We start from the raw sequence: 404,974 nt of genomic DNA on the forward strand, positions 1-404,974 counted from the left end.
TTCATACCATATTCCAATGAGCATAGAGTAACGGGCACGTGAACAATGTATTTTAGCCAATAGCGAGCTAATGTTATTCGCGTGTACACCTGTGTCACTGTGAGCTGAAATTCCACCCCCCCCCCGACAATAACCAGGCTAGCCCAGTCTGGAAGCAAATGAAAGCTGTATTTCCAAGCAGAATCTACAATCTATGATGAAATGCAATGAATATGTACAAATATACAAAATTCACAACATTTACAAATATATACAATCAACAGAAAAAGCACAACCAATCTCCCTTTGCTTCCCCCCAAGGGGACCCTACCAAAGGGGCCTCCCTCTCCCAGGAGCTTCACCCCCAGACCCCACTTGGACAGAAAGCAGAGTTAGTTAGAGCAGAAAGTTGTTAACTTAGCTGCCAAGGTCAGTACGTGTTATCTTCAGCCAGAAGAGAAGAAGAAGAAAACAGCAGCCAGACAGCCCAGCAACTGCCCCCACTGCAGAACGCAGAATGTGCAGAATGCATACTTTGTTTTGGGTAATAGTTCTTAAACATTTCTATCTATCCAATGGAAGTGTTTAGAACAATCAGTATTTTGCTTTCTTACACCCAATAGTGACTTATTTACATTCTTTCACTTTCTCTGTTCTGAACTTTGCAAGGAAAAGTTAAAAAGACAGTTTCAAACCACCACACCAGTCTTGTTCAACATCTTTGTCGGTTACATGGACAGTGGCATTGAGTGCACCCTCAGCAAGTTTGCTGATGACACCAAGCTGTGTGGTGCAGCAGACATGCTGGAGGGAAGGGATGCCATTCAGAGGGACTTTGACAGGCTGGAGAGGTGGGCAGAAGGCAACCTCATGAGGTTCAACAAGATCAAGTGCAGGGTCCTGCATCTGGGTTGAGGCAATCCCAAGCACAAATACAGGCTGGGCAGTGAGTGGCTAGAAAGCAGCCCTGAGGAGAGGTACTTGGGGGTGCTAGTGGACTAGAAGCTCAACATGAGCTGTCAATGTGCACTTGCAGCCCAGAAAGCCAACTAGATCCTGGGCTGCATCAAGAGAAGTGTGGCCAGCAGGTCAAGGGAGGTGATTCTCCCCCTCTACTCAGCTCTGGTGAGACCCCACCTGGAGTACTGTGTCCAGTTCTGGAGCCCCTATTACTGGAGGGATCTGGAGGTGCTGGAAGGTGTCCAGAGAAGGGCCACCAGGATGATCAGAGGGCTGGAGCACCTCTCCTATGAGGACAGACTGAAAGAGTTAGGGCTGTTCAGTCAGGAGAAGAGAAGGCTCTGAGGTGACTTTATTGTGGCCTTTCAATATCTGAAGGGGGCCTACAAGAAAGCTGGGGAGGGACTTTTTAGAATATCAGGTAGTGATAGGACTAGGGGGAATGGAATAAAGCTGGAAGTGGGGAGATTCAGGCTGGACGTGAGGAAGAAGTTCTTCCCCATGAGAGTGGTGAGAGCCTGGAAAGGGTTGTCCAGGGAGGTGGTTGAGGCCCCATCCCTGAAGGTGTTTAAGGCCAGGCTGGATGAGGCTCTGGCCAGCCTGATCTAGTGTGAGGTGTCCCTGCCCATGGCAGGGGGGTTGGAACTAGGTGATCCTTGTGGTCCCTTCCAACCCTGACTGGTTCTATGATTCTATGATTCTATACAGGTGGCCCTGTATATTAGGGAATCTTTTGATGCCTCAGAACTCGAGGTTGCAGATTAAAGGATTGAATGCTTATGGGTTAAAATCAGAGGGAGGCCACACAAAACTGACATCCTGGTTGGAGTCTGTTATAGACCACCCAATCAGGATGAGGAGGCCGATGAGATATTCTATAAGCAGCTGGAAGCTGTCTCAAGATCATCAGACCTTGTCCTTGTGGGGGACTTTAACCTACCAGACATCTGCTGGCAACTTAATTCAGCAGAGAGGAGACAGTCCAGAAGGTTCCTAGAGTGCATGGATGACAACTTCCTGATGCAGCTCTTAGGTGAACCTACCAGGGGCAAGGCTCTGCTTGATCTGCTGTTCTCAAATAGAGAAGGGCTGGTGGGAGATGTGATGGTTGGAGGCTGTCTAGGGTGCAGCGACCATGAGATAGTGGAGTTTTCAATATGCAGGAAAATAGGGAGGAGCAGTAACAGAACCCTCACTTTGGACTTCTGGAGGGCAAACTTCAGGTTGTTCAGGCAACTTATTCAGAAAGTTCCCTGGGTAAAAGCCCTTAAGGACAAAGGGGTCCAGGATGGTTGGACCTACTTCAAACAGGAGCTCTTAAAGGCACAGGAACTGGCAGTTCCCACATGCCGTAAGACGAGTCGGCGGGGAAGACGACCGGCCTGGATGAGCAAGCAGCTCCTGAAGGATTTAAGGGAAAAAAAGAGGGTTTATCGCCTTTGGAAAGGGGGGGAGGCAACTAGTGATATGTTTCAGGATGTTGTTAGATCATGTAGAAGAAAAATTAGAGAGGCAAAAGCACAGTTAGAAATTAAACTGGCCGCTTCTGTGAAAGACAACAAAAAGCATTTTTATAAATATATTAATGCTAAAAAGAGGGGCAAGAGGAGCCTCCACTCTTTATTGGACGTGGAGGGTAACATTGTAACTAAGGATGAGGAGAAGGCTGAGATTCTAAATACCTTCTTTGCCTCCATTTTCAACAGTAAGGCAGGAGGACTTCAGGATAACTGGCCTCCTGAGCTGGTCGATGGGGTCAAGGAGCAGTGTTGTACTCCTGAAATCCATGTGGAATTAGTTCGAGACTTGTTGAGTCACTTGGATATTCACAAGTCCATGGGACCTGATGGGATTCATCCTAGGGTGCTGAAAGAGCTGGCAGATGAGCTGGCCAAGCCTCTGTCCATCATTTTCCACCAGTCCTGGCTCACTGGAGAGGTCCCAGAAGACTGGAAACTGGCCAATGTGACGCCCATCCACAAGAAGGGACGAACAGAAGAACCTGGGAACTACAGGCCTGTCAGCCTGACCTCAGTGCCAGGGAAAATCATGGAGCAGATTGTCTTGGGGGCAATCACTGCATACCTGAAGGATAGCCAAGGAATCAGGCCCAGCCAACATGGATTTAGGAAGGGCAGGTCCTGCCTCACCAACCTGATCTCCTTCTATGATCAGGTGACCCGCCTGGTGGACGTGGGAAAGGCTGTGGATGTAGTCTACCTGGACTTCAGCAAGGCCTTTGACACTGTCCCCCACAGCAAACTCTTGGCCAAACTGGCACCTTGTGGCTTGGACAGCAGCACTCTGCACTGGGTTAGGAACTGGCTGGAGGGCTGAGCCCAGAGAGTGGTGGTGAATGGTGCCACATCCAGCTGGCAGCCTGTCACTAGTGGTGTCCCCCAGGGATCAGTGCTGGGCCCCATCCTGTTCAATATCTTTATTGATGATCTGGATGAGGGGATTGAGTCCATCATCAGTAAATTTGCAGATGACACCAAGCTGGGAGCAGGTGTTGATCTGTTAGAAGGTAGAAGGGCTCTGCAGAGGGACCTTGACAGGCTGGACAGATGGGCAGAGTCCAACATGATGGCATTCAACAAGTCCAAGTGCCGGGTGCTGCACTTTGGCCACAACAACCCCATGCAGAGCTACAGGCTGGGGTCAGAGTGGCTGGAGAGCAGCCAGGTGGAAAGGGACCTGGGGGTACTGGTTGACAGCCGCCTGAACATGAGCCAGCAGTGTGCCCAGGTGGCCAAGAGAGCCAATGGCATCCTGGCCTGCATCAGGCATAGTTTGGCCAGCAGGAGCAGGGAAGTCATTGTACCCCTGTACACAGCACTGGTTAGGCCACACCTTGAGTACTGTGTCCAGTTCTGGGCCCCTCAGTTTAGGAAAGATGTTGAATTGCTGGAGCATGTCCAGAGAAGGGCAACGAGGCTGGTGAGAGGCCTTGAGCACAAGCCCTATGAGGAGAGGCTGAGGGAGCTGGGACTGTTTAGCCTGGAGAAGAGAAGGCTCAGGGGAGACCTCATTGCTGTCTACAACTACCTGAAGGGAGGTTGTAGCCAGGAGGGGTTTGGTCTCTTCTCCCAGGCAACCAGCACCAGAACAAGAGGACACAGTCTCAAGCTGCGCTAGGGGATGTTTAGGACGGAGGTGAGGAGAAAGTTCTTCACAGAGAGAGTGGTTGGCCATTGGAATGGGCTGCCCAGGGAGGTGGTGGAGTCACCATCCCTGGAGGTGTTCAAGAGGGGATTGGACGTGGCACTTGGTGCCATGGTTTAGATAGGCATGAGGTGTAGGGTGACAGGTTGGACTCGATGATCCTTGAGGTCTCTTCCAACCTTCTTGATTCTATTCTTGATTCTATTCTATATTTCATAAGTGGTTTAGTAATTACAGTCTGATCCAATTATAGTATTTACAGAATCGATTTCTAATTAAGGGAACGAAAGGGTGTAGTTCTGCTGCTTGTCCACTAGATGGAGACTTGACAAGATGCTTGGCTTCTGTAACTATATACAGTCATATCTATAATGTCATTCAAGAGGCAAATCAATCTAGAATATCATGTGGCTACATGCGGGCGCTTTGAAATGGATGTTACTGAATGTTGCACACATGAAAAGATGCAGTGTGTCTTTGGTCACAGCGAAGCAAATTGCTGGATCACGCTAGCTGCTCGCTTTCTGTCGGCCTGGGGCTGTTCCATCCGGGTGGTGACTTTCTCCTCTCACCTCCGTGGGTGGGGCAGGGCTTGCTTTCTCCTCCCGTGGGAGGGGTGACTTTCTGCCAGTCGGCGGTTTCCCTGAACAGGGTCTGCCCAGCAGGGCCAGTCCGGGGCAGTGGTCCTGCACAGTGGAGACGGGTCCTTCGGGGTCAGCCCTCGCGATCGAGGTCACGGTTCGCGGTAGGCGGGGTCGGCCGCCTCTGATCCTGGAGACGAGCTTCAGGGAAGGGGTGCGGTGAAGAGGCGCTTCCCCCTTGGCTCGAAGTGAGCTGATAATGACGAATCTCTTGGCGACTGCTTCCCATTAAGGTTACAATGCAGTCCCTGGCTAGATCTCAAAGGAGAGGATGTCTTTCTCTCTCTCTCTTGGGAAATCCCAGGTCACATTACCCTGACAGCACAGAGCCGAGGAGTGGCAACAGTGGGTGCCTCCTCTATCTCCCACAAATGGCAGGGGTCACGCAAGATGCGTTCCTGCTGGGTTATCAGCTTATGGCTGGACTGCCAGGCTTGGGCTAGTCCCTCTCCTTCTGGGCCAAAGCTCACCCTCAGGGCTCACGTCCTCTTGACTGGGCTTACGACGCTGGCTTTCTGTAGCTCAACCGAAGGGGTCTCCTTTGTGGGTTCCTCAAGCAGCCCAGAGAGCTGGCTTCCTTCCATGTTGCAGAGGTTTCTAGTATGCTTGCATGTGTGTATCAGTGTGAGCTGAAATCCCCCCCCACCACCACCACCAACAATAACCAGGCTAGCTCAGTCTGGAAGCAAATGAAAGCTGTATTTAAAAGCAGAATCTACAATCTATGATGAAAAGCAATGAATATGTACAAATATACAAAATTCACAACATTTACAAATATATACAATCAACAGAAAAGCACAACCAAGCTCCCTTTGCTTCCCCCAAAAGGGGACCGTTCCCAAGGGGCCTCTCTCTCCAAGGGGGCTGCCTCCCCCAGACCACCCTGGCAGAAAGCAGAGTTAGCTAAAAGCAGAAAGTTGTTAACTTAGCTAGCCAAGGTCAGCGTGTTATCTTCAGCCAGAAGAGAAGAAAACAGCAGCCAGACACCCCAGCAAGCTGCCCCAACTGCAGAATGCAGAGTGCCGAGTGCCCAACTTTGTTTTGAGTAATAGTTCTAAAACGTTTCTATCTATCCAATGGAAGTGTTTAGAACAATCATTACTTTGCTTTCTTACACCCAATACTGACTTATTTACACTCTTTCGCTTTCTCCGCTTGAACTTTGCAAGGAAAAATTAAAAAGACAGTTTCAAAACATCACAGTCCACCCCTTCTAAACAATTCCATGGGCTGCTACTATTGTTCGTCTAATCTAAAACAATATCTACAACAATGATGAATAAAGATCATAGTCCATTCCGGCTATCTCAGGTGTAGATGATTCAAAGAGTCAAATCACAGGAAAAACAGCAAACAGCTTGCTTCCTCACAGATGAAACGAAGAAAGGAACAGGGACTCTCAGGTGACTCAGGGCTCTCAGGGTTCATAGGGTTCGTGCACCGTATATCTCATGGATTCTCCTCTTGGGCGTGATGTTGTATCTGTACAACACTCTGAATTTAACCTCTCTCAGCCAAAGTTAGATTTCTTTGTGGAATACACTGGATTTCACCATTTTCTTGCATCACCCAATAGGTGTGACCAGGACTTCAGCAGAAACCACCCCTCGGACAGGTTTGGCCTCTCCTGAAGGAGAAAATACCCAAACAGTTTTGCCTAACAGATTCTTTAATAACAGGTACTCTATCACATTCCTCCTTTTGCAACAAATCTGATTGGGCAGGTCCAGCTCGATTCACTGAACGTCTACTATTCACCAACCAGGTTGCTTGTGCCAAATGCTTCTCCCAGTTTTTCAAAGATCCACCCCTCATGGCATTGAGAGTGGTTTTCAGCAAACCGTTGCAGCATTCGATCTTCCCTGCAGCTGGTGCATAGTAGGGAATGTAGAATATCCACTCGATGCCATGCTCTTTGGCCCAGTTTTTTACAAGATTGTTCTTGAAATGAGTTCCGTTGTCTGACTCAATCCTCTCTGGAGTTCCGTGTCTCCACAGGATTTGTCTTTCCAGACCAAGAGTGGTGTTACGTGTAGTTCCATGAGGAACTGGATAAGTTTCCAACCATAGAGTGTTTGCCTCTACCATAGTCAGGACATACTGCTTACCAGATCGAGAACGAGGAAGAGTGATGTAGTCAATCTGCCAGGCTTCACCATACTTGTACTTGGACCATCGGTCACCGTACCACAAGGGCTTGATCCCCTTTGCCTGCTTAATAGCGGCACAAATGTCACAGTCATGGATGACCTGTGTGATAGCATCCATGGAAATGTCAATGGATCTGTCACGAGCCCATCGGTATGTTGAATCTCTGCCTTGATGTCCTGACGAGTCATGGGCCCACCGAGCTAAGAACAGCTCACCTCGGTGTTTCCAGTCAAGATCAGGATCAGAGTTTGTGTCCACTGTGTCGGTGTGAGCTGAAATTCCCCCCCCACCGACAATAACCAGGCTAGCCCAGTCTGGAAGCAAATGAAAAGCTGTATTTACAAGCAGAGTCTAAAATCTACAATGAAATGTAATGAATATGTACAAATATACAAAATTCACAACATTCACAAATATATACAATCAACAGAAAAAGCACAATCGATCTCCCTTTGCTTCCCCCCAAGGGGACCCTCCCAAAGGGGCCTCCCTCTCCCAGGAGCTTCCCCCCCAGACCCCCCTGGACAGAGAAGCAGAGTTAGTTAAACAGAAAGTTGTTAACTTAGCTGCCAAGGTCAGTGTGTTATCTTCAGCCAGAAGAGAAGAAGAAACAGCAGCCAGACAGCCCAGCAACTGCCCCCACTGCCGAACGCAGAATGTCTACTTTGTTTTGGGTAATAGTTCTTAAACATTTCTATCTATCCAATGGAAGTGTTTAGAACAATCGTTATTTTGCTTTCTTACACCCAATAGTGACTTATTTACATTCTTTCACTTTCTCTGTTCTGAACTTTGCAAGGAAAAATTAAAAAGACAGTTTCAAACCACCACAGTCCACCCCTTCTAAACAATTCCATTGGCTGCTACTATCATTTATCTAATCTAAAATAGTATCTACAACAATAGGTGAATAAAGACCATAGTCCATTCTGGCTATTTCAGATGTAGATGATTCAAAAGAGTCAAATCACAGAAAAACAGCAAACAGCTTGTTTCCTCGCAGATGGAGCGAAGAAAGGAACAGGGACTCTCAGGTGACTCAGGGCTCTCAGGGTTCGTGCACCGTAGATCTCATGAACTCTCCTCTTGGGCGCGATGCTGTATCTGCGCAACACTCTGAATTTAACCTCTCTCAGCCAAAGTTAGATTTCTTTGTGGAATGCACTGAATTTCACCATTTTCTTGCATCACCCAATAGGTGTGACCAGGACCTTCAGCAGAAACCACCCCTCGGACAGGTTTGGCCTCTCCTGAAGGAGAAAATACCCAAACAGTTTTGCCTAACAGATTCTTTTCTCTGATAACAGGAACTCTATCACCTTCTTCCTTTCGCAACAAATCTGATTGGGCAGGTCCAGCTCGATTCACTGAACCTCTACTATTCACCAACCAGGTTGCTTGTGCTAAATGTTTCTCCCAGTTTTTCAAAGATCCACCCCCCATGGCTTCGAGAGTGGTTTTCAGCAAACCGTTGTAGCGTTCGATCTTCCCTGCAGCTGGTGCATAGTAGGGAATGTGGAATATCCACTCGATGCCGTGCTCTTTGGCCCAGTTTTTTATAAGATTGTTCTTGAAATGAGTTCCATTGTCCGACTCAATCCTCTCTGGAGTTCCGTGTCTCCACAGGATTTGTCTCTCCAGGCCAAGAATGGTGTTACGTGCAGTTGCATGAGGAACTGGATAAGTTTCCAGCCATCCAGTGCTTGCCTCTACCATAGTCAGTACATACTGCTTACCAGATCGAGAACGAGGTAGAGTGATGTAGTCAATCTGCCAGGCTTCACCATACTTGTACTTGGACCATCGGTCACCGTACCACAAGGGCTTGATCCACTTTGCCTGCTTAATAGCAGCACAAATGTCACAGTCATGGATGACTTGTGTGATAGCATCCATGGAAATGTCAATGGATCTGTCACGAGCCCATCGGTAGGTTGCATCTCTGCCTTGATGTCCTGACGAGTCATGGGCCCACCGAGCTAAGAACAGCTCACCTCGGTGTTTCCAGTCAAGATCAGGATCAGGATCAGAGTTTGTGTCCACCTGGGAAACTCTTGCAGCTAGATCTGCCTGATGGTTGTGGTGTTGTTCCTCAGTAGCTTTGCTCTTAGGAATGTGAGCATCGATGTGTCTCACTTTCACTGGGATTCTCTCAATGCGAGCAGCAATGTCTTGCCACAGATCTGCAGCCCAGATTGGCTTTCCTTTCCTCTGCCAGCCATTCTTCTTCCAGTTTTTCAGCCAACCCCACAAGGCATTGGCTACCATCCACGAGTCGGTGTAGAGATAAAGCTTTGGCCATCTCTCACGTTCAGCTATGTTAAGAGCTAGCTGGACAGCTTTTACCTCTGCGAATTGACTGGATTCTCCTTCTCCATCTCTCGCTTCTGCAACTCTGCGCGTTGGGCTCCACACTGCAGATTTCCATCTCCGCTTGTTCCCAACAAGACGACAGGAACCGTGTGTGAACAAAGCATATCTCTTTTCGTCATCAGACAGATCACTGTAAGGAGGAGCTTCCTCAGCGCGAGTTACTCTCTCCTCTGGAGGTTTTGCACAGCTTGTGCCTTCTGGCCAGTTTGTGATCACCTCCACCAAACCAGGCCTTTCGAGATTTCCCATTCGAGCTCTCTGTGTTATCAGAGCCATCCACTTAGACCAGGTAGCATCTGTTGCATGATGTGGTGAAGAACCTTTGCCTTTGAACATCCAATTCAGAACTGGCAATCTAGGAGCTAGAAGAAGTTGTGACTCAGTTCCAATCACTTCAGAAGCAGCTTTCACTCCTTCATAAGCAGCTAAAATCTCTTTCTCTGTTGGAGTGTAGTTTGCCTCTGAGCCTCTGTAGCCACGACCCCAGAAACCAAGAGGACGTCCTCGTGTCTCCCCTGGAGCTCTTTGCCATAAGCACCAGGTTGGACCATTGTCACTTGCGGCCGTGTACAGAATGTTCTTAATGTCTGGACCAGTTCGGACAGGTCCCAGACCCATCGCTTGGACTACCTCTCGCTTGATCTGGTCAAAGGCTGCTTGTTGCTCAGGACCCCACTGGAAACTGTTTCTCTTTTGAGTCACATCATAGAGAGGTTTCACAATCTGACTGTATCCAGGAATGTGCAGTCTCCAAAATCCCACTATGCCTAAAAAACGCAGAGTTTCTTTCTTGTTGATGGGATTTGCCATGGTGGAGACTCTGTTTATCACATCCATTGGGATGTGACGGCGACCGTCTTGCCACCGCACTCCCAGAAACTGGATTTCTCTGGCAGGTCCTTTCACCTTGTCTCGCTTGATAGCAAAACCAGCTTGCAAGAGAATGTCAAGGATTTTGTTACCTTTCTCGAAGACTTCTTCAGCAGTCTCACCCCAGACGATGATGTCATCGATGAACTGAATGTGTTCTGGAGCTCCACCTTTCTCCAGAGCATCATGGATCACTGCATGGCAGATGGTTGAACTGTGAATCCACCCCTGGGGCAAACGATTGAATGTGTACCGAATGCCTCTCCAGGTGAAAGCAAACTGAGGCCTGCATTCCTCTGCTATGGGAATAGAGAAGAAAGCATTAGCAATGTCTATGGTAGCATACCATTTGGCCTGCTTGGATTCCAGCTCATATTGGAGTTCCATCATGTCTGGTACAGCTGCACTCATGGGTGGAGTTACTTCATTCAAGGCACGGAAATCAACTGTCAGACGCCACTCTCCATTCTGCTTTCTCACAGGCCAGACTGGACTACTGAAAGGTGAATGAGGCTTGCTGATGACCTTCTGACGCTCCAACTGACGAATCAAGTTTTGAATGGGCACCAAAGAGTCACGGTTGGTTCTGTATTGTCTGTGATGCACAGTTTGAGAAGCAACCGGCAGCTTTACATCCTCTATCTCATGTTGTCCCACAACTGCAGATTCATCTGAAAGCTCAGGTCTAATGGACAACTTCAATTTTCCTCCATCAAATTCTACAGTTGCTATTCCAAAAGCCCATTTGTAACCCTTAGGGTCTTTAAAACGCCCTTCTCTCAGAAAATCAATTCAAAAAATACAAGGTGCATTGGGACCTGTTACAATAGTATGTTTCTTCCACTGCTTCCCAGTTAAACTTATGTCAACCTCTATCTTAAACAACTCTTGAGATCCACCAGTGACTCCCTGAATAGTTATAGATTCTCCCCCTTGATAATTTGATGGTATTATGCTGCACTGAGCTCCTGTGTCAACCAAGGCCCTGTACTTCTGAAATTTTGAAGTGCCAGGCCACTGGATGTACACATCCCAATAGATTCTGTTATCTCCATTCTCCCTTACCTCCCCCTGGCGGAAGGCAGGGCACCCCTAATGGTGGGGATTACCTCCACATGTACAGCTGGCACAATGTCCAGCACCAGAATTAGGATCACTGTTGGAGCTATCAGAGTTGTTCTGGGAAACTGAGGAAGCGACAGCTACCCTCCTGGTATTGCTACCTCGGGATCTGCCCCTCTGCAGCTCCCGTAACCTCTTGAAAAGATCAGAACTTGGTTGACCATCCCATCTGTTCATGTTCTCACCAAACTGATCACGCAGAGTTATCCAGATACTGCCACGTGATTGCCTCTGCTGTCTGTTTCGGTTTGACCTTTTCTGGAATGGCCTTCTTGGAGCACGACTGTTCCTAACAGCTGAAACTTGTATCCATCTGGAGGAAGAGGAATTAGAATCATCCCCCTTCATCAAGTTGGATATGGAGGTTTTAAGTTCCTCCTTCAGCTCTTTCATGCAATTCTTTATTTCTCCAGACAAAGTTTCAATGGCTGAAACCAAAGAAGTACGTGCAAGACTATCCTCCAATTGCCTCATTTGGTCAGTGAAATGGCCAACAGTGGGAGGTGCTCCACCATAATTTCTTGCCACAATCCTGCTTGCCAGAATAGTAGCATAATTAGGAGGAGCAAGCTTAATGAGCTTTTTGGCAAGGCCTGTTCCAACAGGAATTTCATCAGGATTCAGAGTCTTATGATCTCCATACATTACTTCTCTCACAGCAAACTCTCTCAGACGCTTGATTCCCTCAGCTATTGTGGTCCAAGGCTTAGGGTTCCATGGTAAATCATCTCTGCTGGGGTACCTCAGCGAGACTGCCAGTAGGAGGCGTGCCCACAGAGAAACTTTACCAATGCACTTGCCTAGGTGCCTGTCTATGCCTGTATCCTTTGAGAGCATCCCCAACTGAGAGGCCGACTTGTCACCTACCACCAATGCTGGGGCTCCCATATCAAAACACCTGGCTAGCCAAGACAGGACTGGCTCATTATCTCCTCTGATGTAATCCTTCCTCACATGTCTAATTTCCTGTCTGGGTGCATTAGCTGACTGTATGTCATCATCATCATCATCATCATCATCATCATCCTGAGGTCGCTGTCCCCATAATCCTATTTTAATCCTCCGTTGAATTTCTTTGAGTTCAGAGGCACTACCAGCAGTTGCTAATCTACCAGGGTCTACATCCTGACCTACATCTCCATCATCCATGTGGGGTCTCAAGAGGTCTACCAGAGTTTTAAGGCTAACCCTCTCTTCCTCATCAGAAGGATCTTTCTTAACAGAGGGACCCTGAGTAGAAGGACCCTCATCTCCATCTGCACCATCTCCTGCAGCATCTGCATCTCCTTTACGCTTTCTGGTTACAGTGGCCACCAAATTTACTGGCTTGGTTTTCACATTCACAGCAGAGTTGGAAGAGCAAGTAGCCTTATGTCTTTCTTGATACAGTGCTATCAGTAGCCATATGATTATTCCAAGAAGCAACAAAATTAAGATTAAGGCTAGTACAAGATATCTAGGGTACCACTGGTTACAAAGACCCTCTGTAGTTATAAGAGGAGTAACAAACTCATATGTGTCTGCTAGCAGATCCATAGTTGAGTTACCATAGCTTCTTAGCCCAATAAGACCATAACAGAATTCACCAACATTCAGTAACTTGTTCTTAACCCAAAGAAACGACTTATATGCCACGTATCTCACAATCTTGTCTATCATGCAGGTAACAGCCCATCTGTAGACAATCACACTGATAACAGAGGAAATAAAATTACTCAAAATCCAAAACAGCTTCATTTTGCTTCCTAATCTGAGCAGAAATAAATCACAAGCAATCGAGCCCCAAGTTGGAGCGCCAAAAATAAAAAGTGTGTCGGTGTGAGCTGAAATTCCCCCCCCACCGACAATAACCAGGCTAGCCCAGTCTGGAAGCAAATGAAAAGCTGTATTTACAAGCAGAGTCTAAAATCTACAATGAAATGTAATGAATATGTACAACTATACAAAATTCACAACATTCACAAATATATACAATCAACAGAAAAAGCACAATCGATCTCCCTTTGCTTCCCCCCAAGGGGACCCTCCCAAAGGGGCCTCCCTCTCCCAGGAGCTTCCCCCCCAGACCCCCCTGGACGGAGAAGCAGAGTTAGTTAAACAGAAAGTTGTTAACTTAGCTGCCAAGGTCAGTGTGTTATCTTCAGCCAGAAGAGAAGAAGAAACAGCAGCCAGACAGCCCAGCAACTGCCCCCACTGCCGAACGCAGAATGTCTACTTTGTTTTGGGTAATAGTTCTTAAACATTTCTATCTATCCAATGGAAGTGTTTAGAACAATCGTTATTTTGCTTTCTTACACCCAATAGTGACTTATTTACATTCTTTCACTTTCTCTGTTCTGAACTTTGCAAGGAAAAATTAAAAAGACAGTTTCAAACCACCACAGTCCACCTGGGAAACTCTCGCAGCTAGATCTCCCTGATGGTTGTGTTGATGTTCCTCAGTAGCTTTGCTCTTAGGAATGTGAGCATCGATGTGTCTCACTTTCACTGGGATTCTGTCGATGCGAGCAGCAATATCTTGCCACAGATCTGCAGCCCAGATAGGCTTTCCTTTTCTCTGCCAGGCATTCTTTTTCTAGTCTTTCAGCCAACCCCACAAGGCATTGGCTACCATCCATGAGTCAGTGTAGAGATAAAGCTTTGGCCATCTCTCACGTTCAGCTACGTCAAGAGCTAGCTGGACAGTTTTTATCTCTGCAAATTGACTGGAATCTCCTTCTCCATCTCTCGCTTCTGCAACTCTGCGCGTTGGACTCCACACTGCAGATTTCCATCTCCGTTTGTTCCCAACAAGACGACAGGAACCGTCTGTGAACAAAGCATATCTCTTTTCATCATCAGACAGATCACTGTAAGGAGGAGCTTCCTCAGCACGAGTTACTCTCTTCTCTGGATGTTTTGCACAGCTTGCGCCTTCCGGCCAGTTTGTGATCACCTCCACCAAACGAGGCCTTTCAAGATTTCTCATTCGAGCTCTCTGTGTTATCAGAGCCATCCACTTAGACCAGGTAGCATCTGTTGCATGATGTGGTGAAGAACCTTTGCCTTTGAACATCCAATTCAGAACTGGCAATCTAGGAGCTAGAAGAAGTTGTGACTGAATTCCAAGCACTTCAGAAGCACCTTTTACTCCTTCATAAGCAGCTAAAATCTCTATTTTGGAGTACAGTTTGCTTCTGAACCTCTGTAGCCATGACCCCAGAAACCAAGTGGACGTCCGCGTGTCTCACCTGGAGCTCTTTGCCATAAGCACCAGGTTGGACCATTGTCACTCGCACCTGTGTACAGAATGTTCTTAATGTCTGGACCAGGTCAGACAGGTCCCAGACCCGTCCCTTGGACTACCTCTCGCTTTATCTGGTCAAAAGTCTGCTTGTTGCTCAGGACCCCACTGGAAACTATTTCTCCTTCGAGTCACATCATAGAGAGGTTTCACAATCTGACTGTATCCAGGAATGTGCAGTCTCCAAAATCCCACTATGCCTAAGAAACGCAGAGTTTCTTTCTTACTGATGAGATTTGCCATGGTGGAGACTCTGTTTATCACATCCATTGGAATGTGACGGCGACCATCTTGCCACCACACTCCCAGAAACTGGATTTCTCTGGTAGGTCCTTTCACCTTGTCTCACTTGATAGCGAAACCAGCTTGCAAGAGAATGTCAATGATTTTGTTACCTTTCTCGAAGACTTCTTCAGCAGCATCGATGAACTGAATGTGTTCTGGAGCTCCACCTTTCTCCAAAGCATCATGGATCACTGCATGGCAGATGCTTGAACTGTGAATCCACTCCTGGGGCAAACGATTGAACGTGTATTGAATGCCTCTCCACTTGAAAGCGAACTGAGACCTGCATTCCTCTGCTATGGGAATAGAGAAGAAAGCATTAGCCATGTCTATGGTAGCATACCATTTGGCCTGCTTGGATTCCAGCTCATATTGGAGTTCCATCATGTCTGGTACAGCTGCACTCATGGGCGGAGTTACTTCATTCAAGGCATGGAAATCAACTATCAGATGCTGCTCTCCATTCTGCTTTTGCACAGGCCAGACTGGACTACTGAAAGGTGAATGAGGCTTGCTGATGACCTTCTGACGCTCCAACTGACGAATCAAGTTTTGAATGGGCACCAAAGAGTCACGGTTGGTTCTGTATTGTCTGTGATGCACAGTTTGAGAAGCAACCGGCAGCTTTACATCCTCTATCTCATGTTGTCCCACAACTGCAGATTCATCTGAAAGCACAGGTCTAATAGACAACTTCAATTTTCCTCCATCAATTTCTACAATTGCTATTCCAAAAGCCCATTTGTAACCCTTAGGGTCTTTAAAATGCCCTTCTCTCAGAAAATCAGTTCCCAAAATACAAGGTGCATTAGGTCCTGTTACAGTGGTATCTTTCTTCCAATGCTTCCCCGTTAAACTTATATCAACCTCTATCTTAAACAACTCTTGAGATCCACCAGTGACTCCCTGAATAGTTATACATTCTCCTCCTTGATACTTTGATGGTATTATCGTGCACTGAGCTCCTGTGTCAACTAAGGCCCTGTACTTCTGAAATTTTGAAGTGCCAGGCCACTGGATGTACACATCCCAATAGATTCTGTTATCTCCGTTATCCCTTACCTCCCCCTGGCGGAAGGCAGGGCACCCCTAATTGTGGGGATTGCATCCACATGTACATCTGGCACAATATCCAGCATCAGAATTAGAATCACTGTTGGAGCTACTGGAGTTGTTCTGGGAAACTGAGGGAGTGACAGCTACCCTTCTGCTATTGTTACCTCGGGATCTGCCCCTCTGCAGGTCCCGTAACCTCCTGAAAAGATCAGAAGTTGGCTGACCATCCCGTCTGTTCATGTTCTCACCAAAATGATCACGCAGAGTTATCCAGATACTGCCACGTGATTGCCTCTGCGGTATGTTTTGCTTTGACCTGTTCTGGAATGGCCTTTTTGGAGGACGTCTGTTTCTGACAGCTGAAACTTGTATCCATCTGGAGGAAGAGGAATCAGAATCATCCCCCTTCATCAAGTTGGATATGGAGGTTTTAAGTTCCTCCTTCAGCTCTTTCAGCAATTCTTTATCTCTCCAGACGGAGTTTCAATGGCTGAAACCGAAGAAGTACGTGCGAGACTATCCTCCAGTTGTCTCATTTGGTCAGTGAAATGGCCAACAGTAGGAGGCACTCCGCCATAATTTCTTGCCACAATTCTGCTTGCCAGAATAGTAGCATAATTAGGAGGAGCAAGCTTAATGAGCTTTTTGGCAAGGCCTGTTCCAACAGGAATTTCATCAGGATTCAGAGTCTTATGATCTCCATACATTACTTCTCTCACAGCAAAGTCTCTCAGATGCTTGATTCCCTCATCTGTTGTGGTCCAATGCTTAGGGTTCCATGGGTAAATCATCTCTGCTGGGGTACCTCAGCGAGACTGCCAGTAGGAGGCGTGCCCACAGAGAAACTTTACCAATGCACTTGCCTAGGCGCCTGTCTATGCCAGTATCCTTTGAGAGCATCCCCAACTGAGAGGCCGACTTGTCGCCTACCACCAACGCTGGAGCTCCCATATCAAAACACCTGGCTAGCCAAGACAGGTCTGGCTCAGTGTCTCCTCTGATATAATCCTTCCTCACATGTCTAATTTCCCGTCTGGGTGCATTAGCTGACTCTATGTCATCCTTATCATCATCATCATCATCATCTTCATCTGGAGGTTGCTGTCCCCATATTCCTATTTTAATCCTCCGTTGAATTTCTTTGAGTTCAGAGGCACTTCCAGCAGTTGCTAATTTACCAGGGTCTACATCCTGACCTACATCTCCATCATCCATGTGTGGTCTCAAGAGGTCTGCCAGAGTTTTAAGGCTAACCTTCTCTTCCTCACCAGAAGGATCTTTCTTAACAGAGGGACCCTGAGTAGAAGGACCCTCACCTCCATCTGCACCATCTGCACCATCTCCTGCACCATCTGCATCTTCTTCTGCAGCTCCTTTGCGCTTTCTGCTGATAGTGGCAATCAAATTCACTGGGTTAGCTTTCACATTCACAGTAGAGTTAGGAGGAGCAGAGGAATTCTGTGCAGGGTTAGCAGGTACAGAGGAATTCTGTGCAGAATCCGTAGGAAAATAAGGATTCTGTGCAGAGTCAGCAGGTACGCTTTGAGACCTTGCAGCTGCTGCTGCGTCCATCCGGGCAGCCGAGGGAGGAGGAGGAGACTGTGCCTTGTTAATGGCGCCTGCCTGCGCAGCTGTGTCTGCCTGTGCCACGTCTGCCTGTGCCTTCGTTAATGGCGTCTGCCTGTGTAGTCATGGCTGTTATCTCAGATTCTGGCATATTTCCCGGAGCTCCTGGCTCAGATCTTGCAGCTACTGCTGCTGGCTCTGAGTCAAGGCTATCGGCAGCTTTTTCACAAACCTTAACTGTGATCTCCTGGACACTGTAATCAGAATCAGAACCTAATTCCAAATCTCTCTGAGCTTTTCTATACTTCCTCTTACGTCTACGCAGGTTGCAAGAGCAAGTAGCCTTATGTCTTTCTTGATACATTGCTACCAATAGCCAAATGTTTACTACCACAAGCACCAGAATCAAGATTAGCATAAAAATCAATTTGGGATTCCATTGGTTCACATAATCCTCTGCAAGAGGAATAGCAAACTCAAACGCTTCTGCTGGCAGGTTTATAGTTGAGTTACCATAGCTCCCTACCCCGATAAAAACACAACAGAAATCAACAACATTTAGTCACTTGTTCTTAACCCAAAGAAACGACTTATATGCCACATATCTCACAATCTTGTCTATCATGGAGGAAATGGCCCATTTGTAGATCACCAGGGTCAGACAAGAATAAATAAAATGCCAGACCAACCTAAACAGCTTCATTTTGCTTCCTAATCTCAGCAGGAATAAATCATACAAGCAATCGCCTCGCGTTGGGGCGCCAAAAATAAAAATGTGTCAGTGTGAGCTGAAATTCCCCCCCCCGCCCCCGACAATAACCAGGCTAGCCCAGTCTGGAAGCAAAAGAAAGCTGTATTTACAAGAAGAACCTACAATCTATGATGAAATGCAATGAATATGTACAAATATACAAAATTCACAACATTTACACATATATACAATCAACAGAAAAGCACACCCAAGCTCCCTTTGCTTCCCCCCAAAGGGGACCTTTCCCAAGGGGCCTCTCTCTCCCAGGGGGCTGCCTCCCCTCAGACCCCCCTGGCAGAAAGCAGAGTTAGCTAAAGCAGAAAGTTGTTAACTTGGATTGCCAAGGTCAGTGTGTTATCTTCAGCCAGAAGAGAAGAAGAAAACAGCAGCCAGACACCCCAGCAAGCTGCCCCAACTGCAGAATGCAGAGTGCGGAGTGCCCCACTTTGTTTTGAGTAATAGTTCTTAAACGTTTCTATCTATCCAATGGAAGTGTTTAGAACAATCATTGTTTTGCTTTCTTACACCCAATAGTGACTTATTTACACTCTTTCGCTTTCTCTGCTTGAACTTTGTAAGGAAAAATTAAAAAGACAGTTTCAAACCATCACAATGTGGGAGTGAGAAGACTTCGAGGTTGTGAGCTTACGTAGCTTGACCAAAGCGAGAGAAAGCAAAAAGAGAGAGCATGTTGGTAAACAAGTGGAGTAGTACTTATAGATTTCTGGAGGCCGGAAGGAGGAGCCAGAGAATTACAGTCTTGTCAGCCTGACCTCTGTGCCAGGCAAGACTATGGAGCAGGTCATCTTGAGTGCAATCACACAGCACCTACAGGATGGCCAAAGGATCAGGACCAGCAAGCATGGATTTATGAGGGGCAGGTCCTGCCTGACCAACCTGATCTCCTTTTATGATCAGGTGATGCGCCTGGTGGATGTGGGAAAGGCTGTTGATGTAGTCTACCTGGACTTCAGCAAGGCCTTTGACACCATCCCCCATGGCAAACTCCTGGCCAAGCTGGTAGCCCGTGGCTTGGACAGGCGCACTCTGCACTGGGTTAAGAACTGACTGGAGGGCTAGGCCCAGAGTGGTGGTGAATGGTGCCACGTCCAGCTGGCAGCCAGTCACTAGTGGTGTTCCCCAGGGATCAGTGTTGGGCCCTATCCTGTTCAATATCTTTATTGATGATCTGGGCGAGGGAATTGAGTCCATCATCAGTAAGTTTGCAGATGACACCAAGCTGGGGCCAGGTGTTGATCTGTTAGAGGGTAGGAGGGCTCTGCAGAGGGACCTTGACAGGCTGGATAGATGGGCAGAGTCCAATGGCATGAGATTTAACAAGGAGGAACACAGTCTCAAGCTGCGGCAGGGGAGGTTTAGGCCGGATGTTAGGATGAAATTCTTCACAGAAAGAGTTGGAAAGGCCATTGGAATGGGCTGCCCAGGGAGGTGGTGGAGTCACCATCCCTGGAGGTGTTTAAAATAAGACTGGATGAGGCACTTAGTGCCATGGTTTATTTGATTAGATGGTGTTGGGTGATAGGTTGGACTTGATGATCTTGAAGGTCTTTTCCAACCTGGTTAATTCTGTGATTCTGTGTGATTCTGTGATTTCCACCATCAAGCAGTAGAGTTCTACCTCAAACCACTAGATTTCTAGTCTGAATAGGTAGATTGCCAGGAAAAAAAACAGATTTCCACCACAAACAGATTTACACAGAGATCCAGATTTATGCAACAAATCACTTTATATCTACTCTAAATCAGTAGATTTCTGTCACAAACCATCAGAGTTCAACAGCAATACAGTAGATTTCTGCTCTAACGGGAATATTTGCCCAAGAAACCCACAGAGTTCTACATCAAGCCAGTAGATTTCTAGTCTGAATCAGTAGATTTCCAGCAAAAGCTAGTAAACTTCCACCACAGACTAACAGAGCTCTACAGCAAACAAGATTTATGCATCTAACCATTCAATTTCTGCTCTAAATCAGTACACAAACACCAGAGTTCTACATCAATCCAGAAGATTTCTACTTGTGGAGGGTTGAAATTACCCCCCAACTAATTTGGAGAACTACCCCCAAAATAATTCGCCAGACTAGCTCAGTTTGGGATGGAAGCAAATGAAGCTATATTAACAAGCAAACTAAAATCTAGAAATACGAAATGCAATGAATATAAACAAAACATGCAATACATGTACTATATATATATATATATATATTTACAGTTCATAAACAACACAGAAACTGCTCTGACCCCCCCTGGATGGATCCAGGGGAACCATTCATCTCCTCCCCCACTCCCTCCCTTCTTCCCGTTACCTCACACAGTAGTCAAAACAGAGATACCCCAGCAAGGCCACAGAAGAGAGAGAGAGAAGTTGCAAGCAGAAGTGACAGAAGAAGAAAAGAGAGAAAGAACTGTTTATGCTTCTGCTCTATATCCCCATTAGCAAGCCAATGCATTATACAGACCTTATCATTATTTTTCTTTTGTATCCAATGAACTTTCACTCTTTGCAGTCAGGGACTGGGCTAAAGTTCCCCCTACAAACTGTAAAAATACACCCCTTTTGTATCATTCCATTGTTTGCTAATGCTACCCATCCCGTCTAAAACAATATTTACAATAATGAGTAATAAAGTCCATATTTTCAATTCATCTTCCATTCCACCTATTTCAGATGTCAGTGATTCAAAAGTTCAAAAACCAGAAAATAAGAAAACAGTCTGTCTCTTTGCAGATGAGATGAAGAAAAGAACAGGGTCTCCCAGGTGACTCAGGGTTCATGCTCATGTACCGTAGATTACTCATGGATTCTTCTTTTGGGCTCCAAACCCCCCTTCCCCCACCTTCATCAGCGGAGGTTTGAATGGGGGAAGACAAAGGCGTGAAATTGCTTTCCCCTGCCCTGGGGACAGGTAAAAGGTTTCCATTTTCCCTGCTGGGTGGAGGTCCCTCACAGGTACTTACTGGTGGGGGAAGTCCGCTGGGATTTGGAAACGTGATTAGCGGGGTACTTCACATATTGGCCAGGATGCATTGTCTAGGAACGTCTTAAATAGGGTGAGTAGAAAGCAGTCGGGGTTCTCATTTTTTGGCTCTCGCTCTCACTCTCACTCATTTTTGGGGCCCGCTCATTTTGGCTCTCCCATTTGGGTGCTCATTTTGGACTCAGCTCACCGCTCTGAATTCGTGGTGAAATTGGAGAAACTGGCACTCAGACCTGGCTTCTCCCCTATCCTGCCTGACCTGATATTCCACAAATCGGATTACAAAACCTGCAGTTCTGGAGCCTGCCAGGAAGAGACAAATTCCTGCTCCTGTCTCATGAGTAAAACTGGAATTCTCAGCTTTCCCTAGAGTCCTGGCTGGCCTTTGATTTATATGTGGGGTGAAGCTTGGCCTCTCCCAAAGGAGAAAATACCCAAACAGTTTTCCCTAACAGATTCTTTTCTCACATAACAGGAACTTTGCCATCTTCTATCTTATGTAACTAATCTGATTGTGCAGGTCCAGCTCGATTTAGAGAACCTCTACTATTTACCAACCAGTTTGCTTGTGCTAGATGTTTGTCCCAGTTTTTCAAAGATCCACTCCCCCATTGTTTTCAGGGTGTCTTTTAGCAAACCATTGTAACATTCAATCTTTCCTGAAGCTGGTGCATAGTAGAGAATGTGGTATATACACTCGATGCCGTGCTCTTTGGCCTAGTCTTTTATGAGATTGTTCTAAGACTGCTTAACAGCAGCACAAATGTCACATTTATGTATGACTTGTGTGATAGCATCCATGGAAATGTCAGTTGATCTGTCATGAGCCCACTGGTAGGTTGCATTTCTGCCTTGATGTCCTGATGAATCGTGAGCCCACCAAGTGTGCTGGTTTAAGCCTTACCCAGAGTCCAAAAGCCCAAATGGAAACAGATTTAGATTCCCTTCCCCTCTCCCTTTCCCGCTAAGGTAAAGCAAATTAGGCAGGAGAAAGGAGAGGTAAGATCACGAAAGAAGATGGTCTGGAATCATTTTGGAAGTAAAAAAGGTAATTTTCTAACAAAAATATATATATAGGAGTAACAGGGAAAGTTACAAAGGTGTAGGGTAAAGGGTAAATAGAAAAATATACAAAACCAGGCCCATTTGACGCTGGATTCCCTTGATACAAATGGATTCAGTTCTTTAGAAAGTGTGTATGCAGCGTGGAGTACCACATGGTGGATGCAGGAAGCAGGAGCAGTGGGGGCCCTTCTGTCAAGCAGTCGATGTGCAGGGGAAAGAGAGAGAAGTAAAAGATGTCCGCCCTTTTTATAGGCTTGCTGGACAGGAAGGGGGAGTGGAATAGACCACCTCTGACCCAGGGGGACCACTCCTCCTGGAAGAGGGAAAACCAAGTCTCTCTCTCTGCCCACCTGGATCAAGCTTCTTTTGTCCACCTGGGGACTGGGTTCTTTCCAGCCCCCATCAAGGATGGGTGTAACCCAGCAAATCGAGCTAGAAAAAGTTCACCTCGGTGTTTCCAGTCAAGATCAGAGTTCATGTCTACTTGAGAAACTTTTGCAACCAGATCTGCCTGATGGTTGTGGTGGTGTTCCTCAGTAGCTTTGCTCTTAGGTATGTGAGCATCAATGTGTTGCACTTTCACGGGGATTCTCTTGATGCGAGCAGCAATGTCTTGCCACAGATCTGCAGTCCAAACAGGCTTTCCTTTTCTCTGCCAGCCATTCTTTTTCTAGTCCTTTAGCCAACCCCACAAGGCATTGGCTACCATCCATGAGTCAGTGTAGAGATAAAGCTATGGCCATCTCTCACATTCAGCTACGTTGACAGCTATCTGGACAGCTTTTACCTCTGCAAATTGGCTGAATTCACCTTCTCCATCTTTTGCCTCTGCAACCCTGCGTGTTGGACTCCACACTGCAGACTTCCATCTCTGCTTGTTTCCAACAAGATGTCAGGAACTATCTGTGAGTAAAACATTTCTTTTCATCATCAGAAAGATCACTGTAAGGAGGAACTTCCTCAGCACGAGTTACTCTCTCCTCTGGAGGTTTTGTGCAGTCCGTGACTTCTGGCCAATTTGTGATAACTTCTATAAGACCAGATCTTTCAATGCTTCCCATTTGAGCTCTCTGTGTTACCAGAGCCATCCACTTGGACCATGTGGTGTCTGTCACATGATGTGGTGAAGAACCTTTACCTTTGAACATCCAATTCAAAACTGGTAATCTGGGAGCTAAAAGAAGTTGTGATTCAGTTCCATTTACTTCAGAAGCAGCTTTTATTCCTTCATAGGCAGCTAGTATCTCTTTCTCTATTGAAATATAATTTGCCTCTGAGCCTCTGTAGCCACAACTCCAGAAACCAAGTGGACATCTGCATGTCTCACCTGGATCTCTCTGTCATACACACCAGGTTGGACCATTCTCACTTGCAGCTGTATATAGAATGTTCTTAATGTCTGGACCGTTTCGAACAGGTCCCAAACCCATTGCTTGGACTACTTGTCGCTTTATCTGGTCATAGGCTGCTTGTAATTCAGGACCCCACTGGAAATGGCTTCCCTTTCATGTCCCATCATAAAGAGGTTTCACAATCTGACTGTATCCAGGAATGTGCAGTCTCCAAAATCCCACTGCACTTAAGAAAGATAGTGTCCTCCTTATTCATGGGATTTGCCATGGTTGTGGCGGTAGAGCCATATAAGCCCAACACAAAACCAGAACAAGTCCCTGGTGTGATCTTCCTCTCCCTTTCCCTCCTGCTGGGGTCCTGGGAATGTGGAAAAAAGACAAAGAACCCAGGCATCAGAAAGTCTGGTAAAAAAGGGATATGTCCTCCTTTTGTGGTAAACAGGCACATGCACTGCCCATGGTTCACTTAGACTAGGCTTATGTCTTTACCTAATATGGTCATAGCCTGGTGAAATCCCTTTCTATTGGTTGCCAATTGGCCAAATTGATTCTCGGGCAAATGATAAAAGGAAAGCCAAATTTTAAACAAGTGCCTTGCCTTGCCTTGCATCGCCTTGTCTTGTCTTGCATTGCCTAAGATCCGGGAAAAGAAGCCACTAGCCTTGCAACTCAGAATCTTTGCCATGCCTCAGTTTACCTGGAAAGACACAAGCCCCTTCACTTAATCTGCACTGAAACCATAGTCAACCTCCTCGCGTCATAAAAGCCCAGGAGCAGACAGACATGTCTTGCCAGGCAAAGGGACAAATCCTGGATGAGCCAAGACCCTGAGAACTGTCCCCTTGCAGTGATAAGACACTTCTAGCTTAAGTGCCCACTTCTCAAACCCAGACCTCGCAACAAAGCACCGAGAGAAATAGGCTATTGCCCAAGAGCCTGAAACCCAGGAGACAGCCTGCGAACCCTGGGAAGCGTTGAGAGCTGCCTGCCGTCGTGTCATGGCCAGCCTGGTCATTGGGACAGTGAGACAACCCTGCCAGCAACCAGTGCCCAAAAGCGCCCCAGAAGCTGTTACTGGCTATTGTATAGCATCAGCAACCCCTCCACTTGGGTGGAATTCCCGTTGCTCTGTGTAACTTTGTACTGGATTTAGGGCTATGCCTTTAAAATTTTCCCAGACCTTGAGCAGAAAGTAGTAAGAATGCAAATAAATCACTATTGGGTGTTAAAAGGAAAAATAATGATCATTCTCAACGATTCCATTGGAGGGATAGCACCCTTAAGATTTAGTTCTCAAAACAAAGTTCAGTCTGTTCTGTTGCACAGTCTAGCAGGCTGATCTGCTTCTCTTCTTGCTTCTTTCGCAGGGAAGGATTTCTAACACTCCTCTGCTGGCCTTGACTGCTTGGGCTGGTATTAACCTTATCTGCTTCTCTCTCTCTCTCTCCTTTTGCTGGGGGGGTCAGGAGGCAGAGAGGGGGAGGTGGGGGGCCTGTTTCTTTCCCCGGTCTTTGGCCGGGGGGTTTTGTGCTGTTTTTGTTAATTGTAAATATCTGTAAATATTGTAAATACTGTATATTTGTATATATTCATTGCATTCCATTGTAGATTGTAGTGTCACATGTAAATATAGCTTCATTTGCTTCCAAACTGAGCTTGTCTGGTGAAGTTAATGTTGGGGACAATTTCAACCCACCACAAACTTGGACTATATTGTACCCCTGGAGAGAATTCTGGAGAAATAATATTGTGAGTAACTGGTTATTTTCTATAAAGTCTCTTTGTAAAGTTTCTATCTCTTTAATTGCTGCCATTTTGGCAAGGTTACTGTTGCGTCTCCCTCTGGTGGACAAATGATATAACAGTCTTTCCCAGTGTTATTCTCCTGGTTTTCTTAATATTGTTTAAATTGTTAATATTGACAATATACTTTACATATCCATTGTAAATATACTACAGCTGTACACCAAACCTATTGATAAGTTTTTTGCCAATTTTCAGTTTAGTAAATAATAATTAAGTTTTTATTGCCTTATTAATAAGCCATAATTAATATTCATAAAAATGGTGGTGACTTTATCTCATCCAGAGGAATGTGATGGCAACCATCCTGCCACCGCACTCCCAGAAACTGGATTTCTCTGGCAGGTCTTTTCACCTTGACTCACTTAATGGCAAAATTGGCTTTCAACAGAATGTCAATTATTTTGTTACCTTTCTCAAAGCATTCAGCACTTTTACCCCACACAATGACGTCATTGATGAACTGAATGTGTTCTGGAGCTCCACCTTTATCCGATGTATCACGGATTACAGCATGACAAATTCTTGAACTGTGTTTCCACCCCTGGGGTAAACAATTAAATGTATACCTGACACCTCTCCAGGTGAATGCAAATTGAGGCCTGCATTCCTCTTCTATGGGAATAGAGAAGGAAGCATTAGCAATGTCTATGGTAGCATACCATTTGGCCTCCTCGGATTACAGCTCATATTGGAGTTCCAACATGTCCGGTATAGCTGCACTCATGGGTGGAGTCACTTCATTCAGGGCACAGAACTCAATTGTCATACGCCATTCTCCATTTGGTTTTCGCACAGGCCAAATCAATCTGTTGAAAGGTGAATGAATCTTGCTGATGAAATTCTGACCTTCCAACTGATGAAGCAAGTTATGAATGGGCACCAAAGAGTCACAGTTGTTTCTATATTGCCTGTGATGCAGTTTGAGAAGCAACTGGCAGTTTCATATCCTCTATCTTGTGTTGTCCCACAACTGCAGATTCATCTAAGAGTTCAGGTCTAATAGACAACCTTCATTTTTCTCCAACAATTTCTGCAGTTGCTATTCCAAAAGCCCATTTGTAACCCTTAGAATCTTTGAAATGCCCTTCTCTCAGAAAGTTAATTCCCAAAATACAAGGTGCGTCTGGTCCTGTTACAATAGTGTGCTTCTTCCACTCTTTCCCAGTTAAACTTATGTCAACCTGCAACTTAGTCAACTCTTGAGACCCACCAGTGATTCCTAAAATAGTTATAGACTCTGTCCCTTGATAATTTGGTGATATTATGGTGCACTGAGATCCTGTGTCAGCCAAGGCCCTTTACTTCTGAAATGTTGAAGTGCCAGGCCACCGAATGAATACATCCCAATAGACTCTGTTAACTCTGTTATCCCTCTCCTCCCTCTGTCAGGATGAGGGACACTTCTAATTATGAGCATTGCATTTACATGTACAGTTGACACAATGTTTAGTGTTAGTGTCAAAACCACTGTTGGAGCAATTTGAGTTGTTCTGGGAAACTGAGAAAGTGTCATCTACCCTTCTGGTATTGTTACCTCGGGTTCTGCCACTCTGCAGCTCTCACACTCTCTTGAAAATAACAGAAGTGGGCTGACCATCCCACTTATTCATGTTTTCACCAAATTGGTCATGCAGGGTTATCCAAAGACTACCATGTGATTGCTGGTTGTGGTCAAGGGGGGAATATTATTTATTAATTACCCTCGCAACAATAACAAACAATATGGCAAATGGGTATTAATAAAAATAGTAACCCTTTATTAATATAAATATGCCAAAACTCGTTGAATAGGATCATTGTACGTTTGGAAGATATATTTACAATGGGAATATGCTGTCTTAGGGCAAAATACAAACTATTCTATGCAAATTAGGAGGCAAGAACTTGGAAAGAGAAGTCCCCAAGAGCTGGTAGAGCTCTGTTACAGCAGGGTGAGGCTCAGTAAGAACCTTTAAACCCAAAGGGCAATGAATTAATTACTCACAGCTAGTTTTACCCACATGGGGGATGCTGCTGCTGCTGCTGTGTTAGCTTTGGGGAGCTCTCGTACTGCGCTAGCATGGCGAATTGCCGGCAAGAAAGGTTTACTGCGTGGTCCCAGGCTGATCTGGCTTCAGCGGATGGCGGGCAGTTAACGACGCTCTTCGTGACGGGCACTTGCTTGGTTTCTGGGTAAACTGAGGCACGGCACGATTCTAGTGGCAAGGGGAAGCAGACTAGGTGACTCCGGTTTCTAGGCTTATGGCTTCTCCCGCTTGCATGTGTATTCCTCGTGGCTTTATCCCAGGCTCTGGACCAGGCACTTGAGGCAGGGCAGGGCAACTTGAGGCAGCTTCTACAAGACGGGTCCAAGTAGGCTTGAAGCAAGGTTCGAAGCAAGGCAAGGCAAGGCTTTAGCAGGCTTGAGCAAGGCAAGGCAAGGGTGACTACCAAGTCACTTGTATATATACAAATTGCCAGAGATTGGTTGGTTCAATGGGGCCCTGAAGCTAATGCTAGCTGCCCAATGGAAAGGCGTTCTGCCAGGCTATAACCATAAAAGGCAGAAGCAAAGCCTTGTATCTGGGGGAGCAGTGGTCAGCTTACGTGCTCTCATCCCAGATAAACATCTTGTTTTCCAGACAGGCAGGAGTCCTGTCCCCTTTGTTCTTTTTCCCGAGTTGCCCTGTTTTCTGCAGGAAGGAGGGGAGAGAAAGGGACCCTGTCTAGACATCTTAAGGCCTGTCTGGGTTTGTACTGGGCCATGTCATGGCCTTACCATGACATTGCTGCTGTCTGTTTTCGATTGGCCTAGTTTGAACTGGCCTTCTAGGAGGGCGCCTGTTCCTGACAGCTGAAACTTGTATCCATTTAGAAGAGGAAGGACTGATCTCATCCCCCTTTGCCAATTTGGTTATGGAGGTTTTAAATTCCTCCTTCAGCTCTTTCATGAAATCCTTTATCTGTCCAGTCAGAGTTTTAATGATTGTGACCAAAGAAACCCGTGTGAGAGTATCCTCCAATTGCCTCATTTGGTCAGTAAAATAACCAACAGTAGGAGGCGCTCCCCCATAGTTTCTTGTCACAATTGTCACAATTCTGCTTGCCAAAATACCAGCATAATTAGGAGGAACAAGTTTAATGATTTGCTTGGCAAGACTTGTTCCCACAGGAATTTTATCAAGATTCAATGTACCATAATTTCCATAAACTATTTCTCTCACAGCAAAGTCTCTGAAACGCTTGATTCCCTTGTCCATTGTAGACCACTTCTGTAGGTTCCAAGGCAAATCATCCCTGGATGGATCAGCACAGCCAATAAAAGGCATGCCCACAGGGAAACTTTAGCAGTGGAACTCCCTATGTGCTTATCTGTTCCAGAATCTATTGCACAATCTTCCTGCCTGAGTGCATCACCCATTTGTATATCATCATCTTCATCCTCCTCTTTCCCAGAGTTCCCTACTAGAAGCCTCTGTAGGACCTCCTTACGTTTACAATCACCTTCCTTGTTTCCTGATCTCTGAGTCCTTGCCTTATTTTGCATCTTCATCATCTATTGGTAGCTTCACTAATTCAGCAATATCTCTGACTTTCTCTTCCTCCTCATCTGCTTCCCCAGATGTACCTGCATCACCTTGATCACTACCACCTTTCTTGGCTTGCTTTCTTGTCTGCAATGGAGCAAGTAAAGCTGTAGCCTTAGAAGTGTCCTCTAAGGGATCATCCAAGACTGGTTTGTTTGTCTTTGCCTTTGCTTTCCACGGAGGCGGAATTGGACCAGAAGGATTTTTTTCCACAGCAGCAAACAGGTATGCAGACACTGGCGCTGCTTGGAAATTCGCAGCTGGTTCAGCAGAAGCAGAAGTGAATGGCACAGAAACAGCACTACAGGGTGCACCTCGACTCGCTTCCATTTTGGCTGCTGCCAGTGGAAGTAACTTTGCCTCTTTGGCCTCCGTAATGGTCACTGCAGGTGAAACTCTCTGTGCTTCTGTAATGGTGGACGTGGGCAGAGCTGTAGGCGGAAGTGCCTTTGCCTGTGTAATGGCAGAGCCAACGGGAACAGGCACGCTCAGCAGAATGTCCATAACACATTTCTTGCAAACAAGCTTAATATTTTCACTCACCCTGTGGATTTTTGCACAGCTCTCAGCACTCACAGGCGAGTCCATTGCTGCCGCTTGCGCAGGGGCTGCCGGGCTCCTGCTGCTACCGGCGCAGATGCCGCCACCACTTTCACAGGGGCTACCAGCACAGCCACCGCTTAAGTTTTACAGCTGCTGCCAACGTCACCGCTTTTGCTGTGGTTCAAAGCAATTTTCCCATTAACTCCTGCCTGCCTGCTACTACCTGCAGAAGAGGTAAAAATTCCCTTACATGCCTGTCCTTCTCTACCAGTAGCTGCTTCATCTTCTCCTGTCTCTATCTCTTCCTCACTACCAGAATTGCCTGCATCAGACCCAGATCTCTTATGTCTTTTTCTCCATTTAGAGACAGAGAAAATACCTGCACATTGTAGGACATAATTTAGGGACCAGAACCCCAGACACTGCTTTACTGATAGAAGGAGATTCTTTAACCCTGGTGGGTCATAAACCCTGGGAACAGAATGCAGCTGTGTAGAAAGAAAAACACACATAGGTGACTCCTAACGGTCACTGTGATCCAAGGGGATTACACAGTTACCTGGTAACAGGAACTAGGCAAAAGTTAGGACAGTGGAATGTAGAGTTATAGAATCCTTTATCTCTTGCCTGACGTTTGTTTAAGCCTTGGAAAAATATATGCATTTGCGTGAGCACGTCTCTCTATAGGGAGAAATACAACATACAGATGGTCTTGTGATCGAGGGGTGTTACAGTTAGAGCTAGTACCTATCTTAGACACCAACTGTAAATAGGAATTTTCCTTACTGGTTCATCCCATTTTGATTTCCCAGGGACTTCTTTTGCCCAGACGGTAGGTATCACAGCAGTTAGGAGGAATTTTTCTCTTTGGCTGCCCCACTTCCTGTAACAGTAACACAGTAACTTGGACAAATTTCGATTCAGACATTAATACTTCTACTTTCCTATTTTTTTAACTCTATCTCTGCCTCCATCTTTTCTAACAGGTCCCATCCTCGGCACAATGCCATTAACAGACCTGTTATTACTACCACAAATAACAAATTCAGGTATAGTGAACAGACTACTGTAAAATTCAAATCACCTAAATACCTCTTAGTTACAGGAACACTACATTCAAGAAACTCGTAAGGAATACTCACAGAAATATTACTATAATCCCCACAACTGACAAATCCAAGGCAATAATTACCAAATGCTCTCAACTTGTTTCTAAACCAAAGAAATAGCTTATTTACAATATACCTGCCAATTTGGTCAATCATTGTAGAAACAAACCATTTATAAAGCAACACACTTAAAACAGAATATACCAAATTCCACAAAATCCAAAATAGCTCAATTTTTGCTTCCTTATCTGATTACTAATTAATCAATCGATCAAAGCCATGCATTAGAACGCCAATAAAAATGTGGTGGGTTGAAAGTACCCCCCAACTATTTTGGAGAACTACCCCCAAAATACATTGTTAGACAAGCTCAGTTTGGGATGGAAGCAAATGAAGCTATATTTACAAGCAAACTAAAATCTAGAAATATGCAATGCAACGAATATGAACAAATTATACAATATATGTACTATATATATATTTTTTTTTTTTAATTTATAAACAACACAGAAACTCCTCAACCCCCCCTGGATGGATCCAGGAGGACCATTCACTTTTTCCCCCACTCCCTCCCTCCTATCTGTTACTTCACACAGTAGTCAAAACAGATACCCTGGCAAGGCCATGGAAGAGAGACAGAATTTGCAAGCAGAAGCGAGAGAAGAAAAGAGAGAAAAAACTGTTTATGCCACTTCACTATATCCCCATTAGCAATCCAATGAATTATATAGACCTTATCATTATTTTTCTATTGTATCCAATGGTCTTTCAGTCCTTGCAGTCAGGGACTAGGCTAAAGTTCCCCCTTCAAACTGTAACACTACTCTACATTGGTAGATTCTCAGCAAAAAGGAATCAATTTTCAAAAGAAATCAGTAGATTTCTACATCAAACCAGTAGATTAGGGTGGAAATGCATTGGTTTTAACCTCAATTCACAATATTTCCACCACACACCAGTAAATTTCTGCAACAATCCAGTACAGAGTTCAACATCAACTGAGTAGATATCTTGTATGGATCGGTAGATTTCCAGGATAATTGAGTAGATTTTCCCAAGAAACCAGTAGATCTCAACAACAATCCAGTAGAGTTCTGTAGAGATATGGCTAGAAGATAAAAGGCCATGAGCTGCACAATCCAGCCTTTTAGCTAAGCTAACTAACTATAAACAGCTTGACATGTCCTTCAGAGGCTGATAAGAGAAAGCTTGGCAAGCCTATAAACAGGACGTGAAGCCAGGTGCTGAAGCTGCAAGGCAGGAAGACATTGCTGATATCATATTCCAATCAGCATACAGCAACGGGCACGTGAACAATGCATGTTAGCCAGTAGCGAGCTAATGTTATTTGCGTGGACAGCACATAATACTATAAAAGCCTGTGTCTTTTAGCAATAAATGAGCAAGATCCTGAACTCATATTGGGTCTATGTCTTGACTCTGGCTGAGCAAGATTTTAACTCATATTGAATCTGTGTCTTGACTCTGGTCAATCTCCTACATTTGGCACCCAAACAGGGACTAGATCAGGACGTCTCTATTAAGGATTTAGTTGCATTGCAACGAGAAAACAGGCTATGCCGAGAAGCTGTGGCAGAAGCTGGCAGAGAGGTGGATTGCTATGCAATGATTCCTGACCCTGGACAGGAGTGGCGCTGCAAGGCAAAAGCGGCAGTAGCTGGATGTGAGATCATGACTCACCTCCTGTAAGGGACCCTGGAACCCCACGTCTGAAAAAGGTGCAGACGGGGGAGAGGAGATTGGAGCGGGTGGCATCCTAGAGGGAGAGCTGGAATCTGACTGAGCGCACCAGTTTCAGACCTGCAACGGTAAGACCGCCTTACCAAGTATGAGTTGGGACGCAGCACTCACGCTATTATTATTTGCTAAGCAAGGAGCTGGCATGAGCATGAAGAGGCTCAAAGAGCTCTGTCAATGGGTAAAAGAAAAAGGACATTTGAAGGACCCTGAACTCATGTTTAGTATCACAGAGATGCAGGAGGCAGGGCCGGCTGAAGTGCGAAAGGGACTAGGGGTGTGGGGCACTCACCCCATCGCAGCCCCGCAGACAAGACGGACGGACACATGGACACGGGGAGCAGGGCAGGGAGCTGCAGACACGCTTGCGGGAGATGGGGGAGGACGACCACTGCCTCCCCCCACCGCCGCTGCCACCAGCAAAGGACCCAGGGGCTGCCTGAGCCGAGAGAACCGCGCCCCAGAAAATGCTACTGAAGCATAAAGTTAGTGACCATGATTTAAGGAGGCTTCTTTTATGGGGTAAGCAGCAAGTATTTGAGTCCTCTTGCAGCACCGCCTTTAGTGTTGCTTCATGGCAGAAGCTGGGTAGCCATTTATGGGATGCCTTAACGAAAGTAGATAAAGAAGTTGCAGATATGGCTACTACCTGGCGAATACTTAATGAAACGCTAAAAGACACCAAACAGGAGCAAGATAAAAAGTAAGTGGAACTTAAAACGCAGCTAAAAGAAAAGGGAATTGAGCTGGGTGTGGGGGAGATAAGTAAAGCAGTGGAGGACATGCCAGCACTCTCTGCCCCCTCTGCCCCTAGCTGCCCAGCCGCTCCGTCGGTACCAGAGGAAAAGGGCGCTGGAGAGTAGAAATATCCTTTTCCTAATGAGCAGCTCAAGATCCCTATGAAGTGGAAAAGCCCCCAAGACTTTGTTCAGTTGTCATTGGTCTTTCAATATTCACACGATCAGTTGAAGGAGCACGTGACAAACGAGAATCGTAATGACCTTAATGATCCCCAACAGCAGCAGCAATTTCCTCCCCTACCATCTGACAGTGAGGAAGAAGGTGAGAAGGAGATCTCACCCCGGGCTTTTTGCACAAGCCAAGCCTAATTGGTAATGTGAAATAATAAGCATTTTATACACAACAAAGCACAAGTAAGGCATAGCAAACCATTTAACACTATTGCTAATATTAAGAATCTAATATTGAAAGTCTAGTCTGCACTAATCCTTTCAGCCAAATGCTCAGGCCCAGCCAACCATCTAGATGTCTTGTTTTACCTTTTGAGAGTGGGCAAATAATTGCTGAATTTCTTTATGAATAGATTTAGAGTGATCTTGCAGATCCATACAACACAATCCTTCAAATTCATCATACCCATACCAGTGGCATTCGCCTGCTTGACTACCCAGCAAGCTAGTCTTCCTAAATTTGACGTGTTGTAGCTGCTTTGGGATCTGCAAGGCCGCTGTTGCAGTCAGCATCCAAAGGATGATGAAGGCACCGGTCAAACCCATCTTGCTGGGACCCTATGTGGTCCAAAACCTGTTGAGACACAAACATATCCTCCATCCCAGGTTATTAATTCACAGGGATCAGACCATTGACCTGTTCTAGATCCTGAACTTTTACTTGGATACCTGATGGCATTACACTGGTGGTGGTCAAAGAATTGAAATGATGTATCATTGGTGTTTCCTGGGAATCATTCGAGAACTGCAAAAAGTTTAAAACATACATAGCTTTGTTAACTGGGCCTCTGGAGAATCTCCTGCCATTCCCCCTCTTTGTTTTTGCAAAAGTTGCTTCAGTGTGCCATGTAGAGGAATGGGGAATACTTGGAACATAAGTGATAGCCCACAATTGTGATAACGAATTAACTTTACCAGATACATAGGCTGGGCCATTTGTCTGTTCCTGGGTAAGCATTGTTTAACTATAGCATTTTGGTGACTTAACATATAAATGCACATAAACATATTCTCTAATTACATGACATTAAGGCATTGAGGCATTCAGTCCCAAATGAGATGTTTCCTTGGGGGACACTCGTGCGGTCAGCTTCAGATCGACGCTTCTGATCTCAGTTAAACAGGCACTGTGGTCAGACTCAGTGGTCAGCTGATTGTCAGCTTCACAGCCACTGCTGTTTGTCCCATCCTTTGAGTCTTGCACTGGGCCTTACCATCAGGAAAACCTGTAGGTGGAAAAAGATGAATCCCTTTCCTAGCCTTGAGTTTTCCCTAGGGTAAACCTCTGTATCAAAGGGGAAAAGAAATTTTTTTTCGTTGCTTTTCATATTCTTATAACCTTATCTTAAGACCTTTATAAAGACAAAAACCAAAACAACACTCTATAACGTTCTTAAAATAAATTCTTATGTCCTGCTAATATCAAAAAAGGTCCTAAAAAATCAAAAAAACCTACGTGAGAATTAAACCATCAATGTAACGTGCAAGAAAACACACACAAAAAGGATAATGCGCACTTTTGAAAATTAAAACTTATTTACCATATAGAGCTCTTTTTGAAATTTGCCGGTAGACTCAAAAAAAAAAAGGAAGGTTCGAGCCAGAAAAAGTAAAGAAAAACCTTAACCAATAAACTTATAAACCCAGTAGCGCTTATACGGTGTTATGGTTATTGATTAGGAAAAATACTTTAACACAATAACTAAAAACTTATGAACAAATGTCATTTTCTATAACACTTAATATACCCTATTACAAATACCAAGTTTGTTTTTTGGGTAGTCAATAATCATCATGCTTATTGTAAAAAACGCAACAATTGCAAACACTAAAATAATAAATTTTCAAAATGCCTTACAATCAGAAATAATGATAAAAACAATACATATATATCAAGTTCGCATAAAATGGCGAGATACCTTTCTTAAGAAAACTTAACACTGTTACTTTAAAATCAGAACACAGGTTTCTCCAGATCTTCAACAGCTGCAAAACAAGGGAGTGAGATAAGGAGGGAGAAGGAAGGAGGGGGGAAAAGGGAGGAAAGAGGTGGGGAAGGAGGGGGGAGGGAAGGAGGGGGGAGGGAGGGTGGGGGGGAAGGGAGGAAAGGAGGGAGGAGGCAGGGAGGGGGAAGGTGCTTTTTTTTTTTTTGACTCTGTTGAATTCCTTTAATTACTCCTAACTAGAAGTCTGTAAAAAGGTTTGAAAAAAAAAATAGCTATATTTGAGCTGCAGCTCAGTCCTCGTGGGCTTTGCAGGACAGAAATGCTCTCATGTAAGTGCCTGAAGCCACTGCTGCTACCAATTCACCTCTGTGGGCAGCTGCAGATGAGTCCTCACTGATGTTAGTGCTGGAACCTTTCTTGCCATTGTTGGAGGGGGTGGACTTCCCTTTATCCGAGTTCAGCTCAAAGACTCGGAGATCCGTTGGTCCTTCCACTTTCAGAGACTCTGTCCTGCCCTGCGTTCTGCTCTCCACCTCTTTGAGCTCTGGAGCTCTGCTGGCCATGCAGGTGCAGAAGGATGAGCAGATTTTGAGGGCTTTGGCGTAGTTTGCAATCTGAGTCACAAAGGAGACACTTTCACTGCTCTCAGAGGGGCTCCCCTTTGCTGGGGCTGGCTCCGGAGGGAGGACAGCCCAGCTCTCCTCTGAGGGTCTCTTGGGAACAGTGGGGTAGCTTCCCTCCAGGTCTGCAGGGGCAGATTAGTTCTCTGCTGTTCTCCTTGAGTAGGGGTCGCAGTGGCTCTAAATCTGCATTAGTAATGCCAATGGTGGTGCGTATTCACTGCAAATCTCCCATAAGGGTCTGGATATCAGCAAGAGTTTTTAATTCAGTCTTAAACGTAGTCTTCTGGGGGACAATGATTCTGTTGTTAATAGACCACCCAAGATATTTCCAAGGAGCTGATTGATGCACCTTTTCTGGGGCTACTTGCAGTCCCGCTTGCCCCAGTACTTGATTACGGCCGGGGCTGTAGGATGACGATAGCGAGCGGCCGTTTCTCTGCCATCGCGCTGCCGCCGCTCCCACGGTGTTCCCGGGTTCAGGCCTAAGGGCAGGCTGGCATCACCGCTCTGAGGCTCCTAATGGCCCAATCAGGGACCATCTCCTTCCTCCACTTCCGCACTGATGTCCACGCAGTTTGAAAATTCAAAGGCTGGGAGGAGAAGCTACAAAAGCCTCCACTGCCAGTCTCTGGATGTTTATGTGTTCAAGCTGTTAGCACCTCATTCACAGCAGGATTTCCCAAGGCACACAAAACTCTTTGGCAATCAATGTTTCCCACTTGCTTCTCCAAGGCAACCTCAGTGTCGGGCACTGCTTTAATCTCTCTGATCTTATCTTCCTTCTTAGCACAGTCCCAAAACTTAGTTCTGATCTTATCCCGGATTCCTGGGTCGTGTTAGAAAGGTGGTGCTTGGTTGCCGAAAAGAGCATCCGCTATAGCTGAAAGGTCTCTAGGACAGATTTCTGCTCCTGAGCCATGCTTTTCCCCTGCTCTTTAACAATATCTCTAAGAGTATTCAAAACAGTTTACTTTCTTGTGTGCAAGTACTGTACAACTTTGAAGCCCAAACTGGTGATTAAGCTGCTGACCAGTCCCTGGAGCTGCTTTTTCCACAGGGAAAGCTGTGGGCTCACTAGAGTTATCAGAAACACTCATAAGGGAATGCATCTGCACTGGAGTGGTAATCGTACATGGCCAAGTCACCCCCGAAGCAGCTTTCTGATGAACCAGCTGCCAAAGTCTCAACAGTGATGGAAGGGTTACAGTTAGGCCACAGAGAGGTAAAAGTCGACATTCTCCTCCTCCCACAGTCTTTTGCGATCTCACAGCCCAGGATGAGATCTCCTTCTCACCTTCTTCCTCACTGTCAGATGGTGGGGGAAGAAAATTACTGCTGCTGTTGAGGATTGTTAGGGTAGACCAACGACAGTTGAACCAAGTCTCGGGGACTTTTCCACTTCATAGGGATTTTAAGCTGCTCATTAGGAAAAGGATTTTCTACTCTCCAGCCCCCTTTTCCTCTGGCACCGACGGAGCAGTTGGGCATCTAAGGCAGGGGGCGTGGAGACTGCTGGTATGTCATCCATTGCTTTAGTTATCTCCCCCACACCCAGCTCAATTCCCTTTTCTTTTAGCTCTGTTTTAAATTCCTCCTCCTTTTTACCTTGCTCTTTCTTGGTGTCTTTTAGCGTTTCATTAAGTGTTCGCTGGGTGGTAGCCATATCTACAAGTTCTTTATCTCCTTTCATTAAGGCATCCCATAAATGGCTACCCAGCTTCTGCCATGCAGCAACACTAAAGGAGGAACTGCGAAAGAAATTCCTTACTGCTTCCCCCATAAAAGCAGCCTCTTTAAATCATAGTCACTAGCTTTTATACCTCTATGCTTTAGGAGCATTTCCCAAATTCCAATGACTAAACCATTTTCCTTTGCTAGATTCTGTCCTGTTACGTTCCTGGTGGCTCACCTTAATAGGTACGGGTCCGGGCCAGGCGGATTCCTATGATGCAGGCTGGGGGGCTTATCCTGCGGGGCCGCACACCTTGGGGGCGGGCCGCAGCGCAGTTCTCTCGCCACAGGCGGCCCCCGGGTCCCTTGCCCATGGCAGTGGCGGTGGGTTGGTGCTGCCCTGCCCTTGGCTGGACTCCATCCGTCGGAGGCTGGTAGTGAGGCTGTGCCAGGGCCAGGCCGGGCGGGCTGGGCTGTGGCGTCACCGCTTGTCCAGCAACCTGCGTCTGTGTGTCCATCTTGTCTTGCCTGCAGGGCTGCGATAGGGTGAGTGCCTCCCGCTCCTAATCCCGTTCGTGCTTCAGCCATACCTGCCTCACGCTTCTCTGTGATACTAAACATGAATTCAGGGTCCTTCAAATGTCCTTTTTCTTTTACCCATTGACAGAGCTCTTTGAGCCTCTTCATGCTCATGCCAGCACCTTGCTTAGCAAGCAATAACGTGAATGCTGCCTCCCAACTTATACTTGGTTAAGCGGTCTTCCGTAGCGGGTCCAACAACTGGCGTGCTCAGTTGATTTCCAGCTCTCCCTCTAGGATGCCACCCACTCCAATCTCCTGTCCCCTGTCAGCACCTTCTTCCAACGAGGGGTTCCTGGGTCCCAATACAGGAGGTGAGACGTGACCTCACACCCAGCTACTGCCGCTTTTGCCTCGCAGTGCCACTCCTGTTGAGGGTCAGAAATAGTCGCATAGCAACCCGTCTCTCTACCAGCTTCTGCCACAGCTTCTCGGCATAGCCTGTCTTCTTGTTGCGATGCAATTAGATCCTTAATAGAGATGTCCTGATTTGTCCAGAGTCAGGACACGGACTCAGTATGAGTTAAAGTCCTGCTCAGCCAGAGTCAAGACATAGACCCAATATGAGTTCAGAATCTTGCTCCTTTATTATTATAAGACACAGGCTTTTAAAGTATTATGTGCTGTCCATGCGGATAACATTAACCTGCAATTGGCTAACATACATTGTTCATATCTGTGTCGGTGTGAGCTGAAATTCCCCCCCCCCCGACAATAACCAGGCTAGCTCAGTCTGGAAGCAAATGAAAAGCTGTATTTACAAGCAGAGTCTAAAATCTACGATGAAATGCAATGAATATATACAAATATACAAAATTCACGACATTCACAAATATATACAATCAACATAAAAAGCACAACCGATCTCCCTTTGCTTCCCCCCAAGGGGACCCTCCCAAAGGGGCCTCTCTCTCCCAGGAGCTTCCCCCCCAGACCCCCCTGGACAGAGAAGCAGAGTTTAGTTAGAGCAGAAAGTTGTTAACTTAGCTGCCAAGGTCAGTGTGTTATCTTCAGCCAGAAGAGAAGAAGAAACAGCAGCCAGACAGCCCAGCAACTGCCCCCACTGCCGAACGCAGAATGTGCCGAATGCCTACTTTGTTTTGGGTAATAGTTCTTAAACATTTCTATCTATCCAATGGAAGTGTTTAGAACAATCGTTATTTTGCTTTCTTACACCCAATAGTGACTTATTTACATTCTTTCACTTTCTCTGTTCTGAACTTTGCAAGGAAAAATTAAAAAGACAGTTTCAAACCATCACAACCACAGTACCCTAATAAGCTGGTTCATGAGGAGTTCAAAGTTTGCTCACATGAAGTCCAGGTTAGTGAGTTTGCGATGCACCCTTCTTGTCCTAAGGATCATGAATTCAGTCATTTCATGGTCACTGTAGCCTAGGTCTTCCTTGAGCTTCACATTGACCACTAGCCCATCCTCATTGGTGAGAACAAGGTCCAGCACAGCACCTTTCCTCGTTGGCTCCTCTATCTCTCAGAAGAGGAAATTATTATCAATACATTCCAGGAATCTTCTGGACTATTGATGTCTTACTGTGTTGTTCCTCCAACAGGTATGGGGGTGGTTGAAGTCCCCCAGGAGGAAAGGGCCTGTGAACATGAAACCATTTCTATCTGTCTATAGAGGGCCTGTTGTAGTGTGGTGGGCTGAAATTCCCCTCCCCCTTGACTAGCTCAGTTCAGAAGCAAATGAAGCTGTATTTACAAGCAAAGTCTACAGTCTACAATGGAATGCAATGAATATGTAAAAATATACAGTATTTACAATATTTAAAATTATGTACAATTAACAGAAACAGCACAAAACCCTCCTGGCCAAAGCCAGGAAAGCTGCCTGCCTGTCTCCCTGTTCCCTGCCTTCCCCAGATGCCCCTGGCAGAAAGAAGAACGACAAGAAGCAGAAAGGTTCTTAGAACTTAGCTTTTCAAGGTCAGTATGCCAGTATTTATCTTCAACAGCAAAGCCAAAAGAGAAACACAGACTGCACAGCAGAGAAGCACCAGACAGACTGCACAGACACACTGTACTTTGAGTACTGACTCTTAAACATTTCTCTCTCTCCAATGGAAGTGTTCAGAATAACCATTATTTTGCTTTCTTATACCCAATTGTGATTTATTTACATCCTTTTACTTTCCTGCTCGAACTCTGTGAAAAGAAATTAAAGGCATAGCCTTAAAACCACCACAATCCACACCTTCTAAACAATTCCATTGGTTGCTACTACTATCCATCAAATGTAAACCAATATTTACGAGTGAATAAAATTCATAGCCCATCCTGGCTATCTCAGATGTAGATGATTCAAAAGTTCAAAAAAGAGGAAAATGGAAAAAGAGTGTGTTTCTCTGCAGATGAAGGCAAGAAAAGGAACAGGGATACTCAGGTGACTAAGGACTCTCAGGGTTCTTAAGGTTTGTGCACTGTAGATTCCTCATGGATTCTTCTTTTGGGTGCAATGTCATATCTGTAGAACACTGAATTTAGACTCTCAGCCAAAGTTAGATTTCTTTGTGGAACACACTGAATTTCAGAATTCTCTTGCATCGCCCAATAGGTGTGACCAGGACCTACAGCAGAAACCACCCCTCAGATAGGTTTGGCCTCTCCTGAAGGAGAAAATACCCAAAGAGTTTCCTCTAAAAGATTCTTTTCTCCAATAACAGGAACTTTATCACCTTCTACCTTTTGTAACAAATCTGATTGTGCATGTCCGGCCCAATTTACTGAACCTCTACTATTCACCAACCAGGCTGCCTGTGCTAAATGATTCTCACAGTTTTTCAAAGATCCACCCCCCCGGCTCTGAGAGTGGTTTTCAGGAAACCGTTGTAGCGTTCGATCTTCCCTGCAGCTGGTGCATACTAGGGAATGTGGTATATCCACTCCACACCGTGCTCTTTGGCCCAGTTTTTTACAAGATTGCCCTTGAAATGAGTTCCGTTGTCTGACTCAATTCTCTCTGGAGTTCCGTGTCTCCACAGGATTTGATTTTCCAGACCAAGAATGGTGTTATGTGCAGTTGCATGAGGAACTGGATAAGTTTCCAGCCATCCAGTACTCACCTCTACCAGATCGAGATTGCTTACCAGATCGAGAATGAGGTAGAGTGATATAGTCAATCGACCACGGTTAGCCATACTTTGTACTTGGATCATCGGTCACTGTACCACAAGCACTTGCTTCGCTTTGCCTGCTTAATAGCAGCACAAATGTCACAGTCATGGATGACTTGTGTGATAGCATCCATGGAAATGTCAATGGATCTGTCACGAGCCCATCGGTAGGTTGCATGTCTGCCTTGATGTCCTGACGAGTCATGGGCCCACCGAGCTAAGAACAGCTCACCTTGTTGTTTCCAGTCAAGATCAAGATCAGAGTTTGTGTCCACTTGGGAAACTCTTGCATCTAGATCTGCCTGATGGTTGTGTTGACGTTCCTCAGTAGCTTTGCTCTTAGGAATGAGAGCATCGATATGTCTCACTTTCAATGGGATTCTCTAAATGCGAGCAGCAATGTCTTGCCACAGATCTGCAGCCCAAATAGGCTTTCCTTTTCTCTGCCATCCTTTCTTTATCCAGTCCTTTAGCCAACCCCACAAGGCATTGGCTACAATCCATGAGTCTGTATAGAGATAAAGCTTCAGCCATCTGTGGAAGTTTAGGCTGGGTGCCTCCTGTTGCTGCCACATAAACTACACCTCTGGTGTCCCAAGTGTCCACCCAATAAGGTGGACACAGGAAATGGCGTATTTCTACGCATAAATCCTGCCCCATATAAATCCATATGCAAAGTCATTCTCTGCCTCTTTCTTCCCTCTCTGTACCCGTGGGAGATACTCTCTTATCAGGTAACGGTGGGGGAGCATCTCAAGGCCCCTTAGGCTTGTCTAGGCCTAATGCCAGGAGGAGAAAGGAGGGGGGGTGGGGCAGTCTCAGACTTGGCCTGCCTGAGACCTGCCTAGCAGTGGGAGGGGGGAAGAAAGAGCCCTGGGGGTTTTGGGTATACTCTCAGGTGGGAGAAGGGAAGGATTGGGAAGCCTTTGGGTATTATGTAAGGGGCTCTGTATGCTTTCGGATATTCTTGGCACCATGCTGTGTAGTCTTCTGTAGTTTTACCAATTGGTTTTCCATTTAAACTTTCCATCACTCTCCAATCCGTTTGTGTGAGTGTCATTCTTTTGTCCCTCTCGGGGCAAGAGAGGATCTGTCTGGCCTCAAACCAGCACACGATCTCTCATGTTCAGTTACATCAAGACCTAGCTGGACAGCTTTTACCTCTGCAAATTGACTGGATTCTCCTACTCCATCTCTGCAACTCTGTGTATTGGACTCCACACTGCAGACTTCCATCTCCGCTTGTTTCCAACAAGACGACAGGAACCATCTGTGAACAAAGCATATTTCTTTTCATCATCGGACAGATCACTGTAAGGAGGAGCTTCCTCAGCACGATTTACTCTCTCTTCTGGAGGTTTTGCACAGCTTGTGCCTTCTGGCCACTTTGTGATCAGTTCCACCAGACCAGGTCTCTCTGAGTTATCAGAGCCATCCACTTAGACTCGGTTGCATCTGTTGCATAATATGGTGAAGAACCTTTGCCTTTGAACATCCAATTCAAAATTGGCAATCTAGGAGCTAGAAGAAGTTGTGGCTCACTTCCAGTCACTTCAGAAGCAGCTTTTACTCCTTCATAAGCAGCTAAAATCTCTTTCGCTGTTGGAGTATGGTTTTCCTCTGAGCCTCTGTAGCCACGACCCCCGAAAACCAAGTGGACATGGTTGTGTCTCACCTGGAGCTCTTTGCCATAAGCACCAGGTTGGACCATTGTCACTTGCAGCCGTGTAGAGAATGTTCTTAAAGTCTGGACCAGTTTGTACAGGTCCCAAAACCTTTGCTTGGACTACTCATTTTATCTGGTCAAAGGCTGCTTGTTGCGCAGGACCCCACTGGAAACTGTTTCTCTTTCAAGTCACATCATATAGAGGTTTCACAATCTGTCTGTATCCAGGAATGTGCAGTCTCCAGATTCCCACTGTACCCAAGAAACATAGAATTTCTTATTATATGGGATTTGCCATGGTGGAGACTCTGTTTATCGCATCCATCGGAATGTGACGGCGACCATCTTGCCACCGCACTCCCAGAAACTGGATTTCTCTGGCAGGTCATTTCATCTTGTCACTCTTGATAGCAAAACTGGCTTTCAAGAGAATGCCAACTATTTTGTAGCCTTTCTTGAAGACTTCTTCAGCAGTTTCCCCCCAGACAATGATATCATGGATGAACTGAATATGTTCTGGAGCTCCACCTTTCTCCAAAGCATCATGGATCACTGCATGACAGGTTCTTGAACTGTGAATCCAGCCCTGGGGTAAATGATGGAAAGTATATTGTATGCCTTTCCAGGTAAAGGCAAACTGAGGCCTGCATTCCTCTGCTATGGGAATAGAGAAGAAAGCATTATCAATGTCTATGGTAGCATACCATTTGGCTTGCTTGGATTCCAGCTCATATTGGAGTTCCATCATGTCTGGTACAGCTGCACTCATGGGTGGAGTTACTTCATTCAAGGCACGGAAATCAACTGTCAGACGCCACTCTCCATTCTGCTTTCTCACAGGCCACATTGGACTGTTGAAAGGTGAATGAGTTTTGCTGATGACTTTCTGACTCTCCAGATGACAAATCAAGTTTTGAATGGGCACCAAGGAGTCATGGTTGGTTCTGTACTGTCTGTGATGCACAGTGTGAGAAGCAACCGGCAACTTCACATCCTCTATCTCATGTTGTCCCACAACTGCCGATTCATCTGAAAGCTCAGGTCTAATAGACAACTTCAATTTTCCTTCATCAATTTCTACAGTTGCTATTCCAAAAGCCCATTTGTAATCCTTAGGGTCTTTGAAACGCCCTTCTCTCAGAAAATCAATTCCCAAAGTACAAGGTGCATTAGGTCCTGTTATGTGGTATACCGTGGCGGGTCCGTAGATTCCTTGCCTGGGAAAGAAAAACTTGACCTTGGGCAGATTACTGTGTATCAGTAACGATATGGGAGGTTCCATAGATGCATGTGGTTTGCAAGGACAAGGAGTGCCTGGGAAACTGTAAGATAAAAGATTTGAATCCTCCCCTGTGTGATTTAACAAAAATAGCTATTACCATAGTGACATAGCAATAACCGATTAGAGTATTAAAAACAACTTGTTAACCAATTAGAAGTAGCCAAAATAGCATAGAAAACATATAAATGTGAGTTGTTAATAAGAATAAAGGTACGATGCTCTATTCTGTTAATGACTACAAGTGTGTACGTGTCACTCTGTCCGCCACAACAGCGACATCTGGTGACCCCTGACGTGATTGGATGAACCGTTGCCAATTGCGGTGGTGGCGGAGCCTGGTGAAGCTGAGAGCAGAGGGGAATCTGCATGGTCCGGACCTGTACTTAGACACCTATTAAGGTGAGCCACCATGGGACAGAATTTAACAGAAGAAGAGGATTTAGTCCTCGGAACCTCGGGAAACGCTCCTGAAGCATCGAGGTGTAAAAGTTAGTGACTATGATCTAAGGAGTCTGCTTTTATGTGGTAAGCAGCAAGGGTTTGAGCCCCCCTGCAGTGCTGCCTTTAGTATTGCTGCATGGCAGAAGCTGGGTAGTCATTTATGGGATGCCATAAGGAAAGGAGATAAAGAAGTTGGAGATATGGCTACTACCTGGCGAATACTTAATGAAACGGAAAAAGATACCCAGCGAGAGCGAGGTAAAAAGGAGGAGGAACTGAAAACGGAGCTAAAAGAAAAGGAAATTAAGTTGGGTGTGGGGGTGATAACAAAAGTGGTAGAGGGACTGCCAGCACCTTCTGCCACCCCCCGCCCCCAGCTGCCCAGTTGCTCTGTCAGTGCCGGAGGAAAAGAGCACTAGTAAACAGAAATATCCTTCTCCTAATGATCAGCTTAAGATCCTTATGAAGTGGAAAAGTCCCCTAGACTTTGCTCAGTTGCCATTGGTCTATCAATCTCCAAATGATCAGTTGAAGGAGCACTTGACAAAGGAGGAGTGTAATGAGCCTAATGAACCCCAGACACATCAGCAGTTTCCTCCCTTGCCATCTGATAGTGAGGAAGAAAGCGAGAAGGGGGCTTTACCCCGGATTGTGCAGTTACAAAAGACTGTGGGGGGAGGGGGATGTTGACCTCCCGGTGTGTCTACGTCACAGACTTTGCCTCCCTGTGGTGTAACTGTGACCCCTCGATCACCAGCAAGATTTTGGCAGCAGGTTCCTCAGAAAGCTGCTGCAGAGGGTGATTGGGACTTAATGGAAAGGCTGGAAGTGTCACATACAATCACCGCTCCAGCGCAGATGCATTCCCTTATGAGTGTTTCTGATGAATCTAGTGAGCCCATGGCTTTTACAGTAGAAAATGCAGCCCGGGGACAAGTCAGCAGGATAACCATCAAGTTTTGGGCTGGAAAGTTGTGCAGGACTTGTGCACAAGAAAGAAAACTAGTTTGAATACTCTTAGGGATATCATTAAAGAGCAGGGGAAAAGTATGGCTCGGGAGCAGAAACCTGTCCTAGAAGCCTTTCAGAAACTCTTTAAGCAATATGAGAATTCTATCGTTACCTCTGCTCTTCAGCAGATGCTCTTTTCAGCAACTGAGCACCACTTCTCTAACACTAGAAGGACAGTGTATGATCCAGGGATCCAGAATAAGATCAGAGATAAGTTTTGGGACTATCCTAAGAAGGAGGATAAGATCAGAGAGATTAAAGCAGTGCCTGACACCGAGGCTGCCTTGGAGAAGCAAGTGGGAAACGTTGATTGCCAAAGAGTTTTGTGTGCCTTGGGAAATCCTGCTGTGAATGATGTTGCTAACAGCTTGCATGCATCAACATTTAGAGACTTCGGCAGTAGAGGCTTTTGCAGCTTCTCCCCCAGCCTTTGATTTTTCAAAGAACATGGACACCAGTGTGGAGCAGGGGGAGGAAATGGCCCCTGGTTGGGCCATTACGAGCCTCAGAGCGGTAGTGCCAGCCACAGTAGGGAGCCAAGTGGCAGCAGCTGCGGCTCCCATTGCTCTCGTACACCAACAGCAGCAGCAGTTACCAGCCCTTGATCCTTTAAAGAAACGTCACTCAGTTTTTTCTTCACCAAGAAACAACTGAAAAAGCATGCAATCATAACCTTGATTTCAAAACTCGAAAATCTGCACATTTCTGAAGACAACAGCTTGTGAACAACAAAGAAAAAAAAGAGAAAAAGAGTGCCTTCTCTCCTGCCATTTGCCATTCCCCCCCCCCCCCCCCCCGTTTCCTTCTCCCTTCTTATCTCACTCCCCTGTTTGCAGCCGTTTATGGTCTGCAGAAACCTGTCTTCTGATTTTAAAGTAACAGTATTAAGTTTTGTTAAGAAAGGTATCTCACCGTTTTGTGAATGAGAACTCGATATATATGTTGCTTTTATCATTATTTCTGATTGTAAGGGATTTGGGAAATTTATTATTTTAATGTTTGCAAATGTTGCGTTTTCACAATAAGCATAATGATTAATAAGTACTTATAAGACAAATATGGTACTTGCAATAGGGTATGTGTGATGGTTTTAAGACTGTCTTTTTAATTTTTCTTCACAAAGTTCAAGCACAGAAAGTGAAAGAATGTAAATAAGTCACTATTGGGTGTAAGAAAGCAAAATAATGATTATTCTAAGAGATAGAAATGTTTAAGAATCTCACTCAAAACAAGGTTGGGGAGTTGGGCAGTCTGGGATTCGGCTTGCTTGCTTGGTTTCTGTCTGCCTACTGCTTCTTTTCTGGCTGAAGTTAACACACTGACCTTGACAAGCTAAGTCTAACAGCCTCTCTGCTACTTGACTCTCTGCCTTCTGCCAGGGGGGGTCTGGGGGGATTACTTCTGGCCGAGGGGGAGGCCCCTTGGGGAAGGCCCCTTGGAGGAAGCAAAAGGGGCTTGGTTGTGCCTTTCTGTTGATTGTACATATTTGTAAATGTTGTGAATAGTGTATATTTGTACATATTCGTTGCATTTCATCATAGATTGTAATTTGCTTGTAAATGCAGCTTTCATTTGCTTCCAGACTGAGCTAGCCTGGTTATTGTCGGAGTGGGGGGATTTCAGCTCTCACACTGTTACAAAATGTTAAGTGCTATAGGCAATAATGATTGCTTATAAGTCTTTAGTGATTGTGTTAAAGTATGTTCCCTAATCAATAAGCATAATACCGTGTAAGTGCTACTGGGTAATGGAATAAGCTGTTTATGAGTTCATAGGTTAAAGGGTTTTTTTCCTTCTTTCTGGTTCGAAACTCTTTTTTTTTTTGAGTGTGCCTGCAATTTCAAAAAGAGCTCTATATATATGGTAAATAAGTTTTCATTTTGAAAAGTACACTTTATATAATATACCATCTTCTTTTTTTGTTGTTTTCCTGCACATTACTTTGATGGTTTAATTGTCACGTAGTTCTTCAAGTTTTTAGGACTTTGTTGGTATTAGCATGATTTAGGAGTTTATTTTAGGAACGTTATAGAATGCTGTTTTGGTTTTTGTGTTCACAAACGTTTTAATATAAGGATTATAAGAATATGAAAAATGACAGAATTTTTTTTCTTTTCGATATAGAGGTTTACCTTAGGGAAATGTAAAGGCTAGGAAAGGGATTCATCTTTTCCCACCTACAGGTTTTCCTGATGCCAGCATGGCAGAGCCCACCCATGTCATGATCTGCAAAGATCGGTTCTGCAAACATCTCAGCAGAAGACACCACAAAACTCAAACGATGGGACAAACAGTAGTGCCCATGAAGCTGACAATCAGCTGACCACTAAGACTGGTCACAGTGCCTGTTTAATTGATATCAGAAGTATTAATCCAAAGCTGATCGCACGAGTGTTCCCCGAGGAAACCTCTCATTTGGGACTGAATGTCTCAATGCCTTAATGTCATGTAATTAGGGAATACCTTTGCGTGGATTTATATGTTAACTCACCAGAATGTTATAGTTAAACAATGGTTACTCAGGAACAGACAAAGGCCCAGCCTACCTATCTGGGAAAGTTAATTCGTTCTTGCAATTGCGGGGTGTCACTCATGTTACCGGTATTCCCCATTTCCCCCACTGGTCAAGCCATCGTTTAACACGCAAGTGGCACTCTGTGTCAGTGTGAGCTGAAATTCCCCCCCACACCGACGATAATTAGGCTAGCTCAGTCTGGAAGCAAATGAAAGCTGTATTTACAAGCAAAATGTACAAATTATGATGAAATGCAATGAATATGTACAAATATACAAAATTCACAACATTTACACATATATACAATCAACAGAAAAGCACAACCAAGCTCCCTTTGCTTCCCCCCAAAGGGGACCTCTCCCAAGGGGTCTCTCTCCCAGGGGCCTCCCCCCAGGACCCCTTGGACAGAAAGCAGTGTTAGCTAAAGCAGAAAAAACTGTTAACTTAGCTCGCCAAGCTCAGTATGTTATCTTCAGCTAGAAGAGAAGAAGAAACAGCAGCCAGACACCCCAGCAAGCTGCCCCGACTGCAGAATGCAGAGTGCAGAGTGCCCACTTTGTTTTGAGTAATAGTTCTTAAACATTTCTATCTATCCAATGGAAGTGCTTAGAGCAATCATCATTTTGCTTTCTTTCACCCAATACTGACTTATTTACACTCTTTCACTTTCTCTGCTTGAACTTCGCAAAGAAAAATTAAAAAGACAGTTTCAAACCATCACAGTCCACCCCTTCTAAACAATTCCATTGGCTGCTACTACTATTCGTCTAATCTAAAATAATATTTACAAAAATGAGTGAATAAAGATCATAGTCCATTCCGGCTATCTCAGATGTAGATGATTCAAAAGGGTCAAATCACAGGAAAAACAGCAAACAGCTTGTTTCTTCGCAGATGGAGCGAAGAAAGAAACAGGGACTCTCAGGTGACTCAGGGCTCTCAGGGTTCTTAGGGTTTGTGCACCATAGATCTCATGGATTCTCCTCTTGGGCGCAATGTTGTATCTGCACAACACTCTAAATTTAACCTCTCTCAGCCAAAGTTAGATTTCTTTGTGGAATACACTGAATTTCACCATTTTCTTGCATCACCCAATAGGTGTGACCAGGACCTTCAGCAGAAACCACCCCTCAGACAGGTTTGGCCTCTCCTGAAGGAGAAAATACCCAAACAGTTTTGCCTAACAGATCCTTTTCTCTAACAACAGGGACTCTATCACCTTCCTCCTTTTGCAACAAATCTGATTGGGCAGGTCCAGCTCAATTCACTGAACCTCTACTATTCACCAACCAGGTTGCTTGTGCTAAATGCTTCTCCCAGTTTTTCAAGGATCCACCCCCCAGGGCTTTGAGAGCAGTTATCAGCAAACCGTTGTAGCGTTCGATCTTCCCTACTAGGGAATGTGGAATACCCACTCGATGCCGTGCTCTTTGGCCCAGTTCTATACAAGATTGTTCTTGAAATGAGTTCCTTTGTCTGATTCAATTCTCTCTGAACTTCTGTGTCTCCACAGGATTTGCCTCTCCAGACCAAGAATGGTGTTGCATGCAGTTCCATGAGGAACTGGATAAGTTTCCAACCATCCAGTGCTTGCCTCTACCACAGCCAGCACACATTCCTTACCGGATCGAGAACGAGGTAGAGTGATGTAGTCAATCTGCCAGGCTTCACCATACTTATACTTGGACCATCGGTCACCGTACCACAAGGGCTTGATTCGCTTTGCCTGCTGAACAGCAGCACAAATGTCACAGTCATGGATGACTTGCGTGATAGCATCCATGGAAATGTCAATGGATCTGTCACGAGCCCATAGGTAGCTTGTATCTCTACCTAGATGTCCTGACGAGTCATGGGGCCACCGAGCTAAAAACACCTCACCTCGGTGTTTCCAGTCAAGATCAGGATCAGGATCAGAGTTTGTGTCCACTTGGGAAACTCTTGCAGCTAGATCTGCCTGATGGTTGTGTTGTTGTTCCTCAGTAGCTTTGCTCTTAGGAATGTGAGCATCCATGTGTCTCACTTTCACTGGGATTCTGTCGATGCGAGCAGCAATATCTTGCCACAGATCTGCAGCCCAGATAGGCTTTCCTTTTCTCTGCCAGCCATTCTTTTTCCAGTCTTTCAGCCAACCCCACAAGGCATTGGCTACCATCCATGAGTCAGTGTAGAGATAAAGCTTTGGCCATCTCTCACGTTCAGCTACGTTAAGAGCTAGCTGGACAGCTTTTACCTCTGCAAATTCACTGGAATCTCCTTCTCCATCTCTCGCTTCTGCAACTCTGCGCGTTGGACTCCACACTGCAGACTTCCACCTTCGCTTGTTTCCAACAAGATGACAGGAACCATCCTTGAACAAAGCATATCTCTTTTCATCATCAGACAGATCACTATAAGGAGGAGCCTCCTCAGCGCGAGTTACTCTCTCCTCTGGAGGTTTTGCACACCTTGTGCCTTCTGGCCAGTTTGTGATCACCTCCACCAAACCAGGCCTTTCAAGATTTCCCATTCGAGCTCTCTGTGTTATCAGAGCCATCCACTTAGACCAGGTAGCATCTGTTGCATGATGTGGTGAAGAAACTTTGCCTTTGAACATCCAATTCATAACTGGCAATCTAGAAGCTAGAAGAAGTTGTGACTGAGTTCCAATCACTTCAGAAGCAGCTTTCACTCCTTCATGAGCAGCTAAAATCTCTTTCTCTGTTGGAGTGTAGTTTGCCTCTGAGCCTCTGTAGCCACGACCCCAGAAACCAAGAGGACGTCCTTCTGTCTCCCCTGGAGCTCTTTGCCATAAGCACCAGGTTGGACCATTGTCACTCGCGGCCGTGTACAGAATGTTCTTAATGTCTGGACCAGTTCGGACAGGTCCCAGACCCATCGCTTGGACTACCTCTCGCTTGACCTGGTCAAAGGCTGCTTGTTGCTCAGGACCCCATTGGAAACTGATTCTCCTTCGAGTCGCATCATAGAGAGGTTTCACAATCTGACTGTATCCAGTTATGTGCAGTCTCCAAAATCCCACTATAGCTAAGAAACACAGAGTTTCTTTCTTGTTGATGGGATTTGCCATGGTGGAGTCTCTGTTTATCGCATCCATTGGAATGCGACAGCGACTGTCTTGCCACTGCACTCCCAGAACCTGCATTTCTCTGGCAGGTCCTTTCACCTTGTCCTGCTTGTTAGCGAAACCGGCTTGCAAGAGAATGTCAATGATTTTGTTACCTTTCTCGAAGACTTCTTCAGCAGTTTCACCCCAGACGATGATATCATCGATGAAATGAATGTGTTCTGGAGCTCCACCTTTCTCCAAAGCATCATGGATCACTGCATGACAGATGGTTGAACTGTGAATCCACCCCTGGGGCAAATGATCAATGTGTACCGAATGCCTCTCCAGGTGAAAGCAAACTGAGACCTGCATTCCTCTGCTATGGGAATAGAGAAGAAAGCATTAGCAATGTCTATGGTAGCATACCATTTGGCCTGCTTGGATTCCAGCTCATATTGGAGTTCCATCATGTCTGGTACAGCTGCACTCATGGGTGGAGTTACTTCATTCAAGGCACGAAAATCAACTGTCAGACACCACTCTCCATTCTGCTTTCTCACAGGCCAGATTGGACTGTTGAAAGGTGAATGAGTTTTGCTGATGACTTTCTGACTCTCCAACTGACGAATCAAGTTTTGAATGGGCACCAAAGAGTCACGGTTGGTTCTGTATTGTCTGTGATGCACAGTTTGAGAAGCAACCGGCTGCTTTACATCCTCTATCTCATGTTGTCCCACAACTGCAGATTCATCTGAAAGCTCAGGTCTAATGGACAACTTCAATTTTCCTCCATCGATTTCTACAGTTGCTATTCCAAAAGCCCATTTGTAACCCTTAGGGTCTTTAAAACGCCCTTCTCTCAGAAAATCAATTCCCAAAATACAAGGTGCATTAGGACCTGTTACAATAGTATGTTTCTTCCACTGCTTCACAGTTAAACTTATATCAACCTCTGTCTTAAACAATTCTTGAGATCCACCAGTGACTCCCTGAATAGTTATAGATTCTCCCCCTTGATAATTTGATGGTATTATGGTGCACTGAGCTCCTGTGTCAACCAAGGCCCTGTACTTCTGAAATTTTGAAGTGCCAGGCCACTGGATGTACACATCCCAATAGATTCTGTTATCTCCATTATCCCTTACCTCCCCCTGGCGGAAGGCAGGGCACCCCTAATGGTGGGGATTACCTCCACATGTACAGCTGGCACAATGTCCAGCACCAGAATTAGGATCACTGTTGGAGCTATCAGAGTTGTTCTGGGAAACTGAGGAAGCGACAGCTACCCTTCTGGTATTGTTACCTCGGGATCTGCACCTCTGCAGCTCCCGTAACCTCTTGAAAAGATCAGAAGTTGGCTGACCATCCCATCTGTTCATGTTCTCACCAAACTGATCACGCAGAGTTATCCAGATACTGCCACGTGATTGCCTCTGCTGTCTGTTTTGGTTTGACCTATTCTGGAATGGCCTTCTTGGAGCACGTCTGTTCCTAACAGCTGAAACTTGTATCCATCTGGAGGAAGAGGAATTAGAATCATCCCCCTTCATCAAGTTGGATATGGAGGTTTTAAGTTCCTCCTTCAGCTCTTTCATGCAATTCTCCATCTTTCCAGACAAAGTTTCAATGGCTGAAACCAAAGAAGTACGTGCAAGACTATCCTCCAACTGCCTCATTTGGTCAGTGAAATGGCCAACAGTAGGAGGCACTCCACCATAATTTCTTGCCACAATTCTGCTTGCCAGAATAGTAGCATAATTAGGAGGAGCAAGCTTAATGAGCTTTTTGGCAAGGCCTGTTCCAACAGGAATTTCATCAGGATTCAGAGTCTTATGATCTCCATACATTACTTCTCTCACAGCAAACTCTCTCAGACGCTTGATTCCCTCAGCTATTGTGGTCCAAGGCTTAGGGTTCCATGGTAAATCATCTCTGCTGGGGTACCTCAGCGAGACTGCCAGTAGGAGGCGTGCCCACAGAGAAACTTTACCAATGCACTTGCCTAGATGCCTGTCTATGCCTGTATCCTTTGAGAGCATCCCCAGCTGAGAGGCCGACTTGTCGCCTACCACCAATGCTGGGGCTCCCATATCAAAACACCTGGCTAGCCAAGACAGGACTGGCTCATTACCTCCTCTGATGTAATCCTTCCTCACATGTCTAATTTCCTGTCTGGGTGCATTAGCTGACTGTATGTCATCCTCATCCTCATCATCATCCTGAGGTCGCGGTCCCCATAATCCTATTTTAATCCTCCGTTGAATTTCCTTGAGTTCAGAGGCACTGCCAGCAGTTGCTAATTTAGCAGGGTCTACATCTCCATCATCCATGTGGGGTCTCAAGAGGTCTGCCAGAATTTTAAGGCTAACCTTCTCTTCCTCACCAGAAGGATCTTTCTTAACAGAGGGACCCTGAGTAGAAGGACCCTCATCTCCATCTGCACCATCTCCTGCAGCATCTGCATCTCCTCCTGCAGCTCCTTTGCGCTTTCTGCTGATAGTGGCAACCAAATTCACTGGATTGGCTTTCACATTCACAGCAGAGTTGGAAGGAGTAGAGGAATTTTGTGCAGGGTTAGCAGGAGCAGAGGGAGTCTGTGCAGGGTTGGGAGGAGGTGTGCTTTGAGATCCTGCAGCCACTGCTGCATCCATCTGGGCAGCAGAGGGAGGAGGATGAGACTGTGCCTCTTTAATGGTGTCTGCCTGCACAGCTATGTCTGTCTGCGCAACCATTTCTCTCTGTGTAACTATGTCTGTCTGCACAACCATTTCTCTCTGTGTAACTATGTCTGTCTGCACAGCCATTTCTCTCTGCACAACTGTGTCTGTTTTTGTAGCCATGTCTGCCTGTGTACCCCTCTCTGCCTGTGTAATCGAGTCTGTCTGTGTAATCGAGTCTGTCTGTCTAACTATGTCTGCCTGTGCAGCCATTTCTGTTATCTCAGATTCTGGCAAAGGTCCCGCAGCTACTGCTGCTGGCTCTGAGTCAAGGCTGTCGGCATCTTTCTCACAAACCTGAGCTGTGATTTCCTGGTCACCGTAATCAGAATCAGAAACGAATTCCGAACCTCTCTGAGCTTTTCTATATTTCCTCTTATATCTACACAGGTTGGAAGAGCAAGTAGCCTTACGTCTTTCTTGACACAGTTCTATCAGTAGCCATATGATTATTCCAAGAAATAACAAAATTAAGGCTAGCACAAGATATCTAGGGTACCACTGGTTCCAAAGACCCTCTGTAGTTGTAAGAGGAGTAACAAACTCAAATGTGTCTGCTAGCAGATTCATAGTTGAGTTACCATATCTTCTTAGCCCAATAAGACCGCAACAGAATCCAGCCATATTTAGCAACTTTTTCTTAACCCAAAGAAACGATTTATATGCCACATATCTCACAATCTTGTCTATCATGCAGGAAACGGCCCATCTGTAGACAATCACACCGATAACAGATGAAATAAAATTACTCAAAATCCAAAACAGCTTCATTTTGCTTCCTAATCTTAGCAGGAATAAATCACACAAGCAATCAAGCCCCACGTTGGGCGCCAAAAATAAAAAGTATGTTGGTGGGAGCTGAAATTTCCCCCACACCAACAAGTAACCAGGCTAGCCCAGTCTGGAAGCAAATGAAAGCTGTATTTAGAAGCAGAGAAATGCAATGAATATGTACAAATATACAAAATTCACAACGTTTACAAATATATACAATCAACAGAAAAGCACAACCGATCTCCCTTTGCTTCCCCCCAAGGGGACCCTCCCAAAGGGGCCTCTCTCTCTCCCAGGAGCTTCCCCCTCAGACCCCGCTTGGACAGAAAGCAGAGTTAGTTAGAGCGGAAAGTTGTTAACTTAGCTGCCAAGATCAGTGTGTGTTATCTTCAGCCAGAAGAGAAGAAGAAACAGCAGCCAGACAGCCCAGCAACTGCCCTGACTGCAGAACACAGAATGTGCAGAGTGCCCCACTTTGTTTTGGGTAATAGTTCTTAAACATTTCTATCTATCCAATGGAAGTGTTTAGAACAATCGTTATTTTGCTTTCTTACACCCAATAGTGACTTATTTACACTCTTTCACTTTCTCTGTTCTGAACTTTGCAAGGAAAATTTAAAAAGACAGTTTCAAACCATCACATTAGGGAAGTCTGTTGCCTACCTGGGGCCAGGGTCAAGGACGTAGTAATAAAACTTCCTACCCTGATCCACCCAACTGACTACTACCCGTTGTTGGTTTTCCAAGTAGGCAATGATGAAATTTCAAAAAGAAGTTTGAGATCAGTGAAGAAGGACTTCAGAGCCCTGGGACGAATGGTTAAGGGGTCAGGAGCACAAGTAGTATTTGCTTCTGTTCCCCCACTAGCTATGCCTAATGATGGACTAAACATGAAAATCCAGCAGATTAATGCCTGGCTGCGTGACTGGTCTCACGGCAGGTTTTTGGGTTTTTTGATCACAGGCTACTCTACAAGACTCCAGGCCTGCTGACTATAGAAAAAACCTGCTTATCTCTGAGAGGAAAAAGAGTCCTGGCACAAGAACTGGCAGGGCTGATTGATAGGTCTTTAAACTAATTTCGAAGGGGGAAGAGGGAAAAACAAGCCTCACTGAGGACATTCCTGGGACAATTGTGAGGCAGGGTACCAGCTCCAATGCTATCCCAGGGGCTGTAGGGGATAGTGGATTATGCAACACCCACAATGGTAACAGATACTCCTGTGCTAAGTTTCTGAAGTGTCTGTCTACCAACGCAAGAAGCATGGGGAATAAGCAGGATGAACTGGAAATCTGGGTGCAGTCTCAGGGTTATGATCTTGTTGCAATTACAGAGACATGGTGGGACAGCTCCCATGATCGGAATGTGGTTATGGATGACTACGTTCTTTTCAGGAAGGACAGGCTGACAAGGGGAGGTGGTGGAGTTGCTCTCTATGTGAATAAGCAACTGGAATGTGTTGAGCTCAACTCGGGGGGAGATGATAAAAGCATTGAAAGCTTATGGGTAAGAGTGAAGGGACGTACAAACATGGATGATACAGTTGTGGGTGTTTACTACAGACCACCGGACCAGGAAGATGCTACTGATGAAGCCTTCTATGGGCAGCTGGAAGTAGCCTCAAGATCAAGTGCCCTAGTGCACAAAGAAGGACTGGTTGTAGATGTCAAGGTTGGGGATAATCTTGGTTGCAGTGACCATGACATGTTAGAGTTTAATATCAACAGACAAAGAAGCAGGCTGATAAGTAAAATTTCAACCCTGGACTTTAAAAGGGCCAAATTTCCCCTCTTCATGACTCTACTTGGAAATATCCAGTGGAGTAGGGCTCTCGAAGGAAGGGTTGACCAAGAGAGCTGGTTAATGTTCAAACATTACCTCCTCCAAGCTCAAGAGAAATGTATTCCCTTGAAAAAAAAAAAAAAGTAAGGCAAACAGAAGACCTGCATGGATAAGCAATGGACTCTTAGTGAAACTCAAAAACATAAAGGAGGTTTACAATATGTGGAAAAAAGGACTGGTCAATTGGGAGAATTATAGAGATGTAGCCAGAGAATGCAGAGATGCAACAAGGAAAGCCAAGGCCCTCCTGGAACTGAATATCGCCAGAGGGGTGAAGGACAACAAGAAGTTTTTTCAAATATATCAATGATAAAAGGAAGAGCAGGCAACACGTGGGTCCACTGCTGAACAAGATGGGAGATACAGTAACTGATGATGCAGAGATGGCAGAGTTGATGAATGCCTTCTTTGCCTCAGTCTTCACTCCTAAGACCAGCCCTCAGGAACCTCAGTCTCTAGAAGCAAAGGAGCAGAACTGGAGAGATGTGGACATTCTGCTGGTTAGTCAGGAAAGGGTTAGAAATCTCCTATACCATCTCAAGACACACAAATCCATGGGCCCTGATGGGATGCATCCACGAGTGCTGAGAGAGCTAGATGATACTGTTGCTGAACCTCTATCCATCATCTTTGAAAACTCATGGAGAACAGGAAAGGTGCCTGATGACTGGAAGAAAGCAAATGTCACTCCAGTCTTCAAAAAAGGCAAGAAGGAGGACCCAGGCAACTACAGGCCAGTCAGCCTCACCTCCATCCCTGGAAACATGATGGAGCAACTCATCCTGGAGGTCATCTCTAACCACATGGAAGACAAGAAGGTTATCAGGAGTAGCCAACATGAAATTACCAAGGGGAGATCCTGTCTAACTAATCTGATAGCCTTCTATGAAGTTATGACCAAGTGGGTAGATGAGGGAAGAGCAGTGGATGTCATATATCTTGACTTCAGTAAAGCTTTTAATACTGTCTCCCATAACATCCTCATAGAAAAGCTCATGAGATGTGGCATAGATGGCTGGTCAGTGAGGTGGATTGCAAACTGGCTCGACAACAGAGTTCAGAGGGTCGTCATCAGTGGCACAGAGTCAACTTGGAGGCCTGTGGCAAGTGGTGTCCCCCAGGGATCAGTTCTGGGTCCAGTTTTGTTCAATATCTTTATCAATGACCTGGATGAGGGCATTGAGAGTACCCTCAGCAAGTTTGTTGATGATGAAAAACTGGGGGGGGTTGGCTGACACCCCATCAGGCTGTGCAGCCATCCAACATGACCTGGACAGGCTGGAGAGCTGGGTGCAGGCAAACCTCATGAAGTTTAAGGACAAGTGCAGGGTCCTACATCTGGGGAGAAATAACAACATGCACCAGTACAGGTTAGGGGCTGCCCTGCTGGAAAGCAGCTCCACAGAGAAAGACCTTGGAGTGCTGGTGGACAGCAAGTTCTCCATGGAACAACAATGTGCTCTTGTGGCCAAGAGAGACAATGGGACTCTGGGATGCATCAAGAAAGGTGTGCCCAGCAGGTCTAGGGAAGTTCTTCTACCTCTCTATACTCTGCCCTGCTGAGACCACACCTGGAATACTGTGTCCAGTTTTGGGCTCCCCAGTTCAAGAGAGACAGAGACCTGATGGAGAGAATCCAATGGAGATCCACAAGGATGATTAGGGGACTTGAGCATCTCCCCTATGAAGAGAGACAGAGAGCCCTGGGGCTATTTAGTCCTGAGAAGAGAAGACTGAGAGGGGATCTCATCCATGTGTATAAATATCTGAGGGGTGGGTGCCAAGTGGAGGAGGCCAGGCTCTTTTTGGTGGTTCACAGTGATAAGACAAGGAACAATGGGTTCAAAGTAGAACAAAGAAGATTTCACCTCATCATGAGCAGAAACTTCTTTACAGTGAGGGTGACGGAGCACTGGAACAGGCTCCCCTGAGGGGTTGTGGAGTCTCCTTCTCTGGAGACTTTCACAACCCACCTGGATGCATTCCTGTGCGGACTACCCTAAGTGATCCTGCTCTGGCAGGTGTGTAGGACCTGATGATCTCTTGAGGTCCCTTCCAACCTCTGATACGCTGTGATACTGTGATACTGTGAAACAGCCCATTTATAAATTACCAGTCAGAACAGAATATATAACATGCTACAGGATCCAAAGCAGCCTCATTTTGCTTCCTAATCTGAGCAGAAATAAATCAAACAAGCAATTGCCCCACGTTGGGTGCCAAAATTAATTGTTGTAATGTGGTGGGCTGAAATTCCCCTCCCACATTAACAACTCCAGACTAACTCAGTTCAGAAGCAAATGAATCTGTATTTACGGGCAAAACTACAATCTATAATGAAATGCAATGAATATGTACAAATATACACTATTCACAACATTTACAAATATGTACAATTGACAGAAAAACACAACAAAGCCCCCTGGCCCCAGATGGGCCCTGCCTCTTTTCCCTGCCTTCCTCAGACCCCCCTGAGAAAAGGAAGAAAGCGAAGAAGCAGAGAGGTTGTTAAACTTAGCTTTTTAAGGTCAGTATGCAGGTGTGTGTTATCTCCAAAAGCCATAAGAGAGACATAGACTGCCCAGCAGAGAAACACATGACAGAAAGACAGAGAGACCGCCTGTACTTTGCTTTGCGTACAGACTCTCAAACATTTCTATCTCTCCCATGGAATTTTTTAGAATAATCATTATTTTGCTTTCTTACACCCAAGTGTGATTTATTTACATTCTTTTACCTTTCTGCTTGAACTCTGTGAGAAGAAATTAAAGGCACAGCCTTAAAACCACATCAATGAGTCTCCTCAGTTACAGCACCAAAGCTCAGCTGGCTTACAGAAACACCAGTGAGGAAAAGACCCATGCTCTAAAGGATCTGGTACAGGAACAATTACAACAGGGACATATTGTGCCCTCGACCAGTCCTTGGAACACCCCAGTTTTTGTGATAAAAAAGAAAAATGGAACCTGGAGAATGATACAAGGCCTTTGAAAGATAAATTAAATCATCGAAGATATGGGACCTTTATAACCAGGAATGCCTTCACCTACCATGATACCTAAGGATTGGGACATTATAGTTATAGATTTAAAGGATTGTTTTTTCACTGTTTTTCTTGATCCAGAAGATAGACACAAATTTGCCTTTTCTGTTCCTTCCATCAATCAGTCAGAACCTTTACAGAAAGGGAGGAGAAGAAGAGCCACTGATCTCATCTGGAGGGAAGCCCCCCCATGGCCCGCCAATGACTCAGCCGGAGCCTCAGCCCCGGGAGTCTCCCCAGCCCATTAAGGACCAGCCCCGGGCCAGCCCTGGACAGACAGCAAGGAAGCAGCAGCCAGCTAGCATAACCTAGTAGCTTAATTTGCTATAAGCTCAAGACACAGTGTATCTTTTCACATGTGCAACACTCGCTAACTGCAATAGTTTTAAGGCTATACCTTTAATTTCTTCTCAGAAAGTTCAAGCAGAAAAGTGAAAGAATGTAAATAAATTGCTACTGGGTGTAAGAAAGCAAAATAATGATTATTCTAAACACTTCCATTGGAGAGATAGAAATGTTTAAGAGTCAGTACTCGAAACAGAGTACGGGCAGTCCCTCTCTGTCTTTTTGTCTGGTGTTTCTCTGCAGAGCAGTCTTCTGGCTGGAGATAACACACACACTCACATATGGACCTTGACAAGCTAAGTTTAACAAACCTCTCTCTGCTTCTTGGCTTTCTTCCCTTTTTACATGCTTTGGGGGAAAGGGAGGGGAAAGAAGCGGGGGCCCCTTTGGGGAAAAGAAGCACAGCCCCTCTGGGGGCCAGGGGGCTTTGTTGTGTTTTTCTATTGATTGTACATATTTGTAAATGTTGTGAATAGTGTATATTTGTACATATTCATTGCGTTTCACCATACATTGTAGTTTTGCCTGTAAATACAGCTTCATTCCAGCTCTCCACTGTAAGAATATATATTTTGGCACTTCCAATGCGGCGCAATTGTTTGTATGATTTGTTTCTGCTCAGATTAGGAAGCAAAATGAAGCTGCTCTGGATCCTGTGGCATGTTATATATTCTCTTCTGAATGTGGTGATTTATAAATGGGCTGTTTCTGCTATTGTGGCAGTTTAGGCTGGGTGCCTCCTGTTGCTGCCACATAAATTACACATCTGGTGTCCCGAGTGTCCACCCAATAAGGTGGACACAGGAAACGGTGTATTTCTACCCATAAATCCTGCACCCTATAAATCCATCTGCAAAGTCATTCTCTTCCTCTTTCTTCCCTCTCTGTTCCCGTAGGAGATGCTCTCTTATCGGGTAACGGTGGGGGAGTATCTCAAGGCCCCTTAGGCCTGTCTAGGCCTAATGTCAGGAGGAGAAAGGAGGGGGGGGCAGTCTCAGACCTGGCCAGCCTGAGACTAGCCTAGCAGTGGGGAGGGGGGAAGAAAGAGCCCTGGGGGTTTTGGGTATACTCTCAGGTGGGAGAAGGGAAGGATTGGGAAGCCTTTGGGTATTATGTAAGGGGCTCTGTACGCTTTGGGATGTTCTTTGGCACCATGCTGTGTAGTCTTCTGTAGTTTTACCAATTGGTTTTCCATTTAAACTTTCCATCGCTCTCCAATCCATTTGTGTGAGTGTCATTCTTTTGTCCCTCTCAGGGCAAGAGAGGATCCATCTGGCCTCAAACCAGCACAGCTATGATAGATAAAATTGTAAGATATGTTGCATAAAAACTGTTTCTTTAGGTTAAAGACAAGTTACAAAAAGTTGTTAAGTACTTTTCTGGTTTTATTGGAAGAGGGAGCTATGGCAACTCAATTGCAAATCTGCTAGCAGAAGCATATGAATTTGCTATACCTATTGCAGAAGGTTATGTGAACAAATGGAATCCTAAAATGATTTATATGCTATGCTTGAATCTGGCATTGTAATAATCATATGCCTACGGGTAGCACTGTATCAGGAAAGACATTCTGGCAGTTTGCACAGACGTTGTAATAATTATGTGCCTGCAAATAGCACTGTGTCGAGAGAGACATAGAGCTATTCACTCTAGCAGCCTGCACAGACACAAAACAAAACACAGAAGAGCTCAGAGAGATCCAGAGATAGGTTCAGATTCTGGTTACAGCATACAGGAGCTGACAATCAAATGCAGACAAGCGAAAGCTTACGAGAATGCCGATAGCTTTGGCTCAGAGTCAGTAGCTGCAGGAACACTGCGAGGACCTGAGATGGCTACCATGGTTACACAGGCAGCCGCCATTAACGAGGGGCAGTCTTTTCCGCCCTCTGCTGCCGATATGGAAGCAGTAGCAGCTGCAGGGTCCCAAAGAGTACCTGCTGCCTCTGCACAGAATCTCTCTGCTCCTGCTGACTCTGCTGTGAAAGTGAAAGCTCAACCAGTGAATTTGGTTGCCACTCTCATCAAAAAGTGCAAAGGAGCCACAAGAAGAGGTGCAGATGCTGCAGGAGAGGGTGAACTCTCATCTTGATCTTGACTGGAAACATTGAGGTGAGCTGTTCTTAGCTCGGTGGGCCCATGATTCGTCAGGACATCAAGGCAGAGATGCAACCTACCGATGGGCTCATGACAGATCCATTGACATTTCCATGGATGCTATCACACAAGTCATCCATGACTGTGACATTTGTGCTGCTATTAAGCAGGCAAAGCGAATCAAGCCCTTATGGTATGGTGACCGATGGTCCAAGTACAAGTATGGTGAAGCATGGCAGAGTGACTACATCATGCTACCTCATTCTGGTAAGCAATATGTGCTGACTATGGTAGAGGCGAGTACTGGATGGTTGGAAACTTATCCAGTTCCTCATGCAACTGCACGTAACACCATTCTTGGTCTGGAAAATCAAATCCTGTGGAGACACGGAACTCCAGAGAGAATTGAATCAGACAAGAGACCTCATTTCAAAAACAATCTTGTAAAAAACCAGGCCAAAGATCATGGCATTGAGTGGATATACCACATTCCTTACTGTGCACCAGCTGCAGGAAAGATTGAACGTTACAATGGTTTGCTGAAAACCATTCTCAAAGCCATGGGGGGGAGTGGATCTTTGAAAAACTGGGAGAAACATCTAGCACAAGCAACCTGGTTGGCAAATAGTAGAGGTTCAGTAAATTGAGCTGGACATGCAAATCAGATTTGTTACAAAAGGTAGAAGGTGATAAAGTTCCTGTTATTAGAGAAAAGAATCTGTTAGAGGAAACTCTTTGGGTATTTTCTCCTTCAGGAGAGGCCAAACTTATCTGAGGGGTGGTTTCTGCTGAAGGTCCTGGTCACACCTATTGGGTGATGCAAGAGAATGGTGAAATTCAGTGTATTCCACAAAGAAATCTAACTTTGGCTGAGAGAGTTGAAATTTAGATTGTATAGTACAGATACCGCATCACGGCCAAAGGAAGAATCCATGAGGAATCTACAGTGCACGAACCCTAAGAACCCTGAGAGTCCTGATTCACCTGAGAGTCCCTGTTCCTTTTCTTTGTTTCATCTGCAAAGAGCCAAACTGTTTTCTTATTTCCTGTTTTTTGAACTTTTAAGTCATCTACACCAGAGATAGCCATAATGGACTATGAATTTTATTTACTCATTATTGTAGATATTGTTTTAGATTGGATGAATAGTATTAGCAACCAATGGAATTGTTTAGAAGGGGTGGATTGTGATAGTTTTAGGCTATGCTTTGTCTAGGGGGAGTCATGTGTTGTTTATTAATTGTAAATATGTGTAAATATTGTATATTTTGTATATATTCATTGTATTTCATATTTAGATTGTAGTTTTGCTTGTAAATACAGCTTCATTTGCTTCCAACTGAGCTGGTCTGGTAATTTTATGTTGTGGGGAATTTTCAACCCACCACAACCACATGGAACCAAAAGCAGAGAGAGAGAGAGATGTTTATCTCCACTTCTCATCAGGAAGACAATGGTCAGTCTTGGGAAGCAGGGCTCTCTACACTTAGTGGTTCCTCTGGAGGAGACGTGCCATGGACGAATCCCAAAACTTCCTTCTTTCATTTTGTTCTCATGTCTGAGATGACCTCATATGGCATAGAATACCCCTTTGGCCAATTTGGGTCAGCTCAGCCCAACCCAAATGCACTGACTGTGGCAGTTTTAGGCTGTGCCTAGAAAATTTTCTACAGATCTTGAGCAAAAGTGGTAGAATGTAAATAAATTACCATTGGATGTAAAAGGGAAAATAATGATAAGGTCTAAATAATCTCATTGGTCTGAATAACTAACAAAGTTAGTCGTGTAAACTAACTCTTTTCGCTTCCTTTGCTCTAGCAGATACTAGATAGCTTTTGCTTAATTGTTGCCAACCTTGGCTGCGTTCTTTGTTGTGGCTAAATACTAATAAGCTACTCTGCTATTCTTCTCTTTCTCTTGTCCTGTGTACAGGGGGGAAGGGGGTGGGGGGGGGGAAGAGGAGGAAGCTGTTGGTAAACCCCTGGTTTTGTCCATGGGGTTCTTGAGTTATTTATAAATTGTAAATACATGTAAATATTGTATATTTTGTACATATTCATTGCATTCCATATTTCTAGATTGTAGTTTTGCTTGTAAATATAGCTTCAATTGCTTCCATATGAGGTAGTCTGGCAATTTTATTTTGGGGGCTAATTGCAACCCACCACACTGACTTACTGGCTCAAATTCCATTCTAATGGTGATCTGCTACTGGTCTGTGATCTTTTTCCAGGCCCAGGGCATCTGTTATTGGCACTTGTCTCAGAGTGGTAGCAGTGGGATGGATTTAGGATCCCCTCCGCTGTCAACTCTAGTTTAAAGCCCTCCTTACTAAATTGGCAAGCCTATGACCAAAGACACTCTACCCCTTCTCTGAGAGGCATACCCCATCAACTCCCAGGAGACCAAGTTTCTCAAAGCATGTCCTGTGGTATAAGTAACCAAAGCCCTGGCTGTGGCACCACTCTCATAACCATTCATTGATTTTATAGATTCAACTGTTCCTTTCATGTCACTTACCTTTGACCAAGAGGATCAATGAAAAGCCTACCTGTGCTCTGGAGTCCTTCACCACTGCTCTCAAAGCTTTGTAATCTTTCTTGATAGTCAGATTACTTTTGGCTGTATCACTGGTGCCCACATGAAACAGCAGCAACAGTTAGCCAGTGGGATGTACAAGGCATGGTAGTCTCTCAGTTATAGCCTTGAAATGAGCCCCCAGTAAGCAGCAGACCTCTCTAGAGATTGGGTCAGGTCAGCAAATGGGTGCCTCCATACCTCTTAGAAGAGAGCAAGAACATCACAACATGCAACAACAACAAATATTTATTAGACTAAGTTTATCAACAGTTTATACCTAGGACAGCAAAGGACTAACTCAGAAATTTCCTTTTATATTCCCCACCTTATTCATCCCATGCCTTTTCTCTTCATATGCAGACAGTAAGAAGTTCATCTTGTCTAGGAATTGTCATTACTTTTTTCCAAGTAAACTTCGAAAAAAAAATGTAACTATATTTGAACTACAGTTGAGCATACAAGGCTAGTAGTATTTGTATTTTTAAGTATACTTCACATAAAATTAAGGCTGTTATGGGGCTTTTCAGAACTGCTACTGCCTATTAATATTTATATCATTATGCTTTCACTCATCAAGGTAGGAAATATCCAAATGATACCACAAACACTCTTGCTGAGATCAGCTTAAGTCAAAATAGTAAATTTTACATAATGTTGACTTTGCAGATGCTGAAGTGTATTCTCATCCAGACTGTTCTCAATCCACTTTCAAACAGTTGTCTTCTGAATAGTAATTTCACTCTCATATTGGCATATCTATACAGAGCAGATCATAAATGTTGCCATGGTTATACTCTCCATTTAGTCAACATTATGAAATAAACCCACATTCAGTGGCAATAATGCACATTAGGTCAATCCCCAGGTACTCTTAAAGTGGTTCTGCTTCATTTACACTTCCTAAAACCATAGAATAGTTTGTGTTGGAGGGGACCTTTAAAGATCATCTAGTCCAAACCCCTGCAATGAGCAAGGACATCTTTAATTAGATCAGGTTTCTCAGAGCCCTGTCGAACCTGCCCTTGAATGTTTCCAGGGATGGCACATTGAACACCTCTCTGGGCAACCTGTGCCAGTGTTTTACCACCTTTATTGTAAAAACTTTCTAGTTTAAAACCATTACCCCTTTTCCTGCTGCTACAGACACTACTAAAAAGTTCCCTTCTTTCTTATAGGCTCCCTTTAAGTATAAAAGGTCACAATAAGGTCTTCCTGAAGACTTATCTTCTTCAAGCTGAACAATCCCAACTCTCTCAGCCTTTCTTCATAGGATAGGTGTTTCAGCCCTTTGATCATTTTTGTGGCCCTCTGTGGTGGTTCAGCCCTGTCTGGGGGCCAGATGCCCACCAAAGATGCACTATCACTCCCCTTCTTAGATAGACAGGGGGGAGGGAAAATATAATAAGAGGCCCATGGCTCAAGATAAGAGCAGTTTAATAAAGCAAAAGCAAAGGCTTTATGCAGAAGCAAAAGCAAACAAAAATATTGTTCTCTACTTCCCATCAGTAGATGATGTTGTGGTGAAGGCACCATATGCCCAGAATTATGCCCCAAATACTGTAAAACTTGTCCCAACATGTTTGACCACATTCCCCCTTTCACCCTCCTTTCCAGAGTGGGTACTCAGCCCAGAGCTGAGGGGGACAAAGGCCCAGGTGCCAGCCAGACGGCAAAAGCAACCCCATCCTGCCTTCTAAGGGATAAACAATGACATACACCCATCGCATGGGATGCTTCTGCTCCTGCCAAGTAAGGGCATAATTCTAGCTTCACACTTTCTATAGGCTAAAGCTGGTTGTTTATGAGATTGCCCATTGGCCACATCCAGCCTCCAGAAACTTACAAGCAATACCCCAACTTGTAAACAAGTCACTCTCCCTTTGCTAACAAGCGCTCTCTTTACCGAGCTTTGTAAGGTCTCTGCTATTAAGCTCCGCTTGCATACATACTAGCGGCCTCTGCAACATGGAGTGAAGCCAGCATCCTCGAGAGCCTCAGTTTACCCAAGGAATCTGCAAAGGAGGGTCCGTTGCTGAAGCCCCAGACACCCAGCACCATATCGCCAGCCCCAGCGGTTGGAAGGAGAGCCCACCGTGTCTTAAAGAGGACTGGACCCTTGAGGGTAAGCCTTTAGCCTAGTCGGGGGAGGACAAGCCCAAACACTGGCAGTCCAAATGTCTGCTACAGCCATAAAGCAGCAGACAACGAGCCACAGAGCCTCTGTGCTTAGCTTGGAAAGCAGGAAAAGCGCTCAGACGCACCCTGAATGACCCTGCTCCGTTCGTGGGAGAGAAGGGAGCCGCTTTGCCGCTCCACAGCCCGATAAACCCCAGGGCAACTCAAAGTCAGGACTTCCCGTGAGAGAGAGATAGAGAGTCCCGCCAGCTCACTTTGAGCCAAGTGGATGCCGCCACCACTCCACACAGCTGCCCCCCCCCACGTCCGGAGCCGCTCCATGGCCCTGGCCCCATACAGCGCGGGCTGACCCCAGAACAGCCCATCGCCAGCGGGATTGAGACGTCCGAGCCTGCCCACAGGGGAACCGTCACCCCACCCCACTGGGCTGACCCCTGCAGGGTCGTTCCCCAGGGAGCCAGCACCAGCCCTGCAGGTCCCGAGCCTCCAACAGGGGCCAGCTCCCCAGCAGCCGCAGTCGTGCCAGGGGACCTCTCCGTGCCACCCCCTCTGCTCCCAAGCAGCAGCTCCAGGTGGGACCGTGACCCCAAGGGACCACCAGAGCCCTCTATGGAAACCTTTTGACTAGCTAGCCTATGTCTCCCCCCCCCCCCACAGGAGGAAGAAGGCTGCCCGCACCATCACCGTCCGGAGGGACCCCCCTGCTGCAGCCGTGCCGAGGGACCCTGCCAACTGGCAAAGGTCTTGCCCCCTCCCGCCTCCATGAGAGGGAGAAGTAAAGCCCCTGTCACCCCATGGAAGGAAGCTCCCCCCCCTGCACGGAATGGACGAGCCCAGGGCAGACACCAAGCAGCCAGCCAGCTAGCATAGCCTAGCAACTCGCTTCGCTACAAACAAAAGACACAGTGTAACTTTCACGTGTGCAGCACCCACTAACATTCAGTTTAAAGCACGCGCCTAATTCAAGCCTCTGCTTGAATTTCCTCTGACACATTGTAACACTGTATGTAGTTAAGCTGCGAACATCTTGTCAGTTCGCCATCTGGTGGACAAGCGGTGGAATTGCAACTTTGTTCCTTTAATCAAAATTAATTCTGTAAATATTTTAATTTGGTTCAAATTGTACATACGAAACCAGTTATGGGATATATCTCACAATCGTGCACTAGAATCTGTATATAAAACAGTGATTAATTGGTTATTAATAATTTTAAATAATGAATACAAATAATTTTCATAATTCAAATTTCATAATCATAATTAATAATATCTCCATCACATTAATGGTGTAGCGAGCAGGGTGCACAGCAGTGAAATATTTCCATCACAGATGTCCAGCCATTTCCTGGGAAGCAGGGCTTCAATACATGTAGCGGTTGCTCTGGAGTACAAATGCTATTAATGAATGCCCCCACACTTCCTTCTTTCCCTTAGCTTTTATATCTGAGCTGATGTCATATGGTATGGAATACCTGTTTGGTTAGTTTGGGTCAGCTAGCCCAGACATGTCTCCTCCAAAGATCTTGTCCATTCTCAGGCTACTGTTTGGGGGGAGAATGTTGGAAAAACACAGCCTTGGTGATGTGCGAGCACTGCTCAACAGTAGCCAAAACACTTGTGTGTTATCAACACCCTTCCAGCTACTACTACAAAACACAGCACTATGAAAGATGGGGAAAACTGACTCCATCTCAGTCAAACCAACTACACCCTCTTCTGGACCACTCCAACAATTCTATGTCTTTCTTGTGTTGAGGACTCCAGAGTTGGACACAGCACTCTAGGTGGGGTCTCACCAGAGCAGAGTGGTAGAATCACCTCCCTCAACCTGCTGGTCATGCTTCTTTTGATGCAGCCCAGGAAATGGTTGGCCTTTGTAGGTCTTTGCAGTCAGGATCTAGGCTCAAGTCCCCCCTTCAAATTGTAACAGCCTCCTGGGCTGCAAGCACACATTGCCAGATCATGTCCAGCTTTTCATCCACCAGTACTCCCCAGTCCTTCTTCACAGGGCTGCTCTCAATCCCTTCCTCCCTCAGCTTGTATTGGTACTGGGGATTGCCCCAACCCAGATGCAGGACCTTGCAATTTGCCTTTGACATCCCTTCCCTCTGGCATATCAACCACACCAGTCAGCTTGGTATCATCTGCAAACTTGACAAGAATGCACTTGACCCCACTGTCTATATCATTGATGAAGTTAAAATCACAGGTCCCAGTATGGATCCTGAGGGACACCACTTGTCACACATCTCCATCTGAACATCAAGCTACCACTACCCTCTGGATGCAACCATCCTGCTAATTCTTTATCTACCGAACAGTCCACCCATAGAATTCATATCCCTTCGATCTAGAGAGAAGGATGTTGTGGGGGACTGTGTTAAAGGCCTCCCGGAAGTCCAGATAGATGGCATCTTGTTGTTTTTCCTCCCAATTTGGGGGCCATTGGGTGACAAATGAAGGCACAAACCCCATTGCCATATAGAAACGAGATTCCAGAAATGCAGAGAGCAGAGAATCTCAGAAGTTCTCCCAGAAGTCCTTTATTTCTGCATTGTAGAATCCCTTGCATTACAGACCCTAAGAATCCCACTTACAGAAGAAGTCCCGGAAGCCCTTAACAGATGAAGCAGCTAGCAGAAGTCCCAAGCATGTCCCTCACAGCATCCCTACACTGAAACCCTAACCAGAAGCAGATAACTTAACAGAAGCAGAAGTCCCTAGCAGCCCTAACCAAAGATCCCTAACCAAAGCCCTCATCAAGGATCCTTGAGAAGCCCTAAATGAAGTGCCTATCGCTCAGAGTGGCTGTTTTTTATACTCTTTGTTATCAATCCCTTAACAAGTAAAATCCAACCGCATATATAAGCTAAAATCTTTTCCCAATAAGAGGTGCCAGCATATCAAGGAGGTGACTTCTGCAGCGTGTTCCAATCAAAGAGTGCCAACGTGAGGATGCTGTTCTTGGCACATGTGGAATGTTATTGTTTTGCTCTACACAGCATGCTAAGGAATTGGTCAGCTAAGGAATCATGCACTCTGCACGTGTCCAGCAGCTGCCCTCAGAACAGTGACTGCAACAGCATCTGTTGCTCTTCCCTTATTCAATGAATCACTCCATCATAGAAGGCCACTAGGCTGATCATGCAAGACTTGCCTGTTATGGTTTGAGGCTGTATGCCTTTAAAAACCACAGAGTGGAAGACCTCCAGGAGGTCCAGAAAGGTCTAAGGATGGACCGGAAAAGTGTAAATTGTTTATTCTATCTCATAAGTCTGCTATCTCTTTATAAGCAGGCCGTACAGCTAGCTCTTTTTTCTCTCTCCTCTCCTCCTGGGAAGGTGTGAGTTCTTATCAGGCATGGGGGAGGATTTTGGGTCTCACTGGGTAATTTTTCATAGACAATTTTGGCTTATTTGGGCCTAATGTAGGGGGCATTTGGGGGGGGGAGGAGAGCATTAAGGACTGAGTATTAAGGAATGGATGAGAGGGAAGGTTTTTCTTGGTATGTAGTAGATAGTATGGATTTATGTATTCTGTATTATGGATTGATGTATTCTGTATTCTATATATATTTTTGAATACAAGTCTGTATTTCTCTCCAATTCTGTGAGAGCATTTTAGTTTGCTCCTTGGAAGGGGTAAAATAAGATTCTGTCTTACTCTTTAAACCAAGACACTTGCCCTTGATGAAGCCATGCTGGCTGTCTCTAATGACCTCTGTGTGCCTTAGCATAGGTTTGGAAAGATCTGTTCCATGATCTTCCCAGACACAGAGGTGAGGCTGGCAGGTCAGTAGTTCCCAGGGTCCTCTTTTCTACCCTACTTAAAAATGAGTACAATGTTTCCCTTTTTCCAGTCACCAGGTAATTCTCCGGACTCTGAGATGCATCTCATCAGGTCCCATAGTTTTTATGTATGTTCAGGTTCCTCAGGTGGTCACAAATCTGACAGTGGGAAGAACTTTGCTCCCCTGGTCCTTGTCTTGTGGTCTATCCACTCAAGAGGTGTGGAAAGAGAGGCTTCCAGTGAATACTGAGGAAAAAAGTTGTCGAGTACCTCAACCTTCTCCTCATCTGTTGTTACCAGATTGCCAGTTGTGTTCATCGGGGGGAATACGCTGCCTTTGACCTTTGTTTTCTGGCTCACATAGCTATAGAAGCCCTTATTATTATTCTTTGCATCTGTTGCCAAGTTCAGCTCCAGAAACACCTTGGCCTTCCTGACCCTATTCCTACAGAATCAGGAAACTATCCTATACTCTTGCTTCCACTGCCTGTGCATTTCCTTCCCTGTCTTGTGGTACAATCATTCGAGAGGTGTGGTGTGGCTTTGTAAGTATCATGACAATATAGTGGGGCCAATCCAGCTGGTCCCACCACAGCGAGCTGAAATACAAACTGACAGACCAGTTTGTGAAGAGGTGACCACTGCCGCAAGTGGGCCAAATGGCCCATGACTATTATTGAAAGGTTTGTACATGTTTTCCTTCACTTTCCCATAGCCTACCAATCCTCGAATCCTTTTCCTTTTACATCCAATGGAAATTTATTTTACTTTCAGTCTTTGCAGTCAGGATCTAGGCTAAAGTTCCCCCTTCAAACTGTAACACCACTGTTTTGTCTTATTCTACCAGATGTTTTTTTTTTCCCCAGCTGCTTTTCCTATCTGCTTCAGCAATACAGCATTTCGTTATCTCCACACTCCCATCCTTTCTCACACAGTTCCAAGGTACAACAAGACATCCTATCACTTATCACCCCCCAGGCTTCTGAAAAGATGGGAAGGCCAGCTAAACATTCCATTAACTACTCCTTTCACTTCCCACAGTGTGGGAAGAGAGGTGGCCAGTGAAAACTGACACCAAAAAAATGAATATCTCAGAGTGGTGGCTTGAAATTATGCCCCAGGTAATTTGAGAGAATTACCCCTCAAAATAAAATTGGCAGACTAGCTCAGTGGAAGCAAATGAAGCTATATTTACGAGCAAAACTACAATATAGAGATATGAAATGCAATGAATATGTACAAAACATACAATATTTGCATATATTTCCAATTTATAAACAACATAAGAACCCCCCAGGACAAAACCAGGGGCTACCAGTAGCTTCCGCCTATATGCTCCCTTCCCCGCCCCCCCCATACAAAGGAAAAGAGAGAAAGAAGAGCAGAGAGTAGCTTGTTAGCACTTAGCCACAACAAGAACGCAGCCAAGGTCAGCAAGCCAGCAAAAGCAACCAGCTAGTACCTGCTAGAGCAAAGAAACAAAAAAGAGAGAGAGTTAGAATCATAGAATCATAGAATTATAGAATCAATCAGGGTTGGAAGGGACCACAAGGATCATCTAGTTCCAACCCCCCTGCCATGGGCAGGGACACCTCACACTAGATCAGGCTGGCCAGAGCCTCATCCAGCCTGGCCTTAAACACCTCCAGGGATGGGGCCTCAACCACCTCCCTGGACAACCCATTCCAGGCTCTCACCACTCTCATGGTGAAGAACTTCTTCCTCGCGTCCAGCCTGAATCTCCCCACTTCCAGCTTTATTCCATTCCCCCTAGTCCTATCACTACCTGATATCCTAAAAAGTCCTTCCCCAGCTTTCTTGTAGGCCCCCTTCAGATACTGGAAGGCCACAATAAGGTCACCTCAGAGCCTTCTTTTCTCCAGACTGAACAGCCCCAACTCTTTCAGTCTGTCCTCATAGGAGAGGTGCTCCAGCCCTCTGATCATCCTGGTGGCCCTTCTCTGGACACGTTCCAGCATGTTCATATCCCTCTTGTAATAGGGGCTCCAGAACTGGACACAGTACTCCAGGTGGGGTCTCACCAGAGCAGAGCAGAGGGGGAGAATCACCTCCCTTGACCTGCTGGCCACACTTCTCTTGATGCAGCCCAGGATCTGGTTGGCTTTCTGGGCTGCAAGTGCACATTGACAGCTCATGTTGAGCTTCTCATCCACTAGCACCCCCAAGTCCCTCTCCTCAGGGCTGCTTTCCAGCCAGTCACTGCCCAGCCTGTATTTGTGCTTGGGATTTCCTTGACCCAGATGCAGGACCTTGCACTTGGTCTTGTTGAACCTGATGAGGTTGCCTTGTGCCCACCTCTCCAGCCTGTCAAGGTCCCTCTGGATGGCATCCCTTCCCTCCAGTGTGTCTGCTGAAAACTTGCTGAGGGTGCACTCAATGCCACTGTCCATGTCACCGACAAAGATGTTGAACAAGACTGGTCCCAGGACTGAGCCCTGAGGGACTCCGCTTGTCACTGGCCTCCACTGGGACATGGAGCCATTGACAGCCACTCTTTGGGTGCGGACATCAAGCCAGTTCTTTATCCATCTTGTGGTCCACCCATCAAACCCATGTTTCACCAGTTTCGAGACCAGGATGTGGTGCGGGACAGTGTCAAAGGCTTTGCTCAGGTCCAGGTAAATGATATCAGTTGCTCACCCCTCATCTATTAATGTTGTGACCTGTTCATAGAAGTCCACCAGGTTTGTCAGGCAGGATTTGCCCTTGGTGAAGCCATGCTGACTGTACCAAATCACCTCTTCATTATTCTTCTGTCTGGAAAGCTAGATCTCTTGCTTGTTGCAAAATAAGAGGGTGTAACCACGCTTGCAAATGTGGAGTATTTAACGGAGGCTCTCCCAATAACTGGGCCAGTCCTGCACCGAACCTGGGGTCTTCCTGAGGATGCTCAAGATTGGCCATAGCTGCCTGGCCAACCAATTTTCACCTTTGTGCCTCGAACAACAATTACTGGGGCGGAGTAAATGTTGACTTATCTCCTTAATATCAAATGGTGTTAACTCATTTGTGAAGATTCCCCAGAGCAGGGACTGCACATATGGAGAGCCAAACCCATGTTGCATCACCATATTTCTCAGATCGCGTATTACATTCCAGTGGACTGGGTCCCACTCAGGTGACCCCTCAGATGTACGGACCACTGGGCAGGCAAGGATAACCACGGATAGGCTTATGTCTCCTTCTTTTAACGCCCGATCCTTTATCTTTTTCCAAAATTTCCCTGGATCAGGGCCTTGGGTAGATACCTTGGCAGGTTCTACAATTGACAAATCATGAACAACAGCTCCAGATGGGGCATACCCGCCACCTGCAGTCTGCAGGGAAAATAGATCAATCAGCAGTGTCTCACCACTGCTCTCTTGGGGTCAAACTGCAGGATCTAGCGGGGGTATGGGGGGGGTCTGATAGATTCATGGGGTCTGACTGTAGGGTCTAGCGGAGGTGCAGAGGGTGGTACAGGGTCGCTAAAGTCTGGGAAATCATCACCCAAAGGCAATAGGCAAGCTTCAGAGGGAGAAGATGACAGCAGCTCTAAGCTCAATTGCTCCTTTTGAGCCTACTGCTGAGGTGCTGTTGCTGTCACGGCAGCAGCGGCAACTGCCTGATCTACTTTAAGCTGCCTTAATGATTCGATTACTAAGCACCAAATTGTAAGAGACAAAATGGCAAACACATCTCCCTTTGTTGCAGCATCAAAGAGAACCTTCCCCACTTCTTCCCGGTATTCCACGAAAAAAGTAGTTTGTGTGTCAGCTTGTACCCTGTTTTACTTACACCAAACAAGCAACATACATAAAGCTGGCCCCTCAAACTTAATGCCATGCTGTTTTAATATGCACATGAATATAGTCAGAATTGACTTCTCCTCTGCTGAAATCTGTGCCCCCATTGTCCTGTTCACAACAGATCACCTTCTCGGTGTCCCAAGTCCTTGGAATCCAGGCTCCTTTGGCTCTAAGACCTGCCAAATTTAATACTCCATTTCAGGTTCTGAGGACTACCTTTTTTATTATATTCCTTTGGCTCTATTCTGAAGATCCACTGAGATAAGATCCTTTCTCCTTAGCCCTAAAGAGGAAGGAGCCAGGATGAAACTGCAGGGACGGGGGGTCTCTGTTCCAAGCTGGGCTCTGGTCACTCTCTGCTCCATGGTCATCTTACCCCATAGGGGTTACTGATACACCATAGGGGTCAGCATTCGATGGCGGTTCTTGTGCTCCGTGCATGTCGTGGTCACCAGTTGTCGGGCGCCATGGCTGTGGAGAGAGAACAGACCGACACCAGGATCCTTTTGCATCAACAACCGCCAACAACCTTTATTGACACACATCATGGCTCATATATCCTTTCTCTTTACACATGCTCTTTCCCATCTCCTTTTTCCCAAGCCTGAAGAGAGCCCCCCTCCTTCTTTATTATTCACAGCTGTTCTTTCCCCTGGAGCTGTTTACATTCCTGAGTCAAAGGGAGGAGGCTAAGGCTGCCTGCAGCTTCCTCCTTGACTCCAACAGTAGCAGATTGATTACATCACTCTACCTCATTCTGGATTTGGTAAACAATATGTGCTGACTATGATAGAGGCAAGCACTGGATGGTTGGAAATCTATACAGTTCCTCATGCAACTGCACAGAACACCATTCTTGATCTGAAAAGACAAATCCTACGGAGACACGGAACTCCAGAGAGAATTGAATCACACAACAGAACTCATAAAACAACCTCATAAAAAAAATGGGCCAAAGAGCATGGCATCAAGTGGATATACCACATTCCCTACCATGCACCAGCTTCAGGAAAAATTGAATGTTACAACAGTTTGCTAAAAACACCCTGAAAGCCATGTGGGGTGGAACTTTGAAAATCTGGGAGAAACATCTAGCACAAGGAACTTGGTTGGTAAACAGTAGAGGTTCAGTAAATCGAGCTGGACCTGCTCAGTCAGATTTGTTACGAAAGGTAGAAGGTGATAAAGTTCCTGTTATTCAAGAAAAGAATCTGTTAGGGAAAACTGGTTATTTTCTCCTTCAGGATAGGCTAAGCCTATCTGAGGAGTGGTTGCAGCTGGAGGTCCTGTTCACACTTACTGGGTAATGCAAGAGAATGGTGAAATTCACTGTGTTCCACAAAGAAATCTAACTTTAGCTGAGAGAGTTTAAATTCAGTGTGTAGTACAAACTGTTAGAAGTTTCTGTTTCAGGTACAATGTTGCACCCAAAAAAAGAATCCATGAGGAATCTACAGTACACAAACACGAACCCTGAGACACACATGAATGCACACAAGAGTTTGAGCTGCTTCAGAAGTAGTGGATACAGAATCACCTCTCTTCTTAGCACCCAGATTACCTGTGTTGCACTGGACGTTCAGAGGGAACATTCCCTCTACACATAATGCGACCAGTGACACATGGAGTAAGCAGGTAGCACTGATTACACAGCGAGCTCTAAACAATTCCATTGGTTGCTACTACTATCCATCCAATCCAAAACAATATCTACAACGAGTGAATAAAGTTCATAGTCCATTCTGGCTATCTCAGATGTAGATGACTCAAAAGTTTGAAACACAGGAAAAACAGAAAACAGTTTGTTTCTTCACAGATGGAGTGAAGAAAAGGAACAGGGACACTCAGGTGACTCAGGGCTCTCAGAGTTCTTAGGGTTCGTGCACCGTAGATTCCTCATAGATTCCTCTTTTGGGCACGATGTTGTAGCGTTCGATCTTACCTGCAGCTGGTGGACAGAAGGGAATGTGATATATCCACTCGATGCCATGCTCTTTGGCGCAGTTTTTTTACAAGATTATTCTTGAAATGAGTTCCGTTATTGGATTCAATTCTCTCTGGAGTTCCGTGTCTCCACAGGATTTGCCTCTCCAGACCATGAATGGTGTTACCTGCGGATGTTTCCAGTCAAGATCAGGATCAGAGTTTGTGTCCACTTGGGAAACTCTTGCAGCTAGATCTGCCTGATGGTTGTGGTGTTGTTCCTCAGTAGCTTTGCTCTTAGGTATCTGAGGATCAATGTGTCTCACTTTCACTGGAATTCTCCCAATGTGAGCAGCAATGTCTTGCCACAGATCTGCAGCCCAGATTGGCTTTCCTTTCCTCTGCCAGCCATTCTTTTTCCAGTCCTTTAGCCAACCCCACAAGGCATTGTCTACCATCCATGAATCAGTGTAGAGATAAAGCCTTGACCATCTCTCATGTTCAGCTACGTGGAGAGACAGCTTTTACCTCTGTAAATTGACTGGAATCTTGTTCTCCATCTTTTGCCTCTGCAACTCTGCATATTGTACTCTACACTGCAGATTTCCATGTCCACTTGTTTCCAATAAGACGACAGGAACCATCTGTGAACAGAGCATATTTCTTTTCATCATCAGAAAGATCACTGTAAGGATGAACTTCCTCAGCACGAGTTACTCTCTCCTCTGGAGGTTTTGCACAGCTTGTGCCTTCTGGCCAGTTTGTGATGACTTCCACTAGACCAAACTGTAGTGAAATTAAATTCTCGCCAAAAATAAGCAGCGGAGATATTTATAAAGGTTTAATAAATATTTATTAACACTATATTACAAGTGATATACAGTTGGTATTTACAGGTTCTAGTATTCAGTCAGAAGGAATCAGTTCTGCAGAATGTATATATACAGGCACTTTGAATAGTTCGAGAAAATCTATATGTTTAGAAAGCGAAACTAAATTGGAGTGAGGTAGAGGGGGGGGCTGAATGCTTGTCGGGAATCGGCAAGCCCACAAACAGGCAGTTTGCACAAACTGCCACAGAAACTCTATGAAGAAATGTTCGGTTTACTCACTACCTGAAGAAAGTTCTCGAGGTTCTTTTCTTGATACTGTTTTATATTCCTGGAAATCGTAGCACGGATGTATCGTAATAACGTGATACAAATGGCGCCGACCGTGTGGTGCCGTGCCGCGTGGTAGGGCTTGTCTCGGAACAAAGGGTCCTGGAAGATTACCGGTGATTCCCGGAGGCTTTGCAAGTCAGTTCGCATTGCGCTGTGTAAACAAGCTTGTCGCTCCAGGGGAAAACCCTTGTTGATGCGGCTGCCGGATACGACCAAAAGCGGCTCCTCTGCAAAGCTGGAGCGACCCTTTCCACGATCTTACGGAGATCAGCTGGGGAGGGTGCCAGTCCTTTGGGCAGCAGCGGCGACTTGCGGCAATGCACTCGAACGCTGCTGGTTCGAGTCCCGGGCAAGGCGGATCTCTCGGCGGCAGAAGGCACGAGGCAAACACGGGCACACACACGGGAACAGGCGCGGGTATTAACATGGAGCACCGAACACGGATACCGGGCATGGAACACAGAACACGAGTTTACCGAAACAACCCCTATTTAACATTTGCCGCACGGACACTGGTCCAGTGAGCATCCTTGTTAATCAGAGCAATTGACCAATGAACTGATGTTTCACCAAATATAATGTGAACATAACTTGTGAACAAATCCAAGCATGGGCATGTCATTGGAGTGCCATTGTCCCAAATGACCCAGGAGATTGTCTTACTCAGACAAAGTGGCGCCCAGCCTTCCCCCCCCAACTCCAGAGGGGAAAGGGGGTTCCAGCTGAACACGTAGGCCATGTCCCACCACTTTAAGGATATAGCCTTGGGCACAGGCATTATTCACCACATTCCACCCCCTGCTTATGGGCAAGTGTATGTGGGCAAATGTTGCTCCAGGAGTAAACTTTTTTCAAATAAATTATCCTTATTTATATGAACATTGCAAGAACATTATACATATAGCCTTGCAAACTGTATAACTGTACCTTAACCAGAGCATACTGCAAAGCAGTATAGGGTAGCACCTGTTCTGAGCTTTGTATTTGTATTCCGTGTTTCAGTTTCCACCCCCTGACCGGTGATTGACTTCTGGTCCTTATGGGGGAGGTTTTCATTTTCAGTGCAGGATGTCTGTTGGAACAGCTTCATTCTGTGGGAAAACAAAACTGGCCATGGCATATAGAAGCCAGGCTTGACAGTTAGTAATTTGGAATGATCCATTGAGTGCTTATTCGATGTGTTTTCCCGTTACTGTCTGTTGCTTCCCAGGCATATAAACCTCTGGGTTTAGCCAATGTCATAAGCACAGTTCCAGTCAAAGGTAGCTTCACTAATACAGGTTGACCCACCTGCAACTGTGTTAGTGAGCATGGGGGTTGTGTCGGTGTGAGCTGAAATTCCCCCCCCACCGACAAGTAACCAGGCTAGCTCAGTCTGGAAGCAAATGAAAAGCTGTATTTACAAGCAGAGTCTAAAATCTATGATGAAATGCAATGAATATGTACAAATATACAAAATTCACAACATTCACAAATATATACAATCAACAGAAAAGCACAACCAATCTCCTTTTGCTTCCCCCCAAGGGGACCCTCCCAAAGGGGCCTCTCTCTCTCCCAGGAGCTTCCCCCCCAGACCCCCCCTTAGACAGAAAGCAGAGTTTGTTAAGCAGAAAGTTGTTAACTTAGCTTCCAAGGTCAGTACGTGTTATCTTCAGCGAGAAGAGGAGAAGAAACAGCAGCCAGACAGCCCAGCAACTGCCCCGACTGCAGAACGCAGAATGTGCAGAGTGCCTACTTTGTTTTGGGTAATAGTTCTTAAACATTTCTATCTATCCAATGGAAGTGTTTAGAACAATCGTTATTTTGCTTTCTTACACCCAATAGTGACTTACTTATACTCTTTCACTTTCTCTGTTCTGAACTTTGCAAGGAAAAATTAAAAAGACAGTTTCAAACCATCACAGGGGTTTGTCCTCTGGACCCCCTGGCATGCAATTAGCATCCCTTGCTTGTTCAGTGGGGCAAAATGCCTTCACTTTGGGGCTACCATAATTCCCCCAACGGTTGTTCACAGTAAAGACTGCAGAAGGCAGATGCTTATCCCAATTGCCCTTTGAGACATTGGCGTGCTTTTTAATGAGGCCGTTTGCCCTTTCCACCATGCCATTAGCCTGAGGGTAATATGGGGTATGGAATATCCATTTGACCCCTTCCCCTCTAGCCCAGTCTTGGACTAAGGCTGAGGTGAAATGTGACCCATTGGCACTTTGTATACATTCAGGCATAGGCAGGATGCTGAACCAACTTTTCAGAATCTCAATGGTTTGAGCTCCTGAGGCAGCAGTAGTGGCTGTAGCCATAACTAGGCCTGAGACCACTTCCACTCCTACCAGTATGTACCTCTTCCCATGTGAGGGTCTGAGTGGACCAACATAATCAATTTGCTATGTGCTCCCTAGCACTTTATCCCTTTTGATATGTTGGGCCGGAGCCAAATCAGGATGGTCAGCTTTTAGCCTGATCTGACACTGAGGACAGGCTGAGACAATGGTCTCACATGTGGTCAGAGGGACTGGCCACCCCCTGGATCTACATTCGTAGTAGAGGTCTGACTTGCCTGAGTGACCTCTCTTAATATGTAGCCACTCAGCTAGTCGCTCCCAGTCCTTTCCCTCGTGACTGATCATATTGATTTTTGCTAAATCATCTGCTTGCTGATTCCAAGCAGCAGCAGGGGTTTGCTCTCTGGAGTGTCCCTTTACCCAGCCCACTTTAATAGGCCTGGATCGGCTTATTTCCAGTAGCCTTTGCCAGTCAGTTGCCCTCCAAACTTCGGTGTTACCAACTATCCACTGATTTGCTTCCCACTGACAAATCCATTCAGTGGCACGTTTAAATGTAGTATATGAATCAGTGTATATGGTCTCTGCACCGTTTTCTGCAGGCAGCATAAGAGCACGCAGTTCTCCAACTTGAGCGCTGCCCTCACCCTCTTCAGTGACAGTTTTGCCTGTGCCAATCTCCAGAGCTGCGGCCTTATAGTGCCACTGCGATCCTACCCTACGGGAGGATGCATCTGTGAACCATACTCCTTCTGTATTGGAGTCGGTAGTTAATTCAGGGGCTACCTGAATTGGAGAAGGCTTATAGGGTTGGCATAGCAGAACAGTATTTGGATTGATGGGCTGCTGCAGTTTAGATACCTTTGTGGGTCCTTCTCTTAGAGGCATAAGCTGTGCAATCCCTTCCAGATAAGCATACCATTTTCTCGCAGTAGCTTTCTGGGCAATTCCCTCGGGTGGAGGAGTTCCTTTGAGGATTGCTTTGAGCAGAGAGAAAGGGCCTTGCACTACAATATCCTGTGTAGTACGATGTTTCTCTGCCTCTTTGACAGGTCAGGTTAGGGACAGGAGTCCCTTTTCCCATTCAGAGTACCTCCTTTCAGCATCTTTAAATGCTGTTGAAGAGAATGAAAGGGCTCTGTTAGGGACTTTGGGCCCCTTTTGGAAAATCCCACAACAGGAGGCATGTTCGGAAAAGCCCCATTCTGCCCTCAAGGGGTCTCGTGGGTGTAGAGGGCCCAGTTTCTGGTAAGCCTTTAATTCGTCCTTCAAGACTTTTAGGCTTTCAGTATGTCTCGGGGTCCAGTTCCAGACTCTGTGCTTTCTAAGCAAGTCATAAAGGGGACGAACAATTACTGAGAAGCCTGGAATATGCTTTCTCCAGTAACCAAAGGTACCCAAGAGTCGTTGAAGTTCCCTCTTATTGTTAGGGATTTGGCCCTTCTCAGTACCTTCCAGAGCATCCTCTGGCACCGATATTGCCCCTGCTACCCACCAGGATCCGAGAAATTTAATCTCTTGGCTTGGGCCTTGACATTTGGCTTGTGGAACCTCTAACCCATTACTGGTTAAGAGTTCCCAGATGGCTGTGGCTACTGAGCCCACTTTATCTTTGTCATTCCCCCCCACAAAGATGTCATCTATATACTGATAGACACATCTTTTGGGATTTCAAGAGTGTTTAGCAATGCTGCTAAAGCATTGTGTGTGATGGTACCTGAGTGTTTGTACCCCTGCGGGAGACGATTGAAGGTGAATTGAGAACCTTGCTACGTGAAAGCAAACTGAGGTTTGTCCTCCTCACGCAAAGGAATCATGAAATACATGTCCTTTATGTCCAGTGAGGCCATCCAGGTGTGTGATGCAGCTTGGATCGCTGTCACAGTTGCAGTCAGGCTCAGGACTGCGGCTGTGAGAGAGGGTGTGTTGCTGTTAAGCTTCCTGTAGTCAATGGTGAGTCTCCAGCGTCCATCAGGTTTACGCACTGGCCAAACAGGAGAATTGTAAGGTGAGTGGGTTCTGGTGATAATTTGTCTCTTTTCCAGGTCTGCAATCACTTCAGTGATGCCTTGTCTGGCTGCTGCTGGTAATGGGTATTGTGCAACACAGGTGATGCTCGATGCAGGCAAGGGTGGAGCGACTTGTAAGGTGCCTATCCGAGCAGTTTTGGTTCCTCCTGCTCCTATTCCATAAGAACCGAAGCACCATAATGTACCATCAGGTAGATGCCATCGCTTACCAGCCAAAACATCAAATCCTAGGATGCTTTCTGGGTAAAGACTTAGGGCAATGTCAACCAAGGTACTTTGCTTGTCGCCAGGAAGCCACAGTCGTGTTTTAGATAAATGGCAAATGAGAGGCGTTCCTGTAACACCCTCTATTCTTATCCTCTTCCAGGACGGTAGGATTCTCAAACGTTTGGCTAGTTGCACATTTAAAACACTAATTTGTGCCCCTGTGTCAATAAGGAATTTTACAGCAGTTCGATTAGGTCCGGTGGGAATCAAAATAAAAGGTTCGGGACCATCAGACCATTGGCAGGTGTTAATGAAGCGATGAGTGAGGCCTGGAACAATCACCGCTGTGTCTAGTTTTTTGAATTATTTGGACTTTGGTGGTGAGGTGCAAAGGGATTAACTTCTTTGCTAGGAGAAGTTGTTTTGGGGCTGTAGCTGCAGGTTTTATCTTCCCCTTTGCCGTGGCTGCTGCGGTACTTATCCCATTCCCAGCTGCCAGATTTATTTTGTGCGTGTAGAACCATTTCTTTCGCTAGCCATTTTGGCATTGGCTCTAGAACACGTTTAGGGATATTCAAAGATAGTGCTATTTGGGACCACTTCTCCCTAGGCGAGATGGAGCGTTTAAAAATGCGCGGTTTATCTCTCCGCCGGTAGGAATTTCTCCCTCTGGGGCTACCAGAGTGAGTGCGATTTGAGTCCGGGCTGCTGTGTGGGCTCGCAGAAGCTGTGGCAGGAGAGGTTTTGGTGTGGCGCACTTCCTGCTTTTTCCCCCACGATGCTACCACATGGTTGCCTTTAAATGAAGTGTGGCGTTTCTCGACGAATGGCCTGGGTGTTACCATGTGATCAGAATAACCCAAATCTCAGCCTTTCAGGGATAGCGTCATTAATAGTTCCTCCCAAGTTGGGTGGTGTACCTGGGGACCAGTAGAGGTACGGTTCGCCTCGATTGCTCTTTCAATTTCCTCTTTCTTAGCATCGCATACATTTTTGAGACCTGCCGGTAGCCCACAAATCAAAAGTTTTAGTCGTACGGGGTCTACCGGGGCATCAAATGGGGAAGGATGCTCTCCGCGATCATACATTGCTTGAACGCATGCTAATTTTTTAATCGCAGCAGTGAGTTCTGCTGAACTCGTGACTACAATTGTCTCTGTTGGTTCACCTCTATCTATGGGGTCTAAACTTCCCGCCCAGTGAGTGACTCGGGAAGTTAAGGAATGGTTTCCGTCTGGACCCATACCCAAAAATACTTCGTGACCCCAGGAGCAACCTTTCGCTTCACTGTGACTCAAAATAATTGTGTCCCCGCCCGATTCCATAACACGATACAGAAAGTCTGTTACTGTTTCATCCGGTGCATGTGCAAATGTCTCCTGCAGTTCATGCAGTTTTGTTCCGCTGTACGGGCACACATGAGCGGTTGTTGTCCCTCGGCCACGGCGGCTGTCCGTGTATTGTTCTTTAAGGACGGGACGCAACCGAACGGGCTTGCCCCATATGGGGTCGTCCTTGGAACTGTAATCCGTGGACTCGTGGTCGGTCGAGTCTCTCTCCATTTGGGAGCTTTTAGATTTCCTCTGGGCTTTGCCTTTCGGAGTACTGCTTACAGGCAGATTCCATTCGCGCGGTGCTGACATGCTGGGCTGAGTGGGTGCATTCAAATTCGCCGTTCGTGACATTCGGAAGGTCGGTTGCTTCCAGGAGGCTGTCGGTCCGTGGTCTCGCGCTGCGTTAGAGTTCGCTATTTTAAAGTCCTGTTCGTGCGGCTGCGGTGGGGGTAGCTCGTAAAAAGACGGCAGAGGTGATATGGCTCCGGGTGCTGTGCTGTCTCTGCGGACTTCGTCGCTGCTACGCGGTTGGAAAGTCCCGGGAAGATTTGAAACAGAGTCCGTGTCTGATTCTGCTAATGCTCTGATAGCAGCGCTGCTTTCTTTAATTTGCAGCTTTAATAAATCATGGAGTTTCTGGTTTTGTGCCTCCAACTTCTCTAACTCTCTTTCTAGCAACTTGGTTTTTTCGTCAAGTTTTTTAATCTTTTCCTCTAATGTTATAAATTCATCCTGTGCTCGTGCTATGCAGGATCCGATTGCAATCACCCTGTCCTCGGCCGCTGCTGCCGGCTCAATGCATAGCTTGGTCACATACTCGGTTAGGTTTTCAATGATTTGCTCCGAATTTGTTAAATTTTGTCTGGCCCATTCTATGTCCGATCTTTTCAGTATATATCCCATTCTGCAGAAATGTTCACCTATTGAATAGCCTGCTCACTGCGCCATAACTGTCGTGAAATGTAAATTCTCGCTGAAAATAAGCAGCGGAGATATTTATAAAGGTTTAATAAATATTTATTAACACTATATTACAAGTGATATACAGTTGGTATTTACAGGTTCTAGTATTCAGTTAGAAAGAATCAATTCTGCAGAATGTATATATACAGGCACTTTGAATAGTTTGAGGAAATCTATATGTTTAGAAAGCGAAACTAAATTGGAGTGAGGTAGAGAGGGGGGGGCTGAATGCTTGTCGGGAATCGGCAAGCCCACAAACAGGCAGTTTGCACAAACTGCCACAGAAACTCTATGAAGAAATGTTCGGTTTACTCACTACCTGAAGAAAGTTCTCGAGGTTCTTTTCTTGATACTGTTTATATTCCTGGAAATCGTAGCACGGATGTATCGTAATAACGTGATACAAATGGCGCCGACCGTGTGGTGCCGTGCCGCGTGGTAGGGCTTGTCTCGGAACAAAGGGTCCTGGAAGATTACCGGTGATTCCCGGAGGCTTTGCAAGTCAGTTCGCATTGCGCTGTGTAAACAAGCTTGTCGCTCCAGGGGAAAACCCTTGTTGATGCGGCTGCCGGATACGACCAAAAGCGGCTCCTCTGCAAAGCTGGAGCGACCCTTTCCACGATCTTACGGAGATCAGCTGGGGAGGGTGCCAGTCCTTTGGGCAGCAGCGGCGACTTGCGGCAATGCACTCGAACGCTGCTGGTTCGAGTCCCGGGCAAGGCGGATCTCTCGGCGGCAGAAGGCACGAGGCAAACACGGGCACACACACGGGAACAGGCGCGGGTATTAACATGGAGCACCGAACACGGATACCGGGCATGGAACACAGAACACGAGTTTACCGAAACAACCCCTATTTAACATTTGCCGCACGGACACTGGTCCAGTGAGCATCCTTGTTAATCAGAGCAATTGACCAATGAACTGATGTTTCACCAAATATAATGTGAACATAACTTGTGAACAAAGCTAAGCATGGGCATGTCGTTGGAGTGCCATTGTCCCAAATGACCCAGGAGATTGTCTTACTCAGACAAAGTGGCGCCCAGCCTTCCCCCCCCACTCCAGAGGGGAAAGGGGGTTCCAGCTGAACACGTAGGCCATGTCCCACCACTTTAAGGATATAGCCTTGGGCACAGGCATTATTCACCACACAAACCCGGTGTTTCAAGATTTTCCTTTTCAACCTGTTTGTGTTATCAGAGCCATCCGCTTAGACCAGGTAGCATCTGTTGCATGATGTGGTGAAGAACCTTTGCCTTTGAACATCCAATTCAGAATTGGCAATCTAGAATCTAGAAGAAGCTGTGACTCAGCTCCAATCACTTCAGAAGCAGTTAAATTCGGTTTCTCTGTTAGAGTATAATTTGCCTCTGATCCTCTGCAGCCACGACCCCAGAAACCAAGTGGACATTGTCATGTCTCACGTGGATCTCTCTGCCATAAGCACCAGGTTGGACCATTGTCGCTTGCGGCTGTGTACAGAATATTCTTAAAGTCTGGACCAGTTCAGACAGGTCCCAAACCCATTACCTGGACGACTACTCGCTTTATCTGGTCAAAGGCTGCTTGCTGCCCAGGACCCCACTGGAAACTGTTTCTCTTTCGAGTCACATCATAAAGAGGTTTCACAATCTGACTGTATCCAGGAATGTGTAGTCTCCAAAATCCCACTGTACCTAAGAAATGTACAGTTTCTTTCATATTGATGAAATCCATGCATTAGGTGTGAGCAGATCAATGATCTGCTTAACCTAGTGGCTGAGATGAAGGATGAAGTAGAAAGACTAAGGACCATAACGGAATGTGAAAGGGAGTTAGATATGTGGTACCAGGCTCTGCAGACCCCCTTAGCAGAGGGAAGTGATGCAAGAAATAGCAGGGAATGGGTACAGGTGCCTGTCAAAAGGAGCAAGGTAAACCCCTTCCAGTCCCCCTCACCTCCTCAGTTGCCCTTGCACAACAGATACGGGGCACTAGAGGTTGAGGGTGAGATGATCCTGGAAGCAAAAGTAACACCATCTGGGGGGTCGACTAAAGCAAAACAGTCCCCCCCTTGCATCAGAACTTGTACACAAAACAAAAAGAGGAGGGTAATTGTTATTGGTGATTCCCTTCTGAAAGGAACAGAGGCCCCCATATGTCGGGTAGTCTGCTGCCTCCCTGGAGCCCGGGTTGATATGGGGATATGAAGGAATAAAAGAAAACATAGAATAGAACATTATGATTAATTGTATATCTACACTGAGAACATAGAAACAGAATAGATAACTATGAAATCACATAGAAATAGATGACTAACAAAGGAAGAAGTTGGTTGTAATCACTAACAGGATATACTGTACTCTTGCAAGTAACAGCACGAAAACATTCCAAGGTTATCTTAAGAACAAGGCAAGAACAGAGCAAGGCATTATAGTGTCATCTAGGAGAAGAAACAGTGACTGGCACCCGTCACTAACCCATCAGCAAGCCCCTCAGTGAGGAAAGGCAGATGTCCACCAAGGATATACGTAGGCTTAAGTCGATAAGGATGTTGCAAAACTGCTCGATCACCAAAATTCCAGGCAAAAGGTGAAAAGGACATCGTGATGAAGGCCACGGCCTTCCTCCCGAAGACCACCTCCCACATTTTGGAGACCCCTGCCCACAATTTCTGAGAAGCACTACGCAGGCGCAGAGGACTGATAAGCTAATTAGCATAGGAAGTGGGAATAGCCAGGTTTCAGTGATAAGAATGTATAGGCGTTTGATGAATATGCATGCTTTCAGTGTATAAATCCGGGATGGCTTCCTCCCTTGGGTATGCATGCTTTGGAGGAAGGATTCCCCCATGCATCTTGTGCAATAAACATACCTCTTTATAACTTTCGAGTTATAGAGTCCTTTTCTGTACATCAGTTTTGGCGAGCCAGGCAGGAGGATTTCTACTCGACCGAGGGTCCAGCTGCGGAGCGGACGTTTCTCAGGCGCGCCCCGGGAGATTTTCCTCCACGGAGAAGCCTCCTCTTCTCAGCTGTTCACCCGGGGTGGAAGAGAATCCCTGGATCTATGGATAAACGGTATGTTCTAGGGTTGGGGCTGCTGGTAAAACGCACGGAGACGGCCGGCGTACAGCATATAGCCCCCAGGAAAGGAGGGTACCCTGGGAGGTAGGAGGTAGGTTTGCTGACCAAAGGCAGCTGCTAGCGATCTTGAGGGCAGATCGAGCAAACCTGAGGTTATTAATTATTTTCATCTATTTTTGCAAGAACCTTGATTGTGCTAAATTTTCTGTGTGTCGCTTAACTATTGTATTAATTATTTGTCATCCATTTTGCAAGGACTCTGTGCTAGATTCTCTGTGTGTTGCTTAAATAGTACTCATATGAAAATTGTCTGAGTGTGGCAGTGTGTGAGTGAAATTAACAGAGTGATTAAGATTGTAAAATGGGAAGTGAAAACAGTAAGCTTGGTGAGAAATCACCCTTAGGCTGTATATTGAAACACTGGAAGGATATCATAGGACAGGGTGGTACTGAAGATAAAAAGAGGTTAATTAAGTACTGTAATCAATGGTGGCCTTTATATAAATTAGATTATGGAGCTAAATGGCCCCAGGAAGGAGGGACGCTAGATTATAACACCCTTCTGCAACTAATGCTGTTTTTAAGAAGGGAAGGAAAGTGGGATGAAGTATCGTATGCAGATATGTTTTTTATCCTTCGGGACAAACCTGAATGGCAAAGAGAATGCGGATTAGTACCCCCAAGAGATCCTATGGCGTTAGCACTAGAAAAGGAAGAAAGGAGGGAACTTAAAGGAAAATTAAGAAGGTGCTGCTCAGCCTGTAGTATCGGTCAAAGATGTACAAAATTGAATGAGGATCAGGAACCTGAGCTTGATGATCTATTTAACCCACCTTATGAAGCAGCAAAACCAAGCTCAATTGAAGCTCCGACCTCATCTCCAGATGACCCGGAAACCCCCACTATGAACCCGAACAGCCCAGTGGCTGCACGCACTAGGCAGAAGGCTGTCTTGCAGGCACCTCTCCGAGAAGCTGTAAATCCAGACGGAGGGACAATGAAAATAAAAATCCCATTCACGGGTTCAGACTTGAAAGGGTGGAAAGAAATCACCCAGGGGTACCGTAACGACCCAATAAACACGGCAAAACATTTCAAATTTGTAATTAAACAGCATAATCCTGATCGGAGTGACATACAACTGTTATTGGATTGCCTAACTGAAACCGAGAAACAACTGGTTATAAAAACCGCAGGGGACCTTGCTAAGGAACATTATGATGTAAAAGGAGATAACTATAGGGAATGATTTCCCCTGCTGGATCCTCAATGGGACCCAAACCGTGCTGCTGAAATGGAGAGACTACAGGCATATCAAGAGTGGATATCCAGGGGGATGGAAAAGGCAATCCTAGGACAATAAATTGGGCAATGTTATATGCAGTTAGACAGGGTCCCTCTGAAACCCCATCCAAATTTCTAGATAGGATAAGAGATGTGATGCGCCGACACACTTCTTTAGATCCAAATTCAGAAGTAGGCGTACAACAATTAATATCGCTCTTTTTAGGGCAGTCACAAGGGGACATTAGGCGTAAGTTACAAAGGCTACGAACCCCCGAAAACAGAGACCTAGAGAAACTATTAGAGGAGGCATGGAGAATATTTAGCAATCGAGAGGAAGGTTACAGGGGCACACAGAAAAAGATACTAGCAGTAATTAAGGAAAACAAAGATCGGAAATCAAGAATTAAGCCAAAAGGTGGACCGACACCCTTAGGTAGAAATCAGTGTGCAAGATGTAAGAAAATTGGGCACTGGAAGAACGAATGTCCTGAGCGCCAACACCAAGGAAACACTAGATGGCGCAATAGCCAAGGGAAGGCAATAGCTCCCGTAGAAGGGGATAAATGACTAACCGACCCTTTAGTTTTGATGGAATTGGGGGAAGGGCAAGAAAAATTTGAATTTTTAATTGACACGGGGGCAAGTTATTCAGTTTTAAATCAAGCCTTAATACCTTTGGAAAATGATTACATTATGGTAAAAGGTGCGACTGGCCAGGCTGAAAAGGCTTATTTTTGTAAACCCTTAAAATACAAATTGGGAAAACAGGTAGGGATCCACAGGTTCTTATACATGCCAAACTCCCCAAAGCCCCTTCTGGGAAGGGACTTATTGGAACAATTGGAAGCTACAATCAAATTTAAACAAGGGGAAGTTACTCTGGAGGCAAATGATCACCAATATGTGCAGATTATGAGTCTGTTTTTGATAAATGTCCCCTCAGAAAGGGAAATTGATACAAAGATCACTGACCAAGTATACCCTGGAGTTTGGGCAACTAATGTACCCGGACATGCTAAAAATGCAGCACCAGTGGAGGTGAAGTTAAAAGAAGGACAGGGCCCAGTAAGGGTCAAACAATATCCACTGAAGAAGGAGGATAGGGAAGGAATTTGTCCCATGATAGAACAATTTATAGAACTAGGGTTACTAAAGAAATGTGAGTCAGGGTTTAATACACCTATCCTCCCAGTCAGAAAACCAGACGGATCTTATAGAATAGTCCAGGATTTGAGGGCCATCAATAAAATAACAGAGGATCTATATCCCGTGGTGGCCAACCCTTACACATTACTAACCACACTGACCCCAGATTTGGCCTGGTTTACAGTTTTAGATTTAAAGGACGCCTTCTTTTGCCTCCCTCTCCATGAGGCCAGCCAGAACATTTTTGCCTTCAAGTGGGAAAACCCAAAAAGCGGTCAAAAGACCCAGCTCACCTGGACGGTGTTGCCACAGGGATATAAGAACAGCCCGACAATCTTTGGAAACCAGTTAGCAAAGGACCTGGAGTCATGGGAACCACCATCCAAAGAAGGGAAGGTACTGCAATATGTAGATGATATCCTCATAGCAACCAAGACTGAGGAATCCTGCATTACCTGGACTGTGAGTCTGTTAAACTTCCTAGGACTGCAAGGATACCGAGTATCTAAGAAAAAGGCACAGGTGGTGTTACAACAGGTCACATACCTAGGGTACGAGATTAGTGCTGGACAACGGGTTCTGGGGCAAGCCCGGAAAGAAGCCATATGCCAGACTCCCAGGCCACAGACTGTGAAGGAATTACGAACATTCCTGGGAATGACTGGATGGTGTCGATTATGGATATGTGATTATGGTTTGCTTGTTAAACCATTATACTCCCTGATATCAGCCAATCAAAAGGATGTCCAGTGGGACACCAAATCAGACAGAGGTTTCCATCAGTTGAAGAAAGCTTTGATGTCAGCACCAGCACTAGGACTCCCTGACGTAAGTAAGCCATTTTTCCTATTTTCCCATGAAAAACAGGGAATGGCACTAGGAGTATTGGCACAGGATTTAGGGCCATACAGACGGTGTGTCGGTGTGAGCTGAAATTCCCCCCCCCACCGACAATAACCAGGCTAGCTCAGTCTGGAAGCAAATGAAAAGCTGTATTTACAAGCAGATGAAATGCAATGAATATGTACAAATATACAAAATTCACAACATTTACAAATATATACAATCAACAGAAAAGCACAACCGATCTCCCTTTGCTTCCCCCCAAGGGGACCCTCCCAAAGGGGGCCTCCCTCTCCCAGGAGCTTCCCCCCCCGACCCCCCTGGACAGAGAAGCAGAGTTTAGTTAGAGCAGAAAGTTGTTAACTTAGCTGCCAAGGTCAGTACGTGTTATCTTCAGCCAGAAGAGAAGAAGAAACAGCAGCCAGACAGCCCAGCAACTGCCCCCACTGCCGAACGCAGAATGTGCAGAATGCCTACTTTGTTTTGGGTAATAGTTCTTAAACATTTCTATCTATCCAATGGAAGTGTTTAGAACAATCGTTATTTTGCTTTCTTACACCCAATAGTGACTTATTTACATTCTTTCACTTTCTCTGTTCTGAATTTTGCAAGGAAAAATTAAAAAGACAGTTTCAAACCATCACAGACGGGCAGTTGCATATTTCTCTAAACAACTGGATGCTGCAGCAAAAGGGTGGCCTGGTTGCCTGAGGGCAGTAGCAGCTGTCATCTTAAATATCCAAGAAGCCCGAAAATTTACTCTAGGCCAGAAAATGACTGTTTTTGTATCTCACACTGTGTCTGCGGTCCTCGAAGCAAAAGGGGGGCATTGGCTTTCCCCACAAAGGTTCCTAAAATACCAAGCTATAATGGTTGAACAAGATGATGTCAAAATCATAACCACCAACATTATCAACCCGGCTTCATTCCTCGGAAGAAACCTCGGAGAACCAGTTGACCACGACTGTCTGGAGACAATCGAAGCCACATACTCCAGCTGCACAGATCTCAAAGACGTTCCTATCGATGGAGCCGAACACTGGTTCACAGATGGAAGCAGCTATATGCTGAATGGGAAACGACACTCTGGTTATGCTGTCACAACCTCTGAGAAGGTAATAGAGTCTGGGCCACTACCAGCAGATACCTCAGCACAGAAGGCTGAAATCATAGCCCTTACCCGAGCTTTGGAAAAGGCTCAGGGAAAGGCCGTGAATATTTGCACAGATTCTAAGTATGCTTTTGGAGTAGTACATGCTCATGGAGCCATATGGAAGGAAAGAGGACTGTTAAATTCTCAAGGAAAAACTATTAAACACGCAGAAGAAGTTTTAAGGCTCCTAAATGCGGTCCAACTTCCTGAAAAGGTGGCAATTATGCATATCAAGGCACACCAGAAGGTGAGCACGGAATTGGAAAGAGGAAATGAGCTGGCGGACAGAGAGACAAAACAGGCAGCTAAAGAAACAATTAAAATAGAGGGTGCACTAATTCCTGATGGACAAATACCTCTAGAAGGTAAGCCAGAATATACAAAAGAAGATTGTAAACTTGTTACTGACTTAGAAGGGTCATATAATGAAGATGGGTGGGGCATAACTGGGAGTGGGCAAATCATTATTCCCTCCTGTATGGTATGGTCACTAGTTCGAGAGGAGCATAAGAAAAGACACTGGGGGGCAGAAGCCCTATACAAGGATCTTATTAGGAATATAGTGGCCCGAAACTTATATACTACAGTAAGACAAGTAACTCAACAATGTGATCTTTGTCTCCAGACTAACCCCAAAATTACTAAAGGACCAAAGTTAGGAAAGATTGGGAGGGGAAATTGTCCAGGGCAACATTGGCAAATTGATTTCTCGGAACTCCCTAGAAAAGGGGGGTATAGATATTTACTAGTGTTAACAGACACCTTTTCGGGCTGGCCAGAAGCTTACCCGTGCAGAACAGCTAAGGCCCGGGAGGTAACTAAGATGTTGCTCCAAGAAATAATACCTCGATTCGGGGTCCCAGCGGTGATATCCTCAGATAGAGGACCACACTTTATATCCAAAATAGTGCAACAAATCAGCCACCATCTAGGAATAGACTGGCAGTTACACACCCCATATCGGCCTCAATCAAGTGGTCAGGTGGAAAAGATGAACCACCTGATCAAACAGCAAATTGTCAAATTAGGCCAGGAAACTAATCTGACATGGCCTCAGGCCTTACCATTAGCCCTTCTACGAATACGAACCAGACCAAGAGCAAAAGAAGGGCTCAGTCCATTTGAAATCCTATATGGACGACCCTATGGAACGCAGAAAGGGACATCTTCACAAGTTGGTGAAGAATTAATGTCCTCCTATATGGTGGCATTGAACAAGCAATTGAAAAAGATCGAGAAACATGTAACTGGGACGCGCAGCAGGGGTCTAGATGGGCCTGTTCATGATATACAACCAGAAGACTATGTATATGCTGTCTTTTACAGAAAAGACCCTGGAACCACAGTGGACCGGGCCCTTCCAAGTACTTCTTACCACCTATACTGCGGTCAAGGTTAAAGGACAGAATTCCTGGATCCATCACACCCGAATCAAGAAATCTTCTGCAGCCCTGTGGAAAGCAACTCCAGGCGACGGGGGACTGAAACTCAAGTTTACTCGAAACAAATAAGTATATTCTGACATGGTCTATAAAGGACTAACCCTTCTAACGGCAATCATAATGATCCAAAGCCTCGATAATGTCTCTAAGAGCTATATTCTTGATGACAGGGGTGCTATACTTCATTTTAATTGTACAACTTTTCAGGCAGATTGTGATTTACCCTAAGAGTACCGAAGTCACCTTGGTAATAATATTTCACAGCAAACAAATTATTTTGAAAATTTCAGGAAAATGTTGAATTGCAGAATATTAAACGAAACTAAAGCAACAGCTGCAGGGCCCCACATAACTACTACCTTCCCTACTACTTCCATCCCCAACCTAGCAACAGAGACACTAAAACCTAGTAGTCGAGAAAAACGAGAAGCTAGTATTTACAAAATAGAACCATACGTAATAAGAAATACAGGACAGCAGCAGGTGCTATTTAAGCCAGAATGGTCTCTCAAGAGGATAGAATTACAGATGCAAATCAATGTTTCTGATATACAACCATCCTGTTCCCCCTTCTTACGTACTTCTTATGAAGGATGGACAACCTGGTTAAGGAAAAGAGGAAACATTTATCGAAACCGTGTGACAAGGGATATAACTGGAGTGCTAGGGACAGGACTGGGAGTATTAAATTCCATAGACTCTGAGGTAATAATGAATAAACTAGCAGCCACTACTGCAGATTTATTGAAATTACAACAGCCACTGAGGTCCTCCCTATTAGCATTAGGGGCACATCAATGGTTAGTATCGAGGGTACTTCCTGAATGGGAACAAACGAATATGGAAGACCACCAACTCATCGCTGAGGCATTAGGGGGACTTCAGGACGATGTTGCTTTAGCTCTGAGCTGCATCCAAGCTCAATTATGGGTACAATCAGTAGCTGCATCTATCATAAGGGAGGGAGAGGAAGGTATTTTTCCCACAGAAATCCAAAAGATGGTATGGGACAGTGCCACAGAGGTAGAAAGAAAACTACAATCGTGGTGGAATATGGTAAACTTTACTTACAACCCCACTACACATACGATTACAACTTTTGTATTGACTATACATAACGCCCAGATAATTACCATACACCCCATTGTGGCTCTTGGAATCAATCATAATGAGGCCCTATTATATCCTTTTGAACACAGGACATGGGCCAGGAAAGTGGATAATAAATGGCAGACGGTAGATTTAGAATCATGCATTATAAGAGAACAACAAGGATTTCTTTGTGAAAGCAATACCTTAGTAGTCCAAGACACCTGCTTAGACACCGATCAGAACGTGTGCCATTTTTTGAAGCCCGTCCAAATGCAGATTTAAAAAAAGTAGTTATATATGCAGGAAAGGGATGTGCATGCTTAAGGACAAGATGTAGTACAATAACTATTGATGAAAAAGTAAAGAAAACCGCACAATATTCTAATTATTGTATCTGCAATTTCACAACTATTACGGGATGTGATTTTAACTATTCAGCACCAATAGTCTCACATCAGCTCTTGAGATCAGGCTTTACCCTATCGCAAATGGTGACCCCCACTCCTATAGGCTTAAACATGAGCAGTATAAAAGAATTGTTAAAGCATGAGGATTTACAACATAATCTGAGAGAAATTAAAGAAAAGGGGCAGGAAACGCTTCTCATGGCCCACCAGGATACAGAAGGGATTAAGAAAGTTCTAAAAAGAGTAGAACAAGAAGGGAATTACAATTGGTGGGATACCTTTTTTGGATGGTCACCCTCTGCTACAGGGATTTTGAACTTTATGATGCATCCTCTTGTAGTCTTACTAATCAGTATGAGCATCCTATTAATAATGACCATATTTATGGGCCTGGTGGATGTTCAGAAAATTAACCATTATCTATGATGCTCTGTATCACTCAGGAAACTTAGTTAAGTAAAAGAATTTACTTAGAAAAGGGGGGATAAGTGAGGCTCGAACTCACAACCTCGGCATTGCTGGGCTTTAGTACTGCTGTATAAGTACTGCGCACTAACCGATTGCGCCACTGGAGCCCCTGATGTATGGAAAAGGACTCTATAACTCGAAAGTTATAAAGTAGGTATGTTTATTGCGCAAGATGCACGGGGGAATCCTTCCTCCAAAGCGTGCATACCCAAGGGAGCAAGCCATCCCGGATTTATACACTGAAACCATGCATATTCCTCAAACGTCTATACATTCTTATCACTGAAACCTGGCTATTCCCGCTTCCTATGCTAATTAGCTTATCAGTCCTCTGCGCCTGCGTAGTGCTTCTCAGAAATTGTGGGCAGGGGTCTCCAAAATGTGGGAGGTGGTCTTCGGGAGGAAGGCCGTGGCCATCATCACGATGTCCTTTTCACCTTTTGCCTGGAATTTTGGTGATCGAGCAGTTTTGCAACATCCTTATCGACTTAAGCCTACGTATATCCTTGGTGGACATCTGCCTTTCCTCACTGAGGGGCTTGCTGATGGGTTAGTGACGGGTGCCAGTCACTGTTTCTTCTCCTAGATGACACTATAATGCCTTGCTCTGTTCTTGCCTTGTTCTTAAGATAACCTTGGAATGTTTTCGTGCTATTACTTGCAAGAGTACAGTATATCCTGTTAGTGATTACAACCAACTTCTTCCTTTGTTAGTCATCTATTTCTATGTGATTTCATAGTTATCTATTCTGTTTCTATGTTCTCAGTGTAGATATACAATTAATCATAATGTTCTATTCTATGTTTTCTTTTATCCCTTCATATCCCCATATCAGAGTCAGGGATGCGACCAGTAGGCTGCCTAATGTAGTATAGCCCTCTGATTACTATCCCTTGCTAGTTATGCCGGTGGGAAATGATGAGGTCAGTACCAGAAGTCTTAAATCAATCAAAAGGGACTTCAAGGCACTGGGAAAAGTAGTTGAGGGATCAGGGGCACAGGTAATTTTTTCATCTATACCCTTAGTTGCAGGCACGAACGCTGAAAGGAACAAGAAAACATTCCTGATTAATAAGTAGCTCAGAGGCTGGTGTCACCAACAAAATTTTGGATTCTTTGATCTTGGGGAACTCTATATGGCCCCAGGTCTGCTAGCAACAGATGGAGTACACCTGTCACAGAGGGGGAGAAAGATCTTGGCACACAAGCTCGTGGGGCTTGTACAAAGGGCATTAAACTAGGCTTGAAGGGGGAGGGGAGTGAGCACAACAGTACTAGAGATGAACCAAAGGAGGCTGAGGGTGGTAAGCCACAGACAGGGGAAAACCATCAGCCCAGCTGTGGTGTATGTACACTAATGCACGCAGCATGGGTAACAAACAAGAGGAGCTGGAAGTCTTGGTACAGGAGGAAAACTATGATGTTGTCGCCATCACAGAAACATAGTGGGATGACTCTCACAACTGGAGTGCTGTAACCAATGGCTAGAGACTCTTCAGGAGAGACAGGAGAGGGAGAAGGGGTGGAGGAGTGGCCCTGTATATTAGGGAGACTCTGGATGTCATGGAAGTAGAGACTAAGGATGATCAGGTTGAGTCCCTATGGGTAAGAATTAGGGGGAAGGCCAACAAGCCTGACATCCTGGTTGGAGTCTGTTATAGACCACCTAATCAGGAAGAAGAGGTTGATTTAATTTTCTTCAAGCAGCTGGAGGCTGCCTCAAGATCGCTTCTCCTTGTTCTTGTGGGTGGACTTTAACCTGCCAGACATCTGCTGGGAACTGAATACTGCAGAGAAGAGGCAGTCTAGAAGGTTCCTGGAGTGTATGGAGGATAGCTCCCCCTCTACTCAGCTCTGGTGAGACCCCACCTGGAGTACTGCATCCAGTTCTGGAGCCCCTATTACAAGAGGGATATGGACATGCTGGAATGTGTCCAGAGAAGGGCCACCAGGATGATCAGAGGGCTGGAGCACCTCTCCTATGAGGACAGACTGAAGGAGTTGGGGCTGTTCAGTCTGGAGAAGAGAAGGCTCCGAGGTGACCTTATTGTGGCCTTCCAGTATCTGAAGGGGGCCTACAAGAAAGCTGGGGAGGGACTTTTTAGGATATCAGGTAGTGACAGGACTAGGGGGAATGGAATAAAGCTGGAAGTGGGGAGATTCAGGCTGGACGTGAGGAAGAAGTACTTCACCATGAGAGTGGTGAGAGCCTGGAATGGGTTGTCCAGGGAGGTGGTTGAGGCCCCATCCCTGGAGGTGTTTAAGGCCAGGCTGGATGAGGCTCTGGCCAGCCTGATCTAGTGTGAGGTGTCCCTGCCCATGGCAGGGGGGTTGGAACTAGATGATCCTTGTGGTCCCTTCCAACCCTGACTGATTCTATGATTCTTATCCCAGCTGTTATGTGAGCCTAGCAGGGGTTCAGCCCTGCTCGACTTGCTGTTTACAAATAGAGAAGGGCTGGTGGGTGATGTGGTGGTTGGAGGCTGCCTGGGGTCCAGTGACCACAAAATAATTGAGTTTTCAATATACGGTGAAACCAGGAGGGGCAGCACCAAGACCTCCACCCTGGACTTCCGAAGGGCAGACTTTGGCTTATTCAAGGAACTAACTCAGAAAGTTCCTTGGGAAGCAGCCCTTAAAAACAAAGGGGTCCAGGAAGGCTGGACTTACTTCAAGAAAGAACTCTTGAAGGCACAGGAACAGGCTGTGCCCATGTGCCGGAAGAGGAGCCCACGAAGGAGACGCCCAGACTGGATGGGAAAGGAGCTTCTAAAGGAATTAAGGGAAAAAAAGAGGGTGTACCACCTTTGGAAAAAAGGGGAGGTATCTCTGGTGAAGGCACCATATGCCCAGAATGATGCCCCCAGATACCAGCAAACTTGTCCCAACAGCTTTTGGTAAGCCCCCCCTTCCACCCTCCTTTCAGGAGAGGAGGACAAAGGCCCAGGCGCCAACCTGTCTCCTAAGGGGTAAACAACTACATACACCCCTCGCATGGCATGCTCGTGCTCTTGTCATCTAAGGGCATAATTCTAGCTTCACCCTTTCTATAGGTTGAAGCAGGTTGTTGACAAGTGTGCCCATTGGCCAGATCCAGCCTCAAGAAATCTATAAGTATTCTCCATTTGTTTACCAACTTGCTCTCTCCTTTTGCTTTCTCTCGCTACGTAAGCTCGCGCTGCGTAAGCTGTAATCCTTCTCACTCTCACATGCAAGCGTACTAGAGGCCTCTGCAGCATGGAAAGAAGCCCGCCCACCGAGATGCTCGAGGAACACGCAAATAGGATGATCCCTTCACTGAGCTACAGAGAAAGCCAACGTCATAAGCCCAGTCAAGAGGACTGAGGAAACCCCGAAAGGGTAAGCTTTAGCCCAGAAGGGGAGTGTGATGGTTTGAAACTGTCTTTTTAATTTTTCCTTGCAAAGTTCATAACAGAGAAAGTGAAAGAATGTAAATAAGTCACTATTGGGTATAAGAAAGCAGAATAACGATTGTTCTAAACACTTCCATTGGATAGATAGAAATGTTTAAGAACTATTACCCAAAACAAAGTAGGCATTCTGCACATTCTGCGTTCTGCAGTCGGGGCAGTTGCTGGGCTGTCTGGCTGCTGTTTCTTCTTCTCTTCTGGCTGAAGATAACACGTACTGACCTTGGCAGCTAAGTTAACAACTTTCTGCTTAACTAACTCTGCTTCTCTGTCCAGGGGGGTCTGGGGGGAAGCTCCTGGGAGAGAGAGAGGCCCCTTTGGGAGGGTCCCCTTGGGGGGTGTGTCGGTGTGAGCTGAAATTCCCCCCCCACCGACAATAACCAGGCTAGCTCAGTCTGGAAGCAAATGAAAAGCTGTATTTACAAGCAGAGTCTAAAATCTACAGTGAAATGCAATGAATATGTACAAATATACAAAATTCACAACATTCACAAATATATACAATCAACAGAAAAAGCACAATCGATCTCCCTTTGCTTCCCCCCAAGGGGACCCTCCAAAAGGGGCCTCCCTCTCCCAGGAGCTTCCCCCCAGACCCCCCTGGACAGAGAAGCACAGTTAGTTAAGCAGAAAGTTGTTAACTTAGCTGCCAAGGTCAGTGTGTTATCTTCAGCCAGAAGAGAAGAAGAAACAGCAGCCAGACAGCCCAGCAACTGCCCCCACTGCCGAACGCAGAATGTGCCGAATGCCTACTTTGTTTTGGGTAATAGTTCTTAAACATTTCTATCTATCCAATGGAAGTGTTTAGAACAATCGTTATTTTGCTTTCTTACACCCAATAGTGACTTATTTACATTCTTTCACTTTCTCTGTTCTGAACTTTGCAAGGAAAAATTAAAAAGACAGTTTCAAACCACCACAGGGGGAAGCAAAGGGAGATCGGTTGTGCTTTTCTGTTGATTGTATATATTTATGAATGTTCTGAATTTTGTATATTTGTACATATTCATTGCATTTCATCGTAGATTTTAGACTCTGCTTGTAAATACAGCTTTTCATTTGCTTCCAGACTGAGCTAGCCTGGTTATTGTCGGTGGGGGGGGGAATTTCAGCTCACACCGACACAGGGAGGGACTGGCCCAAGCCTGGCAGTCCACAGCTGCTGCATCATAAGCAGCTAATCAAGCAGAAATGCATCTTGCGTGACCCCCGCCATTTGCGGGAGATAAGAGGAGCCGCCCACTGTTGCCACTCCACAGCCCTGTGTCGTCAGGGTAAAGCACCCGGGATTTCTCGAGAGAAAGAGAGAGAGTGAAAGACATCCTCTCCTTTGAGATCAAGCCAAAGACTGCATTTGTCACCTTAATGGAAGCAGTCGCCGAGAGATTTGGCATAGTCAGCTCACTTCGAGCCGAGCCGAGGCGAAGTGCCACTTCACCGCACCCCTTCCCTGAACCTGTCTCCAGGACCAGAGACGGCCGACCCCACCTACCGGGAACCATCACCTCGTCGCATAAGACCACTCCTCCAGACCGGCCCTGCCAGGACAACCCTGCTAAGGGAAACCGCCGATCAGCAGAAAGCCTCGCCCCTCCGTGGCTGCGGGAGGAGAAAGCAAGCTGCCCCTCCTACGGGAGGAGAAGGAAAGTCACCCTGCCCGTGGAGGAGGGAGGAGAAAGAAAGCCTCACCCCACCCGCGGAGGCGGGAGGAGAAAGAAGGGCACCGCCCGGACGGACGAGCCCCAGGCCGACAGCCGACAGCAGTGAGTAGCCAGTTTAACCCAGCAAATTGCCTCGCTACAAAGAAAGACAGAATGTATCTTTTCATGTGTGCAACATTCAGTAACACTCTATTCAAAGCACCCGCGTGTAGTTGCATGGTATTTCTAGCTTGACTTGCCTCGTGATAACATTATAAATATCTCTGTACATAGTTACAAGCTGCCAAGCGTCTTGTCGAGTCTCCATCTAGTGGACAAGCGGCGGAACTGCACCCTTCGTTCCCTTAATTAGAAATTGACTTTGTAAATATTATAATTGGGTATAATTGTAAATACTAAACCAGTTATGGACTATATTTTTACAACCATGCATTCGAATCAATATATAAAGGTGATTAACTGATTATTCATAATGTTAATAATGAATAAAAATATAATTTTCATAATTCATATTTCGTAATTCATAATTAATAACCATCATCCTCCATCCCTAATCACCACAGCATCCCAGGATGAGTTTAAGGGCATTGCTAAGTCCTGTAGGAAAAAAATTAGGCAAAAGCCCATTTAGTACTTAGACCGGCCACTGCCATAAAGGAGAATAAAAAATATTTCTACAAATACATTAATGGCAAAAGAAGAGGCAAGGACAACCTCAACTCCTTATTGGATGTGGAGAGGAATATAGTAACAAAAGATGAGGAAAAGGCAGAGGTACTTAACACCTTCTTTGCCTCAGTCTTCAATAGTGGGACAGGCTGTCTTCAGGACAACTGTCCTCCTGAACTGGCAGATGGAGTCAGGGACCAGTATAGTACCCCTGTAATCCAGGAGGAAGCAGTAAGGGACCTGCTGACCCACTTGGATCCTCACAAGTCCATGGGACCTGAGGGGATCCATCCTAGGGTGCTGAGAGAGCTGGCAGATGAGCTGGCCAAGCCACTCTCCATCATTTATCAGCAGTCCTGGATCACAGGTGAGGTCCCTGATGACTGGAAGATGGCCAATGTGATGCCCATCCACAGTAAGGGCCTGAAAGACGAACCAGGAAATTACAGACCTGTCAGCCTGACCTCAGTGGCAGGCAAGGTTATGGAACAGGTCATCCTGAGTGCAATCGCACAGAACCTACAGGATGGTCAAGGGATCAGGCTCAGCCAGCATGGATTCAGGAGGGGCAGGTCCTGTCTGACCGACCTGATCTGTTTTTATGATCAGGTTACCTGCCTGGTGAATGCAGGGAAGGCTGTGGATGTAGTCTACCTGGACTTCAGCAAAGCCTTTGACACTGTCTGCCACAAGAAGCTCCTGGCAAAGCTGGCAGCTCATGGTTTGGACAGATTCACTCTGAAATGGGTCAAGAACTGGCTGGAGGGCCGGGCCCAGAGAGTGGTGGTGAATGGTACCACATCCAGTTGGTGGCCAGTCACTGGCCCCAGGGATCAGTGCTGGGCCCCATCCTATTCAATATCTTTATTGATGATCTGGATGAAGGAATTGAGTCCATCATCAGTAAGTTTACAGATGACACCAAGTTAGGAGCAGATGTTGATCTGTTGGAGGGTAGAAGGGCCCTGCAGAGGGACCTGGACAGGCTGGATGGGTGGGCAGAGGCCAATGGGATGAAATTTAACAAGGCTAAGTGCAGGGTTATGCACTTTGGCTACAGCAACCCCAAGCAGTGCTACAGGCTGGGGACAGAGTGGCTGGAGAGTGGCCAGGCAGAAAGGGACCTGGGGGTGTTGGTCGATAGTAGGCTGAACACGAGCCAGCAATGTGCCCAGGCAGCCAGGAGAGCCAATGGCATCCTGGCCTGTATCAGTAATAGTGTAGCCAGCACGACAAGGGAGGCTATTCTTCCATTGTACTCAGCACTGGTCAGGCCACACCTTGAGTACTGTGTCCAGTTCTGGGCTCCTCAATTCAAGAGAGATGTTGAGGTACTGGAATGGGTCCAGAGAAGGGCAACGAAGCTGGTGAGGGGCCTGGAACACAAACCCTATGAAGAGAGGCTGAGGGAGCTGGGGTTGTTTAGCCTGGAGAAGAGGAGGCTCAGGGGTGACCTCATTGCTGTCTACAAGTACCTGAAGGGAGGTTGTAGCCAGGTGGGGGTTGGTCTCTTCTCCCAGGCAACCAGCAGTAGAATGAGGGGACACAGTCTCAAGTTGTGCCAGGGGAGGTGTGGGGGTAGGCCATGACACGTGGCCAGTACACATCCAGATAGGCCTCAAGATGTCTAGACAGGTCCTTTCTCTCCCCTCCTTCCTGCCACAAAAACAGGGCAACACGGGAAAAGGAACAAAGGGGACAGGCCCTTGCCTGTCTGGTAAACAAGATGCCCATCTGGGGTCAGAGCACGTAAACTTCCCCAGATACGAGGTCCTGGCCTCTGCCTTTTATGGTCATAGCCTGGCAGAACGCTTTTCCATTGGGCGGCTACATGTTAGCTTTAGTGCCCCATTGGACCAAGTGACCTCTGGCATTTTGTATATATGCAAGTGGCTAGGTAGCCTAGGCGCTTCTGCTCAAATCGGCTCTTGCTCAGATCCCCCTCGCTCAAATCTGCCTTGCTCAAGCCTTGTTCACATCTGCTGAAGCCTCGCCTCACTTCAAGCCTTGTCGTCTCGAGTGCCCTGCCTTGCTTCGAGTGCCTGGTCCAGAGTCCTGGGATAAAGCCTGACCCTCGAACTGGATTACAAACTGACAGTTTCTGGAGCCTGTCAGCAGAGAGAGTGAGCTAGGGACTATCTCCAAATTCCCACTTTAATCCTTGTGAGTAAACCCTGGCCTGATCATATTTTCCTAAGGGTTATCGGTTGGCCTTTGGTTTATAAGTGGGTGAAGCTATTGGTGTCATAGCTTTTTCCAGTCTCTGAACTCTCTAAACTGTGTCAAAATTGCCATTAAGAATCCTGGAAGAATTCACGACCGAATAGAACCTGTAAATAATTTTATCAGTTTTGTACATAGTTTTGGGGTGGGGTTTTAGGAAAATAAAATAACTATATTTTATAATTCCTGCCTTGTTAATTTAACTCAAAACTAATACAGGAGGTATAGGCTGGATATTAGGAGGAAGTTCTTCACAGAGACGGTGATTGCCCATTGGAATGGGCTGCCCAGGGAGGTGATGGAGTCGCCATCACTGGAGATGTTCAAGAGAAGACTGGATGAGGCACTTAGTGCCATGGTCTAGTTGATTGCTTAGAGCTGGGTGATCGGTTGGACTGGATGATGTTGGAGGTCTCTTCCAACCTGGTTGATTCTATGATTCTATGATGGGATTTGCCATGGTAGAGACTCTGTTTATCACATCCATTGGGATGTGATGGCGACCATCTTGCCACTGCACTCCCAGAAACTAGATTTCCCTGGCAGGTCCTTTCACCTTGTCTTGCTTGACAGCGAAACTGGCTTTCAAGAGAATGTGAATTATTTTGTTACCTTTCTTGAAGACTCCACACAACAATATCATCGATGAACTGAATATGTTCTGGAGCTCCACCTTTCTCCAAAGCATCATGGATCACTGCAAGACAGATGCTTGAACTGAGGACCCAGCCTTCAGGTAAATCATAGAATCAACAAGGTTGGAAAAGGCCTCAGAGATGATCAAGTCCAACCTATCACCCAGCACCTTATGACTTACCAAACCATGGCTTAATGATTAAATGATTAAAAGTACATTGAATCCCTCTCCAGGTAAAGGCAAACTGTGGCCTGCATTCCTCTGCTATGGGAATAGAGAAGAAAGCATTAGCAATGTCTATGGTAGCATACCATTTGGCCTCCTTGGATTCCAGCTCATATTGGAGTTCCATCATGTCTGGTACAGCTGCACTCATGGGCGGAGTTACCTCATTCAAGGAACAGAAATCAACCGTCAGACATCATTCTACATTTTGATTTCGCACAGGCCAGATTGGACTGTTGAAAGGTGAATGAGTTTTTCTAATGACCTTCCGACCTTCCAACTGACAAATCAAGTTTCGAATGGGCACCAAAGAGTCATGGTTAGTTCTGTACTGTCTGTGATGCACAGTTTGAGACGCAAATGGGAATTTCGCATCCTCTGTCTCATGCTGTCCCAGAACTGCAGATTCATCTGAAAGCTCAGGTCTAATAGACAACTTCAATTTTCCTCCATCAATTTCTATAGTTGCTATTCCAAAAGCCCATTTGTAACCCTTAGGGTCTTTGAAATGCCCTTCTCTCAGAAAATCAATTCCCAAAATACAAGGTGCATTAGGTCCTGTTACAATAGTATGTTTCTTCCTCTGTTTCCCAGTTAAACTTAAATCAGCCTCTATCTTTGACAACTCTTGAGATCCGCCATTGACTCCCTGAATAGTTATAGGTTCTGCCCCATGATAATTCAATGGTATTACAGTGCACTGAGCTCCTGTGTCAACCAAGACCCTGTACTTCTGAAATTTTGAAGTGCCAGGCCACTGGATGTACACATGCCAATAGATTCTGTTATCTCCATTATCCCTTACCTCCTCCTAGCAGAAGGCAGGGCACCCCTAATTATGGGGTTGCATCCACATGTACAGCTGGCACACTGTCTGGTGCTAGAGTTATAATCACTGTTCAAGCTACTGGAGTTGTTCTGGGAAACTGAGGTAGTGACAGCTACCCTTCTGGTATTGTTACCTCAGGCTCTGCCACTCTGCAGCTCCCATAATCTACTGAAAAGATCAGAAGTTGGTTGACCATCCCACCTCTTCATGCTTTCACCAAACTGATCACGCAGAGTTATCCAGATACTCCCACATGATTGCCTTCTTGCCTGTTTTGGTTTGGCCTGTTTTGGAATGGCCTTCTTGGAAGACGTCTGTTTCTAACAGCTAAAACTGGTACCCATCTGGAAGAAGAGAATTGGCAGCATCCCCTTTCATCAAGTTGGATATGGAGGTTTTAAGTTCCTCCTTCAGCTCTTTCATGCAATTCTTTATCTCTCCAGACTGAGTTTCAAAGGCTGAAACCAAAGAAACTCATGTGAGACTATCCTCCAACTGCCTCATTTGGTCAGTGAAATGGCCAACAGTAGGACGCACTCCACCATAATTTCTTGCCACAATTCTGCTTGCCAGAATGGTAGCATAATTAGGAGGAGCAAGCTTAATGAGCTTTTTGGCAAGGCCTGTTCCCACAGGAATTACATCAGGATTCAACATATTATGATCTGCATACATTACTTCTCTCACAGCAAACTCTCTCAGACGCTTGATTCCCTCATCCATCGTGTTCCAAGGCTTAGGGCTTGTGATGGAGAAGTTATTAATTTATGAATTATGGAATATGAATTATAAAAAACAATAATAATTATTAAAAATATTCCAGCTCATATTGGAATTCCATCGTGTCAGGTACAGCTGCATTCATAGGCGGAGTTACCTCATTCAAGGCATGGAAATCAACTGTCCGACGCCATTCTCTGTTCTGATTTCACACAGGCCAGATTGGACTGTTGTAAGATGAATGAGTTTTGCTGATGACCCTCTGACTTTCCACCTGACGAATCAAGTTTTGAATGAGCACCAAAGAGTCATGGATGGTTCTCTATTGTCTGTGATGTACAGTTTGAGAAGAAACCGACAACACATGCTCTATCTCATGATGTCCCACAACTGCAGATTCATCTGAAAGCTCAGGTCTAATAGACAACTTCAGTTTTCCTCCATGAAAAATTCCCCCTTCCCTCAAGGGGCTGTGCTTCTTCCCCAAGGGGCCTCCGCCCCAGCCGGAAGGACTCCCCCCAGCCTCCCCTGGCAGAAGGCAGAGAGTCAAGAAGCAGAGAGGCTGTTAGACTTAGCTTGTCAAGGTCAGTGTGCGGGTGTGTTATCTTCAGCCAGAAAAGAGAAGAAACAGGCAGACAGAGAGAAGATGGACTGCAAGAGTGCCCGACTGCCCCACTGTCCTGTATCTTGTTTTGATTAGTGGTTCTTAAACATTTCTCTCTCTCCAATGGAAGTGTTTAGAATAACCATTATTTTGCTTTCTTATACCAAATAGTGATTTATTTACATTCTTTCACTTTCTCTGCTCGAACTTTGTGAAGAAAAATTAAAAAGATAGTCTTAAAACCATCACACCTGTCCATCTAAGAAGGGGAGTGAGAAAGCGGCTTTTGTGGGCATTTGGCCCCCAGCCAGGGCCAAACCACTACAATTCATACAACTCTGGCATACACAGTGCCCCCCCCCCTCCAGTCCACCTCAGGATGACTTCCTGCATCAAGTGTCAAGCCACAAGGAAAGGAGAGGACACAGAAATTAGGATGAAGAAGATTTAGGATGTTTGTATCTTTTCATTATTGTAGAATACTGGTAAAGCACATGTCATTTTAAGTACATTGTCCTAAATCTCTAGGCTTTGACTCCAGTTTTGGAATCATCATGAATTTAATTAGAATATAAAGGTACACATTTAAAGAGCTCATTCAGTGGTGCTGGTTTATTTTCACTTTAATTGAAAGACTCTAAAGAGCTGGCAATATTTATCCTAGAGTATTTGATTTAAAAGGCTACTAAAAGGCAAATGTTATTTTTAACCCCTTAAAAATAGTTTCTGAACATAATGAATGAACCTATTTTAAAAAAAACATTGTGAAACTGAAGTTATTGATCAAGCACACTATTTTTTAGTTGACCAATCTTAAGACAATAACTTCATTAATGTTCATTGTTATTGTCCATTTTTCCTGTTGTTATAGTTTGAGGCTGATGCTTTAGCCTAGTGTCTTAATTATTAACAAGAATATGAAAATTCCAGAGACTGAGTAGAAAATAGTAAAAGGTAAATAAAATTAGCCATTGGATACAGAATAATAATAATGATATGTCTATATCATTCCATTGGGTTGCTGATTAGGATAGAGTTTTCTGCACAGATTGTTCCGTCTCCCTTTTTGCTGCTTCGGTCTGCAGCTTTTGCATGGCTTGCTCCTTTATCTTTTTCCTGACCTTTTGCTGTCTCATATTGATTGTGTCTGTGAGGTACCGGGAAGGGCAAGGGGGTTGGTTTGAAGAAGCCTGCAAGTAGCCCTCTGGGCTGTCCAAGATGGGGGGTGTGGTTCTGCACAAGGGAATCCTTGTATTTGTTTTTCTGAACTGTAAATGTATTTTGTACATATTTATTACATTTTATACTTCTAGATTTTAGCTTACCTTTTGTAAATGTAACTTGCATTTTGCTTCCAAGTTCTGAGTTTGGTTTTTTGGGAATGTATTCCGGGGTAATTTCCAAGTAGTTAGGGAGTAATCTTAACCCACCACACCTATATTTGAATTTCCAGTCACTACACTGCAAAGTGTAATGATATTCACTACCTTTACCTACAGCAGTGTTTTTCAAGCTTTCATATGATAAATGATAGAATGCATTTGGAATCCATAAAACCTATAGTTTTCTTATAAGAGTGTGTAGTGGGTTGAGAATTCCCCCCAACATTAAATTTGCCAGACCAGCCCAGCTGGAAGCAAATGGAACTGTATTTACAAGCAAAACTACAATCTACAATGAAATGCAATGAATATGTACAAAATATACAATATTTACAGTTTATAAACAGCACAGGACCCCCCCCCCAGCCAAAAACCAGGGGAGCTGCTAATAGCTTCCCACTCCCTGCCCCCCTCCTTACCCCCCCGAACACAAAGGGACAAGTGAAAGAGCAGAGAATTTGTTAGAACTTAGCCAAAACAATGCAGCCAAGGTCAAGCAGAAGCCAGCAGAAGCACAAAGTTAGTATCTCCCAGAGCGAAGAAGCCGCAAGACAGAAAGATTGTTTACCAAACTAATTATTATGGTAGATATCTCTCCAATAGGATTGATTAGAACTATCATTATTTTCTTTTTTATACCCAATAGTGAATTATTTACATTCTACCACTTTCTGTTCAACATCTGTGGAAAACTTTAAAGGTACAGCCTAAAACAACCACAGAATGTTTAGTTATCTAAAAAAAAGCTTAAAGAACGAGGTTAAAAAGGACTTTTGTTTTAGCATTTTAAATGTCTGTTTAAGTAGGCCCATCAGTCTTTTCGTATTTATTTTAGTGCCATCATCTTGAGTCATTTTTCTTGACTTTTTTTTTTTAAGAGCTCTAGCTCTGAAAGCCCTCTAGTCTCTCTTCCTGAGTTACTTTGTCTTCATCTCTAACTTCCCAGCGTTTTGTGGTGAATAGGATGAGGATGGTTATTGTTTATTAAAATTATTAATAACCACTTAATCACCTTTATATATTGATTCTAATGCACAGTTGTGAAAAATGTATTCCATAACTGGTTTAGTATATACAATTTGACCCAATTAGAATATTTACAGAATCAATTTCTAATTAAGGGAATGAAGGGTGCAGTTCTGCCACTTGTCCACTAGATGGAGACTCGACAAGATGCTTGGCAGCTGTAACTGTGTACAGAGATTTACAATGTTATCAAGAGGCAATTCAATCTGGAATATCACGTAGCTAGGTGCGGGTGCTTTGAATTGAATGTTACCGAGTGTTGTACAAGTGAAAAGATACATTGTGTCTTTGTTTGTAGCGAAGCAAAAGTTGCTGGAATACTCTGGCTGCTTGCTGTCTGTCAGCCCGGGCCTGGTCCATCTGGGTGGGGGAAGGCTTCCAGGGCTGAGGCTGTGGCTGAGTCACGGGTGGGCTTTCCTCCAGACAGTGACTTTCTTTCTCCTCCCGTGGCCACGGGTGGGGCGACTTTCCACCAATCGGCAGCTTCCCTTGGCAGGGTGGTCCCACAGTGCAACTGCAGTGGCTGGGGGCTGGCAGGATCGGTACAGCTCCCTGAACAGAGTCGGCCCGGCAGGGCCGGTCCGGGGGAGTGGTCCTGTGCGGCAGGGCCGGGTCCTTTGGGGTCAGCCCTTGTGATCAAGGTGATGGTTCCCGGTGAGCGGGGTCGGCCGTCTCTGATCCTGGAGACGGGCTTCGGGGAAGAGGCGTGGTTATGCGGCGATTCCCCCTTGCTTGGCTCAAAGTGAGCTGGCTATGCCGAATCTCTCGGTGACTGCTTCCCATTTAAGGTTGCAATGCAGTCTTTGGATTGATCTCAAAGGAGAGGATGTCTCTCTCTCTCGGGAAATCCCAGGTTACTTTACCCTGACGGTACAGGGCTGTGGAGCGGTGACAGTGGGTGGCTCCTTTATCTCCCACGAACAGCAGGGGTCACACAAGATGCGTAGCTGCTTGTCAGCTGGACTACCTGGCTCAGGCTAGTCCTTCCCCCTCCGGGCTAAAGCTTACCCTCAGGGTTCCAGTCCTCTCAAAGACGCGACTGGGCTTATGACGCTGGCTTTTGTAGCCAGGTTTGCAGGTTCCTGAAGCAGCTCAGGGAGCTGGCTTCTTTCTGTGTTGCAGAGGCCTCTAGTATGCTTGCATGTGGGAGTGAAAAGACTTACAGGCGCTGTGAGCTTACGTAGTGCGAGCAAAGCGAGAGAAAGCAAAAGGAGAGAGCAAATTGGTAAACAAGAGGAGTAATACTTATAGATTTCTCAGGGCTGGATCTGGCCAATGGGCACATTTGTCAACAACCAACTTTAACCTATAGAAAGGGTGAAGCAAGAATTATGCCCTTAGATGGAAAGAGCATGAGCATGCCATGCGATGGGTGCATGTAGTTGTTTACCCCTTAGGAGACAGATTAGTGCCTGGGCCTTTGTTCCCCTCTCCTGAAAGGAGGGTGGAAGGGGGGACTTTCCAAAACCTGTTGGGACAAGTTTGCTGGTATTTGGGGGCATGATTCTGGGCATATGGTACCTTCTCCACAGTTTAGAAACATTTTATGCAGCTCATGAATCTTGTTCCTCTTAAATGCCATGTCTCCTCTTAATGGTGGCTGTTCTTGTTCTCATCTTTCCAGATAAGTTTTAATCACCAGGGTGACTTGTGTTGAGCAGCAGTAGTTTGTTTGTAATCAGTTTTTCTACATTTAGACCATTGTTTGTGTTTTAGTGGGTTCTTGGGGTTCAGGAATCAGCACACATATCACAGGTGCTGTCCAGGCACGGCTTTCTTCTATTAAAAGGCAAAAGAAGGCGCAAAACAGAAAGCAAGGCACAAACCGAAAGCAAAGCACAGACAGAGAGCAAGACACACACCACTCACGGCTCCAGAAATCTCAAAATGGCAGGGGTGACTGTCACAGCGGATTGATCACAGACTTCAATATAATAAAAGACATTTATTATAGCATCTGAGGGTCCTTTTATACCTGCCCGAAAATGGGTGATGTAACACATAAAAGATACAAAGCCCAGAGCTGTACCAATTAGCTCATTCTAACACAATTGGCATAATATATGGATAAAGATAACAAATCTTGCAGCTGCACTAAAATAACAAGCATACATTCCTTTCCACTTATGTTACAAGGTCAAGACACAAACAGGATAGTTGCCTCTTTCAGACAGATACCAGAAAGGTTTCATCCCACAGTTTCAAACTTACAAGCACAACACTTCTTTGTTACCTACCTGATCTCTTAAAGGGAACTTAGAAACTGCTATTTCCAATCCCCACAGGTGACCAGCACCCCATCCCAACAGGCATCCACACGGTACAATGGAGTATTGGTGCAGCTGCTTCCAAACCCCCCCCCCCCCCCGCCACTGGAGATACCTGGTTTACATAGAGCCAGCATCCTGTGACGTCAGGCCAGGACATCCCAGGAGGCTGGGCTGAGGAGAACAAAGCTCCTCCCTATTGCGTAATGTGTTGCATAACACGCATTCCCTACTGCCCATGCACATAGCCCACTTGGGGGTTGTCTCAACCCCTGACCAGCAATAGCCTTCCTCCCCTTCATCTTCCTCTGGCTGTTTGGCCTGCACAGAGCTTTTGGAGGTCATCTGCGGTCTCCTGAGTTGATAGCAAATTCCTAGCACCTACTTAGTTTATAAAACAGGATCTTGCAGACTCTGTTTTTCATAGTTTCAGCCTTTCTTATCAGCCAGCTGGATACCTCTGGTCAAACACAACCCATTCCTACCACAGTTTGCTTCAAGTTCAACTGTGCAGCTGTATGTGATCTTTCTTTTAAATTACCATAACTGGTAGAATGCTCAAGTCCTGCATGTATTACTGGAATGAGCAAAAATGACTGCAAGTGACCTAATGCTTTGAAAAAATCACTAAGAATTAATTTAACTGAGTGGTACCCAAGGGTATTTTTCCAAGTAGTTCACAGAATAGCCTTTGATTACATGCAGGAAGTTAAGCAAGTCAAGGTTGCTGTTTTGCAGCCATTCCTTCCTCTCTGCATAGCTCTGGAGTACAGACCTTCCAAAATCATGAGACAGAAAAAGAGGAAATGAATGCTCAAACGGGCAAGATCTTTCCACAAGAAGAACATCCACTGAAAGAAAAAACTAACAGTTAACTAACAGTTCAGCTTTAACATATTTTAATTTCTTCTGTGAAATTAACACATCTTCCCACTTGCTTTCTGAAAGTTAAAGGAACTCAAGGACAAATACTATCAGGACAAAAGAACTTCAGACTCAGATTATAATTTGCAAGCCATTATGGAGCTACACCAATGCAGAGGAAGCCAATGGAGAAGCATACCTGGTGCTTATGGCAGAATTTCAAGAGCAAAGATGCCATTACTTCTTCATGTACTCCCTAGTCCAGAAATTAAAAAAGTCTCAACATTATCTTATGAAGATATTAATATTCATAGACTTAATGGCAAGTAGCTATTCCTGCTGAGTAGTAGATGGATGGAAAACCTGGATTTGTGGGCTTTTCTATCTGCTTTTCTCTGGGATTTTGAGAATTTGATAATTTCTACCCAGATCTGAAATGGCAGTTGAGATAGCTGACACATACTAATTCTGCTTATTGTGAAAGTTCTACTTTTCATTGGTGTTCCTCTCATTCTTCCAATTTCTCAATTTTTACTCTAAAGTTTCTTTACTATAACAGGAAGAATTCTTCCAGTGGCATTAGTGTGTTATTTTTATTACAGCAGGTGGCTAAGACTTGGTAAAAAACTACCATTACCCAATTTAGAAGAGCTTTTTTACTGACTTGCTAGACACTTGTTTAAAATAGAAACAGTGCTAGAAGAACATAGAAAATTCATTTTAAAATGCTAACATCTAATAATAAAGAGAAAGTGATAGTGTGACAATTAAATATTACTTCCCTCTGCTTTTGTACATGTGCAATCATGAAGCTCTTATTTTTTTACCTTCTACACATTCCATTTATCTGCTCTCAGAAGAAATCAATACCATAATAATGGCAAAGTACTACATCCTCACTGCTTGCCTGTAGCATTCAGGCTCCCAAATTTAGTTGGAATTAAGTATATAAAAATCCACTAGATCACTTGTAAAATGATGAAGATGCTAGTTAATATCCTGGAAAGGCATCTGTAGATTTATGAAACTGCCACCTCAAGAGTAACTGTTTTGCATGATCCATACCCAGAAGCACAAGCATCAGTTTATACTAATTTCCTATACAGAAGGCAGCTCTCATGATCCCAAAAAAACAACAAAAACAAACCACCACATTGTAGTATATACAGAAAATAAGCTGTAGAACACAGTTTAGTCACTGTCTGTAGTCTGCAGTTTAAACTCCTTGGTTAAAAAAACATTAGTCATTTGCTTAGTATAAGCAACTGAAAACAGAAAAAGCAAAAAAAAAAGTTCTATACCTAGATGTAGAAATATTCTCTGTGAAATTACAAATCAACATTACTATCCTAAGGCCTTACTATCATATTAAAAAAAAAAACAAAAAACAACAACAAACCAATACTTGCATATTCTAAACCATCTTCAGGTTTTCTGCTTATCTTTAAAAAAAAATAAAAATAATCAAATTTGATATAGTTCATTGAATTTCCCATCCATTTTTAATGGACAATGTAGTTTCCACAAAGCTCTTCAATCACCTGTTTAGAAAATATACTATTGCTGTAGTCTTGGGTTTTGGTGGAAACAGAGCAGAAATTAGGTTTGAAGTCAATTTAATGTTATTTCTTAGATCTTATGCCTGACACACTTGACATTATTTCACTGCATTCCCTGATGGAGACATCGTTTGACTGCACACCTCCCAGCTGAACACTTGGATTGCATCATGGAAAATGTAGTCTAGCTAGGTAAACCAGCCTACGTGAATGAAGCAACTAGGCAGTCATATTACAGCTTCTACATTGCATGCTATCATGTGGCGGTCATTGTTAAATCCAAACAAGATGAATATGTGTTTTCAACTCCAAGTCATGAAAAATGCCATTTTCAAGCTAACGTTCCAAAACATTCAATTAGTTAAAAATATTGATTGTTCTAAAATTATACATAAAAGTCTCTCTCCATAATAATGATATCAGATTTGCTGGCTCTGATACTTACTATATATTATTTTCATAATATTTTACGTTACCAGTTTGTCTGTAATTAGGCACAGAATTCCCAGCTACAAGCAGAGGTATCATTTAGTTTTTACTTGGTGCTATGCAGAAATTTTATACTCTCAGCCTGCTACTGTGACTCATCAGCATTTTTTTTTTAACCTCAGGAAGGCCTTTTAGTTTGAGCTGTTGATATGATCCCAAATGATATGGCTCTTAATAAACACGGAAAAATAAAAAGAATCCTTCTCACCTAATGCTCTGCTGCAACAGTAAACATTACACACCGCTTGCTAAAAATTAACTGGGACAGATGGTCAGCATCAGCCTTTTCACAGACCTTTTCGATACCAAGGCAAACACAACATGTTAATTGCGTTCAATTTACTCACCACGGGTCGTAGCATGGAGTCCTTCACCTTGGGCTACCAAGAGCAGTTCTAAGCCGGACCATCTTTGAAGCGAGCCGTGTGGAGCTCGCACTGGGCTGCAATCAGCGCTTGCAGGGAACAGCCAGCACGCATTGGGTATCCCTCAAGGCGGGGGCTCACCCGACAGCTGAATAGCTGTGGCTATCGTAGTGCCTCTAACAGAAGGGGAAAATGTGGGGCGCACCTCATTGAGCTGTTTCAAGGGCTTGCAGGCATGCGTGAGGTCAGCTCTTCCGGCTCATGCCCCAGAACACCAGCATCCGGACAACACCACCCCGGCTTCGCCCATTTAGCCCACCTACTGATGCAGGAATCCAAGCCAGGACACCCCACCCCATGGGGCCTCCTACCTGCCCTCCGAAGCGCTTCAGCCGTCTTCCAATAGCTCTCAACTCCCACGGAGTTCTGATGAAAGGCGAGCATCGCTCTGCTTCTCCAGGCAAGGCACTGGAGATGGGCCAGCGCTCGCGTTTCCGCGAGCGAGAGTGGTTGCCTCCGCCGTTACCTGTTTTCCATTTATGGAGAACGATGCTCATGTATCTATCTATCCATCTATCCATCCATCCATCTATCTGTCTGTCCGTCCATCCATCTGTCCATCTATCCGTCTGTCCGTCCATCCATCCGTCTGTCCATCCATCCATCCACTCATCTCCCTCCCAGCTTTCCTAGCAGAGATGACCGAATTAAAGCCACAACAAACCCACCTCCCCATTCCATTCCTTAAATGGCATCAGAAAAGGCTGCCGCCAGCCACATGCCCTTTTAGCGCAAGGCGCTCTCGGGCTTGCGCGCGTAACATCAGCGGACAGGTGGAAAGAAAAAAAGTCTGCGTGGCGTCCCCGCGCCGGGAGCGCGCGTACCATCCCCCACCAGAGCGCGAAATGAACCTTTCTCAAGCCATTCTATTTGTTTGTGGTGCCGATTTGCATAAGGCTCCTCCCTCTGCCGTGGGCAAGGCAGTTGGTACCGTCCTCCACGGCCATATAAGGAAAAAGGAGGCATAACCTAGGAGATGGCTCGCGGCCGCTCGCTGTCTTCCTGGTGTTGTTTATAGGGTACAGCCACTTCCGCTATCTGCTTAGAAGCGGCGCAAACATGGCGGAGCGTGGTCAGTTTTCTCTCCCTGCCAAGCGCCTCTGTACTAGACCAGGCTATGGCTCTGGATGCCGGCCAGGCCAGCTAGTAGGCGGCACTGGACTCGGTAGCGGGGCTCTCTACGCCGGACCCGCCGCCGCCGCCGCTTTGGGGTTTCTACCGTTCGGCAAGACCCAGAGCCCTGAGGCTCTACTGGACATCGCAGCTCGCAAGGTAGCGGAGAAGTGGCCCTTTCAGCAGGTGGAGGAGCGGTTCGAGCGGATCCCGGAACCGGTGCAGCGCAGGATTGTTTACTGGTCTTTCCCTCGCAGCGAGAGGGAGATCCGCATGTACTCTTCCTTCAACACTGGTGCCGAGGACTACACCGCCGTTCCTGGGGGGACTACCGCTGGTACCGCGCCCAGTGGGGGCGCGGACACCGCCGCCACCGACGAGAACCTTCTCTCCTTCCGCAGGGGTATTGCTCTGCTAGACGGCGGCTGTGTCGATAACGTCCTACAAGTCGGTGAGTCACCGTCCGGGACCGCGCTGCGGAGCCGGGCCGCGGCCACTTGGGCATTTCGCCGCTGGCCTCCTCAGCCGCGAGTCTACCCCTATGTGTCGCCCGTCTGCTATCCAGGGAGTCGCTTCCCTCCCTGCGTGGCCCCAGCATCCTTGGCATGCTCCTAGCTGCCCCTCCGCGGCCCGGTCTGCACGAACCCTTCATTCCTAGGTTGTAATTCGGAACGGGCAATTTACTCCGCCTCATGCTGCTGGCATCCAGAACACGGAATAACTCCTTCATCTCGCTCTGTGACAGATACATGGGCCTCGCCGCCAGGTGGGCCGGGCACGCTGTCCCTCGGCTGTCTTTTTAACTCTCCCGACTGTAATCCTGTTTGGCTCTGCTCATTCCCAGCTCCCATTCTCTGAAATCCGGGTATTCACCATATTCCGAGCTACAATAGCGAGGAGATGTTTCCCCCGCTCCCGGACTGCCAGTGGAAATGAATCAGCAGAAGGTGGCCGACGGGGAGAAGAGGGTGGGATGCACTGCGGTCTAAAATAACGAAATAAGAGGGTACGAGACTCCAGGAGCGGGAAGCCGCAAACAATGGCATTTCTAGGGCAGCGGCGGCGAGCCAGAGGGTGGGGGCGCGATCCGCCCAAACCCTGCTGCCGGGGGCGCGTTGGGAAAGGCCCTTCATTCGGGGTGATGGCGGGGAGTTGTTGCAGCTCGGGTGCTGAGGGGCATAGGAGTTATTTTGGGATGAGCCCCTGCGTGACAACAGTGAGGAGGAAAGCGCTGCTCTTCCTTCTCCTGGAACAATACTATCCCTCCACCCCGCCGCTGTCGCCGCAATCCGGTAGCCGCCGCCTGCTGCTGCTCTTCACCCGTTGCGGGCTGGCGCACTTCGTTAACTCCTCCCTGCTACTGTTTAAAGGGCACTAGAAGTTGGTTCCATCCGTGGGGGGAGGGGGCTCATGGTTTCCCCAGGATATTTCTGTGGGGCGTGGTGCGACTGCGCTTTGTGCGGCCCGGCTCATCGCCGTTCGGCGGTGCCTCGAGGAGGAGGCGACGATGACTGGACACTTTGTTCTCATTTTTGTTTATTTGTGTTCGCTTCAGCTTTCTGTCATCCCTCCCTCCTTCCTTCGTCATCGTCCCCATCCGTCCACCCCCCCACTTCCCCAAAGGGGAAGCTAGACAAAAGAGATTCTTGTTTCTCACAGCTGGCTCAACAATCGGAGAGTAGGGCGGGAAGGCGCCTCTGCCGCCTGTGCTGTGACTGACCGTCCCCCGACGGTGGCTCAGTTGCGGCTGTTGCTCGCCTTTTGTTCGCTGAACCACGCCGAGCTGTGGCGGAGATCCCGGAGCTGCGGCTCGGGGTTGGACTGTACTGGGCTCACTCTTGGCCTTGTCCGCAGCGGACTTCACTTCGCAGGCAGCCTGCAAATGTGCCTACTACTTTCCGAAGGGAAGCTCTGTTGCTGTTCCTGGACTAAGCGTCCTTCCGTTCTGCTCAGATGGAGTTCAGCTTTAGACTTTTTTTCTTAATTTTTTAAAATAAATTTTTTTAGAGGTTTTTACAGAAACCGTTTAAGGGTTTTATTTTTTTAAGGATGTTAATATTTTTAAAATTAGCTTAGAAGTTTAATACTTTTTCTTTTCAAAAGTCTGAGGCACATCTGTTTCTTCAGGACTGGCAAAATCAGAAGTAGGGTTTTTTTATTTCAGAAGTTGAGACTTGGTTTTTCCCTTTTGCTAGCACTTAATTCTGTTTGCAAGCAATGAGGAATGACAGGAAATGCACAGTTTCTTGTCTGTTTACATTTAAGATAGGAGTTCACTGTGAAAATAAAGCCAAGGGGTGATAAGATTGAGTCTTTTCTAGGACATATAGTATGGGCTTGACTTTGTTTGCTTTCAGAAACAGAATAAGCTTCAGAGTAGTTGTGAAAGGGGGGGAAAATAGCTGATTGGATAAATCAGAAGCTTATTTACTGAAATGTGCTAAAAAATCAGATCCTGCTTTATTTAATCTGCTATGTAAGTCATCTTTCATTGTTAATCGGTGTCAGACATTTAATACATTAAGGGATTGTTGAAAAAATAAAGGGGGGAATGACAGTATAGGCAGAAATTTCATGGTAGTCAACAGTAGGCATTAATGTACATCTTTGTCTATTTTAATATTTTTTTGACAGAGTTAATGATGTCCAAATCATTTTAAAGGGTGGGGAAAATCAAATGTTGCATAGCTGTATGTCTTGTAAGAAGTGAGACGTTTTGTACACATGCCAGTTTTAACTGCTAACTGGTTACTGACAGCTGGGTAATAATGCAGATACAGTGCAGGAATTGAAGTAATTATGCAGCTGACTACAATGTTTAATTTATACTGACTAATGAAATAACATTCAACCATTGAGACACTTAAAATTGAATAAACTGTTTTATAAAGTGTGAGACGTTTACAATCTTATACAGTAATGGCATCCCTCAAGGGTCAGTACTGGGATCAGTGGCATTTAATCTTTGTCAGCGATATGGCATCCCTCAAGGGTCAGTACTGGGACCAGTGGCATTTAATCTTTGTCAGCGATATGGACAGTGGAATTGAGCATACCCTCAGCAAGTTTGTGGATGACACCAAGCTGTGTGGGCTGTTTGACATGCTGGAGGGAAGGGATGCCATCCAGAGAGAATTGGACAGGCTTGAGAGGTGGGCCTAAGCCAACCTCATGAAGTTCAACAAGGCCTAGTGCAAGGTCCTACACCTGGGTTGGGGTGATCCCAAGCACAAATATAAGCTGAGGAGTGATTTGAGAGCAGTATCAAAGAGAAGGGCTTGGAGGTGTCAGTTGATGGAAAAACTCAACATGAGCTGGCAATGTGTGCTTGCAGCCTGGAAGGGAACTGTCCTGGGCTGCATCAAAAGAGATATGGCAAGCAGGATGAGGGAGGTGATTCTGCCCTTCTAATCTGCTTTCGTGAGACCCCAGCTGGAGTACTGTGTACAGTTATGGTGCCTCCAGCATAAGAAGGACATCGAACTGCTGAAGTGGGTCCAGAGGAGGGCCATGAAGATGATTAGAGGGCTGGAGCACCTCCCCTATGGGGATAGGCTCCAAGAGTTTGTCCTGGAGAAAAGGCAGCTCTGGGAGACCTTATAGCAGCCTTCCAGTACCTGAAGGGGGCCTACAAGAAAGCCAGGAAGGGACGTTTTACAAGGGCTTGTAGTGATAGGGGATGAGAGGGAATGGATTGAAGCTTGAGGAGGGTAGATTGAGACTAGATATTAGAAAGAAATTCTTTAGAGTGAGGGTGGTGAGACACTGGAAGAGGTTGCCCAGGGAGGTCATGGATGTCCCCTCCCTGGAGGTGTTCAAAGCTGGGTTGGATTAGGCCTTGAGCAATCTGGTCTAGTGGAAGGTGGGGGATTTGAACTAGATGGTCTTTAAGGTCTCTTCCAACCCAAACCATTCTATGAATTTTATGAATCAAATTTGCATGTATTCTAATTATTTTTGTGGACTTTTTTTTAAAGTTTGTGTTAAAAGCAAGGTTTTAGGTTGTAGGTTTTTACCAGCGCTGGATCTCTTGAGTTTGTTTCCTCATGCTTAAAGTTTGACTCTTATTTTATATTAGTGGCTTGTATTCTCTCTGCATACTAATGTTCAGCTATGTGTAAGGTGTAGTGGCAGTACAAACTCTCTTCAGCAAATCAGCTTCTAGCTTACCCTTGTCAAGAGCAGCTGGTGAGCTTTATTAGTATTTAGTTTCTACACTCAGCTTTGATATTTTGACCTGAAGCTCATAGAGCACCAGTCCATGTTCAATGATTAATGATGTTATAGCTAGTGCATTTATGGAAAGTATAAATAAATGCAGATAATATGGTCTTCAGGATTTCATATGCTTGAGGGCTGGTCATTTTTGTCAGTTTTCTATGGGTTTGTCAATGAAAGGATGGCAGATAAAACGACTGTAAGAATTCATCAGCAAAAATGTCTACAGATAATCTTGTAATGTGATGTTTTGAAAACATGAACTAATCAGTGAATTTGTGAAGAACCTTACAGCAAGCTATTGATTATACATGCAGCAGTTGTCTCAATGAAGCACTTATTTTCCTTCTTGTGTTTGAGAGATACAGTACACTGTTTTGGGAGAGTGAAAAAGTAGGTCTTAGTAAAACACTCATTTGCATATTTACAAAGCTGGCCTCAGTGACTACATTAAGCATGACTTGTGCTTCTTCAAGACAATTCTACTGAGTCTGCTGATTTTTTTTTTTTTAAGTTCAACAACAGGGTAAAATTAGTATTCTAAATGAATTATTTAATGTATTAGCTAAACGAAGGAAGCCTGTAATGCTTTTATTCTGGCAACTTGGGACAACTGGCTGTATTGATGCTGCTGTATGTGCAAAATGAGTCTCAGATCCTCTATTGATTTAGGTTATAGACTGAAACCTTGAAAACTAACTACAATTAGTGTCTTGGGTATAAAAATTAGTCCATTATATTCTGTATCTGGATTTAGTGTAACTATGCTACATAGAATCTTGAAACTTCAGTTTTGCTTCTAGAGCAGAGGCATGAGGATGACATAAAACATGTAACTTTTTAGCTTTGTAAATTGCAAGTCATAATATGTGAGAGCCATCATGCAGTTTTCTTGGTAAAATATAAATGCAGGAATGAATGGGACTTGATGTAACAGATGCCTTGGCGGTCTGATGGGATAAGGAAGCTGAGAATAACTTGATTAGTGCTGTTTTTAGAAGCAGTATATTGCTTAGTTTTACTGACAGTTTTCAGTGATCAAACCTTACATTGGCATGTATCCTGGCAATAACTTAGTCTTAATTTCTAGATAGTTATGTAGATGATAAATGTTTAAGTGACTATTCAATGGCAGGAGTGAAGAAATGTTTATTCCTAAACAAGAGTTTGACTTGTTGAATAAGATGTACTTGAGAGGTAGTAAAATGCTGAGTTGAAGTTCATAGATGAGGGATTAGGAAGAGAGGGCAAGTGAAGACATCTGAGGTAAAATAGAGGTCAAAGAGTTCGGTAGGTCCCTGAAGAGGTGTATTTAAGGAGCATATACTCTGAATGGTTGCTCCCACTACATGGTCTACTTTCAGTGGGTATTAGCGAAGGCATGGAAGCTGACATTCTTTCCTACATGTAATAGTGTGAGAGCTGAAGTCCCCCTCTCACACCGACAATAACCAGGATAGCTCAGTCTGGAAGGAAATGAAGCTGTATTTTACAGGCAAAACTACAAGCTATGATAAAATGCAATGAATATGTACAAATATACACTATTCACAACATTTACAAATATGTACAATCAACAGAAAAACACAACCAAGCCCCCTTGCCCCCCCCCCCCAATAGAGAGGGGGTCTGTGCTTCTTTTCCTCCCTCCTCCCAGGGCAGGCAAAAGGGAAGAAACTCAAGAAGCAGTGAGAGGTTCATTAGACTTAGCTTGTCAAGGTCAGTATGTGTGTTATCTTCAGCCAGGAGAGAGAAGCAACAGGCAGACTGAGAGAAGACAGACTGCGAAACTGCCCCACTGTCCCGTATCTTGTTTTGAGTAGTGATTCTTAAACATTTCTCTCTCCAATGGAAGTATTTAGAATAATGTTACACCCAATAGTGATTTATTTACATTCTTTCACTTTCTCTGCTCGAACTTTGTGAAGGAAAATTAAAAAGACAGTCTTAAAACCATCACACTACAAAATGAAACAAAGCTTTCAAAATGGAAAGGAGATTGGCAAATGTAACTTAGCTGTCCCATAGCTTTTGAAATTGTAAAATATGTTTAAAGTTATGAAGTGGGTGTTCTCTTGTTCTCTTTTTAACCTTACATCTCAATTTAGGTTTTATAAATGAGATGTTTCCTATGTGTGTCAGACATTGTTTTTTTCAGAAAGCACTGACTATTTAATTGAAGGGTTTTTATCGGCCTGTACTTTATCAGAACCAGAAACTATTTCTGTTGGATCATGGTGGAAGCTCCATAATTACAGTGGTAAAACAAAACCATTGACTTCATTTTATACAACTGTTTGGAACAGATTTAGTCAGTTAGATATGCATTGGTAAGATTATAGAATGTAACTGAATATTTTATGATAAGGTACAGTCAAATTGTTCCTCAACAGGCAATAAATGGCTTAATTTTAAAGCAATCTAGATTATAAAAAGAGCAGGTATGTGTTTTCTTTTCGTTTGTTGTTATTTTCCTAGGTGGGGTTGTGGGTGTTGGTGGTGGTGGTTTTGTTTCTTTCCCTCCCAAGGATATATGTTATGCTGACCTGGGAATAAGCATGAGGAGTGCAATGCGAGATTGCATAAATGGAAAGAAATGTGAATTATGAGCATACACTTCAGTGAATTGTGCCTGTTATGAGGTCCATCTTTCCCTCCCTCCTTAAGTTCCATATAAACATGAAGAAACAAATTTTCACTGTGAGGGTGATGGAACACTGGAACAGGCTGCCCAGGGGGGTTGTGGAGTCTCCCTCTCTGGAGATATTCAAAACCTGCCTGGATGTGATCCTGTGTGATCTGGTATAGGGGGGTTGGAGTAGATGATCTTTTGAGGTCCCTTCCAACCCCTAACATTCTGTGATTCTGTGAATAATAAAATTAAGTTAGATAGAGATTAAGTGTTGAGAAACATATACTGAAAGGAGGAAGCAGAGGATGACTGTGCAATGAGCCAGAGACATGAATTTAGGAAGTAAAAGGAGAGCCACAAAAGCCAGTAAAGGTCAAAAGTTTTAGGAGAAGAATCATCAATCTATAGAAATGCTGAAAGGTAAAGGAATAGAAATTCTGAAGCATATCCAGAAAAGATTTCTACTGGAGACCTTAGTGAGAGCAATCATTGTGATGCACTGCACTGGAATCAGCAAAGGCTCAGTGGCAGAATTGCATTCCAGACAAGGGCCTCAGGATCACAGGATGTTAGGGGCTAGAAGGGACCTTTGAAGATTGAGTCCAACCCCCCTGCCAGAGCAGGACCATAGAATCTAGCACAGGTTGCACAGGAACACATCCAGGTGGGTCTTGAAAGTCTCCAGAGAAGGAGACTCCACAACATCTCTGGGGACCCTGTTCCAGTGCTCTGTGACTCTCACAGTGAAGAAGTTCCTCATGTTGAGGTGGAACCTCTTTTGCTGTAGTTTATATCCATTGCCCCTTGTCCCCTTGCCTCACTGTACTCAATTATTTGACAGCAGAAATGAGATGTCGTGTGGGGCAGATGTAATAACACAAGCACCTCAGGCAGAAGTTACATGGGTGAATGAGGAGAGGGAGTCAGCAGCGTAAGAGTGGAAACAGAAGTCTATATATTAACCTAGTGTACATGTAGCTTGATTGGTGGGTGGAGTGTTATCTGTAGCTGTATTTTGGGCCGGGTAGTTTGGAAGGGGCAGAATACATTTGACCTTGGTAAGGAAATGAACATTCTTGACCTGGGGATGGTGGAGTGTGGTGTGAGGGGAATAAGCAGATCCACCTATATTGCAGTTGCTGCCATCTGATGCTGGTTTGAAATACAGTAGGAAGGGTATATTTGCAGTGTGGGCTGGAGACGGGACTGCTGCTGAGGTAGCCTTCGACTTAATCTTCCATCAGTAGCTGGGTACAAGTAGCATAAACTGTCATCAGCACATTGAGCACAGGTTGGAGAGACCTTTGACAGGTTCATTCCTTGCAGAGCTCAGTGCCATCACACCCTGCTCTCGGCATCAAGCAACTCCTCTTCCATGGGCAAAAGTCTCAATCACAAGCCCATCTATATGTTGCATCCCTTCCTTGGTGAGCTGAAGTGTCATGGGCCCACGAAGCTATAAATAATTAACCCTTATGTTGCCAGTCCAAATCCACCTGAGCCACTTCAGTCTTGGCAGCCTGATATACCTAGTGGTTGTTCTGATGTTCTTCAGTGGTCCAACTCTTGGGTATGTGGGCACCCACGTGATGTACTTTCACCACCAGGTTCTCTACCTGCGCAGCAATATCTTGCCATAATTCAGCATCCTAGATGGCTTTTAGCACAACCAAGATCTCTTTGCTTCCCCCCAAAGGGGACCTTTCCCAAAGGGGCCTCTCTCCCAGGAGCTTCCCCCCCCAGACCCCCCTGGACAGAAAGCAGAGTTAGCTAAAGCAGAAAGTTGTTAACTTAGCCGCCAAGGTCAGTGTGTTATCTTCCACCAGAAGAGAAGAAACAGGAGCCAAACAGCCCAGCAACTGCCCCGACTGCAGAATGCCCACTTTGTTTTGAGTAGTAGTTCTTAAACATTTCTATCTATCCAATGGAAGTGTTTAGAACAATCATTATTTTGCTTTCTTACACCCAATAGTGACTTATTTACATTCTTTCACTTTCTCTGCTTGAACTTTGCAAAGAAAAATTAAAAAGACAGTTTCAAACCATCACAATTGCCCAAGATTCAATTGGGCCAATAGGGCAACTGAAGCCAGCAAATAGTTACCCAATGAAAAGGGATTCTGCCGGGCTGTGGCCATAAAAGGCAGAAACATAGGCCTGGTTGGGCAGAAGCAGTGGCCAGTACACATGCTCTTACCCCAAAAGGAGACTTGTTTACCAGTCACGTTAGGTCCTGTCCCTTTGTTCCTTTTCCCGCGTTACCCTGACTTCTGCAGGAAGGAGGGGGAAGCAGGGGACCATGTCTAGACACATCAGGGCCTGTCTGGGTTTGTGCTGGGCCCATTCAGCCCTACCACCACATCTGCATTCTCAGTTATCAGGGCTGCCTCCTCGTTCAGCAGTGGGCCCACACCTTCCCTATTCTTCCTTTTCCTACTGATATATTTGAAGAAGCCCTTCTTGTTCTCTTTTACCTCCTTTGCCAGTTTCAGTTCCAAGAGGGCTTTGGCCTTCCTTGTTGCGTTCCTACATGCCCTGGCAACTACTCTATAGTTCTCCCAAATGACAAGTCCCTTCTTCCGTGAACTGTAAGTATCTTTCTTCCATGAGATTTCCTTCAGAAGCTCCTTGATCATCCATGCAGGTCTCCTGGCATGTCTACCCCATTTTTTACTCAAGGGAACACACCTATCTTGGGCTTGGGTAGAAGTGGCATTTAAAAATTGACCAACTTTCTTGGGCTCCTTTACCCTCCAGAGTCTTACCCAATGGGATTCCTGCAAGTATATCTCTGAAGAGTACAAAGTTAGCCCTGCGGAAGTCCAGGGTTGTAATCCTATTTACAACCCTTATATTTCTTTTGTGCTTAATGATTCAAACCTTGTCTATTGGGAGGCCTCAGGACATTTGTCACTGGAATCACCTATATGAAACTCAATTTCAGGTAGGAGTGGCTATTCTTGACTTAGAGCACTGTCTTAACTTACTCTGAACATTCACATTAAAAGTAGTGCATCAGCTTCTTTAAAAGAAGGAAAAAATCTATCCTGAATGATGAAATATGGTGAATACATAGGTCCACACTGTATTTCTCATTGAGCTTCATGATGATTTCAGTTCATTTCCTTCTATTCCTCCCCCCTCCCACCATGTAGTAGTGACAAGAAAAAAGCCAAAGCAAAACTGATCTCTGCTGTTTATTATGAAGATGTCACAAAGACAGTTGAGATTTAGACCTATTTGTGTGCAAAAAGTTACATTTATCTCATTAGATGCAGTGGTTGTGAACCTTTTGATGTCCTTCAACTCTTAATTGCTAAACACTTGAAATACACTTCTGATGATTGCAGCATTTTTAATATCCTTTTGCATTCTAGTTATTCTGAATACAGTTTGGCACATTGTGATGGTTTGAAACTGTCTTTTTAATTTTTCCTTGCAAAGTTCAGAACAGAGAAAGTGAAAGAGTGTAAATAAGTCACTATTGGGTGTAAGAAAGCAAAATACTGATTGTTCTAAACACTTCCATTGGATAGATAGAAATGTTTAAGAACTATTACCCAAAACAAAGTGGGGCACTCTGCACATTCTGCGTTCTGCAGTGGGGGCAGTTGCTGGGCTGTCTGGCTGCTGTTTTCTTCTTCTTCTCTTCTGGCTGAAGATAACACACACTGACCTTGGCAGCTAAGTTAACAACTTTCTGCTTTAGCTAACTCTGCTTTCTGTCTAAGGGGGGGTCTGGGGGGGAAGCTCCTGGGAGAGGGAGGCCCCTTTGGAAGGGTCCCCTTTGGGGGGAAGCAAAGGGAGATTGGTTGTGCTTTTCTGTTGATTGTATATATTTGTAAATGTTGTGAATTTTGTATATTTGTACATATTCATTGCATTTCATCAGAGATTGTAGATTCTGCTTTGTAAATACAGCTTTCATTTGCTTCCTGACTGGGTTAGCCTGGTTGTTGTCGGTGGGGGGGGGGAATTTTGGCTCACACTGACACACACATCTTGATTAAGCCTGCTTTAATTTGATGCATGTGAGGGGAGTGAATGGAACACAAAGGGGAAACCTCAGCTGAAAGCTGAAATAGCTTCAGTCAACCTAATCATTTCCTCAGAAAATGTGATAAAGTGTGCACGTGCTGTATTTGGTCATCATTTTAAGTTTACTATGCCTGTAATAAATATCAAACTTGGAACTGTATCATAACTGGTTGTGGCAGTTTTAGGCTAATGCCTAGGAAATTTTCCACAGATCTCGAGTAGAAAGTGGTAGAATGTAAATAAATTACCATTGGATGTAATGGGGAAATAATGATAAGGTCTAAATAATCCCATTGGTCTGATAACTAACATAAAGTTAGTTGTATTAGTTTATACAACTGTTCTCTTTCTCGGCTCTCTGCTCTAGCTGATACTAGCTGGTGGCTTTTGCTTGACTGTTGCTTGACCTTGGCTTTGTTCTTTTTGTGGCTAAGTAACTAAAAAGCTACTCTCTGCTTTTCTCTTTTCCCTTGTACAGGAGGAAGGGGGCGGAGAGGGGGAAGCTATTGGTAATCCCCTGGGTTTTGTCCAGGGGGGGTCCTTGTGTTGTTTATAAATTGTAAATATATGTAAATATTGTATATTTTGTATATATTAATTGCATTTCATATTTCTAGATTTTAGTTTGCTTGTAAATACAGCTTCATTTGCTTCCATCCCAAACTGAACTGGTGTGATGGTTTTAAGACTGTCTTTTTAATTTTCCTTCACAAAGTTCAAGCAGAGAAAGTGAAAGAATGTAAATAAATCACTATTAGGTGTAAGAAAGCAAAATAATGATTATTCTAAACACTTCCATCGGAGAGAGAGAGCAATGTTTAAGAACTACTACTCAAAACAAGGTTGGGGAGTTGGGCAGTCTCAGCTTGCTCGGCTTCTGTCTGCCTGCTTCTTCTTTTCTGGCTGAAGATAACATACTGACCTTGACAAGCTAAGTCTAACAGCCTCTCTGCTTCTTGACTCTGCCTTCTGCCAGGGGGGTCTGGGGGCATTCCTTCTGGCTGTGGGGGTAGGCCCCTTGGGGAAGGCCCCTTGGGGGAAGCAAAGGAGGCTTGGTTGTGCTTTTCTGTTGATTGTACACATTTGTAAATGTTGTGAATAGTGTATATTTGTACATATTCATTGCATTCCATTGTAGATTGTAGTTTTGCTTGTAAATACAGCTTTCATTTGCTTCCAGACTGAGCTAGCCTGGTTATCGTCAGTGTGGGACAGGGATTTCAGCTCTCACACTGTTATAACTGGCCTGGCAATTTTATTTCTGGGGGTAGTTCTCCAATAGTATTTTCCTTTTTACACCAAATAGTAATTTATTTACATTTTTACTACTTTCTGTTCAAGATCTGTGAAAAATTTTAAAGACACAGCCTAAAACTACCACAGCAGTCAACAGAAGAAAAAAGGCATGCTCAAGAACTGCTTAACTTTCACTGAACTGATTAAAAGCCACAGATTCCCTTCACCTGCTATGCTTCTCACTCTAAAATAAATTACTATTGGCTTAGTTGTTTTGACTGATATTAACTTCTCTGCTTCTGTCTATTGTCCCTTTTGTACAGGGGGGTAGGAGAGGAGGCAGGGAAGGGAGAAGCTATTAGCTCCTCTGGTCTTTGGCCAGGGGGGTCCTTGTGCTGTTCATTAATTGTAAATATCTGTACATATTGTATATTTTGTACATATTCATTGCATTCCATTATAGTTTGTAGTTTTGCTTGTAAATCCAGATTTCATTTGCTTCCAACTGAGCTGGTCTGGCAAAGTTAATGTTGGGGGGGAATTTTCAACCCACCACAACAGCATTCAGAGTTGGTATACATCTACCCTGTTAGACTTATATCTGCCTACCTTGTGTTTGACTTAAAGCAGGAACAGAAAAAAATCCACTTTCATTAGCCCTATGTGCTAGTGATGACTGCTGCTTGTCTTACTAATGCTCTTGCATTTCACATTAGCACTTAACAGGATAGCCTATTTTTGGCATTCTGAGGTTAATTATATTTATCATGATGATTATACAGAATAATTTTGAAGGTTATCACCAAATAGGTGTGGGAGGGAGGGAAAAAAATAATCTCAGAATATACTGAAATGTTTATGTGTTTTGGAGACTTTCTTCCATAATAAACACAGAAACTACTTGCCAGCTTTCATTTTTTGCCAGTAGTAATAGATTTTCCATATATCCACAGCTGTTTGTTGTGTGAACAGCTGACAAAAGCTCAGGCTTTTAGGGGTAAGGTGATCTGGCCTCTGGGTAGAACAAAGACATTCAGTAGGGGGAAAAGGTTTTTTTTCTCCAGAACCACAAATGTAAAGGCAGCTGGCAACAAGAGTGCAAATTGGAAACACATCTGGAAACTTAATTCCCCCAATTGTGGTGTTACGTGCAAGGATTTATTTTTATCTTATTGTCTTTAAGGATGTCAATATTTAGCAAATAAAACTGTATGCTGCTGCATTTTGGGTTGTAAAAAAAAACATTGTAATGCACAGAGAATAATTCTGTTAAAATAGAGGGAAGGAATCATAGAATCTCCTAGTCGGAAAAGACCTTAAGATCATTGAGTCCAACCATAACCTAACATCTCCTTGTACACAACTGTTATACCCAAAGTGCTTGCACAAATGACATGATCTGTCTTGTGATGAATGGGGAGTCACTAGGGTTGAATTAGATTAAATAAACACTGTAGGTCTTGGAGCTCTTGGTGTTTTCCTGAATTTGGCATTACATGGAAACGTTATGTACAAATAAGCAACCCCTGCTGTTTGTAAACCAATATTTTGCTTTGTAATACTCCTTCCACAGCCATAATACCTCTTATTTTCTACCACCACGCCCACACCTTTTTTTTTGTTTGTTTGTTTGTTTTTTAATCTAGACTTTTGCCAAAACCCCTTGATCTGGCTCTGTGACTGCTTTAAATCTTGAGTTGTTTCCTCTGCTATTTAACCCTATAACTCAGCAGCAATGCTGAGGTTTTTCCTTTCTTAAGGAGAAAGACACTTTCCCACAGCATTCTCCTAGAGAAACTGGCAGCTCATGGTCTGGATGGGCATAAACTTTACTGGGTGAAAAACTGTCTGCACAGCCAGGCCCAAAGAGTTGTGGTGAATGGAGTTAAATACAGTTGGTGGCTGGTCATGAGTGGTGTTTCCCAGGGCTCAGTACTGGGGCCCATCCTGTTTAGCATCTTTATCAATGATCTGGATGAGAGGGGATCGAGTGCACCCTTAGTAATTTTGTAGATACCAAACATTGATCCGCTGGAAGGTAGGAAGGCTCTTCAGAGGGATCTGGACAGACTAGATTGATGGGCCAAGACCAATTCTATACTCATTGTATTCAGGCAGTGTTGATGGGCCTTAAATTGAGTTTACATGGACTGCTAATGTGGAACCTACTGAAAGAACTTAAACCTAATTTTCACCCAAACCAGAAATGGCTAGAGTCAGATTTGTAGAGTACTGTAGTGGTTTGAACGACATAATATATATTTCTAGATCTAGATATAACTTCCACTATCAGATCATGAATTATGACTGCATTCCACTATCAGATTATGAATTACGACTGCATTATGACTGTGCTGCATTACAACCCTGGAGGCGGGGGGGGGCACTTGTCACACTCTTGCTCTTCTAGTTCTTGCTTGTGTGACTGCATTTTGTCTGTTGTGGGATTCGGATGGGTATTTCTTCCCCTTTTCCTACTGTTCTCTCTATATATACTAGTGTAATCTGATAACTTTGTAGCAGGGGAGTAAAATATTCTGTGTAAAACAACTAAAACTCTTCCTCTGCTTTTTTTTCCCCCTACCTTTCTTATCTCCCAGTAAGGAGAGACAGGAGAGAGGAGATGGGGGAGGGGGGGAAAGAAATATCTTGTGTTGCCCCCCAACACGCACCTAATACCTAAGTCTGTGGACAAATGTATAGCTCAGCAGTAGTTATGCACCTAATTGCTTGGTGCGTGTTTGGATTTGTTGGCGCTAAAATGTTTTTTTATAAAAAACAGATCCTCACTGGTTTCTTTCAAGAAATAACTGCTATATGAAGAATGAGCTTTAACAAGAGATTTTTAAACAAAACCAACTCTGACCTTTTTTGGCATGGGGGTACTAATGTAAAGTTTACCTGGATTGCCCCCCAGAATATAAATAAATCTTATGATTCATCTCCTACAAAAAGATGATGCTTCAAAACAAAAGTTATAGTTGCAGAATACATCTGAATGGCTAGTTTCTGGTCAGATGGTGTGGTGGTTTTAATTTCTTTTCACAGAGTTCGAGCAGAAAAGTAAAAGAATGCAAATAAATCACAATTGGATGTAAGAAAGAAAAATAATGATTATTCTAAACACTTCCATTGGAGAGATAGAAACCTTTAAGATTCAGTTCTAAAAAAAGTTCAGTTTGTCTGGTGTTTTTCTGCTGGGCAGTCTAGCAGGGTGATTCTGTGTTTCTCTTCTGGCTTTGCTTCAGAGAACACACGCGCACACTGACCTTGGATAAGTTATAACAACCTCTCTGCTTCTTGTCTTTCTTCCTTTTGCCAGGGGGTTCTGGAGAAGGCCTCCAGGTGGTTGAGGCCCCATCCCTGGAGATGTTTAAGGCCAGGCTGGATGAGGCTCTGGCCAGCCTGATCTAGTGTGAGGTGTCCCTGCCCATGGCAGGGGGGTTGGAACTAGATGATCCTTGTGGTCCTTTCCAACCCTGACTGATTCTAAGGCAGGGAAGGGGGAGGCATAGGGACAGCTTTCCTGGCTTTGGCCAGGAGGGTTTTGTGCTGTTTCTGTTAATTGCACATATTTGTAAATATTGTAAATACTGTATATTTTGTATATATTCATAGCATTCCATTATAGACTGTAGTTTTTGCTTGTAAATACAGCCCTCATTTGCTTCTGAACTGAGCTAGTCTGGTGTGGTTAATGTGGGAGGGAAATTTCAACCCACCACAGATGGCAAAGAATGTTTTAATGTAGAGCAGAGAATGCTAAAAGCTAAGTAGTTTTCAAAGCCATTATTATTTGTCCTTAATAAGCATCATATTTTTATAGGTTCAGTTTATCACAATTATAGAGAAGGTGAAAGGCAAGGAAAACAGTTGCAGAATTACATTTGAGAAATGAAATTATTTAATATTCTTTTAACAGAAAATCTTTTCCCAAAAGTAATCTAAGAGGCTCTCAGTTTCCCCAGTCTGTGTGTCTTTTCTTTGTACAGTAAGAATTACAAAATAGGCATTTTTATGTAGTTGAAGGGGTAACTAAATAGCAAGTGTGTACTTGGAAGCTAGCTGTCAAATGGAGTAGTAGACAACTGAGCCATGCTCCCCTCTATTCTCCCTTCTATGCCATTTGAGAAGTCACTTGTATTTGCAGAAGATTAGTGCAGGAGGGATTAAAATAAAAAAAAAAGGAAAGAAAGAAAAGTTTACCAGATTTTTAAGATGAGTTTACTCCCTATATATAGGGTCTGCTATTGGTTTCGTTGTCATTATAATTAACTTACATTCTCTTTGTGTTTTGGATTGCAGTTGAGAAATACAGGTAGGCTGTGGTTTAGATAGAAGACTGGTGTATGTATGGAAGACGGTAAAATAGGTGATAAAATAGATATAGATACATATACCACCTTGCAGGCAAAGTTTTAGCCCTTGTTCTCAGAGGAAAATTTGAAGTTCACTAATGATACAATTTTATAGATGTTTGCAGATAATTTCCTCCCAAATAAACAAAAGGAAGGAAGCAAGGAAATGTTCTGGAAACAAGTAAGCAATGTGTCTTTGACTTTTAACTCCAGTTTGTGTTTGACCTATGTCACAGTAGAATTCTAATATATTGTTTCCCTTGCAAATTCTCATGTTCTAAAATGGTCTTCCTTTGGGGGAGTTTAGGCAAAGGCCATGTACCCCCCAACTGTGAACATCTGCTTGTGTCTTTGAATGCTTGGTAGGAAAATTTCAAGCATTTTCAGCTATTACCTCTGGATGTGTAAGGATGAAGTCATAGCTACAACTGAATTGTTAAATACCTGCTGCTTGTTGGATGTATTCATTTAGGTGGACCCAAGTTGACTTGTAATCTGTTAAGGTGTAGCCTTCATACATACTCTAGAGCACATCTTGCAACAGGTGAAGATAAACATGCAGGAAAAGTTCATGGTAGAGATTATATGGCTGATTCAGTATTTCATTCAGAATGCATTGCAGAAAAGCTACTGTTGCTTTCAAGAGAATGTTAAAAAAATTAGGTTATGGAAAAAGACATATCTTGATAGTAGTACAGAAGATTTCATGGTAATTAAAGGTAAGTTCATATATTGCAATGGATCATTGAAGATGTATGAACTAGGTAAAAAATTAAAATATTTACGATCATGCCAGAGACAGGAAAGTATCTCAAGTAGAGAGGACTCATATTACATTAATGACAAATGGTTAGTAGATGCTTGCTCATTCGTGTTTCCTCCATGCCATGAACATGTTTATCAAAGTATTTGTTTCACCAGTCCCATCCCTGGCTTCAGGTTAAGAAATTATTATTTTGTCCAGAAATTAGACCATGTCTTGAGGCAACCAGGATAAAGCCATATGTCCTTCCCAATTCTCTTATTCCATTCAGGGCTAGTGAAGCAACAGGAGAAACAGGCCTACAAATACATCAGTAGAGTCTGCCTAGCCCATTTCATTTGACAGGAAGGGAAGTGACGCTCTTGTTCTGGCCAGCACCATCTTTGATGGAGAAGATATTGCAACTTAGAGAGGTATTTTCTAGCTCAGAAACAGATGTTACTGCAAACAAATATGTGGCAGCAGTTAAATACTTTGGTTTCATCTGTAAACCATTCATTTCTTCACCTTCTACAGTAATTAGATGGGTGCTAATCTGCTTTGATTTTCACCCGTATCTTCTCAGAGGCTGCCCTTTTATAAAGGCAGTCTAGATCAAACTTCCTGGGACCTCAGTACTGTTGTCATTTAGCTAGGACAGTCCTTCCCATGTTTTATATATTATCCTTACACTTGGAGACAAAATATTTTAATGCATCAGGATACAACTGAACACCACCCCACCCCCCAGCATTCTGTAAATAGAATTAGAGCCTGAAAGCTTTGTTACTAATTGTGAACATTGCCTCTCTAGGCAGCGTTATCGCCACAATGTTTAAACATCCTGCAATTTTGGTATTTTACTAGCATTTTTATTTCTGTAATGGTAGCTTTTCTTGGATGGTGTGGTGGTTTGGCCCTGGCTGGGGGGCAGATGCCCACCAAAGCCGCTCTATCACTCCCCTTCTTAGGTGGACAGGTGTAGGAGAGTGGTGCTTGGTTGCTGAGAAGAGCATCTGCTGAAGAGCAGAGGTACCGATAGACTTTTCATGTTGCTTAAAGAGTTTCTGAAAGGCTTCTAGGACAGCTTTCTGCTCCCAAGCCATGCTTTTCCCCTGCTCTTTAACAATATCTCTAAGAGTATTCAAAACAGTTTACTTTCTTGCGTGCAAGTCCTGCACAACTTTCGAGCCCAAACTTGATGGTTATACTGTTGACCAGTCACTCATAAGGGAATGCATCTGCACTGGAGTGGTGATCGTATGTGGCACTTCCAGCTTTTCCACTAAATCCAAATGACCCCCTGAAGCAGCTTTATGATGAACCAGCTGCCAAAATCTCGATGGTGATGTGTGTCGGTGTGAGCTGAAATTACCCTCCCACCGACAATAACCAGGCTAGCTCAGTCTGGAAGCAAATGAAAAGCTGTATTTACAAGCAGAGTCTAAAATCTACGATGAAATGCAATGAATATGTACGAATATACAAAATTCACAACATTTACAAATATATACAATCAACAGAAAAGCACAACCAATCTCCCTTTGCTTCCCCCCAAGGGGACCCTCCCAAAGGGGCCTCTCTCTCTCCCAGGAGCTTCCCCCCAGACCCCCCTGGACAGAGAAGCAGAGCTGGTTAAGCAGAAAGTTGTTAACTTAGCTGCCAAGGTCAGTACATGTTATCTTCGGCCAGAAGAGAAGAAGAAACAGCAGCCAGACAGCCCAGCAACTGCCCCGACTGCAGAACGCAGAATGTGCAGAATGCCCACTTTGTTTTGGGTAATAGTTCTTAAACATTTCTATCTATCCAATGGAAGTGTTTAGAACAATCGTTATTTTGCTTTCTTACACCCAATAGTGACTTATTTACATTCTTTCACTTTCTCTGTTCTGAACTTTGCAAGGAAAAATTAAAAAGACAGTTTCAAGCCATCACATGATGGAGGGGTTACAGTTAACCACAGGGAGGTAAAAGTCGACATCCTCCTCCCCCCACAGTCTTTTGCGACCTCACAGCCCAGCATGAGATCTCCTTCTCACCTTCTTCCTCACTATCAGGTGGTAGGGGAGGAAAATTGTTGCTGCTGTTGGGGGTCATTAGGGCAGACCAATGACAATTGAACAGTCTTGTGGGCTTTTCCACTTCATAGTGGATCTTAAGCTGCTCATTGGGAAAAGGATATTTCTACTCTTCAGATAGGGGCGGGGAAGGTGGAGAGTGCTGGTATGTCCTCTACTGCTTTAGTTATCTTCCCCCCACCCAGTTCAATTCCCTTTTCTTTTAGCTCCGTTTTAAGTTCCTCCTTCTTTTTATCTTGCTCTTGCTTGGTGTCTTTTAGCGTTTCATTAAGTATTCACCAGGTAGTAGCCATATCTACAACTTCTTTATCTCCTTTCCTTAAGGCATCCCATAAATAATTAAGTAGCTTCTGCCATGCAGCAACACTAAAGGTGGTGCTGCAAGAGAATTCAATTCCCTGCTGCTTACCCCATAAAAGCAGCCTCCTTAAATCATACTAAGTCCTTTTCCTTTGTTAGATTCTGTCCTATTATGTTCCTGGTGGCTCACCTTAATAGGTGTCGAAGTACAGGTCCGGGCTGAGGTGGATTCCTATGATGCAGGCTGGAGGGCTTCTCCGGTGGGGCCGCACACCTCGGGGGCGGGGCGCGGCACAGTTCTCTCGGCTCAGGCGGCCCCCAGGTCCCTTTGCCTGTGAGCGCCTTCCGCTCCTAATCCCTTTCGCACTTCAGCCGGCCCTGCCTCCTGCTTCTCTATGATACTAAACATGAGTTCAGGGTCCTTCAAATGTCCTTTTTCTTTTACCCATTGACAGAGCTCTTTGAGCCTCTTCATGCTCACACCAGCACCTTGCTTGGCAAGCAATAGTGTGAATGCCGCCTCCCGACTCATACTCAGTAATGCAGTCTTACTGTTGTGGGTCCAACAACTGGTGTGCTCAGTTGATTTCCAGCTCTCCCTCTAGGATGCCACCTGCTTCAATCTCCTGTCCACCGTCTGCACCTTTTTCCGCCGTGGGGTTCCAGGTCCCATACAGGAGGTGAGACACGACCTCAAACCCAGCTGCTGCCGCTTTTGCCTTGCAGCACCACTCCTGTCCTGGGTCAGGAATCGTTGCACAGCAACCTGCCTCTCTGCCAGCTTCTGCCACTGCTTCTTGGAATAGCCTGTTTTCTCATTGCAATGCAATTAGATTCTTAATAGAGACGTCCTGATCTTGTCCCTGTTCGGGCGCTAAATGTAGGAGATTGACCAGAGTCAGGACACGGACTCAATATGAGTTCAGGATCTTGCTCATTTATTGCTAAAAGACACAGGCTTTTATAGTATTATGTGCTGTCCACGCGAATAACATTAGCTTGCTATTGGCTAACATACATTGTTCACATGCCCATTACTGTACGCTGATTGGAATAGGATATCGGCAATGTTTTTCTGCCTTGCAGCTTTAACACCTGGCTTTATCTCCTGTTTACTGCTTGCCAGGCTTTCTCTTATCAGCTGATTTAGAGAAGGACATGAAACTCAGTAAGTTTCTTGTATTATGCTTTTATTACAGCGCTGGACACAGGTAGGATCTCTCCAAAAGACCTGTGTGTTGAAAGAGATTTCAGTACAAACTTATATAGTCCATGTTTCTTATCTTATTCGGAAATATATCAATGTGAAAATAACAGAGGGATGTTGAGGTTTACACAGGCAACCCTGTTTCCTCCTGTCTATACAAAGGTTATCTATCTAAAGATGACAGGGGATGGCCATATTTCACAGAATGTCAAAGGTTATCTATACAGGGGATGGAAGTCCTGGTTCCTGTTTGTTGGGCTTTTCCTTCTTTTCTTCAATCATTTCCCCCCTTTCTACCATCCAATAGTATATTCCTATACTATATTTTCTTAAAATAATTTCCAGTTTCCAACTCATGCCTAAGTTTATCATTTTTATACCTCTCATATGATTTCACATCACTCTTTCCAATACACATAATTACCTTAATCAAGACTACTATTAATACTATTAATATGATAATCATTACAATTCCTACTAATAATTGTTTAAGCCAGAAAATGTTGGGCATCCACGAGGTTAACTTCTCCCAGAGGTTTGAAAATCCGTATGATATATCATCCCTGCTCACTTCATGGAATACCTTACTTTGTTCCCATATTTTATGCAAGTCCATTTCTATCTTCTTTTCCTCATTTACATATGTGCAACAACTATCATTCACTATTGTGCATAGTCCTCCTTCTTTGGCAAATAAAATATCCAGAGCGTATTTAAACTGTCCTGTAATTTTATGCAGACTCTCTATTTCCTTCTGCTCTGCACGAATGGCATCCTCAGTTGCTGCAAGGGCAATCTCCATACTGGCTGAGATATTCACTATAGCCTTTTCTAATTCACTCACTCCTATCATAGGAATCAGCCATCTGACAAAACTATGGAATCCCGTCGGTCTCTCTATTAATGGGTTCAGTACTCTTTTTACCCTTCTCCAGGGACTTCTTACAATCCCTGTAGTTATTTCATTATGTATTGTATACTGTGGGATCAATTGTCCCCCTACACAATGTCCTTCCCAGTTCTCTGGCAAGCTCTTTCGTGCATATCCATCTCCACACAGCCACCACCAACCTGGAGCCATCTTACACTGATTCAAATATGATTGCTTTTTAAAATCATAATACTGTTTTAGCCTCCTCTTGAGTTCTCTAAATTTTCCTATTTTAGTAGTATTTATGCAACTTGGTAACTCAAAGATTTTTAAAAAATGCCTATTCCCAAATGGGAATCTGGTAATATTTCTGTCAGTACATCTTGCATATGCTTTAATTTCTTGTTTCTCATCCCAAGGTAAAAGTTCATATTTAGGTCCCTTTTCTCCGTTCCCCATTCCGTATTGGCATGTAAGATCTGAAAAATCTTTCCCTACTTTAACTTCAAATGTCCAATTCTTATGAGGTATTCCATAAAGTGGCACTTCTAATTGATCAGTTGGGAGAGTAGTACATAACCAACATGACTCTAGCTTAAACCCTAAAGTTATATTTCTCATTACTTGTACATACAAATTATTATCCCACGCTACCACTATTACTATTTTAAGTAACAGCAGATAAGTAAACATTATTGACGAGTTATTCTCAACTTCAAATCTCCCAGCTCTTCTGCTTTCCAAGGGCTGCCTTTTGCCTTCTTTACTCGCGTGTGATGTATCCAAGCAGCTTGCTCTCTGATTTTGATAGCTGTGAAGGATATCAGCAACACTTGATATGGTCCTGTCCACTTGGGTTCCAGGGGATTTTCTGAAAGAGATCTAACATAGACATAATCTCCAGGTTCTACATCATGAACTGGTTTGTCTAGTCCCCTCACATTGGTTCCAATCACTTGTTTGTTAATCATGTTTAAATTCTTATAAATCTGTTGAACATACCTATTCAACATTTCTTCTCTGAACTGCCCTGGTTCAGAAGGATTCATTGTTCCCACCACATAGGGTCTTCCAAATAGAATTTCAAATGGACTTAACCTCTCCTTAGTCCTTTGCTTAGTTCGAATTCGCAGCAGGGCAATTGGTAATGCTTGCGGCCAAGGGAGTTTTGCCTCCTGTCCAATTTTTATTATCTGATTCTTAATTAAATGGTTCATTTTCTCCACCTGTCCACTTGAGCGTGGATTGTAAGGAGTGTGGAGTTGCCAATCAATTCCTAAGATTTTACTTATTTGTTGTACTACCTTGGCCACAAAATGTGATCCTCTATCTGAGGAAATAGTAGCAGGCACCCCAAACCGGGGTATTATTTCTTGTAACATTATTTTGGTAACCTCCCGAGCTTTGTTTGTGCGACAGGGAAATGCTTCTGGCCAACCAGAGAAGGTGTCAGTAAGTACCAAAAGATATCTATATCCCCCCTTTCTTGGAAGTTCAGTGAAATCAATTTGCCACTGTTGTCCTGGATAATTTCCTCTACTAATCTGTCCAAGCTTGACTTCTTTCGCCACCTTGGGGTTGGCCCTAAGACATACTTCACATTGTCGAGTTACCTGCTCTACAGTTGTGTACAATTTTCGTGCTATGCACTCCTGAACCAATTTTCGATACAGAGCTTCAGCTCCCCAGTGAGTTTTTCCATGTTCCATCTGAACAAATGCCCAAAGGAGGTTACTAGGTATGACTAATTTCCCATCCGGTGTCCTAGCCCATCCTTTCTCTATCCTAGTCCCTAAAAGATCCTTAATTAATTTCTGATCTTCTGTGTTATACACAGGCTCTGGTTCCTTTTGCTCAATTGTCAGTTTACCATCTGGGACCAAAACAAATTCTGCCACCTCTTTCCCCTCCCTGGCTACTGTTTTAGCCGTTTTGTCTGCCAACCGGTTACCTCTTTCTTGACCACTGTTTCCCTTTTGGTGTGCTCTGCAGTGCATTATAGCCACTTTGCTTGGTTTCTGTACTGCTTCCAATAACCTCAATATTTCTTCTGCATGCTTAATGCCTTTTCCTTGGGTTGACAATAGTCCTCTCTCCTTCCAGATGGCTCCATGGGCATGCACTACTCCAAAGGCATACTTGGAGTCTGTCCATATGTTTGCCCTTTTTCCTTGAGAGAGCTCCAAGGCTCTAGTCAGAGCAATTATTTCCGCCTTTTGGGCAGAAGTGTTACCTGGTAGTGCTTCTGCCTCAATCACCTCTTCTTCTGTAGTTATAGCATACCCAGCCTTTCTTTCTCCCTGGATCACAAAACTGCTTCCATCAGTATACCAGTTATGATCTGCCATCTCCAGGGGTTCTTCCTTCAGGTCAAGTCTGCTGGAGTAAGTGGCCTCGATTGTTTCCAAACAGTCATGGATTACTGATTCTCCATTACTTCCCTGGAGGAAAGAGGCTGGATTGACAACATTAGTGACTTTGATCTCCACATCATCCTGCTCCACTAATATAGCCTGGTATTTAAGGAATCGTTGTGGAGACAACCAGTGTCCCCCTTTGGCTTCCAGCACAGCAGAGACTGTATGTGATACCAGGACTGTGATCTTCTGTCCCATTGTGAACTTGCGGGACTCCTGAATGTTGACTGCAACTGCAGCCACAGCCCTCAGGCATCCTGGCCATCCTTTGCTTACCTCATCCAGTTGTTTAGAGAGGTATGCCACTGCTCTTCGATAGGGTCCTAAAGTTTGTGCGAGGACCCCAAGTGCTATTCCCTGACTTTCATGGGAATATAACAAAAAGGGTTTAGTGACATCAGGTAGGCCTAGTGCTGGTGCCCTCATCAGTTCCCTTTTTAAAGTGTGGAAGGCTTGTTTAGCTTCTCCGTTCCATTGCAGAGCCCTGTCAGCCTTCCTCAATAATTCATAAAGAGGTTTGACAAACAGGCCGTAATTATAAATCCACAGCCTACACCAGCCTGTCATTCCCAAGAAGGTTCGGAGTTCTTTTACTGTGTTGGGAAGTGGAATGGAGCATATGGCTTCCTTCCTTTCAGGGCCCAGTACTCGTTGTCCCGCAGTCAGTTCATATCCCAAGTAAGTTACTTGCTGCTGTACTATTTGGGCCTTTTGTGGGGAGACTCGATACCCATTAAGTCCCAGAAAATTTAACATACTCACAGTCCACTTTTCACATTCTTCTGTGGTTCGAGTTGCTATCAAGATATCATCTACATACTGTAGTAGGACTCCATCTCCTTCTGGCTGATCCCACTTCTCCAATTCTTTTGCCAGTTGATTTCCAAAAATAGTGGGGCTGTTTTTAAATCCTTGGGGCAACACTGTCCAGGTCAGTTGGCATTTTCTGTTAGTTTCTGGATTCTCCCATTCAAAAGCAAACAGTGACTGACTTTCAGGGGCCAGAGGTAGGCAGAAAAAAGCATCTTTTAAGTCCAGGACGGTAAACCATTCTAACTCTGTCCTTAATCGAGTTAAGAGAGTGTATGGGTTTGCTACTACCGGATGAATGTCCCTCGTAATTTTATTTATGGCCCTTAGATCCTGCACTAGCCGATACCCTCCTGTGGGTTTCTTCACGGGCAAAATTGGGGTGTTGTATGATGATTCACATTCTGTTAACAGCCCATATTTTATAAATTTTTCTATAATGGGCAAAATTCCTTCCCTATCTTTTCTCCTTAAAGGATATTGCTTTATCCTGATTGGTTGGGCTCCAGGTTTAAGATCTATTGTTATCGGTAAAGCATTTTTGGCCCTTCCAGGATGCTCAGTGTCCCAAACTCCAGGATATACCTGATCTTTTATACTTTCTATTATTTTGTTTTCATCTCGTTGAGGGCTCATTAGTGCAAGACTTAAAACCTCAATTAACTGTTCCTCCCTTACCCTAAATTCTACCTTCCCCTTATTAAATTTAATTTCAGCTCCCAATGCTTCTAACAAGTCCCTTCCTAGTAATGACTTTGGGGCATTTGGCATATATAAAAACTTATGTAAGCCCCAGATTTTACCATATTTATATTTAAGAGGTTTAAAAAAATATGCCTTCTCAGTTTGACCTGTAGCCCCTACCACAGAAACATAGCTCTCATCCAAAGGTAGCAAAGCTTCATTTAAGACTGAAAAGGTTGCTCCTGTATCAACCAGAAACTCCAATTTCTTTTCCTTTTCCCCTAGCCTTATTACAACCAGAGGGTCTGCCAGGGTAATTCCCTCCGGTCCCCCCTAATCAACCTCTTCCAGCTGTGCCTGTACCCTATTTTTCTTTTTCCTTTCTGGACATTCTCTTTTCCAATGTCCCTTCTTCCTACAGATTGCACATTGATCCTTTTCCAACCGTGCCCTGGTAGGCCCTTTAGTTTCCCTATTTTCCTGCAACGCTGCCACCAACATCCTTTTTTCTTTTCTTCTATTCTCTTCTTCCCTGTTAGAGAATACCCTCCATGCTACATCCAAAAGTGCCTCCAAATCCCTTCCCTGTGGAGCTGGCAATTTTTGCAACTTCTTTCTGATATCACCAGCAGATTGCCCAATAAATAATGATACCAGTTGTTGTGTACCTACTTCTGACCCAGGGTCAAGAGAGGTTTTTTTCCTCATGACCTCCCTCAGCTTATCTAGGAATTCTGAGGGTGATTCACCAGGCCCTTGTCTGACTGAGTATAATACAGACCAGTTAATTGTTTTCGGGATGGCTTTTTCCATTCCCCTGGCTATAAATTCCCTGTACTCTTCCAGTCTAGTTCTTTGCAGGGCATCATTTGTATTCCATCCCGGATTTTGGAGTGGAAATACATCCCCTATATTCGCTCCCCCTCCCCGAGTTTGTATTCTTTCTGTTGCTATTTCTAATCCGTGTCTTTCAATTAATTGTTTTTCTGTTTCAGTCATTTGTTCCAGTAATAACTGGATATCATCCCAGTCTGGGTTATGCTGCCTGATCATAAATCGAAAATGAGTAGCTGTCCCAGTAGGGTCATTACGATAATTTTTAGCCTTTTTCCTCCAGCTATCCAAATCCTGGCTTGTAAAAGGTACCTTAATCCAGACTGGGTCACCCTCTGGCCCTACTGCTTGTCGCAGAGGGGCCTGAATGGGTAGCTGGGAAGCCAGGGCAGTTACTTGTTGTCTTCGGGTCCTTCTTGCCACTGGGCTTCCCAGAGCCTGGGTTGTGGAGCTAACTCCAGTGTCACTATCAGAATCACTGCTGTTACCAGGACCCTCTGTGTTATCTCCTGGACCTGCTGTCACTACCCCTTGCAGTTTTCCTGGGGGGTGATAAAACTCAGGCAGGTCTTTCGGGTCCTCAAGTTTAAGGCATCTCTGCCCTATGCTACATGCAGAACAACACCTTTTCAAATGTGCCTGCCTCTTGTTCTTAGCCTTATTTTCCTTCTCAAGGGCCAAAACTAGTGGATCTGAGGGAGCTCTTATACCACAGTCCCTTTGAAGATCAGGATGTTCTCGGAGATAGAAAAACATGTCAGCATATATTGACTCTTCCCATTTTTGTTTTCCTCTTAAAAACAACATCAATTGCAATAAAGTGTTATACTCTAGGCTCCCATTTACAGGCCATTTTTCTCCATCACCTAACTTATATAATGGCCACCACCGGGTACAAAATTTAATTAGGGTCTGTTGTTTTGTCGACCCTCCTGGAGTGCCTCCAATTTCATCCCAGTGGGCAAGTATACAACCAAGTGGGGTATGTTTTGGGATCTCACTGCTTTGTCTGCCCCCCATTCTACACAATACAGCACAGTACTGGCTTTTTACAACACACAACAAATACAATTATGACAAAATGACCGGTCCCAAACATACAATTATTGGCCACACTTCCATTCGCTCATTCGCTTTGTCCCTCTCTGGCCGTCCTCCTCGCGGAGAAACGGAACCGCAGATTGGGACTCCCTCTCGCTTCGTAGATTTTCTACGTCTCAGTTACACACACTCAACCACACACTCAAATTATAAACAGTGTTCATAATACTTTAAGTCCTTTAGGAACCCCCCTGGTTCCAACTGGTACACTTAAAATATAAACAATATTTTAAGTCCCTTTGGACCCCCCTGGTCCAACCTAAGAGCTCTTTTCCCTAGGGGTGGCAATAAATGCTCCTCTCCCGCGCAGGGCGTCCCTCTGCGACTTACGGATACGACCCCTCCTCTTTTAATAAAAGCATACCTTCTCTCCGTCAGCAGTCTTGTCTGTTCCTGCGGTGATCTGGTGAGTAGAGGAGCTCTACTCGAGAATCTCTCGGGGGCGCCCTGAGAGGTCCTGTTCCTCAACAGGTCCCGCAGCCAAACAGAGTTGTCCTGCCGCGGTCGCCAAAATGATTTAGAGAAGGACATGAAACTCAGTAAGTTTCTTGTATTATGCTTTTATTACAGCGCTGGACACAGGTAGGATCTCTCCAAAAGACCTGTGTGTTGAAAGAGATTTCAGTACAAACTTATATAGTCCATGTTTCTTATCTTATTCGGAAATATATCAATGTGAAAATAACAGAGGGATGTTGAGGTTTACACAGGCAACCCTGTTTCCTCCTGTCTATACAAAGGTTATCTATCTAAAGATGACAGGGGATGGCCATATTTCACAGAATGTCAAAGGTTATCTATACAGGGGATGGAAGTCCTGGTTCCTGTTTGTTGGGCTTTTCCTTCTTTTCTTCAATCACAGCCTCTCAAGGACATGTCAGCCTGTTTATAGTTAGTTAGCTAAAAAGGCTGGATTGTGCAGCTCATGGCCTTTTATCTTCTAGCCATTTCTCTACAGACAGGGGAGAGGGAAAATATAACAAGAGGCCCGCAGGTCAAGATAGAGGGAATTTAATAGGGGGAATAGCAAAAGCAAAGGTTACATGCAGAAGCATGAGCAAACAAAAATATTATTCTCTACTTCGCATTAGCAAGCGATGTCCAGCTGCTCCCTGGGAAGCAGGGCTTGAATACGTGTAACGGTTGCTCTGGAGGACAAATGCCATTAACAAATGCCCCCCACGCTTCCTTCTTTCACTTAGCTTTTATATCTGAGCTGATGTCATATGGTATGGAATACCCCTTTGGTCACTTTGGGTCAGCTGGCCTGGCCATGTCACTGCCCAAGATCTTACCCCAACCCCCAGCCTACTGGGTGGGTGGGTGGGGAAATGTTGGAAAAGCACAGCCTTGGTGCTGTGAGAGTACTGCTCAGCAGTAGCCAAAACACTGGTGTGTTATAGAACTAGCTCCATCTCAGCCAAACCAAATACAGTCTCCACCCCTTATTCCATACCATCACGCTCAGGTTCCACATAATTCAAGACATGTAACCATTTCATTGTTCTTGCATCTTATACTGAAATTCCTTCTTGCTAACACTTACATCCTAAACTATATACTTAAACCGTCTTTATACCCAATGTACAGATGTATACATTTTGATCAACTACTATCCCCAGTCCTTTAATAGAGAGATGTTACTCTTTCATTCCATGGGCTTCTTCCACTCCTCCAGATGTTACTTGAGCCCTTTCTGTACTTTTCAGGGCAGGAGAAACAGGATATTCTACTGCTGGGCACCAACATCAGCTTGGTTTCCGTCACTGTTTCGTTCTTATTCCTTGCGAAACTCACTCTTCATCAATTCAGGTCATTCGCCTTTCCCCATGGGAGGAGCAACCCACACTGACTTCCACTCAATGCCATGTTTCTTGGCCCAGGAACAGATGGCATTATATCTGAAGTGAGTCCCATTGTCAGATTGAATTCTTTCAGGGGTACCATGTTGCCACAGGATTTGTCTTTCAAGGCCTAAGATGGTGTTCTGGGCAGTGGCATGGTTTACAGGGTATATTGCCAACCAACCCATAGTTGCTTCTACCATGGCAAGTATGTAGTGCTTCCCTTGGCGTGTTTGTGACAGTGGTCCAGTATAGTCAATTTGCCAGGACTTGCCATAGCGAAAACCCAGCCACTGCCCTTTGTTCCAGGGAGACATAACTCTGGTGGCTTGCTTGATTGCAGCACGTTTCACGGTCATACATGACCTGTGTAATGGCCTCCATGGTCAGGTCCACAAGACCACCTGTATGTTGCATCTCTCCCTGGATGTCCTGATGTTTCATGGGCCCATGGAGCTACAAACAGCTCACCTTTATGCTTTCAGGCCATGATAGTCCACTGGTGTTCTCCACCCTCCGTCAGAAGTTTGCACTGCCATATGGGATGGTCAAAAGGCGTGTGTGTCTTGCTGATTACTCCTTGGATCTCCACCTGATGAATCAGCTCATGGATGGGAGCCAGGGAGTCTCAGTTTGTGTGATATTGCCATCGGTGCATCGTCCTGGTAGCATCTACTGTTCCTCAGCCTGCAGCAATCCCACAACGAAGGGATCTTCCAAGAGGCCAGGCAGGGTAGACAGGTGTCTGATCCTCTCTGTATTTTCTGTGGCTACACCAAAAGCCCATTGGTAGCCGTTTTGGGTCCTTGAAGTACCCTTTCCTGAGGTGATCCATGCCAAGAATACAAGGGGCCTCTGGGACGGTCACAATGGAGTGCTTTTCCCGCTTGTCCCCTGTTAAGCTTATGTCAGCCTCTAATACAGATTATTCTTGACATCCTCCTGTCACTCCAGAGATCCAGATGAGTCCTGTGCATCTAGATCCTGATGGCATCAACATACATTGTGCACCAGTGTTTACTAATGTCTTATACTTCTGTGGATCCCATGTGCCAGGCCATCAAATCAACATAGTCCAGTACACTCGGTCATCCTTTTCCTTCTCCTGGCCAAAGGCAGGGACCCTCTACTCCTGGTCTTCATCAGAATATTCACTGTCTGACCTTGGTGGTTCCAGACCAGAGGTCCTCTCACCAGGATCAAGGGATATAACCTCAGTTCTTCTCTGCCTGCAAGATCATTCATTGCCTTCTGGAATCTCTACGGCAGCTACATTGACTGCCTTCTTGGGTGACCCATTCTTAACTATCTTCCCTCTCAGTTCACACACATGAGCTTCCAGTTTAGAAGTGAGTTCACCATCCCGTTTCCTCATGTCCTTTCCCCCTGGTCATGCAGGAAAAAACAGAGTGCTTCATGTTGCATATGCCTGGGGCTCCCCTTCCCCCTGACTGGGGCAGGGGAGGACTGATTTCTTGGGGCAATCCTGATAGCTGAAGCACTGGCCCATGGGAATGAGGAGGCGCAGAGATCATCTTCAAAATTCTGACACCAAGTCAACACTGTCTCCACGGGTGGTGTATTCAGATCCCTGTAATATATCATTGCTAAGTTGTTAGAATATGATGCTGGAGCACCTTGAATTACCTTCCTTTACACAGGACATCCTCTGGATCTGTGGGGACACTTTCATCATTTAGATCACTGTGGTGGTAGGGCCAAATGGGCCCAACACAAACCCAGACGGGTCCTGGTATGTCTAGACATGGTCCTCCTCTCCCCCCCTCCCTCCTGCAGGAGTCAGGGTAACGTGGAAAAGGGACAAAAGACCAGGCACCAACAAGTCTGGTAAACAAGTCTCCTTTTGGGGTAAGAACACATGCACTGACCACACTTCTCCCAGACCAGGCCTATGTTTGTGCCTTTTATGGTTAGAGCCTGCCAGAGTCCCATTTTATTGGGTAACTGTTTGCTGGCTTCAATTGCCCTATTGGCCCAATTGAATCTCGGGCAAGTGATAAATACAGGCTGAATTGTATTCACCTCGCCTTGCCTGAATTTGACTTTGCCTGGACTTGCCTGCTTGGACTCACCTTGCCTCAGGTCGCCTTGTCCAAGACCTGGGATAGTTGCCACGAGCACTACTTACTGCAGGCCCGAGAAGCCACAAGTCTTAGGAGCCAAGCCTCACTTTCCTTGCAACTGGAATTTGTGACGTGCCTCTGTTTACCCAGGGAGATGCAAGAGCCCTTCACAGAAACACGTCGTACAGCCTGCCGTCATGCTGAAGCCAGATCAGCCATTGACACCGCGTGGCATCCTGCTGGCAACCAGCATCGGTCTCTTGCTGTGCCAGGCGCACAAGAAGCACTTTACAGCCTTAATGGCTAATATACAGCAGCAGCCCCCCCCCCCCCCCCCCCCCTTGGGTGGAATGAATTCATGAATAACTAGTTTATTGCCTCCTGTATTTATGGTTCTTGTCGAGTCTCCCCTGTGGTCATGGGATTCTCTTTCTAGTTCTTTCTGGTTTGCTTAAAATTGTTAAATATTGCCTAAATATTGTACATTCCCACTGTAAATGTATATTCCAGCCATACACCGAACTTATTTGATATGTTTTCGGCAAATTTAATATTAATAAAAAGTGATTAATATTTTAATTAATATTCATATTTGCCATAGTAATTTTCATAAATTCATAGCAATCACTATAGATAGCTTCCAACACTGCTAATCCCCTCAAGTATTGGATGCCTTCATCTGCAGTTTTCCACTCTCCTGGAAAATTCATGAGATCTTCCTTGAATGGGTACCTTGTCTTCATGCTTGATAGGAGCCATCTACAGAGACTGCAAATACCTGTTTCATTTCCAATTGCCTTCTCAATTCCTCAGTTCCTAGCAAGGGGTCCCAGTTGTTTGGCTTCTTTCCATTCTGGCAGATGACCATTGGCCCCGTTATCTCAGCATCAGAGCAGCCAGGTAGCAATCCACTAACCTGACTGGCAGCTGTAATCTTTCCGCATGTCTCAAAGTTCTGATGAGGTTAGGGACTGGGTAGTTTCTGCCTCCTGTTTGATTTCTCTCACTCCCTCTGATCTTCTAGTTAACATAGAATCACAGAACATTAGAGGCTGGAAGGGACCTCCAGAGATCAGCAGGTCCAATCTCCCTGCCAAAGCACGATCACCTAGAGTAGTCTGCATGGGAATGCATCCAGGTGGGTTTTGAATGTGTCCAGAGAAGGAGACTCCACAACCTCACTGGGCAGCCTGTTCTAGTGCTCCGTCACCCTCACTGTAAAGAAGTTTCTCCTCATGTTGAGGTGAAATCTTCTACGTTCAAGCTTGTACCCATTGTTCCTTGTCTTATTATTGCATACCACCGAAAAGAGCTTGCCCTCTTCCACTTGACACCCACCCCTCAGCTATTTATACACATTGATGAGATCCCCTCTCAGTCTTCTCTTCTCAAGACTAAACAGCCCCAGGTTTCTCAGTCTCTCTTCATAGGGAAAGTGCTCAAGTCCCCTAATCATCCTCATGGCTCTCTGTTGGATTCTCTCCAGCAGCTCCCTGTCTCTCTTGAACTGGGGAGTCCAAAACTGGACACAGTATTCCAAGTGTAGTCTCACCAGGGCAGAATAGAGGGGGAGAAGAACCTCTCTAGACCTGCTGGCCACACTTTTCTTGATGCACCCCAGGATACCATTTGCTCTCTTGGCCACAAGGGCAGGTTGTTGTCCCATGGAGAACTTGCTGTACACTAGGACTCCAAGGTCTTTCTCCATAGAGCTGCTTTCCAGCAGGGCAGCCCCTAATCTGTACTGATGCCTGTTGTTATTCCTCCTCAGATGCAGGACCCTGCACTTGTCCTTATTGAACTTCATGAGGTTTGCCTGCACCCAGCTCTCCAGCCTGTCCAGATCTCATTGGATGGCTGCTGCACAGCCTGATGGGGTGTCAGCCACCCCCACCCCCCTAGTTTTTTATCATCAGCGAACTTGCTGAGGGTACACTCAATCCCCTCATCTAGGTCGTTGATAAAGATGTTGAACAAAACTGGACCCATTACTGATCCCTGGGGAACACCACTTGCCACAGGCCTCCAAGTTGACTCTGTGCCACTGATGACAACCCTCTGAACTCTGTTGTTGAGCCAGTTTTCAATCCACCTCACAGACCAACCATCTATGTAGCATTTCTTGAGCTTTTCTATGAGGATGTTATGGGAGACTGTATCAAAAGCCTTACTGAAGTCAAGGTATATGACATCCACTGCTCTTCCCTTGTCTACCCATTTGGTCATGGTTTAGTTAGTTGATGGACCAGCTCCTTGATCAGACTTTTCTTCTCTTTCCTCCTCTCTTATTAATCAGTGATACTGACCTGCTGACCTTCTCGTCCACTGTTTCTTCTTCACTCCTGGGGCTATCACTGTGGTTATTGTTTGAGTCCCCATCTCAACCATGGTATCCTCAGGTGAAGTTTGGGTGCCTGCCTCAACCACAGTCCTTTGAGAGTACTGAACTGTGACTCAATAAGCACAAGCCAGACCCCAATACAGCACTAGAAACTGTTGGTTTTCATTGGGGTAGGCTAAGCATCCTTCTATCAGGTAGCACATCAGTGTACTAGGGTTACTCACCTCTTCTGAGGTAAAGTCCCAGGCTATAGGAAGTGATAACCATCCTAGGAATCTGCCCACATCCTTCCACATACCCAGGGTCCAGCTGCCTCAGGGCTCATTTCAGTACCTCCTCACCCGGAAGCTGCCTCCTTTTATGCCACCATGAGACATGTTTCACAAAGCCCATAATATGCCAGTAGTATTGATTAGCAGTATTAAAGAGCTCACATAAGGGTGGACAAGAATTTTGGGAGCCTACATCCATCCCAAGTGGGGAGAGAGAGATAATAGCTCCCACAGCACAGCAGGGCTACCAACACCAGAAAAAGATACATAGCCGTTTTTTGTTTCAACAAAGTGGAGATAAGCAGTGCTGCCAGCAAGCTCCATGACCTGCACAGGAGCTTGCAACTTAACTATAGCAAGCTTAAAGCAAACCTGCTGTTGGGTTCGTTTCCCGGTCAGGGAACTAAAAAGGACTGGTGGTTTGGCCCTGGCTGGGAGCCAGATGCTCACCAAAGGTTCTCTATTGCTCCCCTTCTTAGGTGGACAGGGGAAAAGGAAAATATAACAAGAGGCCCATAGGTCAAGAAAAAAAGCAGCTTAATAGGGCAAAAAGCAAAAGCCGTGAGTGGAAAGCAAGAGTAAACAAAAATATTATTTTCTACTTCTCATTAGCAGGTGATGTCCAGCCACTCCCCTGGAAGCAGGGCTTCAATATGTGTGGCAGTTGCTCTGGAGCATAATCACCATTAATGAAAGTCCCCACACTTCCTTCTTTCCCTTAGCTTTTATATCTGAGGTGACATCATATGGTATAGAATACACCTTTGGTCATTTTGGTCAGCTGACCCACCTGTGTCCTCTCCCAAGATTTTACCCGTCCCCCAGGCTTACTGTGCACGGGGGAGGGGAATGTTGGAAAAGCATAGCCTTGATGCTGTATGAGCACCACTCAGCAGTAGCCAAAACAATGGTGTGTTCTAGAACTAACTCCAGCTCAGCCAAACTAAATACAGATGGTATGTATTACTTTTTTGGTTTTTCTGGCAATTTTTGGGGTATCTTTGAGTTGCTAATATGTCTTAATTTTGCCCTATTGCAGTGACACTGCAGTGTTTCAATACGCTTGCTAATCTTGTTTGTTCATTTTATTTTGTTTTATCTCAGCAATTCCACAGTTTTAACAGCTGGCTTTTCTCTTTTGGTGCAAGGCAGGAATGCTTCCATTTTTTTTCAGATCCATTAAAATGTTAATAAGAAGGAGTAATTACTTCAAATAATCTGTTTTGAACAGATAATTGGCTAGCAGCTTATGAACTATGTTTATTTTAAGTATCTGAATTTCCTTCTTTGTATGATGGTTTATGTTGTCCAATACACAATTATAACTGTACTGCTGAAGCGTCCTAATATACTGCCATTGTATTTTTACTTTGTGTTTGAACCCTTGATGACACTCCTTCAGTTGCTAGAGTTGCAGTTCTAATTAGCTGATGATGCTTCCTTGCAGATTAACACATTTTTTTCTGAATGCTATATTGTAGGAAGAAAATACAAGAATGATTGTAATTTGAGTTGGAACAGCTCTCTGTAAGGGCTAGAAGATATGCCATAGTAAACTCCAGCATGTTATACAAGCAGGGTTTGTGCTTCTCCTTGTAGTGTCTTAACATTTCAAGAAAATAGGTTTAACCCTTGCTAGAGGTCTGTTCTTAAAGAGAGAAACTAGAAATCCATACCCTGAACTATGCCATAATGAAATAGAAGTTGAAACATAATGTCTTTTACTTTAAATTGCATGATATAGTTATGTGTATTCAGTGCTTGTGAAAGTCTGAGGCTGCTTCATGAGTGTTTGTGCTGTGATGGCTTGTTAGTTAGAGTTGGGGGAAAAAAGTTCAGGGACTGATGCTTTCATGTCAGGTCAGCAATTTAACTGATGTGGGTTCTGGTGGTTTTTTACAGTTTGACTATTTTCTGAGTGTAGTAGGGAGAGAACAAACATTGCTCTCTGTGTGTTGTACATACTCTCTTTGTGTGTAAGCCATTGCATTTTTGTTCAACCAGTTTTACTTAAAATTCCTGAGACAGGTGAAAGATTTGCAAGTATATTTTACCATGTGCTGTGGCCAGTGGGGAAACTCATGCTTAAGTAGTATTTAGGCTATGGTTTCATGCACATTTCTTGCAGTGATATTATGAGCTGGAGTTTCTCTCAGTTGTTTCTTTCTGGTTTTGCACTATTCTTTTAGTTGTGCCAATGAAAGTGGGGGTTTTGTTTTGTGTGACCTGGTGTGGTGATGTGGATCAGGGGACCTACTCAGTGAAAGACAGGTTGGACTTTGATGATCCTTGAGGTCTTTTCCAACCTTACTGATTCTGTGATTCTGTGAAAGATGTTTTGGTTTGGTTTTTTTTCCTCCTATCTGGGTCCATTCCTTGATTCAAGTTTAGAAAGTAAGACCACAGAGAGAGAGGAGCTTTGGTGAAACTTAAGAGGTCAGGCTAGGGAAGAGAATGAATGTCAGTGTCTGGTGCAGTTCTCTGCAGCTCCCACCACATCTCTAATGCTGAAAGTAACACAGATGAGGACATGCCTGTAGGTGCATTAGCCTGAGGTGCTGTGGTGGTTTGGCCCTGGCCTGGAGGCCAGATGCCCACCAAAGCCGCTCTATCACTCCCCCTCTTAAATGGATAGGGGGAGAGGGAAAAAAAAAAAGCTAATAAAAAGCTAATAATAAGATAGAAGCAATTTTAATAACAATAATAAGGAAAAGCAATAGACCGCACGGAAGCGAAAAGCAAAGATAGAGGTGTTAGTCTCTACTTCCCATCAGCAGGACAATGGTCGGTCTCGGGAAGCAGGGCTCTCTAAGCTTGGTGGTTGCTTGGGAGGATAGACGCCATGGACAAATCCCCGCACTTCCTTCCTTTACTTCATTCTTATATCTGAGCTGACATCATATGGCATGGAATACCTCTCTGGCCAGTCTGGATCAGCTGGCTCAGCCATGTCCCCTCCCAAGATTTTGCCCACCCCTCAGTGTACTCTTGGGGCAGGGAAACATTGAAAAGACACAGCCTGGATACTTATTCAACAGTAGCCAAAACACTGCTATGTTATCAACTATTGCTGCAAAACATAGCACTGGAAAGATTCTGTGAGGAGAATTAACTCCAGCTCAGCCAAACCCAATACAATCTCCACCCCTTATTCCATACCATTTGCATCACGCTCAGGTTCTACACAATTCAATACATTTCACTGTTGAGGAATGGTTGGCAAAGAAAGGACATGAAGGCCTGATGGACTTTACTGAAGAAGATATACAGCGCCTTAGGACAAGATGGGTTTAGCTGAATCATTGTGACTTGCAAACTTGCAGGGCTGCGGTGTCCTTGGGCGGAGGAGGGAAAAGCTGGAAAGTAACAGGCCTGAGAAAAACAGGATGTTGTGATTAAGCCGAATGGAATGTTTAACCTACAAGAGGTGGGGTTGACACCTAGCTGTAAGCCAATCAGTAGTTGACTAGTAGGCATAAGTAACTGTAAGCATATATAAGTGTGAGCTTGGAAATCAATAAACGGATTCTGCCGATCATATTGGTCTGTGTGCAGCCCCGTCTTGCGACAAATGGCGCCCGAACAGGGACCCTCAGATTGGTAAAGAGGAGCAGACTGGCAATGCATCTGCTGCCACGGTCCAAGTCGTAAGGATTCCAGCCCGGTCCAGCAGCGCCGGAGGTGAAAGAACACCCAGAAGCGAGGAGAGTGTTCCGCACCTTAGAAGCCTTAAAGGAGGTTCTAGCTGAAGACGCTGCAAAGCCTGGGAGACTGCTTAGCGCGCAACAGTGTAACAGGTATGGATAGGCAGGCAGCGTACGATTTATTTAAATGCTTTTTGGAAAAGCGTCGGGTAACAGGCATAGATCTGAGTAAGGAACTTGCGGGATTGCTTACATACGCAACTGCTAAAGGATATTTTAAAGATCCAAATGAAGTGTTTGAAGCTGAGGAGTGGCGCAGAGTTGGAACTGAACTTTGGGAAAGGGTTATAGATGATGATAAAACAGCAAAGAAACTAGCAAAGCCATGGCGAGCTGTAAAGAATGCTTTAGAGCAACATCAGGCAGAGCAAAAAGCAGCAATGGCTGCAAGGTCGCGGCCCCGGCATGGCCTCGCCACCAGCCTCCGGCGGCTGAAGTCCAGCCAAGGGTAGGGCAGCACCGACCCACCGCCGCTGCCACGGGCAAGGGACCCGGGGGGCCCCCTGAGCCGAGAGAACTGCGCTGTAGCCCGCCCCCGAGGCGTGCGGCCCCGCAGGAGGAGCCCCCAGCCTGCATCATAGGAATCCACCTCAGCCCGGACTTATACTTTGACACCTATTAAGGTGAGCCACCAGGAACATAATGGGACAGAATCTAATAAAAGAAAAGGGAATTGAGCTGGGTGTGGGGGAGATAACTGAAGCGGTGGATGACATACCAACAGTCTCCGCACCTCCCGCCCCTAGCTGCCCAGCTGCTCTGTCAGTGCCAGAAGAAAAGGGTGCTGGAGAGTAGAAAATCCTCTTCCTAATGAGCAACTTAAAATCCTTATGAAGTGAAAAAGTCCCCGAGATTTTGTTATAGCAGCATCAGCAGTAGCATTCACAGCACTTAATTCTTTAAAGAAATGTGACAGTCTTTTCATCAAGAAATTAGTGAAAAAGCAACTTCGGAGCTGAAGGCAGTGCTCATGCAGTCAGAACTTTCACCTCAAAGCTTGAAAATCCGCACATTTCTGAAGATAACAGCATGCCAACAACGACAAAAAAAAAAAAAATACTGTCTTCTCTACTGCCGTTTGACCCACCCCCCCCGCTTCTTTCCCATCTGCCTTTGCCCACCTCCTTCCCTCCTCCCTCCTTATCTCACCCCCTTGTTTTGCAGCTGTTGCAGGTCTGCACAAACCTGTGTTCTAATTGTAAAGTAACAGTATTAAGTTTTCTTAAGAAAGGTATCTCGCCATTTTATGCAAACTTGATATATATGTATTGGTTTTATCATTATTTCTGATTGTAAGGCATTTGGGAAATTCATTATTTTAGTGTTTGCAATTGTTGTGTTTTCACAATGAGCATACATATGACAAATTTGGTACTTTGGTAATAAGGTATATTAAGTGATATAGAAAATGAAGTTTGCTTATAAGCTTTTAGTTATTGTGTTAAAGTATTTTTTCTAATCAAGCATAATACTGTGTAAGTGCTACTGGTTTTATGAGTTTATAGGTTAAAAGGTTTTTTTTCCTTTTTCTGGTTCGAACCTTTTTTTTTTTTTGAGTCTGCCGGCAAATTTCAAAAAGAGCTATATATATATGGTAAATAAGTTTTCATTTTGAAAAGCGTGCATTATCTTTTTTTTGTTGTTGTTGTTTTCTTGCACATTACATTGATGGTTTAATTCTCACGTAATTTTTTAAGTTTTTAGGACCTTTTTTCATATTAACAGGACATAAGACTTTATTTTAGGAATGTTATAGAGTGTTGTTTTGGTTTTTGTGCTTATAAAGGTTTTAAGATAAGGTTATAAGACTATGAAAAGCGACACAAACAAACAAAAAATTTCTTTTCCTTTTTGATACAGAGGTTTACCCTAGGGAAAACTCAGGGCTAGGAAAGGGATTCATCTTTTCCCACCTACAGGTTTTTCCTGATGCCAGCATGGTTAGGCCCAGCACAAGACTCAAAGGATGGGACAAACAGCAGTGCTCGTGAAGCTGACAATCAGCTGACCACTGAGTCTGACCACAGTGCTTCTTTAACTGAGATCAGAAGCGTCGATCTGAAGCTGACTGCACGAGTGTCCCCGGAGGAAACATTTCATTTGGGACTGAATGTTTCAATGTCTTAATGTTATGTAATTAGGGAATATGTTTATGTAGATTTATACGTTAACTCACCAGAATGTTATAGTTAAACAGTGGTTACCCAGGAATAGACAAATAGCCCAGCCTATTTATCTGGTAAAATTAATTCATTCTTGCAATTGTGGGCTATCACTCATGTTCCCTGTATTTTTCATTCCCTCACACAGTATACTTTTGCAAAAACTAAAGACATATGTATTACATTTTAAAATTTAATTTTTTTATAGTGTCCTAATGATTCCCAGGAAACCCCAATGACACGTCATTTTAATTCTTTGACTACCACCAGTGCATTAATAATCTCGGGTGGAGGATATGCTTGTATCTAAACAGATTTTGGACCATATTGGGTCCCAGTGCTTTCATCATCCTCTGGATGCTGACTCCAACAGACGGCCTTGCAATCCATAGCATCGTTGATTTCCTCCAAGAGTGTACATCGGCGGGTGATGGACGTGCCTCTTGATCTAATGATATTGTGTGGTCCACAAGCAATAATAGGGGCTATCACTCAGCTTTTAAAAACAGCGGGGGGAAATGGGAGGACTATAGTACTGGAGTGGTTGTTTCCACCTTTACAACCAAAAACAACAGTAGTACAAAAAATTTCTGTTTTGGCTGGGTTGATCTGTAAAGGTCGGAACAGGTTATTACAGATTTGGGGAAAACCACCTGGTACTATTTATGTTCCCATGTTACAGGCTGATTTATAATGGTATTTACAGAAGTCTGAAGCACTTCAAACAGCATTGCTGGAAATAGGTGCCAGTATCAATGTGTCTCCTCTTAAGGACAAGGTTCTTTCTTGGATGACAAATCAGTCTTGGGTTCAGAAACCTAAATATAGTGTTAATCCACTTCCTGAGGCTGTGACAGTTTTTACTGATGCAGGCAAACGATCTAGACGAGCAGCTATTACGTTGAAAGATCAAGGGACTTGGAAACATCAAATATTAGAAGCAGAGGCCAGTGATTCATTGCAGACATTAGAATTACTTGCTGTAGCTTGGGCTTTGATGAAATGGATACATCTACCCCTTAATGTAGTATCAGACTCATTGTATGTGGTAGGAGTTGTCAGCAGAATTGAGGATGCAGAAATAAGAGAAGTTAATAATAAGAGGTTATATCAACTGTTTTTGCAAATATGTCAGGCAATCAAGCAAAGGACAGCAGAGTATTTGATATTGCATGTTAGAAGTCATCTCTGGGATGTAGGCCTAGGTGAAGGTAATGACAGAGTAGATCATTTAGTCTCACTTGCAGTACCAGTATCAGCAATGCAGAAGGCTAAGGAAGCTCATGCAACGTTTCATCAAAATGCAAAAGGATTAGCCAAAGGCTTTAAAATATCATATGCTGATGCTAAGGCTATAGTCAAGGCCTGTCCGATTTGTAGTTTTCACAACAAAGGGCAAGGTCTTGGCCTAGGAGTTAATCCTCGAGGTCTGCAGGCTAATGAGATCTGGCAAATGGAAGGGTCCTGCAATGGTTATATTTGTAGGACATGGGTATATGTGTGTTGATTCTGCTTCAGGACCTACGTGGATACCAAGTCAGTGGATAAGACCTGCGCCTGAGGAAGGAAGATCTGCGCGGCCACTGCCTGAAGACGACTAAAAGATGAAACTGAACTTAATGGTGTTTTGTTTAATAGTTTTTATTGTATTAGAGATAGGGTTTATAGGATCATGGGGAACTTTTGTCCCTCTCTTTTTACCAAAGACTAATGTGTGGGTTACGCTTGCTTAGCAAAATAACGCAACTAGTAGTGCACCTTCTAACTTTTTATTAGATGTTGATAGTGTTCGTCATGCTACGCTACAAAATAGAGCAGCAATAGATTTTTGCTTTTAGCGCAGGGACATGGCTATGAAGATTTTGATGGTATGTGTTGTATGAGTCTTTCTGATCACCTATCTATCGTAGTTTACAAACTTTAGAGGATGGATTTAAAAAACTCAAGAAGAATGATGGTCCTTGGGACTCATGGTTATCATCTTGGTTTGGATCTTGGTCAGGATGGCTGTTACCACTTTTTAAGGAAGGTTGTAGGTTGTTGTTAATAATTTTATTGTATTAATATGTTTAAGAATTGTGTATCAATGTATAATGAAACTAGTTGGTAAAATAACACAGAATTTTGTTGCCCTTAAAAACAACGGGGGAATTGTTGAGGAATGGTTGACAAAGAAAGGACATGAAGGCCTGATGGACTTTACTGAAGAAGATATACAGCACCTTAGGACAAGATGGGTTTAGCTGAATCATTGTGACTTGCAAACTTGCAGGGCTGCGGTGTCCTTGGGCGGAGGAGGGAAAAGCTGGAAAGTAACAGGCCTGAGAAAAACAGGATGTTGTGATTAAGCCGAATGGAATGTTTAACCTACAAGAGGTGGGGTTGACACCTAGCTGTAAGCCAATCAGTAGTTGACTAGTAGGCATAAGTAACTGTAAGCATATATAAGTGTGAGCTTGGAAATCAATAAACGGATTCTGCCGATCATATTGGTCTGTGTGCAGCCCCGTCTTGCGACATTTCGCCATCTCATTTGATTCTCACACTTAAAATCCTTTCTTGCTTACACTTGCGATTTAATCTACATACTTAAACTATCTCAATATCCCACACATAAAGACTTATATAAATACAAAAATTTTCTTCTGCTCCTCCAGATGTTACTTAGGAGTGTTCAGGATAGGAGAAGCAGGATATTCCACTCTTGGACACCAACACCAGCTTGGTCTCAGCCATTGTGTCGCTTTTGTTCCTTGCAGGCCTTCATCAGTCTGAATCCTTCTTACTTTGTGACTTTCTACAAGATACAACTCACATTATTCACATTTCAAATTACTTTTCCCCAATGTTAGATCTCCTTGAGGCACACACTGGGTCTCCCCATCCTTTCTCATTACCCACCAAGTACATCCAGGCCCCTGAGCAAAGACAATCCCACGAATGGGTTTTCCTTTCCCCATGGGAGGAGCAACCCACACTGCCTTTCCCAGCCACTTTCTCATGTGCACTACAGGGACTTTATCTCCCCCCACAGCGTGCAAGGGTTCTCTTTGGGCAGAGCCAGGATGGTTAGCAGATCCTTGGGAATTAACCAGCCAAGTGGCTTCTGCTAAATTTGCATTCCAGTGCCTCCATGCCCCATTACCCAATACTTTCAACATAGTCTTTAACAGTCCATTATATCTTTCAACCTTCCCAGAGGCTTGTGGGTGGTAGGGAATGTGATACACCCATTCAATGCCATGTTTCTTGGCCCAGGAACTGATGGCATTGTTCCTGAAATGAGTCCCATTGTCAGATTTGATCCATTCAGCTGTACCATGTCACCACAGGATTTGCCTTTCAAGGCCTAAGATGGTGTTCCGGGCAGTGGCATGGTTTACAGGATATGTTTCCAGCCAGCCTGTAGTTGTTTCTACCATGGTGAGGATGTAACGCTTGCCCTGGCGTGTTCGTGGCAGTGGTCTGATATAGTCAATCTGCCAGGCCTCACCATAGCGAAAACCCAGCCACCACCCTCTGTTCCAGGGAGACTTAGCTCTGGTGGCTCTCTTGATGGCAGCACAGGTTTCACAGTCATGTGTGACCTGCGTGATGGCTTCCATGGTCAAGTCTACCCCTCGGTCTCGAGCCCATCTGTACGTAGCATCTCTTCCTAGATGTCCCGATGTTTCATGGGCCCATCGAGCTACAAACAGTTCACCTTTACGTTCCCAGTCCAGATCCACTTGAGCTACATCGATTCTGGCAGCCTTGTCTACATGCTCATTGTTTTGATGTTCTTCATTAGCACGGCTCCTAGGTACGTGAGCATCAACATGGCGTACCTTCAGAGTCATGTTCTCTATTCGAGTAGCAATGTCCTGCCACAATGAAGCAGCCTAAATAGGCTTGCCCCTGTGTTGCCAGTTGGTCTTCTTCCACTGTTGTAACCATCCCCACAAGGCATTAGCCACCATCCAAGAATCTGTGTAAAGATAAAGTACTGGCCATTTCTCTCTCTCAGCAACCTCTAGAGCCAGTTGGATGGCTTTCACTTCTGCATATTGACTCGATTCACCTTCTCCTTCAGCAGCTTCAACGACTTGTCGTGTAGGACTCCATACAGCAGCTTTCCACTTTCGATAGTTTCCTACCACACGACAGGATCCATCAGTAAACAGAGTGTAAGGCCTTTCATCTTCGGGTAACTCGTATGGTTGTGCCTCCTGGGCACGAACCACCTCCTCAGGCAATGCTCCAAAGTCTCTGCCTTCTGGCCAGTCCATAATCTCTTCCAGAATCCCTGGGTGGTTGGGTTTCCCCAGTTGAACTCGCTGCGTAATCAGTGCTACCCACTTACTCCGTGTAGCACTAGTTGCATGATGTGTAGAAGGGATGTTCCCTCTGAACATCCAGTGCAGCACAGGTATCCTGGGTGCTAAGAAGAGAGGTGCTTCTGTACCCACTACTTCTGAAGCAGCTCGAACTCCTTCATGGGCTGCTAGAATCTCCTTCTCAGTTGGTGTATAGTGGGCTTCTGATCCTCGATATCCTCTACTCCAAAATCCCAATGGTTGACCTCAGGTTTCACCTGATGTCTTCTGCCAGAGACTCCAAGTAAGACCATGTTCCCCGGCTGCGGTGTAAAGGATATTTTGCACCGATGGTCCTGTGCTGATGGGCTCAAGTGCCACTGCACGAGCTATCTCTTGCTTGATCTGTTCAAAGGCTTGTTGTTGCTCACTGCCCCATTCAAATTGATTTCTCTTCCTAGTTACTCGAGGACTCACAAGCTGACTATATCCTGGGACATGCATTTTCCAGAACCCCACAAGGTCTGGGAAAGACTGTGTCTCTTTCTTGTTGGATGGTGGAGACATGGTTGCTATCTTGTTGACCATGTCCATAGGTACATGACGGCGTCCATCCTGCCATTTTATTCCCAGGAACTGAATTTCTTGTGCAAGTCCTTTGACCTTGCTTTTCTTTATAGCAAATCCAGCCTTCAGAAGTCTCTGAATAATTTTTTCTCCCTTTACAAACACTTCTTTTGCCTTGTCACCCCATACAATGATATCATCAATATACTGTAGATGTTCAGGGGCATCGCCCTTCTCCAGTTCAGTCTGGATCAGTCCATGACAAATGGTGGAGCTATGTTTCCACCCCTGGGGCAATCAATGCCAGGTGTATTGTACACCCCTCCAGGTGAAAGCAAATTGAGGCCTGCACTCTGCTGCCAATGGGATTGAGAAGAACTCATTGACGATATCGATCGTAGGTACCATTTGGCTGCCTTCGACTCCAGCTCATACTGGAGCTCCAGCATGTCTGGTACAGCAGCACTCAGTGGTGGCGTCACTTCATTCAGGCCACAATAGTCCACTGTTAATCTCCACCCTCCATCAGATTTCCACACTGGCCAAATGGGACTGTTGAAAGGTGAATGTGTCTTACTGATCACTCCCTGGATCTCCAGCTGGTGAATCAGTTCATGAATGGGAGCCAGGGTATCTTGGTTTGTGCGATATTGCTGCTGGTGCACTGTTCTGGTAGCAATTGGCACCTGTTGTTCTTCAATCTGCAGCAGTCCCACAACAAAAGGATTTTCTGAAAGGCCAGGCAGGGTAGAGAGCTGTCTGATCTTCTCTGTGTTCACTGTGGCCATGCCAAAAGCCCATCGATAGCCCTTTGGGTCCTTGAAGTACCCTCTCTTGAGGTAATCTATACCAAGAATACAAGGGGCCTCTGGGCCAATCACAATGAGATGTTTCTCCCACTTGTTCCCTGTTAGACTCACATCAGCTTCTAATACAGACAGCTCCTGGCAGCCTCCTGTCACTCCAGAAATCCAAATGGATTCAGCACCTTTGTGCCCTGATGGCATCAACGTGCACTGTGTCCCCGTGTCTACCAAGGCATTATATTTCTGTAGCTTTGATGTGCCAGGCCATCGAATCCACACAGTTGATTACTCTCCTGGCTTTCTACAGCAGATACCTTTGCTGCCTTCTTAAATAATCCTTTTTTAACCACCGTCTTCCCTCTTAGTTCACGAACACGAATTTCCAATTTATAAGTGGGTTCACCATCCCACTTCCTCATGTCCTCCCCCTGGTCACGCAGGAAGAACCAGAGTGCTCCACATGGCATGCGTATGGAGCTCCCCTTCCCTCCAACTGGGGCAGAAGAGGACTGATTTCTTGGGGTACACCTGGTAGGTGAGGCACTGGCTCATGGGAATGAGTTGGTACAGATGTTATCTTCAAAACTCTGGAGCCAGTCTGGCACTACCTCCACAGGCCGTGTGTCCTCATCCAGATAGTACATCAACACTAGGCTGCTTGAGTATGACGCTGGAGCACCTTGGATCAGTTTCCTCCACATGGCCTGTGTGCATGGTACATCCTCTGGATCTGTGGAGACACTTTGATCATCTAGGTCACCATAGATAACTTCCAGCACCGCTAATTCTCTTAGGTACTGGATGCCTTCATCTGCAGTGTTCCATTTCCCTGGAGAGCTCATAAGGTCCTCCTTGCATGGGTACCTTGCCCTCACGCTTAACAGGAGTCGTCTCCATAGGCTGTATATGCCTGTCTCCTTTGCAATTCCTTTTTCAATACCTCTGTTTCTGGCAATGGGACCCAGTTGTTGGGCCTCTTTCCCTTCTAGCAGTTGACTGTCAGCCCCATTGTCCCAGCACCGGAGCAGCCAAGCAGCAATCCACTCTCCTGGCTGGCGGCTGTAATCCTTGCACATGTCTCTCAGCTCTGCTTCTTGTTTGATCTCACTCACTGCCTCTGATCTCCCAGTTGATGGACCAGCCTCTTCATCATAATCTTCCTCATCCCTTACCAATCGATGAGAGGGACCTGTTGACTTCCTTGCCCACTGTTTCTTTTTCACTACTGGGGCAATCTCTCTGGCTGTCATTTGGGTCCCCATCTCAACCATGATATCCTCAGGTAATGTCTGAGTGCCTGCCTCAGCCATAGTTTTTTTAGAGCACTGAACTGTGGCTCGGTAAGCACCGGCCAGGCCCCAGTAGAGTGCAAGAAGTTGTTGGTTCTCATTGGGATAGGCAAGTCACCCTTCTATCAGATGGCGAGTCAGTTTAGTGGGATTGCTCACCTCTTCTGGGGTAAAGTCCCAGGCTATGGGAGGTGATAACCGTCCTAGAAATCTGCCCAAATCCTTCCACATGCCCTGCCACCCAGGGACAGACTGCCTTAGGGCACATTTCAATATATCCCCACCCAAGGGCTGTCTCCTGTCATGCCATGATGGAACCAGACTCCACAAAACCCGTAACATGCCAGTGACGTTGATTAGCAGTTCTAGAGAGCTCACGTAAGGATGGATCAAAATCTTGGGGGCCTGCATAATAAAATTCTCTCTATTCATTTTAGGCAGGGAGAAAGAAATGATAACCTCTCCAGCATAGTTCCCACAGAACAGCAGCCCTACAATAAACACATAGTCATTATCTGCCTTGGCATGTTCCCAAACAACCGAAGTGTTTCCAAAACAAAGCAAATATTATCAACAAGCCACGTGACCAGCACAGAAGCTTGTATCTTAAGCAGGCTTATAGAAAAACTGCAGAATTTACAGCTATATTGTGTTATTTTTTTTCTTTCCTCCCGGGTTTTGGCACCAAAATAGACTGTGGTGGTTTGGCCCTGGCCTGGAGGCCAGATGCCCACCAAAGTCGCTCTATCACTCCCTCTCTTAAATGGACAGGGGGAGAGGGGAGGAAAAAAAAATAACAAAAGCTAATAATAAGATAGAAGCAATTTTAATAACAATAATAAGGAAAAGCAATAGACCGCACGGAAGCGAAAAGCAAAGATAGAGGTGTTAGTCTCTACTTCCCATCAGCAGGACGATGGTCGGTCTCGGGAAGCAGGGCTCTCTAAGCTTGGTGGTTGCTTGGGAGGATAGACGCCATGGACAAATCCCCGTACTTCCTTCCTTTACTTCATTCTTATATCTGAGCTGACATCATATGGCATGGAATACCTCTCTGGCCAGTCTGGATCAGCTGGCTCAGCCATGTCCCCTCCCAAGATTTTGCCCACCCCTCAGTGTACTCTTGGGGCAGGGAAACATTGAAAAGACACAGCCTGGATACTTATTCAACAGTAGCCAAAACATTGCTATGTTATCAACTACTGCTGCAAAACATAGCACTGGACAGATTCTGTGAGGAGAATTAACTCCAACTCAGCCAAACCCAATACAGGTGCTATGGATTTCCTAATCATAAGCAATTAATGGAATAGTTTATGAACTTTCTTCCAGTGTTAATGGGATGAGCTTCAACAAGGCCAAATGCCAGGTCCTGCACTTGGGTCACAACAACTCCAAGCAATGCTACAGGTTTGAGGAAGTGTGGCTGAAAAGCTGTCTGGCAGAAAGGGACCTTTGGTTTCTAATTGAGAAGCAACCGAATATGAGCAAGCAGTGTGCCCAGGTGGCCAAGAAATCCAATGGCATCCTGGCTCATATTAGAAGTGCTGTGTCCAGCAGGAGTACGGAGGTGATTGTTCCCTTGTACTCAGCTCTGGTGAGGTCACACCTCAAGTATTGTGTCCAGTTTTGAGCACCTCAATACAAGAGAGATGTTGAGGTGCTGGAGTGAGTGCAGAGGAAGGCAACAAAGCTGGTGAAGGGTCTGGAGAATAAATCTTATGAAGAGCAGCTGAAGGAGCTGGGGCTGTTTAGTTTGAAAAAGAGGAGGCTGAGGGGAGACCTCATTGCTCTCTACAACTACCTGAAAGGACATTTTAGAGAGGCTGGTGCTGGTCTCTTCTCCCAGGTAATTAGTGATAGAACAAGAGGGAGCAGCCTCAAGCTGCAACTGGGTAGGTTTAGACTGGACATGAGGAAAATTTTTTTAATGGAAAGAGTGGTCAGGCATTGGGATGGGCTGCCCAGGGAGGTGGTTGAGTTGCCAACCCTGAATGTGTTTAAAGGTGGTTTGGATGTGGTGCTTGGGGATATGGGTTAGGGATGAACCTTGCAGAGTAGGGTTGTCAGTTGGACTTGGTAATCCTGAGGGTCTTTTCCAACCTGAATGTTTCTGGGATTCTGTAATTATTACTTTTAATTTTATAATACTAATGTCTAAAAAGGAGATGTGCTAAGTGTTTTAACAGCAAAGGTGATTTAGGGGCATTTGTGGAACAAAAGCAACAGGGAAGGCACATAGGGAGCTTTTTTTTAATAATTCATGCAAGTATACCTAATGAAAACCTAAAACTAGGAAAGTGAAAGCTCAATAATTATGAAATCCTTTTAAGACTACTGTCAGTTATCCATTGGAACATTTAGCCAGTTTGTAGAATTGTCAGAGAGCATGCACGGACTCCAAGTAGGTGTAGCAGGAGTCCCTTTATTGGCATTAAACAAGTAGTTTATATAGGAAAAATCGAGCAGGCTAAACAATAACCTGACATGTTTTTACCCCTGTTGCTAATTGAGTTTCTTTTTTGATGTGTAGCTGTCCATTGTTGTCTTCTTCCCATATCAGGTTGAGCTGATTTCGCATGTAGGTAAATGTTGTCCTGTGTCACACTTCAAGTTGTTTACTGCAGTCAGCTCCTCTTATCATCAGGTCATTCTTCTATTATCAGTGGCCTGCTGTTCTTTCTTGTTCTGAAGCCTTTCATAGATACTTTCTGTTCTCCCACAACTCCCCATTTTTATATTAAGACAAGCAGACATTACTTGTGTCCTAACCATTCTCGCGTTTCTAAAAGCCATCATTATAAATACCATTAATATTACAATTACGATACCAATTACCACAAGGATTCCACCTATAGTCCATACTCATAGATTCAGACCCGAGAACCAATTTTTTTGATTTAACCAGCTAAGATCATTGTTCAATGCTTGCCATGTTGAATCAATCTGCACCTGTTGTAAATTTGGTAATTGCAGTTCCAGCTGATGCTTCAATGTTTGGACATTATATTTCAAGGAACTATCAAAGGTGATTTTATCTTTGTTGATTCACATCAAGATAGACAAGGTTTAGTCTCTTACACCACCTCGTCAATCAAAGATGAAAGCAAGAAAGAAAGAAAGAAAAGAAAAGAAACTAAAGGAAAGAAGTTTTAAACAATTTTTATAACAGGCATAAGTTTTGATTGGCTAATAGCACAAATCTGTTTTACACTGTCATTAGACACAAAATTGCATACTGGACACTACATGTTGAATCAATTGTATAAAACATTATACAAGGCAAAAGAGTAACAATGCTAAACCACATAACAAATAGAAAAAATTCCTTTCACCCCTGTTCCTCCTGGAAGCGAGGAGAACAAATCCATAATCCACCCCGTCAGTCCTTCAGTTGGAACTGAAGTGAGTCCATTGAAGCTTAGGCAAAGCTTTCTCGTGGATCTGATGGATCTGCGAGGATACGAGGAAGGTACAGTCCTTGAACGATGTCTTCTGTGACGATAGTGCAAGGAAACTTTTTTCCAAGGGTTGAAGCCTGCAAAACTTGAGAAATCTTTTATATTGTAACAAGACAAGTCCCTCTGACAATACATCAAGGAATCTGCAGCATTAGAGTTTAAACAAGAAACACAACCTCAAAACATACAAAACTGTTTTCTCCAGGTTTCTCCCCCACAGAGGCTCTCCAAGCCCCCCTCTCAGAGGTGCTGTCCCTGAAAAAATTGGCTTAACTACTTTGAATGGGCCTGTAAGTACCCTTGATTGTTTCGGCTTCTCTCAAAGCTAAGCTAAACACAAACAAACCCTTTTCCCAAACCCTGTACAATTATTTTTTTTTAATTTTTTTTTTTTTTGAGTCCTTAAGGAATGATTCCAACCGGGTCCTTTTAGAATTTTTTTGTGAACTGCTGGATCATGCTTCACCCCTCCTCTCACCATTGAGGAGTGAAGCCCTTAGTTCCTCTGGGAGGCACCCCTCCCTTCATTTTTATAGTGTTTAAAGTTTAATTTATCCTTGTAATTGACAAAAATGACCACTCCAATTCTATGTGGTTAAATTTAAAGTTTTATTTGGTAAGTGAGCAAAAGCAGCGCTGGGCGGCCGGGGAATTTCCTGTTCCTTCAACGGCTCACGCTGACAAGATCGTATAGCCTCCTTTTATAGGGTAGGAGTTTCGCCACTCAGCATTATCTCAGTCTCTTTGCATTGTTTCAGTTCCTTATCTCTTGTTCTGCATACTCGGAGCCAGTTTATCATTCTGCATATGCGTAGATATCCGGTAAGGAGTCCTGGATCCAGCTTAGGAATGTTAGAATACAGGACCTTGACAGATACACAAAGCTGTCTATTGTAGTTTAGTTACAAGGTCTTGGCAAATAAGCAAAGCAACCTACATTCCACTATTAAGCTTTTATAAAAGATAATTATTAATCTAACATCATTTAAACTTAACATCATATGATTAACAAATAATTCCGTTTTTATTTATTACAAAGAGTACGGATTAGATACATATTTTATGGGTAAGAAATATGTAGAAAACAATTATTGTTCTGAAAGAGTAAGTGGTTCATTACATTTTTAAAGTCAAGGAATTTGAAACTCTCCACTAGCTACAGCACAGCATATTTGTCCTGGCCTGGGACAAGGGTAATGGTGAAGTGGAACTCTTCTTGCCATGAGGAGGGAAGCAATGTATATGATAGACATTATGTAACAGCTACATATTTAGTATCCACTCCTTAAATCTTGTTTTTCATATTTCAGTGGCCTATTAGAAATCCCAGCTCAGCTGCTTTCATTATTGCTGTGATTTGAACTTGAGCTTTTTGTCTGTCTGATACAGGAACTAGTTGAATGAAGTGCCGAACAACCCAAATTCAGTCTCCTGATGTCTGAACCCCACAGTTAAACACACATTGCCCCACATTTCCTGCTCCTTAACACTGGCTGCTGGATTTAGCAGACATGATGAGGAACTCTTTGTCAGAGCACTAACAGACTTTACAAATCCAATCTGCCCAATTTGGAGTCTCCCCAGCTGTATTCACAGCCCATGTCAGCCTCCCAGGGCCATCAGTCTCTGCCCCAGTGATGCTGCTGCGGGTCAGGTCTACAGCTCCCCACAGCTCTGCCCTGGCCTGGGCTGCCTGGTTCCCATTGTTCCTGTGTTCCCAATGTTGCAGGGTGCTCCAAATCCTCCACCTTCCCTCATTGTCTATCAGCAGAGGTCTGAATAGAGGAGACAAGGTGTGAAACGCTCTTCCCCTGCTCTGATGACAGTAATAACCACCTATTGTCCCTGCCGGGTGGAGGCCCCACAAGTATTTACTGGTGCGGGGAGAAGCCCTCTGGGATTTGGAAACGTGATAAGTGGGCTATTTCACATTTTGGCTTGAACAGATTGCCTAGGAATATATAAAAGGGTGAGCAGAGAACAGTCGGGGCTCTCACATACGATTAACAAATAATTCCATTTTTATTTATTACAATCCTGAGCCCGAGATGCAGAGTGGGCAATACACAAATCTCTGTACTCCACATACCGTATGGAGTACTGGCTGGATGTTAAGATGAGTTTAAAAATTATTTTCCAATCCTGTGGTATCATTAGATAAGCCTCTCGTATGGCTTCTAGCAAATTTTCAGTATAAGGAAACTGCAACCCAGAATCAGCTACTGTTCGCCTTAGCTCCCTCAAGATATCATACGACAAAGACTGATACACAGGAGCAGTAACTCCTCCCGGTCTGTTTTCCATCACTACTGGCATTGCACGTATCTGTAACATTTCTGTATTTATAAAACCTTTATCATCTTTATCCTTTAAAACATCAGAAACTGAAATTTGCAGTCGTGTATGTAAGGAAAAATTAATCTGATTTAGAAGTTCCTGTTCACAATGGAGACAGAGGAGTCTTTTAAAGCTTTATTCGAATAAAGGGAGAGTCCACGGGACAGTTCCCTGTGGGGTCTCTCAAATTGCTGGGAGACGCAGCTCCCCTTTTATCCTAAATTCCCAGACGCGAATTTCCCTCTCCCTTTCCCCATTGGCTAAGGTACTCAGGATTTACAGTCTTTCCCGAAACACCTACTACATGTCCCCCTTTCCATGAAACCCCCCTGCTTCATACATCGTATGTTCATTTAAATTAGGTTCTTCACTTCTCTGGGTGGAGAAGTTAATATTCAGTAGTCTATTATGCCTGCGCTCTGTCCTAAAAGTTCAGAAGTTCAGGCTGTGTTCAGTGTCTGTCGCCCTCTGACAGACCCCCTAACAATTCACAGCAAGGTTAAAGATAAGGTACCAAGTAGGTCCCTTTGTTGTTAACATGCACATAAAGCAAACTGTCTGGTTCCTTCCTTTCACTTCCAAACCCTCTTAGACAATTCTTCCTTTGTAAAGACACTTACCTACTCTTAATCCCATCAATCCCTCCTCTTCTTATTTTAAGAATTGTCTTTACAAAATTCATTCACCATTAACTTAATTCTTTCCTCTTGGCTTATTTCTGATTTTGGTCTTATTTGCAGATACATAATACTCCTCTTTTTTATAGCCATTTCTGGGTCACTTGATATGGCTATAACCTGCATCTGCCTAACAGCGTGATGAATAAGCCATACAAAACACGGGATCATACATGGTACTCGTTTGACCTATGGCCCACCAGGCAATCAAGACAGCATGTCCCAATCCAATCCTTTCCAGGTTTGGACTGGTACATGAGCTATCTTCCTGATGTTGGTGGCTATATTTATAACTGCCTCTCCATTGTCATCCTGAGGCAGTCTCATTGCTTATGAGTTCCACCACAGCCTGTAATCAGATTATTCTGTTCAGTATATGTATTGGAGTTCGATATCCCCAATTACTGTCTTGAGCCCAGGTTGCGGGTCCATAGGTCTCTAGTATTCTTTGGGGCGGCCACTCATCATCGCCCCATCTCTGAGCACCTCCAATTTCAAAAGACCTTTTCTCTCTATCCAAGTCCTCAAAAACAGGGATCCCCAATTCATTGCCCTTCTTAAGAGGTAACAAGAAAAATCCTGGTTGAATAATCCTTAATGTACAACTACCCCCCCCCCCCCCCCCAATTTGCTGGTAGTTCTGAATAAGATGTTCATCCACAAATCCAAAATAACCCGTCTGGGGCTTTCCACCAATTTTTAGAAGTAATATCTATATTTCCCCATATTTTTGAGATACTTGATATTCCCTGAAATGGGTTTGTCCCTGAACAATTGAATATGTCACTTTCAGTAGTGTTCATACAATTTTTAGCATTCTCCCTAGACCAGTGCCATGAAGGATCTTCAGGCTACCAAGCAGAGTGGGTACCATTGTATATTAATATCTATTTACAGGGGGTTTCTCCTACCCATTTATTAAAAGGCCTCCCCTTTCGCTCTATGCATTCTGCTCCAGTAGTATCTGATGTCAATGCCCATTCTCGAGGTCTTTCATCTTTACCCAAAATAACTGAGTGATTCCATTTAATTATTTGGTAAGGATCTAAGCTGGTTCCCTTCCATGGCCATTCCTCACTCATCAGGAGACCTCCACAGACCCAGCAATTAGTTACATTTAAGTTTTCCTCCACTTTTTCAGCTAGATCTATGAATAAATTTTTGCCTACAAAAGGGAGTCCCAATTCCTTTTGTAACTTTTCCTTGAGTTCTTTACATAGTGGGCTCACCTCCTTTGCAGCTGATGGTTTAGATACAGAGGCCTTTAAGGCATCTATCGTACTCTGTACTAGTTGCTCTTTGGCCTGATCCTGAAGCCCTCCATTATCACTGAGACCCCGCTGTCCTAGCTTACTGAAGCAGATCCAGGGTTCTCCTTTCGGACATACCTGGCCTCTCTTGGTGCCTCCTATACCCAGATTTTGGGCCATCCAATAGGTCTGCCCTAGTTCGGTACACTCCTTAGGGTTTTGATAGCACCCTGAGTTAATATGGGTGTGCTAAACAAAGCTGTAATGTCTATTCCAGTTTTGACCTGTTGATAACACTGGGTACAAGGTATGCTGATTGGAATATGATATCAGCAATGTCTTCCTGCCTTGCAGCTTCAGCACCTGGCTTCATCTCCTGTTTATTGCTTGCCAAGCTTTCTCTTATCAGCCTCTCAAGGACATGTCAGCCTGTTTATAGTTAGTTAGCTAAAAAGGCTGGATTGTGCAGCTCATGGCCTTTTATCTTCTAGCCATTTCTCTATAATTCCCCCATCTCCTTTTTGCACAAGCCAAGCCTGATTGGTAATGCGAAATAATAAGCGTTTTATACATGACAAAGCACAACTAAGACATAGCAAACCAATTAACACTATTGTTAATATTAAAAGTCCAGTCTGCACTAACCCTTTCAGCCAACCGCTCAGGCCCAGCCAATTGCCTAGAGCATCTAATCCAAATAGACCGATGTCCTGTTTTACCTTTTGAGAGTGGGCAATCAATTGCTGAATATCTTTATGAATAGATTTAGAGTGATCTTGCAGATCCATACAACACAATCCTTCAAATTCATCACACCCATGTCTGTCAGCTCACTAGTGGCATTTGCCTGCTTGACTACCCAGCAAGCTAGTCTTCCTAAATTTGATGTGTTGTAGCTGCTTTGGGATCTGCAAGGCTGCTGTTGCAGTAAGCATGCAAAGGATGATGAAAGCACCAGTCAAACCCATCTTGCTGGGACCCAATGTGGTCCAAAACCTGTTGACACAAGCATATCCTCCACCCCAGGTTATCAGACCATTGACATGTTTCTAGATCCCGAACTTTTACTTTGGCACCTGATGGCAGTACACTGGTGGTGGTCAAAAAATTGAAATGATGTATCATTGGTGTTTCCTGGGAATCATTCGAGAATTGCAAAAAGGTTTAAAACATACATAGCTTTGTTTAATCAGGCCTCTGGAGAATCTCCTGCCATTCCCCCTCTTTGTTTTTGCAAAAGTTGCTTCAGTGTGCCATGTAGGGGAATGGGGAATACTGGGAACATGAGTGATAGCCCACAATTGCAATAACAAATTAACTTTACCAGATAGGTAGGCTGGGCCATTTGTCTGTTCCTGGGTAAACATTGTTTAACTATAACATTTTGGTGACTTAACATATAAATGCACATAAACATATTCCCTAATTACATGACATTAAGGCATTGAGGCATTCAGTCCCGAATGAGAGGTTTCCTCGGGGGACACTCGTGCAGTCCGCTTCAGATCGACGCTTCTGATCTCAGTTAAACAGGCACTGTGGTCAGACTCAGTGGTCAGCTGATTGTCAGCTTCACGGGCACTGCTGTTTGTCCCATCCTTTGAGTCTTGTGCTGGGCTTTGCCATGCTGGCATCAGGAAAACCTGTAGGTGAGAAAAGATGAATCCCTTTCCTAGCCTTGAATTTTCCCTAGGGTAAACCTCTGTATCAAAAAGGGAAAAATTTTTTTGTTGCTTTTCATATTCTTATAATCCTTATCTTAAAACCTTTATAAACACAAAAGCCAAAACAACATTCTATAACGTTCCTAAAATAAACTCTTAAGTCCTGCTAATACCAAAAAAGGTCCTAAAAACTTAAAAAACTATGTGAGAATTAAACCACCAATGTAATGTGCAAGAAAACAACAACAAAAAAGACGGTATATTATATAATGCACGCTTTTCAAAATGAAAACTTATTTACCATCTATATGGAGCTCTTTTTGAAATTTGCCGGCAGATTCAAAAAAAAGGAGGTTTGAACCAGAAAAAGAAAAGAAAAACCTTAACCTATAAACTCATAAACCCAGTAGCACTTACATGGTATTATGCTTATTGATTAGGAAAAATACTTTAACACAATCACTAAAGACTTATAAGCAATCATCATTATCTGTAGCACTTAACATACCTTATTACAAGTACCAGATTTGTGTTTTGGGTAGTTAATAATCATCATGCTTATTGTAAAAAACGCAACGATTGCAAACATTAAAATACTCAATTTCCCAAAGCCCTTACCTTCAGAAATAATGATAAAAACAATATGTATATATCAAGTTCGCATTCACAAAATGGTGAGATACCTTTCTTAAGAAATCTTAACACTGTTACTTTAAAATCAGAACACAGGTTTCTGCAGACCTTAAACAGCTGCAAAACAAGGGAGTGAGATAAGGAGGGAGAAGGAAGGGAGGGAGGAAGGAGGGGGTTTGGAAGGAAGGGGGGGAAGGAAGGGAGGGAGGGGGAAGGAAGGGAGGGAGGGGGAAGGAAGGGAGGGAGGAGGGAGGGGGGATTGGCAAACGGCAGTAGAGAAGGCACCTTTTTTTTTTTTTTTTGGCTCTGTAGAATTCCTTTAATTGCTGTTAACTGCAAGTCTGTAAAAGGTTTGGAGAAAGTCGTAGTAACAAAACTACCAGCTGTTAGAATTGTTCCTGGTTTTCACCCCAGCTAGAAAAGGCTCAGGGAGGTGCAGAGTAGTTCAGAACAGGGAATATTGCACAGACAACCAAATGGTTAATTTGACTTCTAAAGAGAGAGAAAAAGAAAACCCCAAAAGTGACATAGATGAGAGCACTGCACCCTGGGAGCTCTGCTGCAGACCCAGGGATCTCAACCATCGACCCCAGAGGGAGTACAGCCCCTCCAGTGTCACCCCTGCACTGGTGTCACCTCCCACAATAGGTTTTCCAGCTGCAGCTATATTTGAGCCCAGGACAGGGTGAGGCCACAGAACATTTCAGAGGCTTGGCTGGGCCCACCATGAACCAAGCAGAGGAGCTGCAGCTCAGTCCTCATGGGCTTTGCAGGACAGAAATGCTCTCATGTAAGTGCCTGAAGCCACTGCTGCCACCAATTCACCTCTGTGGGCAGCTGCAGCTGAGAATCTCCCCAAAGAAGGGGGAATAAAAAAGACCAACCAACCAAACAAACCGAAACAACCCTAACCCTCAACTTTTCCAAGTGCACCTAAGTGAATGCTATCCAAACCCAGGAAATCCCCAGCTCCAAAAAAGCAGCCCTGGGAGGGGCAGAAAGACAAAGGAGGCATGTATAAAACCACCACCCAGAAGGCCAGAGACAGCAGTAAGGGCTCTGTCACTGTATCAGCAACATCTTAAGGAGCATCTTGTGATGTTAGAAGGGAACTGCCCCCAAAAAAGAGAGGCCACAGGTCTGAAGGAGTCACTCAAGTTGCCCACAGGATTTAGCAGGAATGAAAACTCCTCCAGCCTGGACTGCAGTCCCCAGCACAGTCACACACAAAGGAACAGCTGGGCCATGGTACCTCACATTTGATGGTGGAAATGAGCCTGTGGCACACACTGGAAGCAGTTGCTCTATTCCAAATCTTCCCGTTCTTCATCTTCCAGCTCCTCAGACACTTCCACCTTCAAGAGCGCCAGCTGCACCTCCTCCTCAGTCATGTCCAAATCAAAGTCCTTCTCCCAGTCCTCACTAATGTCAGTGCTGGAACCTTTCTTGCCATTGTTGGAGGGGGTGGACTTCCCACTATCCGAGTTCAGCTCAAAGATTCGAAGATCTGTTGGTCCTTCCTCTTTCAGAGTCTCTGTCCTGCCCTGGGCTCTGCTCTCCACCTCTTTGAGCTCTGTAACAGCCACTGGCTCTGAGGATGCTGCTGACTGCTGTGCAGGTGCAGAAGGATTAGCAGGTTCTGAGGGCTTTGGCAGAGACCTCTGCTCTTCTGAGGTGGCCTCCAGCAGCCTCTGGGAGAGGTCTCTGGTCCCAGCTGGTTGTGCTCCAGTCTGTAGCTGTGCAGCAGGCACAGAGGCAGGGTTTGCAGTCTGAGTCACAAGGGAGATGCTCTCACTGCTCTCAGAGGGGCTCCCCTCTGCTGGGGCTGGCTCCGGAGGGAGGACAGCCCAGCTCTCCTCTGAGGGTCTCTTGGGAGCAGTGGGGTAGCTTCCCTCCAGGTCTGCAGGGGCAGATTCGTTCTCTGCTGCTTCTGGAAATTTGATGTTTGCACAAGGCAGGGGTGACATCCCCAAGAACTCCTCTTCATCCTTGTCATGGAGAGGGGGAATAGGGATGGAGGGTGGTGATTATTAATTATGAAAATATGAATTATGAAAATTATTATTTATTATTATATTTGATTAATTACTTTATATATATTGATTCAGATGCACGGTTGTAATAATATAGACCATAACTGATTTAGTATTTAGAATTATACCCAATTATAATATTTACAGTCAATTTCTAATTAAGGGAACGAAAGGGCACAGTTCCGCCGCTTGCCCACTAGGTGGGGACTTGACAAGACGCTTGCGGCTGCTAGCTATGTATAGAGATATTTATAATGTTATCAAGAGGCAAGTTAAGCTGGAAATATCACATGGCTACGTGCGGGCGCTTTGAATAGAAGGTTGCTGAATGTTATGCACATTAAAGATACATTCTGTCTTTCTATGCAGCAAGACAAGTTGCCAGGTCACGCTGGCTCGCTGGGTATCTGCTTTCTGCCCGAGGCTGGCCCCATTCGGGTGGCGACTTTCTCCCTCCCTCCCGGCTCTGTGGGGGGGGGCAAGGGTTGCTTTCTCCTCCCGCAGTCTGCAGGAAGGGGCAGTTGGCTTCTTTGTCCTCCTGCGGTCTGCAGGGGTGGAGTGGCTTCCCTGACCGAAGGATCGGCTCAGCAGGGCCAGGTCCTTTCGGTGGTCAGCTCTCGCGAACGAGGGTGGTTCCCGTAGGCGGGTTTCGGTGGGGGGGGCGGTGAAGCGATGCTCCCCCCCTCGGCTCGGCTGGAGGTGAGCTGACTGCCGATTCTCTCGGCAACTGCTTTCCATTTAAATTATAATGGTACAGTCATTGCCTTAACTTCAATGGAGAGGCTATCTTTGCTCTCTCTTTCCCTCGGGGAAATCCCAGGTGCTTCGCCCTAATGCGGGCTGCGGAGTGGCTACCGTGGGCGGCTTCCTTTCTCTCCTGCGGACAGCAGGGGCTACGCAAGATGCGTTTCTTCTTACTTGGCTGCTTATTGCTGCAAGCAGATTTTTGGACCGCCTGGTTCGGGATAGGTTCTTCCCCTTATGGGTTTTAGCTTACCCACTCTCTCTCGGGGCTTCCCTCAGTCCTTTTTGACCGGGTCTGATTTCACCCTCTCTCAGGCGTATGACACTGATGTTCTCTACCAGCGAAGGGGTCTCCTTTGCTGGTCCACAAGGCGAGCTCGATGGGCTGGCTTCTGGCTTCTGTATTCGCAGAGGCTTCCAGTACACTTGCATGTGAAGACTTACAGCTGACGCATCGTGAGTCGCATAACGAGTGAAAGTAAAAGGAGAGAGCAACGAAGTGACAAATGGAGCAATACTTATAGATACTCGAGGCTGGAGCTAGCCAATGGGCACACTTGCCAACAACCTGCTTCCACCTATAGAAAAGGTGAAGCTAGAATTATGCCCTTAGATGGCAAGAGCATAGGCATGCCATTGAGATGGGTGCCTGCAACTGTTTATTCCCTTAGGAGACAGGCTGGCACCCGAGCCTTTTGTCCTCCTCTCCTGAAAGGAGGGTGGAAGGGGGGGGACTTCCCAGAACATGTTGGGACAAGTTAGCTGGTATCTGGGGGCATAATTCTGGGCATGTGATGCCTTCACTACAATCCTCTTCCCAGCCTGGCTTCTCTTGGTGAAGTTGCGGCTGGTAGCGGCCATGGTGGTGGTCTTCAGCTGGTCCTGGTGCAGTGTCACACTCAGGGAGGAGTTGATGGGCAGGATCAGGTCATTGTCCCGCTTGCCCCAGTACTTGATTACGGCTATGCTGACCGGGGCCATACAGGTGACGATAGCGAGCGGCCGTTCCTCTGCCTTTGCACTGCCACCGCTCCCACGGTACTCCCGGGTTTAGACCTAAGGGCGGGCTGGCATCACCGCCCTGAGGCTCCTAATGGCCCAACCAGGGGCCATCTCCTCCCTCCGCTCCACACTGATGTCCATCCAGTTTGAAAATTCAAAGGCTGGGGGAGAAGCTACAAAAGCCTCCACTGCCAAAGTCTCTGGATGTTGATGCGTGCAAGCTGTTAGCACATCATTCACAGCAGGATTTCCCAAGGCACACAAAACTCTTTGGCAATCAATGTTTCCCACTTGCTTTTCCAAGGCAACCTCAGTGTTGGGCACTGCTTTAATCTCTCTGATCTTATCTTCCTTCTTAGCACAGTCCCAAAACTTATCTCTGATCTTACCCTGGATTCCTGGGTGTGATGGTTTGAAACTTTTTAATTTTTCCTTGCAAAGTTCAAAACAGAGAAAGTGAAAGAATGTAAATAAGTCACTATTGGGTGTAAGAAAGCAAAATAACGATTGTTCTAAACACTTCCATTGGATAGATAGAAATGTTTAAGAACTATTACCCAAAACAAAGCAGGCATTCGGCACATTCTGCGTTCTGCAGTGGGGGCAGTTGCTGGGCTGTCTGGCTGCTGTTTCTTCTTCTCTTCTGGCTGAAGATAACACGTACTGACCTTGGCAGCTAAGTTAACAACTTTCTGCTCTAACTAAACTCTGCTTCTCTGTCCAGGGGGGTCGGGGGGGGAAGCTCCTGGGAGAGGGAGGCCCCCTTTGGGAGGGTCCCCTTGGGGGGAAGCAAAGGGAGATCGATTGTGCTTTTTCTGTTGATTGTATATATTTGTGAATGTTGTGAATTTTGTATATTTGTACATATTCATTGCATTTCATTGTAGATTTTAGACTCTGCTTGTAAATACAGCTTTTCATTTGCTTCCAGACTGAGCTAGCCTGGTTATTGTCGGTGGGGGGGGGGAATTTCAGCTCACACCGACACACTTTTTATTTTTGGCGCTCCAACTCGGGGCTCGATTGCTTGTGATTTATTTCTGCTCAGACTGGGTCATAAAAGTGGTGCTTGGTTGCTGAAAAGGGCATCTGCTGAAGAGCAGAGGTACATATAGACTTTTCATGTTGCTTAAAGAGTTTCTGAAAGGCTTCTAGGACAGGTTTCTGCTCCCGAGCCATGCTTTTGCCCTGCTCTTTAACAATATCTCTAAGAGTATTCAAAACAGTTTTCTTTCTTGCGTGCAAGTCCTGCACAACTTTCCAGCCCCAAACTTGATGGTTATACTGCTGACCAGTCCCTGGAGCGGCTTTTTCCACAGGGAAAGCCATGGGCTCACTAGAGTTACCAGAAACACTCATAAGGGAATGCGTCTGCACTGGAGTGGTGATTGTATGTGGCACTTCCAGCTTTTCCTCTAAATCCAAATCACCCCCTGAAGCAGCTTTCTGACGAACCAGCTGCCAAAATCTCGATGGTGATAGAGGGGTCAGAGTTAGATAAAGTCGATATCCACCCCCCTACAGTCTTTTGCAACCTCACAGCCTGGGGTGAGATCTCCTTCTCACCTTCTTCCTCACTATCAGATGGTAGGGGAGGAAATTGCTGCTGCTGTTGGGGATCATTAGGGTCATTCTCGTTTGTCAAGTGCTCCTTCAACTTCATAGGGATCTTAAGCTGCTCATTAGGAAAAGGATATTTCTGCTCTCCAGCGCCCTTTTCCTCTGGTGCCAATGGAGCGGCTGGGCAGCTGGGGGGGGGGGGGGGGGAGGGGGCTGGGAGTGCTGGCATGTCCTCCACTGCTTTAGTTATCTCCCCCACACCCAGTTCAATTCCCATTTCTTTTAGCTCTGTTTTAAGTTCCTCCTTCTTTTTATCTTGCTCTTGCTTGGTGTCTTTTAGCGTTTCATTAAGTATTTGCCAGGTAGTAGCCATATCTACAACTTCTTTATCTCCTTTCCTTAAGGCATCCCATAAATGGCTAACCAGCTTCTGCCATGCAGCAACACTAAAGGCAGTGCTGCAAGAGGACTCAGTTCCTTGCTGCTTACCCCATAAAAGCAGCCTCCTTAGATCATAATCACTAACTTTTACACCTCTGCACTTTAGGAGCGTTTTCAGGTTTCAATGACTAAGTCCTTTTCCTTTGTTAGATTGTGTCCCATTATGTTCCTGGTGGCTCACCTTAACAGGTGTCGAAATACAGGTCCGGGCCAGGGCAGATTCCTATGATGCAGGCTGGAGAGCTTCTGCGGTGGGGCCGCACGCCTCGGGGGCGGGGCGCGGTGCGGTTCTCTTGGCTCAGGCAGCCCCCGGGACCCTTGCCCGTGGCAGCGGCGGTGGGGCAGCGCTGCCCTGCCCTCGGCTGGACTCCGGCCGCCAGAGGCTGGCGGCGAGGCCGTGCCGGGGCCAGGCCGGGCGGGCTGGGGTGTGGCACCACCGCCTGTCCAGCGATCTGTGTCTGTGTGTCCGTCCATCTTGTCTGCAGGGCTGCGATGGGGTGAGTGCCTCCCACCCCTAGTCCCGTTCGCTCTTCAGCCGGCCCTGCCTCCCGCCTCTCTGTGATACTAAACATGAGTTCGGGGTCCTTCAAATGTCCTTTTTCTTTTACCCATTGACAGAGCTCTTTGAGCCTCTTCATGCTCACGCCAGCACCTTGCTTAGCATGCAATTGCGTGCGTGCCATGTCTCGACTCATACTCGGTAAAGCGGTCTTACCGTTGCGGGTCCAAACCGGTGCGCTCAGTTGGATTTCCAGCTCTCCCTCTAGGATGCCACCTGCTTCAATCTCCTGTCCCCCGTCTGCACCTTTTTCCGACGTGGGGTTCCAGGGTCCCATACAGGAGGTGAGTCGCGACCTCACACCCAGCTGCTGCCGCTTTTGCCTTGCAGCACCACTTCTGTCCTGGATCAGGAATCATTGCACAGCAATCCGCCTCTCTGACAGCTTCTGCCACTGCTTCTCAGCATAGCCTGTTTTCTTGTTGCAATGCAACTAGATCCTTAGTAGAGATGTCCTGATCCAGTCCCTGTTCAGGTGCCAAATGTAGGAGATTGACCAGAGTCAAGACACGGACTCAATATGAGTTCAGGATCTTTCTCATTTATTGCTAAAAGACACAGGCTTTTATAGTATTATGTGCTGTCCACGCGAATAACATTAGCTTGCTACTGGCTAACATACATTGTTCACGTGCCCGTTGTTGTATGCTGATTGGAATATGATATCAGCAATGTCTTCCTGCCTTGCAGCTTCAGCACCTGGCTTCATCTCCTGTTTATTGCTTGCCAAGCTTTCTCTTATCAGCCTCTCAAGGACATGTCAGCCTATTTATAGTTAGTTAGCTAAAAAGGCTGGATTGTGCAGCTCATGGCCTTTTATCGTCTAGCCATTTCTCTACAATAGGCCAAAAGAACGGGCATCCAGTCCAAACCATCCTATGTCAAGGTCTGGTATAGTATATATTTCTACCACTCAAGGCCTATTGGGTTTCTTTAATCCAGCATGTGTCTTCACCAGTCTATTGCTCTCTGCACCAAATGTGTGTAAAAATACTCTCGTATCAAGAAGGCAAAACCAGTCTGATCACTAGCATCAGCCCACCAGTTACTGGAAGATCAAAAGGAGGGAGTTGGTGTTTTGTTTTTTTTTTTTTTTTTGGGGGGGGTTGTTGGTTTGTTTGTTTGTTTTTCCAGATTGATTTAAATACCTGGCAATCCTCCCAACATTGACCATCACTGTCTGATCCACTTCTGTGGAGAATTAATCGCAATTTCCCGTCTTTTTCCTCCAATTTATAAGTCCAGTTGTCTGGGGCCTTGGAGGTCTTGACTCGTGTGTGATGAGTCCACCCATGCTCAGTTGTTTTTGACTGCTGTTTCTGTGGTTAGCAACGCTTGGTATGGTCCACATCACTTTGCCACCAATGGTGCTTCCTTCCACTCTTTAATTAAGTCCCAGTCTCCTGGTTGGATGTTATGAACAGCAAAATCCAAAGGTAGGGTCTGTGCCAGCTGAGCTTCCTGTTGGAGAGATTTCACAAGAGACAGTATCCTGGACACATAATGTTTTAAATACACATCACTTAATTCCATTTCCCCACTGGGCCGAGAGTTTGCAGGATAAGAAAATCCAAGCATTAATTCACAGGGGGATAGCTGTATATCCCCTCTGGGTCTGACTTGTATCCTAGCCAAAGCTAATGGTAAAAGCCATGTCCATGGCATTTTGGTTTCTAAAACTAGCTTCAAAAGATGTTTCTTGATTTCCCCATTTATTTTCTCTACCTGGCCTGAACTCTGAGGGTGCCATGGGGTGTGCAGGTCCCATTGTATTCCTAAGGCTGCCATCACCCCTTGAAGAATTTTTTCCTGTAAAATGAGTTCCTCTATCTGAGTCTGTTGCCTCCACTATTCCATACCTTGGAATTATTTGTTAAATTCACCTGACACCATTGGAATGGGCATACAGCCCAGGGTCGACCCACCCTGGCCACTTCCCTTGTAACTCAGTTATTAATTTTGGAGCAAATCAAGCAGCCTTCAACAGCTCTTTTGGATAGCCTAAAAAGACCCAAAGCAGCATGTACCTTGAGGAAGGCTTCTGGCAGTCCTCAAGAGCCCCAGTGGCTCCATTAATTGATTTGCTTCAATATTTGTAGAGCCAAAGCCTTTGGCACACATTGTTTACCAAGTATCCCCTTTCTTCTGCCCCACTATCTTGAATTATCTTCAACTCCTCTGGCAGAAAAGACACTTCCTTCAGTGGCTGAACCACTAAGAGTAAAGGGAGGGTCTTAGATACTTCTGACAGAAGTGCTGCTTTCCAAGCTTCTTCATCTGCCAATTGATTCCCTATTGTCCCCTCCAAGTGTCCTGCCTGATGTCCCTTGACATGTCTTATTGCCACTGCCTCTGGCAAATTTGCCACCTCCAGTAGGTGAATAATTAAATCCTCATGAACTAAAGTTTTTCCCCTACAGGTCAACAATCCTCTTTCCTCCCACAGTTTCCCAAATGCATGAACCACCCCATATGCGTATTTTGAATCGGTAAATATGTTTACTATTTTTCCTGGATGCAATTCACAGGCTCTAATTAATGCATACAATTCTGCAGTCTGTACTGACCATGTGGAGGGTATCTTTCCTCCATCTTACAATTCCTTTCCCTTTATTATAGCATACCCTGTAACTCTTTTTCCTCCTATCACTCTAGAAGATCCATCAATAAACACATTTTCTGCACCTGGGCAAGGCATATCTCGTAGCCCCTCCCTAGCTCGGGTTTGAAGGTCTGTTACTTGAATACAGTCATGGGTTTCACCCAAATCCCTCCCCTCAGGACTGGTTAAACAGGAGGCTGGGTTAAACCCTTCCCCACTTAATTCTAAATCCTCCTGTTTCATTAAACAAGTTTCATACTGTAACAGCCTAGTGCTGGTCATCCATTTAGAAGCCCTTTCAGTTAACAACACCTTAATTTGATGTGAGACTTTAAAATTGAGAGATCCCCCTGCTGGCAGCCTTCGGGCCTCAGTTACCATTAAAGCTGTAGCCGCACAACTTTGCAGACTTGAGGCCACCCCCTAGCCACTGGATCCAATAGTTTGGAAAAGTAAGCTACTGGTCTCAGATTCCCACTGTGTTCTTGCATTAGAATTCCTTTAGCATGGCCTTGTTTAACATCCACCTATAATTCAAATTCTTTCTCCCGGTCTGGAAGGGCTAGGGCCGGAGCTTCAGTTAACCTGCTTTTTAACCTTTTAAAGCTCTGCCTACCTTCTGGTGTCCACCTCGGGGTTATCTTGTGTCAAAAGGGCATACAGGGCTCTGGCTAGAATTGCAAAATCCTCAATCCAGGTCCTGCAATACCCTACTAGCCCTAAAAACTGTTGCAATTATTTTTTTTTGTCTTAGGAAATGGTATTTCTAAAACTCCTCAGGCTCTTTCTGGGTCAATACACCGCAAACCTTCATCCAGAATATGTCCCAGATATTTAAGCTTCCTTTCCACCATTTGTGCTTTTTTCTCCCATACCCTAAGTCCCTTTTTTGCAAGAAAATGAAGCAATTCCACTGTGGCTTCTTCTACCACCTCCTCCCATTCCTGTGTGGTAGCAAGTCATCCCCATACTGCATTAACCTGATCCCTGGGGATGAAGCCAATTCTCCCAGTATCCCTTCCAAAGCTTTCACAGAAACACAGAATTGTTTTGGTTGGAAAGGGCCTCTAAGATCCAATCATCAGCTCAAGACCACCAGGAGCCCACTTAGCCAATTCATTCAAGAACAACCACAAACAACTCCAGACAGGTCTTAATAACCTTCCCTAGCTCCAGGGCTTCATCTAACATTAGACTACAGCAGAAAGTGCTTGCTACTTGTCCATGAAAACTCAGTAAAGCCACCTCAGAAAGCTTTCTAGGCTGGAGCAAGTATTGTCTTCCACCATGAAGTGCCTGGGACAGCTCTAAGGCAAACAGAAAGCCCAGGAATGTCCTCAGCAAGAAAACTTATACATGCTAAAAGGTTTCAGATCACACCAGCTGTTGCTTCACTGTTTTTTTCCTTTTCCCTCCTGCTCCCATTCAAAGGCAAGCTGCTGTTTGCTCCCCTCTGCAAGCAGGCATGCCCAGAAGGCATGCTTTAAATCAAGTATTGAATAATAATGGTGTGAGGAGGGAATTGGCAGGGCTCATTGATAGGGCTTTAAACTAGATTTGAAGGGGGAAGGGGTTAATAGTCCCCTGCTGGCCAGTGACAAACAGAGGGGCACCTCACCAGAGGCAGAGGGATGGAGAGCTAGTGAGGGCTCTCATCTTGCTGCCCTGAGGCAAGCCACGAATGATGCACCAGGACACTCTGGAAATCAAGGGGAGTTGGCACAAGAGGAGGACAGGGCCAGCCCAGCTGAAGTGTCTCTATGCAAATGCACGCAGCTTCAGCAACAAACAGGATGAATTAAGGGCCACTGTGCTGCTGGGATGCCATGACATAGTGGCTATTACTGAAACTTGGTGGGATGATACCCATGACTGGAATGTAGGGATAGATGGGTACAAGCTCTTTAGAAAGGATAGGCAGGGAAGGAGAGCAGGAGGTGTTGCCCTCTATGTCAGTGACCAGCTGGAATCAGTAGATCTCCACCTGGGGAAGGATGAAGAGCTGGTTGAGAGTGTATGGGTCAAAATTAAAGGCAAGACAGGGGAAGGAGATGTTACTGTAGGGGTCTGCTACAGGCCACCTGACCAGCAGAAACAAGCAGATGAGGCCTTCCACAGGCAAATACAAGCGGATTCCAGGTCACAAGCCCTGGTCCTCATGGGTGATTTCAACCACTCTGACATCTGCTGGAGGGACAACACAGCAAGGCACCAGCAATCCAGGATGTTCCTGGATTGCATAGATGACAACTTCCTCCTCCAAATGGCAGAGGAACCACCAAGAAAAGGTGCTATGCTGGACCTTGTTCTCACCAACAGGGAAGGGCTGGTAACCAATGTGAGGCTCAGAGACAGTCTTGGCTGCAGTGACCATGAAGGAGTTGAATTTAAGATCCTCAGGGCAACCAGGAGGATGTATTCTAAGCTTACGACGCTAGACTTTAGGCGTTCAGACTTTGATCGCTTCAGGGATCTGCTGGCCAAAGTGTCATGGGACAAAGCCCTAGAAGGAAGAGGGGCCCAGGACATCTGGTCAGTATTCAAGGACCACCTCCTCTGTGTCCAGGAGCAATGTATACCAACAAAGAGAAAAGCAGGGAAGAATGCTAGGAGGCCTGCCTGGATGAGCAAGGAGCTGCTGGACACACTATCACTTAAAGGAAACTCTACAAGGAGTGGAGGAAAGGACAGCTAGAATGGGGGGATATAAGGAAGCTGCCCAAGCAGCAAGAGACCTGGTTAGGAAAGCCAAAGCACAGTTTGAATTGAATCTAGCCAGGGAGGTTAAAGGGAACACTAAGAATTTCAACAGGTATATTAATGGTAAAAAGAAGACTAGGGAAGCTGTGGGCCCCCTCAGAAAGGAAACAGGTGAAATGGTCACAAGTGACCTGGAAAAGGCTGAGGTTCTCAATGACTTCTTTACCTCAGTCTTCACTGCAAGGGCCTCCAGCCACACTCCTGGAATAGTCATGGAAGCTAAAGGCAAGAACCAGAAGGAAGAACTGCCTATCAGAAGTGAAGAACAGGTTCGTGATCACCTGAAGAACCTGAAAGTGTTCAAGTCCAAGGGACCCGATGGGATACACCCACGGGTACTGAGAGAACTGGCAGATGAGGTTGCTAAACCCAACTCTCTATTATATTCCAGAAGTCCTGGCAGTCTGGGGAAGTTCCCACTGACTGGAAAAGGGGAAACATTACTCCCATTTTCAAAAAGGGGAAGAAGGAAGAACCAGGGAACTACAGGCCAGTCAGTCTCACCTCTGTGCCTGATAAGATCATGGAGCAGATTCTCCTGGAGGCACTAGTGAGACAGAAGAATAGTGAAGAGGTGATTGGGTACAGTCAGCATAGGTTTACCAAGGGCAAATCCTGCCTGACAAACCTGGTGGCCTTCTATGAACAGGTCACAACCTTAATAGATGTGGGGCGAGCAACTGATGTCATTTACCTGGACCTGAGCAAAGCCTTTGACACTGTCCTGCGCCACATCCTGGTCTCCAAACTGGTGATACATGGGTTTGATGGGTGGACCACAAGATGGATAAAGAACTGGCTTGATGGCCGCACCTAAAGAGTGGCTGTCAATGGCTCCATGTCCCAGTGGAGGCCAGTGACAAGTGGAGTCCCTCAGGGATCAGTCCTGGTACCAGTCTTGTTTAACATCTTTGTTGGTGACATGGACAGTGGCATTGAGTGCACCCTCAGCAAGTTTGCTGATGACACCAAGCTGTGTGGTGCAGCAGACACGCTGGAAGGAGGGGATGCCATCCAGAGGGACCTTGACAGGCTGGAGAGGTGGGCACAAGCCAACCTCATGAGGTTCAACAAGACCACGTGCAGGGTCCTGCATCTGGGTCGAGGCAATCCCAAGCACAAATACAGTCTGGGCAGTGAGTGGCTAGAAAGCAGCCCTGAGGAGAGGGACTTGGGGGTGCTGGAGGACGAGAAGCTCAATGTGTACTTGCAGCCCAGAGAGCCAACCAGATCCTGGGTTGCATCAGGAGAAGTGTGGCCAGCAGGTCAAGGGAGGTGATTCTCCCCCTCTACTCAGCTCTGGTGAGACCTCACCTGGAGTACTGTGTCCAGTTCTGGAGCCCCTGTTACTGGAGGGATATGGACATGCTGGAGTGTGTCCAGAGAAGGGCCACAAGGATGATCAGAGGGCTGGAGCACCTCTCCTATGAGGACAGACTGAAAGAGTTGGGGCTGTTCAGTCTGGAGAAGAGAAGGCTCCGAGGTGACCTTATTGTGGCCTTTCAATATCTGAAGGGGGCCTACAAGAAAGCTGGGGAGGGACTTTTTAGGCTATCAGGTAGTGATAGGACTAGGGGGAATGGAATGAAGGTGGAAGTGAGGAGATTCGGGATGGAAGTGAGGAAGAAGTTCTTCACCATGAGAGTGGTGAAAGCCTGGAATGGGTTGTCCAGGGAGGTGGTTGAGGCCCCATCCCTGGAGGTGTTTAAGGCCAGGCTGAATGAGGCTCTGGCCAGCCTGATCTCGTGTGGGGTGTCCCTGGCCATGGCAGGGGGGTTGGAACTAGATGATCCTTGTGGTCCCTTCCAACCCTGACTGATTCTATGATTCTAATTTGGTTTACAATGGTATAATATGAGGCCTTGGCATAACAATCTCATTTATTCTTAAATATTGTATCTTCCTATAGGTCTCTTAAAGCTATTTGTTATTAGCTCTATCAATTAACGTTTCCTTCCCTAGCTTAGCTAGAGCCAGAGTCTTAGCTGGGATACTGTTAAATTCCTCTAGTCCCTTTCATTGTAACACAATTTCATTACAAGTGCTTCCTTCATTCTCTTTCCTTGTCTCCAAACACATCACCAGCATTCTCTTTTCCAATGTTCCCCCTCCACCTTTTCTACAGTAAATTCAACCAACATTTCCACATGAACTCTGCCTCTCAAACTTTCACAAGCACTTTTCCCTAGATGTTTCCAGTGTTCTAAAATACAGCCTAAGGGGCACTTTTTCAAGATTTCTCCTCGAGATTGACCTGCTCCCATTTGAATCAAATCCAATCATTAACCAGTTTGGCAGAAAATAAACTGAGTTGTGTTCCAGTTTACCCTCAGATATCAGAGGGGCTGGGTTTAGATTCTGAGTGATGTCCAATTCCATATAGTTATAACTTTAACTTCAACATTAAATTAATACGTTCAGACAATAATCATTTTGCAACAAACAAAATGCAAATATCAAAGATCCAGATTCCCAGAACCAAAAGGGGCCTCCAACCCCAGAACCATAATAATGCCTTTCTTCATACAACTTCAGCAACATTTTATTTTTCCAGATCAATTTACATTTCATACCAAATTAAATTTTGATACTCCTTTAGACTCTCCAATTTATCGGTTTTATCAGAATTTAATTTCATATCCTTTCTGGGGAGATATAACTTAATGCTGCTTTCTCTGGTGCCTTATTCCAAAACCAAATTCCAGCAGAGTCTGTGTATTTCCCCCAGCTAGGACTGTAAATCCTCATTACAACACTAACAGCACTATATATGCATGCATGCTAATTTTCCCAAATTCTTCTCGACACCGGACTGACAGCAGCTTCGGTTTTAGCTCCCTCCCCCAGAAAGGGGAAAAGCTGCAGCCCCTGTTTCACCAAAACTACTGAACAAGTCTAAAACAACAAAGCCACACAACTTCAGACTTTTCAGGCTAAAGTGCCTGAGCAAAGACCTTTGCCTAATTACCTGCAAAATTTACACCCCCTTCCTCACAAGACAGCTCTTATCCTCCTGTTCAGAACTGTCGCATTTAGCACACGACTGACACTGTTATTACTGCCACTAATTAGCACCCCCACAAATATTTGCTTCCCAGATCCTGTTGGGTGTTCCCCACTCAACCTTATGTCCTGGATGGTAAGACAATTACAAACACAGATCCTCCAATCCTGCCGGGGTTTGTGTTTCCCTGTGCCCTCAGGCAAGCCCCGCACTCCCTGCTCCCTGCCACCAGCAAGGAGAGCTGTAGGCCCCAGCTCCTGCAAACCATTATTTCCTTAATTACCTCTGGAGGAATATGCAGGCTATCCCAAGATCTCAATATCCTCCCCTAGGAACTTTTCGGTTATATCCAGGGTCATCACCCCAGCCTTTCTTATGCCCTCCCTGGGCATCCTTTCCATTTCTATCACCCCGAAGTTCCCATAGTACTCACCGGTGAGATTTCCTGAGGTCCTTTCCCTCTGGACCTCTTAACAGACCCCCTTGGTCTGTCCTATGGCCACCCTGCGGACCCCTCTGGTCCATTACTCGTCTGTCTCCTGAACGGTCTCGGGTCTCAAATCAATCTTTCAGCACCAGCAGCCACCGAAGGGAATTGATCACCAAATTTTGGTGAGGTGCACCATCAATCCCGTCTCTGACTGCTGGCCCTGAAAGGTGTGGAATATTCCCGGACGAGGCCCCCAGTTGTAAGGAAAAATTAATCTGATTTAGAAGTTCCTGTTCAAAATGGAGACAGAGTATTTTAAAACTTTATTCGAATAAAGGGAGAGTCCATGGGACAGTTCCCTGTGGGGTCTCTCAAATTGCTGGGAGACGCAGCTCCCCTTTTATCCGAAATTCCCTGTGTCGGTGTGAGCTGAAATTCCCCCCCCACCGACAATAACCAGGCTAGCTCAGTCTGGAAGCAAATGAAAAGCTGTATTTACAAGCAGAGTCTAAAATCTACGATGAAATGCAATGAATATGTACAAATATACAAAATTCACAACATTCACAAATATATACAATCAACAGAAAAGCACAACCGATCTCCCTTTGCTTCCCCCCAAGGGGACCCTCCCAAAGGGGCCTCTCTCTCTCCCAGGAGCTTCCCCCCAGACCCCCCTGGACGCAGAAGCAGAGTTAGTTAAGCAGAAAGTTGTTAACTTAGCTGCCAAGGTCAGTACGTGTTATCTTCAGCCAGAAGAGAAGAAGAAACAGCAGCCAGACAGCCCAGCAACTGCCCCCACTGCAGAACGCAGAATGTGCAGAGTGCCCCACTTTGTTTTGGGTAATAGTTCTTAAACATTTCGATCTATCCAATGGAAGTGTTTAGAACAATCGTTATTTTGCTTTCTTACACCCAATAGTGACTTATTTACATTCTTTCACTTTCTCTGTTCTGAACTTTGCAAGAAAAAATTAAAAAGACAGTTTCAAACCATCACAGTCCACCCCTTCTAAACAATTCCATTGGCTGCTACTACCATTTATCTAATCTAAAATAATATCTACAACAATAGGTGAATAAAGACCATAGTCCATTCCGGCTATCTCAGATGTAGATGATTCAAAAGAGTCAAATCACAGGAAAAACAGCAAACAGCTTGTTTCCTCGCAGATGGAGTGAAGGAAGGAACAGGGACTCTCAGGTGACTCAGGGCTCTCAGGGTTCGTGCACTGTAGATCTCATGGTCTCTCCTCTTGGGCGCAATGCTGTATCTGCACAACACTCTGAATTTAACCTCTCTCAGCCAAAGTTAGATTTCTTTGTGGAATGCACTGAATTTCACCATTTTCTTGCATTACCCAATATGTGTGACCAGGACCTTCAGCAGAAACCACCCCTCGGACAGGTTTGGCCTCTCCTGAAGGAGAAAATACCCAAACAGTTTTGCCTAACAGATTCTTTTCTCTGATAACCCGAACTCTGTCACCTTCTTCCTTTCACAACAAATCTGATTGGGCAGGTCCAGCTCGATTCACTGAACCTCTACTATTCACCAACCAGATTGCTTGTGCTAAATGTTTCTCACAGTTTTTCAAAATCCACCCCTCATGGCTTTGAGAGTGGTTTTCAGGAAACCGTTGTAGCATTCGATCTTCTCCGCAGCAGGTGCATAGTAGGGAATGTGGAATATCCACTCGATGCCGTGCTCTTTGGCCCAGTTTTTTACAAGATTGTTCTTGAAATGAGTTCCGTTGTCCGACTCAATCCTCTCTGGAGTTCCGTGTCTCCACAGGATTTGTCTCTCCAGACCAAGAATGGTGTTACGTGCAGTTGCATGAGGAACTGGATAAGTTTCCAGCCATCCAGTGCTTGCCTCTACCATAGTCAGCACATACTGCTTACCAGATCGAGAACGAGGTAGAGTGATGTAGTCAATCTGCCAGGCTTCACCATACTTGTACTTGGACCATCGGTCACCGTACCACAAGGGCTTGATCCGCTTTGCCTGCTTAATAGCAGCACAAATGTCACAGTCATGGATGACTTGTGTGATAGCATCCATGGAAATGTCAATGGATCTGTCACGAGCCCATCGGTAGGTTGCATCTCTGCCTTGATGTCCTGACGAGTCATGGGCCCACCGAGCTAAGAACAGCTCACCTCGGTGTTTCCAGTCAAGATCAGGATCAGGATCAGAGTTTGTGTCCACCTGGGAAACTCTTGCAGCTAGATCTGCCTGATGGTTGTGTTGTTGTTCCTCAGTGGCTTTGCTCTTAGGAATGTGAGCATCGATGTGTCTCACTTTCACTGGGATTCTCTCAATGCGAGCAGCAATGTCTTGCCACAGATCTGCAGCCCAGATAGGCTTTCCTTTCCTCTGCCAGCCATTCTTCTTCCAGTCTTTCAGCCAACCCCACAAGGCATTGGCTACCATCCACGAGTCGGTGTAGAGATAAAGCTTTGGCCATCTCTCATGTTCAGCTACGTTAAGAGCTAGCTGGACAGCTTTTACCTCTGCAAATTGACTGGATTCTCCTTCTCCATCTCTCGCTTCTGCAACTCTGCGCGTTGGGCTCCACACTGCAGATTTCCACCTTCGCTTGTTCCCAACAAGACGACAGGAACCGTCTGTGAACAAAGCATATCTCTTTTCATCATCAGACAGATCACTGTAAGGAGGAGCTTCCTCAGCACGAGCTACTCTCTCCTCTGGAGGTTTAGCACAGCTTGTGCCTTCTGGCCAGTTTGTGATCACTTCCACCAAACCAGGCCTCTCAAGATTTCCCATTCGAGCTCTCTGTGTTATCAGAGCCATCCAGATAGACCAGGTAGCATCTGTTACATGATGTGGTGAAGAACCTTTACCTTTGAACATCCACTTCAGAACTGGCAATCTAGGAGTTAGAAGAAGTTGTGACTCAGTTCCAATCACTTCAGAAGCAGCTTTCACTCCTTCATAAGCAGCTAAAATCTCTTTCTCTGTTGGAGTGTAGTTTGCCTCTGAGCCTCTGTAGCCACGACCCCAGAAACCAAGAGGACGTCCTCGTGTCTCCCCTGGAGCTCTTTGCCATAAGCACCAGGTTGGGCCATTGTCACTCGCGGCCATGTACAGAATGTTCTTAATGTCTGGACCAGTTCGGACAGGTCCCAGACCCATCGCTTGGACTACCTCTGGCTTGATCTGGTCAAAGGCTGCTTGTTGCTCAGGACCCCATTGGAAACTGTTTCTCTTTCAAGTCACATCATAGAGAGGTTTCACAATCTGACTGTATCCAGGAATGTGCAGTCTCCAAAATCCCACTATGCCTAAGAAACGTAGAGTTTCTTTCTTGTTGATGGGATTTGCCATGGTGGAGACTCTGTTTATCACATCCATTGGGATGTGACGGCGACCATCTTGCCACCGCACTCCCAGAAACTGGATTTCTCTGGCAGGTCCTTTCACCTTGTCTCGCTTGATAGCGAAACCGGCTTGCAAGAGAATGTCAATGATTTTGTTACCTTTCTCGAAGACTTCTTCAGCAGTCTCACCCCAGACGATGATGTCATCGATGAACTGAATGTGTTCTGGAGCTCCACCTTTCTCCAAAGCATCATGGATCACTGCATGGCAGATGGTTGAACTGTGAATCCACCCCTGGGGCAAACGATTGAATGTGTACTGAATGCCTCTCCAGGTGAAAGCAAACTGAGGCCTGCATTCCTCTGCTATGGGAATAGAGAAGAAAGCATTAGCAATGTCTATGGTAGCATACCATTTGGCCTGTTTGGATTCCAGCTCATATTGGAGTTCCATCATGTCTGGTACAGCTGCACTCATGGGTGGAGTTACTTCATTCAAGGCACGGAAATCTGCTGTCAGACGCCACTCTCCATTCTGCTTTCGCACAGGCCTGATCGGACTGTTGAGAGGTGAATGAGTTTTGCTGATGACCTTCTGACTCTCCAGCTGACGAATCAAGTTTTGAATGGGCACCAAAGAGTCACGGTTGGTTCTGTATTGTCTGTGATGCACAGTTTGAGAAGCAACCGGCAGCTTTACATCCTCTGTCTCATGTTGTCCCACAATTGCAGATTTATCTGAAAGCTCAGGTCTAATAGACAACTTCAATTTTCCTCCATCAATTTCTACAGTTGCTATTCCAAAAGCCCATTTGTAACCCTTAGGGTCTTTAAAACGCCCTTCTCTCAGAAAATCAATTCCCAAAATACAAGGTGCATTAGGACCTGTTACAATAGTATGTTTCTTCCACTGCTTCCCAGTTAAACTTATATCAACCTCTATCTTAAACAACTCTTGAGATCCACCAGTGACTCCCTGAATAGTTATAGATTCTCCCCCTTGATAATTTGATGGTATTATGGTGCACTGAGCTCCTGTGTCAACCAAGGCCCTGTACTTCTGAAATTTTGAAGTGCCAGGCCACTGGATGTACACATCCCAATAGATTCTGTTATCTCCATTATCCCTTACCTCCCCCTGGCGGAAGGCAGGGCACCCCTAATGGTGGGGATTACCTCCACATGTACAGCTGGCACAACGTCCAGCATCAGAATTAGGATCACTGTTGGAGCTATCAGAGTTGTTCTGGGAAACTGAGGAAGCGACAGCTACCCTCCTGGTATTGCTACCTCGGGATCTGCCCCTCTGCAGCTCCCGTAACCTCTTGAAAAGGTCAGAAGTTGGTTGACCATCCCATCTGTTCATGTTCTCACCAAACTGATCACGCAGAGTTATCCAGATACTGCCACGTGATTGCTTCCGCTGTCTGTTTTGGTTTGACCTATTCTGGAATGGCCTCCTTGGAGCACGTCTGTTCCTGACAGCTGAAACTTGTATCCATCTGGAGGAAGAGGAATCAGAATCATCCCCCTTCATCAAGTTGGATATGGAGGTTTTAAGTTCCTCCTTCAGCTCTTTCATGCAGTTCTTTATTTCTCCAGACAAAGTTTCAATGGCTGAAACCAAAGAAGTACGTGCGAGACTATCCTCCAATTGCCTCATTTGGTCAGTGAAATGGCCAACAGTAGGAGGCACTCCACCATAATTTCTTGCCACAATCCTGCTTGCCAGAATAGTAGCATAATTAGGAGGAGCAAGCTTAATGAGCTTTTTGGCAAGGCCTGTTCCAACAGGAATTTCATCAGGATTCAGAGTCTTATGATCTCCATACATTATTTCTCTCACAGCAAATTCCCTCAGACGCTTGATTCCCTCAGCTATTGTGGTCCGAGGCTTAGGGTTCCATGGTAAATCATCTCTGCTGGGGTACCTCAGCGAGACTGCCAGTAGGAGGCGTGCCCACAGAGAAACTTTACCAATGCACTTGCCTAGATGCCTGTCTATGCCTGTATCCTTTGAGAGCATCCCCAACTGAGAGGCCGACTTGTCACCTCCCACCAATGCTGGGGCTCCCATATCAAAACACCTGGCTAGCCAAGACAGGACTGGCTCATTATCTCCTCTGATGTAATCCTTCCTCACATGTCTAATTTCCTGTCTGGGTGCATTAGTATGTCATCCTCATCATCATCATCATCCTCATCCTGAGGTCGCTGTCCCTAGAATCCTGTTGTAATCCTCCACTGAATTTCCTTGAGTTCAGAGGCTCTGCCAGCAGTTGCTAATCTTCCAGGGTCTACATCCTGACCTACATCTCCATCATCCATGTGGGGTCTCAAGAGGTCTACCAGAGTTTTAAGGCTAACCCTCTCTTCCTCACCAGAAGGATCTTTCTTAACAGAGGGACCCTGAGTAGAAGGATCCTCATCTCCATCTGCACCATCTCCTGCAGCATCTGCATCTCCTCCTGCAGCTCCTTTATGCTTTCTGCTTACAGTGGCCACCAAATTTACTGGATTGGTTTTCACATTCACAGCAGAGTTGGAAGAGCAAGTAGCCTTATATCTTTCTTGACACAGTGCTATCAGTAGCCATATGATTATTCCAAGAAGCAACAAAATTAAGGCTAGCACGAGATATCTAGGGTACCACTGGCTACAAAGACCCTCTGTAGTTGTAAGAGGAGTAACAAACTCAAATGTGTCTGCTAGCAGATCCATAGTTGAATTACCATGGCTTCTTAGCCCAATAAGACCACAACAGAATTCACCAACATTCAGTAACTTGTTCTTAACCCAAAGAAACGACTTATATGCCTCATATCTCACAATCTTGTCTATCATGCAGGAAACGGCCAATCTGTAGACAATCACAGTGACAACAGATGAAATAGAATGACTCAGAATCCAAAACAGCTTCATTTTGCTTCCTAATCTGAGCAGAAAGAAATCATACAAGCAATCGAGCCCCGAGTTGGAGCGCCAAAAATACAAAGTGTGTCGGTGTGAGCTGAAATTTTCCCCCCCACCGACAATAACCAGGCTAGCTCAGTCTGGAAGCAAATGAAAAGCTGTATTTACAAGCAGAGTCTAAAATCTACAATGAAATGCAATGAATATGTACAAATATAAGGTGAGTGTGTGATCTTGTTTACCCCCAAAAAGGCAGGTTGGGTTGTTTACCCTGGCTTGGTGACATCTGGCCCTTTGTTTACTCAGCTCTGGATGAGTACCCACTCCAGAAGGAGGGGGAAGGGGGTGTTGAGCAAAACATGTAGGGCAAGTTTTGGCAATATTTGGGGCATAATTCTGGGCATAGGCATCCTTTACCACCCATGGTAATATCTTAACACTTATACAAATACCTGAAGATGTAAAACCTTATGATATCATACTCATAGCAGATAAAAGATGACTACATTGAGGTTCTGTCTGGCCAGCAAAGGGTGTCTCTTGCTTTTTTTGATGATTAGATCTGTTTGCAGTTTGGACCAAAGAAAATGTACCAGCTGGAATTTTGCTCATAACATCCTAAAGCAGCCTGTGGGTATACTCGTGTTGTAATAGTCCACAAATTTTACCACCATCTAAATGATCTGAAAACTAATTCTACAGCAAATGGTGCCTGCATAATCCCGAGTGTCTAGCTGAAATAAAGCTTGTTTCAACTAAATATATGGAAATCTTCTTTGCATTGCATTGCACTTGCCCTCTGTATTGGGTTTGGCTTGGCTGGAGTTAATTCTCCTCACAGCATCTTTCTAGTGCTGTGTTTTGCAGCAGTAGTTGGTAACACATCAGTGTTTTGGCTACTGTTGAATAAGTATCCAGGCTGTGTCTTTTCAACATTTCCCTGACCCAAGAGTATGCTGAGGGGTGGGCAAGATCTTGGAAGAGGACATGGCTGATCCAGCTGACCCATATGGCCAAAGGGGTATTCCATGCCATATGATGTCAGCTCAGATATAAGAATGAAGTGAAAGGAGGAAGTGGGGGATTCATCCATGGCGTCTATCCTCCCAAGTAACCACCAAGCTTAGAGAGCCCTGCTTCCCGAGACCGACCATCGTCCTGCTGATGGGAAGTAGAGACTAACATCTCTCTCTCTGCTTTTTACTTCCATGCGGTCTATTGCCTTTGTTTAGTATTGTTATTAAATTGCTTCTATCTTATTACTGGCTTTTGTTATATTTTTCCCCTCTCCCCTGTCCATTTAAGAGGGGGAATGATAGAGCGGCTTTGGTGGGCATCTGGCCTCTAGGCCAGGGCCAAACCACCACACCCGCCAACAGAGAACAGATTATGCTCCAGAGAAGATTTAATGTAGTGTTTGCCAGAAGGCATTGCTTTGGTAATGCAGAGTAGTTTGTTAACTTTTACTCGGGCTGCTTTGAAACTATGTAATTAAAGTAAAAATCTGAGCTGAGAATCGTATGTGCTAGTACTTGCTGCCTTCTACGCTAAATGACCATTTGTTTTGTCACTCGGAATAACCATATTCAGAATCCATTTTTCTTGAGTTAGGTATAGGAAGATTGGTGACACTGTCTGTCCTGTCCCATGTGTCTTTTAGACAGTCTGTCGCAGTACATGGGAGTCACAATGACTGGGGAGGGACATTAAAATTCCCCCCCCCCTGCTTCTCTTGGATCCCCAGGGTGGGAATCAGACAATGGCTCACAAATGCCTGATGGTGTAGCAGATATTACCAGAAAAAATATCTTAATGTCTAACAATGTGTCAGTGTGAGCTGAAATTCCCCCCCCCACCGACAATAACCAGGCTAGCTCAGTCTGGAAGCAAATGAAAAGCTGTATTTACAAGCAGAGTCTAAAATCTACAATGAAATGCAATGAATATGTACAAATATACAAAATTCACAACACTTACAAATATATACAATCAACAGAAAAGCACAACCGATCTCCCTTTGCTTCCCCCCAAGGGGACCCTCCCAAAGGGGCCTCTCTCTCTCCCAGGAGCTTTCCCCCCAGACCCCCCTGGACAGAGAAGCAGAGTTAGTTAAGCAGAAAGTTGTTAACTTAGCTGCCAAGGTCAGTACGTGTTATCTTCAGCCAGAAGAGAAGAAGAAACAGAAGCCAGACAGCCCAGCAACTGCGCCCACTGCAGAACGCAGAATGTGCAGAGTGCCCCACTTTGTTTTGGGTAATAGTTCTTAAACATTTCTATCTATCCAATGGAAGTGTTTAGAACAATCGTTATTTTGCTTTCTTACACCCAATAGTGACTTATTTACATTCTTTCACTTTCTCTGTTCTGAACTTTGCAAGGAAAAATTAAAAAGACAGTTTCAAACCATCACAAACAACAAAGTAAATAAAAGCTTAACATTTAACACTGAAGTAAGAGGAATCAAAGAAATGGAAAAGAGAAAGAAAGAAGAGGAAAAGAAAGAGAAGGTAAGATTTACCACCCTTGGATCTAGCAAAGACATGTCACTGCCCCATGACATATTTGGGCATGCCCCATGGGCCTTGTTTACAACAAGAGAAAACTTTCCAGAAACAGTTCACTACCCCACCTTTGCAGAGCACATCCCATTTGAAGGGCATGAAATGTCTTGCATGTGTTGATCCAACACTTGACTCCAAAAAACTTAGTTTGATTTCTTTCCTCTGACGTAATTTTCTGTTGTGAAACAAAATTAATTATGTAGTAGAACTTTAATATTACTACTTAGTGTCCTCTAGTGGAATGAATAAAATTTGTTGTGAAGGCCACTGCTATAATACAAGTATTCATATGTCCAGTGGCAAGAGTAACCTGGAATAGGTTTCCAACCAGTTCTCCATATATGATTCTCTTTTCACTTCCCTTCATATCAAGACAATGTAAAACTATAGACTGGGGAGTGAGACCCAGGAAATAAAACTAAGTTATGTTAGTAGTTGCTTGTCAGATTTGGTTACCTTTTGCAGTGGATTCTTTGGGATCAGGAATTAGCACAGGAGGGGGTTGGTCTCTTCTCCCAGGCAACCAGCACCAGAACAAGAGGACACAGTCTCAAGCTGCGCCAGGGGAGGTTTAGGATGGAGGTGAGGAGAAAGTTCTTCACAGAGAGAGTGGTTGGCCATTGGAATGTGCTGCCCAGGGAGGTGGTGGAGTCACCATCCCTGTAGGTGTTCAAGAGGGGATTGGACGTGGCACTTGGTGCCATGGTTTAGATAGTCATGAGGTTTAGGGTGACAGGTTGGACTCGATGATCTTTGAGGTCTCTTCCAGCCTTCTTGATTCTATGATTCTATGATTCTATGATATTATGGGTAACATCCAGGTACTGTTTCCTTTTATTACATTGATTAAAAAGCAAAAGAGGTTATATAAAATTGTAGCAAGGCATGAGATAGAGAACAAGGCATGCATCGCTTACCCTAACCAACTGACTATCATGGCTCCTGAGATCTCATGTCAGTGGAGCTGATTGGCACTCATCTTAGAGGGTGTCCCTGCAGAGGCAACACTGTCCTGCTTGTAAGATTGGTGCAGCTCAGCTCAACCACCAGAAACCTCAGTATACATAAGTTCAACATTCTCTTACGTAGGGCCAGTACATCCCAGAAGGCTGAACAGAGAAGAACGAAGCTCCTCCCTATTGTGCAACATACTCTTCCCTACTGCTCATGCACATAACCCATTCGAGGGGTTGCATGACCCCTGACCAACAATAGCCTTCCTCATCTTCATCTTCCTCTAGGGCTGTTCAACCTCTACATAGTCCTTCAAGGTGTCTGCAATTTTCTCCTACTTTTGTTTATAAAACTGGAACTCACAGACTCTGTTTTTTACAGTTTCAGACTTCTGTGCCTAGCAGCTATTGGTCAGTGGCTACATCTGGTCAAACACAGATTAACCCATCCCTGTCATATTACCTCACCATGACTCCTGTTTGGGTTTTTTTTTGGTCTAGAATAGTCTAAGCCATTCATTTGGGGCTCTGTTACAAATAACACCAGGGAGAAGGCCTAATAAATGTTTTTCAAAGGGATTAAGAGTATATAATATCTGAACAAACAGGCAATTTTAAGGAAATGTTCCATGGATAGAAGTTAATGTTCACAAAGGAGACAGAGGAGTCCTGTAAAACTTTATTTGAATAAAGGGAGAGTCCACAGGGCAGGTCCTTGTGGAGTCTCTCAAATTGCTGGAGGTTGCAACCTCCTTTTATCCTAGTTTCCTGGCCACAGGTGACCTTCTTCCTTTCCCTGTTGGCTGAGGTACTCGGAATGTGCAGACTTCCTGGTCTCTCTACTACATGTTCCCCCCTTACATGTACATCCTCCTGCACCATACATCCCACATTCATTAAAATGAGGCTTTGCACCTCCCTGGGTGGAGAAATTAATATTCAGTAGCCTATTAAGCCTGTGCACTATCCCAAAAGTTCAAAAGTTCAGGTTGTGTTCAGCTACCCCTGGTTCCTGCCTTTGAAGGACACCTTGCTAATTCAGGGAAAGACCCCTGTGGAGACATCAGTGGTGAGGATGCAGAGACTCTGTTATTTGCAGATAACAAAGATAAGGTCAAATTGCTGAGATTACTAGCCTGGTCTTCTCTTTGTTATCTCAAGTTTCATCTAGAAGCATCTTCATTTGTAAAGAAAGACACATTATACCTCAACCCCATCACAATGAACAGTATATAATTCTGTATATTATGCAGCAGCATTAAATATACATATTAGTAAGGTAGCAGATGCTATAGTTTTGAAATGGCCGTGTAAAGTAGCAGTCTTTCACAGCAAGGTGCTGCTCTGGGTTAGATTCCTTCACATGTAACAAATACCTAATTTCAGTTCTATAGTCCATGAGAGACCAGAAGGGGAGACCAGGAAGGGGGTAGTGTTTTCTAGTAACCAAAACCAGCAGGGTGTGCTGATACGTGCTTTTAATGGAACAACATTTTAGAGCTCCTGGATTCATAAAGTGGGATGCTCAATCATTACTTCACATTCAAACTGAGGATTTATTACTGCAACAACAAGGCCAAGTGCAGGGTCCTGCACTTTGGCCACAATAACACCATGCAGCACTACAGACTGGGGGATGAGTTGCTGGAGAGCAGCCCAGCTGAGAGGGACCTGGGAGTACTGGTTGACAGCTGGCTGAACATGAGCCAGCAGTGTGCCCAGGTGGCATGGAAGGCCAATGGCATCTTGGCCTGTATCAGGAATAGTGTGGCCAGCAGGACTAGGGATGTAATTCTGCCCCTGTACTCGGCACTGGTGAGGCCTCACCTCAAGTACTGTGTGCAGTTCTGGGCCCCTCACTTCAGGAAGGATATCGAGGTGCTGGAGCAGGTCCAGAGGAGAGTGATGAGACTGGTGAGGGGGCTGGACGGAAAGTCATATGAGGAAAGGCTGAGGGAGATGGGGTTGTTAAGCCTGGAAAAGAGGAGACTTGGAGTGGACCTTATCACTCTCTACAACTACTTAAAAGGAAGTTGTAGTCAGGTGGGGGTTCGGCTCTTCTCCCAGGCAACTTGTGACAGAATAAGAGGGCATGGTATGAAGCTGCACCAGGGGAGGTTTAGGTTAGATATTAGAAAGCACTTCCTTACAGAAAGGGTGATTAGGCACTGGAATGGACTGCCCAGGGAGGTGGTGGAATCACCATCACTGGAGGTCTTTAAGAAAAGATTGGCTGTGGCGCTTGGTGGTATGGTTTAGCTGATGTTGTGGTGCTAGGTCATAGGCTGGACTTGATCTCAGAGGTCTTTTCCAGCCTCAATAATTCTATGATTCTGTGATTAAAACAGACAAGCAGGCATATGAAATGCACGTTTCAGGGATGAGACGATGATAGATTTTGGTGCCTCTTCTGAGATGGTGGATGTCTTGTATTTTAATTTTGTGTGTAACCAAATGATTAAATAAAAACAAGTGAAAGCATACTTAGGAATTGGTACTGAAAAGGTGATCAGTGTTTTCCCTTATACCTCTTTCAGAGCATGTGAGGATACTTGTTGATCCAATTAATGTATATCATAGAATGATAGAATCAGTCAGGGTTGGAAGGGACCACAAGGATCATCCAGTTCCAACCCCCCTGCCATGGGCAGGGACACTCCGCATTAGATCAGACTGGCCAGAGCCTCATCCAGCCTGGCCTTAAACACCTCCAGGGATGGGGCCTCAACCACCTCCCTGGACAACCTGAATCCTGAAGCCCAAAAATAAGTGAGAAGAGAATGAAGGGATCTGGAAGTGAGAGGGAGTTACTACATTATTGAAAGCAGCATGTTGCTTGACTCACTGGCACCTAGAAAGACTTGTCATCCCTGAAGTTTTTGTCTTCTGTCCCCTTAGGTGTTTTTGTCTACCTTAAGTGCATGTGTCGGTGTGAGCTGAAATTTCCCCCCCACCGACAATAACCAGGCTAGCTCAGTCTGGAAGCAAATGAAAAGCTGTATTTACAAGCAGAGTCTAAAAGCTACAATGAAATGCAATGAATATGTACAAATATACAAAATTCACAACATTCACAAATATATACAATCAACAGAAAAGCACAACCGATCTCCCTTTGCTTCCCCCCAAGGGGACTCTCCCAAAGGGGCCTCTCTCTCTCCCAGGAGCTTCCCCCCAGACCCCCCTGGACAGAGAAGCAGAGTTTAGTTAGAGCAGAAAGTTGTTAACTTAGCTGCCAAGGTCAGTACGTGTTATCTTCAGCCAGAAGAGAAGAAGCAACAACAGCCAGACAGCCCAGCAACCGCCCCCACTGCAGAACGCAGAATGTGCAGAATGCCCACTTTCTTTTGAGTAATAGTTCTTAAACATTTCTATCTATCCAATGGAAGTGTTTAGAACAATCGTTATTTTGCTTTCTTACACCCAATAGTGACTTATTTACATTCTTTCACTTTCTCTGTTCTGAACTTTGCAAGGAAAAATTAAAAAGACAGTTTCAAACCACCACAGTGCACTGTAAAAGCAAAATAAATGGTGGTGGTTTTGTAATGGTTTCATTTCCCTCTGTCAAAGGATAGCTGTGAGGTGTTTCTTGACTTGTCAGTGGAAGTTAAAAACATTATGTTACCCAAAGTGCTGCTTGTTTTTGGGGTCCTCAGCCTAATAGCTTAGGTACTGTAAAACCTGGTCTTGGAGGCCAAACCACAGCATGCTGAATTCCAGTAACGTGCTTAATAAATCTAAAAGGTAAATTAAATTGTGTTTACTTGCATAATTTGTCCTCCTTCCTTAGATTGGTTTTTTTTAATTTACCCTGGAAGTTTTGCTTCCTTGATTGTACAGTTCTATTTTTTCCTATTTCTTCCTACCTTGCCAAACTTTTCACTATCTCAGTCTGTGTTATATGGAAAGTTTTGATTTTCTGGATGTGAGACAAATTTTGTTGTTCTACTCTATGCATGTTAATAGAGGCTTGGATAACGTGTTGCATACTAAAACACTATCTAGAATCTGATGAATAGTCAAAATAACTATAGCTTGTTAAAGTTCTGGATGCCATAAGAATTTCTTGCTTCTGGCAAGGAAGAACGGTATGCCTTGTTCATTCAAGGAGAATTAATGGGTGGCTTTAGATGAGGGGATGGGCTTCAAAATTACCTCTTTAAGAAAACTGCATATTAATCTTGCCTGTGTTGTTTGTGGAGCAGTTGTGTACTCCGAATATGCTAGCATTGGCTTAGTCAGTAGAAAAATGTGCATCAGGCTCCCTCATCCACACACACCTATTCTACCTATACTAAAACTATACTGGCATTGTTTGGGTTTTTTTGCATAGCTTGAACTTTAACTGAGTGCAATCTTAAATTACTCAATCAGTTAAATGTTTTATGTTGTTGGAATTACCTAAATACCTTTTATTGCAGAATACCTGTGTTTCAGGCATTCTGTGATGGATTTTCCCCAACTGTAAGTATGGCTATGGAAATCCAGACACTCTTCAGGAAGTAGTTATTTTCTAATCCTTTCTAAAATCTCTTCCCAAGTTTATATTGGTGATTGCTGTCATCTTCCTTTCTAGGAAACCTGAGAAGGGGTTAATCTGTCTTGTTTCTCCCAACACAAAAGTGAGGGAAAAGTAACACACAAAAAACTCCAGGTTGAGCTAAAGAGAGTGAGATAAGAGTTTAAGCTTCCAGGACAAAAACCCACAGGACAGAATGTAGGTTACCTCCCTCTCCCTCCAAAGGGAAAAGGGGAATGTGAAAGGGGTAAACAAAAAGACTTGCACAGAACTGGAAGTTATAAAAATAATTTTAACAATAAACAAACTAAAAGGTATTAAGGGAAAAGGGATATACAGAGATATATATATGTGTGTATATATATATATATATATATATATATATACAACACCAGATTGGCAATGGAGTAGGCCCCACCATGTGGCAAACAGCTCCCAGCAAGCAAGAAGCTCCCCACCAGGCAGCAAAGCAAAAGGGAAGAGAGCTCACTGGAAGTTCCTGCCCCTTAAATAGAGGGTAGGTGGGAAAGGGAATAACATCATCCAGTGCCAGGCCATCTAGCAAATACATCCCAATAGACTGTTGTCCCTCTCCTCTGCCTGGCTGGAAGCAGGGCCCCTCTAACACTGACCATGGTGTCTACACTTATCACACAGACTTGTGTCATGGCCAGAGCCATCTCTTCTATTTACATTTGTCTCCAAGGACCATCTACGTGGTCAAATGGAATTTTCTTGAGAAATTGAGGCAGCCACTCTCCTGGAAGAATTACCTCTATTGTTGCCACCTTGCAGTTCCCTTACTCTTGCCCAGAGAGCAAGAGTGTTTGCCCCTGCCTAGCGTGAGCTGGTCTCCTAGGAGAACATCTATTTCTGATGGCTGAGACATGGATTCATTCAGAAGGGGAAGGGGAGGTGTTAATTCACTTCTCCAATCTGGACATTGATGCCTTAAGCTCCTTCATGTCTTCAGGCATAACCTCTATGGCTGAGAACAATGCAGAGCATGAGACACTGTCTTCAAGTTGCCTTAGTTGGTTGGCAAGTTTGCTGACAGTTGGGGGATTTCGCCCATATCCTCCCAAGATCCTACCTCCCAGTGTATGAACATATAAAGGAGGAGCACACTGAATAAACTTCTTTAAGAGAGACCTCTGCAGAGATACCTCATTAGGGTCCAAAGGAGCTGGCCATTTCCATAAATTATTTCTCTCACAGCTGTTGCAGGCTGTTGCAGGCTGTTGCAGGCTGTTGCAGACCCCTGAGAATCTGGCCAGGCTTCTCAGGAGGTCTTCATAGGCTTCTCCCCCCAGCCCAGTGCCTGCGGATGCTTGCAATAAACACACTGAGATGAGGAGCGTTTGCACCAACAACTGCCAGCACTACCAGCTTTTACGTCCACAAATCCCGGTTTTAAATACCTTTTTACTTTCCTGCTAGTTGGTTCCCAAAACACTTTCCCACACAGCAAAAACTTCCCTGCCTCTTATCTCGCAGCTGCAAAGCTAGTCATCTTTAAAGAACACAAAGGGGGAAGGCATTCTCACCATCAAGGTCATTTACAGCTAGCCCACCAGCTGCCTAGCCCACTCAGATGACTAGCAGAAGCATGTGAGTTTGTTATTCCTCTTCCATCTACAGAGGGTCTTTGGAACCAATGGTACCCTATATATTTTATGCTAACCTTGAATTTGGTGTTTCTTGGAATAAGCATATGGATACTGGTATCACTGTATTGAGAAATACATAAGGAAACACATAAGGCTACTTGCTCTTGCAGCCTGCGTAGATGTTGAAGGAAACATAGAAAAGCTCAGAGAGATTCGGAATTAGGTTCTGATTCTGATTGTAGTGTCCAGGAGATCACAATTAAGTGCGGGGAAGAAAAGGGTTGTGAGAAAGTTGCCATAACCTTGGCTCAGATTCAGCAGCATCAGCTGCAGGGCCGCTGCCAGAAGGTCCGGGAACTGTGCCAGAACCTGAGATAACAGCCATGGCTACTCAGGCAGGTGCCATTAACCAGGCACAGTCTTCTCCTCCTTCTGCTGCCGATATGGACGCAGCAGGAGCTACAGGGTCTCAAAGCATACCTGCTCACTCTGCACAGGATCCTTCTGTTCCTGCTGATTCTGTACAGATTCCCTCTGCACCTGCTGACCCTGCACAGAATCTCTCTGCTCCTGCTGACTGTGCTGCAAATGTGAAAGCTAACCCAGGGAATTTGGTTGCCACTGTTACCAGAAAGCGCAAAGGAGCTGCAGGAGAAGGTGCAGAAGCTGTAGGAGATGGTGCAGAAGGTGCAGAAGGAGGTGAGGGTCCGTCTGTTCAGGGTCCCTCTGTTAAGAAAGATCCTTCTGATGGGGAAGAGAAGGTTAGCCTTAAAACTCTGGCAGACCTCTTGAGACCACACATGGATAATGGAGATGTAGGTCAGGATGTGGACCATGGTAAATTAGCAACTGCTGGAAGTGCCTCTGAACTCCAGGAAATTGCACGGAGCATTGCAGTAGGAGTATGGGGACAGCGAGCTCATGATGATGATGATGAGAAGGATGATATACAGTCAGCTAATGCACCCAGACAGGAAATTAGGCATGTGAGGAAGGATTACATCAGAGGAGACACTGAGCCAATCCTGTCGTGGTTTGGCAGTTGTTTTGATATGGGAGCTCCAGCATTGGTGGTAGGTGACAAGTCGGCCTCCCAGTTGGGGACGCTCTAAAAAGATACAGGCATAGACAGGCATCTAGGCAAGTGCATTGGTAAAGTTTCTCTATGGGTACACGTCTTACTGGAAGTCCTGATGAGGAACCCTAGCAGAGATGATTTACCATGGAACCCTAAGCCTTGGAGCACAATAGATGAGGGAATCAAGCGTCTGAGAGAGTTTGCTGTGAGAGAAGTGATGTATGGAGATCATGAGACTCTGAATCCTGATGAAATTCCTGTGGGAACAGGCCTTGCCAAAAAGCTCATTAAGCTTGCTCCTCCTAATTATGCTACCACTCTGGAAAGCAGAACTGTGGCAAGAAATTATGGTGGAGTGCCTCCTACTGTTGGCCATTTCACTGACCAAATGAGGCAGTTGGAGGATAGTCTCGCACATACTTCTTTGGTTTCAGCCATTGAAACTCTCTCTGGAGAGATAAAGAACTGCATGAAAGAGCTGAAGGAGGAACTTAAAACCTCCATATCCAACTTGATGAAGGGGAATGATTCTGATTCCTCTTCCTCCAGATGGATACAAGTTTCAGCTGTCAGGAACAGACGTCCTCCAAGAAGGCCATTCCAGAACAGGTCAAACCAAAACAGACAGCAGAAGCAATCACGTGGCAGTATCTGGATAACTCTGCGTGATCAGTTTGGTGAGAACATGAACAGATGGGATGGTCAACCAACTTCTGATCTTTTCAGGAGGTTACGGGAGCTGCAGAGTGGCAGATCCTGAGGTAACAATACCAGAAGGGTAGCTGTTACTTCCTCAGTTTCCCAGAACAACTCTAATAGCTCCAAAAGTGATTCTAATTCTGGTGCTGGACGTTGTGCCAGCTGTACATGTGGAGGTAATCCCCAGAATTAGGGGTGCCCTGCCTTCCGCCAGGGGGAGGTAAGGGATAATGGAGATAACAGAATCTATTGGGATGTGTGCATCCAGTGGCCTGGCACTTTAAAATTTCAGAAGTACAGGGCCTTGGTTGACACAGGAGCTCAGTGCACCATAATACCATCAAATTATCAAGGGGGAGAATCTATAACTATTCAGGGAGTCACTGGTGGATCTCAAGAGTTGTTTAAGATAGAGGTTGATATAAGTTTAACTGGGAAACAGTGGAAGAAATGTACTATTGTAACAGGACCTAATCCACCTTGTATTTTGGGAATTGATTTTCTGAGAGAAGGGCGTTTCAGAAACCCTAAGGGTTACAAATGGGCTTTTGGAATAGCAACTGTAGAAATTGATGGAGGAAAATTGAAGTTGTCCATTAGACCTGAGCTTTCTGATGAATCTGCAGTTGTGGGATGTCATGAGATAGAGGATGTGAAGTTGCCGGTTGCTTCTCACACTGTGCATCACAGACAATACAGAACCAACCGTGACTCTTTGGTGCCCATTCAAAACTTGATTCGTCAGTTGGAGAGTCAGAAGGTCATCAGCAAAACTCACTCACCTTTCAACAGTCCAATCTGGCCTGTGCGAAAGCAGAATGGAGAGTGGCGTCTGACAGTTGATTTCCGTGCCTTGAATGAAGTAACTCCGCCCATGAGTGCAGCTGTACCAGACATGATGGAACTCCAATATGAGCTGGAATCCAAGCAGGCCAAATGGTATGCTACCATAGACATTGCTAATGCTTTCTTCTCTATCCCCATAGCAGAGGAATGCAGGCCTCAGTTTGCCTTCACCTGGAGAGGCATTCAGTACACATTGAATCGTTTGCCCCAGGGGTGGATTTTCAGTTCAAGCATCTGTCATGCAGTGATCCATGATGCTTTGGAGAAAGGTGAAGGTCCAGAACACATTCAGTTCATTGATGACATCATCATCTGGATTGAGACTGCTGAAGAAGTCTTTGAGAAATGTAACACAATCATTGACATTCTCTTGCAAGCCGGTTTTGCTATCAAGCGAGACAAGGTGAAAGGATCTGACAGAGAAATCCAGTTTCTGGGAGTGCAGTGGCAAGATGGTCGCCATCACATTCCAATGGATGTGATAAACAGAGTCTCCACCATGGCAAATCCCATCAATAGGAAAGAAACTCTACATTTCTTAGGTATAGTGGGATTTTGGAGGCTGCACATTCCTGGATGCAGTCAGATTGTGAAACCTCTCTATGATGTGACTCAAAAGAGATACAGTTTCCAGTGGGGTCCTGAGCAACAAGTAGCCTTTGACCAAATAAAGCCAGAGGTAGTCCAAGCGATGGGTCTGGGACCTGTCCAAACTGGTCCAGTGTGCTGGTTTGGGGCCAGACAGATCGTCTCTTGCCCCGAAAGGGACAAAAGAATGAGACTCACACAAACGGATTGGAGAGTGATGGAAAGTTTAAATGGAAAAGCAATTGGTGAAGCTACAGAGAACTACAAACTACAAAGCATAGTGACAAAGAGTATCCCAAAGCGTATAAAACCCCTCACAGAATTCCCAAAGGCTTCCCAATCCTTCCCTTCTTCCCACCTGAGGGTAAACCCAAACACCCCAGGGCTCCTTCTTCCCCCTCCCGCTGCTAGGCAAGTCTCAGGCTAGCCAGGTCTGAAACTGCACCCCCCTCCATTCTCCTCCTGGCATTAGGCCTAGTCAGGCCTAAGAGGCCTTAGGGATACTCCCCCGGCATTACCCGATAAGAGAGGACATCTCCCGTGGGAGCAGAGAGGGAAGAAAGAGGAAGAGAATGACTCTGCAGGTGGCCTTATAGGGTGCAGGATTTATGGGTAGAAATACGCCATTTCCTGTGTCCACCCCTATTGGGTGAGCATCCAGGACACCAGAGGTGTATCTCATGTGGCAGTGGCAGGGGGCACTCAGCCTAAACTGCCATATCCAGACATTAAGAACATTCTGTACATGGCTGCAAATGACAATGGCCCAACCTGGTGCTTATGGGAAAGAGCTTCAGGGGAGACACGAGGACGTCCTCTTGGTTTCTGGGGTCGTGGTTAGAAAAGTTCAGAAGCAAACTACACTCCAACAGAGAAAGAGATTTTAGCCACTTGTGAAGGAGTGAAAGCTGCTTCTGAAGTGATTGGAACTAAGTCACTACTTCTTCTAGCTCTTAAACTGCCAGTTCTGAATTGGATGTTCAAAGGCAAAGGTTCTTCACCACATCATGCAACAGATGCTACCTGGTCTAAGTGGATGGCTCTGATAACACAGAGAGCTCGAATGGGAAATCTTGAAAGGCCTGGTTTGGTGGAGGTGATCACAAACTGGCCAGAAGGCACAAGCTGTGCAAAACCTCCAGAGGAGAGAGTAACTCGTGCTGAGGAGGCTCCTCCTTACAGTGATCTGTCTGATGATGAAAAGAGATATGCTTTGTTCAGAGACGGTTCCTGTCGTGGTGTTGGAAACAAGCAAAGGTGGAAGCTGCCTGTGTGGAGTCCAACGCACAGAGCTGCAGAAGCGAGAGATGGAGAAGGAGAATCCAGTCAATTTGCAGAGGTAAAAGCTGTCCAGCTAGCTCTTAACGTAGCTGAACGTGAGAGATGGCCAAAGCTTTATCTCTACACTGACTTATGGATGGTAGCCAATGTCTTGTGGGGTTGGCTGAAAGACTGGGAAAGGAATGGATGGCAGAGAAAAGGAAAGCCTATCAGGGCTGCAGATCTGTGGCATGACATTGCTGCTCGCATTGAGAGAATCCCAGTGAAAGTGAGACACATCGATGCTCACATTCCTAAGAGCAAAGCTACTGAGGAACACCACCACAACCATCAGGCAGATCTAGCTGCAAGAGTTTCCCAGGTGGACACAAACTCTGATCCTGATCTTGACTGGAAACACCGAGGTGAGCTGTTCTTAGCTCGGTGGGCCCATGACTCGTCAGGACATCAAGGCAGAGATGCAACCTACCGATGGGCTTGTGACAGATCCATTGACATTTCCATGGATGCTATCACACAAGTCATCCATGACAGTGACATTTGTGCTGCTATTAAGCAAGCAAAACCAATCAAGCCCTTGTGGTACGGTGACTGATGGTCCAAGTACAAGTATGGTGAAGCCTGGCAGATTGACTACATCCCTCTACCACATTCCGATCTGGTAAGCAATATGTGCTGACTATGGTAGAGGCAAGCACTGGATGGTTGGAAACTTATCCAGTTCCTCATGCAACTGCACGTAACACCATTCTTGGTCTGGAAAGACAAATCCTGTGGTGACATGGAACTCCAGAAATAATTGAATCAGACAACGGAACTCATTTCAAAAACAATCTCGTAAGGAACTGGGCCAAAGAGCATGGCATCGAGTGGACATTCCACATTCCCTACTATGCTCCAGTTTCAGGGAAGATCGAACGCTACAATGGTTTGCTGAAAACCGCTCTCAGAGCCATGGGGTGTGGATCTTTGAAAAACTGGGAGAAGCATTTAGCACAAGCAACCTGGTTGGTGAATAGTAGAGGTTCAGTGAATTGAGCTGGACCTGCCCAATCAGATTTGTTGCAAAAGGAAGAAGGTGATAGAGTTCCTGTTTTCAGAGAAAAGAATCTCTTAGGCAAAACTGGGTATTTTCTCCTTCAGGAGAGGCCACCAAGGGGTGGTTTCTGCTGAAGGTCCTGGTCACACCTATTGGGTGATGCAAGAGAATGTTCCTTTCTTCGCTCCATCTGCGAGGAAACAAGCTGTTTGCGTTTTTTCCTATGATTTGACCCTTTTGAATTATCTACATCTGAGATAGCCGGAATGGACTATGATCCTTATTTACTCATTGTTGTAAATATTGTTTTAGATTAGACAAATAGTAGTAGCAGCCAATGGAATTGTTTAGAAGGGGTGGACTGTGATGGTTTAAAACTGTCTTTTTAATTTTTCTTCTCAAAGTTCAAGCAGAGAAAGCAAAAGAGTGTAAATAAGTCACTATTGGGTGTAAGAAAGCAAAATAATGATTGTTCTAAACACTTCCATTGGATAGATAGGTATGTTTCAGAATCACTACTCAAAACAAAGTTGGGCAGTCAGGGCAACTGGCAGGGCTGTCTGGCTGCTGCTTTTTTCTTCTCTTCTGGCTGGAGATAACACACTGACCTTGATGAGCTAAGTTAACAGCTTCTCTGCTTCTCTCTCTTTGCCTTCTGCCAGGGGGGTCTGGGGGGGAGGCCCCTTGGGAAAATCCCCTTTGGTGGGAAGCAAAGGGAGCTCGGTTGTGCTTTTATGTTGATTGTACATATTTGTAAATGTTGTGAATTCTGTATATTTGTACATATTCGTTGCATTTCATCATAGATTGTAGATTTGTTTGTAAATACAGGTTTCATTTGCTTTCCAGACTGAGCTAGCCTGGTTATTGTTGGTGTGGGGGGGAATTTCAGCTCATACTGATACACCCTTTAACCATTTGAGAGTACCATTTAACTATGACATTCTGGTGAGTTAACATAGAAATCCATGTGAACATATTCCCCAACTAGATGACATTAAGGCATTGTGATATTCAGTCCCAAACATTCCTACATGTCATCTAACATACCTTACCACAAACACCACATATGACTTATAATCACTCATTAATCATTATGCCTACTGTGAGAACACAATGATTGCAAACATGAAAACAATAAATTTCCAAAATCCCTCACAATCAGAAACAATGGCAAAAGCTATATATATATATATATATATATATATAAAGTTTGCATTCACAAGATGGTGAAATACCTTTGGTAACAAAACATAACACTGTTAATCTAAGAGTAGAACACAGGTTCTTACAGGCTGCAAACAAGGGGCAGAGAGGAAAAAAGGGGGGAAGGGGGGGAATGGCAAACAGCAGTAGAAAAGGCAATTTTTCCTGTTGTTCACAAGCTGTTGTCTTCAGAAATGTGCAGATTTTCAAGTTTGAGAATTAAGGCTCTGTTTGCATGCTGTTTCACTAATTTCCTGATGAGGAAAAAACAAAGTGACATTTCTTTAAAGAACTCCAAGTTTGGCAAACTGCTGTGGCTTGGTGTAGGAAAGCCATGGAAAGCTGCCGCCTGCCCTCCCCCCCCCCACTGTGGTTGGCAACACTGCTTCAGGGCCTAGCCGAACCCATGTTGCATTCTAAGATGACATATTACAGTCCATGGGATCGGAGGACACTCGACCAGCCGATCAGGATGCAGGATCACCAGGCAGGCAAGGATAGACGTGGATAAGTCCACGTTGCATTGAAGCACCTGATCCTTTATCTTTTTCCAAATTTTAGCTAGATCAGGGTCTTGGGTCGATACCATGGCAGGTTCTACAATTGACAAATTCTAAGCAACAGTTCCAGATGGGGCATACCCGCAATGCACAGTTTGTGGGGAAAATAGATCAATGAGCAGTGCCTCCGCACCGCTCTCTCGGGGTCGAACTGTAGGGTCTAGTGAGGGTGTGGGGGGTGTGACAGGTTCGTGGGGTCTAACCAGAGAGTGCATCAGAGGGACAGCAGGTGTTAGAGGTTCGCGGGAGCTGACCGTAGGGTCTATAGAGGTATAGAGGGTGGTACTGGGTCGCTAAAATCTGTGAAATCGTTGTTTGAAGACAGCAGGCAAACCTCAAAGGGAAGAGATGACAGGGGCTCTAAGGGTAATTGATCTTTTTGTGCCCTCCTCCGAAGGTGCTATTGCCGCCACGGCCACTGCGGCAACCGTTCTATACACCTTAAGCTGCTGTAATGAGCCAATTACTAAAGTGCCAAGGTGTAAGAGCTGAAGTGGCAAGCACATATCTCTGCGTCGCGGCATCAAAGAGACGCTTTCTTGCTTCCTCCCAGGTTTCCAGAAAAAAAGCAGTCTGTGCGTCAGCTGGTACCCCGTTTTTCTTACACCAAACGAGCAAGAGACGTAAAGCCGGCTCCTCAAACTTAACGCTGTGCTTTTTTAGTATGTGCATGAATACAGACAGAATTGACTTCTCTGTGGAGATCTGCGACCCCATCGTCCCGTACGCGACAACTCACCTTGTCAGAGTTCTGAGGCTTTCGGAATCTGGATTAGAATCATAGAATCATAGAATCAGTCAGGGTTGGAAGGAACCACAAGGATCATCTAATTCCAACCCCCCTGCCATGGGCAGGGACACCTCACACTAGATCAGGCTGGCCAGAGCCTCATCCAGTCTGGCCTTAAACACCTCCAGGGATGGGGCCTCAACCACCTCCCTGGACAACCCATTCCAGGCTCTCACCACTCTCATGGTGAAGAACTTCTTCCTCATGTCCAGCCCGAATCTCCTCACTTCCACCTTCATTCCATTCCCCCTAGTCCTATCACTACCTGATATCCTAAAAAGTTCCTTGCCAGCTTTCTTGTAGGCCCCCTTCAGATATTGAAAGGCCACGATAAGGTCACCTCGGAGCCTTCTCTTCTCCAGACTGAACAGCCCCAACTCTTTCAGTCTGTCCTCATAGGAGAGGTGCTCCAGCCCTCTGATCATCCTCATGGCCCTTCTCTGGACACGTTCCAGCATGTCCATATCTCTCTTGTAATAGTGGCTCCAGAACTGGACACAGTACTCCAGGTGGGGTCTCACCAGAGCTGAGTAGAGGGGGAGAATTACCTCCCTCGACCTGATGGCCACAATTCTCTTGATGCATCTGGTTGGCTTTCTGGGCTGCAAGTGCACATTGACAGCTCATGTTGAGCTTCTCGTCCACCAGCACCCCCAAATCCCTCTCCTCAGGGCTGCTTTCTAGCCACTCACTGCCCAGCCTGTATTTGTGCTTGGGATTGCCTCGACCCAGATGCAGGACCCTGCACTTGGTCTTGTTGAACCTCATGAGGTTGCCTTGTGCCCACCTCTCCAGCCTGTCAGGGTCCCTCTGGATGGCATCCCTTCCCTCCAGCATGTCTGCTGCACCACACAGCTTGGTGTCATCAGCAAACTTGTTGAGGGTGCACTCAATGCCACTGTCCATGTCACCAACAAAGATGTTGAACAAGACTGGTCCCAGGACTGATCCCTGAGGGACTCCACTTGTCACTGGCCTCCACTGGGACATGGAGCCATTGACAGCCACTCTTTGGGTGCAGCCATCAAGCCAGTTCTTTATCCATCTTGTGGTCCACCCATCAAACCCATGTATCACCAGTTTGGAGACCAGGATGTGGTGTGGGACAGTGTCGAAGGCTTTGCTCAGGTCCAGGTAAATGACATCAGTTGCTCTCCCCTCATCTATTAATGTTGTGACCTTGTCATTGAAGGCCACCAGGTTTGTCAGGCAGGATTTGCCCTTAGTAAACCCATGCTGACTGTACCCAATCACCTCTTCACTATTCTTCTGTCTCACTAGTGCCTCCAGGAGAATCTGCTCCATGATCTTACCAGGCACAGAGGTGAGACTGACTGGATTCTTTTAGCTGAAAGCACAGATCTGCGAGATTCACTTTGACTGTGACCGTCGATTTCTCATCTTAATGGTAATGGGTAGCTGACACCGCTGACCCTGTGAATTCCACCATGACTGACACCACCGTGAACACCTGTATTAATTACCAGCTGAAAAACGCTGGATCCTGAGACATTCACTGAGACTGGAATAGCCACCAACACCTATTTTAAGATCAATGACTGAAAAACTGTAGATTCCATGGAACTCACTGTGACTGATACCGCCACCAACACATTTTAATATTAATGGACAACTGGATTTGTGGAATTCACTGTGAATGTAACCATTGCTAACACCTGCTCCTCAAGTGTACGGATCCACTGAAACCATATTCTTACTCCTTGGCCCGAAAGAGGAAGGGTCTGGGAGCACCCTGCAGGGAGGAGGGGGGACCCGAGTTCCAGACTGAGCTCCAGCCGCTGCGTGTCTTGCTGTCATCGTGCCCTGTAGGGGTTATCAAGTTACCATGGAGCTGAAGAAGAGTCTGCTTTCGAAAGCGCCGAACCTGGCGTTCCACTCAGGGCTCTGCCGTCGGTCGTGGTCTGCTCCGCGGGTCTTCTACCCCATAGGGGTAATATTCAGTGGCAAGTCGGTGCACGTCGGGGTCACCAGATGTTGTAGGCTGCTGCAGACCCCCAAGAATCTGGCTAGGCTTCTCCAGAGGTCTTCATAGGCTTCTCCCCCCCAGCCCAGTGCCCTTGGCCGCTTGCAATAAACACACATTTGCACCAACAACTGTCAGCACTGACAGCTCTTTAATGGCCACAAAGCCTGGTTTTAAATACCTTTTTACTTTCCTGCTGGTTGGTTCCCAAAACACTTTCCCACACAGCAAAAACCTCCCTACCTCTTATCTTGCAGCTGCAAAGCTAGTCATCTTTAAAGAACACAAAGGGGGGAGGCATTCTCACCATCAAGGTGGTTTACAGCTAGCCTGCCAGCTGCCTAGCCCACTCCACATTCTATCCACACGCTATCTCTCTTAGACACTTAATGCCCTGCTCTGTGGTGGTCCACTTTGAAGGGTACCATACCATATCCTCCTTGGAAGGGTAACAGTGTTTCACAGCAGCAAGGAGACATGCCCAGAGGGTGTGGATTCCATCAAGCCTCCCTAGATGCTTATCAATACCCCCCCCCCCACCCCCCCCATCTCTGGGCATGGATCCCAATTGCTTGGCCTCTCTGTCCTCAAGTTCTAGGGTCTCAGCTCCTCTGTCCCAACATCTCAGTTACCAGTCTAAGATTCACCATCCCCCTGCATATAGTCTTACATGCCTCAACTCCTTCCTGGGCATAAAAGTTATTATTACCTTACCTTTTGAATCACTGCCATCTCCTGTTGGTTTCTGAGAAGTGCTTGGCCCCTGAGAAGTATTTGGCCCAGCAGAAGCACCTTCTCCAGCATAATCACATGAGAGAAATGGCCTATCTGTTTTTTGTAGCTTTTTTCTGCAACTAGTGATTGGAGCAAGGTAGGCTGTGGCAGAAGCAATTTGGGCTGAGGGACGGGGAAACCACGGCAGGAGAAGCTGGGGCTGCCACCACTGGGAGCACCCCCCCCCGCTTGCAGCCAGAGCTGCTCAAGCCTTGGGAGAAGCTGGAGAGGCGGCGCCGCCGCTGCAGTCGGAGGGGGGGGGAAGCACCACTACCACCTGCAGCAACGCAAGCCACACCAGAAGTGGTTGAAGCTGCACAAACCGTGGTAGAAGCAGCTGGCGCCTCCTAAACTGCACTGCCGCTGGTGGGAGGGGGGGGGGGAGGGGGGGGGGGGGGAGGCCCTTAAAGGGCCAGCGCTGCTCTTGCATCACGTGGCTAAAACCCATCCAACCATAATCATTGTTAGAAGTACATTCAAGCATAGGGAAAAAATAAATGCATAATGCCATCTCTTCCTGAAACCATCCACCTCCGGGAGGTCAAATTTGTAGTAAACCTTCTCAGTAAAGTTCCCCCTATGGATGGTACCCATGAAATGCATCCCGAGGTTCCCCGGCAAGCCCTTAAGCCACCTCAGCTCCTCACTCACAATAAACCAAAACATGTGGTAATACAGAGGAAGCCAGACACTTATAAATGAAAAATCTCAAGCCATGAAACACCAGAGGCAGTAGAAACTGCAGTTTCATTTTTAACTTCCAATTCTGTTTTTCCAGCCAAAGAAAATAGGATTTTGTGTTCAAGTCCCACGTTGGGCAACAATTAATTCTGTAGTGGTTTGAGCAAAAACCCATGGGACAGAATGTAGGTTACCCCCCTCTCCCCCCTCCCTCTCCCCCTGTAGGGAAAAGATAGGCAGGGGAAGGTAAAAGGGGTAAGCAAAAAGACTTGCATGTAATTGGAAGTTATAAAAATAATTTTAACAATAAACAAACTAGAATACTATTAAGGGAAAAGGGATATACATATATATATATATATACACATATATATACAACACCAGATTGGCAATGGTGTAGGCCTCACCACATGGCAAACAGCTCCCAGCAAGCAAGAAGTTCCCCACCAGGCAGAAATGTAAAAGGGAAGAGAGCTTGCCAGAAGTTTCTGCCCCTTAAATAGAGGGTACGCAGGAAAGGGAATAACATGATCTGTTGCCTCCCCCTGGGTGAGGTTTTTCCACCCACTAGGATTGAGTTCCACCTTAGAGTCCAGCAGTTAACTCTTAACCTACAATAATAACAGAAATGCACAATTACCTTGCCTAATAATACAATGCATGCTTACCTTAGCTTAGCCTATTTGCAGAAAAAGTGCTGCAAAATGCAAAAAAAACCAGCATAAAAGAAAACCAGAATGCTACCCTACACCCACCCGTCTTGCTGCCATTCCCACGGGAAAGAGCCAACACCCAAAAAAACCCAAAACCCAAAAGCAATGACCAGAACAGGAAGCCTCTTATGTTGAATCCAAACTTCAAGCCCCGTAATACTTTCCTCCAGGCAGCACTTTAATTGTAAAGCTGACGTGACAGCAACATGGTATGAATAACAGCAGTAAATATTTAACTTAACACATGACATTCTACTTCCCATTAAATGGGAAAAGTACATGCTTTGAACCAGTTGAAGGTGAAAAGAGCAAAGATGAGGTTGGACTAGGGGAGGGAAACAAAGAAAAATTGATTATAGGTGGGTTGTTCCCCTCTTCCCTTAAAAATGAGGAGATCTTGCTGGAGATTCAGACTCAGATTTAATTTCAGTTATTTCCTTTCTATGTAGACAGATGATTCTTAGTTGAGGGTAAGCCTTTAACTGTAACATGTAATATAGAAAATTTCAGCTCTTAGTAATAAGAATGTAAATAGCAACTCTAACAAATGGCCATATTTTATCTGTTTGACAGGCAAGGCACCTTCTAAGTTGCTTAAAATTATAATCTCTATATATTTACTTTCATGAATGTAAGAGCAGCCTATTTCTTGTATTGCTTTAAGGATATTTTAATGAAAACAGGAGGTTTAATATGAGTTTGGGTTTATTATTCTTCCTCATTTACAGTCACTTCTCTTTTGTGATATTTATACTTGTGCTGTAGCAACTAAGCATAATTTCTCCCTGTTGCATTACAGGCAAGATCCTGATGTTTGCCTATCTGAGAGTCCAGGACTCTTATGGGAACTATTAGACAAAAGTAACATTTGCCTCTCTTTTTGTAGTGTCCCAGTAAGGACTTGCACTGACACCAGGTTCAGAAAATTCTAACAATCAAATGGTTAATTTATTAAAGCAACAGATACAACAGATTCGGGATTGCCAGTGATAAATGCACTAACTGCAAGATGATGTCAGGTTAATAAATCCTGGGTAACATCTGACAAAGTCAGAGGCACAAACCTTTGCAACAGCTCTAATATATAATAGAAATGCAGCAAAAGTTAAGCCATGTATTGAAGGTACAATTCTTACCAAGAAAGGTGTCCCTGTCTTGGGTGGAGGAAAAGGAACATAGCCCATTGACCATCTTTGTCTCTGTCTTTCCTTCCCAGCTGCTGCTGGTGCTGCTGTACCTCTTGCTGTTGGCCCTGGTGCCCCTGCACACTGGGAGATGTCCCTCTCATGGGTTTTATACCTTAGCCCTGACTGTCATTGCCTTCTAGGTGATGTTTAGCATGATTTGGGAAGAGAGTTGAGTAACATAGTCATATATGTTTAGCATGTACTCTGTTTGGCTCATTAGCATACCAAGGGGTGTTAACTTTAATACTAAAAATTGCAGTTAATTAGGCAAAGGTCTTCACTCAGGCACTCTGGACTTCAAAATTTGTTTTGAAGTTGGGTGTTTATGTTATTTGAGCCTTGCTTCATCAGTTTTAGCCAAAACAGGGCCATCTTATCTTCACAAGCCTCCCTCCTTTGACCATTTGGCAGGCCAGCTTCACAGATCTTCATTTAACATAAACACCTGCTGATTGTAAATGGCCTTGGTCCCGAAGTGTACTAAATCAACTTGCCTTCTGTCATGGTTTGAGGTGGGTACCTTTTTTAAAAATCATAGAGTTGAGTCCTCCAGGAGAACCAGAAAGGTCCAGGAGGTGGACCCTGGAAAATTGTAACTTTGTTATTCAATCCCATAATTCTGCTATCTCTTTATAAGTTGGCAGCAAGGCCAACTTGATCTCTTTTCCTCCCTTCCTGTCTGCTCTCCAGTGGGAGTCCTTATCTTCTGATAATGATGGGGGAGTAGGCCTGTTTGTGGCCTTCAGAAGCCTGACTAATTTTCTCCTGCTTGGGCCAGGGAGACAATGAGGGGGGAAGAAAAGGTGCACTGGGGACTTGTGGTTTAGTCTGGCTTTTCATGTATCCTGTATATGTATTAGGTGTTAAGGATTCATGTATTCTGTGTTTTCCTGTATATTTTTTAATGCAATTTCTGTATTTCTCTCCAATTCAATGACAGCATCTTTATTTTAGTTCCTTTGGGAGTAAAATCATTTCTGTCCGCTCTTTAAACTAAGACACCTTCCTGTCCCACAGTAAGCTAGGCAGTTATCCCACACTCCCTGCAAATGTGATGTGAAAACTAAGTAGCAGTAAAAGCTATAAATGGTATCACCTTGGGAGACATACACTAGGCTATGGGATGAATCTCTGCTGCCTGGAGGAGGGATGTCAACTTCTGCTTGCTGTAGTAGAGTAAATTCTTCCTGAAAAACTATCAACAAATGTCTTCATACTGATCCTCTGAAGACTGATAGGAATCAGTCCTTGTTCATGAGCTCCCTCAGCATATTGCTGGGATGCAGATCCTTGCAGTGTTTACACATCCTGCTGTCTCAGTTTGTTCCCTTTGCAAAAAGACAGGGCCTATGAAGTTCACCATCAGAGTGAAGGTTTAACTGTAGATTAATAATATGTCTTAAACTTTTGTTTTTAGCCTTTATTATTGCTGAATGTAAACTTGAGCCTGATGCTTACCAATATTTATATTTGTGGTGGTTTGGCCCTGGCCTGGAGGCCAGATGCCCACCAAAGCCGCTCTATCACTCCCCCTCTTAAATGGACAGGGGGAGAGGGGAGGAAGAAAAAAAAAAATTGACCAAAGCTAATAATAAGATAGAAGCGAATTTAATAACAAAAATAGTCAAAAGCAATAGACCGCGCGGAAGCAAGAGAGAGATGTTAGTCTCTACTTCCCATCAGCAGGACGATGGTCGGTCTCGGGAAGCAGGGCTCTCTAAGCTTGGTAGTTGCTTGGGAGGATAGACGCCATGGACCAATCCCCCCCACTTCCTTCTTTTACTTCATTCTTATATCTGAGCTGACGTCATATGGCATGGAATACTTCTTTGGCCAGTCCAGGTATGCCAGCTCAGCCATGTCCCCTCCCAAGATCCTGCCCATCCCTCAATGTACTCTTGGGGCAGGGAAACATTGAAAAGACATAGCCTGGGTACTTATTCAACAGTAGCCAAAACATTGCTATGTTATCAACTGCTGCTGCAAAACACAGCACTGGAGAATTAACTCCAGCTTGGCCAAACCCAATACAATCTCCACCCCTTATTCCATACCATTTGCGTCACGCTCAGGTTCTACACAATTCAGTACCTTTCATCATCTCATTTGATTCTCATGCTTAAATCCTTTCTTACTCGTACTCATGATTCAATCTACATACTTAAACCATCTCAATATTTCACACAAAGAGACCCATATAAAAATATAAAAAAAAAAAGTTCTTCTGCTCCTCCAGATGTTACTTAGGAGTGTTCAGGATAGGAGAAGCAGGATATTCCACTCTTGGACACCAACACCAGCTTGGTCTCAGCCATTGGGTCGCTCTTGTTCTTTGCAGGCCTTCATCAGTTTGAATCCTTCTCACTTTCTGACTTTCTGCAACATACAACTCACATTACTCACATCTCAAATTACCTTTCCCCCAATGTCATATCTCCTTGAGGCACACACTGGGTTTTCCCATCCTTTCTCATTACCCACCAAGTACATCCAGGCCCCTGAGCAAAGACAATCCCACAAATGGGTTTGCCTTTCCCCATAGGAGGAGCAACCCACACTGCCTTTCCCAGCCACTTTCCCATGTGCACTACAGGGACTTTATCTCCCCCCACAGTGTGCAAGGGTTCTGTTTGGGCAGAGCCAGGACGGTTAACAGATCCTCGGGAATTAACCAGCCAAGCAGCTTCTGCTAAATTTGCCTCCCAGTGCCTCCATGCCCCATTACCCAATGCCTTCAACATAGTCTTTAACAGTCCGTTATATCTTTCAATCTTCCCAGAGGCTTGTGGATGGTAGGGAATGTGATACACCCATTCAATGCCATGTTTTCTGGCCCAGGAACTGATGGCATTGTTCCTGAAATGAGTCCCATTGTCAGATTCAATTCGCTCAGGTGTACCATGTCGCCACAGGATTTGCCTTTCAAGGCCTAAGATGGTGTTCCGGGCAGTGGCATGGTTTACAGGATATGTTTCCAGCCAGCCTGTAGTTGCTTCTACCATGGTGAGGATGTAGCGCTTGCCCTGGCGTGTTCGTGGCAGTGGTCCGATATAGTCAATCTGCCAGGCCTCACCGTAGCGAAAACCCAGCCACCGCCCTCTGTTCCAGGGAGACTTAGCTCTGGTGGCTCTCTTGATGGCAGCACAGGTTTCACAGTCATGTGTGACCTGCGTGATGGCTTCCATGGTCAAGTCCACCCCTCGGTCTCGAGCCCATCTGTACGTAGCATCTCTTCCTAGATGTCCCGATGTTTCATGGGCCCATCGAGCTACAAACAGTTCACCTTTACGTTCCCAGTCCAGATCCACTTGGGCTACATCGATTCTGGCAGCCTTGTCTACATGCTCATTGTTTTGATGTTCTTCATTAGCACGGCTCCTAGGTACATGAGCATCAACATGGCGTACCTTCAGAGTCATGTTCTCTATTCGAGTGGCAATATCCTGCCACAATGGAGCAGCCCAAATAGGCTTGCCCCTGCGTTGCCAGTTGGTCTTCTTCCACTGTTGTAACCATCCCCACAAGGCATTAGCCACCATCCAAGAATCTGTGTAAAGATAAAGTATTGGCCATTTCTCTCTCTCGGCAATCTCTAGAGCCAGTTGGATGGCTTTCACTTCTGCATACTGACTCGATTCACCTTCTCCTTCAGCAGCTTCAACAACTTGTCGTGTAGGACTCCATACAGCAGCCTTCCACTTTCGATGGTTTCCTACCACACGACAGGATCCATCAGTAAACAGAGCGTAAGGCCTTTCATCTTCGGGTAACTCGTTGTATGGTGGTGCCTCCTGGGCACGAGCCACCTCCTCAGGTGATGCTCCGAAGTCTCTGCCTTCTGGCCAGTCCATAATCTCTTCCAGAATTCCTGGGTGGTTGGGTTTCCCTAGTCGAGCTCGCTGCGTAATCAGTGCTACCCACTTACTCCATGTAGCACTAGTCGCATGATGCGTAGAAGGGACGTTCCCTCTGAACATCCAGTGCAGCACAGGTAACCTGGGTGCTAAGAGGAGAGGTGCTTCTGTACCCACTACTTCTGAAGCAGCTCGAACTCCTTCATAGGCTGCTAGAATCTCCTTCTCAGTTGGTGTATAGTGGGCTTCTGATCCTCGATATCCTCTACTCCAAAATCCCAATGGCCGACCTCGGGTTTCACCTGCTGTCTTCTGCCAGAGGCTCCAAGTAAGACCATGTTCCCCGGCCGCGGTGTAAAGGATATTTTGCACCGATGGTCCTGTGCGGATGGGCCCAAGTGCCACTGCACGAGCTATCTCTTGCTTGATCTGTTCAAAGGCTTGTTGTTGCTCACTGCCCCATTCAAATTGATTTTTCTTCCGAGTTACTCGATAGAGAGGGCTCACAAGCTGACTATATCCTGGGACATGCATTTTCCAGAACCCCACAAGGCCTAGGAAAGACTGTGTCTCTTTCTTGTTGGATGGTGGAGACATGGTTGCTATCTTGTTGACCACGTCCATAGGTACATGACGGCGTCCATCCTGCCATTTTATTCCCAGGAACTGAATTTCTTGTGCAGGTCCTTTGACCTTGCTCTTCTTTATAGCAAATCCAGCCTTCAGAAGTATCTGAATAATTTTTTCTCCCTTTTCAAACACTTCTTTTGCCTCGTCACCCCATACAATGATGTCATCAATATATTGTAGATGTTCAGGGGCATCACCTTTTTCCAGTTCACTGTGGATCAGTCCATGACAAATGGTGGAGCTATGTTTCCACCCCTGGGGCAATCGATTCCAGGTGTATTGTACACCCCTCCAGGTGAAGGCAAATTGGGGCCTGCACTCTGCTGCCAATGGAATTGAGAAGAAGGCATTGGCGATATCGATGGTAGCGTACCATTTGGCTGCCTTCGACTCCAGCTCATACTGGAGCTCTAGCATATCTGGTACAGCAGCACTCAGTGGTGGCGTCACTTCATTCAGGCCACGATAGTCAACCGTTAATCTCCACCCTCCATCAGACTTCCGCACTGGCCAAATGGGACTGTTGAAAGGTGAATGTGTTTTACTGATCACTCCCTGGATCTCCAGCTGGTGGATCAGTTCATGAATGGGAGCCAGGGAATCTCGGTTTGTGCGATACTGCCTCCGGTGCACTGTTCTGGTAGCAATTGGCACCTGTTGTTCTTCAATCCGAAGCAATCCCAAAACCAAAAGATTTCTCTGAAAGGCCAGGCAGGGTAGAGAGCTGTCTGATTTTCTCTGTGTTCACTGTGGCCACACCAAAAGCCCATCGATAACCCTTTGGGTCCTTGAAGTACCCCCTCTTGAGGTAATCTATACCAAGAATGCAAGGGGCCTCTGGGCCAGTCACAATGGGATGTTTCTCCCACTTGCTCCCTGTTAGACTCACATCAGCTTCTAATACAGACAGCTCCTGGCAGCCTCCCGTCACTCCAGAAATCCAAATGGATTCAGCACCTTTGTGCCTAGATGGCATCAGCGTGCATTGTGCCCCCGTGTCTACCAATGCCTTATATTTCTGTGGCTTTGATGTGCCAGGCCATCGAATCCACACAGTCCAATATACTCTGTCATCCCTTTCCTTCTCCTGGCCAAAGGCAGGGACCCTCTACTCTTGGTCTTCATCAGAATATTCAATGTCTGATCCAGGTGGTACGTGGCCAGAGGTCCCCTCATCAGGATCAAGGGGTGTAACCTCAGTTCTTTTCCTCCTGGAAGATCGTTTGATTGCTCTCCTGGCTTTCTACAGCAGATACCTTTGCTGCCTTCTTAGATGATCCCTTTTTAACCGCCGTCTTCCCTCTTAGTTCACGAACACGAGTTTCCAGTTTATAAGTGGGTTCACCATCCCACTTCCTCATGTCCTCTCCCTGGTCACGCAGGAAGAACCAGAGTACTCCACGTGGCGTGCGCCTGGGTCTCCCCTTCCCTCCAACTGGGGCAGAAGGGGACTGGTTTCTTGGGGTACACCTAATAGGTGAGGCACTGGTTCGTGGGAATGAGTTGGTGCAGAGGTTATCTTCAAAATTCTGGAGCCAGGCTGACACTACCTCCACAGGCCGTGTGTCCTCATCTAGATAGTGCATCAACGCTAGGCTGCTTGAGTACAATGCTGGAGCACCTTGGATCACTTTCCTCCACATGGCCCGCGTGCATGGGACATCCTCTGGGTCTGTGGAGACACTTTGATCATCTAAGTCACCATAGATAACTTCCAGCACCGCTAATTCTCTTAGGTACTGGATGCCTTCATCTGCAGTGTTCCATTTCCCTGGAGAGCTCATAAGGTCCTCCTTGCATGGGTACCTTGCCCTCACACTTAACAAGAGTCGTCTCCAGAGGCTACATATGCATGTCTCCTTTGCAATCCCTTTTCAATACCTCTGTTTCTGGCAATGGGACCCAGTTGCTGGGCCTCTTTCCCTTCTAGCAGTTGACTATCAGCCCCATTGTCCCAGCACCGGAGCAGCCAAGCAGCAATCCGCTCTCCTGGTTGGCGGCTGTAATCCTTGCGCAAGTCTCTCAGCTCTGCCGAGGTTAAGGACCGAGTAGTTTCTGCTTCTTGTTTGATCTCGCTCACTGCCTCTGATCTCCCAGTTGATGGACCAGCCTCTTCATCATAATCTTCCTCATCCCTTATCAATCGATGAGAGGGACCTGTTGATCTCCTTGTCCACTGTTTCTTTTTCACTACTGGGGCAACCTCTTTGGCTGTCATTTGGGTCCCCATCTCAACCATGATATCCTCAGGTAATGTTTGAGTACCTGCCTCAGCCACAGTTTTCTTAGAGCACTGAAGTGTGGCTCGGTAAGCACAGGCCAGGCCCCAGTAGAGTGCAAGAAGTTGTTGGTTCTCATTGGGATAGGCAAGGCACCCTTGTATCAGATGGCGAGTCAGCTTAGTGGGATTGCTCAGCTCTTCTGGGGTAAAGTCCCAGGCTATGGGAGGTGATAACTGTCCTAGGAATCTGCCCAAATCCTTCCACACTCCCTGCCACCCAGGGACCGACCACCTCAGGGCGCGTTTCAATATATCCCCACCCAAGGGCTGTTTCCTGTCATACCATGATGGAACCAAACTCCACAAAACCCGTAACATGCCAGTGACGTTGATTAGCAGTACTAGAGAGCTCACGTAAGGATGGATCAAAATCTTGGGGGCCTGCATAATAAAATTCTCTATGTTCATTTCAGGCGGGGAGAAAGAAATGATAACCTCTCCAGCATAGCTCCCACAGAACAGTAGCCCTACAAGTAGGAGAAACAAACACATAGCCATTATCTGCCTCGGCATGTTCCCAAACAACCGAAACGTTTCCAAAACAAAGCAAATATTATCAAGAAGCCACGTGACCAGCACAGAAGCTTGTATCTTCAGCAGGCTTATAGAAAAACTGCAGAGTTTACAGCTATATTATATATATATGTATTTTCTTTTTCTTCTTCCCGGGTTTCGGCACCAAAATAGACTGTGGTGGTTTGGCCCTGGCCTGGAGGCCAGATGCCCACCAAAGCCGCTCTATCACTCCCCCTCTTAAATGGACAGGGGGAGAGGGGAGGAAGAAAAAAAAAATTGACCAAAGCTAATAATAAGATAGAAGCGAATTTAATAACAATAATAGTCAAAAGCAATAGACCGCGCGGAAGCAAGAGAGAGATGTTAGTCTCTACTTCCCATCAGCAGGACGATGGTCGGTCTCGGGAAGCAGGGCTCTCTAAGCTTGGTAGTTGCTTGGGAGGATAGACGCCATGGACCAATCCCCCCCACTTCCTTCTTTTACTTCATTCTTATATCTGAGCTGACGTCATATGGCATGGAATACTTCTTTGGCCAGTCCAGGTATGCCAGCTCAGCCATGTCCCCTCCCAAGATCCTGCCCATCCCTCAATGTACTCTTGGGGCAGGGAAACATTGAAAAGACATAGCCTGGGTACTTATTCAACAGTAGCCAAAACATTGCTATGTTATCAACTGCTGCTGCTGCAAAACACAGCACTGGAGAATTAACTCCAGCTTGGCCAAACCCAATACAATATTCCATTACAATTCACCTATAAACACTTTAGTGTGTACTAGCTAGACTGTCTGGTGGACAGCATGGTTAGTTAAAAGCTCAACTATTTTGGAGTAGCTCAAGCTTTAGCAATTTTCTTGAGTATTAATTACCCTTCTTTTCCTTACCCTTCATTTTGAATTTACCTCTAGTTTTTCTTCAGTGCCAGTGTAGAACTGATGATTCCCACTTCACACTTGCTTAAGCAAGCTGTTGTACAACAGTTCCAGCTGATTTCTCTCAGCTCAGATAGACTATTAAGTCTCCTTCAAAATTTTGAGGGGTACCATGTTCCATGCATGTAATTAGGTTGACCTTGGCTGGCCACCAGATGCCCATCAAGCTACTATATCACTCCCCCTCCTCAACTGGACAGTGGGAGAAAAATACAATGAAAAGCTTGTGGGTTGAGATAAGGACAGGGAGATCACTCTGCAGTTACCATCATGGGCATAACAGACTCAATTCAAGGAAATTAGTTCAATTTATTGCCAATCAAATCAGAGTAGGATAATGAGAAAAAAACCTCAACTGTTAAAGCACCATCTCCTCATCACTCCCTTCTTCCCAGGCTCAACTTCACTCCTGATTTCTCTGCCTCCTCCTCCTAAGTGGTGCAGGGGGATGGGGAATGGGGATTGCAGTCAGTTCATCACACATTGTTTCTGTCACTCCTTCCTCCTCACATTCTTCCTCTGCTCCAGCTTGGGGTCCTTCCCATGGGAGACAATCTTCCATAAACTTCTTCAGTGTGGGCCCTTTCTATGGGACTGCAATTCTTCACAAATTGCTCCAGCATGGGTCTTTTCCATGTGTCCTTTCTATGGGGTATAGTCCTGCCAGCAAGCCTGCTCCGGTACAGATTATCCATGGGGTCCTGGCCTCCTTCAGGCATCCAACTGCTCTGGCACGGGGTCCTCCATGGGCTGCAGGTGCATATCTGTTCCAGTGTTAGCCTTTGTGGGCTTCAGGAAGTCAGCCTGCCCCACCATAGTCTTTGTCATGGGCTGTAGGGGAATCTCTGCTCCAGTGCCTGGAACACCTCCTCCCCTCCATTCATTTTGGTGTCTGCAGAATTGTTTCTCTCACATATTTCCTTCCTTTCTCCAAGCTGCAGTTGCCCTTTCTCCTCCCCCCGTTCTTAAATATGTTATCACAGAGGTGCTACCACTGTCACTGATTGGCTCAGCCTTGGGTAGCAGCAGGTCCACCTTGGAGATGGCTGGCACTGGCTCTGTCAGATATGGGGGCAGCTTCTGGCATCTTTTCACAGAAGCCACTTCTGTAGCTCCCACCCTACCAAAACCTTGCCACACTGACCCAATACACATGTATTTAAATACATATGTTTTTAAATAGCTGTTACATGGTCTCTGTGGAGTATATTATTAGAAAAATTGTCAAATATATAAATACATTTCCTGTTTGCTGGTGTGTCACAGCAAACTGTACTTTTTTACCTATCAGCTTCAGGGTTTCCTCTATCAGGTATGCAATACAAGTTTAAGAGTAGGAAACAAATTTTGCTCTTCTATGCTAAGAGTTCATCAGCTTCTCTCTTGGGATATGCTACAGTCTTGTTAATGACATCTATTGAAATCTGGTGATGCCCATCTTGCCATTTTATCCCTGGAAACTGGGTTTCTTGTGCAGATCCCTTGACCTTACTTCGCTTTATAGCAAAATCAGCCTTCAGAAAGATCTGGATTATTTTCTTCCCTTTCTCAAAAACTTTTTCTGCTGTGTTGCCCCATATGATGATGTCATCAATGTACTGCAGATGTTTCAGATCTCCACCCTGTTCCAGTGTAGTCTGGATCTGGCCATGGTTAATGGTGGGGCTGTGTTTACACCCCTGGGACAGTTGATTCCACATGTACTGGACATCCCTCCAAATGAAGGCAAACTGTGGTCTGCATTCTGGTGCTATAGAAATAGAGAAGAATGCATTATCAATGTCACTTGTGGTGTACCACTTGGCTGCCTTTGACTCCAGCTGGTGTTGGAGCCCCAGCATGTCTGGAATGGCAGCACTCATCACTGGTGTAACCTCATTCAGGCCACAGTAGTCTACTGTCAGTCTCCATTCACCATTGGATTTCTGCACTGGCCATATGGGGCTGTTGAAGGGTGAATGAATTTTACTGATCACCTCTCAGCTCTCCAGTTGTTGAATTAGTTCATGAACAGGGGTCAAGGAATCTCGGCTGGTGCAATATTACTGCCGGCGCGTGGTTGCGTTAGCAATTGACACCTGATGTTCTTTAATGTTCAACAACCCCACCACAGAAGGGTCCTCTGAGACACCGGGCAAAGTGGATAGCTGTTCAACTTCCTCTGTATCTAAGGCAAATATACCAAAGGCCCACAAATATCCTTTTGGATCCATGAAATAACCTCTTCTGAGGTTATCTATACCAAGAATGCATGGGGCCTCTGGGCCAGTCACAATGGGATGTTTGCACCATTCACTCCCGGTTAGACTCACTTCAGCTTCCAACACACTCAGCTGTTGGGATTCCCCTGTTACAGCAGAAATACAGATGGATTCAACTCTCTTATAGCTTGATGTCATTAGGGTACACTGTGCACCAATATCTACTAAAGCCTTATACTCCTGTAGGTCTGATGTGCCAGGCCATGGGATCCACACATACCAGTAAACATGATTGTCCCTTTCCTCCATCTGGCTAGAGGCAGGGCTCCTCTAATCCTGGTTAGAATCACTCACCTCTTGTAAGCATTGCCTTAGAAGTCCCTTTGAGAGGATCAGAAGCAAGATCAGCTCATATACTCTGCCTGGGTGATTTCCCACTGGAAACCGAGGCAGCATTCTTCTTCAAAGAATTCCCTTTAGTGATTGTTTAGTGATTGATTCCCTTGTAATTCACGTACTCATGCATCTAGGACTGAAGTGGGTTTTCTGTTCCAATTCCTCATGTCCTCCCCATGGTCACAAAACCACAGGGTACCCTGTGGTGTGTATCTCTGTCCTGGGTTAACACATCCTGCTCTCACAAGCTCCCCCTCCCCCCAGACAGGAGGGAGAGTAACACACACAAAAAATGGATTGAGATAACTAATTTACTGAGATAATACAATGTACAATTACCTTAGCCTTTTTTCAGAAAACATGCAGCAAAATGCAGAAGCAGGAGCAGAAGCCAGCAAGAAAATGGTTCCCTCCATCCAAGCACATAGAAGCCAGCCCAGTGGAAAAGAGCAGCACCCCAAAAACCTGGAAACCGGAAACAGCAACTGGAACAGGAAGCCTCTCGTTACAATCTGAACTTCAAGCCCCATGATACTTTGCTCTAGCCAGCACTCTCATTTTGAAACTGGCATGATGACAACCTCCCAGATTCTCCCTCTTGGACAGGGAAGCATCTACTCCTAATAGATGAGATATGGGACCATATGGGTGGGGAGTAGGACATGTCCTCTTTGAACTGCTGGAACTTCTGGGACAGTTTCTGCACAGATGAAACACAGGCCCATACACAGGAAGAGAGACTTCCCTCATATTGCTGGAGTAGGCTAGCCAATTTATCCACCGTTTGTCCTTGGCCATCTTTCCAGGATATTGCTGCCAATTAGTTGGCATATGACAGTGGTGCATTCCATAGAAACTTCCTCCACATGACTGGTATGCATTGGATTTCATCTGGGTCTAGGTAACTGCTTCTATTTGGTTTGGCTGAGCTGGAGTTAATTTTCCCCAGAGCATCTTTCTAATGCTGTGTTTTGCAGTGCTGTAGATGGGTGTTGATAACACACCAGTGTTTTGGCTACTGCTGAGTCAAGCACTGAGGCTGTACTTTTCCAGCATTTTTCCCCCAACAGTAGGCTGAGGGGTCAGCAAGATCTTGGGAGGGGACACAGCTAGGCCAGCTGACCCAAACTGAACAAAGGTGTATTCCATGCCATATGACGTCAGCTCAGATATAAAAGCTAAGTGAACGAAGGAACTGTGGGGACATTCGTTAATGGTGTCTGTCCTCCGGAGCAACTGCTACACATATTGAAGCTCTGCTTCCCGGAGAGTGACCAAACATTGTCTGCTGATGGGAAGTAGAGAAGAATATCTTTGTTTACTCTTTCTTCTGTGTGCAGCCATTACTTTTACTTTTCATCCTGTTAAATTGCTTCTATCTTGACTCACAGGCCTTTTGTTATATTTTCCCTCTCCCCTGTCCATCTAAGAAGGGGAGTGATAGAATGGCTTTGGTGGGCATCTGGCCCTCAGCCAGGGCCAAAGCACCACACTGCACATCATTCATATAATTATAAATCAACTCCAGCACAGCTAATTCCAGCAGGTGCCTTTCTCCATGATGTTCCACTTGCCTGGATGACACATAATATCTTCATGCCTGACAGAAGTCGCCTCCAGAGGCTGAGGGCTTGTGCCTGTTTTCCAATGACTTTGTTAATGCCCCCTTCCCTAAACAGGGAACCCAACTGCCTGGCTTCCCTGCCTTCTAATTCCAAACCACTGGCCCCACGTTATGGGTTGAATTAGATCCCCCCAGTAACTTATTCAGAAATCTGCCCCAGAGAGCAAATCTCACCACACTCGGAAGCAAAAATAGAATTGTATTTACAAAAGAAACTAAATATAACATTATAAAAGGCAATAAACGTGCAGAGTGTATTTGCATATATATATATGCATACATACACAGTTTAACAATTTGTACAGGTCTGCCCTTGTCCCCTCTCAGGGACAAAGGGCCCCAAGAAAGCTATACAACCACACATGCTAGCTCAGCCACCCCCTCCCCCTGTACTTTTATAGAAGCCAAATAGAAAAATACTGTCAAGGTCAGAAGGGAGGATAGCATAGCCTGAATACCAGAAGCAGAGCAAGCAGCAAAGAGAGCAGGCAAAGAGCAAACAAACTATGCTGCAAGATATGTTGTCAATACACCAAAGGAGTTATATTAACCTATCGTTATCATTCTGTATCCAATCCTTACATTATTTATCTTTTACTCAAAAGTCTCTGGAATTTTCCTAATTACAATTAGTATCTAAGCTAGGGACTAGCTCAAAACACTACAATCCACCCTTTCAATATCATTCCATTGGTTGCATCAAGTCATCCATGTAATTAAAAACAATATCTATGTGATGAATAGTAGAAATTCAGTTTTCAGTTCATTTCTTCATTCTGACTATCTCAGATATTAATCAATGCAAAGATTCAGAAAACAGGAAACAGTCCACAGTCTCTCAGCAGATGAGATGAAACAGGATCTCCCAGATGACTCAGGGTTCGTGCTCGTGTATGATGAGTTCTTCATAGGTTTTACGGGGGCCATAGTTATCTGAAAAAGAGCTCATAACAACTTATACACACTCTGAACTTAAACCCTTTCAGCTAAAGTTAAATTTCTTTGTAGAACACAGTGGATTTCACCATTCTCTTGCATTACCCAATATGTATGACCAGGTCGTTTGGCAGAAACCACCCCTTGGACAAGTTTAACCTCACCTGAAGGAGAAAATACCCAAACAGTTTCCCCCAACAGATTCTTTTCTCAAACAACAGGAACTTTATCACCTTCTAGCTTTTGTAACAGATCTGATTGAGCTGGACTTGCTTGGTTTACAGAACCTTTACTGTTTACCAACCAAGTGGCTTGTACTAAATGCTTGTCCCAGTTTTTCGAAGTTCCACCCCCCATTGCCTTTAGGGTGGTTTTCAGCAAACTGTTATAGCATTCAATTTTTCCTGAAGCAGGTGCATTGTAGGGGATGTGTTATATTCACTCAATGCTGTGCAGACTTTTATGAGATTGTTCATAAAATGAGTTCCATTGTCTGATTCAATTCTCTCTACAGTACCGTGTTTCCACATGATTTGTCTTTCCAGACCAAGAATGGTGTTACATGCAGTAGCATGAGGAACTGGATAGATTTCCAACCATCCAGTGCTTGCCTCTGCTATAGTCAGCACATATTGCTTACCAGTCTGAGAATGAGGTAGAGTGATGTTAATCAATCTGCCATGCTTTACCATACTTGTACTTTGACCATCGCTCACCATACCACAAGGGCTTAATTTGCTTAGCTTGCTTCACAGCATCACAAATATCACAGTCATGTTAACCTGTGTTATAGTGTCCATGGATATATCAACTGATCTGTCATGTGCCCATTGGTAGGTTGCATCTCTACCTTGATGTCCAGATGAATCATGCGCCCACCAAGCTAAAAACAGTTCACCTCGGTGTTTCCAGTCTAAGTCAAAATCACAGTTTGCACCTGTTTGAGACACTATGGCAGCTAGATCTGCCTGATGATTATGTTTGTGTTCCGCAGTAGCTCTACTCTTAGGCATGTGAACATCAATGTGTCACACTTTCACTGGAATTTTCTCCAAACGAGCAACAATGTCTTGCCATGGGTCTGCAGCCCTAATAGGCTTTCCTTTGCCAACCATTCTTTTTCCAGTCCTTTAGCTAGCCCCACAAAGCATTGGCTACCGTCCATGAATCAGTGTAGAGACAAAACATTGGCCAATTCTCACATTCAGCTACATCAAGGGCAAGTTGGATGGCTTTTACCTCGGCAAATTGGCTCGACTCGCCTTCTCCATCTTTTGCTTCTGGAAGTGTTTGTAGAGGACTCCAAACTGCTGCTTTCCATCTCCACTTACTGCCAACAAGACAACAGGAACCATCTGTGAACAAAGCATAATTTTTTTCCTCATCAGATAACTCACTGCAAGGAGGAGCTTCCTCAGCACAAGTTACTCTCTCCTCTGGAGGATTTGTAGAGTCTGTGCCTTCTGGACAATTTGTAATCACTTCCATTATACCAGGTAGTTCAAGACTTCTCATGCGAGCTCGCTGTGTTTTCAGAGCCATCCATTTAGACCAAGTAGCATCAGTTGCATGATGTGGAGATGAACCTTTTCCTTTAAACATCTGGGTCAGAACTGGTAATCTGGGAGGTAAAAGAAGTTGAGACTCAGTTCCAATTACTTCAGAAACCGCTTTCACTCCTCCATAGGCAGCAAGTATCTCTTTCTCTGTTGGAGTATAGTTTGCCTCTGAACCTCTGTATCCTCTACTCCAGAAACCAAGTGGATGGCCGCGTGTGTCTTCTGGAGCTCTTTGCCATAGGCACCAGGTTGGACCATTAGCACTTGCAGCCACGTACAGTATGTTCTTAATGTCCGGACCAGTTTGAACAGGTCCCAAACCCATGGCATGGACTACTTCTCGATTTATCTGGCCAAAGGCTGTTTGTTGCTCAGGACCCCACTTAAAATTGTTTCTTTTTGGGGTCACATCATAGAGAGGTTTTACAATCTAACTGTATGCAGGGATAATCAGTCTCGAAAATCCAACTGCTCCTGAAAAGGATAACGTGTCTTTCTTATTCGCAGGATTTGCCATAGTGGAGACTTTATTTATCCCATCCAGTGGAATGTGATGGCAACCATCTTGCCACCGAACTCCCAGAAACTGAATCTCTCTGGCAGGCCCTTTTACGCTGTCTTGCTTTATAGCAAAACCAGCCTTCAACAGAATGCCAATTATTTTGTTACCTTTCTTGAAGACTTCCTCAGCAGTATTTCCCCACAAAATGATGTCATCGATGAACTGCAAGTGCTCTGGAGCTCCACCTTTCTCCAATGCATCATGGATCACTGCATGACAAATTGTTGAGCTGTGTTTCTACCCCAGGGCAAACAATTAAATGTGTACTGGATGTCCCTCCAGGTGAAAGGAAACTGAGGCTTGCATTCCTCTGCTATGGGGATAGAGAAGAAAGCATTACCAATGTCTATGGTAGCCATTTACAGCTAGCTTGCTGTCAGCCTTGCCCAGTCCATATTCTATCCACACCTCCCCCTTTCTTTTCAAAACAGAACACAGTGTTGTCTCTACCGTGGGGGCCCCATCACGGTTAAAGTAACACTGCACTGTCAGGGTCCAGATCCTTTGCAATATTCTCATACATAGATCTCAAAATGGTGACTCAAGTTTGCAAGTTATATAAACGATGCTTTACAAACAGAGCTGTGAATTAACAATTAAACAATTCTTTGATATCTTGTTATCCTGTTTAACATGCCAGCTCACTTAGCAGAGTTAATGCTTTGTTGTAGCGATATAAGGCAAGATTATACCATCTGCTATGCATTCAGCTGTTAGGCAAGCTAATGTGGCTTGAAAGCAGAGTGAGTGTACCTAAGATTATAGCACTATATCAGCCTAAATAGTCAATGCTTAAAGCTATGGTGAAGCAAACAGCAAATCATTATCTTATATATCCCATTTCCCAAAACACCTTACCATTGTGCTATAACTCAATTCTGATAGGTACTTAAGTTTGGGGTTTGATTTAATGCATGGAACAGCGTTAACCAGACACACTGCTATCCCTTGGAATTAATCGATGTGAACTAAGGGTGCTGTTCCCTTTGATCATGTTCCAAGGAAGGTCAAACGCAATGCATAGGAATCCAGCAGATCCAGGTATCCATGGAAACACAGGCACATCCACAGCCCCAAGTAATAAGGTCAAAAAGACCTTCCTATGCATGGGTTTGTAAATTGCGGACCCACACTGGGGCCTGTTTTGCCAAAGGGTCACTCGCTAACTGTAATGACAAGAAATAAGTTAATATTACAGGGTTTGTACTATTCTGAGAAACAGTTAAATAATTCAAGGTATATACTGCTTTACATGGCCTGCTGTGTAGTGTGACATTCCCCCTTTTCTGTTTTTAGGGGAGTGGGGTGAGCCGTCCCGATAAGCTACGAGCTCGTGTCATTTCCCCTTTAACCATTTGAGAGTACCACTTAACTATGACATTTGGGCAAGTCAACATACAAATCCATGTGAACATATTCCCTAATTAAATGACATTAAGACATTGTGATATTCAGTCCCAAATGAGATGCTCTCTAGGGGGACACTCATGCAATCAGCTTCAGATTGACAGTCTCAATCTCAGTTAAACAGGACAGGCACTGTGAGTGGCCTTAGTGGTCAGTGGACTGTCAGCACAGTTAACAGTCTTCATTTGACTGTGGTGATTTGTCCGTGCATTGACTTCTGCATGGTCAGCTCATGACATGGGTGGGCTCTGCCATGCTGGCATCACAAAAATCTGTAGGGAAGAAAAGATGAATACCTTTCCTAGCGTTTATTTTTCCCTAGGGTAAACCTCTGTGTAAAAAAGAAATTTTTTTTTTTGTATTTCATATCCTTATAATCCTTATCTTAAAACCCCTGTGAACACAAAGACCAAAACAACATTCTATAATGTCCCAAAAATAAACTCCTAAGTCATGCTAATACCAAAAATTCCTAGCAACCTAAGGAACTACCTGAAAATGAAACCAAAGTAATATGCAGGAAAAAATCCCAAAAAGATGTTTCATTATATAAAGTGCGCTTTTCAAAATGAGAACTTATTCACCATATACAGAGCTCTTTTGAGATTGCTGGCACATTAAAAAAAAAGAAAAAAAAGAGGTTTGAACCAGAAAGAAGAAGAAAAAACTTAAGCTATGAACTCGTGAAACAGCACTTAACATACCTTCTTATAAGTACTCATTAATCATTATGCTTGCTGTGAGAACGCAATGATTGCAAACATGAAAACAACAAATCTCCAAAATCCCTCACAATCAGAAATGATGGCAAAGGCAATACACATATCGGGTTTGCATTCACAAAATGGTGAAATATCTTTTCTAACAAAACATAACACTGTTACTTTAAAATCAGAACACAAGTTTTTACAGACCATAAACGGCTGCAAACAAGGGACTAAGACAACAAGGAGAGAGAGGAAAAAAGGGGGGGAATGGCAAACAGCAGTAGAAAAAGCACTTTTTTCTCTTGTTCACAAGCTGTTGTCTTCAGAAATGTGCAGATTTTTAAGTTTGAGAGTGAAGGTTCTGTTTGCGTGCTTATTCACTAGTTTCTTGGTGACGAAAAAACAGTGTGACTTTCTTTAAGGAACTCCAAGATTGGAAAACTGCTGTGGATTGGTGTAGGAAAGCCACGGAAAGCTGCCCCCCCCCCCCCCCCCCCCCCGTGGTTGGCAACACCACTTCAGGGCCTAGCTGAACCCATGTTGCATTCTAAGATGACACATTACAGTCCATAGGATCAGAGTCCACTAGGACGGCCAGTCAGAGCAGGCAAGGATAGATGTGAATAAGTCCATGTCTCCTTCTTGAAGCACCTGATCCTTTATCTTTTTCCAATATTTCGCCAGGTCAGGGCCTTGGGTTGATACCCTGGCAGGTTCTACAATTGACAAATTCTGAACAACAGTTCCAGATGGGGCATACCCGCCATGCACAGTTTGCGGGGAAAATAGATCAATGAGCAGTGCCTCCGCACCGCTCTCTTGGGGTCGAACTGCAGGGTCTAGTGAGGGTGTGGGGGGTGTGACAGGTTCGTGGGGTCTAACTGGAGAGTCCATCGGAGGGACAACGGGTGTTAGAGGTTCGCGGGAGCTGACTGTAGGGTCTGTAGGAGGTACAGAGGGTGGTACTGGGTCACTAAAATCTGTGAAATCGTCATTTGAAGACAGCAGGCAAGCTTCAAACGGAGGAGATTTAAAAACCCCAGCAAGTCGAGACAGGGCAGATCTGCGATCTCAGCCTTTCCCTGCTCACCGAACAGGGAGCAGCGCCGAGAGGCACAGCATGAGCCCTCCTCTGACCCAGCTTCTCTCTCCCGAGAGGCAGGCGCATCATGGGCAGAGTCTCTGCTCTGGCGGCGGGTGTTTTCACCAGAGGGAGGGGCTGAGTCACGGAGGCTTGTCATCCAGTTAGGTCACGCGGGCAGGATCAGAGATGGTTGCAACTCACTGTAAAAGTGTTACCAGAAGATGTGTATCAACCCAGGCAGAGGTCCCACATAAACATGCAGGTATCCAAACTCCTGGCTGTAAGGAGTGCCAGAATCTCTCACTTCCCGTGGCAGACTGCAGGGACTACACCTGTATTCGCAGTGAGCAAATGGGTGACCTTCTCTGTCTAGTGGGTGAGCTAAAGGAGGAAGTTGAAAGGCTGTGGACTATTAGGGAGCACGAGAGGAAGCTGAACCGATGGAATCAGCCTCTGCCATCCTTCAAACAGTCCCACCAGCCATGTAGTAGTCAGGACACTAAAGACTCCCTACTCTCTTACCAGCTTCCCAAACAGAATGACTCAGAAGCTGGAGAGCAATGGAGACAAATTCCTCCCAAGTGTGCCAGGTGTGGTACCCTACAAGCCACTGAACCCCCTCAGGTGCCCCTGTATAATAGATATGCTGTTCTTAGTGAACCTGTTTCCACCAAAACCAATGTTCAGCAAGTGGAACCATCTAGCAGCAGCTATGAAAGCTTATCTAGTTTACGTTGTTCAGAGAGGCTAGGGGCAAGCAAACCTACTGTCAAAACATCTGCAGTCAAGAAGAAACGCCGGGTGCTTGTCATCGGGGACTCGCTTCTGAAGGGCGTTGAGGGTCCTATATGCAGACCTGATCTACTCTTTAGGGAAGTCTGTTGCCTACCTGGGGCCAGGGTCAAGGACATAGTAAGAAAACTTCCTACCCTGATCCGCCCAACTGACTACTACCCATTGTTGGTTTTCCAAGTAGGCAATGATGAAATTTCAAAAAGAAGTTTGAGATCAATGAAGAAGGATTTCAGAGCCCTGGGACGAATGGTTAAGGGGTCAGGAGCACAAGTAGTATTTGCTTCTGTCCCCCCACTAGCTATGCCTAATGATGGACTAAACATGAAAATCCAGCAGATTAATGCCTGGCTGTGGGACTGGTCTCAACGGCAGGTTTTTGGGTTCTTTGATCACAGGCTACTCTGCAAGACTCCAGGCCTGCTGACTATAGAAAAAAACTGCTTATCTCTGAGAGGAAAAAGAATCCTGGGACAAGAACTGGCAGGGCTGATTGATAGGCCTTTAAACTAATTTTGAAGGGGGAAGAGGGAAAAACGAGCCTCACTGAGGACATTCCTGGGACAATTGTGAGGCAGGGTACCAGCTCCAATGCTATCCCAGGGGCTGTAGGGGATAGTGGATTATGCAACATCCACTATGGTAACAAATACTCCTCTGCTAAGTCTCTGAAATGTCTGTCTACCAACGCAAGAAGCATGGGGAATAAGCAGGATGAACTGGAAATCTGGGTGCAGTCTCATCTTGTTGCAATTACAGAGACGTGGTGGGACAGCTCCCATGACTGGAATGTGGTTATGGACGACTATGTTCTTTTCAGGAAGGACAGGCTGACAAGGCGAGGTGATGGAGTTGCTCTTTATGTGAATAAACAACTGGATGTGTTGAACTCAACCCAGGGGGAGATGATAAAAGCATTGAAAGCTTATGGGTATGAGTGAAGGGATGTACGAACATGGATGATACGGTTGTGGATGTTTATTACAGACCACCGAACCAGGAAGAAGCTACTGATGAGGCCTTCTACAGGCAGCTGGAAGTAGCGTCAAGATCAAGTGCCCTGGTGCTTGTGGGTGACTTCAACCACTCCAATATTAGTTGGAAAGATCACACAGCCAAGCACAAACAGTCCAAAAGGTTCCTGCAGTGCACTGATGACGACTTTCTCCTGCAAGTAGTTGAAGAACCAACAAGGAGAAGTGCAATGCTGGACCTGATATTAACAAACAAAGAAGGACTGGTTGTAGATGTCAAGGTTGGGGGCAATCTTGGTTGCAGTGACCACAACATGTTAGAGTTTAATATCAATAGACAAAGAAGCAGGGTGATAAGTAAAATTTCAACCCTGGACTTTAAAAGGGCCAACTTTCCCCTCTTCAGGACACTATTTGGAAATATCCAGTGGCCTAGGGCTCTGGAAGGAAGGGGGGCCCAAGAGAGCTGGATGATGTTTAAACATTACCTCCTCCAAGCTCAAGAGAAATGTATTCCCTTGAAAAAAAAAATCAAGTAAGGCAACCAGAAGACCTGCATGGACTCTTAGTAAAACTCAAAAACATAAAGGAGGTTTACAATATGTGGAAAAAAGGACTAGTCAATTGGGAGGATTATAGGCATGTAGCTAGAGAATGTAGAGACGCAACAAGGAAAGCCAAGGCCCTCCTGGAACTGAAACTCGCCAGAGGGGTGAAGGAGAAAAAGAGGAGTTTTTTCAAGTATATCAATGATAAAAGGAAGAGCAGGCAAAAGGTGGGTCCACTGCTGAATGAGATGGGAGATGCAGTAACTGATGATGCAGAGATGGCAGAGTTGCTGAATGCCTTCTGTGTCAGTGTGAGCTGAAATTCCCCCCCCCCCGCCCCGACAATAACCAGGCTATCTCAGTCTGGAAGCAAATGAAAGCTGTATTTACAAGCAAAATCTACAATCTACATTGAAATGCAACGAATATGTACAAATATACAAAATTCACAACATTTACAATATATATACAATCAACAGAAAAGCACACCCAAGCTCCCTTTGCTTCCCCCAAAGGGGACCTTTCCCAAGGGGCCTCTCTCCCAGGCCCCCCCCCCCCCCCCCCCCCAGATCCCCCTGGCAGAACGCAGAGTTAGCTAAAGCAGAGAAGCTGTTAACTTAGCTCGCCAAGGTCAGTATGTTATCTTCAGCCAGAAGAGGAGAAGAAACAGCAGCCAAACAGCCCAGCAAGCTGCCCCAACTGCAGAATGCAGAGTGCCGAGTGCCCCACTTCGTTTTGAGTAATAGTGGTTAAACATTTCTATCTATCCAATGGAAGTCTTTAGAACAATAATTATTTTGCTTTCTTAAACCCAATAGTGACTTATTTACACTCATTCACTTTCTCTGCTTGAACTTTGCAAAGAAAAATTAAACAGACAGTTTCAAACCATCACAGTCCACCCCTTCTAAACAATTCCATTGGCTGCTAATACGATTCATCTAATCTAAAACAACATCTACAAAAATGAGTGAATAAAGATCATAGTCCATTCCGGCTATCTCAGATGTAGATGATTCAAATGAGTCAAATCACAGGAAAAACAGCAAACAGCTTGTTTCCTTGCAGATGGATCAAAGAAAGGAACAGGGACTCACAGGTGACTCAGGGCTCTCAGGGTTCTCAGGGTTCGTGCACCGTAGCTCCCATGGATTCTCCTGTTGGGCGCAATGTTGTATCTGCACAACACTCTAAATTTAACCTCTCTCAGCCAAAGTTAGATTTCTTTGTGGAATACACTGAATTTCACCATTCTCTTGCATCACCCAATAAGTGTGACCAGGACCTTCAGCAGAAACCACCCCTCGGACAGGTTTGGCCTCTCCTGAAGGAGAAAATACCCAAACAGTTTTGCCTAACAGATTCTTTTCTCTGATAACAGGAACTCTATCACCTTCCTCCTTTCGCAACAAATCTGATTGGGCTGGTCCAGCTCAATTCACTGAACCTCTACTATTCACCAACCAGGTTGCTTGTGCTAAATGCTTCTCCCAGTTTTTCAAAGATCCACCCCCCATGGCTTTGAGAGTGGTTTTCAGCAAACTGTTGTAGCATTCGATCTTCTCCGCAGCTGGTGCATAGTAGGGAATGTGGAATATCCACTCGATGCCGTGCTGTTTGGCCCAGTTTTTGAAATGAGTTCCGTTGTCCGACTCAATCCTCTCTGGAGTTCCGTGTGTCCACAGGATTTGTCTTTCCATACCAAGAAGATTGTTACGTGGAGGTCCATGAGGAACAGGATAAGTTTCCAGCCATCCAGTGCTTACCTCTACCATAGTCAGCACATATTGCTTACCAGATCGAGAACGAGGTAGAGTGATGTAGTCAATCTGCCAGGCTTCACCATACTTGTACCTGGACCATCAATCACCATACCACAAGGGCTTGATCCGCTTTGCCTGCTTAATAGCAGCACAAATGTCACAGTCATGGATGACTTGTGTGATAGCATCCATGGAAATGTCAATGGATCTGTCACGAGCCCATCCATAGGTTGCATCTCTGCCTTGATGTCCTGACGAGTCATGGGCCCACCGAGCTAAGAACAGCTCACCTCGGTGTTTCCAGTCAAGATCAGGATCAGGATCAGAGTTTGTGTCCACTTGTGAAACTCTTGCAGCTAGATCTGCCTGATGGTTGTGATGTTGTTCCACAGTGACTTTGCTCTTAGGAATGTGAGCATCAGTGGTCTCACTTTCACTGGGATTCTCTCAATGTGAGCAGCAATGTCTTGGCACAGATCTGCAGCCCAGATAGACTTTCCTTTCCTCTGCCAGCCATTCTTTTTCCAGTTTTTTAGCCAACCCCACAAGGCATTGGCTACCATCCATGAGTCGGTGTAGAGATAAAGCTTTGGCCATCTCTCATGTTCAGCTACGTTAAGAGCTAGCTGGACAGCTTTTACCTCTGCAAATTGACTGGATTCTCCTTCTCCATCTCTCGCTTGTGCAACTCTGCATGTTGGACTCCACACTGCAGACTTCCATCTTCGCTTGTTCCCAACAAGACGACAGGAACCGTCTGTGAACAAAGCATATCTCTTTTCATCATCAGACAGATCACTGTAAGGAGGAGCCTCCTCAGCACGAGTTACTCTCTCCTCTGGAGGTTTTGCGCAGCTTGTGCCTTCTGGCCTGTTTGTGCTCACCTCCACAAAACCAGGCCTTTCAAGATCTGCCATTCAAGCTCTCTGTGTTATCAGAGCCATCCACTGAGACCAGGTAGCATCTGTTGCATGATGTGGTGAACAACCTTTGCCTTTGAACATCCAATTCAGAACTGGAAATCTAGGAGCTAGAAGAAACTGTGACTCAATTCCAATCACATCAGAAGCACCTTTTACTCCTTCATAAGCAGCTAAAATCTCTTTTTCTGCTGGAGTGTAGTTTGCCTGTGAGCCTCTGTAGCCATGACCCCAGAAACCAAGAGGACGTCCTCGTGTCTCTCCTGGAGCTCTTTGCCCTAAGCACCAGGTTGGACCATTGTCACTCACGGCCATGTACAGAATGTTCTTAATGTCTGGACCAGTTCGGACAGGTCCCAGACCATTCGCTTGGACTACCTCTCGCTTGATCTGGTCAAAGGCTGCTTGTTGCTCAGGACCCCACTGGAAACTGTATCTCTTTCGAGTCACATCATCGAGAGCTTTCACAATCTGACTGTATCCAGGAATGTGCAGTCTCCAAAATCCCACTATGCCTAAGAAACGTAGAGTTTCTTTCTTGTTGATGGGATTTGCCATGGTGAAGACTCCGTTTATCACATCCATTGGAATGTGATGGTGACCATCTTGCCACCGCACTCCCAGAAACTGGATTTCTCTGGCAGGTCCTTTCACCTTGTCTCGCTTGATAGCGAAACCAGCTTGCAAGAGAATGTCAATGATTTTGTTACCTTTCTCAAAGACTTCTTCAGCAGTCTCACCCCAGACGATGATGTCATCGATGAACTGAATGTGTTCTGGAGCTCCACCTTTCTCCAAAGCATCATGGATCACTGCATGACAGATGGCAGAACTGTGAATCCACCCCTGGGGCAACCGATTGAATGTGTACTGAATGCCTCTCCAGGTGAAACAAACTGAGGCCTGCATTCCTCTGCTATGAGAATAGAGAAGAAACATTAGCAATGTCTATGGTAGCATACCATTTGGCCTCCTTGGATTCCAGCTCATATTGGAGTTACATCATGTCTGGTACAGCTGCACTCATGGGCGGAGTTACTTCATTCAGGGCATGGAAATCAACTGTCAGACGCCACTCTCCATTCTGCTTTCGCACAGGCCAGATTGGACTGTTGAAAGGTGAGTGAGTTTTAGAGATGACCTTCTGACTCTCCAACTGACGAATCAAGTTTTGAATGGGCACCAAAGAGTCACGGTTGGTTCTGTATTGTCTGTGATGCACAGTGTGAGAAGCAACCGGCAACTTCACATCCTCTATCTCATGACATCCCACAACTGCAGATTCATCTGAAAGCTCACGTCTAATGGACAACTTCAATTTTCCTCCATCAATTTCTACAGTTGCTATTCCAAAAGCCCATTTGTAACCCTTAGGGTCTCTGAAACGCCCTTCTCTCAGAAAATCAATTCCCAAAATACAAGGTGGATTAGGTCCTGTTACAATAGTACGTTTCTTCCACTGTTTCCCAGTTAAACTTATATCAACCTCTATCTTAAACAACTCTTGAGATCCACCAGTGACTCCCTGAATAGTTATAGATTCTCCCCCTTGATAATTTGATGGTATTATGGTGCACTGAGCTCCTGTGTCAACCAAGGCCCTGTACTTCTGAAATTTTGAAGTGCCAGGCCACTGGATGCACACATCCCAATAGATTCTGTTATCTCCATTATCCCTTACCTCCCCCTGGCGGAAGGCAGGGCACCCCTAATTGTGGGGATTACCTCCACATGTACAGCTAGCACAACGTCCAGCACCAGAATTAGAATCACTTCTGGAGCTATTAGAGTTGTTCTGGGAAACTGAGGAAGTAACAGCTACCCTTCTGGTATTGTTACCTCAGGATCTGCCACTCTGCAGCTCCTGTAACCTCCTGAAAAGATCAGAAGTTGGTTGACCATCCCATCTGTTCATGTTCTCACCAAGCTGGTAACGCAGAATTATCCAGATACTGCCACGTGATTGCCTCTGCTGTCTGTTTTGGTTTGAACTGTTCTGGAATGGCCTTCTTGGAGGACATCTGTTCCTGACAGCTGAAATTTGTATCCATCTGGAGGAAGAGGAATCAGAATCATCCCCCTTCATCAAGTTGCATATGGAGGTTTTAAGTTCCTCCTTCAGCTCTTTCATGCAATTCTCCATCTTTCCAGACAGAGCCTCAATGGCTGAAACCAAAGAATTACGTGCGAGACTGTCCTCCAATTGCACTCCACCATAATTTCTTGCCACAATTCTCCTTGTCAGAATAGTAGCATAATTAGGAGGAGCAAGCTTAATGATCCTTTTGGCAAGGCCTGTTCCAACAGGAATTTCATCAGGATTCAGAGTCTCATGATCTCCATACATCACTTCTCTCACAGCAAACTCTCTCAGACGCTTGATTCCCTCAGCTATTGTGGTCCAAGGCTTAGGGTTCCATGGTAAATCATTTCTGCTTGGGTACCTCATAAGGACTGCCAGTAGGAGGTGTGCCCACAGAGAAACTTTACCAATGCACTTGCCTAAGTGCCTGTCTATGCCTGTATCCTTTGAGAGCATCCCCAAATGGGAGTCCGACTTGTCGCCTACCACCAATGCTGGGGCTCCCATATCAAAACACCTGGCTAGCCAAGACAGGACTGGCTCAGTGTCTCTCTGATGTAGTCCTTCCTCATATGTCTAATTTCCTGTCTGGGTGCATTAGCTGACTGTATGTCATCCTCATCTTCATCTTGAGGTCGCTGTCCCCATACTCCTACTGTCATCCTCCGTGCAATTTCCTGAAGTTCAGAGGCACTTCCAGCAGTTGCTAATTTACCAGGGTCCACATCCTGACCTACATCTCCATTATCCATGTGTGGTCTCAAGAGTTCTGCCAGAGTTTTAAGGCTAACCTTCTCTTCCTCACCAGAAGGATCTTTCTTTACAGAGGGACCCTGAGTAGAAGGACCCTCACCTCCATCTGCACCATCTCCTGCAGCATCTGCCCCTTATTCTGCAGCTCCCTTGCGCTTTTTGGTGATAGTGGAAACCAAATTTACTGGATTAGCTTTCACATTCGCAGTAGAGTTAGGAGGAGCAGAGGAATTCTGTGCAGGGTTAGGAGGTACAGAGGGATTCTGTGCAGGGTTTGGAGGTACAGAGGGATTCTGTACAGAATCCGCAGGAACGGAAGGATCCTGTGCAGAGTCAGCAGGTACCCTGCAGCCACTGCAGCCACTGCTGTGTCCATCTTGGCAGCAGAGGGAGGTGGAGGAGACTGTGCCTCGTTAATGGCGCCTGCCTGCGCAGCCGTGTCTGCCTGTGCCGAGTCTGCCTGTGCCTCATTAATGGCGTGTGCCTGAGTAGTCACAGCTGTTATCTCAGATTCTGGCACACTTCCCGGCAAAGGTTCTGCTTCTACTGCTGCTGGCTCTGAGTCAAGGCTGTCGGCAGCTTTCTCACAAACCTTAACTGTGATTTCCTGGACACTGTACTCAGAATCAGAACCTAATTCTGAACCTCTCTGAGCTTTTCTGTGTTTCCTATTACATCTATGCAGGTTGCAAGAGCAAGTAGCCTTATGTCTTTCTTGATACATTGCTACCAATAGCCAAATGTTTACTGCCACAAGCACCAGAATCAAGATTAGCATAAAAATCCATTTGGGATTCCATTGGTTCACATAATCCTCTCCAAGAGGAATAGCAAACTCAAATGCTTCTGCTGGCAGATTTATAGTTGAGTTACCATATCTCCCTAGCCCAATAAGACCACAACAGAAATCAACAACATTCAGTAACTTGTTCTTAACCCAAAGAAATGACTTATATGCCACATATCTCACAGTCTTTTCTATCATGGAGGAAGTAGCCCATTTGTAGATCACCAGGGTCAGACAAGAATAAATAAAATGCCAAACCAACCAAGACAGCTTCATTTTGCTTCCTAATCTGAGCAGGAATAAATCATACAAGCAATCGAGCCCCGAGTTGGAGCGCCAAAAATAAAAATGTGTCAGTGTGAGCTGAAATTCCCCCCCCCCCCCGGCAATAACCAGGCTAGCTCAGTCTGGAAGCAACTGAAAGCTGTATTTACAAGCAAAATAGACAATCTACAATGAAATGCAATGAATATGTACAAATATACAAAATTCACAACATTTACAATATATATACAATCAACAGAAAAGCACAACCAAGCTCCCTTTGCTTCCCCCCAAAGGGGACCTTTCCCAAGGGGCCTCTCTCCCAGGGGCCTCCCCCCCAGACCCCCCTGGCAGAAAGCAGAGTTAGCTAAAGCAGAGAAGTTGTTAACTTAGCTCGCCAAGGTCAGTATATTATCTTCAGCCAGAAGAGAAGAAGAAACAGCAGCCAGACACCCCAGCAAGCTGCCCCGACGACAGAATGCAGAGTGCCGAGTGCCCCACTGTTTTGAGCAATAGTCCTTAAACATTTCTATCTATCCAATGGAAGTGGTTTAGAACAATCATTAATTTGCTTTCTTACACCCAACAGTGACTTATTTACACTCTTTCACTTTCTCTGCTTGAACTTTGCAAAGAAAAATTAAAAAGACAGTTTCAAACCATCACCCCTTCTTTGTGTCAGTCTTCATTCCCATGACCAGCCCTCAGTACCTCAGTCTCTAGAAGCAAGGGAGCAGAACTGGAGAGATGTGGACATTCCACTGGTCAGTCAGGACAGGGTTAGAGATCTCCTATACCATCTCAAGACACACAAATCCATGGGCCCTGATGGGATGCATCCACAAGTGCTGAGAGAGATGGCTGATAGGGTTGCTGAACCTCTCTCCATCATCTTTGAAAACTTATGGAGAACAGGAGAGGTGCCTGATGACTGGAAGAAAGCAAATGTCACTCCAGTCTTCAAAAAAGGCAAGAAGGAGGACCCAGGCAACTACAGGCCAGTCAGCCTCACCTCCATCCCTGGAAACATGATGGAGCAACTCATCCTGGAGGTCATTTCTAACCACATGGAAGACAAGAAGGTTATCAGGCGTAGCCAACATGGATTTACCAAGGGGAGATCCTGTCTAACTAATCTGATAGCCTTCTATGAAGTTATGACCAAGTGGGTAGATGAGGGAAGAGCAGTGGATGTCATATATCTTGACTTCAGTAAAGCTTTTGATACTGTCTCCCATAACATCCTCATAGAAAAGCTCAGGAGATGTGGCATAGATGGTTGGTCAGTGAGGTGGATTGCAAACTGTCTCCACAACAGAGTTCAGAGGGTCATCATCAGTGGCACAGAGTCAACTTGGAGGCCTGTGTCAAGTGGTGTCCCCCAGGGATCAGTACTGGGTCCAGTTTTGTTCAATATCTTTATCAATGACCTGGATGAGGGGATTGAGAGTACCCTCAGCAAGTTCACTGATGATACAAACTGGGGGGTTGGCTGACATCTTGTCAGGCTGTGCAGCCATCCAACATGACCTGGACAAGCTGGAGTGCTGGGTGCAGGCAAACCTCATGAAGTTTAATAAGGACAAGTGCAAGGTCCTACATCTGGGGAGAAATAACAACATGCACCAGTACAGGTTAGGGGCTGCCCTGCTGGAAAGCAGCTCCACAGAGAAAGACCTTGGAGTGGTGGCGGACAGCAAGTTCTCCATGGAACAACAATGTGCTTTTGTGGCCAAGAGAGTCAATGGGATCCTGGGATGCATCAAGAAAGGTGTGTCCAGCAGGTCTAGGGAAGTTCTTCTACCTCTTTACTCTGCCCTGGTGAGACCACACCTGGAATACTGCGTCCAATTTTGGGCTCCCCAGTTCAAGAGAGGCAGATAACACTGGAGAGAGTCCAATGGAGAGCCACAAGTATGATTAGGGGATTTGAGCATCTCCCCTATGAAGAGAGACTGAGATCCCTGGGGCTACTTAGTCCTGAGAAGAGAAGACTGAGAGGGGATCTGATCAATGTCTCTAAATATCTGAGGGGTGGGTGTCAAGTGGAGGGGGCCAAGCTCTTTTTGGTGGTTCACAGTGATAAGACAAGGAACAATGGGTTCAAAGTAGAACATAGAAGATTTCACCTCAACATGAGGAGACATTTCTTTACAGTGAGGGTGACTGAGGACTGGAACAGGCTCCCCAGGGGGGTTGTGGAGTCTTCTTCTCTGGAGACTTTCACAACCCACCTGGATGCATTCCTATGCAGACTACCCTAAGTGATCCTGCTCTGGCAGGGGGGTTGGACCTTATGATCTCTTGAGGTCCCTTCCAACCTCTGATATACTGTGATACTCTGAGATGACAGCGGCATCTAAGGGTAATTGATTCTTTTGAGCCTCCTCCAGGGGTGCCATTGCTGCTGTGGCCGCTGCAGCAACCAGTCTATCCACTTTCAGCTCCCATAATGAGTCAATTACTAAGCGCCAAGTTGTAAGAGCTGAAGTGGGAAGCACATCTCCCTGCGTCACGGCATCAAAGAAAAGCTTTCCTGCTTCTTCCCAGGTTTCCACAAGAAAAGCAGTCCGTGTGTCGGCTGGTACCCTCTTTTTCTTACACCAAACGAGCAAGAGACATAAAGCTGGCTCCTCAAACTTAACGCCGCGCTTTTTTAGTACGTGCATGAATACAGACAGAATTGACTTCTCTGTGGAGATCTGCGCCCCTATTGTCCCATACACGACAGCTCACCTTGTCAGAGTTCTGAGGCTTTTAGAATCTGGATTCTTTTAGCTGAAAGCACAGATCTGCGAGGTTCACTTCGACTGTGACCGTCGATTTCTTATTTTAATAGTAATGGGCAGCTGACACTGCTGACCCCGTGAATTCCACCGTGACTGACACAGCCGTGATCACCTGTGTTGATATTAATTGCCAGCTGAAAAACGCTGGATCCCGGGATATTCACTGTGACTGACACCGCCATCAACACCTATTTTAATATTAATGACCGACTGAAACCACTGGATTTGTGGAATTCACTCCTGTGGAGTTCACTATGACTGTAACTGTCGTTAACACCTGTTCCTCAGGTGTACAGATCTGCTGAAAGAATATTCTTACTCCTCGGCCCGAAGGAGGAAGGGTCCAGGAGCGCCCTGCAGGGAAGGGCGGGGATCTGAGTTCCAAACTAAGCTCTGGCCACTGCGTGCGTCACTGTCATCGTACCCCATAGGGGTTATCAGGCTACTGTGGAACAGCAGAGTCTGCTTTCGAAGGCGCTGAACCTGGCATTCCCCCCAGGGCTCCGCCATTGGTTGGGGTCTGCTACGCGGGTCTTCTACCCCATATGGGTAACATTCAGTGGCAACTCAGTGCACGTCGGGGTCACCAGATGTTGTAGGATGTTGCAGACCCCCAAGAGTCCGGCCAGGCTTCTCAGGAGCTCTTTGTAGGCTTCTCCCCCCAGCCCAGTGCCCACAGCCGCTTGCAAATAATAACACCGAGATGAGGAGAGTTTGCACCAACAACTGCCCACTCTTTAATGAATACAAACCCTGGTTTTTAAATACTTTTTTACTTCCCTGCCCGGTTGGTTCCCAAAACACTTTTCCAGACAGCAAAAACATCCCTCACTGCTTATCTCGCAGCTGCAGAGCTAGTCATCTTTGTGGAACACAAAGGAGGGAGGCATTCTCACCATCAAGGTCATTTACAGCTAGCCTGCCAGCAGCCCACTCCATATTCTATCCACATGGCACTCATGGCGAAGTTACTTCATTTAGGCCACAAAAATCAACTGCTAAATGCCATTCTCCATTTGGCTTTCACACAGGCCAGACTGGAGTGTTGAAAGGTGAATGAGTCTTTTTGATGACATCCTGACGTTCCAGACGACGAATCAGTTCATGTGTGGGCGCCAAAAAGTCATGATTAGTTCTGTATTGCCTGTGATGCACACTTTGAATAGCAATTGGCAATTTCATATCCTCTATGTCATGTTGTCCAACAACTGCAAACTCATCCGAGAGCTCAGGCCTAATAGATTTAGTTAATCTCCAACAGTTTTTACAGTTGCTGTTCCAAAAGTCCATTTATAACCCTTCTCTCAAAAAGTCAATTCCCAGAATGCAAGGCGCATTTGGACCAGTTACAGTAGTATGTTTCTTCTAATCACTTCCAGTTAGACTTATTTCTGCCTGCAACTTAGTCAACTCTTGAGACCCATCAGTAATTCCTTAAATAGTTATGGATTTTATCCCTTTATGATTCAATGGCATCAGAGTGCATTGTGCACCTGTGTCAACCAAAGCTCTGTATTTCTGAACCTTTGAAGTGCCAGGCCATTTAATATATGCATTCCAATAGATTCTGTTATCTCTATGGTCCCTCTCCTCTGCCTGGCAAGAGGCAGGGCCCCCCTAATACTGAGCATTGCATGTACAGTTGGCACAGTGTTTAGTGTTATTGTCTGAACCACTGCTGGAGCAATTGGAATTATTCTGGGAAACTGAGGCAGCTACACTTCTGGTGGTGTTACTTCTAGTTTTGCCACTCTGCAGTTCCCTCACTCTCCTCAAAAGAACAGAGGTGGGTTGACCCTCCCACTTATTCATGTTCTCACCAGATTGGTCACATAGGGTTATCCAAAGAGACGCACGTGATTATTACCGTCTATTTTGAATTGGCTTAGTTTGAACTGGCCTCCTAGGACCACGTCTGTTTCTGATGGTTGAGACATGGATCCATTCAGAAGGCGAAGAGGAGAAATCATTCTCCTTCACCAACTTGGATATGGAGGTCCTGAATTCCTCCTTTAGCTCTTTCATGCCATCTTTTATCTGTTCAGCCATGGTGTCTATACCTGAGACCAAAGCATTGTATATGAGACTGTCTTCTAGTTGTCTCAACTGATCAGCAAAACTGCTGAAAGTTAGAAGTCTCCCATTGCTTCTCCCCACAATTTTACTTGCCAATGTATGGGCATTGCTTTTCTCCCCGATTCGGTTGGGTGATGGATGAAGTCACGAACCCCGTTGTCATATAGCAACGAGATTCCAGAAACACAGTGAGCAGAGAATCCCAGAAGTCCTCCCAGAAGTCCTTTATGATAGCATTGTAGAATCTTTAGCATTACAGAGTCTTAGAGTTTCCTTAACAGCAGAAGTCCCGGAAGCCCTTAACAGATGAAGCAGCTAACAGAAGTCCCAAGCATATCCCTAGCAGCATCCCTAAACAGAAGAAGTAGATAACAGAAGCAGAAGTTCCTAGCAGCCCTAAATCCCCCAAACTCCCTTATAGCTCAGAGTGGCTGTTTTTTATACTCTTTGTTGTCAATCACTTAACCAATAAAACCCAACCACATATATAAGCTAAAATCTTTTCCCAATAAGAGGTGCCAGCATGTCCTGAGCAACAGAGACTGTAACTTACTCATTTAAATCATCCTGGGTCCTATCGTCTATCTGATCTTTCTTGCTCACCTTGTCTGGGGCAAGATAAGCTGCAGCTTGGGAGATGCCTTCCATAGGGTCATCATCATCTAACACTGATCTGTCTTCTGCTTTGCCTTCTGCGGTGGGGGAACAGGAGTAGTTTTGGCAGCATTAGCTGGTATAGCAGGCTTAACGGTATCAGGGGGTTTAGCAGGCTCAGCGGATCTAGTCGGCTCGCCCTGCTTGGACCCCGACGCGTTCTCCGGCGCCATTTCTAGCCCTGTGGCTGCAGGCGGAAGTCCTTTTACCTCAGTAATGGCAGCTACAGGCAGAAGTCGCTGTGCCTCGCTAGCTGTGTTGGCAGGTGGGAGTGGCTTTCCATGTTTAATGGTGGAACTATCGGGCATGGGTATCATAGAATCATAGAATCATAGAATCAACAAGGTTGGAAAAGACCTGAGATCGTCAAGTCCAACCTATCACCCAGCACCTCATGACTAACTAAACCATGGCTTCAAGTGCCACGACCAATACATTTTTGAACACCTCCAGAGATGGTGACTCCACCACCTCCCTGGGCAGCACATTCCAATGGCAGATCACTCTTTCTGTGAAGAACTTTCTCCTCACCTCGAGCCTAAACTTCCCCCTACACAGCTTGAGACTGTGTCCTCTTGTTCTGGTGCTGGTTGCCTGGGAGAAGAGACCAACCCCCACCTGGCTACAACCTCCTTTCAGGGAGTTGGAGAGAGCAATAAGGTCTCCCCAGAGCCTCCTCTTCTCCAGGCTAAACAACCCCAGCTCCCTCAACCTCTCCTCATAGGGCTTGTGCTCGAGACCTCTTACCAGCCTCGTTGCCCTTCTCAAGTGTCGCAATATCCTTCTTAAATTGAGGAGCCCAGAACTGGATGCAGTACTCAAGGTGTGGCCTAACCAGTGCTGAGTACAGAGGCAGAATGACTTCCCTGCTCCTGCTGGCCACACTATTCCTGATGCAGGCCAGGATGCCATTGGCCTTCTTGGCCACCTGGGCACACTGCTGGCTCATGTTCAGCCTACTGTCAACCAGTACCCCCAGGTCCCTTTCTGCCTGGCTGTTCTCCAGCCACTCCGACCCCAGCCTGTAGCACTGCATGGGGCTGTTGTAGCCAAAGTGCAGCACCCGGCACTTGGACTTGTTAAATGCTATCACACTGGACTCCGCCCATCTGTCCACCCTGTCAAGGTCCCTCTGGAGAGCCCTCCTACCCTCTAACAGATCAATGCCTGCTCCCAACTTGGTGGTGTCTGTAAACTTACTAATGGTGGACTCAATCCCCTCATCCAGATCATCAACAAAGATATTGAACAGGACTGGGCCCAACACTGATCCCTGGGGGACACCACTGGTGACTGGCCACAACTGGATGTGGCACCATTCACCGCCACTCTCTGGGCTCGGCCCTCCAGCCAGTTCTTAACCCAGTGCAGAGTGCTCCTGTCCAAGCCACAGGCTGACAGCTTGGCCAGGAGTTTGCTGTGGGGGACAATGTCAAAGGCCTTGCTGAAGTCCAGATAGACTACATCCACAGCCTTCCCCACATCCATCAGGCGGGCCACCTGATCATAGAAGGAGATCAGGTTGGTCAGGCAGGACCTGCCCTTCCTAAATCCATGTTGGCTGGGCCTGATCCCTTGGCCATCCTGCAGGTGCACTGTGATTGCCCCCCAGATGATCTGCTCCATAATCTTGCCTGGCACTGAGGTCAGGCTGACAGGACTGTAGTTTCTGGGTTCCTCCATCCAGCCTTCTTGTGGATGAGCATCACATTGGCCAGTTTCCAGTCATCTGGGACCTCTCTGATGAGCCAGAACTGGTGGAAAATTATGGAGAGCAGCTTGGCCAGATCATCTGCCAGCTCTCTCAGTACCCTTGGATGGATCCCATCTGGTCCCATGGACTTGTGAGTATCCAAATGGCTCAACAAGTCCCTAACTACTTCCTCCTGGATTTCAGGGGGATTATACTGCTCCCTGATCCCATCTACCAGTTCAGGAGGCCAGTTATCCTGAAGTCCTCCTGCCTTGCTGTTGAAAATGGAGGCAAAAAAGGTATTTAGTACCTCAGCCTTTTCCTCATCTTTGGTTACAATATTCCCCTCCAAGTCCAATAAAGAATGGAGGTTTTTCTTGCCCCTCTTTTTGGCATTAATATATTTATAAAAATGCTTTTTATCATCTTTCACGGAAGAGGCCAGTTTAATTTCTAACTGTGCTTTTGCCTCTCTAATTTTTCTCCTACATGATCTAACAACATCCTTAAACGTATCACGAGTTGCCTCCCTCCCTTTCCAAACGCGATACACCCTCTTTTTTTCCCTTAATTCCTTCAAGAGATGCTTGCCCATCCAAGCCAGTCACCTTCCCCAGCAGCTCGTCTTTTGGCACATGGGCACAGCCTGTTACTGTGCCTTCAAGAGTTCCAAATCAGGAGATCCGCACCATATTTCGCAGAAGCAAGCTGGTTATATTCCTTCATTCTAGAGACTTTAGCAAAGCTATTGCCACTGAGGGACCCATTTTCTCAGCTCAACTGCTCGGGTGGGACGCCACTGGCTCTGCCGCCGCAGCTTTCAAGCAGGGGCTGGCTCCTGCTGTTACTGCTGGTGGTCCCTGCTCAAGAACTTTGCCAGCGCCTTTTCCAGCAAGAATGGGCTGGCTGCTCACTACAGGGACAAGGGGAGTGGCCCAACCACCACCCATGTTTGCCTGCGACTGCCCCCCCACAGAGGTTCCATCACTATTGCTGCTGCTACCAATATCGGTTTTGCTATCATCCTCCCAAACTGATTCTAACGGGAACCATTCTACATTCTTTTCCCAGATCTTAAACCCAGTTGGGTAGGGAGAAAGACTTCATTCAGTTCATATGAGGCTCTGTGGTTTGGCGTTTTTTTCCCCCGGTGAGCCATCTGCCTGTCCACCAGGAGCCTGTTTAGTCGTATATCTCTCTCACCTCAAAGCTATAATCAGACTTATTATAGCAACCAAAAACAACAAATTCAGGTATATTAAACAGATCACTGAATAACTCAGTTCTCCCACAGCTACCATCATAGAGAATTTGATAAAATCGTATTAAATATCCACAGTTGCACTCCCAAATCCAAAACCATTCACACAATAATTTTCAAACTTTGCTGGCACACCTTTCACCCAGTACCACAGCTTTTTTGCAAGAAATGCACAAATATGAAACTGTACTGACAAGATAAAACACTGATAAATCAATAAAGTCAGAATCGGAGCTAGCACAGGCCATAATAGCCAGAATAATTTCATTTTTTACTTCCTTATTCTGATTATCAATCAACAAAAAAACAAATGAGCCCCACAATTGGAAAAGCACCAAAATTAATGTTATGGGTTGGATTAGATCCCCCCAGTAACTTATTTTTTCAGAAATCTGCCCCAGAGAGCAAATCTCACCACACTCAGAACTTGGAAGTAAAAACAGAATTGTATTTACAAAAGAAACTAAATATAACATTATAAAAAGAAATAAACATGTACAGAGTGTATTTACGTATATATACAGTTTAACAATTTGCACAGGTCCCCCCTTGTTCCCTCTCAGGGACAAAGGGCCCCAAGAAAGCTATACAACCACATGTGCTAGCTCAGCCACCCCCTTCTGCTATACCTTTATAGAAGCCAAATAGAAAAAAAAAAATCAAGGGACGATAGCACAGCCCAAATCCCAGAAGCAGAGTGAGCAGCAAAGAGAGCAGGCAAAGAGCAAACAAACTATGCTGCAAGTTACAAGGTTTTCAATATACCAATGGAATTAGATTAACCTATCTATTGTTATCATTCTGTATCCAATCCTTACACTATTTATCTTTTACTCAAAAGTCTCTGGAATTTTCCTAATTACAACTAGTATCTAAGCTAGGGATTAGCTCAAACCACTACACCCCATTATCCCAGCATCGGAGCAGCTAGGTGATAATGTGCTCACTTGGATGGTGGCTGAAATCCTTTCATATATCCTGCAGCTTGCCCAGGGATAAAGACTGAGTGATTACCTCTGGCTCTTCCTCTTGTTCCTGTGATGACACTGGTTCATCGTCATTCTTTTTAAAATTTTTTTTTTTTTGGTGTATTTCTTTTTCATAGAATCATAGAATCAAGAAGGCTGGAAGAGACCTCAAAGATCATCGAGTCCAACCTGTCACCCTAAACCTCATGACTATCTAAACCATGGCACCAAGTGCCACGTCCAATCCCCTCTTGAACACCTCCAGGGATGGTGACTCCACCACCTCCCCGGGCAGCCCATTCCAATGGCCAACCACTCTCTCTGTGAAGAACTTTCTCCTCACCTCCAGCCTAAACCTCCCCTGGCGCAGCTTGAGACTGTGTCCTCTTGTTCTGGTGCTGGTTGCCTGGGAAAAGAGACCACCCCCTCCTGGCTACAACCTCCCTTCAGGTAGTTGTAGACAGCAATGAGGTCACCCCTGAGCCTCCTCTTCTCCAGGCTAAACAGTCCCAGCTCCCTCAGCCTCTCCTCATAGGGCTTGTGCTCAAGGCCTCTCACCAGCCTCGTTGCCCTTCTCTGGACATGCTCCAGCAATTCAACATCTTTCCTAAGCTGAGGGGCCCAGAACTGGACACAGTACTCAAGGTGTGGCCTAACCAGTGCTGTGTACAGGGGTACAATGACCTCCCTGCTCCTGCTGGCCACACTATGCCTGATGCAGCCAGGATGCCATTGGCTCTCTTGGCCACCTGGGCACACTGCTGGCTCATGTTCAGGTGGCTGTCAACCAGTACCCCCAGGTCCCTTTCCACCTTGCTGCTCTCCAGCCACTCTGACCCCAGCCTGTAGCTCTGCATGGGGTTGTTGTGGCCAAAGTGGAGCACCCAGCACTTGGATTTGTTGAATGCCATCATGTTGGACTCTGCCCATCTGTCCAGCCTGTCAAGGTCCCTCTGCAGAGCCCTTCTACCTTCTAACAGATCAACATCTGCTCCCAGCTTGGTGTCATCTGCAAATTTACTGATGATGGACTCAATCCCCTCATCCAGATCATCAATAAAGATATTGAACAGGATGGGGCCCAGCACTGATCCCTGGGGGACACCACTAGTGACAGGCTGCCAGCTGGATGTGGCACCATTCACCACCACTCTCTGGGCTCAGCCCTCCAGCCAGTTCCTAACCCAGCACAGAGTGCTGCTGTCCAAGCCACAGGCTGCCAGCTTGGCCAGCTCAGGAGGCCAGTTATCCTGAAGTCCTCCTGCCTTACTGTTGAAAATGGAGGCAAAGAAGGTATTTAGAATCTCAGCCTTCTCCTCATCCTTAGTTACAATGTTACCCTCCACGTCCAATAAAGAGTGGAGGCTTCTCTTGCCCCTCTTTTTAGCATTAATATATTTATAAAAATGCTTTTTGTTGTCCTTCACGGAAGCGGCCAGTTTAATTTCTAACTGTGCTTTTGCCTCTCTAATTTTTCTTCTACATGATCTAGCAACATCCTGAAACATATCACTAGTTATCTCCTCCCCTTTCCAAAGGCGATAAACCCTCTTTTTTTCCCTTAAATCCTTCAGGAGCTGCTTGCTCATCCAGGCCGGTCGTCTTCCCCGACAGCTCGTCTTATGGCATGTGGGAACTGCCAGTTCCTGTGCCTTTAAGAGCTCCTGTTTGAAGTAGGTCCAACCATCCTGGACCCCTTTGTTCTTAAGGGCTGTTACCCAGGGAACTTTCCGAATAAGTTGCCTGAACAACCTGAAGTTTGCCCTCCAAAAGTCCAAAGTGAGGGTTCTGTTACTGCTCCTCCCTATTTCCCTGCATATTGAAAACTCCACTATCTCATGGTCGCTGCACCCTAGACAGCCTCCAACCATCACATCTCCCACCAGCCCTTCTCTATTTGAGAACAGCAGATCAAGCAGAGCCTTACCCCTGGTAGGTTCACCTAAGAGCTGCATCAGGAAGTTGTCATCCATGCACTCTAGGAACCTTCTGGACTGTCTCCTCTCTGCTGAATTAAGTTCCCAGCAGATGTCTGGTAGGTTAAAGTTCCCCACAAGGACAAGGTCTGATGATCTTGAGACAGCTTCCAGCTGCTTATAGAATATCTCATCGGCCTCCTCGTCCTGGTTGGGTGGTCTATAACAGACTCCAACCAGGATGTCAGTTTTGTGCGGCCTCCCTCTGATTTTAACCCACAAGCATTCAACCCTTTCTTCTGCAACCTCAAGTTCTGAGGCATCAAAGGATTCCCTAATATACAGGGCCACCCCTCCTCCTCTTCTCCCTTGCCTGTCTCTCCTAAAGAGCTTATAACCCCCCAGTGCGGTACTCCAATTGTGAGAATCGTCCCACCATGTTTCTGTGATGGCAACTACATCATAGTTCTCCTGGTGAACCAAGAGTTCCAGTTCATCTTGTTTGTTGCCCATACTGCGTGCATTGGTGTACATGCACTTCAGCTGGGCTGCTGATTTCACCAGTTTATGTGGTCCTCCCTCCTCTCCAGGGAGACTGGTTTCCACACCCACCCCCTTCAGACCTAGTTTAAAGCCCTCACAATGAGTCCTGCCAACCCCAGTGCCAGCACCCTCTTACCCTTTCTAGATAAATTCAACCCAACTTGGTCCAGCAGGTCGGGTGCAGTAAGAGTTGCCCCGTGATCAAAGAAGCCAAAATTCTGCTGCTGGCACCATCTCCTAAGCCAACTGTTGATGGTGTGGGTTTTCCTGTTCCTCTCAGTGTACACCACAGCTGCTGAGGGAACTGAGCAGAACACCACTTGAGCTCCTGCCCCGTCAATCGATTTCCCAAGGGCCTTAAATTCCTTTTTAATCTTCCTGGTGCTGCTCTTTTCAATTTCTTCACTTCCAGCCTGGATTACCAGCAATGGGTAATGGTCAGAGGGCTGGATTAGTTTAGGTAACCTTTGGGTGATGTCCCTCACCCAGGCCCCAGGTAGGCAGCACACCTCCCTATGGGATGGGTCGGGACGACATATGGGTCCCTCTGTTCCCCTCAAGAGAGAGTCTCCAATAACTATAGCCTTTCTCTTTTTCTTTGTAGCACTGGTCCTTAAGGTTTGGGGGGGCTGCTTCGTCTTTGGCATCTCCTTGATTGGTTCCTCTACAATACTCTCATCCACATTGCCCTCAGCCTGCAGAGTCTCATAGTTATTGCTCAAGGGCAGCGGGGGAGGGGAAGAGGGTCAGGGTGCATTCCCTTTGCTTCCCCTGATAGGGACCTCTATCCATCCTCCACTGCTCCCCTCAACTGGAGGGGGTTTCAAAGCCTGTTCCCACATATCCAACTCCCTTTCACATTCTCGTATGGTCCTGAGCCTTGCTACCTGCGCTTTCAGCTCAGCCACTTCATCCTTCAGCTCAGCTACCAAATTTAAGAGACAATTCACCTGGTCACACCTGACACAGGTGTCTCCTTCACCCTCCACACCAAGTGCCAGGCTCAAACACTCACTGCAGCTAGAAGCCTGAACACCAGCATGCTTGTAGAGAGACTCAGTCTGGGAACCTACTGCATGTTTAACACCCTTTGACCGAGTTGTTACCATGGTAGGTACCTGCTGGCAAGAGATCTTGAGATCGGAGATTTTATTGAGAGTTGTGCTTTTTTTGTTGTGTTTTTTTTTTTTCTCCCCCTGTATCCTGTCAGCTGACCTGGCACGTGCAAGCAGGCAAGAAGCCTAGCTCACCAGCCAAAATGGCGTCGCGCGCTCAGCCCCGCCGGGTTTTAAAAATTCCCGCGGCTGACGTCAGAATCCCAAGCAGGCACACGAGAGGACGACCGCTGGTTGTCGCTCTCTGCCAGGGTCCTTCCGCCCCACAAACCCTGAAAAGAAACAAAAAGAGAGAGAACCCAAAGCAGGCACAGCGGACCCGGTGTCGATCCCGATCAGCTCACCAGCCAAAATGGCCAAAGTCCGTAGTCACCCCTCCCCTCTTGCCCTGGACAGACCTTCCCTTTATCTAGCGGGCATGATGTCACAATGTATCGAATGCCTATTAGCTGGTTCAGCTGTCTGTCTTAGCTATGTTACCTCCCGGCTTCTCATGAAGGAAACCAAAAACTTAACATTATCCTAGACAAACACAGAACAACAGTGATCGTGTTTGCCAGGTCTGCAAATTAATTTAAATGACTCTTATAGATAGTATGATTCTGATTGCCAACTTAATGTTACATAGGAGTAAATTACCCATATAGGTACAGAGTAGAGGGGGAGGAGAACCTCCCTTGACCTGCTGGACACACTTTTCTTGATGTACCCCAGAATGCCATTTGCCCTCTTGGCCACAAGGGCACATTGCTGTCCCATGAATAAATTGCTTTCCAGCAGGATGACCCCTAGTCTGTACATATTTGTAATGAGGTCTTGCAGCTTTTAGCTGAAGCTTTTTCTGCTCCTTTGGATCTTAGTGAAATGTCATTGTCTTTGAGTCCCCATGCAGATGATTCCTTTTCCAGAAGCATGTAACATCTCTCTTCTTGGCAGGCTATTAATTACTGCTACTGAAAGCTTTCTAGCAAAGCCCAGTGTGTCTTTTCTTTTTCTTGCTACAAACTTTTGATATTTTGTTTGGAGCATATTAGATGGTTAAGTTAAAAAGATTAAGGCTCTGTCTGTGGAACAGCCTTCCCTGTTGAATGCTCTGCAGTGTTGAGTTAGCAGAGAAGAGACTGTTGGATGTCTGGTAGGTTAAATTATAACAGCCCTACTAGGGCTTCCAAGCTGAAATTTCATGAATTGTTTTGCTGCATTTTGAAACCTTTTAAAAGATTATATATTCTAACAATAATTTGAATTTTTGGCAGGATGCTGGCCAATTGGGTTAGATAGACTTTAAACTGAAGAACTTGAGGGGCAGGGTCCAAGATGGCAATGCTCATACCACGCAATCCAACTGAGGAATAAGCCAGGCTAACCAGAGCAGCAACAAATGTTCCTTAGCTGCCTTCCAAGAGGAGTGCCAGAAGGCCAACTGCCTCAAGGGTGTCTATGACTATGGTGGATCCTTTTGCATCCCTCCAGGGAGAAGCCTTACTCAAGTACCCCTCTGAAATGCTTGTATACCAATGCACGCAGCATGGGAACTAAGCAAGAAGAACTAGAGATGTGGGTGTGGTCACAAGGCCATGCAATTATGGAGAGATGGTGGGATGGCTTGAATGACTAATGACTGGAATGCTGACAGCCACATACATTTTAAGAAAGACATACCAGCAAGGCAAGGTGTTGGATTTACTCTTTGCATGAGAGCAACTGGAATGTATCAAGCTCTGCCTGGTGGGGGATGAATTATTTCCATAATCTAATCTCTACAAAATCAGAACAGGGGGCAACTCTTAGTGGAGCAGGGAGTTTGATACTCTCCCATCAGCAAGCCTCTCAGCCTCCATGCAGTAACCCACATGAGCAGGGCCAATGGAAACAGGTCTCTGCCAGACAGAAGAAATGCAAACGGAGCAAGCGTGCTACTTTAAGCAGCACACTGCCTACAGTGCACTTACAGAATAGGTATGAGGCTCTGCAGGAGGAACAGGACATCGGTAAGGATGAGGACTCAAGAAGGTAGGAAGATGCACCAATGACAGGTTGCCACAGTCCAGCCATCAAAACTAATCCTGTAAAGAAACCTTGTACGGTCATTGTTATAGGAGACTCCCTACTGAAGGGAGCAGAGGGCCCAATATGCAGACCAAACCCACTTCATAGAGAGATCTGCTGCCTCCCTGGTGCCCAGGTAAGGGACACTGTAGGTAAAGTTCCCAAACTTGTGAGTCCTTCAGACTACTAACTACTTCTGGTCTTTCAGGTGGGTAGTGACGATGTAACAATGAGAGGCTCACAATCAATTAAAAGAGACTTCAGAACCTTAGGGCAACTGCTAAAGGGATCAGGAGCTCAAGTTGTGTTCTCCTCTATCCCTCTAATGTCAGTGATGGACAAGGGAATACATAGGAAGAGCCAAGAGGTCAATTCATGGCTCCGGGACTGGTGTCACCGACAGGGCTTTGGGTTCTACAATCACAGCTCAGTTTACAAGGCACCAGAGCTGCAAACAACAAATGGGATGCACTTGTCCCAGAGGGGTAAAAGGATCCTGGGGCAGGAATTGGCAGGGCTCATTGATAGGGCTTTAAACTAGATTTGAAGGGGGAAGGGGTTAATAGTCTTCTGCTGGCCAGTGACAGAGGGGCAGCTCACCAGATGCAGAGGGGTGGAGAGCTAGTGAGGGCTCTCAACTTCCTGCACTGAGGCAAGCCACAAATGATGCACCAGGACACTCTGTGGAAATCAAGGGGAATTGGCACAAGAGGACGACAGGGCCAGCCCAGCTGAAGTGCCTCTATGCAAATTGCACGCAGCTTGGGCAACAAACAGGATGAATTAAGGGCCACTGTGCTGCTGGGATGTCATGACATAGTGGCTATTACTGAAACTTGGTGGGATGATACCCATGACTGGAATGTAGGGATAGATGGGTACAAGCTCTTTAGGAAGGACAGGCAGAGAAGGAGAGCAGGAGGTGTTGCCCTCTATGTCACTGACCAGCTGGAATCAGTGGAGCTCCACCTGGGAAAGGATGATGAGCTGGTTGAGAGTGTATGGGTCAAAATTAAATGCAAGACAGGGGAAGAAGATGTTACTGTAGGGGTCTGCTACAGGCCACCTGACCAGCAGAAACAAGCAGATGAGGCCCTCCACAGGCAAATAGAAGCGGCTTCCAGATCACAAGCCCTGGTCCTCATGGGTGATTTCAACCACCCTGACATCTGCTGGAGGGACAACACAGCAAGGCACCAGCAATCCAGGATGTTCCTGGATTGCATAGATGACAACTTCCTCCTCCAAATGGTAGAGGAACCAACAAGAAAAGGTGCTATGCTGGACCTTGTTCTCACCAACAGGGAAGGGCTGGTAACCAATGTGAGGCTCAGAGACAGCCTGGGCTGTAGTGACCATGAAGCAGTTGAATTTAAGATCCTCAGGGCAACTAGGAGGACATATTCTAAGCTTACAACCCTAGACTTTAGGAGTGCAGACTTTGATTACTTCAAGGATCTGCTGGCCAAAGTGTCATGGGACAAACCCCTAGAGGGAAGAGGGGCCCAGGACATCTGGTCAGTATTCAAGGACCACCTCCTCTGTGTCCAGGAGCAATGTATACCAACAAAGAGAAAAGCAGGGAATAATGCTAGGAGGCCTGCCTGGATGAGCAAGGAACTGCAGGACACACTATCACTTAAAAGGAAACTCTACAAGGAGTGAAGGAAAGGACAGCTAGAATGGGGGGTATATAAGGAAGCTGCCCGAGCAGCAAGAGACCTGGTTAGGAAAGGCAAAGCACAGTTTGAACTGAGTCTAGCCAGGGAGGTTAAAGGGAACACTAAGAATTTCTACAGGCATATTAATGGTAAAAAGAAGACTAGGGAAGGTGTGGGCCCCCTCAGAAAGGAAGCAGGTGAAATGGTCACAAGTAACCTGGAAAAGGCTAAGGTTCTCAATGACTTCTTTACCTCAGTTTTCACTGCAAGGGCCTCCAGCCACACTCCTGGAATAGTCATGGAAGCTAATGGCAAGAACCAGAAGGAAGAACTGCCCATCATAAGTGAAGATCAGGTTCTTGATCACCTGAAGAACCTGAAAGTGTTCAAGTCCATGGGACCTGATGGGATACACCCACGGGTACTGAGAAAACTGGCAGATGAGGTTGCTAAACCCAACTCTCTATTGCATTCCAAAAGTACTGGCAGTCTGGGGAAGTTCCCACTGACTGGAAAAGGGGAAACATTACTCCCATTTTCAAAAAGGGGAAGAAGGAAGAACCAGGGAACTACAGGCCAGTCAGTCTCACCTCTGTGCCTGGTAAGATCATGGAGCAGATTCTCCTGGAGGCACTAGTGAGACAGAAGAATAGTGAAGAGGTGATTGGGTACAGTCAGCATGGGTTTACCAAGGGCAAATCCTGCCTGACAAACCTGGTGGCCTTCTATGACAAGGTCACAACATTAATAGATGAGGGGAGAGCAACTGATGTCGTTTACCTGGACCTGAGCAAAGCCTTCGACACTGTCCCACACCACATCCTGGTCTCCAAATTGGTGACAGATGGGTTTGATGGGTGGACCACAAGATGGATAAAGAACTGGCTTGATGGCCGCACCCAAAGAGTGGCTGTCAGTGGCTCCATGTCCCAGTGGAGGCCAGTGACAAGCGGAGTCCCTCAGGGCTCAGTCCTGGGACCAGTCTTGTTTAACATCTTTGTTGGTGACATGGACAGTGGCATTGAGTGCACCCTCAGCAAGTTTGCTGATGACACCAAGCTGTGTGGTGCAGCAGACATGCTGGAAGGAAGGGATGCCATCCAGAGGGACTTTGACAGGCTGGAGAGGTGGGCACAAGGCAACCTCATGAGGTTCAACAAGACCATGTGCAGGGTCCTGCATCTGGGTCGAGGCAATCCCAAGCACAAATACAGGCTGGGCAGTGAGTGGCTAGAAAGCAGCCCTGAGGAGAGGGACTTGGGGGTGCTAGTGGACGAGAAGCTCAACATGAGCTGTCAATGTGCACTTGCAGCCCAGAGAGCCAACCAGATGTTGGGCTGCATCAGGAGAAGTGTGGCCATCAGGTCGAGGGAGGTGATTCTCCCCCTCTACTCAGCTCTGGTGAGGCCCCACCTGGAGTACTGTGTTCAGTTCTGGAGCCCCTATTAAAGGAGCAATATGGACATGCTGGAACGTGTCCAGAGAAGGGCCGCCAGTATGATCAGAGGGCTGGAGCACCTCTCCTATGAGGACAGACTGAAAGAGTTGGGGCTGTTCAGTCAGGAGATGGGACGGCTCCGAGGAGACCTTATTGTGGCTTTCCAGTATCTGAAGGGGGCCTACAAGAAAGCTGGGGAGGGACTTTTTAGGATATCAGGTAGTGATAGGACTAGGGGGAACGGAATGAAGCTGGAAGTGGGGAGATTCAGGCTGGATGTGAGGAAGAAGTTCTTCACCATGAGAGTGGTGAGAGCCTGGAATGGGTTGTCCAGGGAGGTGGTTGAGGCCCCATCCCTGGAGGTGTTTAAGGCCAGGCTGGATGAGGCTCTGGCCAGCCTGATCTAGTGTGGGGTGTCCCTGCCCATGGCAGGGGGATTGGAACTAGATGACCAGAGTCAGGACAAGGACTCAATATGAGTTAAAATCCTGATCAGCCAGATTCAAGACACAGACCCAGTATGAGTTCAGGACCTTGCTCATTTATTGCTAAAAGACATTGGCTTTTATAGTATTATGTGCTGTCCAGACGAATAACATTAGCTCGCTATTGGGTAAAATACATTGTTCACGTGCCCGTTACTGGACGCTGATTGGAATATGGTATCAGCAATGCTTTTCTGCCTTGCAGCTTTAACACCTGGCTTCATCTCCTGTTTATTGCTTTGCCAAGCTTTCTCTTATCAGCCTCTCAAGGACATGTCAGCCTGGTTATAGTTAGTTAGGTAGTTAGCTTGGGTTGTGCAGCTCATAGCCTTTTATCCTCTAGCCATTTCTCTACACCTCGGAGCCTTCTCTTCTACAGACTGAACAACCCCAACTCTTTCAGTCTGTCCTCATAGGAGAGGTGCTCCAGCCCTCTGATCATCCTGGTGGCCCTTCTCTGGACACACTGCAGCATGTCCATATCCCTCCTTTAATAGCGGCTCCAGAACTGGACACCGTCTCCCACAGCATCCTTGCAGCTGAACTGAGGAAGTGTGGTCTGGATGATCAGGTAGTGAGGTGGATTGTGAACTGGTTGAAGAAAAGAAGTCAGAGAGTTGTGGTCAATGGGACAGAGTATAGTTGGAGGCCTGCATCTAGTGGAGTCCCTCGGGGGTCAGTTCTGGGACCGGTACTATACAACATATTCATCAATGACCTGGATGAGGGAACAGGGTGCACTATCAGCACGTTTGCTGATGACACCAAACTGGGTGGAGTGGCTGACACACCAGAAGGTTGTGCTGCCATTCAGCAAGAATTAGACAGGCTGGAGAGTTGGGTAGGCAAAAGTTTAATGAAATTTAACAAGAGGAAGTGTAGAGTCTTGCACCTGGGAAAGAACAACCCCATCTATCAGTGCAGGTTTGGAACTGACCTGTTGGAGAGCAATGAAGGGGAGAAGGACCTGGGGGTCCTAATGGATGAGAGGTTTACCATGAGGCACCAATATGCTCTTGTGGCCAAGAAGGCAAATGCCATTCTGGGATGTATTAGTATGGGTGTGGCTAGTAGGTCACAGAATCAATAAGGTTAGAAGAGACCTCAAGGATCATCAAAGTCCAACCTGTCACCTAAGACCTCATGACCACTAAACCATGTTACCAAGTGCCATATCCATTCCCCTCTTGAACACCTCCAGGGATGGTGACTCCACCACCTCCCTGGGCAGCACATTCCAACGTCTAACAACTCTCTCCGTGAAGAACTTTATCCTCACCTCGAGCCTAAACCTCCCTTGGCACAGCTTGAGACTGTGTCCTCTTGTTCTGGTGCTGGTTGCCTGGGAGAAGAGACCCACCCCCTCCTGGCTACAACCTCCCTTCAGGTAGTTGCAAACAGCAATGAGGTCACCCCTGACCCTCCTCCTCTCCAGGCTAGACAATCCCAGCTCCTTCAGCCTCTCGTCGTAGGGTTTGTGTTCGAGGCCTCTCACCAGCCTCATTGCCCTTCTCTGGACACATTCAAGTATCCCAATATCCTTCTTAAACTGAGGTCAAGAGAGGTTCTCCTTCCCCTCTGCCTTGGTGAGGCCTCATCTGGAATATTGTGTCCAGTTCTGGGCCCCTGAGTTCAGGAAGGACAGGGAACTTGTGTCGGTGTGAGCTGAAATTCCCCCCCACCAACAATAACCAGGCTAGCCCAGTCTGGAAGCAAATGAAAAGCTGTATTTACAAGCAGAGCCTAAAATCTACAATGAAATGCAATGAATATGTACAAATATACAAAATTCACAACATTCACAAATATATACAATCAACAGAAAAAGCACAATCGATCTCCCTTTGCTTCCCCCCAAGGGGACCCTCCCAAAGGGGCCTCCCTCTCCCAGGAGCTTCCCCCCCAGACCCCCCTGGACAGAGAAGCAGAGTTAGTTAAGCAGAAAGTTGTTAACTTAGCTGCCAAGGTCAGTACGTGTTATCTTCAGCCAGAAGAGAAGAAGAAACAGCAGCCAGACAGCCCAGCAACTGCCCCCACTGCCGAACACAGAATGTGCAGAGTGCCTACTTTGTTTTGGGTAATAGTTCTTAAACATTTCTATCTATCCAATGGAAGTGTTTAGAACAATCGTTATTTTGCTTTCTTACACCCAATAGTGACTTATTTACATTCTTTCACTTTCTCTGTTCTGAACTTTGCAAGGAAAAATTAAAAAGACAGTTTCAAACCATCACAGTCCACCCCTTCTAAACAATTCCATTGGCTGCTACTATCATTTATCTAATCTAAAATAATATCTACAACAATAGGTGAATAAAGACCATAGTCCATTCTGGCTATTTCAGATGTACATGATTCAAAAGAGTCAAATCACAGGAAAAACAGCAAACAGCTTGTTTCCTACAGATGGAGCGAAGGAAGGAACAGGGACTCTCAGGTGACTCAGGGCTCTCAGGGTTTGTGCACCGTAGATCTCATGAACTCTCCTCTTGGGCGCGATGCTGTATCTGCGCAACACTCTGAATTTAACCTCTCTCAGCCAGAGTTAGATTTCTTTGTGGAATACACTGAATTTCACCATTTTCTTGCATCACCCAATAGGTGTGACCAGGACCTTCAGCAGAAACCACCCCTCGGACAGGTTTGGCCTCTCCTGAAGGAGAAAATACCCAAACAGTTTTGCCTAACAGATTCTTTTCTCTGATAACAGGAACTCTATCACCTTCTTCCTTTCGCAACAAATCTGATTGGGCAGGTCCAGCTCGATTCACTGAACCTCTGCTATTCACTAACCAGGTTGCTTGTGCTAAATGTTTCTCCCAGTTTTTCAAAGATCCACCCCCAATGGCTTTGAGAGTGGTTTTCAGCAAACCGTTGTAGCGTTCGATCTTCCCTGCAGCTGGTGCATAGTAGGGAATGTGGAATATCCACTCGATGCCGTGCTCTTTGGCCCAGTTTTTTACAAGATTGTTCTTGAAATGAGTTCCATTGTCCGACTCAATCCTCTCTGGAGTTCCGTGTCTCCACAGGATTTGTCTTTCCAGACCAAGAATGGTGTTACATGCAGTTGCATGAGGAACTGGATAAGTTTCCAGCCATCCAGTGCTTGCCTCTACCATAGTCAGCACATACTGCTTACCAGATCGAGAACGAGGTAGAGTGATGTAGTCAATCTGCCAGGCTTCACCATACTTGTACTTGGACCATCGGTCACCGTACCACAAGGGCTTGATCCTCTTTGCCTGCTTAATAGCAGCACAAATGTCACAGTCATGGATGACTTGTGTGATAGCATCCATGGAAATGTCAATGGATCTGTCACGAGCCCATCGGTAGGTTGCATCTCTGCCTTGATGTCCTGACGAGTCATGGGCCCACCGAGCTAAGAACAGCTCACCTCGGTGTTTCCAGTCAAGATCAGGATCAGGATCAGAGTTTGTGTCCACCTGGGAAACTCTTGCAGCTAGATCTGCCTGATGGTTGTGTTGTTGTTCCTCTGTAGCTTTGCTCTTAGGAATGTGAGCATCGATGTGTCTCACTTTCACTGGGATTCTCTCAATGCGAGCAGCAATGTCTTGCCACAGATCTGAAGCCCAGATAGGCTTTCCTTTCCTCTGACAGCCATTCTTTTTCCAGTCTTTCAGCCAACCCCACAAGGCATTGGCTACCATCCACGAGTCGGTGTAGAGATAAAGCTTTGGCCATCTCTCACGTTCAGCTATGTTAAGAGCTAGCTGGACAGCTTTTACCTCTGCAAATTGACTGGATTCTCCTTCTCCATCTCTCGCTTCTGCAACTCTGCGCGTTGGACTCCACACTGCAGATTTCCATCTCCGCTTGTTCCCAACAAGACGACAGGAACCGTCTGTGAACAAAGCATATCTCTTTTCATCATCAGACAGATCACTGTAAGGAGGAGCTTCCTCAGCGCGAGTTACTCTCTCCTCTGGAGGTTTTGCACAGCTTGTGCCTTCTGGCCAGTTTGTGATCACCTCCACCAAACCAGGCCTTTCGAGATTTCCCATTCGAGCTCTCTGTGTTATCAGAGCCATCCACTTAGACCAGGTAGCATCTGTTGCATGATGTGGTGAAGAACCTTTGCCTTTGAACATCCAATTCAGAACTGGCAATCTAGGAGCTAGAAGAAGTTGTGACTCAGTTCCAATCACTTCAGAAGCAGCTTTCACTCCTTCATAAGCAGCTAAAATCTCTTTCTCTGTTGGAGTGTAGTTTGCCTCTGAGCCTCTGTAGCCACGACCCCAGAAACCAAGAGGACGTCCTCGTGTCTCCCCTGGAGCTCTTTGCCATAAGCACCAGGTTGGACCATTGTCACTCGCGGCCGTGTACAGAATGTTCTTAATGTGTGGACCAGTTCGGACAGGTCCCAGACCCATCGCTTGGACTACCTCTCACTTGATCTGGTCAAAGGCTGCTTGTTGCTCAGGACCCCATTGGAAACTGTTTCTCTTTCGAGTCACATCATAGAGAGGTTTCACAATCTGACTGTATCCAGGAATGTGCAGTCTCCAAAATCCCACTATGCCTAAGAAACGCAGAGTTTCTTTCTTGTTGATGGGATTTGCCATGGTAGAGACTCTGTTTATCACATCCATTGGGATGTGACGGCGACCGTCTTGCCACCGCACTCCCAGAAACTGGATTTCTCTGGCAGGTCCTTTCACCTTGTCTCGCTTGATAGCGAAACCAGCTTGCAAGAGAATGTCAATGATTTTGTTACCTTTCTCAAAGACTTCTTCAGCAGTCTCACCCCAGACGATGATGTCATCGATGAACTGAATGTGTTCTGGAGCTCCACCTTTCTCCAAAGCATCATGGATCACTGCATGGCAGATGGTTGAACTGTGAATCCACCCCTGGGGCAAACGATTGAATGTGTACTGAATGCCTCTCCAGGTGAAAGCAAACTGAGGCCTGCATTCCTCTGCTATGGGAATAGAGAAGAAAGCATTAGCAATGTCTATGGTAGCATACCATTTGGCCTGCTTGGATTCCAGCTCATACTGGAGTTCCATCATGTCTGGTACAGCTGCACTCATGGGTGGAGTTACTTCATTCAAGGCACGGAAATCAACTGTCAGACGCCACTCTCCATTCTGCTTTCTCACAGGCCAGATTGGACTGTTGAAAGGTGAATGAGTTTTGCTGATGACCTTCTGACTCTCCAACTGACGAATCAAGTTTTGAATGGGCACCAAAGAGTCACGGTTGGTTCTGTATTGTCTGTGATGCACAGTTTGAGAAGCAACCGGCAGCTTTACATCCTCTATCTCATGTTGTCCCACAACTGCAGATTCATCTGAAAGCTCAGGTCTAATGGACAGCTTCAATTTTCCTCCATCAATTTCTACAGTTGCTATTCCAAAAGCCCATTTGTAACCCTTAGGGTCTTTAAAACGCCCTTCTCTCAGAAAATGAATTCCCAAAATACAAGGTGCATTATGTCCTGTTACAATGGTATGTTTCTTCCACTGCTTCCCAGTTAAACTTATATCAACCTCTATCTTAAACTACTCTTGAAATCCACCAGTGACTCCATGAATAGTTATAGATTCTCCCCCTTGATAATTTGATGGTATTATGGTGCACTGAGCTCCTGTGTCAACCAAGGGCCTGTACTTCTGAAATTTTGAAGTACCAGGTCACTGGATGTACACATCCCAATAGATTCCATTATCTCCATTATCCCTTACCTCCCCCTGGTGGAAGGCAGGGCACCCCTAATTGTGGAGATTACATCCACATGGACAGCTGGCACAACGTCCAGCACCAGAATTCGAATCACTGTTGGAGCTACTGGAGTTGTTCTGGGAAACTGAGGAAGTGACAGCTACCCTTCTGGTATTGTTACCTCAGGATCTGCCACTCTGCAGCTCCCTTAACCTCCTGAAAAGATCAGAAGTTGGTTGACCATCCCATCTGTTCATGTTCTCACCAAACTGATCACGCAGAGTTATCCAGATACTGCCACGTGATTGCCTCTGTTGTCTGTTTTGATTTGTCCTGTTCTGGAATGGCCTTCTTGGAGGTCGTCTGATCCTGACAGCTGAAATTTGTATTCTTCTGGAGGAAGAGGAATCAGAATCATCCCCCTTCATCAAGTTGGATATGGTGGTTTTAAGTTCCTCCTTCAGCTCTTTCATGCAGTTCTCCATCTTTCCTGAGAGAGCCTCAATGGCTGAAACCAAAGATGTACGTGCGAGACTGTCCTCCAATTGCCTCATTTGGTCAGTGAAATGGCCAACAGTAGGAGGCACTCCACCATAATTTCTTGCCACAATTCTGCTTGCCAGAATGGCAGCAGAATTAGGAGGAGGAAGCTTAATGAGCTTTTTGGCAAGGCCTGTTCCAACTGTAATTTCATCAGGATTCAGAGTCTTATGATCTCCATACATCACTTCTCTCACAGCAAACTGTCTCAGAAGCTTGATTCCCTCATCGATTGTGGTCCAAGGCTTAGGGTTCCATGGTAAATCATTTCTGCTGGGGTACGTCAACCGGACTGCCAGTAGGAGGCGTGCCCACAGAGAAACTTTTCCAATGCACTTGCCTAGATGCCTGCCTATGCCGGTATCCTTTGAGAGCACCCCCAACTGGGAGGCCAACTTGTCGTCTACCATGAAGGCTGGGGCTCCCATATCAAAACATCTGGCTAGCCAAGACAGGACTGGCTGATTTTCTCCTCTGATGTAATCCTTTCTCACATGTCTAATTTCCTGTCTGGTTGCATTAGCTGACTGTATGTCATCCTCCTCCTCATCATCATCCTGAGGTCTCTGTCCCCACATTCCTACTTCAATCCTCCATGCAATTTCCTGGAGTTCAGAGGCACTTCCAGCAGTTGCTGATTTACCAGGGTCTACATCCTGACCTACATCTCCATCATCTATGTGTGGTCTCAAGAGGTCTGCCAGAGTTTTAAGGCTAACCTTCCTTTCCTCATCAGAAGGATCTTTCTTAACAGAGGGACCCTGAGTAGAAGGACCCTCACCACCATCTGCACAATCTGCACCATCTCCTGCACCATGTGCACCTCCTCCTGCAGCTCCTTTGCACTTTCTGGTTCCAGTGGGAACCAAATTTACTGGATTAGCTTCCACATTCACAGCAGAGCTGGCAGGAGCAGAGGAATTCTGTGCAAAGTTGGCAGGTACAGAGGGATTCTGTGCAGGGTTAGCAGGAGCAGAGGGAGTCTGTGCAGAATCTGCAGGTGCAGAGGGATTCTGTACAGAATCAGAAAAATTCTGTGCAGAGTCAGCAGGTATAGAGGGAATCTGTGCAGAATCTGTAGGAACGGAACGAAAGCTCTGCAGAGCCAGCAGATACGTTTTGAGGTCCTGCAGCCACTGCTGCGTCCGTCACAACAGCAGAGAGAGGAGGAGGAGACTGTGTATCATCAATGGCGCCTGTCTGCACAGCTGTGTCTGCCTGTGTCGAGTCTGCCTGTGCCTCGTTAATGGCGTCTGCCTGAGTAGTCACAGTTGTTATCTCAGATTCTGGCATGATTCCTGGACTTTCTGGCAAAGGTCCCGCAGCTACTGCTGCTGGCTCTGAGTCAAGGGTATCAGCAGCTTTCTCACAAACCTTAACTGTGATGTCCCGGACACTGGACTCAGAATCAGAACTGCATTCCAAATCTCTCTGAGCTTTTTTATGCTTCCTCTTACGTCTACGCAGGTTGCAAGAGCAAGTGACCTTAGGTGTTTCCTTATGTATTTCTTGATACAGTGATACCAATATCCATATGCCTATTCCAAGACACAACACATTCAAGGTTGGCATAAGATATTTAGGGTACCATTGATTCCAAAGACCTTCTGTAGATGTAAGAGGAGTAACAAACTCAAACACGTCTGCTAGCAGATTCATAGTTGAGTTACCATATCTTCTTAGCCCAATAAGACCATAACAAAAATCAACCACATTTAGCAACTTGTTCTTAACCCAAAGAAATGACTTATATGCCACATATCTCACAATCTTGTCTATCATGCAGGAAATGGCCCATCTGTAGACAATTGCACGATAACAGATGAAATAGAATGACTCAAAATCCAGAACAGCTTCATTTTGCTTCCTAATCTGAGCAGGAATAAATCATGCAAGCAATAGCCTCGTGTTGAAGCGCCAAAAATAAAAATGTGTCAGTGTGAAGTGAAATTCCCCCCCCCACCGACAATAACCAGGCTCGCTCACTCTGGAAGCAAATGAAAGCTGTATTTACAAGCAGAATCTACAATCTACAATGAAATGCAATGAATATGTACAAATATACAAAATTCACAACATTTGCAAATGTATACAATCAACAGAAAAGCACAACCAATCTCCCTTTGCTTCCCCCCAAAGGGGACCTTTCCCAAATGGCCTCTCTCCCAGGGGCCTCCCCCCAGACCCCCCTGGAAAGAAAACAGAGTTAGCTAAAGCAGAAAGTTGTTAACTTAGCCGCCAAGGTCAGTGTGTTATCTTCCACCAGAGGAGAAGAAACAGCAGCCAAACAGCCCAGCAACTGCCCTGACTGCAGAATGCAGAATGCCCACTTTGTTTTGAGTAATAGTTCTTAAACATTTCTATCTATCCAATGGAAGTGTTTAGAACAATCATTATTATGCTTTCTTACACCCAGTAGTGACTTATCTACATCTTTCGCATTCTCTGTTTTGAACTTTGCAAGGAAAAATTAAAAAGACAGTTTCAAACCATCACAGCATACCAACAAAGAGAAAAACAGGGAAGAATGCTAGGAGGCCTGCCTGGATGAGCAAGGAGCTGCTGGACACACTATCACTTAAAAGGAAGCTCTACAAGGAGTGAAGGAAAGGACAGCTGGAATGGGGGTATATAAGGAAGCTGCCCAAGCAGCAAGAGACCTGGTTAGGAAAGCCAAAGCACAGTTTGAATGGAATCTAGCCAGGGAGGTTAAAGGGAACACTAAGAATTTCTACAGGCATATTAATGGTAAAAAGAAGACTAGGGAAGGTGTGGGCCCCCTCAGAAAGGAAACAGGCGAAAAGATCACAAGTGACCTCGAAAAGCCTGAGGTTCTCAATGACTTCTTTACCTCAGTCTTCACTGCAAGGGCCTCCAGCCACACTCCTGGAATAGTCATGGAAGCTAATGGCAAGAACCAGAAGGAAGAACTGCCCATCATAAGTGAAGATCAGGTTCGTGATCACCTGAAGAACCTGAAAGTGTTCAAGTCCATGGGACCTGATGGGATACATCCACGGGTACTGAGAAAACTGGCAGATAAGGTTGCTAAACCCAACTCTCTATTACATTCCAAAAGTCCTGGCAGTCTGGGGAAGTCCCCACTGACTGGAAACGGGGAAACATTACTCCCATTTTCAAAAAGGGGAAGAAGGAAGAACCAGGGAACTACAGGCCAGTCAGTCTCACCTCTGTGCCTGGTAAGATCATGGAGCAGATTCTCCTGGAGGCACTAGTGAGACAGAAGAATAGCAAAGAGGTGATTTGGTACAGTCAGCATGGGTTTACCAAGGGCAAATCCTGCCTGACAAACCTGGTGGCCTTCTATGACAAGGTCACAACATTAATAGATGAGGGGAGAGCAACTGATGTCATTTACCTGGACCTGAGCAAAGCCTTCGACACTGTCCCACACCACATCCTGGTCTCCAAACTAGTGACACATGGGTTTGATGGGTGGACCACAAGATGGATAAAGAACTGGCTTGATGGCCGCACCCAAAGAGTGGCTGTCAGTGGCTCCATGTCCCAGTGGAGGCCAGTGACAAGCGGAGTCCCTCAGGGCTCAGTCCTGGGACCAGTCTTGTTTAACATCTTTGTTGGTGACATGGACAGTGGCATTGAGTGTACCCTCAGCAAGTTTGCTGATGACACCAAGCTGTGTGGTGCAGCAGACACGCTGGAAGGAGGGGATGCCATCCAGAGGGACCTTGACAGGCTGGAGAGGTGGGCACAAGGTAACCTCATGAGGTTCAACAAGGCCAAGTGCAGGGTCCTGCATCTGGGTCGAGGCAATCCCAAGCACAAATACAGGCTGGGCAGTGAGTGGCTAGAAAGCAGCCCTGAGGAGAGGGACTTGGGGGTGCTAGTGGACGAGAAGCTCAACATGAGCTGTCCATGTGCATTTGCAGCCCAGAAAGCCAACCAGATCCTGGGCTGCATCAAGAGAAGTGTGGCCATCAGGTCAAGGGAGGTGATTCTCCCCCTCTACTCAGCTCTGGTGAGACCCCACCTGGAATACTGCATCAAGTTCTGGAGCCCCTATTGCAAGAGGGATCTGGACATGCTGGAACGTGTCCAGAGAAGGGCCACAAGGATGATCAGAGGGCTGGAGCACCTCTCCTATGAGGACAGACTGAAGGAGTTGGGACTGTTCAGTCTGGAGAAGAGAAGGCTCCGAGGTGACCTTATTGTGGCCTTTCAATATCTGAAGGGGGCCTACAGGAAAGCTGGGGAGGGACTTTTTAGGCTATCAGGTAGTGATAGGACTAGGGGGAATGGAATAAAGCTGGAAGTGAGGAGATTCAGGCTGGACGTGAGGAAGAACTTCACCATGAGAGTGGTGTGATCCTGGAATGGGTTGTCCTGGGAGGTGGTTGGGGCCCCATCCCTGGAGGTGTTTAAGGCCAGGCTGGATGAGGCTCTGGCCAGCCTGATCTAGTGTGAGGTGTCCCTGCCCATGGCAGGGAGGTTGGAAGTAGATGATCCTTGTGGTCCCTTCCAACCCTGACTGATTCTATGATTCTGTTGCGGAATCAGACTCTTCTCAGTGATGCCCAGTGACAGGACAAGGGGCAGTGGGTGGAAATTGAGGCACAGGAAGTTCCATGGAAACATGAGGAAAAGTTTTGTCACTGTGATCGTGACAGAACAGTGGAACAGGCTGCCCAGGGGGATTGTGGAATCTCCCTCTCCGGAGATATTCAAAGCCCGCCTGAATGTGTTCCTCTGTGATCTGGTATAGGTGATCCTGCTCTGGGAGGAGGGTTGGACTAGATGATCTTTCGAGGTCCCTTCCAGCCCCTAACATTCTGTAATTCTTTAAATACACAAACAGAAGAAGAAAATAATTCTTCATCTTTACCAGTGAGTACATCATTGCTCTGTAGTGCTTCTAAATTTTAGGCTGCAAGGTCCGCTGATCTTTTTGTTTAAACGCCCTGTAACTTAAGAAGGGTGGATGTATTGGGTCTGCATGGCAAGGTTTTGGTAGTGGGGGATCTGCCAGCAGCTTTCCCATGTCTGATAGAGCCAATTGCAGCTAGCTCCAACATGGAATTTCTGCTGGCCAAGGCTGAGGCAATTGGTGAAAGTGGTAGCACCTCTGTGATAACATATTTAAGAAGGGGAGTAGGAAGCTGCAGACACCAAGGTCAGTGAAGAAAAGGGGAGGAGTTGCTCCAGGCACTGAAGCAGATGTTCCCCTGCAGCTCATCATGAAGACCATGGTGAGGCAGACTGTTCCTCTGCAGCCCATGGAGTGCTCCATGCTGGAGCAGGTGGATACACCCTGCAGGAGGCTGTGACCCTGTGGAGAACTTATGCTGGAACAGGCTCCTGTTAGTACCTGTGGCCCCATGAGGGACCCATGCTGGAGCAATCTGTTCCTGAAGGACTACAGTCCATGGAAAGGACCCACACTGGAGCAGTTTGTGAAGAACTGCAGCCCATGGGAAGGACCTATGTTGAAGAAGTTCATGGAGGACTATTGCCCATGGATGAGACTGCATGGTGGAGCAGGGGAAGAATGTGGAGAGGAAGGAGTGGCAGAGCCAACACATGATGAACTGACCACAACCCCCATTCCCTGTCCCCCCGCACTCTTCAGGGAAAGGGGGTAGAGAAATCACAAGTGAAGTTGAGCCTGGGAAGAAGGGGGAAGGGTGGGGGAAAGGTGTTTTAAGTTTTGGGGTTATTTCTCATTATCCTTCTCTGGTTTGATTTGTAATAAATCAAACTAATTTCCCTGAGTGTAGTCTGTTTTGCCCATGACGGTAATTGCTGAATGATCTCCCTGTCCTTATCTCAACCTACAAGCCTTTCATTATATTTTCTCTCCCCCATTCTGCTGAGGAGAGGAGTGATAGAGCAGCTTTGGGCACCTGGCATCCAGCCAGGATCAACCCACCACAGTGAATTAGAATTCTGTATTAGTGCTGTCATTGTTTAGATCAAGATCAGTGTTTATAAATGGATCTACTTGTAACATAAATTCTCAAAAAATCTGAAATCTCAGAGTGGGAGGCAGAGCTGGGCACTGTGTTTGTGTCAGCTTCAACTCTAACTACTTTAACTGGCAAATATCCTCTTGAAAAATTGAGGTTTGTATGTATGACCTTCAGGGTAGTGTATCAGTACTGAAGCTGAATGTAATCCAAACAGTGATGCTGACTGAACAACCTGCTGTGAAATATACAGCACAAACAAATAGAAAAAATATGAGATTTTCCTCTTTTCTTCCCATAGCTTGAAGAGCTTTTTGAAAACAATATGAGATGCAACATTTTGGATTAGAGCTATGTATATAGTTCTTTTTTTCCACCTAATTTTCATGTTATGCTGCTTCCTATAACATACTTTTCTTAGATTTCAAGAACACTAAATCAGTTTTGGGCTTTGAGGGAGTGTGATTTTATATTATTCCATTATAAATAATTAACATATAACACCACACTTGTATCTGTTTCAGATTTTATATGCACAGTCTGTTCTAGTTTAATATTGATACAGCATATGAAGTAAGTTTGTATTGCACTCTATACCTCTGACTTGAAGCTTGAGCCAAAAAAACAATGTTATGCATACATAAAATACAAAATACAAAATTCTGCAGTGATAAAGTACTAAGAGTCAAACCTGGGTCTTCATGTTGGGAAAACAGAAATTATTTTAGGTATTGTCGTGGTTTGAGGCCAGACAGATCCTCTCTTGCTCCGAGAGGGACAAAAGAATGACACACAAACGGATTGGAGAGTGATGGAAAGTTTAAATGGAAAAGCGATTGGTGAAACTACAGAAAATTACAAAGCATGGTGGCAAAGAGTATCCCAAAGCATACAGAGCCCCTTACATAATTCCAAAAGCTTCCCAATCCTTCCCTTCTCCCACCTGAGGGTATACCCAAGACCCCCAGGGCTCTTTCTTCCCCCCCCTCCCACTGCTAGGCAAGTCTCAGGCTGGCCAGGTCTGTGACTGCCCCCCCCTCCCTCCTTTCTCCTCCTGGCATTACGCCTAGACAGGCCTAAAAGGCCTTGAGGATACTCCCCCACCGTTACCCGATAAGAGAGCATCTCCCCTGGGAGCAGAGAAGGAAGAAAGAGGAAGAGAATGACTTTGCAGATGGATTTATAGGGTGCAGGATTTATGGGTAGAAATACGCTGTTTCCTGTGTCCACCCCTATTGGGTGGACATTCAGGACACCAGAGGTGTAACATATGTGGCAGTAGCTGGGGGCACCCAGCCTAAACTGCCACAGGTATGACCTTCAGAGAACAGTTTGAGATCTTGGTTCAACGGGATGCTTTGTTGAGTAGTGGCTGAAGTGAGCACCGTACCTTCTTATAAGAAAACCCAGGTCTTTTGCCTTGTGCTTTATTGTGCCAAGTGGAAATGCAGAATTCTGAAACAGTACATGTATGTCTCATTCAGTATTATAAATCTGATGTCTTGTGTATTGGTAACTGCAGCAGTTTCCTTTTCCAAAGAACTACACAAACATAGCTGCCTTATCAGATTGCTTGGTTTGAAGGTGAACTTTAGCACCAGCTAAGTGGTGGGAGAGGTGAAAGCAAAGAGGTTGTGACTTGTGTCAGTGAATTTGTGGCAGTTGAGATTAGGACTTGGGTTTGTGCCACTAGAGTGCAATACTTCCTTCTTGCTTATTGAGAGGTGTCCTGAGGTGGGTAGGGGGTGGTTGCAACTGCCACAATCCACCCCATGACCACAGTCACAACTCAAGTGGTCTCCTTGGAGTGGTGATGCAGTCACCTCTTGACTCCAAAGTTAAAAGGGAGCGCAATCTTGGTGAGGTTTTGTGCTCATTATGGATCATCATTTTCAATATTAAACACATGAATAATTTTAACATAGATTTTTCTCACTGCGTGTCCAATACACTTAATAAACTGCTACAAGAGAATAGCTAAATTTACTGGCAAGTGCAGGCTTCCTGGTGTGGGGTTTTGAAATTTGATGCGAACTTGCTGAGCTACTGGGAATTTCACACTGATTTCTGCTTCAGCAGCTATCATTTACCAAATAAATGTTTTTCTTGCTATCAAACTTTTATGAATGTTGTGGTAGAGTGGCAGAGGGCTTGTAAACTAGCTCCTTTTGATTCTATCCAAGATGAAAATGGTATGTACAAAAGAAAGGCTTCATCATGCTGATAGGTAAGGCGAGTTCTTTATGATATATGTTTCAGAATAGATTATGAATTTTGCTTAATTAATGAAAGGTTTTTGATAATGAGAAACAGTATTTTATTTAATAAAGTAAGCTCTCTCTATTTCTTTTTTGCTCTTTAACAGGTTTTCACTTGAGTGGCACAGTGACAGAGCCTGCAATGCAATCAGAGCCAGAAACTGTTTGCAATGTAGCTATCAGCTTTGATCGTTGCAAGATTACATCAGTGACCTGTAGCTGCGGAAACAAGGATATATTTTACTGTGTCCATGTTGTGGCACTCTCTTTATACCGAATCCGCAAGCCAGATCAGGTCAAACTGCATCTTCCCATTTCAGAAACACTCTTTCAAATGAATAGAGATCAACTACAAAAATTTGCACAGTATTTGATCACAATGCACCACACAGAAGTTTTACCAACTGCTCAAAAATTAGCAGATGAAATTCTTTCTCAGAATTCAGAAATCAATCAAGTCCATGGTAAGTTTGATATTTGTTCTTCCTTTTGTTTCATTCCCTCTTTGGTTTGTTACTGAATCTTTGTTTTAAGATGTTTAGGAAGCAATACTTTTTGGAAAAGAAAAAAAGACACATTTGTTCGATACAGAGTAGGTAGAACTGAACACACCTGCAGCACAGGAGATATGACAGAGTGGATGGTGATCTTATATTCAGCTGCCTATGCTATTAGCACCAGGAACAGATTTCTTCTGGTTGGCTTTGTAATTTCTAATTTCTTTTTTAATTTCTACAAAAAAGTCTTGTAGACTTCTCTTGCTATGAAAAGTTTAACCTCACTAAACCAATGTTTGGAGAGGAATTATACTGAACACTACTTGAAGGCACAGGTAAGTAAGAAGAAAAACTTACAAAAACTTGCTTATAAAAGTAAGAGGAGATCTGGCACAGGAGGACTATAAACAGCTTTGATTAAAGGAAAGTCTTGAATCTGGAGTTGGACGAAGGCATTCTCTTCAGTGTTACCTAGAGGTGTTTTAATTCCAGGGTTGTTTTATATAAAACCTCTAATTTCTTTTTTTTTTCCTCTTGTGATGGCTGCACTAGTTCTGATTTTCATATATTTCTACCAATAGGCAAAAGGAATTAGCTCTTGAATGCTACTTATTTTTGCATAAGAATTATCCAGGGCTTTGATGATCTCTGACCACAGCAGTCTTGTTGACTTGCTTGTGAGCTGGTAGGAAGATGGAATAACTCTGAAGTACTTTTCTTTCACAATAGGTGAATTCTATATTGTACATTCCAAAGGACAATCCAGAGATACCAATGAATACATGTTAATCTGAACCTAGTGTATTTATCTGAAATGATGAGATTTTTAGTGGGAAATTGTAGAGTAGGGCTGAACAACAAAGTGCAATGTGTTGCCAGTATACTAGAAAAGGGAATATTTAACATTAAAGAAAAAAATATATTTAAAAAAATTATAGAATCTTTCATATGGCCCTGCATAAACTAATAAAATTGATTGAGAGACTAGTTGCAAGAGAATAACATAGGAAATGGTAGGTGTGTTTCCTTTCAAGAAGGATAAAAGTAAAGTGTTCCAATGCTTAGTTGTTTAGTGAACTGGATTTGAGAAGAAAGTAACAGCAAGGCTCATCATAATTAGAGAAATTTCAGAAACCCAAGCATTGTGATATAAAATTAAATGAAAGATTGATAGCTGCAAAATAATAGGAAAAAATATTTTACAAAGTTCAGAATTTTAGCAAAGGCTTTTGCAGATACATTAAAATAAAACTTGTTATATAGTAAATATAGTGAGATTTTGGTTTGAGACATGGGATATAAAAATAAATTAAAATGAAAACACTGCATGCGAGTCTATACTGATAAGTAAGTTCTTTTATCTGCCACACAAAAGTAGACTTCAAAACTTATTGATATATAATGTTCTGAGATGAATTTTAGTAGGAGAGGTTAGATATTGTCAGCAGATAAGTTTATCCATTTTGCTGAATGTGCAGATGGAAGGGAAAGTATTTTTTGGATTTCAAAAATTTCTTGAGGGATTATTAACTTTCCTCAGCAACTTCACATAGCCCATTATTGTGGTTTAACCCTAGCTGGCAACTTAAGCACCACACAGTGGAATGGGGGAGAGAATTGGAAGGGTAAAAGTGAGAAAACTCATTGGTTGACATAAAGACAGTTTAATAGGCAAATAAAAAGCCATGCATGCAAGCAAAGCAAAACAAGGAATTAATTCACCACTTCCCATTGGCAAGCAGGTGTTCAACCATCTCCAGGAAACACAGTTTCATCATGCCTAATGGTTATTTGGGAAGACAAATGTGATCACTCCAAATGTCCCCCCACATCCTTCTTCCCCTAGTTTTATATGCTGAGCATGGGGTCATATGGTACGGAATATCCTGTTGGTCAGTTGAGGTCAGCTGTCCCAGCTGAGTCCCCTCTCAGCTTCTTGTGCACCCCCAATCTACTTGCTGCTGGAGTGGTGCTAGAAACAGAAAAGGCCTTGACTCTGTGTAAGCACTGCCTAGCAGTAACTAAAACATTCCTGTATTATCAACAGTGTTTCCAGCACAAATCCAAACCAGCCCCATACTAGCTACTATGGAAAATATCAACTCTATCCCAGCCAAAAGCAGCACAACTATCCTGTCTTTACATTTTATGTTATAGGACTGACTGCTTCTGTGGTGAAGGCACCATATGCCCAGAATTATGCCCCCAAATACTGTAAAACTTGCCCCAACATGTTTGGGCAAGTTCCCCCTTCCACCCTCTGTTCCAGAGTGCATGAGATGCTCATGCTTCTTCCAAGTGAGGGCATAATTCTAGCTTCATGCTTTCTATAGGCTAAAGCAGGTTGTCAACAAGAGTGCCCATTGGTCAAATCCAGCCTCGAGAAAGTATTACTCCAACTTGTAATCAAGTTCTTCTCACTTTGCCCAAGCTTGTAAGCTCGTTGTGCTTAAGCCTTAGGTGCTATGCTATAGCCTTAGGCTATAGCCACAAGCAGCAGACAATGAACCACAGAGCCTCTGTGCTGGTTTGGAAAGCAGGACAGTGTTCAGACATGCCCTGCGTGACCCCGCCATTTGCGGGAAATAAAGGGAGCCACCCACTTTGTTGCTCCGTAGCCTTGTAACTAAAAGTTGGGATCACCCTGAGAGAGAATCCCGTCCGCTCCTTTCAGCCAAGCAAAGGACTGCCTCATAACCTTAAACAGGGAAGCAGTGCCCGGGAAGAATCAGCATTGCCAGCTCCACTTTGAGCAGTTACAACTTACCTCATCTTCAGCTAGTTGGGGTATTAGTTCATGGGTGGTGTTGCTTGCAAGGAGGGTGATGGGCGGTATGTACATGCTCCAGGGCTGGCTTAAAACAGGCGTTATAGTCGCGTTTTACTGCTAAATCTGCCTTCTGGGGGCAGATTTCAGGCCCCCTTTCATTGGTAATCTGTGACAGAAAATGTAGCCCATTTCTTCCCCCCCATTGGCTATACCTTGACCTGTCTTTCTAGTGAGTGGGGCTATTGTGCTCACTGTTGTGCTCTCAGAGGTGAGCTGGCGACAGCAGTATATAGGCTGCTCGGAAAAGGGAGGGTCGGGTGTAACGCAGGTTATCAATTATAGAATAGGCTCCTCTAGGTGGGTTTGGGGCACTGCCAAGTCCTTAGGGTTTTAAGCGTTTGTGCTTGTAGTTCCCAGGTGGATGCTTTGGTGGGGAGAAGCAGCATCTGGATTTAGGGCCAGCCATAGTGGGGTATCTAATCCCAGTTTGTCCCCTGGCTTTTGTGGTAGACGGTTGATCGTTGATGGCTGGGGCTGTGTTAATATTGGGTGTGGGCATGTCTTGGGCTTATGACAGCTTAGACGTGCATCAACCCCAGCAAGAAGCGATAGATGTTGGGCCACTCTTTACGCCGCACACAGTTAATTTGGGTATCTTGTGTGACCGCGGTGGCTGGCACAAGATTTACCAACCCTGCACTGCCATGACTAAGTCAAGCTTGCGCTTATTTCTTAATGTTAATTACTGCTGAGTACCCGTGGGGGTGTGGCTGATCAAGGCGTCTTGGGCTACGGTGGGTGTGCCTGATGCCTGCACCTCTAGTCAGACCTATACATGCAAGTATCCGCTCCACGTGGCTGTGACCCCGACCCCGACTGCCGCAGTGCAGGACCGACACTGTGAGGGCCAACTCTGTCCAGGGAGTTGCACCAGCCCTGCCTCAGCTGAGGGACCACCCTGCTGAGGGAAACCACCAACTGGCGAAAGTCTCGCTCCTCCCACAGAGGTGGGAGGAGAAGGAACCAGCCCCAGGCAGACAGTAAGCAAGCAGCAGCCAGCTAGTGTAACCTAGTAGCTTACTCTGCTACAAAGACACAGTGTAGCTTTTCACGTGTGCAACACTCACTAACTTTCAGTTCAAAGCACCTGTGCCTAGCTGCATGACATTCTAGCTTGAATTGCCTCTGACAGCATTGTAAATCTTTTGTCTGTATATAGTTAAAGCCACCAAGTGTCTTGTCGAGTCGCCATCTGGTGGACAAGTGGCAGAACTGCATCCTTAGTTCTCTTAATTAGAAATTAATTCTGTAAATATTCTAATTGGGTCAAATTGTACATACTGAACCAGTTATGGGATGTATTTCACAAACATGCACTAGAATATATATATAAAATAGTGATTAATAGGTTATTAATAATTTATAATACATTATTTTTCATAATTGATATTTCATAATTCATAAATTAATAACCTCTCCATCACAGCTTCACAGCAGTTGATGTTTTTTCTTTGATGCTGAGCACTGCTGAACAGATGTTATATTTCATCCAAGAGTTCTGAAATTAAATATAAGATGAAGTGACTTATGTCATTTGGGGAATCAAAGGCATAATATTTTTGAATCATTGATTTTATGATCTTTGTTTCTATATAATTACTATTCAGGATTATTCTGAGCACATTAAGTTAATAAAATCAGTGAAGATCAGTATTGGTTTATGGCTGGCACCATTCAATCTTTGCTAGTACTCATGCATTTTATTTGCAGTCATTTCTCCATATCTTCTTCTTAATGCTGCCACAGGATGACATGTAATAAAACGTAACTAATATACAGTTCACTTGTATATTTAAATTAATAAGATTTTTATAAAATAAAGTTCAAAAAATTCAGTATGGCTGAGTGAATAATTTGTCATGGTTTCATTTGAAGATTAAAACAACTCATGTGATGCTTCAGAAATAAGAACCAGGGAAGCAATTTACCTTGAAGATGCTACATTCTGTTGTTATTTTAACCAAAATTTACTGATGATCTGGTCCCCAAGTAGTAGGCTATTCTTAGGCTACTTTAGTTAAAGCCCCTTGCTTTGCTTCTGTTTACTTTTGAGGTTAAGTTCTCCATATATGCCACCAGTTCTTGAATGTGATTACTCATTTTGAAAGCAGTTGCTCTTAAAATTGCTATGTAAATACTCAGTGTTACATTTTTTAAAATACTTCTGCTTCTCAGAACTTGGGAGTTGATTATATTTAACCTGTAACCATTTATGACCATAAATATAAATGGTTTTACCCTGCAAATTTTATTTGTATGTTCAGTATTACAAACAATTGTGCACAGTATTCCTGCAGAATTGCAGATTGCAACATAGTAATTTTAGTAAAAGAGCATGAGTAAGTATGTATGGCTGTATCTATATACTGAGTATAAATACTTTATTATATTTAACTATAAGTACATGATCACAGAATCACAGAATATTAGAGGTTTGAAGGGACCTCCAGAGATCATCGAGTCCAACCCCCCTGCCAAAAGCAGGATCACTTGGGGTAGTCTGCACAGGAATGCATCCAGGAGGGTTTTGAAAGTCTCCAGAGAAGGAGACTCTGCAATCTCCCTGCGCAGCCTGTTCCAGTGCTCCATCACCCTCACTGCAAAGAAGTTTCTCCTCATGTTGAGTTGAAACCTTCTATGGTCAAGTTTGTATCCATTGTTCCTTGTGTTATTACTGTGCACCACCAAAAAGAGATTGGCCCCCTCCACTTGATACCCACCCATCAGATATTTATAGACATTGATAAGATTCCCTCTCAACCTTCTCAAGACTAAATAGCCCCAGGGCTCTCAGTCTCTCTTCATAGGGGAGATGATCAAGTCCCCTAATCATCCTCATGGCTCTCCATTGGACTCTCTCCAGCAGATCTCTGTCTCTCTTGAACTGGGGAGCCCAAAACTGGACACAGTACTCCAGATGTGGTCTCACCAGGGCAGAGTAGAGGGGGAGAAGAACCTCCCTAGACCTGCTGGACACAGTTTTCTTGATGCACCCCAGGATACATTGTTGTCCCATAGAGAACTTGCTGTCCAATAGAACTCCAAGGTCTTTCTCCGTGGAGCTGGTCTCCAGCAGGGCAACCTCTAACCTGTACTGGTGCCTGCTGTTATTCCTCCCCAGATGCAGGACCCTGAAGGAATTGATTTAGGGACCAGCATCCCAGACACTGGAGACATTGTGTCTCTGATGGGTGGTAAACCCTGGGAACAGAGTGCAGCTGTGTAAAAGGAAAACATAAGGTAGGTTGACTCCCCAGTGGTCACTGTGACCTGTGGGGATTACGCAGTTACCTGATAACAAGAACAAAGCAAAAGCTATGATAGAGGAATGTAGAATTATGGAATCCTTTATCTCTTGCCTGACGCTTGCTTAAGCCTTGGAAAAATATATGCATTCGCGTGATACTTTCTCTCTGTAGCCAATCATGAATTTACAACTGTCGCTTGGACATACTAATGACCAATTACAAGCTGCCTTCTGATACTATGTTAACCCATATAAAGAAAAAGCTTTGTACAATAAACTGACACCTTGCTTGTATCAGGCTTTGTCCTGTCTCTCGCATCACGGCATAATGGTGACCCCTGATGTGATGAGGAGATAAAGCCACTAAACGGTGGTCCTGTCGTGAGTCCCACAGAATGTTGAATGAGCTGCTGAAAGGAAGCAGAGACGCTGGCTGGCACAAATCATCCCTCCAGGAAGTGAGGTGAGTTGTGCGAAACTGAAATGGGGAATCAGGCTTCATCCTCAGAGAGAGATGTATATGAGCTGATGAATCAGCTCCTTAAAAAGCATCAGGCAAGAGATAAAGGATTCCATAATTCTACATTCCTCTATCCTAACTTTTGCTTTGTTCTTGTTATCAGGTAACTGTGTAATCCCCACAGGTCACAGTGACCACTGGGGAGTCAACCTATCTTATGTTTTCCTTTTACATAGCTGCACTCTGTTCCCAGGGTTTACCACCCATCAGAGACACAATGTCTCCAGTGTCTGGGATGCTGGTCCCTAAATCAGTTCCTTCAGGACCCTGCACTTGTCCTTATTGAACTTCATGAGGTTTGCCTTCATCCAGCTCCCCAGCCTGTCCAGATATCGTTGGACGGCAGCACAGCCTGATGGGGTGTTGGCCACCCCCTCCCAATTTTGTATCATCAGTGAACTTGCTGAGGGTACACTCAATCCTCTCATCCAGGTAGTTAATAAAGATATTGAACAAAACTGGACCCAGTACTCATCCCTGGGAACACCACTGGCCACAGTTGACTCTATGCCACTGATCACTGGAACAGGCTGCACAGGGGGGTTGTGGAGTCTCCTTCTCTGGAGACTTTCAAAACCCACCTGGATGCGTTCCTGTGCAGACTTCCCCAAGTGATCCTGCTCTGGCAGGGAGGTTGGACCTGATGATCTCCTGAGGTCCCTTCCAATCTCTGATATACTGTGATTCTGTGATCATGTACTTATAGTTAAATATAATAAAGTATTTATACTCAGTATATAGATACAGCCATACATACTTACTCATGCTCTTTTACTAAAATTACTATATTGCAATCTACAATTCTGCAGGAATACTGTGCACAATTGTTTGTAACTCTGATATACTGTGATACTATGATACTGTGATCACAACCCTCTGAACTCTGTTGTTGAGCCAGTTTGTTGTTGAGCAGATGGGGTGCATCTCTCTCAAAGGGGGAGAAGGTTTATGTCACAGGGGTTGGCCGGGCTCATTAATCAAGTTTTAAACTAGATTTGAATGGGGAAGGGGGAAAACCATGCTTGCTGAGAACAAGCCTGGGATGCTTGTGAGGTGGTGTGCCAGCTCCACTGCTACTTCAGGGGAGGTAGGGGATAATGAGCCATGTGTGGGGGAAGATGCAAGAGCTATCGAGGAGTTAGGACTCACAGGAGAACCTGTGAATGACTGAGAAGATGCAAAAGAGAAAGGGGGTAATGATATTAGCAGGCCTTCATGTGATAGGCTAAGGGACGACACACCAGGGTGGGAGGAATGGGGGACTAGTAAGGGCCTTCAGCCTGTTGCCATGCAGCATGCTGGGAACACAGCAACACAGTTTAAGTTTCACAGAGATGAGCCAGGGGCTCATGTGGTAGTAACAGCCAACAAGGAAACATCAGCACATGCAGGGCTCACTGGTAGGTTGCTGGCCATGGAGGTGGCCAGGAGTGGGCGGACAGCAAGAGTGAAAACTAATGGATTAACTTAGTCCATGGGCTAAGACTCTGGAGGGTAAAGGAGCCCAGGAAAGTTGGTCAATTTTTAAATGCTACTTCCTCCCAAGCCCAAGATAGGTGTGTTCCCTTGAGTAAAAACTGGGGTAGACATGCCAGGAGACCTGCATGGATGAGCAAGGAGCTTCTGAAGGAAATCTCATGGAAGAAAGATACTTATAGTTCATGGAAGAAGGGACTTGTCACTTGGGAGAACTAGAGTAGTTGCCAGGGCATGTAGGAAGGCAACAAGGAAGGCCAATGCCCTCTCGGAACTAAAAGTGGCAAAGGAGGTAAAAGAGAGCAAGAAGGGCTTCTTCAAATATATCAGTATGAAAAGGAAGAATAGGGAAGGTGTGGGCCCACTGCTGAAAGAGGAGGCAGCCCTGATAACTGAGGATGCAGAGAAGGCAGAGTTGCTGAATGCCTTCTTTGCTTCAGTCTTTACTCTTAAGACTGAACTCCCCTATGAATTCCAGACCCTGGATGAAGGAGAAGACTGGAGGAGGGAAGGCTCTCCACTAGTCAATGAAGACTGGGTTAGGGATCAGTTACATAAATTGAATATTCACAAGTCCATGGGCCCTGTTGAGATGCACCCAAGAGTGTTAAGAGAGCTGGCTGATGTTGTCACTCTACCACTCTCCATCATTTTTGCAAAATCCTGGCAGACAGGAGAGGTACCCGAGGACTGGAGGAAAGCCAATGTCACTCCAGCCTTCAAAAAGGGCAAGAAAGAGGTTCCAGGAAACTACAGACCAGTGTGCCTCACCTCCATCCCTGGAAAAATGATGGAGTGGCTCATTCTGGAGGTCATCTCTAGGAACTTGGAAGAGAAGAATATGATCAGGAGTAGTCAGCATGGATTTACCAAGGGGAAATCATGCTCGACTAATATGATAGCATTCTATGATGTTGTAACTGAATGGGTAGATGCAGGGAGACCAGAGGATGTAGTCTACTTTGACCTTAGTAAGGCTTTTGACATTATCTCCCATAACATCCTTGTAAATAAGCTCAGGAATTGTGGGATAGAAGAGACAGTGAGGCAGATTAAGAACTGGTTACAAAATAGAGTCCAAAGAATGGTGATCAGTGGTGCCAAGTCCAGCTGGAGAGCTGTAACTAGTGGAGTCCCCCAGGGATCAGTGCTGGGTCTGGTGCTGTTCAACATCTTCATCAATGACATTGATGAGGGGACATAGTATCTGCTCAGCAAGTTTGCTGACGATACCAAACTGGGAGGCTTAGCTGATATGCCTGAAGGCTGTGCGGCCATTCAGTGAGACTTGGACAGACTGGAGAGCTGGGCACAGAGGAACCTAATGAGGTTCAACAAGGATAAGTGCAGAGTCCTTCATCTGGGAAGGAATAATAAACTGCACCAGTACAGGTTAGGAGGCAATCTGCTAGAGAGCAGCCCAGTGGAGAAGGACCTGGGAGTCCTGGTGGATTACAACTTATCCATGGGTCAGCAGTGTGCCCTTGTGGCCAAGAAGGCCAATGGGATCCTGGGGTGCATTGAGGAGTGTGTCCAGCAGATTGAGGGAGGTTCTCCTCCCCCTCTACTCTGCCCTGGTGAGACCTCACCTGGAATATTGCATCCAGTTTTGGGCTCCCCAGTTCAAGAGGGACAGGGATCTACTCAAGAGAGTCCAACGGAGGGCTTTGAGGATGATTAAAGGACTGGAGCACGTGCCCTCTGAGGAGAGGCTGAGAGACCTGGGGCTTTTTAGTCTGGAGAAGAGAAGACTGAGAGGGGATTTAATAAATGTTTATAAATATCTGAGGGCTGTGTGTCAAGAGGGAGGGGACAGGCTCTTCTCGGTTGCACCCTGTGATAGGACAAGGGACAATGGGTATAAACTACAGCACAGGAGGTTCCACCTCAACATGAGGAGAAACTTCTTCACTGTGAGGTTCACAGAGCACTGGAACAGGCTCTCCAGAGAGGTTGTGGAGTGTCCTTCTCTGCAGACTTTCAAGACCCATGTGGTGGTTTGAAACTGTCTTTTTAATTTTTCCTTGCAAAGTTCAGAACAGAGAAAGTGAAAGAATGTAAATAAGTCACTATTGGGTGTAAGAAAGCAAAATGACGATTGTTCTAAACACTTCCATTGGATAGATAGAAATGTTTAAGAACTATTACCCAAAACAAAGTAGGCATTCTGCACATTCTGCGTTCTGCAGTGGGGGCAGTTGCTGGGCTGTCTGGCTGCTGTTTCTTCTTCTCTTCTGGCTGAAGATAACACACTGACCTTGGCAGCTAAGTTAACAACTTTCTGCTCTAACTAAACTCTGCTTCTCTGTCCAGGGGGGTCTGGGGGGGAAGCTCCTGGGAGAGGGAGGCCCCTTTGGGAGGGTCCCCTTGGGGGGAAGCAAAGGGAGATCGGTTGTGCTTTTCTGTTGATTGTATATATATGTAAATGTTGTGAATTTTGTATATTTGTACATATTCATTGCATTTCATCTGCTTGTAAATACAGCTTTTCATTTGCTTCCAGACTGGGCTAGCCTGGTTATTGTCGGTGGGGGGGGAATTTCAGCTCACACCGACACAACCCATCTGGATGCATTCCTGTGTGACCTGTGCTAGATTCTATGGTCCTGCTCTGGCAGGGGGGCTGGACTAGATGATCTCCAGAGGTCCCTTCCAACCCCTAACATCCTGTGATCCTGTTATTTACCTCATGGACCAATCATCTATGCCACATTTCCTGAGTTTTTCTATGAGGTTGTTATGGGATACAGTATCAAAATCCTTACTGAATTCAAGGTATATGACATCCACAGCTCTTCCTTCATCTACCCATTTGGTCATGGTTTCATAGAAGGCTATGAGATTAGTTGAGCAAGATCTCCCCTTGGTAAATCCATGTTGGCTACTCTTTTCTTCCATGTGGTTAGACATGACCTCCAGAATGAGCTGCTCCATCATGTTTCCAGGGATGGAGGTGAGGCTGACTGGCCTGTAGTTGCCTGGGTCCTCCTTCTTGCCTTTTTTGAAGACTGGAGTGACATTTGCTTCCTTCCAGTCATGAGGCACCTCTCCTGTTCTCCATGACTTTTCAAAAATGATGGAGAGAGGCTCAGCAACAGTATCAGCCAGCTCTCTCAGAAATCATGGATACACCTGTCATGGAATTTATAAATATGAAAGTGAATGTGAAATATTATAAAACCGTATTATTTGATTAATACAAAAATTGTGGCCAAGCTATTTACAATTCCAGTTTTAAAGGTTCAGGTACTCAGTTATGGTGTTCTATACACAAAATAGGCTATAATTAACAGTTTAAAGCAATTTAGAACAAATAGAAATTTTATACAATTATCAAAGTCCTGGAAGGAAAGAAGGCTGCAATTCTGGCAGCCAGTCACTAGTGGTGTTCCCCAGGGATCAGTGGTGGGCCCTATCCTGTTTAAAATCTTTATTGATGATCTGGATGAGGAGAGAGAGTCCATCATTAGTAAGTTTGCAGATGACACCGAGCTGGGAGCAGGTGTTGATCTGTTGGAGGGAAGGAGGGCTCTGCAGAGGGGCCTTGACAGGATGAATAGATGGGCAGAGTCCAACATGATGGCATTCAACAAATCCAAGTGCCGGGTTCTGCACTTTGGCCACAACAACCCCATGCAGTGCTACAGGGTGGGGACAGAGTGGCTGGAGAGCAGCCAGGCAGAAAGGGACCTGAGGGTACTGGTTGACAGCCGGCTGAACATGAGCCAGCAGTGTGCCCAGGTAGCCAAGAAGGCCAATGGCATCCTGGCCTGTATCAGGAATAGTGTGGCCAGCAGGAGCAGGGAAGTCATTCTTCCCCTATACTCAACACTGGTTAGACCACACCTTGAGTACTGTGTCCAGTTCTGGGCTCCTCAGTTTAAGGGCAATTAGGCTGGTGAGAGGTCTCGAGCACAAGCCCTATGAGGAGATGTTGAGGGAGCTGGGGTTGTTTAGCCTAGAGAAGAGGAGGCTCAGAGGAGACCTTATTGCTCTCTCCAACTCCCTGAAAGGAGGTTGTAGCCAGGTGGGGGTTGGTCTCTTCTCCCAGGCAACCAGCACCAGAACAAGAGGACGCAGTCTCAAGCTGTGTAGGGGGAACTTTAGGCTCGAGGTGAGGAGAAAGTTCTTCACAGAAAGAGTAATTGGCCAGTGGAATGGGCTGCCCAGGGAGGTGGTGGAGTCACTATCTCTGGAGGTGTTCAAAAAAAGATTGGATGTGGTTTAGTTGTCAGGAGGTGTTAGGTATTAGGTAATAGGTTGGACTTGATGGTCTCTGAGGTCTTTTCCAACCTGGTTGATTCTGTGATTCTACAGGTGGTCATAAGTGGGACCCCTCGGCTCACAAATGGAGTAGTTTTGGTCAGAACTCAGAAAGGCTTAACAGAATTTTGGATTGAATTACTCACAAAAGTGAACCAAAGAACTTTGCTCTGTCCAGAGGCACTCAGGGGGAAGCGTTGCTGGATTGCGTTGATCACTGAGAACAGCTATTCACTTGGACAGGCATCTGCTGAGTCTTGGTAGCCTGGAGGGGGCACGTGAGCTGCTCAGGCTTGCCTATGTAGTCAACAGCAGAGCGGTCCAGAGCAATTTGCGGCTGAAATGAGCTTCTGAGTGACACAGGGTGTAGAGCATGCAAGGACACGCGGTCCACCAAAACAACCACTATATATAATTTCTAGACCTATTAATGACCCAATCGGCAGAGAACCAGCCAGGTGATTTTAATCTATGACTGTGAATTTGCCCTAATATGGTAGGGCTCACATGGAATTATACATGCGGGGCAGACAATGAGGTACACGTGGGCATGTGTACTTTTGTTTATTTGGCCAGAGGTGTCCAGAGGACCCCTGGCCATGTCCAGTTCTCCAGACAGGCTGACAGCTGGTTCCTCTAGATGCCATTGAACTAGAGATTAAGGACGATTGGGTTGAGTGCCTGTGGGTGAGAATTAGAGGGATGGCCAACAAGGCTGACATCCTGGTTGGAGTCTGTTATAGACCACCCAACCAGGATGAAGAGGTTGATGTATTATTCTATAAGCAGCTGGAGGCTGTCTCAAGATCACCAGCCCTTGTCCTTGTGGGTGACTTTAACCTGACAGATATCTGCTGGAAACTTAACACAGCAGAGAGAAGGCAGTCTAGAAGGTTCTTAGAGTGTATGGAGGATAGCTTTTTGTCACAGCTGCTGTGTGAGCCTACCAGAGCTAAGGCTTTGCTTGACCTACTCTTTACAAACAGAGAAGGGCTGGTGGGAGATGTGGTGGTCGGAGGCTGCCTGGGGTCCAGTGACCATGAAATAATAGTTTTCAATATGCAGTGAAACTAGGAGGGGCATCAACAAAAACTCCACTCTGGACTTCCGGAGGATGGAATTTGGCTTATTCAGGGAACTAACTCAGAAAGTACTTTGGGAAACAGCCTTTAAAAACAAAGGGGCCCAGGAAGGCTGGACCTACTTCAAGAAAGAAATCTTGAAGGCACAGGAACAGGCTGTGCCCATGTGCCGGAAGATGAGCTGACGGAGCAGATGGCCAGCCTGGATAGGCAATGAACTTCTGAATGAATTAAGGGAAAAAAAAGAGGATGTATCACCTTTGGAAAAAAGGGGAGGTAACCCAGAAAATGTTTAAGGATGTTGCTAGGTCATGTAGGAAAAAAATTAGAGAGGCAAAAGCCCATTTAGAACTTAGACTAGACACTTCTGTGAAGGACAATAAAAAACATTTTTATAAATATACTAATGGCAAAAGGAGGGGCCAGGACAACCTCCACTCCTTATTGGACATGGAGGGGAATATAGTAACAAAAGATGAGGAAAAGGCAGAGGTACTTAATGCCTTCTTTGCCTCAATTTTCAATAATAGGATAGGTTGTCTTCTGGAAAACTGGCCTCCTCAGCTGGCAGATGGAGTCAGGGATCAGTACAGTACCCCTGTAATCCAGGAGGAGGCAGTAAGGGACCTACTGAGCCACTTGGATCCATCCTAGGGTGCTGAAAGAGCTGGCAGATGAGTTGGCCAAGCCACTCTCCATCATTTATCAACAGTCCTGGCTCACTGGTGAGGTCCCAGATAACTGGAAGCTGGCCAATGTGATAGTCATCCACAAGAAGGGCTGGAAGGAGGAACTGGGAAATTACAGACTTGTCAGCCTGACCTCAGTGCCAGGCAAGATTATGGAACAGATCGTCTTGAGTGCAATCACTCAGTACCTACAGGATGGCCAAGGGATCAGGCCCAGCCAGCATGGATTTAGGAGGGGCAGGTCCTGCCTGACCAATATAATCTCCTGTTATGATCAGGTGACCCACCTGGTGGATGTGGGGAAGGCTGTGGATGTAGTTTACCTGAACTTCATCAAGGACTTTGACGCCGTACCCCATAGCAAACTCCTGGCCAAGCTGGCAGCCCACGGCTTGAACAGGTGCACTCTGCGCTGGGTTAAGAACTGGCTGGAGGGTTGGGCCCAGAGAGTGGTGGTGAATGGTGCCACACCCAGTTGGCAGCCAGTCACTAGTGGTGTTCCCCAGGGATCAGTGTTGGACCCCATCCTGTTTAATATCTTTATTGATGATCTGGATGAGGAGAGAGAGTCCATCGTCAGTAAATTTGCAGATGACACCAAGCTGGGAGCAGGTGTTGATCTGTTAGATGGTGGGAAGGCTCTGCAGAGGGACCTTGACAGGATGGATAGATGGGCAGAGTCCAACAGCATGAGATTTAACACATCTAAGTGCCGGGTTCTACACATTGGCCACAACAACCCCATGCAGTGCTACAGACTGAGGACAGAGTGGCTGGAGAGCAGCCAGGCAGAAAGGGACCTGAGGGTACTGGTTGACAGCCGGCTGAACATGAGCCAGCAGTGTGCCCAGGTAGCCAAGAAGGCCAATGGCATCCTGGCCTGTATCAGGAATAGTGTGGCCAGCAGGACCAGGGAAGTCATTCTGCCCCTGTACTCAGCATTGGTTAGGCCACACCTTGAGTACTGCATCCAGTTTTGGGTCCCTCAGTTTAAGAAAGGTGTTGAGTTGCTTGAACGTGTCCAGAGAAGGGCAACAAAGCTGGTGAGGGGTCTGGAGCACAAGCCCTATGAGGAGCAGCTGAGGGAGCTGGGGTTGTTTAGCCTGGAGAAGAGGAGGCTCAGGGGAGACCTTATTGCTTTCTACAACTACCTAAAGGGAGGTTGTAGCCAGGTGGGAGTTGGTGTCTTCTCCCAGGCAACCAGCAACAGAAGAAGAGGACACAGTCTCAAGCTGTGTAGGGGGAAGATTAGGCTTGATCTTAGAAAGAAGTTCTTCACAGAAAGAGTGATTGCCTATTGGAATGGGCTGCCGAGGGAGATGGTGGGGGTCGAAGTCCCTGGAGGTGTTTAAGAAAAGACTGGATGAGGCACTTAGTGCCATGGTCTAGTTGATTAGTTAGGGTTAGGTGATTGGTTGGACTTGATGATCTTGGAGGTCTCTTCCAACCTGGTTGATTCTGTGATTGTCTGCCTTCCCACCAAAACCCTATCTCTGGTAGCAAGGGGGGTGAAGGGGTATATCCCCGGACCTGCCTGGCTGTCTACATGCCTCCACAACAGCACCCCATCAGGTCCCATGGATGTGTGTCTTCAGTTGGTGCAAGAGATCTCTAACCCAGTCCTGACTGACTAGTGGAGTGTCCTCTTCCCTCCAGTTTTGCTCCTTTGCTTCTAGAGACTGATGTTCCTGAGGGCTGGTCTTAGGAATAAAGACTGAGGCAAGAAGGCATTCAGCAATTTTGCCATCTCTGCATCTTCAGTTACCATATCCCCCATATCGTTCAGTAGCAGACCCACCTTTTCTCTGCTCTTCCTTTTGTCATTGATGTATTTGAAAAAGCTATTATTTTCTTTCACCTCCCTGGCAAAACTCAGTTCCAAGAGGGCCTTGACCTTTCTTGTTGCATCTCTACATTCTCTGGCAATATTTCTATAATCCTCCCAATTGACCAGACCTTTTTTCCACATATTGTAAGCCTCCTTTTTATTTTTGAGTTTCTCCAAGAGTTATCTGCTTATCCATGTGATATAAATATGAGTTATTAATAAGCAGCAGAGATAGTAATAAAAACATAAATACATTTATTAATATAAAAATATTGCCCAAACTTATTTACAGTATATTTACAGGTACGGGTGTACAGTTGTGGTTAGTGATATCCACAGAAGGGTACAGGCAATGATTTAAACAATATTAGCAAAACCAGAAAATGCAAACAGGAATTGCAAACAGCTTGCCCACTAGTGGATTCAATGCCGCTAAGCAAGGTGGCTGGCAAGACGACCTTTTACAAAGAGACTTTATAGAAAGAAACCAATTTACTCACAATTATATCTCCGGAGTTTACCAGAGCTGCTGCGTTTATAATTCACAGATTATGGTACGGTTGCACTGGTTAAACAAAGCAACAAAATGGAGTCAAACACCTGGACACAGCCGGAGGAAGGTCCGGGAGTTTGCAGTTTCACTTTCTGTAGGCTTTTGCAGTTTGTTGCTGGCTTCTCTGGCGCGGTCTCGGGGAGCTTTATCTCCGAGGGCTTTGTAGAAGAAAGTTGCTGCTGGCAGTGCTGTGGCTGTCTCCAGGACGATCCCTCCTCAGGTTCGGGGAGGCAGCTCTCTTTCGCGGGTCGTGGGCGGCTTCAGTTCGCTGCTAGGCAACCGTACGGTCTGCCGGTTCTGGCGAACCGGTTCCCGGGGCACGCTGAATGCTGCCGAAGGCAGGTTCACCTGGAAGGCTACAGGCGCGTGGTTTTCCCAGTGAGGTCACATTGCACAGTTTGCGGAGCGGTGGGAGGAGCAGCTCCTCAGAGCGGCTTTTCAGAGTGTGGGGAGGCGAAGCAGCTTTTCCTCCGGCTCGGGCTGTAGCCTGCTCTTGGCTCAAAATGAGCGAGCGGCGGCTTCTCTCGGCTGCCGCTCTTCCCGGGCTCATCCCGGGGCTTGGCAACTGGCACGTCCTGTGTCTAGGCTCACAGGACAGCCCTCCGCTGCCGCTCGGGCAGTGGTCCCTTCTTGGGCGCGGTTCTGCGCAAGCGGGACTTTCCCAGCTCGGGATACTCCCGGGTCTCGGACCGAGCTGGCCGTGGACGGCAGCTGTCCCTCTCTGCTCGAGGCAAGCGGGTCTTTCGGGGTTCCGGCACTCTGCACGGACGTTTCCGAAGCACCAGCTTTGCCGTCTCGGTTCAGCACGGCAGTTTTCCTCTATGTGTCAGTGTGAGCTGAAATTCCCCCCCCCTCCCCGACAATAACCAGGCTCGCTCAGTCTGGAAGCAAATGAAAAGCTGTATTTACAAGCAGAATCTATAATCTATGATTAAATGCAATGAATATGTACAAATATACAAAATTCACAACATTTACAAATATATACAATCAACAGAAAAGCACAATCATGATCCCTTTGCTTCCCACCAAAGGGGACCTTTCCCAAGGGGCCTCTCTCCCAGGGACATCCCCCCAGATCCCCCTGGCAGAAAGCAGTGTTAGCTAAAGCAGAAAAATTGTTAACTTAGCTCGCCAAGGTCAGTGTGTTATCTTCAGCCAGAAGAGAAGAAGAAACAGGAACCAGACACCCCAGCAAGCTGCCCCAACTGCAGATTGCAGAGTGCCCACTTTGTTTTGAGTAATAGTTCTTAAACATTTCTATCTATCCAATGGAAGTGTTTAGAACAATCATTATTTTGCTTTCTTACACCCAATAGTAACTTATTTACATTCTTTCGCTTTCTCTGCTTGAACTTTGCAAAGAAAAATTAAAAAGACAGTTTCAAACCATCACAGTCCACCCTCTAAACAATTCCATTGGCTGCTACTACTATTTGTCTAATCTAAAATAATATTTACAACGAGTGAATAAAAATCATAGTCCATTCTGGCTATCTCAGATGTAGATGATTCAAAAGGGTCAAATCACAGGAAGAACAGCAAACAGCTTGTTTCCTCGCAGATGGAGTGAAGGAAGGAACAGGGACTCTGCGGTGACTCAGGGCTCTCAGAGTTTGCAGAGTTAGTGCACCACATATCTCATGGATTCTCCTCTTGGGCGTGATGTCGTATCTGCGCAACACACTGAATTTAACCTCCCTCAGCCAAAGTTAGATTTCTTTGTGGAATACACTGAATTTCACCATTTTCTTACATCACCCAATAGGTGTGACAAGGACCTTCAGCAGAAACCACCCCTCGGACAGGTTTGGCCTCTCCTGAAGGAGAAAATACCCAAACAGTTTTCCCTAACAGATTCTTTTCTCTGATAACAGGAACTCTATCACATTCTTCCTTTTGCAACAAATCTGATTGGGCAGGTCCAGATCAATTCACTGAACGTCTACTATTCACCAACCAGGTTGCTTGTGCTAAATGCTTCTCCCAGTTTTTCAAAGATCCACCCCCCATGGCTTTGAGAGTGGTTTTCAGCAAACCGTTGTAGCCTTCGATCTTCCCTGCAGCTGGTGCATAGTAGGGAATGTGGAATATCCACTCGATGCCATGCTCTTTGGCCCAGTTTTTCACAAGATTGTTCTTGAAATGAGTTCCGTTCTCTGACTCAATCCTCTCTGGAGTTCCGTGTCTCCACAGGATTTGTCTTTCCAGACCAAGAATGGTGTTACGTGCAGTTGCATGAGGAACTGGATAAGTTTCCAGCCATCCAATGCTAGCCTCTACCATAGTCAGCACATACTGCTTACCAGATCGAGAATGAGGTAGAGTGATGAGGTCAATCTGCCAGGCTTCACCATACTTGTACTTGGACCATCGGTCACTGTACCACAAGGGCTTGATCCGCTTTGCCTGCTTAATAGCAGCACAAATGTCACAGTCATGGATGACTTGTGTGATAGCATCCATGGAAATGTCAATGGATCTGTCACGAGCCCATCCATAGGTTGCATCTCTGCCTTGATGTCCTGACGAGTCATGGGCCCACCGAGCTAACAACAACTCACCTCGGTGTTTCCAGTCAAGATCAGGATCAGGATCAGAGTTTGTGTCCACCTGGGAAACTCTTGCAGCTAGATCTGCCTGATGGTTGTGATGTTGTTCCTCAGTGGCTTTGCTCTTAGGAATGTGAGCATCAATGGTCTCACTTTCACTGGGATTCTGTCAATGCGAGCAGCAATGTCTTGCCACAGATCTGCAGCCCAGATAGGCTTTCCTTTTCTCTGCCAGCCATTCTTTTTCCACCCTTTCAGCCAACCCCACAAGGCATTGGCTACCATCCATGAGTCAGTGTAGAGATAAAGCTTTGGCCATCTCTCATGTTCAGCTACGTTAAGAGCTAGCTGGACAGCTTTTACCTCTGCAAATTGACTGGATTCTCCTTCTCCATCTCTCGCTTGTGCAACTCTGCATGTTGGACTCCACACTGCAGACTTCCATCTTCGCTTGTTCCCAACAAGACAACAGGAACCATCTGTGAACAAAACATATCTCTTCTCATCATCAGACAGATCACTGTAAGGAGGAGCTTCCTCAGCACGAGTTCCTCTCTCCTCTGGAGGTTTTGCACAGCTTGTGCCTTCTGGCCAGGTTGTGATCACCTCCACCAAACCAAGCCTTTCAAGATTTCCTATTCGAGCTCTCTGTGTTATCAGAGCCATCCACTTAGACCAGGTAGCATCTGTTGCATGATGTGGTGAAGAACCTTTGCCTTTGAACATCCAATTCAGAACTGGCAATCTAGGAGCTAGAAGAAGTTGTGACTCAATTCCAATCACATCAGAAGCAGCTTTTACTCCTTCATAAGCAGCTAAAATCTCTTTTTCTGTTGGAGTGTAGTTTGCTTCTGAACCTCTGTAGCCACGACCCCAGAAACCAAGAGGACGTCCTCGTGTCTCTCCCGGAGCTCCTTGCCATAAGCACCAGGTTGGACCATTGTCACTTGCAGACGTGTACAAAACGGTCTTAATGTCTGGACCAGTTCAGACAGGTCCCAGACCCATGGCTTGGACTACCTCTTGCTTTATCTGGTCAAAGGCTGCTTGTTGCTCAGGACCGCACTGGAAACTGTTTCTCTTTCGAGTCACATCATAGAGAGGTTTCACAATCTCACTGTATCCAGGAATGTGCAGTCTCCAAAACCCCACTATGCCTAAGAAATACAGAGTTTCTTTCTTATTGATGGAATTTGACATGGTGGAGACTCTGTTTATCACATCCATTGGAATGTGACAGCGACCATCTTGCCACCGCACTCCCAGAAACTGGATTTTTCTGGCAGGTCCTTTCACCTTGTCTCGCTTGATAGCGAAACCGGCTTGCAAGAGAATGTCAATGATTTTGTTACCTTTCTCGAAGACTTCTTCAGCAGTCTCACCCCAGACGATGATGTCATCGATGAATTGAATCTGTTCTGGAGCTCCACCTTTCTCCAAAGCATCATGGATCACTGCATGACAGATAGCTGAACTGTGAATCCACCCCTGGGGCAAACGATTGAATGTGTATTGAATGCCTCTCCAAGTGAAGGCAGACTGAGCTCTGCATTCCTCTGCTATAGGAATAGAGAAGAAAGCATTAGCAATATCTATGGTAGCATACCATTTGGCCTCCTTGGATTCCAGCTCATATTGGAGTTCCATCATGTCTGGTACAGCTGCACTCATGGGTGGAGTTACTTCATTCAAGGCTTGGAAATCGACTGTCAGACGCCACTCTCCATTCTGCTTTCTCACAGGCCAGATTGGACTGTTGAAAGGTGAATGAGTTTTACTGATGGCTTTCTGACTTTCCAACTGACGAAAGAAGTTTTGAGTGGGCACCAAAGAGTCACGGTTGGTTCTGTATTGTCTGTGATGCACAGTTTGAGAAGCAACCGGCAGCTTTACATCCTCTATCTCATGTTGTCCCACAACTGCAGATTGATCTGAAAGCTCAGGTCTGATAGACAACTTCAATTTTCCTCCATCGATTTCTACAGTTGCTATTCCAAAAGCCCATTTGTAACCCTTAGGGTCTTTAAAACGCCCTTCTCTCAGAAAGTCAATTCCCATAACAGAAGGTGCATTAGGTCCTGTTACAATAGTATGTTTCTTCCACTGCTTCCCAGTTAAACTTATATCAACCTCTATCTTAAACAACTCTTGAGATCCACCAGTGACTCCCTGAATAGTTATAGATTCTCCCCCTTGATAATTTGATGGCATTATGGTGCACTGAGCTCCTGTGTCAACCAAGGCCCTGTACTTCTGAAATTTTGAAGTGCCAGGCCACTGGATGTACACATCCCAATTGATTTGTTATCTCCATTATCCCTTACCTCCCCCTGGCAGAAGGCAGGGCACTCCTAATTGTGGGGATTACATCCATATGTACAGCTGGCACAATGTCCAGCACCAGAATTAGGATCACTGTTGGAGCTACTGGAGTTGTTCTAGGAAACTGAGGCAGTGACACCTACCCTTCTGGCATTGTTACCTTGGGCTCTGCCACTCTGCAGCTCCCGTTACCTCCTGAAAAGATCAGAAGTTGGTTGACCATCCCATCTGTTCATGTTCTCACCAAACTGATCACGCAGACTTATCCAGATACTGCCACGTGAGTACCTCTACTGTCTGTTTTGGTTTGACCTATTCTGGAATGGCCTTCTTGGAGGACGTCTTTTCCTGATAGCTGAAACTTGTATCCATCTTGAGGAAGAGGAATCAGCATCATCCCCCTTCATCAAGTTGGATATGGAGGTTTTAAGTTCCTCCTTCAGCTCTTTCATGCAATTCTCAATCTTTCCAGACAATGTTTCAATGGCTGAAATCAAAGAAGTACGTGCAAGACTATCCTCCAGTTGTCTCATTTGGTCAGTGAAATGGCCAACAGTAGGAGGCACTCCACCATAATTTCTTGCCACAATTCTGCTTGCCAGAATAGTAGCATAATTAGGAGGAGCAAGCTTAATGAGCTTTTTGGCAAGGCCTGTTCCAACAGGAATTTCTTCAGGATTCAGAGTCTTGTGATCTCCGTACATTACTTCTCTCACAGCAAACTCTCTTAGACACTTGATTCCCTCATCTATTGTGGTCCAAGGCTTAGGGTTCCATGGTAAATCATCTCTGCTGGGGTACCTCAGCAGGACTGCCAGTAAAAGGCATGCCCACAGAGGAACTTTACCAATGCACTTTCCTAGATGCCTGTCTATGCCGGCAACCTTTGGGAGCATACCCAACTGGGAGGCCGACTTGTCACCTACCACCAACGCTGGGGCTCCCGTATCAAAACACCTGGCTAGCCAAGACAGGACTGCCTCAGTGTCTCCTCTGATATAATCCTTCCTCACATGTCTTATTTCCTGTCTGGGTGCATTAGCTGACTATATGTCATCCTCATCATCATCGTCATCATCATCCTGAGGTCGCTGTCCCCATACTCTTCCTGTAATCCTCCGTGCAATCTCCTGGAGTTCAGAGGCACTTCCGGCAGTTGCTGATTTACCAGGGTCTACATCCTGACCTACATCTCCATCATCCATGTGTGGTCTCAAGAGGTCTGCCAGAGTTTTAAGGCTAACCTTCTCTTCCTCACCAGAAGGATCTTTCTTAACAGAGGGACCCTGAACAGAATGACCCTCACCTCCTTCTGCACCTTCTGCACCATCTCCTGCACCATCTGCATCTCCTCCTGTGGCTCCTTTGCGCTTTCTGGTGATAGTGGCAACCAAATTTACTGGGTTGGCTTTCACATTTGCAGTAGAGTTGGCAGGAGCAGAGGGAATCTGTGCAGATTCGGCAGGTGCAGACGGATTCTGTGCAGAGTCAGCAGTTGCAGAGGGATTCTGTGCAGGGTCAGCAAGTGCAGAGGGATTCTGTACAGAATCCACAGGAACAGAAGGATCCTGTGCAGAGGCAGTAGGTACGCTTTGAGATCCTGCAGCTGCTGCTGCGTCCATATCGGCAGCAGAGGGAGGAGGAGGAGACTGTGCCTCGTTAATGGTGCCTGCCTGCACAGCCGTGTCTGCCTGTGCCGAGTCCTCCAGTGCCTCATTAATGGCGTCTGCTTGAGTAGTCACGGCTGTTATCTCAGATTCTGGCACGCTTCCTAGGCCTTCTGGCACAGATTCTGCAGCTACTGCTGCTGGCTCTGAGTCAAGGCTATCGGCAGCTTTCTCACAAACCTTAACTGTGATTTCCTGGACACTGTAATCAGAATCAGAACCTAATTCCGAATCTCTCTGAGCTTTGCTAAGTTTCCTCTTACGTCTATGCAGGTTGCAAGAGTAAGTACCTTTATGTCTTTCTTGATACAGTGCTATCAGCAGCCATATGATTATTACAACAAGAACTAGGTTCAAGATTAGCATAAAAACCTATTTAGGATTCCACTGGTTCACATAATCCTCTGCAAGAGGAATAGCAAACTCAAACGCTTCTGCTGGCAGGTTTATAGTTGAGTTACCATATCTCCCTAGCCCAATAAGACCACAACAGAAATCAACAACATTTAGTAACTTGTTCTTAACCCAAAGAAACGACTTATATGCCACATATCTCACAATCTTGTCTATCATGGAGGAAATGGCCCATCTGTAGACAATCACACCGATAACAGAGGAAATAAAATTACTCAGAATCCAAAACAGCTTCGTTTTGCTTCCTAATCTGAGCAGAAATAAATCATACAAGCAATCGCCCCACGTTGGGTGCCAAAAATAAAAAAAATGTGTCAGTGTGAGCTGAAATTCCCCCCCCCACCGACAATAACCAGGCTAGCTCAGTCTGGAAGCAAATGAAAAGCTGTATTTACAAGCAGAATCTATAATCTATGATGAAATGCAATGAATATGTACAAATATACAAAATTCACAACATTTACATATATATACAATCAACAGAAAAGCATAATCAAGTTCCCTTTGCTTCCCCCCAAAGGGGACCTTTCCCAAGGGGCCTCTCTCCCAGGGGCCTCCCCCCAGACCCCCCTGGCAGGAAGCAGTGTTAGCTAAAGCAGAAAAATTGTTAAATTAGCTCGCCAGGGTCAGTGTGTTATCTTCAGTCAGAAGAGAAGAAACAGGAACCAGACAGCCCAGCAAGCTGCCCCGACTGCAGATTGCAGAGTGCCCACTTTGTTTTGAGTAATAGTTCTTAAACATTTCTATCTCTCCAATGGAAGTGTTTAGAACAATCATTATTTTGCTTTCTTACACCCAATAGTGACTTATCTACATTCTTTCGCTTTTTCTGCTTGAACTTTGCAAAGAAAAATTAAAAAGACAGTTTCAAATCATCACACTCTAGGCATAGAAAGACTGCAGCGAGGTTCTGGTGTGCGAGCGGGTGCCAGGAGTGACTTAGGCTCACAGGGCTGCAGCTTGTGCTTGCAGCGGGCACGGTTCTCCCCGGGGCTTGGCTCACCCAGGCTTTTGTCCCTTCTGTACGGCTAGTCTCTCTTCCTACTGACGGGGCTTTTACGACATGCTGGGCTGGCTGGGCTTCACGGTCAGCTTTCTGCAAAGACTTCTTGCCTGCTGCGTGAAGGGCTCAAGTCTGGTTCCGGTTAGAATCTGTGATAACTGCATTGAAATTTAACCTTCTAACACAAGCTGTTGATAAAATGTAAACAGTTATGGAAGGAATTTTGTTTTTTCACTAAATAGGGAAGCTTAGATGATGAATCTTAGTTTATTTATTAATATGATTTAAAAGTAGCCATTTATAAGTACTTAGGTCTGTAGATCTATTTTAAACAACCTTTAGATTAAGGTCAAGACATCCAAAATGGGACAGTACACAAATCCAAAAACCTTTGCAGTAATCTTTTCCCCATGACCCACAAACCTCTCTTCTTTATATAGAACATAATGATTTCTCTTCTTGCTGTTTGCAGGTGCTCCTGACCCAACAGCAGGTGCTAGCATAGATGATGAAAACTGCTGGCATTTGGATGAGGAACAGGTCCAAGAACAAGTTAAACTCTTCCTCTCCCAGGGTGGATACCATGGATCAGGGAAGCAGCTCAATTTGCTTTTTGCAAAGGTATGTTGAGTATTCTAAACCTTCCCTCTTTTCTCTCTACCCACTCCTCTGGCTAGTCCGTACTTAGAATCATAGAATGCGTTAGAATCCATTGAGTTGGAAGGGATGTTTAAAGGTCATCTAGTCCAACCCCCCTACAATAAGCAGGGATATTCCCAACTAAATCAGGTTGCTCAGAGCCCCATCAAGCCTGACCTTGAATGTCTCCAGGGATGGGAACTCCACCACCTCCCTGGGCAACCTGTTCCAGCATTCCACCACCTTCATAGTAAAGAACTTCTTCCTAATGTCTTGTTCACATCTTACTCAAAGTCCTGTTGTCCTAAAACAAAACAAAGCCTTGGGAACACAATGGCAAGTTAATAATGCAGTGGAACACAGTCTAAAGTGTCTTGAGATCAGTTTAAGGATATGAGGTAACGTTTCAACTGTCTGCAGTTTTGCTGTTTTCTTCCTACCCCCAAAATGTTGGAGAAACCTGTAGCAATGATGCTCTTGCAGCAGCTTGCATAATACACCTTTGGATTACTTGTGGAAGAAGTGTGTTTGCAGAGTTGCAATGGGATACTGAAACTAAAAATTGTTGTTAAAATTGGGAAGGCAAACTTTTTTTTCTACTCTGAAAAGTTTGACAAGTCATATTTCTTATTTAACAAAGATGGACTATTTGATAATGCAGTATATTGTCTGTACTGTGGTTTGGGTTTTTTTCAAGTTTGTATTAATAGACTCATTTCCTAGGTGCGAGAGATGCTAAAGATGAGAGATTCAAATGGAGCTCGCATGTTGACGTTGATAACGGAACAGTTCATGGCTGACCCTCGTCTGTTGCTTTGGAGACAACAAGGAACTGCAATGACTGACAAGTATAGGCAGCTCTGGGATGAATTGGGTAAAAGTATAGACTTCAAAATCATTTAGGTGTTCATGTATATAATGAAGAAACAAGTACCTAATTGGAGTGGAGAAAAACTTTCTTTTTGTACTAGATAAAGCAGGTTAGAGTTTTCTGCAGGTTTGCTTGTTCAGTTAAAGTTGGGTAAGTATATAAGCCATGAGCACTAAACTTTAAAGGTTAAGGAAGAAATTAATTCACAACTAGAAAGAAATAGAAGGCAAAAAGAGAAGATTCATTAAGAGTACAAGAAGATAGCAACAAAGGAAAGCAGAAGTCCAATACTGAGCAGGAAAGGAGATTGACGTAGTCGGCAGGATGCACAGCAGTAAAATATTTTCCATAACTGGGAATACAAAATTACAGCTCCAGATTTGGAGTGGGCCAAACAAAATTGGCAAAACCCAAATTGCATTTTTGCAAAACTAAATTAGTTCAGCAGCGAACACGTTGTCCTCTTGACATCTTGTTTTATACAGATGCAGGAGGGAAATCAAATTTTTTGACCAAAAAGTTTTCCAATGGGAAAGGGAACAGGTAAATTCAGAGGCATTCCACAATTCATTCGAGTTGCACATTGGAAAGAAACCATGTCTGCCTTCAAGGCACAAGGACAACCAAATGCTACTTTCAAAGCATTCAGGGTATACAACCCATGATTCTCATTCTGCTTGATCAAGCTGACAAGCAGAAGCCAGCTGATTTTAATTCAGCAGACGCCCAGCACCAGGCTGTGAGCAACGTCAGCTCAACCCCCAAGAGGGTCAGGGCTACCAAACCGGTTCTGCAAGTCAAACCAGGGTCCACACCCCCGAGGCAACGGCGAAGGGGCGAAGCCATCATCAGCTTCAACGACCAGCAATCTCCTCAACAAAGGTGAGATCCTTCGACCCGACCCGGCATCGCTAGGCAACCTCCACACCAGCAGAGAAAAAAAGCTTCCAGGACGGGACAGCCCAAGAGGAGCAAATCGGGAAACAAAACCTCCTGCAACAAGAAGCTAGTTCAGCTCAATACCTCGCACAGTGTCCCAGCAAGGAAACTCACCGTGGCCAACAAGGCACAGAAAGCACCAGATTCAGGACGCAAGTCCAACTCACCGCAGCATTACCACAAGCTGTGGAAAAGCCAAGCTGCTACCGAAGCCATCGAAGTCCACCAGCAACCCGAGAGGAAAACCCCACGAAAAGCTGCACACACCAAATTCGAAAAGGTCTCCAAAGGGAGAGAGTTCCAACGGGAACCACCACAGCCCCGAACAGGGGAGGAACACCAGCGAAAGACACACACCAGCCGTAAAGCAACACCGTACAGCCAGAAAAGAGAGGAACAACGCTCTTAAACATCTCCTTCTATCATCCTGGGCAGAGACACAGACACTGTCCCGGAAGAGGACATCCACACGGTTCCTGAATTGCAGCAGAGGAAAGGCCTAGTGCAATCTGCAATCACTTTCTGCTCAACTCTTTCCCAGAAAAGGAGAGGTATCATCCCTCACCTCAGTGCTGAGGAATTCCTGTCACTACAACAGAGTCCATTTCCATCAGGGGGGTGGGACAAAGGGAAAGCTTCACAAACACCTCGAAAGCTCCAGTGCCACACGGGAGCCAAACTCCATCACTCGGTCAAAGGGGTGGTGGGAAGTTAACTGAGAATACCAACATGGGTTCAGTGTAAATACTGTTCCACACTGCTTAGGCAGCACACTTGGTTAGCATACAGTTAAAAGTTCACATACTGTCATAGTGCATAAGGCATTGTAACTCACTAGCATTTGAAAGTATAACCTACTAAGATGGTACAAGCAACCCAACCCATACGGGATAAACCTTACCAAGAGTAACCAATACTTGAGGCTTACACTTGCCCATGGGCAAGGGGGTGGTATTGTAGTGAAGGCATCATATGCCCAGAATTATGCCCCCAGATACCAGCTAACTTGTCCCAACATGTCTTGGGTAAGTCCCCCCTTCCACCCTCCTTTCAGGAGAGGAGGACAAAGGCCCAGGCGCCAACCTGTCTCCTAAGGGGTAAACAACTGCATGCATCCATCTCATGGCATGCTTATGCTCTTTCCATCCAAGGGCATAATTCTAGCTTCACCTATAGGTTGAAGTAAGTTATTGATGAGTGTGCCCATTGGTCAGATCCAGCCTTGAGAATATATAAGTATGACCCCATTTGTTTACTACTTTGGTCTCTCCGTTTGCTTTCTCTCGCTTTGGCCGAGGCACAGAAGCTCGGCAAAACCCAAGTCCTCTCAATCCCACATGCAAGCGCACTAGAGGCCTCTGCATACGGACAGAAGCCAGCTCACCTAGATGCTCGAGGAACCCACAAAGGAGATCCCTTTGCTGATACAGAATCTCAGAGTCGTATGCCCGAGAGAGGGTGAGATCAAACCCAGTTGAAAGGACTGAGGAAACCCCAAGAGAGGGTAAGCAAAGCCCAGTTGAAAGAACTGAGGACAAACCCCGAGAGAGGGTAAGAAAACCCAAAGGGGGAAGGACCAAGCCCGAGCCAGGAGGTCCAGATTTGCTGCAATCTAATTAAGTAGCCATAAGCAGCCATAAGCAGAAACGCATCTTGCGTAGCCCCCGCAGTTTGCGGGAGAGAAAGGGAGCCGCCTACTGTCACCGCTCCACAGGCCCTAAGTTGTCAGGGCAAAGCACCCGGGATTTCCCCGAGGGAAAGAGAGAGCGAAAGATAGCCTCTCCATTGAAGTCAAAGGCAAAGACTGCAGCATTGTAATTTAAATGGAAAGCAGGCGCCGAGATTTGGCATGAGTCAGCTCACCTCGAGCCAAGCGAGGGGGAAGCAGCGCTTCACTGCACCCCCCACCGAAACCAGCCTACTGGGAACCGTCACCTGACCCGGCCCCGCTGCACGGAGAGCCGATCCTCCGTTCAGGGAGCCGCTCCAACCCTGCAGACCTCTGGAGGAGAAAGCAAGCCTTGCCCCCACCCGCAGAGGCGGGAGGGAGAAAGAAAGTCGCCGCCCGGATGGGACCAGCCCCGGGCAGATAAGCAGCGAGCCAGCATAATCAAGCAACTTGCCTCGCTACACACAGAAAGACAGAATGTATCTTTCCATGTGTACAACATTCAGTAACATTCTATTCAAAGCGCCCGCGCATAGCCATGTGATATTTCTAGCTTAACTTGCCTCGTGATAGCATTATAAATATCTCTGTATATAGTTGCAAGCCACAAGCGTCTTGTAGAGTGTCCATCTAGTGGACAAGCGGTGGAACTGCACCCTTTCGTTCCCTTAATTAGAAATTGACTGTAAATATTGTAATTTGGTATAATTGTATATACTGAACTAGTTATGGCCTATATTGTTACAACCGTGCATCCGAATCAATATATATAAAGTGATTAATCGAATATTCATAATTATAATAATTAATGAATAATAATTTTCATATTTCATAATTCATAATTAATAATCACCATCCTCCATCCCTAATCCCCCTCTCCACGACAGAGATCAAACAGTGGGCTATAACAATTAACACTGCTTTACCGGAAAGGTCAGTTGTGATCAAATACATGGCTTATACAACAGAGAGAGGAACACAGACTGAAATAGGAAAGGTATATTTAAACTGGTAACATCTGAAGACACTTGCTCTAAAGTGTTCCAGAAACTCACTGACAGAGTTTTGTACTGATGCCTCACAAGTTCTCAATCTATAGGAATTTGTGGTTGGGAGAGGAAATATAAAACAACTTAAAAGTAAATGTCACCAGTATTTTAAAGGTGAGTAACTGAGTGGAAAGAATAATAAGTAACCACCAGCATTGCTTTCCTAGGTATTGGAACAAGCTACTAACCAGTTGGTATGTACACATATAGATGATTCTTCAGATCATTTTTTATTGCTTTTATTTAAAATACAGTGGTAAATCTATTTTTTTAAAATCTAAAATATAATTCACTGAGTGTATGAGTGAAGAGATTAATGTGTATATCTTAGCTGTAGTAAGGTTTTGGATACTGCCTTGGAGTCTTTCTCAAAGCAAGTTGAAGACACAGCTGAAATGGAATTGTCTTGTATTTCATGGAACTTGCAGTAGTTACCTGTGCTCTCACTCAATCCAGAAGGACACTTCAAGTCTAGACTTTCAGGAGTCTGTCTTGAGATGTGTTCTGGTCAATATTGCTATTCTTGACTTATCTGTCATGGAATATTAAAATAAATATATATATTTAAAAATAACCAAACAACAAAAAAACCCACACAAATCCCTCAAAAAATACCCCAATCAAAACCCGACAAAACAACAACCCAAAACTTACTGATGACACCCCTTGGGGACAATATGTAAACACTGTGGAGAACAAAACCAAAACCCATAATGTTCTTGGTATGTTTTAAAGGTCCAAAATCAAGCTAAATGAGATTAAATCCAAAAAAGGATAACGTTTCATTTAGAAAGGAAAAGTCAAAGCAAAACTGATTGCATGTTGTTTGGTGGGGCTAAGACTAGATCTAACCTGTTTAGCATAAATTATGTTAATTCTGAATGAAGCATTAGTCTAATGAAGCACTGGCTATCTATGGTTGATATTCTAGACTGCTGTGGTGGAAAGCCTTGATATTAGAGCAGGCAGATCTCTGTCAGAGAGTATAGATATAACTACTTTGCCTTCAAGTATATCAACACTTTAGGTATGTAATTTTTATGATGCCTTGATTTGCTGGGGAATAATGCTTTTTGCCAAGCTGGACATGTACACAGCAAAATTGTATCCTACCATACTAAAAACTGGAGGGTCTCCTTCTTCATTGCTTATGTGGGTTGAGCTGGTAGGTGGTGAGAGAAGCAGAAATGTGTTCTCCATCTGTTACCTATAGGAGTCTTACTACATGCTGCCAATAAAAAGTTCTTGTTAAATTTTCTTCTTGTTTCATCAGTTCCATATTAATGTCATCTTTTTGACAGCACCTATCTGAAGGTGGAATCTCTCTGCCTGTAGCATCAAATAATCAATATTTGAGATTAATGAAATTGATTAGTTTACTTCTGTTCAATCAGAATTGTACTTGCCACTCCCAGAAAGCCACAATGCAACCTCCAGCCTCACCACCTCAGCTACTCCATTTGCAATCTGAGGCAGGCCCTATTGTTTCAGTCCTGAACTACTCTGCCTCCTCTGAATGTATTAAAATATGTTGATCGTGTACCACTGTTTCAATTGCAAATAGATTTCACACTTCAGGTGTGCAGTAGGCTAATGGTAGAACTTAACTTGGTTCTTCTACCTCCAGCTTGTGTTTATGTTGCTAACCTGTCCATGTCTTCCCTACAGCAGTAGGATTCCTTCCACTAGTGATTAGAAAGTTCCTTGAAAATTTCTGTTAATGGATGAATCTGTCCAATTTGACATACTTTGTGTGAAAATTTGACACTGCTGCCATGTTTTTGCTAGGATTTCACCTTGAGTTTCACTCTAGTTAGACATCCCTTTTTCCAAGTGAAACATTCATGTGAATGTGCAAAAGTTGAAGGAGGCTTTAAGAGAGACCAGAATTATGATAGCAAGCTACAGAAGGAAGAGCAGAATGTCCCTGGTGAACCTTGATTTGTGCCAATAGTGGCAGAGAACTTAGACATTGAATTTAAAGAGGCAATGATATTGTTAAGTTCTAAAATAATGTTGGTTTCATATCTTGTCATCTTTTAGGATGTCAGAGAACTAAAATATCAGTGAAGGGAGTGATATAGGCCTTTGCATACTTAACTTTTTGTGTTGTCTGTTCAGAGTAATCTGAGTGGCATTTATTCATCTCTATTTTAAAAAACGCTTTATCTATGGTCTCATTTATTTCACAGATAGCAACATCATAGTTATGGAGATTTTTAGGATGCAAATATAGGCTATGATTAATAAAGGCTGGCTTGCTTGCACTGGTATGTATGCTGACTGCCAACTGCCAACTTAATATCTTCTTGCTTGTCTTCAAGGTGAAGAAAGTTCACATAATTTGCATGTTTCAAAACAAACAATTCTAGTATATTTCCTCCATTTTCATATTTAAGAACAGGTTAAGAGGGAAGAAAACTGTTTTTGTGACTCAAGGATTAGTTTCTTATGGAACAAAAATATGATAGCTGTGTCATGGTATGGTAGTTTTATGTTAAAACTAAAATATCATTTTCATGCAGAGTGTGGTGGTTTGGCCCTTATTGGAGACCAGATGCCCACCAAAACCACTTTGGTCAATTTGGGTCAGCTGATCCAGCTGTGTCCCCTCCCAAGATCTTGTCCACTCCTCAGCATACTCTTGGAGCAGGGGAATGTTGAAAAAGTACAGCCTCAGTGCTTGGCTCAGCAGTAGCCAAAACACTGGTGTGTTATCAACACCCAGCTACATCACTGCAAAACATAGCTCTAGAAAGATGCTCTGGGGAGAATTAACTCCTGCTCAGCCAAACCAAATACAATCTCCACCCCTTATTCCATACCATTTGAGTCATGCTCAGGTTCCCCATAATTCAATACATTTAACCATCTCACTTGATTCTCATACCGAAATCCCTCCTTGCTAACACTCACAACCTAAACCATTTCAATACCCAACACACAGATTTATACATTTTGAGCAACTATCTCCAGTCCTTTAATAGAAAGATGTTGCTCTTCCATCAATGGGCTTCTTTTGGTCCTCCAGATGTTACTTGGGCCCTGACTGTACTGTTCAGGGCAGGAGAAGCAGGATATTCTACTGCTGGGAGCCAATACCAGCTTGGTTTCAGTCACTGTTGCACTCTTGTGTCTTGCAAAACTCATTCTTCATCAGTTCGGGTCTTTCTTACTGCGTCACTTCCTGCAACATACAACTCACATCCCAGGTATTTTCTCCCCAAGGTTAAATCTCCTTGAGGCACACACCAAGTCCCTCCATCCTTTCTCATTACCCACCAAGTACACCCAGGGCCTTGGGCAAAGACAATCCCACAAATGGGTTTGCCTTTCCCCATGGGAGGAGCAACCCACACTGCCTTCCCTAGCCACTTCCCCATGTGCACTACAGGGATCTTATCTCTTCCCACAGTGTGTAAAGGTTTTGTTTGGGCAGAACCAGGACAGTTAGCAGATTCTATGGAGTTAACCAGCCAAGTGGCTTCTGCTAAATTTGCATCCCCGTGCTTCTATGCCCCATTATCCAATGCTCTCAACATGTTCTTTAACAGTCTTTCAATCTTCCCAGAGGCCTGTGGGTGATAGGGAATGTGATACACCCACTCAATGCCATCTTTCTTGGCCCAGGAACTGATGCATTATTTCTGAAGTGAGTCCCATTGTCAGGTTCAGTTCTTTCAGGGGCACTGCATCACCACAGGATTTGTCTTTCAAGGCCTAAGATGGTGTTCTGGGCAGTGGCATGGTTTACAGGGTATGTCTCCAACCAACCTGTAGTTGCTTCTACCATGGTGAGTATGTAGCACTTGCCCTAGCATGTTCATGGAAGCAGTCTGATATAGCCAATTTGCCAGGCCTTGCCATAGCAAAAACCCAGCCACTGCCCTTTGTTCCAGAGAGATTTAACTGGTGGCTCTCTTGACTGCAGCACATATCCCACAATCATGTGTGACCTGCGTGATAGCCTCCATGGTCAGGTCCACCCCTCAGTCACAAGCCCATCTCTATGTTGCATCTCTCCCTAGATGTCCTGATATTTCATATGCCCTTTGAGCTACAAACAAATCACCTTTACACTCCCAGTCTAGGTCCACCTGAGCTACATCAATTCTGTCAGCCTTGTCTACTTGCTCGTTGTTTTGATGTTCTTCATTAGCATGGCTCTTAGGTACATGAGCATCAACATGACGTACCTTTAGTCACGTTTTCTACTTGAGCGGCAATGTCCTGCCACAATGCAGCAGTCCAGAGGGGCTTACCCCTGTGTTGCCAGTTGGTCTTCTTCCACTGTTGTTGCCATCCCCACAGGGCATTAGCCACCATCCAGGAATCTGTATAAAGATAAAGCACTGGCCACTTTTCTCTCTCATCAGTCTCTGGAGCCAGTTGTATGGCTTTCACTTCTACATATTGACTCGATTCACCTTCTCCTTCAGCAGCTTCCACTTCCAATGGTTTCCTACCACCCGACAGGATCCATCAGTAAACAAAACGTAATGCCATTCATCTTTGGATAACTCATTATATGGTGGTGCCTTCTGGGCACGAACCACCTCCTCAGGCAATGCTCCAAAATCTCTGCCTTCTGGCCAGTCCATAACCTCTTCCAGAATTCCTGGGTGGTTTGGTTTCCCCAGTTGAGCTCACTGTGTAATCAACGCTACCCACTTGCTCCATGTAGTGCTGGTCACATGATGTGTAGAGGGGATGTTCCCTCTGAACATCCAGTGCAACACAGGCAATCCAGGTGCTAAGAGGAGAGGTGCTTCTGTACCCACTACTTCTGAAGCAGCTCAAACTCCCTCATATGCTGCTAAGATCTCTGTTGGGATGTAGTGGGCTTCTGATCCTTGATATTCTCTACTCAAAAACCCTAATGGCCAACCTCAGGTTTCACCTTATGTCTTATGTCAGTGATTCCAAGTGAGACCATGCTCTCTAGCTGCATTGTAGAGGACATTTTGCACTGATGGTCCCATTCGGATAGGCCCAAGTGCTACTGAACGAGCTATCTCTTGCTTCATCTGCTCAAAGGCTTGTTGTTGCTCAAGTCCCCACTCAAAATGGTTCTTCTTTTGGGTCACTTGATATAGAGGGCTCACAAGCTGACTATAGACTGGAGTATGCATTCTCCAGAACCCCACAAGTCCTTGGAAAGCCTGTCTCCTTTTTGATGGTGGAGACATAGTTGCTATCTTGTTGACCACTACCATAGGCACATGACGGTGTCCATCCTGCCATTTTATTCCCAGGAACTGAATCTCTTGTGCAGATCCTTTGACCTTGTTTTTCCTTATTGTAAATCCAACCTTCAGAAGAATCTGAATGTTTCTTTTTTCCTTCTCGAACTCTTCTTCTGCCTTGTTGCCCCACACAATGATGTCATCAATGTATTGTAGATGTTCAGGGGCATTACCCTTTTCCAGTGCATTTTGGATTAGTCCATGAGAAATGGTGGAGCTGTGCTTCCACCCCTGGGGCAGTCAATTCCAGGTGTATTGCACACCCCTCCAGGTGAAAGCAAACTGTGGCCTGCATTCTGCTGCCAAAGGAATTGAGAAGAATGCATTGGTGATGTCAATTGTAGCATACCACTTGGCTGCCTTCGACTCCAGCTCATACTGGAGCTCCAGTATGTTTGGTACAGTTGTACTCAGTGGTGGCATCAATTTGTTCAGGTCACAATAGTGCACTGTTAATCTCCACCCTCCATCAGATTTCTGCGCTGGCCAGATGGGACTATTAAAAGGTGAGTGTGTCTTGCAGATCACCCCTTGGATCTCCACTCGATGAATCAGCTCATGGACAGGAGCCAGGAAGTCTTGTTTTGTGTGATATTGCCACGGATGCACTGTCCTGTTAGCAATTGGCACTTGTTCCTCAACCTGCATCAATCTCACAATGAAGGGATCTTCTGAAAGGCCAGGCAGGGTAGACAGCTGTCTGATCTTCTCTGTATTCACCATAGCCACACCAGAAGCCCCTTGGTAGCCCTTGGGTCCTTGAAGTACCCTCTCTTGAGGTAATCTATACCAAGAATACAAGTGGCCTCTGGGCAAGTCACAATAGGATGCTTTTCCCATTTGTCCCCTGTTAAGCTCACGTCAGCTTCTAATACAGACAACTCTTGGCAGACTTCTGTCACTCCAGAGATCCAGTTGCATCTAGTGCTTCTATGCCCTGATGGCATCAATGTACATTGTGCACTGGTGTCTACCAATGCCTTATACTTCTGTGGCTTTGATGTGCTATGGCTATCGAATCCACACGGTCCACTATACTCTGTCATCCCTTTCCTCCTTCTGGACAAAGGCAGGGACCCTCTACTCCTGTTCTTCATCAGAATACTCACTGTCTGACCTTGGTGGTAGCAGACCAGAGGTCCTCTCATCAAGATCAAGGGATGTAACTTCAGTTCTTCTCTGCCTGGAAAATCGTTGATTACCTTATCGAATCTCCACAACAGCTACCTTGACTGCCGCCGTAGGTGACCCCTTCTTCACTGCCGTCTTCCCTAACAGTTCATGCATGTGAGTTTCCAGTTCAGAAGTAAGTTCACCATCCCACTTCCTCATGTTCTCCCCCTGGTCACGCAGAAAAAAACAGTGCTCCACTTGGCATGCACCTGGAGCTCTCTTTCCCTCTGACTGGGGCGGAAGAGGACTTATTTCTTGGGGCACTCCTGATAGCTGAGGCACTGGCTTGTGGGGATGAGGAGGTGAACAGATTGTCTTCAAAATTCTGGAGCCAAGATGACATTGTCTCCACAGGTGGTGTATCCAGATCCATGTAATACATCATCAATAAGTTGTTAGAGTATGACGCTGGAGCACCTCAAATCACCTTTCTCCACATAGCCCATGTGCATGGGACATCCTCCAGACCTGTGAGGACATTTTAATTGTCTAGGTCACTGTATATAACTTCCAACACCTCTAATTCTCTCAGGCACTGGATGCCTTTATCTGCACTGTTCCACTTCCATGGAAAATTCGCAAGGTCTTCCTTCAACGGGTACCTTCCCCTCACGCTGGAGAAGAGTCATCTCCAGGGACTGCAAATACCCATTTCTTTTCCAGTTCCTTTCTCAATCCCTTGGTTTCTAGCAATGTGTCCCAGTTTTGGGACTTCTTTCCCTACTATCTGCTGGCTCTCAGCCCCATTATCCCAGCACTGGAGCAGCCAGGCATCAATTTGCTCTCCTGGCTGGCGGCTATAATCCTTCCACATGTATCTAAGTTCTGCTGAGGCCAGGGACTGGGTAGTTTCTGCCTCCTGTTTGATTTCTTTCACTCCCTCTGATCTCCTAGCTGATGGACCAGCCCCTTTATCAGAGTCACCCTCTCCTTCCTCCTCCCTTATTAATCGATGATATGGGACCTGTTGACCTTCTCATCCACTGTTTCTTCATTACTATAGAATCATAGAATCATAGAATCATAGAATCAGTCAGGGTTGGAAGGGACCACAAGGATGATCTAGTTCCAAACCCCCTGACATAGGCAGGGACACCTCACACTAGATCAGGCTGGCCAGAGCCTCATCCAGCCTGGCTGTAAACACCTCCAGGGATGGGGCCTCAACCACCTCCCTGGACAACCCATTCCAGGCTCTCACCACTCTCATGGTGAAGAACTTCTTCCTCACGTCCAGTCTGAATCTCCCTAATTCCAGCTTTATACCATTCCCCTTAGTCTTGTCACTAAATGATAGCCTAAAAAGTCCTTCCCCAGCTTTCTTGAAGGCCCCCTTCAGATACTGGAAGGTCACCTCGGAGCCTTCTTTTCTCCAGACTGAACAGCCCTAACTCTTTCAGTCTGTCCTCATAGGAGAGGTGCTCCAGCCCTCTGATCATCCTGGTGGTCCTTCTCTGGACACGTTCCAGCATGTCCATATCCCTCTTCTAATAGGGGCTCCAGAACTGAATGCAGTACTCCAGGTGGGGTCTCACCAGAGCAGAGTAGAGGGGGAGAATCATCTCCCTTGAACTGCTGGCCACACTTCTCCTGATGCAGCCCAGGATCTGGTTGGCTTTCTGGGCTGCAAGTGCACATTGACAGCTCATGTTGAGCTTCTCGTCCACTAGCACCCCCAAGTCCCTCTCCTCAGGGCTGCTCTCCAGCCAGTCACTGCCCAGCCTGTATTTGTGCTTGGGATTGCCTCGACCCAGAAGCAGGACCCTGCACTTGGCCTTGTTGAACCTCATGAGGTTGCCTTGTGCCCACCTCTCCAGCCTGTCAAGGTCCCTCTGGATGGCATCCCTTCCCTCCAGCATGTCTGCTGCACCACACAGCTTGGTGTCATCAGCAAACTTGCTGAGGGTGCACTCAATGCCACTGTCCATGTCACCAACAAAGATGTTAAACAAGAGTGGTCCCAGGACGGAGCCCTGAGGGACTCCGCTTGTCACTGGCCTCCACTGGGACATGGAGCCATTGACAGCCACTCTTTGGGTGCGGCCATCAAGCCAGTTCTTTATCCATCTCGTGGTCCACCCATCAAACCCATCTGTCACCAGTTTGGAGACCAGGATGTGGTGCAGGACAGTGTCGAAGGCTTTGCTCAGGTCCAGGTAAATGACATCAGTTTCTCACCCCTCATCTATTAAGGTTGTGACCTGTCCATAGAAGGCCACCAGGTTTGTCAGGCAGGATTTGCCCTTGGTAAATCCATGCTGACTGTACCAAATCACCTCTTCGCTATTCTTCTGTCCCAGTAGTGCCTCCAGGAGGATCTGCTCCATGATCGTACCAGGCACAGAGGTGAGACTGACTGGCCTGTAGTTCCCTGGTTCTTCCTTCTTACCCTTTTTGAAAATAGGAGTAATGTTTCCGCTTTTCCAGTCAGTGGGGACTTCCCCAGACTGCCAGGACTTTTGGAATAAAATAGAGAGGGGTTTAGCAACCTCATCTGCCAGTTCTCTCAGTACCCGTGGGTGTATCCCATCGGGTCCCATGGACTTGAACACTTTCAGGTTCTTCAGGTGATCACGAACCTGATCTTCACTTATGATGGGCAGTTCTTCCTCCTGGTCCCTGCCATTATCTTCCATGAGTCCAGGAGTGTGGCTGGAGGCCCTTGCAGTGAAGGCTGAGGCAAAGAAGTCATTGAGAACCTCAGCGTTTTCCACGTCGCTTGTGACCATTTCACCTGTTTCCTTTCTGAGGGGGCCCACACCTTCCCTAGTCTTCTTTTTACCATTAATATGCCTGTAGAAATTCTTAGTGTTCCCTTTAACCTCCCTGGCTAGATTCAATTCAAACTGTGCTTTGGCTTTCCTAACCAGGTCTCTTGCTGCTTGGGCAGCTTCCTTATATCCCCCCATTCTAGCTGTCCTTTCCTCCGCTCCTTGTAGAGTTTCCTTTTAAGTGCTAGCATGTCCAGGAGCTCCTTACTCATCCAGGCAGGCCTCCTAGCATTCTTCCCTGCTTTCCTCTTTGTTGGTATACATTGCTCCTGGACACAGAGGAAGTGATTCTTGACTACTATGGGGGCAATCACTATAGTTGCTGTTTGGGTCCCCACCTCACGTGAAGTTTGGGTACCTGCCTCAACCACAGTCCTTTGAGAGTACTGAGCTGTGGCTCAATAAGCACAGGCCAGGCCCCAATACAGTGATAGAAGTTGCTGGTTTTCATTGGGATAGGCAAGTCACCCTTCCATCAGGTGGCGAATCATTTTACCAGGATTACTCACTTCTTCTGGGGTAAAGTCCCAGGCTATGGGATGTGATAAGCATCCTAGGAATCTATCCAAATCCTTCCACACACCTTGCCACCAAGGGACCAGCTGCCTCAGGGCACATTTCAGTATCTCCTCACCCAGAAGCTGTCTCCTTTTATGCCATGATGATACCAGGTTCCACAAATCCCATAAATGCCAGTATAATACTGATCAGCAGTATTAAAGAGCTCACGTAAGGATGAACAAGAACCTTGGGAGCCTGTATAATAAAACCCTCAATATCCATCTCAGGTAGGGAGAAAGAGATTACAACCCCCCCAGAAAATAGCTCCCACAGCACAGCAGGGCTACCAACACCAGAAAGAGACACATAGCCATTATCTGAATCAACATGTTCAGCAACAAACTGAATGTTCCAAAACAAAGCTACATTGCCAGCAAGCTCCATGACCTGTACAGGAGTTTGCACCTTAACTATAGCAGACTTAAAGCAAAATCGCAGTTTTGTTATATTTCCTGGCTGTGGCAGTTTAGGCTGGGTGCCCCCTGCCACTGCTGCATGAGATACACCTCTGGTGTCCCAGGTACCCACCCAATAGGGGTGGACACAGGAAATGGCGTATTTCTACCCATAAATCCTGCGCCCTATAAAGCCATCTGCAGAGTCATTCCCTTCCTCTTTCTTCCCTCTCTGCTCCCATGGGAGATGTCCTCTCTTATCGGGTAATGCCGGGGGGGGGGGTATCTCAGGCCTTTAGGCCTGACTAGGCCTAATGCCAGGAGGAGAATGGAGGGGGGGGCAGTCTCAGACCTGGCCAGCCTGAGACTTGCCTAGCAGTGGGAGGGGGGGGAAGGAAGAGCTCTGAGGGATTGGGTAGACCCTCAGGTGGGAGGAAGGGAGGATTGGGAAGCTTTTGGGAATTCTGTGAGGGGGTTCTGTATGCTTTAGGATGTTCTTTTCCACTATGCTTTGTAGTTTGTAGTTCTCTGTATTTTCACCAATTGCTTTTCCATTTAAACTTTCCATCACTCTCCAATCCGTTTGCGTGTGTCATTCTTTTGTCCCTTTCGGGGCAAGAGATGTTCTGGCTGACCTCAAACCAGCACACTGGCCAATGAATGAAAAAGGACCTGGTTGTTTGGACCTGGCTGGGGGCCAAATGCCCACCAAAGCCGCTCTATCACTCCCCTTCTTAGATGGATAGGGGAGAGGGAAAATATAACAAAAGTGCAGGAGTCAAGATACAAGCAATTTAACAGGATGAAAAGTAAAAGCAATGGCTGCACATAGAAGCAAGAGTAAACAAAGATATTCTTCTCTGCTTCCCATCAGCAGACAATGTTTGGTCACTCTCTGGGAAGCAGAGCTTCAATATGCGTAGCAGTTGCTCCATTGGACAGATACCATTAACGAATGTCCCCACACTTTTTTCTTTCACTTAGCTTTTATATCTGAGCTGACGCCATATGGCTTGGAATATCCCTTTGATCAATTTCGGTCAGCTGGCCCAGCTGTGTCCCCTCCCAAGATCTTGTCCACCCTCAGGCTACTGTTGGGGGGAAAATGCTGGAAAAGTACAGCCTCAGTGCTTGACTCAGCTGTAGCCAAAACACCGGGGTGTTATCAACACCCATCTACAGCACTGCAAAACACAGCATTAGAAAGATGCTCTGGGGAGAATTAACTCCAGCTCAGCCAAACCAAATACACAGAGAAATAGTACAATATATTTAGAAATGAAGAATAATAGAATGGTTTGGGTTGGAAGGGACCTTAAACTTCATCTAGTTCCAACCCCCCACCATGATCAGGGACCCCTTCCACTAGACCAGTGTGCTTAAGGCCCTGTCCAACCTGGCCTTGAAAACCTCCAGGGATGGGGCATTCACAACCTCCCTGGCAACCTCTTCCAGTATCTCACCACCCTCACTCTAAATAATTTCTTTCTAATATCTAGTCTAAATCTACCCTCATCCTATCACTACAAGCCCTTGTAAAAAGTCCCTTTCCAGCTTTCTTGTAGGCCCCCTTCAGGTACCGGAAGGCTGCTATAAGTTCTCCCAGAGCCTTCTTTTCTCCAGGCTGAACAGACCCAACTCTCACAGCCTGTCCCCATAGGGGAGGTGCTCCATCCCTCTGATCATCTTTGTGGGCCTCCTCTGGAATCACTCAAGGAGTTAGATGTCCTTCTTATTCTGGGAGCACTAGAACTGGACTCAGTATTCCAGGTGGGGGTCTCATGAGAGCAGAGTAGAGGGGAAGAATCACCTCCCTTGTCCTGCTGGCCACATTTCATTTCTTTATCTTTTGTTACAGAGTATCCTGTAGTTAAAGTTTTACTTATATTTCCTTACCTACAAGTTGGCCTTCTGGGCTGTAAGAGCACATTGCTGGCTCGTGTTGAGTTTTTCATCAACCAGCACCCACAAGTCCTTCACCTTGAGACTGCTCTCAAGCCACTCCTCTCCCAGCCTATATTTGTGCTTGGGATTGCTCCCACCCAGGTGTAGGACCTTGCACTTGGCCTTGTTGAACTTGATGACTTTGCCTTGGACCCACCTCTCAAGCCTGTCCAAGTCCCTCTGGGTAACATCCCTTCCCTCCAGCAAGTCAACTGGACCACACAGCTTGGTGTCATGCACAATTTTGCTGTTAAACAACACTCATGTTGTTCCTGAAGGATTATGCCTACATTTTTTTACTAACACTTTGCTCCTCATCTAAAACGTAATTCTAAACTTTGAGTTTAGGCATGGAATCATTACAGACCAATTACCATTTTGCCATGAGCGACTAATGACTTGAGTGTAAAATAATGCTTTTTTTAAATTTGGAAAGCACTCTAATTTTTTCTGACAAAAAAAATATTCATCTCTAAAAAATACCTAGTTAGATTCTTTTAACCTTAACTAAATGAAGCTATTACCCATCTATATTTCTATCTCAGGCATTCCTTCCCTTTGCAATTAGAGAGGCAAACTTGTATGAATGGGATATGCCAGCTGTTCTAAATAGATTATCTCTGCTTAGAACTTAAGGGAGGGGAAAAAAGGACAAAAGTAGCTAGGAGTGTTGCAAGTATGCCCCTAGAGAACCCCTGATGCCAGATTTGGTGACTACTTCAGGGTTAACACGAAAAAGAATCACTAAAATTACATATTCTTTATAATTTTTGTGTTCTAATACCATTTTTCTGGTGCTGCATACTTTGTGCAATCTCTTTTCAGGATCCACTATGCAATAGAAGCAGTCACTTTTCCCCATATTTTATTGTTTTTCAAAAATGGTACAGTGATGCTCTAGCTTTGAAAATTGGGAGCCAAGCTTATATTCATACATACATGTTTTCTTTGTGGTGGGATACACCATGCTTTTTATCATTTCCCTTAGTCTTTTATTGTGAGACTTATGGATTGAGTGATAACTTACACATACTTGTGTCTACAACTGTGTCATTTACAGTAGACTGTCTTTACTTAATTGATAATCCTTTTCTTACTTTCAGTTTGGAATGGTCTGCCCAGGGCAGTGGTGGAGTCGCCATCCCTGGGGGTGTTCAAGCAGTGTGTGGACCTGGTACTTAGGGACAGGGTTTAGTGTTGACCCTTCATTGCTGGATCAAGGGTTGGAGTGGATGATCCAGTGGTGATATCAACCAGATATATTCTGTGATTCTGTTTGCTTAGTCTTAGCTGTCATGGTGTGATTGCCATACAGTTATATAGTACATGTGCCTTCAGTTCATGCACTTAAGGTTACATCTCTTTCTCAGAATAATATGTCAGCAGGTGCTGAAACTGATTTGTCTGTTGGACAAAGGGAATGATCTTGATTACCTGGCTCCACTTGCTTTGAAATAATCAAATGTTATTAACTTGGTAGCTTTGAGGTTTTTAATTTTTTAAGAAAGAGATGTGCATTAATGGGAAGAGCAAAGATATATAAAAAAGCATTAGTTTCTTGCATATTTTAATTTTGCAAATGAATGGATTGATCTTAAGTACATTAAAAGTAAAATTCCAAGGCAAAACCCAAGTTTCAGTTATGCTCAGTGTCCTCACCTCCACTAAACTGTTTCTACCACCACCACCCTCCCATTTACTGAAACAAGTACAATATAATGAGATTTATTAAAATTGAACAATGCTTAATCTCTTAGGACAGTCTGTATACATTCCTTGCACTTTGGCTTCATGAATACATGCATACACAAGATGTGTGATTATTACAGCACTTTTACAGTGACTGAATACTTCTCAATGTTTTTCATTTTCATTTTAAAATCTTTATTAGTGTAAAGGCATGCTTTTCCTTTCTCCCTCATGAATTCAGAGGTCTACTGAGAAATACAAAAATATTGATGTTCTTCCTGTATGTACAATGCATACATCATGTGAAGCAGTAATGTAACCTATTTCTTTGTGGTATGAGACAAATTAAAGATTAATGAGAAACATGCATTTTTAAAAATAGGAATATCTGAACCAAAGGTCTTTTTTGGCAAAGCTAGCTTTTTCCAGGTCAAAAGGATTAGTGTTGAACCAAAATAGGCAATCCCTCACTGAAATATGACAGTTCTAACAGTCATTCACTTGTGAAATTAGTATCAAATTGCAGTCACAGCATGACTTGTTTTTCAGTTATCGTCTGGGGGGGGGGGGAAATTTACATATTGGTTTGTGATATTTTGCCACTGTGCTGTGAAGAGCTTCATAGTGGAAAGACATGGGTCACAGTCAAAGGATCCAAATGAGAACTTTAATTTGGGTTTATTTGGAGGGGGGATGTATCAGCCTTCTCAAATCCAGTATGAAAAAAGATCTGGGACAAGGGAGACAGGAAAAAGTGAGCTGTGTTAGAAAAACAGAATATGTAAACACAACATAACTCCTGAGTGTTTCTTCTGGTTTTCTTGTTTTGTTATTTTTCTCATTTAATGAGCCATTTGCTCATAGTGTAGGTAACATCATTAAATCTAGTCAAACAAGTAAACTTACTTGAGAATGACAAGAATATATTTTGGGAAATTTCTTTTTAGTATAGGCTGTTACAAACAGTAGTTTCCAGGCTGAAGTCACTAGCAATGGATTTAGATATGTTTCCCACAAATTAATTACAAGTAGCTGCCCTTCATTTTTCTTTAAGCCATGTCTGTAGTAAGGGGTGTGATCAGCATTTTCCCCATATAGGAGCTGTTAGGTAGAAAACAGAGAACCTCTTGTTTGAGGCCAGTAGGCCAGTGTAAGCTTTCAGGTTGGTGGTGACATTTAAGGTCCAGCTCATGAAGGCTTCCACTGAACAGCATCAGAGTGAAATAGGAAGAGTATCCTCTGGGCTCCTTCCGGTTGGCATGTGATAAAATATGGGCATGAGTGAACATTTTCCTCAGACTTTTCAGTGCTAGGAGCAGTACAGGAACTAGTGATTTGAAAGAGCCAGAATGGAGCAAATGTCAGAGGAGGAAGAGAAAGAAATGAATACAGGAAAATGCATGCATGCTGGGGGGGGGGGGGGGGGGGGGAAGAGATCACACATAAACACAAAAATTTGAAACACAAATAGGCTGAAGAGTGTGGAGTCATGGGCATTGTGCTTCCTTCTCCCATATTAGCCTTTGTAGCACTACAGCAGCTGAGCCTGAAGCTCTTTCTCTTCCCTTCTCAGTAGGCAAGTTTAGTCTCTCACTCTTTCTGCAGGGAATCGGGCAGCTGAGAAAACTGGACAAGATCTCAGATGTGTATGCACCTCACCTGGAGCAGGGTTGCAGTTGGCCTTTATGTGGTTTGTGTGAGGTTTATTAGAAATATACTTGTCCTTGTGATTCATTTGCATAAAAATAGCATGGATTTCTGAGACAGTGGCTGCTAACGATGTAGTTATGCTAGACTTAGTTTCCCTCTAAACCAAAGAAATTTTTAAAGGATTTTGGTACTTTGGAGTATCTCTTTCCTTTCCTGCCTCTTAGGTATACTACATGCATAGTGGAGCTTCTGAAGAAGTCAAATTAATTCCTTTGCTTCTAGTGGTGTTTCTGAGATGCAGAAAAAGAAAAGGCCACTCATTTTGTAGGAGCATGGTATAATCAGTAGTGTGCATTCCACTTTGCTTGATGATTGAAATATTTTCCACCTGTGGCTAAGATATTCCACTTTGCAAATCTGATTACAAAGTATTACATTTGCTTTTTATTTTTTTAGATGATGAGATGGGTACCGTATCTCTTCAGTGCCCTAAAGTAATATTTGATTTTGAAAATTAGTAAGCCAAGCATAACTATTCTACAAGGCTTCCCAATATGCTCCATCATCTGTTTTGTTTTGTACATTTCAAGAAATATAGTCCTTTTGTCTTAAGCAGCTCTGAATGCATTGATGCTTAATAATAAGAATGAGTTGTAGTGCCATTCAGAGGGACCTGGACAAGCTTGAGAGGTGGGCCTGTGTGAACCTCATGAGCTTCAACAAGGCCAAGTGCAAGGTCCTGCACCTGGGTTGGGGCAACCCCTAGTATCAATACAGGCTGGGGGATGAAGGGATTGAGAGCAGCTCTATGGAGAAGTACTAGTGGATGACAAACTGGACATGAGTCAGCAATGTGTGCTCACAGCCCAGAAGGCCAACTGTATACAGGTGCTGCATCAAACCAAGTGTGTCCAGTAGTTCAAGGGAGGTAATTCTGCCCCTCTACTCCCCTCTGGTGAAACCTCACCTGGAGTACTGCATCCATCTCTGGAGTTCTCAGAGCAAGAAAGATATGGACCTGCTGGGAGTGGGTCCAGAGGAGGGCCACAAAAGTTATCAGAGGGATGGATCACTTCTCCTATGAAGAAAGGCTGAGAGAGTTTGGGTTGTTGAACCTGAAGAAAAGGCTCCAGGAAGGCCTTATTGTGACCTTTCATACTTAAAGGGTGCCTGTAAGAAAGATAAGGACAGACTTTTTAACAGGGCCTGTAGCAACAGGACAAGGGGGGTATTAAACTAAGAGAGGGTGGATTCAGATTAGATATAAGGAAGAATTATTTTACAATGGCACAGGTTGCCCGGGAAGGTGATAGATACCCCATTGCTGAAAACATTCAAGGTCGGGTTGGATGGAGCTCTGAGCAACCTCATCTAGTTGAAGTTGTCCCTGCCCATGGCAGGGGAGTTGGAACTAGATTCACAGATTGCATCGAGTTGGAAGGGACCCTCAAAGGTCATCTTGTCCAACCCCCCCTTGCAGTGAACAGGGACTAGATCAGGCTGCCCAGGGCCACACTGAGTCTGATCTTGAATATCTCCAGGGATGGGGCCTCAACCACATGCCTGGGCAGCTTATTCCAGTATTTCACCACTCTCATTGTAAAGAACTTCTTCCTGATGTCCAATCTAAATCTACCCTGCTCCAGTTTAAAACCATTGCCCCTCGTCCTATTGCTACAAGCCCTTCTAAACAGTCCTTCCCCAGCCTTCCTGTAGGTCCCCTTCAGAGACTGAAATGTTATAAGGTCTTCCTGGAGCCTTCTCGTCTCCAGGCTGAATAGCTCCAACTCTTGCAGCCTGTTCCCAAAGGGGAAGTGCTCCAGCCCTCTGATCATCTTCATGGCCCTCCTCTAGATCCACTCCATCAGGTTCATGTGCTTCCTGTGCTGAGGACTCCAGATGTAGACACAATACTCCAGGTGAGGTCTCACCAGAGCATAGTAGAGTGGCAGAATCACCTCTCTCGATCTGCTGGCCACGCTTCTTTTGATGCGGCCCAGGATGTGATTTGACTTATGGGCTGCAAGTGTGCACTGCTGGCTCATGTCCAACTCATGTCCAACTTCTCATCCATCAGTACCCCCAAGTCCTTTTCTGCAGGGCCACTCTCAATTTCATCATCCTCCAGCCTGTATTGATATTGAAGATTGTTCCAACCTAGATGCAGGATCTTGCACTTTGCCTTATTGAACCTCATGAGATTCTTCGCAACCCACCTCTCCAGCCTGTTCAGATTCCACTGGATGTCATTCCATCCTTCAGTCTTATCAACCACATCACTAAGCTTGATATAATCTGCAAACTTGCTGAGGGTGCACTCACAGAAACATAGAATTGTCAGGGTTGGAAGGGACTTCAAGGAACATCTAGTTCCAACCCCCCTGCCATGGGCAGGGACACCTCACACTAGATCAGGTTGCTCAGAGCCCCATCCAGCCTGGCTTGGTGTCATCAGCAAACTTGCTAAGGAAGGGTGCACTCAATGCCACTGTCCATGTCACCAACAAAGATGTTAAAAAAGAGCGGTCCCAGTACTGATCCTTGAGGGACTCCACTTGTCACTGGCCTCCACCTGGATATGGACTCATTGACAGCCACTCTTTGGGTACGTCCGTCAAGCCAGTTTTTTATCCACTGAATGGTCCATCCACCAAACCCATATTTTACCAGTTTGGAGACCAGGATGTCATGCAGGACAGTGTCGAAGGCTTTGCTCAGGTCCAGGTAAATGACATCAGTTGTTCATCCCTCGTCTATTAATGTCGTGAATGTCTTATAGAAGGCCACCAGGTTTGTCAGGCAAGATTTGCCTTTGGTGAAGCCATGTTGATTATACCAAATCACCTCTTCGTTATTCATCTGACTCAGCAGATCCTCCAAGAGGACATGCTCCATGATTTTACTGGGCACAAAGGTGAAACTGACTGGCCTATAGTTTCCCAGTTCTTCCTTCTTTTTTCCTTTTTGAAAATGGGGGTTATGTTTCCCCTCTTCCAGTCAGTGGGGAATTGCCTGGGCTGCCATGACTTTTGGAATATGAGAGAGCAGTTTAGTGACCTCGTCCACCAATGCCTGCAATACCCATGGGTGATTCCTGTTGGGTCCCATGGACTTGAACACTTTCAGGTTGTGATGAAGAGGTTATTAATTTATGAATTATGAAATACGAATTATGTAAAATATTTTTACTAATTAAAAATTATTAATAACTGATTAATCACTATTTTATATATAGATTCTAGTGCACGGTTGTGAAAACATATCCCATAACTGGTTTAGTCTGTACAATTTGAACCAATTAGACTATTTACAGAATTAATTTCTAATTAAGGGAACAAAGGGTGCAATTCCACTACTTGTCCACCAGATGGTGACTCGACGAGACGCTTGGCAGCTGTAACTATATACTCAGAAATTTACAATGCTATCAAGAGGAAATTCAAGCTGGAATGTCATGCAGCTAGGCGTGGGTGCTTTGAACTGAATGTTAGTGAGTGTTGCACATGTGAAAAGATACACTGTGTCTCTGTAGCGAAACAAGTTGCTGGGTTACGCTGGCTGCTCGCTGGCTGCCCGGGGCTGATCTGTTCCAGGCAGGGGAAGGCTCCCAGGGCTGAGGCTGCAGCTGAGTCGCTGGTGGGCCGCGGGGGGGCTTTCCTCCGAACAGTGATTTTCTTTCTCCTCCCGCCTCTGTGGGCGAGACTTTCTGCTCATCGGCAGCTTCCCTTGGCAGGGTGGTCCCACAGCACAACTGCGGCAGCTGGGGGCTGGCAGGGCCGGTGCGGCTCCCTGAACAGAGTTGGCCCAGCAGGGCCAGTCCTGGGGGAGTGGTCCTGCGAGACGGGGTTGGCCCTCGCAGGGTCGGCCCGCACAGTGGGGCAGGGTGATGGTTCCCGGTAGGCGGGGTTGGGCGTCTCCGATCCCGACAGCGATGGGCTTTGGGGAAGGGGTGTGACTACACAGAGCGGCGGTTCCCCTCGGCTCAAACTGGAGCTGACAATGCCGATTCTTCTCAGCGACTGCTTCCCATTTAAGGTTACAAAGCAGTCCTTTGCTTGACTCCAAAGAGAGCAGACGGGACTCTCTCTCGGGAAGTCCCGACTTTGAGTTACCCTGACAGCACAGGGCTGCAGAGTGGCGAAGCGGGCGTCTCTGTCTCCCATGAACAGCGGGGTCATACAGGGCGGCTGAGTGCAATTCCTGCTTATACGAGCCAGGACACACAAAGTCATGGCTGCTCGGTCTGCTGCCTATAGCTGTAGCAGATGTTGGACTGCCAGGCTTGGGCTAATCCCTCTCCCTCTGGGCTAAAGCTTACCCTTGGGGGTCCAGTCCTCTTTAAGATACGGCGGAGTCTTCTTCCGATCTGCTAGGACTGGGCTTTCAAAGCTGGCTTTCGTAGCTTCAGTGAAGGGATCTCCTTTGTAGGTTCCTTGGACAAACTGAGGCATGGCAGCCTTCCTGGGGTTCTGGCTTCTTCTCCATGTTGCAGAGGCCACTAGTATGCATGCATGTGGGAGTGAGAAGACTTACAGGCAATGGGTTAAGTGCTGCAAGCTTACAAAGCTCGAGCAAAGCGAGAGTGTACAAAGCTCTGGATAGCAAGAGGAGAGAGCAACTTGTAAATAAGTGGGGTAATACTTACAAGTTTCTCGAGGCTGAATCTGGCCAATGGGCACACTTATCAACAACCTGCTTTAGTCTATAGAAAGCGTGAAGCTAGAATTATGCTCTTAAATGGAAGGAGCATGAGCATGCCATGTGATGGGTGCATGTAATTGTTTACCCCTTACAAGGGAGGCTGGGGTTGTTTTGCCGTTTGGCTGGCGCCTGGGCCTTTGTCCCCTGCTCCGGAAAGGAGGGTAGAAGAGAGGAACTTGCCCAAACATGTTGAGACAAGTTTGCCGGTATTTGGGGGCATAATTCTAGGCATATGGTGCCTTCACCACACAGGTCTGTCAGATGGTCACGAACCTGATCTTCACTCACAATGGGCAGTTCCTTTTACCAGCCCCTGCCATTATCTTCCATGATTCCGGGAGTGTGGCTGGAGCCCTTGCCAGTGAAGACTGAGGTAAAGAAGTCATTGAGAACCTCAGCCTTATCCATGACACCAGTTCCCCCATTTCCCTTCTGAGGGGGCCCACACCTTCTCTAGTCTTCTTTTTACTGTTAATATACCTATAGAAATTTTTGTTGTTCCCCTTGATCTCCCTGGGTAGATTTAATTGTAACTGAGCTTTGGCATTTATAACCAAGTCTCTTGCTGCTCAGGCAGCTTCCTTATATGTCCCCATTCTAGCTGTCTCTTCTTTTACTCCTTGTAGAGTTTCTTTTTGTGTTACAGTGTGTCCAGCAGCTCCATGCTCATCCAGGCAGGTCTCCTAGCATTCTTTCCTGCCTTCCTCTTCATTGGTATGCTTTGCTCCTGGACACGAAGAAGGTGATCCTTGAATACTGACCAGCTGTCCTGGGCCCCTATTCCCTCTAGGGCTTTGTCCCATGATACTTTGGCCAGCAGATCCCTGAAGCAATCAAAGTCTGCACACCTAAAGTCCAGGGTCATAAGCTTGGAATATGTCCTCCTAGTTGCCTTGAGGATCTTGAATTCTGTTGCTTCATGGTCACTGCAGCCAAGGTTATCCCTGAGCCTCACATTGGTCACCAGCCCTTCCCTGTTGGTGAGAACAAGGTCCAGCATAGCACCTTTTCTTGTTGGTTCCTCTACCATTTGGAGGAGGAAGTTGTCATCTATGCATTCCAGGAATGTCCTGGATTGCTGGTGCCTTGCTGTGTTGTCCTTCCAGCAGATGTCAGGGTGGTTGAAATCCCCCATAAGGACCAGGACTTGTGAACACAAAGCCACTTCTATTTGACTGTGGAGGACCTCATCTGCTTGGTTCTGCTGGTCAGGTGGCCTGTAGCAGACCCTACTGTAACATCACCTTCCCCTGTCTTCCCTTTAATCTTAACCCATTTAGAATCATAGAATCAGTCAGGGTTGGAAGGGACCACAAGGATCATCTAGTTCCAACCCCCCTGCCATGGGCAGGGTCACCTCACACTAGATCAGGCTGGCCTGAGCCTCATCCAGCCTGGCCTTAAACACCTCCAGGGATGGGGCCTCAACCACCTCCCTGGACAACCCATTCCAGGCTCTCAACACTCTCATGGTGAAGAACTTCTTCCTCATGTCCAGCCTGAATCTCCCCACTTCCAGCTTTATTCCATTCCCCCTAGTGTTATCACTACCTGATATCCTAAAAAGTCCCTCCCCAGCTTTCTTGTAGGCCCCCTTCAGATACTGGAAGGCCACAATAAGGTCACCTCGGAGCCTTCTTTTCTCCAGACTGAACAGCCCCAACTCTTTCAGTCTGTCCTCATAGGAGAGGTGGCTCCAGTCCTCTGATCATCCTGGTGGCCCTTCTCTGGACACGTTCCAGCATGTCCATATTTTAGGTTATGAAGATTACCTGGATGCTCTGCTTTCTACTGACAGACTCAGAATGCAGCGTGAGCCACCTGTTAATATATAGATACATATTACAGCTTTGATCCTGTTAAGAGCAACAGCAGATGACAAGTATTAATTAAGAGACAGCATGGATTATGTTAGCAGTATGGACACTCAGAAATTGAAGTCCAAGTGCAACTACCACAGCAGTGGGCAATAATTTGCTCATAACCAGCTCATCATCCTTCTCCAGATGGAGCTCCATTGATTCCAGCCGGTCACTGATATAGAGGGCAATACTTCCTACCCTGCCTGTCCTTCCTAAAGAGCTTGCATCCATCTATCCCACCAAGTTTCAGTAATAGCCACTATGTCATGGCTTTCCAGCAGCACAGTGGCCCTTAATTCATCCTGTTTATTGCCCCAGCTGCATGCATTCATGTAGAAGCACTTCAGCTGGGTTGGCTGTGTCACCCTCATGCAAATCCCCCTTGATTCCCTTGGGGTGTCCTGGTGCACCATCCTTGGCTTGCCTCAGGGCAACAAGTTGAGAGCACTTACTAGCACTCCATTCCTCTGCCTCTAGTGAGCTGCCCCACTGTTTGTCACAGGCCAGCATGAAATTGATAACACCTTCAAATCTAGTTTAAAGCCCTATCAATGAGCCTTGCCAACTCCTGCCCCAGAATCCTTTCCCCCCTCTGGGACAAGTGCATCCCATTGGTTGCTCACAGCTCTGGTGTCTTGTAAACCAAGCCATAATCATAAAATCCAAACCCCTGTTGACGACACCAGTCCTGGAGCCACAAATTGACCTGTTGGCTCTTCTTATATATTCTTTCGTCCATTGCTGATGTCAGAGGGATGGAGGAGAACACAATCTGAGCTCCTGATCCCTTTACCAGTTGCCCCAAGGCCCTGAAGTCTCTTTTAACTGATTGTGAGCCTCTCATTGCTGCATCATCACTACCCACCTGAAAGACCAGAAGTGGGTAATAATCTGAAGGACTCACAAGGGTGGGAATTTTACCTATGACATCCTTTACCTGGGCACCAGGGAGACAACAGACCTCTCTATGGAGCAGGCTCGGTCTGCATATCAGGCCCTCCGCTCCCCTCAGTGGGGAGTCACCTACAACAATGACCCTTCGATTTTTCTTTTCAGGGTCAGTTTTGATGGCTGGCCTGAGGCAAGTCAACCTTGGTGGTAGTTCTGGCCTTCGTGAGCCTTCATCCTTGCTCACAAACAGTTCCTCCTGCAGAGCCCCATACCTGTTCTGCAAGGGGACTGTAGGTGGTGCACTTTTTAAAGGAACACACTTGCTCCATTTGTCTTGTCAGGCAGAGACCTGTTCTCATTGACCCTGCTCATGTGGGTTACTACAGGAAGGCTGGGGGGGCTTGCTGATGAGAGGATATCAAATCCTCTGCTCCACTAAGAGTTAAACCATTCTGGTTTTGGAGAGATCAGTTCATGGAAGTAATCCATTTCCCTCTCACTTTCCCTGATATTTCTCAACCTACTCACCTCTTTCCTGAGCTCCATCACTTCATCCTGGAGCTGTGCCAGCCTGCTGAGCAGGTCATCAACCTGCTCACACCACACACAACCATAGCCAGTGTTGCCCTCTGTTGCCAGTGAAAGGATGTAGCATTCTTCACAGCCTGTGGCCTGGATACCAATATCCATTTTGGTGGGTGCTGGGAGCATAGTCTTCCTCCTTCAAGTAGCCACCATCACTCCTTCAGTAAACTGCTCAGCACCCTGCCCAACAAGCTGCAAACAGCTGCAACACTCCCCAAGGTACACACAATGACTACTTACTCGCCCTGTGCTGTGTCCCAGAGGCTTCTTATCACTTGATTAGGGTGGGTGGTGCTGATGTCTGCAGCAAATGGCCCTTTGTTGTGTTAATACCTTGTTTAGATTTCCCCAGGAAGTGCTGGTTCTGCCAGCTCCATCTCAGCAGCCCACCCACAAAGCTGCCAGCCCCTGGTACAGTGAAGCTGCTTTTCCAGGCTTCAAAAAGCCCTAAAAAGAGCTTTTTGATGTCTCTTGACTTCAGATCCCTTGCCCAGCACAGCCCCACCTTCACTGAAGCTGATCTCTGCAGCAAATGGCTGCAAATCCCATTGTCTATATCATTGGTGAAGATATTGAACAGCACTGGTCCCAATACAGACCCTTGAGGGGCACTACTTGTCACATGTCTCCACCTGGACATTGAACCATTGACCACTACCCTTTGTATGTGATCATCCAACCAATTCCTTATCCAATGAACAGTCCACTCTCCAGTTTAGAGAGAAGGATGTTGTGGGGAACTGTGTCAAAGGCTTTACAACAGTCCAGATAGATGACATCTGTTGGTCATCCTGTGTCCACTGATGTAGTTACACCATCGTAGAAAGCCACTTATTAAACATTACGAAATCATAAAATTACAAAATTATAAAACACAGTAAAATTATAACACATACAATACCATTTCTTACAACATCTAAAAACATTTGCAAACTCTAGGATGCTTTATATGAAATAGGGGTGCAAGAAATCCATGATGTTCTCTCGCAGCGCAGATTCAATATCGGAGGGTAGGTTGAGTCTGTCTCATGAGCTCCAGAGCTCCTGGATTAAGGTGTTACGTTTATTCGGGTACTTATCTGGTCTTTCAGCACTAACCACAGTCCTGGATATACTTCAAACCACCTGTTTAGTGCTGGCGCCAGCTTCTCTTTCTTTGTAGAATCACTTTAGTCTTTCCAGGCTCAGAGGTTACTGTCCATTCCCGAATTGGTCCTTTCACTCGTGAGACATGCGTCCACCCTTTCTCCGCAGTTCGAATGGCAGCATCTGTTGTCAATAAAACAGGAAACGGTCCCTCCCAAGGGGGAATCTGATTAATTTCATAATTTGTCCTAATGTGAGGGGTATAGAGGTCCAAGGCCAGTGGGATAGGCCTATAGGCCCTCCACAAACATAAGAGTTACCTAAATTAAAAGCCTCACTTGTAAATTTTGCCCACAAAATAAACTCATTACCCCAAAGGGGTTATGTGGATAAAGAAGAGAAGAAGGTAACTTCCCTCTCTCTACACAAAAAGGCTGGCATTAGCACCGAGAAGCATGAATCACACGACCCACGCATTTTTCTATGGCTGCTTCTGTAGCCATTTCTGAATCTGCAGTCTGCGTTCAGAGGATGATAAAAGCAGCGGTTAAACCCATCTTGCTGAGACCCAGCATAGTCCAGAACCTGTTGAGACACAAACATATCTTCTACCTCAGCTTATTAATTCACAGAAATCAGACCATTGACCTGTTTGTAGGTTTCAAACTTGTCCTGGTTTGAGGCCAGACAGATCATCTCTTACCCCGAAAGGGACAAAAGAATGACACTCACACAAACGGATTGGAGAGTGATGGAAAGTTTAAATGGAAAAGCAATTGGTGAAACTACAGAAAACTACAAAGCATAGTGGCAAAGAATATCCCAAAGCATACAGACCCCCTACATAATACCCCGAGGCTTCCCAATCCTTCCCTCCTCCCACCTGAGGGTCTACCCCAAACCCCCAGGGCTCTTTCTTCCCCCCTCCCACTGCTAGGCGGGTCTCAGGCTGGCCAGGTCTGAGACTGCCCCCCCCTCCATTCTCCTCCTGGCATTAGGCCTAGTCAGGCCTAAGAGGCCTGAGATACTCCCCCACCGTTACCCGATAAGAGAGGACATCTCCCACGGGGGCAGAGAGGGAAGAAAGAGAAAGAATATGACTTTGCAGATGGCTTTATAGGGCGCAGGATTTATGGGTAGAAATACGCCGTTTCCTGTGTCCACCCCTATTAGGTGGGCACCCGGGACACCAGAGGTGTATCTCATGTAGCAGTGGCAGGGGGCACCCAGCCTAAACTGCCACAAAACTTTTACTTTGGCACCTGAAGGTGCGGCATCGGTGGTGGTCAGGGAACTGGAATGGTGTATCATTAGGATCTCTTGAAAATCATCAGAGAAATGCAAAAAGACTTTTTAAAACAGTAAATAATTATCTGATGTGATACTCCAGCAATAAAAGGCTCGCTACCAATGGCGAATGATATCTTTGGCAGTTCCTCCTGTATGAACAGTAGCAATGATGACTAAGGAAAATGTATTAATAGTTACATGAGCAAATTTTTAAGCTGCCAAATTCAGTAATATGCCAGACCTGAAAAGCTCACAACCCCTCCAGAGTAGGTCTCATAATAATGAGGGATGTGATATTATTGTTTAACCTTCCAGTGAGTCAACATATAAATCCACACATTAACATATTCCCTAATTACACAATATTAAAGCATTGAGATATTTAGCCCCAAACAGGAGGTTTCCTTGGGGAGGACACTCGTGAAATCCGCTTCAGATTCACAGACATTGCCGTTTGTCCCATCCTTTGAGTCTGGCATCAGGAATAAAATCCTTATCTTAACAACCTCTATAAACACAAAGACCAAAACAACATTCTATAACATTTCTAAAATAAGCTCTTAAATCCTGCCAAAAAGGCATCCTAAAAACTTAAAGAACTATGTGAAAATTAAACTATCAAAGTAATGTACAAGAAAAGTGCAAAAAGAGTGTATATCACATAAAGTGCACTTCTCAAAATGAAAATTTCTTTACAGAGCTCCTCTTTTAAAAAAAATTAAAAATTGCCAGCACACTCAAAAAGAAAAAAAGGTTCGAACCCCCAAAAAAACTTAACCTACAAACTTATAAAACAATTTACACTTACTTATTAATCATTATCGTTAGTGCAAAAATACAATGACTACAGATATCAAAAGAGTAAGTGTCCAAAATTTCATACAATCAAAAATAATACCAAAAACACTACCCATATCAAGTTTACTTTCACAAAATGCTAAAATACCTTTTTCTTCAAACTTAACACTGTTATTTTAAATTTCGCCGCTTGCAGCTGCCTACAGGCATGGGGGAGAGAACAGAGAGTAAAAAGGGGGGGGGGGGTGAAAGGGGGTGAGAGGATGCGGAGCAGGAAAAGGTTCTTGTCCCACCATTTACAAGCTGTCATTAAGCTATCGATCACTAGCTTTTTATTGCCGTAATAGCAAATGGTAACTTTTTCCCTCTGAACCCTGTCAGTCTGTTTCTACTCCTAGTGTTTTCTGACTTTCTCTTACAGCAGGTGCAAGCAACTTAGCTTTAGCCTTTTGTTTCTCCTCATCTCTTCTTACATATACCTTCTGAGCCTCTCGTAATAAATCTTCTAACCCTCTGTCTTGACGATCCTCAGTCTTCTCCAACATCTTTCTAATATCTCCCCATGATTTTGCTACAAACTGCGTTCTGAGAAGTATCACTCCAGCTGCAGAATTGGGGTCTATTCCCGAATATATTTGTAAACTTTTCTTCAGTCTTTCCATCCATTCAGTGGGAGACTCGTCCTTCCTCTGTTGTTCACTGAAAGCTTTGTTAATATTTTTTCCCCTGGGTACAGCTTCTTTAATTCCTTGTATTAATATAGTCCTCAGGTCACTCATATTCTGTCTCCTCTGAGGTTGTTGATGGTCCCACCCAGGATCTTGATTAGGCCACTTCTGATCTCCTGGTGGCCCCCCTTGGTTTTGTCTCTCCCATATCCTCATTCCAGCCTGCCTGATCAAATTTCTTTCCTCTGCGGTAAACAGAATACTCAAAATTGCTTGTACCTCTCTCCAGGTATATGTGTTAGGACCCAAAAACTGATCCAATCTCTCAGCTACACCTAAAGGATCGTCCAATAAAGCACCCATCTCTTTCTTGAAATTACGCACATCTGATGTATTGAGAGGCACGGCCACGAAACCTATTCCCCCCTGAGCACCCCCCAGGGGCACTTCCCTAAGTGGATGTAATCCAACACTGCTTTCTCTTTGTTCATCCCTGACCCTGCTTCTTGTTCGAGGGGGTGAGTGAGGCGGGGTCAGCTGAGGAGCTGTTGGATTTAGGGGACCTCGACCTCGACCCCTGCCTCGATAATAAGGAGGCGGTAAGTTATCCAAGGGTTCCCATCTTTCCTTTTCCCTATCTTTATCCTCTTCCTTATCTTCATCCTTATCTTCAGATTTTAATGCTAATATTGGAACGGGGGAAGGACACGAGGCCCTAACCCAAATAGCAGCATAATCACTCTCTTCCTGACTAAAAGGCTTTTTAGCGTTCACATGAAAATTCAGTGCTTGACAAACCCAGTTCTCAAAAGATCCAAAAACAGGCCAATATACACATAATCTTAATGGTTCTTTTGGCCATAGCTTCATACAGTAGTGGATCATCTTTTCCTTTGATTTACCTTTTAACAGCCCGCATTCCCCCCAAAACTGTACCATCAAACCGAGTGGGCTTTCCGGGGGGGATAAAGGGAAGAAGCTTTCCTCCTTGCTGTTCTAAAGATTTACTCTTCTTTTGTCCCATTTTCTTAATTAATTAGTCTCGTGGCTACCGCAAATAATCATGCAAGTGAAAGAACCTCAATAATTTTCACCTGCGAATACTATTTCATAGCTACTCAAAAAAGAACTCATGCAAGCAGAAGAATCCCAGCCCCCTGCCTGCGGATTTTCTTAAGTACCTAAACTTAAGCACTTCGGTCTTTGACAGACCGGTAACCAAGGTTACCAAGGGTCACGACCCTGGCAAACGGCTCAGACAGAAGCCGCAACTAAGAGATCCCGAAATCCGATCGCCTCGGAACTCAAATACGTATCCAAAAACAAACACAGGTATCCCTCCCCGAACGGAATACAATTTTACTCATTTTACTCACCATCATTCTGGTCTTCGTGCACAAAAATAGCGTATTGCCAATTGAACAAAAGGAATTTCTTTGCTTGCTCTTATTCGGGTTCAGAAAGCACTGATTTCCTGTCTTCCGAAGCCACACTGAAGCCACCGGAACTTTTGATGGGGGGCCCCCTTCAAATGAGGCTGAAAGACAGAAAAATCAAAACTTTCCTGGCCAACGCACCAAATTGTAGTAAATGAGCTAACCAAAAGTGTCTTTTAAAGTTTTATTAAGAATAAGGACAAGCAAAGAAAACAGCATGCTGGGCTGAGAAAAAGGGACAAAAATACAGCAAAGCAATAGTTTTTCTCTCCTTCTTATATAGCTATCTCATTTACATAAACAGACTTATGTTAAATAGAAGGCAGGACATGATAATGAGCCCCCAGAATGTTCTGAAGTGCTCGGGAGAGAAAAAAAAAAGGATCAGAGAGTAAAAGCATCTTTCTCACAGAACGCCGCAGAACTCCCACATACTTATCTGACACACACATTCCAAGGCAGAGCCAGACAAGGCCACCTTTATCTATGATTTGTCTAATAAGAGGTCAAATAAAAAAAAAAAAAAGAGCATGCTCTTCTGTATGTAGGTACATAACCTTAAAGATCAAGCTGTTTCCACTGGCTCCTGTGCCATGGCATACCAACATACCAAGTTACTTTAGGAATGAATGTTTTGTGTTGGCCTGTGCTCTGGGTATCCATTTTGCATCTTTGCAAAAGAATACTTGAATATGAGTATTCTATTATCTTGGAAGAACCAGCTGCATTTTTACTATTTTTTCCTTTTTTATTTTTCATCCTGTCATGAAGGTTGCACAGTTAAAGCATATTCTTTTAAAACCTCTTGTAGTGTATAAGGCATGTTCTTAATGAGCAAATGAAATGTTGCTAAACAGTATTTTCAGATGTCTTTATGTTTCTGTCAAAGTTCACACTGATAAAGAGACAGCTCATTTAGACAAAAATCTTTCCATTTGAAAATTGTTGCAATATATTTAGGCCTGCCCTGCTATATTGTGCTAGAGAGCAAGTTCTAAAGTGATAGTATATGTGAAACATCAGTGCAAATCAGCTTTCCCTTCAAGCTCCATGAACAGAAAACGTAAAACAATTTTTCTAGTGTAACCAAATTACCAAAGTCTTAGCAGTAAAAATATACTATTCCTATTAGACTACACAAAAGCAGTGTTGACTGGATCTCCGATGTCCACATGTGCTTGGGAATGAGTTATATAATCAGCAATACTTATGCTGGGTTTTGAGTGTGGAAGTACATGTATACAAAATACATCTCTCACTAATGCACTTGTTTGGTTTCTGTAAGAAGCTGGAAGATACGTAGTTATTGTTTGTGGAAAACAACATTTACGTTTGGTACAAAAATGAGAAAAAACTTTGCTAATTTCCTACTGTAACTTTATGTGAATTCTTGTTTCCTTTTGACTGACATTCCTGTCTGATGAGCCATTGTGAGGGTTTTAAGACTGTCTTTTTAATTTTCCTTCACAAAATTCGAGCAGAGAAAGTGAAAGAATGTAAATAAATCACTATTGGGTGTAAGAAAGCAAAATTTTTATTATTCTAAACACTTCCATTGGAGAGGTAGAAATATTTAAAAACTACTACTCAAAACAAGGTCGCAGAGTTGGGCAGTTCTCAGCTTGCTTGCTGGGCTTCTGTCTGCTGTTTCTTTTCTGGCTGAAGATAACATACTGTCCTTGACAAGCTAAGTCTAACAGCCTCTCTGCTTCTTGACTCTCTGCCTTCTGCCAGGGGGGTCTGGGGGGATTCCTTCTGGATGGGGGGGAGGCCACTTGGGAAAAGGCCCCTTGGGGGAAGGAAAGGGGGCTTGGTTGTGCTTTTCTGTTGATTATACATATTTGTAAATGTTGTGAATTGTGTATATTCGTACATATTCATTGTATTTCATCACAGATTGTAGATTTGCTTGTAAATACAGCTTTCATTTGCTTCCAGACTAAGCTAGCCTGGTTGCTGTTGGTTGGGGGGGATTTCAGCTCTCACACTGTTACAATTCATTATTTTGGTGCTCCAACGTGAGGCAATTGCTTGTATGATTTATTTCTGCTCAGATTAGGAAGCAAAATGAAGCTGCTTTGGATCGTTTGGCTTTTTCTTTATTCTGTTATCAGTGTGATAATCTATAAATGGGCTGTTTCCACCATGATAGATAAGATTGTGATGTATGTGGCATACAAGCTGTTTCTTTGGGGTAAGAACAAGTTACTGAAAGTTGTTGAGTTCTGTTCTGGTTTAATCGGAGTAGGGAGTTATGGCAACTCAACTGCAAATCTGAAAACAGAAGCATATGAGTTTGCTATTCCTCTTGCAGAGGGTTATGTGAACCAATGGAACCCTAAATTGATTTTTATGATAAGCTTGAATATGGTGTTTGTTGTAATAATCATATAGCTACTAGTAGCACTGTATCGAGAAAGACATGGGGCTATTTGCTTTAGCAGCTTGTGTAGACGTAAAAGAAAATATAGAAAAGATCAGAGAGATTTGGAATTAGGTTCTGATCCTGATTACAGCGCCCAGGAGATCACAATTAAGTGCAGGAAAGAGAAAGCTTATGAGAAAGCTGCCAATAGCCTTGGCTCAGAGCCAGTAGCCAAAGCTGCAGGAACTCTGCCAGTAGCTCTGGGAACTTTGCCAGGATCTCAGATAACAGCCATGGCTATGCAGGCAGGTGCCACTAACGAGGCACAGTCTCTTCCTCCCTCTGCTGCCGTTATGGAAGCGGCAGTGGCTGCAGGGCCCCAAAGAGTACCTGCTGATTCTGCACAGAATCCCTTTTCCTGCTGACTCTGCTGCAAAAGTAAAAGCTAAACCAGTGAATTTGGTTGCTACTCTCACCGGAAAGCACAAAGGAGCCACAGGAGGAGGTGCAGGTGCTGCAGGAGAGGGTGAACAAGGTGCAGAAGGAGGTCAGGATCCTTCTGTTCAGGGTCCCTCTGTTAAGAAAGTTCCTTCAGATGAGGAAGAAAAGGTTAGCCTTAAGAGTCTGGCAGACTTCTTGAGACCACACATGGATGATGGAGATGTAGAACAGGATATGGGCCCTAGTAAATTAGCAACTGTTGGAAATGCCTCTGAACTCCAGGAAATTGCCCGGAAGATTGCAACAAGAGTATGGGGACAGCGAGCACAAGAAGATGATGATGATGATGAGGATGATACACACTCAGCTAATGCACCCAGACAGGAAATTAGGCATGTGAGGAAAGATTACATCAGAGGAGACACTGAGCCAATCCTGTCTTGGCTAGGCAGGTGTTATGATATTGGAGCCCCAGCCTTGGTGGAAGGCGATAAGTCGGCCTCCCAGTAGGGGATGCCCTCAAAAGATACAGGCATGGACAGGCATATAGGCAAGTGCCTTGGTAAATTTTCTCTGTGCGCACGCGTCCTACTGGCAGTCCTTGTGAGGTACCCAAGCAGAGATGATTTACCATGAAACCCTAAGCCTTGGAACATGATAGATGAGGGAATCAAGCATCTGAGAGAGTTTGCTCTGAGAGAAGTAATGTATGGAGATCATAAGACACTGAATCCTGATGAAATTCCCGTGGGAACAGGCCTTGCCAAAAAGCTCATTAAGCTTGCTCCTCCTAATTATGCTACCATTCTGGCAAGCAGAATTGTGGCAAGAAACTATGGTGGAGTGCCTCCCACTGTTGGCCATTTCACTGACCAAATGAGGCAATTGGAGGATAGTCTTGCACATACTTCTTTGGTTTCAGCCATTGAAACTCTGTCTGGAGAGATAAAGAATTGCATGAAAGAGCTGAAGGAGGAACTTAAAACCTCCATATCCAACTTGATGAAGGGGGATGATTCTGATTCCTCTTCCTCCAGATGGATACAAGTTTCAGCTGTCAGGAACAGATGTGATCCAAGAAGGCCATTCCAGAATAGGTCAAACCAAAACAGACAGCAGAAGCAATCACGTGGCAGTATCTGGATAACTCTGCGTGATCAGTTTGGTGACAACATGAACAGATGGGATGGTCAACCAACTTCTGATCTTTTCAGGAGGTTAAGGGAGCTGCAGAGTAGCAGATCCTGAGGTAAAAATACCAGAAGGGTAGCTGTCACTTCCTCAGTTTCCCAAAACAACTCTGATAGCTCCAACAGTCATTCTAATTCTGGCACCGGATGTTGTGTCAGCTGTACATGTGGAAGTAATCCCCACAATTAAGGGTGCCCTGCCTTCCTTCAGGGGGAGGTAAGGGATAAGGAGATAACAGAATCTATTGGGATGTGTACATCCAGTGGCCTGGCACTTCAAAATTTCAGAAGTACAGGGCCTTGGTTGACACAGGAGCTCAGTGCACCATAATACCATCAAATTATCAAGGGGGAGAATCTATAACTATTCAGGGAGTCACTGGTGGATCTCAAGAGTAGTTTAAGATAGAGGTTGATATAAGTTTAACTGGGAAACAGTGGAAGAAACATACTATTGTAACAGGACCTAATGCACCTTGTATTTTGGGAATTGATTTTCTGAGAGAAGGGCGTTTCAGAGACCCTAAGGGTTACAAATGGGCTTTTGGAATAGCAACTGTAGAAATTGATGGAGGAAAATTGAAGTTGTCTATTAGACCTGAGTTTTCAGATGAATCTGCACTTGTGGGACACCATGAGATAGAGGATGTGATGTTGCCGGTTGCTTCTCAAACTGTGCATCACAGACAATACAGAACCAGCCATGACTCTGGTGCCCATTCAAAAGCAGGTTCATCAGCTGGAAAATCAGAAGGTCATCAGCAAAACTCATTCACCTTTCAACAGTCCAATCTGGCCTGTGAGAAAGCAGAATGGAGAATGGCGTCTGACAGCTGTTTTCTGTGCCTTGAATGAAGTAACTCCGCCCATGAGTGCAGCTGTACCAGACATGATGGAACTCCAATATGAGCTGGAATCCAAGGAGGCCAACTGGTATGCTACCATAGACATTGTAATGCTTTCTTCTCTCTTCCCATAGCAGAGGAATGCAGGCCTCAGTTTGCCTTCACCTGGAGGGGCATTCAATACACATTCAGTCATTTGCCCCAGGGGTGGATTCACAGTTCAACCATCTGCCATGCAGTGATCCATGATGCTTTGGAGAAAGGTGGAGCTCCAGAACACATTCACTTCATCGACGATATCATTCTCTGGGGTAAAACTGCTGAAGAAGTCTTCAACAAATGTAACAAAATCATTGACATTCACTTGTAAGCCAGTTTCACTTTCAAGCAAGACAAGGTGAAAGGACCTGCCAGAGAAATCCAGTTTCTGGGAGTGCAGTGGCAAGGTGGTCACCGTCACATTCCAATGGCTGTGATAAACAGAGTCTCCACCATGGCAAATACCATCAACAAGAAAGAAACTCTGCGTTTCTTAGGTATAGTGGGATTTTGGAGACTGCACATTCCTGGATACAGTCAGATTGTGAAACCTCTCTATGATGTGACTCGAAAGAGAAACAGTTTCCAATGGGGTCCTGAGCAACAAGCAGCCTTTGACCAGATCAAGCGATAGGTAGTCCAGGCAATGGGTCTTGGACCTGTCCGAACTGGTCCAGACATTAAGAACATTCTGTAAGTGGCTGCAAGTGACAATGGTCCAACCTGGTGCTTATGGCAAAGAGCTCCAGGAAAGACACAAGGACGTCCTCTTGGTTTCTGGGGTCGTGGCAACAGAGGCTCAGAAGCAAACTATACTCCAACAGAAAAAGAGATTTTAGCTGCTTATGAAGGAGTAAAAGCTGCTTCTGAAGTGATTGGAACTGTGTCACAACTTCTTCTAGCTCCTAGATTGCCAGTTCTGAATTGGATGTTCAAAGGCAAAGGTTCTTCACCACATCATGCAACAGATGCTACCTGGTCTAAGTGGATGACTCTGATAACACAGAGAGCTCGAATGGGAAATTTCGAAAGGCGTGGTTTGGTGGAGGTGATCACAAACTGGCCAGAAGGCACAAGCTGTGCAAAACCTCCAGAGGAGAGAGTAACTCGTGCTGAGGAAGCTCTTCCTTACAGTGATCTGTCTGATGATGAAAAGAAATACGCTTTGTTCACAGATGGCTCCTGCCGTCTTGTTGGAAACAAGCGGAGGTAGAAGTCTGCAGTGTGGACTCCAACATGCAGAGTTGCAGAGGCAAGAGATGGAGAAGGAGAATCCAGTCAATTTGCAGAGGTAAAAGCCATTCAGCTAGCTCTCGCCATAGCTGAATGTGAGAGATGGCCAAAGCTTTATCTCTACACCGACTCATGGATGGTAGCCAATGCCTTGTGGGGTTGGTTGAAAGGCTGGAAAAAGAATGGATGGCAGAGAAAAGGAAAGCCTATATGGGCTGCATATCTGTGCCAAGACATTGCTGCTGGCATTGAGAGAATCCCAGTGAAAGTGGGACACATGAATGCTCTCATTCCTAAGAACAAAGCTACTGAGGAACAACAACACAACCATCAGGCAGATCAAGCTACAAGAGTTTCCCAGGTGGACACAAACTCTGATCCCGATCTTGACTGGAAACACCAAGGTGAGCTGTCCTTAGCTTGGTGGGCCCATGACTCGTCAGGACATCAAGGCAGAGATGCAAGCTATCGATGGGCTCATGACAGATCCATTGACATTTCCATGGATGCTATCACACAAGTCATCCATGACTGTGACATTTGTGCTGCTATTAAGCAGGCAAAGCGAATCAAGGCCTTATGGTATGGTGACCAATGGTCCAAGTACAAGTATGGTGAAGCCTGGCAGATTGACTACATCACTCTACCTCGTTCTCGATCTAGTAAGCAATATGTGCTGACTATGGTAGAGGCTAGCATTGGATGGTTGGAAACTTATCCAGTTCTTCATGCAACTGCACTTAACACCATTCTTGGTCTGGAAAGTCAAATCCTGTGGAGACATGGAACTCCAGAGAGAATTGAATCATACAATGGAACTCCTTTCAAGAACAATCTTGTGAAAAACTGGGCCAAAGAGCACAGCATCGAGTGGATATTCCACATTCCCTACTATGCACCAGCTGCGGGAAAAAGGTTTGCTGAAAACCACTCTCAAAGCCATGGGGGTTGGATCTTTGAAAAACTGGGAGAGTTCCTGTTATCAGAGAAAAGAATCATTTAGGCAAAACTGTTTGCGTATTTTCTCCTTCAGGAGAGGCCAAACCTGTCCGAAGGGTGGTTTCTGCTGAGGGTCCTGGGCACATCCATAGGGTGATGCACGAGAATGGTGAAATTCAGTGTATTCCTCAAAGAAATCGTAACTTTGGTCGAAAGAAGTTAAATCCAGAGTATTGTACAGATACGACATTGCACCCAAGATGAGAATCCATGACATCTACGGTGGACGAACCTTAAGAACCCTGAGAGCCTTGAGTCACCTTAGTGTCCCTGTTCCTTTCTTCGCTCCATCTGCGTAGAGACAAGCTGTTTTCTATTTTTCCTGTGATTTGTCCTTTTTGAATCATCTACATCTGAGATATCCGGAATGGACTATGATCTTTATTCACTCCTTGTTGTAGATATTGTTTTAGATTAGACAGGTGCTAGTAGCAGCCAATGGAATTGTTTAGAAGGGGTGGATTGTGATGGTTTTAAGACTGTCTTTTTAATTTTTCTTCCCAAAGTTCGAGCAGAGAAAGTGAAAGAATGTAAATAAATCACTATTGGGTGTAAGAAAGCAAAATTTTTATTATTCTAAACACTTCCATTGGAGAGATAGAAATGTTTAAGAACTACTACTCAAAGCAAGGTCGTGGAGTTGGGCAGTTCTCAGCTTGCTTGCTGGGCTTCTGTCTGGCCGCTTCTGTAGATTTGCTTGTAAATACAGCTTTCATTTGCTTCCAGACTGAGCTAGCCTGTGGGGGGGGATTTCAGCTCTCACACTGTTACAGCCATACATTGTGAACTATGGATTTTCTAATACAATGGACCCACTTAATGCCTTTTAATTGAGAAAACTGGCTTGATACAGTCTTTCAGCTGCTTCAGAAGGGCCACACCAGCTCCAAGATTCTGTGCCAGGAATTCAGTCTGCCTGATGTTAGACATAGCGGGGAAACAAGCAGAGTGGCCTTCAAGGGGAGAAAAAGTGTTGCATTATAGAAGTTTGCAATTAGTTATTGGCAGCTGCATTTTTAATAGAAAACCTAATTTAGCAATTGTTTTTAAATCAGGTGCTCTGTGGACATGTATAGTCTTAAATCCCCACTGCAAGTTGGAGCAGAAAGCTGGTTGGCTAAAACAGCTGAAAAAATGGAACAGTGTGGATGTTTGTCCCTGGGAAGATGGAAACCCTGGAAATGAGATACCCATTTTAACCAATGCTTTGCCTCAGGGTGCAAATGCTAACCAAGGTGAGCCTAAATATATGCACTGACTCCAACGTATAATATAGCCTCTATCTTATATACTCTAGACTTGCAGAAAAAAAATTTTCACTGAAAGAGTGATCAGACATTAGAATGGGCTGCCCAGGGAGGTGGTTGAGTCACCAAACCTGGATGTGTTTAAAGGTTGTTTGGATGTAGTGCTTGGGGATATGGTTTAGGGGTGAACCTTTTAGAGTAGGGTTATTGGTTGGACTTGGTGATCCTGAGGATCTTTTCCAACCTGAATGCTTCTATGATTCTGTGAATTCGGCATTTTTCCTGGGACAAGTAACTTCATTGTTGAGGATTTAACAGCCAAATTTATTTTCGCTAATACTACCATCGCAGAAAGGATAAATAGGGGATTTTGTGTGTGTGTGTGTGCTGGGACTGCAATGTTTTCAAAACAAGTATTTGTGTTTAGTTATGTCTTCTAACTTTTCACTTGATCCATCTAAATACTTGTTGCATAAAAATTGAATGTCACATAAGTATATCATGTGAAAGCCTGTTGTTTGTTTGCTTGACTATAATCTTATATACCTTTGGGTGTTGGGGTTTTTATTTTGTTTTCAGTTACAAACCCTTTGATACTTAAAGGGAGATCTGTTTTAATTGCATTAAACTTAGCATGTGAGAAACTAAAGCAGCTATCTATGAGACATACTCTGTGTTGTGCAGTCTGCATTGACAGGTGTGGGAGGGTGCAGAGGCAACACTATCTTCTTGGAGGAGATGTCTCTTCTTACTCAATATCATGCTTTCTAATCTAAAATGTGATTATCAAATCTGACAGAAGCCTTCTCCAGTCATCTTTAAGCAAAGATTGCTACTTTGATAATAAGTGAGGAAGATGCAGGATATTTATCTGGGGAAGTAAGAAACACATAATGCTCAAAACTCTTAAGTATTTTGATACATATTTCATATAATTGTGATAAAGTTAAAATTAGATACTTGTGGGAGGTTACAGATTTGGGCTTAGATGGGTTTTTCCTTGCTTCTTTTTCTTGGAAGATCACTTCTGAAGGAAATGCATTTGGTTCATTTGTAAATCCTACAGCTAGCAAGAACTTCCTACATATGTGTTTTGCTTTCTGGATCTTGTGATGTTCAGCCCAACCTGGGCAAATCTGACATGATATTTCAATATTCATAGACAGACTGCCATGTCAACAGAGTGCTTTTCACATAGGAAGATGTACAGTAAGGATTATATCAGTCCTGTGGCCTCAGTACCTGACTTTATTTGCATTATTTGTATATGTTTATGACCAAAAAAATATACAAATGCTCAAAGCTAATATAATTTCTCAAAGAGAACAACTAAAAATCTTTCTTGCAATATTTATCTGTCCCCCATCCTAGTAGCTCTGGGCCTGAGAAGGAGAGAAGCTGGGGTTGCTTGAGTAGCTGTGTGCCATATACTTTCTAGTTTGTTTTTAGGGGAGTTCTGTATGTGCTGTTCATCTCTAGCTGTTCCCTTTGCAAAGTCCTATTTAGCATTAGCCATGCTGGTTTGTAGATCTCTCTGAAGGAAAAGTGAATGGCACACAATTCATGTGAACTGTTGGGTAATACAATGTGAAACATCACCTGCAGTCTGCTCCTTGGGGAGGGGGGTAAGGCACACTGACATTGGTTGAGGGTTGGTGAATGGGCAGAAGACGAGTACTGTGAATGACTGATTCGCATATGCATGAGTAAAAGCTGATGCAGCTTTCTGAACTTGTGAAAATGACAGATTCATTGAACAAGCCACATCGGACAGTGTTCTCTCGAGCTATAGAGGCATGTGATCTGCACTGGCAGGACAGCCACTTACAGCACATTATCAGCAGTGACCTATACACCAACTACTGTTACCATGATGACACTGAAAACTCACTCTTTGACTCTCACGGGTGGCCCCTGTGGCATGGTAAGTAGCTAAACCGGAAAGATGTTTCCACGACTTGCTGCTTTGTTCAGTTTCTATGGAATTATTTGGGGGGGAATGTGGGGAGATTAATTAAAAGCCTGACAAAAAGAACAGAGGCTCCCTTGAAATGCTGGCTCAGAAGTAGCCCTTTAAGTCTCTATTTCATATTAAAAAAAAAAAAACAAAGCAAGCAAACAAAAAAGCCCTTTTGAGTAACCGAGCAAAAGAGGCCATTGCAGACATGGAAGCATTGCTATTCTTCAATTATTTTCTCGATTTTAGAACATGTTCCTACAGCCTGTGCGAGGGTGGATGCATTACGATCTCATGGATACCCACGAGAAGCACTGAGACTAGCAATAGCTATTGTTAATACACTAAGAAGGCAGCAGCAGAAACAGCTGGAAATGTTCCGGACTCAGAAGAAAGGTAAATGTGAGGATGACAATAACACCGGACTAGAACTTTGTATAAGAAAACTGCTTTTGAAACTAAAGCAAAAGAGGTGACTAACGCTTTAGTCCAAATTGTCATAATGGTAATGTCACGCTTTGGATGTTGGAGGGTTTTTTTAAGCTGAGTTGTGAGCCCTGCAGGGCAATGGCACTGTTCTGTCATGATGAGGTCTTTGTCCCAATCAGGATTATTGGTTACACAGTGTAAATATTCATCTTGTGTAATTGTCCTTGTGAAAAATTAACCTTATCCAAGCCGATCCCAGGATAGTAATTTATAAGCTTTTAAACAGAGCTTCGTATTTGGCACATCAGGTATTTAAAATATTTTTTCCCCTGACACATAATTTAGCAGAGCTATATAGTTCTGAGGTGGAAGCATACAGTTGCCATTGAGAGTAACAACAAGGCAAAGTCCACACTATAGAAATTCATCAAATTTGCAGTTTGTTCCAAAAGTCTTATGATGCTTAAAACTTTAGTGGAATCACATTGCTGGAAATGGAATTTTTGAAACACTAGCTTTATAAAAATGTTCTGTGGTGTTCCTCTGAGCACTACCCCTATTTTCTGAAGGAACATGCTATCAAGATTAATCCTGCACTGATATTTATCATAAGTTTGAAGAGGTAGTGTAAGAAGAAACAGATGCTTTTGTAGTTAAAGAATGCACATGGAAAAGCTGGAATTACATTATTGGCTACTAGAAGGACACCTTTTATTCAAATGTTATTTTAGATCATTGTTGCTACTATTAACTATGTGTATCCTCATGCTTTGTTGGCAAAAATACCAGTGTGAAGTTGCATGATTAAATTTTTCAAGTGTATGTGCAGGTGTTTTCCCAGGAATGATCATTTAGAAATTGAAGACAAGATAGACACTTGACTAAAAAACAAAATTAGCCAGCAGTTCCTGTATGCCTCCATTTCACAGTACCCAAACAAGAAGTTTTAAGTGCTGTTGTGGATCCTGGATTTGAACAAAACTTAAAAGCACTTTGTATTATCAATTACAAGAATTTTTATGAGTCTTTTTATCATGCAGTAGATCTTTCCTTAGCATGTGCTCCATTAAAAGCTTTGCACATTTTCTAGCTTCTCAGACTGAGGAGGTAGAAAGGAGGGGGCTATGTCAATGTGTGTACTGTGTGTATGCACCACTGGCAGGTGCGAAGGGTCTGCTGCAAGTGTGCTGGTTGTAGTACTGTTCCTTTTCATTCTCAGTTCCTGATGCAGTATCTAGGCATTCAATACTTTTGTTAAGTTCCTTTCTCTATGAGCAGTTTCTATAGCTGTCAACTAATATTATGCTAAAAAATGAGTGCATGAAATGTGATTCATCTTGCCCCAAAACAAAGAAGCTTGTCATTTCTACATTGTTACTCACTGCTTCTGTGTTTGCTTTTTTTTTCCTGATACATTTAGAATTTAACAAAATTTCTTTCAATACTGCAAAATATGCTGGTCTTCTCGGCAACTACAGTTTCAGTTGAGCAACCACCACTTCTACTTAGCTTTCATTCATGTGACTGATCTGATGTCCATGTAACTGCTTATGTGATTTAAAGTTAAATGCCTGTATGAATGGAGGACTGAAGCCTCTGTTTGGCATGACACAAGCAAAGCTCATAAGTAAACACAATAGATGAAATGGAATGTGAGTGAATCAGTAAGAAATCACTGATATTAATCCTTTTTGGTAATATTACACGCTTCTGCCTGTCGTTTTTAACATGTGGTATTTGCTAGCAGGACAATTATTTACTTGTTTGTTTTTCATATTACATATCAGTTGATTCTTTTAAAAAAGCCACTTTCCTGAACACTCAGTTCAACAGTGAGGCTGTGTTTCACTTTGTAGTCCCACACATATAAATAGGCGAGAAGCAGGCTTTTAAAGCTTTATGATAATACATATAGTTACTCAGAAAGATGGCACTTTGTGAATGACAGTGAGCAGAAGCAGGTACAAGTTAGCATGTAATAGGCAGAGAAACAGAGCATCCATAATGGCTTGTATAGAATTTTTAAATTCTCACCCATAATGTGTCTGATCTCTCATAGTTCAGTTGTGTGTGTCTAGGAGAAAAAAAATTGGGAATTGGAGTCTTTCTGCCATAAGACTCTCAGTTAAAAAAAGGGATTTGGGGAATCTCTAAGCTCTGTTACCACAGCCATGCTTCCTTCGATTCATTGTGCTAAACAATTTTTTCATGTTGTGACTGATTGATGGATCAGGGCTATAAAAGAAAGCATCCGTGAAGGTATTTGTTGACTGAAATATTAGAATAACAGAAAAATGCACTTAAAGGACAATTTTTTCTCGTATACCTCATTTAAACACTTTGTCCTTTTTCTTCCTTTTTTTAGGAGCTGTCATTCTGGGTTTATTACTTCAATAAATGTTTAAATGCATGATAAGCTCATGTTTTAGTTATTAAAATGGAACATTCTAGAATATTTTATTTCAGTGCCGTCAGATTCACTTAAAATGTAAAAATGGTACTGCATCTTTTGAATGAGGGAATGGTTGTGAATATTTTACCCAAAAAAGTCTTTGCCACAATTTTTAAGCAGACATTTTCAGAGCAGGTATTGGTATCAAATAAAGAGATTTTTGACCCATAATGCACTTTGCTAGTGCTCAAAATGTTTGGCATTCATTCATTTTCTTTTTTTCCTCTGTCAATATATTCACAGGGAGCAATGAATTTGCCCTGAAAGATACTATTTTCTCCTTCAAAGCAAACACTATTGGAAATACTTTGAAATTTGTACTGAGATCATTTTAATCAGTTTTACTTCTATAATTGTTTTGAGAGGTTAACATGAACTCTCTTTCCCTCCCTCCTCCCTCCATCTGTTCATTCACAGAACTTCTCCACAAAGGTGCAACCTCAATAACGAATCTTGAAGGTTGGGTAGGACATCCTTTGGATCCAATTGGCACCCTCTTCAGTAGCCTGATGGAAGCCTGCAGAGTGGATGATGAGAGCTTTCATGGATTCTCAGACACAGGTAAGGCCATGCAAAGGGAGCAATCTTTCCCAAGTCTTCAGTAACTGGAGGCATTTTTCTGTCTTGCCTTTCTGAATTAACTTCAAAGCCAGTGCTATTATAGTATAAGAACTCAGATTTGCGTTCCCAAAGAAAATACAAGGGAGAGAACATGTTTAAAGTAAAATTTTGATACAAATTTATAAAAGTACTTCAAAAATTACCAGTTATTTATTCTTGAAGACAATTCTGTATTTCATGCTTGAAATAAAACCAAAGACTATATTAGCAGTCTTTTTCATATACATTGCTCTGTCCTCTTTTTGAGAAATTACAGGACATCACAGAACTGTTGAGGTTGGAATGCTCCTCTGGAGAGGAGTCTGCCTGCTCTGGTCATCTAGAGCAGGTTGTGTCCAGCTGAGTTTTGAACAACCCCAAGAATGAACACTGTACAACCTCTCTGGGCGACCTCTTGTAGTGTTTGACCATCCTTGAAGTAAAAAAGTGTTTTCTTATGCTCAGATGGAGTTTCCTGTATTTCAATTTGTGCACAGTGCCTCTTGTCCTGTCACAGCGGGTTGACCTTGACAGGATGCCAAGTGTCCACCAAAGCCACTCTATCACTCCCCCTCCTCAACTGGAAAGGGGAGAGAAAATGTAACAAAAGGCTCATGGATTGAGATAAGGGCAGGGAAATCACATCATGGGCAAAACAGACTCGAAGAAATCAGCTTAATTTATTACCAATCAAATCAGAATAGGATAATGAGAAATAGAAACTAAATCTCAAAACACCTTTCCTCCACCTGTGTTGGTTTAACACAGCCTACTATAAACATGTCTCACTCTCACAATCAAGAATGAGTGGAAAAAAACAATGCAACGGGACACATCAGTGAATGGGGCATATAATTTTTCACTATCTGGCAATTTGTTGTATTGTGGGGCCTCAGCACGTTACCTCTGCTTCCTCCAGTAACATCCCAAAATCTCTGTCTCCTGGCCAGTTTGTGATGACTTCTAATATTCCTAGGCAGTTAGGGCTCCCTGTTTGAGCCCATTGCATTATCACTGCGATCCACTTGCTCCACATGGCATCAGTTGCATGATGGGTAGAGGAGATTCTTCCTTTGAACGTCTAGCCCAGCACTGGCAGTCAGGGTGCCAGGAAGAGCTGTGCTTCAGTACCAACCACCTCCAAGACAGCTCAAACTCCTTCATACGATGCCAGTATCTTTTTTTCAGTCTGAGTGTAGCTGGCCTCAGATCCTTTGTAACTTCAACCCCAGAATCCTAGGGATTGATCTCAGGTCTCTCCAGATGTTTTCTGCCAAAGGCTCCAGGCAGGACCATTCTTCTCAGCTTTAGTGTAGAGCACATTTGTAACACCTTGTCCTGTCTGGACTGGCCTGAGGGCATGAACAATCTCCTGTTTGATTTGTTCAAAGGCCTGTTGCTGCTCAGGACCCCATTGAAAATCATTCTTCTTATGAGTGATTTGGTAGAGAGGGCTCACAATAAGAATATAGTCTGGGATATGCATCCTCCAGAAACTCACAACATCCAAGAAAGCCTGAGTTTCCTTCTTATTGGTGGGTGGAGACATAGCTGCAATCTTGTTAATAACATCCATCGGAATTATCAATGAAATCAGAATTAAATGAGAAATAAAAACTAAATCTTAAATTATCTTTCCCCCACCTCTCCCTTCTTCCTGCACTTAACTTTATTCCCAAGTTCTTCATCTCCTCAACCCCAGCAGTATAGGGGAATGAGGAATCAGGGTTGTGGTCAGTTCATCACATGGCTATGGTGGTTTGGCCCTGGCTGGGGGACAGATGCCCACCAAAGCCACTCTATCACTCCCCTTCTTAAATGGACTGGGAAGAGGGAAAATATAACAAAAGTGCAGGAGTCAAGACAGAAGCAATATAATGAAATGCAAAAGCCAAAGCAAAGGCCGCACACAGAAGCAAAAAAATCCAATGGTGTTATTCTCTACTTCCCATCAATCCAGATGATGTTCGGTCACTCCTGGGAAGCAGGGCTCCAATACACATATCAGTTGCTCCAAAGGACAGACACCATCACAGGATGTTCCCACACTTCCTTCTTTCACTTAGCTTATATATATGAGCTGACACCATATGGCATGGAATACCCCTTTGATCAGTTTGGGTCATCTGGCCCATCTCTGTCCCCTCCTGAGATCTTGCCCGTCCCTCAGCATACTCTTGGAGTGGGGGAATGTTGGAAAAGTACAGCCGCAGTGCTCAGTTCAGCAGTAGCCAAAACACTGGTCTGCTATCAACACCCAGCTACATTACCGCAAAACACAACACTAGAAAGATGTGCTGGGGAGAACTGACTCCAGCTCAACCAAACCCAATACACGTCTCTGCTGCTCTTTCCTCTTCAGGAGGAGGACTCTTCTCATTCTTCCCCTGCTCCAGCATGGTTCCTTTCTGAAGGCTGCAGTCCTTCAGGTGAACAGACTTTTTCAGCATGGGTCCCCCACAGGCTCACAAGTCCTGCCAGAAAACCATCATGGGCTCCTCTCTCCACAGGGCCACAGGTTCTGCCAGGAGCCTGTTCCAGAACAGGATCTCCATGGGATCACAGCCTCCTTTGAGCAAATCCACCTTCTCTGGCTTGGGGCCCTCCATGGGCTCCATGGTGTGTCTGTGAAGTGTCAAATTCATCAGTAGTACTCTTTAAAGCAATTTATGGCTTGGTATGTGTGGAATTTACATGTAGTCTTTACTAAAAGTAGCACTTCTAGTGTTAATGAAATCAGAAACATTATACATGTTTTAAATACAACTGTAACAAATTCAAAAGCATGAAAAGAGCTCTAGCAAACAGGATGCTTTAAAGTTGTTGAGTTCCTAGGCTGCCCCATCACAGGTAGTATCCCAACATCTGCCTGTCTCAGAGCCCCAGGACTCTCATTGTTTGACAAAATTAACATTTGCCTATTTTTTTGAGTGCCCCAATAAGAACTTGCACTGACTCAGGTTCAGAAAGTCAAAATAAGTGATAGATTTAATTTATTGAAGTGATGGATACAACAGGTTTGGGATCGCCAGAAATAAATGCACTAATAAATGCTTTGGTTAATAAATCCCAGATAACATCCAACAAAGTCAGAGACACTGTGGTGGGTTGAGGAATCATCCCCCAAAATTAATTTGGAGAATTACCCCCAAAATAAATTACCAGACTAGCTCAGATGGTTTTGGAAGCAAATAACGCTATATTTACAAGCAAACTAAAATCTAGAAATATGAAATGCAATGAATATGTACTATATATATATTTATATATATTTACATATATTTACAATTTATAAACAACACAAAGACCCCTCTGGACAAAGCCAGAGGGAAACAAATAGCTCCCCCTCCCTCCCCCCTGTACAAGGGACAGAGAGAGAAAGCAGTTAGCAATAACCCACTGTTAATACTTAGCCACAACAAGGAATGCAGCCAAGGTCATCAAAGCCAAGCAGAAGACACCAGCTAGTAGCAGCTAAAGTGTAGAAGCAGGAAAGAGACAGAATAGTTTATGCAACTGCTTTTTATCCACATTAGCAAGTGAATGGAATGATACATGCCTATTGATGTTATTGTTCTGTGTCCAATAGTAATTTATTTACCTTTTACTCAAATATGTCCAGAAAGTTCCTATTGTTTTTGCAGTTAGGAACTAGGCAAATGTTCCACCTTCAAACCATAACAGACACAAACCTTTGAAGTAGTGCTAATATATAACAGAAATGCAGCAAAAGTTCAGCTGTACATTGAATGCACAATTCTTACCAAGAAGATGCCCCTGTCCTGGGTGGAGGAAAAGGAGCACAGCCTGTCAAGCAACCTTGTCTCTGCTAAATAGTCTTTCTCCCTCCATCTGCACAGAGTTTTCTCTCGTGTTTTTTTATACCTTTACTCTGCCTGCTGTCTCTGCCTTCTAGGTGACATTTAGCATGATTTGGGTGCAGAGGTGAGTAACATAGTCATATACGTTTAGCATGTATGCTGTTTGGCTCATTATCATACATTAATATTAAAATTCAAGTTAATTAGACAAAGGTCTTCACTTGAGCACTATAGCTTTCGAAATGTGTTTTGAAGCTGCGTGTTTTGTTGGTTTAGCCTTGACTCATTATTTCTAGCCAAAACAAGGCTTTCTTATCTTCGCAAGACTCCCTCCTTCAGCTGTTTGGCAGGCCTGCTTTGCAGATCTTTGTTCCCAGAGATAGCATAAACATCTCTTGGTTGTTAGCATCTCGACCTTGCTCCTGAAGTGAACTAAATTAACTTGCATTCCTGTCCCACGGTAAGATAGGTAGTTATCCCACATAGTCCTACTGTATTTGCACAAAACTAATAACTTCAACTGAGGTGGTTGTGAGGTATGTGTTGGCCTCTTCTGCCTAATATCAAGTGGTAGAACAAGAGGAAATGGCCTCAAATTGCACCAGAGGAGGTTTAGATTGGATATTAGGAAAAATTTCTTTACTGAAAGAGTGGTCAGGCATTGGAATACGCTGCCCAGAGAGGTGGTTCAAAAAATGTGTAGACATGGCACTTTGGGACATGGTTTAATGGCTATGGTGGTCTTAGGTCAATGGTTTGACTCAATGATCTTAGAGGTCTTTTCCAACTGAAACAATTCTATGATTCTATGAAATCTATGCAGGTGTATAAGCACCTTCCCTTGCCACTTATACAACATCAAAGCTTTAAGGAGATACAAAAATGGGTGGGGAATAACATTGAAATACATCTTCCAATTTTGAATTTATTAACACAAAGCTAGAGAAACTGTCTTTCTCCAAATCATGCAGTTTAAAGTGAAAATATTTTTACTTGAGTGGCTTTTTTAAAACCTAATTGTTTTATATATTTCTGTAATGTGGAATTGAATCAGGTTGTTTGGATTATTGGATCTTGAGATCGTGGTAGTAATTTAAATTCTTTTTAAAAATTAATGCTGACAGAGGAAGCATTTGTAAATGTGGCATTACAGACAGATTATGGATTAGAATGATTTCCTGATGTGGTGTTCTTTGTGTCATCCTTTACAGAGAGTGTGGAGCAATGCAAACCTCTAGAGTACCACCACTTGCCTGCACACAGGTTCTTAGAAGAAGGGGAATCTTATTTAACACTGGCTGTGGAAGTAGCATTGATAGGGCTGGGACAGCAACGAATAATGCCAGATGGCTTGTATGCACAAGAGAAGGTTTGTCGAAATGAGGAGCAGCTCATTTCTAAGCTACAGGAAATTGAATTGGATGATACTCTGGTGAAGATTTTTCGAAAACAAGCAGTCTTCCTATTAGAAGGTAGCTCAATGTAGATGCTAACTGCTTTTTTAAACCGTTGTCACTTACACAAGCCCACTGAATTAGTATTCCAGTAGAAACTACCTCACATACTTATGATGTTTTTTGATGTAGAACTCCAGCAAAATTTTATTTCTAGTCTCTTATGAAAATCAAACGTATTTCAGATTTCACATGACTGTAAAGTTAATGCATCTACTGACCTATAAGCCTTTCATTTTAATTTTTATTGCATTTTGTTCTTTAGATTTGTTGCTTGTCATAAACTCAGTATCGTAATTATACAACCCAGGCTTAAAATTAAATAATATAGGCATCACTTATCATCAACAATTCTCAGGTAGCAAATTTCTAAATGTCACTTGTGTCCTGAAAAAAGACTGGCAGCTTTGTAAATGTATGAAGATTTTTACCTCTGTTCCCAAGTGAAGAACTCAAAAAATTTGCTGGGACAGAAATATAATATTTTCTTTGTAGCAATTAGGAAAATTACTTGCCTCTGAAGTTTGTATCACACATGAAAAATGAAATATGTGGTCAAATATTGAGGCTTAAGGCCTGGTCTTGTGACTAAATTTTCATTAAGACAAATAACCTGTGTTTGGGAATTAGTCAGTGTTTTGCAATAAAACCTGTACAAAAAAGTGCATGCTTTTGCCACTGAAAAGTCTTAACGTATAGCACTTAAGCCTTGTGTTCAGAGAGTAGTCTTGTGGGCTCTAAGGTTGTCTTTCTAGTTTTTGTTTTTTTAATGGAAGAAAAAAATTTAAAGGCATGGTCCAAGATTTGTATGCCTGCTCAAGGGATGTTGAGGAGTATGATACTTGTCTAGGTAAGTTGTGAAGACTGTTACAAGGTAGTCAGGTTTTGCTTGCTTTCTGTAAGACATTTGTCTTTTAAAACTACTTCTTTAATGGAAGATATGTAGTATGTTGCTTAGAGTTCTCAGCTTTGAGTCACTCTTGTTGACCAGATCCTTAAAGACTTGGTTACCTGTTGATGGTGGCATTTGAAACTGTAGAGTGCTATACCGTAGGGAGAGTTTCAATTATGGTGTAGCTATAACCACTGCTTTATGGCCTTTGGACAAGAACAGCTGCTTGCTGGATGAAGCTATTAACTACCATAGAGGTGTCCTATGGATTATAAAATCAATTTGCTGCATCTATTTACTGGTAAGGATACTTTATGAGGAAAAGGCAGGATTTCTCTGAAGTATTCTCTAATACTTCTAGTTTACTACTTTGATCACTGATATTCTTTTTTGGTTTCTTAGAGTAGTAAACAAGTGATCATAGCAACAAATCTGCTGTGGTGAACAGCTGGCTTTTCTGCAATAGTTTCAATTTATTCCAGGTTAGGCAGAAACTGACAGCTCACATGGAAGAAAACTGCAGTAATCTAAGATCCTAATCATATCAATTATGGTTTTAGAGTTGAAGTCCTGCAGATATAATAAAGCTTAACCCATTATTAAGGTGATTTCTATGCTATTAATGCATGCTGTATGCTACCATTTGAATGCGTGAGAAAGCAGAACATATGACTGCATTGCAAGAACTGTTTTAATATTTGCCTTACTGCTAAGTTAATGGCAGAATATATTTTCATGTAAATGCTGTCTCATGTGTTCTTCATGTACCAACTGAGTGTCTGACAGGACCAACTGGCAAACATACATGAAATGGCTTCTTTCATTGAAGCAACGCCATCTGGCTTTGAATGGCTTTCAGCTTCTTTTTAAATGGTTGAGAGACACTATCACCTATTTAATCTTGATCAAAATCCATTGCCCCAACAATGGGAGTAATTTTCCCACAACAAATACAGTTTTTAAGATCATGTGGCTATAATGAACTAACAAAAGCAGCCTTGGTGCAAGATCTGACCTAGTCTTCTCTGGAGACCAAGTTCAGACCAAAGGATTATTTAAATGCCTAATGGCAAGTGAGACATTATTAGGGATCAGGTGCTGCTGTAGTGATTGGTCATGTAACTTCAATTAAAGATACATGTTTTTCCACTGTAACTACTTTTTTTTTCCTTTTATTTTTCTGGTGTATCTGTGATAAAGCAGTTATGCACCAACAGAGGATGCATAGGGATTCATGTGCACAATATAACTATACAGAGGCAAAACTAGAATTATCACCTTCTACTTTTATATACTGTTGACTTACTGAATGAACCCCATAGAGCCCCGGGACCATTCTGTCATTTGTATGTGCACTGGTAGTGTGCTTAATACTATACAATTTGCAGTCTGTCTTGTTATCTCAAAGAATATATAGTATTTAATATACTCGTAATATATTTCACAAAAATATCAATGTAACATTACCTTTTGTACAACAAACTGTCTCTGAATACCAATTGTAACTCAAGGTATAGTGAACATTTATAAAGGTCCAGAAGTTGAGTTTTAACAGTCTGTAAGACTGACATTCTCTTTCTCTTTCCTACAGCTGGACCATATAGTGGTTTAGGTGAAATCATCCATCGAGAGAGTGTTCCAATGCACACATTTGCCAAGTATCTTTTTACCACTCTCCTACCTCATGATGCTGAATTGGCATACAAAACTGCACTGAGAGCCATGTGGTATGTATTCACAAGTCAGTGGTTTGGAAAAGGGGGGAAAGCTAGGCAATCAAGACCTAGTCTTTTTTTCTAAAAGAAGCATTGTTCCCTTTAAGGGGAAATTACTTTGGTTCTGTCATCGTAAAAGCAATTGATGATGTCTGATGATTGTACTACAGTATAATAATTTATAAATGTACAATTAGTGTTTATCTACAACTGTAAAAACATTGTATGTTACTGTGGCAGTTTGGGCTGGGTGCCCCCTGCCACTGCTGCATGAGATACACCTCTGGTGTCCCAGGTACCCACCCAATAGGGGTGGACACAGGAAATGGCGTATTTCTACCCATAAATCCTGCGCCCTATAAAGCCATCTGCAGAGTCATCCTCTTCCTCTTTCTTCCCTCTCTGCTCCCATGGGAGATGTCCTCTCTTATCGGGTAATGCCGGGGGAGTATCTCAGGCCTCTTAGGCCTGACTAGGCCTAATGCCAGGAGGAGAATGGAGGGGGGGGGGGGCAGTCTCCGACCTGGCCAGCCTGAGACTTGCCTAGCAGTGGGAGGGGGGGGAAGGAAGAGCCCTGAGGGATTGGGTAGACCCTCAGGTGGGAGGAGGGAAGGATTGGGAAACCTCTGGGTATTGTGTGGGGGACTCTGTATGCTTTGGGATGTTCTTTTCCACTATGCTTTGTAGTTTGTAGTTTTTCTGTATTTTCACCAATTGCTTTTCCACTTAAACTTTCCATCACTCTCCAATCCGTTTGCGTGTGTCATTCTTTTGTCCCTTTCGGGGCAAGAGACGATCTGTCTGGCCTCAAACCATCACAGTTACAAATCCTTCTAGAATTCGACTCTTAGGGCATGTGATTTTGTGTTAAAGAACCTTAGCATGTATGTTCTCTTACTGATGTGTGTGTGCGTGATGGTAGGGGTGAGGAAATGAGGAAAGAGGTGTCTCGCCAGCAGTCTTAGGTTCATCTGTTACTTAGCAAATGATAGGACTATCTGATCCACCAGCCTTCTTTGTAAATTTACTCTCAATGACATATTTGAAACCATATGGTGTGGTCTTAGCCAGTGCTGCTTTTCTTGTGCTTCATAACTAAGCAGTCTCGCGCACTTCTGAGTGAATGTTGGGATTGAAATGGAGTATATCATATGACAACAAAATATCTGACTTGCATTCCATTTGTCTTCAGTAATCAGGGAAAAAGGTGCTTCTCAGGGAGCGCTCAGTGTGTGTTTGCTTTATCTCAGGACAGACTAGATTGTGGCTGAGAAGGACCTTCTGATGGAAGTTCCAAGGGTCTAAATGATCACCAGTAAATCTATGTTGTCCACATACAGTGAAGGCAAGAAATTGGTCCTATCTGAACTGTGTTTGCTGTCAAGAACTTGTAGTAAATGATGGTTGACAAAGAATAGCCACAACTGAATACTAAATGCAATCAATTCCAGATTAAAAAATAAAATGAAATAAAATGAAATAAAATGAAATAAATTTAAATTAAAAATTGGGTTTTCCTGGCCATTATTATCAAGAATTATAGCACAGGGATTGAAGGACACACTATTCACATAAGTAGCATTCAGCTTCATCATATAGGTTGTATCCTAGTGTTGTGGTTGAGGGGGGAATATTATTTATTAATTACCCTCACAACAATAATAAACGATATGGCAAATGGGCATTAATAAAAATAGTAAAATTTTATTAATATGAAATATGCCAAAACTTGTTAAAAGGATCATTGTACAGTTGGAATATATATTTACAATGGGAATATGCAGTCGTAGGACAAAATACAAACTATTCTATGCAAATTAGGAGGCAACAATTTGGAAAGAGAAAGTTCCCGAGAGCACATAGCGCTCGATTACAGCAGGGGGAGTCTCGATAAGAACCTTTAAACTCAAAGGGCAATGAATTACTTACTCACAGCTAGTTTTACCCACATGGGGGGATGCTGCTGCTGCTGTGTTAGCTTTGGGGCGCTCTCGTAGGGCACGGCATGGCAGATTGCTGGCAAGAAGAGTTTACCGTGTGGACCCAGGCTGATCTGGCTTCAGCGGATGGTGGGCAGTTACGACGCTATTCGCGATGGGCGCTTGCTTGGTTTCTGGGTAAACTGAGGCAAGGCACGATTCTGGTGGCAAGGGGAAGCAGACTAGGTGACTTCGGCTTCTAGGCTTATGGCTTCTCCGGCTTGCATGTGTATGGCTTATGGCTTTATCCCAGGCTCTGGACCAGGCACTTGAGGCAGGGCAGGGCAACTCGAGGCAGCTTCTACGAGACGGGTCGAAGTAGGCTTGAAGCAAGGTTTGAGCAAGGCAAGGCTTCAGCAGGCTTGAGCAAGGCAAGGCAAGGGTGACTACCAAGTCACTTGTATATATACAAATTGCCAGAGATTGGTTGGTCCAATGGGGCCCTGAAGCTAATGCTAGCTGCCCAATGGAAAGCCTTCTGCCAGGCTATAGCCATAAAAGGCAGAAACAAGGGCCTTGTATCTGGGGAAACAGTGGTCAGCTTACATACTCTCACCCCAGATAAACATCTTATTTACCAGACAGGCAGGAGTCCTGTCCCCTTTGTTCTTCTTCCCGCTGTGGTGAACGATGCTTATGTCCAAGACTACGTCCCAAATAGTGCCAGGACATGTCCCTACATGTTCAGCTTGAACACCATCTTCCCTCTCCCTTCTGGAGAGGGGGGAGGGGAAGTCTTGGCACCACCGAGTCTAGGTAAACAACCTCCCTGGGCCCGTTGTGGTAAACAAAGCTCAGGCAACATGCTCATGCTTGCTTTGTTCAAGGTGTATGCTCATACTACATTTGGTAAAACATAATTTCATTGGTTGATTACTCTGTTTACAAAGGATGCTCACTGCACCAGTGTTCATGTGGCAAATGTTAAATAGGGGTTGTTTTGGTAAACAAGTGCTCCTTGCTTGTACCTGTGCCTGTTCCCATGCGCATGCCCATGTTTGCCTTGCGCCCTGCGTTGCCGAAGGGTCCGCTTTTGCCCGGGACTCGAACCAGCATGTCTGAGTGCATCGCTGCAGATGGCTACCATTGCCCGACTGATCGCCAAGCGAGGGAACCATGGTAACCCATGTGCACCACCCGTCCCGGACCGCTACAGCCCCTGGAGTGGGGACATCACTTCGGCCGGAGCGGCAGCTCCCTGGCCAGTCCCCATGGATCACGGAAGAAGTTGCCCCAGCCTGGCAGAGAAGCCACTTTGCTGTGCCCTGTGACCCCGGCGGCAAGGCTATTCCCCCGGAGCGGGAAGCTCTTCTTGCGCAGCGCACTCCACGAACTGAGTTGCAAAAGCCTCCATGGCTCACCAGAAAACTCTCAGGACCTTTTCGTTCTGGGAGAAGCACCAACCACGTGGCACAGAGCCACACGGTCGGTGCCATTTTTTCAATTTCTTTATTACTGCACATCCGTGCCACAATTCCTGGAATACAAATGCAGTATCAAGGAAAGATCTCACAAAGTTCTTTAGTTCATGAGTGAGTCAAATATTTCTTCATAGAGTTTCTGTTGAGGTTTGTGCCAAACCGCCTGTTTGTGGGCTTGCTGGTCCCCCACAAGCACTCCCCCCCCCACCTCTTTCCGAATTGCTTTTGCTTTCTTAACTTCTAGATCCCCTGAAGCTATTCAAAGCACCTGTATATATACCTTCTGCAGAACTGATTCTTTCAACTGAATACTAGGACCTGTAAATATCAACTGTAAATAACTTGTAACATAGCGTGTAAATAAATATTTATAAAATCTCTAGAAATATCTCTGCCGTTCATTTCTTGGCAAGAATTTACATTTCACATCACCCGTGTTGCCCTGTTTTTCTGCAGGAAGGAGGGGAGAGAAAGGGACCCTGTCTAGACATCTTAAGGCCTGTCTGGATTTGTACTGGGACATGTCATGGCCCTACCATGACACACCCCCCCCCTTACCCAATGGGGCAATTGATCTCGGGTCGATAAATGCCTTTTAGTGAGGGTACACTGTGAATCCTAGCTTAAACAAGTGTAATGGCTTACATATCAAATACAGTGGTTTACATATCAATACAGTGGTTTACACAATTCAGCATAGTGACTTACAATACCATATGCACTATATGAACAGTGTATACAACCACACAAACCATGTAGCCATAAACAAAGTGTTACGCAAACACTGTAGAGAGCAGCATATGCTCTGAGCCCAATATTGTGGTGCTCTTTCAACTATACACCTCCTGACTGGTGATGGGTGTGTCTCCAGTATGACACTGAATTAATCAAAGTGTCCATGGGGCTTTTAAATCCTTTATTTCCCACCCTCCGGATGCAAATGGGTCTCTGTTGCTGAGAGACATGGTTCCTCAGTATCGTGGTGAGGGAGGTTCTTCTCCTGTGCCAAGCATGGCTAGTGGAACTGAAGCAGGAGAGCAAACTTGGCTCTCGCTTCCACCAAGGCTTCTTCCACGAAGTTGTTTTTCCTGGTTGCTGTTTTGATTCAACATTCGAAGGACTGGTTTTTTTTAACTTGAGACTCCTTTAATAATCTTGTGAACCCCTCTGGCATTCCCAAGACAATGAGTAGCTGGTACCAGTCCACCGGTGGGGGATCAGAGCTTTCAGGGTGGCTCTGTGAATTCGTTTCCCCTCGGCTACTGGAACGGCTGGGGCAACTGAGGTGTCGTCTGCGGAACCTCTCCACGCAGCATCGGTTCCTTTCCGAGCTGGGGCACAGTATGGTGGTTGGAGAGATCTGAGTGCGAAGCACTTCCTGTGTCTCGCCACACGGTGCCGTCATTTGGTGGCTGATGGGTGCCTCAAAATGTCATCTCTCGTCGGGACTGGGTTTCGCAGACGCATTTTCAAACTTACAGTTCACAGCCTTTTCTCGTTCTCGGGCGGGGGACGCACTTACATTTTTTTCCTGGCTCCTCTGTGCTGCAGCGGGGTGTAGCCTCTTTTCTCGCTGCCGGTGCGGCTCGGCTCTCTCGCGGCTTATGACGGATGGGCTCGGGGATCGGCTCGCAGCTTGGATCGGCGTCGGACTTCAGGAGCGCTTTTCTTTTAAGATCGCAGTGATTTCGCGGACATAATTCACGTGGTGCCGGGCTGCATTCATACGCTGAATCAGAGGAGTCGTCATTCTGGATCGGCTTATTCCTTGGTGTGTGGCGGTCTCTCCACAAGCAGAGTCCTCACTCTGCGTGGGCTGCATGCATGCTTTTCCATTTTGAAACACACGGCGTGGAGAATTTCGCAGCTGTTGTAGTAGGATGTCCTTGCTTTCTCCAATCAGCAGCGGGTGAGTTGATTTGCTTTCATGTGACGAGTAAGACTGCTTTTCGCATTTCATTTTGAGCGGTGCCTTGCACGGGCGATTTTCGTGCATTGTCGGCAAAGTCGCTTTTATGCAGTTGGTCGTTCAGAGCGACCGGCGATCGAGGAGCATCTTCCCTCTGAGCAGTCTCTGTGCCACTTTTGCTTTCAGTTCCAGGCAGCGTGATCTGAGGCGAAAGCGGTTTAAAATCTTTTTCTCACGGCTGCTCTGGTGGGGCAGGGACAACATTTTTTTCTGCCTCTGTGCATCCTCTTAATGATGCATTCTCCTTAATTTGCAGCTCTAATAATTTGAAAAGCCTTTGGTTCTGAGCCTCCATACTTTCTCGTTCTCTTTCCAGACAAAAAAAATTTTTGTCATAATTTTTAAATTCCTCCAGCATCTCTATCATGCATGTTCCCATTATTACAGCATGTATTTTGCTAGATTCGCTTGCATTCTTGGCGAGTTTCTGCGAGATGCATTCTGGTTTTTTGCAATTTTTCTTTGCCCAATCCAATTCCGAGACTGTTGGTGCATATCCCAATTTTTGTAAAATATTTCTCATTGTACAATCCTGCCAACTACGCCAATATTGTTGTGGTTGAGGGGGGAATATTATTTATTAATTACACTCACAACAATAATAAACAATATGGCAAACAGGTATTAATAAAAATAGTAAAACTTTATTAATATGAAAATTGCCAAAACTCATTAAAAGGTTCATTGTACAGTTGGAATATATATTTACAATGGGAATATGCAGTCGTAGGGCAAAATACAAACTATTCTATGCAAATTAGGAGGCAATAACTTGGAAAGAGAAAGTCCCCGAGAGCAGATAGCACTCGATTACAGCGGGGGGAGTCTCGATAAGAACCTTTAAACTCAAAGGGCAATGAATTAGTTGCTCACAGCTAGTATTACCCACATGGGGGGATGCTGCTGCTGCTGTGTTAGCTTTGGGGTGCTCTCGTAGGGTGCTGCATGGCAGATTGCTGGCAAGAAGAGTTTACCGTGTGGACCCAGGCTGATCTGGCTTCAGTGGATGACAGGCAGTTAACGACGCTCTTCGTGACAGGCACTTGCTTGGTTTCTGGGTAAACTGAGGCAAGGGGAAGCAGACTAGGTGACTTCGGCTTCTAGGCTTATGGCTTCTCCGGCTTGCATGTGTATGGCTTATGGCTTTATCCCAGGCTCTGGACCAGGCACTTGAGGCAGGGCAGGGCAACTCGAGGCAGCTTCTACGAGATGGGTCGAAGTAGGCTTGAAGCAAGGTTTGAGCAAGGCAAGGCTTCAGCAGGCTTGAGCAAGGCAAGGCAAGGGTGACTACCAAGTCACTTGTATATATACAAATTGCCAGAGATTGGTTGGTCCAATGGGGCCCTGAAGCTAATGCTAGCTGCCCAATGGAAAGCCTTCTGCCAGGCTATAGCCATAAAAGGCAGAAACAAGGGCCTTGTATCTGGGGGAGAAGTGGTCAGCTTACATACTCTCACCCCAGATAAACATCTTATTTACCAGACAGGCAGGAGTCCTGTCCCCTTTGTTCTTCTTCCCATGTCACCCTGTTTTTCTGCAGGAAGGAGGGGAGAGGAAGTGACCCTGTCCAGACATCTTAAGGCCTGTCTGGGTTTGTACTGGGATGTGTCATGGCACTATCATGACATCTAGTGATTTGGAGGTCTGTATTCCAGAGTTAGTTTCTCCAGAAAGCTATTTGGGGAGAAAATAATCCTGTGTCCAAAGGACTAAACAGGAGGGCATGCATAAGAAAAAAATACAGCTACTATTACGTCATGCCAAAGGTCTACTTAGCCTATTTGGTTTCTTTATTGCCTCTGAGAGTGTCTAATAATGGATGTTAGGGAAGAGGGGCAAGAAATATGAAGAATGACCTTGCATACTTGCTGCTTATAATTAGAATTTTAGGAAATAGATTGAGAGAACAAAAGTGTTTTGCTGATAAACTATTGAGAATGTTCAAATGTATGATAAGAACGCTGTCAAGGCTGTCTACGTGCAAGTTAAGTGCATCAATAACCCTGATTATACCAGATTGGCAAGGTAGTACAAAATGTGTGGTGCATGGTTGTGTGTGGTGGGGCTTTTTGTTTTTTTTTTTTAAGAAAAAAGGTCAATTTTCTAAAGTAGAATTGTGTCCTTGAATTTAATTCCAGTCACTGTCTTAAAGTGTTTCTCAGAGAATGCTTTCCTCTTTAAAATAAACTACAGAAACCACATTGAAGAGGCTTTAATATACAACTCTCATCAGCTTTGCACAGTACACTGAATGCTTCAGTGAACGTGACAGCAGCAAGCTATTCCTCTTCAGGAAAGATTTCCCCAGAAACAAATTATAACTGAAAATTTCTTTTCTGGAAGTTTCCTTTCTCAACTGGAAAAGCAAGCAAGGCACTAAAAGATCCAAATTATGAAATGTCTAGTTAATCATGGGGAGTTCCAGCTATCTTTTGGCATGAAGCTGCCATTGGCCAAAGAAGTTACTTCTCAAACAGATCAGTATAAGAAAGAGTTGTCTGTTTCTGTCTGATAAAAATCACAGGAGACATCAGCATAATCAGGGCTGTTCTACATAGCTCTCTTGACATCACTTTAGAAGGCAGATGAGAGTTCAGCTTTTTAATATATTTTTTAAAAATATTTTTTATGTATTTGGCACTCTTAAGAAAGGTGGACTGCTATCTTCAACTGTGGTGATACTTTCTATTCCATGTCTGTCTGCATTCCTTCGTACTTCTCAAAAATTCTCATAAAGATTGGCTACTCTTTCCATCACACCAAAGTGTACAAAATACTCCTGATACAAAACAAATGAAAAACTAACTAAAGCGCAACATTGCTTTGAGAGGGAGAAAGAAGAAAGCATACATGAAGATTGAATGTTTGTCTCATGTTTGTGAGGTGGAATGGATCAGAAGAGGGAAATTTGAGCATCCCTTCCTCCATGGCAATAGTAAAATATTTCCACATAGAAAACTGTGCGGTTGTTTGTGCTTTTAGAAGTGGAGCATATTTCTTTCTTCACTTGAATATTTATCAAAGAAGTTAAATTCCCAAGACTACAGCTAGTGCCTCTCAGGCATAAGTGTTTAGTGTCAGTCTACGCAAGTCGCTGACCCATGATGTCAACTCTGGAGTGTTTTGCCTCTCTGTATTCAAAAACATCTGTTGCTGTTTCATTCTTCTTTTTTAACACTCTTTTAATGTGTGGGATAGTCTGTATGAAATCAATGGAAGCTGAGACGATAAGGCTTTGCATGCATGCACCTCAGGTCTGCAAGGACCGAAAGTGCTATCCTTGATGGTCACTTCTGTCTACAGTTCTCTGCTTGCAGCACTGAAACATATGGAGTGGAGCCTTGGAAAATGTGGATCTGCGGTGACCCAGTTGACTGCTCATTTGGAATATGAACATGAATGTTTGGCTTAGTTTGGCTGATCCCTTGCTAAGCCTGAATTTCAATCTAGGCTTTAGGAGACAGACTGTAATGGCGATGCTTAATCACAAAGTAGCTTTGCTAAAATCTAGCTAAATAATTGATGTTTGAAAGGGAAAAAATGGAAGAATGCTAAATCTGCTTGTTCTTGTTGTGATGTTTCCCTAATTTTGCCCAAATTGCATGAAAGCCACCAATTCACAACAGCATTTCTTATCACTGCGAAGGAACATAGAAGTTGGCAATGAAATTGCCAACAAGTAACAAAAGATTTCCCCAAAACAGCCTCTTCCTTTCTTGCTTTGTTACTCATAACCTAATAATCCTTTTTGCATTATGTAGTTGGGATTTTGCCTGCTTGTCGAAACCATTTAATAATACATCTGAATAATTCATATGTATTTTGTTTTATGTATATAAAGAGGTGCCTCAGTGGTACTAGGGAAGAGATTTGACTCAATACAAATCAGAAGGGAAGTCTTTTCACATTAGCATGCACATTATCAAATATTGAGTAGAGTTCAAGGACTTGAAAAAATAGTTCAAATTTAAACAGTAAAATGTAATTTTTGGTATGTCTGAATTTATTGTAATTTCAAAATCTGAATCACTTGTTGAATATCCCTTGCCCTTTGAACATTTGCAAGTAAAGAAAGTATATTCCAAATATTGGAAAATATTTGCATGTTTTTAGTATGATGGAGAGCTATTTCTTTCCTGAGGGCTGTGGTTCAAAGGACTGAAACAAGGCAGGGGAAAAAAACTTCAACTCCATGGATGATGCAGAAAGTCTTTTCTGCCTTGGCTAATGGATGACTTAATTGTCCTGTGAATTCCTGCAGATGCTCACTGATGTAGGCAAGTTTGGCAAATGGACTTTTAAGATTCTCCAGGAAGAGAAATGGTTTTCCAATATCCTTATACCCATAAACATAGGGATATTTTGTAAACAAGGTCAAGTGTTCTTGCAGCTTTAGTTTTGCTTATGAGTAACCTAACACAATAATGATTTAATGAAAAAGGATTTCTTCCTTATTTCAGGTTGCTAGTATTGGAATCTTTGGCTCCTTCAGGAGACGTGTCCCGCCCACACCACATTGCATCTGTTGTCCCAAATCGCTATCCCCGCTGGTTCACCCTAAGTCACATTGAATCCCAGCAATGTGAGCTGGCATCAACCATGCTAACAGCAGCCAAAGGTACATTGCTGTCAGTTTTGTACTCAACTAAATGTATGCTTGTAATATTACATGGAATAAATAGATTATAAAACTTGTTTTTAAGAACCCAAATCACAGTCTGACAGGAGCTTGAAATGGGAACAATAAACAGAATTCACTTAAAACTGTCACTTAATTTTCTAGCGAAGTAGTTAAACTAGCTAGATGGTAGCCAGATAGGCTTGATTTGAGGCTTTTTGTTCTACTGACACACAATATAGTCTGTAAAACCCAGAATGGACAAACCACTTCTAAAATTCATAAATCAGGATGTTGTTTGGCCATGTGCTACATTAACACCATCAGGCACTAGAGGATTTTGTGCTGTCTTGTATCTTTTGTTCATGTGATTTAATTATGGAAGGTTTATTAAAAAAAAAAGTATAACTGAAACATACTATTGCATAGCAATGGCAATCTCAATTATTATGAATCTCTAGATGATTTGGAGTCTTGTTCTGTTTTGGTGATTCTGTCTACATCTTGCAGGTGATGTTCGGAGGCTGGAAACAGTATTAGAATCCATCCAGAAAAATATTCACTCCTCATCACACATCTTCAAACTTGCCCAGGATGCATTTAAAATAGCAACACTCATGGACAGCTTGCGAGATATCACTCTTCTGAAAGTTTCTCTCGAGTTGGGCCTTCAGGTATTTTCCTCATTCGTTATTACTACAGTAGAAGACAGGAATTTGCCCCTGTGTTAGTGAGTACAGCTCTTTTAAGTCACTAAGGACCATACCCTCTTTGGGCTCTGTCTGGAACTTTTAGATTCTGTTCACTGATGTAATGCATAGTTGACTGGTAAACACAGAGCAAGGGTCTGTGCATCCGTTTTGTGCTATTCAAGTGGAAGAGAGAGTTGCGGGCAGCTGAATGCTGGGCACTCCTCTGTCCAGGGGTGAGACATGACCAATGCAATGGCTTCAGGAGTATATGTAGCGATGGCTAGAGAACAGAATTATTATGCTTGCGAGAAATGCACTTCTGCATATCTATTGCATGGTCTTCAGGGGTTTCTTATCATTCTTCTCATACTTCCCTTTCTTTGCCTCAGATGAGATTTTGTAGGTGCTTGTTGAATTACTAGAGAAAACCAAGGTCAACCATAATGACCTGTTTCTTAGGCTAATTGTGCTAACAGCAGCCCTCTCACTTCCTTCATCAAATCCAGCACTCCACAAGCTGTGGGATGATCATTTGCATCAGACTCAGCTTGACATGTACAAGAACCTCAGATCAGTTTTTTCTGGCTCTTAAGAGAAACTTTGCAAGCTAAAAGGAGACAGCTAAGTTTTTAGGTATGTGGAGTAATGCCTTACACTGGTGAATATTGTAGTTTACAGAGTTCATTTCAACAAAAGTCAGTCTCTTCATTTCTCTTCAGGGAGTTCTTAAAAACAACAGCAAATAATAATAATAATATTTTTTTTAAAAAGGAAAGATCAGAAAACCATTTATTACTTTGCTTCAGTAAACAAAGCTCCAAAGACTTCTGGGGAAAGGATATTATCCCAGTTGCTTCTAATGCCAAAGAAATGCACTATTTGCCTTTTCTAGACTGGTAGAAGCTAAAGTCTTTAATAGGAAAGCCATGATTGTGTGCTTTGTTGACCTTTTTTATTCCCAAGGTTGCTGTGAAAATCTGCTTCATTTTTCACATATTGGCATGCTTCCGCCTTAAATGTTTATTTACTTATGAGTTAAAGATCCTAATGACTGACTTGAACATCACCTCAAGCATTCACCAAGTATCATTCAGTGGTAACAGCACACTTTGGATATCACTGTGTGTGATGGTTTTAAGACTGTCTTTTTAATTTTTCTTCACAAAGTTTGAGCAGAGAAAGTGAAAGAATGCAAATAAATTACTATTGGGTGTAAGAAAGCAAAATAATGATTTTTCTAAGCACTTCCATTGGAGAGCTGGAAATGTTTAAGAATCTCTACTCAAAACAAGGTTGGGGAGTTGGGCAGTCTCAGCTTGCTTGGCTTCTCTCTGCCTGCCCCTTCTTTTCTGTCTGAAGATAACATACTGATCTTGACAAGCTAAGTCTAACAGCCTCTCTGCTTCTTGACTCTCTGCCTTCTGCCAGGGGGGTCTGGGGGGAGTCCTTCTGGCTGGGGGGGGGAGGCTCCTTGGGGAAGGCCCCTTGGGGGAAGCAAAGGGGGCTTGGTTGTGTTTTTCTGTTGATTGTACACATTTGTAAATGTTGTGAATAGTGTATATTTGTACATATTCATTACATTTCATCATAGATTGCAGTTTTGCTTGTAAATACAACTTTCATTTGCTTCCAGACTGAGCTAGCCTGGTTATTGTCAGTGTGGGAGGGGGATTTCAGCTCTCGCACTGTTACACTGTGTTCTTGGATACCCCTGTGTGGATGATGGTGTCATCAGAATGTCTTCAGTAAGATCTAGTGAAAGAAATATCATGAACCTGTACTTTATCCTAAATCTGGTATTTGGAATAAACTGGTGTTGGTTATGTCCACTGTCTGCCCCAAGCGTAATAAGGCGTTTTAAGAATCTTAAAGGTAGTTTGCTTTCCAGAAGGAAGATGCATAGCAGTTTTCTGCTTGTGATGGTTTGAAACTGTCTTTTTAATTTTTCTTTGCAAAGTTCAAGCAGGGAAAGTGAAAGAGTGTAAATAAGTCACTATTGGGTGTAAGAAAGCAAAATAGTGATTGTTCTAAACACTTCCATTGGATAGATAGAAATGTTTAAGAACTATTACCCAAAACAAAGTGGGGCAGTCTGCACTCTCTGCATTCTGCAGTCGGGGCAGTTGCTGGGCTGTCTGGCTGCTGTTTTCTGCTTCTCTTCTGGCAGAAGATAACACACTGACCTTGGCAGCTAAGTTAACAACTTTCTGCTTTAACTAACTCTGCTTTCTGTCCAAGGGGGGTCTGGGGGGGAAGCTCCTGGAAGAGGGAGGCCCCTTTGGGAAAGGTCCCCTTTGGGGGGAAGCAAAGGGAGCTTGGTTGTGCTTTTCTGTTGATTGTATATATTTGTAAATGTTGTGAATTTTGTATATTTGTATATATTCATTGCATTTCATCATAGATTGTAGATTCTGCTTGTAAATACAGCTTTCATTCGCTTCCAGACTGAGCTAGCCTGGTTATTGTCAGTGGTGGGGGGGGGAATTTCAGCTCTCACTGACACACTGATAGTAACTCACATCTGCATAGATTTCTATAGCAATGTTTTCCCTGTTAAACCCCAACAGTGTCCGCACTGTCAGTGTCCTACAGATGCTTTCCTCTCTCCTGCCCCTCAGCCTAATGGCAATTAGATTATCTATATTCACCATCTAGTAACTGACTGCTTATGACATTTACGTGCCCTGTAAAACTCCGTTACTCCCCTCATGGCAAACTGAAGAGCAGTGTCCTTGCAGGCATACTGCCTCTCTCACTGTTCTTAGCTTGTCACTTTAATCAGATGAAAGTACTGTAATTCCAGAAAAATTCAACTCAATAAACTCTTCTAGGTCAAAAAACCTAGATATAGTATTGCTTGTTGCTCTCAAGTTAGGACTGTCTATTATGCTCACTGTGCATGCTAAAGGCTCTTGTGACTGATGAACCTTTTACAGACGACCACAGTGAGAACAGTCATCAGAGAAGTAGTCTCAGAGAAGTAGTCATTTCACACGTTTGTGGTGGGTTGAAATTATCCCCAACATTAACTGCACCAGACTAGACCAGTTTGGAAGCATATGAAGCTATATTTACAAGCGACACTAAAATCTACAATGTAATGCAATTAATATATACAAATATACAGTATTTACAATATTTACAAGTATTTACAATTAACAGAAGCAGTGCAAAAACCTACCTGGCCAAAGTCAGGAAAGCTGGCTCTCTGCCTTCCCCCCCCTGCCACACTGTCCAAAGGAAAGAAAGAGAGAGAAGCAGAGATTATGTTCGAACTTGCCAAGGTCAACAAGGTTGTTATCTCCCAGCATAGAAGGCAAGAAGAGAAGAAAACACCCAGCTAGACTGCTGAACAGAACAGAATAGACTGAACTTTGTTTTGAGAATGAAATCTTAAGGGTGCTATCCTTCCAATGGAATTGTTTAGAATGATCATTATTTATCCTTTTAACACCCAATAGTGATTTATTTACATTCTTACTACTTTCTTGCTGTGATGGAGAGACAGGACGAGGCCTGATGCAAGCCAAGTGTCAATTTATTGTACAAAGCTTTTTCTTTATATAGGTTAACATAACGTCAGAAGGTAGCTTGTAATTGGTCATTGGTATGTCCATACTACAGTTGTAAATTCATGATTGGCTACAGAGAGAAAGTATCACACGAATGCATATATTTTTCAGAAGGCTTAAGCATACGTCAGGCAAGAGATAAAGGGATTCCATAATTCTCTCCTAAGTTTTGCTTTGTTCTTGTTATCAGGTCCCTGCATAATTCCCTAGGTCACAGTGACTACTGGGAGTCAACCTATGATTTCCTTTCTAGCTGTACTCTGTTCCCAGGGTTTGCCGCCCATCAGGGTTAAAGCATCTCCTTCTATCAATAAGACAGTGTCTGAGGTTCTGGTCCCTAAATCAATTCCTTCATTTCCCCCTCCCTGTTGAACGATAAGGATTCTCTTGAGTGATCAATTAATTAAACCTTGAAAGCATTGCAATATACAGGGTAAAAAAGGCAATAAAAAAAGCAAAACAGCAAAAGCATAAATGATTGTTTTAGCAAGACTACGAAGTCAGCCAAAATGGTTAAAGGACCGAGACTGCAAAGTCCTCCTCTGATTTGTGAGGGCAGAGCTGGCCAGGCTCTATCCCCACAAATAAGGAAAACACCTGCAGGCAGATAACGAGGATGGGAATGCCTCTTCTCTTCTATGAATTCAGCTCGATTGCACCATGCAGTATAATTTCTGTACCTCTTCCCTGCTGGAGTAACATCCTGAATATCCGTGGCCTTGTCTGATGTAGAATTAAACACAACACAGTAATGCATTCTTACCAATCCTAACATACTTATCTCTTGAGGCTAGTCAGATTTGTCTTTTCAAATCCTTTACACCCAAAACTATGAAAGCTTTTAAGTGTGCCAGGAAGCACATGTAGAATGATCTTTTCAAGTTCAGTGGTTCAATTTTTCCAGTGATGTCCTTTCACCCATTCACTGATATGCCCACCAAACAGGTACTGAAGGGATTGGCAGGTGTTGATACAGAGAGGCACAGCATGTCTCGTCCTATGGCCTTGGCAAGCGTGACCCACACATTTTGCTGTGGTTGCTTTGAGATCTGCAAGGCTGCTGCTGCAGTCAGCATCCAAAGGATGATGAAAGCACTGGGACCCAATACAGTCCAAAACCTGTTAAGACACAAGCATATCCTCCACCCAAGGTTATTAATACACTGGTGGTAGTTAAAAAATTAAAATGACATGTCATTGGGGTTTCCTGGGAATCATTAGGAAGCTGTAAAAAATTTAAATTTTAAAATGTAAGACATATGTTTAACCAGGCCTCTGAAGAGGCCCCTACCATTCCCCCTCTTTAGTTTTTGCAAAAGTCACTTCAGTGTACTGTGTGAGGGAATAAGGAATACAGGGAACATGAGCAATACCCCACAATTGCAATAATGAATTAATTTTACCAGATAGATTGGCTGGGCTATTTGTCTATTCCTGGGTAACCACTGTTTAACTATAGCATTCTAGTGAGTTAACATATAAATCTACATAAACATAATCCCTAATTACATAACATTAAGGCATTGAAACATTCAGTCCTGAATGAAATGTTTCCTCCGGGGACACTCGTGCAGTCAGCTTCAGATCGACAATTCTGATCTCAGTTAAACAGGCACTGTGGTCAGGCTCAGTGGTCAGCTGACTGTCAGCTTCACGGGTACTGCTGTTTGTCCCATCCCTTGAGTCTGGTGTTCTGCCATGCTGGCATCAGGAAAGACCTGTAGGTGGGAAAAGGTGAATCCCTTTCCTAGCCCTGAGTTTTCCCTAGGGAAAACCTGTGTACCAAAAAAGGAAAAGAAATTTTTTTTTGTCGCTTTTCATATTCTTATAACCTTATCTTAAAACCTTTATAAACACAAAAACCAATAGAACACTCTATAACGTTCCTAAAATAATCTTATGTCCTGCTAATATAAAAAAAGGTCCTAAAACCTTAAAAAACTACATAAAAATTAAACCATTAATATAATGTACAAAAAAAAGATAATGCGCGCTTTTCAAAATGAAAACTTATTTACCATATAGAGCTCTTTTTAAAATTTTGCCGGCAAACTCAAAAAAAAAAAGAGAGCTTTGAACCAGAAAAAAAGGAAAAAAAGAAACCTTAACCTATAAACTCATAAAACCAGTAGCACTTATACGGTATTATGCTTGTTAATTAGGAAAAATACTTTAACATAATCACTAAAAACTTATAAACAAAAGTAATTTTCTATAACAGTATACCTTATTACAAATACCAAGTTTCTTTTTTGGGTAGTCAATTACCATCATGCTTATTGTAAAGAAACGCAACAATTGCAAACACTAAAATAATAAATTCCCAAATGCCTTAAAATCAGAAATAATGATAAAAACAATATATAGATATCAGTTGCATTCATGAAATGGTGAAATACCTTTCTTAACAAAACTTAACACTGTTACTTTAAAATTAGAACACAGGTTTCTGCAGACCTTCAACAGGGAGTGAAACAAGGGAGTGAGATAAGGAGGGAGAAGGAAGGGGGGGGGGGTGAGAAAAGGGGGGGGAGGCAAACGGCAGTAGAGAAGACACTTTTTTTCTTTTTTTCTTTTCGTTGTTCACATGCTGTTGTCTTCAGAAATGCACAGATTTTCCAGCTTTGAAGTGAAGATTCTGACTGCATGAGCACTGCCTTCAGCTCCAAGGTTGCTTTTTCACTAATTGATGAAAAAACTGTGACATTTCTTTAAAGAATCAAGGTCCGTAAATGCTATTGCCGCTGCTGATAGACGAGAGCGATGGGAGTCGCAGCCGCTGCCTCCTCCACGGGACAAGCCAGAGCCAGCGCGGGGGTCGCCTCTTGGCTCCCTGCTGTGGCTGGCACCGCTGCTGTGAGACTTGTGATGGCCCAGCTAGGGGCCATCTCCTCCCACTGCCCCATACCGCTGTCCGTGCTGTAACTGTTGGGATTTTTTCTTGCACCCACTTCAGCGCTACTCCAAGATCATGGCCAGAAATAACTTTGCCATGCTTTTTAAGGAGTGCATTAATTAGTTCATATACGTCTCTCTCTGGGGACAACTCTTGATTCCCCATTTCAGTTTCCCACAGCTCACCTCACTTCCTGGAGGGATGATATGTTGCCGGCCGGCGTCCTGCTTCCTTTCAGCAGCTCATTCAAACGTTCTGTGGGACGTCACAGCAGGGCCACAGTATAGTGGTTGTCTCCTCATCCCATCGAGGGTCACCATTATGCTGCGATGGAGAGACGGGACAAGGCCTGATGCAAGCCAAGTGTCAATTTATTGTACAAAGCTTTTTCTTTATATAGGTTAACATAACATCAGAAGGTAGCTTGTAATTGGTCATTGGTATGTCCATACTACAGTTGTAAATTCATGATTGGCTACAGAGAGAAAGTATCACACGAACGCATATATTTTTCAGAAGGCTTAAGCATACGTCAGGCAAGAGATAAAGGGATTCCATAATTCTCTCCTAAGTTTTGCTTTGTTCTTGTTATCAGGTCCCTGCATAATTCCCTAGGTCACAGTGACTACTAGGAGTCAACCTATCTATGTTTTCCTTTCTAGCTGCACTCTGTTCCCAGGGTTTGCCGCCCATCAGGGTTAAAGCATCTCCTTCTATCAATAAGACAGTGTCTGAGGTTCTGGTCCCTAAATCAATTCCTTCACTTTCTGCTTAAGATCTGTGAAAAATTTTGAAGGCATAGCCCTAAAACCAGTACAATTCCCCCCATCTAAAAAATTCCACTGGCTGCTACTACTATGCATCTAATCTAAAACCATATCTACAATGACGAGTAAATAAAGTTCATAGTCCATTCTGACTATCTTAGATGTAGATGATTCTTAAGTTCAAAAAACAGGAAAACAGACTCAGTGCTCTCAGGGTTCTTAGGGTTCATGCACCGGAGATTCCTCATGTATTCTTCCTTTGGGCATGATGTTGTATCTGTACAACACTCTGAATTCAACCTCTCTCATCCAAAGTTAGATTGCTTTGTGGGATACACTGAATTTCACCATCCACTTCCATCGCCCAGTAAGTGTGACCAGGACCTTCAGCAGAAACCTCCCCTTGGACAGGTTTGACCTCTCCGGTAGGAGAAAATACACAAACAGTTTTGCCTAACAGATTCTTTTCTCTGATAACAGAAAGTCCATCACCCTCAACCTTTCATAACAAATCTGACTGAGCAGGTTCAGCTTGATTCACTGAACCTCTACTATTCACCAACCAGGTTGCTTGTGCTAGATGCTTCTCCAAGTTTTTCAAAGATCCCTCTCCCATGGCTTTGAGAGTGGTTTTCAGCAAACTGTTGTTGCCTTCGATCTTTCCTGCAGCTGGTGCATAGTAGGGAATGTGGAATATCCACTCGATGCCGTGCTCTTTGGCCCAGTCTTTCACAAGGTTGTTCTTGAAATGAGTTCTGTTGTCTGACTCAATCCTCTCTGGAGTTCTGTGTCTCCACAGGATTTGTCTTTCCAGACTGTGCTGGTTTGAGGCAAGACAAATCCGCTCTTGCCCCGAGAGGGACAAAAGAATGACACTCACACAAACGGATTGGAGAGTGATGGAAAGTTTAAATGGAAAAGCAATTGGTGAAACTACAAAACACTACAAAGCATAGTGGCAAAGAATAGCCCAAAGCATACAGAGCCCCTCAGATAACACCCAAAGGCTTCCCAATCCTTCCCTTCTCCCCACCTGAGGGTATACCCAAAACCCCCAGGGCTCTTTCTTCCCCCTCTGCCCCCATGGGAGATGCTCTCTTATCGGGTAACGGTGGGGGAGTATCTCGAGGCCTCTTAGGCCTGTCTAGGCCTAATGCCAAGAGGAGAAAGGAGGGGGGGCAGTCTCAGATCTGGTCAGCCTGAGACTCACCTAGCAGTGGGAGGGGGGGGAAGAAAGAGCCCGGGGGGGTTTTCTGCAGCCCAGATAGGCTTTCCTTTCCTCTGCCAGCCATTCTTTTTCCAGTCCTTTAGCTAACCCCACAAGGCATTGGCTACCATCCATGAGTCAGTATAGAGATAAAGGTTTGGAAATCTCTCATGTTCAGCTACGTCAAGAGCTAGCTGGGCAGCTTTTACCTCTGCAAACTGACTGGATTCTCCATCTCTTGCCGCTGCAATGCACCATATTGGACTCCACACTGCAGACTTCCATCTCCGTTTGTTTCCAATAAGATGAGAGGAACTGTCTGTGAACACTTCCACCAGACCAGGTCTTTCAGGATTTCCCATTTGAGACCATGTAGCAGCTCTTGCATGATGTGGTAAGGAACATTTGCCTTTGAACATCCAATTCAAAACTGGTAATCTTGGAGCTAGACGAAGCTGTGACTCAGTTCTAATCACTTCAGAAGCAGCTTTTACACCTTCATAAGCAGCTAAAATATCTTATTCTGTTGGAGTGTATTTGCTTCTGACCCTCTGTAGCCAAGATTCCAGAAACCAAGTGGGCGTCCTCGTGTCTCTCCTGGAGTTCTTTGCCATAAGCACTAGGCTGGACCATTGTCACTCACGGCCGTGTACAGAATGTTCTTAATGTCTGGACCAGTTCGGACAGATCCCAGACCCATCGCTTGGACTACCTCTCGCTTTATCTGGTCAAAGGCTGCTTGTTGCTCAGGACCCCACTGGAAACTGTTTCTCTTTCGAGTCACATCATAGAGAGGTTTCACAATCTGACTGTCTCCAGAAATGTGCAGTCTTCAAAATCCCACTATGCCTAAGAAACGTAGAGTTTCTTTCTTGTTGATGGGATTTGCCATGGTGGAGACTCTATTTATCACATCCATTGGAATGTGACGGCGACCATCTTGCCACCGCACTTCCAGAAACTGGATTTCTCTGGCAGGTCCTTTCACCTTGTTTCACTTGATAGCAAATCAAGCTTGCAAGAGAATGCCAATGATTTTGTTACCTTTCTCAAAGACTTCTTCAGCAGTTTCACCCCAGACGATGATGTCATCGATGAACTGAATGTGTTCTGGAGCTCCACCTTTCTCCAAAGCATCATGGATCACTGCATGACAGATGGTTGAACTGTGAATCCACCCCTGGGGCAAACGATTGAATGTGTATTGTATGCCTCTCCAGGTGAAGGCAAACTGAGATCTGCATTCCTCTGCTATGGGAATAGAGAAGAAAGCATTACAATGTCTGTGGTAGCATACCAGTTGGCCTCCTTGTATTCCAGCTCATATTGGAGTTCCATCATGTCTGGTACAGCTGCACTCATGGGTGGAGTTACTTCATTCAAGGCATGGAAATCAACTGTCAGACGCCACTCTCCATTCTGCTTTCTCACAGGCCAGATTGGACTGTTGAAAGGTGAATGAGTTTTGCTGATGACCTTCTGACTCTCCAACTGACGAATCAAGTTTTGAATGGGCACCAAAGAGTCACGGTTACTTCTGTATTGTCTGTGATGCACAGTTTGAGAAGCAACCGGCAGCTTTACATCCTCTATCTCATGATGTCCCACAACTGCATATTCATCTGAAAGCTCAGGTCTAATAGACAACTTCAATTTTCCTCCATCAATTTCTACAGTTGCTATTCCAAAAGCCCATTTGTAACCCTTAGGGTCTTTGAAACACCCTTCTCTCAGAAAGTCAATTCCCAAAATACAAGGTGCATTAGGTCCTGTTACAATAGTATGTTTCTTCCACTGCTTCCCAGTTAAACTTATGTCAACCTCTATCTTAAACAACTCTTGAGATCCACCAGTGATTCCCTGAATAGTTATAGCTTCTCCCCCTTGATAATTTGATGGTATTATGGTGCACTGAGCTCCTGTGTCAACCAAGGCCCTGTACTTCTGAAATTTTGAAGTGCCAGGCCACTGGATGTACACATCCCAATAGATTCTGTTATCTCCATTATCCCTTACCTCCCCCTGAAGGAAGGCAGGGCACCCCTAATGGTGGGGATTACCTCCACATGTACAGCTGGCACAACGTCCAGCACCAGAATTAGAATGACTGTTGGAGCTATCAGAGTTGTTTTGGGAAACTGAGGAAGTGACAGCTACCCTTCTGGCATTGTTACCTTGGGATCTGCCACTCTGCAGCTCCCGTAACCACTTGAAAAGATCACAAGTTGGTTGACCATCCTATCTGTTCATGTTCTCACCAAACTGATCACGCAGCGTTATCCGCATACTGCCACGAATTGCCTCTGCTGTCTGTTTTGGTTTGACCTGTTTTGGAATGGCCTTCTTGGAGGATGTCTATTCCTGACAGCTGAAACTTGTATCCATCTGGAGGAAGAGGAATCAGCATCATCCCCCTTCATCAAGTTGCATATGGAGGTTTTAAGTTCCACTTTCAGCTCTTTCATGCAATTCTCCATCTTTCCAGTCAGAGTTTCAATGGCTGAAACCAAAGAAGTACGTGCGAGACTATCCTCCAGTTGCCTCATTTGGTCAGTGAAATGGTGAACAGTAGGAGGCACTCCACTATAATTTCTTCCCACAATTCTGCTTGCCAGAATAGTAGCATAATTAGGAGGACCAAGCTTAATGAGCGTTTTGGCAAGGCTTGTTCCAACAGGGATTTCATCAGGATTCAGTGTCTTCTGATTTCCATACATCACTTCTCTCACAGCAAACTCTTTCAGATGCTTGATTCCCTCATCTATTGTGGTCCAAAGCTTAGGGTTCCATGGTAAATCATCTCTGCTAAGGTACCTCATAAGGACTGCCAGTAGGAGGCGTGCCCACAGAGAAACTTTACCAATGCACTTGCCTAGATGCCTGTCTGTGCTGGTATCCTTTGAGAGCATCCCCAACTGGGAGGCCGACTTGTCTCCTACCACCTAGGGTGGAGCTCCCATATCAAAACACCTGGCTAGCCAAGATACGACTGGCTCAGTGTAATCCTTCCTCACATGCCTAATTTCCTGTCTGGGTGCATTAGCTGACTGTATATCATCCTCCTCCTCCTCCTCCTCCTCATCATCATCATCTTGAGGTCGCTGTCCCCATACTCCTACTGTAATCCTCTGTGCAGTTTCCTGGAGTTCAGAGGCACTTCCAGCAGTTGCTAATTTACCAGGGTCAACATCCTGACCTACATCTCCATCATCCATGTGTGATCTCAAGCGGTCTGCCAGAGTTTTAAGGCTAACCTTCTCTTCCCCATTAGAAGGATCTTTCTTAACAGAGGGACCCTGAGCAGAAGGACCCTCACCTCCTTCTGCACCATCTGCACCTTCTCCTGCAGCTCCTTTGCACTTTCTGGTGATAGTAGCAACCAAATTTACTGGGTTAGTTTTCACATTCACAGTAGAATCAGCAGGAGCAGAGGGATTCGATGCAGGGTCAGCAGGTGTGCTTTGAGACCCTGCAGCTGCTGCTGCATCCATATTGGCAGCAGAGGGAGGAGGAGGAGACTGTGCCTTGTTAATGGTGTCTGCCTGCGCAGCTGTGTCTGCCTGTGCCGAATCTGCCAGTGCCTCATTAATGGCGTCTGCCTGAGTAGTCACGGCTGTTATCTCAGATTCTGGCACGCTTCCCAGGCCTTCTGGCACAGATTCTGCAGCTACTGCTGCTGGCTCTGAGTCAAGGCTATGGGCAGCTTTCTCACAAACCTTAACTGTGATTTCCTGGACACTGTAATCAGAATCAGAACCTAATTCCTGTGGTGGTTTGAAACTGTCTTTTTAATTTTTCCTTGCAAAGTTCAGAACAGAGAAAGTGAAAGAATGTAAATAAGTCACTATTGGGTGTAAGAAAGCAAAATAGTGATTGTTCTAAACACTTCCATTGGATAGATAGAAATGTTTAAGAACTATTACCCAAAACAAAGTAGGCACTCTGCACATTCTGCGTTCGGCAGTGGGGGCAGTTGCTGGGCTGTCTGGTTGCTGTTTCTTCTTCTCTTCTGGCTGAAGATAACACACTGACCTTGGCAGCTAAGTTAACAACTTTCTGCTCTAACTAAACTCTGCTTCTCTGTCTAGGGGGGTCTGGGGGGAAGCTCCTGGGAGAGAGAGAGGCCCCTTTGGGAGGGTCCCCTTGGGGGGAAGCAAAGGGAGATCGGTTGTGCTTCTCTGTTGATTGTATATATTTGTGAATGTTGTGAATTTTGTATATTTGTACATATTCATTGCATTTCATTGTAGATTTTAGACTCTGCTTGTAAATACAGCTTTTCATTTGCTTCCAGACTGAGCTAGCCTGGTTATTGTCGGTGGGGGGGGAATTTCAGCTCACACCAACACAATTCCAAATCTCTCTGAGCTTTGCTATGTTTCCTCTTACGTCTATGCAGGTTGCAAGAGTAAGTAGCTTTATGTCTTTCTTGATACAGTGCTATCAGCAGCCATATGATTATTACAACAAGAACTAGATTCAAGATTAGCATAAAAACCGATTTAGGATTCCACTGGTTCACATAATCCTCTGCAAGAGGAATAGCAAACTCAAACGCTTCTGCTGGCAGGTTTATAGTTGAGTTACCATATCTCCCTAGCCCAATAAGACCACAACAGAAATCAACAACATTTAGTAACTTGTTCTTAACCCAAAGAAACGACTTATATGCCACATATCTCACAATCTTGTCTATCATGGAGGAAATGGCCCATCTGTAGACAATTGCACTGATAACAGAGGAAATAAAATTACTCAGAATCCAAAACAGCTTCATTTTGCTTCCTAATCTGAGCAGAAATAAATCATACAAGCAATCGCCCCACGTTGGGTGCCAAAAATAAAAAAAATGTGTCAGTGTGAGCTGAAATTCCCCCCCCACGGACAATAACCAGGATAGCTCAGTCTGGAAGCAAATGAAAAGCTGTATTTACAAGCAGAATCTATAATCTATGATGAAATGCAATGAATATGTACAAATATACAAAATTCACAACATTTACATATATATACAATCAACAGAAAAGCACAATCAAGTTCCCTTTGCTTCCCCCCAAAGGGGACCTTTCCCAAGGGGCCTCTCTCCCAGGGGCCTCCTGCACCAGACCCCCCTGGCAGAAAGCAGTTCGTTAGGTGAAAAAAAAGCTGGAATTGGGGAGATTCAGGCTGGAAGTGAGGAAGAAGTTCTTCACCATGGGAGTGGTGAGAGCCTGGAATGGGTTGTCCAGGGAGGTGGTTGGGGCCCCATCCCTGGAGGTGTTTAAGGCCAGGCTGGATGAGGCTCAGGCCAGCCTGATCTAGTGTGAGGTACCCCTGCCCATGGCAGGGGGGTTGGAACTAGATGATCTTTGTGGTCCCTTCCAACCCTGACTGATTCTTTGATTCTATGATTCTGTGAACACAAAGAGGCTGTTAACTTAGCTCGCCAAGGTCAGTGTGTTATCTCCCACCAGAAGAGAAGAAGAAACATCAGCCAGACAGCCCAGCAAGTTGCCCCGACTGTGCCTTCTTTGTTTTGAGTAGTAGTTCTTAAGCATTTCTATCTCTCCAATGGAAGTGTTTAGAACAATCATATTTTTGCTTTCTTACACCCAGTGGTGTCTTATTTACACTCTTTAGCTTTCTCTGCTTGAAGTTTGAGAAGAAAAATTAAAGAGACAGTTTCAAACCATCATACCTGCATAGATGCCTGTCTATTTGAGTGTCCTTCACGAGAGTTCCCAGCTGCGAGGCTGACTTGTCACCTACCACTAAAGCAGGAGCACCTATGTCATAGCATCTCCCTAACCAGCTCAGGATTGGCGCAGTATCTCCTCTAATGCAATCCTTTCTTACATGCCTAATCTCCTGCCTGGGTACATTAGCTGACTGTATGTCATCCTTATCATCATCATCATCTTCCTCATCTTCTTGAACCTGCTGTCCCCATGCTGCTATTGCAAGCCTCCGTGCGATTTCCTTAAGTTCAGAGGCACCTCCAATAGTTCCTAGTTTACCAGGACTCATATCTTGTCCTGCATCTCCTCCATCCATGGGTGGCCTCATAAAATCAGCTAGATTTCTAAGGCTAACCTTTTCTTCCTCATCAGAAACATCCTTTTTGACAGTGGGTCCCTGGTCAGCAGAAGGACCCTGTTCAGAAGGATCCTGATCTCCTTCTGCACCTCCTTCTGTAGGCTCCTTGCATTTACTCTTTTCAGTCAAGGCTGCAATTAAATTCACTGGTGCTGCTTTTAAATTTTCAGCAGGATTGGCAGAAGCAGAGGGATTTTGCACAGAAACGGCAGGTGCCCTTTGAGATCCTGCCACTGCAAGGGGCGGAAATGTCTGCGCCTGGTTAATGGCTGCTGCCTGTGTAGCTGCTGTCGCCATTTTAGGTGCTGGTAAGGTTTCCACAGCTGCTCTGGGCTGTGGTTGCCCCCCCGCTGGCATAGCACCAAAGCTGCCACTCACACTGTTCAGAGCCACTCTCCCATTAACTCCTGCTTGCCTACACTTTCCTGTAACCTCAGCCTCTCCTTCTTTTGTGTCCTCCTCACCACTGGAACTGCCTGAATTAGACTCACACCTCTTACGTCTGCTCCTCCACCTAGACACATGGCCGCCAGCTGCACGTCTCTCTCTATACAATGCTATCAGCAGGCATACTATTATTATCACCAATAGCAAAAGTAGGCACAGCAAATACATCATTTTAGGGTCCCATTTACTCAGATAGCTCTCTGTAACAGGAATGGTGAATTCATAAATTTCAGCAGGAAGAGTCACAGTTGAGTTACTATAACCTCCTAATCCAATAAAACTGAGGCAGTAATCACCGAATCTCTTTAACTTGTATTTAAACCAAAGGAATAGCTTATATGCTAAATAGCGACCAATCTTATCTATCATCATAGCAACACACCATCTATAAATCACAACAGTCAAAACAGAATATATGACATGCCACAGAACCCAAAGCAGCTTCATTTTGCTTCCTAATCTGAGCGGAAATCAATCAGTCAAGCAATTGCCCCATGTTGGAATGGTGCCAATTATTTTGTTGTAATGTGGTGGGTTGAAATTATCCCCAACATTAACTTCACCAGACTAACCCAGTTTGGAAGCAAATGAAGCTATATTTACAAGCGACACTAAAATCTACAATGGAATGCAATGAATATATACAAATATACAGTATTTACGATATTTACAAGTATTTACAATATTTACAAGTATTTACAATTAGCAGAAACAGCACAAAAACCTTCCTGGTCAAAGCCAGGAAAGCTGGCTCTCTGCCTTCTCCCCCCCCACCCCCCCACCCCCTCCCTCATCCAAAGGGAAGAAAGAGAGGAGAAGCAGACCTTGCCAAGGTCAGTACCACGATGCAGAGACGAGACAAAGCTTGATGCAAGCAAGGTGTCAGTTTATTGTACAAAGCTTTTCCTTTATATAGGTTAACATAATATCAGAAGGCAGCTTGTAATTGGTCATTAGTATGCCCAAATGACAGCTGTAAATTCGTGATTGGCTACAGAGAGAAAGTATCACACTAATGCATATATTTTTCCAAGGCTTAAACAAACGTCAGGCAAGAGATAAAGGATTCTACAATTCTGCATCTTCGATGTTACAACTTTTACTGAGTTCCTGTTATCAGGTCCCTGCATAACTCCCTTAGGTCACAGTGACCATTAGGAGTCACCTATCTGTGTTTTTCTTTCTACACAGCTGCATTCTGTTCCCAAGGTTTACAACCCACCAGGGTTAAAGCATCTCCTTCTATCAGTAAAGCAGTGTCTGGGATTCTGGTCCCTAAATCAATTCCTTCAGGTCAGCAAGGTTGTTATCTCCCAGCATAGAAGGCAAGAAGAGAAGAAAACACCCAGCTAGACTGCTGGACAGAAGAGACAAGAGAATACCATAGTATGATGAGAGTGATCAGGCATTGGAATAGGCTGCCCAGGGAGGTGGTGTAGTCATCATCCCTTGAGGTGTTCAAGAAACGTGTGGACATGACACTTCAGGACATGGTTTAAAGGCCATGGTGGTCTTAGGTGGATGGTTGGACTCGATCTTAGAGGACTTTTCCAACCGAAACGATTCTATGATTCTATGATCACTGATATTGTAATAGGAAAACTACTTGCTTGCTTTATCTGTGGGGTCTGTCCAGTTAGCTGAAACAAGCTTTCATGCTATTTCCATGCAGTGTTTGTTTTACTGCATAAACAGATTTGCCCACATTTTGCAACATAGTCAATAACTGCAAATGATGTAAAATATGGGTACTGCAATCAGAGCTTAAAGTCTTTTTTCTACGATTCTGATGGTTTTACAATGGGACTCCTTGTTCAGAGATAGAAATCATCGCTATGACTTGCTAATAATATCTGGATATATCTGGAAGTATGTGTATATCTTTGCAGCATAAGCAGCCGGTCAAATCACAGTACACTCTAACTCCTGTTTATATTGTTGAAGCCAATGTAAAAAAATGCAGATGGGGGAAAAATTGTATGGGCTAGTTTGCTCAACAAGAGTTGACACATTTCCACTTTAAAGACTAACATACATAGAGATAGAAGACACAATATAATTTAATTTGAATAACTGGTAATTGGTTGGGCTTTTTTGTTGATTTAGAGGGGACTTTTTTCTTGTTGTTTTTTTTTTTTTGTCCCCAAATAAAAGAGCTTCTTCTCTAGCCTTGAAGGACCTGCAGTTAGAATTACTCTCTATATGCTTTTCTAAGATAGTTGAGCAGTATTTGTCAAGTCTTTTGACATATCAGCTAAGAAGAGGTAACAGAATGGATAGGGCAAGAGGCTGCTATTTTGAACCTCATTACATTTGAGTAACTTAAATCTTTACTTGTTGGTATATTGTCATGGTTTTACAATAGAATTAATTCATATTTTGTTTGTGGTGTTTTAACAGGTGATGCGGATGACACTGTCAACACTGAATTGGCGACGTCGGGAAATGGTGAGGTGGTTGGTAACATGTGCAACAGAAATAGGTATGTTCTGAGATGCTTCTCAAGGGGTCCTGCCTTTTTGTCAGATAATCTCAAAGAGCTTGATCTTGTTTGTCAACATCCAGTCTCTACAAACATCTCCCACTTTCTTTTAATTTATAAAATTCCTTTGGTTAGAATCATAGAATCATAGAATTGTTTCAGTTGGAAATGACCTTCAAGAGCTTTGAGTCCAGCCATCGACCTAACACCACCATGGCAATTAAACTGTGTCCCAAAGTGCCATGTCTACATGTTTTTTGTACACTTCCAGAGACAGTGACTCTACCACCTCCCTGGACAGCCTATTCAAATGCCTGACCACCCTTTCAGTAAATTTTTCCTAATATCCAATCTAAACCTCCCCTGGCACAATTTAGGTCCATTTCCTCTTGTTCTATCACTTGATACTAGGGAGAAGAGACTGATCCCCACCTCACTACAACCTCCTTTCAGGTAGTTGTAGAGAGCAATGAGGTTTCCCCTCAGCCTCCTCTTCTCCAGACTAAACAATCCCAGTTCCCTCAGCTGCTCCTCATAAGGCTTATTCTCTAGACCCTTCTTTGGACACACTCCAGCAACTCAATGTCCTTCTTGTAGTGAGGGGCACAAAACTGAACACAGTATTCGAGGTGCAAGCCTCACCACTGTACAGGGGGCATGATTACTCCTGCTGGCCACACTATTTTAGATACAGGCAAGGGTGCTGTTGGCCCTCTTGGCCATCTGGGCACACTGCTGGCTCATGTTCAGCCAGCTGTCAACCAGCACCCCCAGGTCCTTTTCTGCTGAGCAACTTTCTATCCACTTTCCCCCAAGTTTGTACTGTTACACAGGGTTGTTGTGACTGTGATGGTTTTAAAGACTGTCTTTTCAATTTTTCTTCACAAAGTTAAAGCGGAGAAGGTTAGAGAATGTAAATAAATCACTGTTGGGTGTAAGAAAGCAAAATAACGATTATTCTAAACACTTCCATTGGAGAGAGAGAAATGTTTAAGAACCACTACTCAAAACAAGGTTGGGGTAGTCTGAGTCTGAGTTCGCAGCTTGTTGGGCTGTCTGGCTGCTGCTTCTTCTTTTCTGGCTGAAGATAACACACTGACCTTGACAAGCTAAGTCTAACAACCTCTCTGCTTCTTAACTCTCTGCCTTCTGCCAGGGGGATCTGGGGAGATTCCTTCTGGCTGGGAAGGGGGAGGCCCCCTGGGAAGGCCCCTTTGGGGGAAGCAAAGGGAGCTTGGTTGTGCTTTTCTGTTGATTGTATATATATGTAAATGTGAATAGTGTATATTTGTATATATTCATTGCATCTCATCATAGATTGCAGATTTGCTTGTAAATACAGCTTTCATTCGCTTCCAGACTGAGCTAGCCTGGTTATTGTCGATGGGGGGGGGGATTTCAGCTCTCACACTGTTACAGTGACCCAAGTGCAGGACCCAGCACTTGGCCTTGTTAAACCTCATATAATTGACCTCAGCCCATCAATTCAGCCTGTCCTGATCCCTTTGCAGACCCTTTCTACCCTCAGGGAGATCACACACACACCCCCCCCCCCCCCTATTTAGTGTCATCTGCTAAGTTACTGAGGGTGAACTCAATTCCCTTTTCCAGATCGTTGATAAAAGATACTAAAGAGAATTGGTCCCAATACTGAGCACTGGGGAACACCACTTGTGACCAGCCGCCAACTGGGTTAAACTCCATTTACTACCACTCTTTGGGCCTGACCATCCAGACAGTTTTTAACCCAGCAAATTAATTGGTAATCATGAATGGCAGTGATGAGTGGCTTTTTGTGAATGTAATAGAATAAGCATAGACTAAATGAGACAATAGTTGATTAATGCAGTATGACTTCTTTCCCCTGCAAGGTAGAGACATGCATTACCTCATGGTACCCCAGATTTCCCCATATCCCCTCCATGTTGCGTTTGGGTTTGAGGCTGCAGCAGAGAAAATACTCATGATTGTGGGTTATTACACTATGCTACAACTATTCTTGCTCTGAAAAGTAAGGCTCCAAAATACTAGTGAGAGCACTATCTCTGGTCAACTGTGAGGAACGAAACCAGAAAACAGGTGAATGAAATACTGAGGATGCCTCCCACTGTGTGGCAGATAAGATCTCATAAAGGGGTTCTCATTGCTTGTTGTTTGCTTGCTTGGTTTGTTTTTTTAATCCTCTAGGTAAATCCAAGCTTAGGGTACATCTTTGTTATGTGGCTATGACATTGTGCAAGCTTCCAGTCTGCACTGAAAAGCAAACCAAGCACTAATACACACACCCATCCTTAACCACATATGATGAAAAAAAAAAGTGGAAGCAGAACTAGCCTCATACTTATAGGACAGCAGTGGGAGAATGGTGTATTCATCAGAACATTATATTTATTTCTGGACTTTGCCATAAATTTCTTGTGTGTCTTGATGAGGCATCCCTTAGCTTCTGTATTCCAGTTTATCATCTGCAAGATGAGGATACAGAATCTGAAAGTGAAGATGAGGGAATTAGAAACTGAAAACTCTGTAGCCGTGAAGAAAAAAAATAAAAATTAGCAGCTGTAGTAGTGAGAACAATATAAGTACTATGATAAAGGAACATTTTTAATTGTCACTAAAGGTATTTTTGGAAAATATGCTTCCCTACTATACTCATACATCTGAGTTGGATTGTATCACATAGATGTTTCTTGAGTTTCAGAACTTCAAAGGATTGCTGATGCTTATTCTCTGGATTAGTTTATTCTTATCTTTATGCTTAAAAGGGAAATTAATGTTGTAAGTAGCATGGGAAAATATAGCCTGACTTTGTATGCCCTCAGTCAAAAAATGGTTTGCATCTGCAAATTTTCATGCAATGCTCTTGTTTTATTGCTTTTATATCTTTGATAAGGCTATCTTGCAGATATTAGTGCCTGGGTATTATTTTGTGCAGTTACATATTGGCAAATAAAATGCTGATTTTAATAGTGCTTTAAATTAGTTTATAGATTCTAATAGAACCATCCCATAAATAACCTTTAATGTCATGCAAAGTACTCTTGAGACTTAATAAATTTGATAACAGAAGGAATATCTTTATTTAAATGAGGATCTGGTATTTTCTGACTATGACGAATTTTTGCACAAGTGAAAAGAGTACACAGGAAACAATTCTACAGAGAAAAGGACCTCTGGATATGGTTTAGGTGGACTCACAGATGTGTGTGAACTGCTTCTAGCAATAAGAAGTGTATTAGTTTGGGTTAAATTAACGAGGTGGGAATTATAAAATATAGTTATTTTTATTTTCCCAAAAACCCCACCCCAAAACTATGTACAAAACTGATAAAATTATTTACAGGTTCTATTCGGTTGTGAATTCTTCCAGGATGCTTATGGCAATTTTGACACAATGTAGAGAGTTCAGAGACTGGAAAAAGCTATGACACAAATAGCTTCACCCACTTATAAACCAAAAGCCAACCAATAACCCTTAGGAAGATTTGAGCAGGCTGGTTTACTCACGAGGATTAGAGTAGGAATTTGGAGATGGTCCCTAGCTCGCTCTCTCTGCTGACAGGCTCCAGAAACTGTCGGTTTGTAATCCGATTCGAGGCTCAGGCTTTATCCCAGGGCTCTGGACCAGACACTCGAAGCAAGGCAGGACACTCGAGACAACAAGGCTTGAAGTGAGGCGAGGTTTCAGCAGATTTGAGCAAGGCTTGAGCAAGGCTTGAGCATGCCTTCAACAAGCAAAAGCAAGGCAGATTTGAGTGAGGAGGATCTGAGCAAGGCCCGTAGGCTACCTAGCCACTTGTATATATACAAAATGCCAGAGGTCGCTTGGTCCAATGGGGCACTAAAGCTAACATGTAGCCGCCCAATGGAAAGTGTTCTGCCAGGCTATGACCATAAAAGGCAGAGGCCAGGACCTCGTATCTGGGGAAGCTTACGTGCTCTGACCCCAGATGGGCATCTTGTTTACCAGATAGGCAAGGTCATGTCCCCTTTGTTCCTTTTCCCGCGTTGCCCTGTTTCTGTGGCGGGAAGGAGGGGAGAGAAAGGACCTGTCTAGATAACTTAAGGCCTGTCTGGATTTGTACTCGACATGTGTCATGGCCTTACCACCACAGAAGGCACTCTAGCTGACTATAAGATTCATTTTATGGAACCCATTAGTCACTGTTTCCCCCTTCTTCCCCCTCCACCACATGCACGTGCCATGAAATAAATGATACTATGGAAAATATTTATTTCGGATAATATCCAGTATTGCATATTGCTTGGAATATTTCCCTAATAATGATTTTGCTATTCAGGTGCATATGAATTTGATACAAGATATATCTGAAAAGCCTTTTGGGAGGGGGTGGGGATTAGGTTTTTGTTGTTTGGGTTTTTTTAAGGCGTGCTTAGTATTCAATACCATGATGTTTTATTAAATGAGATATTTATCATGGTTTCATATTCTTTTGTGCATGTGCTGTACCTTGAGATGCATATTGAGAAAAGGAGCTAAAATTGCCTTTTAAGTGTTCTGTTTGAGGGCTGCTTTTGGGTCATGTGATGAGACCACATGAGCTAGAACTTATCCAAATTGTCTAAGATAGCAAGTAAAATATCTCAGTTGTCACAACAGAAGATTAAAGCATATCTTTCCGGCTTTTTTGTTATTATCTGCATTTCGGTGATTGCTATACTTCGCACATTATCCTTTGGTTTAATGTCCTTTTCCATCCATGTTATCTGTTTTAGCCCTTCCTGCTGAAGCACATCTTGGATGTACTGGCAACCTCTTAGACTTTGAAAATGTAATCTTTTGATGAACATTTGTATTTGCTAGGTTTTATCAGTTGTGGCTAATCCTTTCTTTGTCTCCCCAGGTGTTTATGCACTGGATAGTATCATGCAAAACTGGTTTACACTTTTCACACCAACAGAAGCCACTAGTATTGTTGCTACAACAGTGATGTCCAACAGCACCATTGTCCATCTACATCTGGACTGCCATCAGCAGGAGAAGCTGGCCAGCAGTGCTAGGATGCTTGCTCTACAGTGTGCTGTGAAGGATCCTCAAAACTGTGCCCTCTCTGCACTGACCTTATGTGAAAAGGATCACATAGCTTTTGAGACCGCTTACCAAATTGTTCTAGATGCTGCTACAACCAGCATGAGCTACTCACAGCTTTTTACAATAGCACGATACATGGAGCACCGTGGTTACCCTATGCGGGCCTACAAACTGGCCACTTTGGCCATGACACATCTCAACCTGAGTTACAATCAGGATACACATCCTGCCATTAATGATGTTCTGTGGGCATGTACACTCAGCCACTCCCTTGGGAAAAATGAGCTAGCAGCTATAATACCTCTGGTGGTCAAAAGCATCAAATGTGCAACAGTACTATCAGATATTTTGCGAAGGTGTACTTTGACCACCCCTGGCATGGTGGGACTTCATGGAAGGAGGAACTCTGGTAAGCTCATGTCACTGGACAAAGCTCCTTTAAGACAACTCTTGGATGCCACAATTGGAGCCTATATTAATACAACTCATTCACGTCTCACTCACATCAGTCCACGACACTATAGTGAGTTTATAGAGTTCCTCAGCAAGGCCCGAGAAAGCTTCTTAATGGCTCATGATGGACACATCCAGTTTACACAATTTATTGACAACCTAAAACAAATCTACAAAGGCAAAAAGAAACTGATGATGTTGGTTCGTGAGCGATTTGGTTGATGAAAATGCGTGAAGGGAGATGGAGGGGTGGTTCATTTTTACTTGACCCTGCCTTTGTATCCTTTTGAACTTAAAGCAACAGAGCCACACCGGTATTATATGTGTATAGTTATATTGAGTTTGCAAACTAAACTATCATGTTGTGAAAGTTTGTGTGTTTAATTTTTTTTTTCTTTTTTCTGTTTTGTGTGAGAGAGAGGTTAAAAAAGGTTTGGTTCACACTGAGTATATGTTGTTGAGTGGCAAAAGCCCACATCACTCTCCTTTCTGTATGTTCACATCCTCAAAAACAAACATATATTGCAATGGCTTTAAAAACCAAACAAAACACCTCTATCCTGTGACAAGTACCTCAGATGGATTCAGCTTTACTCCTTTCTAACTCATTCTTACATTTTGGCATATTTAAACAAGCCAACAAATTAAATGCAGTTAAAAGGCTGAACATGTGGCTTTGAAGTGCTGTTTATCCAGAAGCATGGCACACAATGCTTGCATGTATGGAAACTTAGCAACTGTCAACATACATTCTCAGGGATTTATAAAAAAAATTAAAAGAATGAGAGCATTTATTGTACTGTATATATATTATAGTATATGTCTGAATATTGAAAAAATGTAACATTAATTTATATAAAAAAATCTATGTAATGCAAAATACTTGAAGCTGCAGTAGCTTGGTTTTAAACAAAAAAGATAACCTATCTGAAGGACTAAAGTGCGCCTTGCTTCATGGTTGGCTCAGGTGGTGAACTATATGCTGGGCATCTATGCAGAGCCACCTTTTGGATTGCATGGTTGGACTGATACCTATTGGGGGAAAATTTATATATATACACACATATATTTATACAACCTGTGTATACATATATATGTATGCACACATGCTTGTAACAGGCACTATAGTAAAAAGGGACAACAAAAAATACACAGCTAGAGCAGCAATCCTTAGCATTAAGAATACAGTATGCCAGGATTGAGGTTTGTGCCTCCTAGCCTAGAAAACCTGTAGAAATATCCTTTTTGACACAAAACACAAAATTATTGACATGATACATTATGCCTTTGCAGTGAGCTAATAATAAGCTAATCTTTGTGCACAAATATGCATATAATATATATTCTGAATTGGTATTTTGACTTTGTGCAGGACAGAAAGTTGTGTATGTATGACCGTTCTACTCTTCTCTTCTTTTTTAAAATATATTTTATTTTCTCTGGAATTACTCAAACAAAAACAGCCTTCTATCTTGCCTTGTCTTAATGCTTTAAAATAACCAAACTGGAGATCTAACTACCAAACCATTCGTTATATTAAATACCAACTTTGGTTACAGTATAGTATCTTTAGCTGATGGTTCTGTATCCTTGTGTTTTTTAAAGCAGTTTTTATATTTGGTGCAAAAGTTGTCCAGTGTCTCTTGTTCCCTTCATTAGAGAATATGCTAGAGGTATGTTTGTAGGTATTTTTGTTTAGAAAAACTATTTCATGTTCTCCATTTTATTTATTTTAATAGGTAAAAAGGTTGTACTTCATCACTCATGTAAACATGACCATGAAGTTGAACATAATTAAGATTTGATACACTGATATCAATTTATTTATGTAACTAAATCACTGTTTTATAAACTTGTTAATGATCAACAATTTTTTTGTTTTGATTAAAATTAGTTTTTTGAAAGTTGATTCTCCTGCCTTCATGCTGTCTGTTACTGGAGTTGAATTGTGTATGGATAGTTCACAGATCTTAAATGCCCAACTTGCAACTCTGGTGCGTTATGATGATAAGCAATAGGACTGCCAAGACCAGGAAAGAAATGTTCTGCTCCTCAAAAATCTATTGAGGAATGGCATTATTCACTATTGCAATAGCTCCTTTGCTGGTTGAAGACCAGGTGCATCAGAGGGACCAAATGCTGCCTGTGATTGAAGATGTGTACTGTATACAACATACCGTAAGCCTTGACATATTGCCCTAGTGGGATGGAAGACCATGTGGGGATTCCCACTCAGTGGATTTTTTGGGTGACCATGAGAGTTGAGAGGTGCTGCAAATATATACAAGGACAGGTTTTGCTGTTTTTTGGCTTTTGAAAAGCATTTTCTGTATTCTGGACTGTGCAGCTTACTCCACCCAGCATGGAGTTCCTGCTTATCATAGAATCATAGAATCAGTCAGGGTTGGAAGGGACCACAAGGATCAACTAGTTCCAACCCCTCTGCCATGGGCAGGGACACCTCACACTAGATCAGGCTGGCCAGAGCCTCATCCAGCCTGGCCTTAAACACCTCCAGGGATGGGGCCCCAACCACCTCCCTGGACAACCCATTCCAAGCTCTCACCACTCTCATGGTGAAGAACTTCTTCCTCACGTCCAGCCTGAATCTCCCCACTTCCAGCTTTATTCCATTCCCCCTAGTCCTATCACTACCTGATAGCCTAAAAAGTCCCTCCCCAGCTTTCTTGTAGGCCCCCTTCAGATACTGGAAAGCCACAATAAGGTCACCTCGGAGCCTTCTCTTCTCCAGACTGAACAGCCCCAACTCTTTCAGTCTCTCCTCATAGGAGAGGTGCTCCAGCCCTCTGATCATCCTGGTGGTCCTCCTCTGGACACCTTCCAGCATGTCCATATCCCTCTTGTAATATCAGCTGACAGCCAACATTTCTTTTTTTGCTGTGTATGGCTTGTGTAAGTTCTCTAGCCCTCAGCAAATAATGGGATATAGCATGGCTGAAAATTGAAGAAGAAATTTCTGCTTTACCAAGATCTTTATCATCTTTGATATGTTATGATGTCATATTTGACTACATTATCTGAACATCTTCACTTTTTTTTAATTACCCTTCAGCTGAAAAGAGAATTAGCATACAGCAAGCAGCTATCAAAGATGCTGGTGCATCATGAACTCTGACAATGATATTTGTGTCACTGGAAGGTTAAGGAGGAAAAGGTCTAAATCTTTATACAACTTTGTTATGGGGGGCACGTAGGCACCCGGGCAGGTTTGGGTACAAGCCACCTCCATCCTTCCCCTCCCCTTGCTGCCGGAGATAGGGTTTTGGTGGGAAGGCAGACAAAGGAACCAGACGCCAACCTGTCTGGAGAACTGGACATGGCCAGAGGTCCTCCGGACACCTCTGGCCAAATAAACAAAAGTACACATGCCTACGTGTACCTAATCGTCTGCTCCATGTGTAAAACTCCATGTGAACCCTACCATATTAGGGCAAATTCGTAGCCATAGGTTAAAATCACCTGGCTGGTTTTGCAAATCGGATCATTAATGGGTCTAGAAATTATATATGGTGGTTGCTTTGGTGGACCGCGCGTTTCTTCGTCTCCAGTCCTTGCATGCTCTACTCCCTGCCTCACTTGGGAGCTCATTACAATCGCGAATCACTCCAGCTGGATCTGCCACTGACTACAAAGGCAAGCCTGAGCAACTGCCCCCTCCCCCCCTCATCAGGGCTATCAAGCCTCCACAGATGCCTGACCAAGCTGAAAAGCTCTTCTCAGTGATCAATGCAATCCAGCAACGCTTCCCCTGAGTGCCTCTGGACAGAGCAAAGTTCTTCTTACTTTGGTTCATTTTTGTCAGTAATTCGATTCTGAATTCTGTTAAGCCTATATGAGTTCTGACCAAAACCGCTCCATTAGCAAGCCTAGGGGTCCCACTTGTGACCGCCTGTATATTCACAGACTCCTTTCCTTCCAGGACTTTGATAATTTGTATTAAATTTCTATTGTTCTAAATTGCTTTAAACTGTTAATTATAGCCTATTTTGTGTATAGAACACCATAACTGTATACCAGAACCTTTAAAATGGAACTGTAAATAGTTTGACCACAATATTATATTTTTATAATATTTAATATTCATAACATATATTCCACGACAAACTTGTCATGTAAAATAAAGACTTGCTAACAGCTGAGTTGTCGTGATATGGTAGTACTAAGGTTCTGTAGATTCTGCAACTTCTGTCTCTTCCAAGCATTGAATCTTCACATGCTTGCTTCGTTACTTTGTCCTAGATTCATTTTCTGCTACAGAGAATAAGGAACAAGAAGGATACTCCATTCTGTAATAGTGTTTGTGTGGACACCGAGGGTTTTTTTGCCTCTTACAAATAATTCAGTGCTATGTATATTGTGGATTATGTAGATTGTAAAACTGAAGTTATTTGAAGATAAAGACTTTAGAACTAAATACAATCTTTCTTTTTGAAATTTCCTTTATAGTGTGTTGATTCTGCCAGAGCAGAAGCCAGCAGAGATATTTCTTACCCAAATTACATTATTTTTTTTAGGTTTTGGTGTTTCAACACTTCATTTCCACATTTCATTTTCCCATTAGAGAAAACTGCATAACTCTTACAGTGGAGAGCTGGAATCCCCCTCCCACACCCACAATAACCAGGCTAACTCAGTCTGGAAGCAAATGAAGCTGTATTTACAGGCAAAACTACAATCTATGATGAAATGCATTGAATATGTATAAATATACACTATTCTCAACATTTACAAATATGTACAATCAATAGGAAAACACAACAAAGCCCTCTGGACCCCAAAAGGGAGGGGCCATGATTTCTCCCTCTGCTTCTTTTTTTTTTCTCCCTCCCTTCCCAGAGCTGGCATGCAAAGGGAAAGAAAAGCCAAGAAGCCAAGAGGTTTGTTAGACATAGCTTGTCAAGGTCAGTATGCGGGTGTGTATCTTCAGCCAGAGGAGAAAAGAAGCAGGCAGATGAACTGGGAGTGACTGTGAGAATGTACTTTGTTTTGAGTACTGACTCTTAAACATTTCTATCTCTCCAATGGAAGTGTTTAGAATAATCATTATTTTCTTTCTTACACCCAGTAGTGATTTATTTGCATTCTTTCACTTTTCTGCTCGAACTTTGTGAAGAAAAATTAAAGACAATCTTAAAGCCCTCACAACAACTTTTCAGCATGAAAAAGTGAAAGGCACATTGTGGTGAATGATGCCTGTGCCCAAGACTACATACCAAATAGTGGCAGGACATGTCCCTACATGTTCAGCTTGAACCCCCTCTTCCTTCTCCCTTCTGGAGTGGGGGGGGAGGGGGGAAGTCTTGGTGCCACTTGGTCTGGGTAAACAATCTCCCTGGGCCCGTTGGGGTAAACAAAGCTCAGGCGACATGCTCATGCTGGCTTTGTTTAAGGGTCATGCTCACACTACATTTGGTAAAACATCATTTCATTGGTTAATTGCTCTGTTTACCAAGGATGCTCACTGGACCAGCGTTCGTGTGGCAAATGTTTGTGGCAGTTTGGGCTGGGTGCCCCCTGCCACTGCTGCATGAAATACACCTCTGGTGTCCTAGGTGCCTGCCCAATAGGGGTGGACACAGGAAACGGCGTATTTCTACCCATAAATCCTGCGCCCTATAAAGCCATCTGCAGAGTCATTCTCTTCCTCTTTCTTCCCTCTCTGCTCCCATGGGAGATGTCCTCTCTTATCGGGTAATGCCGGGGGAGTATCTCAGGCCTCTTAGGCCTGTCTAGGCCTAATGCCAGGAGGAGAATGGAGGGGGGGGGCAGTCTCAGACCTGGCCAGCCTGAGACTTGCATAGCAGCCGGGGGGGGGGGGGAAGGAAGAGCCCTGAGGGATTGGGTAGACCCTCAGGTGGGAGGAGGGAAGGATTGGGAAACCTCTGGGTACTATGTAGGGGACTCTATAAGCTTTGGGATGTTCTTTGCCACTATGCTGTGTAGTTTTTTTTCTGTATTTTCACCAATTGCTTTTCCATTTAAACTTTCCATCACTCTCCAATCCGTTTGTGTGTGTCATTCTTTTGTCCCTTTCGGGGCAAGAGATGTTCTGGCTGGCCTCAAACCAGCACAATGTTAAACAGAGGTTGTTTTGGTAAACCAGTGCTCTTTGTTCCGTGCTCCTTGCTCCGTGCTTGTACCTGTGCTTGTTCCCGTGTGCACACCCGTGTTTGCCTCGCACCTGGCGCTGCCGAGAGATCCGCTTTTGCTCGGGACTCGAACCGGTGTGTCCGAGTGCATTGTCGCAGATCGCCACCGTTGCCCTACTGACCACTGAGCGAGGGTAACCTGTGTGCACCACCCGTCCTGGATCGCCACAGCCACCCTGAGGTGGGGACATCGCTTCAGCAGGACTGCGGAAAAGATTGCCCCAGCCTTGCAGAGAAGCTGCTTTTGTCGTGCCCTGCGACCGCGGCGACAAGGCTTTTTCCCCTGGAGTGGCAAGCTAGTTTTACACAGTGCACCCCGCGAACTGACTTGCAAAAGCCTCCGAGGCTCACCGGCAAACTCCCAGGACCCTTTTGTTCCGAGAGAAGCTGCAACCACGCGGCACAGCGCCATGTGGTCGGCGCCATTTCAATTTCTTTATTATGATATATCCGTGCTACAATTTCCGGAAATATAAAACAGTATTAAGAAAAGACCTCGCGAAGTTCTTCAGGTATTGAGTAAGCTAAATATTTCTTCATAGAGTTTCTGTAGTAGTTTGTGCCAAACTGCCTGTTTGTAGGCTTGCCGATCCCCGACAAGCACTCACTCCCCCCCTCTCTCTACCTCTTTCCGAATTAGTTTCACTTTCTAAACTTCTAGATTTCCTCAAACTGTTTAAAGCGGCCGTATATATATATATATATACATTCTGGAGAATCGATTCTTTCCAACTGAATACTAGAACCTGTAAATATCAATTGTAAATAACTTGTAATATAGTGTAAATAAATATTTATAAAACCTCTATAAATATCTCCACTGCTTATTTTCGTCGAGAATTTACATTTCACATCACACATACAGGACACTCAAACTTTAGATATTAAGTTGCAACTGAAATCCAAGACAGTTTCCCTCAGCATGCTTCATATCTTGTTCTCAAAATCTTTTGGTTTTAATTCTATGGTAGTGAGGGTAAGCTTGGGTTGTATGTACATGACAGAGAATTTATTATATTGTTTTAGACAAATTGCAGGTTATATTCTGAGGCTAGAGCTGCAACTAAAAGACTGGGACTGTATATTATTGTGGTTGTCTAGTAGAATAGATGGAGCTCTTTCAAGACAATGAATCTGCTAATATGAGCAATCAACGCTTTGGATGACCAGTCAACAGTTGTTGCAGTATGTATGAAATTATGGAGGATTTTTTTTTAATATCAAAAGGTAAAATCCATTTCTTAGTATTTTTAAGTACAGAAGATACTGAATGTTTTGCATTAATAAATTTCTGTTCTATAGAAAACCCATATTCCATCATTACCTTTTGTATATGCATACAAAGTTTCATGCTGCAAGCTTTCAAAAGGTTCTGTGAAAGTTACTATTCAATAATGCTTTACTGTTCTGTCAAATTAATTTGAGATAGTTTGTGGATTTTGATCCTTGAGCACTGATATCTTGGGCCCAGCCATACGGGTCCGAAGACGACGTGCCTGAATACAAACTCACTGATGCAAGTTCATGAAGAGGTGGTCACCTGCTTAGTAATTGACTCGCTTAGTAATTGACTCATTATGGCAGCAAAAGGATCAATTACCCTTAGAGCAGTTGCCATCTCCTCCCTTTGAAACTTGCCTGCTGTCTTCAAACAACGATTTCACAGACTTTAGTGACCTTGTACCACCCTCTGCACCTCCAATAGAACCTACGGTCAGCTCCTGTGAACCTCTAACACACGCTGTCCCTCCGATGGACTCTCCAATTAGTCCCCACGAACCTATCACACCCCCGCACCCTCGCTAGACCCTGCAGTTTGACTCCAAGAGAGTGGTGAGGAGGCACTGCTCATTGATCTATTCTCCCTGCAAACTGTGGGTGGCGGGTATGCCCCATCTGGAGCTGTTGCTCAGAATTTGTCAATTGTAGAACCTCCCAGCGTATTGACCGAAGGCCCTGAAATGGAGATATATTGGAAGAAGATAAAGGATCAGGTGCTCCAAGAAGGAGACGTGGACTTATCCACATCTATCCTTGCCTGCCCGGTGCTCCGGCACACTAACCGGCTGGCTGAGTGGACTCCAATCCCATGGACCGTAATGCATCATCTTAGAATGCAACATGGGTTCGTCTAGGCCCTGAAGCAGTGTTTCCAGCCACAGCGGGGGGGGGGGGGGCAGGCAGTGGCTTTCCGTGGCTTTCCTACACTGAGGCACAGCAGCCTGCCAACCCTGAAGTTCTTTAAAGAAATGTCACTCTGTTTTTTCCTCGCCAGAAAACTAATGAAAAAGCATGCAAACAGAACCTTCATTCTAAAACTTCAAAGTCTGCACATTTCTGAAGACAGCAGCTTGTGAACAACGGAAAAAAATGCCTTTTCTACTGTCATTTGCCATTCCCCCCCCCCCCTCTTTTTTTTTCTCTCTCTCCCTGTTATCACAGTCCCTTTTTTGCAGCTGTTTATGGTCTGTAAAAACCTGTGTTCTGATTCTAAAGTAAGTGTTAAGTTTTGTTAGGAAAGGTATTTCACTGTTTTGTGAATGCAAACCTGATATATATATTGCTTTTGCCATTGTTTCTGATTGTGAGGGATATTTGATTTAGAGAAGGACATGAAACTCAGTAAGTTTCTTGTATTATGCTTTTATTACAGCGCTGGACACAGGTAGGATCTCTCCAAAAGACCTGTGTGTCAAAAAAGATTTCAGTACCAACTTATATAGTCCATGTTTCTTATCTTATTCGGAAATATATCAATGTGAAAATAACAGAGGGATGTTGAGGTTTACACAGGCAACCCTGTTTCCTCCTGTCTATACAAAGGTTATCTATCTAAAGATGACAGGGGATGGCCATATTTCACAGAATGTCAAAGGTTATCTATACAGGGGATGGAAGTCCTGGTTCCTGTTTGTTGGGCTTTTCCTTATCTATCTAAAGATGACAGGGGATGGCCATATTTCACAGAATGTCTATACAGGGGATGGAAGTCCTTCTTTTCTTCAATCATTTCCCCCCTTTCTACCATCCAATAGTATATTCCTATACTATATTTTCTTAAAATAATTTCCAGTTTCCAACTCATGCCTAAGTTTATCATTTTTATACCTCTCATATGATTTCACATCACTCTTTCCAATACACATAATTACCTTAATCAAGACTACTATTAATACTATTAATATGATAATCATTACAATTCCTACTAATAATTGTTTAAGCCAAAAAATGTTGGGCATCCACGAGGTTAACTTCTCCCAGAGGTTTGAAAATCCGTATGATATATCATCCCTGCTCACTTCATGGAATACCTTACTTTGTTCCCATATTTTATGCAAGTCCATTTCTATCTTCTTTTCCTCATTTACATATGTGCAACAACTATCATTCACTATTGTGCATAGTCCTCCTTCTTTGGCAAATAAAATATCCAGAGCGTATTTAAACTGTCCTGTAATTTTATGCAGACTCTCTATTTCCTTCTGCTCTGCACGAATGGCATCCTCAGTTGCTGCAAGGGCCATCTCCATACTGGCTGAGATATTCACTATAGCCTTTTCTAATTCACTCACTCCTATCATAGGAATCAGCCATCTGACAAAACTATGGAATCCCGTCGGTCTCTCTATTAGTGGGTTCAGTACTCTTTTTACCCTTCTCCAGGGACTTCTTACAATCCCTGTAGTTATTTCATTATGTATTGTATACTGTGGGATCAATTGTCCCCCTACACAATGTCCTTCCCAGTTCTCTGGCAAGCTCTTTCGTGCATCTCCACACAGCCACCACCAACCTGGAGCCATCTTACACTGATTCAAATATGATTGCTTTTTAAAATCATAATACTGTTTTAGCCTCCTCTTGAGTTCTCTAAATTTTCCTATTTTAGTAGTATTTATGCAACTTGGTAACTCAAAGATTTTTAAAAAATGCCTATTCCCAAATGGGAATCTGGTAATATTTCTGTCAGTACATCTTGCATATGCTTTAATTTCTTGTTTCTCATCCCAAGGTAAAAGTTCATATTTAGGTCCCTTTTCTCCGTTCCCCATTCCGTATTGGCATGTAAGATCTGAAAAATCTTTCCCTACTTTAACTTCAAATGTCCAATTCTTATGAGGTATTCCATAAAGTGGCACTTCTAATTGATCAGTTGGGAGAGTAGTACATAACCAACATGACTCTAGCTTAAACCCTAAAGTTATATTTCTCATTACTTGTACATACAAATTATTATCCCACGCTACCACTATTACTATTTTAAGTAACAGCAGATAAGTAAACATTATTGACGAGTTATTCTCAACTTCAAATCTCCCAGCTCTTCTGCTTTCCAAGGGCTGCCTTTTGCCTTCTTTACTCGCGTGTGATGTATCCAAGCAGCTTGCTCTCTGATTTTGATAGCTGTGAAGGATATCAGCAACACTTGATATGGTCCTGTCCACTTGGGTTCCAGGGGATTTTCTGAAAGAGATCTAACATAGACATAATCTCCAGGTTCTACATCATGAACTGGTTTGTCTAGTCCCCTCACATTGGTTCCAATCACTTGTTTGTTAATCATGTTTAAATTCTTATAAATCTGTTGAACATACCTATTCAACATTTCTTCTCTGAACTGCCCTGGTTCAGAAGGATTCATTGTTCCCACCACATAGGGTCTTCCAAATAGAATTTCAAATGGACTTAACCTCTCCTTAGTCCTTTGCTTAGTTCGAATTCGCAGCAGGGCAATTGGTAATGCTTGCGGCCAAGGGAGTTTTGCCTCCTGTCCAATTTTTATTATCTGATTCTTAATTAAATGGTTCATTTTCTCCACCTGTCCACTTGAGCGTGGATTGTAAGGAGTGTGGAGTTGCCAATCAATTCCTAAGATTTTACTTATTTGTTGTACTACCTTGGCCACAAAATGTGATCCTCTATCTGAGGAAATAGTAGCAGGCACCCCAAACCGGGGTATTATTTCTTGTAACATTATTTTGGTAACCTCCCGAGCTTTGTTTGTGCGACAGGGAAATGCTTCTGGCCAACCAGAGAAGGTGTCAGTAAGTACCAAAAGATATCTATATCCCCCCTTTCTTGGAAGTTCAGTGAAATCAATTTGCCACTGTTGTCCTGGATAATTTCCTCTACTAATCTGTCCAAGCTTGACTTCTTTCGCCACCTTGGGGTTGGCCCTAAGACATACTTCACATTGTCGAGTTACCTGCTCTACAGTTGTGTACAATTTTCGTGCTATGCACTCCTGAACCAACTTTCGATACAGAGCTTCAGCTCCCCAGTGAGTTTTTCCATGTTCCATCTGAACAAATGCCCAAAGGAGGTTACTAGGTATGACTAATTTCCCATCCGGTGTCCTAGCCCATCCTTTCTCTATCCTAGTCCCTAAAAGATCCTTAATTAATTTCTGATCTTCTGTGTTATACACAGGCTCTGGTTCCTTTTGCTCAATTGTCAGTTTACCATCTGGGACCAAAACAAATTCTGCCACCTCTTTCCCCTCCCTGGCTACTGTTTTAGCCGTTTTGTCTGCCAACCGGTTACCTCTTTCTTGACCACTGTTTCCCTTTTGGTGTGCTCTGCAGTGCATTATAGCCACTTTGCTTGGTTTCTGTACTGCTTCCAATAACCTCAATATTTCTTCTGCATGCTTAATGCCTTTTCCTTGGGTTGACAATAGTCCTCTCTCCTTCCAGATGGCTCCATGGGCATGCACTACTCCAAAGGCATACTTGGAGTCTGTCCATATGTTTGCCCTTTTTCCTTGAGAGAGCTCCAAGGCTCTACTCAGAGCAATTATTTCCGCCTTTTGGGCAGAAGTATTACCTGGTAGTGCTTCTGCCTCAATCACCTCTTCTTCTGTAGTTATAGCATACCCAGCCTTTCTTTCTCCCTGGATCACAAAACTGCTTCCATCAGTATACCAGTTATGATCTGCCATCTCCAGGGGTTCTTCCTTCAGGTCAAGTCTGCTGGAGTAAGTGGCCTCGATTGTTTCCAAACAGTCATGGATTACTGATTCTCCATTACTTCCCTGGAGGAAAGAGGCTGGATTGACAACATTAGTGACTTTGATCTCCACATCATCCTGCTCCACTAATATAGCCTGGTATTTAAGGAATCGTTGTGGAGACAACCAGTGTCCCCCTTTGGCTTCCAGCACAGCAGAGACTGTATGTGATACCAGGACTGTGATCTTCTGTCCCATTGTGAACTTGCGGGACTCCTGAATGTTGACTGCAACTGCAGCCACAGCCCTCAGGCATCCTGGCCATCCTTTGCTTACCTCATCCAGTTGTTTAGAGAGGTATGCCACTGCTCTTCGATAGGGTCCTAAAGTTTGTGCGAGGACCCCAAGTGCTATTCCCTGACTTTCATGGGAATATAACAAAAAGGGTTTAGTGACATCAGGTAGGCCTAGTGCTGGTGCCCTCATCAGTTCCCTTTTTAAAGTGTGGAAGGCTTGTTTAGCTTCTCCGTTCCATTGCAGAGCCCTGTCAGCCTTCCTCAATAATTCATAAAGAGGTTTGACAAACAGGCCGTAATTATAAATCCACAGCCTACACCAGCCTGTCATTCCCAAGAAAGTTCGGAGTTCTTTTACTGTGTTGGGAAGTGGAATGGAGCATATGGCTTCCTTCCTTTCAGGGCCCAGTACTCGTTGTCCCGCAGTCAGTTCATATCCCAAGTAAGTTACTTGCTGCTGTACTATTTGGGCCTTTTGTGGGGAGACTCGATACCCATTAAGTCCCAGAAAATTTAACATACTCACAGTCCACTTTTCACATTCTTCTGTGGTTCGAGTTGCTATCAAGATATCATCTACATACTGTAGTAGGACTCCATCTCCTTCTGGCTGATCCCACTTCTCCAATTCTTTTGCCAGTTGATTTCCAAAAATAGTGGGGCTGTTTTTAAATCCTTGGGGCAACACTGTCCAGGTCAGTTGGCATTTTCTGTTAGTTTCTGGATTCTCCCATTCAAAAGCAAACAGTGACTGACTTTCAGGGGCCAGAGGTAGGCAGAAAAAAGCATCTTTTAAGTCCAGGACGGTAAACCATTCTAACTCTGTCCTTAATCGAGTTAAGAGAGTGTATGGGTTTGCTACTACCGGATGAATGTCCCTCGTAATTTTATTTATGGCCCTTAGATCCTGCACTAGCCGATACCCTCCTGTGGGTTTCTTCACGGGCAAAATTGGGGTGTTGTATGATGATTCACATTCTGTTAACAGCCCATATTTTATAAAT

At 44.8% G+C, this 404,974-nt stretch overlaps 2 protein-coding genes across 2 annotated transcripts; one reads left to right on the plus strand and one right to left on the minus strand.

The window, feature by feature from the left end:
• Nucleotides 1-115,304: 115,304 nt before the first annotated feature.
• On the plus strand, nucleotides 115,305-391,776 carry LOC128979898 (zinc finger SWIM domain-containing protein 6-like). Its single transcript, XM_054398296.1, has 14 exons — nucleotides 115,305-115,809; nucleotides 277,496-277,852; nucleotides 302,804-302,952; nucleotides 303,694-303,844; nucleotides 344,412-344,591; nucleotides 346,351-346,527; nucleotides 346,810-346,956; nucleotides 349,859-350,002; nucleotides 355,074-355,334; nucleotides 357,800-357,935; nucleotides 367,753-367,910; nucleotides 368,421-368,584; nucleotides 385,967-386,048; nucleotides 390,914-391,776. The coding sequence occupies exons 1-14, from the start codon at nucleotides 115,305-115,307 to the stop codon at nucleotides 391,774-391,776; spliced, it is 3,474 nt and encodes a 1,157-aa protein (XP_054254271.1).
• LOC128979895 (BSD domain-containing protein 1-like) lies at nucleotides 173,575-177,681 on the minus strand. Its single transcript, XM_054398293.1, has 3 exons — nucleotides 177,616-177,681; nucleotides 175,852-175,945; nucleotides 173,575-174,251 (listed from the first exon to the last, which is right to left on the minus strand). The coding sequence occupies exons 1-3, from the start codon at nucleotides 177,679-177,681 to the stop codon at nucleotides 173,575-173,577; spliced, it is 837 nt and encodes a 278-aa protein (XP_054254268.1).
• Nucleotides 391,777-404,974: the final 13,198 nt, after the last annotated feature.

Source organism: Indicator indicator (genome assembly GCF_027791375.1).
Source record: "Indicator indicator isolate 239-I01 chromosome W unlocalized genomic scaffold, UM_Iind_1.1 iindW_random_scaffold_48, whole genome shotgun sequence".
Classification (NCBI taxonomy): domain Eukaryota; kingdom Metazoa; phylum Chordata; class Aves; order Piciformes; family Indicatoridae; genus Indicator; species Indicator indicator.

Bases quoted from the DNA above. Each gene is read 5' to 3' on its own strand.
- LOC128979898 (XM_054398296.1), top strand. From the start codon at position 115,305: ATGGCGGAGCGTGGTCAGTTTTCTCTCCCTGCCAAGCGCCTCTGTACT. The intron at 303,845-344,411 runs GTAAAAGTATAG...TTTTTAAATCAG, and splicing joins GCAGCTCTGGGATGAATTGG to GTGCTCTGTGGACATGTATA. The intron at 346,528-346,809 runs GTAAGTAGCTAA...TCTCGATTTTAG, and splicing joins CGGGTGGCCCCTGTGGCATG to AACATGTTCCTACAGCCTGT.
- LOC128979895 (XM_054398293.1), bottom strand. From the start codon at position 177,681: ATGACCCTAATGATCCCCAACAGCAGCAGCAATTTCCTCCCCTACCAT. The intron at 175,946-177,615 runs GTGAGAAGGAGA...CTCCTCCCTGAG, and splicing joins ATCTGATAGTGAGGAAGAAG to TGTGACACTGCACCAGGACC. The intron at 174,252-175,851 runs GTGAAGGCATCA...ACAAGGATGAAG, and splicing joins AGGCTGGGAAGAGGATTGTA to AGGAGTTCTTGGGGATGTCA.